Source organism: Micromys minutus (assembly GCF_963924665.1).
Source record: "Micromys minutus genome assembly, chromosome: 9".
In the NCBI taxonomy this organism is placed as follows: Eukaryota; Metazoa; Chordata; class Mammalia; order Rodentia; family Muridae; genus Micromys; species Micromys minutus.
The window spans coordinates 58147019-58723734 of NC_137978.1; the positions used below are offsets into that span (position 1 = coordinate 58147019).

A 576716-nucleotide genomic window follows, 5' to 3' on the forward strand; every position below is an offset into this window, starting at 1 on the left:
TTCCTTCCCTCTCTTCTGCCCAGACAATTGTGTACATCTCTGTTATTGAAGAGAAAGCCATATGGTTTTATATTCCTGGTTTCCTTAGAGCTTATTTTTGAACAAAATATCCTTTTGCATAAAAGTATACGAATACATTTTTTAAGGCTGTAATTAAGTATTTGTGGGCTCATATACATACACATATGTATTAATTTGAGGTGATAGGAGAGAAACTGGGTGGTCCTGTAGGGAACAAAGGGGGATGTGATACATTTCTATTTTAATTAAAATATATTCTTTTTTTTCTTCTTGAACTTCACACAGCCTGTGAGTTGTTTCTGGGGTGTTCAGAGCTTTCTGGGGTTAGTAACCAATTATCAATGACTGCATACTATGTCTGTTCTTTTGTGATAGGGCTATGTCACTCAGGATGATATTCTCTAGATGCATCCATTTTCTTAAGAATTTCGTTAAGCCATTGTTTCTGATAGCTGAGTAGTACTCCATTGTGTAAATGTACCACAAATTTTGTATCCATTCATCTACTGAAGGACATCTGGGTTCTTTCCAGCTTCTGTCTATTATAAATAGAGCTGCAATGAACATTGTGGTGCATGTGTCTTTATTTTTTATTAGAGCTCTATTTTACTGATGTAATTTGGTCCATGTGTTCACTGTGAGAATGTCTTTGGCACTGTTTAGTACTTTTGCATATATTCTCCTTTAAGGACATTTAAACTTGTGTTAAAAAATAATGTTTATGCTAAGAGGCCCCATAATTCTCAAATATGTAAAGTACGGTTGAGCCAAGCATACATTACCAACAATATAATTTTGCTCCTTCAAAAAGTACTCTATATTTTTTATACCTTGTATGTAACTAGCCCAAATGGGGAAACATGGATTTATTTACTGCCTTCATATTTTTCTGCTGTAAGGTTATCAATATAAATTATAGAGGGTATGATATTTAGAGTCTTACTTTTTCTTTAAACAATTTGAATTTCAGACTCACACATGATTTTATTCTGTGATAATACATCCAGTTTTATGGAATCACATTACATTGTATGGCTTTCGAATAGTCTATTCCTTTATTGAAACATGTCCTGGATGCTTCAAGCTTTTGCTGATTATGACTAATAAAGCATCTATCAGTGAAAAAATATCCTTTTGCTTTTTACAGATAAAACACATTTTATGGATGTTTCTACTTCTTAGGATGTTAGTGTTGTGATTGGTTGTTTCCAGTGAAGTCTATTTTCCTGGAAGGACAGATAATAGATCAAAGGCTTTCTCGTTGGTTCTGAATATATATTTCACTTTACAATACATCCAAAGCATTTTTTCATAACAAGGACACTGGAACACTTGAATCAATGTCCTTGACCCCTTCATATACAATGAGTTGTTTCTGTTTTGTTTTTAGCAATGAGGAAGAAGGTGAATTTCCTGGACCTCACAATCAGAGTTTTGGCAACTGGAAAAATTTAAGATTAAAACTTTGATCCTACTCTATAATCCAGTTCGTGGCTGAGCATACTTTTCAAAGAACAACATAATAACAAACTTTATTTTTCTTTGATTACTCTTTTTATCAACTCTTAAACTAAGCTGATGCATAGCTACAACAGTAATTTATGTACTTTTCCAGGCCTGGCCGAGAATCTGCATGATGTTATTTTCTGAAAACGTAAAATACAGAGGCTTAAAACAACCTTGCAAAATTAAAATACTGTTATGTGTATTGATTAATAAACAGTGATGTTTATAAATGTTTGTTGTCTTAATCACTTGGAGTTATGTATCTAATCCTTTTTAGATCTCTGTCTAATATTTTTGTACACTATCACATTACTTCTCCATGTGATGGTTTCTTTGATATTCAATAAACACTGCAAAACTCTTTCTTAAGACCAGACAGGATGGTCCAAATAGACAACACACACACACGTGGTGAACACAGAGAAATACATACAGAGCGACAGAAAGCATACCCACATGGAGAGAGATACACAGGACAGCCATTAGACAGTTGCAGATTTAAACTCACACAACAGGTAGGCAGCTCGGGGAACATGCAGTAGAGAATTCTACTTTGGACTCATGCTTTATTGACAAAGGATACATGTTTTTGAACAAAACAACAATGACATATGTTATAAGATTAAAAATTGAAAATGGGCTTTTTTTTCTGGAGCTCCATAGCCTCAGTATACCCCTTACTATAGCTGCTGCTGTTCCCTCTGATACCACTGTGAGAACAAAGCTATGCCTTCCACATATGGTGGATCTTGGCAAGTCTGTAAGGGAAGTCTTCAACATGGGCTACGGCTTTGGTTTAATAAAACTTGATTTGAAAATGAAGTCCTAGAATGGATTGGAGTGTATCAGGTCAGGCTCTGCCAACACTAACATCACCAAAGTGAACGGGAGTCTGGAAACCAAGTCCAGATGGACTGAGCATGCACTAACATTTCCAGAGAAGTGGAACACAGATAACACCCTGGGCACTGAGATCACTGTGGAAGACCAGCTGCTCCTGGACTGTGATTCATCTCTCATGCCTAACACGTGTGGGGGAACTGCTAAGTGTACAAGAGGGAGCAATATCAACCTGGGCTGTAATGTTGACTTTGACGTTGCTGGGACCACATTCTGGAGTGCTCTGATGCCTGGTTGGCAACCAGATGAATTTTGAGACCTTGAAGTCTGGAGGGACCCAGAGCATCATCACTGTCGTTACAAGACAGACAAATTCCTACTTCATAGTAATGTGGACAGGAAGTTGGAGACTGCTGTCAGTCTCACCTGGACTGCAGGAAAAAGTAACACTCTCTTTGGAATAGCAGAATAGTATCAGGTAGACTCTGTTGCCTGCTTTAGGGCCAAAGCGAACAACTGTAACCCAGTTGGCTTTGGGTACACTTAGACTCTAAAACAGGCATCAGCCTGACTCTGCCAACCTGCTAGATGGCTAGAATTTCAATTTAGGGCAGGTAAATGCTAGGTTTAGGACTGGAATTTGAAGCATAAATGCATATTGTATAATTGTTAATTTAAAACAATTTTGCGATACAACTACCTTCAGAATTTACTGTAACTTTTTATTGTTAAATGTTGAGGATTTGAGAGTTGATAATACAGCGTTAGAAAGATCTTTACCAATTTTACAACTGATAAAAAGATGATATTTAGCCAGGATCACTTGTATCTGAAGGGTTCAAAATCCACATGCAGATTCCTATTGCACCCAGTTCTGATCTAGACTGGCAGCATCTTGTATGGAAGCTGTGCAGAGTAGGTCCTGAGCATCCTGACTGCTGCAGTTGTGTGGAAGGCAGCCAGCAACAGAGTTGGAGAAGTGGTTCCTCATAGGGAGGGGAGGGGAACATCTGCCTGATCAGAGGAGTTTAGGAAAAAACAAAACAATAACAAAGAAACAAACAAGCAAAAATTCAAACCAACAAAAAATTGCTATGAAGATTTGGAAATCTAATTAATCGGAATGTCCGGAAATAGGTGGGCTTAGAAGAATTACGTAACAGGAAGCTGCTGAATAATGGGCGGGTCCAGGAGAATTTCAGAGGAAGAGACCTAAGTGACAGTAAGTTGCACCATTCCATGTTTCTCAGAGCCTTTCTGCAGTCTAGTGTTCAGGAAGTCATGGTGGGAGATGAGTCCTCTGTGTCTGAGGAAACTGAAAATTTTTTTAACCTGCAGTTGCTGCCCCAGCCTCCTAGGATATTCAGCCTTTGGTCCTGTCACCTGCCAGGTCAGAGTACCTGCTGGGCTGGAAAGGGGCAGGAGCAGAGCAGGGCTGTGGGGCAGGGGTGCATTTCCTGTCCCCACTCTCACAATTCTGTTGTGGCTATTGTAGTCTTTTCGGAAAGTTTGAGGTCCTGTGAATTGTGTTTATGGTGATGTTTTCATTAATTTTATGGTTGCCAGAATATTTTTGTAAAATAACCTCATAGATTCTTGGCCGTATCTGTCCTTTGTGCACCAGGGTTCTCTTTCTAAAACTTTAGCAAAGCTCCTCACATTCAAATTCATTCAAATTAAATCCCGTTTCTGTTTGCCATTTCATTTCCCTTCCTTGGGACTGAACAGGTACCCCGAGAGAGCTTTGTATATGAGTAATATGAGAGACTACAGCAGATTTGATTGTATCAGAAAATACTCGTTGTAAAGCACCATCACATGGCTGTAAATATTAACATTAATTCAGTCTAGTTATAGTCTCCATTAATTTTACACTGAGGTAAATGCAGGCTTTGTTGTAAATACAGCATTGGAAATGTGTCTTCATAGGCTGAGTTATTAATGTTATACTTCAGGTTTGAATGAAACATGAAGACAGGATTTCAGGCAGGTACAGCTGAGGAAAAGATATATGGTTCGTTCTGTTAACCCTGAGTGTTTCCAGAAAAACCAATTTTAGTATGTTGGCAAGCTGTATTCAATATGTCCCGACCAAGAGGTTTACTTTGATCACATGTTACAGGCTACAGCATAGCCCATTGAAGTGTCTAATGGAGCTTTATTATTTTTCTACGACTTGCAACCTGCTGCATTGCAAGAAGATACCTGGTTCTTGGACTGGTGGTGAGACTAATTTTTGGCAAATCAGTCTGAGGGTGAGAGCAGAGGTATCTGGTGGGAACAGACTGAACCAGGACAAGTGACTGGGGTTGGGGGATGGAGTATAGATTGACTGGCCAGGAGAAAATCTGGAGCTAAGAAAGTGCCTAGTGATCAGTGTCTTCATTGATATGTAAATAGGCATCACAGTTAGCCATTCCTCCTGAATTTCCATGAATTATTCCAAGGTTCAGGTCATCCTGCTGTGAGAGGAGGACATCAAGGCAAGATATTTTTATAAGTAGCAAATTTACCCCAAATTCAGACATAATCAGACAGCCTCTTTTGAATAATTATGATTTCTCAATTATATGAAACGTGGCTCCTTGGCTCATGAAAAGCTCTATTCCCATGCACATTCATGGATTGTTGAGTTCTGCAATGTGGACTTCTTGCAGGTGTTCGAATACTTAGATCCTGCCCTAAGCCTTTTTTTTTTTTCAGAGACCAGTTGTTGGAGAAGTTCAATAGACTGTATTTTATGGGTCAAACTTATTTTCTTGCAGTGTTCCTTCCTCCTCATCAGTGTTGCTTGGAAAATGACTCTGTTTACTGTGTGACTGACTCTCACATCTCATAGGATAAACTGAAATCCTCAGAGAAAAGAGACATTTTCATGACATCTTCTCTTTCCTTCATGTTTATCTTTTTGCCAGGTGTTGGTGTCTTTCATTTTTTGTTGCGTGGAAAGTTCCAGGTTCTTTCTGAGTAAGATTTTTTCATTTTCAGGATTCCATATGCTAAACCAAATTTGCATAGCTGTAAATCAACTCTAATGGCCCTGGATGATAAAGGCCAAGGTGACTTTAACAAAGAGTCCAAGTATGTTAAAGGGATTGAAAGGGCCTGGGGTAGGGCTCCCCTCTTTGTAGAAGGAGGACTTGTATTTGTTTTTGTCAGATTCTAGTTCCTCAATGATTCTGGAAACTTTCACTGAGAATATTGATAGATGTGATAATATGATTTCCGCTGGTCAGCAGTGCAAACAGAAGTCAGTGATGTCACTGTTTGATTAGTTTTGAGACTCTGAAATAACTGTTGTCTCTTGAAAACTCCTATGTTTCTTTTACCCAGACTGAAAACAGCATCAGGCAATGGGTGTGACAAGGACCATTTACACATGAAGTAACTGTCAGTATTGGATTTCTTCCTAGGACCTCTGAACTTTCTCACTGGATTTTAGCCAGATTCCCAGTACATTCTCTGTATCTTATTTTCTTTGGACCTGACCTCAGCTTAAACCAGAAAACCTTCTGTTAAACACAAATTGAATTGCACATTTTCACCAGTGAAGTTTGTTACCTAAGTAGGTTTATGACTAAAAATAATGTCTTAATGAATTGCTACATTCAAATGTACATACAAGGTCAATATTAGTTTTCTAAATTTAACTGTATGGTTGCCAGTTATTTTCTCTCTGGGCCTGAAATATGATTCCATGATTCCCTGATTTTAACCTATGAAAAAATATTTAATACTACTGCTGGCCATTATAGTGCTGCCTCTTTTGAGGATCAAGGATAGGACATCTGGAAAAAGTTGTGCATTTTTACAGCACTTAGATGTGACAATAGCCAGATTCATGTGGGAGTAGGGGAAGCCAATGTCTGAAATCTTTTTCCAGGGAATGTTAGGCTAGGATGCTATGGTCTTCTCCTATTCAAGAGTCCCAGTGTCTGAACACTACACATTACTATTAGAGTTTATCTACTTCAAAAAGATTCTGAGGAAACAAATGGTAGTTAACATGGTCTGGAAGGCTCGAAAAATACACAAATGTGTTTCTTTAGAATCAGGTGTGTATTTGAGGTAATGTGAGTTCGAATTCTTAAAGGGGAGGCCATAGTGTTCATGGTGAGGTCATCGTGGAAGCTTATAATACCATGGGATATCTTCTCATTTTACAATGAGCTTTTGTTCAGACTTCATGAAAGAGAAGATATACTTTTCACATTTTGTTTATATCCAAAATAAGTCAGTGATACACATTGATGTATTTCATGATGTTGATACTTTATCCCAGTGCCTTCTGCTAAAGTAGGAAATTATGATCATTCATGGTAGCCACTAGTTATTCCCCTTGTCTCTAGATCCAGATAAATAAGTTTAAAGTAGTAACCCTGAGTAATTATGTTTTACAGAAGGTAATCATGTGGTCTGTTTAAGATCCTGGTGCCTGAGGATGGATTATATCCATATTCCATACTACACTAAATATTTGACTCCATGCTCCCATATCTGTAGAAATGTATACAAGTTTCCTCTTAATTTGTTTTTAATGTCCTTTTATGTGGTATAGCATAATCCATAATAAAGTTTCATTAATTTAATCTTTGTACTGTTCAAACCATGTTTTGAAATTTAGAAGACTTCCAATATTTGAAGGTGAAAGAAGAACATCAAAAAGAATAAGTGTGTCTCTCGTAAAAACTCTACAGGTCAGTGTGCTGTTCACTTTTCTTTTAAAAAATCCCTATTTTATTCAAACCTTTCAATATTTTTTTATCTATAATTGTAAAATTACCTCAAGGGCTTATTTTTCTTTTTTAAAAAGGTTTTTTTTTATTATATGTAAGTACACTGTAACCACCTTGAGACACACCAGAAGAGGGCATCAGATTTCATTACAGATGGTTGAGAGCTCCCATGTGGTTGCTGTTATTTGAACTCAGGATATCTGGAAAAGGGGTCACTGCTCTAAACCACTGAACCATCTCTCCAGCTTCCTAACGGGCTTATTTTCTATGATCTTTATTTTCTTCTGATATGATGATAATGTAAGGTTTAGATCTCTCACATATATAACACCATTAAAATTTCACTTGACATTCTACTGTGTGACATACCACATTCAAGGAATGAAGGCCTGCAGTTCTCAGAGAATCTGTTGTAAATGATGCTCAAAATATATATGGGTGGTAATTATTTTTTGTAATTAGATTTTTTATTAAATTTTTTTTGTAAAAGTTTATTATAACTCACAACATTTATATTATATTATACATTATAATATATTATGAATACACATTGTTTTCCATTTTTTTAATAAGGTCTGAGGCTTCCACACTTTGACCTTTCTATTCTTTGAGCTTCATAAGGTTATTGAGTTTTTTTCTGGGTGTTCATAGTTTTCTTGTACTAGAGTCCAATTATGAGTTATGGCATATTATGTCTGTTCTTTTCTGACTGGGTTACCTCACTCAGGATGATATTCTCTTGTTCCATACATTTGCCTACGAATTTAGTAAAGTCATCGTGTCTGATAGCTGAGTAGTCTTCAACTGTATAAATGTACCACACTTTCTGTATCCAATGACATCTATATTCTTTTCGGCTTCTGCCTATTATAAATAAGGCTACTATTAACATTGTGGAGCATATGTCCTTAACTATATATGTTGGAGCATCTTGTGGTTGTACCTGGGTCTTCGGGTAGGACTATGTCCAATTTTCTGAGGAACCTCCAAACTGATTTCCAGAGTGGTTGTACCAGCTTACAACCCTACCAGCAGTGGAGGAATGTTCCTCATACTCTGCATCATTGCCAGTATCTGCTGTTGTCTGAGTTTTTGAACTTAGCCATTTTGAGTGGTGTGAGGTGGAATTTCAGGGTTGTTTGATTTTCATTTCTCTGGTGCTTAGGAATATTTAGCATTTCTTTAGGTGCTCTTTGGTCATTTGGTATTCCTTTGTTGAAAATTCTTTGTTTATCTCTGTACTGTATTTGTGATAGGATTATATAATTCTCTGGAGTCTCACCCCTTGAGTTCTTTGTATATGTTGGATATTAGATCTCTATCAGATGTGGGATTGGTAAAGAACCTTTCCCAGTCTGTTGGCTGCCATTTTCATTTCTTGACAGTGTTCTTAGCCTTATAGAAACTTTGCAATCTCATGAGATCCTATTTAGCGATTCTGGATCTTAGAGCATAAGCCATTGGTATTCTGGTAAGGAAAATTTCCCCTGTGCCTATGTGTTCTAAGCTTTTTTCTACATTCTTTTCTAATAGTGTCAGTGTACCTGGTTTTCTGTGGAGATCTTTGAACCACTTGCACTTGATCTTTGTAAAATTATATGAGACAGGATCGATTTTCATTTCTCTGCGTACTGACTGTCAGTTGAACCAACACTATTTGTTGAAGAGGCTATCTTTTTCCCATTGAATGATTTTAGCTCAGTTCTTAAAGATCAAGTGTCCATATGTGTGAGGGTTCATTTCTGCATCTTCAATTCTGTTGTATTGATCTACTGTCCTTTCTCTGTACCAATACCATGAGGTTTTTATGATAATTGTTTTGTAATATAGCTTGAGGTCAGGGATTGTGTATTCCAAAGAAGTTTTCTTGTTGTTGAGAATAGATTTCACTTTCCTAGGCTTTTTCTTTTCCAGCTGAATTTACAAATTGCTCTTTCCATGTCTATGAAGAATTGAGTTTGAATTTCAGTGGGAATTGCATTGACTCTGTAGACCGTTTTTGGTAAAATGGCCATTTTTACAATGCTTATCTATCTAATCCATGAACATGAGAGATCTTTCCATCTTCTGAAATTTGACGTTCTTGTCATACAGATCTTTCTTTTGTTTAGTTTGTGTATCATCAAGGTATTTCATATTGTTTGTGACTAATGTCAATGCTATCTTTTCCCTAATTTCGTTCTCAGCCTGTTGTTCCTTTTAATAGAGGAAGGCTACTCATTTGTTTGAGTCAATTTTATATCCAGCCACTTTGCTGAAGATGTGTATCATGTGTAAAAGTTGTTTGGTTAACTTTTTAGGGTCACATAATATTCTCATGTCATCAGCAAAGAAATAATATTTTGACTTCTTTCTTTTCGACTTATATTTCTTTGAGTTTCTTTTGTTATTTAATTGCTCTGCATATGACTGCCAGTACTATATTGATTAGGTATGGTCAGAGTGGATAGCCCTGTCAAGTCCCTGATTTTACTGGAATTGTTTCAAGTTTCATGTTGTTTAGTTTGATGTTGGCTAGTGGCACTTTTTTTTTTTTTTTTGGGAGATTTTGATATCTGATTTTATTTCTTAAGGTATTTTGGGACTGTTCAGATTGTTTATCCATTCCTGATTTAGCACTTTCTTATCTGATATCTGTCTAAATTTTTTTTTTTATTTCCTCCAGATGTTCCTGTTTTGTTGATTATAGGCTCCTGTAGTAGTATCTGATGATTTCTTGAGTTTCTGTTTCTGTTGTTATGTCTTCCATTTCATTTCTGATTTTGTTATTTGGATACTCTATCTGTGTCCTCTAGTTAGTATGGCTAATAGTTGATTGATCTTGTTAATTTTCTCACAAAACCAGCTCTTATATTCATTGATTCTTTTATGGTTCTTTTTGTTTCTACTTTGTTGTTTCTCTTTTTTATTTGATTATTTTCTGTAGTCTACTCCTCTTGGGTGTGTCTGCTTCTTTTTGTTCTAGAGCTTTCAGCTCTGCTGTCAAGCTGCTAGTATATACTCTCTCCATTTTCCTTCTACAGGCTCTCAGATCTATGAGTATTCTTCTTCCTAATGCTTTCATTTTCATTACATTCTAAAAAGTCTTTGATTTCTTTCTTTATTTCTTCCTAGACCAAGCTATCTTTGATTAGAACATTGTTCAGCTTTTATGTGTATATTGGCTTTTTTTCTGTTGTTGTTGAAGACCAGCCTTAGGACATGGTGATGTTACCGGATCTATAGGATTATTTCAATTTTCTTGTATCTTTTGAGGTTTGTTTTGTGACCAACTATATTTTCAGTTTTGGAGAAGGTGCCAAGATGTGCTGAGGAGAAAGTCTATTCTTGTGTTTCAGGATGAAGTATATTGTAGATGTCTGTTAATCCCAATTGGATATTTTGGGTTAGCAGATTTTTGGTTTTTGAATCTTCTTAGACTGTTTTGTCTGTTTTCTATGTTGTCATTTTTTTCCTGACCCTTTTATCATTGAGTAAAGTGTCATTCAGTTTCCATGTGTATGTGGCCTTTCTCTTGTTTACCTTGAAAAAGATCCTTATTCAGTGGTGATATGATAATCTGCATGGAATGATTTCAATATTCTTGAATGAAGTTAGGTTTGTTTTGTGTTAGAGTATATGATCAGTATTGGAGAATAAACCATGAGTTGCTAAGAAGAAGGTATATTCATTTGTTTTAGAATGATATATTCTATAGATATCTTGTAAGTGTACTTGGTTCATAACTTCTGTTACTTTCACTGTGTCTCTGTTTAGTTTCTATTTTCATAATCTGTCCATTGGTGAGAATAGAGTGTTAAGTTTCCTACTATTATTTTGTGATGTTCAGAATGAGTGTTCAGGCTGACACACACACACACACACACACACACACACACACACACACACATATTGCTCTTCCTTTTGTTTTTAAAAAGCTTTGGATGAAAGTCAACTTTCTTTGATAATAGAATGGCTACACCAGCTTGTTTTGTGGAACTCTTTGCTTGGAAATTTTCATTTTATTTTTTTTCCTTCTGTCTTTAGAAGTTAGAATGATTCATCTGTTCTTTTTCCTATTCCCTGAAATGTTGTACATGGAAGAAAAACTGAAAGTTTTAGATCATGTTTTTGTCATTGTTGGTGTTGTTATTCTTTATAATATTTTTTTATAATTTAGTATTTAAGTGTTTCTCTGCACATTTTTATGTACATGGAGTGATATACTATGCTCCTAGATTCCTGAGTTCAGCACTAAACCCTTGAGATTGAAGTCACAACAAGTCTCTTAACCTCTTACTTATTTTCTCCTTTCCTGTGTTAATATATCTGATTCAATTTCTAATAAAAATACTATATAACCTGAGTAGGGAGACACTGCAGAATTGATAGCATATTTTTTCTGGTCATAACTTGAGCATCTTTGATGTGACTTTAGGAGTCTGTTTGATATCAAACCATACATCTACATCACTGTATTGAGAAATCAAATGTGCTTGTTACATTTTATAAAGGATTGCACCTTTCGAGATGATTAAACATATTATACAATCCAAATTATGGAAAAAAAAAATAAAAGAAGTGTACTGATGGTGCCAAGATTTCCTTTGCTGATATGGTGTCAGCAAACCACAGAAAATTGATGATTGTGAGAGCCTTGATAAATGGAAGCATTATAGTAAATCATTCTGTAGATATTTTTTATAGAAGAAAGTCAATTCATAACTTCAAACACATATTCATGAAACTGTGAGAAATTATTTGTCCTTCAATATTTTCCTTTCCTAATCTATATTACAAAGTATCTCTTATTCCTTGGCACATTTTCTTATTATAAAAAACAATTTTATACAGTAACCAATAGGTATTTTTCTATCACAGGGTCTCTTAACCTTTCAGGATGTGGCTGTGGACTTCACAATGTCTCAGTTCTGCTCAGAGGTCACTCACTGTACATGGATGTGATATTGGAGAATTACAACAATGTATTGTTTGTTGGTAAGAATGCACTTGTTGTGGAATTCTTATGTCTTTCTTTAAATTTTTCTACGAGTTTTTATAATCTTCTGGATATATAATAGTTGGGGCACAATAATTTTTTATGACATTAAACTTTTTGCTTACTTATTATTTTTAATAACGAAAAAGGTTTATGTGGATATAGAGCTGTTTTGGAAATTTTAATTTTGCTTCTTTATTTACACATTAATATGTGGTTACTGAGTTTAGTCCTGATACAGCATGTTCTTTATCTTCAGCTTTTGAATGCTGAAGCAAGCATACGCATATGATTTATTTATGATCATGAATTTTTAACTGACCAAAGCTACTCAGTATCACTGTGTAACAAAATGTAATAAAAAGTAGAGGTACCTTATTCAGAGATTTACTTTATGTACGTCCAGTACTGATTGATCACTTATTTTTCTTAACTTGTGCAAGGTACTGTTTTTAAGATACTATTATATAGTGCATTATCATTCCTTTCAGTTGATGAGAATCACAGTTAAGGTTCGTCTGAGGATTCATGTAATAAATGTGAAAAAAGAAAAACTGCTTTTGAGAACATAAATCTTTGAGAATGTCTACTTTACCCAAACTTGGGCAAACATCCATATTGAATCTCTCATTCCTCAGTACAATAATCTCTGTCATCGCTACTTGCACTTTTTTTTTCTTGCAGAAAATCACTTCATATCTGGAAAACATGGGAAGGTCTTAGGTATATTCCATGAGCATTTGAATGTCCAAGAACAGATTTCTAAATGGGATGGAATTAGCAAAATGACACTAGAATCCAACCAAAGAACACCTTATAAAACTAATCACCAAGATGCCTCTCTGCAATCTTCAAACCTACAAGGGCATGAAACTGAGAAACTCAGAGAAGTTTGCAAATATATAGACTGTATACCGATTTCAAATGAGTGCACTATCACTAGCGTAAATTCAAGTGTCCACATAGAAAACAAAGAATATAATAGTAGAGAATTTTTAAACATTTTTTTCTTTAATGATGAATTGATTCTGAAACAAATCAGCAATGGTAAGAACCTTAACAAATGTTATAAATGTGAGATATGTTTTACCAAAAGATTGAATCTTTGTCTGCATCAGATATTTCATAAAAGAGCAAAATCTTTCAAATGCATTAAATGTGCCAAATGCCTTGGCCAAGGGTCCCATCTTAGCGTTCATCAGAGAATTCATACAGGAGAGAAACCTTACTGTAGCAAATGTGACAAATATTTTGCTGACAAAAGATGGCTGAGATCTCATCACCGAATTCATACAGGAGAGCAATCTTACATATGTAGTGAATTTGAAAAATCATTTACCGACAAATGTAGTCTGAGAGAGTTCATCAGAGAATTCATATGAAAGAGAAACCCTACAAATGTACTGATTGTGAAAAATGTTTTCATGACAAAAGCCGTCTGAGAATTCATCAGAGAATCCATACAGGATAGAAACCTTACAAATGCAGTGAATGTGACAAATTCTTTAGTCAAAAATCTCATCTTAATATTCATCAGAGGATTCATACAGGAGAAAAACCTTACAAATGCAGAGAATGTGGCAAATGTTTTAGACAAAAAAAAAAAAAAAAAAAAAAAAAAAAAAAAAAAAACAGTCTTAATATTTATCAGAGAATTCATACAGGAGAGAAACTGTACAAATGCAGTGATTGTAACACATTTTTTTGCTGACAAATATATCTGAGAATTCATCAGAGAATTCATACGGGAGAGAAATCTTTCAAATGCTGTGAATGTGACAAATGCTTTCTCAAACATTCCAAACTCAGTATTCGTCAGAGAATTCACTCAGGAGAGAAACCTTACAAATGCAGTGAATGTGGCAAATGCTGTGTAAATCAATCCAAACTCAGTATTCATCAGAGAATTCATACAGGAGAGAAACCTTACAAATGCAGTGAATGTGGAAAATGCTTTGTAAATCAATCCAAACTCGGTATTCATCAGAGGGTTCATACAGGAGAGAAACCTTACAGATGCAGTGAATGTGGCAAATGCTTTAGACAAAAATACAGTCTTAATATTCATCAGAGGATTCATACAGGAGAGAAACCCTACAAATGTACCAAATGTGAAAAATGTTTTGCTGACAAAAGCTGTCTGAGAATTCATCAGAGAATCCATACAGGAGAGAAAGCTTACTAATGCAGTGAATGTGACAAATGCTTTCCCATACAATCCAAACTCAGTATTCATCAGAGAATTCACACAGGAGACAAGTCTTACAAATGCTGAGAATGTTGCAAATGCGTTAGACAAAATTAGTTTTAATATTCGTCAGAAGATTCATACAGGAGAGAAACCTTACACATGCAGCGATTCTAACAAATATTTTGCTGACAAATGCCATCTGAGAGTTCTTCAGAGAATTCATACAGGGGAGAAATGCAGTGAATGTGGGAAATGCTGTATCCAACAATCTGATCTTAGGATTTATCAGAGAATTTATACAGGAGAAATTCTTAAAAGTGCTGTGATGAATGCTTTACCCAAAAAGTTAGACTGATAAGGCATCAGAAAATTTATACATGAGAACCTTAGAAATATTTTATATACATGACACATCCATTTTCTACAATATCAGAGATAGATTACATATAGTAAAGAAACAGAAATTGAGTGAGACAATGTTCACCAATAAATATCTCCTTAAAATTCAATAGAGAATATTTACAGGAGAGAACACTTTTAAATGTATTGAAGGTGTGAATTCCTTTCTTTTGGCCTATCTTTTAGAAAGTAACAGAATACATACACCCGATAATCATAAGGGATATAAAGTATGAAGAAATATCCATGACTTCATTTCAGGTTATAGAAACTATGTAAAAACATCTTGTGGTAGACGCATTTCTGCTGAGAAAAATGTGGCATATGTTTCAGTCAGAGTGTATTTTTTGTAACACTTAAGGCTCCAAATTAGAGAACATATTTGAATATTAAAAAATTGTTAAAACCTTCATTTGTTGTTCAAATCTTATAGAACATAAATTACTAATTTAGGGAGAAATTCTGAAAATGTTACAATATAGGAAATTTTTCCATTAATTTTTTTCTGAATCACCCTCATACATTCTAAGATAAAGACAAGTGGGAAGTCAGTACAATATATTTTTTGTGTCCCCCTTTTCTGGCAACAGAAATTACCAATTTCAAATGAAAACAAAGCTCAACATACAAAATATAATTAACAGCATTATATATATTTCCAATGATAAATTCAGACAAATTATACATTTAAATGTGGATTTGACTCACTGAGGGCCAGGGATCACATTTCTTTATAGTATAAATAGGTTGCCAGATATAACGTCTCCTTGAAGAATCTAGAATTCATAATTCTTTTGATAAGGTGTTCTGCTGTTTTAGGAAATAACTTTATGAGTCCCTTCTGTTTTGGTAAATAATACCTTTATTGTCCTGTAAATCAAATGGCTGGTTCAACAAGATTCACTTAATTGTTTTCAATTTGTATTTAGGATACTATTAAGAATATATGTGCAACTTCCCAGAAAATGTGTCTCATAAAACTTGTCATGAATATTTTTGCAAAGCTGTAGCATAGACTTTTCAGTAATGATTTTGAATGGTTGGGTAATAATCCCTTGGGCCAAAATAGCCCCGTCAAAGGCCTGCTTAAGGTTATAGGAAAACATTTCATTCCTCTGATCTTAGAACTCAGAAAACATTCATTCATCTCTATAGTTAGTCTGCCCACATTATAATAATTTGAATTGTATGTCAGTGTTTAGCATCAGAAAAGTTAGACATAGTGTATTACAGATGATGATTTATGTTATCTAAAATGGGGAAGATTTTGTTCAGTGTCCAGGCTTACTAAAACACCAACATTTGAGCACACATTGAAAGACCTATTGATCCAGTTGCATATGTAGCTGTAGATACCAGTGTTTGGCATAAATGTGAAAAGAGGCATTTGGTCCAGAGAGGGCATTTTTTTCCAATGTAGGAGAATGCCAATGCAATGGGGTGGAGTTGGGGGATTAGGAGGAAGTGTACCTTTGTGAAGAAAAATGGAGTGTGAGGGGGCCATGGAAGCAGAGGCACAGAAGGGATAACATCTCAAATGTAAATACAGAGCATTTCATGAAAAGAATGTGAAAAAAGGCTGTAAACAGAAAAGTTGTAGAGGCTTTCAGATCCTCAACAATTGGTCGGCTCTCTCTCTCTTGATTACGAAAGAGAATGAGAGAAAAGGCAACAAAAATATCAATGAAAACATGATATAATTCTTTCAGAGATATCCATTCAGACTGTGCCGTTTTTTTCTGAATGGATCTGAAGTCACTAATACCCCTGAATCGAACAAAACTGAAATAACACTCAGAACAAGCTATCCATTTGAACATATTACAGGTCATTATGATATCCTTCCTCTTGTGCCTTTATATTCCACTGTACCACAAGGAACTAATCATATTTCTATTCTTCAATCTTTAATAGAATGCTAAAGTTTTATACACATCAGAATTTAGATTCTAAAGAGAAACTCAGCAACTCATTGTGGGAAGCCACCACATTCGCCATTACAAGATGGAGCCCAGCCCAAAGGGAAGTTGGCCAGTTTTGAGATAACCAACCTAGTGCGCATGCACATGTGCCTGTTTTGCTGACTCATGCTGACCCATTCTCTAGTTCCGAGTATGCTAATTAGGACGCACAGAATGCACAAATCAGGTAGGGACACATTCCACCTAAGCATATATAAGGAGGGTTGATTTCTGGGCTCGGGGTCTTTCACATCCGCAATCAAACCCGCAATAAACGCCTGTAGAAGGATCCTGTTGTGGCGCGTCTTTCTTGCTGGTGAGATAGGCGACCCCTATAATTGGTGCCGAAACCCAGGAACAAAACATCTGAGGCACACTTGAAGACCCCAGTACACTGGAGGATTCAGAACTACATGGCGTGGGTATAGTCTGGTAGGTATCACAGAAGGTGTGCTGGATTGCTCTGAGAGGTGTAGATCCGCTGTGGGTTGGGTTAACTTTCCCTGTCTTGGTTGTAATTCTGCTGATTATCTGCTATTGTTTCAATTGTCGTCGCCCTGGAAAAGAGTGTATTTGTTGGGAATAGAAAAGCTGGTAAGACGAGTGTAGATAGTCTCACTAGCCACATGTGTAAGTTCTTGTGTAGCTAAACAAGCGGCATGGGAAATTCACCATCCAAAGCTATGATGTCTGCTCTCGAAACCTTACTAATAGAAAGGGGATTAAAGATTTCAGAATCAAACTTGGGACGTTTTATAAAAGAAGTAGATAAGATTGCGCCTTGGTTTGTTACCACAGGTTCTCTCAACTTACCAAGTTGGTCTAAGTTGGGGCATGATCTAGAAAGGGCCGCAGAAGAAGGGACTTTAGCCTCGGGGATAAGGCCAATATGGAAGTTGGTAAAAGCTTGCATACAAGACAAAAATTGTGAGGTACAAGTTAGATAGGGACAAAAGGTGTTATCGGATTACCAGGAGAACATGTCAGAAACATCGAGAAAAGAAATTAGGAGCGCTCGAAAAAAACCCATTAAAGGGTAAAGAGAAAAGGAAAGAGAAAAAAAAAAACCAAAAAACAAAAAACAAAAAAAGACCAAAGGATAAAGAAAATCGCAGAGCAAAGCCGCTTTACCCTCTGGCAGAGTTAGAGCTCCTCGAGCTGATGAGTTCTGAGGAGTCCAGACTTTCTGAAAGTGAAAAAGAGGATTTAGAAGAAGCTGTCACTGAATACGAAGCGAAGCGTTATGGTCTTGAAAGCCTTGTTAAGATGTCATCTAGTGTGCCACTACTGCCACCTTATCATGATAAAGGCGGAAGTGAGTGTAAGTTCTCCTGCCCAGAAAAGACACGTAGAAAATTACAACAAATGTTTCCAGTGTTTGTGGATGCAGAAAATGGTAGATTTCACCAACCTTTAGAATTCAAACAAGTAAAAGAGTTAGCAGAGTCTGTGAGAATGTATGGCGTTAATGCTAATTATACGCAGTCTCAAATTGAGAGGTTAGCAAGTATTGCAATGACTCCTGCTGATTGGATGCAAGTGACAAAGGCCTGTTTATCAATGGGTCAGTACTTAGAATGAAAATCTATTTGGCATGACTACTGTCTAACCCAAGCTCACGCTAACTCGACAGCGGGACAAGCTGCTTGGACCTTTGACATGTTAACGGGGCAGGGTCAGTGGTCCAACAATCAAATGGCTTTTCCTTTGCAAGTATATGAGTAGATTAATATGACAGCTGTAAAAGCATGGAAAAATCTGCCAAATAGGGGAGAGGTCAGAGGAAATCTTACAAAAATAATACAAGGAGCTACTGAACCTTTTTCAGACTTTGTTGCCCACATGATGGAAGCAGCAGGTAGAATATTTGGGGATCAAGAAACTGACGTGCCTTTTATAGAACAGTTGATATATGAGCAATGTACCAGAGAATGTAGAAACGCCATAACACCCTGGAAGGCTAAAGGATTACAGGCCTGGATGAAGGCATGCGGAGAGATAGGTGGACCGCTCTCCAATGCAGGTCTGGCAGCAGCTGTTTTGGCTGCCCATAAAAGGAAAGAGATCACATGTTACAAATGTGGTAAACGGGGACATGTACAAAAACAATGTAGACAGGAAATAACTCAGCTCAGATAGGAAAAGGCTCCAGGGATGTGTTCAAAGTGCAGAAAAGGAAAACGCTGGGCTAATGAATGCAGATTTCTAAGAGATATGCAAGGACGACTGCTTGCCCCAAAAAATCGAGAGTCAAAAAATGGACAGAGGGGCCCATGTCCCCAGGGCACGCAAATGTATGGGGCAGTTCAGCCTTCTGTATCTCTCCGTCCGTCGAATCCCCGTGCAGAGCCACTACAGGTTCGGCAGGACTGGACCTCCGTGCCACCACCAGAACAGTATTAACACCCGAGACGGGATGCCAACCTGTCGCTGTAGATTTTAAAGGACCCTTACCAAAAGATACTGTAGGGCTATTACTAGGGAGATCATCTTCTACTTTAGAAGGATTAGTAGTGCATCCTGGAGTTATTGATCAAGATTATACTGGACAAAAAAAAGCTATGTGTTCCTCCTCACGAGGAATCATTGCCATTTCACCAGGAGATTGAATAGCTCAGTTATTAGTGTTGCCAAGTTGTCATAAAATGTATCCTAGCTCCGATAAAATTAGAGAAAATCAAGGCTTCGGTTCCTCAGGTACAGATGGAGCTTTCATATCATTACAATTAGATCAATGCCCTACACTCACATTACAAATTGAAGGCAAGCAATTTTTAGGTATATTGGACACTGGAGCAGATAAGAGTACACTTGCAAGTAAGTGGTGGCCTACCTGTTGGCCTGTAAATCAGTCAGTTCATTCATTACAAGGATTGGGTTATGAATCCACCCCCTTGATTAGTGCTAAGACTTTGACCTGGAAAGATGCAGAAGGGAGGACTGGTCAATTCCAACAATATGTTCTCCCTCTTCCGGTTAATCTCTGGGGCAGAGATGTACTAATGGCCCTAGAATTTATTTTGACCAATGACTATTCAAAAAATAGCCAACAACTTATGAGAAATATGGGTTATATGCCTGGGAAGGGTTTAAGAAAGACTTTGCAAAGAAGATTGGACCCTATCCCAGCCTTGGGAAAAACAGATTGTGCAGGACTGTGTTTTTCATAGGGGCCACTGAGAAGCTGCTACCCATTCCATGGCATACGGACAAGTCCGTCTGGGTACCTCAGTGGCCACTACTCAAAGAAAAACTTGAAGCACACAGCTTTTGGTCACAGAACAACTAACATTAGGTCATTTAGAACCATCCCAATCCCCTTGGAATACCCCTATTTTTGTTATTAAGAAAAAATCTGGAAAATGAAAATTGTTACAGGATCTTAGGGCTCTCAATGCACAGATCAATATTATGGAACCTATATTGAAAAAAAAAATTTCAACTTGTTTCAGATTTCTTTTAAGTATCAAATGTCATCGAATCTATTCCCATAGGTCAAATGAATTATACTGATAACCATTATTTAATCATTAATTCACAATCAGATTGCTTTTACAGACAAACCGTTACTGTCTATCCCAGATGCATAATTAACATATTTTCTTCCTCAGCCATCCACAACAGACTTAAAGAATACTTCCAGGACTACATTCCTCAAACACTTTTTCATTTCTAGGATCATAACAGACAATGATGTGGTCCCAAGCAATCCACCACAGGCTTAACACACACTACCCACCCTATGCAGACATCCATCCCCCAGCTGGGATTCTATCCTCTGTTGTGATTATCCTACAGGTTTTTCTACAGGGATGCTGACACAGATCTGGCTACAATACTGGTATCTCCTATGATCTTCTTAGGACAACAAAGATGATTTCCTCCAGACACCTCATCTGACTGCAATCTTCCAAAACATATGGTGACATCCACAAAGGACCACTGGAACCCACAGAGGACAGACTTAGGACCATCCAGTCACAGAAAATCTATTGCCAAATTCTAATGGCTACTGAACTTCGGGAAAGTTACATGATAGTAAAAATAACACGATGTATGTTCAAATTAATCTAATGTTTAAAACTGATGTTAATCCCTCACAAATTATACAATCCATAGAATAATTGTTTTAATAATGCCTTGTCTTCCCAACCCCCACACTCACCCTTTCTTCACCCTCTGAATTGGTTGTGCTACATCTCTTGCCTGAGTAGAGTTGGTTTTGTTTTGATACTGTAACTTCACTGAAAAATTTCACTAAAATGACAGTAACTCCTTTTAAGAAAGTAAAAGGAGGAGATATGAGACTATGAAAGGCAGCCCAGAATGGATGGTGTACATTTCACTAGTTCCTGGGCACTAGCTCCTTGTTACTAGCTGCAGCCCACCATAGATTTGTGGTGATCAGTTGCATAAGGGCAATGCCTCAAGCCTCTCCACAGGTAGAGGACTTGACCTGTGGTCACAAAGTTTCAAGACAGATCTCCATTTTAATGTGGTACCTAAAGGCTTGGAGGCTTAGCCAATAAACTATCCTTCCCAGACTCTTCTCCCTGTAAAAATTAATAAACCTCAGTTCTACCCTGAGAAGTGAACTTTGGTTTTATACATCCAATTTCCACCATGGCCTTAAATACCTAAAACCATGGACTGCCACTTTTCATCGAGATCTGCTGTAGGAAGCCAAGCAGAAGTCTTCGCCTATAGACCTGTCATCTAATATCCTGTAGAAGAGCTTTCTGTGCTTTCACCCATGGCTGCCAACAACCCAACCAACAAGCCAAGGACTATCCCCACAGGTCCAGCTGGAGCTCACTCATTTCCTCCTTTTGCCTTGGGCTAAATCTAGCCTATTCTCCCCTCTCCCCTCCCCCTCCCTCTCAGATTTTCTGCAGGTCTTGCCAGTTCTGGGGTGTCAGAGAGCACCAGCCTTTTTCCAGGCAAAGGAAATATCCAAGTGAGTGCTGGATGCCCTGTGCCTAAGACTGTGCTTCAACATCCCCAGAGTTGTGTCCTGGGACTTCCCTACAGCCTTACACCTGCCCAGCAACAGTCTGGGGTAAAGGTGGTTGATGTCCAGCCTCTCAGAGCAGCCTAGTCCTATGGCTGAGGATACACAGGACCCCGACAATATTCCACTCCTAGAAAGTGATGGAATCCAAAGCAAGTGCACACACCCCAGGCTTCCATCTTATGTAGACATAAGTTTTCCTATGTTTTCCATGACTGCCAAGAAATGAAGGCCCTCAAGTCTCAGTTCAGCTATCAAGTGTGAGCCGCCACCCACTCGGTGCCTTTAATTTTATTTTTTACTGGGTGTCATCATGTTTTCTGTATCAAATGTTGTAGTAGCCAGAGTAGGTGAGATGAGTGGCCTGTTTTCCCACTCTGTTCTCAGGGTCATTCCTGAGGCCCAGGTAAGAAGAAATGTTAGTTTATGCTAAGGGCTGAAGAGAGATGACTCAATCATTTAGAGCACTGCATGATCTTGTAGAGAACCTGGGTTTGATTCCCAATACCTATAAGACTTCAAACACTGTGTGACAGAGCAAGCAAGACAATGCCTCCACTCCTCCACCTTGTATTGTTGCTGAGGCCATTCTTGTTTAACTAGAATTTCATCTCCTTGAGAGATTCTATGAAAATTACGCAACCCCATTTCAAGGAACCCAAGGTCATGATAACCTGAATGACTTAGCCTGTTTGTGCTGGAATCCCCTCTGGTTATTTGCTTTTCTCAAATCTATTAGTGAGTTCAGGCTCCTGTGAGGATTCTGCTTCAATGCCTGATGTGAAAATCTGACACTCAGAACACAGTGCACTTGGCAGCTCAGCTCCATTTTCCAGGATCAGAAATGAAGAGCCATGTTTGTGTACAGTTGTCTCCCTATGGACGTCTGTGCATTAACCATGGTTTTTGCATAATAAACTAACACAACCATGTTGAATCTAAATTATGTTTAATTTTTAAAAACATTTATTTACTTAACATGTATGAGTACTCTGTCTTCATGCAAAAGTGATGATGGCATCAGATCTTATCAGAGATGCTTGTAAGCCACCATTTGGTTCTTGGATATTGAACATAGGACCTGTGAATGAGCAGTCTGTGCTCTTAACCACTAAGCCATCTCACCAGCTACTTGGACCTAATTTAAATCAAGCATTTTTTACATATTAAATACTGATAAAGAAATGGATCTAGGATATAATCCCTCTCTCCAAATTAGTAAGAATATCCTCAGTCACATGTTATAAACTTTTAATATTTTTACTCCTAGTATCAATTAGGCCACTGAATATTCCCATGAGCTATTGTTTTCCTAAAGAACTACCAATCCCAGCATTCTAGAAAGTTATGTGGTTGAGAGGCTGAGTAGGGTTCCAGGTTTATTTTGAGAAGTACAGATGCAAGCTATCCATCTTGATTGCTGGAGGAAGAAGAGGAAGTGCATACCTTTTGCCCTGGGACATTTAAGGCATCTTCACCAGGCTCAGCCAAACTTCAATACTGCTACATGGTGAGCACATGGTCATTGCCCATGTCTGGGTGAAGCTGGCAGCTGAGCCTCAGGAGCTAGTGTGGTGTGGGTCTGGTTGGTAAGCAGTAGACAGATGTGGATCCCTGTGCAGTCTCATTTAGTTCTGGTTATTTCCTTGACCAGACAAGGCTTATTTACAACCAGCCATTAGGCCCATCCCCATTGGTACTTTATGTCTTCTTTGTTTTTAAAACTGAACACAAAAGGTAAGAAAGAAAGAAAGATTAGATTAGATTAATTGCCAGTTTAGTGGAAAGCTGTTCTTGTATGAGTTCACCCTTCCTAAAGACTGAGCTCTGTGAAAAAACCAGGATGTGAGAGGTGACCAGCAAAGGAGAAAAGAGAGAAAACAGGCATAAACAGAGAGAAGAGTAGAGGGCAGGAGAGACAGAGAAAGCGTGAGAGACAAACACACTGGGAGGGAAACAGCAGACAGAAAGGTTGGGAAGGAGAGAAGGAGAGGGATAGGGAAGGATACAGAGATAAGTACATAGGAAGAGAGATAGATGATAGATAGATAGATAGATAGATGATAGATAGATAGATAGATAGATAGATAGATAGATAGATAGACAGATAGATAGATAGATGGAGAGAGTGAGAGAGACAGAGAGAATACTCAATCTTTATGTTTGTAAATGAATTTTGAGTCAGGACACCTGAACTGAGCAGTCAGCAGGAGGTCAGGAAGAACAAGGAAATATGAGATTATTTAGCCTCAAATCTCTAGGTCCCAAAATCTTCTAAGACAAGATAGGATTGTATGGAGAATAGAAATTTTCATGACTAGGCTAGGTAAGCAGACTGAGGCTATAGATCTCAGGGAAGACAGTTATGTCAGGTGAATAAAATTACTTAACAGATTTCCTTCTCTTATTCAAGAATATGATTGGGAAAGCTGGTAATGGTCTGAGACAGAACCTGTGGGGAGGGAGTATCACACATCCTGAGGATCCAATTCATGCCACCACATGGGGCTGTGGTGATCAGTTCCAGGTCCTCTCTCTTTTAGTTATCTAAGTGTTGAGAGCTGCAGCTGTCTCGCCTACACTGCAGGTAGCAATAGGAAGTGCAGGGCAGAGAGCACAGAATCTCACTGAATCTGTCACCTTGAAAGTGTTTTTCTAGTGTTCTTTACATCAGTATGTGGAGAAGAAACATTGTTTGCCACGGTTTTTGTAGCAAGAGTTATTAATGGAGTTGAGAATCAAACATACTATTATAGTAAACTGTAAAAATAGAGGAAGTTGCTTTATTTGAATGATAGGGGAGCTTTCTGCCAATGAGTCATAGTGAATGAAAAAGTAAAAATGTGACTAACGAACAAACTGAGTTGTTTGAATTCACACAATTACAATAAAATATAGCTTAATAAAAATATTATAGTGTTAGCCTAGCATCTTTTTCTTGTCTTGTGATACAATAACCTGCCTTAGGTTTTGACATGTTCAAATTTGTTTTATACAATGTGTTTAAACATTTAACATTTTATATGTATGTTTTGTATATATTGAATAATGACTGTTCCAATGTTGTATAGCATTTCATGTGTATTTCCCTCACTTGAATAGCCATTTAAATATTATCACAATGGAGTATTCTCTTGGAATGTTTGTACTTCTTGAATTAAAGAAATATGTTTCTTGTGAAAGATGCCCAGCAGAGGGGAGACTCTCAGATAAGTCTAGAGATAACACGACCCCCCACGAATTCAAGAGAATCTGTCCTTGCTGCATTTACATGAGGCTTTTTAAATGAACAACTGCACTGGGGCGAGACTCTTATCTCACACAGGGGCAGAGGAGTCTGACCCTGAGAGGCTAAGAGAAGGGTTTTCTAAGAAAAACAAACTACAACCCAGGGGGTGGGGGTAGTACATCATTGGGCAATACCAAAAATACCAGTGAAGAATTGTAAGGGAAATACCTGGTTCCTCAAGATTGTTTATGAGGAGAACATTACCAGTGAAGATTAATTACAAGGGGAACATTCAGTTTCTCAAGATTGTTTATAATGTGTTATTGAAATTTTATGTTTTTATTGTCAGTCAGTTTCTGAAACAGTGTCACCCTGACCTTAAGGCCATAAATTGTTTTTTGGTCACCCAATTCACAGAGTAGAAGAATAGTATATGCCCAAAAGTGGAATAGCTGGGTCTCCAGGTACTATTATTTCAATTTTCTCAGGAAATGCCAAAGTGATTTTCAGAGTGGTTATACAAGTTGTACTTCTGGAACAGTGGAGGAGTGTTTCCCTTTCTCTACATCCTTGCCAAAATCATCTGTCATCTGAATATTTGATCTTAGCCATTCTGACTGATGTGATGTGAAATCTCAGGGTTGTTTTGATCTGCCTTTCCCTGATTCCTAGGGATATTGAGCATTCCTTTAGGTGCCTCTTGGCCTTTCAGTATATCTCCTTTGAGAATTTTGTGTTTAGTTCTGAACCCTATTTTTTAATAGGATTATTTCATTCACTGGTGTCTTACTTCTTGAGTTCTCTGTATAGGTTGGATATTTCCCTGATGGCTAATGATGTCTAGCACTTCCTTAGATGCTTCTCAGCCATTCGATATTCCTCAATTGAGAACTTTTTGTTTAGCTTTGTACCCCAATTTTTAATAAGGTTTTTGGATTCTCTGGTGTCTAACTTTTTGAGTTATTTGTATACCATGGATATTAGGCCTTTATCAGATGTGGGGTTGGTAAAGATCTTTTACCATTCTGTTGACTGCTGTTTTGTTTTCTTGACAGTGTCCTTAGCCTTATAGAACCTTGCAATCTCATTAAGTCCCATTTGTTGATATTTGACCTTAGAACAGGAGCCATTGGTGTTCTGTGCAGAAAATTTTCTTCTGTGCCAATGTGTTCTAAGGTTTTCCCTACTTCTCTACTAATAATTTCAGTGTACCTGGTTTAAGGTGGGGATCTTTGATCCACTTGCACTTGAGCTTTGTACAAGGAGATAAGAAAGGGTCTATATTCAATCTTCTTCATGCTGAGTGCCAGTTGAACTAACACCATTTGTTGAATACGCTGTCCTTTTCCATTGAATGTTTACAGCTCTTTTGTTAAAATCAGGTGACCATATACATGAGGGCTCATTTTGGGATCTTCTATTCTATTCCATTGATCCATGTGACTATTTCTGTACCAGTACCATGCAGTTTTTAGCACAATTGCCTTGTAATATAGCTTGAAGTCAGGGATAGTGATTTGCGCAGATGTTTTCTGGTTGTTGAGAATGGATTTCACTATTCTAGGTATTTTGATATTCCAGATGATATTGCACATTGCTCTTTCCCACTCTATGAAGAATTGTTTTTGGTATTTTGATGGGGATTGCATTGAATCTGTAGATTGCTTTTGGTAAGATGGCTATTTTTACAATGTTAATCCTTCCAATCCATGAGCATGGGAGATCTTTCCATTTTTTGAGATCTTCCTTGATTTCCCTCTTTAGAGATTAGATGTTCTTGTCATAGAGGTCCTTCACTTGCTTAGTTAGAGTCACACCAAGGTATTTCATGTTGTTTGTGACTATTGTGAAGGGTATCTTTACTCTAATTCCTTTCTCCCCATGTTTTCCTTTGAGTAGAGGAAGTCTACTGATTTGTTTAAGTTATTTTATATCCACCCACTTTGCTGAACTTGTTTATCGCCGGTAGAAGTTCTCTTGTGGAATTTTTGAGGTCACTTACGTAAACTATCATGTCATCTGCAAACAATGATTGATTTTCTTCTTTCTTTCCAATTTGTATCCCTTGATTTCATTTTGCTAATTGTTCCAGCCAGGACTTCCAGTACTATGTTGAATAGATAGAGGGAGAGTTGGCAGCCTTGTCTAGTCCCTGATTTTAGTGAGATTGCATCAATTTTCTCTCTGATAAGTTTGATGTTGGCTATTGGTTTGCTGTATATTGCTTTTATTATGTTTAGGTATGGGCCTTGGATTCCTGTTCTTTCCAAGACTTTTAACATGAGGGGTGTTGAATTTTGTCAAATCCTTTCTCAGGATCTAGTGAGATGAACATGTTTTTTATTTTTTGAGTTTGTTTAAATTATGGATTACATTGATGGATTTCAGTATATTATACCATCCCTGCATCTTAGGGATGAAGCCTACTTGATCATGGTGAATGACTGTTTTGATGTGTTCTTGGATTCAGTTTCCAAGGATTTTGTTGAGTATCTTTGTATCAATTTGCATATGTGAGATTGGTCTGAAGTACACTTTTTTTGTAGGTTCTTTGTGTGTTTTAGGAATGAGAGTTATTGTGGCCTGGAAAAATGAGTTAGGTAGTGTTCCATCTGATTCCATTTTTTGGAATAGTTTGGAGTATTAGTATTAGGTCATCAATAAATGTCTGATAAAATTCTGCACTGAACCCATCTGGTCCTGGCCTTTTTTTGGTTGGGAAACTTTTGATGACTGCTTCTATTTCTTTAGGTGTTATGGGATTATTTAGATGGTATACCCAGTCCTGGTTTAACTTTACTATCTGGTATCTGTCTAGGAATTCACCTATTTCCTCCAGATTTTCCACCCTTGTTGAGTATAGTCTTTTGTAGTAGGATCTGATGATTTTTTGAATTTTCTCAGTTTCAGATGTTATGTCCCCACTTTCCCTTCTGATTTTTTTTAATTTGTATAGTCTCTCATGCCTTCTAATTAGTCTGGCTAAAGGTTTATCAATCTTGTTAATTTTATCAAAGTACCAGCTCTTGGTTTTGTTGATTCTTTCAATGGTTATTTTTGTTTCTATTTGGTCAATTTCTGCTTTGAGTTTGATTATTTCTTGCTGTCTATTCCTCTTGGGTTTATCTGCTTTCTTTAGTTCTAGAGCTTTCAACTGTGCTGTCAGGTTGCTAGTGTATGCTCTCTCCAGTTTGTTTTTGGATGCCCTCAGAGCTTTGAGTTTTCTTCACAGTACTCCTTTCATGCATCCCATAGGTTTTGGTAAGTTGTGTTTTCATTTTCATTAAATTCTAGACATTCCTTAATTTCTTTTTTTATTTCTTCTTTGACCATGCTATCGTTAAATAGAATATTGTTTAGTTTCCATGTGTATATGGGATTTTTGTTGTCTTTGTTGTTATTAAAGACCAGCCTTAGACCATGGTGATCCGTCATGATGAATGGGAATATTTTAATCTTCTCATATGTATTGAGGCTTGTTTTGTGACTGATTATATGGTCAATCTTGGAGAAAGTGCTGTGAGGTGCTGAGAAGATGGTGTATTCTTTTGTTTTAGGATGATATATTCTGTAGATATCTTTTAATTCCAACTGGTTCATAACCTCTGATAGTTTTACTGAGTCCTTGTTCAGTTTCACTTTCCATAATCTGTCCATTGATGAGAGTGGGTTGTTGAAGTCTCCGAGTATTATTGTGTGGGATGCAATGTACTTTTTGAGATTTAGTAGGGTTTCTTTTATGAATATATGTGCTCTTGTATTTGGAGCATATATTTTAAGGATGGAGAGTTTGTCCTGAGAAATTTTGCCTGTAATGAGTAAAAAGTGTCCTTCTTTATCTTTTTTGATAATTTTTGGTTGAAAATCTACTTTATTTTATATTAGAATGACCATTCCAGCTTGCTTCTTGGGTCCTTTTTCTTGAAAGGTTTTTTTTCACAACCTTTTACTCTGAGACAGTGTCTGTCTTTGTCTCTGAGATGAGTTTTCCATATGCAGCAAAATGCTGGATTCTTTTTCTGTATCCAGTCTGATAGTCTATGTCTTTTTATTGAGGAATTGAGTCAATTTATGTTAACAGATATCAAGGAATAGTGGTTGCTGTTTCCTGCTATTTTTGCTTTTAGAGGTAGACTTGTGCCTGTGTGTCTTTCTTCTTTTGACTTTCTTGCTTAGGGGTTTTCTTCCTTTTACTAGGGTGTAGTTTCCTTTTTTGTATTGGATTTTTCAGATATAATTCATTGTAGTGCCGGGTTTGTGGTCAGATATTGTGTAAATTTAGTTTCGTCTTGGAATATCTTGGTCTATTCATCTATGGTAGTTGAGAATTTTACTGGGTATAGCAGCTTGGGCTGACACGTGTGTTCTCTTTGAATCAGCATGATGTCTGTCCAGGATCTTCTAGCTTTCATAGTCTCTGTTGAGAAGTCAGGTGTGATTTTGATTTGTCTGCCTTTATATATTACATGACCTTTTCCCCTTACTGCTTCTAGTATTCTTTCTTTGCTGGGCACTTGGTGTTTTGACTATAATGTATCAGGAATAGTTTCTTTTCTGGTCCACTCTATTTGGAGTTCTGTATGCTTCTTTTATACTCATGATCTGCCCATTCTTAAGGGTGGGAAAGGTTTCTTCTATAATTTTATTTTGAAGATATTTACTGTGCCTCTTAGTTGATACTATTCACCCTCTTCTATTGCTATTATCCTTAGGTTTGGTCTTCTCATTGTGTCCTGGATCTCCTGAACATATTGGTTTTTAGAGATTTTTGGCTTTTGCATCTTCTCTGACTGTTTTGTCTATGTTTTTAATATTGTCTTCGGCCCCTGAGATTCTCTCTTCCAGCTCTTGTTGTCTGTTGGAGATGCTTGTATCTGTGACTCCTGATTTCTTTTTTAGGTTGTCTACCTACAAGGTTGTCTCTTTCAGTCTTTTCTTTTTTGTTTCAATTTCCATTTTAAATTCCTTCTTCAGCTCCTTAATCTCTCTGGTTCTGTTTTCTGCTAGTTCTTTGATTTCCTGAGTGTTTTTCTTGTTTCCTCTTTAAAACCTTCTATTTCTTTATGCTTTTACTCCTGTTCTTTTTTAAGAATCTCTATCATCATCTTGAGGTATGATTTTGGGTCTGAGTCTTCTTTTTCTGGAGTGTTTGGCATTCTGCTGTTTGCTGTGATAGGAGAGCTGGGTTCTGGTGTTGCCAGGTTTTCTTGGTTTCCCTTGGATAAGTCCTTTTGTTTTCCTCTTGCCATCTTGTTGCCTGTGATTATACATGGTCTTGTTGTCAGTGATTGGTATCTGTCTCTCCCATGTACCTGGCCTGCATTTCTGGATATCCACTTTTCCTGCTGGCAGATGGTCTAAGCGCCTGTTCTGCACCCACGGGTCTGCCGGGTCGAAACCAAGTCCCTACAGCAGAGTTCCTGCTCCCCTGAACTAATGGGTAGGATACACTTTCTGAGTGCTCGGCCCAGACCTCTCTGCACTCCAGCTACCTGCAGCGTAGTCTCACCAGGCCTGTGTCCCTGGATCTTTGCTCTTCCTTGAGGCATATTTTTTGAGAGTCTCTTCTACCCTCACTGGCTCACCAGGTAGAAAAAAGACCCTAAGGCAGAGTTCCTGCTCCCCTGAAACAATGGGGGGTGCAAGCTTTTGGCGCGCTTGGCCCAAACCTCTCTGTACACCAGCTATTGGCTTTGCAGTCTCACTACACCTCTCCATTTTCCCTTCTAGTAGTTTCAGTGTACCTGGTTTTATGTGAAAATCTTTTATCCACTTGCACTTGAGCTTTGTACAATATATGAGACAGGATCGATTTTCATTGTTCTGCATGCTAACTGCCGTTTGAACCAACTCCCTTTGTTTAAGAGGCTGTCCTTTTTCCATTGAATGTTTTTAGCACCTTTGTCAAAGATTATGTGACCATATGTAGAAGGGTTCATTTCTGGATCTTCTATTCTGTTCCATTGAACCACCTGACTATCTTTGTTTTTTAACAAAATTTCTTTGTAATATAGCTTGAGCTCAGAGATGGTGACTCCTGCAGAAGTTTTCTTGTTGTTTGAGAATAGATTTGACTATCCTTGTTTTTCTTTTTCTTTTTTGTTATTCCAGATGAATTTGCAAATTGCTTTTTCTATCTCTATGAAGAACCGAGTTGTAATTTTAATAGAGATTGCATTGAATCTGTAGACTGTTTTTGGTAAAATGGGCATTTTTACAATGTTGATCCTTCTAATCTATGAGCATGGGAGATCTTTCATTCTTCTGATATCTTCTTCAATTTCCTTCTTTAGAGATTTGAAGTTCTTGTCATACAGATTTTCTTTTGCGTAGATAGGGTCACATTAAGGTATTTCATATTGTTTGTGACTAATGTCAGTGATATCTTTTCCCTAATTTCTTTCTCAGCATGTTGATCCTTTTAATAGAGGAAGGCTACTCATTTGTTTGAGTCAATTTTATATCCAGGCACTTTGCTGATGTTGTGTATCACGTGTAACAGTTGTCTCGTTGACATTTTGGAGTCTCATAATATATCCACATCATCGGAAAAGAATGATATTTTGACTTCTTCCTTTTTATTTATATCTCTTTGATTTTCTTTTAATTGCTCTACCCACCACTTCCAGTACTATATTGATTATTTAGGGGCACTGTAGGCAGCCTTGTTTAGTTCCTGATTTTACTGGGATTGCTTCCAGTTTCTCCTTCTTTTCTTTGATATTGGCTAGTGGTTTGCTGTATATTGCTTTCACCATATTTAGGTAAGGGCCTAGGATCCTGCTTTATCCAAGCCTTTTAAAATGAAGGGGTGTTGAATTTTGTCAAATGCTTTCTCAGCATCTAGGGAGATGATTATGTGATATTATTTTAGAGTTTGTTTGTATTTTGGAGTGCAGTGAAGAATTTTTATATATTGAACCATCCCTGCATTTTGGGATGAAATGTATTTGATCATGGTGAATGATTGTTTTGATGTGTTGTTGGATTTGGTTTGTAAGAATTTGATTGAGTATTTTTGCATCACTGTTCCTGAGGAAAGATTGGTCTGAATTCTCTTTTCTTTAGGGTCTTTGTGTGGTTTAGGAATGAGAATAATTGTGGCTTTGAAGAATGAGTATGTTAGTGTTCGCTTTGTTTTTATTATATGGAATAATTTGGAGAGCATTTGTGTCCACTCTTCTATGAAGTTCTGATGGAATTCTGCACTGAACCCATTTGGTGCTGAACGTTTTTTGTTGGTTTGGGAGACTTTTGATGACTTATTCTATTTCTTTAGGTGTTATGAGACTGATTAGATGGTTTATCTCATCCTGAATCAACTTTGGTATCTGGTATCTGTCTAGAAATTTTTATTTTATTTTATTCCGATGTTTTGATTTTGCTGAGTATAGGCACTTGTATTAGCATCTGATGATTTCTTGAATTTCCTCAGTTTCTGTTGTTATGTCTTCCCTTTCATTTCTGATTTTGTTATTTTGGGTACTCTCACTGTGCCGCCTAGTTAGTCTGCCTAAGGTTTTATTGATCTTGTTGATTTTCTCACAGAACCAGGTCTCATTTTTTTGTTAATTCTTTTTATGATTCTAATTGTTTTTACTTTGTTGTTTCTACTCTTTGATTATTTTCTGTAATCTATTCCTCTTGGGTGTGTCTTGTTCTTTTGGTTCTAGAGCTTTGAGCTCTGCTGTCAAGCTGCTAGTGTTTACTCTTTGCATTTTCTTTAATGAGGCACTTAGAGCTATGAATATTCTTCTTAGTACTGCTTTCATTGCATCCTATAGATTTGGGTATATTTTGCTTTTATTTTTATTAAATTCTAAAAGTCTTTGATTTCTTTCTTTATTTCTTCCTTGACTAAGCTATCTTTGATTAAAACATTGTTCATCATTTATGTGTATGTAGGCTTTTTTCTACTTTTTACTGAAGACCAGCCTTAGTTCATGGTGATATAACAGGATGGATAGAATTATTTCTATCTTCTTGTATCTGTTGAATACAGTTTTGGAGAATGTGCCATGAGGTCCTGAGAAGAAGGTACATTCTTTTGTTTCAGGATAAAATACTTGGTATATGTCTGTTAATTCCAATCGGACATTTTGGGTTAGGAAATTTTTGTTTTTTGCATCTTCTTTGACTGTTTTGTCTATGTTTTCTATGTTGTAATTTTTCCTGACCAATTTATAATTGAGTAGAGTGTCATTCATTTTCCATGTGTATGGGCCTTTCTCTTGTTTTCCTTGAATCAGATCCTTATTCAGTGGTGATATGATAGTCTGCATGGAATGATTTCAATCTTCTTGAATAAAATTAGGTTTGTTTTGTGTTGGAGTATATGGTCAATATTGGTGAAGGTACCATGAGGTGCTGAGAAGAAGGTATACTCTTTTGTTTTAGGATGATATATTCTATAGACATCTCCTAAGTCTACTTGGTCAAAACTTCTGTTAGTCTCACTGTGTCTTTGTTTAACTTCTATTTCCATAATTTGTTCTTTGCTGAGCATAAAGTGTTAAGTCTTTTACTATTATTTTGTGATGTCAGATTGAGAGTATATGCTGATATATACCAGCTTGTTAGTGGTATTGTTTTCTTGGAAGCTTTTTCTTCTCATTTTGTTCTCCTCATGTCTTTAGAAGAAAAATGATTCATCTGTCCTTTATCCTATTCCCTAAAATGTTGAACATGGGAAAAATAACTGAAGGGTTGTGACCATATTTTTCTCATTGTTGTTATTTTTTAGAATATATTTTATAGTTTAGTATTTAACTTTTCCTCTGCACGTTTTTATGTACACTGAGTAATACATTATGCTCTTATGTTCACTGAGTAATACATTATGCTCCTAGCTTCCTGAGTTCAGCACTAAATCTTTGAGACTGAAGTCACAGCAAGTATCTTAACCTTTTACTCATTTCCCCTTCTCCATGTTTATATATCTGATTCAATTTCTAATAAAATTTCTATATAACCTCAGTAGGGAGACACTGCAGAATTGACAGCATATTTGTCCTGAACATAACTTGAGCATCTGTGATGTGACTTTAGGAGTCTGTTTGAAATCAAATCATACTACTACATACAGGTAAATTACTGCATTCAGAAATCAAATGTGCATTTTACATTTTATAAAGGATTACAGCTTTTGAGATAATTATACCATTCATTCTCAGAGATGTAAGTAGAAGGCAATCATTATGATTTTAGTAATAGTATTTTGCTTGAGTTAGTGTCTTTTTCTATATATTGAATGTTGGTCGCATTTCTCTGAAATTATGCATAGGTGATGTTTATCCCTCCTGCCAAAAGTGTTCACCTAAGCATATTGGATTTTAAAGAACTTGTTATAAAAATTTATTGTGCAGAAAAATGAGGTTGTAGGCAAATAAATTTCATAATAGAACACTTTTACAGATATTGTACAATATAAGATATGCAAAAAGAAAAAAAAGAAAAGAAATATAGTGATTGTCTCAAGTCTTTCCTTTGCTGCTAAGGTCTCAAAAAACCACAGAAAGTTCATGACGGTGAGAGCCTTGATAAATGAGAGCATTATAGTAAGTCATTCTATAGATTTTTCTATAGAAGAAAAGCAATTCATAAGTTCAAACACATATCCATGAAACTGTGAGAAATTATTTGTCCTTTAATATTTTTCTTTTCTAATCTATATTACAAAGTACGTATTATTCCATGGCACATTTTATTAATATACAAAGGCAATTTTGTATAGTAACCAATAGGTAGTTTTCCATCACAGGTTCTCTTAACCTTTAAGGATGTGGCTGTGGACTTCACACTAGAGGAATGGGAATGTCTCAGTTTTGCTCAGAGAACACTGTACATGGATGTGACTTTGGAGAATTACAACAATATATTATTTGTGGGTAAGAATGCACTTCTTGTGGAATTCTTGTAGCTTTCTTAGAATTTTTCTACACATTTATATAAGCTTCTGGATACTAATCATTGGCACACAAAATAATTTTCCTAGATATTAAACTTTTTGCTTACTTATTTTAAATAATGAAAAATGTATTAAGTTTTTATAGATCAGTTAGTTTTGAAAATTTTAATGTTTTTTATTTATTGACATTTTATATGTGGTCACTGAGTTTAGTACTGATACAGGATGTTCTTTATCTTTAGCTTTTTGAATGCTGAAACAAACGTATGCATAGGATTCATTTATGATCATGAATTTCTAGTTGACCAAATATTCAGTGCCACTGTGGAACAAAGTGCAATAAAAAATAGAGGTACCTATTCAGAGACATGATTTGTGTATGTTCAGTACTGGTCAATAACTTATTTTTTTTAAAATTTGTACAAGGTACAGTTGTTAAGAAACTATTATATAGTGTATTATCATTACTCTCAGTTGATGGAAATCAGAGTTAAGGATCTTCTGAGGGTTCATGTAATAAATGTGAAGAAAGCAAAATTGCTTTGAGAACATAAATCTGAGTGTCTAGTTTACCTGAAACTTGGGAAAACATCCATATTGAATCTCTTATTCATCAGTGCAGTAATCTCTGTCATTTCTACTTGCACATTTTGTACTTTCAGAAAATCACCTCATATCTGGCAAACATGGGAAGGTCTTCGATATAGTCTATGAGCATGTGAATGTCCACGAACAGTTTTATAAATGGGAGGAAATTGGCAAAACCACACTAGAATCCACTCAAAGAACACCTTATAAAACTAATCACCAAGATGCCTCCCTGGAATCCTCAAACTTAAAAGGACATAAAACTAAGTAAATCAGAGAAGTTTGCAAATATAAAGACTGTATTAAGTTTTCAAATGAATGCACTATCACTAGCATGAATTTAAGAGTCCATATAGAAAACATAGAACACAATAATACAGAAATTGATAAAAGTTTCTTCTCTAAGGATGGATTGATTCTGAAGCAAAACAGTAATCATAAGACCCTTTACAAATGTTATGAATGTGAGATATGGTTTAGCAAAAAGTGGAATCTTCATTTGCCTCAGAGATTTCAGACAGAAGAGAGACCTTCTAAATGCCATGAATTTGACAAATGCTTGGAGAAAGGACCTCACCTTAGTGAATTTTTCAGAGAATTCATACAGGAGAAAAACCTCACAGATGTAGCAAAAGCAAAAAATATTTTACTGACAAAAAATGGCTGAGATCTCATCAGCGGATTCATACAGGAGATCAATATTACAAATGTAGTGAATGTGAAAAATCATTTATTTACAAAGGTAGACTTAGAGTTCATCAGAGAATTCATATAAGAGAGAAATCCTACAAATGTACCAAATGTAAAAAAAATGTTTTGGTGACAAAAACTGTCTGAGAATTCATCAGAGAATTCATACAGGAGAGAAACCTTACAAATGCAGTGAATGTGGCAAATGCTTTAGCCAACAATCAAATCTTAATATGCATCAGAGGATTCATACAGGAGAGAAACCTTACAAATGCACTGAATGTGGCAAATGCTTTTGCTGACAATCCCATCTCAATATTAATTAGAGAATTCATACAGGAGAGAAACCTTACAAATGCTGTGAATGTGGCAAATGCTTTAGCCGACAATTCAATCTTAATATTCACAAGAGAATTCATACAGGAGAGAAACTTCCTCTTACTCCCTCTGGCCCTGGTTTCAAGCCTCTGCTCCTTCCTTTGAGCTTTTCTCCCGAGTTGACCATTCACCTCCTTCTTTCTACATTTAAGGGATGTCAGCCAAGAAAGAACAAATGGGGAACACGAGGGGGTCTTTCTGCTAGAGTACACGGCAGCAGAATGGAGGTCAGATCCCTTCCCCCATGCACCAATGCCCTGCCAAAGATAATGGAAAAATATACCTGAAATCCAGAAAGTTTTTGATTCTCTTTAAATGCTTGTTCTCCATAACAGGAACATATGAACATTGCGTCTTAGTCAGGGTTTCTATTCCTGCACAAAACATCATGACCAAGAAAAAAGTTGGCGAGCAAAGGGTTTATTCAGCTTACACTTCCACATTGATTATTATCACTAATGGAAGTCCTGACTGGAATTCATGCAGGACAGGAAGCAGGAGCTGATGCAGAGGCCATGGAGGGATGTTGCTTAACTGGTTTGCTTCTCCAGTCTTGCTCAGCTTGCTTTCCTATACAACACAAGACTACAGGCCCAAGGATGGCACCACCCACAATGGGCTGGGCCCTTCTCCCTTGATCACTATTTGAGAAAATGCCTTACAGCTGGATCTCATGGAGCCATTTCCTAAACTGGGGCTCCTTTCTGTATTCCAGCTTGTGTCATGTTGACACAAAAACCAGCCACTCTGAGAAGCCTAGTCCTGTTGTTGAGGATCCACAGGACACCAACAATATTCCACCCCTCGTATGGATGAGGATACACAGGACCCCAACAACATTCCACCTCTAGTAATGCTGGGATCCAAATAAGTGCACTTACCCCATGCTTCCATCTTATGTAGACATAGGTTTCCCTATGTATTCCATGCTTGCCAAGAAATGAAGGTCCTCATGTCTCAGCTCAGCTATCAAGTGTGAACTGCCACCTACTCTGTGCCTTTAATTTTATATTTTACTGGGTCTTACCATGTTTGCTGTATCAGGGTTGTAGCTTCTATACCCTGCTTCTAACCATTCTCCCTTTCCAGAGTAGTGAGATGAGTGGACGTTTTTCTCACTCTGCTCTCAGGGTCCTTCCTGAGGCCCAGGTAAGAAGATATGTTAGTTTTTAATAAGGGATAAAGAGAGATGACTTAATCACTTAGAACGCTGGATGATCTTGGAGGACAAGGATGATGTTGAAAGACCAGGATAAATCCAGACCCCCTAACAGGTAAAGTAGAATACCCCTATCAGGTTGAGTAGACCCAAAAATGTAAGATTGCCAGTTGAGTGAATTTGTTCCAGGAACTAAGTGACCATAAAACTTATAGCTGACAGCATCACCATGCTATGGTGTAGACAGAACATACATTGTCAGACATGTTGGTGTTTCAGCAAAAGGGGTTAGCTTCTAGAGAGAACCATTGAAGTCTCCTTACACTCAGCATCCTACAGAGCAAGTTTGTAATCTATACAATCATTTCAGATCCTCTTAGACACTGAGCATTCTTCTGACTTCTCAGATTATTCTTTAGGGATATATAAAACCCCAAGGAATTTTCTAGTACTATTTAAAGCTTTTAAGTGCATTATAAGGTTGGAGTATTCTCTTAGAATGATTGTATTTCTTGAGGTAAAGAAATATGTTACCTGTGAAGAACCTCCTGCAGAGGGGAGACCCTCAGTCAAGTCTAGGGATAACATGACCCCCCAAGAACCCATGAGAAACCGTACTTGCTGCAATTATACGAGATTTTTTTAATGAACCAGTGCACTGGGGTTGAAACTCATATCCCAAGCAGGGGTAGAGGAGTCTGACCCTGAGTGGCTGAGAGAACAGGTTTTTAAGGAAAACAGCCCACAAACCAGGGGGCAGGCATGGGGAGTAAGTCATTGGAGAATACCAAAAATACCAGAGAAGAATCATAAGGCAAATACAAGGTTCCTCAAGATTGTTAATAAGGAGAAAATTACCAGTGAAGAATCATGAGGGGAACATTCGTTTTCTCAAGATTGTTTATAATGTGTTATTTAACTTTTATGTTTTTATGTTTTTATGTTTTCAGTTTCTGAAACAGAGTCACCCTGACCTTAAGGCCATAAATTCTTTTTTGGTCAGCCAGTTCCTAGAATAGAAGAATAGTATTGCCAAACTGGCTAGCCTACATTTTTGGCTCTACTCTACCTGCTAGGGGTCTTCTAATTTACCTGTTAGGGGGTCAGACATTATCCTGGTCTTTCACTTGTAGTTTGAGAAAACCTGCACTCCTTGTATCCTCATTTGAACACTGAATATATTTTAAGTCTTCTTGCTCTATGTAAGACCTTCTGCACTGTGTTAAGTTAGTGTGCAGGCTTTGTAGCTCTCTTGAATTTTCGTAAAGTTAAGTTTAAGATTTGGGTATTATCTCCCATAGACTTTCTCTTCTCACATTCCATAAAACTGTCTTAGTGATCCACTGTGATATGTAGCTCCAGGCCTTTCTAAGATATAGTAACATGGTTGAGATTCTACTGTCACTGACTGTATGTAGTTTCTGTCTTGATTCATTTGGTTTGTGCTTTTTGAAGTAGTAATTCATCGCTGGTATGAAATCAAGTGAAGTTCACTTTTTGCATCCATTAGAGAGAAACTTTTTTCAATTTCACTGGTGCACCTGGACTGCTATCATTTTCTTTTTGATTATTTTTATGGTTATTACTTTTGGATATGGATTTGATAACAGTTCAGCATTCTTTTTTTCTGTATTCTGCTCAGTTCTCTGTGAAAAATTATTGTGAGATTTTCTAACCAAATTTGGCATCTCAGAGTTGGATACTTTAGTCCTCATAGAATCATAGAAGAAACACTAAGGGCCTGAATGTCAGCACTTGCTTATTGCTTCGCCTAGTGATATGTCATTAAAAGTTTCCTTGTTTCCCTGTTCCGAGAAAAATCTTTTTTTTCCACATCAATTCTCATTAATTTTATATGACTTTTCCAAGCACTGCATCATCTCCTAATTCCCAGTGCCAATATAATCTACTAATGCAGGGGCAGTAAAAGAGTCCAACCATTTACCTATTAAATGCAAAGAGAAATAGTGGACATGAGAAAAATATAAAGTAAAAGTAATTTAGAAATACGGCTGAATATTTGCTGATGCCATGTTCTTCAAGAATTTCTGTATTAATAGTTTCTAAATATTTAGAATCAATTCTTAGTTTTTATTTATGCATAAAATTATGTATGAGTGTGCATATATGTGCATGTACATGTATTGGTATGTATGCCAGAAAACCCGTATCAGACATTCATTCATGTGAACTTATAAGAGTGATTGCTAGAGAGGAAATCCATAGCAACAAGGCTAGAAGAATCTCACTATATTCATATTTAGTATAGATTTGTTCCTGATAAATACCTGGAAAAATATCAAGATGCAGATATATACATGTTCAGGAATGTATTCCAACAGTGATAGTATATTAGCAGCTTTGATATAAGGAGAGAAACAATCCCCGTGTACCAGCGGCTGTACTTGACTTTCTACCATTCATCTTCTTGATTTTGTTTTCACATTGAATTGAAGTCTCTTTCTCACCCCTTGAGTTGTGATGTCTTCCTGCTCAATTGACACTTTCACAGGCTTTGTAGAAGAATGACCATCATAAAACACATAGTTTTTATATTCTTGGGAAGTTATACACCACTGCTGTTATTAATCTGCATGTGGGTCTGAAACATGTAGATGTCACAATTTAACAGTTCCTGGAAGTGTAATAAGAGTTTACCACACCATTAGAAATGTGAAGAACAACTGGCTTAAAGTTTTAGTATAAGTAAATCCCATTTTAAGACATTCAAGTTATAATTGTAATATTCTACATATGAATGCATTTGTGTGGATGTTAAGGTGTCAAGTCAATGCCGACAAATCTGTGCATTGGAGTTAGAAGTAAAGGCCATGTTGATAGAAGACATAAGTTCAAAATAAAATACTTAACTTATGAACAGCTGCAAGTCTTTTTAGATAATGATGAAAGTTGATGTAAGTAAATATTTTGGCAACATATTATTTTGCAAATAACATGATAATTGTCACATAGAATCTTTGTACTCTAAGACAACTGAAACACTTAGAAATTAGATATCCTGTATCTGCCTGGGAGAATAATGTGTAATCTCCTCAGAGGCTCAGATAAGATATTATGCTGTGATGGCCAATAAATCACCATTCAAATTGATGTGTCATTCATGGTAGCAACTAGTCATTTGTCTTTGTCTCTAGACCCAGGAATATATGTTCACCATAATAACCCTGATTAATTATGTTTTACATTAGGTAATCATGTGCTCTGTTTTAGTTTCTGGAGCCTGTTGATAATTTATACTCATACTCCTTACCACACTAAATATGTGATTCCACAGTCCCATGTCTGTAGAAGTATTTCCTCATGTTTTTTTAATGTCCTTTTATGTGGTTTACCATAGTCCATACTAAAGTTTTATTAATGTAATCTTTGTCTTTTCAACCATGTTTTGAAAGTTAGAAGACTTCCAATATTTAAATCTGGAAGAAGGACATAATAAAGAATGAGTGTGCATTTCCTAAAGACTCTACAGGTCAATGTGCTGTTTGCTTTTCTTTGAAAAATCCCTTTTTATTCAAAGCATTCAATAGTTTTATTATCTTTAATTGGTAAAGTTATCTAAGAGGTTTGTTTTTCTTTTTTAATAAAGATTTATTTATTTATTATATGTAAGTACACAGTAACTGTTGTTAGACACACCAGAAGAGCACATCAGATCTCATTACAGATAGTTGAAATCCCACACATGGTTGCTGTTAGTTGAAATCAGGACTTCTAGAAAAGGAGTCAGTGCTCTTAACTACTGAGCCATCTCTCCAACCTCCTAAAGGGCTTATTTTCTATGATGTCATTTGGTCTATAATGTCATCTTACATATGATGGGAATGTAAGGTTTAGTTCCCTCACATATATAACACCATTATATTTTCACTTAACTTTCTACTGTGTGGACATACATTTTTTCAAGGACTGAAAACCTGCATTTCTCAAATGAATAATTTAATTTTTTTCATTATTTTTTATTAATTTATTTATTTTATAAACTATTATTATAACTCAAAAATTTGTCACATAAGGATATACAAGGCATACACGTTTTTTTTTTTTTTTTCTTTTACCTAAGAAGGCCTGAGGATTCCACTTTTTGTCCTTTCTGTTTTCTTGAGCTTTGTAAGGTCTATGAGGTTTTTCTTGGGTATTCAGAGCTTTCCAAGGTTAGTATCAAATTATCAGTGACTACATACATTTTGTGTTCTTTTGTGACTAGGTTACCTCACTCAGGATGATATTCTTACTTTAGCACAATTCATTTGCTATGAATTTAGTAAAGTCATTGTGTCTAATAGATGAGTAGTGCTCCATTGTGTAAATATACCGCACTATCTGTATCAATTTCTTTGTTGAAGGACATCTGTGATCTTTCCAGCTACTGGCTGTTATAAATATAGGTGTTGTGAACATGGTGGAGCATGTGTCCTTTATAGATGTTGGAGCATCTGTGAGGTATATGCCCAGAAGTGGAATAGCTGGGTCTTCGGGTAGTACTATGTTCAATTTTCTGAGGAACTGCCAAACTGATTTCCAGAGTGGTTGTACCACCTTACAACTTCTACAACAGTGGGAGATTATTCGCCTTTCTATGAATCCTTGCCAGCATCTGCTGTCATCTAATCTTGGCCGTTCTTAATGATGTGAGGTGGAATCTCAGGATTGTTTTGATTGCATTTCCCTGATTCTTAGGGATATCGAGCATTCCTTTAGGTGCTTCTAGGCCTTTCTGTATGCCTCAGTTGAGAAATTTGTGTTTAGCACTGTATCCCACTTTTAATGCAAGCCCTCAGATGCAGAACTGTCTTAGTTACCTTTCCACAACTATGGTAGAGCAGCATGATCAAGGCAACCAACTGAGGGAAGGATTTATATGTTCCTAAAGGTTTGAGCCCATGGTGAAGTGCATAGCATTGCAGCTTTGGAGCTGAGCTAAAAGCAGAGAGCTTCAGGCTCATATCTAGAACCACAAAGAGGACACAGGGTGAATGGACTCAGAAGAGTGAGTCTGTAAACTCCCAAAGCCCACATTCACTATAATGATTTCTCTAAGTCCACAACTTTACAGAGACTAAGCCTTCACATCCCTTAGACCACAGAGAATAGTTTCATGCAAACCAGGACAGGCAGTATGTGCTCTATCTGCTCATCTGTCTGTTACAATGCTCACATTTAATATTGTGCAACCTATAGCACACAAACATGAAAAACAGGATCCCATTCCCTAACAGCTGCCACATCTGCTTGTGATGAGGTTCTTGGCTGTCAGCTGCCTAATGTATCCTTCCTAGGGTTGTGGGTAACCCAGTTTCTAGAGCAGGGCCTAGATATTAACAGGAAGACACCAGGAACCTCAATATAACCCTCCCCCTGAGATCAAGCAGAGAGCTCACTCAACAGGAGACATATTTTTCAGTGAGTCCCATACTAAGACCATGTATGTGTGTGGATACAGATCCACACATGCCATGGCATATATGTAAAATTCTGAAGACTACGTTGGGTTTGCTTCCATTTTTTCTTCCAATCTGCAGTATAGGGTTACTGTGTTGTTCTTCCATTGTGTATGCCAGGTTACCTGGCCCATCAGCAGTTGTGATTCCTCTATCTCCACATTATACCTCCCGATGGGATGATGAACACTTGATATGCACCTGACTTTATATTGTCCTGGGGATTTGAATTCAGGTCCTCAAACTTACACTGCAAGGATGCTTATCCATTGAGAAGATAATTAATATTGACCTTTAGGCTTCTTTGGGAACACAAACCCCTATCTGTCTGGTAGATAGCCATCTGTCTAGATCTGAGAGCTACTGACAAAGCTTTTATATTAAGTAGGGTCCAGTGTTACATTCTCATATTCCATACTCAGTAGGCAGAGGCTGATGGATCAGAAGTTCAAGCTGATCCTTAGCTACATTCTGATTACCAGGTCTGCCTGGGCTTTGTGAGACAATATGGTAGAGACTACAAAGAAAAACTACCCTCCCGGTGGTGGGTGTGGGCCCTCAGGTACCTTAAGTGTCTATCTTAGGCATATGGAGACCGGATTAGTCCAGGACACATGGACCTAAAGAAGAACCATAAAAAAGAGGCTGACAGGGAAACAGGAAGTACAGGGCACCGAGATTTATTAGCAAATTACTCAGAGTACTCCCTTCCCTTGGCCTTGGAATTTGCACTTTCAATACCTCAGGATATAGAGAGGCCATTGGAGGACAGGCAGCTCAGACCCTCTATCTTGGCCACCTCAAGCTCTCGGCATAGGTTGATGGCACCGGTAGGATACTGTCACCTTCTATGTGGTTAATCCACATGACTTCTAGTAGAAGAGACAGGGCTGGGAAAGTGTGGGTTCTGTGCTGTCAATGCCTGGAAGAAGAATAATGAGGCCTTGGGGAGCTAACACTTTAATCTTAGGAGTTTGGAGGTCTGATCCCAAAATTATCTGCATGTTGTGTGTAATGTATGTGAAGACTTATGTGAGAAAAAAAAAAAAAACTCTAGTGTGATTTTTATCTGACAATCATGTCCTTCTTTGGTTTCCTTGTTTTTGTTTTATCCTTTTTATTGATAGTGTGTCACTAAGAAGCAAGTCTGGTCTGTTTCTTTGTATGTAGGCAAAGCTGATCTTCAACTAAGAGAGATGTATCTACATGCCCACCTTGTTGGATCCTTCAACTGGTGATACAATTGTGGGACAGTCCAAGCTGATGTATATGCCCAGCTGGTGACAAATACACATAGACCAACACTGTAAGGTCAGATTACTCAAGGACATGAGTAACACCTGCCCTAGTTAAAAAGACCTAGGCTATCCTCTCATCTCCTCCCCATCTTTTGCTCAGTCCTTTCCTTCCCCCATATATTCCTGGCCAGCTTCCCTCACCCACCTTTGACTGGTCAGTACATCTCCAAATCTCATTTTGAACTTAAATAAATGTTCTAAGGTGACAACTAGCCTCCACTCTGCCCTCAACAGTCCCACATCAAGGACTCCTACATAGTTAATGGAGCTGCCTTTCAGAAGACAGCACATGCCCTGAGCTCTCTGCTCCTCTTGTCTGCCACCCAGGTCTAACCTAAATTTTCCATAGGTGCCCAGGGGGCTGCAATCAAGATCTGCACTGGTCATCATGAACAGATGCTGGGGCTAGAAAGACAGACAGAGCACAACTATGGGTACTGCCTCTCACTCCCTCTGGCCCTGGATTCCAGCCTGTACAATTCTTCCATTGAGCTTTTCTTCTCAGTGGCCTTTCTTCTCCTTCCTTCTCCATTTAGCAGATACCAGCCAAGGAAGAACAAATGGGGAACACAAGGGGACCTGTCTGCTAGAGCACACAGCAGCAGAATGGAGGAACAGGTCCCTCCCCTAATTCACCTAGGTCCTGCCAAAGACAATAGAAAAACACACATGAAACCCAGAAAGTTTTTATTCCTTGTTTAAATGCTTGTTCTCCCTAACAGGTACATCTAAACATTGTGTGTTAGTCAGGGTTTCTATTTCTGCACAAAACATCATGACAAAGTAGCAAGTTGGGGAGAAAAGAGATTATCAGCTCTCACTTCCAAATTACTGTTAATCACCAATGGAAGTTAGGGCTTGGAATTCAAGCAGGTCAGGAAGCCTGAGCTGATGTGGAGGCCATGGAGGGATGTTGCTTAATTGGTTTGCTTCTTCAGCCTTGCTCATCTTGCTTTCCTATACAACACAAGACTTCAGGCCCAAGGATGGCAACACCCAAAATGGGCTGGGCCCTCCCACCTTATCAGTAGTCACTAAAATGCCTTATAGCTGCATCTCATGGAGGAATTTCCCCAAAGGAGACTCCTTTCTCTGTGATAACTCCAGCTTGTGTCAAGTGAACATAAAACAAGCCAGTATACAATGTTTGTGCTTTTGGACTCAAATTTTTCATGCTTCTTTATTTAAATGTGTATTATCTCCAAATCATTCAGGGCTTATATTGAAAAAAATTTTATCAGCCCTTTATGAATTTTTTAAGGATCAAAAGTCATCTAATCTACTTTCATAGGTCAAACCAATTATACTGTTAACCATTATTTAATCATTAATTCACAATCAGTTTCCTTCTACAGACAAACTGTTTCTGCCTATCCCAGATGCATAATTAACATGACAATTTCTTCCTCAGCCACCCACAACAGACTTAAAGAATACTTCCAGGACTACATTCCTCAAACACTTTTGCTTTTCTAGGATCATAACAGACAATGATGTGGTCCCAAGCAATGCACCACAGGCTTAACACACACTACCCACCCTATGCAGACATCCATCCCCCAGCTGGGATTCTATCCTCTGTTGTGATTATCCTACAGGTTTTTCTACAGGGATGCTGACACAGATCTGGCTACAATACTGGTATCTCCTTTGATCTTCTTGGACAACAAAGATGATTTCCTCCAGCCACCTCATCTGACTGCAGTCTCCCAAAACATATGGTGACATCCACAAGGGACCACTGGAATCCACAGAGGACAGACTGAGGACCATCCAGGTACAGAAAATCTATTGCCAAATTCTAATGGCTACTGATTTCGGGAAAGTTACATGATAGTAAGAATAACACGATGTATGTTCAGATTAATCTAATGTTTAAAACTGATGTTAATTTCTCACAAATTATACAATCCATAGAATAATTAAGTTTTTTAATAATGCCTTGTCTTCCCACCCCCATACTCAGCCTTCCTTTACCCTCTGTCTTTGTTGTGCTACACCTCCTGCCTGAGTAGTTTTCTTTTCTTTTGATTGTTTGTTTGTTGATGCTTTAATTGCACTGAAAAATTTCACTAAAATGACAGTCACTCCAGTGGTGCCTCTCCTTTAAGAAAGTAAAAGGAGGAGATATGGGACCATGAAATGCAGCCTAGTTTCTGGATGAGTTAAGACCAGAAAATCCAGAATCCCTGGAAGGGATGGTAGACATTTCACTTGTTCCCTGGCACTAGCTCTTTGTCACTAGCTCCAGCCCCCCCATAAATTTGTGGCCATCAGTTGTATAAGGGCAATGCCCCAAGCCTCTCCACAGGTAGAGGACTTGACCTGTGGTAACATAGGCTCAAGACAGATCTCCAGTTTAATGAGGTACCTAAAGGCCTGGAGGCTTAGCCAATAAGCTATCCTTCTCAGACTCTTCTCCCTGTAAAAATTATTTAACCTCAGTCCCATCCTGAGAAGTGAGCTTTGGTTTTATACATCCACTTTCTTCAATGGCAGTAAATACTTTAAAACCATGGACTGCCTCTTTTCATTGGAGTGTGCTGTAGGAAGCCAAGCAGAAGGTCTTAGCATATAGACCAGGCATCTAATCTCCTGTAGAAGGTCTTTATGTGCTCCCAGGCATGGCTGCCACCCAGCCAAGCTGTAGCCAAGGCTGCCACTGGCCAATCCAGCTGGATCTCACTCATTTCCTCCTTTGTCCCTGGGCTAGATCTAGCCTGTTATCCCCTTGTCCCCCCACACTCATTCTCAGCTTTTCTGCAGGTCTTAGCAGTGCTTGGGTGTCAGACAGCCCCAGCCTCTTTCCAGGTCCTGGGACCACCCAAGTGAGCTCTGGCTGCCCTGTGCTTCAGACTGTGTTTTGCCACACCAGAGTGGTGTCCTGGGTCTTCCCTATAGCCTAACACCTGCCTGGCAACAGTGCCGTGTACATGTGGTTGTATTGCTTCTCAGAGCAGCCTAGCTCTGTGGCTGAGGATACATAGGACCCCAACAATATTACACCCCTAGTAGTGATGGGATAAAAAACAAGTGCACTCACCCCAGGCTTCCATATTATGTAGACATAGGTTTTCCTGTGTATTCCATGCTTGCTAAGAAATAAAGGTCCTCATGTCTCAGCACATCTATCAAGTGTGAGCCACCACCTACTCTGTGCCTTTAATTTTATATTTTACTGGGTCTTATCATGTTTGCTGTATCAAGGGTTGTAGCTGGTAAACCCTGCCACAAACCACTCTCAGTTTCCATAGTAGGTGAGATGAGTGGCCTGTTTTCCCACTCTACTCTAAGGGTCAATTCTAAGGCCCAGGTAAGAAGAAATGTTAGTTAATATTAAGGGGTGAAGATTGTTGAATCAATCACTTAGAACACTCGACGATCACGGAGGGAACCGGGGTTTGATTTTCAATACCTATAAGGCTTCAAACACTGTGTGACAGAGCAAGCAAGACAATGCCTCCACTCCTCCACCTTGTATTGTTGCTGAGGCCATTCTTGTTTTAACTAGAATTTCACCTATTTGAGGAATCCTATGAGAATTACCTAATTCCATTTCTAGGAACCCAATTCAGGATATCCTGGATGACTTATTCTGTTTGTGCTGGAATCCCCTCTGGTTATTTGCTTTTCTCAGATCTATTAGTGAGTGCTGCCTCCTCTGAGGATTCTGCATCAGATGCCTGATGTGAAAATCTGACACTCAGGACACAGTGCACTTGGCAGCTCAGCTCCCTCTTCTAGGATCAGAAATGAAGAGCCATGTTTGTGTACAATTGTCTCCCTATGGACGTCTGTGCTTTAACCATGATTTTTGCGTAATAAACTAACTCAAACATTTTGAATCAAATTTATGTTTATTTTCAAAAAGATATTTATTTATTTATCAGGTATGAGTACTCTGTCTTCATTCACATGAGAAGATGGCGTCAGATATTAATATAGATGGTTGTAGGCCACCATGTGGTTCCTATCAATTAAATATAGAACCTCAATGAGCAGTCTGTGCTCTTAACCACTAAGCCATCTCACCAGCCACTTGGACCTAATTTAAATTAAGCATACTACATATTAAATACTGATGAAGAAGTGGACCTAGGATAGAATCCCCCACTCCCAATTAGCAATAATATCCTCAGTCACATGTTATAAACTTTAAAAATTTTTATTCCTAAAATCAATTAGGCCACCGAAGGTTTTCATGAGGTTTTGTTTTCTAAAAGAACTACCACTCCCAGCATTCCAGAAAGTTATGTGGTTGCTACACTGAGTGGGCTTCCAGGTTTATTTGGAGAAGTACAGATGCTAGCTATCCATCTTGATTGCTGGAGGAAGAAGAGGAAGTGCATACCTGGTGCTCTGAAACACTTCAGGCTTCTTCACCAGGCTCAGGGAAGCTTCAACACTGCTACACGGTGAGCACATGGTCATTGCCCATGTCTGGGTGAAGCTGGCTGCTGAGCCTCAGGAGCTAGTGTGGTGTGGGGCTGGGTGGTAAGCAGTAGACATGTGGGGCTCCCAGTGCAGTCTCATTTAGTTCTGGTGATTCCCTGGAGCATACAAACATTATTTACAACCAGAGAGTATGCCCATCCCCACTGGCACTTTATGTGTTCTCTGCTCATAAAATAAACAAAAAAAGTAGGATTATATTATATTAAGTGGAAGTTTATTGGAAAGCTGTTCTTAGAGTTCACCCTCCCCAAAGACTGAGCTCTATAAAGTAATCAGGGTGTAAGAGGTGGGAGCAAAGGAGAAAATAGAGAAAACAGACAAAAACAGAGGGAGAAGAAGAAGGCAAGAGAGAGAGAGATATTCAGACACAGAGAGAGGGTACTTAATCTTTAAGTTTTTAAAGAATTTTGAGCCAGAACAGCTGAGCTTAGCAGTTACCAGGAAGTTAGGAAGAACAAGGAAAGGTGAGATTATTTAGCCTCAAATCTCTAGGTCTCAAAATATTCTAAGACTAGATAGGATTGTATGGAGACTGGAAATTATCATGACTAGGCTAGGTAAGCAGACTGAGGCTATAGACCTCAGAGAAGACAATTATGTCAGGTGAATAAAATTACTTTTACAGAGCTCCTTCTCTAAATCAAGGAATGTGCTTGGGAAACCTGGTAATGGCCTGAGGCAGGATCTGTGGGGAGGGGTTATGTCACATCCTGATGATCCAACACTTTCCACCACATGGGGCTGTGGTGATTAGACCCAGGTCCTCTCTCTTTCATTAGTCTAAGTGTTGAGAGCTACAGCTGTCTCGCCTACAGTGCAGGTAGCTATAGGAAGTGCAGGAGAGAGAGCATAGAATCTCACTGAATCTGTCACCTTGGAAATGTTTTTCTAGTGTTCTTTAAGTCAGTATGTGGAGAAGAAACATTGATTGTCAAGGTTTTTGTAGCAAGAGTTATTAATATAGATGAGAATCAAGCACACTATTTTAGTATATTCTAAAAAAGGAGGAAGTTCCCTTATTTGAATAATAGGAGAGCTTTCTGCCAATGAGTTACAGTGAATGAAAAAGTAAAAATGTGTTGAGGAACAGACTGAATTGTCTGAATTTACAGAATTACAATAAATTATAGTTTAACCAAAATGTAATAGTGTTAGCCTAGCAGTACATCTTTTTCTTTTCTTCTGATTCAATAAACTGCCTTAGGTTTTGAAACTTTCATATCAGGTTTGGAGAGTTGATTTAAACATTTAACATTTTTATATGTTTGTATGGATTGAATCACGAATATTCCAATACTGCATAGCATTACATATGGATTTCCATCACTTGAATAGCCATTTAAACTCTAGTTTTCCCTAAAGAGAATCAAGACTGTTAGAATTAAGTGACCAGGGATCTCTGTAGTTCACAATCTAAACTAGTGAAAACTATGATGAGGAAAATGACCTGGGTTTTCTTCCTTCAGGAAGCTTATTTTATATTGCTGAGAGCAAGATTTCTGACTTCACAGATGTAGACAGGACTCAAGAATGAGTGTGTCAGAGACTCTGTGTGTTCTCCATCTGCACATATAGAAGAACTCTCCCTGTCAACATCATGTTTCCTGGCTTCAGTGTGCTGCTTCTCTCAGTGCAGTATTGCTTCCCTTTGTATTTTCTTTATGACAAATTGGATTAATGCTTTTTAATTACAATAGATACATCTCTCATACAATATATTCTGAGCATTTTCTCTTCCCTCCACTGTTCCCAGTTACCCTGACTCCTAATATCCTACTCTTTCTAGATCTACTCCCAATCCTTTCCTTCCTCTTTAGAAATGAGCAGAGCCTCGAGACAGGATAGACAATGAACATACAAAAAGCCAATGCAATGGACCTCATATTGAGGCTGCCAAGTGAACCCAATAGTAGGAAATTTTCTCAAGAACAGGTGAGAGAGTCAGAGCTACACCTGCTCCCACTATTAGGAGATTCACAAAATCACCAGCTAAAAGCCCTCACATGAGCAGATGACCTGTGCATCCTCCGTTCCTGTCCTTTAAGTCTCTGTGAGTTGTTATTCACAAGGACATATAAGGCATGAGCTACCTCTCATTGTTTGGGGCTCCAGATCAATGAAATACTGGTTGGTGATTTATACATTTTGGTGCCACCAGATTCCTGCACAACTTGCAACTTACACACAGTTCAGAATATTGGTGGACTGTTGTTTTTTTGTTTTTTTTTTTTTTTTTTTCATTTTCTGCAGTGTTTAGAGTACTAACACTGGAGTATTGCAGTGTTTAGAGTACTAACACTGGCCTTAATAACAGGATTTTCCACCATTACAGTGTTCTCTCTGCATCTGGGCAGTGTTGAGTTCAAGAAGTCATGGTGGGAGACTAGTACTCAGTATCTGAGGTACCTGAAAACTTCCTTAAGCTACAGTTGCTGTGCTGGCCTCCTAGGACATTCAGCAGTTGGTCCTGTCTCCTGTCAGAGGAGCTGCTGGGCTGGGAAAGGGGCTGGAGCAGAGCATGGCTGTGGGGCAGGGGTGCATTTCTTGCTGCCACTCTCACAATTCTGTTGTAGATGTCATAACATTGTAGGGACATTTGAGGTGCTGTGACTTGTGTTCATGGTGATGTTTTAATTTTCTGGTTTCCAGAATATTTTTCTAAAATAACCTCATAGATTATTGGCCATATCTTCAGTTAGTGCACTAGGGTTCTCTTTCTAAAATTTTAACAAAGCTCCTCTCATCCAAATTAATTCATGCTTTCTTAAATCCTCTGTTCCTCTGTTTGCCATTTCATTTGTTTTTCTCTAGGGGACTGAATAGGCATCCCAAGATACCCTCGTACATATGTGTTATAAAAGGGACCACTGGAAATTTGATTGAGGGAGAAAATATTCGTTATATAGCAGCATTGTATGGCTGTAAATATTAACATTATTTCAGCATAATTATAGTCTCCATTAATTTTACACCAAGGTATATGCAGCCATTGTTGTAAATACAGCCTTTGGAAATGGTTAGATCCTGCAATAAGAAGTTTTTTCAGAACATGTTGTTGGAGAAGTTCAAAGTCTGGATTCTATGGGTCTCATTATTTTACTTGCAGTCTTCTTTGCTCCTCCTTCTTGTTCATTGGAAAAGGACTCTGTGTGTGTTTACAATGACTGACTCTCCTATCTCATAGTGTAAATTGAAATCCTCAGAGAAAAGAGTCATTTTATGACATCTTCTCTTTCCTTCATGTTTATCTTTTTGCCAGGTGGTAGCACCTTTCATTTTTGTTTCAATAATACATCCAGGTTTTTCTGAGCAAGATCTTCTCATCTTTAGATCTCCAAATGATCAATGGAATTGGCATAGCTGTAAATCAAATCTAATAGTCCTGGATAGGAAAGGCCAAGGAGACTTTATCAAAGAATCCAGGTATGTTAGAGGGATTTAGCCGGGGGTGCAGTGGTGCTCACCTGTCAGTAGAAAGAGGACATGAATTTGATTTTTCCAGATTCTACTTCTTTTATGGTTCTGGAAAATTTCACTGAGAATAGTATTAGATGTGATGTTATGGATTTCCCTTGGTAGGCAGTGCAAACAGCAGTCAATGATGTCAATATTTGATTAGTTTTGAGACTCAGAAATAACTGTTGCCCCTTGAAAACAAAGTGATCCACTGTGAAATTTTGCTCCATGCCTTTCAAAGATATGGTAACATGTTTGAGATCCTACTGTCACTGACTGTTAAATCATTGAAAGTTTTCTTGTTTACCTGTTCCCAGAAAAATCTTTTTTTCCTCATTAATTCTCATTAATTTTATATGACTTTCCCAAGCACTGCATCATCTGCTAATTCCCAGTGCCAATCTAATCTACTAAGGTAGGGGCATCAAAAGAGTCCATCCGTTTACCCATTACATGCCAAGAGAAATAGCCGACATGAGAAAAATATAAAGTCAAAGTAATTTAGAAATAGGGCTGAATATTTGCTGATGCCCTTTTCTTCAAAAAATTCTGTATTAATAGTTTCTATACATTTAGAATCAATGATTAATTTTTATTTATGCACAAACATGTATGTATGTGCATATATGTGCATGTACATGTATTGGTATGTATGCCAGGAAACCCATATCAGACATTCATTCATGTGAACTTATAAGAGTGATTGCCAGAGAGGAAATCCATAGCAACAAGGCTAGAAGAATCTCACTATATTCATATTTAGTATGGATTTGTTTCTGATAAATGCCTGGAAAAATATCAAAATTCAGATATATACCTGTTCAGGAATGTATTCCAAGAGTGATAGTATTTTAACAGCTTTGATATAAGGAGGGAACCTATCCCTGTGTATTCGCAGCTGTACTTGACTTTCTACCATTCTTCCTTTTGATTTTGTTTACACATTGACTAGAAGTCTCTTTCACATCCCTTGAGTTGTGATGTCTTTGTGCTCAATTGACACTTTCACAGGCTTTGTAAAAGACTGACCATCATAAAACACATAGTTTTTATATTCTTGGGAAGTTATACACCACTCCTGTTATCAGTCTGCATGTGGGTCTGAAACATGTAGATGCCACAACTTACCAGTTCCTGGAACTGTAATAAGAGTTTACCACACCATTAGAAAGAATATATGAATATAAGAACAACAACTGTTTTAAAGGTTTAGTATAAGTAAAACCCATTTAAAGACATTCAAGCTATAATTGTAATTTTCTACATATTAATGCATTTGTGTGGATGTTAAGGTGTCAAGTCAATGCAGCCAAATCTGTGCATGGGTGTTAAAAATTGAGGCCATATTGATAGAAGACATAAGTTAGAAATAAAATACTTATCTTATGAACAGTTGCAAGTCTTTTTAGATAATGATGAAAATTGATGTGACTAAATCTTTTGGCAACATATTATTTTGCAAATAAGATGATAATTGTCAGATAGAATCTTTGTATCTAAGACAACAGGAGACACTTAGAAAATAGATATACTGTATCTGCCTGGGAGAATAATGTGTAATCTCCTCAGAGGTTCAGATAAGGTATTATGCTGTGATGGCCAATGAATCACCATTCAAATTGATGTATCATTCATGGTAGCAACTAGTCATTTGTCTTTGTCTCTAGACCCAGGGATATATGTTCCCCATAATAACCCTGATTAGTTATATTTTACAGAAGGTAATCATGTGCTCTGTTTTAGATGCTGTAGCCTGTTGATAGTTTATACTCATATTCCTTACCACACTAAATATGTGATTCCATGCTCCCATATCTGTAGAAGTATTTTCTCATGTTTTGTTTTAATGTCCTTTTATGTGGTTTACCATAGTCCATAATAAAGTTTTATTAATTTAATCTTTGTCTTTTCAACCATGTTTTGAAAGTTAGAAGACCTCCAATATTTAAATCTGGGAGAAGAACATAATAAAGAATGAGTGTGCATCTCCTAAAGACTCTACAGGTAAGTGTGCTGTTTGCTTTTCTTTGAAAAATCCCTTTTTATTCAAAGCATTCAATAGTTTTATTATCTATAATTAGTAAAGTTACCTCAGAGTTTTGTTTTTATTTTTTTTAAAAAGATTTATTTATTTATTTATTATATGTAAGTAAACTGTAACTGTTTTGAGACAGACCAGAAGAGCGCATCAGATCTCATTACAGATGGTTGAGACCCCATATGTGGTTGCTGTTAGTTGAACTCAGAACCTCTAGAAAAGTAGTCTGTACTCTTAACTACATAACCATCTCTCCAACCTCCTCAAGGGCTTATTTTATTTTATTTCATTTTGTCTGAGATGATGAAAATATAAGGTTTAGGTCTCTCACATATATAACACCATTATATTTTCACTGGATTTTCTAGTGTGTCCACATACAATTTTCAAGGACTGAAGACCTGCAGGTCTCAAAGGGAATAATTTCATTTTTTTCTCATTATTTTTTATTAATTAATTTATTTTTTAAACTATTATTATGACATACAAAATTTGTCACAAAATAATATATGAGGAATACACATATTTTTTTCTTTTTCCTAAGGACTGAAGATTCCCCATTTTGGCCTTCCTATATTTTTGCCCTTTGTAAGTTCTAGAGTTGTTTCTTGGGTATTCAGAGTTTTCCAAGGTTAGTATCCAATTATCAGTTACTACATACATTGCTTTTTCTTTTGTGACTGGGTTACCTCACTCAAGATGATATTCTTTAGCTCTATTCATTCACGACAAATTTAGTAAAATCATTTTCTCTAATAGCTGAGTAGTGCTCCATTGTGTAAATATACCACACTTTCTGTATTAATTACTTTGTTGAAGGACATCTGAGTTGTTTCCAGCTAATGGCTATTATAAATAAGGCTGCTGTGAACATGGTGGAGCATGTGTCCTTTTTAGATGTTGGAGCATCTTTGGGGTATATGCCCAGAAGTGTAATAGCTGGGTCTTCCAGTAGTACTACGTTCACTTTTCTGAGGAACTGCCAAAGTGATTTTCTGAGTGGTTGTACCAGCTTACAACTTCTGCAACAGTGGAGGAGTTTGTCCCTTTCTCTGCATCCTTGCCAGAATCTGCTGTCATCTGAGTATTTGATCTTAGCCACTCTGAGTGATGTGACCTGGAATCTCAGGGTTGTTTTGATTTGCATTTCCCTGATGCCTAGGGATATTGAGCATTCCTTTAGGTGATTTTTGGCCATTCAGTATACCTCAATTGAGAATTTTGTGTTTAGCTCTGAACCCCATTATTTAATAAGATTGTTTGATTCACTGTTGTCTCACTTCTTGAGTTCTCTGTATAGGTTGGATATTAGACCTCTGTCAAATGTGAAATTGGCAAACATTTTTCCCAGTCTCTTTGCTGCTGTTTGTTTTCTTGACAATATCCTTAGCCTTACAGAAATTTTGTAATCTCATTAACTCCCATTTATCGATTCTTGATCTTGGAGCATAAGTCATTGGTGTTCTGTTAAAAAACAATTCCCCTGTTCTTATGTTTTCCAAGCTTTTCTCCACTTTCTCTTCTTTTTTTGTTACATGAAGAAACAGTTTTATTTCACATGATTACAGTAGTTTAGTTGAGCTTAAAATTGAGCTATATATTTCTATAAGGTACAAAGAATTAGATATCAATCTATTCACAATATCTAATACACAATACTAGTATATAATTCTAGATTTGATGCACACAGACCTGTCTCCTCATTCCTGTGCTGTTTATTGCTCTTTCTTAGTCTATTTTTCAGGGTTTTTAAAAATAAATTGAACAATTTTATTTTAAAAAGCAAAGATAAATGTACAGATTTTAAGCATTTTTGTATAAAAGTATATGCATACATTTTTGTCAGAACTTGATTTTTTTAAAAGGTTTTTTATTATGCATTAAAATCTTACTAGTTACAACGAGCATAAAGTACATGTAAAACAAGATGTAACGTAGAAATAGTCAAAAGTTTCTTGGTATATAAAGATTAAACATAATGGTTTTTAATTTTCTTTATAATTGGCCTTTGTTTTTTTCTTGAACTTCATATAGCCTGTGAATTGTTTCAGGGGTAGTCAGAGCTTTCTGGGTTTAGTATCCAATTATCAGTGACTGCATATTATGTCTGTTCTATTGTGAGTGGGTTATCTCACTCAGGATGATATTCTCTAGATGCATCCATTTTCTTAAGAATTTCATAAAGTCAGTGTTTCTGAAAGCTGAGTAGAACTTCACTGTGTAAATATGCCACAATGTTTGTATCCATTCATCTACTGAACGACACCTGGGTTCTTTCCAGCTGCTGGCTATTATGAATTGAGCTGCTATGAATATTGTGGTGCATATATCTTTGCTGTATGTTGGAGCTTCTCTAGGGTATATGCCCAGAAGTGGAATAACTGGGTCTTCAGTTAGTACTATGTCTAATTTACTGAGGAACTGCCAGACTGATTCCAGAGTGGTTGTACCAATTTACAACCTCAGCAATAGTGAAGAAGTGTGCCTCTTGCTCCACATCTTCGCCAGCATCTGTTGTCATCTGAATTTTTGATCTTAGTCATTCTGGTTGATGTGAAGTGGAATTTCAGGGTTGTTTTGATTTGCATTTCCCTGATGTCAAATGATGTCGAGCACTTCCTTAGATGCTTCTCAGCCATTCGATATTCCTCAATTGAGAACATTTTGTTTAGCTCTGTATCCCATTTTCTAATAGGTTTGTTTGATTCTCTGGTGTCTAACTTCTTGAGTTATTTGTATACCTTGGATATTACGCCTCTATAAGATGTGGGATTGGTAAAGATCTTTTTCCCCAATCTGATGGCTGCCATTTTGTTTTTTTGACAATGTCCTTAGCCTTATAGAAACTTTGCAATCTCATTAAGTCCCATTGTCGATATTTGATTTTAGAGCATGAGCCATTGGTGTTCTGTTTAGGAAATTTTTTCTGTGCCTATGTGTTCTAAGGTTTTCCCCATTTATTCTTCTAATAATTTTTGTGTACCTGATTTAATGTTGATATCTTTGATCCACTTGTACTTGAGCTTTGTACAAGGAGATAAGGAAGGGTCTATTTTAATTATTCTGCATGTCGAGTGTCAGTTGGACCAACACCATTTGTTCAAGAAGCTGTCCTTTTCCCATTGAATGTTTACAGCTCCTTAGTCAAAAATCAAGTGACCATATATGTGAGTGCTCATTTCTGGATCTTCAATTCTATTCCATTGATCCATGTGCCTATCTCTGTACCAGTACCATGCAGTTTTTATCACAATTTCCTTGTAATATAGCTTGAAGTCAGGGATAGTGATTTGCGCAGATGTTTTCTTGATGTTGAAGATAGATTTCGCTATTCTAGGTCTTTTTTTATTCCAGATGAAATTGCACATTGCTATTTCCAACTCTATGAAGAATTGCATTGAAATTTTGATGGGGATTGCATTGAATCTGTAGATTGCTTTTGGTAAGATGGCCATTTTTACAGTGTTGATCCTTCCAATCCATGAGCACGGGAGATCTTTCTATTTTCTGAGATCTTCCTCGATTTCCTTCTTTAGAGGTTTAAAGTTCTTATCATACAGGTCCTTCGTTTGCTTAGTTAGAGTCACATCAAGATATTTTAGCGAGGAGAATCTCAGCGATCCTCAGTTGCTGCCGCATCCTCTGTCCGTCGTCATGGCTGCCTACAAGCTGGTGCTGATCAGGCATGGCGAGAGCTCCTGGAACCTGGAGAACTGCTTCAGCGGCTGGTAGGACGCCAACTTGAGCCCGGCGGGCCATGAGGAGGCGAAGCGCGGCGGGCAGGCATTGCGAGATGCTGGCTATGAGTTTGACATCTGTTTCACCTCTGTTCAAAAGAGAGCAATCCGAACCCTCTGGACAGTTCTGGATGCCATTGACCAGATGTGGTTGCCAGTGGTCAGGATGTGGCGCTTCAATGAGCGACACTATGGGGGTCTAACAGGTCTCAACAAAGCAGAAACTGCTGCTAAGCATGGTGAGCCACAGGTAAAGATCTGGAGACGATCTTACGATGTCCCGCCACCTCCAATGGAACCTGATCATCCCTTCTACAGCAACATCAGCAAGGATCGCAGGTACGCAGACCTTACTGAGGACCAGCTGCCCTCCTGTGAGAGCCTGAAGGACACTATTGCCAGAGCACTGCCCTTCTGGAATGAAGAAATTGTCCCCCAGATCAAAGAGGGGAAAAGGGTCTTGATTGCTGCCCATGGCAACAGCCTTCGGGGCATCGTCAAGCATCTGGAGGGTCTTTCCGAAGAGGCTATTATGGAGCTGAACATGCCAACAGGCATTCCCATTGTCTATGAATTGGACAAGAACTTGAAGCCCATCAAGCCCATGCAGTTCCTGGGAGATGAGGAGACCGTGCGTAAATCCATGGAAGCTGTGGCTGCTCAGGGCAAAGTGAAGAAGTGAAGGCAAGGAGGCAGACTCCTACCCGACACCCTCCCTGCCTGTTCCTGCCTCCTGCACCCTCCCCAGCACCTGCCACACTGACGACATCTTTAGGATCTTAAGTTTAAATTGCAGCTGCAGATGGGGACCTGTGGCTCCCATTTTCATTTTAGTATTTTATCTCTTGCACCCACTTCGTTCATAGAATCTAGTCAGAATAACACCTCTGGGGTGCAGGTTCTTGGTCCACATCCAGGGTCGGCTCCCTGTACCAGGAGAGTTGAGAGATAGCAATTATAGTTTTTCTTAGTTCTTTGTTTACTAAGGGTCTGCTTAGGAGGAAGTCAGGGAGGAACTGCACTGTGGTATGACCAATGAGAAGCTGCAGTCCAGTTTTGTCCCTGGAACCTGTTCTTCATTCTTCCCACAATTAGGTAACTGGGGGCGTAGTCATTCCAGTGGAGAGTGAAAGTAACCTCATGGTGATTTGAAAGACCCCACTTTCTCTCTGACCCTAAAAGAGCTGCTGGCCCTAGAAAGTTGGGATCAATCTTGTCAAGTCTGTATTACATTTACTTTTATATAAGAAAAGTATATATGCATATATCAGCACACAAAAGCAACTCTTGAGGTTGCTAGTGGCAGTTGAAACAGTCCTGTGTGGTCACCAGAAAATAAGCCATTCCTCATATCAAATGGGAGGAACTCCTTGTACCTCTTGCTGTGTTTGGATCCCTTTGCCTTGTTTTGTAGAGGTGAAGAGCCCCTTGATCACGTCCAAGATTTGTCTTTCACTGTCTGAATCATGTTCCAGCTGCTTGACCCTACTGTGTGGGTTCAGAACTCATTTGGGCATAACAACTAAATCTCTTTCCAGATCAGTATAATAAAGGAGTGATGTGCAATTAAAAAAAAGATATTTTATATTGTTTGTGAATATTGTGAAGGGTATCTTTTCCCTTATTTCTTTTCCACATGCATGTCCTTTGAGTATAGGAAGGCTACTAATTTGGTTGAGTTAATTTTATATCTAGCCACTTTGCTGAACTGGTTTATGAGCTGTATAAGTTCTCTGGTTGAATATTTGGGGTAACTTACGTACACTATCATGTCATCTGCAAACAGTGATCTTCTTACTTTTTCCTCTCCAATTTGTTCCCCTTTAATTTTGTTTTGCTCTCTAATTGCTCTGGCCAGGACTTCCAGTATTATGTTGAATAGATAGAGGCAGAGTGGGCAGCCTTGTCTAGTCCCTGATTTTAGTGGGATTACATCAAATTTCCGCCAATAAGTTTGATGTTGCCTGTTGGTTTGCTGTATATTGCTTTTACTATGTTTAGGTATGGGCCGTGGATTCCTGTTCTTTCCAAGACTTTTAATATGAAGATGTGTTAAATTTTGTCAAATGCTTTCTCAGCATCTAGTGAGATGACCATGTGTTTTTTTGTATTTAAGTTTGTTTACATGGTGGATTACATAGATGGATTTCCATACATCAAACCATCCCTGCATCCCAGGGATTCTTTTGATCATAGTGAATGATCGTTTTGATTTGTTTTTGGTCAGTTTGCAAGGGTTTTACTGAGTATTTTTTTATCAAGGTGTATAATTGAGATTGGTCTGAAGTTCTCTTTCCTTGTAGGGTCTTTGTGTGGTTTAGGAATGAGGGTTATTGTAGCCTCAAAAAATGAGTTAGGTAGTGTTCCATCTGACTCTATTTTGTGGAGTAGTTTGGAGAGTATTGGTATTAGGTTGTCAATAAATGTCCAATAGAGTTCTGCACTGAACCCATCTGGAGCTGTCCTTTTTATGGTCGGTAGGCATTTGATGACTGCTTCTATTTCTTTAGGTGTTATGGGAATATTTAGATGGTTTACCTGCTGTGGTTTAACTTTAGAATCTGGTATCTGTCCATGAATTCATCCATTTCATCCATATTTTCCAGCTTTGTTGAGTATAGGCTTTTGTAGTAGGATCTGGTGGTTTGTTGAATTTCTTCAGTTTCAGTTGTTATGTCTCCAATTTGATTTCTGAGTTAGTTAATTTGGATACTCCTTCTGCCCTCTAGTTAGTCTGGCTAAGGGTTTATCAATCTTGTTTATTTTTTCAAAGAACCAGCTCTTGGTTTTGTTGGTTCATTTAACAGTTCTTTTTGTTTCTATTTGGTCAATTTCTGCTCTGAGTTTGATTACTTTTTGCAGTCTTCTCCTCTTGGGTGTATGTGCTTTCTTTTGTTCTAGAGCTTTCAATTGTACTGTCAAGTTTCTAGTGTATGCTTTCTCCAGTGTCTTTTTGGAAGCATTCAGAGCTATGAGTTTTGCTCTCTGTCCTGCTTTCATTGCATCCCATAGGTTTGGGTATGTTGTGTTTTTATTTTCATTAAATTCTAAAAAATCCTTAGTTTCTTTCTATATTTCTTCATTGACCATGCTACTGTTGAATAGATCATTGTTTCATTTCCATATGTATATGGGATTTTTGTTGTCTTTGTTGTTATAAAAGACCATCTTAGATCATGGTGATCTGATAGGATTCATGTGAATATTCTTGTCTTCTTATATCAATTGAGGCTTGTTCTGTGACTGATTATATGGTCAATTTTTCAGAAGGTGCAGTGAGGTGCTGAGAAGATGGTGTATTCTTCTGTTTTAGGATGATATATTCTGTATGTGTCTACTAATTCCAATTGGTTCATAACCTCTGCTGTTTTCACTGAGTCCTTGTTCAGTTTCTATTTCCATGATCTGTCCATTGATGCAAGTGGGGAGTTGAGGTCTCCCACTATTTTTGTGTGGGGTGCAACGTATTTTTTGAGCTTTAGTACGGTTTCATTTAAATATGGGTGGTCTTGTATTTGGAGCATATATGTTAAGGATTGAGAGTTCCTCCTGACAAATTTTTCCCTGTAACGAGTAAAAAGTGTCCTTCATTATCTTTTTTGATAACTTTTGGTTGAAAATCTACTTTATTCGATATTAGAATGGCCACTCCATCTTGCATCTTAGGGCCATTTGCTTGGAAGGTTTTTTTCCCAACCTTTTCCTCTGAGAAAGTGTCTGTCTTTGTCTCTGAGATGAGTTTCCTGTATGTATTAAAATGCTGGATTCCATTTATGTATCCAGTCTGATAGCCTATATCTTTTTATTGGTGAATTGAGTCCATTTATGTTAACAGATATTAAGAAATAGTGGCTGCTCTTTTCTGCTATTTTTGCTTTTAGAGGTAGAATTGAGCCTGTGAGTCTTTCTTCCTTTGGTTTTCTTGCTTAGGTATTTTCTTGTTTTTACTAGGATGTAGTTTCCTTCCTTGTATTGCGTTTTTCACATATAATTTGTTGTAGTGCTGGGTTTGTGGTCAGATATTGTATGAATTTAGTTTTGTTTTGGAATATCTTGGTCTTTCCATCTATGGTAGTTGAGAGTATTGCTGGGTAGCAGCTTGTGCTTACACTTGTATTCGCTTAGGATTAGCATGATGTCTGTCCAGGATCTTCTAGCTTTCGTAGCCTCTGTTCAGAATTTGTTGTGATTCTGATTGGTCTGCCTTTCCTTCTTACTGCTTTTAGTATTCTTTCTTTGCTTTGGCACGTGGCGTTTTGACTATTATGTGTCGGGAAGAATTTCTTTACTGGTCCACTCGATTTGGAGTTCTGGAGGCTTCTTTTATGCTCATGGTAATCTCATTCTTAAGGGTAGGGAAGTTTTCTTCTATGATTTTGTTGAAGATATTTACTGTGCCTCTTAGTTTATATTCTTTGCCTTCTTCTATTCCAACTATCTTGAGGTTTGGTCTCCTATTGTGTCCTAGATCTCCTGGATATTTTGGTTTAGGAGGTTTTTGGCTTTTGCATATTCTCTGACTATTTAGTCTATGTTTTCAATGTTGTCTTTGTTCTCCGAGATTCTCTCTTCCATCTCTTGTAGTTGTTGGAGATGCGTGCATCTCTGACTCCTAATTTTCTTTTTAGGTTTTCCACAACCAGGTTTGTCTGTTTTACTGTTTTCTTTATTGTTTCCATTTCCATTTTAAATTCATTCTTCAATTCTTTCATCTCTCTGGTTCTGTTTTTCTCTAGTTCTTTGATTCTTTTTTTGAGTGTTTTTCTTGTTTTCTCTTTAAAAGCTTCTATTTTTTTATGTTTTTTCTCCTGTTCTTGTTTAAGGATCTCTATCATCATCTTGAGGTATGATTTTGGGTCTGAGTCTCCTTTTTCTGGAGTGTTTGGCATTCCGGTGTTTTCTGCGATGGGAGAGTTGGGTCCTGGTGTTGCCAGGTTGTCTTGGTTTCCCATGTCCTTTCACTTTCCTCTTGCCATCTTGTTGTCAGTGATTGGTTCCCGTCTCTCCTGTGTATCTTGCCTGCCTCCCTGGTCTCCGCTGTTCCTGGTGGCAGATGGCATGAGGGCCTGTTCTGCACACATGGGTCAACTTGGTAGAAACCAAGTCCCTACAGCAGAGTTCCTGCACCCCTGAACCAGTGGGTGGTGAGGGAGCTTTCAGAGAGCTCTACCCAGACGTTTCTGCACCCAGGCTACTTGCACTGGCCTAGTCTCACTAGGCCTCTCCACTTTCACTTCTAATAATTCCAGTGTACCTGGTTTTAGGTGAAGATCTTTTATCCACTTGCACTTGAGCTTTGTACAATATAAGAGAAAGGATCAATTTTCATTGTCCTGCATGCTGACTGCCATTTGAAACAACTGCCTTTGTTGAAAAGGCTGTCTTTTTTCCATTGAATGTTTTTAGCACCTTTGTCAAAGATCAAGTGACCATATGTGGGAGGGTTCATTTCTGGATCTTCTATTCTGTTCCATTGATCCACCTGCCTATCTATCTTTTTTAACACAATTTCTTTGTAATATAGCTTGAGATCAGAGATGGTGATTACTGCAGAAGTTTTCTCATTGTTTGAGAATAGATTTCACTATCCTTTTTTTTTGTTATTCCAGATGAATTTGCAAAATGATTTTTCTATCTCTATGAAGAACTGAGTTGTAATTTTAATGGAGATTGCATTGAATCTGTAGACTGTTTTGGTAAAATGGGCATTTTTACAATGTTGATCCTTCTAATCTATGAGTATGTGAGATCTATCCATGTTCTGAGATCTTCTTCAATTTCCTTCTTTAGAGATTGAAGTTCTTGTGATACAGATCTTTCTTTTCCTTAGTTAGGATCACATCAAGGTATTTCTTTTTGTTTATGACTAATGACAATGATATCTTTTCTCTAATTTCTTTCTCAGCCTGTTAATCATTTTAATAGAGGAAGGCTAATCATTTGTTTGAGTCAATTTTCTATCTAGCCACTTTGCTGAAGGGGTTTATTACCTGTGAAAGTTGTTTGGTTGAACTTTTGGGGTCACATAATATATTCACGTCATCGGCAAAGAATGATATTTTGACTTCTTCATTTCGATTTATATCTATTTGATTTTCTTTTGTTGTTTAATTGTTCTACCCACCACTTCCAGTGCTATATTGCTTAGGTAGGGGCAGAGTGGACAGCCTCGTATAGTTCCAGATTTTACTGGGATTGCTTCAGTTACCTTGTTCTTTTCTTAGATGTTTTCTAGTGGTTTCCTGTATATTTCTTTTGCTATATTTAGGTAAGGGCCTAGGATGCTGCACTTTCCAAGCCTTTTAAAATGACAGGGTGTTGAATTTTGTCAAATGCTTTCTCACCATCTAGTGAGACAATTATATGGTTTTTTTTTAGAGTTTGTTTACATTGTGGAGTACAGTGAAGAATTTTTATATATTGATCCATCCTTGCATTTTGGGATGAAATATATTTGATCAGGGGGAATGATTGTTTTGATGTGTTCTTGGATTTGGTTTATAAGAATTTGATTGAATATTTTTGCATCACTCTTCCTGAGGAGAGATTAGTCTAAATTCTCTTTTCTTTGGGGTCTTTGTGTGCTTTAGGAATGAGAGTAATTGTGGCATTGAAGAATGGGTTGATTAGTGTTCACTTTGAATTTATTGTGTGGAATAATTTGAAGAACATTTGTATCCACTCTTCTATTAAGGTCTGTTGGAATTCTGCACTGAACCCATTTGGTGCTGCCATTTTTTTTTCTTTTTTCAGAGACTTTAGATGACTAATTCTATTTCTTTAGGTATTATGGGAATGATTAGATGGTTTATCTCATCCTGATTCAACTTTGGTATCTCGTATCTGTCTAGAATTTTTTCTTCTGATGTTCCAGTTTTCTTGATTATTGGCTGTTGTAGTAGCATCTGATGATTTCTTGAATTTCCTCAGTTTCTGTTCTTATGTCTTCCCTTTCATTTTTGATTTTGTTATTTTGGGTACTCTCTCTGTGCTCTCTAGTTAGTCTTCCTAAGGTTTATTGATCTTCTTGATTTTCTCACAGAACCAGGTCCAATTTTTGTTAATTCTTTTCATGTTTCTTATTGTTTCTACTTTGTTGTTTCCCCTCTTTGATTATTTTCTGTAGTTTATTCCTCTTGGGTGTGTCTGTTTCTTTTGATTCTAAAGCTTTTAGCTCTGCTGTTAAGCAGCTAGTGTGTACTCCTTGCATTTTCTTTTACCAGGCACTTAGAGCTATGAATGTTCCTCTTAGTTCTGCTTTCATTGCATCCCATAGGTTTGGGTATATTTTGCTTTCATTTTCATTACATTCTAAAAAGTTTTTGATTTCTTTCTTTATTTCTTCCTTGACCAAGTTATTTTTGATTAAAACATTGTTCAGCTTTCATGTGTATGTAGGCTTTTTTCTTGTTTTTACTAAAGACTAGACTTACTCCATGGTGATGTGACAGAATAAATAGGATTATTTCCATCTTCTTGTATCTGTTGAGGTTAGTTTTGGAGAAGGTGCCAAAAGGTGCTGAGAAGAAGGTACATTCTTTTGTTTTAGGATGAAATGTTTTGTATATGTCCGTTAATTCCAATTGGACATTTTGGGTTAGGAGATTTTTATTTTTTGCATCTTCTTCAACTCTTTTGCCTATATTTTCTTTGTTGTCATTTTTTTTCTTGACAAATTTATCATTGTGTAAAGTGCTGTTCAAATTTCATGTGTATGGCCCTTTCTCTTGTTTTCATTGAAGAAAAAAAGATCCTTATTCAGTGGTGATATGATAGTATGTATGGAATGATTTCAATCTTCTTGAATGAAATAAGGTTTGTTTTTTCTTTTGTATATGATCAATATTGAAGAAAGTATAATGACATGTAGAGAAGTATGTATATTCTTTTGTTTAGGATGATACATTCTATAGATATCTCATAAGTCAACTTGGTCCATAACTTCTCTTAGTTTCACTATCTTTGTTTAGCTTCTATTTCCATAATTTGTTCTTTGGTGAGAGTAGAGTGTTTAAGTTTTCTACTACTATTGTGTGATGTTCAGATCAAGAGTTCATGTTGATATATACCAGCTTGTTTGTGTTATTGTTTCCTTGGAAAGTTTTCTTTCTCATTTTGTTCTCTTGTCTTTAGAAGAAAAATTATTTATCTGTTATTTATCTTATTTTCTATAATGTTGTACATGGAAATAAAAGCTGAAGGGTTGTGACCATATTTTTGTAATTGTTGTTATTTTTTAAAATATATTTTATAATTTAGTATTTAACTTTTCCTCTGCATGTTTTTATACACACTAAGTAATACATTATGCTCCTATCTTCTTGAATTCAGCACTAAACCATTGAGTTTGAAGTCACAGCAAGGATGTTAACCTCTGACTCATTTACTCCTTCCCTGTGTTTATATATCTGATTCAATTTCTAATGAAAATACTATATAACCTGAGTAGGGAGACACTGCAGAATTGATAGCAAATTTTTCCTGATCATAACTTGAGCATCTGTGATGTGATTTTAGGAGTCTGTTTGATATCAAACCGTATTACTATATACAGGTAAATTACTGCATTCAGAAATCAAATGTGTGTGTTATATTTTATGAAAAAATTGCAGCTTTTGAGATGATTATACCGTTCATTCTCAGAGATTTACGTAGACGGCAATCATTATGATTTCAGTAAGTGTATTTTGATGGAGTTAGAGTCTTTTTCTATATATTGAATATTAGTAGTATTTCTCTAAAATTATGGGTAGGGGTTGTTTATTCCTCCTGCTAACAGTGTTCACCAGAGCATATTGGATTTTAAGGAACTCGGTATAAAAATTGATTGTGTAGAACTATGAGGTGGTAGGCAATTAAATTTCATAATAGAACACTTCTACAGATATTATACAATCCAAGGTATGCAAATAGAAACAAAATAAAAGGAACATTGTGATTGTCTCAAGTCTTTCCTTTGCTGCTGAGGTCGCAGAAATCCACAGAAAATTCATGATGGTGAAAGCCTTGATAAATGAGAGCATTATAGTAAGTCATTCTATAGATTTTCTATAGAAGAAAAGCAATTCATAAGTTCAAACACATATCCATAAAACTGTGAGAAATTATTTGTCTTTGAATATTTTCCTTTCCTAATTTATATTACAAAGTATCTCCTATTCCTTGTCACATTTTATTAAAATACAAAAGCAATTTTTTATAGTAACCAATATGTAGTTTTCCATCACAGGGTCTCTTACTATTTAATGATGTGGCTGTGGACTTCACACTAGATGAATGGGAATGTCTCAGTTTTGCTCAGAGAACACTGTACATGGATGTGATATTGGAGAATTACAACAATCTATTGTTTGTGGGTAAGAATGCAGTTCTTGTGGAATTCTTGTATATTTCTTTAAATTTTTCTACATATTTATATAAACTTTTGGACACTAATAATTGGCGCACAATAATTTTACTATGACATTAAACTTTTGCTTACTTATTGTTTTTCATAATGCCAAATGTTTTAAGTGGATATAGAGCTGTTAGTTTTGAAATTTTAATGTTGCTCATTTATTTACCTTTTATATGTGGTCAATAAGTTTAGCACTGGTACAGCATGTTCTTTATCTTCAGCTTTTTGAATGCTGAAACAAATATATGCATAGGATTCATTTATGATCATGAATTATTAGCTGACCAATGATATGCAGTACCACTGTGGAACAAAATGTAATAAAAAAGGAGAGGTAACTATTCAGAAACATATTTTGTGCATGTTCAATACTGATCAATCACTTATTTTTCCTAATTTGTACAAAGTACAGTTGTTAAGATTCTATTATATAGTGTATTATCATTACTTTCAGTTAATGGGAATCAGAGTTAAGGATTGTCTGAGGATTCATGTAAAAAACTGTGCAAAAAGAAAAGCTGCTTTTGAGATCATAAATCTTTCAGAGTGTCTAGTTTACCTGAAACTTGGGCAAACATCCATATTGAATCTTTTATTCCTCAGTGCAGTAAACTCTGTCATTGCTACTTGCACTTTTTTTTCTTTCAGAAAATCACCTCATATCTGGCAAACATAGGAAGGTTTTAGATATATTCCATGAGCATGTGAATGTCCAAGAACAGTTTTCTAAGTGGGAAGAAATTAGAAAAATGACATTGGAATCTATCCAAAGAATACCTTATAAAACTAATCACCAAGATGCTTCTCCTCAATCCTCAAAACTAAAAGGACATAAAACTGAGAAAATCAGGGAAGTTTGCAAATATAAAGACTGTAGGACGTTTTCAAATGAATGCACTATCACTAGCATAAATTTAAGAGTCCACATAGAAAACAAAGAACACAAGAATAAAGAAATTGATAAAAGTTTCTTCTCTAATAATGAATTTATTTTGAAACAAAACAGCAGTGGTAAGAACCTTTACAAATGTTATGAATGTGAGAAAAGTTTTACTAAAAAGTGGAATCTTTGTTTGCATCAGAGATTTCAGAGAGGAGAGAGACCTTCTAAATGCAATGCATTTGACAAATGCTTTGGAAAAGGATCCCATCTTAGTGTTCATCAGCGAATTCATACAGGAGATCAATTTTACAAATATAGTGAATGTGAAAAATCATTTATCCACAAAGGTAGAATTAGAGTTCATCAGACAATTGATATAAGAGAGAAATCCTATAAATGTACCAAATGTAAAAAATGTTTTGGAGACACAAGCTGTCTGAGAATTCATGAGCGAATTCATACAGGAGACAAAATTTATAAATGTAGTGAATGTGACAAATGCTTTTTCAAACAATTCAAACTCAGTATTCATCAGAGAATTCATACAGGAGAGAAACCTTACAAATGCAGTGAATGTAGAAAATGCTTTAGCCAAAAATACAATCTTAATATTCACCAAAGAATTCATACAGGTGAGAAACCTTACAAATGCAGTGAATGTAACAAATGCTTTATCAAACAATCCCATCTTGCTATTCATAAGAGAATTCATACAGGAGAGAAACCTTACAAGTGTAGTGAATGTGGCAAATGCTTTAGGCAACAACATCATCTTAATATTCATCAGAGGATTCATACAGGAGAAAAACCCTACAAATGCAGTGATTGTAACAAATCCTTTGCTAATAAAAGCTGTCTGAGAGTTCATCAGAGAATTCATACAGGAGAGAAACCTTACAAATGCAGTGAATGTGGCAAATGCTTTGGACAAAAATTTGATCTTAATATTCACCAAAGAATTCATACAGGAGAGAAACCTTACAAATGCAGTGAATGTGGCAAATGCTTTGGACAAAAATCCAATCTTAATATTCACCAAAGAATTCATACAGGAGAGAAACCTTACAAATGCAGTGAATGTAACAAATGCTTTATCAAACAATCCCATCTTGCTATTCATAAAAGAATTCATACAGGAGAGAAACCTTACAAGTGTAGTGAATGTGGCAAATGCTTTAGGCAACAACATCATCTTAATATTCATCAGATGACTCATACAGGAGAGAAACCTTACAAATGCAGTGATTGTAACAAATCCTTTGCTAATAAAAGCTGTCTGAGAGTTCATCAGAGAATTCATACAGGAGAGAAACCTTACAAATGCAGTGAATGTGGCAAATGCTTTGGACAAAAATCCAATCTTAATATTCACCAAAGAATTCATACAGGAGAGAAACCTTACAAATGCAGTCAGTGAATGTAACAAATGCTTTATCAAACAATCCTGTCTTACTATTCATCAGAGAATTCATACAGGAGAGAGACCTTACAAATGCATTGAATTTAACAAATGCTTTATCAAACAATCTCATCTTGCTATTCATAAGAGAATTCATACAGGAGAGAAACCTTACAAGTGTAGTGAATGTGGCAAATGCTTTAGTCAACAACATCATCTTAATATTCATCAGAGGATTCATACAGGAGAAAAACCCTACAAATGCAGTGATTGTAACAAATCCTTTGCTAATAAAAGCTGTCTGAGAGTTCATCAGAGAATTCATACAGGGGAGAAACCTTACAAATGCAATGAATGTGACAAACGTTTTGTCACACAACCCTCTCTTAATATTCATCAGAGAATTCATACAGGGGAGAAACCCTACAAATGTACCAAATGTGAAAAATATTTTTGTGACAAAAGCTGTCTGAGAGTTCATCAGAGAATCCATACAGGAGAGAAACCTTACAAGTGCAGTTATTGTGGCAAATGTTTTAGTCAAAAATCCCGTGTTAATATTCATCATAGGATTCATACAGGAGAGAAACCTTAAAAATGCAGTGATTATAACATACATTTTGCTGACAGAAGCTGTCTGAGAGTTCATCAGAGAATTTATACAGGGGAGAAACTTTACCAATACAGTGAGTGTGAAATGCTGTAGTAAGTAATACAATCTTTGTATTCATCAGAAACTTCATATAGGAGAGAAACCTTTCAAATACAGTAATGGTTGCAAATGATTTGACCAAAAATCTGATCTTAATATTCACCAGAGAATTTATACAGGAGAGAAACTTCACAAATGCAGTGAATATTGCAAATGCTTTAGTCAACAATCCCATCTTAATATTCATCAGAGGATTCATGCAGGAGAGAAACCCTACAAATGCAGTGATTGTAACAAATATTTTACTAATAAATGCTGTCTGAGAGTTAATCAGAGAATTCATATGAGGCAGAAACCTTACACATGCAGCGAATGTGGCAACTCTTTGGCCGACACTCAGATATTAATATTCACCAGAGAAAACATACAGGAGAGAAACCCTACAAATGTACCAAATGTAAAAAATGTTTTGGTGGCAAAAGCTGTCTGAGAGTTCATCATAAAATCCATACAGAAGTGAAATCTTACAAATGCAGTGAATGTGGCAAATGCTTTGGCCAACCGGCCAATCTTAGTATTCATCAGAGAACTCATACAGGAGGAAAATTTTTAAATGCTGTGAATTTGACAAGTGCTTTACCTAAATAGTTAGACTGATAAGCCATCATAGAATTCATTCAGGAGAACCTTAGAAATATGATATACATGACACATCCATTCCCTACTATGTCAGTCTGATAAAATACATACAGTAAAGAAACAGAAATTAAGCAAGAAAATTTTTACAAAAAATATCTTCTTCAAAATCAATAGATAATATTTACAGGACAGAAAACTTTTAAATGTATTGAGGTGTGAATTCTTTTGGCCTCGTTCTAAGAATGTATCAGAATACATACAGCTGATAATCTTAAGAGACACAATGTATGAAGAAATATCCATGACTTTATTTCAGGTCAGAGAAACCATGTAAAATATTTTGTGTTGAAAGTATTTCTGCTGAGAAAAATATGTCATATGTTTCAGTCAGAATATATTTTATGTAACACTTAAGGCTCCCAATTCAAAAATTTTATGATTATTTATAAACTTGTGAAAACGTACATTCTTCCTTCAAATCTTAGAGAACATCATTTATTAATGTAGGGGGAAACTCTGAATATGTTACAATATTGGAAAGTCTTCATTAAACTTTTACTGATTCGCCCTCATATATTCAAAGATGAAGAAAAGTGGGAAGTCTTAAGAATACATTTTTTTGTGTAACACATTCATGGCTACAAAATTTACTGAATTTAAATGGAAAAGCTGCTCAACACACAAAATATAATTGACAGCATTATATAGAATTCCAATGATAAATTCAGACAAATTATACTTTCTAAACTGTACTTGACTCACTGTGTGCCTATGACAACATTTCTTTATACTATAAATAGGTTGCCAGATATAAAGTCTCATTGGATAATCTAAAATTCATAATTATTTTCACATGGTGATTTCCTGTTTTATGAAACCACTGTTTATGGGTCCCTTGTGTTGTGGTAAACAACATTTTTATTGTCTTGTAATAAAAATGACTGATTGAACAAGATTGACTTAATTGTTTTCAATTTGCATTTAGGATACTAATAAGAACATATGTGTAACTTCCCATAAAATATCTCTCATAAAACATATAATGATGCCATGATGATTTTGGTAAAGCTGTAGCATAACTTTTTAGTAATGATTTTGAATGGTTGGGTAACAATTTCTTCAGCCAAAAAATGGCTCCGTCATAGGCATGCTTAAGAATATACAAAACATATACTTCCACTGCTCTTAGAACTCAGAAAAACATTCATTCATCTCCAGGGTTTGAAATTTAGAAGACTTCCAATTTTGAAACTGGGAGAAATTCAATAATAATGAGTGTGCCTCATGTATGTCAGTGTTTTGTTCACTTTTCTTTGAAGCATCACTTTTTATTCAAACCATTCAATATTTTTATTATCTATAATTAGTAAAATTTTCTCAAGGGCTCATTTCCATTTTTTAAAAAAAAAAAAACATTTATTTATTTAGTACATGTAAGTACACTGTAACCATCTTGAGACACCAGAGGAGGGCATCAGATCTTATTACAAATGGTTGAGAGTCCCCATGTGTTTGCTGATATTTGAACTCAAAACCTGAGGAAAGGGAGTCAGTGCTCTTAACCACTGTGCCATCTCTCCAGCCTCCTAAAGGGCTTAGTCTATATGATCTTCATTTTCTTCTGATAAGATGGGAATGTAATGTTTAGGTCTCTCACATAAAGATCACCATTATATTTTCACTGGACTTTCTATTGTGTGGACATACAACTTTCAAGGAATGAAGACTTGCAGGTCTCAAAGTGAATCCGTTGTAAATGATGCTGAAAATATATATGAATGGCTAATTTTTTTGCCATTAGTTTTTTATTAAATTATTTACTTTATAAAAGTTTATTAAAACTCAAAAAATTTATTACATAATAATATATGATGAATGCACTTTTTTTTCCATTTTTTTTTCCTTAGAAGGTCTGAGGCTTCCATATTTGGCCTGCCTATTCTTTGAGCTTCAGAAGATTTGTGGGCTGTTTCTGGGGTGTTCATAGTTTTCTGGGGCTAGTATCCAATTATGAGTGACTGCATATTATGTCTGTTGTTTTCTGACTAGTAACCTCACTCAGGATGATATCTATTCTCTAGTTCCATCCATTTGCCTACTAATTTAGTAAAGCCATTGTTTCTAATAGGTTAGTATTATTCAATTGTGTAAATGTACCACACTTTCTGTATACATTTTGCTGTTGAAGGACATCTGGATTCTTTCCAGCTTCTGGCTATTATAAATAAGACAACTATGAACATAGTGGAGCATATGTCTTTACTGTATGTTGGAGCATGTTGAGAGAGTACCCATGTCTTTTGGTAATACTATATGCAGTTTTCTGTGGAGCCACCAAACTGATTTCCAGAGTGGTTGTACCAGCTTACTACCCAACCAACAGTGGAGGAGTGCTCTTCATTCTCTGCATCCTGCCTGAATCTGCTCTCATCTGAGTTTTTGATCTTAGCCATTATGCGTGGCATTTTGCTCAGAGGACACAGTACATGGATGTGATGTTGGAGAATTACAGCAATCTGTGGGTAAGAATGCACTTCTTGTGAAATTCCTGATTCTTTCTTTGAATTTTCCTCTTGTGTTCATGTAAACTTCGGACATATAATAGTTGTGGCACACTAAATTTACTAGGACATTAAACTTTTTACTTACTTATGATTTTTAATATTACAAAAGATTTTAAATAGATATAGAGCATTGGTTTTGAGAATTTCAATTTTTTAAATTTATTTACACATTAATATGTGGCTACTGAGTTTAGTACTGATACAGAATGTTCTTTAGCTTCAGTTTTTTTAATGCTGAAACAAACATATGCATAGGATTCATTTATGAACATGAATTTCTAACCAACTGTAGCTACTCTGAATCAAATTACAATAAAAAATTAGGGATACGTTATTCAGAGATTTAATTTGTGCATGTTCAATACTGATTGTTCACTTATTCTAATTTGTGCACTATACACTTTTTAAGATGGTATTATGAAGTATATTATAATTCTTTTCAGTTGATGAGTATCAGAATTATAGTACTTAATTACTATCATAATTAAGTAATAATTATGAAAAAATAAACTGTTTTGGAGAGCATAAATCCTTGAGAATCTTTAGTTTACCTGAAACATCAGCAAATATCCATTAATGAAGCTTTTTCTACCCAGTGTAGTATTCCCTGTCTTTCCTAATTGCACATTTTATTTCAGAAAATCATCTCATATGTGGAAAAATGGGAAGGTCATGGATAAATTCCATGACCATGTGAGTGTCCAAGAACAGTTTTCTAAATGGGATGAAATTAGGAATATGACTCTTGAATCCACCCAAAGTACTCCTTGTAAAACTAATCACCACAATGACTCCCTACAATCCTCAAATCTTAAAAGATGGAAAACTGTGAAAACCAGAGGAGTTTGTAAATATAACAATTGGATAATATTTTCACATGAATGTACTATCTCTAGTGTAAATTTAGAAATCCACAGAGAACAAAGAACACAAAAATATAGAATTTAATAAAAATGTTTTTTCTAATCAGATATTGAAACTGAATGAAATCCATTATGAAATGGTAAGAACTTTTACAAATGTTGGGAATGTGAGATATTATTTTAACAAAAAATGGAATCTTCATATGCATCAGAAAATTTATACAGGATAGAATCCTTGTAAATGTAGTGAATGTGAAAAATCATTTACCTACAAAGTAATCCGAGAGTTCAGAGAATTCATACAGGAGAAAAAAACCTTACAAATGCAGTAAATGTGACAAATACTTTGGCCCGAAATACGATCTTATTATTCATCAGAGAATCCATACAGGAGAAAAACCTTACAAATGCAGTGAATGTTAACAAATGCTTTGGCCAACTATCTCATATTAGTAGTCATCAGAGAATTAATACAGAAGAGAAACCTTACAAATGTAGTGAATGTAAAAAATGCATTGCTCACAAAATAGGACTGAGAAGTTGTCATGCCCAACCTCGACCAGCAAGGAAGACATGACCGTGGGAAGATCTTCAAGCAGGTTATTCAGGAACCTTGTACAAGCTTCTTCTTCAGCTTCTGCTTCTGACTCCACTCCCCGGGGAGGGAAGGGAGCAGGCTAAATACTCTAGACTGGCAAACCATAAGCTGCCACATGGGCAATGCAGATAGGTTGTAACCAAGTGGAAATTAAGGAGCCAGGCAAGTGTGTCCAAATAAGGAGTTATCAGAGGAAGCACTCACCATCAGGAAGGTGGAGGGCTGAGGTCTGCACCATCTTTGGGGCCCAGCACAGCTCAGCTCCCTACAGTTCCCCTTTTTTGCTTTATTAGGATGGACTTAATAGTATCAACTGAGCTTGGTGCCCCCCCCCCCCATCTTAAGATTATCCCTTTATTGTACCCGTCTCTGGATAACCATGTCTTCCTCTCGTCTACTGTCTTGGGTGAAAGGGAAGTTGGCCATCACAGGGCAGGGTCACTTCAAAGCTCAGGGACCATATCTCATGCTAGGAATGCTGAGGCGCTATTTGTTTTGCAAAACTGTCAGCCAAGCCTGTGGGTACTGAACAGCCTCAATGGCTTCAAATGCCAGGAATACCATGGCCGAATGATGATGTTGTGTAAACCTTAATCTGCATAAGCACCAGAGGCACACAAAGGCTACCAGCAATAAGAGAACCACAAGAGCTCCCATTCCTGCTCACTCCTTCAGATGGTTCATGGTAGAAATTATCCAGGATGACAGTCCTTCTGAGAGGGAGGCATCTAGGCGGATGGAATTCACACTCACAATGGCTTTGCGGAGCTGGTCCACCAGGGAATCAAACTCGTCAGTCCAATTTCCTAGGAGATACTTAGACATTTGTTTAGACAAATTTGCAGCTCTTGTAAGGTTTTCATATTGAATGCTAGTAATGCACAAGCTAGAATATTTCCATTGGCATCCCAATTGCCAACTGTCACAAAGTATTAATTTGTTATTGCACAAGGTCAATCCTTTCATTGACCACCATCAATCCTCCCTTAAGTTGGGCACTAACACTTGCTTGTACATCAAGAGCTTGAGCAACATTAGATGATAAATTATTTAAGGCATGGGCTGTCTGCACAGATTTGCTCATGGTAATAACTGCGGAGGCAGCTCCCACAGAGGCAAGAGATATGGCAGTAATAATATCTGCAGTAATGCCAATATCCCTCTTCTGCCTAAACAAGGTCATAGCATGAGGTGCATCTACAGGGACGGGTACCCATCTGGGCATGTGAGCAGCCACAGCAATACTAAACACTTCTGCATCCCAGCATTGAGTGTAGAAACAGGTACTATCAGAGCATGCCAAGAACCCTTGAAACACCTGACTAGCATTACTCAAATTAAACACAAAAGGAGGATATACACACACAGGAGTGGGCTTAAAAGTGACACTTTTGAATGGTACATTTCCTTTCCTCCCAGCACAAGGCATAGGAGTGGGCATTTTGCTTTCAGTTGACCTGTCTTGCCTGGAGTTAGAAACACCGTTTTCACCTCCTTTAATCATGGCCATAGGTTCTAAATTCATGCAACTTCCATTATTCTCACACAGAAGCCAATTGTCAAAAGGGTTAGCAGAATAATATACTCTAGTCTTTATTTTAGGTTGTCCTTTTGCTGATACAGAGAGTGAGAATCCTAAAAGCTTAGCATTATTAATTATACTAGTAAGTAGGGTATAATTCCACTGTCTAGCATTTGCTCCTGGAGAAAATGTAAAAAATTTATTAATCCAAATTATTCTTTTATATTGATACCCTGTCCAAGGCCACAACTGTCCCCAGTCTTGACTGTAGCAGTGTGGTGCCCATTTTGGCTGTGGAGGTGCACTTCCATTTAGCCATTCTCCCTTTGGCCACCAACTCGAAATCCAGGAGGTAATACCTGAATCACAATGATCATTCAAATCATAATAATTCCAGGTTGCATTTTGAGAATATAGCCTTATATAAGAATTATTCTACTGAGTTATATTATTTTCAAGGACAAATATAGGCTTCCAGGCAAAAATATGTTTTTGCTTTCTCTAATACTGGCTATATCTCTATCTAATGGTAAATATGGAACATCAAAGGTTTTATTGGAACTAAAAAGTCAAGGGAACAACTTAGCATCATGGTGTATCTGCATGGGTCTCGGGAACACCTACAGTATCCCACCCACATCAAGGCTCTGCTTGAGTCTGCAGTTGATTCACACTGAGTAGCATCAGCCATAGTGGCATCTTCATTCTTGTTGCACTTCCTGGTTAACCTCTTGGGAACCCACAGTGGATCCTGTTGGTCCTGGGAAAACACACAAACAGACCCTCTACCCATGCCAACATGGGGTCTGGCCCATGCCACAAACCTGTAATCACATCTTTCCATTTGACGTAGCCTCTCAACGTGCTTGCTCAACATTGATGTCGATCAGCAGCAGTGAGGCCATCATCCAAAATTAAAATATTCAGGGTAAAAAGAGCTAAGGATAGTTGTTCCTTGGGTCACCTGCCATGGCCTATCCCCCCTTTTTGTTATATTAGACACTCTTTCAACGTGTGATGAGCTTGCTCAACGATACCTTGTCCTTGGGGATTAAAAGGCAGGCCATGGCTTAACTGTATAACCATTTGTTTACAAAAGGATTTGAAAGAATGGGTAGTGTACACTGGGCCATTATCAGTTTTTAAGTGTTAGAGCTTTCCCCAGGCAGCCGAGGCTTCTAGGCAGTGTCCAATGACATTACATTCCTTTTCCCTACTCATGGGTGTAGCATGAATGATACCTGAGCAGGTATTCACAGAAACATGAACATATTTTAGAGTCCTAAAACCAGAAATATGAGTGACGTCCATTTGCCGTACTTGGAGTGGCAAGAGACATCTGGGATTGACTCCTATCCCAGGAGGGTGATGGGAGGTAATACATTGTTGACCTTCTAAGACAATTTGGTGAACATAAGCTCTGGATAACTTAAATTTCTGCTGTAAAGTCCTGGATGGTACATGAAATTGTTGATGAATCTGTCCTGCCTGATTAAGAAATGAGCTGAGGAAAATATACTTTCTTCGGGTACATTTATCTACTTTATGATTTCCTACACTCAGTGGTCCGGGCAGTACAGTGAGCGCTCTAACATACTGAACAAAAAATTTGTGATCCCTATGCCAAATCAAATTTTGTAATTCCTGCAAGAGAGCACTCGCTGTGCTGCTAGGTTTAATTGGGCCAGCCACTTCTAATATTTTAACAGCATTTACAACATAGGCTGAATCGGAAATGAGGTTAAAGGGAAAGGAACAATTTTTAAACACTTCTATTACAATCTTACATTCAACAACCTGCGGAGAACCTGGGCGATATTGGTATAACACAGGCTCTTGTTGCTCCACCATGTAGGTCCCACAGCCTGTCTCAGATCCATCAGTAAAGATATTAGGGGCTCCACTAATGGGAACAGTGAAGGCAACCTTTGGAAAAACTACTGGATGTTCTTTGAAAAACATCAATAATGGATGTTTTGGATAGTGGTTATCTATTTCTCTTGGGAATCCACAACAGAGAATAGCCCAGTTATCCACAGTGTCACATAGGACTTTCACTTGCTGGCTGGTATAAGGCACTATAATGGAGTCAGGAGTTGTGCCAAAAAATTGTATACACTGATGAACTACACTCTGAGCCAACTCTGCGACAGAGGTAGGGTAGTGCTCTACTGACTTAACTGGGGAAGTTTTTGGATATATCCAAACTAGACGGCCATCCAGCCATAACAGCCCTGCAGGTTGCAAATAAGTGGCTAATATGCAGAGCTTAATATCCGCACTCTATTTCCATCGATTTAAGGTAGCATTTTGTAACTCCCTTTCAACTTTCCTTAAAGCTTCCCTTGCTTCAGCAGTCAATTGTCTGGGAGAATCTAGAACCGAATCTTCAGCCAAAATATTATACAATGGCTTTAATTCATAATTTGGTAATTTTAAGTAACACCTAATCCGATTAATATCTCCCAATAATTTTTGAAAATCGTTAAGCGTTTTAAGATTATCCTTTCTCATCTCCACCTTTTGGGGAATGACAGCATATGGATTCACTCTTGCTCCCAGGTAATTTACTAGGTCGCCCTTTTGGACCTTCTCAGGGGCAATAAACAAACCTTTGTCTTCTAATAATTTTAGTAATTCTCCATATGTGGTATCTAGTAGGCCTTCATTCTTAGCAGTTAACAAAATGTCATCCATAAAATGAACACATCTCAAAGCAGGAGATTTGCTTCTTAACAGGGCAATGGCATTGCCCACGAACAGTTGACACATTGTAGGGCTATTGGCCATAGCTTGGGGGAGGACCACCCATTCATACCTTTGATCTGGCTCCTCATGGTTACATGATGGGTCAGTGAAATCAAACCTCTCACTATCCTTAGAATATAGAGGTATAGAGAACAAACAGTCTTTTATATCTATTACTATTACAGACCAGCAAGCCGGCAAGGAGGAGAAGAGCGGCAGCCCACTCTCTACTGGGCCCATGATCTGCATCTGTTGATTAATGCATTGTAGATCATGCAACAATATCCATTTTCCTGATTTCTTTTTGATAACAAATAATGGAGTATTCCAAGGAGACACTCATGGCCTTATATGATTCATTGCCAGCTGTTCTTGTACTAAAAATTTTGCTGCCTCAAGCTTTTCAGAGGAAAGTGGCCACTGTGGAACCCACACTGGCTCCTCTGTCTTCCAGGTAATGGGGATGCCTTCCTCAGTGGCCCCTAGGAAAAACCCAAACCTTGATTTTTATGTCCCTGTCGGGTAGGAACAGGACTTGTTCTGCCGTGTAGATACTTTCCTAGACCTTTGCCTGGAAAATAGCCCATATGTTTCATAATGTTTTGGGATGTTTCAGAATACTCATTAGTCAATTTAAAGCCCATGTCTCTCAGCAAATCTTCCAAGCACTGATTGATGGCTTCAGGGAAGGCTTCTCTTTGTTTCCTGATGGACGTAACCAAAATCCTGACCTGACAGGTTTATGTGAACCAGCTCCTCAAGATCATATTAAAGTCACCCAGGAACAATATGAACTTTACTGTGAAATGTGCTCCACATTTCAACTATGTAAGATATGTGCTGAGAATGATAAGGATGTGAAGATTGAGCCCTGTGGACATCTCATGCGTACATCCTGCCTCACGTCATGGCAGGAATCAGAAGGTAAGGGCTGTCCTTTTTCCAATGTGAAATCAAAGGTACTGAGCCCATCGTGGTGGATCCATTTGACCCCAGAGGCAGTGGCAGTCTATTAAGGCAAGGAGTAGAAGGTGCTGGGCTGTAGCCCTAGTTAAGGACTTAAGACTTTCCTGTTAAGGGTGTGTGTCTCTGTGTCTGTGTGTCCTGTCATTATAAGATTATCCTGCTGTGTGTGAATCCCAGGCAGGGAGTTAGTACAAGAGCTTCAGGAAGGAATCTCTGAAGACTCCCATCTACTGTGGTATTGCATCTATCCCTGCTGGATATTACAACTTCAGTCCTCCCCTTTGTCTTAGATTATCATGTACTTAGTTAGCCATGTTTTATATTGTTAGAATACCCACTGTCCTTTCCCTTGGAAACTCCTTATTCCACCTCCTCCTCATTGCCGTTATGTAGGGTTGCTGTGACCAGTCTTACTGAAACCAAGCAGCTTATAGGATGGTCTTTCTAATGTGTGATGGTGTTGGTTTGTTTGGTAGAATAGGTAGGAAGGAAAGTACTATTCTGTGGATCCAGTTGTTATAATTGATGCCAGCACCTAACACTGGTCACTCCAAAGTGCCGTTTCTATAGGAATGTTGATTTTGTTTTAAAAAAACAAAAGAAAAGAAAGAAGTTTTAATTCTAGTTACCTAATGACTGGTTTGAAAAGAGGCCTGTATTGGCCATGCAGAGGGCTGATCCTTCTTCGCTATTATGCTTCTGTCAGCCCCGGTATCTAAGGGCCCTAGAATCCTTTTGCCATCAATTTGTAACTCCAAAGTTGGCCGTAGGTCAAGGTCTAAAGCTAAGAATGACAAATCAGAGCCGGTAGACCCAAAACCTTTCTGCCCCCTTTCTGTAGATCAAGCAGCAAACCTCTCATGCAAGCTAGGCAACAGTAACAACTGAGCTATTTTATCACCAGGGGAAACAGCAGTAATTCCTTTAGGAAACTCTACCATAATTTTTACCACCCCAGTATAGTCAGGGTCAATAACTCCTAGGTGTACATGTAGTCATCTCAAAGCTGTAGATGATCTCCCTATAAGTAATCCTACAGTTCCAGGCTCGAGGGGTCCTTTAAAGTCAGTCTCTATTAATTGGACCCCCATTCAGGGAGTCTGGTAGTGGAGCAGAGGTCGAAACTGAGGAACCCTTAGTGGCTCTCTGAGGTCCCTCGGATGTCGAACGGAGGGCCAAGTCTCGGGATTCTACTCTGTATCCTGGTGTTCCACTGCCCCATATATTTGTGGGTCCTGGGGTCGAGGGCCCCGCTGCGCGTTTTTTGGACGAGCTCCACCATAACCTGGACCAAGAGGTTGTCCATTGATGTCTTTTACGGAGCGACATTCACTGGCCCAGTGGTTCCCCCTTTTTCATTTTGGACATGGCCTTGGTATCTTAAGGTGTTGGCCACTTCCTGTATTAGCTGTATTCCCTCCTGGAAATTGCCTTTTAAGGTGTCCTAGCTTGCCACATTTAAAGCAAGTTCCTGAGTTCCCTCCTCTCCTTTGGGTGATCTGCATAACAGCAGAGGCCAGGCCTGCATTTGTTAGAGGCCCACCTATTTCTCTACAAACCTTCATCCAGGCCTCAAGTCCTTTATGTTTGTAAGGAGTCATGCAGCCCTGCATTCTTTGGTGCATTGCTCATAGACTAGTTGTTTAATGAGGGGCATAGCCTGATCAGGATCACCAAAAATCCTTCCTGCAGCCTCCACTAATCAAGCCACAAAATCAGAGAAAGGTTTCATGGGCCCTTGCAAAATTTTTGTTAAGTTCCCGCTGACCTCACCCCTGTTGGGTAGAGCCTTTCATGCCCTGACTGCAGTATCATTAATCTGATTGTAAACATCCGCTGGGTATCCTGTCTGAGCACTGGCTAACCTACACATTCCTAGAAGCACGTCTGCATCCTACTGGTTATTGGGAGCGACACCTGTTGCAAGATTGATTGTGGCTTGAGCATTGGCATTTTCTATTATAAAGGCCCTCCAATCCAGGTACTGGCCAGGAGAGAGACAGGCTCTAGCCAAACTGGACCAGTTTTGCGGAGTCATGCAGTATCTCCTTAGGGCTTCAACTTGGGCTATTGCTTGCCACACCTGGGGCAGAAGGAGTGGCTGTTAATAGCACGACTTCCACTTTCCTCCGGGTTATCAGGGGACAGAGCAGATGGGCAACACCTTTGCATTTTGGCCGCCATTTTAAGGTGGTAGCTTCCACTTTTCTTGAATGACTGCCTTTTCATAAGCTTCAAAATTTCTTTCATTTCCTCATCAGTATCAGATCTGCTCTCCCCACTCTCCTCTTTTTCATCCTCTTCCTCTCATTCATTGTTCTTCTCCTCTCCTAGTTCCTTTAGTGAGGGATAAATACCCTAGTGCTTGTCCTCCAGCACTCCCTTTCCTGTTTCACTTTCTGCCTTTTCATATCTTTCTTTCTGCAACATTTCGAGGGCAACCCGCCCGTCTGTTGGCACTTCTGATCCTCAAGGGAACTACACACCAGCCTCCACACAGGCCGGACTCCTTGCTTTAACGTCCCTTGGTCCCAAGTGAAATCCAGATCTTTCCCTAACTTATCCCAGCACGCCACAGTTAGGTTTCCTGAGACTGTGAATCATGGTGCAATGGTATCACACTCATTCAAAAACCTTTTTAGGGTGCTCTTCTTCATTTTGAGGTTTTTCTTCGACAAGAGTAGCTCTTGAAGAGCCAGAAAAATTGGGTGCGATTGTGATGACCCCATGATTTAGTTTTCCTTTTACTAGTTTGTAACTTACTGGCTCTCTGTTCAGGTGCACGTTGGGTAGCACACCCAGAACACTATACTCCACACAAGGACGTTAATGAGCATCCAGCACACCACTACAAATGTGGGGTCCATAAACTTTTTACTTTTCCCTACCTGATCTTAATTGGGTGCAATGTTTTACCTTCAGTTTGCTGCTGCTAAGAGAACCCTTTCACTTTCAGTTTGCTATTGTTGCAAACTTTCTTGCTCCATACCCGAGCCCTTACTGCCACTTTTCTCCAAGCTCTTTATTGTCTCAACTTACCTTGGGAACTTTCCAGCACTGCCCTGACTGTAAAAAATTCTGATCTTGAGCGGAGTTTCCCGGGTTTTGGCACCAGTTGTCACGGCCAACCTCAACCAGCAAGGAAGACACGACCCTGTGAAGATCTTCAAGCAGTTTATTCAGGAACCTTGTACAAGCTTCTTCTTCAGCTTCTGCTTCTGACTCTGCTCCCAGGGGAGGGAAGGGAGCAGGCTAAATACTCTAGACTGACAAACCATAAGCTGCCACTTGGGCAATGCAGATAGGTTGTAACCATGTGGAAGTTAAGGAGCCAGCCAAGTGCGTCTAAATAAGGAGTTGTTTATCACAGGGAGCGCTCACCATCGGGAAGGTGGAGGGCTGATGTCAGCACCATCTTTGGGGCGCGGCACAGCGCAGCTCCCTACAAGAATTCATCAGAGAATTTATATTGGAGGGAAACCTTGCAAATGTAGTGAATGTAACAAATGCTTTAAACACAAAAGCACTCTTCATATAAATCAGAGCTTTCATATAGGAAAGAAACCTTACACATGCAGTAAATGTGAGAAATCCTTTAGCCTTTAGCCGATAGTCCCAACTTAGGATTCATCAGAGAATTCATATATGAAAGAAACTTTACAAATGTTGTGAATGTGAAAAATGCTTCACCCAAAAAGGCAGTCTTCATTTACATCAGAGAATTTATATGGGAGAGAAACCTTACAAATGCAAAGAATGTCACAGTGCTTTAGGTACAAGTTTAGTTTGCAACATCATCAGAGAATCCATCTGTTAGAGATACCTTACAATTACAGTGAATATGACAAATGCTTTACTCACCAAGTTAGTCTGAGAAGGCACCAGAGAATTCATACATGAGATAAACTTTAGAAATTTCATGTACATGACGAATGCATTATGTATAATGTCAATCTGATTGATTACATACAATAAACATCATAAATTAAGTGAATGAGACAATTTTTACCAACAAATGTTTTCTTAAAAGTCATTAGAGAATATTTACAGGAAAGAAAACTTTTAAGTGTATCGAAGGTGTCAGTGCTTTTCTTTTGGCTTTTCTCGTTGAATGTGACAGTGTATTGCAGTTCACAAACTTCAGAGATGCAATGTATGGAGAAATATGTACGACTGCATTTCTGGTCAAAGAAATCATTTACAAATGTTTTCTGGTGAAAGTATATCTGTTGAAAACATGTGTCACATTTTTCAGTCAGGATGTACTTTTTGCAGCACTTGAGATTCCACACTAGAGAATTTATTTGATTATAAAAAAAATTGTGAAAACCATCATGCAATATTCAAATATTACAGAAGGTCAATTGTTTTACTCGGAGAGACTCTTAAAATATGACAATATAAAAACTTTTCCTTAAACTTTTTCTTCTTCCCCCTCAAATATTGCAAGATGAAGACAAGTGGGAAGCCCGAAGATTATAGTCTTGTGTAACACTCTCATGGCAACAGAAATGACCGATTTCAAAGGGAAAACAGAGCTCAATATAGCTAATAAAACTGACAGCATGATATTTAATTCAAATGATCACATTCAGACAAATTATACTTTAAAATGTGTATTTTACTCACTGAGCCACCAAGACTACATTTTCTCTATAATGTAAGTACATCTACAGATGTAAAGTCTCCTTGGGGATTCAAGTACTCATAATTCTTATAAAATGTTTGTTTCCTGTTTTAGGAAAGTAACTGTGTATGAGTCCCTTGTGCTGTGGTCAGCAACTCCTTCCCCAGTGTCCTGTAGATAAAGATGACTGACTCACCAAGATTGACTTAGTGATTCTCAGGTAGCATTTGGGATCCTAAGATGAATATATGTGCATCTTCTAAGGAAGTGTCTCTCATAAAACACATGCTGATGTCTGAACACTTTTAGCAGAGCTGTAGCATAAACTTGTTATAGTCATGATTTTCAATGGGGATAACAACCCTTGAGACAAAAATGGTCCCCTCATAGAAGTTGATAAAGAGTATAGGAAAACATACTTCCAATGGTCTTAGAACTCAGAAAGCTGTCATTCATCTCCAGGGTTCGTCTACCCATATTAGAATAATTCATTTGTCTCTCAGTATTTTGCATCACAAAAGATAGAAACGCTGTATTAGAGACATTGATTTGTGTTAACAAGAATAGGGAAGATTCTATTCAATGTCAAGCTTACTGCCATATTAGTACAAGTTAAATTAAAAAGGCTGGATACAGAAAACTTGTAAAGGCTTTCAGACCTTAGCATTTAGTCTTCTTTCTTTTTTGAATACCAGGTGGTATGAGAGAAAAGTCTACAAGAAAATAAATTAAACTGTGACATTATCTTTTCAGAGTTATTCATTTAGACTATGCCTTTTCTCTGCATAGCACTGAAGTCATTATTACCCCTTAATTGAACAAAACTGCAGTAACACTCGGGAGAAAGATACCCATTGGCACATACTACAGATCATTATGGTATCCTGTCCTATTGTGCCTTAATATTCCGCTGTACCACAAGGAACAAAGTAGATTTTCATACTTTTTAATTTTTTTTTTATTTTTTCAGGTCTCTCATGAATTAACACCTGTTTCTGACATTTTCATTTTTCTTTTTTTTAGTTGAACAACTTTATTTTAAAAAACAAAGATAAATGTACAGATTTTAAGCATTTTTGTATAAAAGTATACGAATACATTTTTGTCATTCCTTGGTTTTTTTTTTTTTTTTTTTTTTTGAAAGGTTTGATGGTATGCATTTAGACCTTACTAGTTACAATGAGCATAAAGTACATTTAAAACAGGTTGTAACCTGGAATTAGTAAAAGTTTTCTTGGTATGTAAGGATTAAGCATAATCATTTTTTCTTTTTTTTTTTCTTGAATTTCATATAGTCTGTGAGTTGTTTCTGGGGTGTTCAGAGCTTTCTGGGTTTAGCATCCCACTATCAGTGACTGCATATTATGTCTGTTCTGTTGTGACTGGGTTATCTCCCTCAGGATGATATTCTCTAGATGCAACCATTTTCTTAAGAATTTCTGATAGCTGAGTAGTACTCCATTGTTTAAATGTACCACAAATTTTGTATCCATTCATCTACTGAAGGACATCCAGCTTCTGGCTATTATAAATAGAGCTGATATGAATATTGTAGTGCATGTGTCTTTGTTGTATGCTGTATATCTGGGTATATGCCCAGAAGTGGAATAACTGGGTCTTCAGGTAGTACTATGTTGAATTTTCTGAGGAATCACCAGACTAATTTCCAGGGTGGTTGTATCAGTTTACAACCCCACCAAGAGTGGAGGAGTGTTCCTCTTTCTCCACATCCTCACCAGCATTTGCTGTCATCTGAATTTTTGATCTTGGCCAATCTCTCTGGTATGAGGTGGAATCTCAGGGTTGTTTCGATTTGCATTTCCCTGATGGCTAATGATGTCCAGCACTTCCTTAGCTGCTTCTCAGCCATTCGATATTTCTTAATTAAGAACTTTTTGTTTAGATCTGTACGGCATTTTTAATAGGGTTGTTTGATTCTCTGGTGTGTAGCATCTTGAGTTCTTTGTATACCTTGGATATTAGGCCTCTATCTGATGTGGGGTTGATAAAGATCTTTTCCCACCCTGTTGGCTGCCATTTTGGTTTTTTTTGACAGTGTCCTTAGCCTTAAATAAATTTTTGCAATCTCATTAACTCACATGTGTCAATCTTTGTCCCTAGAGCAGGAGCCATTGTTGTTCTGTTCATGAAATTTTCTCTTGTTCCTATGTGTTCTAAGGTTTTTCCTACTTTCTCTTCTAATAGTTTCAGTGTACCTGGTTTAATGTGGAGATCTTTGTTTCACTTATGCTTGAGCTTTGTACAGGAAGATAAGAAAGGGTCTATTTTCATTTTTCTGCATGCTGAGTGCCAGTTGGACCAACACCATTTGTTGAATAGGTTGTCCTTTTTCCATTGAATATTTACAGCTCCTTTGTCAAAAATCAGGTGACCATATATATTCGGGCTCATTTCTGGATCTTCTATTCTATTCCACTGATCCACGTGCCTATTTCTGTACCAGTACCACGCATTTTTCAGCAAATTGCCTTGTAATATAGCTTGAGGTCAGGGATAGTGATCCCCGCAGATGTTTTCTTGTTGTTGAGGATGGATTTTGCTATTCTAGGTCTTTTGTTATTCCAGATGAAATTGCACATTGTTCTTTTCAACTCTATCAAGAATTGGGTTGGAATTTTGATGGGGATTGAATTGAATCTGTAGCTTGCTTTTGGTAAGATGGCCATTTTTACAATGTTGGTTCTTCCAATCCGTGATCATGCGAGATCTTTCCATTTTCTGAGATCTTCGTCAATTTCCTGATTTAGAGGTTTGAAGTTCTTGTCATACAGGTCCTTCACTTGCTTAGTTAGAGTCACACCAATGTATTTCATATTATTTGTGACTATTGTGAAGGGTATTATTTCCTTATTTTCTTTTTCCACATGTTTTTCCTTTGAGTAGAGGAAGGCTAATGATTTGTTTGAGTTAATTTTATATCCAGCAACTTTGCTGAACTTGTTTATCAGCTGTAGAAATTCTCTGGTGGAAATTTTGTGGTCACTTAAGTACACTATCTGCAAACAGTGATGTTTTTACTTCTTCCTTTCCAATTTGTATCTCTTTGAGATATATATATATATATATATATATATATATATATATATATATATATATATACATATATTTTTTTCTAATTGCTTGCGACAGGAATTCCAGTATTATGTTGAATAGGTAGGGGGAGAGTGAGCAGCCTTGTGGAGTCCCTGATTTTTCAGGCAGGAAACATACACTCTAAGGCCGGGTTCCTGCACCCCTGAACCAATCGGGTGGGGGCGCACTTTCCAAGCGCTGGGCACAGACCTCTCTACTCCCTGACTACTTGGAAAGCCATCTCAACAGGCCTGTGTTTCTGGATCTCTTCTGTTCCTGGTGCCAGATGGCCTGAGCGCCTGGTCTGCACGCATGGTCCGCCAGCTGGAAACAGACACTCTAATACTAGATGCCTGCTCCCCTGAACCAGTCAGTGGGGTGCACTTTCCAAGCACTCAGCACAGACCTCTCTGCTCCCCAGTAACTTGGAGTGCCATCTCACCAGGCCTCTTGCCCTAGATCTCTGCTGCTCCTGATGGCAGATGGCATGAGCGCCTGTTCTTCACGCACAGGCTGCCAGCTGGAAACTGATACCCTAAGGCCAAGAATTCTTTCTTTAACCTTTGTTTTTAAGATCATGTTTTTCTTTCATGTAATTCCAAAACCTCTTGCTTACTTTCTATCAGTAGTTGGTTTATCATATTATTACCTGTGCTTAGCCTTTGAATGTCAAAGTGAATCAAAGGCCATGGCCAGTTAATATCTCACAGTAAATTGTGAATATCATTAATAGTCATCAATTGGCTCTTCTGGATTTGTACCTTTTATGGCAGAATGGTTTGCAGACTATTTCTGTATTCTAGATAATTAATAGAACTCCCTCTTTGTATTTTCCAGGGGTGATTGTCATTCCACAAGAAGGCAAAACTTTTTCATTTTGGTTGTTGTTTTTGTTTGTTTGTTTTGCTGCATTCAACCATACTTCCAAGGATAGTTATGGTGGGGCAGGTAGGCCATTTTGGGAACCTTGATTCTATGCTGAGATGTTAGAAGCCCTGGGAATGAGAAATGAGATAGCAGGAATGCCCCCATCTCTTGAAAATTAGAAATCTTCACACTGCCTGAAGTTGTGTACAGCCCATCAGGCCATTGGCAATGCCCTAAGTCCTACCTCTGTAGGAGTATATGAAGTAGACCCCAGCCACATCAGCCATGCCTTATCATTCCCCCACACCGGCAGCAAGACGTCACTGCAGGTCACATAATCTCTAGAGAGAATCAGGACTTCCCTCAAATATGTAGACAAGAATTTTCCAAATCCTCAGATCAAGTGAATAGGAAATACTACTAATCAGACTTTGAACCATTTCAATTCCTTATATATGGGAGTTTGGGTGAAAAGTACACAGACACATGTAAAAACCATTCCTCTGCCTGAAATTCTTTGTTTTGAAGAGCTGATAAAACCCCTGTTTGGTAAGAGGTTTTTCTCTCCCAAAGCTTCTTGTATCCCAACCCGAAGCCTCTTGCTGACTCGGTTATGCTTGGGCTGGCTTCCCGTGTCTGCACTGGAAACTCCATGCTACACTGAGCCCAGTAGCCTTGTAAGGATAGTCTCCCAGATTCAACAGCCAAGAAGTTGTTGAGTCAGGCCATCTCCCCATTTTCTGGAACATGCCTATGCCAGGCAGATAGAGCAGTAGAGGTGGCAGAGTCTGTCTTTTCATTAGCAAGGGAGTTCTGTGGGATTTCTGACACCACAATCTGAACCAGCCAATAGGATGTCAAATGATAGATAATGGATAGGGGAAATTGTTTGCGAATCATCTTCAATGGCTGTTGTAAAAAATATTAACAAAAGTTAGGGCTATTTAACATTCCATATGTAAGGACTTTCCAATAATATCTTTTTATTGGGTAAATTCTATTGAAGGTAGGTACTGGGAAAGAAATACTTTCATTATGTTCATTAAGAGAAATTGTGAAAAAGCAATCTTTTAGATCAATAGCGAAGATCGGCCATTCCTTAAACAACAAAGAAGGCAATCTGATTTCAGGCTGCAAAGCACCCATTGGTGAATAATCTCAATTGCTCCTAGATGTGCGAACAAATTCCTTGTGTCATATTTTATCTATATGACAAGTGCCATAGATCTCCAAGAGCTGGTGATACTCTCTATAGGCTAAGTCACCAGCTGTTTTTTGACTAAGTGACCTATTGATAAATTCAAATTGATCAAACAGCCAATTACCATAGTGCTAAGATGTTACTGTCTTAGCAGCAGTGACTCCTTGAGGTAGACCTAAATAGTCAGCCCCTGATATATCTTGTTTATGGACAGCCTAGGCAGTCTGTAAATATCTATGATCACATTCCTTTACTAATTTAATTTGTTTTGTCAGGAGTCAAAGTGGTTCTGTGGCCAGATTGTGAATCTAAGGACATATTAATTTCTGTTGTTTATTGTCACAAAAGTTCTCATCCCCTAAGTAAATTGCTATGTCAGCCATGTATGACCTCAGTTTTCCTACTTGAACTTCAGATCTTATACATTTAATCTGTAGTGCTTTCCTTTTTTGTGATAAAGTTCCAGATCCTTGAAATTGGAGGTATATGTCTTGAAGAGGCCAATGTGAAGTCCACGATTTTGGAGAGATAAAGGTGATATGTGCTGCAATGTTAACCATCACTTCAATATCAATGTAGTTTCCTAGTATTCTGAGTTGTGGCCTTTGATCCTCTATGAAAGTTTGCCAAAAAAAAATTTGTTTCTGCCCATTTTGCTTTATTGAATTATCTGTAGAATTTACCTCAGCCTCAATATCTGGTCTCAAAATATCTGTTTTTAGACCAGTAATGTTTAATTCTTCTGAAGACAGGAACTCTCCCTGCCTGTCTTTGGAACCTATAGGAGGACCCCTGAGAGACTTTTGGTAAGGTTTCAACCCATTTGTCTGTTGTTGCTCTACATTCTGTAGCCAAATGTCAGAATTTGCCACACCTTTGATTTATTCGAGAATGCATAAGAGAATAATTTGGAATGCCCAGCAGTTTATTTTGGAAGAGCCCCTACTATCACATTTAAGACATTTAAAATTCATGTTGTCTATCTCTAGGCCTCTAGTGGCAGCTTCTCCTACTAATGTCATATCAGGTGAGTGAGGTCTAACATCAGCTCTATTTCTAATCCACTCACCTATTGATGCTGTACTTGCTCTCAGTTATCTGATTATTTACTTTCATTCAGCATTCATATGTTTAAAGGCTAAAAACTTAATTATTGCCTTTCTTGTGGATGGATCTGATGCACTATTTCCCACACCTGAAGTAAACCTTTGAAAAATGTCATGCAAGTTCTCCTTATAATTACCATGACTTGAAGAAGCAGGTCAACTCTTTCCCCTGATCCTCCACCTCTGTCCCAGGCATTCAAGTCTGCCAAGCAACAGGATGCTAAAGTTTCCTCATCAAATAAAGCCTTAATCCCCATTTCATCAAGCAGCTGACCTATGCTTCTCTACCATGGGAAACATTTTAAATGTGACATGTGTTCTAGTATTGCTTTTGCCATATCCTTCCAGAATTGGGGGATTATACAGTTTTTAATAGCCTAGGAACTCAGAATTTGTTGTACAAATGCAGAACACATTTCAAAATTAGTGATATGTTTCATAAATTTCCTCAAATGGAACACATTCATGGATTGCTATTTGAACTCCTGATAAACTGTGGATGATCATCCTCTGGATGTTTATGTTGTGCACTAACCAGATATACCAAAGTCATTTTCTAATAATCTTTGATTGACATTCATTATCTTCTTTCTAGCCTGAGTATTTTCCTCCATGGAAATTTTAATTCCTCTCTTAAGTCTGTGTCTATGCTTCATATCTTCCCTTTTGTCACTCCTTATCCTTGAGTTTCTGTATTTTTTTGTGCACGTTTCTGCCTGTACTTTTAAATATTTTCTGTATCCATTATTTTGTTCAAGGACATCTAGGTTCTTTCTAGTTTCTGGCTATTATGAATAAGGCTCCTATGAGCATAGTGGAGCATGTTTCCTTGTTATATGTTGGAACATCATTTGGGTGTATGCCCAGGAGTGGTGTAGCTGAGTCCTCAGGTAGTAATATGTCTAGTTTTCTTAGGAACCACCCAACAAAACTCTCAATTAATATATGTGGAGAAACCAATATATTCATGAAAAAGTCAAATTGACTCAATATTTTTACAGAAATCCAGCCCTTCAAACAGTAAGACATGAAAAAGTCCAACACAAGAAAGGAAACTATACCCTAGAAAAAAAAAAAAAAAAAAAAAAAAAACAGAAACTAATCTTCTTTCAACAAACACAAAATTAAGTAATCACTTAAATATCATTCCGCCTTTAACAACAAAAGTAACAGGAAGCAACAATCACTTTACCATAATATCTCTTAAAATTAATTAACTTAGTTTTTCAATAAAAACATAGATGAACTGACTGTATATGTAAACAGGACCCAGCATTTTACTGCATACAGAAAATGCACCTTAGCAACAAAGACAGATACTACCTCAGAGTAAAAGGCTATTAAAAATTTCTAAGCAAATGCAGCAAGGTGGAATAGCCATTCTAATATTGAATAAATTTTCCTTTCAACTAAACTTTTTAAAAAAAAATAAGGAAGAACCCTTTATAACCATCAAATAATCTCTACCAAAATGAACTCTCAATTCTGAACATACATGTTTCAAGTAAAAGGGCACCCATCTTCGAAAAGAAACTTTACTAAAGCTCAAAGCCCACATGCCCCTCACACAGTAATAGATGATTCTTATTATCTAATCTGGAGCCTGTTGGGCCTTTGTCTTCCTCTGCTGTTGGATTCAGGACTCTGCAGTCCTCTCAGATTCTTTCATTCCCAGATGTGGCTGACTGTGGAAAGACCAGATGCATTTGTTCTTCTGGGTTGGCTGTCTGTCTATTGTTTGTGTTATAGCTGGCAGTGTGTGTTTGTGTGCTGATTTCAGGCAGCCTGTAGCAAGAGCACTTAGGAGAGCTGGTGGCTGTCCATGTCCTGAGCACATGTGGGGGCTAAAATGGCAGTACAAACAAAAATGCTCAGAAGGCTTAAATGTCTAGATCTGCTCGAAGCAACCTTTCAGGCAGCTGCTGTCCAGTGCCTCTGTCCCTCCATGGGAATCTAGCATGGGACATCCATGACCAGGTCCAGGCTAGGGTGCTAACCCTGCTGTAAATGCCATCCTAGAGCTCGAGGAGGAAGGTTCTTTGCAGCCATTTGTGGGCCCCTCAGCCCCAGTCTGCTTTCAATCCACAGTCTGCTTCTGTCTCAAATCATTGTCCCTGCTGTGTATTTTGGTGTGGAAAAGGGACAGTGAGTTTTTATCTCACGTTAGATGGGTCCTACATGATACGTTGGGTGCTAATTTCTTTTTTTCTTTCTCTCTCTTTTTTTCTTTTACCACATCTTTAACCACATATGCCCAAGCAAAGAACACACTATTTAGGTACAATATTTATAAGCTGCATGCATTCATTGGGCAGATTTACTACTACACTACTCACTTTCTTTTATATGAGATGGCTTGCTCCTTGGGGCTTTTCCAGGCCCTGTGGTTCTGCTCCATCTCTCTTTCACCTCCTTTTCTTCCATCTCCCTCTGTCTCTTCCTTTACTTTGTCTGCCTCTCGTATTTCATATGTTCTCCCTCTCTAAAGCCTCCTGCCCCACCTTTCTCTTCCACTGCCCGATTATAGGCTCTACCCTTTATTTGACCAATTAAATGGGAAGAAGGTTCACTTGAAATAAGTAGGGTGCCCATTCCCAGTGTAGTCATGGCTCATGGTCCCAAGAAACATCTTAAGTGCGTAGCTGCTCCTAAATGTTGGATGCTGGATAAGTTGATTGGTGTGGTTGCTCCTCGTCCATCCACTGGTCCTCACAAGCTGAGGGAATGCCTGCCTCTGATCATTTTCCTTAGGAACAGACTTAAATATACCCTGATTGGAGATGTAGTAAAAAAGATTTCTACACAGCAATTGATCAAGATTGATAGGAAAGTCAGGACCAATATAACCTACCCTGCTGGATTTATGGATGTCATCAGCATTGACAAAACTGGAGAGAACTTCTGCTTATCTATGACACCAAGGGTCACTTTACTGTTCATCATATTATACCTGAGGAGGCCAAGTAGAAGCTGTGCAAAATGAAAAGATCATTGTAGGCACAAAAGGAATCCCACATCTTGTGACCCATGATGCTTGTACTATTCGATATCCTGAATCAAGATGAATGACACTATTCAGATTGATTTGGAGATAGGCAGAATAACTGACTTCATCAAATTTGACACACGTAGTCTGTGTATGGTGACTGAGGTGCTAACTCAGGAAGAATTGCTGTAATCACCAACAGAGAGACATCCTGGCTCTTTTATGTGTTTCATTTGTAAGATGCTAATGGGAAAAGCTTTGCCACTTGGCTGTCCGACATCTTTGTTATTGACAAGGTCAACAAACCATGGGTTTCTCTTCCCCTAGGAAAAGGAATTGGCCTTATCATTGCTGAAGAGAGAGGAGAGGCTGGCAGTCAAACAGAGCAGAGGGTGAAATGGTCTCGGAAGAAGTATTTGTACTCTGGCTAGTAGAAGCCTTTCTAAGCAACATGCTAGATTAAACAGCATGGTGAAACAACAACAAAAAAGAAAGAAAGAAGTAACAAGGGTACTTGAGAGCCTCCTTGGCAGCCTCCTTGAGGAAGCAAAATTAGCACATAAACACCAAGAGCAGCAGGGAAATTAACCACAAGGACTGGCTTCTCTGATGACCTTCCTCCACTGGAGACAGGATGTGGGCATACAGCCATGGCCTAACAACCATGGAAATCCTCTACTAAGCACAAAGCAGCAGAGTCAACACACACTTTGCTCCTTTTTCATTTTCCCATTCTTATTAATTTACCCCTGTGTGTCATCTGACCACCAGTTGACTCCCCTATCAGTGTATGGAGCCCCAAATAATTTACCTTAGGTTCCTACTTGTCCCGAAGGGCAGGAATGTCAAGTTCTCAGATCTGGAAGCTTCTTCACTGAGGCTGCAGCAGTTCTAGCCCAACGTATCTCTCTGAGAACATGTGGGGACTGGATTTCAGAGGAAGGTTTTCTTTCAGACCCAGAAATGTGTGGCGAATTCTGAGATTGTTCCTCCTGAGTCTTTGGTTTCTATTCTAAGTTTTCTCCCACCTCATTTTCTTGGTGTTCCACTATGGTAGGAAAACATGCCTTTATTGGACCAAAGGTCTCTGCTCCCATTGAGTCAGGAAATGCTATCCTCTGCTACACATGCACCTGGAGCCATGGGTCTCTGCATGTGTGCTCATTGGTTGGTGATTTAGTCCCTTGGAGCTCTGGAGTGTTTGGTTGGTTGAAAATGTTGTTGTTACCATGGGGATGCAAACCCTTTCAGCTCCTTCATTGTGTTCTCTAGCTCTTACAGTTGGATCCCTGTGGTTTGTTCATCAGTTTGCTTCTTTCTTCCCATATTTCTCTAAGTGATTGCACTTGTTTCTCTGTGTTCTCCTGTATTTATTTAATCCATGTGGTTCTCAAGGCCCTCTATCCTCAATAGGCACTACTTTTAGTACAAATAATGGAAGATGTTTTCATGTGTTGGGACATACACTACTTGCTGTGGCAGTAGAGCTGGGTTCTAAAGCTGCCATGTTGTCTGGTATTAATTGTTTAGGTTCTTCTGCTTGCCTCTTGCCATCTTGATATCTTTGATGTTAGTTGATCTTGTTGTTTTTGAATGGAAATTGTCTCTCCACTGTGTCTGTGGTCCCAAGGGCTCAGAAGGAAGTTAGGTTCTGTGTCCTTTATCGGCAGGCAATGAATTCCAATGACAATAAGACTGGCAGTAGCTCTGGATTCAGTTGGAGGCCTGAAAGGTCCAGACCCAAGCAGTACCAAGATAAATGCATCCTGTGAGTTCCTGGCAGTCTCTCTGCAGAGTCATCAGGGAGAAAGTGGTGGTTCACCCATGGGCTCAGGTGGGAGAGCACAGTATAGTCTCCTATGGGAGCTCAACTCACTCTTGGCAAGCTGTGAGTCCTGATGGCTGTGGGCACTTGTTTTAATTTTTATTGCCATTATTATTAGTTGAAATCTGCTTCCCCAGAGGAAGTTATTGTGACACACAATAAAGCTTGTCATGAAAGAGTGTGTGATTGTATCTATAACTGCCTCCCTGCAGTCCTCTTGGCCTTGGTTTAGGATCCCTCTTTACACACATATATGCTGTCTCGGATGGCTGTCCTTTCAGGCCTCATTGTCAATAAATGGAAAGAACCTGCTTGTCAGGTCAACATAAGATAAGCATCCTCAACTAAATAGTAGACCTTCTGAGGTAGTGCCAAAGGAAATAACACTGACACTCACTGGCTATCAAAAAATTTTTTTAAGGTTGGAAATGTAGGATCAAATTAGCCAAAAAGAAGATGTCTCAACCTCCCTGATCTAACTGAGTACCGGGCAGCATGGCTACAGACCCCTTATGCTGGATGAAGCAATGGAGTAAGCCATTGAGGAAGAGCCGTTCATACAGATCCCTACTTGAGAGCCTATTAGATGCTGGGAGTAGGTGTAAAGTTTTGTACAGTTCTTGCAATAACCCAGTTTGCTTTTGCCACTTTCCTGTCTCCCAGAGTCTGTGCCTTTGATTCTGAGTTTTTTAAACCGCAATCAAGACTCTTGGTCAAGGTCACAAGCACGAAATTCATAACTCAAATGTACAGTTTTAAAACTCTGTGGTGGTATAGCCTTTTCACTAAAGAATTTTGGATGTGATTCAGGAGAAAATAAAAGTCATTGTCTTGGGGAACCAAAGACTGGCAACAAGGTGACCTGAGTCAAAAGAGCTTGTTACAGAAACATTTTTGTAAAAGACTGAAGATGTAATTTTGCCCAGATTGTGAGACCCCCAATGAAATCACCAGGAACCACAACTTGAATCAAAGCACAGGATAGTATTCAAGCTTTGGTCAGGCCAAAAACCTTCCTGATGCAAAGAGACAGGAGAGCTGCACCAAAGTCTAGGTTAATGGGGTTTATAAATCAGAAAACAAACAAACAAATAAAACAGAAGGGAGAATTTCTACATTTTGACATTACATTGTTGGGTTAGAAGGTAAACATATGTTGGCCTTTAAACTGGTTTGTTTATAGCACCTAGTTTAACCACATGGAGGGACCACACATCCAAAAGCAGCATCATGACCTTGGAATTTCTCATGGTTTCCTGAGGCATCCTATTATTTTTTTCTGGACATGACTGTTATGTCTAGTTTCCACCTGCCAGGAATTTCATGAATTTTACAGGAATCAAGAGAATAAAGCTGGCCAAATTTCCTGGGTTCATCATTTTTCTCTCTTTCTTGTAGAAACTCCAATCTTGGAGTTACACTCAGGTGTCTCAGGTAAGTAACTCATATTCTTCATTCCAGTCCTTAGGGTCTCATATTGTTGGCACAGGCCAATCAGCTATACTGCTTTATTTTTTATTTATTATGTCTGGAAGGCCCACTCATTTCTATTATCCAGAATGTACCAAGAAATGTGTGTTTAGACAACAACAGTATCAATGCAACATACACAGGTAGGTAAGTAAACTTTAAAAAAATATAATTTTTAAACTTTATTCAGTGAATATTATGAGTATTGTGAATTATAATTCTTGCTCTTTACCGATGTCATTTGGTTTCATAGTCAACTGCAAAGTTGAGCATGTTGCAAAGTTTCTTCCATGAAGGTTAGTGAAGAGTCCTGTAGATCAGAAGTGTGGAAGCTGTCATGATGATACTTTCTTTTCTCCATCACATGAGGATTAGTGTGTGGAGTGTCCAGAGGACTGGTTTGCCAACACAGAGGATCACTACTGGCTCTAGAACCTTGTGCCACCTTTGGCCTATGGAGACCCCTAAGATTGTCTCTTGCCTGTGTCTCTATGTTTCACTGACTTCAGGGCTCTGATTCTTGGTTCTTGTGAATCACAGAGCCTCCTTCATTTGGACGTCTGCTCACCACAGTCTCGGCTACATATTGCCCTTTCTCTCTATTATTTCCATTGCTTCTTGCTAGCCACAGGTTGTTCAAACTCAGCCTCTTTTACATAAACAAACACATTTGTAATTGCATAGACTGGGTTTTTTTTTCCTTACAGTTTTGGCCAAATAGACCTTAGTTCTTGATTTCAAAGACTAATTTTTTACTGACCTTTATGTACTCTGTAAATATCATTATTAGTATTTAATATGCATTTGTTAGTATATAGGTCCCACTAATTCTAGTATCAAATTTATTGTTTTTCTGCAATTTTCCATGGAACATTTTTCTCTGAGTGGTGATAAAGTGTATTCTTGATGGGTCATTATACATAAAAGCATCAAAAAGCTACTATATCAAAGAGAAAGCAAGATTTTGTATAACTGAGTTTATTGGTCAGAATGAAAGACTATGCTTGATGTTTACTGGTTAGGTGATATCATTTCGAAGGTCTCTGCAAACACTAGGTCTGGCAGAGTCACAACTCATGAGACAAAACAGAAATTTAGTTAAATAACACCTGGTAATTCTTTCATCTCTGGTGGGGTGTGTGTTGTGGGTTTTCCCGAATAACAATTTGCAGTATTTTGGCAAAATGTGTCCCAGAATAAGTGTTACAGCTCCTCAGTAAAAGGTCCTCAGGCAGTCAGAAAGTAAGATCTATCCCAATGCTCCATAGAACAGCTTACCACACAGAAGAGGTTTTCAGGGAAAAATACTGGAGGAAGGCTGCCTTTACTAAGGTTAGTAGACAGTTGATTGGAAGGCAGACTTCAAATAGGACTCTTTATGGGTTAGGATTTTCAAGGGTAGAAATATGGCATGTTAGAGATTAGTAGGATATTAGGTTCTGAGCATGAATAAGCGCAGGGAAATCTGAGTTATAAAAATGAGGAAGTAAACTTTAAAATTTTATCCTGCAGAATCTGTAGCCAATTTTGGGATTTAATACCATGCCAGGGAGTTTGTTAAGGTAGAGCAGGTTGAGACCTGAACACTGTCGTCACCTACCTAAGGCTTATGAGACTTGCCAGCCTTCTACCTTTCCTGAACTGAAACAATAGTCCATACTGCTTGAATAAAGAAATGTTTCCTATGTTCACATAGGCTGAAAAGAATGTTCAACATGCTAATGATGTATTCACAGATTTTAGGGCTTAGGTATTAAACTTCCCTTTACAGGCATTCTTTCCTGCAAATAATATTTAAACCATGTGTACTCTTAGAAGTGGTTGTGGTTCTTTATGCATTCATTTTATGCCATGAACCACCAAGAAACTATTTAGAATCATGATCTTTCTCTTTCCTCATGATCTCCCATTGGGAATCCTTGAGAAAACCATTTGACTAGACAGCTGCAACTTAAATCTCCCTTTGAAGGTCTCTTTGTAGTTTCAGGTCAGCAATAACCAAAGTTTCTCCTCCATCCTAGAGACACTAATTGCATCCTAGGGTCACTAATTGCTGGGAACAGCTGGAACTTCCCTTTTTTTCCTGGTCAGGTTTGTTCACTGTATGTAGCCCACAGGGCTACAGACTTCTTTCTCTGTTTTTCAGTACTAAGAGTGGCTGGTGGATGTGTAAGAATCTGGAATCACCAAATCCAGAGCCTCGTTGCAAACCCAAAGGCCTTGGAAACAGCTTCAGCTTCCCCACATCTCAGACTATGCTTTCTCACTCCTGGAGTGCTCTCTGAATGTTTAAGCTTTTCCCTACAACCCTGAAGTAGCCCTGGCTGCAGCTTGGGAAAAGAGCAGTGAAACACCCCATATTCTGCCTTCTCTAGAGACCGTGCCCAATGGTGAGGTGGAAATAGACCAATAGTAAGTGTTGAGTGAGATGTCTTAATTCTGACCCTAAGGTGGTTTATTCTTGTAATTATCAGTTGAATTTTTGAGCACAATAAAAAATACAGTGTGATTACCTTAAAGCTCTTTTGCAAAGTACATGTGATTCTTTTATACTGTTTGGTTCTGTAACTGAAGGGCCTAGATGAGGATCAAACATGCATTGTATAGTATACCAAGTTATAAAGTGTATGTTATCGTCCTTATGGCTGAATTCCATTTACTGAGAAACAATCCCCAAGGGAGGAAGAACTTTCAGTAAGCGCAATAGCCTTGTAGTTTCATGTGTGGCCTGGCACTGCATTTACCACAGGTCACGATCCTATTTACTACATTCCTTCCCTCTCTTCTGCCCAGACAATTGTGTACTTCTCTGTCATTGAAGAGAAAACCATATGTTTTTATATTCCTGGTTTCCTTAGACCTTATTTTTGACCACAATATCCTTTTTGCTTTCTGAAGATAAAACACATTCTATGTATGTTTCTACTTCTTAGGATGTTAGTGTTGTGACTGGTTATTTCCAGTGAAGTCTATTTTCCAGGAAGGACAGATAATAGATCAAAGGCTTTCTCGCTGGTTCTGAATATATATTTCACTTTACAATACATCCAAAGTATCTTTTTATAACAAGGACACTGAAACATTTAAATCAATGTCCTTGACCCCTTCATATACTGTCAGTTGTGTCTGTCTTATCTTTAGCAATGAGGAAGAAGGTTAATTTCCCTGGGCCTCACAGAGTTATAGCAACTGGAAAAAATTTAAGATTAAAACTGTGATCCTACTCTATAATCCACTTCATGGCTGAGCATACTTTTCAAAGAACAATGTAATATCAAATTTTGTTTTTCTTTGATTACTCTTCTTATCAACTCTTAAACTAAACTGATGCATAGCTACAACAGTAATTTATGTACTTTTCCAGGACTGGCCGAGAATCTACATGATGTTATTTTCTGAAAATGTAAAATACAGAGGCTTAAAGCAACCTTCCAGAATTAAAATACTGTTATGAGTATTGATTAAAAAAAAGTGATGTGTATAGATATTTGTTGTCTTAATCACTTTGAGTTATTTATCTAATCATTTTTAGAACTCTGTCTAATTTTTCTGTACACTATCCCATTTCTTCTCTATGTGATAGTTTCCTTGATATTCCATAAACACTGCAAAACTCTTTCTTAAGGCCAGATAGGAAGTTTTGAATAGACAACAGACACACTGTTGTACACAGAGAAATACATACAGAGCGACAGCATACCCACATGGAGAGAGATACACAGGACAGCCGTTAGACAGTCGCAGATTTAAACTCAAACAACAGGTGGGCAGCTCAGGGAACATGCAGTAGAGAATTCTACTTAGGACTCATGCTTTATTGACAAAGGATACATGTTTCTGAACGGAACAACCATGACGTATGTTGTAAGATTAAGAATTGAAAATGGCCTTTTTTTTTCTGGGGCTACAAAGCCTCACTAGAACCCTCGCTATAGCTGCTGCTGCTCCCTCTGATATCACCCTGAGAACAAAGCTGTGCCTCCCACATATGGTGGATCTTGTCAAGTCTGTAAGGGAAGTCTTCAACATGGGCTACGGCTTTGGTTTAATAAAACTTGATTTGAAAATGAAGTCCTAGAATGGATTGGAGTGTATCAGCTCAGGCTCTGCCAACACTGACATCACCAAAGTGAACGGGAATCTGGAGACCTAGTCCAGATGGACTGAGCATGCGCTAACATTTCCAGAGAAGTGGAACACAGACAACACCCTGGGCACTGAGATCACTGTGGAAGACCTGCTGCTCCTGGACTGTGATTCATCTCTCATGCCTAACACTTGTGGGGGAACTGCTAAGTGTACAAGAGGGAGCAATATCAACCTGGGCTGTAATGTGGACTTTGAAGTCGCTGGGCTCTCATTCTGGAGTACTCTGGTGCCTGGTTATCAACCAGATGAATTTTTGAGACCTTGAAGTCTGGAGTGACCCTGGGCAGTTTCACAGTTTGTTACAAGATAGACAAATTCCAGCTTCATAGTAATGTGGACAGGAAGTTGGAGACTGCTGTCATTCTCCCCTGGACTGCAGGAAAAATATCCCTCGCTTTGGAATAACAGTATAGTATCAGGTAGACCCTGTTGCCTGCTTTTGTGCCAAAGCAAACAACTGTAGTCTAATTGACTTAGGGTCCACTCAAACTCTAAAGCCAGGCATCAGAATGACAGTCAGCCTGCTAGATGGCAAGAATTTCATTTAGCGAGGCCACGAGCTTGGTTTAGGACTGGAATTTGAAGCATAAATGCATATTGTATAATCGTTAATTTAAATTAATCTTTGCAGTATAATACCTCCAGAATTTAGTGTACCCTTTTAATGTTAAATGTACAGGAATCGAGAGCTGATAATACAGTGTTAGAAAGATCTTCACCAATTTTACTATGAAAAAAAGATGATATTTAGGCAGGATCACTTGTATGTGAAAAGTTCAGAACCCAGATGCAGAGTCCTATTGCATCCAGTTCTGGTCTAGACTGGCAGCATCTTGTGTGGAAGCTGTGCAGAGTAGGTCCTGAGCATCCTGACAGCTGCAGTTGTGTGGAAGGCAGCCAGCAACAGAGTTGGAGGAGTGGTTCCTCATGGGGAGGGGAGGGACACATCTGCCTGATCAGATGAGTTGAAGAAAAAAACAAAACAATAACAAAGAAACAAACAAGCGAACAAACAAGCAAAATTCAAGCCAAAAAAAAAATAGCTATGAAGATTTGGAAATCTAATTAATCGGAGTGCCCGGAAGTAGGTGAGCTTTGAAGAATTACGTGACAGGAAACTGTTGAATAATGGGTGGGTCCAAAAGGAGATCTTTGGAGAAAGTGACCTAAGTGACAGGAAGATCCACCATTCTCTGTTTCTCCACGCCTCTGTGCAGTCTCCTGGTCAGGAAGTCAAGGTGGGAGACTAGTTTTCAGTGTCTGTGGTACCCAAAAACTTCCTGAAGCTGCAGTTGCTGTGCTGGCCTCCTAGGACATTCAGCAGTTGGTCCTGTCACCCGCCAGGTCAGAGTCGCTGCTGGGCTGGGAAAGGGGCAGGAGCAGAGTAGGGCTGTGGGGCAGGGGTGCATTTCCTGCTGCCACTCTCACAGTTCTGTTGTTAATATCATAGCGTTTTCGGGAAGTTTGAGGTTTTTGTGAATTGTGTTTATGGCGATGTTTTCATTAATTTTATGTGGTTGCGAGAATATTTTTCTAAAATAACCTCATAGATTCTTGGTCATAGCTGTTGTTTGTGCACCAGGGTTCTCTTTCTAAAAGCTTTAACAAAGCTCCTTGTGTTCAAATTAATTCATGCTTTCTTAACTCTCCTGCTTCTCTGTTTGCCATTTTATTTCCATTTCTCCAGGGGACTGAAAAGGCTTCCGGAGAGAGCTTTGTATATGAATCATATGAGAGACCACTTCAGGTTTGATCGCAAGTATTCGTTATAAAGCACCATCATATGGCTGTAATATTAACATTAATTCACTATAATTATAGTGTCCATTAATTTTACACTATTAATTTTACACTGAGGTATATGCAGCCTTTGTTGTAAATACAGCATTGGAAACGTGTCTTCATAGGCTTAGTTATTAATGTTACACTTTAGGTATGAGTGAAAAATGTAGTAGGGATATATGGCAGATTCTGTTGTCCCTGGGTGTTGCCAGATTAAAACCAATTCCAGTATGTTGTCAAGGTGTATTAAATATATCCTGACCCAGAGATTTACTCTGGTCACATGCTGCTGGCTACAGTATAGCCCATTGTAGTTTCTAATGGAGTTTTATTATTTTTCTGAGACATGCAACTTGCAGCATTGCAAGAAGATACCTGGTTCTTGGGCTGGTGGTGAGACTAGTTTTTGGCACTTCAGTCTGAGGTAAAAGTAGAGTTATCTGGTTGGGACCAGAATTAACCAGGCCATGAAATTGGGGGTGGGGTGGGTATTTGGGGCTTGGGGGCTTGAGGATGGAGAGGCTGGCCAAGAGAGAACCTGGAGCTAAGAAAGTGCCTAGCAGGCAGTGTGTGCACCAATATGTTAATAGGCACCATGGGAAGCCATTCCTCCTGAATTTCTTTGAATCCTTCCTAGGTTCAACCCAGCCTGCTGTGAGAGATCAGGCAAAGATATTTTTTTAGGTAGAAATTAAGACATAATTAGACAGCATCGTTGGAGTAATAATGATTTCTCACTTACATAAGAATAAATGACTCCTTGGCTCATGAAAAGCACTCTTCCCATGCACATCCATGGATTGTTTAGTTCTGCCATGTGGACTTCTTGCAGGTGTTGAAATTCTCAGATCGTGCACTAAGAACTTTGTTCAGAGACATGTTGTTAGAGAAGTTTCAAGTCTGGATTCTGTTGGTCACAATATTTTTTCTTGCAGTCTTCCTTGCTCCTCCTTCTTGTTGTTTGGAAAAGGACTCTGTGTTTACTGTGTTACTGACTCTCAGGTCTCATAGGGTAAAATGAATTGGCATAGTAGTAAATCAAATCTAATAGCCCTGGATGGTAAAGGTCAATAAGACTTTAACAAAGAATCCAGGAATGTTTGAGGGATTGAGCAGGGCATGGGTGTGGCCCACCTGTCAGTAGAAAGAGGACATGAACTTGATTGTGCCAGATTCTACTTCATACATGTTTCTGGAAAATAATACTGAGAATAGTATTATATGTCATGATTCGGATTTCCCATGGTAGGCAGTGAAGGCAGTGAAGTCAGTTGGTGTCAATATTTGATTAGTTTTGAGACTGTGAAATGACTGTTGCCCCTTGAGACAAAGTTTTTTTATCTCATAGTACAGCAGCATCTGGCTATTGGGGAGAGAAGGGCCATTTACACATGAAGCAAACTTCAGTATTGGATTTCTTTCTAGGGCCTGTGACCTTCCTCACTGGATTTTATCCAGATTCCCAGTGAAGTCTTTGTATTTTATTTCCTGTATCCCTGACCTCAGCTTGAACTAGAAAACCCTCTGTTATCCACTAATTGTATTGCATATTTTCTCTAATTTTTAGTATATAAAAATTTCTGTTGTCAGTTAATTTTCTATCACATACTAGGTATTATCTTTATTTTTTTCATTTATAATATAATAATATATTTACAGAGAAAGATTATGGTAGAACAATTTCATTTTCTCTTGTTGTTTTTGGTTTTTTTTTGTTTTGTTTTTGTTTTTGTTTTTTTCTGCCAGGGACTTTCCAAAGCTCCTAGAGTTTAATTTAATCTATGCTATCTAAATCCCCTAGTGTTTACAGTTTTAGACCAATGGCTTTTGCACATGATCTGTCCGAAAGGACGTGGATATTCACCCCCTCTTCGTTCTCTATTCCATCCATTGTTATTCCTGATTTCATCCTATCCTTGTGAATCACGTATATTCTGAAGCAGGTTTTGATGAGTAGCCATGATGTCATATATTCATAATTCCATGTGCCTGATTCGTAACAGAGTGGGATTCCATAACTCCACTTCCTCCATCTTTTACAGCCTTCCCTTCCCTGTCTCCTGGATATTTACTCAGCACTCTCTGAATTGGCAGTTTCCCTTTACTATCCATGATTGGCTGACTTAGGCTGAAAGCATCCCCATGCTATGGTGTAGACAGAACGTACATTGTCACATATTTTGATGTTTCAGCACAAGGAGTCAGCATCTAGAGAGAACCATTGAAGACTCCTTACACCCAGCATCCTACAGAGCAAGTTTGTAATCTCCACAAACATATTTCAGATCCTCTTAGACACTGAGCATTCTTCTGACTTTTCGATTTTTCTTTAGGAATATATAAAACCCAGTGGTATTTTCTAGTATTTTTGTAGAGCTTATTAAGTTCATTATCAGATTGGAGTATTCTCTTGAAATGTTTGTAGTTCTTGAGTTAAAGAAATATGTTTTTTGTAGTTTGGGAAAACGTGTCTTCCTTGTATCTTCATTTGAAAACTGAATATGTTCTAAGTCTTACTTGCTCTATGTTAGCCCTTCTGCACTGTGGTAAGTTAGTGTGGAGGCTTTGCACGTGCTTGTCTCTCTTCTGAAAACAGTAGAACAATGACAGCGCTCTTCAATTTTCATACAGTTAAGTTTAGAATTTGGTTATTATCTTTGTTAGACTTTATCTTCAAACATTCCTTAGAAGTGTCTTAGTGATCCACTGTGATATGTTGCTTCAGGCCTTTCGAAGACATGTTAACATGGTTGTGATACTACTGTTAGTGACTTTATGTAGTTTCTGCGTTGAGTCCTTTGGTTTGTTCTTGTTGAAACCAAGAACTCTGGTATGAAATCAAGGGGAGTTCACTCTTTGCATTCATTAGAGAGAAACTTTTCAATGTGCACTGGTGGACCTGGACTTCTATCATTTTCTTTGTGATTATTTTTATGGTTATTGCTTTTGGATACAGATTTAATAAGTGTACATCATGTCTTTTTTTTTTTTCTGTATTCTGCTCAGTTCTCTGTGAAAAATTATTGTGAGATTTCCTAAAGGAATTTGGGAACTCAGTGTTGGATTCTTTAGTCCTCATAGAATCTTAGAAGAAGCACTGAGTGCCTGGGTGTCAGCACTTGCTTATTGCCTCGCCTAGTGTTATATCATTGAAAGTTTCCTTGTTCACCAGCTCCCAGAAAGTTCTTATTTTCCTCATCAATTCTCATTAATTTTATGACTTTCCCAAGCACTGCATCATGTGCTAATTCCCAGTGTTAATCTAAACTACTGAGGCAGGGGCATCGAAAGACACCTTCCATTTACCTAATAAATGCCAAAATATATAGCTGGCATAAGAAAAATATAAAGTCAAAGTCATAAACAAATAGGACTGAATATTTTCTGATGCCATGGTCTTCACGACTTTCTGTAGTAATAGTTTCTAAACATTTAGAGTCAATTCTTATGTTTTATTTATGCATAAACTTATGTATGTGTATGTGTGTGCATATATGTGCATGTGCATGTGCATGTATTGGTATGCCAGGAAACCCATATCAGACATTCTTTTATGTGAACTTATAAGTGTGATTGCGAAAGAGGAAATCCATACACCAAGGCTAGAAGAATCTCACTGTATTCATATTTAGTATGGATTTGGAACCCGATATATGCCTGGAAAAAATACCAAGATTCAGTTATTTACATGTTCAGGAAAGTATTCTAACAGTGATAGTATTTTAGCAGATTTGATATAATAAGGGAATCTATACTCGTGTATTAATATTACACCTCGCAGCTGTAAGTGACTTTCTACCATTCTTCTTCTTGATTTTGTTCTCACATTGCCTAGAAGTTTCGTTCTCAACCCTTGGGTTGGGATGTGTTTGTGGTCAGTTGACACTTTCTCAGGGTTTGTAAAGAGCTGGCCATCATAAAACATATATTTTTTAATATTCTTGGGAAGTTATACACAACTCCTGTTATCAGTCTGTGTTTGGATCTAAAACATGTAGATGTGACAACTTACAGTTCCTGGAACTGTAGTAAGAGTTTACCACATGATTAGAAATGTGAAGAACAATGGGCTTAAAGTTTTAGTATAAGAAAATTCAATTTAAAGACATTCAATCTATAATTGTAATATTCTACATATTAATGCGTTCATGTGGATGTTAAGGGGTTAAGGTGGAAGCATCCGTTTCTGCATGCCAGTTAGAAATCAAGGCCATATTGATAGGAGACTTAAGTTAGAAATACGATAAGCTGTAAACCTCATTAGATGCTGATGAAAATTGCTGTAACTAATTCTTTTGATAACATATTATTTTTCAAATAACATGATAATTGGCAGATAGAATCTTTGTACTCCAAGACAACAGGAAACACATGGAAAGTAGATAAACTGTATCTGCCTGGTAGAATGAAGTGGAATCTCACCAAAGGCTCATATGGTTTATTCTAGTTTGATGGCCAACGAGTCACCATTCAATTCTAATCATCATTCATGGTAGCCACTAGTCATTTGTCTTTGTCTCTAGGTCCAGGGAGATAAGTTCACAGTAATAACCCTGAGTAATTATGTTTAACAGAAGGTAATCATGTTCCTGGCGCCTGCTGACAGATTATACTCACATTCCTTAACAAACTAAAAATTTAATTCCATGCTTTCATATCTGCAGAAATACTGACAAGTTTCCTCATGTTCTTTTATCAATGTCCTTTTTTTGTGGTTTAGCATAGTCAGCAATAAAGTTTTATTAATTTAATCTTTGTATTGGGCAGACCCTGCTTTGAAATTTAGAAGACTGCCAATCTTTGAATCTGGGAAAAGAACATCAAAAAGAATGAGTGTGAGTCTTGTAAAAACTCAACAGGTCAGTGTGCTGTTCCCTTTGTTTGAAAAAAATCTCTTTGTCTTCAAAGCATTCAATAGTTTTATTAACTATAATTAGTAAAGTTATCTCAAGAACTTTTTTTAAAAGCATTCATTTATTCGTTATATGTAAGTACTCTGTAACTGTCTTGAGAAAAACCAGAAGAGGGCATCGGATATCATTCAAGATGGTTAAGAGCCCTCCTGTGGTTGCTGTTATTTGAATTCAGGACCTCTGGAAATGGGGTCAGGGTTCTAAACCACTGAACCATCTTTCCAGCTTCCTAAAGGGTTTATTTTCTATGATCTTCATTTTCTTGTGATATGATGATAATGTAAGGTTTAGGTCTCTCACATATATAACACCATTAAATTTTTCCTGGACTTTCTACTTTGTGGACATACCACTTTCAAGAACTGAAGACCTGCAGGTCTCAAAGAGGATCTGTTGTAAATGATGCTCAATATATTTATAGATGGCCAATTTTATTTTTTTCATTAGTTTCATTAGTTTATTTAATTTATAATATATTAGTATAACTCACAAAATTTGTTACATAACAACATATGATGAATACACATTTTTTTCTTTCTTTCTTTTTTTTTTTTCAAAGAAGGACTGATCCCTTCCTATTTTTCAAGCTTCATAAGGTCTTTGAGTTGTTTCTGGAGTATTCAAAGCTTTCTGGGGCTAGTATCCAATTATCAGTGTATTTTTTTTTTATTATGTCTGTTTTTTTCTGACTGGGTTACCTCACTCAGGATAAGTATATTATCATGTCATCGGTAAATAGTGATAGTTTGACTTCTTCCTTTCCAATTTGTCTTTCTTTGACTTTCTTTTGTTGTCTAATTGCTGTGGCCAGGACTTCTAGTACTATATTGATTAGGTAGCAAAAGAGTAGGCAGCAATGTCTAGTCCCTGATAGTAGTGGTATTGCTTCAATTTTCTCATTGTTTAGTTTAATGTTGGCTACTGGTTTGCTGTATATTCCTTTTACTATGTCTAGGTATCGGCCTTAGATTGCTGCTCTTTCCAAGACTTTTAAAATGAAGGTGCTGAATTTTGTCAAATGCTTTTACAGTGTCTAATTTGATGATTCTTGAGATTTTTGTATGTTGAATTATGTCGATGAATTTCTGTATATTGAACTGTCCATGTATCCCAGGGTTGAATCCTAATTGATAATAGTAAATGATTGTTTTGATGTGTTCTTGGATTTTGTTTGCAAGAATTTTAGTGAGTATTTGTGCATTGATGTTCATGAGTGAGATTGGTTAAACTTCTCATTTTTTAGGGTCTTTGTGTGGTTTAGGAATGAGAGTAATTGTGGCTTTGAAGAATGAGGCAGGTATTGTTTTCTCTGTTTCTATTTTCTGGAATAGTTTGGAGAGTATTGGTATTCAGTCTTCTATGAAGGTCAGATAGAATTCTACACTGAACCCTTCTGGTGCTACCCTTTTTTTGTTTGGGAGGATGTTTCTATTTCTTTAGCTGTTGTGGCATAGTTTAGATGGTTTATCCCATCCTGATTTAATGTTGGTATCTGGAATCTGTCTAATAATTTGTCCATTTCCTCCATTTTCCAGTTTTGTTGAATATAGGCTTTTGTAGTGGAACTGATTTTACTTCATTGAAATGCATGATCATATGCTCTTCCTTTAAAATACATATCTAAGGATTCTTTTGTGAATAATTATGTTACTTATAAAATTTTTGTTTTATGTATGTATTGCTGGTGGCAGCTTTTATAGAACCTTAAATAATTTAATTTTCTTTAATAGTGACTTTTTTTTAAACTTTTAGGTGTGAATATATTGAAATAATATAATTTTTCTACATATTTGAGTTTATATTTCACTTGGAATGTTTAATGTATGTCCTGATGTTGCACTCTTTCTCTGTTTTAAGAAAAAACTCTAATATTTGGTCCATCTATTCATTCTACAATTGATATTTTACTTCTTTTTATGGAAAGGTTCTAGCATTTTCCCTAGACCTCAGAATGTCAAATACATATGTTATAATACAGTCATATGAGGCCCAGCTGCTTACATGGTGGAGGTATTAACCATATGTGAATGAGGTAGACAATGTAGAATTGGTCGCATATTTTTTTCCTGATCAAAACTTGATCATCTGTGATGTGACACTAATATTCTGTTTGATATCAATTTATACTACTACATACAGGTACATTACTGTATTCAGAAATCAAACATGCATGTTACATTTTATAAAGGATTGCAGCTTTTGAGATGATTATACCATTCATTCTCAGAGATGTAAGTAGAAGGCAATCATTATGATTTTAGTAAGTGTATTTTGTTGGAGTTAGTGTCTTTTGCTGTATAATAAATGTTGGTAGCATTTCTCTTAAATTATGCATATGTGATGTTTATTTCTACTGCTAAAAGTGTTCACCTAAGAGTGTTAAATTTTAAAGAACTCGGTACAACAATCCATTGTGTAGAACCATGAGGTTGTAGGCAAATAAATTTCATAATAGCACACTTTTAAAGATATTACACAATCCAAAGTATGGGAAAAAAAAGAAAAAAAAATCAAACATAGTTATAGTGGCAAACCTTTCATTTGTTGATAATGTCTCAGAAATCCATAGAAATTTCGTAATAGTGAGAGCCTTGATAAATGAGAGCATTATAGTAAGTCATTCTATAGATTGTCTATAGAAGACAGTAATACATAACTTTAGACACTTATCCATGAAACTCTGAGAAATTATTTGTCCGTCCATATTTTCTTTTCCAAGTCGATATCACAAACTATCTAATATTCCTTGGCACATTTCATAAATATGCAAAAGCAATTTAATACAGTAACCAATAGGTAGTTTTCCATTGTAGGGTCCCTTAACCTTCAAGGATGTAGGTGTGGACTTCATACCAGAGGAATGGCAATGTCTCAGTTCTGCTCAGAGGGCACTGTACATGGATGTGATGTCAGAGATTTACAACAATCTACTATTTGTGGGTAACAATGCACTTCTTTTGGGATTCTTGTATCTTTCTTTAAATTTTTTCTACATGTTTGTATAATGTTCTGGACACAATAGTTGGGGCACAATAATTTTACTATGACATTAAACATTTTGCTTACTTATTATTTTTAATAATGAATAATATTTTAAGTGGATATAGAGCTGTTAGTTTTGAAAATTTAAATTTTGCTTATTTATTTACACATTAATATGTGGTTACTGAATTCAGTCTTGATACAGCATGTTCTTTATCTTCAGCTTTTGAATGCTGAAGGAAGCATATGCATATGATTCATTTATGATCATGAATTTTTAGCTGACCAAAGCTATTCAGTGCCACTGTGTAACAAAATGTAATAAAAAAGTAGAGGTACCTTATTCAGAGACATACTTTGTCTGTGTTCAGTACTGATTGATCACTTATTTTTCTTAATTTGTGCAAGGTACGGTTTTTAAGATATTATAATATAGTGTATTATCATTCCTTTCAGTTGATGGGAATCAGAATTAAGGTTCTTCTGAGGATTCATGTAATAAATGTGAAAAAAGAAAACCTACTTTTGAGAACATAAATCTTTGAGAATGTCTACTTTACCCAAACTTGGGCAAACATCCATATTGAATCTCCTATTCCTCAGTGCAGTAATCTCTGTCATCGCTACTTGCAATTTTTGTTTTTTTATGCAGAAAATCACTTCATATCTGGAAAACATGGGAAGGTCATAGATATATTCTACGAGCATTTGGATGTCCAAGAACAGATTTCTAAACGGGATGGAATTTGCAAAATGACACTAGAATCCACCCAAAGAACACCTCATAAAACTAATCACCAAGATGCCTCCCTGCAATCTTCAAACTTGCAAGGGCATGAAACTGAGAAACTCAGAGAAGTTTGCAAATATAAAGACTGTATACAGATTTCAAATGAATGCACTATCGCTAGCTTAAATTCAAGTGTCCACATAGAAAACAAAACACACAATAATACAGAATTTGATAACTTTTTTTCTCTAATGATGAATTGATTCTGAAACAAAAGACCAATGGTAAGAACCTTAACAAATGTTATGAATGTGAGATATTTTTTACCAAAAGATTGAATCTTCCTTTGCATCCGAGATTTCATACAGGAGTGAAATCTTCCAAATGCGGTGAATGTGCCAAATGTTTTGGTGACAAAAGGTGGCTGAGATCTCATCAGCGAATTCATACAGGAGAGCAACCTTGCAAATGTAGTGAATGTAAAAAATCATTTACCCAAGAATGTAGTCTGAGTGTTCATCAAAGAATTTATATAAAAGAGAAACCCTACAAATGTACTGATTGTGAAAAATGTATTGGTGACAAAAGCTGTCTGAGAACTCATCAGAGAATCCATACAGGAGAGAAACTTTACAAATGCAGAAAATGTGGGAAATGCTTTGGCAAAAAATCCAATCTGAGTATTCATCAGAGAATTCATACAGGAGAGAAACCTTACAAATGCAGTGATTGTAACAAATGTTTTGTTTGCAAAAGCCAATTGAGTGTTCATAAGAGAATCCATACAGGAGAGAAACCTTACAAATGCAGTGAATGTGACAAATGCTTTCGCCAACAATCCGATCTTAATATTCATCAGAGGATTCATACAGGAGAGAAACCTTACAAATGTAGAGCATGTGGCAAATGCTTTAGCAAAAAATACAATCTTAATATTCATCAGAGGATTCATACAGGAGAAAAACCTTACAAATGCAGTGATTGTAACAGATGTTTTGTTGTCAAAAGCCATTTGAGACTTCATCGGAGAATTCATACTGGGGAGAAACCTTACAAATGCAGTGAATGTGACAAATGCTTTGGCAAAAAATCCTAACTCAGTATTCATCAGAGAATTCATGCAGGAGAGAAACCCTACTAATGTACCAAATGTAAAAAGTGCTTTGGTTACAAAAGCCGTCTGAGAATTCATCAAAGAATATCCATGCAGGAGAGAAACCTTACAAATGCAGTGAATGTAACAAATCTTTTGTTAGACAATGTGATCTTACTATACATCAGAGAATTCACAGGAGAGAAAAGCTACATATATACCAAATATGAAAAAAATGTTTTGGTGACAAAAGCTGTCTTGACAATTCATCTGAGAATCGATACAGGAGAGTAACCTTACAAATGCAGTGCATGTGACAAATGCTTTATCCAACAATGCGATCTTAGGTTTCGTCAGAGAATTCATACAGAAGAAATTCTTAAAAGTGTTGTAAATGTGATGAATGCTTTATCCTAAGGGTTAGACTGATAAGGTGTCAGAAAATTTATCCGTGAGAACCTTAGAAATATTAGATATACATGATACCTCCATTTCCTACAATATCAGTGATAGATTACATATAGTAAAGAAACAGAGATTGAGTGAGACAATGTTCACCAATAAATATCTCCTTAAAATTCAATAGAGAATATTTACAGGAGAGAAAAGTTTTAAATGTATTGGAGGTGTGAATTCCTTTCTTTTGGCCTATGTTTTAGAAAGTAACAGAATACGTACACCCGATAATCTTAATGGATATAAAGTATGTAGAAATACCCATGACCTCATTTCAGGTTAGAGAAACTATATAAAAACATTTTGTGGTAGAAATATTTCTGCTGAGAAAAATGTGGCATATGTTTCAGTCAGAGTGTATATTTTGTAATACTTAAGGCTCCAAATTAGAGAACTTGTATGATTATAAAAAAGCTGTGAAAGCCTTCATTAATTTTTCAAATCTTAAGGAACATCAATTACTAATTTAAAGAGAAATTCTGAAAACATTACAATATAGAAAATATTTTATTAATTTTTTTCTGATTCTCCCTCAGATATTCGAAGATAAAGACAAGTGGGAAATCAGAAGAATATATTTTTTGTGTCCCACTTTCATGACAACAGAAATTACCAATTTTATATGAAAACAAAGCTCAACATACAAAATATAATTGTCAGCAATATATATAATTCCAATGATAAATTCAGACAAATTATACATTTAGAAGTGGATTTGACTCACTGAGGGCCAGGAACCACTTTTCTTTATACTATAAATAGGTTGCCAGATATAAAGTCTCCTTGAATAATCTAGAATTCATAATTCTTTTCAAAAGGTTGTTTTAGGAAATAACTGTTTATGAGTCCCTTGTGCTGTGGTAAACAACTGCTTTATTGTCCTGTAAATAAAATTGCTGGTTCAACAAGATTGACTTAATTGTTTCAATTTGCATTTAGGATACTATTAAGAATATATGCGCAACTTCCCAGGAAATGTATTTCATAAAACATGGCATGAATATTTCTGCAAAGCTATAGCATAAACCATTCAGTAAGGATTTTGAATTGTTGGGTAATAATCCTTTGTGCCAAAAGTAGCCTTGTCATAGGCCTGCTTAAGATTATAGGAAAACATGTAATTTCACTGATCTTAGAACTCAGAAAACATGCATTCATCTCCAAGGTTAGTCTGTCCACATTATAATAATTTGAATTGTATGTCAGTGTTTAGCATCAGAAAAGTTAGACACAGTGTATTACAGATGTTGATTTATGTTTATCTAAAACAGGGAAGATTTTGTTCAGTGTCCAGGCTTACTGAAACACCAACCTTTGAGCACACATTGAGAGACCTATTGATCCAGTTGCATATGTAGCTGAAGACACCAGTGTCTGGCATAAATGTTAAAAGAGGCAATTGGTCCAGATAGGGTATGTTTTTCCAGTGTAGGGGAATGCCAAGGCAATGGGGTGGAGTTGGGGGATTAGGAGGGAGTGTAGCTTTGTGAAGAAAAATGGAGTGTGAGGAAGCATGGGAGCAGGGGCATGGAAGGGATATCATCTTAAATGTAAATACAGAGTATCTCATAAAAAGAATGTGAAAAAGGCTGCAAACAGAACATAGTAGGGGCTTTCAGATCCTCAACAATTGGTCTGCTCTCTCTCTTGATTATGATGGAGAATGTGAGAAAAGTCAACAAGAAAATAAATGAAAACATCATATAATTCTTTCAGAGATATCCATTCAGACTGTGCCATTTTTTTCTGAATGGGTCTGAAGTCACTAATACCCCTGAATTGAACAAAACTGAAATAACACTCAGAACAAGCTATTCATTTGTACATATTACAGGTCATTATGATATCCTTCCTCTTGTGCCTTTATAGTCCACTGTACCAAAAGGAACAAATTATATTTCTATTCTTCAATCTTTAATAGAATGCTAAAATTTTACACACATCAGAATTTAGATTCTAAAAAACTCAGCAACTTATTCTTAAGATATTATCTTCATCTTAATGTTTTGCTCCAGGAAATTGCAATGCTAGACTGGATAAGTTGGGTATCTAATACTTCACAATGGAAAGGCCCAGAAGATCGGGCCTTCACAAAATCACATCACAAATCCTATAAGATGGAAACTGGTGAGAGGGGCTCCAGCACATTTGAAAGGTTTTGTTCTTGCCGTTTTTCTTGTGCAAGACTTTAGGGTTGGAGTTGCTGCTGCTCAATTGGATGAATTAAATGCAATGTGTTTAGTTGGGCCCCGAAGTAACAAGGGTCAGGTGGCAGCATTGAATCACCAGAGACATGGTGATGGTAGTTATCAGAATGGACAGTGTAGACAAAACAGTGTTTATAATGATATAGCCTGTAATGGCCAGCACAGGAGAGGGGAACTTTATAATGGCATGACTCACTCAGACCTTTGGTACTGGCTAATCAATATGGTGTTCCCAGGCATTAAATACATAGGAAGCCTACTGAATATCTGTTTACTCTGTATAAGCAAAAAAATTCTCAATCAATTTTTTTAAAAAGCCTTCATCAGATGGTGTCAAAAGGCAATCTCGGCCAGTGAATCAATTTCCTGACTTGAGCCAGTTTGCAGACCCAGAACCCCTTGAATGAGGGAATGTCCAGGTTCCCCTGAGGAAGGATCTTGATAAGACATCTAAAAGTTTTGCTGTTAGTATTTTTCCAGTTCATCCCCAGAATGCCCTCTGGTTTTCTACAAGGGTAACTGTGCACTGGGGGAAAGGAAATAATCAGAATTTCCTGGTGTCCATTGGATACTGGTTCTGAATTGACACTGATACAAGGAGATTCCAAGAAACATGGCCCTCCAGTCAAAGTAGGGGCTAATGGAAGACAGGTGATTAATGGAGTTTTAATTGATGTCAAACTCACAGTAGATCTAGTAGGTCCTCGAACACATCCTGTGGCCATTTCCCCAGGTCCAGAATGTATAATTGGGATAGATATACTCAGAAGTTGGCAGAATGTCACATTGGTCCCCTGACCTGTGGAGTTCTTGCTGTTAATATTAAAAAATATAAATTTTAAAAAATAGATAAAAAATGAGTCAACCTAATAAATTCTTGTGCTTTAATAGTTTACCTCTGTTATACATTATTCTTTCTGGGGTCCACATATCAATTCAGGACTAATTAACTAGAATTTTAAGGTATATGAGTAAAAGAGTATTTTTTATATTCACAAAATAGCTAAAGATGATTCCTAAATGTATATCACAATCACAAAGCATTCCTGGATCCATGTTTCAAGGAAAGTCTTTGAAAAGGAAAATATGAATTCCTTGGGAGAAGTCCGTAGCTGGGCAAAGACATGTCAGGAATTATGCTTAATGCTGAGCAGAATAGCTTTCAGAAGGTGAAAAGATAGCAAGCTATGTATTGTGAAAAAGAAAAAAATCTTGAAACTAAAAATAAGTTGCGAACCGTCTAACATATGCAGACAGATTTTGTAAAAACATCCTAAATTTATATCAATTCACAAAAGTAAATTTAAACTACCCTTCTAAAACAACAGAAAATATACAACCATGACCAATTATTTTCCTTTTGGGAAAGGGAAGAAATGCCTGAAGTTGTCAAACTCTTTTTTTTAAACAACTTTATTTTACAGATTTTAAGCATTTTTTTGCATAAAATTATACAATACATTTTTGTCAGTACTTTTTTTTTCAGATTTTAAAATAATTTTTACATAAAACTGTATGAATATATTTGTTAGTCAGTACTTGATTTTTTTAAAGGTTTGATAGTATGCAATGAGCATAAAGTACATGTAAAACAAAATGTAACATGGAAATAGTCAAAGTTTTCTTGTTGTATAAAGATTTTTTTGTTTTGTTTTAGTTTGACTCATTTTTTATCTATTTTTTAAATAACAGGATTGTAAACACCATTACAATATTGCAATCATTCTTAAACACTAGACATACCACAGGAAGCTCCTTTCTTCAGACTTTTGAATCTTTGTTTCTTGCTTTAACATTAGAGATCTGGGGCGTTAACTTGTTACTGCAGCATAGTCTGACTTACCCTGACTAACACATGGGACATGAAAGTTAGGAAAAGCATTTTTACGGCTTCATGAGCAGAAGTCACAGGATAATACAATCCTCTAAGATAAAAAAAAAAAAAAAAAAAAAAAATCAAAAACCAAAAAACCCAAGACCACATGCTTAGCAGGGTATGGCATACCTGTTTACTTTGCACCAAGAGGCTATGACTCTGAAGCCAACCTGCTAAGATCTAGGCTTTCTTCATCTCAAGAACCTTAAACAGAACACACAAAAAGCAGATGCCTCTGAATGATTCAAGTTCCTATTTGATGTTTCTTTCTCATTTTTTTTGTTTTGTTTTGTTTTTAATGTACAAATCTGGCATTAGAAAAGTAAAAGTGTCTTTTAATTTGATTGGTTTTGTTTTATTTAAAGATATGAGCATGTGACCTACCTTCCTGACCTCTTGTGCATCACGCGTATGCCTGCTACCCACGAAGGCCAGAAAAGACCAACAAATTTTGTGGAACTGGAGTTACAGAAAGTTTTGAATCACCACGTGGCTGCTGGGAATTGAATCTGGAACCTCTCAACGAGCAGCCAATGCCAACCGCTGAGCCATTTCTCCAGCATGAAACTAAAAAACAAACAAATAAACAAACCAAAAAACAAAAAACAAAAAAACCCTTGTGTGTGTGTGTGTGTGTGTGTGTGTGTGTGTGTGTGTGAGTGTCTGTGTGCTCATTCGTGCACCAAAGCTGAGATTTAATCTCATGCAACCTAAAGCATACAAGGCATGGGAGAAACAAGATCCCTCTCTTGTAGCTGCTTCTACTCTAATGCTAATTTGACAAAGCTAGTATCCTGAGTGGGGAAGGTGGCACATGACCATACTCCATACTCAGGAAGTGGAGGCAGAAGGATCCAAAGTTCAAGGACATCCCTGGCTACATTGTAAGTTCCAGAACAGTCTAGAATTTGTGAGACGATATAGTAGAGAACACACACACACACACACACACACACACACACACACACACACACACACACAAATCTACATTTTCAGTAATGGGTGTGTACCCCCAGGTAGCCAGTGCTCTCTTAGGCAAAGTGAGACCAAATGAGGCCAGGACACCTAGACATCAAGAGGACCAGCAGAAAAGAGAGGCTTACATAGAAACAGGAAGTGTAGGGCTCCCAGCTTTATTAGCACACTACTCAGAGCACTCCCATTTCAGTCTGAACTAGAATTGGATCTCCTTGATCAAGAATTCTGTGAAAAATTACTCAACTCTATTTCTAGGAACCCAAGGTCAGGATATCCTTCCTAACTTATCTCAGCCTGTTTGTGCTGGAAGCCCCTCTGGCTAACTGCTTATCTTAGATTCTTTTAGAGAGTGTTTGCTTTTGTAAGGATCCTGCTTCAGCTTCCTGATGTGAAAAATCTGACCCTCAGGACACTTAGCATCCTTGGCAACTCAGCTCACTCTCCAGTATAAGAAATTGAAGAGCAATTGTGAGGCAGAATTATCTCTGTATGTTAAACCTGATTTTTGCTGGAAAAAAATCAACTCAACTATTTTAAACCAAATTGAAAGCAGACACTTATTTAACATTAAATACTGATCGAGAGATGGACGTAGGTCAGGAAAATTCCCCAGGAATTTGCCAGCTCGAAATGCCTCAGTCACTTGTTACAAGTGCTTAGACAATTAGGCCACCATACTTTCCCATGAGCCTTTGTTATTTCCGAGGAACTACAATTCCCAGCATTCCAGGAAGCCACGCGATTCCTGGGCCTAGGAGGCTTCCGGGGTTAATTTTGAGAATTATAGATGTAAGCTCTCCACCTTGGTTTCTGGAGGAAGAAGTGGACTTGCGTACTGGGTGCTCTGAGGGACGCTCAGGCAAGGTCCGAAGCTGCGGCACGGTGAGCATAGGGTCACTGCCCACGTCGGGGAGGAGCAGGCGGCGGCGCCTCGGGAGCTGGTGTGGTGGGTCCTCCCTGGGACACGGTAAGCAGATGTGGCCACATGTGGGGTCTCTTTTAGTCCTAGTCATTCCGTGGATCTGGTGGTTGTCTCTGAATAAGTTCACTATGGCTCCTTTACCAGACATTTGCAGTAGGGGCTTGTGTGCAGAAACATCTTTGGCAAAATGTCAAACTCGAAGAACCCTAGTTTTTCTTAGTAACGTCTAGAACTTCTGACCTTAGCATTTAAGATTTCGTTGTAAGATCCACTTGGTGTTCATTTTTTTGTGGCGGTTGTAAAAGGTATCTCATGTGTTGGCTAGCACTCCAGTATTAAGCTGTGATTTAGACGAGTAAAGGAATTCCAAATGCTTAGGAGAGAGTAAGTCACGCGGAGTAGAATTTAGGTGAGGGAAGACTCCCTCTAAAACACCCCACAGATAAGTACTATGCTAACCGTGCCTGTTAGAGATGGGATGCTAGGATTCACTAGGATTGTTCAGCAACATGGCTCCAGACCCCAACAAAGGAGACAACCCCGATTTACAACGAACCAGTAGGCCCATCCTCATCGATAAGTTCTTTGTTCTCTGCTGATGAAATGAGCCAAATTCTAGCCAGATTAAATAAAATGAAGTGCCAGTTTATTGGGAAGCTACTGTTGGGCAAGTTCACTGGCCCCAAAGTCCGAGGTCACCAGGAAGAGAGAGAGAAAGCAGGCATGAAAGTGAGATAAGGGAAGGGGGTGGAAGGGAGTGTAAGGGTACCAAATGACTGGATGATTTGGGAAAGAGCCTCTAGGGGGAAGGGCAGGGAATAAGGTAGGGATTAGGTCTAACTGAGGGATGCTAGGAAAACCTTGAGGCCAGATTTGCTTTTATACATAAAAGATGTACCTTAGTCTCTTGTGCCGGATATGAAACTCTTGTGCCAGGAAATGTTTTTGAACCCCCCCAAAACCAGCCAGGAGCCGTTTCCTATGTAGTAGTATTATGGTCTCTTTACTGCTTATAACCACAGTCCTATGTGGTGACAAGAGCAAGACAGGGAGGGCAGGTAGAGAAGCCTTGAACCCTCAGCAGGACAAGGTTTTATAGGAAAATAGGAGCAAGTGAGGGGATGAGGAAGGGGGTATCCAGTCTGCCATATATCTAATAGAATGACTATAAGCGGATAGGTGCTCTGAAGCAAGACTGGATACCATCACAAATGGTCTGAAAGTACATCTGGAACAATCAAATTAATCTTTGAGTAACTATTGCTAGGAAGTAGCTAGGGAGTAAAGTCTGCCAAGGACAAGCCATGTGGTCCTTCCTTGTATGTGGGTGCAGCTTGGGTTCTGCTGCAGGTCAATTTCGTGGGCTTTTCTTTCCTTTAAGATGGATGCTGGAACCGAGATGAAATGGTTTTGGCCTCTCAAAACCAAACATGCTTATCAAAGAACTGGCCTCTAACAAGCTGGTCAAGGTGACATCATAGGATTACAACAAACTGTAAGAAGTAGAAGAGAGAACAAAGTAGACACAGGTAAACACAGAACAAACCAGAAAGGGAGACAGAAGATTAGAACATATTGATAGAGTTAGTATGAGACCAAGCAGAGTGATTCACAAGAGGTGTGTGAAGTTTGGGGTGGGAGGAGTAGGATTGAATCAGTCAGTATGTAGAGGAGTTTTGAGCTAGAAAAGCCGAATTGAGCTGCCAGCAAGAGTTCAGGAAGAACTAGGAAAGGTGAACTTGTTCAGCATCAAATCTCTGAGTCTGAAAATATTCTAAGACTAGATATGATTGTACAGAGATTAGAAATTTCTAATGACTAGGCTAGGTAAGCAGACTGATATGCCTCAAAGAAGACAATTACGTCAAGTTAATAAAATTATTTTTACAGACCTCCTTCTCTAAATCAAGGAATATGCTTGGGAAAGAAAGTTGGTAATGGTCTGGGGCAGGACCTGTGGGGAGGGGTTATGTCACATCCTGAGGACCCAACTCTTGCCACCCATGGGGCTGTGGTTATCAGTCCCAGGTCCACTGTTGGCTTGTTCAGTAATGTTCCTCATATATCCCGTGTTCCCTGTAAACAGCATGGATTTGTTACACTCCTCCTGAGTTTGTCCCATTGTATGATAGTTTCTGATGACTTCAAAGAAGTCTCCCATGTTTCCACTGTAAGTAGTATCCAAGATGCTATTTTTCTTAGGAGTTATGGCATAACATGTAGCTTATGCAAGACTTCTGTCGCAGCATATTTTGATCATACTGTGAACCCTGAGTATAAGCATGATTAAATAAAATCAACTATAGGTCAAGAGATGGGAAAATCAACCAGGGAATAGGAAGAGAACCTAGAGTATTAAATAAGAAACCATAGAGACTAAGAGGCAGTTGGGAGGGCAGAGAGATGTCTAGGAAGCTGAAGGGAAAGACATTCAGTCTGGAGTGTCAGAAAGGGATTCCTTCTGGGATTTCAGCTGAAGAGGAACATCAATGGTGTGCTTTCTCTGCCTTTCTGAGCTAGCAGGCTTTCACCCCAGCATCTGGATCCTGAGTCCTCCTTGGTAAACTTGAATGATTTAGAATTTATTAAAAACTACCGAGCTCTCCACTGCAGCTTCATCTTTTCCATCTTCTACTTTTGCTGTCTTTCTCACTCTCTGGGACTTACCACTTAGGGAGAATGACCTGCTGTTTTAGGGCACTGGTGTCCTTATGAAATAATTGTGGGAATATCTTTGCTCTGTAGATCTCCTATCCACTGAAGTGTCTGGAATTGCAGTCTCCAGTCCATATCTAAACCTGGGTTCTGATCCTAAAAGAGACTTAAGAGTGACAGCCTATGTGGATAGCAACATCTGTTCTATGCTGATTTGTCTTTGAGGACTATCCAGAGCCAAATGCATGGTGTCATAGATTTTCGTAATTAATCTTTATTATTGTCATTAATTTTTCGTAATTAATCTTTATTATTGCGTAGAGCGATTTCTTCTCCCTGGGAAGGTGTACTAATCCTAGGACAGCTACATCTTCAACCTATTACCAAACTGTTTCTGAGACAGGCTGCATTGAGTCAGGTCACCTTAATCCCAGTCTGTTGCTCCCCAGGGCAATGACCTTGCTTTTCTCTTGATTAAACTTCTAAATTCTTTAGTTACGAGGCTGTCCCATAACCCAGGTCAGAGATTTCAGATAGGAGCTATTGGCTGTAGCTGTGTGTGTCAGGTTACAGATCTCAACAGCTAATGTTGGGCCAAGATGAAACAGTGTCTTACTAATGCCATTCCCTCTACCAGGGAAGAGTCTACTCTTTTTCAAACTCACTGTACTTAGCCGACTTTCAATTATATATATTTTAAAGTCAATTGTTGCTATTACTCTTTAAATTTCATTTTCTTTATTCGTCACTGCTCTGGTCTCATACTTGTTTCTACTCTCCAGTGTCTCCAATTCACTAAAAATTCCATTTCTTTTTCTCAAGGGGTTTCATATTTCTTTATAGCAAGGCCCCATGTAGCTTAGCCTTCCTCATACTGTGTAGCTAAGACTTTCTTTGAATCACTAATCCTGGCTCTACTGTGCAGCTCTTTTCAGGCTGGGCCCTGACCACTGAGTGACGGTCCTCCTACCTCCCTGGATTGTTGGCGGGATGAAAAATAAAGAGGGACCTGTGTAAGAATTGAGTTTAGTGAGTGAAGCCACTATGAATGTACTGAACAGGTATCCTTCCTGTAGAGTGGAGCATTTTATTTAGGTAAATGCTCAAGCTGGGTCTGAAGTAGCCCAATTCCCAGTTTTCTGAGGAAACACAATATTCACTTCCATAGTGTCTGCATTAGTTTGTCCTCCCACCAGCAATGGAACAGTGCTCCCCTCCTCCACCTCCTTGCCAGCATGATCTGTCACTTGTAGTATTGACCTTAGCTATTCTGAGTTGTTCGAAGAGAAATCTCACAGTAGTTTCCGTTTGCATTTTTGTGACAGCTAAAAATGTTCGGCATTTCTTAAAAGTGTTTCTAGGCTATTTGAATTCTGTCTTTTGAGAATTCTCTGCTTAGACCTGTATCTCATTTTAAAATTGAAATTTTTTCTTTGAACAACTTTGTTGCTTGAGTTCTTTATACAATTTGTGTTTGTGAAATATATATCTTGGTTAGCATATTTTCCCATTCCTTAGGCTGTCTTGTCTCTTAGTCCAGTTGACTGTGCTTTTTGCCTTAGAGAAGCTTTTCAGAATCATGAGGTACGATATATTAATTGTTGGTCTTAGAGCCTGAGCCATTGGTATTGTATTCATAAGGTTGTCTCCTGTGCTGGCTCATTCAGGAGTGTTCTCTTTGATCAATTTCAGTTCCAGTTTCTGGTTAATTTTGGGGTCTTCCATCCACTTGGTTTTGAGTTTTTTTCAGGGTGATGAATTTGAATTTATTTTCATTTTTAAAAATGGAGAGATACAGTGTAACTAGCACCATTCTTTTAAAGTACTATCTTTGTTTCATTATGTATTTCCTTATATTATGTGAATTCCTTAATCAAAAACCAGTTTTCCTTTGTGGGTGGAATTATGTTTGAGTTTTTGATTTGATTCCATTGATCAACATGTCTGTCTTTATGCCAGTGCCATGTGGTTCTTTTATTGTTCAGGATTGTTATTCCATATGAAGTGTTGGAGTTGTTTTTTCAAGGTCTGTAAACAATTCTGTTGTAATTTTGATCAGGACTAATTAGAATCTGTAGGTTTTTGTAGGATGGTCATTTTTGCTGTGTTAATCCAACTGTTCCATGAACTTGAGAGATTTTTTTTTTCTATAGTTCCTGATGTATTCTTCAATTTCATAGCTTCACTCCGTGGTGAACTGATAAGATGCAGGGGCCATTTTTTTTCCTTCTTTCTTTTCCTTTTCTTTTCTCTTATTTTCTTTCTTTCCCTTTTTTTCTTTTCCTTCCTTCCTTCCTTCCTTCCTTCCTTCCTTCCTTTCTTCCTTCCTTCCTTCCTTTCTTTCCTTTTTTCTACCTGTAGAGCCTTGCACTTTGTTTGAGCATGCCATCAATTTTTGGAGACAGTTTGATGAGTTGCTGAGAGGGCATATTTCTTTGTGTTTGGGAGGAATGTTCTGTAAATATCACTTGGTTTCACTTATTTATTTCTTAATTTATTTAATGTATATGAGCACACTGTAGCTGTGTCTTCAGACACACCAGAATAAAGCACCAGATTTGTGAGCCACCATGTGGTTGCTGGGAATTGAACTCAGGACCTCTGGAAGAGCAGTCAGGGCTGTTAACCGCTGAGCCATCTCTCCAGCCCCCCATACTAAACTTTTTAATAATGATCTCAGGGATTTTTTATTTGCTTCTTTCAATAGGTTTTTGTTGTTAATTTGTTTAGAAATTTTTATTTATTGAATAACAAAAAGTATATATTCTGGGCAAGTCACTCAGAAAATACTCTTCTTGGGGTTTGCTTGACTTAAAATAATAACACCCAGGCCCTTTACCACCTGCTAATTAAGATCCAGGGGATCTGACACCTTCTTCTCTGGTGTGGCACTTGTATACACATCAAAGACATTCCTGCTAACACAGGTAAACATACACAGAAAAACAGAATAAACTTGTTTTCACCTGGGCGTACGACTTATAAAGCAGTTAGTGCAAACACACTGTTTCTTTAACAGTCTTCTTTCTTGCATTTGGTTTTTTAAAGTTTACATTTCCTTACACTGGTGCAGACTTATATTTACTTTTCCATCCCAGGAAATAATAGAATATCCAAGTGATCCTAAATATACTATTTTTATCATAAGAGAATGAGATTTTTTTTATTACATTTAGTTTCTTACAGTCCAGTCATTACCCCCACCCCTGTCTACCATCCCACAGTTCCTCATCCCATTCCTCCTCCCTTCTGTCTCCAAAGGACGCCCTCCCACACAAAGGCCTCCCCACTCCTTAGAGCCTTAAGTCTTTCAAGGGTTAGGCCTTCTTCTCACTTGGGCCAGACCTGGCAGTGCTCTGCTTGTGTATGTGTTGGGGGGCCTCAGACCAGCTCATGGATTCTGCCTGGCTGGTGGCTAAGTGTCTAAGAGATTTCAGGGGTCTGGGTTAGTTGAGACTTCTGGTCTTCTTATGGAGTAGCCCTCCTCCTCAGCTTTTTTCACCCTGTTCCTAATTCAAGCACAGTGGTCCCCAATGGTTGGGTGTAAGTATCTGTATGTGTTTTAGTCAGCTGCTTGTTGGGCCTCTCAGAGGACAACCACTCTGGCTCCTGTCTGCCGCACCATCTCATCAGTAATAGTGTCTGACCTTGGAACCTCCCCTTGAGCTGGATCCCAAGTTGGGCCAGTCTCTGGACCTCCTTTCCCTCAGTCTCTTCTTGTTTTTTGTCCCTGCAGTTCTTTCAGGCAGGAACAATTCCCAGTCAGATTTTTTTTGACTGTGGGATGGCTATCCCGTCTCTCCACTTGATGCCCCATCTTTGTACTGGAGGTGGGCTCTACAAGTTCCCTCTCCCCACTGCTGGGCATTTCCTTTAAGGCCCCTTCCTCTGAGTCCTGAGAGTTTTTCTCATACCAGGTCTCTGGTAGATTCGAGAGGTTTCCTCCCCCTGAGCCCTGAGGTTGCATTCCTTCTGCTGGCCTCAGGGCTTCTCGCCTGTTCTTCCCCCACAGTACCTGATCATGTTCCCTCTTTCCCTCCTACTCCCTTCTCTCATCCAGGTTCCTCCCTCCCTCTATTTCCCTTGATTGTTTCCTTCTCCCTCCCAATTAGGACTGAAGCATCCTCACTTGGGCCCTTCAGCTTGTTAACCTTCTTGAGTTCTGTGGATGTATCCTGGGTATTCTGTACTTTTCTGTCTAATATCCACCTATTAGTACATACCATGATTGTCTCCTTTTGGGTCTGAGTTCCCTCACTCCGGATGATATTTTCTAGTTCCATCTATTTGCTTGCAAAAACTCAGGATGTCCTCATTCTTAATAGCTGAATAGTATTCCATTGTGTAAATGGACCACATTTCCTGTATCCATTCTTCTGTTGTGGGATATCTGGGTTGTTTCCAGCTTCTGGCTATCACCGAGAAGGCCACTATGGAACGTGTGCCCCTGTGGTAAGGTGGGACATCTTTAGGGTATATTCCCAAGAGTGGTATAGCTGGTTTTTCATGTAGATCTATTTCCAATTTACAGAGGAACCTCCACATTGATTTCCCTAGTAGTTGTACCAGTTTGCGCTCCCACCAGCAATGGAGGAGTTCTCCAGTACTGAGCCATTTCTATGCTCTGACCAAACCTCTCCAACTGGAATAGTCCCTCACTTCCAGTGCATTTCCTGTTAATGGAGAGAAGCAGAGAGCACAGTGTGAGAGCTGGCCAGTGATATTTGTGTATCTTGATTTTTATATAATCTTATTGTTCTTGTTGAAAGCACTAGGTCATATTTACAGGTCTGCCTTTGCATCTCCTTTTATTCGTGGTGCCATCTATGCTGTGTGATTTTTATTCATTAGGGTCTAATTATATTTTTTCTCTGGAAAATGGTAGACATTCACAAGTTTTCCTGAAAATGTACAATATTGTGTTACGGGTTTCTTGAGTTTTTGTTGCTTTGGGGACTTTCTGTGGAGAAAGACTTTTAGTTTTTCTCTGCTTGATCACCTCGCCTTATTTCTTCACAAATCTGTGTTTTCAGTTGTTGAAGCCATCAGTGTTTGGGGTTGTGCCACAGAAAAGGGACTGACATGGCTAAAACACTGGATTTGGGTTTGTTTCTGTGTCCTGCTTAGCTTCAGCCCTGACATCTCAGAGCCTATACCCATCTGAGGGAGCATTAATTGAGGATGTGCCCCCATCAGAATGGCTGGTGCTATGCCTGTGAGATTTCTGTGTTGATTGATGTCATAAGGTTTTTCCCGAGAGTGGCCATATCCCTAAGCCAGTAGACCTGAGCTGAATAAGATATTTAACTGAGCATGAGACAGTAACCAAGCAAGACAGCAAGCCTGGCCGGTGTTTGCCCGTGGCTTTGCCTTCATTTTCAGCGTCAGTTCAGTGTTCTTCCACCCAAGTGTGGTTTGCAGAGTCAGAGCCTCGGTGGTGGGGTGAGAAGCCCCACTTACTGTTTAAGAGTAGAAGCTGTTGGGATACCTAAGTTATAAGACACCTGCCGGGCTGGAGAGATGGCTCAGTGGTTAAGAGCACTGGCTGCCCTTCCAGAGGTCCTGAGTTCAATTCCCAGCAACCACATGGTGGCTCACAACCATCTGTGATGGGATCTGATGCCCTCTTCTGGTGTGTCTGAAGACAGCTACAGTGTACTCATATACATAAAATAAATAAATAATTATAAAAAGACAGCTGCCATGGAGAGCTGCCTGTAGGGAATGGAGACAACGACATGGTAAGATGGATGAGAAACTCCAGGAGTATGGCTATCGAAGCCCTTTGAAACTGAAGCCCCTGTGTCTGAAACAGAGCCATAGCATTTGTTGTTTTTTTTTTTCTTGCCTTGATCCAATCTGTTTCTCTCCATTAAATACGAAGGGGCATTCTCTGTCACTGTATGCTGGAAAGATGAGACTTGTTTTCTGGTTTTACAAGCTGTGGCAACAAGATATTGTCTGGAGCATCAGAAGAGACGTTAGACATTTGAACAGTGTAGGGGTTGTTGCAGGCGCTGAGGATCACTGAACTTAGGATAAATGCATTGTCATCATGGGATGACCTTCAGCACATGGTGACCGGGGTCAGAAGCTAGTTGGTTAAATCAGAAAACTTCCAGAAAGGATGATGCCTCTGAGCACTGTCTCTCTATGGTGGCTTTCTTTGGGGGAGGTTCATGGAGTTGTAGGAGAAACATTTCTAGGTGAAATTCCTTATCAGGATGGGATTTGAGTGTCTATAGCCTCAACCCATTTCTTCCTTCTTTGTGGCTACCGTGTTGCATCTGAAACTGCTCAGACAGCTTCCTTCTCATGCTGTCATGCATTCTCCATACTAGCTTTGTTTCCTAAATCACGTAAGGTACAGCAGAAGCAAGTGCTATTCAATACTAAGCTATTTTTCTAGCCCGATGTTGGCCTTTTTACTTTAATTATTTTTAATCTTGTGTTTGTTTGTGAAGACAAAGTTTCTCACTGTGTAACCCTGTTGTCCTGAAAGTAGGTGTGGACCAGGTAGGCCTCGAACTTGGAGATCCATCTGCCTCCGGTTCCAGAGTACAAGGGAGTAGATGTGGGCCAAAATGCCTGGCCTTTTGTCTTTATGTTATTGGCTGATAACCCTGGATTGTAGACATTTGTACATGTCAAACCATAGGCTATTGTCCTGAGCTTCACCCACACCTTGAGTTTTGTTTGATGTTATGTGTTATTTTAAAAATCATGCTTCCTTCTTTACCCAGTGATGCACTCCTGTTTTAGCTCCAAGACCATGCTCCCACCAGCTTTCCACCGGCCACCTCTTCCTCCCGGCTAACTTTGCCAAGCTGCCATCAACCACCTCTTCTCTTCCACTCATCTTATCTCTGAGGAAGAAAAATACTAGACAGCTTTAGTAATTTAGAACTTGCCAGGTAACACCAATGCTGGGCCAAGAATCCCCTGCCCTAACCTTATCAGGTAGTCTATTTCAGCCATCCTCCAGTGGTGGAGGTCGCTGTTCCCAGCCACCCAAGATCTTACATGGTTGTTGCATGCTTCCTATTCCAAGGCTTGGCTGGAAGGCCTTCCACCTTCCCTGCATGCCTTCTCTTCCTCCTGGGACCTGGAAGTCCCACCTTTCCTTTCGCCCAGCAATTGGCTTCCACTTTCTCTATTGACCAAATCAAGAACCAATTTAGGAACCAGATTTTAATATCAGCTCCTCCCCCCTACATTTTGAAAATGGGCAGAGAGTATATTCTATTTCTCAGAATGGCATATATTCTTGACATTAATGCTGCCTGATCCTTCTGAGTCATGGAATTGCAGGCATTTGACATCTTTCCTACCTGTTCTGTTTTGAAAATTGAGCTTGGAGTGATGGGTACTTGTGAGCCCCCATGTAAGCAGTTACAATTGAGTGCACTTATTTGTAAGACCAGCAAGAGCTCTTAACCGGTGAGCCATCTCTCCCGCCCTATGTTGCTTATTTATGATCTACATTTACTTTGGTAATATTTTCATCTGTCCGGTTGTGAATGTGTAAACACACACTCCCCTTTAGTGAGATGTTATTGTTACAGTGTCAACTGGGGCACTTTGCCTTTCTGTAATAGGAACATGGGACTGGAATGAATGAATAATTCTTTGTAAGAACTTTATGAAAACCTGAGTTTTATTCTTTTTTTTTTTTTTTTGTCTGATTTTTGCAGGGAGTCAAGGTCTTAATATGGACCACTGACTTTCCTAGAACTCATTGCATAGACCTGGCTCGAATCTAACTCAATGAGCTACACCTGTCTTTGCCTCCTGAGTGCTGGAACTAAAGGCATGAGCTAGTACACCCAGCTCGCCTGTCATTATTTCTAGTTAGTAATTGTTCACACAACTTCTCTGTCTGTTTGTCTCTCTCTCTGTCTCTGTCACTGTCTCCGTGTCTCTCTCTTCTCTCTCTCTCTGTGTAAATTGGTATTTCTCTTGCAAGGTTATATTCTACTCAAAGGTCACAGAAATGACAGAGGTGAACTTCACTATTCAATTTCCTTCTGGAATCACTTGATGACATTAGAACTTCTGTCATAAGAAATAAGTGAAGGAAGCACCAGAATTATATGACTATATTGTAAGGGATAACAACATTTACACTGTTGTTATCATCACAGTTTCTCTTGTACACGTGGATGAGATATTTTAGGATGCAGTTAGCTATGAAGATGTGCATGTGAACTTCACTCAGGAAGAATGGGTTTTGCTGGATTCTTCACAGAAGAGTCTCTACAAAGATGTGATGCTGGAGACCTACAGGAACCTCAGCGCCATAGATAAGATGGAGAATTTTCTTTCACTTTTTTAAAATAATAGGAGAACTCTTTTCTATTGGTGCTCTTCTGTAGTTCCTGTTGTGAATGAGGGAGGGTGAGAAGAATAAATCAGATGTGGTTCTAAGGTTCCCTGAAGCAGGAACATACATTTTGCCATATTTCCAATAACATATCCGACATTTTCTGGTACTGTATTTTAGGCTACAATTGGGAAGACCAGAATGCTGAAGAACACTGTCAAAGTTCTAGAAGACGCGGAAGGTAATTTTTGTGTGCAAGCTGATACCACTATGCCTGTGAAGAAACTGTAAAGTGTCTTGGAGTTTTAAAGAACAGCAACAGTTTCAAAAAGCACTCCTTTAAGTATATGGATGATTAGTAAATTCTCATCAAACCCTGCACCTCATTGTCAGATATCTGATTTGTGATTGCCAGACATTCCTCAAAGAAGGAAGACACAGAAACAGTGCCTTATTAGATATCACTATTTGAATCATAGCACCATAAGAACTATGATGTAGGAGTGCCAATCTGTTTAGTCTCATATCACTTAGAGATTGCAGAAGGTATACACATTGAATAAGTGATATATATGTATTTGTGTGTGTCCAAAGCCTTCTAATATGCATATGGCTCATAGTAAAGCTGATGTTACTCATATACTTGTAGTAGTGTTACTAAATTTAGTGAGAAGTGCAGTTTATGAGAGTCAAGACGGTTGTTGTGGAGATATCTCAATTCCTATACCACAAATTCAAGAAAAACAAGTCAACCTGTGTGAATGTAATGTGGAGACCTTTCATTTTCACAGTTATATCACATGTGGTGTGATAATGTATACAAACCCCATGAGAACAGTGATATTGAAAAAGGGATGCACCTCTCTCTCTCTCCCAGAACAATTAGAAGATATGTGGTAGATGCTACATTGAGTGGACTTTCTGAACGTGATAGACAAAATTACAATTAATTGGTTTCCCAACTTTTTTGAGAATACAGCCACAGACTCACTCGACAGAAAATTCCTATGAATACTAGAAATGTGGGAATGTGTGTCCTAGCTCACTTTACAAATGGAGTATACTTCACACTATGGGAAAAGTTGTGAATGCAATCAGTGTGGAAAAGCTGAGTTCTTCCAGCTCTTTTCAGTTATATGAAAAATCTCATATAGAAACAGGATGCTATAAATGGGAGCCATGTAATAAATGTTCTTAAACACTGATAATCTTCAAAGACTCAAGAGATCGTATAATATGGGGAAATAGCATGATTGTAGAAAAGGTGATAAAAGCTTAAGATCTGGTTCCTCCTTACATTAGACCTCATTGTAAAAAAATAAGTCATAGAGATAAGAAAGGTTAGTCATGTAATGAATATGGTAAAGCTTTCTCATGTGCCAATTATCATTGCATGCATGAAAGAAGTCATGTTGGAGAGGAACCCTATCGATGTACTAAAGATGGTAAAGCCTTTGAAGGTTACAGTCATCCTCAACAACTTGAAAGAATTCATACTGGAGAAAAACCCTATGAAGTTATTCAATATGGTGAAGACTTTGCATATCACAGTAGTCTTCAAATATATAAAAGAATACATATTGGAGATAAATCTTTTGAGTGTAATCAGTGTGGTAAAGCATTTACATATCATAGTCAACTTCGAAGACATAAAAGAACACATACCGGGGAGAAACCCTATAAATGTAATCAATGTGGTAAAGCCTTTTCACAAAACGGTCATCTCATAATACATAAAAGAACACATACTGGAGAGAAACCCTATGAATGTAATCAGTGTGGTAAAGCCTTCGCAGATCAAAGTCAACTTCGAATACATAGAAGAACACATACTGGAGAGAAACCCTACAAATGTAATCAGTGTGATAAAGCCTTCACACAACACAGTAATCTCCGAATACATAAAAGGACACATACTGGAGAGAAACCCTATGAGTGTAATCCATGCAATAAAGCCTTTTTACAAAACATTAATCTCAAAATACATAAAAAAGCACATACTGGTGAGAAAACTTATGAATGTAATCAATGTGGTAAAGCCTTTGCACGTTACTATCATCTTCAGTGTCATGAACGAATTCATACTGAAGAGAAACCTTACAAATGTAATCAATGTGATAAAGTCTTTTCACAATCACATAGTCTCCAAATACATAAAAGGACACATACCGGAGAGAAACCCTATGTCTGTAACCAGTGTGGTAAAGCCTTCGCAGATAACAGTCAACTTCGGAGACATAAAAGAACACATACCGGAGAGAAGCCCTATGAATGTAACCAATGTGGTTCAGCCTTTTCACAAAACAGCTATCTCAGAATACATAAAAGAATACACACTGGAGAGAAACACTTTGAATAATCAAGCAGTATGGTAAAGCCTTTGCATATAGCAGTAGTCTTAGAAATCATGAGAAAAGTCAGCCCACAGAGAAACCCCATATATGTAGTGAGTGTGGTGAAGTTTTGTACTTCATTGTATCTTTATACAAGAGTAAAACCTTCAGGGTGTAAGCAATCTGTTAAAAGACTTTGCATATCCCAGTAGTCTTTGAGGTTCTGAAAGAACTCCTGAAGGGAGTCTATATAAGGGATTTGGCACGATCTTTAGCCAACACACATTCAGTTACACAACATGATGCATTCTAGAGAAAAGTATGTAAGGAGTGTCCAGCATTATGATGTGACTGCTTTAGTCACACTTTTTCTTTTTCCCACTCACTTTTGTATGTTGATCTCTGCATTTCTGGGATGAAGTCTACTTGAATGACCCAAATGTGGTCCTTTGGTCTTTTTAATTTGCAAATATTTTATTATTTTTACATCTGTACTCACATGGGAAATTGGTCTGTAATACTCTCTTCATTGAGTCTTTTTGTGCTTTGGGTATCAGGGTAACTGGTTTCATAAAATGAATTGGGTGATGTTTCTTTTTCCTATCCTTTTAGAATTTTGTAAAGAATATTTACTTCCCGAAGGGGCAAATGTAGATGCGAAAGTTTTGGTGGAATTATTGTTACATCTGCTCCTGTGTGCACTAAGCCTTCAGTGCCAGTGCTATTTATTTGTGTTTTCAGTGTTTGCCTTTCACCATATCTTAACAGTTGGTGAAAAGACTTGTTTTTTGACCTCCCCTGAATTTGTTCTTTTATCTACAGAAGTGGTTATGTCCTTATCATATGCAGACTAGTGTTTCTAACAGCAGGCATTAAATCCTATAATTGCTATATAGGTGAGTTTCCTTGAGACTAATAAGATATGATTGAACTGAATTTGATTCTGGGGCCCTGTGGTAGGCTCTAAGGTGTTTCCTAAAGCAAAGGTTGACCTTGCCTATCCCTTGATCTGCATTTCTTAGTCCAGTGTTGACCTTTGCCATACCTTCTGCATACTCCAGAGGGCTGGGACCTTCCTTTTGAATTATTTCTGGAAAAACCATTCATTATTGCAATGCCTGGCCTACAATCCCTTGTCAAATGTTGGTTTACCACAATGAGAACATTTGGCATTTTTGACATTTCCTAAACTTTGAGAAATTACTTCTATCAGAGTAGCATCATAAATTTGAGATCCAATATCACCCATATTCCTAATCCATTTTGCCTGTAAAGTTCTAGTCTAAGTTTTGCATTCTGATTTAGCATTTTCAAAAGCCAAAATAATACAATTAGCATTTTTTTGACTCCTAAATTTGATACTATTCTATTTACAGCTGAAGCCATTTTTTTGCAAAACATCAGAGAAGGCTTCTGTTCGACCGTGTATAATTTTACTGAACAACTCAGACCTTTTTCCTGAACCTTCAGCTTCATCCCAAGCATTTAAAGTTGCCAAATGACATAGTGCTACATTGTGATTATCAAATTCAAGTTGGCTGTGCAACTCAGCCTATTGTCTTTCATCTCATAACTGATCTTAGAAAATATCAATCCCCTTCTGGCCTGATTGTATGGCCCTAGCTTCACCTTTAAAGTTTTTTCTTAATATTTAAAAAATTTATGAGTGCACACCAGAAGAGAGCAACAGATCCCATTACAGATAATTGTGAGCCACCGTGTGGTTGCTGGAAATTGAACTCAGGACCTCTGGAAGAGCTATCCATCCAGTCCCCCTTTTCCCCCAACTTCCTCTTTTTACTGTGTTTTCCAAGGTTATCTAGTCTCCTTGAAAAGGTACAAAAGACTAGGAACAATTAGACTGTAGGTCAATATTACATCAGAGGGCATTGTAACTCTAGTGCAGGAGGAGAGAGCAAGGTTAGGAGGAGGAAGGAAAAAGGACAGCAGGGTAGAAGAACTTAGGAACTAAAAGGGGACTTAGAAATGAAAAGACTAATATGTAGGAGGAAGGAGGGAAAAAGAATCTGCAGAGAGAGTGGAAAGCAAGCAGGCTTCTTACTGTGTGTGGAAACAGGATTTTTCTTACCAGCTAGGCAGGCTGAGTCTTACTAAAGAGGGCAACCTAGCTTTCTTTTGTACAGACTTGGGCTTCATTTGTTTAGCAATAAAAGGGTAGAAGCCTTTTCTTTCTCTATGCAATAAAGATTGGAGCTCATTTTTATCCAGAATGAGTGAGTTCTTTCTGCACCGGTGCTTGGTCTTTTGCTCCGTATGCATATGTAAATATGGATGTGTGTGTGTGGGTACTGTAATTATGAAATAAGTATGTAGTTGGGTTCAACTGGTTGCATGGAGGTGTATGAGTGTTTATGTGTGAATTTTGTATATGAAGTTATGTGAGCTTATGGGTATTTGCTTGTGTAAAAGCTTTTTATTTTGGGAGCTTGACTTTCTGGTTCAACAAAAGTTTATTGCTCCAAACCCCCTCCTAGCCTGACAAGCAAGAGGGGAGGCTTCTGCTCAAGAGAGAAAAGACCTAGCAATGAATCCTTTACTTAATGCCCTGCTGTTAGCTACTGGTGTTAATCCCCCAGGTCAGCAGTTTTTAGCCCTTGAAATGAAAGCTTTGGGATGTTTTGGAAGCTATCAGTTGTCATTTAGTATAGTTAGAGAACTGAAAGTTGACAGACAAGTCTTTTTTTATTTCTTAAATTATTATTATTTCTTTTTCTTTTTTACACTACAAATTTTATTCCCACCCCCCAGTCCACCCTCCGACTGTTCCACATCCCACACCTCCTCATTCCCCACCCAGTCTCCAGCCCACCCACCCCAACAGACCTTTAAACTCCCTGGGCTTCCAGTCTCTTGAGTATTAGGTGCATCTTCTCTGAATGAACCCAGACCCAGCAGTTCTCTGCTGAATGTGTGTTGAGGGCCTCATATCAGCTGGTGTGTGCTGTCTGGTCACATGGCTGAGAGGTCTCGGGGGTCCAGGTTAATTGAGACTGCTGGTCCTCTTCAAGAGTTGCCCTCCTCTTCAGTTTCCTCCACCTTTCCCCCAATTCAACCACAGGGGTCCTCAGCTTCTGTTGATTGGTTGGGTGCAAATATCTGCATCTGACTCTTTCAGCTGCTTGTTGGGTCTTTCGGAGGGCAGTCATGATAGGTCCCTTTTTATGAGCGCTCCATAGCCTCAGTAATAGTGTCAGGCCTGGGGGCCTCCCCTTCAGCTGGATCCCTCTTTGGGCCTGTCTGTAGACCTTCTTTTCCTCCAGTTCCTTTTCATTTTCATTCCTGCAGCTCTTTTAAACAGGAACAATTTATGGGTCAGAGGTTTGACTGTGGGATAGCAATCCCATCCCACACTTGATGCCCCGTCTTTCTGCTGGAGGTGGGTTCTACAAGTACCCTTCCCTCAATGTAGGGTCATTTCATGTAGGGTCCCGCCCTTTGAGTCCTGAGAGTCTCTCACCTCCCAGGACTCTGGTACATTCTGGAGGGTCTTCCCAACCTCCTACATCCCAAGGTTGCCTGTTCCCGTTCTTTCTGCTGGCCCTCAGGGCTTTAGTTTTTCCCCCATCCCCGTCACCCCCATCTTGTCCCCATTCCCTCCCAATTTCATCCCTCCCTCCCTCTCTCTCCTTCCTTGTGGTTGATGTCTTCTCCCTCCCAAGTGGGACTGAGGTGTCCTCTCTTGGGCCCTTCAGCTTGTTGACCTTTTTGAGTTCTGTGGACTGTATCTTGGGTATTCTGCTTTTTTTTTTTTTTTTTGCTACTATCCGCCTATTACTGAGTACATACCATGCATGTCCTTCTGAGTCTGAATTACCTTACTCAGGTATTTTCTAGTTCCATCCAGTTGCTTGCAAAACTCAGTATGTCCTCGTTCTTAATAGCTGAATAGTATTTCATTGTATAAATGAACCATTCTTCTGTCGTAGGATATCTGGTCTGTTTTCAGCTTCTGGCTATCATTGGTAAGGCCACTATGGAGCATATGTCCCTGTGGTATGGTGGGGCATCTTTAGGGTATATCCCCAAGAGTGGTATAGCTTGCTCTTCATGTAGATCTATTTCCAGTTTTCAGAGGAACCTCCAGATTGACTTCCAGAGTGGTTGTACCAGTTTGCAATCCCACAGCAATGGAGGAGTGTTCCTCTTTCTCCACATTCTTAACAACATGTATAGTGAAAACCTGGGGTTTTGATCTTACCCATTCTGACTGGTGTAAGGTGGACTCTCAGGGTCATTTTGATCTGCCTTTCTCTGATCACTAAGGACTTTGAGCATTTCTTTAGGTGCTTCTCAGCCATTCGTGATTCCTCTGTTGTAAATTCTTGGTTTAGTCCTATACCCCTTTTTCTGATTGGGCTGTTTGATGTTTTGGTGGTTAGCTTCTTGAGTTCTTTATATATTTTGGGTATTAGCTCTCTATCAGATGTGGGGTTAGTGAAGATTTTTTCCCAATCTGTAGATTGCTGATTTGTCTTATTGATTATGTCCTAAACTTTCCAGGTTTTGTGAGGTCCCATTTATCTATTCTTGATCTTAGAGAGTGAGCCATTGGAGTTCTGCTTAGGAAATGAGTTCAATTTCACTTTCTCTTCTATTAGATTCAGTGCATCTGGTTTTATGTTGATATCCTTGATCCACTTGGATTTGAGATTTTTGCAGGGTGACAGATTTGGGTCTGTTTTCATCTTTCTACATACAGACAGCCAGTTAGACCAGCACCATTTATTGAAGATGCTTTCTTTTTTTCATTGTATATTTTTGGTGACTTTGTCAAAGATCAAGCGTGTGTAAGTGTGTGGTTTTATTTCTGGGTCTTCAAATCTATTTTATTGATCAGCCTCCCTGTCTCTGTACCAATACCATGCAGCTTTTATCACTATTGCTCTGAGGTAGAGCTTGAGGTCAGGGATGTTGTTTCCCCAGCTGATCTTTTATTAAGAATTGATTGGGGCTGGAGAGGTGGCTCAGTGGTTGAGAGCACTGACTGCTCTTCCAGGGGTCCCGGGTTCATATCCCAGCAACCACATGGTGGCTCACGACCATCTGTGATGAGATCTGATGCCCTCTTCTGGTGTGTGTGAAGACAGCAACAGTGCACTTAGATATAATAAATAAATATATTTAAAAAAAAAAATTGTTTTCACTACTGTGGGTTTTTTGCCTTTATGGATGAATCTGAGAACTGCTTTTTCCATGCTTTTGAAGAATTGTGTTGGGATTTTGATGGGGATTGCATTGAATCTGTAGATTGCCTTTGGTAGAATGGCCATTTTTACTGTGTTAATTCTGGCAACCCATGAGCATTGGAGAGCTCTTAATTTTCTGAGATCTTCTTTGATTTCTATCTTGAAAGACTTGAAGTTATTGTAATACAGATCTTTCACTTGTTTGGTTAGAGTTACCCCAAGATATTTTGTATTATTTGTGCCTATTGTGAAGGGAGTTGCTTCTCTAATTTCTTTTTCAGCCTGTTTATCATTTCTATAAAGGAAGGCTACTGATTTATGTGAGTTAATTTTATATCTGGCCACTTTGCTGAAGATGATTATCAGCTGGAGAAGTTCTTTGCTAGAATTTTTGGGGTCGCTTAGGTATACTGCCATACCATCTGCAAATAGTGATACTGTTATTTCTTTGTCAGTGTGTATCCCCCAAACTCTTTTGGTTGTCTTATTATTCTAGCTAGCACTATATTGAAAATATATGGGGAGAGTGGGCATCCTTGTCTTGTCCCTGATTTTAGTGGGATTGCTTCAAATATCACTCGATTTAATTTGATATTGGCTGTTGGTTTGCAGTAAATTGCTTTTATTATGTTTATGTATGGGCCTTAAATTTCTGACTTCTCCAATATGTTTAACATGAAGGGGTGTTGTATTTTGTCAAATGTTTTTTCTGCATCTAAAGAGATGATCATGTGATTTTTTTGTTTATATAGTGGATATTGTCAGTGGACTTTCATATATTGAACCAACCTTTCATCTCTTGGATTAAGCCTACTTGATTGTGGTGAATGATGGTTTTTATGTGTTCTTGAATTTCGTTTGCAAGAATTTTATTGAGTATTTTTGCATCGATATTTATAAGTGAAATTTTATTATTTTTGCATCGATATTCATAAGTTCTCTTCTTTTGTTGGGTCCTTGTGTGGCTTAGGTATCAGAGTAATTGTGGTTTCATAGAATGAATTAGGTAGTATTTCGTCTGTTTCTATTTTATGGGATAGTTTTTGAAATATTAGTATTGTCTTCTTTGAAAGTCTGATAGAATTCTGCTCTTGATTCAACTTTAGTAAGGGGAATCTGTCCAAAAAAAAATCAAGCATTTTATCTAGATTTTTCAGTTTTGTTGATTATAGGCTTCAGTAGTAGGATCTGATGATTTTTAAAATTTTTCTTCTTTTCTGTTGTGTCTCCCTTTTCATTTCTGATTTTGTTAATTTGGATACTGCCTCTGGGCCCTTTAGTTAGTTTGGCTAGGGGTTTATGACTCTGGGTTTGACTATTTCCTCCAGTCTTCTCTCAGGTGAGTTTGATTTTTTTGTTGTAGAGCTTTCAGGTGTTAAGTTGCTAGTGTAAGATCTCTCTAGGTTTTTGTTTTGTTTTGTTTTGTTTTTAACCAGGGCACTTAATGTTATGAATTTTCCTCTTACGACTGCTTTCATTGTGTCCCATAGTTTGGGTATGATGTGTCAACATTTTTCTTCAATTCCAGGAAGTCTTTAATTTATTTAATGAACAAGTTATCATTGAGTAGTGAGTTGTTCACTTTCTACGTATACTTGGGCTTTCTCTTGTTTTTGCTGTTATTGAAGACTAGCCTTAGGCTGTGGTTTGATAGAACGCATGCTATTATTTTAGTCTTCTTGTATCAGTGAAGGGTTGTTTTGTGACCAATTATATGGTTGATTTTGGAGAAGGTACCATGAGGTGCTGAGAAGAAGGTGTATTCTTTTGTTTTAGGGTGAAGTGTTTTGTAGATACCTGTTAAATCCATTTGGTTCATAACCTCTATTAGTTCCACTGTGTCTCTGATTAATGACTTGTCCATTGGTGAGAGTGAGGTGTGAAATCTCCCACTATTATTGTTATATATTTTATGAATGTGAGTGCCCTTGCATTTGGGGCACAGATGTTCAGATTTGAGACTTTTTCTTGGTAGATTTTCCCTTTGAGTGACCTTCCTCATCTCACTTGCTAACTTTTTATTTATTTTATTTGATATTAGAATGGAATTCCAACTCTAATTTTTTGGGACCATTTTCTTTCTTTCTTTCTTTCTTTCCTTCTTTCTTTCTTTCTTTCTCTCTCTCTCTCTCTCTCTCTCTCTCTCTCTCTCTCTCTCTCTCTTTCTTTCTTAAGGTTTATAAGAGTTTGGCCTGCATATACACTTGCACACAAGACAGAGGCATCAGATCCCATTACAGATGGTTGTAAGCCATCATGTCGTTGCTGGGAATTGAACTTGGGACCTTAGGAAGAGCATCCAGAGCTCTTAAAGCTTTGAGCCATCTCTCCAGCCTGGGACCATTTTCTTAAAAGACCTTTCTCCATCCTTTTACTCTGAGATAGACTATCTTTGTTAGTGAGGTGTGTTTATCATATGCAGCAAAATGCTGGATCAGTCTGTTTGCCTTTGTCTTTTTATAGGTGAGTTGAGTTTATTAACATTGAGAGATATTGAAAACAGATGACTGTTGGTTTTTGTTATAGTTGTTTTCGTAGGCGGCTTTATGTGCTTGTGGCTCTCTCCTTTTGGCTTTGTTGTGAGATGCTTAATATCTTGTCTTTTCTTTGGTGTAGGTACCTTTCTTGTGTTGGAGGTTTGTTTTATTTTATTTTATTTTTTTTTAGCATTCACTGTAGGGCTGGATTGGTAGGTAGATGCTGTTTGAATTTTGTTTTGTCCTGGAATGTTTTGGTTTCTCCATCTATGTTGATTGAGAGTTTTGCTGGGTATAGTAGCTTGGGCTAGCATTTGTGTTCTCTTAGAGTCTGCATGACCACCTACCAGGCTCTTCTGGCTTGTAGTGTCTCTGTTGAGATGTCTGGTGTAATTCTAATAGGTTTCCCATTATATGTTATGTGACCCTTTTCCCTTGCAGCTTTTAATACTCTTTTCTTTGTTCTGTGTGTTTAGTGTTTTCATTATTATGTGAGGAGAGGATTTTTTTTTTCTGGTCCCATTTCTTGGGTGTTCTATAGGCTTATTGTATGTTTATGGCCATCTCTTTAGTTTGGGGAAGTTTTTTTCTATGATTTTGTTGAAAACATTTTCAGGCACTTTGAGCTGTGACTCTTCATTCTCCTCTATTTCAGTTATTCTTAGATTTTCTCTTTTCATTGTGTTATGAATTTTCTGGAAGTTTTGGGTTAGGGGATTTTTATGTTTTGACTTTTCTTTGGCACTTGTATTAATCTCTTCTATACCTGAGATTCTCTCTTCTAACTCTTTTATTTTGTTGTTGATACTTACTTCTATAATTCCTGTCCTCTTTCCTAGGTTTTCCATTTCCAGGTTTGCTTCCATTTGTGTTTTCTTTATTTTTTTCTACTTCTTATTTTAGGTCTTGGGCCACTTTTTGCAATTCCTTCACCTGTTTGATTGTGTTTTCCTGTATTTCTTTAAGGAATTTATTTGTTTCCTCTTTAAGGGCTTCTACCTGTTTACTTGTGGTTTTTTTGTATTTCTTTCAGTGAGTTATTCATAGACTCCTTAAAGGACTCTATTATCTTCATAAAATAGGAATTTAGGTTCCTGATTTGAAGGTGTGTTGGTGTATTCAGGGCTTTCTGTGGTGGGAGAACTGGGTTCTGATGATGCCTATGTGTATTAGCTTCTGTTGCTTATGGTGTTGTGTTTGCCTCTCATTCATCTGGTATTTCTGGTGTTTGCTGGTCTGGATGACTCTATTTGGAGTCTGCATCTTTTGTCACTGGATTGCTTCAGGTCTTCTGGTAGGCCTGCTCCACTGGCTGTAGCAGATCTCTTGTGGGGCCTTCCAACTGGAAAATTGTCAGTGGGGCAGAGAAGCTGATGATCTGTTCCCTGGCTGCAGTAGATCTCTTGGGAAGCCTTCAAACTGTTGGATCTTCAGAGGAGCAGTCAGGCTTTTGTCCTATATGAAGCTCTTCTTGGGGAGGGGGGAAGAAGGGGAGCTATGGACTGTGGTTTCTGTTTCCCTTTTTGCAGCAGAACTCCAGGGAGGCTTTCAGTCTTTTTGGTCAGTTGTCCTGCATGCCACAAAGCCCCTGTGAGGTCTTCAGACTGTGGTGTTGGTTGTCTCATTGCCCTGTGTACAGAGGAATCCTGGGATGCCTTCATACTGTGGTGTCAGAAGTGCAGTGTCTCTCCTGGGATGCCTCAGGATGTGGTATCAAATGCTCCGAGTACAGTAGATGTTTTTGAATGCCTCAGGATTTGGTGTTTTCCATGGATCAGACTAGCTAGTAGTCTGTCTCAGCAGAAAGGACAAGGTAGAAGGGGAGTGGTATTCACTTGGCGGGGGTTGGGGTAGGGGATGGTGGTTCCCAAGTTCACTGAGCTCCCAGTGACAGTTGTGGGACTTCAGGAGGGTTCTTACCAAATGCTCTGTGCAGCGATCTTCTGGGATGCCTCAGGATATGGTGTCTTTTGGGGAGCAGACTAGCTAGCAATCTGATCAAGCAGAAAGGACCTGAGACCATCAATCTTTGATGCTACCAGTGAGACCGTCAGCCTTTAAAACTAGCTACATGCATGTCCATCTCAGTCCAGCTCCAGCCTGTTCTACGCTGGGCAGGATCCCCAGCATAGGAATGGCGGGTTTTGCCTGTGGCAGTTGTCAAAGTTTGAGAATCAAGATGGGGAGGTAACAGTCTGGGTTATTTTTGCTGCTATCGAAGATCTGCTGTCTTTATGTCTAAGTATTTCATTGTCTGGCACTTTTAACCCATTAACTGTTTCTCTCAATGGTTTTAGTGTACATAGCTGCCTATGTTACCATTCTGTTCCCTTTACACATTTGATTCTGGGGGCTGCTGACGGTTGTTTCTCAAACAGAACATGTTGGTCAAAGGCCACTCTGACAGTTCTAGTTATTGATGCTCTTTTTAAAAATATTTATTTTATTATGTATTTTATGTATATGAATGCTCTATCTTCATGTATACCTGCATGTATCAGAACTTGTTATAGATGGTTGTGAGCCACCATGTGGTTGCTGGGATTTGAACTCTAGACCTCTGAAAGAGCAGTTGGTGCTCTTAACTGCTGAGCCATCTCTCTAGCCCTTATTGATGCCCCTTAACGTTTGATATGCAGGCATTAGTATTTGAGTGTCATAAAATCTACTCTCAAACTTCTGGTCTGTTTTTCTTCAATTTTCAGAGACTTTTTTTCTGGGTGATGATAAAGAATATTCTCGATAGGTCTATTATTAAAGACACCAAAAAAAAAAAAAAAAAAAAAAAAATCAGAAAACCAAAAACCCCACAGTTTCAAAGTGGAAGAAAGATTGTTTAACTCCGATTTTATTGATCAGAATGAAAGTTTATGTTTGATGTTTACTAGTGAGGTGATATAAGTGTGGGGGTTTGTGCAAATCCTAGGTCTGGCAGAGTCACAATCCACATGAGACAAAAAAAGAAATGAATTTCAGTATCACTCTGTAAGTATTTCAGTGTTGGCCATGGATGTGCTGTGGGTTATCCCCAGTGTAAGTCTTGTAACTCTTAGGGAAAAGGCGTCCCAGGGTGAGTGTTACCGCTCTGAAGTAAAAGGTCTCCTGGCAGTCAGAAGCCAAGGTCAAGCACAAAGCCCCATGGAACAGCTCACCACACAGAAGAGGTTTACTGGGAAAAACACTGGAGGGAGGCTGTCTCTGCTCAGGTGAGAAGCAGAAGAAAACTGAGTGGGAGGCTGACTTTGTACAGTTTCTTTGTGGGGTAGGATTTTCAGGAGTGGAAATGTCTCAGGTTGGAGATTAGTGGGATTTTAAGTCCTGAGCTAGAGTGAAGTCAGGGATTCATGTTTTATTAAAACCGGGAAGTAAATTCTGATTTTCTGCCCTCCAGACAGTAGCCAGTCTTTGATCAGACTTCCAGATCTAACCCCAGGGTGGCTTATTTGGGAATATTTGAGCACAGTGATATTTTGGGAAACATTTTCCCTGTACCAATTATCTCAGTCCTTTGCACAATAAAGATTAAGGTGTGACAACCTCAAAGCTCTTTTGCAAAGTACATGTCACTCTTTCATAAAGCTGTGTCTTCAAACCAAAGATCCTAGAGGAGGACACAGTGTAGAGGTCACCAGGCTATAAAGTGCCTGTGACATCTTCCTTAAGACTTCATTTTATTAATTGAGAAACAAAGGCCTAGGGAAGAAGAGTCTTGAACTTTCAGGTGTGGCCTGGTACTCCATATACCACAGGTCACCAAGCTACTTACTACATCCATTCCCTCACTTCTGGTCAGAAAGGAGTGAACTTCTCTACCACTGAAGAGAAAACCCTGTGGTTAAACATTTCTGGTCACCCCAGAGCTTATCTTTGACCACAAGAACCTTTGCCCTCTACAAATAAAATATATTTTATGGATGTCTCTACTTCTTAGGATGTTAATGTTATGTTAGTGTAAATGCAGAGTCAAAAGATGTTTTCTAGAACATAAATTATGTTGTTTAGATATGCAAAGTGTGATTACCTCACTTTACTGCAGATCCATAAACAGGGGAAGTGCTTCTGGCAGTCTCAGCATTCAGAATACTGGGGCTGGTACATTCCTCTTCATAAGAGGCACTACTCTAAAGTGTCATCCCAAACTGTGGGCTCCAGTTCTCTCTTCTGGCCTGCATGGATATTACACATGGATTGAAGAGACTTCTCTTCACATTGTATTCAGCTGTGTCTCTGTATTTTCATATGTTGATTGCTATATTGGCAGAGAACCAAATGCTGGTGGGATCTTGGTATTGTCATTTCTATGTTCCATCAACAGCCTTACTAAATACTTGTCTTTCCAAGCACTGCTCAAATACTTGAAGGTCAGGCAGTCTTCTGCCTAGAGGCAATCTAAAGATGCTTTGGTTGTGTTTCACACTTGAGAGCTTGTAAGAAAAACCTAACATTCAATACTTGGGACAAGAATTGGAGGGTGGAATTTCTGGACAGAGAGAGGGATGTACAAAAGAGAAAGCAGACACAGGAGATTTAGAAGGGGATAGAGAGCAGGAGCAGAGAAGTTAAGAGCTAGCCACGTGGTGAGTCATAGGCTTGAGTAGTATTGTATTACCACAGAGATCTTGCTGTCAGTTTGTGGAGAGCAAGCTCTTTGTCATGGGCCTGAATTGTTTGGGTATTTCTATGAAGTCTCTTTGGCCTACAATTCTGTTGGCTATAACCCAGTACCTGCACATAAAGCTTCTTTTCTGGACAAGACAGGATCATCTTGAACTCCAGCTACTTTACCACTTAGAGAATTCATTAGAACCACCTTAATATAATCAGAAGCACTTTTCCACTTTTTTTCTTTCTAACAAACATCTTACAAAGAGTGGACAGTGGAACTCTGTGGCGTCTTGCTCCATGGTGTTTTCTATCATTGGCAGAACCCTAAGTGTGGCCATGCAATATTATACAAGTACCTTGCATTCTAATAGACTGGGACTTTTGCTGAACCTCACAGCCAGAGTTATTATCAACTTTTAAAACCTAAACTAATGCATAGCTATAACTGTAACGTATGTAATTTTCCATGTCTCCTATCCAGAAAATGCATGTATCATTTGCTGAAAGCATCAAATCCGGAATCTTGAAACAACCTCCTAGAATTAATATGCCTTTATGGATACTGGTTGATGAACAGTGATACTTTTAAAGTGTTTGCTATCTTGATTATTGGAGCCAGTGACCCAATCCTTTGCACAACTCTGATAAACATTTTTCTATACACCAATGGCTCATGCTTTAAGATGAACAATTGACAAATGATACTCATAAAATTGCAAAGCTTCTGTCAGGCAAAAGACACTGTCAATAAGACAGAACAGCAAACCACCAATTGGGAAAGATCTTTACTGATTCTACATCTGATAGAGGGCTCATATCCAAAATATTCAAAGAGTTCAAGAACTGCAGATAACTCTGTTAAAAATGGGGCACAGCACAAATAGAGGTGGATGCTCTCAGCCAATCATTGGACCGAGAATGGGGTCCCCAATGGAGGAGTTAGAGAAAGGACTGAAGGAGCTGAAGGGGTTTGCTACCCCATAGGGAGAACAGTATCAACCAACTAGACCCTCCAGAGCTCCCAGGGACTAAACCACTATCCAAAGAGTAATCATGGAAGGACCCTTGGCTGTAGCTGTATATGTTGCAGAGGATGGCCTTGTCAGGCATCAATGGGAGGAAAGGCTCTTGGTCCTATAAAGCTGGATGCCACAGTGTAGGGGCATTCCAGGGTGGGAAGGTGGAAGGGAGTTGGTTGGTGGGGGAACACTCTCATAGAAGTAGGGGGTGGGAGCATTGGATGAGGGTTTCTAGAGGGGAATCCACGAAAGAGGATAACATTAAAATGTAAATAAGAAAAATATTCTGGCACTGGAGAGATGACTCAGTGGTTAAGAGCACTGACTGCTCTTCCAGAGGTTCTTAGTTCAATTCTCAGCACCACATGGTGGTTCACAGCCATCTGTAATGGGATCTGATGCCTTTTTCTGGTGTGTCTGAAAACAGTATCAGTGTACTCACATAAAATAAATAAATCTTTAAAACCTTCAAAAAACAAAAGAAAGAAAAATATCCAATAAAATAAAAAAAAGTGCTACAGAACAAAGAATTATCAAGTGAGGAATCTAAAATGCCCTAGAAGCACTTAGTCATCAGGGAAATGAAATCAAAACAACACTGACTTTCCACCTCACTCCATTCAGAATGGCTAAGATAAAAAACTCAGGTGACAACAGATGCTAGCAAGGATGTGGAGAAAGAGGAACACTCCTCCATTGTTGGTGGGATTGCAAACTGGTACAACCACTGTGGAAATCAGTCTGGTGGTTCCTCAGAAAATTGAACATAGTTCTACCTAAAGACCTAGCTATACCACTCCTGCGTATATACCCAAAATATGGTCCAACATATAAGAAGGACACATGCTCCAGCATGTTTCAAGAAGCCTTATTTATAATAGCCAAAAGCTGGAAACAACCCAGTTGCCTTTCAACAGAAGAAATGAAGGTATCCTGAGATTTGCATGCAAATAAGTGGAACCAGAAAATATCATTCTGAGTGAGGTAACTAGACACAAAAGAACATATGTGTTATGCACTCACTAATTAGTGACTATTAGCCTCAAAGTCAGAATACCCAGAAATACAACCTCCAAACCATATGGAGCTTAAGAAGAAGGACAGCCAAAGTGTAGTTTCTTCAATCGTACATAGAATAGGGAACTAAATAATTACAGGAGGTAGAGGTAGGGAGGGAGAGAGGAGGGGGAAGGAAAGAAATGGGGGGTGCAGGAACAGGACTGGAGAGAAGTACAGAGGATCAGAAAATTGAACTGGAACATAGCAGTGGCGGATGGGGAACTCGGAGCATCCTCCAGAAAGTCCTAGACTCCCAGCAGAGGAGAGTCTCCCAGGACCCAATGGAGACAGATGCCTTTAGTTAAAATGCCCAACAAAGGGGTGATGCAACCTGTAGAGACCATTTTCAGAAGATAGACATAATCTTTAGTTGAGGGATGAGGCCACCATGCAACTCAAAAATTTTAACCCAAAAATGTTACTCCACAAAGGAGAAACAGACAAAAAATGGAACAGAGACTGAAGGAAAGGCTATCCAAAGACTGCCTCACCTAGGGATCGATCCCATCTGAAGACACCAATCCTCCACACTATTGTTGATGCCAAGCGATGCTTGTTGACAGGAACCTGAAAATAGCTGTTACTTAAGAGTTTCTAATAGCTCCTGATCAATAGAGATGCCAACCATTCTAACAGCCAACCATTGGGACCCCAATGGAAGAGCTCGGGAAAGGATTGAAGGAGTCCCATACTAAGAAGGACATCAGTGAACTGGACCACCTAGAGCTCTCAGGGACTAAACCACCACCCAAAAAAGTTTACATGGAGGGAGCCATGTCTCCAGATGCATTTGTAGCAGAGGCCTTGTCTGACATCAGTGAGAGAGAAGGGAGGCTTGATGATCCAGCATAGAGGGTTGCTAGAGGGGTGAGGCAGGTTGGGTGAGTGGGTGGAGAATCATCCTCATATAGGCAAAGTTAAGGCAGGAGACGGGGGATGGGTTGGGAAGTTTGTGGAGGGGTTACCATGAAGGGGCATATCGTCATTTTAAATGTAAATGAATAAAATGATAAAGAGAAAGAGAAGCAGCAACTGCATCTGTACGTTAGAGAGCCAGAGATGCATCACTTTGGTTAACTCTGATCTTGCAGCTGAAACTCGTGCAGCTGCATTTGCAACCATATTGTACCTAGCAATCAATTGTGAATCGGCATGCCAATGCTCGGAATAGAACCCACATATTCTAAAAGAAAAAAAAATCGTTCTTAAGTAGTAAACCTTCTTCGCCAAATGAAATAATTGATTTCCCAACATTCTTCAAAATTATTAGGCCTATATCAAATATAAAAGATTCTGGTGCTGTCTCCTGTGAGGTTGTTTATATAATCGTTACGTCATTGAAAATGGGATGTCTTTCATTTCTTTATGTGTATCTTTCCGATTCAAGTTATTTATTCACATTAGAATCCAATATTGACTCTTTTCTCCTTCCAGTACGCCTCACAAAAGTCTTTGCCCCGTTCCCTTAGAAGCAGACCTCTCCATCTGTGAGATGTAGAGAAAGTGAAGATCTTTTCCTAATCTATAGCCATCATGAAGACGGTGTCTTTTGACTTACAGAAACTTTTCACATTCCCGAGGTTCCTTTTATTCTTCACTGTAGTGTCAGAGCCATTGGTGTTCTTTCCAGGAAGCTGTCCCCTGTTCCAACAAGTTCAAGGTTATTCCCCACTTTTTGTTCCATTAAATCAAGTAGGTCTGGATTTATAATGAGGTCTTTGATCCATTTGAACTTGAATATTGTGCAGGGTGATAAATATAGATCTTCAAAAAATTTACATTCTTCAACATGAAGACATCCAGTTAGACCAGCATTATTCATAGTAAATACTCTCCCCTTTCCTTTGTATGGTTTTAGGTGTGTGGGTCCATTGATCTACCTGTCTGCTTCTATACCAATACCATTCAGTTTTTATTACTATTTCTCTCTTGCATAGCTGAAAGTCATAGATACTGATACCTCTTGAAGTCCTTTTATTGTTCAGGACCATTTAATCTATCCTGTGTATTTTGACTTTTCCATGTGAAGTTGAGAGTTTTTCTTTCAAGATCTATTGAGAATTGTGTTGGAATTTTGATGGGAATTGCACTGAATCTGTAGATTGCATTTGGTGAGATGGCCATTTTCATTATGCTAATCCTACTGATCCATGAGCAAGGGAGATTTTTTTTTTCTACCTTCTCTTATCTTCCTCAATTTCTTCTTTAGAGACTTGAAGTTCTTGTCATATATGTTTTCACTTGCGTGGTTAGAGGTAAATGAAGGTATTTTATGTCTGTGGCTAGTGGAGAAGGGTTGTTTCCCCACATTATCAGCTTGTTTATCTCTTGTGTAGAAGAGGGCTACTGGTTTATTTAAGTCAGTTGTGTATTCAGCTTCTTTGCTTAAATGTTTGTCAACTGTAGTTTTCTGGTAGAATTTTTGGACTCACTTATGTATACTATCATATCATCTGAAAATAGTGATACATTGACCTCTTCCTTTCCAACTTGTGTCCCATTGTTTGTATCCAACTCCTTTAGTCACCTTATTGCTTGAGCTAGAACTTCTAGTACTGTTTTGAAGAGATATGGGGAGAGTGGACAGACTTGCCTTGTCTCTGATTTTAGTGGACATGCTTTAACTTTCTCTCCATTTAATTTGATTTTGGGTATTGACTTGTGGTATTGCCTATATTTTATTTCAGCATGCTCCTTGTATCCCTTCTCCAAGACATATCATAAAGGGTTGCTGGATTTTGTCAAGTACAGTTTTGGAATCTGGTGAGATATTTATGTGGGATTTTTCTTTCAGTTTTTTTTATATGGTGCATTATTATGATGGCTATTCCCAGTTGTCAACTTGGCTACGTCTGGAGTAAACTGTAATGCAGAAATAGAGAAAACACTTGTGATCTGTGTCTAAGGCTTTAAGAAACAGGCTTCTGACCCTGATTTTGATATGGGATGACACAACCTTTTGATCAGGATCTTGAGGCATAGTGAACATGAGATGCTAAGGCCTAGAAAATATAATATATTTCATTAATCGCAGGAGAGTGTGGCAAGCAGAATTCTGAGATCAAGGCCAGCCTGGCACAGAGCAAATTCCAAAACAAGGCATGGCTGTGCACAAAATTAATGATGATTGAAGAAGGAAGTCTCAGTCTTCTTCACCTGCTTGTACTTGCCTGACAGCAGGTCTGTTGGAACCTACTTCTTCAGGAATCTAGCTCATATAGAAGACCAGATCAAACAACTAGCCTCATGGGACTGAGCTAGATTCTTGAACTTCCCATTCACTGATTTCCATTGTTGGCTTAGTTGCACTGTAGACTGCAAGTCATTACAATGAATTTCTATAATATATACATTACATTAGTTCAGTGAATCTTGAAACCCCTAAATAATAAAATTATGTAGGTTGATTTTTTTTTTTTTTTTTTTTTTTTTTTTTTTTTTTTTTGTATATTGAACCACCCCCTTATTTCTGGAAATATTTGCATTAGTTTTTCTTTGAAAGTCTGTTAGACTTGTGCACTAAAATCATCTGGTCCAGGACTTTTGTTGTTGTTGGGAGACTGTTAACAGCTCTTTTTATTATCTTAGGGGTTATAACTATTTATATAGTTTACTTGCTTTAGCTTTGTTAATGGTTATCTGTCTAGAAAAACCATCCATTTCCCTTATATTTTCCAGTTTTGTGGAGTGTAGGATTTTGAAAAAAGACTTCATGAGTCTTTGAATTTCCTCAGTGTCCATAGTTAGTTATGTCTCTTCTTTCATTTCCAGTTTTCTTAATTTGGTTACTGTCTCTCTAGCCTTTTGTTTATTTGGCTAATGGTTTGTTCACATTTTTGATTTTCTCAAATCACAAACTCATGGTTTTGTTGTTTTTTTCTAATGTCCTCTTTGCTTTTTTTTTTTTTTTTTTTTTTTTTTTTTTTGCTTTCATTCATTTTATTAATTTTTAAAAGGAATTATTTCATTTATTTACATCCAAATGTCACCCTACCTTCTTGGGCCCCCTCCTGCATAACTCTTCCCCTTTGCATCTCAGAGGGTGTTCTCCCACCTACCTACCCACCAATGACTATCTCACCCTGCTAGCATCCCACTTCACTGGGGCATCAAGTTTCTACAGAATTAAGTTCTTTATTTCTCACTCAGGCAAGACTAGGCTGTCCTCTGCTACATATATAGTGGGGAGGATGGACCAGCCTATGTATTCTCTGTGGTTTGTGTCTTAGATTCTGGGATCTCTTAGTGGTCCAGGTTAGTTGATACTGTCGTTCTTCCTGTGGGGTTGCAATTTCCTTCATCTCCTTCAGTCCTTCTCCTAACTCTTCCATGTGGGTCCCTGACCTCAGCCCAGTGGTTACCTGTAAGAGTCTACATTTGTCTCAGTCAGCTGCTAGGAGAACCTCTCAGATGACAGTTATGCCAGGCTCCTTTCTGAAAGCATAACATGGCATCAGCAATAGTGTCATGGTTTCGTGCCTGCCCATGTGATAAATGCCAAGTTGGTCTGGTCAGTAGATGGTCTTATTTTCAGTCTCTGTTCCACTTTTGTCACTGCATGTCCTTTAGACATGATCAGTTCTGGGTCAAAATCTTTGAAGATGGTCATGTACCCCGATGCCACAAAGGGGGCCATGTTTGTCTACTGGAGGTGTTCTATTGAGATTCCATCTACCCACTGTTGGCATTTCAACTAAGGTCATCCACACGGGGTCCTGGGAATCTCCACATTCATCCAGTTTGGGACTTTCTAGAAGCTCACCCCCCCCCACTCCCACACTGTTGAATATTTCTATTTTCCTGACACTCTGGACTTCTCTCCTGTCTTCCCCCCACCCCATACCTCATATTGCCCCCATTTCCTCTTCATCTCCCATCTTTCATCTAGGTCCCTCCCTTCCTCTGCCTCCTGTGAGTATTTCATTTCCCCTTTTAAGTGTCATTGATTTATTCACATTTGGACCTTTCTTGTTTTTTTTTTTTTTCAGGCATAGTTCAACTCTTTATTTATTTTTTTGAGATATATATTTTTTATTTTTTTAAACTTTATTTTACAAAACACAGATAAAAGGAAAAAATTTTGAACATTTTTTCATAAATGTATACAAATTCATTTTTGTCAGTGCTTGGCCTTTTTTTTCTTTTCTTTTTTCTTTCTTTTAAGGTTTGATACTCTGCATTAAGGTCTTACTAGTTACAATGAGCAAAAAGTACATGTAAAACAGGATGTAACCCGGAATTAGTCAACATTTTCTTGGTGTGTAAGGATTGAGCATAATTTTTTTGTTTGTTTTGTTTTGTTTTGTTTTTTTTCTTGAACTTCACACAGTCTGTGAGTTGTTTCTGGGGCAGTCCGAGCCTCTGGGGTTAGCACCCCATGGACCTTTCTTCTTGTTAAGCCTCATATGGTCTGTTAGTTCATGAATATTCTGAATATTTTGGCTAATATCCACTCATCAGTGAGCCCATGCCATGTATGTCCTTGTGGGCCTGGGTTCCTCACTCAGGGTATTTTCTACTTCCATCCATTGCATGCATATTTACATTTTAATAGCGAGCAGCATTCCATTGTGTAATTGAACCAAATTTTCTGCTTCCGTTCCTTGGTTCAGGGACATCTGGGTTGTTTCCAGCTTCTGTCTATTACAAATAAGGCAGCCATGAACATAGTGGAGCCCGTGTCCTGGTGATATTGTGGATCATCTTTTGTTTATATGCCTAGCAGTACTATAGCCATGTGTCCAGGTTGAACTATGTCCAACTTCCCAAGGAACCACCAGATTGGTTTTCAGAGTAGTTGTACCAGTTTGCAATCCCACCAGCACTGGAGGAGTGTTTCTCTTTCTCCACATCTTCACTAGAATGTGCTTTCGTTTGAATTTTAACCAGGACACTAAGAAACGTCTGCAGTAGATAATGACCTGCTTGTATACAGGAGCCTTTATAGACATAGCTCTTTGAGGCCTTTGGTGGTAATAATTATGTGGATGATAGAGGGGGTGTTAGGGGCCTTGCAGCAAGATGGCCTCCTATTGTCGTTTTACCAAACTCACCCAGCAGATCTACATAAGTTAACCTCCAAATATGAAATCATCTTGCTCTTAAGGGAAAGGGTTGGTAAGAAGAACTTATAAAAAGGAACCTAATAAGATAATACTGCCTGTTTCTCTTAAGCACTCTCAATCTTTATGGGTGGATTCTTTTAGCGTTCAAGAAATAATGGCAGGCTTCCAGGAGTTGATTTTTAAAAAAGAGGTTTATTTATTATATATATACACTCTAGTTGTGTCAAACACACCAGAAGAGGGCATCAGATTTCATTATAGATGGTTGTGAGCCACCATGAGGTTGCTAGGATTTGAACTCAGGACCTCTAGAAGAGCAGTCAGAGCTCTTAACCACTGAACCATCTCGCCAGCCCCCAGGAATTCCTGATAACGACCCATCAAAGATAAGTGCCTGGCAGCCCTTACCCGTTTATCTATCAGGATGAAGCTCTGTAGCGTAGCCAGTTTTTGCCTGATATCTAAGGCCACTATGGCCTTCTTGGATGCTAGCGGGCTAGATTGAGAAGTTAGGCAGAATCATTCATATCTGAAGGGCTCAGAACCCAGATGCAGAGTCCTATTACATCCAGTTCTGGTCTAGACTGACAGCATCTTGTGTGGAAGCTGTGCAGAGTAGGTCCTGAGCATCCTGATAGCTGCAGTTGTGTGGAAGGCAGCCAGCAACAGAGTTGGAGGAGTGGTTCCTCATGGGGAGGGGCACATCTGCCTGATCAGATGAGTTTAAGAAAGAAAAACTAAACAACAACAAAGAAATAGTCAAACAATCAAGCATACAAGCAAGCGAGAGAGCAAGCAGACAAGCAAAAATCCAAACTAACAAAATTAGCTGTGAAGAATTGGGAAGCTAATTAACCAAAACGCCCGGAAGTAGATGGGCATACAAGAATTATGTAACAGGCAGCTGCTGGATAATGGGCGGGTCCAGGAGGAGTTTTTTCTGGAGGAATCAGGCCTAAGTGAAAGGAAGTTCCACCATTCCTGCGTTCTCCACCCTTCTGGGCAGTCTGGTGGTCAGGAAGTCGTAGTGGGAGACTAGTTCTCAGTATCAGAGGTACCCGAAAACTTCCTGAAGCTGCAGTTGCTGTGCTGGCCTCCTAGGACATTCAGCAGTTGGTCCTGTCACCTGCCAGGTCAGAGTCCCTGCTGGGCTGGGAAAGGGGCAGGAGCAGAGCAGGGCTGTGGGGCAGGGGTGCATTTCCTGCCGCCACTCTCACAGTTCTGTTGTGGACATTTGAGGTCCTGTGAATTGTGTTTATGGTGATGTTTTAATTAATTCTATGGTTGCCCGAATATTTTTCTAAAATAACCTTGTATATCCTTCTCCATATCTGTCGCTTGTGCACCAAGGTTCTCGTTCCAAAAATCTTAACCAAGCTTCGCGAATTCAAATTCATTCATGCTTCCTTAATTCCCCGGTTCCGCTGTTTGCCATTTTATTTCTCTTACTGCAGAGGACTGAACAGGCATCCCGAGAGAGCTTTGTAGATATGAGTCATATGAGGGACCACTACAGATTTGATTGTATCAGAAAATATTCGTTATAAAGCACCATCGTATGGCTGTAAATATTAACATTAATTCAGTATAGTTATAGTCTCCACGAATTTTACACTGAGGTATATGCAGCCTTTGTTGTAAATACAGCATTTGGAAAGGTGTCTTCATAGGCTGAGTTATTAATGTTACACTTTAGGTTTGAATGAAACATGAAGACAGGATTGCAGGCAGGTACAGCTGAGGAAAAGATATATGGTTGGTTCTGTTAACCCTTAGTGTTGCCAGATTAAAATCAATTCCACCATGTGGGCAAGTTTTATTAAATGTATCCCGACCAAGAGATTTACTTTGATCACATGCTACAGGGTACAATATAGCCCATTGTAGTTTTCCATGGGGCATTGTAAGAAGATACCTGGTTTTTGTTCTGGTGGTGAGACTAATTTTTGGCATTTCAGTCTGAGGGTGAAAGCAGAGTTATCTGGTTGGGTCCAGACTGAACTAGACCATAAGATTGCGGGTGGGATGGGTATTTGGTGGGGATTGAGGATAGAGAGGCTGGCCCACAATACTGAGAATCTGGAGCTAAGAAAGAGCCTAGGGATCAGTGTCTGCATTGTTATGTTAATAGGCACCACTGTTAGCCATTCCTCCTGAATGTCCTTGAATCCTTCCAAGGTTCAGCCCAGTCTGCTGTGAGGAGGACTTCAGGCCAAGATATTTTTATAAGTAGCACACTTAACATAGATTAAGACATAATTAGCATCTTTTGAATAATTATGATTTCTCACTTGCATAAGACAAAGTGGCCCCTTGGCTCATGAAAAGCACTCTTCCCACGCACATCCATGGATTGATGAGCGTTGGAGTGCTCAGATCCTGCACTAAGAACTTTTTTCAGACACATGTTGTTAGAAAAGTTAAACAGTCCGGATTCTGTGGGTCACAATAGTTTTCTTGCAGTCTTTATTTCTCGTCCTCCTTATTGCTTGGCAAAAGGACTCTGTGTTTACTGTGTGACTGACTCTCATATCTCATAGGGTAAGCTAAATTCTCAGAGACATTTTCATGAAATCTCTTTTCTTTATGTTTATCTTTTTGCCAGGTGTTGGCATCTTTCATTTTTGTTCCATGAAATATTCCAGGTTCTTTCTGAATAACATTTTTTTATTTTCAGGTCTCCAAATGCTGATCCAAGTCTGCATAACCGTAAATCAAAACTAATAGCCCTGGATGGTAAAGGCCCAGGAGACTCTAACAAAGGATCCAGGTATGTTAGAGGGATTGAACAAGGGGGGTGGGGCTCACTGTCTGTAGAAAGAGGACATGAATTTGATTTAGCCAGATTCTACTTCCTTAATGATTCTGGAAACTTTTACTGAGAATATTGCTAGATGTGATAATATGATTTCCGCTGGTAGGCAGAAATGTCAATCACAGCAGTCAGTGATGTCAATATTTGATTAGTTTTGAGACTTTGAAATAACTGTTGTCCCTTGAAACAAAGTTTCTTTTACCCAGACTGAAAACAGCATCAGACTGTGGGTGTGACAAGGGGCAATAAAGGCCTGTGATCTTACTTATTTGATTTTCGCCGGATTCTCAGTTTAAACTATGAACTTTTTTCATCCTGTGTAGCTGACCTCAGCATGAACCAGAAAACCTTCTGTTGCCCACAGATAATCTTGTCACTATGATACCAGTGGCCATGCCTTTCCTGACAGATTTCTGTTGTAGCACACAGGATGAAAATCTGGGTGTGGCCATTGGTTACTCTGCTCCCTGCCCCAGTTTGCATAGCAGTTTTACACTGTGAAAGCTACCACCAGAGTCCATCCATTGCATTTGTTGACAGAGTGAATGGTGTGATCTGAGGTGTTTTCTGCAGAAGATGCACTTGCTTTCTGCATCTCATATCCTGTGCAGGCAAATGGTATCCAGTCCCTGAATTGTGTTCTCACTGAAGCAATGTTGAGTTAGGACTTGTTAGGATGGAATAATTACTGTTCACCTTTTCTGTACTGTTTGCTTTAGATTTGAGTCCCTTTGCCTTTGTATTCTAAGGTCTGTTTCTTCTCTTCCTACATTCCAGAGAGCTTTTATTCTGAGCAATGTTAGATTTTCCATGGGGCGATAAAAGTAACTTTTATTCTCCTATTGCAGTTATTGTCTGGGGCTCACTGCCTCCATTTACCTTGTCCTGGTCCTGTGAGCCTCTCGCCTCCATACAGTCTTTTTCAGGCCTACAGTGTTTTATCCTCTGACATTTCCTGCTGAATAAGCTCTCCTTTCTTGTTCCTCTCAACTCTTAACTGGCCTGTTCAACTCAGCTTTTCCAGCTCCATCTCCTTTCCCAGCTGAATTATTCAAACAGTTTCTTCTCTCAGACACTTAATGGTTCTGGTTGGCATTAAATTAACCATAGCAATTTTTTTTTTTTTTAGTCTTCTGGCTCCTTCTCTTTCTCTTGCTCATTCTGTCTTTGTCTGTGTTTACCATGTTCTCTCCAGTCTGACTCAGTGAAAGTCTCCCAGTGAAACTGTTTTCTCCCTCTCTGTTGCTCTGCTCTCTCAACTGTACTGTACTGCTGCCCATGAACTCTACTGTATTCCTCTACGATTCTCTCCTTCCTGTACTGTCTTTCTCTCCCTTAAGTAGCTCACTTTCCCTCTCATCTCAGGAATATTGGGCATGTCCTCTTCTGTCAGACCTTTCTCTGACATTTCATATTTTCTGTTATTCAATTAGACATTACTTTCAAACAGAGGTGCCTCTTTTACATAGTGACTGTTTATTTTACATAGTATTTGTTAGTTGTTTGGGATTAAAGTGAGTACTAAGAGTTTGCTTGTATTCAAACCACAGTGATTAAAGTTGTGTGCAATGGGGTGGAACCACTTCCTACATCAGGTTTAAATATCCTTACATAATAATCCTGTCAGTTTAGTTCTGCAGAATTTCTTCTTCCTGAACTGAATAACCAAGATTCACAAATAATAGTCTTCATTATGTAGATATCTGTTTTATCTATTCTGATTTCTCCCAGGGCTTTTATTGTGAATATCTTTAAAGATTGGTCTTAGAAATTTGGTTCTTTGTGAGACTCTATTCCTTATGATTTTCAATCTAAAAAGTTTTTTTTTTTTTTTTTTTTTTGTCATTGTCAGTGGCAAAGCATGGCTCACATTGTTCTCCATTTCTTGTGTGGGATGCAGCTTTACTGTGATGTACATGAGGATACTTCCTAGTTTTCATGTATTCATTCATTTTTCACAAGAAATGTCTTATTTCCTATGATCTCATGAAATATTTATGTCTCGTTACTTTGTGCATATTTTTATCAGTTTATTATCTAAGTAGATTTTTGACTAAAAACCATGTCTTGATGAATTACTACATTCCAATGAACCTTATACACTCTCCATGCTAGTAACCCCTTTTCTGGATTTAACACTACAGCTGCCAGTTATTTTCTCTCAGGGCTTGAAAAATAGTATTGCGTGGTCCCCTGATTTTAATCTATGGGTAAATATTGATTACTACTGTATGTTCTTATAATGTTGCTCTTTTGATGGTAAGGGATAGGACAAGATAGCTGGAAAGAGATGTACATTGTTACAGCACTTAGATGTGACAATCGGCAGATACATCTGGGAGTAGAGGAATCCAGTCTCTGAGAGACTTTCTAGAGAATGCAAGGCTAGGATGCTGTGGTCTTCTAGTACTCAAGAATCCCAGTGTCTGAACACTACACCTTGCAATTTGAATTAATGTACACTGAAAAGATTGTGATACAATGAATGATAGTAAATTTTTACTAGAAAGGCTCAAAAGTACAGAATAGTGTCTTTTTAGAATCAGGTGTTTATTTGAGGAAATATTAGTTCCAACTTTTAAAGTCGAAGCTTTGGTGTTCATAATGACTTCATTGGAGAGGCTTGTAAAACCATGGGATATTCTTCCCATCCCAGAATGAGCACCTCCTGTTCAGTCTCCATGGAATGGAAGATGTATTTTACCTGTTATACACATAGACAAAATAATCCCATGGTACACTTTCAATTTATGTATTTCCTATTGTTGAAACTAAAGTCCAGCGTCTATCACTGATGCAGGAATTTATGTTCTGTTTTTGACAGAGATACAATGATGCTCAACCTGCATTTCACAGGAAAGAGTCATAAAGTGGTATGCTTTGCAAAAATGCCCTGATTCCTACCTGAAAATTTATACATTCCTACGCCCATTTTTTTTTCCCAGATTGGAACCTATTTATTATTCACAAAAACATCTGAAGTTTAAATAAGAAGTTAATATAACACTACGTTTCCTATAAATTCAACTGTTTGGGATCCTGTCTTTTTCTCTTGACATCATCTAAAGTCAGCAAACCAGAGCCAACCTAAATATGCCAGAGGTTAAAATTTAATTTCTCAAGATTGCCTTATTAGCAACAATGTAATTTCTACCTGAACATAAATCAATGACTAGTAATGGATCAGGAAGATTACCAATCAAATGGTATCATCCTATGCCCATTTTTTATTACCCACTTGACGCTGACTACAAATGCCCAGGGCATCAAGTTTTACATATTGTAAATTTATGACAGCATTATATTTTCCCTTGAATCTCTGATTTCTGTAGTACAGAAATTCCTGTTGTCAGTAAATTTCTTATCATATAAACTAGGGATTATCCTTTTTTTCATGCATATTACAATTGTTAGAATATTTACAGAGAAACATTTTAGTAGAGTCTATGCATTTTGTGTTTTGTTTGCTGTTGCAGGTATTACAAAGCTCCTAGAGTTTACTTTAAGCTGTGCTGTCTAAATCCCCTAGTGCTTGCCTTTTCAGGAGAATGGCCTTTGCACATGAAGTGCCCCAGAGCGCTTGCACAGTTATCCTCTCTTTATTCTCTGCCCCGTCCTTTGTTATTCCTAATTTCATTCTATCCTTGTGAATTATGTATATTCTGAAGCAGGTTTGGATGAGCAGCCATGATGTCATATATTCATAATTCCATGTGCCTGGTCAGTGTGGGATTCCATAACTCCACTTCCTCCATCTTTTACAGCCTTCCCTTCCCTATCTCCTGGATATTTACTCAGCGCTCTCTGAATTGGCAGTTTCCCTTTTCTATCCATGATTGGCTGACTTAGGTGGAAAGCATCCCCATGCTATGGTGAATACAGACAATGTAAATGCATTTCCAGTATTTCTAGATATACCAGTATGCCAGTTATAAATTCACTTTTGGCCTGTGATATTTAGAGTGACTTTTGACCAGCTTTGGGTGCCATGTATGTATTTCCTTTGTAGGTCTACCTCAGTTTAAACCACTGTAATAAAAGTTTACCATGTCATTAGAAATGTGGAGATCAACTGGATTAAAGTTTTAGTATAAGTAAATTCCATTTAAAGACATTCAAGCTATAATTGTAATATTCTACGTATTAATGCATTCGTGTGAATGTTAAGGGATCAAGTCAATGCATCCGAATCTGTGCATGGGAGTTAGAAATCAAGGCCATATTGATAGAAGTATGTTGGAAATAAAAGTTTTATCTCATGAACAATCAAAAGTCTTCTTAGATGATGATGAAAATGGCAGTAACTAAATCTGATGACAACATATTAATTTGCAAATAACATGATAATTGGCAGATAGAATCTTTGCCCTCCAAAGCAACAGGATACACATGGAAAATAGATATACTGTATCTGCCTGGTAGAATGAAATGGAATCTCATTAAAGGGTCAGATATTGTATTCTAGTGTGATGGCCAATGAGTCACCATTCAATTCTAGGCATCATTCTTGGCAACTAGCTGTTTGTCCTTGACACTAGACACAGTTAGATAAATTCTCAGTAGTGTCCCTGAATGATTATGTTTTACAGCAGGTATTCATGTGCTCTGTGATTGTGCCTGGTGCGCACTGATGCTAGAGAGAGACCTCAGATTATACTCATATTCCTTACCACACTGAATATGTCACTCCCTGTTCTCATGTCTGTAGAAATGTTGACACATTTCCTCATATCATTTTGCTTCTGATGTTCTTTTATGTGGTGTAGCATTGTCCATAACAGAGTTTTATTAATTTAATCTTTGTAGTTTTCAAACCCTGTTGTGAAATTTCAAGAAGACTTCCACTATTTGAATCTGGGAGAAAAACAACATAAAGAATGAATGTGTCTCTGGTAACCACTCCACAGGTCAGTGTCTGTCCACATTTCTTCGAAAAATCTCTTTATTATTCAAACCATGCAAGAGTTTTGTTATTTATATGTTAAAGTTATTTTCTATGATCTTCATTTTCTTCTGAGATGAAGAAAATGTAAGGTTTAGGTCTCTCACATGTATAACACCATTATATTTTCACTGGATTTTCTACTGTGTGGACATATACCTTTCAAGGACTGAAGACCTGCAGGTCTCAAAGAGAATCTCTGATGGTTGTCAAAAAGCATATCAGTGACTAATTTCTACATTGGATAAAGTTGTGTCTTTTTATATTATTGTGGAAGGAAGGTCTCATGTGTCATATAAACTGCATTTCAGAAATGGTCAGGGTTCCAGACAAAATCTTGTGGATGTGGATATGGAATTATGTGGATATGACTGAGCAGTACATGGAAGAGGAGCATTTGTAGAAGGATAAAATTATCATGGATTCACTGTCTTCATTTCCAGTTGTAAACATATGAGCTCCCTAGGGGCACAGATGCTGGCAGGAATATGTGTCTTTCTGTTGTCATAACATACATGCGTTTGTGAGCAAATGCAGATTTCAGTATTCTGTTTTTTTTTTTTTTTGGCATTTTATGTCACCTGATGATTATGGTTGTGTTTAAACATGAAATCTTTTTGTTCCAAGAAAGGTTTTTTAGAAGTAATGCAAGTCCTGTGTTCTGTACCTTTCTATTTCATCACACGGAATATGTTAGTAAAAATTTTCTGGGGTGTTTAGCCTTGGTGCTGTGCATTATGTATAAATTTCCCATCCTAAACAAATGTCCTTCCCAACTTGTTTTCTTCTTTTCTTTTGAAGGAAGAATGCTTTATCTACTCTTTGTTTTCCGTTCCACCAAACTATGTATTCCATAGGGAAATACTGAAGGGTTGTGATGATGTTTCTGTTCTTCTCATTTTTTTTTATTGGTTATTTTATTTATTTATATTCAATGTTCTCCCCCTTTCTGGTTTCCCTTCAGCAAACCTTCAATCCCACACTCCCTACCCCCTGCGTCTATGAGAATGCTTCCCTACTCCCTAACCCATTTCTCTCTGACCACATGAGCATCCTCCTATGCTTGGGCATGCAGCGTCCACAACACCAAGGGTCTCCCCTCTTATTGATGCCACATAAGGCAGTCTTATTCTACATATGCTACTGGGGCCATGGGTCCCTCCATTTGTACTGTTTGGTTGGAAGTTTAGTCCCTGGGAGCTCTAGGGTGTCTGGTTACTTGAAACTGTTGTTCTACCTCTGGGGTTGTGATCCTTTTCAGCTGCTTCTCTGCTAACTGTTCCATTGGAGAATTCTTTCACAGTCCTGTGCCTGGTTGTGGGCAACACATCCGCATCTGCCTTGGTCAGACTCTGCCAGAGCCGTTTCTTTGCATCAGCAACACTGTTTGGGTTTGATGTCTAGAGATGGATCCCTAAGTGGGGCAGTCTCAGAAGGGCCTTTTCTTCAATTCCTGTTCCATTCATTTGCCTGCTTTTTATTAAAACAGAAAAACCATTCTGGGTCATTATTTTTGAGATAGGTGGGTGACCCCCTCACTGAACTGGGAGCTGTGGCTATCCAGTGGGTATAGTTTCTATAGGTTCTCACTCCACTTTGTTGGGTATTTTAAGCTAAAGACATCCCTGTTGGGTCCTGGGAGCCTTATGCTTCCTGGGCATCTGGGACTTTGTAATAGCTACCTCTATTTCCCCATCCTCTGCTGCTACACACATCTGTTAAACCCATTGTGGTGCAAGTGTCCTTATTGTATGTTGGAACATCTCTGGGGTATATGCCCAGAAGTGGGATGACTGGGTCTTCAGGTAGGACTATGTCCAATTTTCTGAGGAACCACCAGACTGATTTCCAGAGTGGTTGTACCAGCTTACAACCCCTCCCTACACCTCCTCAGCCTTCTCCCACACCAGATCCTGCCCTTTTCTTATTTTGTTCTCTTTTTGACAGAAGGAAGAATGGTTCATCTGCTCTTTTTCTTCTTCCCCAAAATGACTTTTTTTTTTTTAGAGAAGACAAATTTATTTTTCTATATTCATATACATAAGAATATGAAATCACATTTTCCCCACCTTCCTGGTATACTGTCAAAAACTTAAAGAGGGGTTGAGAAAGTTATATTTTTTAAAGAAAGATTTTATCTTGTGTGTTATTAAGAAGGCTCACGTGTATTTATCAGATACAGAAGAGGTTTGTAAAAGCCCTGTAGAATGAAGATATTTTCTTTTTTACATTTTTATTTATTTATTTATTTCTTACAACTTTATTAAAAGAAGAGAGCTACATGTACAGATTTTTAAAAGAATTTTGGCAATTCTTTTAGATTTGATAGCATGCATTGAAATCCCACTAGTTACCATAAGCATAAAGTACATGTAGAACAGAATATAATATGGATACAGCCAGAGTTTCCTTGGTGTGTATAGATTAAACATAATGATCTTTGAATACCAAAAATTGCCACAAGGCTATATTCCTAGCTCTTGGATTATTAATGACTTAAGGTCATTAGGTGTACCACACTCTGAGAGGGTGCTATACACTTTTTTTTCCTATGAAGGACTGAGGCTTTCCCTATTTGGCCTTTGTTATTCTTGAGCTTCATATGGCCTGCGAGTTGTTTCTGGGGTATTCAGAGCTTTCTGGGGCTAGTATCCAATTATCAGTGACTGCATATTATGTCTGTTCTTTTGTGACTGGGTTACCTCACTCAGGATGATATTCTCTAGATGCATACATTTTCCTAGGAATTTCATAAAGTCGTTGTTTCTGATAGCTGAGTAGTACTCTGTTGTATAAATATAGCACAATTTTTGTATCCATTCATCTACTGAAGATCATCTGGGTTCTTTCCAGTTTCTGGCTATTATAAATAGAGCTGCTATGCCCATTGTGGTGCATGTGTCCTTATTGTATGTTGGAACATCTCTGGGGTATATGCCCAGAAGTGCGATGACTGGGTCTTTAGGTAGGACTATGTCCAATTTTCTGAGGAACCACCAGACTGATTTTCAGAGTGGTTGTACCAGCTTACAACCCCACCAACAGCGAAGTGTTTCTCTTTCTGCGCATCGTTGCCAGCATCTACTGTCATCTGAATTTTTGATCTTAGCTATTCTGACTGGTGTGAGGTGGAATCTCAGGGTTGTTTTGATTTGCATTTCCCTGATGACTAAGGATGTTGAGCACTTCCTTAGATGCTTCTCAGCCATTCAATATTCGTCAATTAAGTAGTTTTTGTTTAGCTCTGTACCCCATTTTTTAATAGGATTGTTTGATTCTCTGGAGTCTAACTTCATGAGTTCTTTGTATATATTGGATTTTAGACCTCTATTAGATGTGGGGTTGGTAAAGATCTTTTCCCACTCTGTTGGCTGCCATTTTGTTTTCTTGACAGTGTCCTTAGCCTTACAGAAACTTTGCAATCTCATTAAATTCCATTTGTCAATCTTTGACCTTAGAGCATGAGCCATTGGTGTTGTGTTCAGAAAATTTTGTCCTGTAACTGTGTGTTCTAAGGTTTTCTCTACTTTCTGTTCTAATGGTTTCAGTGTACCTGGTTTAATGTGGAGATCTTTGATCCACTTGCACTTGAGCTTTGTACAAGGAGTTAAGAAAGGGTCTATTTTCATTCCTCTGCATGCTGAGTGCCAGTTGAGCCAACACCATTTGTTGAAGAGGCTGTCCTTTTTCTATTGAATGTTGTCAGCTTTGTTGTCAAAAATCAAGTGACCATATATGTGAGGGTTCATTTCTGGATATTCTATTCTATTCCATTGATCAACCTGCCTATCTCTCTACCAGTATCATGCAGTTTTTAGCACAATTACCTTGTAATATAGCTTGAGGTCAGGGATAGTCATTCCCACAGATGTTTTCTTGTTGTTGAGTATGGATTTCAATATTCTAGGTTTTTTGTTATTCCAGATGAATTTGCAGATTGATCTTTCGAGCTCTATGTAGAATTGGGTTGGAATTTTGATGGGGATTGCATTGAATTGGGAGATGGCTTTTTTAAGATGGCCATTTTTACAATGTTGATCTTTCTAATCCATGTGCATGGGAGACTTTCCATCTTTTGAGATCTTCTTTAATTTTTATTCTTCAGAGATTTGAATTTCTTGTCATACATACAGGTCCTTCACTTGCTTAGTTAGAGTTACACCAAAGTATTTCATATTGTTTGTGACTATTGTGAAGGGTATCTTTACCCAAATTTCTTTCTCAGCATGTTTGTCCTTTAAGTAGGAAGGCTACTGATATGTTTGAGTTAATTTTATATCCTGCCACTTTGCTGAAGTTGTTTATCAGCTGTAAAAGTTCTCTGGTATAATTTTTGGGGTCACATAAGTATACAATAATGTCATCTGCAAATAGTAATATTTTTACTTCTTCCTTTCCGATTTGTATCCCTTTGATTTTCTTTTGCTGTCTAGTTGTTCTGGCCAGGAATTCCAGTACTATGTTGAATATGTAGGGGGAGAGTGGGATTTTAGTGGGATTGCTTCAAGGTTTTCATCATTAAGTTTAATGTTGGCTATTGGTTTGCTGTATATTGCTTTTATTAGGTTTATGTATGGGCCCTGAATTCCTGTTCTTTCCAAGACTTTAAACCAGAAGTGGTCTTGAATTTTGTCAAATGCTTTCTTAGCATCTAGTGAGATGACCATATGTTTTCTTTTCTTTGAGTTTGTTTATATGGTGGATTACATTGATGGATTTCCGTATTTTAAACCACCCTTGCATCCCAGGGATGAAGCCTACTTGATCATGATGAAGGATCGTTTTGATGTGTTCTTGGATTTGGTTTGCAAGAATTTTGTTGGATATTTTTGCATCAATGTTCATAAGTGAGACTGTTCTGAGGTACTCTTTCCTTGTAGGGTGTTTGCGTGTTTTAGGAATGAGGGTTATTGTGGCTTCGAAAAATGAGTTGGCAAATTAATAGCCTCTTTTCCTATATTATTGTTACATATATACATATGTGTATATATATGCACCCACAAATACTTAATTACGACCTTAAAAATATATTTGTATACTTTTATGCAAAAATACTGAAAATTTGTACATTTATCTTTGTTTTTTAAAATTAAGTAAAAAAAAAAAGAAAAGAAAAATGAGTTGGGTAGTGTTTTATCTGACTCTATGTTGTGGAATAATTTGGAGAGTATTGGTATTCGGTCACCAATAAATGTCTGATAGAATTCTGCACTGAACCCATCTGGACCTGGGATTTTTTTTTTTTTTTTTGGTTGGGAGGCTTTTGATGACTGCTTCTATTTCTTTAGGTGTTATGGGACTATTTAGATGGTTTACCTGGTTCTGGGTTAACTTTGGTATCTGGTATCTACCTAGGAATTTATCCATTTCCTCCAGATTTTCCAGTTTTGTTGAGTATAGGCTTTTTTAGTAGGCTCTGTTGATTTCTTGAATTTCCTCAGTTTCAGTTGTTATGTCTCCACTTTCATTTCTGATTTTGTTAATTTGGATAATCTCTCTTTGTCCTCTAGTTAGTCTAGCTACGGGTTTATCAATTTTGTTAATTTTCTCAAAGAACCAGCTCTTGGTTTTGTTGATTCTTTGAATGTTTCTTTTTTTTTTTTTTTTCTATTTGGTTAATTTCTGCTCTGAGTTTGATTATTTCTTGCCATCTACTCATCTTGGGTGTATCTGCTTCTTTTTGTTCTAGGACTTTCAACTGTGCTGTCTAGTTGCTAATGTATGCTCTCTCCAGTTTCTTTTTAGAGGCACTCAGAGATATGAGTTTTCCTCTTAGTACTGCTTTCATTGTATTCCACAGGTTTGGATATGTTGTGCTTTCATTTTCCTTATATTCTAGAAAATCTTAATTTTTTTAAAATTTCTTCTTTGGCCATACTATTGTTGAGTAGACCATTATTCAGTTTCCATGTGTATACAGGCTTTTTGTTGTTTTGGTTGTTATTAAAGACCAGCCTTAGTTCATTGTGATCTAATAGGATGTATGGGAGTATTTCAATCTTATATCTATTGAGGCTTGTTTTGTGACCGATCCTGATAAGTTTTCCCTGAAATGAGTAAAAAGTGTCCTTCCTTACCTTTTTGGAAAACTTTTGGTTGAAAATCTACTTTATTCGATATTAGAATTGCTACTCGAGCTTGTTTCTTGGGGTTGTTTGCTTGGAAAGTTTTTCCCCAGTCTATTACTCTGAGATAGTGTCTGTCTGTCTCTGAGATGAGTTTTCTGTATGTAGCAAAATGCTGCATTTTGTTTATGTATCCAGTCTGATAGTCTGTGTCTCTTTATTGGGGAATTGAGGCCATCTATGTTAACAGATATAAGGAATAGTGGTTGCTCTTTCCTGCTGTTTTTACTTTTAGAGGTAGAATTGTGTCTGTGTGTCTTTCTACTTTTGGTTTTCTTACTTAGTTATTTTCTTGCTTTTTCCAGGATGTAGTTTCCCTTCTTTTGTTGGGTTTTCCATCTATTAGTCTTTGTAGGGCTGAATTTGTGGTCAGATATTATGTAAAGTTAGTTGTTCTAGAATATCTTGGTCTCTTCATCTATGGTGATTGAGAGTTTTGCTGGGTATAGCAACTTGGGCTGACACTTGGGTTAGGAGCTTTTTGGTTTTTGCATCTTCTCTGAATGATTTGTCTGTTTTCAATATTGTCTTTGGCCCCTGTGATTCTCTCTTCCATATATTGTAGTCTGTTGGAGATGCTTGCATCTGTGACTCCTCATTTCTTTTTTAGGTTTTCTATAGCCAGGGTTGTCTCTTTTTGTGTTTTCTTTCTTGTTTCTCTTTCCATTTTCAATTCCTTCATCTCTTTGGTTGTGTTTTCCTATAGTTCTTTGAGTTCTTTGAGTGATTTTTGTGTTTCTTCTTTAAAAGCTTCTATTTGTTTATGGTTGGCCTTCCATACTTGTTTAATGGAGATATTCACACACTTCTCAAAGATCTCCATCATCCTCTTGAGGTATGATTTCCAGTCTGAGTCTTCTTTTTCTGGAGTGTTTGGCTTTTAGTGGGCAAACAGTGAATTCTGGTAGCAGTGATGTAGGAGCTCTTGTGAAGCTGCTCTGGTAGCTCAGCCCTGTGCCCACAGGTCCTGACTACTACTGGCAGGAACCTGGCTCTTTCTCTATGCCAAAATGGACCCTTTTCTGGATAGCACAGTACTTTCTGCTCTCTGAGAACTCCCGGTGTGCTCTCCCTGGGCCTGTGTGCCAGGCAACCCTTGTCCAGGCATAAGACGGTCTGGCTCCCACTGACAAAGGCCTGTGCCTTACTGTGATGTGAGCCTGTGTGTCTAGTCTGTGACACGGGCCTTTTTGGGCGGATCCTGAGTCCCTATGCCAAAGGTCTGGCCCCACCATGGGCCGAAGGGGCACGTTTTCCACGTGCTCTGCTTTACCCTCTCCGTGCCTTGGTTACTCACAGTGTAGTATCACCAGGCCTGCATCCCCGGACCTCTGCTCTTCCAGGTGGCAAAGGGCCTGAACATTTGGTCCGCGCCCAGGGGCTTTCTGGGCAGAAACCAAGTTCCTATGCCAGAGGTTCGGCCCCACTGTGGGCCGCAGGGGCCCATTTTTCTGGTTTTCTGCCTGGCCCTCTATGCCCTTTGGTTACTGACAGCCCAGTATCACCAGGCCTGTGTCCCTAGTTCTCCACTGTTCTAGGTGGCCCCAAAATGATGTTTTACATAGGGAAAAACTGAAGGGTTGTGACAATTGTTTTTGTTTCTCTTTTTATTTTGTTATTTACAACATTTTTCTCTTTAAGTATGTAAGTATTCATTTACATGGTTTTATATACAATGGATGATACACAGCAAGTGACTTAGTCATTTTTTTATGCCCCAGGTTTATATATTATATTGTAATAGAGTTAATATAACCAACTATTACAGTTTTTGAAAAGCAAAGAAAGAATTGTAGATAACAATTATCTGTGCACCTGACCATTCTGATACTGAAATGAGGTTATATTCCAAAGGGAAAAAAAATAAAGCTAAAATGACAATACTGAAATTTTCAATTAAGTCAGTCCCATGAGGAATAATGTAGTCCATATTTATGAAGAATTGGCATAATTATCCCTCAATTAAAAAAGATATAATCCAAGAAAATGATTTTACTTCATTGAAATATATTATCACATATGTAATTCATTTAAACATACGTATCTAAGTTTTCTGTTGTGAAAGATCATATGGGATTAATGAAATTTTTATTATATGTATTGCTTGTTCCTGTTTTTATAGAGCATTAAATAATTTAGTTCTCTGTAACAGTGATTTTTTTACTTCTTGGTTGTGAATATACTTATATAAAATAATTTCCCTAAGTATTTAATTCTGTGTCACTTGCAAAGATTAATACATGTCCTCATGTTGCACACTTTTTCTGGTTAAAGAAAGAAACTCTAACATTTGGATCACCCATTAATTCTCCATTTCATATTCTCCTAGTTTCTTATGGAAAGTTTCTAGCATTTGACCTATTCTTCAGAATGTCGATGCATATGTTATAATCCTGTCATGAGGCCCATCTGCTCCCAAGATTGTGCTATTGTCCATATTTGAATGAGGAAGACATTGTAGAATTGATAGCATATTTTTCCTGATCAAACCTTGATCATCTGTGATGTGACATTAGGAGTCTGTTTGATATCAAACCATACTACTACATACAGGTCAATTACTGTATTCAGAAATCAAATGTGCATGTTATATTTTGTAAAAGATTGCAGCTTTTGAGATGATTTTAGCATTCGTTCGCAGACAGATGTAAATATAAGGGAATCTCTGACTATTTTAGGAAGTATATTTTATTAGAGTTAATGTATTTTGCTGTATAATGTATGTTGGTAATATTTGTCTGAAATTATGCATATATGTAGTTTATTCCTCCTGCCAGAAGTGTTCACCAGAGATTGTTGGACTTTTAGTGAACTGTGTATAAAAAGCTATTGTATAGTACCATGAGGTTGCAGGCAAAAAATTTTTATAATAAAGGACATTAGAAGATATTATAAAGCCCAAACTGTAAAAAAACTGAAATTGTAGTGATAGTGGCAAATATTTCCTTTGCTGCTAAGTTCTTATAACACTATAGACAAGTAATGAAATGTAAGAGCCTTGATAAACGAGAGTTTTACAGTAAGTTATTCTATAGATTGTCTGTAGAATAAAAGCAATGCATAACTTTTGACACATATCCATGAAACTGTGAGAAAATATTTGTTCTTCAATATTTTTCTTTCCTAATCTATATCACAATGTATCTCTTATGCTTTAGCACTTTTTATTAATATAAGATAGCAGTTTTGTACAGTAGCAAATGGGTAGTTTTCCTTTACAGGGTCTCTTAACCTTCAAGGATGTGGCTCTGGACTTCCCTCTAGAGGAATGGGAATGTCTCAGTTTTGCTCAGCAGGCATTGTACATGGATGTGATGTTGGAGAATTACAACAATCTACTGTTTGTGGGTAAGAATGCACTTCTTGTGGAATTCCTGAATCTTTAAATTTTCCTACATTGTGTTCATGTAAACTCTCTGAAATGTCTGGAACCCACTAGCTTAAGAGACATTCAGGTTATAATGATAAATTTTTCATGCTATTTCATTTACACTTCTCTGCTTTCTTTGGAAGAGTAATCAGTGCTACATTCTTTGAGATATTATCAGATATCTTATCAAGATTTAAAAGGAAGCTTCCAAGTTGAAAAAAATATAATGTTCAGAACAAGTAATCATATTCCTGGACACATAATAATTGCAGCATGTTAATTTTACTGTTCATTAAACTCTTTACTTATGATTTTTAATAATGCAAAGGTTTTAAGTGGATATAGAGGTGTTGGTTTGGAAAATTTTACTTTCGCTCATTTATTTCCATTTTGAAATGTGGTCTCTGAGTTTAGTACTGATACAGCATGTTCTTTACCTTCAGCTTTTTGGATGATGAAACAAGCAAAATCATAGGATTAATTTATGCTCATGAATTTCTAGTTGACCAAAGAATTACTACATCACAGTGAATCAAATTGTAATAAAAAAATTAGAGCTAAGTTACTCAGAAATCTACTTTGTCTATGTTCAAAACTGATTGAACACTTATTTTTCCTTGCTTCTACAAGGTACAGTTTTTAAGATAATATTTTGAAGTTTGTTAGCATTCTTTTCAGTTGATGAAGATCAGAATTGTGGTACTTCTGAGGATCCAAGTAATGATTATGAAAAAGAAATACTGCTTTTGAGAGCATAATTCCTTGAGCAGGACTAGTTTACCTGAAACTTCAGCAAACATCCATTATTGAATCTCTTTCTCCCCGGTGCAGTAATTCCTGTCATCACTAATTGCACTTTTTTTCAGAAAATCACCTATTATGTGGAAAACATGGGAAGGTCTTGGATCAAGACGCAGAGTGCATTGTCCATGAGCATGTAGATATCCAAGAGAAGTTTTCTAAATGGGATGAGATTAGCAAAATGATTCATGAATCCACCCACAGTACCCCTGATAAAACTAATCACCGAGATTCCTCTGTTCAATCCTCAACCCTGAGAAGACACAAAACTTGGAAAACCAGAGTAGCTTGCAAATATAAAGACTGTGTGAAGTGTTCAAATGATTGTGCTGTAATTAGTGTAAATTTAGGAACCTACATAGAGAACAAAGAGTACAAAAATACAGAATTGGATAAGGGTTTTTTCTCTGATCACAAGGTGATTCTGAAACAAAACAATAATGGTACGAACCTTTACAAATATAGTGAATGTGAGAAATGCTTTACCAGAAAATGGAATCTTCATTTGCATCAGAGAATTTATACAGGAGAGAAACCTTACAAATGCAGTGAATGTGACAAATGTTTTGTCCAACAGTCTCATCTTAGTGTTCATCGGAGAAGTCATACTGGAGAGAAACCTTACAAATGCAGTGAATGTGACAAATGTTTTGTCCAACAGTCTCATCTTAGTGTTCATCAGAGAACTCATACCGGAGAAAAACCTTACAAATGCAGTGAATGTGACAAATGTTTTGTCCAACAGTCTCATCTTAGTGTTCATCAGAGAACTCATACCGGAGAAAAACCTTACAAATGCAGTGAATGTGACAAATGCTTTACAAAAAAATGCCGACTTCATTTACATCAAAGAATTCATACAGGAGAGAAACCTTACAAATGCAATGAATGTGACAAATGCTTTACCCAACAATCCCATCTTAGTAATCACAAGAGACTTCATAGAGGAGAGAAACCTTACAAATGTAGTGAATGTGACAAATGCTATGCTCAAAAAAGCAGTCTTAAAATTCATATGAGAATTCATACAGGAGAGAAACCTTACAAATGTAGTAAATGTGACAAATGCTTTGCTCAAAAAAACAGTCTGAAAATTCATATGAGAATTCATATAGGAAAGAAACCTTACAAATGCAGTGAATGTGACAAACGCTTTACCCACAAAGTTAGTCTGAGAATTCATCAGAGAATTCATACAGGAGAGAAACCTTACAAATGTAGTGAATGTGAAAAATCATTTACCCACAAAGGTAGTCTGAGAATTCATCAGAGAAATCATACAGGAGAGAAACCTTACAAATGCAGTGAATGTGACAAGTGCTTTACAATAAAATGCCGACTTAATTTACATCAAAGAATTCATACAGGAGAGAAACCTTACAAATGCAATGAATGTGACAAATGCTTTACCCAACAATCCCATCTTAGTAATCACGAGAGACTTCATAGAGGAGAGAAACCTTACAAATGTAGTGAATGTGACAAATGCTTTGCTGAAAAAAGCAGTCTCAAAATTCATATGAGAATTCATACAGGAGAGAAACCTTACAAATGTAGTGAATGTGAAAAATCATTTACCCACAAAGGTAATCTGAGAATTCATCAGAGAAATCATACAGGAGAGAAACCTTACAAATGCAGTGAATGTGACAAATGCTTTATCCAAAAAATTCATCTCATAAGGCATGAGAGAATTCATACATGAGAGAAAACTTTCAAATGTCATGTACATGACAAATACATTACCTACAATGTCAGCCTGATAGATTATACACAGTAGAGAAACATTATAAATTGAGTGACACAATTTTTTACCAACAAATATCTTCTTAAAATTTATTAGAGAATGCTTATAGGAGGGAAAGCATTCTAATGTATTGAAGCCGTGAATCTCTTTCTCTTGTCCATCTCTTAGTTTGTAGCAGAATACATACAGGCAACAATCTTAAGAGATATAATATATGTAGAAATATCCATGACTTCATTTCCGGTAAGAGAAAACATTTTAAAATGTTTTGGGGTTAAAGTATTTCCGCTCGGAAAAATGTGGTATATGTTTCAGTCAGGGTGTATTTCTTGCAACAGTTGAGACTCCACTTGAGAATTGGTATGATTATGAAAAATTATTGAAAACCTTCATGCAGTGTTATATTTTAGAGTATATCAACTATTTATGCTGGGAGAAACTCTGAAAATGTGACAATGTAGAAAAAGTTTTCATTAAACTGTTACTTGTTCACCATCAAGCATTCTAAGATGAAGACAAGTGGGAAGCCTGAAGAATATTGTGTTCTGTATCACTTTCATGGCAAGAGATATTTTCTATTTCAAAAGGAAACCACACCTCAAAATATCTACTAAAAGTGGCAGCATTTGTATATTGAATTCCAATGATCCAAATCAGAAAAGTTATACTTAAAAGAAAGTGTAATTGAACAAAGTGATCCCCCAAGACTGCATGTTCTTTAGACTATAAGTATGTCTACAGATGTGAAGTCTCCTTTGAGAATCCAGTATTCATAATTCTTATTAAATGCTGGCTTTATGTATAAGAATAGCAACTGACTGTGAGTCCCTTGTACTAAGGTTACCAGCTCCTTCCCCATTGTCCTCTAAATAAAGTTGAATCATTTAACAAATTAGACATGGTTGATTTTTTTCCCTTGGCAATTGGGATCCTTAGATGAATGTATGCTGCATCTTCCCAGGAAATGTTGCTCATAAAACATATGCTGACATCATGAATATTTTTTGTAATCCTGTAAAATAAACTTAATAGCAGTGATTTTCAATAGGTGTGTAACAACCCCTTGGGCCAGAGATGACCCTGTCATAGGAAAACATAATTCCAGTTGTCTTAGAACTCAGAAAGCATTCCTTCATCTCCAGGGTTAGTCTGCCCACATTAGAATAATTTGAATTGAATGCCAGTTTTAGCATCACAAAAGTTAGTAACATTATATTAGATGTATTGATTTGTGTTAACTAAAATAGGAAAGACTCTTCAATGTAAAGCTTGCTGCCGTAGTTGTACTAGGTTAAGGTAAAAAGTCTGGAAACAGAAAACTTGGAGAGGCTTTCAGATCCTCAGCAATTAGTCTGCTCTTTTTTTTTTTTTTTTTTTTTTTTTTTTAAAATACAAAGGAGTATGAGAGAAAATTCTACAAGAAAATAAATGAAAATATGGCTTCATTGTTTTAAGGAATATCCATTCAGACGGTGCTGTGTCTCCGCATGGCTCTGAAGTCTTTAACAACCATTAATTGAACAAATTTCCAATAACTGTCAGAACAATTCTACCCTTTGACACACATTACAGAACATTTTAGTGTTCTGTCATGTTGTCCCTTAATCCTTTAATTTGCCACAGGGAACAAATTAGAATTCCATTCTTAAATCATTTATAGAATGCTAACATTTTACACATCTCTGAAGAATTTATAAATACTTCTTGTCTATCATAGAAAAAGCATATAGTGAGGGTGCATAAAATAGGTTCAGGTAGACTCACTGTTGTAGTTAAGTCAAAGAAAGCTTATGGAAACTGAGGAAGGTGCAAGTCATTGTCTCTGGGAAATTAACCATATCATGTTAGAAAATGATGGAAACTGAGGTTCGCTGGATTTGGAATAGTCAGTATTTTTGTAAGATGCACAGTAAGAGCCATGCTACAGAATCCTGATTGGCATCAAAGAACTCCCAGTGGCTTCATTTTGAGGACCCCACCAGAATTAAGGCACTGCCTTACAGGGAATGGAAACTTCTTTTCAACTGCAGGACAAGTGATGGGGCAGTCTGTGGGAGGGAAACATTTGGAGTAGGTGGGGAGATTTGTTCCTTGGTTGAAGCTGGATTTGTGACTGGAAAATTCAGAAGAGGGACTGAGAACCTCCCAGAAGAGAGTGGGATCAGAATTCCCTCCTTGTCAGGAAGAGTCTGAAAGCTGTGTGGTGTGGAACTCGGAGTGGAGGACACTGCCTTGGTACCACAGCAATGGAAAATTCCCTTCATCTGCAGTTGTTGCCAATGTAGGACTGGGGAAATTATTCAGCCATCAAAGCAGTGATAGGAAATGCAATCAAGAAGCTGTGGAAATTTTCCTGAAAGGAGCTGCTGGGATGGTGGGCAGTCAGGAATACACCATGATTGAGGCCACTTACCCTGCTGCTCATGAGAACATTGACCTTAAATTCTACTGTGCATTTCTTAACTATGTTGTTAAAGTACTGGTTATGTAAGTTTGACTAATATTCATCTTGTTATTTCCAGGATATTTACATAATAATTTGAGAGGATGTACTTGTCCTTTTTCAAACATTGTTTTATTTCCCTGGTGGTTGATACAAAGCGGGTATAATTCATATCCATCCATGTTTTCTAACTCTGCAGTTTTATCACTGTCCTCATTAAAATCTTTGCCCTTGAACAATATTCATTCTCAGGGAGTTTTTTTTTTTTTTTTAAAGATATTAGTCCCTTAATAACCACTGGAATTTTCTTTTATTCCCAAGTGATATTTTAGCGATATTTGTTTTATGTTTTTGATGTCTTTAATGTTATGATTGTATAAACATTGAATAAGCAACAGAATACTTTATATTAAATTTCCTATAAAATGTGTGAACTGTCAGATATCAACACAGCATTCAGAAATGTGTCCTCACACACTGATTCATCAATGTTAGACCTTAGAGTCTGAAAAAACACACAATGTATGATGCTGTGTGACGATAAACGTCATTGTCATGTTCATTGTTTGAAAATACATTTTAAATTAAGATATGAAAATTTAAAGAATCCTGATGAGAAAAATTCCCTCTTTGTCTACGTCCAGAAAGAAAAAAAAAAAAAAAAAAAAAAAAAAAAGAAGGTTGTTTTCCTTATTCAGCCATGGCTAAGATGGTGCACTGTTGATTGCTTTTGTTTTAGTTTGTTGAATAAGATCCTTTTTCCTGTCTCAGTCAGAAGTCATCTTGTAACCCAAGTCAGGTTTCAAGAAGCATCTGTCTGCCTCTGCTTCTCAGTATTGGGGTTAAAGTGGTGCAAGAACACTTCTGTCACAGACACTCTTTTATCTTGTTGATGATCAAGATTTATTAGGAGTCATGGCTGTGACGATAGACACTTCTTAAGTGCAGGGTGAATACTTAGAACCTGTCCATCTTGTTTTGTTCTGAGATTGTGTGCTGAATAACTGCAGGTTTGTGGTTTTCATGGGTGAGAATTACTATCTTGTTTTATTTCTTGCTCTTCCCTCTGGTTTCTGAGGAACCCCTCTGGAAGTTTCTAAGCATTATATGAATGAATTTTACAAGTCATAGAGAAAACTGTGATCCCCAGGGGAGGAGGGAACATTGTATGATACTCTGTCAATTCTTCTTGTTCCTTGTTGGTGGTGTAAGTTGTAGGAAGCCGCTGGCGCTAATAGATGGCGCCATCTTCCCGCTCATTATTCAACCTACAAAAACCTTTCCCCTCGTGTTGCTTGGCAACCACATAAGTCACAGCCCAATCTCGGGGCACGTGAATGAGCTACTGGAGGATGCACCAATCAGGTAGCAACACAAGTCTCTTAGGCATATATAGCACTGCATTTCTCTCCCACGTGGGAGATAGTGGAGAGATTGTGGGAGACCCCACGTGGAGGGATGGCAGAGAGATACCACATGGAGAGAGACCTGATAGGAGAGATTGCGGGAGATCCCACGTAGAGAGAAATTGGGCAGAGAGATCGCACGTGGGAGACTGCACGTGAGAGGTCGCCTATACAGTAGACCCCGGTAGGGAGTCCCCGGCTCAGAGAGAAGTTTCCTGCTCAAGAAGTCCCCTGCTCAGAGTGCTGTACAATAAAGGTTGTCCGCAGAAGAATCTGTTTGTTGCATGCCTGTTCCTACCGGCGGGAAGCGTGGGCGCGTGACAAGTGGTGCCGAAACCCGGGAGTGCCGAGGGGAACCTTCAGGTCGCTGAACTAGATTCAGAACTGTGAAAAAATTAAAAGGTAAGTTCCGAGAGACATGTCACTCTTTAGTTTTTACGGGGTGCCAAAAGAACATGCCAAAAACTTAGGCATGTCTCTTCTTGGATTTTCTCCGACAGTAAAAGGAGTATTGCTTGCGTTTGTGGTAACTGTTATAACATTACTGTTGTGGAAGTTATCTAGACGAAAATGTAGCACGCAGCACCTAGAGGGTGGGTCAGAAACAGAACGTGATAAAGAAAAAAACAAGAGAGGTAGTCTCTGAGAGACATGTTCAAAACAAGTCAGAATCGGAGGGGTGGCGGCGGAAAAAACGCCGGGAAAAGAGAGGATTTCGTCCGGGGAAACAGTACAAGTTTCTCGGAGAGAATGCTTTGTATCTGTTAAAGGAGCAAAAGGCCCTAGAGCTGGCAAAAAAAAGGATCACAAACTGAATTTCAATTTGAGGAAATTTTAGAAAAACAAGAGACAAAAGAATTTGGGGCAGAGCAGTTTCAGGGGAAACAAAGAACTTTAACAAAACAAAAGGCAGCCTCTGCCTTTCCACCTCATGCTGAGAGGAAGTGTGAATTCTCCTTTTGTCCGCCAGAGACTTGACATGCCCTCAGGCAAATGTTTCCGGTGTTTGAGGAAAATAACATCCACAGTTATCAACCTCTAAAACATAAACAAGTCAAAGAGTTGTTGGAGTCAGTCAGAATTTATGGAGTCACTGCTAATTTTACTATGTCATTAATCGAAAAATTAAGCTCTATAGCCATGACACCTGCTGATTGGCAGTTTGTTACTAAAGCTTGTCTCCCAAGTATGGGACAATACATTAAGTGGAAAGCCTTGTGGCAGGATGCTTGTCAGGTCCAGGCTCGCGCCAATGCAGCCACAGGACAGCCAGCTTGGGATTTTGATATGTTATCTGGACAGGGGCAGTGGGCAGTAAATCAAACCGCCTATCCAGTAAAAGTCTATGGCCATATAGCACTTTGTGCCGTAAAGGCATGGAAAGCGCTTACTAATAAGGGAGAAATGTCAGGAAATCTAACAAAAATTATTCAGAGTCCAAGTGAAACTTTTTCAGATTTTGTGGCCAAAATGATAGAGACAGCTGAAAAAATATTTGGAGACCAAGAACAGGCTATGCCCTTGATAGAGCAACTAAGTTTTGAACAATGTACTAAAAAATGACCTAATGCCATCACCCCCTGCAAGGCTAAAGGATTACAAGGCTGGATTAAAGCCTGCAGAGAGATCGGAGGACCTTTAACTAATGCAGGTTTGGCTGCTGCCATACTACAGGGGCAACAACAGCTAGGTCTTTTTAAAAAAGGTGTCAATTGCTTTCAATGCGGGAAGCCTGGTCATATAAAGAGAGAATGTAAAGTCAGAGTTTATAGAGTTACTGCTAATTATTCAAAAAACCTAGATAGGCTAATGCCACCTGGATTGCTGGTCGCTGGGCTATTTCCCAGCCAAAGGGTAATTTGTTTATTCCAGCCCAACCTAAGTGGTCACATTTTTGTATAAGAAAAAGAGATTCAGCCCTGCATCCTTAGACTGGCTGTCAATCTCGGGGAGTATGTTGGGCAGTTAAGGGCCTCTTTACCTTTTCTTTTAATATAAAAACTGTTTATAATAATACCTTAGAGAATTGATCTGGTTCAAAAACGGATGGATATATTGTGGCTAGTTGCCCAGCTGGGCTGCCAGTAAAAATTCTCAAGATTATGTGTGACCAATATTTAATACTTTGTACATGTGTCCATTGATACTTGTTCAAGAGTTATTTTTGCTTCTCCTTTACCAGGAGAAAAGGCTTCTCATGTTATTACTCATTGTCTTGAAGCGTGGAGTGCATGGGGCATTCCTAAAGTGTTAAAAACGGACAATGCTCCTGCATATACCTCAGCAAAATTCAAGCAATTTTGCCATCACATGGGAGTTTCACTCCAGACAAGATTGCCTTATAATCCTCAGGGTCAAGGCATCATTGAACGTGCTCATCAAACCCTAAAGGTTTATTTAAACAAACAAGCAGGGGGAATTAGAGAAATACCCCCTACGCCCAAAATGGCCATTTCTACTATACTTCTTACTTTAAATTTTTTAAAATTTGGACGCTCATGGCCATTCAGCTGCTGAGCGCCATGGACAATGGCCTGTGCCACCTAAAGAGCTAGTGAAATGGAAAGATGTCCTCACTGGTAATTGGAAAGGCCCAGATCCTATTTTAATACGATCCAGGAGAGCTATTTGTGTTTTTCCACAGGGAGAAGAAAGTCCAATTTGGATCCCAGAACATCTAACAAGTCGAGTGCTACCAGAACAAGAAGCTGTTCCACCTGCTTCTGATGAGCCTGTGCTGCATGACGATTCAAGCGGAACCGAGTTAGAAGATTCTGTCAGTGTTCCCAAAACCAATGCCCATGTGCCTTAATGCATAACTATTTTCTTGTTTGTCACCATTGTAACCTTTAATGTACTGTACTTGCCTGTAGACACAGAGATAGCAGGGTTATGGGGATTATAGAACTCTTGCCTTACCTAGTAATTTTGGCATGCTTTTGTGCAGAGAGACTGTGTTTCTGCTCTAGATGGTGTGCAAACTCTGTACTCAACAGTATCGTGACAAAGTGGTTATAGCACAAGCTCTTGCTGTACTCAAAATGGGCACCTCTCCCTCTGTTTGGCTTAGTATGCTTTAAGAAAAATGTTGGGTCTGTGTATGGATAGCCCCTGCACCCTGAGCCCTTCGAGGCATTGCACCAGGATCGGGTGTCCTACACTAAGGCAGCCTTTGCACCCTGCAGGGCTTGTTCCCATTGCACGCAGGAAGGTGCCTTACCCAAAATTATTACTGATCATGGTCTTGAACCCTAAAGGTCCAACAAGAGCCTGATGGTTGATCGGCCATGTTTTATGTTTTTTATTTAAGAGAAAAGGGAGAAATGTAGGAAGCCGCTGGCACCAATAGATGGCGCCAGCTTCCCGCCCATTATTCAACCTACAAAAACCTTTCCCCTCGTGTTGCTTGGCAACCACATAAGTCACAGCCCAATCTCGGGGCACGTGAATGAGCTACTGGAGGATGCACCAATCAGGTAGCAACACAAGTCTCTTAGGCATATATAGCACTGCATTTCTCTCCCACGTGGGAGATAGTGGAGAGATTGTGGGAGACCCCACGTGGAGGGATGGCAGAGAGATACCACATGGAGAGAGACCTGATAGGAGAGATTGCGGGAGATCCCACGTAGAGAGAAATTGGGCAGAGAGATCGCACGTGGGAGACTGCACGTGAGAGGTCGCCTATACAGTAGACCCCGGTAGGGAGTCCCCGGCTCAGAGAGAAGTTTCCTGCTCAAGAAGTCCCCTGCTCAGGGTGCTGTACAATAAAGGTTGTCCGCAGAAGAATCTGTTTGTTTGTTGCATGCCTGTTCCTACCGGCAGGAAGCATGCCGCGTGACAGTAAGTCATCCTTCCTATTTTGTTCCATGAAAATTTCAGGACCTCAGTGCTGTGCACAATCCTCATCCCAATAATTTAGTCCCATTTACACTTTGGTTTTTTATTGCCCCATGATTAAAAGTCGTTAGACTCAAGTTATGTTAACTAAAAGTGCTCCCTAAGGACATCTGATGCCTTTTTGTGAATACAGTTGGCAACAGATAGCTTAAATATATATGCTCTGCAATCAGATAAACCTCAGCTAAAATAACAATGTCCATTGAAAATATATGGAAATAAAATGGTACATATTTGTTTCTTACATTCTGTTTCTATAATTGATTCTTCATGAAACTATTTTAAATACTATTTTAATATTTTTTAATATTTAAGATTTACTCTTTTCAAGATTGTTATAATGTCCATGTGATTGACTTTCTATATATGAAAAAATATTAGGGAAATTTTAATTTACTGAACAGTACATGCCAGTGATAAAGCCACCATTCTATTCTTATCTTTGTATGTTAGCAAAATGTTAAATTTTTTATACTCGTAGTGTATTATAAGTTTATTAAATGTAGATTTCTAGATTTTCCTTGAAATATTTGGAGAATTCTTTTTATTTTCAGCTATATTTTTTATGGGATATTCTCTGTCTTTATTTTTCAGTTGTTATCCTCTTCCCCCAGTTTCATTCTCCCTCCACCTCTCATTGCCTCCATGAAGGTGCTTGGGAAAATAAGCCTTCGCTGGACCAAAGGCCTCTTCTTCCATTGATGCCAGAAAATGCTATTCTTTGTTTCATATGTACCTGGGGCCATGTGTCTCTCTGTGTGAACTCAGTGGTTGGTGTTTTAGTCCCTGGGAGCTATAGTGGGTTTGGTTAATTGATCATTTTGTTCTTTCTCTGGGGTTGCCTACCCTTTCAGCTCCCTCAGCCCTTTCTCTAGCTTTATCATTGGGGTCCCCATGTTCAGTTTGATGGCTAGCTGCAAGCATCTTCCTCTGTAACAGTATGGCTTTGGCAGAGCCTCTGAATCCATGTCAGATTACTGCCAGTAAGCACTACTTGGCATCAGCAATAGTGCTTGGGTGTAGTGGCTGCATATGGGTTATATCCCCAGGTGAGGTAGTCTCTGGATGATCTTTTCACCAATCCCTGCTCCTCTATTTGTCACTTTCTTTCCTCCCATGAACATATTATTGTCCCTTCTAAGAAGGACTGAGGCATCCACCTTCTGGCCTTTATTCTTCTTTGAACTTCATAAGTTCTATGAATTGATTCTTGGGTATTTTGAAATTTTTGGGCTACTATCCAATTATAAGTGAGTATGTACCATGAGTGTCCTTCTGTGACTGTGTTACCTCACTCTGGATGATAGCTTAAAGTTCATTCCATTTGCCTAGGAATTTCATGAAGTCATTGTTTCTAATAGCTGTTTAGTACTCCATTGAGTATATATACCACAATTCCTGTATCCATTCCTCTGTTGAAGGACATCTGGGTTCTTTCCAGCCTCTGGCTATTATAAATAAGGCTGCTGTGAACATGGTGGAACATGTGTTCTTATTAAATGTTTGAACTTCTTTTGGGTATATGCCCAGGACAGGTATAGCAGAGTCCTCAAGTAGTAATGTCCAACTTTCTGAGGAAGCGCCAGACTAATTTCCAAAGTTTTTGTACCAGTTTACAATCTCACCAACAGTGGAGGATTGTTCCTTTTTCTTTACATCCTTGGCAGCATCTGCTGTCACCTGAGTTTCTGGCTAAGGGGTTTTTGGTCTTGTGGATTGTTTTAAAGAACCAGCCCTTGGTTTTGTTGATTCTTTGTATAGTTCTTTTTGTTTCTATTTGGTTGATTTCAGCTCTGAGTTTGATTATTTCCTACTGTATATTCATCTTGTTTTTGTTCTAGAGCTTTTAGGCGTGCTGTCAAGATGTTAGTTAGTGTATGCTCTCTCCAGTTTCTTTTTGGAGGCCCTCTTAATACTGATTTCATGGTATCCTATAAGTTTGGGTGTGTTGTGCCTTCATTTTTGTTAAATTCCTAAAAGTTTTTGATATTTTTATTTCTTCCTTTACCAAGCTATTATTGAGTAGACCATTGTTTAGCTTCCATGTGTATGTGGGCTTTTCCTTGTTTTTGTAGTTATTGAAGACTGGCCTTAGTCTATGGTGATCTGATAGGATGCCTGGGATTATTTCGATATTTTTGTATGTGTTTAGACCTCTTTTGTGACCGACTATATGGTCAATTTTTGTTAAGGTGCTTTCAGGTGCCTAGAATAAGATATAGTCTTTTGTTTTAGGATGAATTATTCTATAATTGTCTGTTAAATTCAATTGGTTCATAACTTCTGTTAGTTTTACTGTGTCTCTGTTCAGTTTCTGCTTCCATGATCTGTCTATTTATGAGAGTGGGGTGTTGAAGTCTCCCACTATCATTGTGTGTGGTACAACATATGGTTTGAGCTTTAGTAGAGTTTCTTTTATAAATGTGGGTGCCCTTGTATTTGGAGCATAAATGTTCAGGATTGAAAGTTCATCTTGATAGATTTTTTTCCCCCTTTGATGAGAAAAAATGTCCTTCCTTGCCTCTTTTGAATTTTTGGTTGAAAAACTATTTTATTCGATGTTAGGATGGCTACTCGAGCTTGTTTCTTTGGACTATTTGCTTGGGATGTTTTTTCCCAACCTTTTACTCTGAAGTAGTGCCTGTGTTTGTTGCTCAGATGAGTTTCCTATATGCAACGAAATGCTGGATCCTGTTTATCCAGTTAGATAGTCTATATCTTTTTACTGGGGAATTGAGTTCATTGATATGAAGGGTTATTAAGGAATAGTGATTGCTGTTTCCTGCTATTTTTGTTGATAGAGGTAGAATTATATTTATGTGTTTTTCTTCTTTGGTGTTTGTTGCAAGAAGATTAGTTTCTTAATTTTCCTAGGGTGATGTTTCCCACTTTCTGGTGGAGTTTTTCATCTATTATTCGTTGTAGGGCTGGATTTTTGGACAGATACTGTTTCAATTTGGCCCGAACTTGGAATATCTTGGTTTCTCCACCTATGGTAATTGAGAGTTTAGCTGGATATAGTAACCTGGGCTGAAACTCGTTTTGTTTTACAGTCTGTATGATGTCAGTCTAGGGTCTTGTAGCTCTTATAGTCTCTGTTGAAATATCTGGTATCATTCTCTTTAAAAAATATTTTTAGACATTTATTTATTTTTTCCTTACCGCTTTATTTTAAAAAAAAAGAAGGATGCATTTACACATTTTAAAGGCATTTTGGCATAATATTATATGAATAATTTTGTCAGTACTTAATTTTTTTAGAGGTTTGATAGCATGCATAGAAATCCCACTAGTTACCATAAGCATGAAGTACATGTAGGACAGAATGTAACATGAAAACAGATTTCTTGTTGGGTATAGATTAAGCATAATGATCTGTGAGTACCAAAAATTGCCACAAGGCTATTATCTTAGCTCTTGGATTATTAATGATTTGAGGTCCAGGTGTACCATACTCTGAAAGGGTGTTATACATTTATTTATTTTTTCCTAAGAAGGACTGAAGCTTTCATTTTTTTGGCCTTTGTTTTTCTTGAGCTTCATATAGCCTGTGAGTTGTTTCTGGGGTTTTCAGAGCTTCCTGGGGTTAGTATCCAATTATTAGTAACTGCATATTATGTCTCTTCTTTTGTGACTGGGTTATCTCAGTCAGAATGATATTCTCTAGATACATTCATTTTCTTAGAAATTTCATAAAGTCATTGTTTCTGATAGCTAAATAGTACTCCATTGTGTAAATATACCACAATTTTTGTATCCATTCATCTACTGAAGGACATCTGGGTTCTTTCTAAGTTCTGGCTATTATAAATAGGGCTGCTATTAACATTATAGTGCATGTGTCTTTGTTGTATGTTGGAGCTTCTCTGGGGTATATGCCCAGAAGTGGAATAACTGGTTCTTCAGGTAGTACTATGTCTAATTTTCTGAGGAACCACCAGACTGTTTTCCAGAGTAGTTGTACCAGTTAACAACTCTACCAACAGTGGAGAAGTGTTCCTCTTTCTCCACATCCTCTGCTGTCATCTGAATTTTTGATATTAGGTATTCTGACTGGTGTGAGGTGGAATCTCAGGGTTGTTTTGATTTGCATTTCCCTGATAACTAAGGATGTTGAGCACTTCCTTAGATGCTTCTCAGCCATTCGATCTTCCTCAATTGAGAAGTTTTTGTTTAGCTCTGTACCCCATTTTTTAATATGATTGTTTGATTCACTGGGGTCTATCCTCTTGAGTTCTTTGTATACCTTGGATATTAGGACTCCATCAGATGTGGGGTGGTAAAGATCTTTTCCCACTCTGTTGGCTGCCATTTTGTTTTCTTGACAGTGTCCTTAGCCGTACAGAAACTTTGCAATCTCATTAAGTCCAATTTGTCCATCTTTGACCTTAGAGCATGAGCCATTTGTGTTCTGTTCAGGAAATTTTCTCCTGTGCCTATGTGTTCTAATGTTTTCCCTACTTTCTTTTCTAATGGTTTCAGTGTACGTGGTTTAATGTGGAAATCTTTGATCCACTTGGACTTGAGCTTTGTACAGGGAGATAAGAAAGGGTCTATTTTCATTCTTCTGCATGCTGAGTGCCAGTTGAACCAACACCATTTGCTGAAGAGGCTGTCCTTTTTTCATTGAATCTTTACAGCTCTTTTGTCAAAATCAAGTGACCATATATATGAGGATTCATTTTTGCATCTTCTATTCCGTTGATCCACATGCCTATCTCTGTACCAATACCATTCAGTTTTTAACACAATTACCTTGTAAAATAGCTTGAGGTCAGGGATGGTGATTCCCGCAGATGTTTTCTTGTTTTTGAGGGTGGATTTTGCTATTCTAGGTCTTTTGTTATTCCAGATAAAGTTGCACATTGCTTTTTCCAACTCTATGAAGAATTGTGTTGGAATTTCGATGGGGATTGCATTGAATCTATAGATTGCTTTTGGTAAGATGGACATTTTTACAATGTTGATCCTTCGAATCCATGGGCATGGAAGATCTTTCCATTTTTTGAAATCTTTCTCCATTTCCTTCTTCAAAGTGTTGAAGTTCTTGTCATACAGGTTCTTCACTTGCTTAGGTAGAGACACACCAAGGTATTTCATATTGTTTGTGACTATTGTGAAGGGTATCTTTTTCCTAATTTCTTTCTCAGCATGTTTGTCCTTTGAGTAGAGGAAGGCTACTGATTTGAGTTAATTTTATATCTAGCCACTTTTTTGAACTTGTTTTTCAGCTGTATAAGTTCTCTGGTGAAATTTTTGGGGTCCCTTTTGTACACTATCATGTCATCTGCAAATAGTGATGGTTTTACTTCTTCCTTTCTCATTTGTATCTCTTTGATTTCCTTTTACTGTCTAAAATTGCTCTGGCCAGGACTTCCAGTACTATCTTGAATAGGTAGGGCGAGAGTGGGCAGCCTTGTCTAGTCTCTGATTTTAGTGGGATTGCTTCAAGTTTCTCACAGTTAAGTTTGATGTTGGATATTGGTTTGCTGTATATTGCTTTTATTATGTTTAGGTATGGGCCTTGGATTCCTGTCCTTTCCAAGACTTTTAACATGAAGAGGTGTTGAATTTTGTCAAATGCTTTCTCAGCATCTAGTGAGATGACCATGTGGTTTTTTTTCTTTGAGTTTGTTTATATGGTGGATTATGTTGATGAATTTCTGTATATTAAACCATCCCAGCATTCCAGGAATGAAACTTACTTGGTCATGATGAATGATTGTTTTGATGTGTCTTGGATTCAGTTTGCAAGCATTTTGTTGAATATTTTTGCATCAATGTGCATAAGTGTGATTGCTCTAAAGTTCTTTTTCCTTGTAGGGGTTTTGTGTGTTTTAGAAATGAAGGTTATTGTGGCCTTGAAAAATGAGTTAAGTAGTGTTCCATCTGACTCTATTTTGTGAAATAGTTTGGGAGTATTCGTATTAGGTCGTCAATGAATGTCTGATAGAATTCTGCACTGAACCCATCTGCACCTGAGATTTTTTTGGTTGGGAGGCTTTTGATGACTGCTTCTATTTCTTTAGGTGTTATGGGATTATTTAGATGGTTTACCTGGTCCTGGTTTAACTTTGGTATCTGGTATCTGCCTAGAAATTCATCCATTTCCTCCAGATTTTCCAGTTTTGTTGAGTATAGGCTTTTGTAGTAGGATCTGTTGATTCCTTGAATTTCCTCCGTTTCAGTTGTTATGTCTTCACTTTCCTTTCTGATTTTGTTAATTTGGATACTTTCTCTTTGCCCTCTAGTTAGTCTGGCCAAGGGTTTATCAATCTTGTTAATTTTCTCAAAGAACCAGCTCTTGACTCAATTCCCCCAATAAAAAGACATAGGCTATCAGACTGGATACATAAACAGACGCCAGCATTTTGCTGCATACATGAAACTCATCTCAGAGACAAAGACACACACTATCTCAGAGTAAAAGGTTGGGGAAAAACTTTCCAAGCAAATGGCCCAAAGAAACAAGCTCGAATAGCCATTCTAATATTGAATAAATTAGATTTTTAACCAAAAGTTATCAATAAAGATAAGGAAGGACACTTTTTACTCATTACTGGGAAAATTTATCAGGAGGAACTCTCAATCCTTAACATATATGCTCTAAATACAAGAGTACCCATATACATAAAAGAAATCCTACTAAAGTTCAAAAAATGCATTGCACTTTACAGAATAATAGTGGGAGACCTTAACACCTCACTCTCATCAATGGACAGATCATGGAAGCAGAAACTGAACAAGGGCCCAGTGAAACTAGCAGAGGTTATGAACCAATTGGAATTAATGGACATCTACAGAACATTTCATCCTAAAACAAAAGAATACACCTTCTTCTCAGCACCTCACAGCACCTTCTCCAAAACTGACCATAAAATCAGTCACAAAACAAGCCTCAGTAGATATAAGAAGATTGAAATACTCCCAGGCATAGTATCAGATCACCATGGACTAAGGCTGGTCTTTGATAACAACAAAGACAACAAAAAGCCCATATACACTTGGAAACTAAACAATGCCCTATTAAACGACCGCATGGTCAAAGAAGAAAGAAAGAAAGAAATTAAGAATTTTCTAGAATTTAATGAAAACGAAAGCACAATATACCCAAACCTATGGGATGTACTGAAAGCAGTACTGAGAGGAAAACTCATAGCTCTGAGTGCTTTCAAAAAACAAACAAACAAAACAAAACTGGAGAGAGCATACACTAGCGGCTTGACAGCACAGTTGAAAGCTCTAGAACAAAAGGAAGAAGGTACACCCAAGAGGAGTAGATGGAAAACTCAGAGCAGAAATTGACCAAATAGCAGGAAAAAAGAACCATTCAAAGAATCTGGTGTAATACTGATCAGTCTGCCATTATATGTTACCTGTCCTTTCCCCCTTGCTGCTTTTAGGATTCTTCCTTTGTTTTGAACATTTGTTATTTTGACTAATATGTGTGAGGAGGAGTTTCTTTTCTGGTTCAATCTGTTTGGGGTTCTTTAGGCTTCTTGTATGTTCATGGTCATCTCTTTCTTTAGGTTAGGGAAGTTTTCTTCTATAATTCTGTTGAAGATATTTAATGGGCCTTTTAATTCAGACTCTTCAGTTTCTTCTGCACTGATTATTTTACGTTTTGTCTTCTCATTGTGTCCTGAATTTCCTGGATGTTTTGGGTTAGAACCTTTTTGGTTTTTGCATTTTCTCTGTTTGTATCAATGAGTTCTATGGCATCCTCTGCTTCTGAGATTCTCTCGTCCATATCATGAGGCTACATGATCTTGTTGTCTCTTACTGGAGTTTGTGTCTCCTGTGGGTCTGTGGGCCTGTGGTCTCCAGAGGGAGATTGTTCGTGGGAGTTTGGCTCTCTGGGTAGTCTGTGAGTATCTATGGCAGTGCTCTGTCTGATGCAACTGGGCAGGCAGGCTCTGACCTTGGGCTGGAGGTGTCTTTCCAGGCAGCACTGCCACATGCACCCTGAGAGTTCCAAGTGGCCTCTCCCGGGATAGACAGTGGGGAGGGAATGTGCACTAGACTCTTTGCTGAGGAGTGAGAGCCCTCCTTTGGCTCTTCCAGATCTCTAGCAAACGGGGCAGGATGCCAGTCCTGATGAAACTGGGCCCCAGAATATTCTTAATATAAACAGGTTGGTTGAGTTCACTAGTTCCTCCCCCACCCCCCACGCACAATTCAGTGTATTTCAGCAACTGAAGTGTTTTATTCATTAGTTTTTGAAATGTTTAAGGTTAATAAAGCACTATGTAATCTATTTCTAAGGAATTTTGTTGCTTCCTTTTTCCTGTTTAGTATCTCCTTTAGAGTTTCATTACATCTCTCCACAATTACTAGTCCTGTAGAATTATGTGACATGCCTGTAACCTATCTTATATTATAATATGAAAAAAAAAAACTGCTTCATCTCAGACATATGCCAGACCATTGTCGGTTTTGATTTGTATGGGCATAACCACAATGGCCGTAACTTCTAACAAATGTGTAATTACAGAATCAGCCTTTTCTGATGCTAAGGCAACTGCCTGTTGAAATCCTGAATATCTGTCTATACTGTGATTCACATTTTTCAGTTTACCAAACTTGGTAAAATAGATGATGTTTCTTTTCCAAATATAATTTGTTTGGGTACACTTAGACTTAATTGCTGTAGTTAATGGAGTTTGGTTTTTTCATGAGCATGTAGGACATTGCCTCACATTTTCCTTGGCTTTTTGCCAAAGTGATTAATCCTTTTTTAAACCTTTATTGTTTACATTGTGTTTTTTTAATGAAATTTCAAAACTTTTCTTTCACTTCTTATCAGTAGCTGGTTAATCTCATCAGTACCTTGTTCCAGAGTGCCTGGTAAACCTGTACAGGATCTTACTGCTAGTTATAGTGGCTCACTCCTATTTCTTTTCATTTGTTGTGGGTGAATAAACAGTGAATTCAATTCAGAATCATCCCGAATATGTTCAGCAGTCTCTCCATGTAAAACAATGTCTTTTGGATATTGAGAGTCAGTTACTATATTAAGAGACTTTAAAAAATCTGACAATACCCATGAGTATTGCAAATAATTCAGATTTCTGAACTGACTTAGAGTGACTCTCAGCTACCTTACTTACATCTTCTGATTTATATTCCCTTTCCTGATTTATTAGCAACAGTGTAACATGTAGGGACTCCAGATATTGGAATTCCTTTTATTATATGAGGGAGAATTCAATTAGTTCTTTTTATTAACTGATGTACCTTGCTCTTAGTGTATCTGTTGTTAATCTCTCCAAGAAATTACTGCATGGTCTTTGACAATGTTAATTATGTGCTCATAAGGAGGTGGACACATTCTAATTGTAGAAGTCTCTTTTTATTTTACTATCAATTCAAACACCTTCTCAATATAAATTTTCAATTTCTTATTGTGTTTATGTGGTAAAAATATTTATCCTAATATATAATTTTGTCTCTGCATGAGAATTCCTATAGGGACATAAGTAGAAGGCAAGATAAGTACGTATTCCATTGGATCTTTGGATCAATGCAATCTAGTTGTATATCCTGCAGTTTTTTTTTTTTCTACCAGAGCTAACTCTCAGCCTCAGGTGATAATAAAATAAATATTACTTTGTAAGGTTGGAATTAAATTGCTTGATTGTTGAGTGGTTGAGCCAATGGAAGGCCATAGCCAGTAAATATCTACAGTAACTTCTTAAAGTCATTAAGCGTCATTAATTGCCTTCTCCTCAGTGGCCTAACTTTTTGTGGACTTATTCTATATCCTAGATAATTAATAGAATCTCCTTTTTGTATTTTTTAGAGTAAATTTGCAATCGCCAGCAAGGTAAGGGTTTTGTTTTTTTTTTTTTCTTTTTTGTTTCTATATCATCAAAAATTCTTCCTAGGATTTTTATATCTTAAACAGCCAATAGCATGTCATCTATATAATGATAAATAGTGGATTGGAGAAATTGTTTACAAATCATATTCAATGTCTGTTTTAAAAACATTGACATAAAGTAGGGCTATTTAACATTCCATGTGGCAGGATTTTACAATGATATCTTTTTAATGGGTAACCTCTATTGAAGGTAGGTCCTGGGAAAGCAAACCTTTCCTTATCATTTTCATTTAGAGGAATTGGGAAAAAGTAATCCTTTAGATTGATCACTATGATAGGCCATTCTTTAGGCAACAAGTAAGGCAATGGGATTTCATGCTGCAAAGCACCCATTGGCTGAATAATCTCAATTGTTCTGAGATGTATGAACAATGTCCATTTGCCAGATTTTTTATATGACAAATTCCAGAGAATTCTAAGAGTTGGTGGACTCCTCTATAGGCTGAGCCTCCAGCTGCTCCTGGACCTGTTCAAATGCCTGTAGTGTTTCTTTACTCATAGACACTGATCAATTGAAGTGCCTTGGGTAGTCATCCACCATAGTGCCACCATTTCTAATAGAAATATTATATAACCTGAGTATTACAATTTTTGAAAAACAAAGAAAAAATTGTACCCAACACTTACCTCTGCACATAACCATTCTGATACTCACATGAAGTTGTATAAAAAAGAAAAGATTATGAAGCTAAAAGTACAACATTCAAATTTTCAATTAAATCAGTCACATGAGGAATAATATATTCTATATTTATGAGGAATTAGCATAATTATCTTCCAATTTAAAAAAGTGTTAATCAAGAAACGGATTCTACTTTATCGAAATGCATTATCACATGTCTTTCATTTACACATACATATCTATGAATTTTTTTGTGAAAGATCATATGTTATTTATGAAATTTTTATTTTATGCATTTCTTGAGACAGCTTTTATAGAACGTTAAATAATATCATTCTCTGTAATAGTGATTTTTTTTAACTTCTTGTTTGTGAATATACTTAAATAATATAACTTTCCTAACTATTTGATTCTACGTGTCATTTGGAATCTTTAATGTATATCCTGTCATTGCACTTTAATTCTGTTTAACGAAAAAGCTTCACATTTGGTCCATACATTAATTCTCCAATTAATATTCTACTTGTTTCTTATGGAAAGTTTCTAGCATTTTACGTAGACCTCAGAATATTAAATACATATGTTATAATACAGTCATATGAGGCCCATCTGCCAACATGGTTGAGCTATTATACATAACCGAATGAGGTAGACAATGTAGAATTGATAGCATATTTTTCTGATCATAACTTGACCATCTGTGATATGACTTTAGGAGTCTGTCTGATATCAAACATACAGCTACATACAGGTACATTACTGTATTCATTAATCACATGTACATGTTATATTCTATAAAAGATTGCAGCTTTTGAGATGATTATACCATTCATTCCCAGAGATGTAAATACAAGACAATCTATGATGATTTTGGTAAGTGTATTTTGTCAGAGTTAGTGTCTGTTGCTTTATAATGAATGTTGGTAGCCTTTGTCTGAAATTATGCATATGTGCTGTTTATTCCTCCTGCCAGAAGTGTTTACTGAATTATATTGCATTTTAAAGAACTCGGTGGCTCAAAACCATCTGTCATGGGATCTGATGCCCTCTTCTGGTGTGTCTGAAGACAGTAACAGTGTGCTCACATGCATAAAATAAATAAATTAAAAAAAAAAAGAACTCGGTATAAAAATCCATTGTGTAGAACCATGGGGTTATAGGCAAACAAATTTAATAATAGATCACTTTTAGAGATATTATACAATCCAAAGGACACACACACACACACACACACACACACACACGGAAGAAAATTCAAATGTAGTGATGGTAGCAAATCTTTCAATTGCTGGTAAGGTCTCAGAAAACCACAGAAAATTCATGATGGTGAGAGTCTTTATAAATGAGAGCATTATAGTAAGTTATTCTATAGAATGTCTATGGAAGAGCAGCAATTCTGACACATCCATGAAACGTTGAGAAAATATTTGTTCTTCAATATTTTTTCCTAATCTGTATCACAAGGTATTTCCTGCTTTTTGGCACGTGTGACTAATGTAGGAATGCAGTTTTGTACTGTCGCAAATAGGTAGTTTTCCATTACAGGGTCTCTTAACCTTCAAGGATGTGGCTGTGGATTTCACACTAGAGGAATGGGAATGTCTCAGTTCTGCTCAGAGGACACTGTACATGGATGTGATGTTGGAAAATTACAACAATCTCTTGTTTGTGGGTAAGAATGCACTTCTTGTGGAATTCCTGAGTCTTTAAATTTTCCTGCATTGTATTTATGTAAATTCTCTGAAATGTCTGGAAAACACTAGCATAACGGTTGTTCAGGTTAGGATGATAAATTTTTTATGCTTTTCTCTTTACATTTCTCTGCTTTCTTTGGAAAAGTAACCAGTGGTATATTCTCCAAGAACTCTCCATGCCTCTTATGTAGCTTTAAATATTAACATCCAAGTTGTAAAAAAAAATACAATGTTCAAAACAAAAAATTATATTTATGGATACATAATATTTTGGGCACATTAATTTGACTATTACATCAACCCCTATAATTATTTGTGATTTTTAATAATGAAAAACATTTTAAGTGGATATAGAACTATTGGTTTTAAGAATTTTAATTTTGCGTATTTATTTACATTTTGATATGCGGTCTCTCAGTTTAGTACTGATACAGCATGTTCTTTATCTTCAGCTTTTTGAATGCTGAAGCAAGCATATGCATAGGATTCATTTATGATTATGAATTTCTAGCTGACAGTAGCTACTCTGAATCAAATTGTAATAAAAAATTAGAGGTACGGTATTCAGAGACCTAATTTATGTATTTTTAATACTGATTGAACACTTAGTTTTTCAAGCTTCTGCATGGTATAGTTTTTAAGATAATATTTTGAAGTGTATTATCATTTCTTTCAGTAGATGGGGTTCAGAATTAAATTTCTTCTGAGGATTTAGTCATAAATATGAAAAAAGAAAAACTGCTTTGAGAACATAAATCTTTAGAATGTCTAGTTTACCTGAACCTTCAGCAAACATCCATTTTTGAATCTTTTCTCCCAAGTGCATTAATCCCTGTCACACCTAATTGCACTTTTTTTTTCTTTCAGAAAATCATCTCGTATCTGGAAAACATGGGAGCGTCTTGGATAAATTTCATGAACATGCAAATGTCCAAGAACAGTTTTATAAATGGGATGAAATTAGGAAAATGACTCTTGAATTCACCAATAGAGCTTGTTACAAAACCAATTGCCAAGATGCATCCCTTCAGTCCACAAACCTGAAAATACATAGAAGTGGGAAACCCAGAGACATTTGCATATATAAAGACTGTATAAAGTTTTCAAATGAATGTACTTTGAGTAGTACAAATTCAGGAATCTACATAGAGAATGAAGAATTTGATGAGGGTTTTTTTCTAATCATAAATTAATGGTAAAGCCCAACAGTAATTGTAAGAACCATCACATGTATTGTGAATGTGAGATATGTTTCACCAAAAAATGGAATTTTCATTTACATCAGAAAATTCATACAGGGGAGAAACCTTACAAATGTAGTGAATGTGGCAAATGCTTTAGCCAACAATCTTATCTTACTATTCATCACAGAATTCATACAGGAGAGAAACCTTACAAATGCAGTGAATGTGGCAAATGCTTTAGCCAAAAATCTTATCTTACTATTCATCACAGAATTCATACAGGAGAGAAACCTTACAAATGCAATGAATGTAAAAAATGGTTTATCCATCAATCCCATCTCAGTATTCACCAGAGAATTCATACAGGAGAGAAACCCTACAAATGCAGTGAATGTGGCAAATGCTTTGCTGACAAAAGCTTTCTGAGAATTCATCAGAGAAATCATACAGGAGAGAAACCTTACATATGCAGTGAATGTGGCAAATGCTTTAGCCAACAATGCCAACTTACAGTTCATCAGAGAATTCATACAGGAGAAAAACCTTACAAATGTAGTGAATGTGACAAATGTTTTGCTGACAAAAGCTGTCTGAGAGTTCATGAGAGAATTCATACAGGAGAGAACCCTTACAAATGTAGTGAATGTGAAAAATCATTTACTGACAAAAGTAATCTGAGAGTTCATCAGAGAATCCATACAGAAGAGAAACCTTACAAATGCAGTGAATGTGGCAAATGCTTTAGCCAAAAATCTTATCTTACTGTTCATCACAGAATTCATACAGGAGAGAAACCTTACAAATGCAATGAATGTAAAAAATGCTTTAATCATCAATCCCATCTCAGTATTCACCAGAGAATTCATACAGGAGAGAAACCCTACAAATGCAGTGAATGTGGCAAATGCTTTGCTAACAAAAGCTTTCTGAAAATTCATCAGAGAATTCATACGGGAGAGAAACCTTACAAATGCAGTGAATGTGACAAATGCTTTCGCAGACAATCCCATCTTAGGAATCATCAAAGAATTCATACAGGAGAGAAACCTTACAAATGCAGTGTATGTGATAAATACTTTAACCAAAAAGTTCATCTTCATTTCCATCAGAAAATTTATACAGGATAAGAATCTTACAAATAATTCAGTGAATGTGACAAATGCTTTGGCCAACAATTCCAACTTAGGGTTCATCAGAGAAATCATACAGGAGATAAACCTGACAAATGTAGTGAATGCAACAAATGTTTCACCCAAAAACGCAGTCAGTCTTCTTTTACCTCACAAAATTTATATAGGAGAAAAAACTTACAAATGAAATGAATGTGACAAATTTGCACACAAATTTAAGTACAAATTTACTTTGCACATCATTAGAGCATTCAAACCTGAGAGAAACCATACAAATGCAGTGAATATGACAACTGCTTTCCCAGAAAGTCTTGAGAATGCATCAGAAAATTCATATATGAGATGAATCTTACAAATGTCATGGACATGACAAATACATTAGCTATAACTTTAGTCTGATAGATTACATTCAGTAGAGAAACAAATTAAGAAAGGAGATAAATTTTACCAACAGTATCTTCTTCCAATTTATTAGAAAGTAATTTCAGAGAGCAAAAATTTAAATGCATATAGTATGAGCAGTGTTTTCTTTTGTCCTATATCTTAGAATGTTGCAGAATACACTTGAGGCTCCACAACTGAGATTTTGTATGATTTTTAAAAAGCTTGTGAAAACGTTCATGCAATGTTTAAATATTAGACTTTGTCAAGTATTTATGGTTTAAGAAACTCTTAAAATATTACAATAATGAACCTTTTATTAAAATTTTACTTGTTCACCCTCAAATATTCCAAATTTAAAACAACTGAAAATCCAGAAGCATATAGTTTTGTGCAACATTTTCATGGCAGCAGAAATTACTGATTTCAAGTGGAAAACACAGTGCAACATACCTAATAAACCTGACAGCATTATAGTGAATTCAAATGATCAAATTCAGACAACTTATACTTGAAAAATTTATTTGATTAACTAAGCCACCATGACTGAATTTTCTTTATTCTATAAATATGTCTACAGATATAAAGTCCCCTTGGATACTCCAGAAGTCATATTTCTTTTCATATGCTGGTTTCCTGTCTGTTTTAGGAATCAACTGTTTATAAGTCCCTTGTACTGTGGTAAACAACGCCTTCCTCATTGTCCTGTAAATAAAGATGACTTATTCAACAAGATTGACTTAGTTGTTTTCAAGTTGCATTTGGGATCCTAAGATGAATATATGTGCATCTTCCCAGGATTTGTACAGGTTTTTAATTAAATTTCATTGATCTAACCAGGCTATGTCTGGCTTTCAGTTTGACTATATCTGGAATGATATACAATCCAGAAGTGGAGGGAATGCAAGTGATCTAGATCCGAGGCTTTATTAAATTCTTCTGACCCACATCTTAACATGCGGTAACACCCAGTTTCATTTCAGACCTTGAGGCATAATGGAAACGAGAAGCTTAGGCCTAGAAAAGGTAGTACATACCTTAAATTGCATGAGACCGAGGCAAAAGAACTCTGAGATCTAGGCCACCCTGGCACTGAACAAATTTCAAATGAAAGCGTGCTGGTGTACAGCATGAATATGAGGCAAAAATTCTGATGATTGAAGAAGGAAGTCTCATTGTTTTTCACCTGTTTGTACTTTCTTTCCAGCACGTTTCTTGTAACCCACTTTTTCAGGAATCCACCTCCTATAGAAAACCTGATGAAACAACTAGCCCCATGTGACTGAGCTAGGTTCTTGGACTTCCCATTCATTAGTTTACATTGTTGGATTAGTTGGACGGCAGACTGCAGTCATTATAAAAAATTCTCATGATATGTAGAAACATTCCATAAGTTCTGTGCTTCTAGGAAACCCTGTCTAATACAACTATGTTGGTGGATTTTTATATATTGGACCATTTCTGCATCCCTGAAAATATTGGCATTACGTCATATTCAAAAGCCCAGTTGAATTGTGCTCTAAAACCATCTGGGCTAGAACTGTTTTGCTGGGGTAGGTCGGGTGGTGGGGGGCTCTTTATGACTCCTTTTATTTCCTTTGGGAATATTTCATTGTTTGTGAAATTTACCCATTCTTGATTGAGCTTTGGTAATTGTTATCTGTTTAAAAATCATCCAGTTTTTAAAAAATGTTTCCAACATAGTGCAGTGTAGGATTTTGAAGAAAGACTCAATGATTCTTTGAACTTCTTTTGTGTCTATAGCTACTTATGTCTCCTGTTTCATTTGAAGTTTTTTTACTTTTCAGTTTTTATTATTTTATTTATTTACATTTTAATTGTCATCCTCCTTTCTAGAATCCCCTTTATAAGCCCTATATCCTCTGCCCCTTCACGTGTTTCTATGAGGGTGCTCTTCCACACACTCACCCACTCCTACCTCAGCACCCTGGCATTCTCCTACTCTAGGTCATCAAGCCTCCACAGGACCAAGGGACTCCCCTCCCAATGATGTTTACTATATATCCTGATGGAGACATGGGTTCTCCCATGGGTACTCTTTGGTTGCTGGTTTAGTTTCTGGTAGTTTTTGGTGTTCTGGTTGGTTGATATTGTTGTGCTTCTTATTTGGTTGCAAACACCTTCAGCTCCTACAATTATTGCCCCTACTTCTCCAATGGGGGCCCTCTGCTCAATCCTGTTTGTCTGTCAATACATCTGTATTGATCAGGCTCTAGTAGATCCTTTCAGTGGACAGCTATACCTGGCTCCTGTCGGTAATCATTTCTTGGCATCAGGAGTAGTGTCTAGGTTTAGTGTCTGCAGATGTGATGGATCCCTAGGTGGACAGTCTCAAGATGGCCTTTTCTTCAGTTCCTGCTCTACAATTTCCCCCTGCATTTGCTTTTGACAGGTGGAATTCTGGGTTAATACTTTTGAAGTGGATGGGTGTCATCCCTCAACCAAAACCATGACTAGCTACTAAATATGGTCTCCCCTTTGTTGGCTGTTTAGGCTAATGTCCTCCCTGTTGGGTCCTGGGTAACACTTGGCTCCCTAGCATCTGGAACAGCCTAGTGTCTACCACCAGTTCACCTCCTCCATTGCTACACACCTGTCAAATTCCTGACCCTCTGTACTTCTACTCCATCTCCTCCCATGTCTGAACTGCCCCCCTTTTTTCCTCCCCCTTGTCTCTCCCTCCCAGATCTCTTTCTTTTTATTCATCCTGGAAATTCCTTCTGAGTAGGACTATAGCATACACACTTTTTTGGAATATTCTTTCTTTTCTGGTTTCATATTGTCTGTTAGTTATATTATGTGTATTCCATTTTTGTGGCTAATATCCATTTATAAGTGAATTCATTCCATGCTTATTCTTTTGAGACTAGATTACCTCAGTCTGGCTGATATTTTCAATTCCATCTATTTGCCAGCATATGTCTTGAAGTCATTGTTTTTAATAGCTGTGTCATACTCCATTGTGTAAATGTACCACATTTTTGAACCCATTCCTCTGTTGAGTGATACATGGTTTGTTTTCAGCTTGTGGCTATGATAAATAACTCTGCTATCAACATCGTGGAACGTATATCCTTGTTATATGTTTGAGCATTTTTGGGTATATGTCCAGGAGTTGTATAGCTGGGTTCTCATGTAGTAGAATTTCTAATTTCCTGAGGAACCAACTGAATCAGTTTCACAGTGATTGGGCCAGCTTGCAATCCCACTGGCTATGGAGGAGTGCTTTCTTTTTCTCTCCATTCTAGCAAGCATCTGTTGTCACCCAAGTCTTTGACTGATGTGAGGTGGAATGCCAGGTTCGTTTTGATTTGTGTTTTCCTGATGGCTAAGTATGGTGAATAGTTCTTTTGGTGCTTCATAGCTGTTTTAGATTCCTCAAGTGAGAATTCTCTGTTTAGCTCTTTACCCCATTTTTTGATTGGGGTTTTTGGATTTTTTTGAGGTTATAGAATCTCATGTTTAGAAGATATCCTAGAAAACATTGTCACAACATTAAAAAATACAAACAAACAAAAATACAGCAAAAGCAAAAATATCCTAACTAAAGGCAATCAAGAAATCCAGGACACAATGGAAAGACCAAACCTAAGAACAATATGTATAGAAGAAAGTGAAGATTCCCAACTAACAGGGCTAGCCAACATCATCAACAAAATTGTAGAAGGAAAATTTCTGAACCTAATAAAAAGAGATGCTCATAAACATAGAACAAGCCTACAGAACACCAAAGCGATGGGACCCGAAACTCCTTCCATCACACAATAATTAAAACACCAAATTCAAAGAAGTAAGAATATTGAAAGTGGTAAAGGAAAAAAGGCAAGTATCATATAAAGGAAAAACCCATCTGAATTATACCAGACTTCAAACAGCGAATCTAAACGTCAGAAGATCGTGGGCAGATGTCATACAGTCTGTAAGAGAACAAAACTGCCAGGCCAGGCTACTATATTCAGTGAATATATCAATTTCCATTGAGGGAGAAAAGTGTCACAAGCAACATCTGTCACCAACAGGGTGTACTCTACACATGCGGGCAGTGACACTGCCCTTGCTCAGAGACAGGGCTATATTTTGATTGCAGTTAACATCTTGTCATTCCTTTGTTTATCACGATGGTGTGGACTTTCAGCTTTTTTGTTAAAGTTTGCCCCCATGAAAGGAAATCATGAAGGCCTTCCTCTTAATCCTTTGTGTTTTTTTTTCTGGATATTGAGGTACATTCTGTTTTATTTTAGGTCCTCTGTTATTTTTACAGTAGAATTGACCATCCAGGAGATGGAACCGAAGTCTTGTTGTACTAACTCTGCAGCCCCACTAAGCTCAGCAAAGAACACACAACCCAGTTACTATATTTATAAGCTGCATGATTGGGCATATTTACCACTATACTAATCAGTTACTCAGCTGTCATATCTCTTTCTACTTGTGGTTTCTCAAAGTCATGTTGTTATTCTTCAGCCTTATTCCACATATTCTTCATCTTCCTCTGTCTTCTATCTCCTTGTTTGCCTTCTCCTTCCTCTCTTCCCTTCTCTACAACCTCTAGCCACACCTTTCCCTTCCATTTCCCAATCACAGGCTCTAGCCTTCATTCGAACAGTTAAAATGGGGAGAAGGTTCACATGAAATCACCAGGGTATGTGATTGATTCCTGGTTGGGGCAGCCCCTCTTGAGGAACCAGAATAAGCATCAACATAGAAACAGCACAGGAGCATTGCACACCATTTAATTCCTTTTTCACAGTTATAAATTGAACAGAACAATTACAATAATATAATTTAAAACCAAAAGTTACATTAAACACCTAGTCCACCAGTTTTGTCAATTTAGATAAAGTAGTCTACCACTTATCCCAGCTTAAAAGGCTTACAGTTCTATGCTAGAATTTCATCCTGGTTTTATCTTGTATCTAAATACAATCCTCTCAAATCTGTATTTGTCTCAATGCTAAACTGCTTGAGTTGGTTATGGGAGTACAAGTCTTCTACCTCCATCAGAAATCTGAGTACAACTTATATAATACCTGAAAATAAGGAAATACAAACAGCTTTCAAAACTCAATCCATTTGTAAAGACAGCTGACTATCTGCACAGTCCCTCATGCCTGAAAACATTGGAAGATCTGTCTTCAGCCTTTAGGCCCAGGATCATGTGACAGACCTTTGTAAGACAGAATTTTGACATACTGCTTATCCTGTCTTGGTAGAGCTATCAGTCACTATTCTGCATATTGTGGCCATTCCTGGGCAGCATTATTGTTTGTAGATTAATTGAGGCAGTTCTTCTCTGGTGGCTATCTTGCATACCTGGAGCAAGTTAATTGAGATTCAATTTCCTCTTTAGACAATGAATTGGATGCTGTCAGGAGTAGACCTGTCTATAGTCAAATGGTCTAATAATGAAATGGCATTGGCTGTTGTGTTCTGTGGACTTCTCATGCCTTTGATGACTTTTCGTCTTTGCAAATTATATCTGAACTATTAAGCCTTGACTATTGTCATCCATTTCTAATTGAAATATCTCGAAAACACCCTTTCTTAATTAGCTTAGGGCCATAAGTTTGTTATCTGGCCCTTAACTCATATTGTTTAATCATCTGAAAGTAGTAATAGGAGTTAAAGAAGGCTTGTGTCTAAGTTTTGTGTTTTTAAATGTGTTGCAGAAGTACAATCCCTATGTAACAGTTAAAATATTCTAAATTTTTGCATCAATTTATGGAATTCATATCAATGAGAATGTAATTTTGTATAAAAATACATTCTGCACCAATGTAAGTAGTAACTTCAACTGTATATCACTTATAAAGATTTCCACAAATGTAAGATAAAGCTATGCAATGTTTTGTTTAAGAATAAATTTGATAACCTATCCCTGTTTGTTTAGTATTTTAATTTCTATGATAATACTATATCGCTGTTTTTCGCTTCTGTTCACCTTTTTTTCCCCTAAGAAAGAAGGATAGAGAAGAGGAGGATAAAGATTCCTGAGTCTATGCTCTCTAGTTTTCTCCCAGTCTAATGCTACAACATTTGTAAAATTTTCCTTAAGATGACAACCTATCTATAATTCATAAAATAATCAGAAGCATCCACCTCAACATAAGGGACTGGGACAATGATCTGTTGTCTGCTTCTAGCTGAATTATGATGAAGAATTCTCTATTGGGGCCCAAAGAGATGCAGGAAAACTGTCTTGGGCAAAGGAGGACTAGGTGGTATCATTTGTCTTCCAGTCACTCTATGTTGAGAAAGTTCACTGCTTCGCTGACATCTAGATTATGACAGTCTGAAAGGCTGTATAGGCAAGCTAGATATATATGAAAAGTTCTAGAAGTTAGTCTTTAGAAGATACAGCCTCAATGTAGTTGAGGAATATTTAAACAAAGAGCCAGAATGGAAGGTTCCAGAACCTTAACATCCTGGAGTGTGAATCTTGTCAGAGCTGTCTTTTTCTTCTTTCATCCTGCCATATACAAAACTTACAAGCAACTTATAATTCTGTAAAGAGATCCATGTGGAGCTTGCAGCTCGATGATCAATAAAGACAACTTCAGCTTGTACCAGAAAACCTTCTGTTACCCACAGATTTTATTGCCACTATGATACCAGGAGTCATGCTTTGCTGGATAGATGGAGACTGTAGCTCACAGATTGCAAATCTCTGTATGGTCATTGATAACTCTGTCCCCTGGCTCCATTGCATAGAACTTTTTGTCACTATGAATGCCACTACCAGTGAGACCAAGATATGTGTTGACAGAGTGAATGATTTGATCAGAGTTGTTTTTATGTAGAGGGCCCACTTGCTTTCTGAATCTCCTGTTCTGTCCTCTACATGTTTTCCTGTCATTGCTGAAATTTTCCTGATTACGGTGGAATAATTACTGTTGATCTTTTCTGTACTGTTTGCTTTTCTTTTGTGTCTCTTTGCCTTAGTATTCTGAGGTGTGTTTCTTTTCTTCTTATATTCTAGAGAGCCTTTATAATGAGCAATGTTAGATTTTCCACAGGGCTATAAATGTGACATTTATTCACCTGTTGCAGTTGTTGTCTGGAAGGCTCGCTGCCACTGTCTATTAACCTAGGCCTAGTCCTGTAAGCTTCTAGCCTTCATTCAATCTTATTTAAGCCTAGAGTGCTTTCAGCGTCTGTAATTGTCTGCTGACTGTGCTCACCCTTTCTTGTTCTTTTTCAACTCTTAACTGGCCTGTTCAATTCACCTGCCTGTTCCTGCTCTGACGTCTCTTCCAGCTGAAATTTCTGGTTCTTCTCTCAGACACTGAATTGCTCTACTTAGCCTTAAATTAACTGTACCAACTTTTCCTAATTGTCTCCTTCTCTTTCTCTGGCTCATTTTGTCTTAACCCTTGCCTAGCATATTCTCTTTTCATTCTCTGTAAAACTCTCCAAGTGAAAGAAACTGTTTACGTCTCACTCTCTGTTTTTCTACTCTTTCAGCTGGAGTGTACTGCTCTCCATGAACTCTCCTGTATTCTTTTACTTTTCTCTCCTTCCTGTACTGTCTTTCTTTCCCTTAAATGGCTTTCCTTTTCTATCTCATTTCAGGGGAGTTGGGTGTATCCTATTATGTCTGATCTTCCTCGTGTATTAATATTATACCTAGCAGCTGTAAGTGACTTTCTACCGTTCTTCTTCTTGAATTTGTTTTCACATTGCCTAGAAGTCTCATTCTCAACCCTTGAGTTGTGATGTCTTTGTGGTCAATTAACAATTTCACAGGCTTTGTAAAAGGCCGACCATCATACAACACATATTTCTTATATTCTTGGGAAGTTACACACCACTCCTGTTATCAATCTGCATGTGGGTCTGAAACATGTAGATGTGACAACTTACCAGTTCCTGGAACTGTAATAAGAGTTTACCACCCCATTAGAAATGTGAAGAACAACTGGCTTAAAGTTTTAGTATAAGAAAATTCCATTTAAAGACATTCAAGTTATAATTGAAATATTCTGCATATTAATGCATTTGTGTGGATGTTAAGGGGTCAAGTCACTGCATCCGTATCTGTGCATGGGAGTTAGAAATCAAGGCCATATTGATAGGAGACATAAGTTAGAAATAAAATATTTATCTTATTAACAGCTGCAAGCCTTCTTAGATGATGATGAAAATTGCTGTAACTAAATCTTTTGACAACTGATTATTTTAGAATCTTTGTACTCCAAGACAACAGGAGACACTTAGAAAGTAGGTAAACTGTATCTATCTCCCTGGTAGAATGATGTGGAATCTCATCAAAGGGTCAAGTCAATGCATCTGAATCTGTGCTTAGGAGTTAGAAATCAAGGCCATATTGATAGGAGAAGTAAGTTGGAAATAAAAGTTTTATCTCATGAACTATCAAAAGTCTTCTTAGATGATAATGAAAATGGCAGTAACTAAATCTGGTGACAACATATTATCTTGCAAATAACATGATAATTGGCAGATAGAATCTTTGTCCTCCAAGGCAACAGGACACACATGGAAAATTGATATACTGTATCTTCCTGGTAGAATGAAGTGGAATTTCATCAAAGGATCAGCTAATGTATTATACTGTGATGGCCAAGGAATCATCATTTAATTCTAGGCATTATTCTTGGTAGCCACTAGTTATTCTGGACACTAGACCCAGTTAGGTGTTCAGGATTATCCCTGAATGACTATGTTTTATAGCAGGTAATCATGTGCTCTGTGTTTCTTCCTGGTGCCTGCTGATGTTAGAAAGAGACCTCAGAATATACTCATTTTCCTTACCACACTGAACATGTCACTCCCTGCTCTCAATTCAGTAGAAATGTTGACAAGTTTTCTCATATTTGGTTTTAATGTCCTTTTATGTGGTTTAGCACAGTCTATAATAAATTTTCATTAATTTAATCTTTGTAGTGTTGAAACCTTGTTGTGAAATTTAGAAGACTTCCAATATTCAAATCTGGGAGAAGAACAACAAAAAGAATGAGTGTGTCTCTGGGGAAAACTCTACAGGTCAGTGTGCTGTTCACTTTTCTTTGAAAAATCCCTTTTTCATTCATACCATTCAATAGTTTAATTATGTATAATTGGTTCCTTAGTTTGCTCATGCCATGTCTTATTGTCTAGAATGGCTCCAACCAAGTTAGTAGTTTTAAATTAACTTTTTGTTACTGGTATTACAAATTTTTAATCGTATCCTCTTGCTTATAAGCCAATAATGTACAACCAAGACATGTAGAGCATATTTCTACATTTAAGACCAGTCAAAAACAAACATGAAGTGAACGCACAGTTTATATATTGAACCAGACAAAATTCTTACTTTTCCTAGCTATGATTTCAAGAATGGAGCACCTTGTCACGTGCTGAGCTCAACAAACTAAGTCCTAGGTTTTTCTGGAAGAAAGAGCAGAACATTTCTAAGCTGAGAAGCTGCAGGCACCTTTAAGAGTTGCTTGTGCAGACAATCAGCTCCTTGAAGGTCTCCAGCTGAGCTAGACTATTGATTTCTGGTGCAGGTCTCCAAATGCCAATTGAAACTTTTTATTTTTACCTTTTATTTGTTCCTGTTTTTGACATGATTTAAAACTCAATCAAGGTGTGAACAAACAACGTTTTAACCATTTTTTTCTTTTGACCATGAAACACAAATCAACACATAAGCATTGACATGAAAACACAGACACAAACTGACACAGGACAGATTGACGCTCCAATAGACAAACAATACACAAGAGTGAGAAGAGAACTAGATGTGCCAAGGGGAACCTGATATCCTTCCTAAGGGACTCAGAACCAAACTAAACATTTCTCCAGTTGGAATCAGAGAGTCGGGATGTATCCCGACCTCTCCTGCCCCTAGGAGAGCTCTGCAACAGTTTCCGTTCATTTTCCTTCTCTTTCACCAAATCATCTCAGTCAAAGGAGAGGACTGTTTTTCTGAAACTCATTCTCTCTCTCTTGTCCAGTTCGACTACCTCTAATCTCTGTACAAAGACTTAAATCACCTATGAGAATTATCTTTGCTCCTCTAGATTTTTAGCATATCTATAAACACATACACAAAAGACATTTGAGCTATACCTTCTACTCTTTTACAGATTTATTCACAGCTGGCCCAAACTTTCCTCTGAGCATGCTTCCTTTCCCGCACTGCCCTTCAGTGAGTGTATCCTGCGTACTGGAGGCTTCACTTTGGGTATCACTTGACCAAGACCAGCTGGGTTAAACAACAGGTTTCCCAAGGCAGGAGGATGACTGAAAGAAAACAAAGACAATTATACAAAACTATAACATGACTCCAGCCACTTCTGAGGCTGAGCAAAGTCTTTTTTTATTCAGTTGTCTTTTAAACCACTTTAAGTACAGGCAAAAAGATAACTTCATTTCTGCTTCAAGGAACAAGCAAGCTAATAATCAAAAATCCTGTAAACTTCTTTCTGGGGGCTGTTGCAGTAAATATTAAATAAAAAAGTTTATCTTTTTACTGACCCTGAGTTCTCACTCCTCAAGCCTGGTTTTAGTTTGGAGCTACAAGCTCCTTGGCACCCGGTCCGAGCCACCAACTCGGCCAACTTGTTCCTACAACTCCCTTCCCTTGGCAGTTTCCTACCTCCTGTTCTCTGCCTCTGTCCTAGGGGTATTTCTGTTCCCCAAAATCCTGCACAATCACAACTTTACAGCCAGATAGCTTTTCATACAGGTTTATATATTCAACTCTCAATCCATAAACCTACACAAAAGGATTACATCAAATAGACAAAGATACAAACTGCCCTTCATATAAGATGCTAGACCTATAAAATTCTCAATGTTCATAGCTTTTTAACACCAATAAATATCACCTGGGTCTAGCAGGTCCTTGGAAGCTCCATGTTGCCATGATCTTTCCCCTCTGTAGTCTTACTTCTTCTGCCTCCCGATGTGTGACCTCTCTTGTCCTTTGACCTTTTAGACCTCCCTTCTCTCCACCCCCTGACCCTGCCCAGTCACTGGCTTTCCTTTATTTTACTAATTAAAAGGGGAAGGTTCAGTTGGAACCTCATGACTGGGCAGACCTTCTTGGGGAAGTGGAATGAACATTAAAATACTAACAGGTTAAGGACAATCTACAGATTCTGAATGAAACTATGGCCTTTTTTCAAATATACACATTTATGGATTCTTTTGTGAAAAATCATATGTGATTTATGAAAATTTATTTTATGTATTGCTTAAGCCAGCATTTATAGAACCTTAAATAATGTAATTCTCTGTAATAGTGATTGTTTTTGTTTACTTCTTGGTTGTGAATACACTCAAATAACATAATTTTTCTAAGAATGTTGTTCTACATGTCACTTTGAATGTATGTCCTGACATTGCACACCATTTCTGTTTAAAGAAAAAACTCTAACATTTGGTCCATTCATTAATTCTCCAATTATTATTCTACTTGTTTCTTATGGAAAGTTTCTAACATTTTACCTAGACCTTATAATATCAAATACATATGTTAAAATACAGTCATATGAGGCCCAGCTAGTCACAGGATTGAGGTATTGTTCACATTTGAGTTAGATCTTGTAGAATTGATTGCATATTTTTCCTGGTCATAACTTGACCATCTGTGATGTGACATAAGGAGTCTGTTTAATATCAAATCATACAGCTACATACAGGTACATTACTGTATTCAGAAATCAAATGTGCATGTTATAGTCTGTAAAAGATTGCAGCTTTTGAGATGATTATACCATTCATTCTCAGAGATGTAAATCCAAGGCAATCTAGGACTATTTTAGTAAGTGTATTTTGTTAGAGTTAGTGTCTTTTGCTGTATAATGAATGTTGGTAGCCTTTGTCTGAAATTATGCATATGTGCTGTTTATTCCTCCTGCTAATAGTGTTCACCCAAGAGTATTGGGTTTTAAAGGACGTGGTAGAAAAATCCATTGTGTAGAACCATGAGGTTGTAGGCAAATAAATTTCATAATAGAACACTTTGAAAGATATTATTCAATCCAAAGCATGCAAAAAAAGAGAGAAAAGAATAAAATGTAGTGATGGTGGCAAATCTTTCATTTACTGGTAACATCTCAGAAAACCACAGAAAATTCATGATGGTGAGATCCTTGAAAAATTAGGGAATTATAGTAAGTCATTCTATAGATTGTCTATAGAAGAACAGCAATATATAACTTCAGACACATATCTATGAAACTTGGAAGAATTATTTGGTTTTCAGCATTTTCCTTTTCTAATTTGTATCACAAAATATCTCCTATTTCTTGGCACTTTTGATTAATGTTGGAAAGCAGTTTTTTACAGTAACCAATAGGTAGTTTTTCATTACAGGGTCTCTTAACCTTCAAGGATGTGGCTGTGGACTTCACACTAGAGGAATGGCAATGTCTCAGTTCTGCTCAGAGGACACTGTACATGGATGAGATGTTGGAGAATTACAACAATCTATTGTTTGTGGGTAAGAATGCACTTCTTGTGGAATTGCTGAATCTTTAAGTTTTCCTACACTGTGTTTATGTAAACTCTCTGAAATGTCTGCCAACCACTAGCTTAAGGGATGTTCAGGTTAGAATGATAAATTTTTCATGCTTTTTCCTTTACATTTCTCTGCTTTCTTTGGAAGAGTAGCCAGTGGTATATTCTCCAAGAACTTTCCATACCTCTTATGTAGCTTTAAATGTTAAAATCCAAGTTGTAAAAAAATAATGTCTAGAACAAAGAATTATATTTCTGGACACATAATAGTTGGGGTACGTTAATTTGACTATTACATTAAATTCTTTACTTATTTATAATTTTGAATAATACAAAATGTTTCAAGTGGATACAGATCTATTGGTTTTGGGAATGTTAATTTTTTTTATTTATTTAAATTTTGATATGTGGTCTCTGAGTTTAGTACTGATACAGCATGTTCTTTATCTTCAGCTTTTTGGATGCTGAAGCAAGCATATGTACATGATTCATTTATGATCATGAATTTCTAGCTGACCATACCTATACTGTGCCACTCTGAATCAGAGTGTAATAAAAAATGGAGGTATGGTATTCAGAGATCTAATTTATGTATATTCAATAGTGATAGAACACTTATTTTTCCTAATTTGTGCAAGGTACAGTTTCTAAGATACTATTATAAAGTGTATTATTATTCCTTTCAGTTGATGGGGTTGAGAATTAAGGTTCTTCTGAGGATCCAAGTAATAATTATGAAAAAAGAAAAACTGCTTTTGAGAGCATAAATCTTTAGAATGTCTACTTTGCCTGAAACTTCAGCAGACATCCATTATTGAATATTTTTTTTCTCCCGAGTATAGTAATCCTTGTCATCCTTAATTGTACTTTTTTTTTCTTTCAGAAAATCATCTCATGTCTGGAAAGCATGGGAAGGTCTTGGATAAATTCCATGACCATGTGAGTGTCCAAAAACAGTTTTCTAAATGGGATGAAATTAGGAAAATGACTCTTGAATCCACCCAAAGAACACCTTGTAAAACTAATCACCAAGATGCCTCCCTTCAATCCTCAAACCTGAAAAGACATAAAACTGGGAAAACTAGAGATGTTTGCAATTATAAAGACTGTATAAAGATTTCAAATGAACGCACTATCACTAGTGTAAATTCAGGAATCCACATAGAGAACAAAGAACACAAAAATACAGAATTTGATAAGGATGTTCTCTCTAATCATAAACTGAGGCTGAAAGAAAACAATACTGGCAAGAAATTCTACAAATGTTGTGAATGTGAGATATGTTCTTCCGAAAAATGGAATCTTGATTTGCATCAGAAAATTCATAAAGGACATAAGTCTTCCAAATGCAGTGAATGTGACAAATGCTGTGACCAACAATTCCATTTTAGTATTCATCAAAGTACTCATACAGGAGGAAAACCTTACAAATGCAATGAATGTGACAAATGCTTTACAAAAAAATTCAATCTTAGTATTCATCAGAGAATTCATACAGGTGAGAAACCTTACAAATGTAGTGAATGTGACAAATGCTTTAGCCAACAGTCCTATCTTAGTATTCACCAGAGAATCCATACAGGTGAGAAACCTTACAAATGTAGTGAATGTGACAAATGTTTTGCTGACAAAAGCTGTCTAAGAATTCATCAGAGAATTCATACGGGAGTGAAACCTTACAAATGCAGTGAGTGTGACAAATGCTTTGGCCAACAATCCCATCTTAGTATTCATCAGAGAATTCATTCAGGAGAGAAACCTTACAAATGCAGTGAATGTGATAAATCCTTTGGCCAACAATCCCATCTTAGTATTCATCAGAGAATTCATACAGGAGAGAAACCTTACAAATGCAGTGAATGTGACAAATGTTTTGCTGATAAAAGTTCTCTGAGAATTCATCAGAGAATTCATACTGGAGAGAAACCTTACAAATGCAATGAATGTGACAAATGCTTTGGCAGACAATCCCATCTTCGGAATCATCAGAAAATTCATACAGGAGAGAAGCCTTACAGATGTAGTGAATGTGACAAATGCTGAAAGTGTAAATATGCTTTGCAGCATCATCAGAGAATTTACCTGAGAGAATCCATAGAAATCTAGTGAACATGACAAATCCTTTACCCACAAAGTTCGTCTGAGATAGGTAAACCTTATGTACATGGCAAATGAGTTACCTTACAATGTCAGTCTGACAGATTACATACAGTAGAGAAACATTATAAATTAAGTGAATGAAACAATTTTTCCTAACAAATATCTTTTTAAAATTCATTAGAGACTATTTACAGGAGAGACTACTTTTAAGTGTATTGAAGGTGTGAATTCTTTTCTTTTGGCCTATCTCTTAGAATATAACAGAATAAATACAGGCTACAATCTTAAAAGATATAATGTATGCAAAAATACCCATGACTTCATTTCAGGTCAGAGAAAACATTTAAAAATATTTTGTTTCTGAAGTATTTCTGCTGGGAAAAATGTGGCACATGTTTCAGTCAGGGTGTATTTTTTGCAACACTTAAGGCTTCACAATAGAGAATTTGTATGATTATTGAAAAAAACTTGTCAATACCTTCATGCAATGTTCAAATCTTAGTGAATGTCAGTTATTAGTTCTGGGAGAAACTTAAAATGTGATAGACGAAAGTTGTCACTAAACTTTTATTCTTCACCCTCAAATATTCAAAGATGAAGACAAATGGGAAGCCAGAAGAATATAGTTTTGTGTATCACTTTTATAACAACAGAAGTTACCAATTTCAAAGGGAAAACAGAGCTCAACTTATCTAATAAAACTGACATTATTATATTGAATTCAAATGATCAAATTGAGACAAATTATACTTTAAAAAGTATATTTGACTCACCGAACCTCCCAGACTTCATTTTCTTTATACTATAAATGTATCTCCATATATTAAGTCTCATTGGAGAATCCAAAAGTAATATTTCTTTTTATATGCTGGTTTCCTATTTTAGGAAAACAACTGTTTATGAGTCCCTTTTACTGTGGTAAACAGCTTCTTCCCCATTGTCCTGTAAATAAAGATGACTGACTCAACAAGATTGACTTAGTTGTTTTCAGTTTGCATTTGGGATACCAAGAGCATCTTCTCAGGAAATGTCGTGCATAAACCGTACTCTGATTTTGTGAACATATTCTGCAAAGCTGTAGCATAAACTTATTAGTAATGATTTTCAATGGGTGAGTGACAACCCCGTGGGCCAGTATTGACACTGCCTTGGGCGTTGCTTCAGAGTGTAGGCAAACATGTACTTCCACTGGTCGTAAAACTCAGAAAGCATTCATTCATCTCCAGGGTTAGTCTTTCCACATTATAAAAGTTTAAATTGTATGTCAGTATTTAATATCACAAAAGTTAGACACACACAAAAAAAAAGTTAGAGACACTGTATTACAGATGTTGATTTGTGTTAACTAAAATAAGGAAGATGTTCAGTATTGAGAGTTCATCTTGATTGATTTTTCCTTTGATGAGTAAGTAGTGTTTTTTCTTGTCTTTTTTGATGACTTTTGGTTGAAATTTTATTTTATTCAATATTTGGGTGACTATTCCAGCTTGTTTCTTGTGATTCTTTGCTTGGAAAATTTTTTCCCAACCTTTTACTCTGAGGTAGTGCCTGATTTGTTGCTGAGATGAGTTTCCTAAATGCACCCAAATGCTGTATCCTGTTTATATATCCAATCTGATAGTCTATGTCTTTTTATTGTAGAATTGAGTCCATTGATGTTAAGGGATATTAAGGAAGAATGATTGTTGTTCCCTGATATTTTTGTTGTTAGATGTAGAGTTATATTTGTGTTCTTTTCTTCTTTGGGTTTATTACAAGAGTTTTAGTTTCTTGATTTTTCTAGGATAAAGTTTCTTTATGGTGGCATTTTATATCTATTATCCTTTTTAAAATTGGGTTTGCTGACAGGTATTGTGTAAATTTGTTTTTGTCCTGAATTATCTTGGTTTCTCCATATATGCTGACTTGGAGTTTTGCTGGTTATGGTAACCTGGGCTGGAACTTGTTTTCCCTTAAGGTCTGTATAATGTCAATGCATGATCTTCTAGCTTTCTTAGTCTCTATTTAATAAAAGTCTGGTGTAATTTCGATCAGTCTGTCTTTATATCTTACCTGTCCTTTTTCTCCTACTGCTTTTAGTATTCTTTCTTTGTTTTGAGCATTTGTTGTTTTGACTATTATTGGTTGGGAAGAATTTCTTTTCTGTTCCAGTCTATTTGAGGTTCTGTAGGCTTCTTGCATGTTCTTGGTTATCTCTTTTTTTTAAAGTTAGGAAATTACTTCTCTATAATTTGTTGAAGACATTTAATGGGCCTTTCAGTTGGAAATTTTAGCTCTCTTCTACACGTATGATCTTTGGTCTTCTCATTGTGTCCTGGATCTCCTGGACGTTTTGTGTCAGGAGCTTTTCAGTTTTTGCAGTTTCTCTGACTGTTTTGTCTATGTTTTCTATGTTGTTTTCCGCCCCTGAGATCCTCTCTTCCGTCTCTTGTAGTCTGTTGGTGATGCTCACTTCTATAACTCCTGATTTTTTTCTTAGGTCTTCTATATCCAGGTTTATCTCTTTTTTTGTGATTTCTTTAATGCTTCTATCTCCATTTTCAATTCTTCCACCTGTTTGGTTGCGTTTTTCTGTAGTTCTTTGAGTGATATCTCCTAGTTCTCTGGAAATTGTTTAAGGGAGATATTCATGTGCTTCTTGAAGATCTCCATCATCATCATGAAGTATGATTTTAAGTGTAAATCTTGTTTTTTGGTGAGTTGGGATATTTGCTATTTGCAGTGGTGGAAGAACTGGGTTCTAATGATGTCAGGTTGCCTTGGTTTCCATTTCTTGGGTTCTTATTCTTTTCTCTTACCATCTAGTTATCTTATCATATCTATTTTGAAACAATGTAAACAATTAAGATAATTATTATAACGTCACGCTAGCCTGCATCTGATGAGCCACGTGGCCTTAATGAGATAATTCACAAAACAACTACTATCACTTACAAATCAATAAGTAAGCAATGTGTAAACCAAGACTTTATTTTCATCTGTCTAGCTCTCAATCTGGAGTATCAGATCTTTAATTAATAATAGTTCCCTAATATATTTCTGTATATATTCTCTGTGACACAGGTCTCTATCAATGAGAAACTTTAACCTGCAAAAATCACAACTCTCTCTCTCTCTCTCTCTCTCTCTCTCTCTCTCTCTCTCTCTCTCTCTCTCTCTCTCTCTCTCTCTCATTGAGTCAGTGACTAATTTTCTTCATCTAATTTTGAACCAATATTTTATACATTTACTAAAGAGTTCTATAAATCTAGGACCTTAGCCCAAAGTATTTTGATATGTCTTCTCTCTCAGTCTGGAAAATCAGATCTTCATTATTAATACCGACCTTAATATCTGTCTGTATTCACTCTTCTGGTGTAGAGACACATCTTAGTTCTGAACCGCTGGTGAAAATTCTCATGTGATTCAGGTAAATTCTATACTCTATTCTTCTAACTAGAAAAACAAACTTGATTTGTATCTTAATCATTTATACCATCTTAAAACAAACAAATAACCTTTTTAATGTTTGAAAATAATTTTTTAATGTATCAAATAGTTACTAATCTGTTTTTCTCTCTTTGTATCTGTCTTTTTATCTCTCTCCATCTCTCTTTCTCTATCTTTCCCTCTCCTTTTTCTATCTCTCTCTTTCATTTTTTCTTTCTTTTTTTCTCTATCTCTGTGTATACCTGGGTCATCTGCTTTTTTGCCACAGGACTCTACAGCTTGTCAGCAAAGGCTGTTTCTTGAAGTTTCCCCGCGCCGAGACACCACGTAACTCAAAATGGTGCTTGCCCCCTCCTCAGAAAGTAAACACCTTTTCCAATTCTGAACCAACTTTTAATGCATTTACTAAACAATTCTGTAAATCTAGGACCTTAGGCCAAAGTATTTCGGACTGTCTTCTCTCTCAGTCTGGAGAATCAGAGCTTCATTATTAATACCTAACTTAATATCCATCTGCCAATGAGAAACCTTAACCTGCAAAAATCACCACTCTCTCTTGGAGTCAGTGACTAATTTTTTCTATATCTTTCTCTCTCTTTTTCTTTATCTCTGTGTGTACCTGGGTCACCTGCTTTTGTGCCACAAGACACTACAGCTTGTCAGAAAGCCTGTCTCTTTAAGGTTCCCGTGCTGAGACACCACGTAACTCAAAGTGGCATTTTGCCCCCTCTTACTCAGAAAATAAACACCTTTTAACTAACTCTTAGGCTGATAGCTATAAACCTTTTAGTCTATTCTTGCTAAACACTTTGCTGTGACACCTGTTGCAGTAAATATTAAAAAAATAAAATACCGGTTTATCTCTTCTTTATCGGCCCTGAGGTCTCACTCCTCAGGCCTGATCCTGATACAGAGCTGTGCGCACCTCTGGCACCCTCTCTGAGCAGCCACCAATCCAACTTGTCCTGGAAACTCCCTTCCCTGGCTGTTTTCCACCACCTGTTCTCTGCCTTTGCCCCGGGGTGTTTCTCTAACTCCAAAGCCCACATAAATATAACTCTATAGCTCCATAGCTTATCATACAGGTTTATATATTCAATTCTCAATCCACAAACCCTCTACACAAGATTGCATCAAATAGACAAATATACTAACTGCCCTTCTATATGAAATATTAAACCTATAAAATCCTTAAAGTTTATAACTATTTAATGCCAATAAATATCATCTGGGTCTAGCTGGTCCGTGGGAACCTCAATCTTGCCACATCTTTCACCCTTCATCCTCTGACTTCCTCTGACCCCTCAGCCCTTTGCACCTCCCTTTCCCTGCCCAGTCACTGGGTATCCTTTATTTTACTAATTAAAATGGGAAGGTCCATTTTGAGTCATGTGACTAGGCAGCCCTTCTTGGGGAAGTGGAATTAACATTAAAATACAGTTTCAGGACAGTCTACAAATCAGTATGGTGATTCCTCAGAAAATTTACAATAGTTCTACCTAAGAACCCAGCTTTACCACTCCTGAGCATATATCCAAAAGATGATCCAACATATAACAAGGATACATGCTCCACTATGTTCATAGCGGCATCATTTATAACAGCCGGAAACTGGAAACAACCTAGATATCCCTCAATAGAAGAACGAGTACAGAAAATGTGGTACATTTACACCATATAGTACTACTCAGGGGGGCTTGTCGAGGGGAATTTGGAAAGGGGGATAACATTTGTAATGTAAATAAAGAAAATAACCAATAAAGAAAGAAATAAATGTATCTGAGAAAATGACTTGGATTTCTTTCTTTAAGTAATTTCAATTGAATTACTAATCACCATTATGTTTGATCTATTCGCATATGCAGACTCGGTGACATTTATTTATTTATTTATTTATTTATTTATTTATTTATTTATTTATTTATTTATTTATTTATTTATGCATCCATCTAATGTGGGAAAGAACAAAACTCACCACAATGATAACAAGTAGCCCTGCCATCTGAACAGAGACCATGGGCTCAGATTCCTGTGATTTAAGGACAGACCCCCAGGTCATGGCTTGTGTTTCTGAGCTCTCACCTCCATGCTGAGCTGGAATCCATTTTAACCTGTCACAATCATCACATCAGGTTTGAACCTCAGAAGTCTCCTGAGAATCCCAGGTCTCATTATGATCAGGAAAAGAGTTGATTTCCTAGCTTTAATCTCTAAAGAGACTTGGGTAATATTTGAGTCTCCTTTCCCCAGCCTATGCAGATGTGCACGTGTGTACAAGGAGAATTATCGGGAACAATCAGGAAACAAAGTATGAGCAAATGGCCAAACAGTGCAGTGTGGATTGTAGTTCTCTTTCTAGTTTTCTTTCTTTTTGAGAAGAATCTAGACAGTTTCTCTCCCTTCCCCCTCTCTCTTTATGCATACATACATATATATATATATATATATATATATATATCTTTCTCCCTCTCTCTTTTTTACCTAACCGTTCCCGTAGTAAATAATATTGTACCTTAACCTACCATCATTTTAATTCATTTTCTATGACTGAGGCATGTAGCTCCTGTACCTTTTCTTCAAGTTTTATAATGTCTCCCACAGCTTCTCTATGAATCATTATTATTTGCCTTACTGCATTTTCTTTTCAGTTTTTTTTTTGTTTCTAACCACCTATTAAACTCAATTTTTATATCCTAACTTGCCCTCATTTTCTTCAGGCATTTGATAATTTTTGTTGCCTGCAAATAATTTTGGTTTTGTCCTCTTTGAGTTCATTTCCATGGTTTAAAAACTTTGGTCCCAGGCCCAGTGGGTCTACTTTAGAAACATGACTGCGACCAGTCTAGTGGGTATTTGTAGAAAAGCCTCAGCATTCCTGAAGGCTGCTTGTTCCCTAGTAAATCCCAAGGCCCCTGCTCACTCTGGGCCTTCTCTTAGTTTGCTGCATAAGAACACACCACATGTTACATCCGTTCTCCAATGTAAACTATTTCAAACCCCCATGCTGAGGAAAGGACTAGAAGAATGTTTTGATGACCCAAAGAACTGGGGAGAAGAAAAAATCATATCTGCAGCATCATGGACCAGCCAGCAGCAGAGGAACAAAAGTAACAAAGACTTACATAAGCTTTGGTGTGTCCTTCTGAAGGAAAGAAACATGCTTCTAACTCTAGAGCAGGAGGCCAAGCGACAGAGATTGCCAATGCCAAGTCCAGAGCAGTTAGAAAATGTTGTTGACTCCATGGATGCCTTAGATAAAGTTGTCCATGAGAGGGAAGATGCTTTAAGACTTCTTCAGACTGATCAAGAAAAACAAATTCCTGGTGCTTGGAGAAGGGACATATTTGGAAGAGTCATCTGGCATAAATTGAAGCCATGGCCTATACCCTGGTACCTAAATAAGAGATACAGCAGGAGGTAGTTCTTTGCAATGCCTTACGTGGATCACTTTGTCAGACTGAGAATTGAGAAACATGCCCACACTGAAGCAAGAAAGAGAAATTTACAGGAAAAGAAAGAAAAAATTCTCCAGGAAAAATTCCTACATCTCTCTCAAGACCGGAACTCAAGTACTGTCTAAGATGAGGCCCAGAAGTCCAGTTCCATTGTTCTTAAAGCCTGTGTTCTAATGTGAATATCTGTTAAGAAGCTTATAAAGAAATGTTCTTTTCAAGTGACATCAGTTGTTCTAGATAACAGGGCTTCTTCATTAGCTTCACAAATAGTGGTCCTTCTACAAAAACCACGCAGAGTTCAGGTTCAGTTCGCAATGAGCAGGTCCTGACATCTAAGCAACTTGATGTCACCAGATATCTTGTTATAAATGTAATGATGTAATGCTGGTTGCTAGAGCAATGCTAACAGCAAAGTCAGCTTGGAAATGCTCTGTTCTCACCAGTAGTGTTAAAGTGGGGGTGGGGGAGGGGGAGGGTGCTGAAGGGAAGGCTCAGTGTTTAAGAGTACTTGTTGCTCTTCCAGAGAAACCAGCACAAATACAGAAGTTCATAACCATCTGTAACTCCAGGTCATGGGGAAACAATGCCCTCCTCTGGTGCAGATGCCAGGCACTAGCTGGTGTGGTGCAGGTGACAGACTGTGGATACTGGTAGTAAAATGGTGATTGCTTTCCCTGGAAAAGCAATTTGTAACTGGAAAAGCAGGACTGACTTCGGCAAGTCACAACAGACAAACACAAACCCTTCCAGGACAGTAGTGATTTATTTTGTTTTGTAGGCCTAACGTAAAAAGCATAGGCAGTAACTTTTACTAGTCAATAAAGAGTAATTCCACCAACCCACCGGAGAGCTGGAAAGTACTTACTGAAAGCAAAATATTTGAAGACAATAGACATTCGTATAAAATTATAAAATGCCTGTAATAAGAATAAGTCCATTTCAAGGAAAGCACAAACTCATTTCATCTATAGAGCCAGTTTAAGCCTTAAAATTTTAAGTGGAAATTGAAATATGCAAACATGTATAAACATTCTACAAAAGTTGGTGTACTTTTCCTGGGTGTACTAAAGCTACAGATGGGAGGTGACAGCAGGCAGGGTGGAGCCCTCAAGGGCATTTTCTTTCTACACACTGTTTCCCTCCTTATTCATATTCCTGTTTGACAATCCACATCTGGTGCAAGGTACCCTGTAAGGTGGAAAGAAACATTACATAATTATGCATCATTTTTTTTTATCAGAAGGTGGTATTTTTTGCTCATAGATGTCTTTAACTACTAAACGATTTCAACTCCCTCCTCCAAAATAGTACTGTTCCCTATTTTTTCTGCCTTCCTCTGAGACAGGTCAGACACTGTTCAGCCTGCCTTTTCAGGTCTAAGAGGACACCAAGCCCCTCTGTACCTGTTACATAAAAATCAAATTATAAAGCAGCTGGCAGAAAGACATGAGGAAGGGTCCTAAGGCAGTAGTGGAACCTCCTAGTGGGAACATGCCAGTTACTTCTGGTCCTCTGAGGGAAAATGGTATGCCTTTAATCTTACACACTCCCAGCTCAAGATAGACTCCCATTTAGACCAAGCACAGATCTCACTGACCCTGGATGCACAGCCAACTCGACACAGCCTCACCAGGAGTTGGGAAACAAATGAACTCATAAATAAGTGACTCATGGATTGATGCAGTGCACCTAAGTCTGTCAAGAGCCAAGATGTATTACAAGCAGAGGCTCAACAGCTCCCACTCAAGGGTAAGTCAGGTAACAAATGTTCCTGATGATGCATCTGATATGTTCAACAGAACCAAGTGCGATGGTGCAGACGTATTATCTCAGCATTTGACACTGAGGCAAGAAGACTCCAAGCTGGAGCCCAGCCTGAGGTTGCTGGTGTGGGGAGCAGAGTGGGAGTTGTTTTTGTATGAAATGGTTTGAAGCAGACATTCCTACTAGGTTCCCACTCATCTGTCAGTTTTAAACGCGAAGACCAATGAAGCACTAAATCATTCTTACCATTTTTCACCAAACAATATTTTCCAATGCTATATTTAAGCCAAATAAGAATCTTGTTTTTTTTTTCTTTTTTTAAAAAACTTTATTTTAAAGAACAAAGATAAAAAATTTTTTAAACATTTTTGCATAAATGTATACAAATATAATTGTGTCAGTGCTTGGCTTTTTTTTTTCTTTTTTTTTTTTTTTTTTTTTTTTTTTTTTTTTTTTTTTTTTAAGGTTTGATACTCTGCATTAAGTCTTACTAGTTACAATGAGCAAAAAGTACATGTAAAACAGAATGTAACCCGGAATAAGAATCTTGTTTTTAAGTGAAGAAAATTTCTGCTCGACTGAAAGTTTATATGACTCAAAATTGTAATAAACAATCATTACCAGAAAAAGATAAAAAAAAAAAAAAAAAAAAAAAGAGAGAGAGAAAAAAGAAAAAGCTTTGGTCTCATTGGTCCTGAGTCTGGGTTTTAATTCTTTATCTCGTATATCATGTAAATTGCTCTTCTTATGAAATGCGTATGATTTTTGGTTTCAATCAAGGACCTTCTATCTTACTTTCAATTTGTTTTGGGTGTTTGTTCTGAGCATCAGAAATCAGAGGGATTGCTGTCTTTTATGTATCTTTACCCAGCCTTCTAGATTCAGAATGTGAGAAGTTAGGCAGCTTCTCTTGTATCTGAAGGCTTCAGAACCCAGACACAGATTCCTATTACATCCAGTTCTGGTCTAGACTGGCAGCATCTTGTGTGGAAGCTGTGCAGAGTAGGTCCTGAGCATCCTGACAGCTGCAGTTGTGTGGAAGGCAGCCAGCAACAGAGTTGGAGGAGTGGTTCTTCATGGGGAGGGGAGGGGCACATCTGCCTGATCAGATGAGTTTAAGAAAAAACAAAACAATAACAAAGAAACAAACAAGGGAACAATCAAGCAAAAATTCAAGCCAACAAAAAATAGCTATGAAGATTTGGAAATCTAATTAATCGGAATGTCCGGAAGTAGGTGGGCTTTGAAGAATACGTAACGGGAAGCTGTTGAATAATGGGCGGGTCCAAAAGGAGATCTTTGGAGGAAGAGACCTAAGTGACAGGAAGTTCCACCATTCCCTGTTTCTCCACGCCTCTGTGCAGTCTCGTGGTCAGGAAGTCATGGTGGGAGACCAGTTTTCAGTGTCTGTGGTACCCAAAAACTTCCTGAAGCTCTAGTTGCTGTGCTGGCCTCCTAGGACATTCAGCAGTTGGTCCTGTCACCCGCCAGGTCAGAGTCGCTGCTGGGCTGGGAAAGGGGCAGGAGCAGAGCAGGGCTGTGGGGCAGGGGCGCATTTCCTGCTGCCACTCTCACAGTTCTGTTGTTAATGTCATAGCGTTGTCGGGAAGTTTGAGGTCTTGTGAATTGTGTTTATGGCGATGTTTTCATTAATTTTATGTGGTTGCAAGAATATTTTCCTAAAATAACCTCATAGATTCTTGGTCATACCTGTTGTTTGTGCACCAGGGTTCTCTTTCTAAAAGCTTTAACAAAGCTCCTTGTGTTCAAATTAATTCATGCTTTCTTAACTCTCCTGTTTCTCTGTTTGCCATTTCATTTCCATTTCTCCAGGGGACTGAATAGGATTCCGAAGAGAGCTTTGTATATGAATCATATGAGAGACCACTGCAGGTTTGATTGAAAGTATTCGTTATAAAGTACCATCATATGGCTGTAATATTAACATTAATTCAATATAGTTATAGTGTCCATTAATTTTACACTATTAATTTTACACTGAGGTATATGCAGCCTTTGTTGTAAATACAGCGTTTGGAAATGTGTCTTCATAGGCTTAGTTATTAATATTACACTTTAGGTATGAGTGAAAAATGTGGTACAAATATATGGCAGATTCTGTTGTCCCTGGGTGTCGCCAGATTAAAACCAATTCCAGTATGTTGGCAAGGTGTATTAAATATATACTGACCCAGAGATTTACTCTGGTCACATGCTGCTGGCTACAGTATAGCCCATTGTAGTTTCTAATGGAGTTTTATTATTTTTCTAAGACATGCAACCTGCAGCATTGCAAGTAGATACCTTGTTCTTGGGCTGGTGGTGCGACTAATTTTTGGCACTTCAGTCTGAGGTAAAAGTGGAGTTATCTGGTTGGGTCCAGACTTAACCAGGCCATGAAATTGGGGATGGGGTGGGTATTTTGGTCTTAGGGACTTGAGGATGGAGAAGCTGGCCAAGAGAGAACCTGGAGTTAAGAAAGTGCCTAGCAGGCAGTGTCTGCAGTTATATGTTAATAGGCACCGCGGGTAGCCATTCCTCCTGAATTTCTTTGAATCCTTCCAAGGTTCAACCCAGCCTGCTGTGAGTGGAGGAGATCAGGACCAGATATTTTTTTAGGTAGAAATTAAGATGTTACTGAGACAGCATCGTTTGAATAATAATGATTTCTTACTTACATAAGAATAAATGGCTCCTTGGCTCATGAAAAGCACTCTTCCCATGCACATTCATGAATTGTTTAGTTCTGCAATGTGGACTTCTTGCAGGTGTTGGAATTCTCAGATCGTGCACTAAGAACTTTTTTCAGAGACATGTTGTTAGAGAAGTTTCAAGTCTGGATTCTGTGGGTCACAATATTTTTTCTTGCAGTCTTCCTTGCTCCTCCTTCTTGTTGTTTGGAAAAGGACTCTGTGTTTACTGTGTTACTGACTCTCAGGTCTCATAGGGTAAAATGAATTGGCATAGTTGTAAATCAAATCTAATAGCCCTGGATGGTAAAGGTCAATAAGACTTTAACAAAGAATCCAGGAATGTTTGAGGGATTGAGCAGGGCATGGATGTGGCCCACCTGTCAGTAGAAAGAGGACATGAACTTGATTGTGCCAGATTCTACTTCATACATGTTTCTGGAAAATATTACACAGAGCGGTATTAGATGTCATGATACGGATTTCCCATGGTAGGTAGTAAAGTCAGTTGATGTTAATATTTGATTACTTTTGAGACTGTGAAATGAATGTTGCCCCTTGAAACAAAGTTTCTTTATCTCATAGTACAGCAGGATCTGGCTATTGGGGAGAAAAGGACCATTTACACATGAAGCAAATGTCAGCATTGGATTTCCTCCCAGGGCCTGTGACCTTCCTCACTGGATTTTAGCCAGATTCCCAGTGTAGTCTCTTATTTTCTTTCCTGTAGTCCTGACCTCAGCTTGAACTAGAAAACCCTCTGTTATCCACTAATTGTATTGCATATTTTCTCTAATTTTTATTATATAGAAATTTCTTTTTTCAGTTAATTTTCTATCACAAACTAGGTATTATGTTTATTTTTTTCATTTATAATATAATAATATATTTACAGAGAAAGATTATGGTAGAATAATTTCATTATCTCGTTTTTTTTTTGTTTGTTTTTTTTTTTTTTGTTTGTTTTTTTGTTTTTTTTGCCAGGGACTTTCCAAAGCTCCTAGAGTTTAATTTAATCTATGTTATCTAAATCTCCTAGTGTTTACATTTTTAGACCAATGGCTTTTGCACATGATCTGTCCAAAAGGACATGGATATTCACCCCCTCTTCGTTCTCTTTTCCATCCATTGTTATTCCTGATTTCATCCTATCCTGTGAATCACGTATATTCTGAAGCAGATTTGGATGAGCAGCCATGATTTCATATATTCATAATTCCATGTGCCTGGACCGTAACAGTGTGGGATTCCATAACTCCACTTCCTCCATCTTTTACAGCCTTCCCTTCCCTGTCTCCTGGATATTTACTCAGCACTCTCTGAATTGGCAGTTTCCCTTTATTACCCATGATTTGTTGACTTAGGCTGAAAGCATCCCCATGCTATGGTGTAGACAGAACTTACATTGCGACACATTTTGATGTTTCAGCACAAGGGGTCAGCATCTAGAGAGAACCATTGAAGACTCCTTACACCCAGCATCCTACAGAGCAAGTTTGTACAAACATATTTCAGATCCTCTTAGACACTGAGCGTTTTTCTGACTTCTCAGATTATTCTTTAGGAATATATAAAACCCAGTGGTATTTTCTAGTATTTTTCTAGAGCTTATTAAATTCATTATCAGATTGGAGTATTCTTTGGGATGTTTGTAGTTCTTGAGTTAAAGAAATATGTTTTTTTGTAGTTTGGGAAAACGTGCCTTCCTCGTATCCTCATTTGAACACAGAATATGTTCTAAGTCTTACTTGCTCTATGTTAGCCCTTCTGCACTGTGGTAAGTTAGTGTGGAGGCTTTGCACGTGCTTGTCTCTCTTCTGAAAACAGTAGAACAATGACAGCGCTCTTCAATTTTCATACAGTTAACTTTAGGATTTGGTTATTATCTTTGTTAGACTTTCTCTTCAAACATTCCTTAGAAGTGTCTTAGTGATCCACTGTGATATGTTGCTTCAGGCTTTTTGAAGACATGCTAACATGGTTGTGATACTACTGTTAGTGACTGTATGTAGTTTCTGCCTTGAGTCCTTTGGTTTGTTCTTGTTGAAGCAGTCATTCATCTCTTGTATGAAATCAAGTGGAGTTCACTCTTTGCATCCATTAGAGAGAAACTTTTCAATGTGCACTGGTGGACCTGGACTGCTATTATTTTCTTTGTGATTATTTTTATGGTTATTGCTTTTGGATACAGATTTGATAAGAGTACATAATGTCTTTTTTCTGTATTCTGTTCAGTTCTCTGTGAAAAATTATTGTGAGATTTCCTAAAGAAATTTGGGAACTCGGTGTTGGATACTTTAGTCCTCATAGAATCTTAGAAGAAGCACTGAGGGCCTGGGTGTCAGCACTTGCTTATTGCCTCGCCTAGTGTTATATCATTGAAAGTTTCCTTGTTCACCTGTTCCCAGAAAATCCTTATTTTCCTCATTAATTCTCATTATTTCATACGACTTTCTCAAGTACTTTGTCATCTGCTAGTTCCCAGTGTCAATCTAAACTACTGAGGCAGGGGCATCACAAGAGAACATTCATTTACCTAATAAATGCCAAAATAAATAGCTGAGAGAAAATTATAAAGTCAAAGTCAAAAACAAATAGGGCTGAATATTTGCTGATGCCGTGGTCTTGACTTTCTGTAGTAATAGTTTCTAAACATTTAGAGTCAATTCTTAAGTTTTATTTATGCATAAACTTATGTATGTATATGTATGTGTGTGCATATATGTGCATGTACATGTATTGGTATGCCAGGAAACCCATATCAGGCATTCTTTCATGTGAACTTATAACAGTTATTGCCAGAGAGGAAATCCATAACACTGAGGCTAGAAGAATATCACTATATTCATATTTAGTATGGATTTGGAATTTGATATATGCCTGGAAAAACTACCAAGATGCAGATATATACATGTTCAGGAAAGTATTATAACAGTGATGGTATTTTAGCAGATTTGATATAACGAGGGAATCTATACTGGTGTATTAATATTACACCTAGCAGCTGTAAGTGACTTTCTACCATTCTTCTTCTTGATTTTGTTCTCACATTGCCTAGAAGTTTTGTTCTCAACCCTTGAGTTGTGATGTCTTTTTGGTCAGTTGACACTTCCTCAGGGTTTGTAAAAGCCGACCATCATAAAACATATTTTTTTATATTCTTGGGAAGTTATACACCACTCCTGTTATCAATCTGTGTGTGGGTCTGAAACATATAGATGTGCCAACTTACCAGTTCCTGGAACTGTAATAAGAGTATACCACACCATTAGAAATGTGGAGTACAACTGGCTTAAAGTAAATTCCATTTAAAGACATTACATCTATAATTGTAATATTCTACATATTAATGCATTCATGTGGATGTTAAGGGGTTAAGGTGAAAGCATCTGTATCTGTGCATGCCAGTTAGAAATCAAGGCCATGTTGATAGGAGACTTTAGTTAGAAATACGATAAGCTGTAAACCTCCTTAGATGATGATGAAAATTGTTGTAACTAATTCTTTTGACAATATATTATTTTTCAAATAACATGATAATTGGCAGATAGAATCATTGTACTCCAAGACAACAGGACAGACATAGAAAGTCGATACCCTGTATCTACCTGGTAGAATGAAGTGGAATCTCATCAAAGAGTCAGATAATGTATTCTCGTTTGATGGCCAATGAGTCACCATTCAATTCTAGTCATCATTCATGGTAGCCACTAGTCATTTGTCTTTTCTCTAGGTCCAGGGAGAGAAGTTCACAGTAATAACCCTGAATAATTATGTTTAACAGAAGGTAATCATGAGCTCTGTTTAAATTCCTGGTGCCTGCTGACAGATTATACTCATAATCCTTACCACGCTAAATATTTGATTCCATGCTTTCATATCTGAAGAAGTGTTGACAAGTTTCCTCATATTCTTTTATTAATGTTTTTTTTGTAATTTAGCATACTCCACAATAAAGCTTTATTAATTTAATCTTTGTACTGCGCAGATCCTGCTTTGAAATTTAGAAGACTGCCAATCTTTGAATCTGGGAAAAGAACATCAAAAAGAATGAGTGTGAGTCTTGTAAAAAGTCAACAGGTCAGTGTGCTGTTCCCTTTTGTTTGAAAAAAATCTCTTTGTCTTCAAAGCATTCAATAGTTTTATTAACTATAACTAGTAAAGTTATCTCATGGGCTTTTTAAAAAAGTATTCATTTATTCATTCATTATATGTAAGTACTCTGTAACTGTCTTGGGACACACCCGAAGAGGGCATCGGATATCATTCAAGATGGTTGAGAGCCCTCCTGTGGTTGCTGTTACTTGAATTCAGGACCTCTGGAAAAGGAGTCAGTACTATTAACCACTGAGCCATCTCTGCAGCCTCCTAAAAGGCTTATTTTCTATGATCTTCATTTTCTTGTGATATGATGAAAATGTAAGGTTTAGGTCTCTCTCTCTCTCTCTCTCTCTCTCTCTCTCTCTCTCTCTCTCTCTCTATATATATATATATATATATATATATATATATATTAGATACCATTATATTTTCACTGGAATTTCTACTGTGTGGACATACAACTTTCAAGGACTGAAGACCTGCAGGTCTCAAAGAGAATCTGTTGTAAATGATGCTCAAAATCTTTATGGATGGCCAATTTTATTTTTTGTCATTAGCTTTATTAATTTATTTAATTTATAAAATATTAGTATAACTTACAAAATTTGTTACATAACAACATATGATGAATACACATTCTTTTTCTTTTTTCTTTTCAAAGAATGACTGAGGCCTTCCTCTTTTTCGAGCTTCATAAGATCTGTGAGTTGTTTCTTGAGTATTCAAAGCTTTCTGGGGCTAGTATCCAATTATCAGCGTTTTTTTTTTTTTATTATTATTATGTCTGTTCTTTTCTGACTGGGTTACCTTACTCAGGATAAGTATATTAACATGTCTTCGGTAAATAGTGATAGTTTGATTTCTTCCTTTCCAATTTGTCTTTCTTTGACTTTCTTTTGTTGTGTAATTGCTCTGGCCAGGACTTTCAGTACTATATTGATTAGGTAGCAAAAGAGTAGGCAGCCTTGTCTGGTCACTGATAGTAGTGGTATTGCTTCAAGTTTCTCATTGTTTAGTTTGATGTTGGCTACTGGTTTGCTGTATATAGCTTTTACTATGTCTAGGTATGAGCCTTAGATTGCTGCTCTTTCCAAGACTTTTAAAATGAAGATGCTGAATTTTGTCAAATGCTTTTACAGCGTCTAATTTGATGATCATGATCTTTTTCCTTGAGATTTTTATATGTTGAATTATGTTGATGTATTTCTGTATGTTGAACCATACATGCATCCCAGGGTTGAATCCTAATCGATAATGGTGAATGATTGTTTTGATGTGTTCTTGGATTTTGTTTGCAAGAATTTTAGGGAGTATTTGTGCATCAATATTCATGAGTGAGATTGGTCTGAAGTTCTCATTTGTTCAGGGTCTTTGGGTGGCTTGGGAGTGAGAGTAATTGTGGCTTTGAAGAACTGAGACAGATATTGTTCCCTCTGTCTCTATTTTCTGGAATAGTTTGGAGAGTATTGGTATTCATTCTTCTATGAAGTCTGATAGAATTCTACACTGAACCCTTCTGGTGCTGCCCTTTTTCTGTGTGGGAGGATGTTTCTATTTCTTTTGCTGTTGTAGCATAGATTAGGTGGTTTATCCCATCCTGATTTAATGTTGGTATCTGGAATCTGTCTAATAATTTGTCCATTTCCTCCATTTTCCAGTTTTGTTGAATATAAGCTTTTGTAGTGGAATCTGATGATTTATTGAATTTCCTCACTTTCTGTTGTTATTTCTCCCCGTTCATTTCTGATTTTGTTATTTTGGATACTCTCTTTGTGCCCTCTAGTTAGTCTGGCTAAGGGTTTATGGATCTTGTTGATTTTCTCCAAGAACCAATTTCCATTTTTGTTGATTTTTTTTTAATGGTTCTTTTGGTTTTTACTTGGTTTATTTTTACTCTGAGTTTGATTATTTTCTGCAGTCTATTCCTCTTGTGTATATGTAATTCTTTTTGTTCTAGAAATTTCAGCCATGCTATCAAGTTCTAGTGTATGCTCTCTCCACTTTCATTTTGGAGGCACTCAGAACTATGAGTATTCCTCTTAGTACTGCTTTCATTTCATACCATAGGTTTGGGTATGTTTTGCTTTCATTTTCATTAAATTCTAAAATGTTTTTGATTTCTCTCTTTATTTCTATTTTAATTTGTTTTGGTTGAAAGTCAATTTTCTTTGATATTAGAATGGCTACACCAGATTGTTTTGTGGTATTTTTGGCTTGGAAAGTTTTCTTTCCCATTTTGTTTTCTTCTTGTCTTTAGAAGAAAGAGCAATTCATCTGCTCTTTTTCCTTTTTTCTAAAATGTTGTACATTGGAAAGAAAACTAAAGGATTGTGTTCATGTTTTTGTCATTGTTGTTATTATTCTTTAGAATATTGTTTTATAATTTAGTATGTAAGTGTTCATTTGCAGGTTTTTCTGTACACTGTACATTATGCTCCTAGCTTCCTGAGTTGAGCACCAAACCCTTGAGATTTAAGTCACAGCAAATGTCTTAAACTAATTTTTCCCTGCCCCAGGTTGATATATCTGATTCCAGTTTCTAATAAAAATACTATATACCCTGAATAGTATAATTCTTGAAAAACAGAAAAATTGTGTATAATACTTATTTGTTCACATGACCATCTTATCCTCAAATCTGTTCGTATAAAAAAGGAAAGATAATAAAGCTAAAATTAAAACATTGAAATTTTCAGTTATGTCAATATCATGAGGAATAATAAATTTTATATTTATGAAGAAATAGCAAAATTATCGTACAATTAATAAGAGATTTAATCAAAAAAACTGATTTTGCTTCATTGAAATGTATAATCATATGTCCTTCATTTAAAATACATATCTAAGAATTCTTTTGTGAATGATTATGTTACTTATAAAATTTTTGTTTTATGTATGTATGTATTGCTGGTGCCAGCTTTTATAAACCTTAAATAATTTAATTCTCTTTAATAGTGACTTTTTTTTTACTTCTTGGGTGTGAATATATTGAAATAAAATAATTTTTCTACATATATGTGTTTATATGTTACTTGGAATGTTTAATGTATGTCCTGACGTTGCACTCTTTTTCTACTTTAAGAAAAACTCTAACATTTGGTCCATCTATTAATTCTACAATTGATATTTTACTTCTTTTTATGGAAAGGTTCTACCATTTTCCTAGACCCCAGAATGTCAAATACATACGATATAATAAAGTCATATGAGGCCCATCTGATACCATGATTGAGGTATTAACCATATATGAGTGAGGTAGGCAATGTAGAATTGATGGCATATTTTTTCCTGATCAAAACTTGATCATCTGTGATGTGACACTAGGATTCTGTTTGATATCAAATCATACTACTACATACAGGTACATCACTGTATTCAGAAATCAAACGTGCATGTTACATTTTATAAAGTATTGCAGCTTTTGAGATGATTATACCATTCATTCTCAGAGATGTAAGTAGAAGGCGATAATTATGAATTTAGTAAGTGTATTTTGTTGGAGTTAGTTTCTTTTACTGTATAATGAATGTTGGTAGCATTTCTCTGAAATTATGCATATGTGATGCTTATTCCTGCTGCTAAAAAGTGTTCACCTAAGAGTGTTAAATTTTAAAGAACTCGGCATAACAGTCCATTGTATAGAATCAGGAGGTTGTAGGCAAATAAATTTCATAATAGCACACTTTTAAAGATATTACACAATGCAAAGTATGGAAAAAAAGAAAAAAAATCAAATATAGTTATCGTGGCAAATTTACATTTGCTGGTAATGTCTCAGAAATCCATAGAAAATTTGTAATAGTGAGAGCCTTGATAAATGAGAGCATTATAATAATTCATTCTATAGATTATCTATAGAAGACAGCAATACATAACTTTAGACACTTGTCCATGAAACTTTGAGAAATTATTTGTCTTTCTATATTTTCCTTTCCTAATAGATATTACAAAGTATATAATATTCTTTGGCACATTTTATAAATATACAAAAGCAATTTTGTACAGTAACCAACAGGTAGTTTTTCCATCACAGGGTCCCTTAACCTACAAGGATGTGGCTGTGGACTTCACACGAGAGGAATGGGAAGGTCTCAGTTCTGCTCAGAGGACATTGTACATGGATGTGATGGTGGAGATTTACAACAATCTACTGTTTGTGGGTATGAATGCACTTCTTGTGGAATTCCTGAGTCTTTCATTGAATTTTTCTACATGTGTTTATATAAACTTCTGGACACATAATAGTTGGGTCACGTTAATATTAATATGGCATTAAACTTTTTGCTTACTTATGACTTTTTATAATTCAAAAGATTTTAAGTGGATATAGATCTGTTGTTTTTGAAAAGTTTAATTTTGCTTATTTATTTACATTTTAATATATGGTCACTGAGTTTAGTACTGGTACAGCATGTAGTTTATCTTCAGCTTTTTGAATGCTGAAATAAGCAAATTCATAGGATTCATTTATGATTATGAATTTTTAGCTCATCCTAGCAATTAAGTGCCACTGTGGAACAATATGTAATAAAAAAGTAGAGATATCTTATTGTGAGATCTACTTTGTGTATGTTCAATGCTGATTGGTCACTTATTTTCATAATTTGTGCAAGGTACAGTTTTGAAGGTACTATTATAATGTACATTATTTCTTTCAGTTGATGGGGATCAAAGTTAAGGTTTTCCTGAGGATCCATATAATAAATATAAAGAGTAAAGCTGCTTTTGAGAACATAAAGTTTTAAGAATGTGTAGTTTACCTGAACGTTGGGCAAACATCCTTATTGAATCTCTTTTTCCTCAGTGCACTAATCTGTCATCTTTAATTACACTTTTTTTTTCAGAACATTATCTTGTATCTGGAAAATATGGGAAGGTCTTAGATAAATTTTATGATCATGTGAATGTGCAAGAACAGTTTTCTAAATGGGATGAAATTAGCAAAATGACATTAGAATCCACCCAAAGAACACCTTATAAAACCAGTCACAAAGATGCCTCTCTGCATTCTTCAAACCTGAAAAGACATAAAACCAGGAAAACCAGAGAAGTTTGTAAATATAAAGACTGTATAAAGATTTCAAATGAATGCACAATCACTAGTGTAAATTCAAGAGTCCACTTAGAAAACAAAAAACTCAAAAATACAGAATTTGATAACAGTTTTTTCTCTAATGATGAATTTATTCTGAAAGAATACAGTAATGGTGAAAAACTTTACAAATGCAATGAATGTGAGATATATTTTAACAAAATGTGGAATCTTCATGGGCATCAAAGATTTTATCCAAAAGAGAAACTTTCCAAATGCAATGAATGTGACAAATGCTTTGGCCAACAATCTCATTTTAATATTCATCACAGAATTCATACAGGAGAGAAACATTTCAAATGCAATGAATGTAAAAACTGCTTTAGCCATCAATCCCACCTTAGTATTCTTCAGAGAATTCATACAGGAGAGAAACCTTACAAATGCAGTGATTGTAACAAATCCTTTGCTGATAAAAGCTATCTGAGAATTCATCAGAGAATTCATACAGGAGAAACCTTACAAATGCAGTGAATGTGACAAATGCTTTGTGCAAAAATCCCAACTTAATATTCATCAGAGAATTCATACAGGAGAGAAACCTTACAAATGCACTGATTGTAACAAATTTTTTGCTGATAAAAGCTATCTGAGAATTCATCAGAGAATTCATACAGGAGAGAAACCTTACAAATGCAGTGATTGTAACAAATTTTTTGCTTATAAAAGCTGTCTGAGAACTCATCAGAGAATTCATACAGGAGAAAAACCTTACAAATGCAGTGAATGTGACAAATGCTTTGTGAAAAAATCCCATCTTAATATTCATCAGAGAATTCATACAGGAGAGAAACCTTTCAAATGCAATGAATGTAAAAAATGCTTTATCCAACAATCCCATCTTAGTATTCATCAGAGAATTCATACAGGAGAGAAACCTTACAAATGCAGTGAATGTGACAAATGCTTTGTCACAAAATCCCATCTTAATATTCATCAGAGAATTTGTACAGGAGAGAAACCTTACAAATGCAGTGATTGTAACAAATTTTTTGCTGATAAAAGCTATCTGAGAATTCATCAGAGAATTCATACAGGAGAGAAACCTTACAAATGCACTGATTGTAACAAATCCTTTGCTGATAAAAGCTGTCTGAGAATTCATCAGAGAATTCATACAGGAGAAAAACCTTACAAATGCAGTGAATGTGACAAATGCTTTGTGAATAAATCCTATCTTAGTATTCATCAGAGAATTCATACAGGAGAGAAACCTTACAAATGCAGTGAATGTGACAAATGCTTTGTCACAAAATCCCATCTTAATATTCATCAGAGAATTCATACAGGAGAGAAACCTTACAAATGCAGTGAATGTGGCAAATGCTTTGGTCAACAATCCCATGTTACTACTCATCAGAGAATTCATAATGGAGAAAAATCCTAGAAATATTCTGAATGTGAAAATTGTTTTGCCTACAAAAGCTGTCTGAGAATTAACCAGAGAATCCATACAGGAGGGAAACTTTACAAATGCTGTTATTGTAAAAAGTCTTTTCCTGATTAAAGCTGTCTGAGAATTCATCAGAGAATCCATACAGGAGAGAAACCTTACCAATGCAGTTTATGTGGCATATTCTTTCAACAACAATCCCATCTTAATATTCATCAGAGAATTCATACAGGAGAGAGACCTTACAAATGTAGTGATTATAACAAATATTTTTCTGACAAAGCTTTCTGAGAATTCATTAGAGATTTCATACAGGATAGAAACTTTACAAATGCAGTAGATGTGGCAAATGTGTTGGCAATCAATCCAATCTTAATATTTATCAGAGAATTCATATAGGAGAGAAACCCTACAAATGCAGTGCATGTAAAAATTTTTTTGCTTACAAATGCTGTCTAAAGAGTTCATTAGAGAATTCATATAGTAGAGAAACTTCACAGTTGTTGCGAATGTCACTAGTGTTTTGTAGACAAAAGGTGCCTGACAACTCATCATGGAATTTATACAGGAGAACAACATTACAAATGTAATGAATGTGAAAAATCATTTATCCACAAATATAGTCTATTTGTTCATTAGAGAATTCATACAAGAGAGAAACCTTACAGATGCAGTGATGGTAAAAAATATTTTTCAGACAAAGCTATCTCAGAGTTCATCAGAAAATTCATAGAGTAGAGAAACCTAACAAATGCCATTAATATGGCAAATACTTTTTCTAACCATGCCATCTTTGCAATCGTGACAAAATTCATATAGAAAAAAAATCTTACAAATGTAGTCATTGTGAAGAATGCTTTTCTCAAAAAGGTAATCTGATAAACATTATAGAATTCATACATGTGATAATTCTTTTAAATGCCATACATGACACATGGGTTTCCTACAATGTCAGTCTAATAGGTTACACAAAATAAAGAAACATAAATTAAGTGAATGAGGCAATATTTACCAAGTATTATCTTCTTAAAATTCGTTTGAGAATATTACCAAGATAGAAAACTTTTAAATGTATTGAAGGTGTGAATTTTTTTCATTTGGCCTATGTTTTAGAAAGTAACAGCATACATAATGCAGACAATCTTAAGGGATATAATATATGCAGAAATATCCATGACTTCATTTCAGATTCAAGAAATCATGTAAAAATGATTTGTGGTGAAAGTATTTCTGCTGAGAAAGATGAGGCATATGTTTCAGTCAGAGTGTATTTTTTGCAACACTTTAGGCTCCAAATTAGAGAATTTGTATGACTATAAAAAACTTGTGAAAACCTACATTCAGTGTTCAAACATTAGAGAAAGTCAATTATTAATGCTGGCAGAAATGCTGAGAATGTGACAATATAGGAACATTTTCTATAACTTATCCTTCTTTACTCTCAGATATTCCATGATGAACAGAAGTGGTAAGCAAGAAGAATATATTTTTTATGTAACACTTTCATGGCAACAGAAATTAAGATTTCAAATAGAAACACAGCTCAACATACGTAATAAAACTGACAGCATTACGTAGAATTCCAATAATTCAGACAAATTATACTTTAAATAGTGGATTTTACTCACTGAGCCACCAGGACTTCATTTATTTATATGTCTCCAGATATAATGTCTCCTTGTATAATCCAGAAGCCATATTTATTTTCACATGCTGGTTTCCTGTTTTAGGATACAACTGAGTCCCATGTGCTGTGATGAGCAACTTCTCCATTGTCCTGTAAATAAAAATGACTGATCCAACAAGAACAACTTTATTGTTTTAAATTTGCATTAAGGATACTAATATGAATATATGTTCAACCTCTCAGAGAATGTCTCTTATCAAACATATGCTGATGTCATGAATATTTTCTTCAAAGCGGTAGCATAAACTTTTTAGTAATAATTTGAAATGGTTGGGTAACAACCCCTTGGGCCAGAAATGTTCATGTCATAGGCATTCATAAGAGTATAGGAAAACATATATTACTGCTGGTATTAGAACTCAGAAAACATTCATTCATCTCCAGGTTCAGTCTTCCCACATTATATTAATTTGGGTTGTATGTCAGAGTTTAGTTTCACAAAAGTTATACATACTGTATTAGAGATGATATATGTTACCTAAATTGGGAAGATTTTGTTCAGGTTCCAGGCTTACTAAAACATCATTCTTTGAACACACATTGAGAGACCTATTGATCCATTTGCATATGTAGTGTCTGGCATTAATTTGAGAAGAGGCTTTGGTCCAGGGAGGGCATGTTTTCCCAATGTAGAGAATGCCAAGGCAATGATGCGAAGATGGTGATTAGGAAGGAGTGAGCTTTTGTGAAGAAAAATGGAGGGTGAGGGAGCATGGGAGAAGGGGGTGTTGAAAGTATAACATTTCAAGTGTAAATACAGATTATGTAATAAAAATGAGATATAAAGTCTGGAAACAGAAAACTTGTTGAGGCTTTCAGATCCTCAGCAATTGGTCTGCTTTCTCTCTTACTTGAATACAAAGGATAATGAAAGAAAAGTCTACATGAAAATAAATGAAAACATGACATCATTTCAGAGATATCCATTCAGACTGTGCCGTTTTTTGGAATGGCTCTTAAGTCATTAATACCCATTAATTAAACAAAAATGAAATAACTTTCAGACAATGCTACCCATTCAAACGTATTACAGATCATTATTATATCCTGCCCTGTTGTGCCTTAATTTTCCATTTCACCACAAGGAACAAGTTAAGTCTCCATTCTCAAATCATTTATAGAATGCTAAAATTGTACACACATCAGAATTTAGATTCTGAAGAAAAACTGAACAACTCATTGTTAAGATATCCTCTTAATCTTAATGTTTTGAGTGAGTTCATACAAATGTCCTAAACCTGTAATCTTTAAAGAAAGATGTTTTGTGTACTATGAGAGGCATATATCTTGCAAAGTTTATAAATTTCAACATCCTGGGTATACATTGTGGAGCTATAGAAAGAAATGGAAAAAAAAAAAAAAAAAAAACATTTACTCCAAGTTAAAGCATTATGTTAGAATATTTATACAAAATTCAGAAAGCTTCATCAAATTAGGAATCATGTTAATGGTGATAAAATAGGTTCTGGTAGACACACTCTTGGAGTTATGTAAAGAAAGTGTACAGAAATTGAGGAAGATGCAAGTCATGGTCTCAGGGAAATTAACCATATCATGTTAGACAACTATGGAAACTGAGGCTTGCTGGATTTGGAATATTTAGTGTTTTTGGAAGAGCATTGTAAGATGCACAGTAAGAGCCATGCCACAGAAGCTTGATTGACAGTCCTCAAAGAACCTCCAGTGGCTACATTTTGAGGACTTCACGAGGATTAAGGCAGTGCTTTGAAGGGAAAGGAAACTTCATTTCAGCTTCACGACAACTGAGGGGACGGTCTATGGAAAGGAAACATTTGGAGTAGGTTGGGATTATCATTCCTAGATTGAAACTGGTGTTTTACTGGAAAACTCTGAAGAGTGACTGAGAGCCTCAGGAAGAGAGTGGAATCAGAATTCCCTCCTTGTCAGAAGGAGTCTGAGAGCATCATGGTGTAGAACTAGGAGTTGAGGACACTGCCTTGGGTATCACTGCAATGGAAAAATTCCCTTCATCTGCAGTTGTTGCCAATTTAGGACTGCGGAAAATTTTCAGTCACCAGAGCAGTGTCGGTAACTGTAACCAAGAAGATGTGGGAACTTCTAAGGGGATTGAAATGCTGGCCTAGTGGTAATATAACTTGAACAAGACCACCTACTCTGCTGCTCATAAATTGATGAGTCTTTAACTGTGACTTTCATCCTTTTTTCTAAATCATCTCCTTATTTCCAAAAGAGTTACATAATTTCATGAGGTCCCATTTAACAATTCTTGGTCTCAGAGCATATGCCATTTGTATTCTGTTCAGAATTTCCCCCTCTGCCTATGTGTTCTAAGCTCTTCCCTACTTTCTTTTCTAATAGTTTCAGTGTATCTGGTTTTATCTGGAGGTCTTTGATCCACATGCACTTGAGCTTTGTATAAGGAGATAAGAAAAGATCAGTTTGCATTCTTAGGCATGCTGACTGCCAGTTGAATTAACACCATTTGTTGAAGAGGCTGTTCTTTTCCCATTGTTTCTTTTTAGCTACTTTGTCAAAGATCTAGTGACTGAAGGTGTGTGGATTCATTCCTGGATCTTCAATTCAGTTCCATTGATCTACCTGCCAATCTCTGTAACAATGCCATGCAGTTTTTAATCACAATTTTTCTTGTAACATAGCTTGAGATCAGGGATGGTGATTCCCCCAGAAGTGTTTTTATTCTTGAGAATACATTTGCTATTCTAGGTTTTTGTTATTCCAGATGAATTTGCAAATCGCTTTTTCCAACTCTATGAAGAATTAATTGGTATATTGATAGGGATTGCGTTGAATATGTAGATTACTTTTGCCAGAATGGCCATTTTTACAAAGTTGATCCTACCAATTCTTGAGCATGGGAGATCTTTCCATCTTCTGAGATCTTCTTCAATTTCCTTCTTCAAAGTCTTGAAGTTTTTGTCATTTAGATTCTTCACTTGCTTCCTTAGTGTCACCCCAAGTTATTTATATTCTTTGTGACTATTGTGAACGGTGTTGATTCCCTAATTTTTTTCTCAGCCTGTTTATCCATTGCATACAGGAAAGTGGTTGATTTGTTTGAGTTAATTTTATAGCCAGCCACTTTGCTGAAGTTGTTTTTTAGCTGTAAACATTCTCTTGTCGAATTTTTAGGGTCACTTAAGTATACTATCATGTCATCTTCAAATAGTGATGTTTTGACCTCTTCCTTTCCAATGTGAGTCCCTTTTGATTCTTTTTGGTGTCTGATTGCTCTAGCCAGGACTTCCAGTACTATATTAAATAGGTAGGGGTACGGTGATCAGCCTTGTCTAGTTCCTGATTTTAATGAGATTGGGATTGCTTGAAGTTTCTGTCCATTTAGGTTGATGTTTGCTACTGGTTTGCTGTATATCATTTTTACTATGTTAAGGTATGGGCCTTGGATTCCTGTCTTTCCAAGACTTTTATCAGGAAGGTGTGTTGAATTTTGTTGAATGCTTTCTCAGCCGCTGATTACCATTTCCCCCTGATCTTCACACCTGGCCTCCTAAAAGACACTTACAGGATCTTTGATTGTTAACTTGCTTGTTCCCTGTCTTAGAACTGATGTTAACTTTCTGCATGTAATTAAAGTGGTTTATAAGAGGACTAATAAACAAGGCCTTGCTTTAGCCTCGAGGTTTGAACCTCAAAGCTGGCTGAAGTCATGTTGCAACTTTTACTAACCATGTCTCCTTTTCTTTCAATCCTTTCTCTGGTCTTGGAGGACCCCCATTGATTGTCTGAGCTGGTTTCTGACAATAGAGAATTCTTTCTTTAACCTTTTTTTTTTTTTTAATATCATGTTTTTCTTTTATGGAATTCCAAAGCCTCTTGCTTACTTCCTATCAATTGATTATTTCTTGCCGTCTACTGATCTTTGGTGTATCTGCTTCCTTTTGTTCTAGAGCTTTCAGCTGTGCTGTCAAGTTGCTGATGTATGCTCTCTCCAATTTCTGTTTGGAAGCACTCAGAGCTATGAGTTTTCCTCTCAATATTGTTTCCATTGCATCCCATAGGTTTGGGTATGTTGTGTTTTTGCTTTCATTGAATTCTCCAAAATCCATAATTTCTTTCTTTATTTCTTCTTTGACCCTCCTATCATTTAATAGAGCGTTGTTTAGTTTCCATGTGTATGTGGGCTTTTTGTTGTCTTTATTGTTGTTAAAGACCAGCCTTAGAACATGGTGATCTGAAAGGATGCATGGGAGTATTTCAATCTTCTTGATCTATTAAGGCTCGTTTTGTGACCAATTATGTGGTCAGTTTTTGAGAAGTTGCCATGAGGTGCTGAGAAGAAGGTGTATTTTTTTTTTTTTAGGATCATATGTTCTGTAGATATCTATTAATTCCAGTTGATTTATAACCTCTGCTAGTTTTACAGCATCCTTGTTCAGTTTTTGTTTCCCTGATCTGTCCATTGGTGAGAGTGGGTATTGAGGTCTCCCACTATTATTGTGTGGGGCGCAATGTATTTTTTGAGCTTTCGTAGGGTTTCTTTTGTGGGTGCTTTTGTATTTGGAGCATATACGTTAAGGATTGGGAGTTCCTCCTGAGAGATTTCCCCTGTAATGAGTAAGAACTGTCATTCCTTAACTTTTTTTGATAACTTTTGGTTGAAAATCTACTTTATTAGATATTAGAATGGCTACTCCAGCTTGCTTCTTAGGGCCATTTCCTTGGAAGGTTTTTTCCCAACCTTTTATTCTGAGATAGTGTCTGTCTTTGTCTCTGAGATGAGTTTCCTGTATGCAGCAAAATGCTGGATTTTGTTTATGAATCCATTCTGATATACTATGTCTTTTTATTGGGGAGTTGAGTCCATTTATGTTAATAGATATCAAGGAATAGTGGTTGCTGTTTCCTGCTATTATTGCTTTGGTAGGTTGAATTGTGCCTGTGTATCTTTCTTCTTTTGGTTTTCTTTCTTATAAGTTTTCTTGTTTTTACTATGGGGTGGTTCCCATCATGGTATTGAGTTTTCCACCTATAATTCGTTGTAATGCTGGGTTTGTGGTCATATATTGTGTGAATTTAGTTTTTTCTTAGAATATCTTTGTCTCGCCACCTATGGTGATTGATAGTTTTGCTGAGTATAGCAGCTTGGTCTGGCACTTGTGCTCTCTTAGGGTCTGCATGATGTCTGTCCAGGCTCTTCTAGCTTTCATAATCTCTGTTGAGAAATCGGGTGTGATTCTGATTGGTCTGCCTTTATATGTTACATGACCTTTTCTTCTTACTGCTTTTAGTATTCTTTCTTTGCTTTGGGCACTTGGTGTTTTGACTATTATATGTTGTTAGGAATTTTTTTCTGGTCCAACCTATTTGGAGTTCTGTAGGCTTCTTTTATGCTCGTGGTCATCTCATTCTTAAGGGTATGGGAGTTTTCTTCCAGGATTTTGCTGAAGATATTTACTGTACCTCTTAGTTGATATTCTTTGCCCTCTTCTATTCCTATTATCCTTAGGTTTGGTCTTCTCACTGTGTCCTGGATCTCCTGCACATTTTGGGTTAGGAGTTTTTTGGTTTTTGCATCTTCTCTGACTGTTTTGTCTATGTTTTCAATGTGTCGTCTGCCCCTGAGATTCTCTCTTCCATCTCTTGTAGTCTGTTGGAGATGTTTGCATCTCTGACTCCTGATTTCTTTTTTTAGGATTTCTACCTCTAGGATTTTCTCTTTTAGTCTTTTCTTTATTGTGTCCATTTCCATTTTAAATTCCTTCTTCCATTCCTTCATCTTTTTGATTCTGTTTTCTTCTAGTTCTTTGAGTTCTTTGAGTGCTTTTCTTGTTTCCTCTTTAAAAGCTTCTAATTCTTTATGCTTTTCCTCCCGTTCTTGTTTAAGGATCTCTATCATCATCTTGAGGTAGGATTTTGTGTCTGAGTCTTCTTTTTCAGGAGTGTTTGGCATTCCACTGTTTGTTGTGATGGGAGAGCTGGGTTCTAGTGTTGCCAGGTTGTCTTGGTTTCCCTGGGGTACGTTTTTTCGCTTTCCTCTTGCCATCTTGTTGTCAGTGATTGGTTCTCGTCTTTCCCTTGTACCTGGCCTGTGTCCCTGGATCTCCGCTGTTACTGGTGGTGGATGTTCCGAGTGCCTGTTGTGCACCCTGGAAGCCATCGGCTGGGAACAGAGGGCCCGATGTCCCCGGGTTCCTGGATCCCTGGATCAAGCCAGGCGGGCAGACGCACACTTTCCCTGTGCTCCCCTGAGATCTCTCTGCCCCCTGGCTAGTCAGAATCCGTTCTCACCTGGTTCTTCCCAGTCCTGTGTTGTCTGGGTCTCTGCTTTTCCTGGTGGTGGATGTTCTGAGTCAGAAATGTTTTCTATATCTTATACTTCAGCCTCAGATATTCCAAGATGAAAACAATCAGTAAACCATAAGAATATATTTTTTTTGTGAAACACTTTCATAGCAACAGAAACTACAGACATCAAACATAAAATACAGCTCAACAAACCTAATATAACTAACTGACTGCATTATATAGAATTCCAAGGATCAATTCAGACAAATTATACTTTAAAAAGTGGATTTGACTCACTGATTCACCATGACTGCATTTCTTCATAGTATATATAGATAGATAGATAGATAGATAGATAGATAGATAGATAGATAGATAGATAGATAGATAGATATAAAGTCTTCTTGGGTAATCCAGAATTCATAATTCTTTTCACATGCCAGTTTCCTGCTTTAGAAAACATCTATTTATGAGTCCTTTGTGCTGTGGTAAATAACTCCTTTCCCTTTGTCCTGTAAGTAAAAATGACTGACTCAACAAAATTGACTTAATTGTTTTCAATTTGCATTTAGGATACTAATATGAATATATGTTCCACTTCCCAGGTAATGTCTCTCATAAAATATATGCGGATGTCATGAATATTTTCTGCAAGGTTCTAGCATAAACTTTTTAGTAATGATTTTGAATGGTTGGGTAACAACCCCTTGGGCCCGAAATGGCCCTGTCATAGGCATGCTTAAGAGTATAGGAAAACATATAATTCCATTGTTCTTAGAACTCAGGAAACATTCATTCACATTCAGAGTTAATCTGCCCACATTATTATAATTTGAATCATAAATCAGTGGTTAATATCACAAACATAAGACACACTGTATTACAGATGTTCATTTGTGTTAACTAAAATAGGAAGATTTTGTTCAGGGTCTAGGCTTACTAAAACACCAACCTTTGAGCACACTTCGAGAGAACTGTTTATCCAGTTGCATATGTAAGTGAAGATACCAGTGTCTGGCATCAATGTGAAAAGTGGCTTTTGGTCCAGTGAGGGCATGTTTTCCCAATGTAGGGGAATTCGAAGGCAATGGGGGTGGAGAGGGTGAATAAGAGAGAGTGCACCTTTGTGGGAAAAAAATGGACTATGTGGGGAAGGAAGAAGGGGGGTGGAAGGGATAACATCTCAAATGTAAATACAGAGTATCTTATAAAAATGAGAAAAAAGGCTGGAATCAGAAAGTTTTAGAGGCTTTCAGATCCTTAGCAATTGGTCTGCTCTCTATCTCTCTCTCTCTCTCTCTCCCTCCCTCCCTCCCTCCCTCCCTCCCTCCCTCCCTCCCTCTCTCTCTCTCTCTCTCTCTCTTTACAAAGGAGAATGAGAGAAAAGTCATCAAGGAAATAAATGAAAGCATGACATCATTTCAGAGATATCCATTCAGACTGTGCTGTTTTTCTGCATGGCTCTGTAGTCATTAATACCCTTTAAGTGAACAAAACTGCAGTAACACTCAGAACAGAGCTACTCTTTCAAACATATTACAGATCATTATGGTACCGTGCCCTGTTGTGCCTTAATATAACACTATAGCACAAGGAATTTCCATTCTTAAATCATTTACAGAATGCTAAAATTTTAAACACATTAGAAGTTAGATTCTGAAGAAAAACTCCACTCACTATTAAGATATTATCTTCATATGAATGGATTTTGTGAGTCCATACAATTATGAATCTGTAAATCTTTAAATAAAGATGCTTCATATAGTACATGAGGCATATACTCATGCAAAGTTTATAACTCTAAGCATCCTGGGAGTACATTGGGAATAATGGGAAAAAAATGTTTACTGTAAGCTTAAGCATTATGTTAGAATATTTATACAAAATTTAGAAAGCTTCATCAAATCAGGAATCATGTTGATTGTAAATAAAGTAGGTCCAGGTAGACACAGTCTTGGAGTTATGTAAAGAAGGCATATGGAAATTGAGGAAGATACAAGCCATTGGCTCAGGGAAATTAACCATATCATGTTAGAAAACCATTAAAAGGACGCTCTTTGTATTTGGAATATTTAGTATTTTTAAAAAGCATTGTAAGATGCACTGTAAGAGCCATGCTACAGAAGCCTGATTGGTATCGCTCAAAGAACTTGCACTGAATCTTTTTGAGGAACCCCCAGGATTAATGCAGTGCCTTATAGGGAAAGGAAACTTCTTTTCAGCTGGAGACAACTGTTGGGACAGTCTGTGGAAGGGAAACATTGGAGTAGGTGGGATGATTGGTTCCTTGATTGAAACTTGTTTTGTAACTGGAAATCATAGAAGGGGGACTGGGGGAAGAGAGTGGGATCAGAATTCCCTCCTTGTCAGGAAGAGTCTGAAAGCTGTGTGGTGTGGAACTCGGAGTGGAGGACACTGCCTTGGGTCTCACAGCAATGAAAAATTCCCTTCATCTTCAGTTGTTTGAAACTTAGGACTGGGGAAAAATTTCAGCCACCAAAGCAGTGACAGGAAATGCAACCAATTAGGCATGGGAACTCCCAAGTGAAAGGGGCTACTGACCTAGGCTAACATAACATGAAGAAGCCCACCTACTCTGATGCTCATAAATTGCTGAGTATTTAAATGTGACTTAATCCTTTTTTTAAAAAAATCATTTTCTTATTTCCAAGACAGTTACACAATAATTTCTGAAAGAATTTACTTTTCCTTTGCCTGAAAACATTGCTCTATTTCTCTGGTGATAGGTACAAAGCTGGTTTAATTACATCCGTCCATATTTTAACTCTGCTGTTTTATCACTGTCCTAGTTAGGAATTTTACCTTTGAACATTAATTCCCAGGGAGCTTTTTAGATATTAGTCTCTTAAGAACCACTGGAATTTTTATTGAATCTTAAGCAATATTTGAGCAATTTTATGTGTCTTTAATGATATGTTCGTATAAACATTTTTAAGTAACAGAACACATTATGTTATATTTTCATCTGAAATGTATGATCTGTCAGACATAAATAGAACATTCAGAAATTGGTCTTCACACACTGATTCATTAATGTTAGACCTTAGAATCTGAAAAAAACACAATGTATGATGTTGTATGATGATAAGTGGCAATAATATTTTTTATACTTTGAAAATACATTTTAAAATAAGAAAATAACGAAATTAATATTTAAAGAGTCCTTATCAGGTAACTATGAGAAAGATTCCATGATTTTTATACATGCAAAAAATGTATATTTTCCCATACAGACATGGTAAAATGGTACAGTGTTGATTGCTTTGATATATTTTGTTGAATATATTTCTTTTTCCTGTCTTAGTCAGAATCCACCTTGTCCACCAAGTCAGGTTTCAAGAAACATCTATCAGATTCTGCCTCTCAGTACTGGGGTTAAACTTCTGTCACAGACATTCTTTTCTCTTGTTGATGATCAAGATTTATTGGGAGTCATGGCTGTGACTATGGACACTTCTTAAGTGCAGGGTCAATACTTAGAACCTGTCCATCTTGCTTTGTTCTGAGACTGTGTGCTGAAGAACTGCAGGTTTGTGGTTTTCATGGGTGAGCATTATCTTGTTTTATGTCTTGATCATTTTTCTGATTTTTGAGGAACTCCTCTGCAAGTGTCTAAGCATTGTGAGAATGAATTTACAAGTCACAGAGAAAACTGTGATCCCCAGAGGAGAAGGGAACATTGTATGACACTCTGTCAATTCTTGTTCCTTATTGGTGGTGTAAGTCATCCTTCATAAATTGTTCCATGAAAATTTCAGGAACTCAGTGCGGCACACAATTCTCATCCCAATAATGATTCTTTGAATTGCCTCAGTGTCCATAGTTAGGTATGTATTTTCTTTCATTTCCAATTTCCCTTATTTCTTGATTTATTGGTCATATTATTTATTTACGTCTCAAATATTACTCCCCTCCCACTTTACTTTCTTCTATGAAGCTGCTCCCTTTTCCAACTATCTTCTCCCACCTCAGTTTCTTGGTTTTCCCCTACAATGAGAGAACATTGAAAATTCTTTTTTCCATTACATGTGGATTAGTGTGTGGTGTTCAGAGGACGTTTATGACATCACAGAGCATAACTACTGGCTCCAGGAAACAGGGATATGTCTGGCCTTTGGAGACCCCTTAAGAATGTCTCTTGCCTGTGTGCCTCTGTGTTTCACTGCCTTCAGGGCTCTGAATCTTGGTGTTTTAAAAACACTAAGCGTCTTCCATTTGGATGGTCAGTAACTACAATTTTACCTACATGCTGCCTATTATTTCCATTGCTCCTTGCTATCCACGGGCCATTCAAACTCAGCCTATTTTACATTAAAGAAACCACATTTCTAGTTGCATAGACTGGGTTTTCTCCCAACAGTTTTGCCTAAATTGACCTTGGTTCTGGATTTCAAAGTCTTCTCATTTTACTGACATTGATTCACACTATGAATACCATCATTAATATTTGATGTGCAGGCATTAGTATAATTGTCCCACCAATTCTAGTCTCACATTTTATATCTTTTTTTTTTTTTTTTTGCAATTTTTTTAAGAAACATTTTTTCTGGGTTGTGATAAAGTATATTCTTGAAGGGTCATTACACATAAAGTCACCAGAAGGCTATCATTTCAAATGGGAAGAAAGGTTGTGTTTAACTGAGTTTATGGGTCAGAATGAAAGACTTTGCCTGATGTTTACTGCTTACAAGATATAAGTGTGGGGTCTCTGAAAACACTAGATGTGGCAGAGTCACAATTCATGACTCCAAAACAAATTAAGTTCAATATCACCCGGTAATTATTTTAGCACTTGTGGAGGTGTGTGTTGTTGGTTATCAGCAAGAAAATTCTTGCAGCACTCAGGGAAACGTTGCCCAAATTCAAGTGCTACAACTCAGCAGAGTAAAAATATCTCAGGTTGGAGACTTGTGGGGTTTTATATCTTGAGCTTGAGTGAGCTCCAGGATTTCTGAGTCATTAAAATCAGGAAATAAACTTTAAATTTTTACCCTGCAGATCAAGAATCCAGTTGTAGGATTTAATTCCATGCTAGAGAGTTTGTTAAGGTAGAGCAGGTTGAGGGCTGGAGACTGTGGGCACACACCTGAGGTTTAGACTGCCAGCCTCCTGCTGGATTCTGGTACTAGAACACTATGCCATACACTTCACATAAGAAAATGTTTCCTATGTTTACATAGGATGAAAAAGTGTTCTCCATGCTAATGAGGCATCTACATGTCCATAGGACTTAGCTAATAAGCTTCCCTCCTTGACATTCCTCCTGGAAAAGGGTATTTAAACTCATATCTACCCTGAGAAGTGTGTATGGTACTTTATGCATTAATTTTATGCCATGAACAAGCAAGAAACTATTTAGAATCTGAACTGTTTCTTTCATCATGATCTGCAGTCGGAAGCAATGAGGAAAGCATTTGCCTAGAGAGCTGCAACTTAAATCTCCCATGGAAGTTCTCTGTGTAGTCTTAGCCCCAGCCACAATCAATCCTTCCTTCACCAACATAAGGACAATCAGTTCTGGGACCAGGTGGAACTGCCCCCTTTCTCCAGGCCATGGTTAGATACTGTATGCAGCCCATGGGGCCCAGACTTTATTCTCTGCTCTTCAGTGACTCCCAGCGCCTCCTGGATGTCCAAGAATCTGAGAACCCCAAGTCCACAGCCCTCTTGAGGGCCAAAGTCCTTGAAAACAGCTTCAGTTTCCCATATTTCAGAGTGTGTTTTCTCACCCCCATACTGTTCTCTGAATGTTTAAGCTCTTTCCTAGAACCCAGAAGCAGCCCTGGCTGCAGCTTGGACTAAGAGCAGTGAAACGCCCCCTCCCCAATTCTGCCTTCCCAGAGGCCATGCCCAATGGTGGAGTAGATATGGACCAATAGACAGTGTTGCGTGAAACTTCTAATTTCTGATCCCAGGGCAATTTATTTTTGGAATATTTATGTATAGTACAAATTTGCGAAACAATATTTAATGGTTAAAAACTATCTCAATCCTTTATAGTATGACTATGTTAAAACTCTTTTTCCAAGTACATGTGATTCTGAAAGATCAGGATAAATCCTGACCCCCTAACAGGTAAAGTAGAAGACCCATAGCAGGTAGAGTAGATCCAAAAATGCAGGCTAGCCGGTTCAGTGACTCTGTTTCAGGAACTGACTGACTGTAAAACCATAAAAGTTAAAATAACACCTTATAAACATTATTGAGGAACTGGGTGCACTGGTTTATCCATAAACCTTGTGTAATTGCAGCAAGGATGGTCTCTCATGAGTTATTCAGGGGTCGTGCCATCCCAAAACTTGAGTGAGGGTTTCCTCTCTGCGGGGATCTTTCAATTCTTTCAGAAAGTTGGGTTCTAAATCTGAGTAGCCTTGAGGAGCATCAAATACACAGTGTATATTACACAAAGCTATAAAGTGCATGAGATATCTTCCTTTCTGTTTACTGAGAAACAGTGCCCTAGTGAATACGAGTCTAGGATAAAATTAATAGCGTTTGACTCTCTTGTGTGGCCTGGAACTGCACTTACCACAGGTCACCAAGATACTTACTATATCCATTCTCTCACTTCTGGTCAGAAAGGAGTGAACTTCTTTTCCATTGAAGAGAAAACCTCAACATTCAAGTAGTATATTGTGGCTTAACATCATTTTAATTCATTTCCTATGACTGAGGCATGTAGCTCCTGTACCTTTTCTTCAGGTCTGATAATGTGTCTCCCACAGCTTCTCTATGAATTATTATTATTTGCCTTAATGCATATTCTTTTCAGGGCCCATGTTTTTCCTTTTTGGTGTTGCTAACCACCTACTAAACTCAATTTTTATATTCTAACTTCCCCTCATTTTTCTTCAGGCGTTTGCTACTTTTTGTTGCCTGCAAATAATTTAGTTTCTGTCCTCTTTGAGTTGATTTTCATGGCTTAAAAGCTTTGATACCTTTGGTCCTGATACTGGGTTTTAAATTCTATATCTTTGATATTACATCAATTGCTCTCCATTTGAGATACATATATGGCTTGTGGTTTGAGCCAAGGACATTTTCATTAGTTTTATATTGTTTTTGGTATTTGTTCTGAGCATCAGAAATCAGAGGGATTGATGTCTTTTATGTATCTTTAGGCCAGCGTTCTAGACTCACACTCGGAGAAAGTGAGGCAGGATCACTTGTATCTGAAGGGTTCAAAACCCAGATACAGAGTCCTATTGCACCCAGTTCTGGTCTAGACTGGCAGCAAGCTTGTGTGGAAGCTGTGCAGAGTAGGTCCTTAACATCCTGACAGCTGCAGTTGTGTGGAAGTCAGCCAGCAACAGAGTTGGAGGAGTGGTTCCTCATATGGAGGGGAGGGGCACATCTGCCTGATCAGATGAGTTTAAGAAAAAACAAAACAATAACAATGAAACAAGCAAGCGAACCATCAAGCAAAAACTTCAAACCAACAAAAAATAGTTTAGAAGATTTGTGAAGCTAATTAATCAAAAGGTCCCGAAGTAGGTGGGCCTAGAAAAATTATGTAACAGGAAGCTGATGAATAATGGGTGGGTCCAGAAGGAGAATTTCGGGGGGCGGGGAGGCATAAGTGACAAGAAGTTCCACCATTTCAGTGTTCTCCCTTCATGTGGCAGTTTTGTGGTTAGGAAGTCGTGGTGGGAGACTAGTCCTCAGTATCTGAGGTACCCGAAAACTTCCTGAAGCTGCAGTTGCTCTGCTGGCCTCCTAGGACATTCAGCAGTTGGTCCTGTCTCCTGCTAGGTCAGAGGAGCTGCTGGGCTGGGAAAGGGGCAGGAGCAGAGCAGGGCTGTGGGGCAGGGGTGCATTTCCTGCCGCCACTCTCACAGTTCTCTTGTGGATATTGAAGCTTTGTGAAGACATTTGAGGTCCTGGGAATTTTGTTTATGGCGATGTTTAAATTAATTTTATGGTTGCAAGTATATTTTTCTAAAACAACCTCATAGATCCTTGGCCATCTCTGCCATTTGTGTACCAGGGTTCTCTTTCTAAAAGCTTTAAGAAAGCTCCTCGCATTCAAATTACTTCATTCTTTCTTAACTCCCCTGTTCCTCCGTTTGTCATTTCATTTCCCTTTCTCCAGGGGACAGAATAGGCATCCCGAGAGAGCTTTTTATATGAGTCATATGCGGGACCCCTGCAGATTTGATTGAAGTACAAAATATTCGTTATAAAGCAACATCATATGGATGTAAATATTAACCTTAATTCAGTATAATTATAGTCCCCATTAATTTTACACTGAGGTATATGCTGCCTTTGTTGTAAATATAGCGTTCGGAAATGAGTCTTCTTAGGCTTCGTTATTAATGTTACACTTTAGGTTTGAATGAAACATGGAGACAGGATTGCAGGCAGGTACAGCTGAGGAAAAGATATATGGTTGGTTCTGTTAACCCTGGGTGTCACCAGATTAAAACCAATTCCACCATGTGCTCAAGCTTTATTAAATATATCCTGACCAAAAGAGTTACTTTGATAACATGCCACAGAATACAGTATAGCCCATTGTAGTTTCTAATGGAGCTTTATTATTTTCCTAAGACTTGCAACCTGCAGCATTGCAAGAACACACCTGGTTCTTGGGCTGGTGGTGAGACTAATTTTTGGCTTTTCAGTCTGAGGTGAAAGCAGAATTATCTGGTTAGGTCCAGACTGAACCAGGCTGAGAATTTGTGGCTGAAGTTAGAAGTTTGGGGAGGATTGAAGATAGAGGGGCTGGCCCAGCTAGAATCTGGAGCAAAGAAAGTGCCTATCAGGCAGTGTCTGCATTGATATGTTAATAGGCACCATAGTTAGCCATTCCTCCTGATTTTCCTGGAGTCCTTAGAAGTCCTTAGAAGGTTCAGCCTAGCCTGCTAGAAGAGGAGGACATAAGGCCAAGATATTTTTATAATTAGAAAACTTATTACAGATTAAGACATAATTAGACAGCATCTTTTGAATACGGCTGACAATCATTTTTTTAAACAACTTTATTTTACAAAACAAACATAAATGTACAGATTTTAAGCATTTTTTTGCATAAAATTATACAATACATTTTTGTCAGTACTTTTTTTCAGATTTTAAAATAATTTTTACATAAAACTGTACGAATATATTTTTTAGTCAGTACTTGATATTTTTAAAGGTTTGATAGTATGCATTGAAAATTTAATAGTTACAATGAGCATAAAGTACATGTAAAACAAAATGTAACATGGAAATAGTCAAAGTTTTCTTGTATAAAGATTTTTTTGTTTTGTTTTGTTTTGTTTTCTTTATTTCTTGGACTTCATACAGTCTGTGAGTTGTTTCTGGGCAGTCCGATCCTCTGGGGTTAAGCATCCCATTATCAGTGACTGCATATTATGTCTGTTATTTTGTGACTGGGTTATCTCCCTCAGAATGATATTCTCTAGATGCAGACATTTTCTTAAGAATTTGGTCAAGTCATTGTTTCTGGTGGCTGAGTAGTATTCCATTGTGTAAATGTACCACAATTTTTGTATCAATTCATCTTCTGATGGACATCTGGGTTCTTTCCAGCTTCTGGCTATTATAAATAGAGCTGCTATGAACATTGTGGTGCATATATCTTTCTTGTGTACTAATGTGTCTCTGGGGTATATGCCCAGAAGAGAATAGCTGGGTCTTCAGGTAGTATTATGTCCATTTTTCTGAGGTATCGCCAGACTGATTTCCAGAGTGGTTGTATTAGTTTGCAACCCCACCAACAGTGGAGAAGGGCTCCTCTTTCTCCACAACCTCGCCACCATCTGTTGTCATCTGTGTTTTGGATCTTGGCCAATCTGATTGGTGTGAGGTGGAATCTCAGGGTTGTTTTGATTTGCATTTCCCTGATGGCTAAGGATTTCGAGCACTTCCTCAGATATTTCTCAGCCATTCGATATTCCTCAACTGAGAACGTTTTGTTTAGCTCTGTACCCCATTTTTTAATAGGGTTATTTGATTCTCTGGTGTCTAGCTTTTTGAGTTCTTTGTATACCTTAGATATTAGGCCTCTATCTGATGTGGAGTTGGTAAAAATCTTTTCCCATTCTGTTGGCTGCCATTTTGTTTTCTTGACAATGTCCTTATCCTTACAGAAACTTTGCAATGTCATTAAGTCCCATTTGTTAATCTATGACCTTAGAGCTTGAGCCATTCGTGTTTTGTTCAGAAAATTTTCTCCTGTGCCTATATGTTCTAAAGTTTTCCCTACTTTCTCATCTAATAGTTTCAGTGTATCTGGTTTAATGTGGAGATTTTTGATCCACTTACACTTGAGCTTTGTACAAGGAGATAAGAAAGGGTCTATTTTCATTCTTTTGCATGTTGAGCCAGTTGGACTAGCACCATTTGTTAAATAGACTGTCCTTTATCTATTAAATGTTTATGGCTCCTTTGTCAAAAATCAGGTGACCGTATATGTGAGGGCTCATTTCTGGATCTTCTATTCTATTCCATTGATCCACATGCCTATTTCTGTACCAGTACCATGCAGTTTTCAGCACAATTGCTACGGCTGACAATCTTAAGGGATATAATATATGCAGAAATATCCATGACTTCATTTCTGATCTGAGAAATCATGTTAAAATGATTTCTGGTGAAAGTATCTCTGCCTAGAAAAATGAGGCATATGTTTCAGTCAGAGTGTATTTTTTGCAACACTTTAGGCTCCAAATTAGAGAATTTGTATCATTATTAAAAAACTTTTCAAAACCTTCTTTCAGTGTTCAAATCTTAGAGAAAGTCAATTATTAATGCTGGCAGAAATGCTGAAAATGTGACAGTATAGGAACATTTTCTATAACTTATAATTCTTTACTCTCAGATATTTTAAGATGAACAGAAGTGGGAAGCCAGAAGAATATATTTTTTATGTAACACTTTCATGGCAACAGAAATCACAATTTCAAACGGAAATGCAGCTCAACTTTTGTAATACAACTGAGAGCATTACATCGAATTCCAATAATTCGGACAAATTATACTTTAAATAGTGGATTTCACTCACTGAGCCACCAGGACTGCATTTATTTATATGTCTCCAGATATAATGTCTCCATGTATAATCCAGAATTCATATTTCTTTTCACATGCTGGTTTCTTGTTTTAGGATACAATTGAGTCCCTTGTGCTGTGGTAAACAACTTCCCCATTGTCCTGTAAATAAAAATGACTGATACAACAAGAACAACTTTATTGTTTTAAATTTGCATTTAGGATACTAATATGAATATCTGTTCAACCTCCCAGAAAATGCCTCTCATCAAATATATGCTGATGTCATGAATATTTTCTTCAAAGCAATAGCATAACCTTTTTAGTAATGATTTGAAATGGTTGGGTAACAACCCCTTGGGCCAGAAATTTTCCTCTCATCGGCATTCATAAGAGTATAGGAAAACATATAATACTGCTGGTATTAGAGCTCAGAAAACATTCATTCATTTCTAGGGTTCGTCTCCCCACATTATAATAATTTGGGTTGTATGTCAGTGTTTTGCTTCACAAATGTTATACACAATGTATTACAGATGTTGACACGTGTTAACTTAAATGGGGAAGAATTTGTTCAGGTTCCACGCTTACTAAAACAGCAACTTTTGAGCACACATTCAAAGACCTGTTGATCCAGTTGCATATGTAGCTGAAGATAGTAGTGCTTGGAATGAATTTGAAAAAAGGCTTTTTGTCCAGGGAGGATGTATTTTCCCAATGTAGGGAATGCTAAGGCAATGAGGTGAAAATGGTGATTAGGAGGGAGTGAACCTTTATGAAGAAAAATGGAGGGTGAGGGAGGATGTGGGAAGGGGGGTTTAAGGGATAACATTTCAAATGTAAATACAGAGTATCTAATAAAAAACAGGAAAGAAAATCTGGAAACAGAAAACTTGTTGAGGCTTTCAGATCCTCAGCAATTGGTCTATCTATCTATCTATCTATCTATCTATCTATCTATCTATCTATCTTGAATACAAGGAGATTGAGAGAGAAGTCTACAAGAAAAAAATATTCTTACAATAAACCAAAAAGAAAAGATCTACATGAGCAAAATTCTACCTGTGACAACCAACATAACAGGAGTTAATAATCATTGGTCCTTAATATCTGAAAAATCAAAGAACTCAATTTCTTAATAAAAAGACATAGACTAACAGGATGGATATCTAAGCAGGACCCGGCATTTTACTCCATAGCAGAATCACACCTTGGAGACAAAGACAGACATTACCACAAAGTAAACAGCTCAAAAAAAATATTCAGAGAAATGGCTCCAATACACAAGCTGTGATAGCAATTTAAGTGTCCAAAATATTAGAGTTTCAACCAAGTGCAATCAGAAAGAATGGGGAAATTAAAACATAAAAGCCAGTGAACACTCTAAATAAGACAAGATGGCAACTTTAATTTGGGAAAAGGTCTTCACTAATCAAATATCTGATAGAGCACTAATATGTAAAATATACTACTATCTCAAGAAGTTAAACTCTAGAATACTAACTAATGCAATTAAGAAATGGGATACAAAACTAAACAGAATTCTCAAAAGAAGGAACCTTGACTAGCTCTGAAGCATTTAAAGAATTGTTTAAAATCTTTAGTTATCCTTTCATTATACTTTTAAATTTCACATTTTTTTTACATTCCAAATGCTGTCCCACTTCTGAACCCTTCTTTCCGAAGATCTTCACTCCATTATCCGTCTGCTTCTCCTCTGAGAGGGTACTTACTCCCTTTACCTGCACAGCCCCACTCCCACCCCCAGGCATCTTCATGGCCTGGAACAAAAGTCTCTACAGGACTAGGCATATTCTCTTTCACTGATGTCAAAATGGAAGTCCTATGACACATATGTTTTATATGCCTTTGAAGAGCTCTTTTTTGAACATTTGTTGACAGATTAGACTCTGGGAGAGCCCAGGCTTCTGGGTTAGTTTGAATAGTTGGACTTCTGTTTTGCGGTTGCCATTCCCTAAAGCTCCTTGAAGGTGGGTTGGTGACACCATTTCTCCACTTTAGTCTTGTTTTATCTGCCATCTTTGTGTTGAAAGATGAATATTATTGAGAAATGCATAGTTATAGTGACTTTGTTAAAGAACAGGTTCTTCCCTGGTAGAAGGAAGAGCATCAATGAGATACTTTTGAACATGCCCCTATGTCAATGTCAGCTTCTGCTGTCTGCACCTAAAACACACAGCAACACAGTCCATGTCTTTAATTTCTGAGGTGACATGAATGTCATTGAGGATTGCATATATCTACATATGACAGACACTTAATTGAAAATAAAATATTCATTCTCTCAAGATAACATTTAAAATTTCACACACACCAATCTGGTTTGCTCATCCACACACGTGAATTAGTACATTCTGGAAGATAGCAAAGTCACTCACCCTTCCTGAATCAGGTTCTTCATAAAGATGAGCCTTAAGCTTACTCCTTTAAACTGCAATCTACAGGTTGCCTTCCCTAGTTTTCTCTGTACTGTGCACAAATAAAACTCTTCCTTTTGTTCTAGACTTAAGGTAGAAGCCATGCTCTATTCTTCCCTTAGCTTAACACATTTTATATTCTGTTATCAGAATGTATTTCAGGGGCTGTAGGGTTGACTCAGTGGTTAAGACCTCTGATTGCTCTTCCAGAGGTAGAGTTCAAACCCCAGCAATCACATGGAGGCACACAACCATCTGTCATGAGATTTGATGACCTCTTCTAGTGTGTGAAGACAGCAAGAGCATGCTCATGCATAACATAAATAAATTTTTAAAAAAGAATGTATTTTAACAGCTTTAGTTTTTTGTTCATTTTTTTTCAAAGTGTTTGAAGTTGATAATGCATTATGTTATCGATTTCTGAGGAAATTTGTTGCCCCCTTTCTTCTATTAAGTATTTCCTTGAGATTTTATTAGATCACTCCACAATCGCTAGTCCTGTAGGATTAAGCGATATGCCTTATCATGTTTTATTTTATAATATAATAATAATAAACCTGCTTCATCATATTAAATACATACGCCATTCACCGTCAGTTTTGATTTGTACGGACATTCCCAGAATGGCCATAAATTCTAATAAATGTATAATTACAGAATCAGCCTTTTCTGATGCTAAGGCAGTTGCGTATTGAAATCCTGAATATATGTCTATAGTATGATTCACATGTCAGTTGACCAATCTGTAAAATGGATGATATTCCTTTTCCAAATATCATTTCTTTGTGTCCTGTTAGGCTTAGTTCCTATGGATAATGGAGTTTTGGTCTATAATGTGCATATAGGAAAGTGCTTCATATTTTCCTTGGTTTTTTGGCAAATGATAGAGTGTGGAGATCATTTTCGACACCTCTTGTCAGTTGGTGGCGAAGAAATATTAATTTTTTCTGAACACTTTGAAGCTGATTGCCAAGTTCCTAAAGGGTTAAAGACTGGTGAGTAGGAGATCTAGGCAGCCAGGGAGCAGAGAGATCTCTGCAGAGTGGGCACGGAAAGTGCACCCCCCCCCCCCGCCCTGCCTGATCCAGGGGCCAGGAACACAACTTTGGAACTTCTGTTTCCACCCAGCGGCGACTTCAGGGCACAGAACAGAGCTCGGCCCATCTGTCACCCGGAACAGCAGTTCCTAAAGTTTTAAAGACTGGTGAGTAGAAGATCTGGGCAGCCAGGGAGCAGAGAGTTCTCTGAGGAGTGCACATGGAAAGCGCGCCCTCACCCTGCCCGATCCAGGGACCAGGAAAACAACATTGGAACTTCTGTTCCCACCCGGCAACTCTGAGGCGCAGAACAGGGCTCGGCCCATCTGCCACCTGGAGCAGTGGAGATCCAGGGACACAGACCAGATACAAGGGAAAGGCAAGAACATATCACTGACAACAAAATGGCAAGAGGAAAGAGAAAGAGTATATCCCAAGGAAACCAAGACAACCTTGCAACACCAGAACCCAGCTCTCCCATGACAGCAAACATTGGAATGCCAAACATTCCAGAATAAAAAGACACAGACCCGAAATCATACCTCAAGATGCTGATAGAGATACTTAAATAAGAACGGGAGGAAAAGCAAAAAGATTCAGAAGCCTTTAAAGAGGAAACAAGAAAAACACTCAAAGAACTCAAAGAACTAGAGAAAAACAGAACCAAAGCGATGAAGAAATGGAAGAGGGAATTTAAAATGGAAATTGACACAATAAAGAAAACACTAAAAGAGATAACCCTAGAGGTAGAACACCAAAAAAAGAAATCAGGAGTCATAGAAGCAAGCATTTCCAATAGATTACAAGAGATGGAAGAGAGAATCTTGGGGGCAGAAGACAACATTGTAAACATAGACAAAACAGTCAGAGAAGATGCAAAAAACAAAAAGCTCCTAACCCAAAATGTCCAGGAAATCCAGGACACAATGAGAAGACCGAACCTAAGGATAATAGGAATAGAAGAGGGAGAAGAGTATCAACTACGAGGCACAGTAAATATCTTCAACAAAATCGTAGAAGAAAACTTCCCTACCCTCAAGAATGAGACAACCACGAGCATAAAAGAAGCCTTCAGAACTCCAAATAGGTTGTACCAGAAAAGAAATACCTCCCGACACATAATAGTCAAAACACCAAGTGCCCAAAGCAAAGAAAGAATACTAAAAGCAGTAAGGGAAAAAGGTCAGGTAACATATAAAGGCAGACCAATCAGAATCACACCCGATTTCTAAACAGAGACTATGAAAACTAGAAGAGCCTAGACAGACATCATGCAGACCCTAAGAGAGCACAAGTGCCAGTCCAAGCTGCTATACCAAGCAAAACTATCAATCACCATAGATGGAGAGATGAAGATATTTCAAGACAAATCAAAATTTACACAATATCTGACCACAAACCCAGCACTACAACAAATTATAGGTGGAAAACCCAATACAATGAGGGAAAATACATCCTAGTAAAAATAAGAAAACTCCTAAACAAGAAAACCAAAAGAAGAAAAAGACACAGACACAACTCAACCCACAAAAGCAATAATAGCAGGAAACAGAAACAACTATTCCTTGATATCTATTAACATAAATGGACTCAACTCCCCAATATAGGGACATAGGCTATCAGACTGGATACATAAACAAAATCCAGCATTTTGCTGCATATAGGAAACTCATCTCAGAGACAAAGACAGACACTATCTCAGAGTAAAAGTGTGGGAAAAAAAAAACTTCCAAGCAAACAGCCACAAGAAACAAGCTGGAGTGGCTGTTCTAATATCAAATAAAATATATTTCCAACCCAAAGTTATCAAAAAAGATAAGGAAGGACACTTTTTACTCATTACCGGGGAAATCCGTCAGGAGAAACTCTCAATCCTTAACATATATGCTCCAAATAAAAAAACACCCACATTCATAAAAGAAACCCTACTAAATCTCAAAAAATACATCTCACCCCACACAATAATAGTGGGAGACTTTGATACCCCACTCTCTCCAATGGACAGATCATGGAAACAGAAACTGAACAAGGACACTGCAAAACTAGCAGAGACTTTGAAGCAACTAGAATTAATAGATATATACAGAACATATCATCCTAAAGTAAAAGAATACAACTTTTTCTCATCACCCCATGGCACCTTCTCGAAAATTTACAACATATTTGGACACAGAACAAGGCTCAATCGATATAAGAAGATTGAAATACTTCCATGCATTCTCTCAGATCACCATGGTCTATGGCTGGTCTTTAACAACAACAAAGACAACAAAAAGCCCACATACACATGGAACCTAAACAATGCTCTGTTAAACGATAGCAGGGTCAAAGAAGAAATAAAGAAAGAAATTAAGGATTTTCTAGAATTCAATGAAAACAAAAACACAACATACCCAAACCTATGGGATGCAATGAAAGCAGTACTGAGAGGAAAACTCATAGCCCTAAGTGCTTCCAATAAGAAACTGGAGAAAGTTTACATCAGCAACCTGACAGCACAGCTAAAAGCCCTAGAACAAAAGGAAGCAGATAAACCCAAGAAGAGTAGACGGCAAGAAATAATCAAAATTAGGGCAGAAATAGACCAAATAGAAACAAAAAGAACCATTGAAAAAATCAACAAAACCAAGAGTTGGTGCTTTGAGAAAATCAACAAGATTGATAAACCCCTAGCCAGACTAACTAGAGGGCAAAGAAAGAGTATACAAATGAACAGAATAAGAAAGGAAAGTGACGACATAACAAATGAAACTGAGGAAATTCAAGAAATCATCAGATCCTACTACAAAAACTTATACTCCACAAAATTGGAAAATCTGGAGGAAATGGACGAATTCCTAGACAGATACAAGATCCTAAAGTTAAACCAGGACCAAGTAAACCATCTAAATAATCCTATAACACCTAAAGAAATAGAAGAAGTCATCAAAAGCCTCCCAACCAAAAAAAGTCCAGGTCAAGACAGGTTCAATGCAGAATTTTATCAGACATTTATTGCAGATATAACACCAATACTCTCCAAAATATTCCAAAAGTTACAATCAGATGGAATACTACCTAACTCATTTTTTGAGGCTACAATAACCCTCGTAACTAAACCACACAAAGACCCTACAAAGAAAGAGAACTTCAGACCAATCTCAGTTGTGAACATTGATGCAAAAATACTCAACAAAATCCTTGCAAACCGAATCCAAGAACACATCAAAAAGATCATTCATCATAAACAAGTAGGCTTTATGCCTGGGATGCAGGGATGGTTTAATATAAGGAAATCCATCAATGTAATCCATCATATAAACAAACTCAAAGAACAAAATCACATGGTCATCTCACTAGATGCTGAGAAAGCATTTGACAAAATTCAACACTTCTTCATGTTAAAAGTTCTGGAAAGAACAGGAATCCAAAGTCCATACTTAAACATAATAAAAGCAATATACAGCAAACCAACAGCCAACATCAAACTTAATGGTGGGAAACTTTAAGCAATCCCACTAAAATCAGGGACTCGACAAGGCTGCCCACTCTCCCCCTACCTATTCAACATAGTACTGGAAGTCCTGGCTGGAGCAATTAGACAGCAAAAGGAGATCAAGGGGATACAAATTGGAAAGGAAGAGATAAAAACATCACTCTTTGCAGATGACATGAGAGTGTACTTAAGTGACCCCAAAAATTCCACCAGAGAACTCCTACAGGTGATAAACTAGTTCAGCAAAGTGGCTGGATACAAAATTAACTCAAACAAATCAGTTGCCTTCCTATACTCAAAGGACAAACATGTGGAGAAAGAAATTAGGGAAAAGGTACCCTTCACAATCGTCACAAAAACTATGAAATACCTTGGTGTGACTCTAACTAAGCAAGTGAAGGACCTGTATGACAAGTACTTCAAACCTCTAAAGAAGCAAATTGAGGATGATCTCAGAAAATGGAAAGATCTCCCATGCTCATGGATTGGAAAGATCAACATTTTAAAAATGGCAATCCTACCAAAAGCATTCTACAGATTCAAAGCAATCCCCAGCAATAATCCAACCCAATTCTTCATAGAATTGGAAAGAGCAATGTGCAATTTCATCCGGAAAACCAAAGACCTAGAATAGCAAAATCCATCCTCAACACAAGAAAACATCCGCGGGAATCACTATCCCTGTCCTCAAGCTATATTACAAGGCAATTGTGATAAGAACTGCATGGTATTGGTACAGAGATAGGCATGTGCATCAATGGAATAGAATAGAAGATCCAGAAATGAGCCCTCACATATATGGTCACCTGATTTTTGACAAAGGATCTGTAAACATTCAATGGAAAAAGGACAGCCTATTCAACAAATGGTGCTGGTCCAACTGGCACTCAGCATGCAAAAGAATGAAAATAGACCCTTTCTTATCTCCTTGTACAAAGCTCAAGTGTAAGTGGATCAAAGATCTCCACATTAAACCAGATACACTGAAACTATTAGATGAAAAAGTAGGGAAATCCTTAGAACACATAGGCACAGGAGAAAATTTTCTAAACTAAACACCAATAGCTCAAGCTCTAAGGTCACAGATTAACAAATGGGACTTAATGAGATTGCAAAGTTTCTGTAAGACTAAGGACATTGTCAAGAAAACAAAACGGCAGCCAAGAGAATGGGAAAAGTTCTTTACCAACTCCACATCAGATAGAGGCCTAATATCTAAGGTATATAAAGAACTCAAAAAGCTAGACACCAGAGAATCAAATAACCCTATTAAAAATGGAGTACAAAGCTAAACAAAACGTTCTCAGTTGAGGAATATCGAATGGCTGAGAAACATCTGAGGAAGTGCTCGACATCTTTAGCCATCAGGGAAATGCAAATGAAAACAACCCTGAGATTCCACCTCACACCAGTCAGATTGGCCAAGATTCAAAACTCAGATGACTACAGATGCTGGCGAGGTTGTGGAGAAAGAGGAACACTTCTCCACTGTTGGTGGTGTAGCAAACTAATACAACCACTCTGGAAATCAGTCTGGCGATAATTCAGAAAATTGGACATAGTACTACCTGAAGACCCAGCTATTCCACTTCTGGGCATATACCCCAGAGACACTTTAATACACAACAAAGATATATGCACCACAATGTTCATAGCAGCTCTATTTATAATAGCCAGAAGCTGGAAAGAACCCAGATGTCCTTCAGAAGATGAATGAATACAAAAATTGTGGTACATTTACACAATGGAATACTACTCAGCCACCAGAAACAACGACTTAACCAAATTCTTAAGAAAATGGCTGCATCTAGAGAATATCATCCTGAGTGAGACAAACCAGTCACAAAAGAACAGACATAATATGCAGTCACTGATAGTGGTATGCTAACCCCAGAGGCTCGCACTGCCCCAGAAACAACTCACAGACTGTATGAAGTCCAAGAAAAAAAGAAAAGAAAACAAAACAAAACAAAAAAATGTCATGCTCAATCCTTACCCACCAAGAACACATTGACAAATTCCGGGTTGTACCTTGTATTACATTTACTGTCTGCTCACTGTAAAAAGAAAAAAAAAATCTTTACACACCAAGAAAACTTTTTCTATTTCCAGGTTGCATCTTGTTTTACATGTACTTTATGCTCATTGTTACTGGTGGGATCTTTATCACACTATCAAACCTTTGGAATAAAAAAAAAAAAAAAAACAAGTACCGACAAAAATTTATTGCATAATTTTATGCAAAAATGCTTAAAATATGTACATTTATCTTTGTTTTGTAAAGTTAAGTTTTTTTTTTAAGAAGCTGCTTGCAGGCAGGAAACCAGATTCTGTGCTGTGCCCTGTAAGGGCTAGAATTAAGCATGTTTGCATCTGAAGTGCAGAGCAAAACACTTAGGACGGATGCCCATTACTGGTGATTGTGTGCCATCATGAGGTTGCTGGGAATTGAACTCAGGACTTCTGGAATAGCAGGCAATATGCTGGACCATTGAGCCATGTCTCTAGCCTGAAAATTAAAAATCTCCATTGTTGGTGGCATTGCAAGCCAGAACAAATGCTCTGGAAATTAGTATGGTGATTCCACAGAAAATTTGCAATAGTTCTACCTAAGAACCCAGCTCTATCAATCCTGAGCACAGACCCAAAAAATGCTTCAACATATAACAAGGATGTATGCTTCACTATGTGCATAGCAGCCTTATCTACAAAAGCCAGAAGATGGAAACAACCCAGATGTCCCTCAACAGATGAACAGATACAGAAAATGTACATTTACATCATATAGTACTACTCAGGGGGCTTCTGGAGGGGAATTTTGGAAGAGGGATAACATTTGTAATGTAAATGAATAAAATAACCAATTTTTATAAAGTGCATCTGTAGGAAAGTCTTTTATTTCTTCCTTAAGTAACTTTCAGATGAATTACTAATCACTGTTATGTTTAATCCATTCACATATGCAGACTCAGCTGGTGACATTATTCATTTATTTATTTTTGCATCAGTCTAATGTGGGAAAGAACAAAGCTCACCCCAATGATAACAAGTAGCCCTGCCATCTGAACAGAGACCATGCGCTCAGATTCCTGTGATTTAAGGACAGATGCCCAGGTCAGGGCTTGTGTTTCTGAGCTCTCACCTCCATGCTGAGCTGGAATCCATTATAACCTGTCACAATCATCACAACAGTTGATGAACCTCAGATGTACCTGAGAATCCCAGGTCTCATTATGATCAGGAAAAGAGTTGATTTCCTAGCTTTAATCTCTAAAGAGACTTGGGTAATATTTGAGTCTACTTTCCCCAACCTATGCAGATGTGCACGTGAGTACAAAAAGAATTATAGGGAACAATCAGGAAACAAAGTATGAACAAATTGCTAAACAGTGCAGTTGGTTTGTAGTTCTCTTTCTAGTTCTCTTTCTTTTTGAGAAGAATCTAGACAGTTCTTCAATGGGTTTCCCCCCCCCCCTCTCTCTCTCTCTCTCTCTCTCTCTCTCTCTCTCTCTCCCTCATTCCCCCCCTGCTTCTCTCTCTTATTGTGTCTCTTTTCCCTTTTCTTCAAGTCTGATAATACATCTTCCACAGCTTCTCTATGAATTATTATTATTTGCCTTACTGAATTTTCGAAGTCTTTTTTTTTTTTTTTTTTTTTTTTTTTTTTTTTTTTTTTTTTTTTTAGGTTTTTAGTGTTCCTAACCACGTACTAAACTCAATTTTCGTATCCTAATTTGCCCTCATTTCCTTCACTCAATTGCTACTGTTTGTTGCCCACAAATCATTTTGTTCCTGTCTTTTAAAATTGATTTCCATGGCTAAAAAGCTTTGATCCCTTTGGCCCTGAGTCTCGTTTTCAATTCTTTTTCTTTTATAGTATGTAAACTGCTCCCCTTATGGGATACATATACGTTTGTGGTTTGAGCCAGGGACAATCTATCTCAGTTTCAATTCGTGTTGGGTATTTGTTTTGAGCATCAGAAATCAGAGGGATTGATGTCTTTTATGTATCTTGACTCAGCCTTCTATATTCAGAATGTGAGAAATTAGGCAGAATCATTTGTATCTGAAAGGTTCAGAACCTAGATGCAGAGTCCTATTGCACCCAGTTCTGGTCTAGACTGGCAGCAATCTTGTGTGGAAGCTGTGCAGAATAGGTCCTGAGCATCCTGACAGCTGCAGTTGTGTGGAAGGCAGCCAGCAACAGAGTTGGAGGAGTGGTTCCTCATGGGGAGGGGAGGGGCACATCTGACTGATCAGAGGAGTTTAAGACAAAACGAAACAATAACAAAGAAACAAACAAGCAAACAAACAAGCAAAAAATCCAAACTAACAAAAAATAGCTATGAAGATTTGGGAAGCTAATTAATTGAAATGTCCGGAAGTAGGTGGACTTAGAAGAATTATGTAACCGGAAGCTATTGAATAATGGGCAGGTCCAGAAAATGTTTGACTAAAGAATCAGGCCTGAGTGACAGGAAGTTCCACCATTCCCGGGTTCTTCATGTGTCTCTGCAGTCTCGTGGTCTGGAAGTCATGGTGGGAGACTAGTTCTCAGTATCTGAGGTACCCAAAAACTTCCTTAAGATGCAGAAACTCCGCCGTCCTCCTAGGACATTCAGCATTTGGTCCTGTCTCCTGCCAGGTCAGGGGAGCTGCTGGGCTGAGAAAGGGGTGAAGAGTAAAGAGTTCTCAAAGGACACTGATTCCTTGCCCTAGGGCCCTCTCCTCTGCAGGGAACCGCACCCGGAACTTGTTTAAAAAAAATCAGTTCCCAGAATAACCACAGAGAGTCCTGATGACCTCTGTGGAATGTCACACCGCCCTAGGTGTGCCTCGCCGTATGTGATTCATGTAACACATGATTTAGCTAATGACTAGTGTATGACCCTGACATTTCCCCTTTGGAATTTCCCCATTCTTCCCAATCCTCCCCCTCCCTTGTGGTTTTTGCCTTTATAAGCCTGTCACAAGTTCAGGCCGGGGTCGAACTCCTCTACCCCTGTGTGGTGTATGAGTCTCGACCCCAGCATGCTGGCCTGAGATCTCGCTCAGTTTCACTTTCAATAAACTTCCTCATGTGATTGCAGCAAGTCTGGTTTTGGTGCCTCACTGGGTGCCCGCCTCTCCCGAGATTTGAGTGAGGGTCTCCCTTTGGGGGTCTTTCAGGGGCAGGAGCAGAGCAGGGCTGTGGGGCAGGGGTGCATTTCCTGCTGCCACTCTCACAATTCTGTTGTGGAAGTCATAGCATTGTAGGGACGTTTGAGGTGCTGTGAATTGTTTTATGGTGATGTTTTCATTAATTTAAGGTTGCCAGAATATTTTTATAAAATCACCTCGTAGATTCTTGGCTATAGCTGTCGTTTGTGCACCAGATTTCTTCCACTAAAAGCTTTAACAGAACTCCTCACATCCACATTAATTCATGTTTTCTTAACTTCCCTGTTCCTCTGTTTTCCATTTCATTTCCCTTTCTCCAGGGGATAAAACAGGCATCCGGAGAAAGCATTGTAGACATTGTAAGGAAAAGATGACGGGGCACCAATGAAAGGAAAAGTCACTGAAAGGAAAAGTCACAGGGCACCAATGCTGTGAAAGGATGATGATCCCAGTCACAGAACCAATGTTAGGGGAAGAATGAAGAGAGTGGGGGGCATATGACCCATGGAGGTGCGGTGAGGCCTGGGGGCAAGGGAGATGCCTCTGGGGGGTCCATGTTGGGAATTCCTTCCCCCGAGGGACCAGCCACACAACGGCATAGTACAGAATAGAGTTTATTCAGGTCTTGGGAGAGTTAAGAGGGTGGTAGAGGCAGAGAGAGAGAGAGAAGTAGAGGAGTAGAGGCCGGCCATGAGCACGTGGGAGAGAGGGGGAAGGGAAAGGGGTAGGAGTGGGAGAGCAAGGCTGCAAGAGCACAAGAGCAAGAGAGGCCAAGAGAGAGAGGAGGGGTCAAGCAGCTCCTTTTATAGTGTCAGGTCACTGGGGCGGAGCATACCTGGCTGCTGCCAGGTAATTGAGGGGTGGGGTATACCTGGCTGTTACTAGGTAACTGAGAGGTGGGGTTTACAGAATCCCAACAGACTTGAGTCATATGAGGGACCACTGCAGATTTGATTAAATTAGAAAATATGCATTATAATGCACAATTTTATGGCTGTAAATATTAACATTAATTCAGATTAGTTGTAGTCTCCACTAATTTTACTCTGAATTATATGCAGCCTTTGTTGTAAATACAGCATTCTGAAATGTGTATTCATAGGCTTAGTTATTAATGTTACATTTTAGGTTTGAATGAAACATGGAGACAGGATTGAAGTCAGGTAAAGCTGAGGAAAAGATATATGGTTGGTTCTGTTAACCCTGAGTGTTGCCAGATTAAAACCAATTCCAGTATGTTGGCAAGCTGTATTCAATATATTCTGACCAAGAGATTCACTTTGATCACATGCTACAAGCTACAGCGTAGCCCATTGTAGTTTCTAAAGGAACTTTATTATTGTCCTAAGACTTGCAACCTGCTGCATTGCAAGAAGATACCTTGTCTCTTGGGCTGGTGGTGAGACTAATTTTTGGCAAATCAGTGTGAGGGTGAGAGCAGAGGTATCTGGTTGGGAGCAGACTGAACCAGGCCTAGTGACTGGGGTTGGGGGGTGGAGTATAGATTGACTGGCCAGGAGAAAATCTGGAGCTAAGAAAGTGCCTAGCAATCAGTGTCTTCATTGATATGTTAATAGGCACCACAGTTAGCCATTCTTCCAACATTCAATTTCCAAGAATTCTTCCAACATTCAGGTCCAAGGTTCAGGTCAGCCTGCCGTGAGAGGAGGATATCTGGCCAAGATATTTTTATAAGTAGCAAACTTACCCCAGATTAAGACATAATTAGACAGCATCTTTTGAATAATTATGATTTCTCAATTACATGAAACATGGCTCCTTGGCTCATGAAAAGCTCTCTTCCCATGCACATTCATGGATTCTTGAGTTCTGCAATGTGGACTTCTTGCAGGTGTTTGAATGCTTAGATCCTGCACTAGAAACTTTTTTTTCCAGAGAGCTGTTGTTGGAGAAGTTCAACAGACTGTATTTTATGGGTCACAATAATTTTCTTGCAGTTTTCCTTCCTCCTTGTCAGTGTTGCTTGTAAAAGGACTCTGTTTACTGTGTGACTGACTCTCACATCTCATAGGATTAAGTGAAATCCTCAGAGAAAAGAGACATTTTCATGACATCTTCTCTTTCCTTCATGTTTATCTTTTTGCAAGGTGTTGGTGTCTCTCATTTTTGTTGCGTGGAAAGTTCCAGGTTCTTTCTGAGTAAGATTTTCCCATTTTCAGGAATCCATATGCTAAACCAAATTTGCATAGCTGTAAATCAACTCTAATAGCTCTGGATGATAAAGGCCAAGGAGACTTTAACAAAGTATCCAAGTATGTTAAAGGGATTGAGCAGGGCCTGGGGTAGGGCTCCCCCTCTCTGTAGAAGGAGGATTTGTATTTGTCATTGCCAGATTCTAGTTCCTTAATGATTCTGGAAACTTTCACTGAGAATATTGCTAGATATGATAATATGATTTTCCCTGGTAGGCAGTGCAAACAGCAGTGATGTCAATATTTGATTAGTTTTGAGACTCTGAAATAACTGTTACCTCTTGAAAACTCCAAAGTTTGTTTTACCCAGACTGAAAACAGCATCAGGCAATGGGTGTGACAAGGACCATTTACACATGAAGCAACTGTCAGTATTGGATTTTCTCCTAGGGCCTCTGACCTTCCTCACTGGATTTTAGCCAGATTCCCAGTGCAGGCTCTTATTTTATTTCCTGTGGACCTAACCTCAGCTTGAACCAGAAAACCTTCTGTTACCCGCAGATTGTATTACACATTTTCACCAGTTAAGTTTGTTACCTAAGTAGGTTTATGACTAAAAACCATGTCTTAATGAATTACTACATTCAAATGTACATATACTGTCAATACTAGTTTTCTGAATTTACCTGTATGGTTGCCAGTTATTTTCTCTCTGGGCCTGAAATATGATTCCATGATCCCCTGATTTTAATCAATGGAAAAATATCTATTACTACTGCAGGCCATTATAATGTTGCCTATTTTGAGGGTCAACGATAGGACAACTGGAGAGAGTTGTGCATTGTTACAGCACTTAGATGTGACAATAGCCAGATCAATGTGGGAGTAGTTGCAGTCAATGTCTGAAATCTTTTCCCAGGGAATGTTATGCTAGGATGCTATGGTCTTCTCCTATTCAAGAGTCCAAGTGTCTGAACACTACACATTACTATTTGAGTTTATCTATTTCAAAAAGATTGTGATGAAACAAATGGCAGTTAACATGGTCTGGAAGGTTCAAAAAATACAGAAATGTGTTTCTTTAGAATCAGGTGTGTATTTGAGGTAATGTAAGTTCCAACTTTTAAAGTAGAGGCCATAGTGTTCATGGTGAGTTCATCATGGAAGCTTATAATACCATGGGATATTCTTGCATTTTACAATGAGCTTTTGTTCAGACTTCATGAAAGAGAAGATATACTTTTCACATTTTACTCATAAATAATTCAGTGATACACATTGATGTATTTCATGATGTTGATATTTTATTCCAGTGGCAACTTCTAAAGTTGGAAATTATGATCATTCACGGTAGCCACTAGTTATTTTCCTTGTCTCTAGACCCAGGGAAATATGTTTAAAGTAATAACCCTGAGTAATTATGTTTTACTGAAGGTAATCACGTGGTCTGTTTAAGTTCCTGGTGCCAGCGGATGGATTATACCCATATTCCGTACTAAACTAAATATTTGATTCCATGCTCCCATATCTGTAGAAATGTTGACAAGGTTCATATTAATTTGTTATTAATGTCCTTTTATGTGATTTAGCATAATCCATAATAAAGTTTCATTACTTTAATCTTTGTACTGTTCAAATCATGTTTTGAAATTTAGAAGACTTCCAATATTTGAAGGTGGGAGAAGAACATCAAAAAGAATGAGAGTGTCTCTCGTAAAAACTCTACAGGTCAGTGTGCTGTTCATTTTCTTTAAAAACTCCCCTTTTTAGTCAAACCATTCAATAGTTTTATTATCTATAATTGGTAAAATTACCTCTAGGGCTTATTTTCCTTTTTTAATAAGATTTATTTATTGTATGTAAGTACACTTTAACTGTCTTGAGACACACCAAAAGAGGGCATCAGGTCTCATTACAGATGGTTGAGAACTCCCATTTGATTGCTGTTATTTGAACTCAGGACCTCTGGAAAAGGGGTCAGTGCTCTAAACCACTGAGCCATCTCTCCAGCTTCCTAAAGGGCTTATTTTCTATGATCTTCATTTTCTTCTGATATGATGATAATGTAAGGTTTAGGTCTCTCACTTATAGAACACCATTAAATTTTCACTGGACTTTCTACTGTGTGGACATACCACTTTTAAGGAATGAAGGCCTGCAGTTCTCAGAGAATTTGTTGTAAATGATGCTCAAAATATATATGGATGGTTTTATCTTTTTTTGTCATTAGGGTTTTTTTATTAAATTATTTACTTTGTAAAAGTTTATTATAACTCAAAACATTTATTACATAATAATGTATGATGAATACACTTTTTTTTCCATTTTGGAATAGTTTGGAGATTATTGGTATTCTGTCGTCAATAAATGACTGATAAAACTCTGCACTGAATCCATCTGGACCTGGTCTTTTTTGGTTGGGAGGCTTTTGATGACTGCTTCTATTTCTTTCGGTGTTATGGGATTATTTAGATAGCATCTACTTTTTAATAATGATTTTGAATGGTTGGGTATCAATCGCTTGTTTCAAAAATGACCCTGTCATATGTCTGCTTAAGAGTATAGGAAAACAAAAGTCCACTGGTCTTAGAATTCAGGAAACATTCTTTCATCTTCAGAGTTAATCTACCCACATTATTATAATTTGAATCATATGTCAGTGTTTAATGTCACAAACATAAGACACACTGTATTACAAATGTTGATTTGTGATAACTAAAATAGCGGAGATTTTGTTCAGGTCCCAGGCTTACTAAAACACCAACCTTTGAGCACACATTGAGAGACCTGTTGATCCAGTTGCATATGTAACTGAAGATAGCAGTGTCTGTGAGCATCAGTGTTAGAAGAGGCTGTTGGTTCAGGAAGGGCATGTTTTTCCAATATAGGGGATTTTGAAGGCAATGGGGGTGGAGAAGGTAATCAGGAGGGAGTGTACCTTTGTGAAGAAAAATGGAGGATGAAGGTGGATGGGAGCAGGCAGGTAGAAGGGATAACATCTCAAATGCAAATACAGACTATCTAATAAAAATAATGATAAAAAAGGCTGGAAACAGAAAGTTGTAGAGGCTTTCAGATCCTCAGCAATTGGTCTGCTCTGTCTCTCTGTCTCTCTGTGTCTCTGTCTCTGTCTCTCTCTCTCTCTCTCTCTCTCTCTCTAATACAAAGGAGAATGAGAAAGAAATCTACGAGAAGATAAATGAAAGCATGACATCATTTCAAAAATATCCATTCAGAATGTGCTGTTCTTCTGCATGGGTCTGAAGTCAATAAACCCCTTAATTGAACAAAACAGCAGTAACACTCAGAACAAAGCTACTATTTGAACATATTACAGATCAATATGGTATCCTGTACTGTTGTGCCTTAATATTCCACTGTACCACAGGAAACAATGTAAATAAAGATGCTTTGTATAGCATATGAGGCATATATACTCTTGAAAAGTTTATAAGTCTAAACATCAGGGAGTACACTGGGGATTAATAGACAAAAATGAAAAAAAAATCTTTACTCCAAGCTCAAGCATTATGTTTTTAAAAAGATTTATTTATTATATGTAAGTACCCTGTAACTGTCTTGAGACAGACCAGAAGAGGGCATCAGGTCTCATTACAGATGGTTGAGAGCTCCCATGTGGTTGTTGTTATTGAACTCAGGGCCTCTGGAAAAGGGGTCAGGGCTCTAAACCACTGAACCATCTCTTCAGCTTCCTAAAGGGCTAATTTTCTATGATCGTCATTTTCTTCTGATATGATGATAATGTAAGGTTTAGGTCTCTCACATATATAACACCATTAAATTTCACTGGACTTTCTACTGTGTGGACATACCACTTTCAAGGAATGAAGGCCTGCAGGTCTCAGAGAATCTGTTGGAAATGATGCTCAAAATATATATGGATGGTAATTTCTTTTTATTGTCATTAGGTTTTATTTTTTTATTAAATTATTTATTTTGTAAAAGTTTATTATAACTAACAACATGTATTACATAATAATATATGATGAATACACATTTTTTCCATTTTTTTTCTAAGAAGGTCTGAGGCTTCCATATTTTGGCCTTCCTATTCTTGGAGCTTCATAAGGTTTGTGAGTGGTTTCCGGGTGTTCATAGTTTTCTGGACTAGAGTCCAATTATGAGTAACTGCATATTATGTCTGTTCTTTTCCGATTGGGTTACTTCACTCAGGATGATATTCTCTTGTTCCATCCATTTTCCTATGAATTTAGTAAAGTCATCGTGTCTAATACCTGAATAGTCTTCAACTGTATAAATGTACCACACTTTCTGTATCTGTTTCTCTGTTGAATGACATCTAGATTCTTTTCAGCTTCTGCCTATTATAAATAAGGCTACTATGAACATGGTGGAGCATATGTCCTTAACTTTATATGTTGGAGCATCTTGTGGTTGTACCTGTATCTTTGGGTAAGAGTATGTCCAGTTTTGTGAGGAACCTCCAAACTAATTTCTAGAGTGGTTGTACCAGCTTACAACCCCACCAAAAGTGGAGGAATGTTCCTCTTTCTCTGCATCCTTGCCAGTATCTGCTGTTGTCTGAGTTTTTGATATTATCCATTTTGAGTGGTGTGAGGTGGAATTTCAGGGTTGTTTGATTTGCATTTCCCTGGTGCCTAGGGATATTTAGCATTTCTTTAGGTGCTCTTTGGCCATTTGGTTTTCCTCTGTTGAGAATTCTTTGTTTATCTCTGTACAGCATTTGTGATAGGATTATTTAATTCTCTGGCGTCTCACCCCTTGAGATCTTTGTATTTATTGGATGTTAAACCTCTATCAGATGTGGGATTGGTAAAGATCCTTTCTCAGTTGGTTGGCTGCCATTTTGATTTTTTGACAGTGTCCTTAGCCTTATAAAAACTTTGCAATCTCATGAGGTCCTATTTATCGATTTTGGATCTTAGAGCATAAGCCATTGGTGTTCTGATAAGAAAATATCTCCTGTGCCTATGTGTTCTAAGCTTTTTCCTACATTTTTTTAACAGTGTCAGTATACCTGGTTTTCTGTGGAGATCTTTGAACCACTTGCATTTGATCTTTGTAAAATTATATGAGACAGGATCAATTTTCATTGTTCTGCGTACTGACTGCCAGTTGAACCAACACTATTTGTTGAAGAGGCTTTCCTTTTCCCATTGAAGGATTTTAGCTCAGCTGTTGAAGATTAAGTGTCCATATGTGTGAAGGTTCATTTCTGCATCTTCAATTCTGTTGTATTGATCTATTGTTCTTTCTCTGTACCAATACCATGAGGTTTTTAAGACAATTGCTTTGTAATATAGCTTGAGGTCAGACATTGTGTTTTCCAAAGAAGTTTTTTTTTTTTTTTTTTTTTTTTTTTTTTTTTTTTTTTTTGAGAATAGATTTCACTTTCCTAGGTTTTTTGTTTTCCAGATGAAAACTTACAAATTGGTCTTTCCACTTCTACGAAGAATTGAGTTTGAATTTCAGTGGGAATTGCATTGAATCTGTAGACTGTTTTTGGTAAAATAACCATTTTTACAGTGTTGATCTTTCCAATCCATGAGCATGAGAGATCTTTCCATCTTCTGAGATTTGAAGTTCTTGTCATACAGATCTTTCTTTTGTTTAGTTAGGGTCACATCAAGGTATTTCATATTGTTTGTGACTAATGTCAATGTTATCTTTTCCCTAATTTCATTCTCAGTATGTAGATCCTTTTAATAGAGGAAGGATAATCATTTGTTTTAATCAATTTTATATCCAGCCACTTTGCTGAAGTTGTGTATCACGTGTAAATGTTGTCTGGTTGACTTTTTGGGGTCACATAATATTCTTACATCATCGGCAAAGAAATGATATTTTGAATTCTTTGTTTTCAATTTATATCTCTTTGAGTTCCTTTTGTTGTTTATTTGCTCTGCATACAATTTCCAGTACTATATTGATTAGGAATGGTCAGAGTGGGTAGCCTTGTTAAGTCCCTGATTTTACTGGAATTGCTTCAAGCTTCACATTGCTTAGTTTGATGTTGGCTAGTGGCACTTTTTTGTTTGTTTGTTTGTTGGTTGGTTGGTTTGAGAGATTTTGATGACTGTTTCTATTTGTTTAGGTGTTGTGAGACTGTTCAGATTGTTTATCCCATCCTGATTCACCTTTGGTATCTGGTATCTCTCTAGAAATTTTTTTTAATTTCCTCCAGATGTTCCCGTTTTGTTGAGTAGAGTTTCTTGTAATAGCATCTGATGATTTCTTGAATTTCCTCAGTTTCTGTTGTTATGTCTTCCCTTTCACTTCTGATTTTGTTATTTTGGATACGCTCTCTGTGCCCTCTAGTTAGTCTGGCTAATAGTTTATTGATCTTGTTGATTTTCTCACAGAACAAGCTCCTAATTTCATTGATTCTTTTTATGATTCTTTTTGATTCTACTTTGTTGTTTCTCTTTGTTTGATTATTTTCTGTAGTCTACTTCTCTTAGGTGTGTCTGCTTCTTTTTGTTCCAGAGTTTTCAGTTCTGCTGCCAAGCTGCTAGTATATACTCTCTCCATTTTCTTTTTGCTGGCACTCAGAGCTATGAGTATTCTTCTTAGTACTGCTTTCATTGCATCCCATAGATTTGGGTATGCTGTGCTTTCATTTTCATTACATTCTAAAACGTCTTTGATTACTTCTTAATTTCTTCCTTGACAAAGCTATCTTTGATTAGAACATTGTTCAGCTTTTATGTGTATGTAGGTTTTTTTCTGTTGTTGTTGAAGACCAGCCTTAGTTCATGGTGATGTGACAGGAGGGATAGGATTATTTCAATTTTCTTGTATCTGTTGAGGTCTGTTTTGTGACCAACTATATGGTCAGTTTTGGAGAAGGTGCCAAGAGATTCTTAGGAGAAGGCATATTATTTTGTTTCAGGATGAAATATATTATAGATGTCTGTTAATCCCAATTGGTTATTTTGGGTTAGCAGATTTTTGGTTTTTGAATCTTCTTAGACTGTTTTATCTGTTTTCTATGATATCATGTTTTCCTGACCAATTTATCCTTTAGTAGAGTGTCGTTCAGTTTCCATATGTATGTGGCCTTTCTCTTGATTTTATTGAATAAGATCTTTATTCAGTGGTGATATGATAGGATGTATGGAATGATATCAATCTTCTTGAATGAAATGAGGTTTGTTTTGTGTTGGATTATATGATCAATATTGGAGAAGGTACCATGAGGAGCTGAGAAGAAGGTATATTCTTTTGTTTTAGGATGATATATTCTATAGATAACTTGTAAATCTACTTGATTCATAACTTCTGTTACTTTCACTGTGTCTCTGTTTAGTTTCTATTTCCATAATCTGTCCATTGGTGAGAGTAGAGTGCTTAAGTCTTCCACTCTCATTTTGTGATGCTCAGAATGAGAGTTCATGCAGATACACACACACACACACACACACACACACACACACACACACACACACACATTTATTGGTCTTCCTTTTGTTTTTAAAAAGTTTTGGGTGAAAGTCAACTTTCTTTGATAATAGAATGGCTATACCAGCTTCCTGAGTTCAACAACAAACCCTTGAGATTGAAGTCATAGCAAGTGTCTTAACCTCTTACTCAATTTTCTCCTGTCTTGGTTTATATATCTGATTCAGTTTCTAAAAAAATAATATATAACTTAGTAGGGAGACATTCAAAATTGATAGCATATTTTTTCTGATTATAACTTGGGCATCTGTGATGTGATTTTAGGAGTCTGTTTGATATCAAACCATACAACTACTACATCACTGTATTGAGAAATCACATGTGCTTGTTATATCTTATGAAGGATTGCACTTTTTGAGATGATTAAAGATATTATACAATTCAAAGTATGCAGAAAGAAAAATATAAAAGAAATGTAGTGATGGTGGCAACTCTTTCCTTTGTTGCTATGGTGTCAGAAAACCACAGAAAATTCATGATTGTGAGAGTCTTGATAAATGAGAGCATTATACTAAATCATTCTGTAGATTTTTTACATAAGAAAGACAATTCATAACTTCAAAAAAATATCCGTGAAACTGTGAGAAATTGTTTGTTCTTCAATATTTTCCTTTCCTAATCTATTGTACAAAGTATTTATTATTCCTTGGCACATTTTCTTAATATAAAAAAGCAATTTTATATAGTAACTAATAGGTAGTTTTCTATCAAAGGATCTGTTAACCTTCAAGGATGTGGCTGTGGACTTCACACTAGAGGAATGGGAAGGTCTCACTTCTGCTCAGAGGACACTGTACATGGATGTGATGTTGGACAATTACAACAATCTATTGTTTGTGGGTAAGAATGCACATCTTGTGGAATTCTTGTATCTTTCTTTAAATTTTACTACATGTTTGTATAATCTTCTGGACACATAATAGTTGTGGCACAATAATTCTACTATGACATTGAACTTTTTGCTTACTTACTATTTTTAATAATGAAAAAGGTTTTAAGTGGATATAGAGCTGTTAGTTTTGAAAATTTTAATTTCGCTTTTTTATTTACACATTAATATGTGGTTACTGAGCTCAGTCCTGATACAGCATGTTCTTTATCTTCAGCTTTTGAATGCTGAAGCAAGCATATACGTATGATTCATTTATGATCTTGAATTTTTAGCTGAGCGAAGCTATTCAGTGCCACTGTGTAAAAAAATATAATTTAAAAGTAGAGGTACCTTATTCAGAGACATACTTTGTGTGTGTTCAGTACTGATTGATCACTTATTTTTCTTAATTTGTTCAAGGTATGGTTTTTAAGATACTATTATATAGTGTATTATCATTTTTTTCAGTTGATGAGAATCAGAGTTCAGGTTCTTCTGAGGATTCATGTCATGAATGTGAAAAAAGAAAAACTGCTTTTGAGAACATAAATCTTTGAAAATGTCTACTTTACCCAAAACTTGTGCAAACATCCATATTGAATCCCTTACTCCTCAGTACAATAATCTCTGTGATTGCTACTTGTAATTTTTTTTTCTTCCAGAAAATCACTTTATATCTGGAAAACATGGGAAGGTCTTAGGTATATTCCATACGCATTTGAATGTCCAAAAACAGATTTCTAAATGGGATGAAATTAGCAAAAGGACACTAGAATCTACCCAAAGAACACCTTATAAAACTAATCACCACGATGCCTCCCTGTAATTTTCAAACCTGCAAGGGCATGAAACTGAGAAAATCAGAGAAGTTTGCAAATATAAAGACTGTATACCAATTTCAAATGAATACACTATCACTAGCATAAATTCAAGTGTCCACATAGAAAACAAAGAACACAATAGTATAGAATTTGCTAACATTTTTTTCTCTAATGATGAATTGATTCTGAAACAAAACAGCAATGGTAAGAACCTTAACAAATGTTACGAATGTGAGATGTTTTACCAAAAGGTTTAATCTTTGTTTGCATCAGAGATTTCATATGGGAGCGAAATCTTCCAAATGCATTGAATGTTCCAAATGCCTTAGCCAAGGATCTCATCTTAGTGTTCATCAGAGAATTCATACAGGAGAGAAACCTTACAAATGCAGTGAATGTGGCAAATGCTTTAGGCAACAATCCCATCTTAGAAATCATCAGAGGATTCATACAGGAAAGAAACCTTACAAATATGCTGAATGTGAAAAATGTTTTGGTGACAAAATAGGTCTGAGAGTTCATCAGAGAATACATACAGGAGAGAATCCCTACAAATGTACTGAATGTGAAAAATGTTTGGTGACAGAAAAGGTCTGAGAGTTCATCAGAAAATTGATGCAGGAGAGAAACACTACAAATGTACCGAATGTGGAAAATGTTTTGGTGACAAAAAAGGTCTGAGAGTTCATCAGAGAATTCATACAGGAGAGAAACCTTACAAATGCAGTGAATGTGGCAAATGCTTTAGGGAACAATAACATCTTACTATTCATCAGAGAATTCATACAGAAGAGAAACCCTACAAATGCAGAGATTGTAACAAATCTTTTGCTGATAAATGCCATCTGAGAGTTCATCACAGAATTCATACAGGAGAGAAACCCTACAAATGTACCAAATGTGAGAAATGTTTTGGTGACAAAAAAGGTCTGAGAGTTCATCAGAGAATTCATACAGGAGAAAAACCTTAAAAATGCAGTGAATATGGCAAAAGCTTTGTCCATCAATCCCATCTTATTATTCATTAGAGAATCTATACAAGACAGAAACCTTGAAAATGCAGTGAAGGTATCAAATGCTTTCTTAGACAATATGATCTTACTATACATCAGAGAATTCATACAGGAGAGAAAAGCTACACATATACCGAATATGAACATATGTTTTGGTGACAAAAGCTGTCTTGAGAATTCATCTGAGAATCGATACAGGGGAGAAACCTTACAAATGCAGTGAATGTGGTAAATGGTTTTCCAAAAATCCGATCTTAGTATTCATTAGATAATTCACACAGGAGAAATTCTTAAAAGCGCTGTGAATGTGAGGAATGCTTTACCCAAAATGTTAGACTTATAAGGCATCAGAAGATTTACACATGAGAACCTTAGAAATATTATATATACATGATACATCCATCTCCTAAAATGTCAGTGATAGATTACATATAGTAAAGAAACAGAAATTGAGTGAGACAATGTTCACCAATAAATATCTCCTTAAAATTCAATAGAGAATATTTACAGGAGAGAAAACTTTTAAATGTATTGAAGGTATGAATTTCTTTCTTTTGGCCTATCTTTTAGAAAGTAACAGAATACATACACCCAATAATTTTAAGGCATATAAAGTATAAAGAAATATTCATATCTTCATTTCAGGTTATAGAAACTATGTAAAAACATTTTGTGGTAGAATTATTTGTGCTGAGAAAAATGTGGAATATGTTTCAGTCAAGTGCAGTTTTTGTAACACTTAAGGCTCCAAATGAGAAAACTTATATGATTATAAAATAATTGTGTAAACATTTAATGTTCAAATCTTAGAGAACATCAATTAATAATTTAGGGAGAAATTCTGAAAACATTACAATATAGGGAATTTTTCATTAAATTTTTTCTGATTCACCCTCAGATATTCGAAGATAAATACAAGTGGGAAGTAAGAAGAATATATTTTTTGTGTACCACTTTCCTGGCCACAGAAATTACTAATTTCAAATGAAAACAAAGCTCAACATACAAAATATAATTGACAGCGTTATACAGAATTCTAATGATAAATTCAGACAAATTATACATTTAAAAGTGGATTTGACTCACTGAGGGTCAGGGACCACATTTCTTTATGCCATAAATAGGTTGACGGATATAACGTTTCCTTGAATAATGTAGAATTCATAATTCTTTTCACATGGTGGTCTGCTGTTTTAGGAAATAACTGTTTATCAGTCCCTTGTGCTGTGGTAAACAACTGCTTTATTTTCCTGTAAATAAAATGGCTGGTTCATCAAGAATGACATAGTTGTTTTCAATTTGCATTTGGGATACTATTAAGAATATATGTGCAACTTCGCAGGAAATGTGTCTCATAAAACATAAAATGTCATGAATATTTTTTCAAAGCTGTAGCATAAATCTTTTAGTAATGATTTTAAATTGTTGGGTAATAATCCCTTGGGCCAAAAATAGCCCCGACATAGGTCTGCTTAAGATTATAGGAAAACATACAATTCCACTGATCTTAGAACTTAGAAAACATTCATTCGTCTCCAGGGTTAGTCTGCCCACATTATAATAATTTGAAATGTATGTCAGTGTTTAACATCAGAAAAGTTAGACACAGTGTATTATAGATGTTTAGATTCATGTTATTTAAAACAAGGAAGATTTTGTTCAGTGTCCATGCTTACTAAATAAAACACCAACCTTTGAGCACACTGTTAGACCTACTGATCCAGTTGCATATGTAGCTGAAGATAGCAGTGTCTGGCATAAATGTGAAAAGAGGCATTTGGACCAGGGAGGGCATGTTTTTCCAGTGTAGGGGAATGCCAAAGCAATGGGGTGGAGTTGGGGGATTAGGAGTGAGTGTACCTTTGTGAAGAAAAATGGAGTGTCACAGGGCATGGGAGCAGAGGCGTGGAAGGGATAACATCTCAAATGTTAATACAGAGTATCTCATAAAAAGAATGTGAAAAAAGGCTGTAAACAGAAAAGTTGTAGGGGCTTACAGATCCTCAACAATTAGTCTGCTCTCTCTTTTTTACGAAGGAGAATGAGAGAAAAGTCAACAAGAAAATAAATGAAAACATGATATAATTCTTTCAGAGATATCCATTCAGACTGTGCCATTTTTTCTGAATGGGTCTGAAGTCACTAATACCCCTTAATTAAACAAAACTGAAATAACATTCAGAACAAGCTATCCATTTGAACATATTACAGGTCATTATGATATTCTTCCTCTTGTGCCTTTATATTCCACTGTACCAAAAGGAACAAATTATATTTCTATTCTTCAATCTTTAATAGAATGCTAAAATTTTATACACATCAGAATTTAGATTCTAAAGAAAAACTCAGCAACTCATTGTTAAGATGTTATCTTCATCTTAATGTTTTGCTCTAGGAAATTGCGATGCTAGACTGGATACGTTGTGTATCTAATACTTCACAATGGGAAGGCCCAGAAGATCAGGCCTTCACAAAATCACATCACAAATCCTATAAGATGGAAACTGGTGAGAGGGGCTCCAGACCATTTGAAAGTTTTGTTCTTGCCCTTTTTCTTGTGCCAGACCTTAGGGTTAGAGATGCTGCTGCTCAATTGGATGAATTAAATGCAATGGGTTTAATTGGGCCCCGAAGTAACAAGGGTCAGGAAGCAGCATTGAATTGCCAGAGAAAAGGTGATGGTAGTTATCATAATGGACAGTGTAAACAAAACAGTGTTTATAATGACATAGCCTGTAATGGCCAGCAGAGGAGAGGTGAACTTTATAATGGCATGACTCACTCAAACCTTTGGTAATGGCTAATCAATCATGTTGTGAAATACATAGGAAGCCTTTTACTCTGTATGAGCAGAAAAATTGTCAAATTTTTAAAAAAGGCCACATCAGATGGTGTCAAAAGGAAATCTCGGCCAGTGAATCAATTTCCTGACTTGAGCCAGTTTGCAGTCCCAGAACCCCTTGAATGAAAAAGTGTCCAGTTTCCCCTGTGGAAGTATCTTGATAAGACATCCAAAAGTTTTGCTGTTAAGATTTCTCCAGTTCATCCCCAGAAGGCCATCTGGTTTTTGACAAGGGTAACTGTGCACTGGGGGAAAGGAAATAATCAGACTGTCCTGCGGTCAATTGGATACTGATTCTGAATTGACAGTGATACAAGGAGATCTCAAGAAACATCCTGGCCCTTCAGTCAAAATAGGAACTAATGGAAGACAGGTGATTAATGGAGTTTTGATTGATGTTGAACTAACAGTAGATCCAGTATGTCCTCCAACACATGCTGTCCTTATTTCCCCAGTTCCAGAATGTATTATTGGAACAGATACACTTAGAAGTTGTCAGAATTCTCACATTGGTTCCCTGACCTGTGGAGTTGTTGCAGTTAATATTAAAAAGTATAAATCTGTTTATCTCTTTTACTTGAGTTCTCCTGGGCCTGAAGGTGATATGGAGCCATGCTGACCATTAGTACCCAGTCTGAGCCACCATGGCCCATCTTGTGGTTTACTACCACCTATTTTCAGTATTTAATAACTCTGTTCCGGGTTATTTCTGTACCCCAAAATTCCACACAAACACAACTTTACACACCAAGAGCTTTTCATACTGGTTTATATGTTCACCTCTCTACCCACAAACCATCTACACAAGATTACATTAAATAGACAAAGATACATACTTCCCTTCATATAAAATGCTATACCTATAAAGTCCTTAATGTTCATAGCCATTTAACATCAATTAATATGGCCTAGTTCTAGCTGGTCCTTGGAAAACTCGATTTTACAATGATGACTTTCACTATCTCTCCTCTGATTCCCTCAAAGCTCTCTGCCCTCTCTCCTTGCTCACCCTGCCCAGTCACTGGCTTTCCTTTATTTTATTTATCAAAATGGAAAAGTTCAGATAGAGTCATGTGACTAGGCAGCCCTTCTTAGGAAAGTGGAATTAACATTAAAATACAACACCTTCAGGACAATCTACATGGTGTAAGGGCTATTATGGTTGGAAAGGCTAAATGGAAGCCTTTAGAGTTGCCTATGCCAAAGAAAATACTGAATCAAAAACAATATCCGATTCCTGAAGAAATTGCAGAAAATGCAGCCAGTATCAAGGACTTGAAAGATGCAGTGGTGTTAGTTCCCACCACATCTCCCTTTAACTCTTCTATCTGGTTAATACAGAAGACAGATGAATCATGGAGAATGACAGGTGACTATTGAAAACTAAATCAGGTAGTATTGGCAATTGCAGCTCTTGTACCAGATGTAGTTTCCTTACATGAGCAAATTAACACATCTCCTGGTACCTGGTATCCCGCTACTGATCTAGCAAATGCCTTCTTCTCAGTACCTGTCCATAAGGACCACCAGATGCAATTTGCCGTTAGTTGGCAAGGACAACAGTATACTTTTACTGCTTTGTCTCAAAGATATATTAATTCTTCTTCCCTATGTCATAACTTACTCAGAAGGGATGTTGATCATTTGTCTCTCCCACAAAATATCACACTGGTGTACTATATTAATGACATTATGCTGATTGGACCAAGTAAGCAGGAAGTAGCAACCACTTAAGACTCAGTGTTAATTCATATGTGTATCAGAGGATGGGAAATAAATCTAACCAAAAATCATGGACCACCTACTCCAAGAAATTCTTAGGCGTCCAGTGGTGTGGGGCATGCAGAGATATTCCTTCTAAGGTGAAAGATAAGTTATTGCACCTGGCCCCTCTCAAAACCAAAAAAGAAATACAAGGTTTAGTGGGCCTCTCTGGATTCTGCAGACAGCACATTCCTCACTTGGGTGTGTTACTAGTCCCCTTTACTAAGTAAATCAGAAAGCTGCTAGTTTTGTGGTCAGGCCATGGAAGTTACTGAAGTCACCAGCAAATTACATAAAGAAGTAGCTCAAATGCCTATGGGTTCTACTCCTGTTACAATGCCATCTTATGCCAAGCATGCAGCTATAGCCTCATGGGCTGTTCCCTATGATAGGTTGACTGAAGAAAAGAAGATTAGGATGTGGTTTACTGATGGTTCTGCACGTTAAACAGGTACCACCCAGAAGTGGATAGCTGCAGCATTACAACCCCTTTCTGGGACCTCCTGGACAGATACAGGTGAAGGAGAATCTTCACAATGGGCAGAACTTCAGGCAGTACATATAGTATTACAATTTATTAGGAAGAAGAAATGGACAGATGTACTATTGTTCACTGACACATGCGCTGTAGCCAATGGATTGGCTGGATGGTCAGGGCCTTAGAAAAATCATGATTCGAAAATTTCATCTGGGGAAGAAATATGTGGATAGATCTCTCCAAATGGGCAAATGACATGAAGATATTTGTGTCCCCTGTAAATGCTCACCAAAAGGTGACTTCAGCTGAGGAGGAGTTTAATAATTAAGTGGATAAGCTGACCCTTTCTGTGGAAAATCAGCCTCTTTCCCCAGCAATCCCTTTCATTGCTCAATGGGCACATGAACCAAATGTCCATGGTGGCTGTGATGGAATTTATACTTGGGCTCAACAATATGAATTTCCCCTCACCAAGGCTGACCTGGCTACCACTGCTGCTGAATGTCAGATCTGCCAACAGCAGAGACCAACACTGAGCCCCAGATATGGCACCATTCCTTGAAGTGCCGAGCCCAAACCCTGGTGGCAGGTTGACTACATTGGACCACTTCCTCCGTAGAAAGGAAAATGCTCTCTCCTTACTGGATTAAATACTTATTCTGGTTATGGATTTGCCTTTCCTGCACATAATGCTTCTGCCAAAACCACTATTTGTGAACTTATGGAATGCCTTATCCATCATCATGTTATACCACACAGCATTCCTTCTAATCAAGGAAATCATATCACAGCCAGACAAGTGTGAATGTGGGCCAACCATCATGGAATCCACGAGTCTTAACATGTTCTTCATCATCCCAAAGCAGCTGGTCTGATAGAAAGATGGGATCGCCCTTTGAAGATGCAGTTACACTGCCAATTAGGTGGCAGCCCGCAGGCTGGGGAAGAGTTCTTCAGGATGCAGTATATGCTTTGAATCAGGGTCTGATATATGGTACAGTTTCTCCCATAGCCAGGATCCATGGGTCCTTGAAACAAGGGGTGGAAAAGGGAATAGTTCTACTCACTATAACTAGTAGTGACCCTCTAGGAAAATTTCTCCTTTCTGTCATCTCAACTCTAGATTCTGCTGCCCTAGAAGTTTTTTTCCAGAGGGTGGAGATCACTGAGCTCAAGGTCATCTGGGACAAGCAAGTCCCTGATCCAGGTCTGGTTCTACACACCTTTAATCTGCGATACACCTTCAGTTGAAGACCTTCATAAGGACATTGGAACAAGTAAGTTGCTCTCTCTTTCTCTCTGTTTTTTTTCTCTCTCTCTCTCTCTTGTGTGTCTTTTTCCCTCCCTCCCCCCATCTCTCTTCCTTTCCTGCTCTCTCTGCCTGCCTGCCTGCTTGTCTTGCATGATCGAGCATGTGTTAGACTCTTGAACTTCACCATTGCTGCCTGTCATTGTTAAGGAATTGGACAATAGACTGTAAGTCACTAACAAATACCTTGCTATATAGAGACTACTCACAAGTTCTCTAACTGTAGAGAACCATGACTAATACACTTCTCCATAGTTTTCTATGCTTGGCAACCCCAACTTAAATCTTAGTTGAACTCAATTCATACAGAGGTTGTTCTTTCTTTGTAATGCCCTCAACAGCAGGCCACAAACATAGACAGGTTGTCTGGATACACACATTTATTGGTCTCTTTTCTGTCCCACTATTTTTTCAGGGCCCATCCTGAAATGAATTGCAGGACTATTGTTCAGACCCTGGCCAGCTGTGAAAAAAATAGGGGTTCAAAGGAAGTCCTAACCACATAGAATGAGAAAACCTGAGCTGAGCTACGAGGCATTGCCATTGACAATATGAAAGCACTTGAGAATAAAAAAATAGAATCTTAATTACTAAGAAACCTTTGAAATGAGAAACAAGGGAGTAAGTAGACCAGTGATGCGTAAAGACAGTGAAACATAAATATTAACAACAGTAAACTGTTCAATACATGCATTCATTTGAAAAATGCATACATGTAGTGACTTTGTTAAAGAGCATGTTATTCTCTGGTAGAAGGAAGAACATCAGGGAGAGTCTTTTGAACATGCCCCAGGTCAATATCAGCTTCTGCTGTCTGCACCTGAAACACACAGCAACATAGTTCATGTCTCAAATTTCTGAGGTGACATGACTGTGTCGTTGAGGATTGCACATATCTGCGTATGACACACACTTAATTGAAAATTCGATATTCATTCTCTCAAGATAACATTTAAAATTTCATGGACACCAATCTGGTTTGCTCATTAACACATGTGAATTAGGACATTCTGGGAAATAACAAAGTCACTCATCGTTCCTGAATCAGGTTCTTCTTCATAAAGATGAGCCTTAATCTTACTCCTTTAATCTGCAATCTACATGTTGCATTCCGAAATTTACAATGTACTGTGCACAAATAAAACTGTTCCTTTTATTCTGCACTGAAGGTAGATCCCATGTTATACATGCAAATCCTTTTACTTTTGTTGCAATTCACAGTTCACGACATATAGAAGTTTAGCCAACCATGCTCAGGCACATTGCCATTTACTCCCAGAGCCAAACCTGAATTCCTGGCATGGCTTAAGAACTCTGACTCTGAACTGGGAAATGGGGCCATTTAATAAGTAAGAGGAAGCCCCACATCTCGCTTCTTTTTTTTTTTTAAACAACTTTATTTTACAAAACAAAGATAAATGTACAGATTTTAAACATTTTTGCATAAAATTATTCATTTTTTGTCAGTACTTTTTTCAGATTTTAACATAATTTTTACAAAAAACTATATGAATATATTTTTTAGTCAGTACTTGATTTTTTTCAAGGTTTGATTGTATGCCTTGAAAACTTAATAGTTACAATGAGCTAAAGTACATGTAGAACAAAATGTAACATGGAAATAGTTAAAGTTTTCTTGTTTTGTAAATATTATTTTTTGTTTTGTTTTTTTTATTTTTTGGACTTCATACAGTCTGTGAGTTGTTTCTGTGGGAGTGCAAACCTCTGGGGTTAGCATCCCACTATCAGTGACTGCATTTTATGTCTGTTCTTTTGTGACTGGGTTATCTCACTCAGGATGATATTCTCTAGATGCAGCCATTTTCTTAAGAATTTGGTTAAGTCATTGTTTCTGGTGGCTAAGTAGTATTCCATTGTGTATATGTACCACAATTTTTGTATCCATTCGTCTTCTGAAGGACATCTGGGTTCCTTCCAGCTTCTGGCTATTATAAATAGAGCCACTATGAACATTGTGGTGCATATATCTTTGTTGTGTATTAAAGTGTCTCTGGGGTATATGCCCAGAAGTAGAATAGCTGGGTCTTCAGGTAGTACTATATCCAATTTTCTGAGGTATCGCCAGACAGATTTCCAGAGTGGTTGTATTAGCTTGCAACCCCACCAACAGTGGAGAAGTGTTCCTCTTTCTCCACAGCCTCGCCAGCATCTGCTGTCATCTGAGTTTTGGATCTTGGCCAATCTGATTGGTGTGAGGTGGAATCTCAGGGTTGTTTTGATCTGCATTTCCCTGATGGCTAAGGATGTCAAGCACTTCCTCAGATGTTTCTCGGCCATTCGGTGTTCCTCAACTGAAAACGTTTTGTTTAGCTCTGTACCCCATTTTTAATAGGGTTATTTGATTCTGTGGTGTCTAGCTTTTTGAGTTTCTTGTACACCTTGGATATTAGGCCTCTATCTGATGTGGTGTTGGTAAAGATCTTTTCCCATTCTGTTGGTTGCCGTTTTGTTTTTGACGATGTCCTTAGCCTTACAGAAACTTTGCAATCTCATTAAGTCCCATTTGTCAATCTTTGACCTTAGAGCTTGAGCCATTGGTGTTTTGTTCAGGAAATTTCCTCCTGTGCCTATGTGTTCTAAGGATTTCCCTACTTTCTCATCTAATAGTTTCAGTGTATCTGGTTTAATGTGGAGATCTTTGATCCACTTACACTTGAGCTTTGTACAAGGAGATAAGAAAGGGTCTATTTTCATTCTTTTGCATGCTGAGTGCCAGTTGGACCAGCACCATTTGTTGAATAGGCTGTCCTTTTTTCATTGAATGTTTACTGCTCCTTTGTCAAAAATCAGGTGACCATATACATGAGGTCTCATTTCTGGATCTTCTATTCTATTCCATTGATCCACATGCCTATTTCTGTACCAGTACCATGCAGTTTTCAGCACAATTGCCTTGTAAAATAGCTTAAGGTCAGGGATAGTGATTCCCGCAGATGTTTTTTTTTTTTTTTTTTTTGTTGTTGAGGATGGAATTCGCTATTCTAGGTCTTTTGTTATTCCATATGAAATTGCACATTGATCTTTCCAATTCCATGAAGAACTGGGTTGGAATTTTGATGGGGATTGCATTGAATCTGTAGATTGCTTTTGGTAGGATGGCCATTTTTAAGATGTTGATTTTTTCCAATCCATGAGCATGGGAGGTCTTTCCATTTTCTGAGATCCTCCTCAATTTCTTTCTTTAGAGGTTTGAAGTTCTTGTTATACAGGTCCTTCACTTGTTTAGTTAGCGTCACACCAAGGTATTTCATAGTTTTTGTGACGATTGTGAAGGGTACCTTTTCCCTAATTTCTTTCTCCACATGTTTGTCCTTTGAGTATAGGAAGGCTACTGATTTGTTTGAGTTAATTTTGTATCCAGCCACTTTGCTGAACTAGTTTATCAGCTGTAGGAGTTCTCTGGTGGAATTTTTGGGGTCACTCAAGTACACTATCATTTCATCGGCAAAGAGTGATGATGTTTTTATCTCTTCCTTTCCGATTTGTATCCCCTTGATCTCCTTTTGCTGTCTAATTGCTCCAGCCAGGACTTCCAGTACTATGTTGAATAGGTAGGGGGAGAGTGGGCAGCCTTGTCGAGTCCCTGATTTTAGTGGGATTGCTTCAAGTTTCTCGCCATTAAGTTTGATGTTGGCTGTTGGTTTGCTGTATATTGCTTTTATTATGTTTAAGTATGGGCCTTGGATTCCTGTTCTATCCAGGACTTTTAACATGAAGGGGTGTTGGATTTTGTGGAATGCTTTCTTAGCGTCTAGTGAGATGACCATGTGATTTTGTTCTTTGAGTTTGTTTATATGGTGGATTACGTTGGTGGATTTCCTTATGTTAAACCATCCCTGCATCCCAGGGATGAAGCCTACTTGGTCATGATGAATGATCGTTTTGATGTGTTCTTGGATTCGGTTTGCAAGGATTTTGTTGAGCATTTTTGCATCAATGTTCATAAGTGAGATTGGTCTGAAGTTCTCTTTCCTTGTAGGGTCTTTGTGTGGTTTAGGTATGAGGGTTATTGTAGCCTCAAAAAATGAGTTGGGTAATATTCCATCTGATTCTATCTTTTGGAATAGTTTGGCGAGTATTGGTGTTATATCCCCAATAAATGTCTGATAAAATTCTACACTGAACCCATCTGGACCTGGGCTTTTTTTGGTTGGGAGGCTTTTGATGACTTCTTCTATTTCTTTAGGTGTTATAGGGTTATTTAGATGGTTTACTTGGTCCCGGTTTAACTTTGGAACCTTGTATCTGTCTAGGAATTCGTCCATTTCCTCCAGATTTTCCAATTTTGTGGAGTATAAGTTTTTGTAGTAGGATCTGATAATTTCTTGAATTTCCTCAGTTTCAGATGTTATGTTGCCACTTTCCTTTTTGATTTTGTTAATTTGGATACTCTCTCTTTCCCCTCTAGTTAGTCTGGCTAGGGGTTTATCAATCTTTTTGATTTTCTCAAAGAACCAACTCTGTTTTGCTGATTTTTTCAATGGTTCTTTTTGTTTCTATTTGGTCTATTTCTGCTCTAATTTTGATTATTTCTTGCCGTCTACTCTTTTTGGGTATATCTGCTTCCTTTTGTTCTAGGGCTTTTAGCTGTGCTGTCAGGTTGCTGATGTGAGCTCTCTCCAGTTTCTTTTTGGAAGCACTTAGGGCTATGAGTTTTCCTCTCAATACTGCTTTTAATACATCCCATAGGTTTGGGTATGTTGTGTTTTCGTTTTCGTTGAATTCTAGAAAATCCTTAATTTTTTTCTTTATTTCTTCTTTGACTCTGCTATCCTTTAACAGAGCGTTGTTTAGTTTCCATGTGTATGTGGGCTTTTTGTTGTCTTTGTTGTTGTTAAAGACCAGCCGTAGACCATGGTGATCTGAGAGGATGCATGGGAATATTTCAATCTTCTTATATCGATGGAGGTTCGTTCTGTGTCCAATTATGTGGTCAATTTTCGAGAAGGTGCCATGGGGTGGTGACAAGAAGGTGTATTCTTTTACTTTAGGATAGTTTGTTTTGTATATATCTATTAATTCTAGTTGGTTCAAAGTCTCTGCTAGTTTTGCAGTGTCCTTGTTCAGTTTCAGTTTCCCTGATCTGTCCATTGGTGAGAGTGGGGTATTAATGTCTCCCACTATTATTGTGTGGGGTGAAATGTATTTTTTGAGCTTTAGTAGGGTTTCTTTTATGAATGTGGGTGATTTTTTTATTTGGAGGATATATGTTAAGGATTGAGAGTTCCTCCTGACAGATTTCCCCGGTAATGAGTAAAAAGTGTCCTTCCTTATCTTTTTTGATAACTTTTGGTTGGAAATTTACTTTATTCGATATTAGAATAGCCACTCCAGCTTGCTTCTTGGAGCTGTTTGCTTGGAAGTTTTTTTCCCACCCTTTTACTCTGAGATAGTGTCTGTCTCTGTCTCTGAGATGAGTTTCCTGTATGCAGCAAAAGGCTGGATTTTGTTTATGTATCCAGTCTGATAGTCTATGTCTCTTCATTGGCGAGTTGAGACCATTTATGTTAATAGATATCAAGGAATAGTTGTTTCTGTTTCCTGCCATTATTGCTTTTTTTGGGTTGAGTTGTGTCTGTGTTTTTCTCTTCTTTTAGATTTCTTGTTTAGGAGTTTTCTTGTTTTTACTAGGCTGTATTTTCCCTCATTGTATTGGGTTTTCCACCTATAATTCGTTGTAGTGCTGGGTTTGTGGTCAGATATTGTGTGAATTTTGATTCGTCTTGAAATATCTTCGTCTCTCCATCTATGGTGATTGATAGTTTTGCTGGGTATAGCAGCTTGGGCTGGCACTTGTGCTCTCTTAAGGAGTGCATGATGTCTGTCCAGGCTCTTCTAGCTTTCATAGTCTCTGTTGAGAAATCGGGTGTGAGTCTGATTGGTCTGCCTTTATATGTTACCTGACCTTTTTCCCTTACTGCTTTTAGTATTCTTTCTTTACTTTGGGCACTTGATGTTTTTACTATTATGTGTCGGGAGGAATTTCTTTTCTGGTCCAACCTATTTGGAGTTCTGAAGGCTTCTTTTATGCTCGTGGTCATCTCATTCTTGAGGGTAGGGAAGTTTTCTTCTATGATTTTGTTGAAGATATTTACTGTGCCTCTTAGTTGATACTCTTCTCCCTCTTCCATTCCTATTATCCTTAGGTTCGGTCTTCTCATTGTGTCTTGTATTTCCTGGACATTTTGGGTTAGGAGCTTTTTGTTTTTTGCCTCTTCTCTGGCTGTTTTGTCTATGTTTGCAATGTTGTCTTCTGCCCCCGAGATTCTCTCTTCGATCTCTTGTAATCTATTGGAAATGCTTGCTTCTGTGACTCCTGATTTCTTTTTTTGGTGTTCTGACTCTAGGGTTATCTCTTTTAGTGTTTTCTTTATTGTGTCAATTTCTGTTTTAATTTCCGTCTTCCATATCTTTATTTCTTTGGTTCTGTTTTCCTCTAGTTGTTTGAGTTCTTTGAGTGTTTTTCTTGTTTCTTCTTTAAAAGCTTCTGAATCTTTTTGCTTTTTCTCCCTTTCTTGTTTAAGTATCTCTGTCAGCATCTTGAGGTATGATTTCAGGTCTGTGTCTTCTTTTTCTGGAGTGTTTGGAATTTCGATGTTTGCTATTATGGGAGAGCTGGGTTCTGGTGTTGCTAGATTGTCTTGGTTTCCTTGGGATATACTCTTTCTCTTTCCTCTTGCCATTTTGTTGTCAGTGATTTGTTCTTGCCTTCCCCTTGTATCTGGTCTGTGTCCCTGGTTCTCCACTGGCCCAGGTGTCAGATGGGCCGATCCCTGTTTTATGCCTCAGAGTCGTCGGGTATGAGCAGAAGTTCCAACATTCTGTTTCTGGTTGCTGGATCGGGCAAGGCAGGGCAGGGCAAGTTAGGGTGTGCACTTTCCGTGTGCACTCCGCAGAGATCTCTCTGCTTCCCAGCAGCCCAGGTCTCCCACCCAGCAGTTGCTCAGCCTCTATGAGCCGCCGTTCCGGGTGGCAGATGGGCCAGGCTCTGCTCTGCGTCCTGAAGTCGCCTCCGGGTGGAAACAGAAGTTCTAATTTTCTGTTCCCAATCGCAGTTGCTCAGCCTCTACGAGCCGCCGTTCCAGGTGGCAGATGGGCCAGGCTTTGCTCTGCATCCTGAAGTCGCCAGTTGCTCAGCCTCTACGAGCCGCCGTTCCAGGTGGCAGATGGGCCAGGCTTCGCTCTGCCCACATCTCGCTTCTTGAGAGCCAATGAGATGCCCTGTGGTGGGTATAAAGGTTCCTGCAATAACCGAGTCTGTTTTGGCCACTTGCTGGACACCCAGAGACTTGGTCATTGACTCTGCACTTTCTAACCCTTAATCCCAAGTGTATTCATCACTATGAAAAGCATCATTTGTCACAAACAGGGTGTTCTCTACATATGCAGCAAGGGCACTGAGCTTATCAGAGCAAGTGTTATTTGATTGTAGTCATCATCTTTGAATTCCTTTGACTGAAACTTTTGTTTATCACAGTGTTATGGACTCTTAGCTTTTTCAAAAATTTTGGTATGTTGGAGCCTTCATATCCCATATACTTTACCCCCATGAGAGGAAAGTGTTCCTTTGTGTAATTTGTCTATACACTAATGTACATCCTCTTCCACTGTTTTCCTTTACCTAAGAAGAATAGGTAGAGAATAGAAAGTAAAGGTTGAAATCCCTGAATCTAAGCTCTCTAGTTCCTTTGAAGAGGCTATCCTTTTTCCATTTTATGATTTTAGCTCAGCTGTTGAAGATCAAGTGACCATATGTGTGAGGGTTCATTTCTGCATCTCCAATTATGTTTTACTGATCTACCGTCCTGTCTCTGTACCAATATCATGAGGTCTTTAACACAATTGCTTTGTAATATTGCTTGAGGTCAGGGATTGTGTTTCCTACAGAAGTTTTCTTGTTGAGAATAGATTTCACTTTCCTAGTTTTTTTTTTTTTTTTTTTTTTTTTTTTTTTTTTTTTTTTTTTTTTTTTTTTTTTTGGTGTTGTCTAAGTTCTCTGGCCAGGACTTCCAGTACTATATTGAATAAGTAAGGAAAGAGTGGGCAGCCTTGTTTAGTCCCTGATTTTAGTGGAATTGCTTCAAGTTTCCCACTGTTTTATTTGATGTTGGCTACTTGTTTGCCATATATTGATTTTTACTATGTTTAGGTATGGGCCTTGGATTCCTGCTCTTTCCAAGAGTTGTAACATGAAGGGGTGTTGAATTTTTTCAAATGATTTCTCATTATCTAGTGAGATGATCATATGTGTTTGTGGTTTTCTTTCTTTCTTTTTTTTTGAGTTTGTTTTTGTGGTGGATTACATTAGTGAATTTCTATATATTGAACCTTCCCTGCATTCCAGGGTGGAAGCCTACTTGATCATGATGACTGATCGTTTTTATGTGTTCTTGGATTTTGTTTTCAAGAATTTTATTAAGTATTTTTGCATCAGTGTTCATGAGAAACATTGGTCTGAAGTTCTCTTTCCTTTAAGGACTTTGTGTGGTTTAGGAATAAGAGTAACTGTGGCTTTAAGAATGAGTTGGGTAGTGTTTCCTCTGTCTCTATTTTGTGGAAAAAATTTGGAGAGTATTGATATTAAATCTTTTATGATGGTCTGATAGAATTCTACACTGAACCCATCCTGTCATGTGCTCTTTTTGGGGGGGGGGAGGCTATAGATGACTCCTTTTACTTTTTTATGTGTTATGGGACTCTTTAGATGATTTTTCCCATCCTGATTCAACTTTTATATCTGATATCTCCCTAGATATGTGTCCATTTCCTCCAGATTTTCTAGTTTTATTCAATATAGGTTTCTGGAGTAGGATCTGATGATTTCTTGAATTTCTTCAGTTTCTGTTGTTATGTCTCCCTTTTCATTTCTGATTTTGTATATTGCATACTCTCCCTGTGCCCTTTAGTTAGTCTGGCTATATAGTCGCTTTTGGAGAAGGTGTTGATAAGGTGGTATATTCTTTTGATTTGGGATTAAATGGTCTGTAGATATTTGTTAATACTAACTGGACATTTTGGGTTAGAAGCTTCTTGGGTTTTGCATCTTCTTTTACTGTTTTGTTTAGGTTTTCTATGTTGTCTTTTTTTTCTGACCAATTTATCATTGAATAGAGAATTGCTTAATTTTCATGTGTATTTGACCTTTCTTCTGTTTTTCTTGATTAATATCTTTATTCTGTCATGTTAGGAATAGGATGTATGGAATGATTTCAATCTTCTTGTATGAGATGAGGCTTGTTTTCTGTTAAATTATATGATTAATATTGGAGAAAGTACCATGAGGTTCTGAGAAGAAGGTATAATCTTTTGTTTTATAATGAAATGTTCTATAGATATCTGTTAAATCCACTTGTTCATAACTTCTGTTAGATTCACTGTGTCTCTGTTTAGTTTTTATTTCCGTAATGTTTCCTTTGGTGAGAGTAGGGTGTTAAAGTCTTTGGCTATTATTGTGTGATGTTCAGAATTGAGAGTTCATACATATATACTGTCCTTCCTCATATTTTTTAATAACTTTTACTTGAAAGTCAGTTTTCTTTGATATTAAAATGGCTACACCAGCTTGTTTTGTGGGATTGTTTGCTTGGAAATTTTTCTTTCTCTTTTTTTTCTCTTTTTGTCTTTAGAAGAAAGAATGATTCATCTGCTCCTTTTACTCTTTCCTAAAATGTTGTACGTGGGAAAAACCTGAAGGGTTGTGACCTTGTTTTTGTTGTTGTTGTTATTCTTTAGAATATTTTTATAATTTAGTTTGTAAGTGTTCATCTGCATGTTTTTGTGTACACTGATACATTATGCTCCTTCTTCCTGAGTTCAGCACCAAACCCTTGAGATTGAAGTCACAGCATGTGACATAGCCTTTTGCTTATTTTCTCTTGTCCCAGGTTTATATATCTGATTTCATTTTTAATTAAAATAATATATAACCTGAGTAGTATAACTTTTGAAAAACAAAGAAAGAATTTTATATAATACTTATCTGTGCACATGACCATTCTAATCCTTAAATAATTTTGTATAAAAAAGAGAAGATAATAAAGCTAAAAGTACAACATTGAAATCTTCAATTAAGTCAATATCACGAGGAATAATATATTCCATGTTAGTGAAGAATTGGCATAATTGTCTTTCAATTTAAAAAAGATGTAATCAAAAACCAATTTTACTTCATTGAAATGCATGGTCACTTATGCTCTTCATTTAAACATACATATCTAAGTATATTTTGTGAAAGATCATATGAGATTTATGAAATATTTATTTTATGTATTGCTGGTGCCAGTTTTTTTAGAATGTTAAATAATTGCCTTTAATAGTACTTTATAAAAATATTTAGTTGTGAATATACTTAAATAACTTAAGTTTTCTGAGTATTTGGTTCTACCTGACACTTGGAATGTTTAGTGTATGTCCTTACATTGCATTCCATTCTGTTTTAAGTAAAAACTAACATTTGGCCCATCCATTTATTCTACAATTGATATTTTACTTGTTTCTTATGGAAAGTTTCTAGTATTTTACCTAGACCTCAGAATGTCAAATACATATTTTATAATACAGTCATATGAGGCTCATCTGCTCACAGGATTGAGGTAATATACATATTTGAGTGAGGTAGACCTTGTAGAATTGATAGCATATTTTTTTCTGATCATAACTTGCCTATCTGTGATATTATGTTTAGAGTCTGTTTGATATCAAATCATACAACTACATACAGGTACATTACTGTATTCAGAAATCAAGTGTGCATGTTATATTTTGTAAAAGATTGCAGTTTTTGAGATGATTATACCATTCATTCTCAGAGATGTAAATACAAGGCAATCTAGGACTATTTTAATAAGTGTATTTTGTTAGAGTTAGTGTCTTTGCCTCATAATGAATGTTGGTAGCCTTTGTCTGAAATTATGGATATGTGCTGTTTATTCCTCCTGCTAAAAGTTTTCACCCAAGAGCACTAGATTTTAAAGAACTCGGTATAAGAATACATTGTGTAGAACCGTGTGGTTGTAGGCAAATATATTTTGTAATAGTACACTTTTAAAGATTTATAAAATCCAAAGTTTACAAAAAACATGAAAAAAAAAGTAGTGTAGTTATGGTGGCAAATTTGCTGCTAATGTCTCAGAAAACCACAGAAAATTCGTGATGGTGAGAGCCTTGGTGAATGAGAGCATTATCGTAAGTCATTTTATTGATTGTCTACAGAAGAGCAGCAATGGATAACTTTTGACACATATACATGAAACTGTGAGAAATTATTTGTCCTTCAATATTTTGTTTTCCTAATGTATATGACAAAGTATCTCCTATTCCTTTCTTATTAATGGACAAAAGCAATTTTTTACTGCATCAAATGTTGTAGTTTTTTATAACAGGGTCTCGTACCTTCAAGTATGTGCCTATGGACTTCACACTAGAGGAAAGGGAATGTCTCACTTCTGCTCAGAGGACACTGTACATAGATGTGATGTTGGAGAATTACAACAATCTTTTGTTTGTGGGTAAGAATGAACTTGTGGTATTCCAGAGTCTGTCATGGAAATTTTCTTCATGAGTACATTTAACCTTCTGGACACATAATTGTTGGGCATGTTAATTTTACTATGGCATTAAACTTTTTGCTTATTTATGATTTTTAATAATGCAAAATGTTTTAAGTGGATATAGAGCAATTGTTTTTGAGAATTTTAATTTTGCTTAATTATTCACATTTTAATATGTGATTACTGAGTTTAGTACTGATCCAGCATGTTTTTTATCTTTAGCTTTTTGAATGCTGAAACAAACATATGCATAGGATTCATTAATGATCATGAATTTTTAGCTTATTGTAGCAATTTCGTGCCACTGTGAAACAAATGTAATAAAATAAAAGTATTGGTACCTTATTCAGAGATCAACTTTGTGTATATTTAGTACTGATTTATCACTTATTTTCCCTAATTTTTGCAAGGTACAGTTTTGAAGATAAAGTGTATTATCTTTTCTTTTAATTGATGGAGATCACAGTCAAGGTTCTTCTGAGGATCCATGTAATAAATATGAAAAAAAATCTGCTTTTGAGAACATAAATTTTTGACAATGTCTGGTTTACCTGAACCTTGGGCAACCATCAATTATTTTTTTTTTTTTTGACCTGTGATTAAAAGTGGTTAGACTCAAGTAATATTAACTAAAAGTTCTCCCTAAGGACATCTGATGCCTTTTTTCAAATACAATTTGCAACAGATAAAGAGCTTAAAAATATATGCTCTGCAAACAAATAAACCTCAGCTAAAAATAAAAAAAATAATGCTTTGAAAATGTATGTTAACAAAGATCATACAAACTCGTTCTTCACATACTGTTTTTACATTTGATCATGGATGAAACTATTTTAAATATTATTTTACTATGTTAAGATTTGTGTTTTTGAGGTTTTTATAATGTCCATCTAATTGACTTTATAAATAAGTATTAATATTAGGAAAATTATAATTTGCTGAACTCTACATGTCAATCTTGATTCACCATCATATTCATATTTTTGTATGTTTAAAAATATCAAATGTTTTTATTATATTTGTGGTGCATTATAGTTTTAGAAAATCCATGTTTCTATGTTATCTTTTTCTGAAATGTTTGGAGAATTCTTTAGATGCTCCTCATTTTCTGGTGCAAGAAGTATGTTCATGTTCACATTCCATGTTTCTATTCTTCTGTTTTCCATGGAAATGATGTCTTCCTTTTTGTCATGTGTATTCACATTACATACCTATATCAGCCCTTTTTATCCTCTCATAGCTCATCATACAAGTCTTCCCCTAGTTATCCTTAGAAGCAGAATCCCCATGTTGAATTTAAAACTAGAGTTGGTCTTGTCCTGATCTATTGGCATTGTGAAGATGGTCTTTTAACTTACAGAAGTTCCTCCCATTCGTGAGGTTTCATTTATTAATTCTTGAACTTAATGTCAGAGCCATTGTGTTCTGTTTAGGAATTTGTCCCCTCTTCCAACAATTTTAAGGCTATTCCCCAATTTTTATTCTATTAGATTAAGTATGTCTAGAGTTATTGTTAGGTCTTTGATTCATTTGGACTTGGGTATTGTGCAGGGTCATAAATATGGATTTCTGTTTTTCTACATGAAGACATCCTGTTAGACCAGGATAATTTGTAGAAGGTGCTCTCCTTTTTACTTTGTATTGTTTTAGCTTCTTCGATGAAAACCAAATGTCCAGAAGTGTGTTGGCTCATTTTTGGGTTTCAATTGTATTTCATTGATCCAACCAGGTTACTCCTGGTTTTCAAGTTGACTATATCTGGAATGAGCTACTATCCAGAAATGAAGGAAACACCTGTGATCCAGATTTGAGGTTTTAAGAAAAAGTCTTTTGACTCAGATCTTGACATGAGACAACATACAGCTTTGATCCAGATCTGGAGGCATAGTGGTAATGAGAAGCTTAGACCTAGACAAGGTACCACATTCCCTATATTTTATGACACTGAGGCATCCAGAACTCTGAGATCTAGGCCATCCTGACACTGAACATATTCCAAAAGGACACGTTGTGGTGCACACCAGTAATGTGGAGCATAAATTCTGGTGTGTACCTACAAAAGGATTATTGAACAAAGAAGTCTCATTGTTCTTTACCTGTTTGTACTTACCTGCCAGCACATTGATTGTAATCTCTTTCTTCAAGAATCCGGCTTCCACAGAACGCCTGATGAAACAGCTAGACTCATGGGTCTCAGTAGGGTTCTTGGCCTTCACATCCACTGGTTTCCATCATTGAATTTGTTGGATTGCAGACTGCAAGTCAATATGAAGTCCTTTAATGTGTAGAGATATTCCATAAGGTGTGTGACTCTAGAATGCTTCGACTAAAACAATTATGATTTTGCATTCTTGGTATGAAACCACTCCTATAACTGTTGAAAATAATGGCACATTTAAAAGTCTGGTTGAATTATGCACTAAAACAATATGGCCCAGAACCATTTTTTGGGGGGAAGATTCTTAATGACTGCTTCTATTTCCTTAGGGGTTAGTTGACCTTTTGTGAAATTTACACATTCTTGATTGAGCTTTATTAATTATCTTTTTATAAAATTATCCATTTCTCATAGATTTTTCAATATATTAGAGTTTAGATTTTTGAAGAAAGACTTAATGATTTTTTGAAATTCCTCAGTGTTTAGAGTTTATGTTTTCTTTTTCATTTCCATTTTTATATTTTTCATTAGTTATTGTGTTTATTTACATTTCTAATATTTTCCCCCTTCCCAGATTCCCCTCCACAAGCCCTCTATCCTCTCTTTCCTCATCCTGCTTCTGTGAGTGTGCTTCCCTCACTGGCTCACCCACTCCACACTCAGCATCCTGGAATTCTCCTACCCTGGGTCATCAAGCCTCCACAGTACCAAGGGAGTTTTCTCCCTGTGATACCTACTAAGATAGTCCTCTGCTACCTATTCATCTGGAACCATTCATCCCCAGTGTGTACTCCTTGATTCCTGGTTTAGTACCTGGGAACTTTTGTGGTTCTTGTTGGTTAATGTAGTTTAGCTTCCTATGGTGTTGCAAACCCCTTCAGCTTTTATAATCATATCCCTAACTTCTCCAATGGGGTCACTGTGCTAAGTCTTTTGTTTGGCTGCTTCCCTCTATATCTGTATTGGTCAGGATATGTCTTCTCAGAGGACAGCTATACCAGGCTACTGTCAGTAAGCATTTCTGGCCACCAGCCATAGTTTCTGGGTTGATGTCTGTAGATGATATGAATTGCTAGGTGGAGCGGTCTCTCCATAGCCTTTCCTTCCATCTCTGCTCCACTCTCTGTCACTGCCTTTGCTTTTGACAGGAGGAATTCTGTGTTAATATATTTGAGGTGAATGGGTGTCTCCATTCATCTTCCAGGGTCATGCCGATATCCTTCATATAATCTCTATAGGTTTTGTCTCTTTTTTTCAGTTATTTTGGATAATGTCCTCCCTGTTGTGTCCTGGGTACCCCTTGGCTTCCAGGAAATTTTAGTGACAATTCTCACATCCCCACACCCCACTACTATACACCTTCTTTTAAATTCCTGACATTTTGTATTTTTCCCCCATCTTCTCCCAAATATGAACTGGCCCCACATTTTCCTCCCCCTTGTCTCTACACCTCAGATACTGCTGTGCCTATACTTTCTGAAAATTATTTTCTTCCCCCTTCTGAGCAGGAGTGTAGCATGCACACTTTGGTTTGATCTTCTTTTTTACTGAGATTCATATGATCTATGAGGTGTATCATGGGTATCCTGCTCCCACCTTTTGGCTCATATGCACTAATCAGTGAGTACATACTATGTGTATTCTTTTGTGACTGAGTTACCTCATCCAGGATGATAGTATAAAGGTCCATCCATTTCCCACCAAATTTTATGAAGTAATTGTTTTCAATAGCTGTGTATTACTCTGTTGGGTAAATGTACCACATTTTCTGTATCCATTCCTCTGTTGAGGGACATCTGCGTTGTTTCTAGCTTATGACTATCATAAAAACACTGCTATGGATATAGTGAAGCATCTGTCCTTGTTATATGTCAACTATTTCAGATGGAAATTATCTGAAAATGTGACAAAAGTCGGTAAGTTTTCAGTAAAGCTCTTACTTGTTTTTTATCTACCAATATTATAAGATAAAGATAAATTGGGAAGCCAGAAGAATATAGTGTCTTTGGAGACTCCTTGATACTGAAATAAACCATTGCAAAGGAAAACTGATTAAGGTACTTTTTAGTAATACTGACAGCATTCTGTACATTTAACTCACATAAAGAAATTCAGACAAATTATACTTGAAGGAGCATTTGATATACTGAGCTACCAAAATAGAATATTCTTTATCCAATAGAGATAATATGGATATAATAGATACCTACAGATATGCAGTGTACTGGAAGTACCCTAGCAAACCCTAGTTTCCAGTTTAGGATAACAATTGAATAAGATTCCCTTGTGCTCTTTTCAACAACTTCTTCCCCATTATCCTGAAAGTAAATCCAATGTATTTTGTTGATTATTCAATTTTGACTTGGTAATTTTCAATTTCTAGTTTGGATGTTTACATGAATATATGTTGTATCTCCCCAGGAAATGTCTCTCATGAAATAAATGGTAAACCCATTAATATTTTATTCAAACTTTTAATATGAAAGTTGTGGATAACAACCTTTTTGGAGGGTGTAATGACCCTGTCATGGGGTTTATTAAGAGCAAAAAAAAAAAAAAAAAAAAAAACAAAAAAACAAAAAAACAAAAACAAAAAAAAAACAAAACAATTATTTCCAATGGACTTAGGAGTGAGAAATCATTCATTTGACTCCCGATGAGTCTGCCCACATAAAAACCAATTTGAACTATATGCCATTTGTTAAACTAGAAATAAAACTAGGAAATTTTTTTGGTAAGATGGAAACACTGTATTAGAGATAATTATTTGTAGTGACTAAAATATGGAAATTTTTGTTCAAAGGGCCAACCATACTGCCATAGTAGTACTAGGTGAATTTATTAAGCCTCAGAACAAAAATACAAATGAGAAGCTGTTAGAGCCTCAAAAGTAAGTCTGCTGTCTTTTTAGAATTCATTGGACAATGAGAGAAAGTTTAGCAAACAATCAGTAAAATTATGTCCTCATCATTTTCAGCGACAGATTGTGCTGTGTAACAGCATGCCTCTAAACTCTAAACTCCTTAATCCCCTTTGATTCAGCCAAATTTCAATAACACTCAGAACAATGCTACCCATTGGCATATATTAAGGATCATTACAGTGTCTTGTGCTGTTGTGTTTTAAGCCTCTAGTTTACCAGAAGTAATGAATTAATTTCCTTTCTCTTTCATAAATCATTTCCAGAATGCTAATATTCTATCTCATCCTACAATGAACATCCGGAATGCTCAACAAGTCATTATCAATGTATTATCTTCATCTTAATTTCATGTGTGAGTTTCATGTGTAATTTAATGTTTGAGTAAATACATACAAATATTGTGAACCTATGAGATAGCATATCAACAGTAGATGAGGTACATAATGAGACATAGTTTAGAAACCCAAACATCCTGGAAATACATTAAGAAGTACTGAGAAAAGATAAGGTCTTTACTTCAAGCTAAAACATTATATTAGAAAAGCTTAGAAAATTAGGATCTTAGAAACAGTGATATGTTACTGTGAGCAAATCCATACATAACACAATTTTCCCATAGTTTAAAAAAGTAAGGAAATTGTTGAACTTGTGAGAAAATACTGAGTGATAACATTAAATTGTATTTAGTATCCTGTGGAAAAATACTGTCTTTAGTAGAATCTTTAGTATGCACAGGCCCCTGCTTTAACATCGTAATTGGTAACTTCTGTCAATTGAAGCATCAGGTTATTGGAAGCTCAGCCACCAGGCAATTGGAAGTTAAGGTAAGAGATGCAGGCGTGGAAAGCTGATTCACCATGCCTCCAAGGGAGAGAATAGCACAAGCTTTGAGATTTCTGGGCCAAGGTTTCTTGTGAAGTCCTGACTATCCTGAAATTTGCGCTTTAGATCAGGTTAGCCACAAACAAATCCTCCTACCTATGCTACCAGAATTCTAGCTTCATTCCTCATTCTTGGTGCTGGACTTGATCCCAGCTCAGGTCCCAGCCAGAGATCAAGAGGACAAAGCCTTTAGACACTACAGGAATAAAATCTGCAGCACCCTGGGTGGCTGTGGCCATAGACAGTTTGAGTGAAATACTGCTCAGCAGTCAGTGGCCCTGTTGTAATTCTAAACAGAGACTGCAATGTCCCCTTCACCTCTCACTGGCATTGACATCGATGATGAAAGCCATCTTTAAATGTCACACAGTAGACAATAGGAAAAGAAAATCCTGAAACCCAGAAAGCTTTTAGTCCTTGTTTCAATGCTTCTTCTCCCTAACAGGAATATCTAAACATTGTGTCTTAGTCAGGGTATCAATTTCTGTACAAATATCATGACCAAGAAGCAAGTTTGGGAGAAAAGAGTTTATTCAGCTTACACTGCCAAATTGGTGTTCATCACCAAATGAAGTCAGGAATGGAATTCAAGCAGGTCAGGAAGCAGGAGCTGATGCAGAGGCCATGGAGGGATGTTGCTTAACTGGTTGTTTCTCCAGTCTTGCTCATCTTGCTTTCCTATACAACCTAAGACTACTGGCCCAAGTATGGCACCACCCAATATATGCGGGGCCATCCTATCTTGATCACTAGTGGAGAAAATGCCTGACAGCTGTATCTCATGGAGGCATTTCCTAAACTGAGGCTTCTAAGTGTGTGATAACTCCAGCTTGTGTCAAGTGGACACAAAACCAGCCAGTACACAATGTTTGTTCTTTTCAACTCCAACTTTTCATGCTTCTTTATTTAAATGTGTATTATCTCCCTAGCATTCATGGCTTATATTGAAAAAAAATTTTTACCTTTTTAAGATTTCTTTTAAGGATGAAAAGTCACCAAATCTACTTCCATAGATCAAATCAATTATACTAATACCCATTATTTCATTATTAATTCACAATCAGTTTCCTTTTATAGACAAACTGTTACAGTCTATTCCAGATGCATAATTAACATATTTTCTCCCTCAGTCACCCAATACTGACTTAAATAATTCTTCTAGGACTACATTCCTCAAACATCTTTGCTTTTCTAGGATCATAATAACATACAATGATGTGGTCCCAAACAATCCACCACAGGTTTAACACACACTACCCACCCTATGCAGACATTCATCCCCCTGCTGGGATTCTGCTCCTCTGTTGTGATTATCCTCCAGGTTTTTCTACAGGAATGCTGACACAGATCTGGCCAAGATAATGGTATTTCCTGTGATCCTCTTGGGACAACAAAGCTGCCTTCCTCCAGACATCTCATCTGACTGAAGTCTCTCAAAACATATGGTGACATCCACAACTGACCACTGGAAAGCACAGAGGACGGACTTGGGACCTTCCACCTACAGAAAAACTATTGACAAATTCTAATGGCTACTGAACTTGGGGAAAATTACATGCTAGTAAGAAAAACGCAATGTATGTCCAGATTAATCAAATGTTTAAAACTGATGTTAATCCCTCACAAATTATACAGTTCATAGAATAATTAAGTGTTTTAATAATGCCTTATCTTCCCAACCCCCACACTCACCCTTCCTTAACGCCCTGTCTTGGTTGTGCTACACCTCCTGCCTGAGTAGAGTTTGGTTTATTTTGTTTGTTTGCTGATACTTTAATTGCACTGAAAAATTTCACTAAAATGACAGTCACTCCAGTGGTGCTTCTCCTTTAAGAAAGTAAAAGGAGGAGATATGGGACCATGAAAGGCAGCCTGGTTTCTGGATGAGCTAAGGTTTGAAACCCCAGAAACATCAGAGGGGATGTTAGACACTTCACTACTTCCTGGGCACTAACTCCTTGTCACTAGCTGCAGCCCCCAATAGATTTGTGGCCATCAGTTAGTTGCATAAGTGTAATGCCCCAAGCCTCTCCACAGGTAGAGGACTTGACCAGTGGTCACAAAAGCTCAAGACAGATCTCCATTTTAATGAGGTACCTAAATGCCTGGAGTCTTAGCCAATAAGCTATCCTTCTTAGACTATTCTCCCTGTAAAAAATTGTTTAACTTCATTCCCACCCTGAGAAGTGAACTTTGGTTTTATACATCCAATTTCCACCATGGACTTAAATACCTAAAACCGTGGACTGCCACTTTTTATCGAGATCTGCTGTAGGAAGCCAAGCAGAAGTCTTCGCCTATAGACCTGTCATTTAATATCCGGTAGAAGAGCTTTCTGTGCTCCCCACCCATGGCTGCCAACAAGCCAAGCTGAAGCCAAGCCTGCCCCCAACCATCAAGCCAAGGACTATCCCCACAGGTCCATCTGGAGATCACTCATTTCCTCCTTTTGCCCTGGGCTAAATCTAGCCTGTTCTCCCCTCCCCCCATTTCCTCCCTCTCAAATTTTCTTCAGGTCTTGGCAGTTCCTGGGTGTCAGACAGCCCCAGCCTTTTCCCTGGGCCTAAGCCTGTGCTTCTACACCCCAGAGTGGAGTCCTGGGACTTCCCTACAGCCTTACACCTGCCCAGCAACAGTCTGGGGTAAACATGGTTGATGTCCAGCATATCAGAGCAGAGTAGTCCTATGGCTGAGGATTCACGCGACCCCAACAATATTCCACACCTAGTATGCTAAGGACCCACAGAACCCCAACAACGTTACACCCTTAGTAGTGATGGAATCCAAAAGAAGTGCACTTACTCAAGGCTGCCATCTTATGTAGACATAGGTTTCCCTGTGTATTACATGCTTGCCAAGAAATGAAGGTCCTCATGTCTCAGCTCAGCTATCAAGTGTGAGCTGCCACCCACTTGATGCTTTTAATTTCATTTTTTTACTGGGTCTTATCATGCTTGCTGTGTCAAATGATGTAGTGGCCTGAGTAGGTGAGATGAGTGGCCTGTTTACCCACTCTGTTCTCAGGGTCAATCCTGAGGCCCAGGTAAGAAGAAATGTTAGTTTATACTAAGGGCTGAAGAGAGATGAGTCAATCACTTAGAACGCTGGATGATCATGTCGAGAACCTAGGTTTGCTTTCCAATACCTACAAGGCTTCAAACACAGTGTTGTGACAGAGCATGCAAGACAATGCCAACTCTCCTCCATCTTGTATTGTTGCTGAGGCCATTCTTGTTTAAATAGAATTTCATCTACTTGAGGAATCCTATGAAAATTACTCAACCCCATTTCTAGGAAATCAAGGTCAGGATATCCTGGACGACTTAGCCTGTTTGTGCTGGAATCCCCTCTGGTTATTTGCTTTTCTCAGATCTATTAGTGAGTGCTGGCACCTGTGAGGATTCTGCTTCAGATGCCTGATGTAAAAATCTGACCCTCAGGACCCAGTGCACTTGCCAGCTCAGCTCCCTTTTCCAGGATCAGAAATGAAGAGCCATGTTTGTATACAGTTGTCTCCCTATGGTTGTCTGTTCACTAACCATAATTTTTGCATAACAAACTAATGCTACCATGTTGAATCTAACTTATGTATATTTTAAAAATATATTTATTTATTTAACATGTATGAGTACTCTGACTTCATGCACATGAAGATGGCATCAGATCTCATAATAGATGCTTGTAAGCCACCATGTGGTTCTTGGGAATTGAAAATAGGACCTCTGATTGAGCAGTCTGTGCTCTTAACCACTAAGCCGTCTGACCAGCCACTTGGATCTAATTGAACTCAAGCATTTATTACATATTAAATACTGAGGAAGACATGGATATAGGATAGAATCCCTCACTCCAAATTAACAAGAATATTCTGTCACATGTCATAAACTTTTAAAAATTTTACTCCGAATATCAATTTCGCCACTGAATAGTCCCATGAGCTGTTGTTTTCTAAAAGAACTACCACTCCCAGCATTCTAAAAAGTTATGTGGTTGCTAGGCTGAGTAGGCTTCCAGGTTTATTTTGAGAACAGATGCAAGCTATCCATCTTGATTGCTGGAGGAAGAAGAGGAAGTGCATACCTGGTGCTCTGAGACGCTTCAGGCTTCTTCACCAGCTCAGGGAAGCTTCAACACTGCTACACGGTGAGCACATGGTCATTGTCCATGTCTGGGTGAAGCTGGCTGCTGAGCCTCAGGAGCTAGTGTGGTGTGGGGCTGGGTGGTAAGCAGTAGACAGATGGGGCTCCCTGTGCAGTCTCATTTAGTTCTGGTTATTCCCTGTACCAGACAAACCTTATTTACAACCAGCCAACATGTCCATCCCCCATTGGTACCTTATGTGTTCTTCGTTGTTAAAATGAACAAAAAAATAAGAAAGAAAGATTAGATTCTATTAAGTGGCACTTTAGTGGAAAGCTGTTTTTGTATGAGTTCACCCTCGGCAAAGACAGAGCTTTGTGAAGGAACCAGGGTGTGAGAGGTTGGCAGCAAAGGAGAAAAAAGAAAAATCAGGCATAAACAGAGAGAAGAGAAGGAGAGGGCAGGAGAGACAGATAGAGACATAGAAAGAGAGAGAGACAGACACAGTGGGAGAGAAACAACAGACAGAGATGGTGGGAAGGAGGGAGGGAGATAGATAGGGAAAGAGATGGAGATAAATAGGGACAGAGAGAGAGAGAGAGAGAGAGAGAGAGAGAGAGAGAGAGAGAGAGAGAGAATACTTAATCTGTATGTTTGTAAATGAATTTTGAGCAAGAACAGCTGAGCTGAGCATTCTGCAGGAAGTCAGGAAGAACAAGGAAAGGTGAGATTATTTACCCTCAAATCTCTAGGTCCCAAAATGTTTTAAGACTAGATAGGACTGTATGGAGACTAGAAATTTTCATGCCTAGGCTAGGTAAGCAGACTGAGGCTATAGACCTCAGAGAAGATGATTATGTCAGGTGAATAAAATTACTTCAACAGATTTCCTTCTCTAATTCAAGGAATATGATTAGGAAAGCTGGTAATGCTCTGATACAGGAATTGTGGGGAGAGATTATGTCACATCCTGAGGACCCAACTCTTCCCACCACATGAGGCTGTGGTGATCAGTCCCAGGTCCACTCTCTTTCAGTTGTCTAAGTGTTGAGAGCTACAGCTGTCTCGCCTACAGTGCAGGTAGCAATAGGAAGTGGAGGGCAGAGAGCCCAGAATCTCACTGAATCTGTCAGCTTGAAATTGTTTTTCTAGTGTTCTTTAAGTCAGTATGTGAAGAATAACCACTGATTGTCAAGGTTTTTGTATCAAGAGTTATTAATGGAGATGAGAATCACACATGCTCTTATAGTAAACTGTAAAAATAGAGGAAGTTGCTTTATTTGAATGATAGGAGAGCATTCAGCCAATGAGCCATAGTGAATGAAATAGTAAAAATGTGACTAAGGAACAAACTGAATTGTTTGAATTCATATAAATATATAACAATAAAATATAGCTTAAGATAAGGTAATAGTGTTAGCCTAGCAATACCTCTTTTTCTTGTATTGTGATACAATAACCTGCCTTAGGTTTTGACACATTCAAATTTGTACGGTGTGTTTAAACATTTAACATTTTATATGTTTGTTTGTATATATTGAATAATGAATGTTCCAATACTGAATAGCATTACATATGTGTTTCCATCACTTGAATAGCCATTTAAATATTATCAGAATGTTGTATTCTCCTGGAATATTTGTACTTCTTGAGTTAAAGAAATATGTTTCTTGTGAAAGACCCCCAGCAGAGGGGAGACCCTCAGATAAGACTAGGGATAAACAACCCCCCCAAGAACTGAGGAGAAACTGTCCCTGTTGCAATTATATGAGGTTTTATAAAGAAAACGTGCACTGGGGTAGAGACTGTTATCCCACGCAGGGGTAGAGGAGTCCGACCCTGAGTGGCTAAGAGAATTGGTTTTTAATAAAAACAAACCACAACCCAGAGGTTGGGAGGAGTACATCATTGGACAATACCAAAAATATAAGTGAAGAATTGCAAGGGAAATACCTGGTTCCTCAAGAGTGTTTATAAAAAGAAAATTACCAATGAAGAATTGAAAGGGGAACATACGGTTTCTCCAGATTTTTTATAATGTATTATTTATATTTTATGTTTTATGGTCAGTCAGTTTCTGAAACAGTGACACCCTGACCATAAGGCCATATATATATATATATATATATATATATATATACATATATATATATATTTGGTCAGCCAGTTTCTAGAATAGGAGGATAGTATTGCAGAACTGGCGAGCCTACATCTTTGGCTCTACTCTACCTGCTAGGGGTTTTCTACTTTACCTGTTAGGGGGTCAGACTTTATCCTGGTCTTGCACTTGTAATTTGAGAAAACTTGCATTCATTGTATCCTCATTTTAACACTGAATATATTTGAAGTGTTCTTGCTCTATGTAAGCCCTTCTGCAATGTGGTAAGTTAGTGTGGAGGCTTTGTAGCTCTCTTGAATTTTCATAAAGTTAAGTTTAGGATTTGGGTATTTTCTTCGTTGGAATTTCTCTTCTCACATTGTCTTAGTGATCGATCCACAGTGATATGTTGCTCCAGGCCTTTTGAAGACATGTTAACATGGTTGAGATACAACTGTCATTGACTGTATGTAGTTTCTGCCTTGAGCCATTTGGTTTGTGCTTGTTGAAGCAGTTATTCATCTCAAGTGTGAAATCAAGTGGAGTTCACTTTTTGCATCCATTAGAGAGGAGCTTTTTTCAACTTCACTGGTGCACCTGGACTGCTGTCATTTTCTTTGGGAATATTTTTTTTGTTATTGCATTTGCATACAGATTTGATAACAGCTCAGCATCCTCGTTTCTGTATGCTGCTCAGTTCTCTGTGAAAAATTATTGTGAGATTTCCTAAAGAAAAATGGCATCTCAGAGTTGGTTCCTTTAATCCTCATAGAATCTTAGAAGAAACACTTAGAGCTTGGGTGTCAGCATTTGCTTATTGTTTCACCTCGTGTTATATCACTGAAAGTTTCCTTGTTCACCTGCTCCCAGAAAAATTGTGTTTTCCTCATCAATTCTCATTAATTGTGTATGACTTTCCCAAGTACTGCATCATCTGCTAATTCCCAGTGCCAATCTAATGTACTAAGGCAGGGGCATCAAAAGAGTCCATCCATTTACCTATGAAATGCCAAGAGATATAGTGGACATGAGAAAAATATAAAGTCAAAGTCATAAAAAATAGGGCTAAATATTTGCTGATGCCATGGTCTTCATGACTTTCTGTAGTAATAGTTTCTAAACATTTAGAATCGATTCTTAGTTTCTATTCATGCATAAACTTATGTATGTATATGTATGTCTGTGCATATATGTGAATATATATGTATTGGTATATATGCTAGGAAACCCATATCAGGCATTCATTCATGTGAACTTGTAAGAATTATTGCCAGAGAGGAAATCCATAACACCAAGGTTAGAAGAATCTCACTATATTCATATTTAGTATGGATTTGTTTCTGACAAATGCCTGGAAAAATATCAAGATTCAGATGTATACTTGTTCAGGAATGTATTCCAACAGTGATAGTATTTTAGCAGCTTTGATATAAGGAGGGAAACTATCCTCATGTTCTAGCAGCTGTACTTGACTTTCTACCATTCATCTTCTTGATTTTGTTTTCACATTGCCTAGAAGTCTCATTCTCAACCCTAGAGATGTGATGTCTTTGTACTCAGTTGAAACTTTCACAGGCTTCATAACAGGCCGACCATCATAAAACACATACTTTTTATATTCTTGGGAGGTTATACACCACTCTTGTTATCAATCTGCATGTGGGTGTGAAACATGTAGATGCCACAACTTACCAGTTCCTGGAACTGTTATAAGAGTTTACCACACCATTAGAAATGTGAAGACCAACTGGCTTAAAGTTTTAGTATAAGTAAATTCCATTCAAATACATTCAAGCTATAATTGTAATATTCTACATATTAATGCATTTGTGTGGATGTTAAGTTGTTAAATCAATGCATCCAATCTGTGCATGGGTGTTAGAAATCAAGGTCATATCGATAGAAGATATAAGTTATAAAGAAAATATTTATCTTTTGAGCAGCTGCAAGTCTTTTTAGATAATGTTGAAAACTGATGTGACTAAATCTTTTGACAACATATTATTTTGTAAATAACATGATAATTGGCAGATAGAATCTTTGTACTCCAAGACAATAGGAGACACTTAGAAAATAGATGTACTGTATCTGCCTGGTAGAATGATGTGGAATCTCATCAAAGGCTCAGCTAATGTATGATACTGTGATGGCCAATGAATCACCATTCAGATCAATACATCATTCATGGTAGCCACTAGACATTTGTCTTTGTCTCTAGACCCAGGGAAATATGTTCATAGTAATCACCCTGATTAGTTATATTTTACAGAAGATAATCATGTGCTCTGTTTTACTTCCTGGTGCCTGCTGATAGTTTATACTCATATTCCTTAACCCACTAAATATGTGATTCCATTCTCCCTTCTCTATGGAAATATATCCTCATGTTTCGTTTTTAATGTCCTTTTATGTGGTTTACCATAGTCCATAATAAAGATTTATTAATTTAATCTTTGTCTTTTCAACCATGTTTTGAAATTTAGAATATTTCCAATATTTAAATTTTGAAGAAGAACATATAAAAGACCGAGTATGCATCTCTTAAAAACTCTACAGGTCAGTGTGCTGTTTGCTTTTCTTTGAAAAATCCTGTTTTATTCAAAGCATTCAATAGTTTTATTATCTATAATTGGTAAAGTCATCTCAAAGGTATGTTTTTCTTTTTTAAAAAAGATTTATTTATTTATTATATGTAAGTATGCTGCAACTGTTTTGAGACAGACCAGAAGAGCACATCAGATCCCATTACAGATGGTTGAGACCCGCCATGTGGTTGCTGTTAGTTGAACTCAGAACCTCTAGAAAAGGAGTCTGTACTCTTAACTACTGAACCATCTCTCCAACCTCCTAAAGGGCTTATTTTATATTATCTCATTTTGTCTGAGATGATGAAAATATAAGGTTTAGGTCTCTCACATATATAACACCATTATATTTTTACTAGATTTTCTAGTGTGTGCACATACAATTTTCAAGGACTGAAGACTTGCAGGTCTCAAAGAGAATAATTTCATTTTTTTCTCATTATTTTTTATTAATTAATTTATTTTTAAACTATTATTATGACGTACAAAATTTGTCACATAATAATATATGAGGAATACACTTTTTTTTTTTTCTTTTTCCTAAGAAGGACTGAAGATTCCCTTTTTTGTCTTCCTATTTTTTTGTACTTTGTAAGTTCTAGAGTTGTTTCTTGGGTAATCAGAGCTTTCCAAGGTTAGTATCAAATTATCAGTGACTACATACATTGCTTTTTCTTTTGTGACTGGGTTACCTCACTCAGGATGATATTCTTTAGCTCTATTCATTCACTACGAATTTAGAAAATTATTGTTTCTAATAGCTGAGTAGTGCTCCATTGTGTAAATGTACCACACATTCTGTATTAATTACTTTGTTGAAGGACATCTGAGTTGTTTCCAGCTAATGCTATTATAAATAAGGCTGCTGTGAACATGGTGGAGAATGTGTCCTTTTTAGATGTTGGAGCATCTTTGGGGTATATTCCCAGAAGTTTAATAGCTGGGTCTTCCGGTAGTACTATGTTGACTTTTCTGAGGAACTGCCAAAGTGATTTTCTGAGTGGTTGTACCAGCTTACAACTTCTGCAACAGTGGAGGAGTGTTCCCCTTTCTCTGCATCCTCTGCTGTCATCTGAGTATTTGATCTTAGCCTTTCTGACTGATGTGACCTGGAATCTCAGGGTTGTTTTAATTTGCATTTCCCTGATGCCTAGGAATATTGAGCATTCCTTTAGGTGATTTTTGGCCATTCAGTATACTTCAATTGAAAATTTTTTGTTTAGCTCTGAACCCCATTATTTAATAAGATTGTTTGATTCACTGGTGTCTCACTTCTTGAGTTCTCTGTATAGGTTGGATATTAGACCTCTGTCAAATGTGAAATTGGCAAACATTTTTCCCAGTCTCTTGGCTGCTGTTTGTTTTCTTCACAATATCCTTAGCCTTACAAAAATTTTGTAATCTCATTAATTCCCATTTGTCGATTCTTGATCTTAGAGTATAAGTCATTGGTGTTCTGGTAAAAAAAAAAAAAATTCCCCTGTTCTTATGTGTTCCAAGCTTTTCTCCACTTTCTCTTCTTTTATTTGTTACATGAAGAAACAATTTTATTTCACATGATCACAATAATTTAGTTGAGCTTAAAATTGAGCTATATATTTCTATAAGGTACAAAGAATTAGATATCAATCTATTCACAATATCTCATACCCAATACTACTATATAATTCTAGATTTGATGCACACAGATCTGTCACCTCATTACTGTGCTGTTTATTGCTTTTTCTTAGTCTCTTTTTTTCAGGATTTTTTTAATAAATTGAACAATTTGATTTTAAAAAACAAAAATAAATGTACAGATTTTAAGCATTTTTTTATAAAAGTTTATGCATACATTTTTGTCAGAACTTGATTTTTTTAAAAGGTTTGTTATTATGCATTAAAATCTTACTAGTCACAATGAGCATAAGGTACATGTAAAACAAGATGAAACGTGGAAATAGTCAAACGTTTCTTGATATGTAAATATTAAACATAATGGTTTTTCTTTTTTTTTTTTTTTTTGGCCTTTGTTTTTTCTTGAACTTCATATAGCCTGTGAGTTGTTTCAGAGGTGGTCAGAGCTTTCTGGGTTTAGTATCCAATTATCAGTGACTGCATATTATGTCTGTTATTTTGTGACTGGGTTATCTCACTCAGGATGATATTCTCTAGATGCATCCATTTTCTTAAAAATTACATAAAGTCAGTGTTTCTGAAAGCTGAGTAGTACTCCACTGTGTAAATATGCCTCAATGTTTGTATCCATTCATCTACTGAAGGACATCTGGGTTCTTTCCAGCTGCTGGCTATTATGAATAGGGCTGCTATGAATATTGTGATGCATATGTCTTTGCTGTATGTTGGAGCTTCTCTGGGGTATATGCCCAGAAGTGGAATAACTGGGTCTTCAGGTAGTACTATGTCTAATTTACTGAGGAACTGCCAGACTGATTTCTAGAGTGGTTGTACCAATTTACAACTCCAGCAACAGTGGAGAAGTATGCCTCTTGCTCTGCATCCTCACCAGCATCTGCTGTCATCTGAATTTTTGATTTTAGTCATTCTGGTTGGTATGAAGTGGAATTTCAGGGTTATTTTGATTTGCAATTTCCTGATGGCAAATGATGTCGAGCACTTCCTTAGGTGCTTCTCAGCCATTCGATATTCCTCAATTGAGAACTTTTTGTTTAGCTCGGTACCCCATTTTCTAGTAGGGTTGTTTGATTCTCTGGTGTCTAACTTCTTGAGTTTTTTGTATACCTTGGATATTAGGCCTCTATAAGATGTGGGATTGGTAAAGATCTTTTTCCCAATCTGTTGGCTGCCATTTTGTTTTTTTGACAGTGTCTTTAGCCTTACAGAAACTTTGCAATCTCATTAAGTCCCATTGTCGATATTTGATTTTAGAACACGAGCCATTGGTGTTCTGTTACAAAAATTTTCTTCTGTGCCTATGTGTTCTAAGGTTTTCCCTACTTTCTCTTCTAATAATTTCAGTGTACCTGATTTAATGTGAAGATCTTTGATCCACTTGCACTTGAGCTTTGTACAAGGAGATAAGAAAGGGTCTATTTCATTCTTCTTCATGCCGAGTGTCAGTTGGACCAACAACATTTGTTCAAGAAGGTGTCCTTTTTCCATTGGATGTTTACAGCTCCTTTGTCAAAATCAAGTGACCATATATGTGAGGGCTCATTTCTGGATCATCTATTCTATTCCATTGATCCATGTGCCTATCTCTGTAACAGTACCATGCAGTTTTCAGCACAATCGACTTGTAATATAGCTTGAAGTCGGGATAGTGATTCCCACAGATGTTTTCTTGTTGTTGAGGATGGATTTTTCTATTCTAGGTCTTTTGTTATTCCAGATGAAATTACACATTGCTATTTCCAACTCTATAAAGAATTGCATTGGAATTTTGATGGGGAGAGCATTGAATCTGTAGATTGCTTTTGGTAAGATGGCCATTTTTACAATGTTGATCCTTCCAATCCATGAGCATGGGAGATCTTTCTATTTTCTGTGATCTTCCTCGATTTACTTCTTTAGAAGTTTGAAGTTCTTATTATACAGGTCCTTCATTTGTTTAGTTAGAGTCACATCAAGTTATTTTAAATTGTTTGTGACTATTGTGAAGGGCATCTTTTCCCTACTTCTTTTTCCACATGTTTGTCCTTTGAGTATAGGAAGGCTACTGATTTGTTTGAGTTAATTTTATATCTAGCCACTTTGCTGAACTGGTTTATCAGCTGTATAATTTCTCTGGTGGAATTTTTGGGGTAACTTACATACACTATTAGGTCATCTGCAAAGAGTAATGTTTTTACTTGTTTCTTTCCGATTTGTATCCCTTTGATTTTTTGTTTGCTGTCTAATTTTTCCAGCCAATTATGTTGAATAGGTAGAGGCAGAGTGGGCAGCCTTGTCTAGTCCCTGATTTTAGTGGGATTACATCAAATTTCTCGCCGTTAAGTTTGATGTTGGCTATTGGTTTGCTGTATTTTGCTTTTATTATGTTTAGGTATGGGCCTCAGATTCCTGTTCTTTCCAAGACTTTTAATATGAAGAGGTGTTAAATTTTGTCAAATGCTTTCTCAGCATCTAGTGAGATGACCATGTGTTTTTTTCTCTTTAAGTTTGTTTACATGGTGGATTACATAGATGGATTTCCGTATATTAAACCATTTCTGCATCCCAGGGATTCTTTTGATCATAGTGAATGATTGTTTTGATGTGCTCTTGGTTCGGTTTGCAAGGATTTTACTGAGTATTTTTGTATCAAGGTATATAAGTAAGATTGGTCTGAAGTTCTCTTTCCTTGTAGGGTTTTTGTGCTGTTTAGGAATGAGGGTTATTGTAGCCTCAAAAAATGAGTTAGGTAGAGTTCCATCTGACTCTATTTTGTGGAATAGTTTGGAGAGTATTGGTATTAGGTTGTCAATAAATGTCTGATAGAGTTCTTCACTGAATCCATCTGGACCTGTCCTTTTTATACTTGGGAGGCATTTGATGTCTGCTTCTATTTCTTTAGGTGTTATGGAATTATTTAGATGGTTTACCTGCTGTGGTTTAACTTTGCAATCTGGTACCTGTCCATGAATTCATCCATTTCCTACATATTTTTCAGCTTTGTTGAGTATAGGCTTTTGTAGTAGGATCTGGTGCTTTCTTGAATTTCTGCAGTTTCAGTTGTTATGTCTCCACTTTGATTTCTGTGTTTGTTAATTTGGGTACTCCCTCTGCCCTCTAGTTAATCTGGCTAAGGGTTTATCAATCTTGTTTATTTTTTTCAAAGAACCAGCTCTTGGTTTTGTTGATTCATTCAACAGTTCTTTTTTGTTTCTATTTAGTCAATTTCTGCTCTGAGTTGGATTACTTTTTGCAGTCTTTTCCTCTTGAGTGTATGTGCTTTCTTTTGTTCTAGAGCTTTCAATTGTACCGTCAAGTTGCTAGTGTATGGATTTTCCAGTTTCTTTTTTGAAGCATTCAGAGCTATGAGTCCTGCTTTCATTGCATCCCATAGGTTTGGGTATGTTGTGTTTTCATTTTCATTAAATTCTAAAAAATCCTTAGTTTCTTTCTATATTTCTTCTTTGACAATGCTATCGTTTAATAGAGCATTGTTTCATTTCCATATGTATATGGGATTTTTGTTGTCTTTGTTGTTATTAAAAACCATGGTGATCTAATAGGATTCATGGGAGTATTTCAATGTTCTTATATCAATTGAGGCTTGTTTTGTGACTGATTATATGGTCAATTTTTGAGAAGGTGCAGTGAGGTGCATTGAGAGATTAATGTAGTGAGAAGATGGTGTATTCTTTTGTTTTAAGATGATATGTTCTGTATGTGTCTACTAATTCCAATTGGTTCATAACCTCTGCTACTTTCACTGAGTCCGTGTTCAGTTTCTATTTCCATGATCTGTCCATTGATGCAATTGGGGAGTTGAGTTCTTCCACTATTTTTGTGTGGGGTGCAACATATTTTTTGAGCTTTAGTACGGTTTCATTTAAATATGGGTGCTCTTGTATTTGGAGCATATATGTTAAGGATTGAGAGTTCCTCCTGACAAATTTTCCCTTTAATGAGTAAAAAGTGTCCTTCCTTATCTTTTTTGATAACTTTTGGTTGAAAATCTACTTTATTTGATATTAGAATGGCCACTCCATCTTGCCTCTTGGGGCCATTTGCTTGGAAGGTTTTTTTCCCAACCTTTTCCTCAGAGAAAGTGTCTGTCTTTGTCTCTGAGATGAGTTTCCAGTATGCATCAAAATGCTAGATTCCGTTTATATATTCAGTCTGATAGCCTATATCTTTTTATTGGGGAGTTGAGTCCATTTATGTTAACAGATATTAAGAAATAGTGGCTGCTGTTTTCTGCTAATTTTGCTTTTAGAGGTAGAATTGAGCCTGTGAGTCTTTCTTATTTTGGTTTTCTTGCTTAGGTATTTTCTTGTTTTTACTAGGATGTAGTTTCCTTCCTTGTATTGCATTTTTCACATATAATTTGTTGTAGTGCTGGGTTTGTGGTGAGATATTGTATGAATTTAGTTTTGTTTTGGAATATCTTGGTCTTTTCATCTATGGTAGTTGAGAGTATTGCTGGGTAGCAGCTTGTGCTTACACTTGTGTTCTCTTAGGATTAGCATGATGTTTGTCCAGGATCTTCTAGCTTTCGTAGCCTCTGTTCAGAATTTGTTGTGATTCTGATTGGTCTGCCTTTCCTTATTACTGCTTTTAGTATTTTTTCTTTGCTTTGGCACTTGGCGTTTTGACTATTATGTGTCGGGAAGAATTTCTTTTCTGGTCCACTCTATTTGGAGTTCTGGAGGCTTCTTTTATGCTCATGGTAACCACATTCTTAAGGGTAGGGAAGTTTTCTTCTATGTTTTTGTTGAAGATATTTACTGTGCCTCTTAGTTTATATTCTTTGCCTTCTTCTATTCCAATTATCTTGAGGTTTGGTCTCCTATTGTGTCCTAGATCTCCTGGATATTTTGGTTTAGGAGGATTTTTGCTTTTGCATCTTCTCTGACTATTTAATCTATGTTTTCAATGTTGTCTTTGTTCTCCGAGATTCTCTCTTCCATCTCTTGTAGTTGTTGGAGATGCGTGCATCTGTAACTCCTAATTTCTTTTTTAGGTTTTCCACAACCAGGTTTGTCTCTTTTACTGTTTTCTTTATTGTTTCCATTTCCATTTTAAATTAATTCTTCAATTCTTTCATCTCTGTGGTTCTGTTTTCCTCTAGTTTTTTGATTTGTTTTTTTTTTTTTTTTTTTAGCGTTTTTCTTGTTTTCTCTTTAAAAGCTTCTATTTTTTTATGGTTTTCCTCCTGTTCTTGTTTAAGGATCTCTATCATCATCTTGAGGTATGATTTTGGGTCTGAGTCTTCTTTTTCTGGAGTGTTTGGCATTCCAGTGTTTTCTGTGATGGGAGAGTTGGGTCCTGGTGTTGCCAGGTTGTCTTGGTTTCCCATGTCCTTTCGCTTTCCTCTTGCCATCTTGTTGTCAGTGATTGGTTCCCGTCTCTCCTGTGTATCTTGCCTGCCTCCCTGGTCTCCGCTGTTCCTGATGGCAGACAGCATGAGGGCCTGTTCTGCACACACGGGTCAGCTGGGTAAAAACCAAGTCCCTACAGCAGAGTTCCTGCTCCCCAGAACCAGTGGGTGGTGAGCGAGCTTTCAGAGAGCTCTGCCCAGATGTCTCTTCACCCAGGCTACTTGCACTGGCCTAGTCTCACCAGGCCTCTCCACTTTCACTTCTAATAATTTCAGTGTACCTGGTTTTAAGTGAAGATCTTTTATCCACTTGCACTTGAGCTTTGTACAATATATGAGACAGGATCGATTTTCATTGTTCTGCATGCTTGACTACCAGTTGAACCAACTCCCTTTGTTGAAAAGGCTGTCCTTTTTCCATTGAATGTTTTTAGTACCTTTGTCAAGGATTAAGTGACCATATGTGGGAGGGTTCATTTCTGGATCTTCTACTCTGTTCCATTGATCCACCTGCCTATTTATCTTTTTTAACACAATTTCTTTGTAATATAGCTTGAGTTAAGAGATGGTGATTCCTACAGAAGTTTTTTTGTTGTTTGAAAATAGATTTCACTATCCTTTTTTTGTTATTCCAGATGTATTTGCAAATTGATTTTTCTATCTCTTTGAAGAACTGAGTTGTAATTTTCATGGAGATTGCATTGAATCTGTAGACTGTTTTGGTAAAATGGGCATTTTTACAATGTTTATCATTCTAATCTAGGAGTATGGGAAATCTATCCATCTTCTGAGATCTTCTTCAACTTCCTTCTTTAGAGATTTAAGTTCTTGTGATACAGATCTTTCTTTTCCTTAGTTAGGATCACATCAAGGTATTTCTTTTTGTTTGTGACTAATGACAATGATATTTTTTCTCTAATTTCTTTCTCAGCCTGTTAATCATTTTAATAGAGGAAGGCTACTCATCTGTTTGAGTCAATTTTTCTATCTAGCCACTTTGCTGAAGGGGTTTATCACCTGTGAAAGTTGTTTGGTTGAACTTTTGGGGTCACATCATATATTCACATCATCGGCAAAGAATGATATTTTGACTTCTTCATTTCGATTTATATTTATTTGATTTTCTTTTGTTGTTTAATTGTTCTACCCACCACTTCCAGTGCTATATTGCTTAGGTAGGGGCAGAGTGGACAGCCTCGTATAGTTCCAGATTTTACTGGGATTGCTTCAGTTACCTTGTTCTTTTCTTTGATGTTTCCTAGTGGTTTCCTGTATATTTCTTTTGCTATATTTAGGTAAGGGCCTAGGACGCTGCACTTTCCAAACATTTTAAAATGACAGGGTGTTGAATTTTGTCAAATGCTTTCTCAGCATCTAGTGAGACAATTATATGATATTTTTTTAGAGTTTGTTTACATTGTGGAGTACAGTGAAGAATTTTTATATATTGATCCATACTTGCATTTTGGGATGAAATATATTTGATCAGGGGGAATGATTGTTTTGATGTGTTCTTGGATTTGGTTTATAAGAATTTGATTGAATATTTTTGCATCACTCTTCCAGAGGAGAGATTAGTCTGAATTCTCTTTTCTTTAGGGTCTTTGTGTGCTTTAGGAATGAGAGTAATTGTGGCATTGAAGAATGAGTTGATTAGTGTTCCCTTTGTATTTATTGTGTGGAATAATTTGGAGAACATTTGTATCCACTCTTCTATTAAGGTCTGTTGGAATTCTGCACGGAACCCATCCTGTGCTACAGTTTTTTTTTTTTTCTTTTTTTGGAGACTTTAGATGACTAATTCTATTTCTTTAGGTGTTATGGGAATGATAAGATGGTTTATCTCATCCTGATTCAACTTTGGTATCTGGTATCTGTCTAAAATTTTTTCTTCTGATGTTCCAGTTTTCTTGATTATTGGCTCTTGTAGTAGCATCTGATGATTTCTTGAATTTCCTCAGTTTCTGTTCTTATGTCTTCCCTTTCATTTTTGATGTTATTTTGGGTACTCTCTCTGTGCCCTGTAGTTAGTCTTCCTAAGGTTTATTGATCTTGTTGATTTTCTCACAGAACCAGGTCCAATTTTTGTTAATTCTTTTCATGTTTCTTATTGTTTCTACTTTGTTGTTTCCACTCTTTGATTATTGTCTGTAGTCTATTCCTCTTGGGTGTATCTGTTTCTTTTGATTCTAGAGCTTTTATCTCTGCTGTTAAGCAGCTAGTGTGTACTCTTTGCATTTTCTTTTACCAGGCACTTAGAGCTATGAATGTTCCTCTTAGTTCTGCTTTCATTGCGTCCCATAGGTTTGGGTATATTTTGCTTTCATTTTCATTACATTCTAAAAAGTTTTTGATTTCTTTCTTTATTTCTTCCTTGACCAAGTTATCTTTGATTAAAACATTGTTCAGCTTTCATGTGTATGTAGGCTTTTTTCTTGTTTTTACTGAAGACTAGACTTAATTCATGGTGATGTGACAGGATAAATAGGATTATTTCCATCTTCTTGTATCTGTTGAGGTCAGTTTTGGAGAAGGTGCCAAAAGGTGCTGAGAAGAAGGTACATTCTTTTGTTTTAGGATGAAATGTTTTGTATATGTCTGTTAATTCCAATTGGACATTTTGGGTTAGGAGATTTTTATTTTTTGCATCTTCTTTAACTCTTTTGCCTATATTTTCTTTGTTGTCATTTTTTTCTTGACAAATTTATCATTGTGTAAAGTGCCATTTAATTTTCATGTGTAAGTGGCCTTTCTCTTGTTTTCCTTGAAGAAGAAAGATCCTTATTCAGTGGTGATATGATAGTATGTATGGAATGATTTCAATCTTCTTCAATAAATGAGGTTTGTTTTTTGCTGTAGTATATGATCAATATTGAAGAAAGTATAATGACATGTAGAGAAGTATGTATATTCTTTTGTTTAGGATGATACATTCTATAGATATCTCATAAGTCTACTTGGTCCATAACTTCTCTTAGTTTCACTATTTTGTTTAGCTTCTATTTCCATAATCTGTTCTTTGGTGAGAGTAGAGTGTTTAAGTTTTCTACTACTATTGTGTTATGTTCAGATCAAGAGTTCATGTTGATATATACCAGCTTGTTTGTGTTATTGTTTCCTTGGAAAGTTTTCTTTCTCAGTTTGTTCTCCTCTTGTCTTTAGAAGAAAAATTATTTATCTGTTATTTATCTTATTTTCTATAATGTTGTACATGGGAATAAAAGCTGAAGGGTTGTGACCATATTTTTGTAATTGTTGTTATTTTTTAAAATATATTTTATAATTTAGTATTTAACTTTTCCTCTGCATGTTTTTATACACACTAAGTAATACATTATTTTCCTATCTTTTTGAGTTCAACACTAAACCATTGAGTTTGAAGTCACAGCAAGTATGTTAACCTCTGACTCATTTACTCCTTCCCTCTGTTTATATATCTGATTCAATTTCTAATGAAAATACTATATAACCTGAGTAGGGAGACACTGCAGAATGGATAGCAAATTTTTCCTGATCATAACTTGAGCATCTGTGATGTGATTTTAGGAGTCTGTTTGATATCAAACCATACTACTATATACAGGTAAATTACTGCATTCAGAAATCAAATGTGTGTGTTATACTTTATGAAAAAATTGCACCTTTTGAGATGATTATACCGTTCATTCTAAGAGATTTACGTAGACAGCAATCATTATGATTTCAGTAAGTGTATTTTGATGGAGTTAGAGTCTTTTTCTATATATTGAATATTAGTAGTATTTCTCTAAAATTATGGATAGGGGTTGTTTATTCCTCCTGCTAAAAGTGTTCACCAAAGCATATTGGATTTTAAGGAACTTGGTATAAAAATTGATTGTGTAGAACTATAAGGTTGTAGGCAAATAAATTTCATAATAGAACACTTCTACAGATATTACACATTCCAAGGTATGCAAATAGAAACAAAATAAAAGGAACATAGTGATTGCCTCAAGTCTTTCCTTTGCTGCCGAGGTCTCAGAAATCCACAGAAAATTCATGATGGTGAAAGCCTTGATAAATGAGAGCATTATAGTAAGTCATTCTATAGATTTTTTATAGAAGAAAAGCAATTCATAAGTTCAAACACATATCCATGAAAATGTGAAAAATTATTTGTCTTTCAATATTTTCCTTTCCTAATCTATATTACAAAGTATCTCCTATTCCTTGTCACATTTTATTAATATAAAAAAGCAATTTTGTATAGCAACTAATATGTAGTTTTCCATCACAGGGTCTCTTAATCTTTAATGATGTAGCTGTGGACTTCACATTAGATGAATGGGAATGTCTCAGTTTTGCTCAGAGAACACTGTACATGGATGTGATATTGGAGAATTACAACAATCTATTGTTTGTGGGTAAGAATGCAGTTCTTGTGGAATTCTTGTATATTTCTTTAAATTTTTCTACACATTTATATAAACTTTTGGACACTAATAGTTGTCGCACAATAATTTTACTATGACATTAAACTTTTGCTTACTTATTGTTTTTAATAATGCAAAATGTTTTAAGTGGATATAGAGCTGTTAGTTTTGAAATTTTAATGTTGCTTATTTATTTACCTTTATATGTGGTCAATAAGTTTAGCACTGATACAGCATGTTCTTTATCTTCAGCTTTTTGAATGCTGAAACAAATATATGCATAGGATTCATTTATGATCATGAATTTCTAGCTGACCAATGATATGCAGTGCCACTGTGGAACAAAATGTAATAAAAAAGTAGAGGTACCTATTCAGAAACATATTTTGTGCATGTTCAATACTGATCAATCACTTATTTTTCCTAATTTGTACAAAGTACAGTTGTTAATATTCTATTATATAGTGTATTATCATTACTTTCAGTTAATGGGAATCAGAGTTAAGGATTATCTGAGGATTCATGTAAAAAATGTGAAAAAAGAAAAACTGCTTTTGAGAACATAAATCTTTCAGAGTGTCTAGTTTACCTGAAACTTGGGCAAACATTTATATTGAATCTCTTATTCCTCAGTGCAGTAAACTCTGTCATTGCTACCTGCACTTTTTTTTTTCTTTCAGAAAATCACCTAATATCTGGCAAACATGGGAAGGTCTTAGATATATTCCATGAGCATGTGAATGTCCAAGAACAGTTTTCTAAATGGGAGGAAATTAGAAAAATGACACTAGAATCTATCCAAATAATACCTTATAAAACTAATCACCAAGATGCTTCTCTGCAATCCTCACAACTAAAAGGACATAAAACTGAGAAAATCAGGGAAGTTTGCAAATATAAAGACTGTATGAAGTTTTCAAATGAATGCACTATCACTATTGTAAATTTAAGAGTCCACATAGAAAACAAAGAACACAAGAATAAAGAAATTGATAAAAGTTTCTTCTCTAATGATGAATTTATTCTGAAACAAAACAGCAGTGGTAAGAACTTTTACAAATGTTATGAATGTGAGATAAGTTTTACTAAAAAGTGGAATCTTCGTTTGCATCAAAGATTTCAGAGAGGAGAGAGACCTTCTAAATGCAATGCATTTGACAAATGCTTTGGAAAAGGATCCCATCTTAGTGTTCATCAGAGAATTCATACAGGAGAGAAAACTTACAGATGTATGGAATTCGAAAATAGTTTTGCTGAAAAAAGGTGGCTGAGATCTCATCAGCGAAATCATACAGGAGATCAATTTTACAAATATAGTGAATGTGAAAAATCATTTATCCAGAAAGGTAGACTTAATGTTCATCAGACAATTGATATAAGAGGGAAATCCTATAAAGGTACCAAAAGTAAAAAATGTTTTGGAGACACAAGCTGTCTGAGAATTCATGAGCGAATTCATACAGGAGACAAAATTTATAAATGTAGTGAATGTGACAAATGCTTTTTCAAACAATTCAAACTCAGTATTCATCAGAGAATTCATACAGGAGAGAAACCTTACAAATGCAGTGAATGTGGCAAATGCTTTGGACAAAACTCCGATCTTAATATTCACCAAAGAATTCATACAGGAGAGAAACCTTACAAATGCAGTGAATGTAACAAATGCTTTATTAAACAATCCTGTCTTACTATTCATCAGAGAATTCATACAGGAGAGAGACCTTACAAATGCATTGAATGTAACAAATGCTTTATCAAACAATCCCATCTTACTATTCATAAGAGAATTCATACAGGAGAGAAACCTTACAAGTGTAGTGAATGTGGCAAATGCTTTACTCAACAACATCATCTTAATATTCATCAGAGGATTCATACAGGAGAAAAACCCTACAAATGTAGTAACTGTAACAAATCTTTTGCTAATAAAAGCTGTCTGAGAGTTCATCAGAGAATTCATTCAGGAGAGAAACCTTACAAATGCAGTAAATGTAGCAAATGCTTTGGACAAAAATCCGAACTTAATATTCACCAAAGAATTCATACAGGAGAGAAACCTTACAAGTGCAGTGAATGTAACAAATGCTTCATCAAACAATCCTGTCTTACTATTCATCAGAGAATTCATACAGGAGAGAGACCTTACAAATGCAGTGAATGTGGGAAATGCTTTTGCCGACAATCTTATCTTAATATGCATCAGAGAATTCATACAGGAGAGAAACCTTACAAATGCAGTGAATGCGGCAAATGCTTTGCACAAAAATTTGATCTTAATATTCACCAAAAAATTCATACAGGAGAGAAACCTTACAAGTGCAGTGAATGTAACAAATGCTTCATCAAACAATCCTGTCTTACTATTCATAAGAGAATTCATACAGGAGAGAAACCTTACAAATGTAGTGAATGTGGCAAATGCTTTAGGCAACAACATCATCTTAATATTCATCAGAGGATTCATACAGGAGAGAAACCTTTCAAATGCAATGAATGTAAAAAATGCTTTAGCCGGCAATACCATCTTAGTGTTCATCAGAGAATTCATACAGGAGAGAAACCTTACAAATGCAGTGATTGTAACAAATCCTTTGCTGATAAAAGCTGTCTGAGAGTTCATCAGAGAATTCATACAGGAGAGAAACCTTACAAATGCAGTGAATGTGACAAATGTTTTGTCACCCAATCTTCTCTTACTATTCATCAGAGAATTCATACAGGGGAGAAACCTTACAAATGTACTGAATGTGAAAAATATTTTCGTGACAAAAGCTGTCTGAGAATTCATCAGAGAATTCATACAGGAGAGAAACCTTACAAATGCAGTGAATGTGACAAATGTTTTTTCACCCAATCCTCTCTTACTATTCATCAGAGAATTCATACAGGGGAGAAACCTTACAAATGTACTGAATGTGAAAAATATTTTCGTGACAAAAGCTGTCTGAGAGTTCATCAGAGAATCCATACAGGAGAGAAACCTTACAAATGCAGTGATTGTGGCAAATGTTTTAGTCAAAAATCCCATGTTAATATTCATCAAAGGATTCATACAGAAGAGAAACCTTAAAAATGCAGTGATTATAACATATATTTTGCTGACAGAAGCTGTTTGAGAGTTCATCAGAGAATTTATACAGGGGAGAAACCTTACCAATGCAGTGAGTGTGAAATGCTTTAGTAAACAATACAATCTTTGTATTCATCCGAGACTTTATATAGGAGAGAAACCTTTCAAATACAGTAATTGTTGCAAATGCTTTGACCTAAAATCTGATCTTAATATTCACCAGAGAATTCATACAGGAGAGAAACTTCACAAATGCAGTGAATGTTGCAAATGCTTTAGTCAACAATCCCATCTCAATATTCATCAGAGGATTCATGCAGGAGAGAAACCCTACAAATGCAGTGATTGTAACAAATATTTTACTAATAAATGCTGTCTGAGAGTTAATCAGAGAATTCATATGAGGCAGAAACCTTAAAAACGCAGCAAATGTGGCAACTCTTTGGCCAACACTCAGATATTAATATTCACCAGAGAAAACATACAGGAGAGAAACCCTACAAATGTACCGAATGTAAAAAATGTTTTGGTGGCAAAAGCTGTCTGAGAGTTCATCAGAAAATCCATACAGGAGTGAAACCTTAGAAATGCAGTGAATGTGGCAAATGCTTTGGCCAACCGTCCAATCTTAGTATTCATCAGAGAACTCATACAGGAGAAAATTTTTAAAATGCTGTGAATTTGACGAGTGCTTTACCTAAATAGTTAGACTGATAAGCCATCATAGAATTCATTCATGAAAACCTTCAAAATATCATATACATGACACATCCATTCCCTACTATGTCAGTCTGATAGATTACATACAGTAAAGAAACAGAAATTGAGCAAGAAAATTTTTACAAAAAAATATCTTCTTCAAAATCAATAGATAATATTTACAGGACAGGAAGCTTTTAAATGTATTAAGGTGTGACTTCTTTTGGCCTCTTTCTAAGAATGTATCAGAATATATACAGCTGATAATCTTAAGAGACACAATGTATGAAGAAATATCCATGACTTTATTTCAGGTCAGAAAAACCATGTAAAATATTTTGTGTTGAAAGTATTTCTGCTGAGAAAAATGTGTCATATGTTTCAGTCAGAATATATTTTATGTAACACTTAAGGCTCCCAATTCAAAAATTTATATGATTATTTAAAAACTTGTGAAAACGTACATTCTTCTTTCACATTTTAGAGAACATCATTTATTAATATAGGGACAAGCTCTGAATATGTTACAATATTGGAAAGTCTTCATTAAACTTTTACGGATTCACCCTCATATATTCAAAGATGAAGAGAAGTGGGAAGTCTGAAGAATACATTTTTTTGTGTAACACATTCATGGCAACAAAAATTACCAAATTTAAGTGGAAAAGCTGCTCAACACACAAAATATAATTGACAGCATTATATAGAATTCCAATGATAAATTCAGACAAATTATACTTTCTAAACTGTACTTGACTCACTGTGTGCCTAGGACAACATTTCTTTTTTACTATAAATAGGTTGCCAGATATAAAGTTTCATTGGATAATCTAAGATTCATAATTATTTTCACATGGTGATTTTCTGTTTTATGAAACCACTGTTTATGAGTCCCTTGTGTTGTGCTAAACAACATTTTTATTGTCTTGTAATAAAAATGACTGATTCAACAAGATTGACTTAATTGTTTTCAATTTGCATTTAGGATACTAATAAGAACATAAGTGTAACTTCCCATAAAATAACTCTCATAAAACATATAATGATGCCATGATGATTTTTGTAAAGCTGTAGCATAACTTTTTAGTAATGATTCTGAATGGTTGGGTAACAATTTCTTCAGCCAAAAAATGGCTCCCTCATAGGCATGCTTAAGATTATATAAAACATATACTTCCACTGCTCTTAGAACTCAGAAAAACATTCATTCATCTCCAGGGTTTGTCTTTCTCCCTCTCTCTCTCTCTCTCTCTCTCTCTCTCTCTCTCTCTCTCTCTCTCTCTCTCTCTATCTCTCTCTCTCCTCTCCATCTCTCTCTCTCTGTCCTTCTCCCCCTCCTTTCCTCTCTCCCTTCCCCACACTATCTGTTTCTCTCTGTCTCCCTCCATTCCCTCCTTCCCCCCCCCCCCCGCCAGCATGCTGGCTTGCCTTGTGGGCCATTGCCTGTTTGTTTTGTGGCACTGTACATCTACTAGATCCTTGCACTTCACAGATTCTGCTGGCCATTTTAATGAATTATACCTCAGAGTGTAAGTCACCAACAAATACCTTGCTATATAGAGACTACTCACAAGTTCTGTGACAGTAGAGAACCCTGACTAATACACTTTCTCTCCATATTTTTCTATGCTTGGCAAGTCCAACTTCAATCTTAGTTGAGCTCAATTACTACACAGGTTGTTCTTTATTTGTAATTCCCCCAACATCAGGCCAAAAACAAAGACAGGTAGTTTGGATACACACATTTATTGGTCTCTTTTCTGTCCCACTATATTCAGGGATCATCCTGAAAGGAATTTCAGGACTGTTGTTCAGACCCTGGCCAGCTGTGCAAGAATAGGGGTTCAAAGGAAAACCTAACTACATAGCATGTGAAAAGCTGAGCTGAACTACATGAGTCATTGACACTGAGAATATTAAAGAACTTGATGAAAAGAAAATAGAATCTTAATTCCTAAGAAACATTCAAGATGAGCAACAAGGGAGTGTAGACCGGTAATTCATAAAGACAATGAAACATAAAAATTAACAACAGTAAACTGTAAAATACATGCATACAATTGAAAAACACATACATATAGTGACTCTGTTAAAGAGCAGGTTCTTCCCTGGTAATAGGAAGAGCATCAGAGAGATACTTTTGAACATGCCCCTATGTCAATATCAGCTTCTGCTATCTGCACCTGAAACACACAGCAACATTGTCCATGTCTCAAATTTCTGAGGTGACATGAGTGAGTCAGTGAAGATTGGTCATAGCTGCATATGACAGATACTTAATTAAAAAGTCAATATTCATTCTTTCTCTCAAGATAATAATTACAAGTTTCACACACACCATCTGATTTGCTCATTCACCTGGGGGAATTAGTACATTCTGGGAAATAACAAAACCACTCACCATTCCTGAATCAGGTTCTTCTTCATAAAGATAAGCCTTAAGCTTACTCCTTTAAAGTGCAATCTACATGTTGCCTTTCTAACTTTACCCCATACTGTATACAAATATAACTGTTCCTTTTATTCTGCACTGAAGGTAGATCCCATGTTATACATGCAAATCCTTTTTCCTTTTGTTGCAATGCACAGGTCACGACATATATTTGGCCAACCATGCTCAGGCACAATGCGATTTACTCCCAGAGACAAACTAAAATTCCTGGTATGGCTCTGAATTGTGCAATGGTGTCATTCAATGAGAAAGAGGCAGCCACAATTCTGGCTTCTAGAGAGCCAATGAGATGCCCTTTGGTGGGTTTAAAGGTTTCTGTAATAACCTAGTCTGTTTTGACCACTTTCTGGACACCCAGAGACTTGGGCATTGACTATCTATGTTCTAACCCTAACACCAAGGGTATTCATCACTATAAAAAGCATATTTTGTCACCAACAGGGTGTTCTCTACATATGCAGCAAAGGCACAGAGTTGGAGCAGAGTAAGTGCTATTTGATTATAGTCATCATATTTAAATTCCTCTGACTGAAACATTTGTTTATCACAGTGTCATGGACTCTTATTTTTTTCAAACTTTTTGGGTGTGTTGGAGCATTGATGTCCCATCTACTTTCCTCAATGAGAGGAAAATGTGAAGGCCCCCCTCTTGTACCTTTGTGTAATTTGTTTAGATACTAAAGTACATTCTATTCTACCCTTTTCCTATACCTAAGAAGAATAGGTAGAGAATAGAAAAGTAAAGGTTGAAATCACTGAATCTAAGCTCTCTAATTCCCTCACTGTCTAATACTAAATTTGTAAAATATCTCTTAAAATGGCAACATATCTATAATTCATAAATTACTAGAAGCATCCACCCCTACATAAAAGACTGTGACAACAGTCTTCTATTTTCTGTTTCTAGCTGAATTGGGGTGAATAATTCTGTATTGTGGACCCAAAGAGAAACAGGAAATTTATTTTGGGAAAAGGAGGACTAAGTGTTATCATTTGTCTTCTAGTCACTGTGTTTTGAGGAAGTTCACTGCTTAGCTGACATCTTAGCTATGATGGTCTGAAAGGCTGGATAGGCAAGCTGAATGTTTTGGAATAGTACTGGAAGCAAACCTTTAGAAGAAACAGGTTGATGTATTTGAGGTAGAATCCATCAAGTAGCCAGAACAGAAGGTTCCAGAACCTCAGCATCCCGGAGTATGAATCAGGTCAAGTCTTTTTTTTTTTTTTTTTTTTTTTTTTTTTTCCTGCAGTTTACAAAACTTATAAGCAACTTATAGTTCTGTAAAGACATTCATTTGGAGCATGCAGGGTGAAGACAAATAAAAACAACTAACTTCCTCTCTTCAGAGGTTAGTTTGATCACATAGTCAAACTACAATATAAATTTCCATTCATGTTAAAGGATGACATGTAACAATAAGTCATGCGAATTTTGTCCTGAATAAATGTTATTGGCTGTGTATAGACATTTGAGTCTCAGTTCCAGTGCTGTCTCCATATACAGGGACACATCACCACATATAAAGTACTTATATTTTTGATTATGTTTGTCTCCCATTTTTTCACTCTAGCCAGGGTCCTTTGTCATGTCTAATTTTTCTACCTTTAAGGAACCCATAGCGTTTCTTTACCTGTGGAAATATATGTGTAAATCCTCAGCTTAACACATCCTTGTTTTATGTTCTGATATAAAACTGTATTTGAGCAGCTGTAGTTTTTGCGATGTTCCTCAAAATACTTTATTTTATAATATAAAAAACCCTGCTTCATCATATTAGATATATATACCTGTCACTGTCTGTTTTGATTTATATGGGGATTCCCACTAATTAATCCAAAGGTCTTGAAATGGGTGGGATTAGAAGAATTACATGACAGGAAGCTGCTGAACAATGGGCGGGTCCTAAAAGACTTTCTGAGGAATCAGGCCTTAGTGACAGGAAGTTCCACCATTCCAGTGTTCTCTCTGCACCTCTGCAGTCTCCTGGTCGGGAAGTCATGGTGGGAGAGTAGTCCTCAGTATCTGAGGTACCTGAAAACTTCCTGAAGCTGCAGTTGCAGTGCTGGCCTCCTAGGACATTCAGCAGTTCGTCCTGTCACCTGCCAGGTCAGAGGAGCTGATGGGCTGGGAAAAAGGCAGGAGCAGAGCAGGGCTGTGGGGCAGGGGTGCATTTCCTGCAGCCACTCCCACAGTTCTGTTGTTAATTTCATAGCATTGTCCGGAAGTTAAAAGTCCTGTGAATTGTGTTTGTGGTGATTTTCATTAATTTTATGGTTTCTAGAATACGTTTTTAAATAACCACATAGATTCTTCATTTCTGTCGTTTTTGCACCAGGGTTCTCTTTCTACAAGCTTTAAGAAAGCTCCTCACATTCAAATTCATGCAAATTAACTCCCTTTTTCTCTGTTTGCCATTTCATTTCCCTTCCTCCAGGGGACTGATTAGGCATCCCAAGAGAGCTTTGTAGATGTGAGTCATATGAGGGACCACTGCAGATTTGACTGTATCAGAATATATTCATTGTAAAGCACCATCACATGGCTGTAAATATTAATATTAATTCAGTATAATTATTGTCTCCATTAATTTTACACTGAGCTATATTCAGAGTCCATTGTAAATACAGCATTCTGAAATGTGTCTTCAGAGGCTTAGTTATTAATATTACACTTTAGGTTTGAATGAAACATGGAGACAGGATTGCAGGCAGGTATAGCTTAGGAAAATATATATGGTTGGTTCTGTTAACCCTGAGTGTTGCCAGATTAAAACCAATTCCAGTATGTTGGGAAGCTGTATTCAATATATCCTGACCAAGAGATTTACTTTTGTCATATGCTACAGGCTACAGCATAGCCCATTCCATGTCTAATGGAGCTTTATTATTTTCATAAGATATACAACCTGCAGGGTTCCAAGAAGATACCTGGTTCTTGGATTGGTAGTTAGACTAATTTTTGGCATTTTGTCTGAGGGTGAAAACAGAGTTATCTGGTTGGGTGCAGACTGAACTAGGCCAAGAGATTGGAGGTGGGTGATGGAGTGCATATTTTCTGGCCTGGAGAAAATCTGGAGCTAAGAAAGTGGCTAGCAATCAGTGTCTGCATTGTTATGTTAATAGGCACCACAGTTAGCCATTCCTCCTGAATTTCCTTGAGTCCTTCCAAGGTTCAGCCCAGCCTGCTGTGAGGAGGCCCAGAGGCCCAGATATTTTATCAGTAGAAAACTTACCACAGATTAAGACATCATTAGACAGCATCTTTTGAATAATTATGATTTCTCACTCACATGAAACATGGCTCCTTGGCTCATGAAAAGCACTCTTCCCGTGCACATTCATAGATTTTTGAGATCTGCAAGGTGGACTTTTTGCAGGTTTTGGTATGCTTAGATACTGCACTAAGAACTTTTTCCAGAGACCTGTTTTTGGAGAAGTTCAATAGTCAGGATTTTATGGGTCACAATATTTTTCTTGCAGTTTTCCTTCCTCCTTCTCAATGTTGCTTGGAAAAGGACTCTCTTTACTGTGTGATGACTCTCACATCTCATAGGATGAACTAAAATCCTCAGAGAAAAAAGACATTTTCATGCTATCTTTTCTTTCCTTCATGTTTATCATTTTGCATGGTCTTGGCAGGATTCATTTTGTTCCCGGAAAGTTCCAGGTTCTTCCTGAGTAAGATTTTCCCATTTTCAGGATTCCATATGCTAAACCAGATTTGCATTGCTGTAAATCCACTCTAATTGCCTTGGAGGATAAAGACCAAGGAGACTTTAACAAAGAATCCATGTATGTTCAACTGATTGAGCAGGGAGTGGGGTGGAGTGAGGCTCAACTCTCAGTAGTAGGGAAAGTTGAATTTGTTTTTGCCAGATTCTACTTCCTTAATGATTCTGTAAAATTTCACTGAGAATATCATTAAATGTGATGATATGGATTTTCCTTGGTAGGCAGTGCAAACAGCAGTCAATGATGTTGAAAAACCTCCGAAGGGAGACCCTCACTCAAATCTCAAGAGAGGCGCGCACCCAGCGAGGCACCGAGACCAGACTTGCTGCAATCGCATGAGGAAGTTTATTGAAAGTGAAAGAGTGAGATCTCAGGCCAGCATGCTGGGGTCGAGACTCATACACCACGCAGGGGTAGAGGAGTTCGACCCCGGCCTGAACTTGTAACAGGCTTATAAAGGCAAAAATCACAAAGGAGGGGTAGGACAGGGGGAATGAGGAAATTCATAAGAGGAAGAATCATACATTTTTTATCAGTACACCCCCAGGCACACCTAGGGCGTTGGAACATTCCACAGAGGTCATCCGGACCTTCTGTGGTATTTTGGGAACTCAAATCTCAAGAAAGTAGGATTTCCTGGGTGGGATTTCCTGGGAGCGGCAGAGGAAATCCCTAGGGCAAGGAATCAGTGTCCTTTGACAACCTTTTACTCTTCATTCCCCCGTTTTTCTTTTTGTAAAAAGCTCTAATCTTAGAGCGATCCCTCAGCTTCTTGTAATATCTGGTATTGTTGTCTTAGGACCATTACCTGTACTGCACTCACCCTTTCTTTTATAAAAGTCACCAGTCTATTGAGGATGCATGGCCCAAAGGTTAGGATTAGCATTAAAATGAGTAAAGGCCCGACCAAAGCAGAGACTATTGTAGAGAACCAGGGTGACCAGTTAAACCAATTTTCATACCAACCTTGGTATGTTTCTCTTTCTTTTTTTTCTGTTTTCTAGTCTTTCTCTAAGCTTTGCCATAGAATCTCTTATGACACCAGAATGATCTACGTAAAAGCAACATTCTTCTTTTAGGGCAGCACAGAGCCCTCCTTCCTTTAGAAAAAGCAGATCTAATCCCCTCCTGTTCTGTAGCACTACCTCTCATAATGAAGTCAATGACTCTTCTAGTTTGGTTATGGATTGTTCTAATGCTCCCAGGTCCGCGTCCATAGCTGCTCTGAGTTCATTATAGTAGTAAGGTTGTTGTATGAGGGCAGCTGCCCCTGTTCCAATTCCTGCTGCCACTCCAAGTCCTAACAAGACAGCTAAGGTCAAAGTAGCGGCGGTTTAAAACAACAAATGCACTATAAAGCAGATTGAACAGGCGGTCCTCAGTTCTCATAGGGAGATACGAGGGTGTGGTCAAAAGGGGATACGAGTCCTCCTTTGGTGACAGAGTGAGACAAGGAGGTCTCTCAGGCCTGGGTGCAGGGTTATCAAGCACCGAATTGGGGCCTACGGGTCGTGTGGGCAGACTCTCTATCTTTATCTTAATAACAAAAATGAATCCAGGGTCCCCTCTGCCAGTATAGACTCTCCATCCCCAACGGTTTCCTCTTACCCACTGACGATCTTGTTTTCCCTGTGGGGTGAAGCTGATATTTAGAGGGTTACAATAACTGTCTTTGCACGGTCCCTGAGGGATACCGGAGCTTTCAGAGGCACACCCAGTCCTATAAGCCAGGTATTTGGATGGATCTCTTTCCCCTTTCTCTGGCTCCCCTGGCCTACAACCCTTTTTAACTATAATTAGATCCCAAGTGGAGGAAGGGTTCCAGTAGGCTTCTCCCGTGGTCTCACATCCCCATTTACTACAAAAATAGTCTGAGGCCCCTCTCTTCATTTCCCTGGTATGTCCCTGTCCGGGGCAGACATAGAAGTCTGCTGCCTGAAGGTTGGCTCGGTAAAACTGTCCTGAACACCCCAATGTGATCCCTATGCCATGAGGGACACACTGTTCTTCTGGGGGTGGCTTTTCTAAATTGGTATAACTGGAAAGATCCCAGGCCATAGAGCCGGCTGCTAACTTACAGACATCGGGTGCAAGATCAGGCCACCAAGTCCAAGGGGGGTGCACTGCGGTAGTTGACCACACGACGTCACCAACTTCATTAAGCACTTCCCAGGTTAATTTTTGAGGGGCATGGGGGTTATTACCCAAGGTTGGGGCTACGACGAAGGTGCAGCTTAAGAGAATTGTCACCAGCTGCCACTGTACCCAAGCAGCAATCTCGTTGACCTTGACTGCCGAGGGGGTAGTCAACAGCACCAGGTAGTGTCCCTTCCACCGGGGCTCAAGCATGCCAGCGCGATGTCGTCTGACCAGGACTGAGTCTCCGACCTGGAACCTGTGGGGCACCGCGGTGGTTCCTGGAGTGTAGGCTTCTTTGATTCGACTCCAGATCTGTGTTTTAATAACTTCTAAGGCCTTTAAGTGGCCAAATAGAGCAGAGGAGGAGGGGGAGTTAGTGCCAGGATCCAATATCCCGCATGACTCCGTTAAGGGGGGCAGTCCCCCATGTAGGATTTCATAAGGGGTAAGGCCGAAATGCCCCGGTGAGTTTCAGACTCTAAGAAGCGCAAAGGGGAGGAGGGTCACCCAGTCTTTACCGCCGGTCTCAATAGCTAATTTAGTAAGGGTCTCTTTTAGAGTTCTATTCATTCTTTCTACCTGTCCTGTGCTCTGGGGTCTGTAAGCACAATGTAATTTCCAATTAGTCCCCAATAAACAAGCTAATATCTAACTTACCTGGGCAACACAGATGGCCCATTGTCTGATCCAATTACCTTAGGGGTGCCAAACCTAGGGAAGATCTCTTCTGGAATCTTCTTAGCTATGACCGCTGCTGCCATTTCTCTCTTTGTGGGGAGGCTTTTACCCACCCAGAAAATGTATCTATAAAGACTAATAGATACTTATATATCTATATCTTCTTGGCTCAGTTCTGTAAAATCCACTTCTCAGTAAACCTCAGGTCTATCTTCTCTCCTCCCAGCCTTCTACATACATTTGCTTTCTAACATGGCACACAGTTATCTAGTCAAATCTGGCACAAAAGAATTTGACCTCAAGACAGTCTTTACAAGTTTGTCTACCTCTAGATGAGTCCATTGATGCATTTTCTTCAAGTCCAGTGCTGTACACCAGGTCCTGGATAGGGCAATGAGCTCAACAGGTTATAGGGGTTAAGTACTGTGAGGTGGAGTTCTGCCACCAATTTGTTTACCTCCCAGAGATCTTGAACTGTCCAGCAGTCGTTGGTTCCATGTTTCCGCACCAGTAGGAGAGGCACACCTCAGGATGATGGACACGTACGAAGTTGCTGGAGTAACCGAATGATGAGTGTCTTGATCCCGTCTCATGCCTCCTTTGATATGGGGTACTAACGCACCACTAGCCTGGACTTTCAGCTCCATATGGGCAGGGGCTGGTTCTTAGCCTCTCTCATTCCTGCAGTCTCCGCCCAGGCCTGTGGATATGCCTGCAGCCACCAGTCCGTCTGATCTGAGGCAGGCTGTTTAGAGTTGGTACTTGTCCTCCAACTGGATGGTTAGAACCTGCACAGGCTCCCCTTCTGGACCTCTAACCTGTGGTCCATCAGAGTGGAAGTGAATCTGTGCCCCATCTTAGTCAGGAGGTCTCTCCCCAACAGGGTTCAGGGACAGTCTGGCATTACAATGAATAAGTGGGATACCCGGCCCACTCCGAGATCCACAGATCTTCGGGTAGTCCATAAATATTTAAAACTTTGGAGCCACATGTCCGGGGCTTCTGTTTCTGGTGTCCCCTTTTTTTCTTGTTGGGGCAATTTTTTTGTCTCAGTGGCCTTCTTCTTTATAGTAAGCACATTGACCTTTGTCAAGAGGCTCCCTCCTAGTGCCAGACTTGATTCCTAACTCCCTGGCCCTTCACTACTGTGGCCAAAATCCTACAAATTCCTTTTTTGTCTACTACCCTCTGGTCCTCTCTTTCCTCTGCCTTCTGCTTCTCTCTTTCTCGCTTCTCTTCCTCAGTCTCCTCCTTATGAAACACTTTCTCTGATTCCTTCACCAAATCCTGCAAGGTATAGTTTTGGAACCCTTCTAGCCATTGTAACTTTCTCTTAATATCTGATGCTGACTGCTGTATAAAGGCCATAGCCACCTCTGCCTGCTGACCCTCAGAGGTTGGGTCAAGGTATAACCCCTGTCAAGAAACACAGACGGCGGTTCAACAGGTCCCTGAAGAACCTCTCTTACCTTAGCCAAATTCGTGGGTCGCCTTGCGGCTCCCTTGAGACCTGCCACTAGAGCACGGTGGTAGACCTTGAGACGCTCCTTACCTTCTGCAGATTTGTAATCCTAGTCAGGGCAGATCAAGGGAAAAGCTGCATCTATAAGATTAGGGAGATTGGTGAGGGTCCCATCTGTTCCTGGAACATTTTTTCTAGCTTCCAGGAGGATCCTCTCCCTCTCTTCCGTAGTAAAGAGGACCTGCAAAAGCTGCTGGCAGTTGTCCCAAGTGGGCTGATGAGAAAACATCAGGGACTCAAGGAGTCCCGTCAGGCCCGAGGGGTCCTCTGAAAAAGAGGGGTGGTTAGTTTTCCAGTTATACATATCGGCTGATGAAAACGGCCAATATTGTAGCGGGACTAGTTCTCCCGGAGCTGGGGCGGGTCCATAAGCCTGTAATGGTAGGGCAATAGCAGAGCCAAGCCCCGCGCCATTTCCCCCTGGGCTTTGAACCCGGGGACTTCGGGTCCCAGCCGCTGGTTCTGTTTCAGAGGCCGTCTGGGAGTCAGTGGGAGTCGGCGCCTGAGGGGGACTTGCATGAGAAGCCAGTTGAGGGTATGGGGGTGGAGGGTTGTCGAGGAGAAGAAAACCATCATCAATTTCAGGATAGATCTTCGTGGGGGCCGATGGCGCAGGTGCCAGCTTGTTCGAGGCCATGGCCACCGTTGCCGTTTCTGCCCCCGCTGTCCAGGGTCTCACCCAGGATGTCGGGTTTTGGACCAGGTCCTCCCACACGATGATGTATGAAACAGGGTGTTTCCCTGAAGCCTGAAAAACAATTCGCTTAACAGCAGAGATAAGAGATAGATTAAAAGTTCCCTCCGAAGGCCATCCTACGCCAAAACTCGGCCATTCGGAGGAGCAGAAAGTCTGCCACGGTCCTTTCCTGACTTCAACAGAAAGATTATGGGCCCTTGTCTTAACGTCCGTCCAATGGTTCAAAGTCAGTGTTAGTGGGGTTGTCACAGTCTGGCCCATTTCTAGTTCTGACACACACACACAAAACACTCACAGATACTACAAAACAGAGAGACAAAGTCAGTCGCCGACCTCGAGTCGACCCGAAATCCCGAAAAGAGCCAGATGGCCCAGAATTGGCCCTCTGACACAGATCGTCAAGGAGAAAAACTGATCTCCCGACTTTTCCCGTGGGGGTCCACCAGGCGTCCCTGGTCCTCCCCCTGTCCTCCTGGGACGTCTCCCAGGGCGAGCCAACAGTGGACCCTGGACACGTCTATCCCCGTCCACTCCACTCCTCCCTTGGAAGACCAGACTCGGTTAGAGCGTTTGCGAATACCGAACTGTGATCGCACCAGACCTCTGAACAAATCACAAACACAGAATCACAATCTGGACAATCCACAAACACAGAATCACAATCTGGACAATCCACAAACACAGAGTCACAACAGGACAACAAGGAAAGAAAGGAAAGAAAATCCTTACCTCCAAGTAGGTCTAGGGCCCCTGGGTGGTCGCGCAAATCCCGGACGAGCCCCCAAATGAAAGACCTCCGAAGGGAGACCCTCACTCAAATCTCAGGAGAGGCGCACACCCAGCAAGGCACCGAGACCAGACTTGCTGCAATCGCATGAGGAAGTTTATTGAAAGTGAAAGAGTGAGATCTCAGGCCAGCATGCTGGGGTCGAGACTCATACACCACGCAGGGGTAGAGGAGTTCGACCCCGGCCTGAACTTGTAACAGGCTTATAAAGGCAAAAATCACAAAGGAGGGGTAGGACAGGGGGAATGAGGAAATTCATAAGAGGAAGAATCATACATTTTTTATCAGTACACCCCCAGGCACACCTAGGGCATTGGAACATTCCACAGAGGTCATCCGGACCTTCTGTGGTATTTTGGGAACTCAAATCTCAAGAAAGTGGGATTTCCTGGGTGGGATTTCCTGGGAGCGGCAGAGGAAATCCCTAGGGCAAGGAATCAGTGTCCTTTGACAACCTTTTACTCTTCACAGCAAGTCTGGTCTCGGTGCCTCACTGGGTGCGCGCCTCTCCTGAGATTTGAGTGAGGGTCTCCCTTCAGAGGTCTTTCATTTGGGGGCTCGTCCTGGATTTTCGCAACCACCCAGGGGCCCTAGACCTACTTGGAGGTAAGGATTTTCTTTCCTTTCTTTCCTTGTTGTCCTGTTGTGACCCTGTGTTTGCAGATCATGATTCTGTGTTTGTGGATTGTCCAGATTGTGATTCTGTGTTTGTGAATTGTTCAGAGATCTGGTGTGATTGCAGTTCTGTATTCGCAAACGCTCTAACCGAGTCTGCTCTTCCAAGGGAGGAGTGGAGTGGACGGGGATAGACGTGTCCGGGTGTCCGCCGTTTGCTCGCCCTGGGAAACGTCCCAGGAGGACAGGGGGAGGACCAGGGACGCCTGGTGGACCCCCGCGGGAAAAGTCAGGAGATCAGTTTTTCTCCTTGACGATCTGTGTCAGAGGGCCAATTCTGGGCCATCTGGCTCTTTTCAGGATTTCGGGTCGACTTGAGGTCGGCGACTGACTTTGTCTCTCTGTTTTGTAGTATCTGTGAGTGTTTTGTGTGTGTGTGTCAGAACTAGAAATGGGCCAGACTGTGACAACCCCACTAACACTGACTTTGAACCATTGGACGGACGTTAAGACAAGGGCCCATAATCTTTCTGTTCAAGTTAGGAAAGGACCGTGGCAGACTTTCTGCTCTTCCGAATGGCTGAGTTTTGGCGTAGAATGGCCTTAGGAGGGAACTTTTAATCTATCTCTTATCTCTGCTGTTAAGCAAATTGTTTTTCAAGCTTCAGGGGGACACCCGGATCAGGTTCCATACATCATCGTGTGGGAGGACTTGGTCCAAAACCCGACATCCTGGGTGAGACCCTGGACAGCGGGGGTAGAAACGGCAACGGTGGCCGTGGCCAAGAGACCAAAAGTACCTCCTCCAGACAAGCCGGCACATGTGGGTAAGAAGGTAAACATATGTTGGCCTTTAAACTGGTTGGTTTATAGCACCTAGTTTAACCACAAGGAGGGACCACACATCCAAAAGCACCATCATGACCTGGGAATTGCTCATGGTTTCCAGAGCCCATCCTATTATTTTTGTCTGGACATGACTGTTATGTATAGTTACCACCTGCCAGGAATTTCATGGGTTTTACAGGAATCAAGAGAATAAAGCTGGCCAAATTTCCTAGGGTTCTTAATTTTTCTCTTTTTCTTGTACAAGCTCCAATCTTGGAGTTACACTCAGGTGTCTCTGGTAAGTAACTCATATTCTTCATTCCATTCCTCAGGGTCTCATATTGTTGGCACAGGCCAATCAGTTATACTGCTTCATTTTTTATTTATTATGGCTGGAAGGCCCACTCCATTCAATTATCCAGAAAGTACTAAGAAATGTGTGTTTCTAGCAACAACAGTATGAATGCAACATCCACACCTAGGTAAATAAACTTTAAAATATATATATTTTAAACTTTATTCAGTAAATATGATGAGCATTGTGAATTATAATTCTTGCTCTTCACCGATGTTTGGTTTCACAGTCAAATGCAAGGTTGAACATGTTGCAAAGTTTCTTCCATGAAGGTTATTTAAGAGTCCTGTAGATTCGAATTGTGGAAGCTGCCATGATGATAATTTCTTTTCTCCATCACATGAGGATTAGTGAGTGGAGCGTCCAGAGGACTGGTTTGCCAACACAGAGGATCACTACTGGCTCTAGAACCTTGTGACACCTGTGGCCTATGGAGACCCCTAAGATTGTCTCTTGCCTGTGTGCCTCTATGTTTCACTGCCTCCAGGGCTCTGATTCTTGGTGCTTGTGAAACACAGAGCCTCCTTCATTTGGACGTCCGCTAAACAGAGTCTCAGCCACATACTGCCCTTTTCTCTCTATTATTTCCATTGCTCCTTGCTATCCACAGGCCGTTCAAACTCAGCCTCTTTTACATAAACAAACACATTTGTAGTTGCACAGCCTGGAATTTTTCCTCACAGTTTTGGCCAAATAAAACTTAGTTCTTGATTTAAAAGATTAATTCTTTTACTGACCTTTATTTACACTCTAAATATCATTATTAGTATTAATTGTGCATTTGTTAGTATATAGGTCCCACTAAATCTAGTCTCAAATTTCTTGTTTTTTTGTAATTTTCCATGAAACCTGTTTTCTGGGTGGTGATCAAGTGTATTCTTGACGGGTCATTATACATAAAGGCATTAAAAAGCTACCATATCCAAGGGAACCAAGATTTTGTATAACTCTGAGTTTATTGGTCAGAATGAAAGACTATGCTTGTTGTTTACTGGTTAGGTGATATCATCTTGAAGGTCTCTGCAAACACTAGCTCTGGCAGAGTCACAACTCATGAGACAAAACAGAAATTTAGTTAAATAACACCAGGTTGTTCTTTCATCTCTGGTGGGGAGTGTGTTGTGGATTACCCTGAATAGCAAGTTGCAGCACTCTTGGAAAACGTGTATTAGTGTAAGTGTTACAGCTCCTCAGTAAAATGTCTCCTGGCAATCAGAAGCTAAGATCTGTCCCAAAGCCCCATGGCATAGCTTACCACACATAAGAGGTTCATGGGGAAAATCACAGGAGGAAGGCTACCATTACTCAGGCTAGAAACAGACAATTGATTGGAAGGCAGACTTCATATAGGATTTCTTTATGGGTTAGGATTTTCAAGGATAGTAATATCTCATGTTAGAGACTGGAAGGGTATTAGGTTCTGAGCTTGGATAAGCTCAGGGATTTCTGAGTTATAAAAATGAGGAAGTAAACTTTAAGTTTTTATCCTATAGACTCAGTAGCCAATTTCGGAATTAATACCATGCCAGGGAGTTTTTTAAGGTAGAGCAGGTTGAGACCTGAAGACTGTGGTCACACACCTAAGGCTTATGTGACCTGCCAGTCTCCTGCCAGATTCCTGAACTGAAACAATATTTCATATTCCTTGAATAAAGTAATATATCCTATGTTCACATAAGCTTAAAAGTGTTCAACATGCTAATGATGTATCCACAGATCCATAGGGCTTAGCTATTGAAAGGATATTAGATTCAAGGCAGAATGAAAAAAAATTAAATTCGAGGCCTGATAATCCTGTTGCTGGTTTTTGGTATTCTCTTCATAGTGTATTTCAGTCCTTAATAATTAAGACCGTCCACTATCTGGCAGTCTCTGCGATCCTGAATTCGCTCTTTTAGGAGAAATAATGTTTTCTATTGTCTGAATATGATTTGTCTAGGCTATCTCTTATACAAGGAGATGGAATGAGGGAGTGAACAGACAGAGAGGAGTATCTTGTCAGTTGTTAGCTAGGAAATTTAGGGCTTAACTATTTAACTGCCTCCTCCGGACACCTGGACGCCATTGATTGTGGAACTCTGGAATTCACAGTCATTAGTGAAGATGTAACTTATCTTGTATAAACACCACAGTGCCTGGGAATGTGGAACCCTGGAGTGTAATTATTTCTTGTATAAATGCCAGGTCCTTGAGAAGAGCCCATGCTCGCACATAGGGGGAATGGAGCAAAGAGGTCATTGTGTGGAGTCAGGGCTCCTGACTCCCTGACTGCAGTGAGCATTGGGGGAGCTTCTCTTCCCAGGCCCCCCTTGACCCTCTCCTTATAAAAAATCCCAACTTTCGAGTCTCGGGGTCATTACCTCTGTCTCCTTCGTGAGATAAGTATCAGCCTGGAGCTCTGTCATTAAACTTCGTACTTTTGCACCCAGAAGGTCTCTCATGTTTCATTGGGTTACCCTGTGTCCCGAGACTCGAGTGGGGGTCCCCGAAAGGGGGTCCTACACTATTAAACTTCCTTTACAGGCATTCTGTACTGCAAATGGTATTTAAACTCATATCTACTCTGAGTAGTGGGTGTGGAAATTTATACATTCATTTTATGCCATGAACCACCAAGAAACTATTTAGAATCATGATCTGTCTCTTTCCTCATGATCTCCCATTGGGAATACTTGAGGAAGCATTTGACTAGACAACTTCAACTTAAATCTCCCTTGGAAGGTCTCTTTGTAGTTTCAGCCCAGTAATAGACCAAGTTTCTTCACCATCCTAGGGATACTAATTGCATCCTAAGGATACCAACTGCTGGGGACAGCTGGAACTTCCCTTTTTCTCCAGGCCAGGGTTAGACACTGTATGTAGCCCACAGGGCCCAGACTTCTCTGTTTTTCAGTACTAAGAGTGGCTGGTGGGTGTGTAAGAATCTGAGAATTCCTAAATCCAGAGCCTCCTTGTTAGGCCCAAAGGCCTTGGAAACAGCTTCAGCTTCCCCACATCTCAGACTATGCTTTCTGACTCCTGGAGTGCTCTCTGAATGTTTAAGCTTTTCCCTACAACCCTGAAGTAGCCCTGGCTGCAGCTTGGGAAAAGAGCAGTGAAACACTCCATATTTGGCCTTCTCTAGAGACTGGGCCCAGCAACAGAGTTGGAGGAGTGGAAGCCAGCAACAGAGTTGGAGGAGTGAAAGCCAGCAAAAGAGTTGGAGGAGTGGAAGCCAGCAACAGAAGTGGAGGAGTGGAAGCCAGCAACAGAGTTGGAGGAGTGGTTCCTCCGGGGGAGGGGAGGGGCACATCTGCCTGATCAGATGAGTTTAAGAAAAAAACAAAACAATAACAAAGAAACAAAGAAGCAGACAAACAAGCAAAAACTCAAGCCAACAAAAAATAGCTATGAAGATTTGGAAATCTAAATTATCAGAATGTCCGGAAATAGGTGGGCTGAGGAGAATTACCTAACAGGAAGCTGCTTGATAATGGGAGGGTCCAGAAGGAGATTTTCAGAGGAAGAGACCTAAGTGACAGGAAGTTGCACCATTTTCTGTTTCTCCACGCCTCCGTTCAGTCTCGTGGTCAGGAAGTCATGGTGGGAGATGAGTCCTCTGTATCTGAGGTAACTTCAAATTTCCTTAACCTGCAGTTTCTGCACTGGCCTCCTAGGACATTCAGCAGTTGGTCCTGTCACCTGCCAGGTCAGAGGAGCTGCTGAGCTGGGAAAGGGGCAGAAGCAGAGCAGAGCTGGGGGGCAGGGGTGCATTTCCTGCCGCCACTCTCACAGTTCTGTTGTGGATATTGTAGCATTGTCAGGAAGTATGAGGTCCTGTGAATTGTGTTTATGGTGATGTATTGTAGCATTGTCGGGAAGTATGAGGGCCTGTAAATTGTGTTTATGGTGATGTTTTCATTAATGTATGGTTGCCAGAATATTTTGCTAAAATGACCTCATAGATTCTTTCCATATCTGTCGTTTGTGCACCAGGGTTCTCTTTCTAAAACTTTAACAAAGCTCCTCACATTCAAATTCATTCAAATTAAATCCAGTTTCTGTTTGCCATTTTATTTCCCTTCCTCCTGGGGACTGAACAGGCATTCCGAGAGAGCTTTGTATATGTGTAATATGAGGGACCACAGCAGATTTGATTGTATCAGAAAATATTCATTGTAAAGCACCATCACATGGCTGTAAATATTAACATTAATTCAGTCTAGTTATAGTCTTCATTAATTTTACACTGAGCTATATGCAGGCTTCGTTGTAAATACAGCATTGGAAATGTGTCCTCATAGGCTTAGTTATTAATGTTACACTTCAGGTTTGAATGAAACATGAAGACAGGATTGCAGTCAGGTACAGCTGAGGAAAAGATATATGGTTGGTTCTGTTAACCTGAGTGTTGCCAGATTAAAACCAATTCCAGTATGTTGGCAAGCTGTATTCAATATATCCCGACCAAGAGATTCACTTTGGTCACATGCTACAGGCTACAGCATAGCCCAGTGTAGTATCTAATGGAGCTGTATTATTTTCCTAAGACTTCAGACCTGATGCATTGCAAGAAGATACCTGGTTCTTGGACTGGTGGTGAGACTACTTTTTGGCAAATCAGTCTGAGGGTGAGAGCAGAGGTATCTGGTTGGGAGCAGACTGAACCAGGCCTAGTGACTGGGGTTGGGGGATGGAGTATAGATTGATCGGCCAGGAGAATATCTGGAGCTAAGAAAATGCCTAGCAATCAGTGTCTTCATTGTTATGTTAATAGGCATCACAGTTAGCCATTCCTCCCTAATTTCCATGAATTCTTCCCAGGTTCAGCCCAGCCTGCTGTGAGAGGAGGACATCTGGCCAAGATATTTTTATAAGTAGCAAACTTACCACAGATTAAGACATAATTAGACAGCATATTTTGAATAATTATGATTTCTCAATTACATGAAACGTTGCTCCCTGGCTCATGGAAAACTCTCATCCCATGCGCATTCATGGATTCTTGAGTTCTGCAATGTGGACTTTTTGCAGGTGTTTGAATGCTTAGATCCTGAACTAAGAACTTTTTTTCCAGAGAGCTGTTGTTGGAGAAGTTCCATAGACTGTATTTTATGGGTTGAAATAATTTTCTTGCAGTTTTCCTTCCTCCTCATCAGTGTTGCTTATAAAAGGACTCTGTTTACTGTGTGTCTGACTCTCACATCCCATAGGATGAACTGAAATCCTCAAAGAGACATTTTCATGACATCTTCTCTTTCCTTCATGTTTATCTTTTTGCCAGGTGTTGGTGTCTTTCATTTTTGTTGCAAGGAAAGTTCCAAGTTCTTTCTGAGTAAGATTTTCCCATTTTCAGGATTCTGTATGCTAAACCAAATTTGCATAGCTATTAATCAATTCTAATGAACCTGGATGATAAAGGCCAAGGAGACTTTAACAAAGAATGCAAGTATGTTAAAGGGATTGAGCAGGGCCTGGGGTAGGGCTCCCCTCTCTGTAGAAGGAGGACTTGTATTTGTTTTTGCCAGATTCTAGTTCCTTAATGATTCTGGAAACTTTCACTGAGAATGTTGTTAGATGTGATGATATGGATTTCCGCTGGTCGGCAGTGCAAACAGCAGTCAGTGATGTCAACATGATTAGTTTTGTGACTCTGAGATAACTGTTCCCCCTTGAAACTCCTAAGTTTATTTTACCCAGATTGAAAACAGGATCCGGCAATGGGTGTGACAAGGACCTTCTACACATGAAGCAACTGTCAGTATTGGATTTCCTCCTAGGGCCTCTGACCTTCCTCACTGTATTTTAGCAAGATTCCCAGTGCAGTCTCTTATTTTATTTCCTGTGGACCTGACCTCAGCTTGAACCAGAAAACCTTCTGTTAAACACAGATTGAATTGCACATTTTCACCAGTTAACTTTGTTACCTAAGTAGATTTATTACTAAAAACTATGTCTTAATGAATTACTATATTCAAATGTACATATACTGTCAATACTAGTTTTCTGAATTTAACTGTATGGTTGCCAGTTATTTTTTCTCTGGGCCTGAAATATGATTCCATGATCCCCTGATTTTAACCTATGGAAAAATATTTATTACTACTGTAGGCCATTATAATGTTGCCTATTTTGAGGCTCAAGGGTAGGACAACTGGAGTGAGTTGTGCATTGTTACAGCACTTAGATGTGACAATAGCCAGATTCATGTGGGAGTAGGGGCAGCCAGTGTCTGAAATCTTTTTCCAGGGAATGTTAGGCTAGGATGCTATGGTCTTCTCCTAATCAAGAATCCCAGTATCTGAACACTACACATTACTATTTGAGTTTATCTACTTCAAAAAGATTGTGATGAAACAAATGGTAGTTAACATGGTCTGGAAGGTTCAAAAAATACAGAAATGTGTTTCTTTAGAATCAGGTGTGTATTTGAGGTAATGTGAGATCCAACTTTTAAAGTAGAGGCCATAGTGTTCATGGTGAGTTCATCGTGGAAGCTTATAATACCATGGGATATTCCTCCCATTTTACAATGAGCTTTTGTTCAGACTTCATGAAAGAGAAGATACACTTTTCCCATTTTACTCATAAATAATTCAGTGATACACATTGATGTATTTCATGATGTTGATACTTCATTCCGGTGCCTACTGCTATAATAGGAAATTATGATCATTCATGGTAGCCACTAGTTATTGTCCTTGTCTCTAGACCCAGGAAAATAAGTTTAAAGTAATAACCCTGACTAATTATGTTTTACAGAAGGTAATCACGTGGTCTTCTTAAGTTCCTGGTGCCAGCGGATGGATTATACCCATATTCGGTACTACACTAAATATTTGATTACATGCCCCTGTATCTGTAGAAATGTTGACAAGGTTCATCTTTATTTGTTTTTAATGTCCTTTTATGTGATTTAGCATAATCCATAATAAAGTTTCATTAATTTAATCTTTGTATTGTTCAAATCATGTTTTAAAATTTAGAAGACTTCCAATATTTGATGGTGGGAGAAGAACATCAAATAGAATGAGTGTGTCTCTCGTAAAAACTCTAAAGGTCAGTGTGCTGTTCATTTTCTTTAAAAACTTTTTTTTATTCAAACCATTCAATAGTTTTATTGTTTATAATTGGTAAAATTACCTCAAGGGCTTATTTTCTTTTTTAAAAAGATTTATTTATTATATGTAAGTACACTGTAACTGTCTTGAGACACACCAGAAGAGGGCATCAGGTCTCATTACAGATGGTTGAAAGCTCCCATGTGGTTGCTGTTACTGAACTCAGGACCTCTGGAAAAGGGGTCAGTGCTCTAAACCACTGAACCATCTCTCCAGCTTCCTAACAGGCTTATTTTCTTTGATCTTCATTTTCTTCTGATATGATGATAATGTAAGGTTGAGGTCTCTCATTTATAGAACACCATTAAGTTTTCACTGGACTTTCTACTGTGTGGACATATAACTTTCAAGGAATGAAGGCCTACAGGTCTCAGAGAATCTGTTGGAAATGATGCTCAAAATATATATGGATGGTAATTTCTTTTTTTTTTTTTTTTTTGTCATTAGGTTTTTTTTTAATTAAATTCTTTATTTTGTAAACATTTATTATAACTAACAACATTTATTACATAATAATATATGAAAAATACCCGTTTTTTTCCATTTTTTTTCTAAGAAGGTCTGAGGCTTCCACATTTTGGCCTTCCTATTCTTTGAGCTTCATAAGGTTTGTGAGTTGTTTCTGGGTGTTCATAGTTTTCTGGGCCTAGAGTCCAATTATGCATAACTGCATATTATGTCTGTTCTTTTTTGATTGGGTTACCTCAATCAGGATGATATTCTCTTGTTCCATCCATTTGCCTATGAATTTAGTAAAGTCATAGTGTCTAATAGCTGAGTAGTTTTCAATTGTATAAATGTATAACACTTTCTGTATCCATTTCTCTGTTGAATGACATCTAGGTTCTTTTCAGCCTCTGCGTCTTATAAATAAGGCTACTATGAACATGGTGGAGCATATATCCTTAACTGTATATGTTGGAGCATCTTGTGGTTGTACCTGGGTCTTCGTGTAGGACTATGTCCAATTTTCTGAGGAACCTCCAAACTGATTTCCAGAGTGGTTGTACCAGCTTACAACCCCACTAAAAGTGGAGGAGTGTTCCTCTTTCTCTGCATTTTTGCCAGTATCTGCTGATCTTAGTTTTTGATATTATCCATTTTGAATGTTGTGAGGTGGAATTTCAGGGTTGTTTGATTTGCATTTCCCTGGTGCCTAGCATTTCTTTAGGTGCTCTTTGGCCATTTGGTTTTCCTCTGTTGAGAATTCTTTGTTTATCTCAGTACAGCATTTGTGATAGGATTATTTAATTCTCTGGTGTCTCACCTCTTGATTTCTTTGCATATATTGGATATTAGACCTCTATCAGATGTGGAATTGGTAAAGATTCTTTCCCAGTCTGTTTGCTGCCATTTTGATTTCTTGACAGTGGCCTTAGCCTTATTGAAACTTTGCAATCTCATGAGGTCCTATTTAGCGATTCTGGATCTTAGAGCATAAGCCATTAGTGTTCTGGTAAAGAAAATAATTTCCCCTGTGCCTATGTGTTCTAAGCCTTTCCTACTTTCTTTTCTAATAGTGTCAGTGTATCTGGTTTTCTGTGGAGATATTTGAACCACTTGCACTTGATCTTTGTAAAATTATATGAAACACGATCGATTTTCATTGTTCTGTGTACTGACTGTCAGTTGAACCAACACTATTTGGTGAAGAGGCTGTCCTTTTCCCATTGAAGGGTTTTAGCTCAGTTGTTTAAGATCAAGTGTCAATATTTGTGAGGGTTCATTTCTGCATCTTCAATTCTGTTGTATTGATCTACTCTCCTTTCTCTGTACCAATACCATGAGGTTTTTAAGACAATTGTTTGTAATGTAGCTTGAGGTCAGGTATTGTCTTTTTAAAAAAAGTTTTCTAGCTGTTGAGAATAGATTTCACTTTCCTAGGTTTTTTGTTTTCTAGATGAATTTACAAATTGTTCTTTCCACATCTATGAAGAATTGAGTTGGAATTTCAGTGGGGATTACATTGAATCTGTAGACTGTTTTTGGTAAAATGGCCATTTTTACAATGTTGATCTTTTCCATCCTTGAGCATAAGAGATCTTTCCATCTTCTGAGTTTGAAGTTCTTGTCATACAGATCTTTCTTTTGTTTAGTTTGGGTCACATCAAGGTATTTCATATTGTTTGTGACTAATGTCAATGTTATCTTTTTCCTAATTTCATTCTCAGCATGTTGATCCTTTTAACAGAAGAAGAATACTCATTAGTTTTAATCAATTTTATATCCAGCCACTTTGCTGAAGTTGTGTATCACGTGTAAACGTTGTCTGGTTGACTTTTTGGGGTCACATAATATTCTTACGTCATCGGCAAAGAAATGATATCTTGTCTTCTTTCTTTTCGATTTATATTTCTTTGAGTTCCTTTTGTTGTTTAATTGCTCTGCATACGACTTCCAGTACTATATTGATTAGGTATGGTCAGAGTGGGTAGCCTTGTCAAGTCCCTGATTTTACTGGAATTGCTTCAAGCTTCACATTGCTTACTTGGATGTTGGCTAGTGCACTTTTTTTGTTTGTTTGTTTGTTTGTTTGAGAGATTTTGATGACTGTTTTTATTTCTTTAGGTATTGTGGGACTGTTCAGATTGTTTATCCCATCCTGATTCAACTTTGGTATCTGGTATCTTTCTAGAAATTTTTTTATTTCCTCCATATGTTCCTGTTTTGTTGAGTATAGGCTCTTGTAATAGTATATGATGATTTCTTGAGTTTCCTCAGTTTCTGTTCTTATGTCTTCCCTTTCATTTCTGATTTTGTTATTTTGGATACTCTCTCTGTGCCCTGTAGTTAATCTGGCTAATAGTTTATTGATCTTGTTGATTTTCTCACAGAACAAGCTTCCATTTTCGTTGATTGCTTTTATGGTTCTTTTTGATTCTACTTAGTTTTTTCTTTTTGTTTGATTATTTTCTGTAGTCTACTTCTCTTAGGTATGTCCGCTGTCCTGCACAACCGTCTCGCCTGGAAGAACGAAGCTGCACACAAAATAGGATCCTTCTGCGGTAAACTTTAATGCTCTCGATAACCAGCACTTGCTACACGTGACGAAGAAGACGAAGAAGACCAAGACCAAGAAGATGAAAAAAACGAATAAGACGAATGAGACCCGTGAACTATCTAGCCCGTCCCCTTATAAAGGGATCAGTCCTTGCCTTGGACGCGGAGCCCCCTGATTGGTTGAAACTCATCAGGCCGTATGACGCCACAGGAGAGGCAGAGCTCAAGGAGTGGAAAGTTACCCAGCACGTGCGCACATGACTTGTTTACTGCCAACTCCAGCCGGATGTCAGCGCCATCTTGTAATGGAGAATGTGCAGGCGGCGCCCCACAGTCCGCTTCTTTTTGTTCTAGAGTTTTCAGCTCTTCTGTCAAGCTGCTAGTATATACTTTCTCCATTTTCTTTTTGCAGGCACTCAGAACTATTAGTTTTCTTCTTAGTACTGCTTCCATTGCATCCCATAGTTTTGGGTATGCTGTGCTTTCATTTTCATTACATTCTAAAACGTCTTTGATTTCTTTCTATATTTCTTCCTTGACAAAGCTATCTTTGCTTAGAACATTGTTCAGCTTTTATGTGTATGTAGGCTGTTTTCTGTTGTTGAAGACCATTCTTAGTTCATGGTGATGTGACAGGATAGATAGGATTATTTCAGTTTTCTTGTATCTGTTGAGGTCTGTTTGGTGACCAAGTACATGGTCAGTTTTGGAGAAGGTGGCAAGAGATGCTGAGAAGAAGGTATATTCTTTTGTTTTAGGATGATATATTCTGTAGATAACTTGTAAGTCTACTTGGTTCATAACTTCTGTTACTTTCACTGTGTCTTTGTTTAATTTCTATTTCCATAATCTGTCCATTGGTGAGAGTAGAGTGCTGAAGTCTTCTACTATTATTTTGTGATGCTCAGAATGAGAGTTCATGCTGATACACACACACACACACACACACACACACACACACAAACACACACACAGACATATTTTTATCGCTCTTCCTTTTGTTTTTAAAAAGTTTTGGGTCAAAGTCAACTGTCTTTGATAATAGAATGGCTACACCAGCTTGTTTTGTGGAACTGTTTGCTTGAAACCTTTTCATTTTCATTTTGTTTTCCTTCTGTCTTTAGAAGATAGAATGATTCATCTGTTCTTTTTCCTATTCCCTAAAATGTTGTACATGGAAGAAAAACTGAAAGGTTGGGACCATGGTTTTGTCATTATTGGTGTTGTTATTCTTTATTATATTTTTTATAATTTAGTATTTACGTGTTCCTCTGCATATTTTTATGTACATTGAGTAATACACTATGTTCCTAGCTTCCTGAGTTCAGCAACAAACCCTTGAGACTGAAATAATATCAAATATCTTAACCTCTTACTCCATTTTTTCGTGCCTTGTTTTATATATCTGATTCAGTTTCTAAAAAAAAATAATATATAACTTCGGAGGGAGACATTTAAAACTGATAGCATAATTTTTCTGATCATAACTTGAGCATCTGTGATGTGACTTTAGGAGTTTGTTTGATATCAAATAATACAGCTACATCACTGTATTGAGAGATCACATGTGCTTGTTACATTTTATAAAGGATTGCAGTTTTTGAGATGATTAAAGATATTATACAATCCAAAGTATGGAAAAAGAAAAAAATAAAAGAAATGTAGTGATGGTGGCAAGTCTTTCCTTCTCTGCTATGGTGTCAGAAAACCACAGAAAATTCATGATAGTGAGAGCCTTGATAAATGAGAGCATTATAGTAAATCATTCTATAGGTTTTTTTACATAAGAAAGATAATTCATAACTTCAAACACATATCCATGAAACTGTGAGAAATTATTTTTCTTTAATATTTTCCTTTCCTAATCTATATTACAAAGTATCTATTTTTTGGCATATTTTCTTAATATAAAAAAGCAATTTTATATAGTAACTAATAGGTAGTTTTCCATCAAAGGGTCTGTTAACTTTCAAGGATGTGGTTGTGGACTTCACACCAGAGGAATAGGAATGTCTCACTTCTGCTCAGAGGACACTGTACATGGATGTGATGTTGGAGAATTACAACAATCTATTGTTTGTGGGTAAGAATGCACTTCTTGTGGGATTCTTGTATCTTTCTTTAAATTTTACTGCATGTTTGTATAATCTTCTGGACACAATAGTTTGGGCACAATAATTTTACTATTACATTAACCTTTTTGCTTACTTATTATTTTTAATAATGAAAAAGGTTTTAAGTGGATATTGAGCTGTTTTGAAAATTTTAATTTTGCTTTTTTATTTACACATTAATATGTGGTTACTGAGTTCAGTCCTGATACAGCAAGTTCTTTATCTTCAGCTTTTGAATTCTGAACCAAGCATATGCATATGATTCATTTATGATCATGAATTTTTAACTGACCAAAGCTATTCCGTGCCACTGTGTAAAAAAAATGTAATTTAAAAGTAGAGGTATCTTATTCAGAGACATACTTTGTGTATGTTCAGTACTGATTGATCACTTAATTTTTGTGATTTATGCAAGGTACGGATTTTAAGATACTATTATATAGTGTATTATCATTCCTTTCAGTTTATGAGAATCATAGTTCTGGTTCTTCTGAGGATTCATGTAATAAAAGTGAAAAAAGAAAAACTGCTTTTGAGAACATAAATCTTTGAGAATGTGTACTTTACCCAAAACTTGGGTAAATATCCATATTGAAACCCTTATTTCTCAATGGAATAATCTCTGTGATCGCTTCTTGTAATTTTTTTTTCTTGCAGAAAGTCACTTCATATGTAGAAAACATGGGAAGAACTTAGCTATATTTCATACGCATTTGAATTTCCAAAAATAGATTTCTTAATGGGATGAAATTAGCATGTGGACACTAGAATCCACTCAAAGAACACCTTATAAAACTAATCACCACGACGCTTCCCTGCAATCTTCAAACCTGCAAGGGCATAAAACTGAGAAAATCAGAGAAGTTTGCAAATATAATGACTGTATACCAATTTCAAATGAATGTACTATCACTAGCGTAAATTCAAGTGTCCACATAGAAAACAAACAGCACAATAGTATAGAATTTGCTAACATTTTTTTTCTCTAATGATGAATTGATTCTGAATCAAAACAGCAATGGTAAGAACCTTAACAAATGTTATTAATGTGAGATATGTTTTACCAAAAGGTTGAATCTTCATTTGCATCAGAGAATTCTTAAGGGAGCAAAATCTTCCAAATGCATTGAATGTTCCAAGTGCCTTAGCCAAGGATCCCATCTTAGTTTTCATCAGAGAATTGATACAGGAGAGAATTCTTACAAATGCAGTGATTGTAACAAATGTTTTGTGCGCAAAAGCCATCTGACAGTTCATCAGAGAATTCATACAGGAGAGAAACACTACAAATATACTGAATGTGAAAAATGTTTTGGTGACAAAAAAGGTCTGAGAGTTCATCACAGAATCCATACAGGAGAGAAACCGTACAAATGTACCGAATGTGAAAAATGTTTTGGTGACAAAAAAGGTCTGAGAGTTCATCAGAGAATTCATACATGAGAGAAAACCTACAAATGTACCAAATGTGAAAAATGTTTTGCTTTCAAAAGCAATCTGAGAGTTCATCAGAGAATTCATACAGGAGAGAAACCTTACAAATGCAGTGAATGTGGCAAATGCTTTAGGCATCAATCCCATCTTTGAAAACATCAGAGAATTCATATAGGAGAGAAACCCTACAAATGCAGAGATTGTAACAAATCTTTTGCTGAGAAACGCCATCTGAGTGTTCATCAGAGAATTCATACAAGAGAGAAACCCTACAAATGTACCAAATGTGAAAAATGTTTTGGTGACAAAAAAGGTCTGAGAGTTCATCAGACAATCCATACAGAAGAGAAACCTTACAAATGCAGTGAATGTGACAAATGCTTTAGGAAACAATACCATCTGAGATTTCATCAGAGAATTCATACAGGAGAGAAACCCTACAAATGTACCAAATGTGAAAAATGTTTTGGTATCAAATGCAATCTGAGAGTTCATCAGAGAATTCATAGAGGAGAGAAACCTTACAATTGCAGTGAATGTGGGAAATGCTTTGGCTGACAATCAGATATTAATATGCATCAGAGAATCCATACAGGAGAGAAACCTTACAATTGCAGTGAATGTGGGAAATGCTTTTGCCGACAATCAGATCTTAATATGCATCAGAGAATTCATATAGGAGAGAAACCTTACAAATGCAGTGAATATGGCAAAAGCTTTGGCTAAGAATCCTGTCTTAGTATTCATCAGAGAATCTATACAGGAGAGAAACTTTGAAAATGCAGTGAATGTAACAAGTGCTTTCTTAGACAATATGATCTTACTATACATCAGAGAATTCATACAGGAGAGAAAAGCTACACATATACCGAATATGAACATATATTTTAGTGACAAAAGCTGTCTTGAGAATTCATCTGAGAATCGATACAAATGCAGTGAATGTGGTAAATGCTTTATCCAAAAATCCGATCTTAGTATGCATTAGAGAATTAATGTATGAGAAATTCTTAAAAGTGCTTTGAATGTGATGAATGCTTTATACAAAATGTTAGACTCATAAGGCATGAGAAGATTTATACATGAGAAACTTAGAAATATTATATATACATGACATATCAATTTCCTACAATGTCAATGATAGATTACATATAGTAAAAAACAGAAATTGAGTGAGACAATGTTCACCAATAAATATCTCCTTAAAATTCAATAGAGAATATTTACAGGAGAGAAAAGTTTTAAATGTATTGAAGGTGTGAATTAATTTCTTTTGGCCTGTCTTTTAGAAAGTAACAGAATACATACACCCAATAATCTTAAGGCATATAAAGTATGAATAAATATTCATAACTTCATTTCAGGTAAGAGAAACTACGTAAAAAAATGTGGCATATGTTTCAGTCAAGTGCATTTTTTGTAACAGTTAAGGCTCCAAATGAGAGAACTTATATGTTTATAAAAAAATTGTGAAAACCTTCATTAATTGTTCAAATCTTAGAGAACATCAATTACTAATCTAAGGAGAAATTCTAAAAACATTAAAATATAGGGAATTTTTCATTAATTTTTTTCTGATTCACCTTCAGATATTCGAAGATAAAGACAAGTGGGAAGTGAGAAAGATAAATTTTTTGTGTACCACTTTCCTGGCAACATAAATTACCAATTACAAATGAAAACAAAGCTCAATATTCAAAATATAATTGACAGCATTATATAGAATTCCAATGATAAATTCAGACAAATTATACATTTAAAAGTGGATTTGACTCACTGAGGGTCAGGGACCACATTTCTTTATACCATAAATAGGTTGCCAGATATAACGTTTCCTTGAATAATGTAGAATTCGTAATTCTTTTCACATGGTGGTCTGCTGTTTTAGGAAATAACTGTTTATTAGTCCCTTGTGCTGTGGTAAACAACTCTTTTATTGTCCTGTAAATAAAATGGCTTGAATACAAAAATGACTTAATTGTTTTCAATTCGCATTTAGGATACTATTAAGAATATATGTGCAACTTTGCAGGAAATGTGTCTCATAAAACATAAGATGTCATGAATATTTTTTCAAAGCTGTAGCATAAATCTTTTAGTAATGATTTTGAATTGTTGAGTAATAATCCCTTGGGCCAAAAATAGCCCTGACATAGGTCTGCTTAAGATTATAGGAAAACATATAATTCCACTGATGTTAGAACTCAGAAAACATTTATTCATCTCCAGGGTTAGTCTGCCCACATTATAATAATTTGAAATGTATGTTAGTGTTTAGCATCAGAAAACTTATACACAGTGTATTATAGATGTTTAGATTCATGTTATCTACAACAGGGAAGATTTTGTTCATTGTCCATGCTTACTAAAACACCAACCTTTGAGCACACATTGAGAGACCTATTGATTCAGTTGCATATGTAGCTGAAGATACCAGTATCTGGCATAAATGTGAAAAGAGGCATTTGGTCTAGGGAGGGCATGTTTTTCCAGTGTAGGGGAATGCTAAAGCAATGGGGTGGAGTTGGGGGATTAGGAAGAAGTGTACCTTTATGAAGAAAAATGAAGTGTGAGGGGGCCAAGGGAACAGAGACGTGGAAGGGATAACATCTCAAATGTAAATACAGAGTATATCATAAAAAGAATGTGAAAAAAGGCTGTAAAGAGAAAAGTTGTAGAGGCTTACAGATCCTCAACAATTGGTCTGCTCTCTATTTTTTTATGAAGGAGAATGAGAGAAAAGTCAACAAGAAAATAAATGAAAACATGATATATTTCTTTCAGAGATATCAATTCAGACTGTGCCATTGTTTTTTTTTTTTTTTTTTTTTTTTTTTCCCTGAATGGGTCTGAAGTCACTAATACCCCTTAATTGAACAAAACTGAAATAACACTCAGAACAAGCTATCAATTTGAACACATTACAGATCTTTATGATATCCTTCCTCTTGTGCCTTTATATTCCACTGTACCACAAGAAACGAATTATATTTCTATTGTGTAATCTTTAATAGAAGGCTAAAATTTTACACACATCAGAATTTAGATTCTAAAGAAAAACTCAGCAACTCATTGTTAAGATGTTATCTTCATCTTAATGTTTTGCTCCAGGAAATTGCAATGCTAAACTGGATACCTTGTGTATCTCATACTTCACAATGGGAAGGCCCAGAAGATAGGGCCTTCATAAAATCACATCACAAATCCTATAAGATGGAAACTGGTGAGAGGGCCGTCAGACCATTTGAAAGTTTTGTTCTTGCCCTTTTTCTTGTGCCAGACCTTAGGGTTAGAGATGCTGCTGCTCAATTAGATGAATTAAATGCAATGGGTTTAATTGGGCCCCGAACTAACAAGGGCCAGGTGGCAGCATTGAATCGCCAGAGACAAGGTGATGGTAGTTATCATAATGGATAGTGTAGACAAAACAGTGTTTATAATGACATAGCCTGTAATGGCCAGCACAGGAGAGATGAATTTTATAATGGCATGACTCACTAAGACTTTTGGTAATGGCTAATAAATCATGGTGTTCCCATACATGAAATACATAGGAAGTCTACGTTTACTCTGTATGAGCAGAAAAATTCTCAAACAATTTTTTTTAAAAGGCTACATCAGATGGTGTCAAAAGGAAATCTTGGCCAGTGAATCAATTTCCTGACTTGAGCCAGTTTGCAGACCCAGAACCCCTTGAATGAAGGAGTGTCCAGGTTCCCCTGAGGAAGGATCTTGTTAAGACATCTAAAAGTTTTACTGTTAGGATTTCTCCAGTTTGTCCCCAGAAAGCCCTCTGGTTTTTGACAAGGTTAACTGTGCACTGGAGGAAAGGAAATAATCAGACTGTCCTGCAGTCAATTGGATACTGGTTCTGAATTGACACTGATACAAGGAGATCCCAAGAAACATCCTGGCCCTCCAATCAAAGTAGATAATGATAGACAGGTGATTAACAGAGTTTTGATTGACGTTGAACTTACAGTAGATCCAGTAGGTCCTGGAACACATCCTTGCAGTTAATATTAAGAAATATAAATTGGTTTCTCTCTTTTACTTGAGGTCTCCTGGGCCTGAAGGTGGTAAGGAGCCACGCTGACCATTAGTACCCAGTCTGAGCCACCATGGCCCATCTTGTGGTTTACTACCATCTATTTTCAGTATTTAGTACCTCTGTTCCAGGTTATTTCTGTACCCCAAAATTCTATGCAAACACAACTCTACACCCCGAGAGCTTTTCATACCGGTTTATATGTTCAGCTCTCAACCCATAAACCATCTACACAAAATTACATCATATAGACAAAGATACTTCCCTTTATATAAATTGCTATACCTATACAATCCTTAATGTTCATCGCCATTTAGCATCAATTAATATAGCCTAGTTTTAGCTGGTCCTTGGAAAACTCGATTTTGCAATGATGTCTTTCACTCTCTGTCCTCTGACATCCTCAGAGCTCTCTGTACTCTCTCCTCCCTCACCCTGCCCAGTCACTGGCTTTCCTTTATTTTATTTATCAAAATGGAAAAGTTCAGATGGAGTCATGTGACTAGGCAGCACTTCTTGGGGAAGTGGAATTAACATTGAAATAACAGCTTCAGGACAATCTACTTGGAGTAAGGGCTATTATGGTTGGAAAGGCTAAATGGAAGCCTTTAGAATTGCCTGTGCCAAAGAAAATAGTGAATCAAAAACAATATCGGATTCCTGAAGAAATTGCAGAAAATGCAGCCACTATCAAGGACTTGAAAGATGCAGGTGTGTTGGTTCCAACCACATCTCCCTTTACCTCTCCTATCTGGCCAATACAGAAGACAGATGAATCATGGAGAATGACAGATGACTATTGAAAAGTAAATCAGGCAGTATTGCTAATAGCAGTTGCTGTATCAGAAGTAGTTTCCTTACATGAGCAAATTAACACATCTTCTGGTACCTGGTATCCTGCTATTGATCTAGCAAATGCCTTCTTCTCAGTACCTGTCCAGAAGGACCACCAGATGTGATTTGCTTTATTTGGCAAGGACAACAGTATACTTTTACTGCTTTGTCTCAAAGATATTAACTCTCATTCCCTATGTCATAACTGAGTCAGAAGGGATGTTAATCATTTTTTGTCTCTCCCACAAAATAATACATTGGTGTACTATATTAATGACATTATGCTGATTGGACCAAGTGAGCAGGAAGTAGCAACCACTTAGGACTCAGTGGTAACACATATGTGTATCAGAGGATGGGAAATAAATCTAACCAAAACTCAAGGACCACCTCCTCGGGGAAATTCTTAGGAGTCCAGTCGTGTGGGGCATGCAGAGATATTCCTTCTAAGGTGAAAGATAAGTTACTGCACCTGGCCCCTCCCAAAACCAAAAAAGAAGCACAAGGTTTAGTGGGCCTATCTGGATTCTGGAGACAGCACATTCCTCACTTGGGTGTGTTACTAGTCCCCTTTACTAAGTAAATCAGAAAGCTGCTAGTTTTGTGATCAGACCAAGGAAGTTACTGAAGTCACCAGCAAATTACATAAAAAAGTTACTCAAATGCCTATGGGTTCTACTCCTGTTACAATGCCATGTTCTGCCAAGCATGCACCTATAGCCTCATGGGGTGTTTTCTAAGATAGGCTGACTGAAGAAGAGAAGATTAGGAACTGGTTTACTGATGGTTCTGCACCTTAAGCAGGTATCATCCGGAAGTGGATAGCTACAGCATTACAACCCATTTCTGGGACAACATGGACAGATACAGGTGAAGGAAAATCTTCGCAATGGGCAGAACTTCAGGCAGTACATATAGTATTACAATTTGCTGGGAAGAAGAAATGAACAGATGTACGATTGTTCACTGACACATGCGCTGTAGCTAATGAATTGGCTGGATGGTCAGAGCCTTGGAAAAACCACAATTGGATAATTGGTGAGTAAGACATCTGGGGCAGAAGTATGTGAATAGATCTCTCCAAATGGGCAAAGATTGTGAAGACATTTGTGTCCCCTGTAAATGATCACCAAAAGGTGACTTCAGCTGAGGAGGGATTTAATAATTAAGTGGATAAGCTGACCCTTTCTGTGGAAATCCAGCCTCTTTCCCCAGCAATCCCTGTCATTGCTCAATGGGCACATGAACTAAGTGGCCATGGTGGCTGAGATCGACGTTAAGCTTGGGCTCAACAATATGAATTTCCCCTCACCAAGGCTGACCTGGCTACAGCTGCTGCTGAATGTCAGATCTGCCAACAGCAGAGACCAACACTGAGCCCCAGATATGGCACCATTCCTTGAGATACCCAGCCCAAACCCTGGTGGCAGGTTGACTACATTGGACCACTTCCTCCGTGGAAAGGACAATGCTTTTTCCTTACTGGAGTAGATACTTATTCTGTTTATGGATTTGTCTTTCCCGCACATAATGCTTCTGCCAAAACCACCATTTATGGACTTATGAAATGCCTTATCCATCATCATGTTATACCACACAGCATTTCTTCTGATTTAGGAACTCATTTCACAGCCAGAGAAGTGTGAACATGGGCCAATATTCATGGAATCCACTAGTCTTAACATGTTCCTCATCATCCTGAAGCAGCTGGTCTGATAGAAAGATGGGATGGCCCTTTGAAGATGCAGTTACTCGGCCAATTAGGCGGCAGCCCACAGACTGGGGCAGAGTTCTTTAGGATGCAGTATATACTTTGAATCAGGGTCATATATATGGTACAGTTTTTCCCATAGCCAGGATCCATTGTTCCTTGAATCAAGGGGTGGAAAAGGGAATAGTTCCACACACTATAACTGGTAGTGACCCTCTAGGAAAATTTCTACTTCCTGTCATCTCATCTCTAGATTCTGTTGTCCTATAAGTTTTATTTCCAGAGGGTGGAGATGGCTGAGCTCAAGGTCATCTGGGAGAAGCAAGTCCCAGATCTGGGCCTGGTTATACACATCTTTAATCTGGGACACACCTTCAGTTGAAGACCTACATAAGGACATTGGAACAAGTAAGGTGCTCTCTCTTTCTCTCTGTCTCTATCTCTCTGTTTCTCTCTCTCTCTCTCTCTCTCTCTCTCTCTCTCTCTCTCTCTCTCTCTCTCTCTCTCTCTCTTTCTCTTGTGTGTCTTTCTCCCTTCCTCCCCCCTGTCTCCCTTTCTTCCCCGGTCTCTCTGCCTGCCTTCCTTCTTGTCTTGCATGACTGAGCATGTGTTAGATTCTTGAACTTCAAAATTGTTGCTGGTCATTGTTAAGGTATTGACTACAGACGGTAAGTCACCAACAAATACCTTGCTATATATAGAATACTCACAAGTTCTGTGACTCTAGAGAACCCTGACTAATACATGTCCTCTCCATATTTTTCTATGCTTGGCAACCTCAACTTAAATCTTAGTTGAACTCAGTTCATACACAGGTTGTTCTTTCTTGTAATTCCCCCAACAGCAGGTCACAAACAAAGACAGGTTGTTTGGATACACACATTTATTTGTCTCTTTTCTGTCCCACTATTTGTTCAGGGTACATCCTGAAATGAATTGCAGGGCTGTTGTTCAGACCATGGCCAGCTGTGAAAAAAAATAGGGCTTCATAGGAAGTCCTAACCACATAGCAGGAGAAAGCTGAGCTGAGCTACATGAGGCATTGCCTTTGACAATATGAAATCACTAGAGATAAAAAGAATAAAAATTTTAATTACTAAGAAACAATCGAGATGAAAAACATGGGAGTAGACCAGTGATGCATAAAGACAATGAAACATAAAAATTAACAACAATAAATTGTTCAAACAATGCATACAGTTGAAAAACGCATACATATAGTGAATTTGTTAGAGAGCAGGTTTTTCCATGGTAGAAGGAAGAGCATCAATGAAATACTTTTGAACATGCTGCTATGTCATTGTCAGCTTCTGCTGTCTGCACCTGAAACACACAGCAACATTGTCCATGTCTTTAATTAATGAGGTGACGCGACTGTGTCATTGAGGATTGCACATATCTGCATATGATAGACACTTAATTGAAAATTCAATATTCACTCTCTCAAAATAACATTTAAAATTGCACAGACACCAATCTGGTATGCTCATTAACACATGTGAATTAGTACATTCTGTGAAATAACAAAGTCATTCATCATTCCTGAATCAGGTTCTTTTTCATATAGATGTGCCTTAAGCTTACTCCTTTAAAGTGCAATCTACATGTGGAATTCCTAAATTTACCCTGTACTGTGCACAAATAAAACTGTTTTTTTTTTTTTTGTTCTGCACTGAAGGTAGATCCCATGTTATACATGCAAATCCTTTTCCTTTTGTTGCAATGCACAGTTCACGACATATAGAAGTTTAGCCAACCATTCTCAGGCACAATGCCATTTAATCTTAGAGCCAAACTAAAATTCCTGGCATGGCTTAAAACCCATGACTCTGCCATGGGCAATGGGGCCATTTAATGAGAAAGCCCCAGCCCCACATCTTACTTCTTGAGAGCCAGTGAGATGCCCTGTGTTGGGTATAATGGTTCCTGCAATAACCGAGTCTATTTTGGCCACTTGCTGGTCACCCAGAGACTTGGTCATTGACTCTGCACCTTCTAACTCTTAACACCAAGGGTATTCATCACTAGAAAAAGCATCACCTGTCACCAACAGGGAGTTCTCTACATATGCAGCAAGGGCACTGAGCTTGATCAGAGCAAGTGTTATTTGATTGTAGACATCATCTTTAAATTCCTTTGACTGAAACTTTTGTTTATCACAGTGTCATGGGCTCTTACCTTTTTCAAAATTTTTGGTAGGTTGCAGCCTTCATATCCCTTCTATTTTACTCCCATGAGAGGAAACTGTGAAAGCATCCCTCTTGTTTTTTTGTGTAATGTGTCTAGATACTAAAATACATTCTCTTCCACCCTTTTCCTATACCTAAGAAGAATAGGTAGAGAATAGAAAAGTAAAGGTTGAAATCCCAGAATCTAAGCTCTCTAGTTTCCTCCCTGTCTAATGCTAAATTTCCAAAATATTTTTTAAAATGATAACATATCTATAATTCATAAAATTGCTCGAAGCTTCAACCCTACATAAAGGACTGTGACAATGGTCTTCTATTTTCTGTTTCTAGCTGAATTGGGTTGAATAATTCTCTATTGTGGGCCCAAAGAGAAACAGGAAATTTATTTTGGGCAAAAAAGGACTAGGTGGTATCATTTGTCTTCTAGTCACTGTGTTTTGAGAAAGTTCGCTGCTTAGCTGAGATCTTGGCTATGGTGGTCTGAAAGGCTAGATAATCAAGCTGGATGTTCTGGAATAGTTCTGGAAGCAAGCCTTTAGAAGAAACAGGTTTGATGTATTTGAGGTAGAATCAAACAAGGAGCCAGAATGGAAGGTTCCAGAACCTCAGCATCCTGGAGTATGAATTAGATCAGGGCTATCTCTCTCTCTCTCTTTTTTTCCTGCAGTATACAAAACTCATAAGCAACTTAAAATTCTGTAAAGACATTCATATGGAGCATTCAGGGTGAAGACAAATAAAGACAACTAAGTTCCTCTCTTCAGAGGTTAGTTTGATCACATAATCAAACTAAAATATAAATTTCCATTCATGCCATGTTAAAGGATGATATGTAACAAAAAGTCATGAGAATTTTGTCCTGAATAAGCATTCTTAACTCTGTATAGACATTTAAATCTCAGTTCCAGTGCTGTCTCCATATACAGGGACACATCACTACATATACATTATTTATGTTTTTGAGTATGTTCTTCTCCCAATTTTTTTTTTATAACCAGGGTCCTTCGTCATGTCTACGTTTTCAACCTTTAATGAACCCATAGTGTTTCTTTACTGTTGGAAATATATGCATAGAGCAGTTCCCAAAGGTTAAGGCCTGGTGAGAAGGATATATGAGCAGCCAGGGGGCAGAGAGATCTCTGCAGAGTGCGCACAGAAAGTATGCCTCTGCCCCACCTGATCCAGGGACCAGGAACCCAGCATTGTGACCTCTGTTCCCACCCGGCAGTTTGGGGCGAAAAACAGGGCTCGGACCATCTGCCACCTGGACCAGTGGAGATCGAGGGACACAGACCAGGTACAAGTGAAAAGCAAGAACATCACTGACAACAAGATGGCAAGAGGAAAGCGAAAGAGCATATCCCAAGGAAACCAAGACAACCTGGCAACACAAGCACCCAGCTATCCCAAAACAGCAAACAGCAGAATGCCAAACACCCCAGAAAAAGAAGACAAAGACATAAAATCATACCTCAAGACGATGATAGAGATCCTTAAACAAGAACAGAAGGAAAAGCAAAAAGAATCAGAAGCTTTTAAAGAGGAAACAAGAAAAACACTCAAAGAAGTCAAAGAACTAGAGGAAATCAGAACCAAAGAGATGAAGGAATGGAAGAAGGAATTTAAAACGGAAATTGACACAATAAAGAAAACAATAAAAGAGATAACCCAATCAGGAGTCACAGAAGCAAGCATTTCCAATAGATTACAAGAGATGGAAGAGAGAATCTCGGGGGCCGAAGACAACATTGTAAACATAGACAAAACAGCCAGAGAAGATGCAAGAACCAGAAAACTCCTAACCCAAAATGTCCAGGAGATCCAGTACACGATGAGAAGACCGAACCTAAGAATAATAGGAATAGAAGAGGGAGAAGAGTATCAACTAAGAGGCACAGTAAATATCTTCAACAAAATTGTAGAAGAAAACTTCCCTACCCTTAAGAATGAGATGACCATGAGCATAAAAGAAGCCTTCAAAACTCCAAATAGGTTGGATCAGAAAAGAAATTCCTCCCAACACATAAGAGTCAACACACCAAGTCCCAAAGCAAAGAAAGAATACTAAAAGCAGTAAGGGAAAAAGGTCAGGTAACATATAAATGCAGACCAATCAGAATTACACCCGATTTCTCAGCAGAGACTATGAAAGCTAGCAGAGCCTGGACAGACATCATGCAGACCCTAAGAGAGCACAAGTGCCAGCTCAAGCTGTTGTACCCAGCAAAACTATCAATCACCATAGATGGAGAGATGAATATAATTCAAGACAAATCTAATTTTACACAATATCTGACCACAAACCCAGCACTACAATGAATTATAGGTGGAGAACCCAATACAATGAGGGGAACTACATCCTAGGAAAAAAAGAAAACTCCTAAGGAAGAAAACCAAAAGAAGGAAGAGACACAGACACAACTCAACCTACAAAAGCAATGATAACAGGAAACAGCAACCACTATTCCTTGATATCTATTAACATAAATGGACTCAACTCCCCAATAAAGAGACATAGGCTATCAGACTGCATGCATAAATAAAATACAGCATTTTGCTGCATACAGGAAATTCATCTCAGAGATAAAGACAGACACTATCTCAGAGTAAAAGGTTGGAAACAAAACTTCCTAGGAAACAAGCCCAAGAAGCAAGCTGGAGTGGCTATTCTAATATCGAATAAAGTAAATTTCCAACCAAAAGTTATCAAAAAATATAAGGAAGTACACTTTTTACTCATTACAGGGGAAATCTGTCAGGAGGAACTTTCAATCCTTAACATATGTGCTCCAAATACAAAAGCACCCACATTCATAAAATAAACCCTACTAAAGCTCAAAAAATACATTTCACCTCACACAATAATAGTGGGAGACTTTAATACCCCACTCTCACCAATGGACAGTTAATGGAAACAGAAACTGAACAAGGACACTGCAAAACTAGCAGAGACTTTGAAGCAACTAGAATTAATAGATATCTACAGAACATATCATCCTAAAGTAAAAGAATACACCTTCTTCTCAGCACCCCATGGCACCTTCTCGAAAACTGACCACATAATTGGACACAGAATGATCCTCAAGCGATATAAGAAGATTGAAATACTCCCATGCATCCTCTCAGATCACCATGGTCTAAGGCTGGCCTTTAACAACAACAAAGACAACAAAAAGCCCACATACACATGGAAACTAAACAATGCTCTGTTAAACTATAGCATGGTCAAAAAAGAAATAAAGAAAGAAATTAAGGATTTTCTAGAATTCAATGAAAACAAAAACACAACATACGCAAACCTATGGGATGCAATGAAAGCAGTACTGAGAGGAAAACTCATATCCCTGAGCGCTTCCAAAAAGAAACTAGAGAGAACATACATCAGCAACTTGACAGCACAGCTAAAAGCTCTAGAACAAAAGGAAGCAGATAAACCCAAAAGGAGTAGACGGCAAGAAATAATCAAACTTAGGGCAGAAATAGACCAAATAGAAACAAAATGAACCATTGAAAGAATCAACAAAACCAAGACTTGGTTCTTTGAGAAAATCAACAAGATTGATAAACCCCTAGCTAGACTAACTACAGGGCAAGGAGAGAGTATACAAATTAATAAAATCAGAAAGGAAAGTGGAGACATACCAACTGAAACTGAGGAAATTCAAGAAATCATCAGATCCTACTACAAACACTTATACTCCACAAAGTTGGAAAATCTGGAGGAAATGGATGAATTCCTAGACAGATATACGATCCTAAAGTTAAACCAGGACTAGGTAAACCATCTAAATAATTGCATAACACCTAAATAAATAGAAGAAGTCATCAAAAGCCTCCCAACTAAAAAAAGCCCAGGCCCAGACGGATTCAGTGCAGAATTTTATCATTTATTGCGGACATAACACCAATACTCTCTAAACTATTCCACAAGATAGAATCAGATGGAATACTACCTAACTCATTTTTTGAGGCTACAATAACCCTCATGCCTAAACCACACAAAGACCCTACAAGGAAAGAGAACTTCAGACCAATCTCACTTATGAACATTGATGCAAAAATACTCAACAAAATCCTTGCAAACCGAATCCAAGAACACATCAAAACAATCATTCACCATGACCAAGTAGGCTTCATCCCTGGGATGCAGGGATAGTTTAATATACAGAAATCCTTCAATGTAACCCACCATATAAACAAACTCAAAGAACCAAATTACATGGTCATCTCACGAGATGCTGAGAAAGCATTTGACAAAATTCAACACCCCTTCATGTTAAAAGTCCTGGAAAGAACAGGAATCCAAGCTCCATACCTAAACATAATAAAAGCAATATACAGCAAACCATCAGCCAACATCAAACTTAACAGTGGGAAAATTGAAGCAATCCCACTAAAATCAGGAACTCGACAAAGCTGCCCACTCTCCCCCTTCCTATTCAACATAGTACTGGAAGTCCTGGCTGGATCAATTAGACAGCAAAAGGAAATCAAAGGGATACAAATCAGAAAGGAAGAAATAAAAACATCGCTCTTTGCAGATGACATGACAGTGTACTTTAGTGGCCCCACAAATTCCACCAGAGAACTTCTAAAGCTGAAAAGTTCAGCAAAGTGTCTGGATATAAAATTAACTCAAACAAATCAGTAGCCTTCCTATATTCAAAGGATAAACATGTGAATAAAGAAATTAGGGAAAAGATACCCTTCACAATAGTCACAAAAACTATGAAATGCCTTGGTGTGACTCTAACTAAGCAAGTGAAGGACCTGTATGACAAGAACTTCAAACTCTAAAGAAGGAAATCGAGGAAGATCTCAGAACATGGAAAGATCTCCCATGCTCATGGATTGGAATGATCAACATTTTAAAAATGGCCATCCTACCAAAAGCAATATACAGATTAAATGCAATCCCCATTAAAATTCCAACCCAATTCTTCATTGAGTTGGAACGAGCAATGGACAATTTCATCTGGAATAACAAAAGGCCTAGAATAGCAAAATCCATCCTTAACAATAAGAAAACATCTGAAGGAATCACTATCCCTGACCTCAAGCTATATTACAAGGCAATTGTGCTGAAAACTCCATGGTACTTGTACAGAAATAGGCATGTGGATCAATGGAATAGAATAGAAGATCCAGAAATGATCCCTCACATATATGGTTCCCTGATTTTTGACAAAGGAGCTGTAAACATTCAATGGAAAAAGGACAGCCTAATCAACAAATGGTGTTGGTCCAACTGGCACTCATCATGCAGAAGAATGAAAATAGACCCTTTCTTATCTCCTTGTACAAAGTTCAAGTGTAAGTAGATCAAAGATCTCCACATTAAACTAGATACACTGAAACTATTAGATGAGAAATTAGGGAAAACCGTAGAACTCATAGGCACAGGAGAAAATTTTCTGAACAAAACACCAATGGCTCAAGCTCTAAGGTCAAAGAATAATAAATGGCACTTAATGAGATTGCAAAGTTTCTGTAAGGCTAAGGACACTGTCAAGAAAACAAAACGGCAGCCAACAGAATGGGAAAAGATCTTTGCCAACTCCATATCAGATAGAGTCCTAATATCCAAGGTATACAAAGAACTCAAAAATCTAGACACCAGAGAATCAAACAACCCTATTAAAAATGGGGTACAGAGCTATACAAAATTTTCTCAATTGAGGAATATGGAATCGCTGAGAAACATCTAAGGAAGTACTCGACATGACATCCTTAGCCATCATGGAAATGCAAATCAAAACAACCCTGAGATTCCACCTCACACCAGTCAGATTGGCTAAGATCCAAATCTCAGATGACAGCAGATGCTGTCGAGGTTGTAGAGAAAAAAGAACACTTCTCCACTGTTGGTGGGGTTATAAACTGATACAACCACTCTGGAAATCAGTCTGGCGATTCTTCAGAAAATTGGACATAGTACTACCTGAAGATCCAGCTATTCCACTTCTGGGCATATACCCCAGAGACAATCCAATATACAACAAAGATACATACACCACAATGTTCATAGCAGCTCTGTTTATAATAGCCAGAAGCTGGAAAGAACCCAGATGTCCTTCAGTAGATGTATGGATACAAAAATTGTGGTACATTTACACAATGTAGTACTACTCAGCTATCAGAAACAATGACTTAACCAAATTCTTTTTTTTTTTTTTATTTTAGACCTTTATTAACAGGTTCTAGCAGTTTGTTGACTTTTTTGAAAAAAATAAGTTGTCAACTTTATTACAAATTAAAAATGAAGTTCTTAAAAAATCTCAACTTGACCAGATATGAAACAATTTAAAAACCGTTAAAGGTGTATTAAGAGAAACCAGATCTTTCTTTTTTTCTTAAAAAAAATGTTTGTTATTACCAAAAAGTGACATCTTTAGGTAAAAATAATAAAAACCCCATGCTGCATAGATAATGCAGATTGTTCTAGTGTATCTGCTCAACGGGCAAAGAGCAAGCACTTAAGGTCTTCAGCTCCAATCTTTGTTCATTTCTTATTGCTGGAATTTCATATTTATTTCTTCTTGTTGGATGACTAAACCATATGATGTTAGAGATAGTAAGCCAGCATTTACTCAGCCCTGCCCTGCTCAGCCTCGGGAGTGGCCGAATTCTCAGCTGGTGAATTGGCTGCTTTTGTCTCTTTGCCATCTTGTGGTTTAGGGTTCTCTGGGCGTCTGCATCGGTAGTTGAAGTTGCGACGATACCAACGTTGAGGTGGCTGCTGACCTTGGGTCTCATCTCCTTGATTTTCTTTGTCCTCTTTATTGCCATCGTCTCTAGGCTGTCTTTGACAAGGGGGGGCCCTGAAATGAATACTGCGGAATCGTGGTCTGTAACCCCATCTAATACTGTGGTCAATGCGCATAGGGTCTCCGCATGTAGTAAGGTGGGAACCTTCGCCTGAGATAGGGCCGGTGTTGTTGGGCCTGGCCTTCAGGAGCACTTTCCAACCCCTTGTTCTTTTCCCCACTCTCAGTATTCTGGTAATTTGGCTAGTAATTGCGTGGAGGACCCCTACGATGTGAATAGCATCTCTAATGGTTACGGTCTGCTGCATATTTACTGCCTTGAACTGGAACTCCACCAGGGCCTGTAACATTTGCTGCCTCCGCACCCTTTTCTCCTTCGACAACATCAAACTCCACAGTCTCTCCATCTCCTACACTGCGAAGGTACTTCCTGGGGTTATTCTTCTTTATGGCTGTCTGGAATACAAATACGTCTTCCTTGGTGTCATTCCTGTTGATGAAACCATATCCATTCTTTACATTGTACTGTTCCCAACCTTCCTTGCAATGACCTTCTTGTCCCCGCTGGCGGGCGCCACCAATGTGTGGCCGCCTGGGGCCGCCACTACCCAAGCTGCTGCCCTTGGAGCCAGGCTTGGTGTTGGCGGCGCTGAGGTCGGAGGCTGGGGCAGCGGGCAGCTGCTGGGTCTCGGCCTAGTTGCTCATGATTGCGGTGATGGTGACTGGGGCCTGCGGCGAAGGCTGTGGCTCCTCCCGGGTGTGATGGTGACTAGGCCGCGGTGGCAGTGGCGGTAGGGCTCTCTGGAGTCCGCTCTCTGCTCCCGCTACTGATCGAACTCGACTTAACCAAATTCTTAAGAAAATGGTTGCATCTAGAGAATATCATCCTGGGTGAGATAACCCAGTCACAAAAGAACAGACATAATATGCAGTCACTGATAGTGGGATGCTAACCCCAGAGGCTCAGACTGCTCCAGAAACAACTCACAGACTGTGTGAAGTTCAAGAAAAAAAGAAAACAAAACAAAAGAAACAAAAAATAATAAAAAAAAAAAAAACATTATGCTCAATCCTTACACACCAAGAAAACATTGACTGATTCCGGGTTACATCCTGTTTTACATGTACTTTTTGCTCATTGTAACTAGTAAGACCTTAATGCAGAGTATCAAACCTTAAAAAAAAGAAAAAAAAAAAAAACCCAAGCACTGACAAAAATGTATTTGTATACATTTATGCAAAAATGTTTAAAATTTTTGTCTTTTATCTTTGTTTTTTAAAATAAAGTTTTAAAAAATTAATAAAAAAATAAACTCTCAAAAAAAAAAAAAAAACAAAGGACATTTAAAAGAGAGAAAAGAATGATGGAAGAAATGTACATTTTACAGGAAGGGGTTTGAAGTGATTAAATTCCAACAACTTCATTAACATATCCATCCTGTCAGCTAACTAACCACTTGGGGCAGACAATCCATAAAATAAATTTTCTCAGCAGATTTTAAGTATATAAACATGATTAGCTAGAGTCACTATGTTATCTAGTAGGTCTCTAGAACTTAAGCTATCATTGCATTTTATTAGTATTTGCTTGTTTTCTTCCCCCTCCTTCCTCAAGCCTCTGGGACATCTTTCGTTTTCTACTTCTGTGAGTGACTTGTTTAGATTCACAGTACTTCTCTGTATGTGTCCTACATTTCACTTAGCATGACCCTTCCCCAGACTCATGTAAATTGCTGCAAGTGGCTTTTATGATTTAATAACATTGTTCTGCAATATTTATCAAAGAAAAAAAAAAGAAGGTAAAAGGAGGAGATAGGGGACCATGAAAGGCAGCCTAGTTCCTGGTTAAGCTAAGGTTAGAAACCTCAGAAACCCCAGAAGAGATGGTAGGCTTTTCACTGTTTCCTGGGCACTAGCTCCTTGTTACTACCTGCAGCCCCGGTAGGTTTGTGGCCAACAGTTGCATAAGGGCAATGCCTCAAGCCACTCCACAGGTAGAGCACTTGACCTGTGGTCACATAGTCTCAAGACAGATCTCTATTTTAATGAGGTACCTAAAGGCCTGGAGGTTTAGCCAATAAGCTATCCTTCTCAGACTCATCTCCCTGTAAAAATTATTAAACCTCAGTCCCACCCTGAGAAGTGAGCTTTGGTTTTATACATCCATTTTCCTCCATGGCCGTAAATACCTTAAAACCATGTACTGCCTCTTTTCATTGGGTTCTGCTGTAGGAAGCCAAGCAGAAGGTCTTTGCCAATGGGCCTGTCATCTAATCTTCTGTAGAAGGCCTTTCTGTGATTTCAGCCGTGGCTGCCACCAGCTGACAAGTCAAGAACTATCTGCACATGTCCAGCTGGAGCTCCATCACTTCCTCCATTGGCTCTTGGCTAGATCTAGCCTGTTCTCTACCTCCCCAAAACACGCACTCCTTCTCAGCTTTTCTGAGGGTCTTATCAGTGCCTGGGTGTCAGACAGCATGATAATCAGACAGCCCCAGCCTCTGCAGGACCTGGGACCACCAAAGTGAGCTCTGGCTGCCCTGTGCCTCAGACTGTGCTTCTCCATGCCTGAGTGGTTACCTGGGACTTCCCTACTGCCTAACACCTGCCCAGCAACAGTCTGGGGTAAATATGGTTAATGTCCAGCCTCTCTGAGATGCCTAGTCCTGTTGTTGAAGATCCACAGGACACCAACAATATTCCACCCCTAGTATGGATGAGGATACACAGGATCCCATGAACATTCCACCCCTAGTAATGCTGGGATCCAAAACAAGTACACTCACCCCAGGCTTCCATCTTATGTAGACATAGGTTTCCCTATGTATTCCATCCTTGCCAAGAAATGAAGGTCCTCGTGTCTCAGCTCAGCTATCAAGTTTGAGCTGCCACCTACTCTGTGCGTTTAATTTTATATTTTACTGGGTCTTACCATGTTTGCTGTATCAAGGTTGTAGCTGGTAAACCCTGGTTCCAACCATTCTCAGTTTCCAGAGTAGTGAGATGAGTGGACGTTTTTCTCACTCTGCTCTCAGGGTCCTTCCTGAGGCCCAGGTAAGAAGATATGTTAGTTTGTACTAAGGGCTGAAGAGAGTTGACTCAATCACTTAGAACGCTGGATGATCTTGTAGACAAGGATGATGTTGAAAGACCAGGATAAATCCAGACCCCCTAACAGGTAAAGTAGAAGACTCCTAGCAGGTAGAGTAGAGCCAAAAATGTAAGATAGCCAGTTGAGTGAATTTGTTCCAGGAACTAAGTGAGCATAAAACTTATAGCCGTTTCAGCAACTCTGTTCTAGGAACATACTGACCATAAAAAGTTAGATTAAAATCTTGTGAACAATATTAAGAAACCAGGTGTTTCCCTGGCGATTCTTCCCTGGTATTTTTGGCATTTTCCAATGATGTACTCCCTCCCCCCTGGGGTTGTGGTTTTGTCCTTTAAAAACCCCTTCTCCCAGCCACTTGGGGTCGAACTCCTTTACCCTTGGGTGGGATAGAATCTCAACTCCAGTGCACTGGTTTTGTTAATAAACCTTGTGTAATTGCAGCAAGGACAGACTCTTGTGAGTTATTGGGGATAGGGGCATGTTATTCCAAGAGTTGAGTGAGGGTCTCCCCTCTGCGGGGGTCTTTCAATAGCAAGGTCAGAAGAGAAATGACTCAATCACTTAAAACACTGGATGATCTTTTAGAGAACCTGGGTTTGTTTTCCAATACTTACAAAGCTTCAAACAGTGTGTTATGACAGAGCAAGCAAGACAAAGCCGCCACTCTTCCATCATGTACTGTTGCTGAGACCATTCTTGGTTTAACTAGATTTCATCTCCTTGAGGAAACCTATGAAAATTACTCAACTCCAGTTCTAGAAACCCAAGACCAGGATATCCTGGATGACTTAGCCTGTTAGTGCTGGAATCCCCTCTGGTTATTTGCTTTTCTCAGATCTATTAGTGAGTGCTGCCACCTGTGAGGATTCTGCTTCAGATGCCTGATGTGAAAATCTGACACTCAGGACACAGTGCACTTGGCAGCTCAGCTCCCTTTTCCAGGATCAGAAATGAAGAGCCATATTTGTGTACAGTTATCTCCCTATGGACATCTGTGCATTAACCATGATTTTTGCTATAACAAACTAACTCAACTATTTTGAATCTAATTTATGTTTGTTTTTTAAAATAATATTTATTTATTTAACATGTATGACAACTTTGTGTTCATGCATATGAGAAGATGGCATCAGATCTTATAATAGATACTTGTTAAGCCACCATGTGGTCCAGGGAATTAAACATAAGACCTCTGAATGAGCAGTCTGTGCTCTTAACAACTAAGTCATCTCACCAGCCACTCGGAGCTAATTTAAATCAAGCATTTGTTATATATTAAATATTCATGAAGAAATTGGCCTTAAATAGAACCCCCCCACTTCCAATTAACAAGAATATCCTCAATCAAATGTTATAAATTTAAAAAATTTTTACTCCTAAAATCAATTAGACCACTGAATGTTCCCATGAGCTGTTTTCCAAAAGAAGTACCACTCCCAGCATTCTAGAAAGTTATGTGGTTGCTAGGCTGAGTAGGCCTCCAGGTTTATTTTGAGAAGTACAGAGGCAAGCTATCCATCTTGATTGCTGGAGGAAGAAGAGGAAGTGCATACCTGGTGCTCTGACACACTTCAACCTTCTTCACCAGGCTCAGGGAAGCTTCAAAACTGCTACATGGTGAGCACAGGGTCATTGCCCATGTCTGGGTGAAGCTGGCTGCAGAACCTCAGGAGCTAGTGTGGTGTGGGGCTGGGTGGTAAGCAGTAGACAGATGGGGCTCCCTGTGCAGTCTCATTTAGTTCTGGTTATTCCCTGGCCCAGACAGACCTTATTTACCACCAGCAATTAGGCCCATCCCCATTGGTACTTTATGTGTTCTCTACTGGTAAAATGAACAACAAAAAAAAGAAAGATTAAATACAATTAATTGCCAGTTTAGTGAAAAGCTGTTCTTGTATGAGTTCTTCCTCAGCAGAGACTGAACTCTGTGAAGAAATGTGGGTGTGAGAGGAGGGCAGTAAAGGAGAAAAGAGAGAAAACAGGCATCAACAGAGAGAAGAGAAGGAGAGGGCAGGAGAGACAGACAGAGACACAGAAAGAGAGAGAGACAGACACAGTGGGAGAGAAACAACAGACAGAGAGGGTGGGAAGGAGGGAGGGAGATAGATAGGGAAAAAGACAGAGATAAATAGATAGGGAGAGAGATGAATAGATAAAGGAAGAGTAATTAGAGAGAGAGAAAGATAGATAGATAGAGATAGAGAGATAGAGAGATAGAGATAGATAGATAGATAGATAGATAGAGAGAGAGAGAGAGAGAGAGAGAGAGAGAGAGAGAGAGATTGAGAACTGCTTAATCTTTAAGTTTGTAAATGAATTTTTAGCCAGAACAGCTGAGCTGAGCAGTCAGCAGGAAGTTAGGAAGAACAAAGAAAGGTGAGATATTTTAGCCTCAAATCTCTAGGTCCCAGAATATTCTAAGACTAGATAGGATTGTATAGAGACTAGAAATTTTCATGACTAGGCTAGGTAAGCAGACTGAGGTTATAGACCACAGAGGAGACAATTATATCAAGTGAATAAAAGTACTTTTATAGATCTCTTTTTCTAAATCAAGGAATATGCTTGGGAAAGCTGGTAATGCTCTAAGGCAGGAACTGTTGTGAGGGGTTATGTCACATCTTAAGGACCCAACTCTTGCCACCACATGGGGCTGTGGTGATCAATCCCAGATCCTCTCTCTTTCAGTTGTCTAAGTCTTGAGAGCTGCAGTTGTCTCGCCTACACTGCAGGTTGCAATAGAAAGTGGAGGGCAGAGAGCACAGAATCTCACTGAATCTGTCACCTTGAAAGTGTTTTTCTAGTGTTCTTTAAGTCAGTATGTGTAGAAGAAACATTGATTGTCAAGGCATTTGTAGCAAGAGTTATTAATGGAGACGAGAATCAAACATGCTATTATGGAAAACTGTAAAAATGCAGGAAGATGATTTATTTGAATGATAGGAGAGCTTTGTGCTCAGGAGTCATAGTAAATGAAAAACTAAAAATGTGACTAAGGAACAGACTGAATTGTTTGAATTTACATAGTTACAATAAAATATAGTTTAACCAAAATGTATTAGTGTTAGCCTAGCAGTACATCTTTTTCTTATCTTCTTATCCAATAACCTGCCTTAGGTTTTGACATTTTCAGATTTGGCTTGGAGAATGTGCTTAAACATTTAACATTTTTATATGTTTGTTTGTGTGTATTGTATATTGTATGTTCCAAAACTACATAGCATTACATATGTACTTCCATCACTTGAATAGCCGTTTAAACATTAGTTTTCCATAAAGAGAAGAAAGAAGCCTATTAGAATTAAGTGACCTGGGACCTCTGTAAACCCACAATCTAAACTAGTGAAAACTACCATGAGGAAAATGACCTGGGTTTACTTCCTTCATGAAGCTTATTTTACATTGCTGAGAGCAAGATTTCTGACTTCAGAGATGTAGACAGGACTCAAGAATGAGTGTGTCAGAGACTCTGTGTGTTCTCCATCTGCACATATAGAAGAACTGTCCCTGTCAACATCATGTTTCCTGGCTTCAGTGTGCTGCTTCTCTCTGTGCAGTATTGCTTCCCTTTGTATTTTCTTTAGGACAAATTGGATTGATGCTTTTTTAATTACAATAGATACATCTCTCATAAAATATATTCTGACCATTTATCCCTCCGTCCACTCTTCCCAGCTACCCTGACTCCAAGTATTCTACTCTTCCCAGATCTAGTCCCAATACTTTTCTTCCTCTGTAGAAATGAGCAGTGCCTCGAGACAGGATAGACAATGAACATACAAAAAGCCAATGCAATGGACCTCATATTGAGGCTGGCCAAGTGAACCCAATATTTCGAAAGTTTCTCATGAACAGGTGAGAAAGTCAGAGCTACACCTGCTCCTACTATTAGGAGATTCACAAAATCACCAACTAATAGCCCTCACAGGATCAGAAGACCTGTGCATTCTCCGTGCCTGTCTGTTAAGTCTCTGTGAGTTGTTACTCACAAGGACTTATAAGGCATGAGTTACCTCTCATTGTTTGGGGCTCAAGATAAACTAAATATTGGTTGGTGATTCATACAGTTTGGTGCCACCAGATCCCTGCACAACTTGCACACAATTCAGAATATTGGTGGATGGTTATTGTTTTTTTTTCCCATTTCCTTCAGTATTTAGAATACTAACACTGGAGTACTGCAGTGTTTAGAGTACTAACACTGGCCTAAGTGACAGTTATTTCCACCATTACAGTGTTCTCTCGGCATCTGTGCAGTGTCATGTTCAAGACATCATGGTGGGAAATCAAATTCATGTCCTCTTTTTACTGAGAGGTGAGCACCAACCCACCCCTTGATAATTCCCTCTAACATACCTGGATTCTTGATAAAAATTAAGGTACAGTTGCTTCGCTGGCTTCCTAGGACATTCAGCAGTTGGCCCTGTCTCCTGTCAGAAGAGCTGCTGGGCTGGGAAAGGGGCAGGAGCAGAGCAGGGGTTGGAGCAGGGGTGCATTTCCTGCCGCCACTCTCACAATTCTGTTGTGGATGTCATAGCATTGTAGGGACGTTTGAGGTGCTGTGATTTGTGTTCATGGTGATGTTTTAATTTTCTGGTTTCCAGAATATTTTTCTAAAATAACCTCATAGATTCTTGGCCATATCTTTAGTTTGTGCAGCAGGGTTCTCTCTCTAAAACTTGAACAAAGCTCCTGTCATCCAAATTAATTCAGGCTTTCTTAAATCCTCTGTTCCTCTCTTTGCCATTTCATTCGCCTTTCTCTAGGGGACTGAGTAGGCATCCCAAGAGAGCCTTGTAGATATGAGTTGTAAAAGGGACCACTGCAGATTTGATTGAAGTAGAAAATATTCGTTATAAAGCGCCACCGTATGGCTGTAAATATTAACATTAATTCTGTATAATTATAGTCTTCATTAATTTTACACTGAGGTATATGCAGCCATTGTTGTAAACACAGCCTTTGGAAATGGTTAGATCCTGCAATAAGAATTTTTTTCAGAGACATGTTGTTGGAGAAGTTCAAAGTCTGGGTTCTGTGGGTCTCATTATTTTTCTTGCAGTCTTCTTTGTTCCTCCTTCTTGTTCCTTGGAAAAGGACTCTGGGTATGTTTCCTATGACTGACTCTCCTATCTCATAGTGTAAACTGAAATACTCAGAGAAAAGAGTCATTTCATGACATCCTCTTTTTCCTTTATGTTTATCTATTTGCCAGGCGTTGGCACCTTTCATTTTTGTTTCATGAATAGTTCCAGGTTCTTTCTGAGCAAGATTTTCTCATTTTTAGAACTCCAAATGCTCAATGGAATTGGCATAGCTGTAAATCAAATCTAATAGTCCTGAATGGTAAAGGCCAAGGAGACTTTACCAAGAATCCAGGTATGTTAGAGGAAATTATCCAGGGGTGGGTTGGTGCTCACCTCTCAGTAAAAAGAGGACATGAATTTGATTTTTCCAGATTCTAATTCCTTTATGATTCTGAAAAATTTCACTGGGAATATTATTAGATGTGATGATATGGATTTCCCTTGGTAGGCAGTACAAACAGCAGTTAATGATTTCAATATTTAATTAGTTTTGAGACTCTGAAATAACTGTTGCCCCTTGACAACAAAGTGCTCCTTTGTGAAATGTTGCTCCAGGCCTTTCAAAGATGGTAAAATGTTTGAGATCCTACTGTCACTGACTGTATGTAGTTTCTGCCTTGATTCATTTGGTTTGTGCTTCTTGAAGCAGTCACTCATCTCTGGTATGAAATCAAGTGGAGTTCACTTTTGGCATCCTTTAGAGAGAATTTTTTTTTTCCAATTTCACTGGTGCACCTGGACTGCTATAATTTCTCTGTATTCTGCAAAGTTCTCTGTGAAAAATTATTGTGAGATTTCCTAAACAAATTTAGCATCTCAGAATTGGATCCTTTAGTCCTCATAGAATCTTAGAAGAAACACTAAGGGCCTCAATGTCAGCACTTGCTTATTGCTTTGCCTAGTGTTAAATCATTGAAAGTTTCCTTGTTCACCTGTTCCCAGAAAAACCTTCTTTTTTCCTCATCAATTCTCATTAATTTTATATGACTTTCCCAAGCACTGCATCATCTGCTAATTCCAAGTGCCAATGTAATCTACTAAGGCAGGGGTATCAAAAGAATCCATCCATTTACCTATTAAATGCCAAGAGATATAGCGGACATGAGAAAAATATAAAGTCAAAGAAATTTAGGAATAGGGCTAAATATTTGCTGATGTCCTGTTCTTCAAGAATTTATTAATAGTTTCTAAACATTTAGAATCAATCCTTAGTTTGTATTTATGCATAAACTTATGTATGTAGGTATGTGCATATATGTGCATGTATATGTATTGGTATGTATGCCAGGAAACCCATATCAGACATTCATTCATGTGAACTTATAGGAGTGATTGCCAGAGAGGAAATCCATAGCAACAAGGCTAGAAGAATCTCACTGTATTCATATTTAGTATGGATTTGTTCCAGATAAATGCCTGGAAAAATATCAAGATTCAGATATATACATGTTCAGGAATGTATTCCAACAGTGATAGTATTTTAGCAGCTTTGCTATAATGAGGGAAACTATCCCCATGTACTAGCAGCTGTACTTTACTTTCTACCATTCTTACTTTTGATTTTGTTCTCACATTGCCTAGAAGTCTCTTTCTCACCCCTTGAGTTGTGATGTTTTTGTGCTCAATTGACACTTTCACAGGCTTTGTAAAAGACTGACCATCATAAAACACATAGTTTTTAGATTCTTGGGAAGTTATACACCAATCCTGTTTTCAGTCTGCATGTGGGTCTGAAACATGTAGATGCCACAACTTACCAGTTCCTGGAACTGTAATAAGAGTTTACCACTCCATTGGAAATATGAAAACAACTGACGTAATGGTTTAGTATAAGTAAATCCCATTTAAAGACATTCAAGTTATAATTGTAATATTCTACATATTAATGCATTTGTGTGGATGTTAAGGTGTTAAGTCAATGCCTTCATATCTGTGCATTGGAGTTAGAAATGAAGGCCATGTTGATAGAAGACATAAGTTAAAAATAAAATACTCATCGTATGAACAGCTGCTAGTCTTTTTAGATAATGATGAAAGTTGATGTAACTAAATCTTTGGGCAACATATTATTTTGCAAATAACATGATAATTGTCAGATATAATCTTTGTACTTCAAGACAAGAGACACTTAGAATGTGTATATATATATATATATATATATATATATATATATATATATATATATATATATATATATATATATATATATATATTCTATATACTTTGCCTGGTAGAATAATGTGTAATCTCATCAAAGGCACAGATGATGTATTATACTTTGATGGCCAATGAATCACCATTCAAATCTATGCATCATTCATGGTAGCCACTAGACATTTGTCTTTGTCTCTAGACCCAGTAATATATGTTCCCCATAATAACCCTGATTAATTACGTTTTACAGAAAGTAATCATGTGTTCTATTTTAGATGCCGGAGCCTGTTGATAGTTGATACTCATATTCCTTACCATACTAAATATGTGATTCCATGCTCCCATATCTGTAGAAGTATTTCCTCATGGTTTGTTTTTAATGTCCTTTTATGTGGTTTACCATAGTCCATAATAAAGTTTTATTACTTCAATCTTTGTCTTTTCAACCATGTTTGAAAGTTAGAAGACTTCCAATATTTAAATCTGGAAGAAGAACATAATAAAGAATAAGTGTGCATCTCCTAAAGACTCTACAGGTCAGTGTGCTGTTTGCTTTTCTTTGAAAAATCCCTTTTTATTCAAAGCATTCAATAGTTTTATTATCTATAATTAGTAAAGTTATCTTAGAGGTTTGTTTTTCTTTTTTAAAAAAGATTTATGTATTTATTTATTATATGTAAGTACACTGTAACTGTTTTGAGACAGACCAGATGAGCGCATCAGATCTCATTACAGATAGTTGAAACCCCACATGTGGTTGCTGTTAGTTGAACTCAGAAAAGGAGTCACTGCTTTTAACCACTGAGCCATCTCTCCAACCTCCCAAATGGCTTATTTTCTATGATCTCATTTTGTCTGTTATTATGATAATGTAAGGTTTAGGTCTCACATGTATAATATCATTATATTTTCACTGGAATTTCTACTGTGTGGAATACAACTTTCAAGGACTAAAGACCTGCAGGTCTCAAAAAGAATAATTTCATTTTTTCTCATTATTTTTTATTAATTTATTTATTTTATAAACTATTATTATAACTCACCAAATTTGTCACATTAAAAAATACGAGAAATACACATTTTTTTTTTTTTTTTTTACCTAAGAAGGCCTGAGGATTCCACATTTTGGCCTTTCTATTTTCTTGAGCTTCGTAAAGTCTATGAGTTTTTTCTTGGGTATTGAGAGTTTTCCAAGGACGACATACATTGTGTGTTCTTTTGTGACTGGGTTACCTCACTCAGGATGATATTTTTTCTTTAGCACTATTCATTAGCTACGAATTTAGTAAAGGCATTGTTTCTAATAGCTGAGTAGTGCTCCATTGTGTAAATGTACCACACTTTCTGTAACAATTTCTTTGTTGAAGGACATCTGGGTTTTTTCCAGCTACTGGCTATTATAAATAAGGCTGCTGTGAACATGGTGGAGCATGTGTCCTTTTTAGATGTTGGAGCATCTGTGATGTATATGCCCAGAAACAGTGGAAGAGTGTTCGCCTTTCAGTGAATCCTTGCCAGCCTCTGCTGTCATCTGAGAATTTCATCTTGGCCATTTTGACTGATGTGAGGTGGAATCTCAGGGTTGTTTTGATTTGCATTTCCCTGATGCCTAGGATATCAAGGATTCCTTTAGGTGCTTCTAGGCCTTTCTGTATGCCTCAGTTGAGAAATTTGTGTTTAGCTCTGTATCCCATCTTTAATAAGATTGTTTGATTCGCTGGAGTCTCACTTCTTGAGTTCTCTGTATAGGTTGGATATAAGATTTTCAGATGTAAAATTGGCAAACATCTTTTCCCAGTCTCTTGGCTGCTGTTTTATTTTCTTGACATTGTCCTTAGACTTACAGAAATTTTGTAATCTCATTAAGTCCCATTTATTGATTCTTGATCTTAGAGCATAAGACATTGGTGTTCTTGTAAAAAAAAAAAATCTCCCCTGTGCCCATGTGTTCTAAGCTTTACTCCATTTTACCTTCTAATAGTTTCAGAGTATCTGGTTTTATATGAATATCTTTTATCCTCTTGCACTTGAGCTTTGTACAATATATGTGTCAGGATCAGTTTTCATTGTTCTACTTGCTGACTTCCAATTGAACCAACTCCCTTTGTTGAATAGGCTGTCCTTTTTCCATTGAATGTTTATAGAACATTTGTCAAAGATTAAATGACCATATGTGGGAGGGATAGTTTCTGGATCTTCAATTCTTTTCCATTCATCTACCTACCTATCTCTGTTTTTAACACAATTTCTTTGTAATACAGCTTGACCTCAGGGATGGTGATTCCTGCAGAAAGTTTCTTGTTGAGAATAGATTTCACTATCCTAGATTTTTTGTTATTCCAGATGAATTTGAAAATTGCCTTTTCTATCTCTATGAAGAACTGAGTTGTAATTTTAATGGAGATTGCATTGAGTTTGTAGATTGTTTTTGGTAAAATGGGCATTTTTACAATGTTGATCCTTCTAATCTATGAGTATGGGAGATCTTTCCATCTTCTGAGATCTTCTTCAATTTTCTTCTTTAGAGACTTGAAGTTCTTGTCATACAGATCTTTCTTTTGCGTAGTTAGGGTCATATCAAGGTATTTCATATTGTTTGTGACTAATGTCAATGGCATCTTTTCCCTAATTTTGTTCTCAGTGTGTTGATCGTTTTAATAGAGGAAGGCTACAAATTTTTTAGAGTCAATTTTATACCTAGTCACTTTTCTGACGTTGTACCTGTAAAAGTTGTCTGGTTGACACTTTGGGTCATAATATATTTATGTCATCTTTAAAGAATGATATTTTGTCTTCTTCCTTACCAATTCATGTCTCTTTGATTTTTTTTGTTGTTGTTTAATTGCTCTACCCACGACTTCAAGTTCTATGTTGATTAGGAAGAGGCAGAGTGGGCAGCCTTGCCAAGTTCCTGATTTTACTGGGATTCCTTCACGTTTCTCGTTCTTTAATTTGAATTTGGCTAGTAGTTTGCTGTATATTGTTTTTACTATGTTTAGGTAAGGGCCTAGGATCCTGTTCTTTCCAAGACTTTTAAAATGAAGGAGTATGGAATTTTGTCAAATGCTTTCTCAGCATCTAATGAGATGATTGTGTGATTTTTTTATAAAGTTTGTTTGTATGGTGGAGTACAGTGAAGAATTTTTATATATGGAAGCATTCCTACATTTTAGGATGAATGATTGTTTTGATGTATTCTTGGATTTGGGTTGTAAGAATTTGATTGAGTATATTTGCCTCACTGTTCCTGAGGAGAGATTGGTCTGAATTCTCTTTTCTTTAGGGTCTTTGTGTGGTTTAGGAATGAGAGTAATTGTGGCTTTGAAAAATGTGTTGGTTAGTGTTCCCTTTGTATTTATTGTGTAGAATAATTTGGAGAATATTTATATTCACTCTTTTATCTCTTCTATTAAGGTCTGATGGAAATCTGCACTGAACCCGTCTGGTGCTGCACATTTTTTTTGGGGAGACTTTTGGTGACTGATTCTAATTCTTTAGGTGTTATGGGACTTATTAGATGGTTTATCTCATCCTGATTCAACTTTGGTATCTTGTATTTGTCTAGAATTTTTAAAAATTTTTTCTAGATGTTCCAGTTTTGTTGAGTATAGGCTCTTATAGTAGCATCTGATTATTTCTTGAATATCCTCAGTTTCTGCTCTTATGTCTTTACTATCAGTTACCATGTGTATGTGGCCTTTCTCTTGTTTTCCTTGTAAAAGATCCTTATTCAGTGTTGATATGATAGTCTGTATGGAATGATTTCAATCATCTTGAATGAAATGAGATTTGTTGTATGTTGGAAAATATCATCAATTTTGGAGAATGTACCATGAGGTGCAGAGAAGAAGGTATATTCTTTTGTTCGAGGATGATATATTCTATAGATATCTCATAAGTCTACTTGGTCCATAACTTCTGTGAGTTTCCCTGTGTCTCCTTTAAGCTTCTGTTTCCATAATCTGTCCTTTGGTGAGTATAGAGTGTTTAAGTATTATACTATTATTGAGTGATTTTCAGATTGAGAGTTCATGCTGATATATATATATATATATATATATATATATATATATATGTGTGTATATATATATATATATATATATATATATATATATATATATATATATATATTTCTTCCTTTTGATTTTCAAAACATTTTGGGTAAATGTCAATTTTCTTTGATACTAGCAGGGCTTCACCAGCTTTTTTGTGGGATTGTTTACTTGGAAGCTTTTCTTTCTCATTTTGTTCGCCTCTTGTCTTTAGAAGAAAAATAATTTATCTGTTTTTTATCCTATTCCCAAAAATGTTGTACATGGGAAAAAAAACCTGAAGGGTTGGGACCATATTTTTGTCATTGTTTTCATTATTCTTTGGAATGTATTTTGTAATTTAGTATTAAACTGTTCCTCTGCATGTTTTTACGTACAGAGAGTAATACATTATGCTCCTAGCTTCCTGATTTAAGCTCTAAATCTTTGATATTGAAATCACAGTAAGTGTCTTATCCTCTTACACATTTTCTCTTTCCTTGTGTTTATATATCTGATTCAATTTCTAATAAAAATACTATACAACCTCAGTAGGGAGACACTGCAGAATTGATAGCATATTTTTCCTGATCATAACTTGAGCATCTGTGATGTGACTTTACGAGCCTGATATCAAACCATACTGCTACATATAGGTAAATTACTGCATTCAGAAATCAAATATGCTTGTTACATTTTATAAAGTATTGCAGCTTTAGAGATGATTATACCATTCATTTTCATAGATGTAAGTATAAGGCAATCATTATGATTTTAGTAAGTGTATTTTGTTGGAGTTAGTGTCTTCTTCAATATATAGAATGTTGGTAGCATTTCTCTGAAATTATGGATAGGTGTTGTTTATTCCTCCTGCCAATAGTGTTTACGTAAGCGTATTGGATTTTAAAGAACTCGGTATAAAAATACATTGTGTAGAACTATGAGGTTCTACGCAAATAAATTTCATAATAGAACACTTTTACAGATATTAAACAATCCAAGGTATGCAAAAGAAAAAAGAAAAGAAATATAGTGATTGTCGCAAGTCTTTCCTTTGCTATTAAGGTCTCAGTAAACCACAGAAAATTTATGATGGTGAAAGCCGTGATGAATGAGAGCATTATAGTAAATCATTCTATAGATTTTCTATAGAAGAAAATCAATTCATAACTTTAAACACATATCCATGAAACTTTGAGAAAGTATTTGTCCTTCAATATTTTTCTTTCCTAATCTATATTACAAACTATCTCTTATTCCTTGGGACATTTTATTAATATACAAAAGCACTTAATATAGTAATCAATAGGTAGTTTTCCATCACAGGGTCTCTTAACCTTTAATGATGTGGCTGTGGACTTCACATTAGAGGAATGGGAATGTCTCAGTTTTGCTCAGAGAACACTGTACATGGATGTGATATTGGAGAATTACAACAATCTATTGTTTGTAGGTAAGAATGGATTTCTTGTGGAATTCTTATATCTGTCTTTGAATTTTTCTACACATTTATATAAATTTCTGGACACTAATAATTGGTGCACAATAATTTTACTACAACATTAACCTTTTTGCTAATTATTGTATTTATAATGCAAAATGTTTTAAGTGGACATTGAGCTGTTAGTTTTGAAAATTTTAATGTTGCTTATTTATTTACATTTTATATGTGTTCACTGAGTTTAGTACTGATACAGCATGTTCTTTATATTCAGCTTTATGAATGCTGAAACAAACATATGAATAGGATTAATTTATGATCATGAATTTCTACTTGACCAAAGATATTCAGTGCCACTGTGGAAGAAGATGTAATAAAAAAGTAGAGGTACCTATTCAGAGACATACTTTCTGTTTGTTCAGTATTGAGTGATCACTTATTTTTCCTATTTGGTACAAAGTACAGTTGTTGAGATACTATTATATAGTGTATTATCATTCGTTTCAGTTTACGAGAATCAGAGTTAAAGATCTTCTGAGGATTCATGTAGTGAATGTGAAAAAAAATGCTATTGAGACCATAAACCTTTCAGAGTGTCTAGTTTACCTGAAACTTGGGCAAACATCCATATTGAATCTCTTATTCCTCAGTGCAGTAATCTATGTCATTGCTACTTGCATTTTTTTTTTCTTTCCGAAAATCACCTCATGACTGGTAAACATGGGAAGGTCTTAGATATAGTCCATGAGCACGTGAATGTCCAAGAACAGTTTTCTAAAGGGCGGGAACTTAGCAAAATAACACTAGAATCCACCCAAAGAACACCTTATAAAACTAATCACCAAGATGCCTCCCTGCAATCCTCAAACCTAAAAGGACATAAAACTGAGAAAATCAGAAAAGTCTGCAAATATAAAGACTGTATGAAGTTTTCAAATGAATGCACTATCACTAGCATAAATTCAAGATTCCAAATACAAAACAAAAAATACAATAATTCAGAAATTCATAAAAGTTTCTTCTCTTATGATGAATTGATTCTGACACAAAACAGCAATGTTAAGAACCATTGCAAAGGTTATGAATTTGAGATATATTTTACCAAAAAGTGGAGTCTTCGTTTGCATCACAGATTTCAGACAGTTAAGAGACCTTCTAAATGCAATGAAATTGACAAATGTTTTGGAAAAGAATCCCATCTTAGTGTTCATCAGAGAATTCATACAGGAGAGAAACCTCACAGATGTAGCGAATGTGAAAAATGTTTTGCTGACAAAAGGTGGCTGAGATCTCCTCAGCGAATTCATACAGGAGATCAACCTTACAAATGTAGTGAATGTGAAAAATCATTTATCCAAAAAGGTAGACTTAGAGTTCATCAGAGAATTCATGTGAGAGAGAAATCCTCCAAATGTAACAAATGTAAAAAATGTTTTGGTGAAAAAAGCTGTCTGAGAATTCATCAGAGAATTTATACAGGAGAGAAACCTTACAAATGCCGTGAATGTGGCAAATGCTGTAGCCAACAATCCCATCTTAACATTCATCAGAGGATTCATACAGGAGAGAAACCTTACAAATGCATTGAATGTGGCAAATGCTTTTGCCAACAAAACCATCTTAATATTCATCAGAGGATTCATACAGGAGAAAAACCTTACAAATGCAGTGAATGTGGCAAATTCTTTAGCCAAAAATCCGATCTTAATATTCATCAGAGAATTCATACAGGAGAGAAACCTTACAAATGCACTGAATGTAGCAAATGCTTCAGCCAACAATGTCATCTTAATAGTCATCAGAGAATTCATACAGGAGAGAAACCCTACAAATGTAGTGATTGTAACAAATCTTTTTCTAACAAAAGCTATCTGAGAATTCATCAGAGATTTCATACAGGAGAGAAACCTTACAAATGCAGTGAATGTGGTAAATGCTTTGGCCAACAATCCGATCTTAATATTCACCAAAGAACTCATACAGGAGAGAAACCTTTCAAATGTGGTGAATGTAACAAGTGTTTTGTCAAACAATCCAGTCTTCCTGTTCATCAGAGAATTCATACGGGGGTAAAACCTTACAAATGCAGTGAATGTGGCAAATGCTTTAGCCAACAATCCAATCTTTATATTCATGTGAGAATTCATATAGGAGAGAAACCTTATAAATGCACTGAATTTGGCAAATGCTTTAGCCAACAATCTAAACTTAATATTCATCAGAGGATTTACACAGGAGAGAAACCCTACAAATGTAGTGATTGTAACAAATCTTTTGCTTACAAAAGCTGTCTGAAATTCCATCAGGGAATTCACACAGGGGAGAAACCTTACAAATGAAGTGAATGTGACAAACGCTTTGTCAAACAATGTGTCTTACTATCCATCACAGATTTCATACAGGGAAGAAACCCTACAAATGTACTGAATGTGAAAAATGTTTTGGTGACAAAAGCTGTCTGAGAGTTCATAATAGAATCCATACAGTATGGAAACCTTACAATTGCAGTGAACATGGAAAATGCTTTATCCAAAAAGCCCATCTTAATATTCATCATAGAATTCATACAGGAGAGAACCCTTACAAATGCATGATTTTAACAAATTTTTGCTGACAAAAGGTGTCTGAGAGTTCATCAGAGAATTCATACAGGGGCGAAACCTTACTATTAAAGTGAGTGTGACAAATGCTTTAGCAAACAATCTGATCTTAATATTCATCAAAGAATTTATGCAGGATAGAAACCTTACAAATGCAGTGAATGTGAAAAATGCCTCGGCAAACAATGCAATCTCATTATTCTTCTGAGAATTCATACAGAAGTGATACCTTGCAGATGCAGTGAATGTGGCAAATGATTTAGCCAACAATCCCATCTTAATAATAATCAGAGAATTCATACAGGAGAAAATCTTAAAAATGCTGTGAATTTGGTTAATGCTTTACCCAAATAGTTAGACTGATAATTCATCATAAAATTCATTCATGAGAACCTTAGAAATATCATATACATGACACATCTATTTCCTACTATGTCAGTCTGATAGATTACATACAGTAAAGAAACAGAAATTGAGCAAGTAAATGGTTACCAAAAAATATCACCTTAAAATTCAATAGAGAATATTTACAGGAAAGAAAACTTTTAAATGTATTGAAAGTGTGAATTATTTTCTTTTGTTCTTCCTAAGAATGCAACAGAATACATACAGCCAACAATCTTAAGAAATACAATGTATGAAGAAATATACATGACTTCATTTCAGGTCAGAGTAATTATGAAAAATATTTTGTGGTGAAAGTGTTTCTGCTGAGAAAAATGTGGCATATGTTTCATTCAGTGTGTATTTTAAGTAAGACTTAAGGCTCCAAATTAGAGAATTTATAGGATTATTAAGAAACTTGTGAATATGTTCTTTCATTGTTCAATCTTAGAGAACATCATTTATTAATTTAGGCAGAAACCTTGAAAACGTTATAATAAAGGAAAGTTTTCATTAAACTTTTACTGTTTCACCTTCAGATATCAAAGATGAAGAGAAATGTTAAATCTGAAGAATAAATTTTTAATACACTCTAATGTCAACAGAAATTACCGATTTCAAAAGGAAACAAAACTCAACATACAAAACATAATTGAGAGCATTGTATAGAATTCCAATGATCAAATCAAAAAATTATGGATTATAAAATGGATTTGACTCACTAAGTGCCCAGGACTACATTTCCTTATGCTATAAATAGGTTGCCAGATATAAAGATTATTGAATAATCTAAAATTCTAATTTTTTTCACATGGTGGTTTCCTGTTTTAGGAAAGAACTGTTTATGAGTCCCTTGTTCTGTGGTAAACCACTTCTATATTGTCCTGTAAATAAAAATGACTGATTCAACAAAATTGACTTAATTATTTTCAATTTGCATTTAGGACACTAAAAAGAATATATGTGTAACTTCCTAGAAAATATCTCTCATAAAACATAAGATGATGTCATGAATAATTTTGCAAAGCTGTAGCATAAACTCTTTAGTAATGATTTTGAATGGTTTGGTAACAATACCTTGGGCCAAAGATGTTCCTGTTATAGGCATGCTTAAAAGTATAGAAAACATATACTTCCATTTGTCATAGAACTCAGAAAGCCTGCATTCATCTCCAGGGTTAGTCTGCTCACATTATTATAATTTGAATTGTATGTCAGTGTTTAGCATTACAAAAGATAGACACAGTGCATTACAGATGTTGATTTGTGTTAACTAAAATAGGGAAGATTTTGTACCGTGTCCAGGCTTACTAAAACAGCAACCTCTGAACTCACATCGAAAGACCTATTGATCCATTTGGATATGTAGTTGAAGATATCAGTGTCTGGCATAAATGAAAAAAGAGGATTTTAGTCCAGATTGGGCATGTTTTTCCATTGTAGGGGAATGCCAAAGCAGTAGGATAGAGCAGGTGTTTAGGAGGGAGTGAACCTTTGTGAAGAAAAATGGATGTTAGAAGGGATGGGAGCAGAGGTGTGGAAATGATAAATTCTCAAGTGTGAATACAGATTATCTAATAAAAAGCAAGAGAAAAAGTCTGGAAATAGAAAAGTTGTTGAGGCTTTCAGGTCGTCGCAATTGGTCTGCTCTCTTTCTTGAATACAAGGGAAAATGAAAGAAAAGTATCTAAAAAAATGAAATTATCTTTTCAGAGATATCCATTCTTTTATCAATGGCTCTGAAGTCATTGATACTCTTAACTGAACAAAACTGAAACTAATCCTCCACAATGGGAAGGCCCAGCATTTATGGCCTTCACAAATGTCCTTCACAAAAGTCCTTCACAAGTCCTATAAGATGCAAAGTGGTGAGAGGGGCTCCACTGAAAAATTTTATTCTTATCCTTTTTCTTTTGCCAGAATTTAGGGTTGAAAATGCTGCTTCTCCATTGGATGAATGAAATGCAATGGGTTTAATTGGTCCTCAAAGTAACAAGGGCCAGGTTGCAGCATTGAATCGTAAGAGGCAAGGTGATGGTAGTTATCACAATGGACAATATAAACAAAACAGAGTTTATAATGACATAGCCTGTAATGTCTAGCACAGGAGATGCGAAATTTATAATGGACTGACAGGTTAAGACCTTTGGTACTGACTAACCCATCATGGTGTTCCCAGACATGAAATACATAGGAAGCCTACTGAATATCTGTTTACTCTGTATGAGCAGTAAAATTCTCAAACAGATGAAATAAAGGCTATTTCAGATGGTGGCAAAAGGCAATCTCTGCCAGTGAATCAATTTTCTGACATGAGCCAGTTTGCAGACCCAAAACCCCTTGAATGAAAGAGTGGCCAGGTTCCCCTGAGGATGATCTAGATAAGACATCTAAAAGTTTTGTTGTTAGCCTTTCTCCAGTTCTTCCCCATAGGGCCCTCTGGCTTTTTAGAAGGGTAACTGTGAATTGGGGGAAAGAAAATAATCATACTTTCAGGGTTCTATTAGATACTGGTTTTAATTGACACTGATATCAGGATATCCTAAGAAAAATCATGTACCTCTAGTCAAAGTAGGTGTTTATGGAGGATAGATGATTAATGGAGTTTTGACTGTTGTTGGACTCACAGTAGGTCTAGTAGGTCCTCGAACACATCCTGTGGTCATTTCCCCAGTTCCAGAATGTATAATTGGGATAGACAGAAGTTAACAGAATTCTCTAATTGGACCCATGACCTGTGGAGTTGTTGCAGTTAATATAAAAAAATATATAAATTGGTTTATCTCTTTCACTTGAGATCTTCTCAAACCTGAAACTGATACGGAGCCATGCTGACCTGTGGCACCAGGACTGAGGCAACATGGCCCAACTTGTGGTTTACTGCCGCCTGTTCTCCTTGGTATTTACTACCTCTGTTATGGGGTATTTCTGTACTTCAAAATTCCACACAAACACAGTTCTACAACCTGAAGCTTTTCATACAGGTCTATATGTTCAACTCTCAATCCACAAACCCTTTATATGACAAAATTATACCAAAGAGGCAAAGATACAAACTGCCCTTACATAAAATACTAGACTTATAAAATCCTTAATGTTCACAGCTATTTAAAACCAATTAATATGGCCTGGTTCTTGCTGGTGCTTGGGAAACTCCATGTTACCAGAATAACTTTCACCCTCCGTCCTCTGATATCATCAGAGCTCTCCACACTGTCTACTCCCTTAACCCAATAGTCACTGGCTTTCCTATATTTTACTAATAAAAATGGAATGTTTCATTTGGAGTCAAGTGACTAGGCAGCCCTTCTTGAGGAAGTGGAATTAACATTAAAATACAACAGCTTCAGGACAATCTACATGGAATAAGGGCTATTATAGTTTGAAAGGTTAAATGGAAAACTTTAGAGTTGCCTCTGCCAAACAAAGAAAATAGTGAGTCAAAAACAATATCACATTCCTGGAGAAGTTGCAGAAATTACAACCACTATTAAAGACTTTAAAGACATAAGGGTGGAGGTTACCGCCACATTTCCCTTTAACTATCCCATCTTGCCAGTACAGAAGACAGATGGATCATGGAGAATGACAGGTGACTATCAAAAATTTAATCAGGTAGTAACTCCCATTGCAGCTGCTGTATCATATGTACTTTCCTTCTTTGAGCAAATTAACACAGCTCCTGGTACCTGGCATCCTGGTATTGATCTAGGAAATGGCTTCATCTCAGTACCTGCCCATAAGGATCACCAGACATGATTTGATATTATTTGGCAAGGCCAGCAGTATACCATTACAGTTTTGCCTTATGGATACATTAACTCTCCTTTTCTGTATCATAACTTAGAAGGGATGTTGATTGTTTGTCTCTCTCATAAAATATCACATTCATGTAGTATATTAATGACATTTTGCTGATTAAACAAGTGAGCAGAAATTAGCAACCACTTTGGACTCATTTGTAACATATATGTGTATCAGAGGATGAGAAATAAATCCTAACAAAATTCAGGGACCATCTACATTGGTGAAATTCTTAGGAGTCCAGTGGCAGGGGACATGCAATGATCTTCCTTTTAAGGTGAAAGATAAGTTATTGCACCTGGCCCTTCCAAAAACCAAAAATGAAGCACAAAGTTTACTGGGCCTATTTGGATTTTGGAGACAGCCATTGCTCAATAAGTGTGTTACTCAGGCCCATATACTAAGTAAATGGGAAAGCTACTAGTTTTGTGTGGTGCCTGGAACAGGGGAAAGTTCTTCAGCAAGTCCAATCTGCTATGCAGGCAGCTCTACTCCTTGGACCATATGATCCAGCAGACCCAATTTTACTTGAGGTTTCAGTGGCAGATAGAGATGCTGTTTGGAGCCTCTGGCAGACCCCTGTAGGTGAATCACAGAAGAGACATTTGGGATTTTGTAGCAAAGCTCTACCAACATTTACAAACATCTATTCTCCATTTGAGAGACAGCTCTTGGCCTGCTATTGTGTCTTAGTGGAAACTGAACATTTGTCAATAGGACACTAAGTTACCATGGGACCTGAACTGCCCATCATGAGCTGGGTGCTATCAGACCTTTCAAACCATGAAGGAGCAAGTGAACAGCAGTAGACTATTATCAAATGGAAGTTGAACATATGTGATCAGGCCCAGGCAGGTCCTGAAGGCACAAGCAAATTACATAAAAATGTTTCTCAAATAACTATGGGTTCTACTCCTGCTACAATGACATCTTCTGCAAAGCATGCACCTATAGCCTCAAGGGCTGTTCCCTATAATAGGCTGACTGAAGAAGAGAAGATTAGGATCTGGTTTATTTATGGCTCTGCACGTTATGCAGGTACCACCAGGAAGTGGATAGCTGCAGCATTACAACCCCTTTCTTGAACAACCTGGGCAAAAGGTGAAGGAAAATCTTCACAATCGGCAGAACTTCAGGAAGTACATATAGCATTACAATTTGTTTGCAAGAAGTAATGGACCGATGTATGATTTTTCACTGACTCATGGGCTGTAACCAATGGATTGGCTGGATGATCCAGGACTTAGATAAATCACATTTTGAAAATTGGTGAGTAAGACATCTTAGGAAGAAGTATGTGGATAGATCTCTCCAAATGGGCAAAGGGTGCGAAGATATTTGTGTCCCATGTAAATGCTCACCAAATGGTGACTGCAGCAGAGGAGGAGTATAATAAATCAAGTGGATAAGATGACCTGTTCTGTGAAAGCCTGCCTCTTTCCCCAGTCATTTCTGTCATTGCTCAATGGGCACAAGAACCAAGTGGTTATGGTGACTGAGATGGAGGTTATGCTTGGGATCAACAATATGGATTTCCACTCATCAAGGCTGACCTGGCTATAGTTACTTCTGAATCTCAGATCTTCCAACAGCAGAGACCAAAGCAGAGCCCCAGATATAACACCATTCCTCTAGGTGACCAGTCAGAAACTTGGTAGCACGTTGACTACATTGCACCAATTCCTTTGTGGAAAGGAAAATGCTTTATTCTTACTGGAATAGATGCTTATTCTGATTATGGATTTGCCTTTCCTGCACATAATGCTTCTGCCAAAATTACCATTCATGGACTTAAAGAATGCCTTATCCATCATCATGGTTTTCCACACAGTATTTTTTCTGACCAAGGAACTCATTTCACAACCAGAGAAGTGTTACAGGAGGCCCACGATCACGGAATCCAAGGTCTTACCATGTTCCTCATCATCCTGAAGCAGCTGGTCTGATAGAAAGATGGAATGGCCTTTTGAAGACACTGTTACAAGAATAATTAGCTGACATCTTGGCTATGATGGTCTGAATGGCTGGGTAGGGAAGCTGGATGTTCTGCAATAGTCCTGGAAGCAAGCCTTTAGAAGAAAGAATTTTGATGTATTTGAGATAGAATCAAACAATTAGCCAGAATGGAATGTTCCAGAACCTCAGCATTCTGGAATGGGAATCTTGTCAGGGATGCAGGTCTGTCTTTTTCGTTTGTTTGTTTGTATTTTGTTTTGTTTTGTTTTGTTTTTTTTTTTTTTTTTTTTGCAGTATACAAAACTTATAAGCACCTTTCAGTTTTGTAAAAACATTCATAGGGAGCATCTCAGGTGAAGAGAAATAAAGAAAGAAGACAACTAGCTTCTTCTCTTCAGAGGATGTTTGATCACATAATCATGTGATCATTCCATTTCCATTCATGCCATGTTATAAAATGGAATGTAAGAATATGTCATGAGAATTTTGGCCAGAATAAGGTTTATTGGCTGTGTATATACATTTAAATCTCAGTTCCAGTGCTGTCTCTATATACAAGGACATAAACATCACCACGTAGACAGAACCTGTCTTGTTGATTGAGTTGGTCTCCCTTTTATTATCCATAGACAGAGTCTGTAAGAGGTCTCCCTTTGCCATATGTAATTTTTATAAACCTGTAAGGAACCCATAGCTTTTCTCTACCTGTGGAAATATATACATAACCCTTCTCTCAGCTTTACAGATTCTTCTTTTATGTTCTGTTATAAGAATGTATTTCAGGGGCTGGAGACTTGGTTCAGTGGTTAAGAGCACTGACTGTTCTTCCAGAGGTCCAGAAATCAAATCCCAGCAACCACATGGTGGCTCACAACCATCTGTAATGAGATCTGATGTCCACTATGATTGTCAGAAGACAGCAACAGTGTACTCATATGCATACGCTAAATTAGTCTTTAACAAAAGAATGTATTTCAGCCCCTGTTGATTTTGTTTATTAAGATTCAAAATGTTTGAAGGTAATACTGCATTATGTAATCTCTTTCTGGGAATTTTGTTGCGCCATCTGATCAACCATTTGATCAGATGAAACTAGAACTTAAGAAATACTAATGTATGTGCACACAGGTACAAAGATGCATAAAGAAGTTAGACATGTAGGTTGGGTCCCCTGAAGCAGGAGTTATAGATGTCTGTGTACCAGTGGATATGGATGATCCAGTGCCAGCCCTCAGATGCAGAACTGTCTTAGTTACTTTTCCACAACTATGGTAGAGCAGCATGATCAAGGCAACTGACATAGGGAAGGATTTATATGGTTCCTGAAGGTTAGAGCCAATGGTGAAGGGTATAGCATGGCAGCTTTAGAAGCAGAGAGCTTCGGGCTCATAACCAGAACTACAAAGGGGATTGAGAATGAATGGACTCAGAAGAGTGAGTCTGTAAACTCCCAAATCCCACATTCAGTGACATGATTCCACTAAGTCCACACCTTTACAGAGACTAAGCATTCACATCCCTTAGACCCCAGAGAAAAGATTCATGCAAACCAGCACAGGCAGTATGTGTTCTATCTGCTCACATTTAATATTGTGCAACCTAAAGCACACAAAGCATGGGAAAACAGGATCCCATTTCCTAACAGCTGCCACATCTGCTTGTGATGAGGTTCTTGGCTGCCAGCTGCCTAATGTATCCTTCCTAGGGTTGTGAGTAACCCAGTTTCTAGAGCAGGGCCCAAATATTAACATGAAGACACCAGGCACCTCAATAGAAACCTCCCACTGACATCAAGCAGAGAGCTCACTCAACAGGAGACATATTTTTCAGTGAGTCCAATATTAAGACCATGTATGTGTGTGGATACAGATCCACATATGCCATGGCATGTATATGAAATCCTGAAGACTTCGTTGGTTTTGGGTCCATTCTTTCTTCCAATCTGCAGTATGAGGTTTCTGTGTTGTTCTTCCATTGTGTATGCCAGATTACCTGGCCCATCAGCATTTGTGATTCTTCTATCTCCACATTATACCTCCCAATGGGATTATGAATACTTGATATACACCTGGCTTTATATTGGTCCTGGGGATTTGAATTCAGGTCCTCAAACATACACTGCAAGGATGCTTATCTATTGAGAGGATAATTAACATTGACCTTTAGACTGCTTTGGGAACACAGATCCCTATCTGCATGGTAGATAGCCATCTGTCTACATCTGAGAGCTACTGACAAAGCTTTTATATTAAATAGGGTCCAGTGTCAAAATCCCATATTCCATACTCATGAAGCAGAACGAGGTGGATCAGAACTTCAAGTTGATTCTTGGCTACATTCTGATTACCAGGCCTGTCTGGGCTTTGTGAGACAATATGGTAGAGAGTACAAAGAAAAACCACACTCCCAGTGATGGGTGTGCGCCCTCAGGTACCTTAGGTGTCTGTCTTAGGCATATGGAGAACAGATTAGTCCAGGACACATGGACCTCAAGAAGACCCGTAAAACAGAGGCTGACAGGAAAACAGGAAGTACAGGGCACTGAGCTTTATTAGCAAATTACTCAGAGTACTCCCTTCCCTTGGCCTTGGAATTTCCACTTTCAATACCTCAGGATATACAGAGGCCATTGGAGGAGAGACAGCTCAGCCCCCTCCATCTTGGCCACCTCAAGCTCTCAGGGTCTTCCCCTCAGCAGAGGTTGGTGGCACTGGTAGGATACTGTCACCTTCTAGGTAGTCATTCCACAGGGCTTCTAGTAGGAGAGACAAAGCTGGGCAACTGTGGGTCCTGTGCTGTCAATGCCTGGAAGGAGAATAATGAGGCCTTGGGGAGCTACTAGGGGACACATGATTAGTAAATTATTGTGAGTTTCCTCAGGGACAGGTGGGATAGGATAGGTATAACAGACACAGGGGCTGTGGTGATCAGTCCCAGGTCCTCTCTCTTTCATTTGTCTAAGTGTTGAGAGCTTCATCTGTCTTGCCTACACTGCAGGTAGCTATAGGAAGTGCAGGGCAGAGAGCACAGAATCTCACTGAATCTGTCACCTTGAAAGTGTTTTCTATTGTTGTGTAAGTCAGTATTTGGAGAACAAACATTGATTGTCCAGGTTTTTGTAACAAGAGTTATTAATAGAGATGAGAATCAAACATGCTATTATAGAAAACTGTAAAAATGCAGGAAGTTGCTTTATTTGAATGATAGGAGAGCTTTCTGCCAAGGAGTCACAGTGAATGAAAAAGTAAAAATGTGGCTAAGGAACAGACTGAATTGTTTGAATTTACATAATTACAATAAAATATAGTTTAACCAATATGTAACTGGAAGCAAAAATTACCTTTCTGTAATATCGCTTAAAATTAATTAACTTAGTTCCTCAATAAAAACATAAATGAACTGAGTGGATACACAAACAGGACCCAGCATTTTGCTGTATACAGGAAATGCACCTCAACAACAAAGACAGACTTGAAAAAAATTCCAAGCAAATGATCCCCAGAATCAAGCTTCAGCAGCCATTCTAATAATATATATATATGTATATATATATATATATATATATATAAATTTGCTTTAAACCAAACTTTAGCAAAAAAAAGATAAAGAAAAATACTTCATAATCAGCAAAGGAATATCTACCAAGATGAACTCTCAATTCTGAACATTTATGTTCTAAGTGCAAGGGCATCCATATTCAAAAAAGAAACTTTACTAAAGCTCAAAGCACACATGCACTTAACACAGTAATAGAAGTTAATTCTTATTATCTTACCTGGAGCCTGTTGTACCTTTGTCTCCCTCTGCTGTTGGATTCACGACTCTGCAGTTCTCTCAGATTCTTTTATTCCCAGGAAGTGGCTTCTATGCTTCTGGGCTGGCTCTCTGTCTATTGTTTGTGTTCAAGCTGGCAGTGTGTGTTTGCGTGCTGATTTCATACAGCCTGCAGCAAGAGCAGTTGGGAGAGCTGGTCTGGCTGTACATGTCCTGTGAATACTTGGGGGAAAATGAAGGAGTAAGTACAAAAATGCTCTTTAAGGTTAGATGCCCAGATCTGCCAGAAGCAACCTCCCAGAAAGTTGCTGTCCAAAGCCTTTGCTTAAGTAATTTGAGAATAATTACTAATCACCACTATGTTTAATCTATTCCCATATGTAAGCTTCATTAATGGTGACATTATTTTCTTGTGCAACAGCCTAACGTGGGAAAGAATAAAACTCACCACAGTGGAAAACAATAGCCCTGCCATTGGAACAGAGTCAATGGGCTTAGAACCCTGTCATTTAAGGACAGACCCCCAGGTCACAGCTTGTGTTTCTGAGCTCTCACCTCCATGCTGAGGTGGAATCCATTTTAACCTGTCACAATCATCATAACAGTTGATGAACCTCAGAAATCTCCTGAAAATCCTGGGTCTCTTTATAGTCATGGAAAGAGTTGATTTCCTAGCTGTATTCTCTAAAGAGACTTGGGTAATTCTGAAGTTACTTTTCTGGGCATATGCAGATGTGGATGGGTGGACATAAAGAATTATAGACAATAATCGGGAAACCATGTATGAACAAATGCATAAAGACTGCTGTGTGGATTGTAGTTCTCTTTCTAGTTTTCTTCCTTTCTTTTTGACAAATATCTACAAAAATTTTCAATGGAGTTTCTCTGTCTCTGTGTCTTTTTCTCTCTCTGTGTGTCTCTCTGATTCTGTCTCTCTCTCTCTCTCTCTCTCTCTCTCTCTCTCTCTCTCTCTCTCTCTCTCTCTCAACATTCAATTAGTAATTAACATTGTGACTTAACCTACCATCACTTTAACTCATTTTCTAGGACTGAGGCATGTAGCTCCTCTACCGTTTTTTCAAATCTGATAATGTGTCTCCCACAGCTTCTCTATGAGTTACTATTGTTTGCCTTGCTGCACATTCTTTTCAGTTTTTTTTTTTTTTTTTTTTTTTTTTTTTTTTTTTTGTGGTGTTTTTAACCACCTTAAATCTTTGTATCCTAAGTTGTCCTGTTTTCTTCAGGCATTTGCTATTTTTTGTTGCTTGCAAATAATTTTTTCCTGTCCTGTTTGAGTTCATTTCCATGGCTTAAAAGCTTTAATCCTGTTGGTCCTGAGTCTGGGTTTTATTTCATTATCTTTGATATCATGTAAACGTTCTTTTTATTGAATATATATATGGTTTGTGATTTGAGCGACAGACATTTATCGTAGTTTTACTTTGTTTTGGGTATGTGTTCTGAGCATCAGAAATCAAGATTGATGGCTTTTATGTGTCTTTAGCCCAGTGGTCTAGACTCGGGAGGTGAGAGGTTAGGCAGGATCACTTGTATCTGAAGAGTTCAAAACCCAGATGCAGAGTCCTATTGCATCCAGTTCTGGTCTAGACTGGCAGCATCTTGTTTGGAAGCTGTGCAGAGTAGGTCGTGAGCATCCTGACTGCTGCAGTTGTGTGGAAGGCAGCCAGCAACAGAGTTGGAGGAGTGGTTCCTCATGGGGAGGGGAGGGGCACATCTGCCTGATCAGATGAGTTTAAGAAAAAACAAAACAATAACAAAGAAACAAACAAGCAAACAAATATGCAAAAATTCAAACCAACAAAAAAAAGTTTTTAAGATTTGGAAAGCTAATTAATCAAAAGGTCAGGAAGTAGGTGGGCTTAGAAGAATTACGGAACAGGAAGCTGCTGAATAATGGGCGGGACCAGAAGGAGATTTTCAGAGGAAGATACCTAAGTGACAGGAAGTTCCACCATTCCCTTCGCAGTCTCGTGGTATGATTGATACTCAGGCAAAAAAGCATTTTCCGGAGACGAGCCTCTTTCTTAGTTATCCAAGATAATATATATGTTCAGCCTTGAAAACATGTAAGTGCAAAAAAAAAAAAAGACGTAGCAGGTGTGGTTGTGTGTGTGTGTGTGTGTGTGTGTGTGTGTGTGTGCATGTGTGTGTGAACAACAATCAAAGACAAAGAGGACATCAGTTTGAGAGTGAAGCATGTGAGAGTAAAGCTCCCTGGGAGAGGCTGGAAGGATGAAAAGGAATAGAAAATTTATGGAATGCTAATTTTAATTAAAACTTACTTTTAAAAGAGTTTTTTAAGAATATTGTACCAAAAATTAGAGATAAAGTAAGGACAGCATGTGTGAATGAGATGGGAGAAAAATAGGAGATTGTTATGAGATGGTTTGAGACAGGAAAAGGAAATGAGTCCTTATGGTTGGCTTTTGTCAACTTGACACTGACCCAGCCAAATATACCTGGACAAGGAAATCCCAATTGAGAAAATGTCTCCAGCATACTTGTAGATAAGTCTGTGAGGTATTTTCTTGATTAATAGTTGTTGTGGAATGGCCCAATCCACTGTGGGTGGTGCTACCCCTATACCCCGACTCTCAGGACTGTCTACAGGAACCCAGAATTACCTAGGAGAGAATGGGCTAAAACAGGAGATGTAAAGAATGGACAGAAAGACAGAAAGTCTGATCAAGCTGGCTAATTTTTATTTTTCACATGCTAGTCTCTGTGTGGTTCCTTTTGAGACAGTCTCGAAGCCAGGCATTTGGTATATTCCTGTAGTCCCAGCACTAGGGACACAGAACACGTGGACCTCTGAGTTTGAGGCCAGTCTGGTCTACAGAGTGAGTTCTAGGACAGCCAGGGCTACCCTGGGAAACCCTGTCTTGAAAACATCAACACTAATAATAACAATAATAACAGCAACAGTAACAAGAATAATGATAATCATAACAATAAACTTTAAAAAATAAAATAAGAGTCTCAAATAGCCCAGGGTGGCCTCAAATTCTTTATATAGCCAAGGATAACCCTTCTACCACTTGTAGTTCTTCCTCTACTACCTCCTGAACGCTAAGATTACAGATAAGTGTCACCATACTTACCTGGCTTAGGACACTTTGGAAATTTGAGGAAAGAAATAGGATCTCCTTTCATCTCCCAAGTCTGAGTCCTTAGGTGGCAGCACCAGCCACAGGTTCAAGCCTCACCATTCTGGAGCAGAGCCTGGGCTCCCCTTCTTGCAGGATATGTGACCCAAGATACTTGCTTATTCATCAAGGTGTGACTCACAGAGAGTTTGGGGAACTGTGGGTCCATGGGAGAAAGCCAGGCCTCATGTTGTTTCCTGGACCCTCAGGGTTGTCAGTTGGGTGATCACTTCCTGCTCCTCTGGCCAGGTCAGCCTGCTGGTCACATGTTACCTGAGGGATACCTCCTTTGGCCTCTGGCACCAAGTTTAGGCTTCAGTCTCAGAGGTATAGGAGACCCCATGGAGGGTCTGGATTCTTAGGTCGCTAACAATCATATGACTCCCCATCTTGGGCCATATCACCCTAGTGTATAAAATTGAGCCTGGGAGTCAATGACCCTAACATACCTCGAAGAAGCCTGGGAAGGACAGGCAAGATGGCTGAAGGTAAAGGTACTTGCTGCTGGGCCTGAAAACTTGAGTTGGACCCCCAGAACTCAAATGGTAGGAAGATATAACCCAGTCACAAATGCACAATGACGTATGCATGCATATATACATACACACATAATAAGTAATTGTTAAGAGTTCGGCATCCTGAGCTCACTAAAGCCACTGTGGATGGAAGTGAGTCATTTAGACTTGCAGGAAACCCAGCATGGTCCACTATTAATCATGGACTTGGGGGCACTTAGCATAATAAGGAAACATAACCAACTGTCAGTAGTGACAGTTTAATCAGGAGATACCCACAGAAATGTTTCTATGGGTGTGACCCTGTGGGGTGTTGGGACTCTGTGCATCTGGACCTGAGGAGTGTGTGGTGTGATCTTAGCTTAGGAAAAAGGATTACCCCACAGGACCTTTCTGTTCCCTTCTGGGAAGTTGTGGCCCTACTGAGACATGGAAGAAATAAGGTCTGGATCTGCTAGTTTCTTGAGAGAAAAAGAAACTACCAGAACACAGATTTGTCCTATCTTGTTCCATGTCTGGCAAATGTGGGTACTTAGAACGATGAATGGAATGTGAGCCTGAGCATGTGTTTAGTATGCTTGACATCCTGGGTCTAATGCTCAGCAACACAAGATAATACAGACACAGATACACACAGACATGCATGTGTATATGCATATATATATATATATATATATGCGCATGCACATATACACATATGCATAGAACAAATAAATCCCATATGCTTACAAAGTATGCTCAGTAAGCTTGCAAAGAGAAAATTGTTCTGAACTCTGGGAAAGTAGATACTTTGTGAAGGGAATTGGCCATCCTGTCCAGATCCACAGTGCCCACCCCGAGCTAGGGCTCCAGGGGGAATCTTATCCTGTCTAGGATGATTGCTGTAACATAAACACACACACACACACACACACTGTCATAGTACATGTCCCTAGTTGTTATGAAATCCCCATGACCCTCTGTTGTACAGGAACTTCTCTGAGAAAATCCACCTCCCTGTTATTAATCCATCTTCTCCTAGACAAGTGCTTGAGTCTCACAATAGCAGCCTGTATCTGAGGGGCTCCAAGGTGAATCACATCTTACTTTTTTGAATTTTCCAGAAACTAGTATCCTTGGCTCTTGTGAAGGTCAATGTTCTAGAAGCTGGAGGAAGGACTGGTGAATTGAGGCTCCACCTACTGGCCTGCCCCTCAACTCTGAGAAGCCACCATTAGTCACTGCTTCTGGTCAGGGTCCTGAAGGTCTGTATATGTAAATCATTTCTAGAGAAACCACTTGCTAAGTTATTGGTAAGTGTCAGACCTCACTTGGGCTGTTTTCTCAGAAGAACTCTAAAGAATGGGGCCAAAAGATTCTGAGTCTAGCACAGCCTAACTGTGTTTCCAGCTTAGGGTATGACAATAAAGACCTCAGATGCCCACTTCAGCCAAACAAGCCCCTATGTGGAGCAGCCCTTGTCACATTGTCCTGTTATTTTAAAAAAACGAAAGCTCAAAACATTCAATTTTACCAATAAAGATGCAGGAGCCAGACGCTGTGGTGAAAGCCTGCTTGCTCAGAGAGGCAGAGCAAGCACCAGCTAACCTTCCTACTCCACTGATGTCCCGGAAGAACAAGCTTCTTCTCCACACTGTCTTAAATAATTTTGAGCTCCTTTCTACTCCCTGTGTTTTCTTACATTCACTCCCTATCAGCTGATGCTTGATCCACTTCTTGAGCTATTGTTGACTCTATTTATTCCTATATACGGAAAGCTCTTGGATTAAAGGTGTGTCCCAGGACCGAGCAACACCACAAGAAACAGGGGTTTCCAGTTCACAATCTTGGGTTTACGATGTGACAGTATATTCTGGAACATCTCCCCCTTTTTGTCTACCCAAGAAGCTACACAAGCAGAAAGGCACAAGTGAGGATGCTGGAATCTCACTTAGGAAAGGGAATGAAGTAACCCTAAGAGGCAGATGGAGGGAGGGATCTGAGAAGGAGTGGGGAATGAGGAAAAGAGTGGGGGGTGGAGGTTCAGGATCACGTGTGATGAAGGACAGGAGAGATGGCCGGATGTCCATGAAAATCAAAGGAAATCTGCAACTAATGGGAGTGAGGAGGTCGGAGGCATCTACAGGAGGAGATAGAGACCTGGAATAAGGGAGGTGTCCAAGAATCAATGGGGTGACCTTATCTGTGATTCATAACATTGGGGATATGGAACCTGAAGAGGCCACCTCCCGTACTCAGGCAGGGACCCCCAGTGGAGTAATAGAGACACTCACCCATCCGAAAAACTTTCAACCCAAAATTTACCCTGTCTACAAAATACAGAGGCGTGGAGGATGGAGCAGAGACTGAGAGAAAGGCCAACCAATAACTTGAGACCTATTCCATGGACAAGCACCAGTCCCTGACACTATTAATAATACTCTGTTATGCTTGCAGTCAGGAGCATGCTATCTTCTTACAGGCTCCACCCAGCAGCTGACTCAGACAGATACAGACACAGTCAAACAGTGTATGGAACTTGGGAACTCTTATGGAAGAATAGGAGGAAGGACTTGGGGTTCCAAAGGGGAAAGGCACTCCACAGGAAGACCAACAGAGTCAACTAACCTGCACCCCTGGAGCTCTCAGAGTCTGGACCACCAACCAAACAACATACATGGAATGAACCTAGGCTTCCCCACACAGGTAGCAGATGTGCAACTTCATATTCATGTGAGTGTTAAACAACTGGAGTAGGGCTGTTTCAAAAGCTGTTGCCTATATGTGGGATCTGTTCTTTTAGCTGGGGTGCATTGACTCACCCCAGTGGGAAAGTACCTAGGCTCATAGAGACTTGAAGTGCTAGGATCGGGGGGTACCGAGCAGGCCCCTCCTGCTTAGATGAGAAGGGCAAGGGTGATGGGGGAAGGATTGTGGGAGGGAGTGGCTGGGAGGGGGGTCATTGAGCAGGATATGAAGTAAATAATATTTCTTGGATTTTTTTTTTAGAAAAATTCCTTTCCCCTTTTGTCTAATTAAAAGACTTTCTAATATTAATAAATCATAAAATATCTGGTAAGAATTACATGCACAGTGTCCATCCAGTTTATTTGTAGTTGGCAACCTTGGAAAAGGTACTCTCCTATCTGTCCTGTCTTGGTGAGTCCAAAGTTCTGTACTTTCTATCACTTATCAACCGAAAAACAACTTTTTAGACCTTAATGCATTTTCCTAAATCCTAAAGAGCTTAAGTTTAACTGTGAGACTATTCACTATCTAGTCTTCAACTCCATCAGAGACCTGAGAAGAATAAATATGCTTGGAATAAACAGGAAGTACAGAGAAAGCAGCGTCCAAAACTATAGCAGTGAAAGAGACTGCTGAGTGCCAAGACTCCTCTACAACATCTCTTTTCCCAAAACATCCCAATTTTTCTGTGAAACAAGAATTATGAGGAATTTCTCTACCTTGTCTTGGAAGAGTTCAGTTCCCCACGTGTCCTGCTTCTTCACATTTTGGACAGTATATTGTCAGCAGTTGAGGCAAAGGCAGTTTCCTGTCTAGTTTGTAAATGTGCAGCGTGGAGGGAGGTTCTTCTATCCTCATCATTTTTCTTGAAATAGTATGGGGGTGCTGCCAGGACCTGACATGTCTCATTGTTTAAAAAGTCTTAAATTAAATGTATTCATATACTTTTATGCAAAAATGCTTAAATTCTGTATATTTATCTTTGTTTTTTAAAATAAGGTTGTTCAATTTAATTTAAAAAGTCTTAAATTAATGAAATATTTCTCAGTGCCATATTCCATAGATCTCTGAGGGTTTTGAAGATCATCTATCTCAGTATATTTGATAGGTAAGTTTTGCTCATGTCTCGCTATTTACTATCTAATTAGCTTAGAAAAATCTGTGATTAACTGAGCCAGTAATGGTTAAATAAAACCACAACTTTGATTGACTATTAAGTTGCGTTTCTTAATTATTTTAAATAGTTTGCAATAGTAGCTCTCAAAAAGGCTAGGACTTTCCAATGCAGATAACTCACACAACTAAGAATTAGATAGGTACAATATCTTAAAAGGAACTGATATGTTGTCACCAAAATATAACCTCAATTTTATATCAGTATACAAAGATCCATACCCATGTAACCAAATATAAACTTATTTTTCTATCAAGAAACAAAAACTAGTAGAGCAGATTCAATAATCTGCCCTTTTCCTATTATTTTTATATTGTTTCTATATCCCTTCCCCCCTTTTTTTGTCTAAATAAATAGAAAAGATTTTAATGCTAACACAGTAAACCTATTTACAATAATGAAGCTACTTCTGCCAAGCTTTCCACAATCCCCAGCTTGGTTGTATCTATCAGTCTTAGTATTAAATATTTTTTAGGTCAAAGATCTGTAGAATGTTTGTGTTAGTCTCATTTGAACTCAGCAGTTTGAATGTCCTGAGCAGTTTGTAGTCTGAAGTTGATCTTTGGTGGTATTTGTCAATTTAGTGGCAACCCTGGCTATGTAGAACATAGCAGTAACCCCAAAGGTGTCCACTGTTTGAACAGAACCTGGAATAGGGCAGTTTTTATAGTGGTAAACATTTTTAAAAAGGTGAACGGTTCCATAAACCATGTCACGCTACCTCCTCCTGCTCTCTGTCCTTGACAGCGGCCCTCTTGGCTAGTCTCTGTCTCCAGCAGCAGCCACCCTCCCTGCGACTCTCTGTTGTGAGCTCTGCTCACATTTCCAGCATCCCCTGTGGTTATTGTCACAATTCCCAGTAACCCCACAAAATCAAAATTCTAGAAGCTTGTGATCTATCAATCAGATTTATATCAGTAAATCCTCACTCCACAATACATCAACATAATAAACTCAGAGCCAACTGATATTGATATAAATCGTCCATCTAGATAAGACAAATTGTCCTGTAAAAATCCATCTCTTATAAGATACGCATAGCTACCTGTGGCTAATTAAAGCCTTACGGGTCTGGGTTATCATCCTCCTCCATTTTCTCTTCTTCCCTCCTCCCCTATCTGTCTGGCCTCTCAAAAACTCTGTCCCTGCCTTACTTTTTCACTGTCCAATCACAGGCTTTGCCTTATCTTGTGCCTGCCCTCACCTGCCTATAGACATGAGCCACAAGAATTGCTTAGTGATAGAATTACTACAATCCAGATAGATTCATCATTGGGGGGTCTTATCATCTTCTCGGAAACCTAACAGGTTACTGTTAGGAATGTTAGAAAACTTAAACATTTTAAATGCCATATTCAGTAGATCTCAGAAAGGTTTTTGGACAGTGATCTATTAGTACATCCAAGGTATACAAACTTTGTAGTTACTTGCTTCAGACTCAAACCTGAAAACACACACAGGAAGCTAGATAAAGCTTATTTCAAGAATTAGTTAGTATTCAGTATGATACTAGTATCATAACAGAAAGTTCAGAGTAAATAACGATCTTATAGATTTTGAGATAATATTTGTACCTTTAAAAAGTTCTAAAGAGTGAAATGAATAACAAACAGTATGAGACTAGTGGCCATAGAACAGTTCCTTATTTTGTTTCCCTCTGTTCCATACCAAGTGACTCTTCTGTTAAGAGACAGAGATTTTCGATTTTTCTTTAACAAGCATGCATAGGTTTAGAGAATGAGAGAGCCACACTCTAAATAAGGACCATATAAAGACCATTTCCCACTATGTCTGTAGAAGGCAAAAAAGACAAGATGGAGTTTGGTGATAACTTAGCTAATTTACTGTTTTTTTCTTAGGACATTTTCTCTTGATGACCCATCCTTTTTTTCCCCGATGTTTCATTTATTCAGATTGCACACACCCAGTCCCGACACTATTATTGAGGCCATGTCGTGCATGCAGAAAATAGTCCGGTATGGCTGTCCTCTGCGAAATTCTACCAGCAACTGGCTGAGACAAATGCAGGTACATCTAGCCAACCATTGAGTTGAAGTCAGGGATCAGTATGGAAGAGTTTGAGGAAGGACTGAAGGAGCTGGAGAGGTGGCTCAGTGGTTGAGAAAACTTGTTTCTATTGCAGAGGACCTAGGTTGCTTCCAAGTATGTGCACAGTAGCTTACAACCATCTAGAACTGCAGTTTTAGGGGACTGATGTCCTCTCTTGAATTCTATGGGCACCAGGCACACACGTGGCACATATACTTGCATGTAGGCAAAAAAATTCATACTCATATATTAGTAAGTAAAAAATGCCAAAAACCAGCCAACCAACCAACCAACCAAACAAACAAACAAAACAAAATGATTTAAAAACAAAATTGACACTAGCTGGCCCTATACAATCCTGTCTCAAAAGAACACAAAATAGTAAATTAAGTAGTAGACTATGTTTACTATGCTCTCAGTAGAGTTGAATACTTTTAAATTTTTATTTATTTGTTTGTTTGTTCCCTTGATTATCTGGATGGTAGGACAGCCTGCACGCGGAGGTCAGAAAACAACTTGTACAAGTGAGTTTACCTTCTATTATGTGTGGTCAGGGAAATCACACTCAGATAATCAGACTTGGTGGCAATAACCCTTGTCCATGAGCTGTGTGGGAGCCCTAATACAAAGTTATCAAATGTTGCATTAAACCTTTTATTTTGAGACAGGTCTTTTCTTCCTGTGTAGCCCTGTGTGTGACACTGTTTCTTCCTCAAATACTACCAAAATCCTGACTCAACTATAAACCTTCCCTAGCCCCCTATTCCCAGTAGTTCTACTTAACCACAGGCTTACTTCTCCTGGGAAACGGGGACAAAGACTGAGTCTGCCTTTTATGATGTTTCTATTAGTAAACTGTCTGGTTATTTAATCTCACCAAGAAGTTAGCTTTGGAACTAGGGTTGTCCACCATCACCACCACCATTTCAGACTCTAGCTTGTTTGTCTGAAAGTGTCACCAAGAATCCTTGTTTGTGGATGGGCCAGTCTCCTTAACACTGGAAGGGAAGAGAAGAGAAATACTCCCCAAGAGCGAAACCATGAACCCTTGAGAAGAGTTAGAAAGGCGGCCATTGCCAACAAGTTACTATCATCACCATCCAGTAATGGGAAAGTTCCGGTCAGAGGGAGAGAGAACCTGGAACGTCAGCTCTGGGATGCTTAGTTGTGGAGCAAAATCTCCATTAGAAATTTCAGTTGTTTGTCTCAACTTGCCCAGTTGGTTTCTATTGGACGTTGTAAGATCCCAATTGATTACATCATACATTTATTACTCATAAGACACGGGAAGGAGAGAAAAGAAGAAACAGAGAAGAAAGTTGTAGGGGAGGAGGAGAGAGAAGGTAGGGGAGAAAATGGAACAGCTGGGTGTAGTTACATAGGCCTGTAATCTCAGCACTTTTGAGGCAAAGGTGGGAGGGTCTGAACTCAAGATCAACCTCAGTTACACATTCAATCTGGACCAGTCTGAGCTTCATAGAATCCTGTTTTGAAGGAAAAAAAAAGAACAAAGGGCAGATCATTCCACCTGGCTTCATGATCCACAGTTTTCTGTTATGCTCAGCTTCACACAACCAAGAGTGAAGAAAGTAAGGGTGGGGGCATGGTGGTCTAGAGTCCCAAAGGTCCCTGAGCAGGTGGCATCTGACTCACCACAGAGTTGTTCAGTTGATTGCTTTGCCAGCAATGGTCCCATGATCCCACACAGCTGCAGGAAGGGTGTATAAGTGTATTGATGAACCCCCCCCCCAAGTCTGATAGCAGGGAACGAATGGGGTATACGGGTGGCAGTGACCCTGGGGAAACTCTGCCATCAGATGGTGACCACAAAGTGTCAGCATGTCTCCACAGATAACTCATCTCATACCTCTCTGAACCAGCACTTCTCGGATGGCCCTCAGCAGCACAAGATGAGGACATTTGAATGACATACTTAAGCACCTGGGTCTGTCCCCGCACCCCTCCCCATGACACCACTTCTGATCTTTCCTGTCTCCTTCCTCTCTACCTTCCAACTCTCAAACTGTGGGCTGGCCAGCAGGGCAGTTCTGGGCCTTTTCCAGCACTGGTGGACTGACCAGAGAAGCAGGTGGCGTGGCCTGGAGGCTAGAGTTTTGAGCGCCATTCAGGGCTCTGTTGAAAACCACATGAGAGAGATCAAAAACAGCCCTTCAGAGTCAGAATGAAAAAGTGAGACCAAGAGAAACTGAGTTTAAGGCTTCAGCTACAGAGAAGCCCGATGGTGGTGTCTGTGAAAGACATGTAGCCCGTGGGCTGTTAAATGACTCAGTTCTGAGGCCATGGTGATGAAGGTGGTGCCTCCTGCAGCCCATGTGTGCGTGCATGCTTGTGTACGTGTGTTGGGGCATGGGTGAATACAGGAACATGAGGTAGGGTGAATAGAAATGTGAAGGAACCACAGCTCTCTTCGTAATAGAAATTACAGTGTTTATTCTAGAGCCATTCTGAGTGATCATGGCCTGAGTGCACACATTCAGATCCTCGCAAATTATATGTTCCAACGTGGAAGCAGTTTCAGGAAATCCTTATTATTATTATTATTATTATTATTATTATTATTACTATTATTATTATTATTATTATTATTATTATTATTATTATTATTATTATTATTGAATAGCTTTAAACAGTGAAGTGAGTCATAGTCCGAGGAAACTTTAAAATACATCTGTGGGTACATCAGAAAGGCAGGTCCAGTGAGATGGGGGAAACTGCTCTCTATGCTCAGGATACTACTTGAGCATTTGGGCTGGTGGGAGATAGTTGTCTGGTACCAGATTCTAAAAGGCTTTTTCTCTGTTAGTGACACGAGGTCACGTGGGGGCATGTCATAGGAATGGCTGTTCCGGGCTGGCCCAATGTGAAGTAACTACTCTTTGGATATGCAACATTCCAGTCTCTACACAGACCTGTGGTCCTACTCAGTCAATGATTCTCTGCAGACAGTTTATTTCCAGTTTCCATTCACACAAGGGTGTGTGAGAAGCTGAGAGTATAGGTATATGCCCCCAACTGTAGCCCCTGTCACTCGAGCGGGAAATTCATGGTTGGAGGCAAGCCTCCCTAGCACAGGACCATCTTGTCTTGATCCACACAGGGTCACACCCTAGGGTCCCAGGTGGATGTCTCTTTCTGTGTCCAATCCTAAATCTACTTCAAAGGGTCACAATGTGGTGAACTTTTCTTATGCCAATGGCCATGGAGCCTTGCAGAGTCAGAGGCGGGGCGGGGGGCAGTGGGAGGGCGCAGGAGTCCATACCTGGAGACCTTACCCCCAGGAGACCCAGCCCAGTAGAGCAAGAAGACCCAGAGAACCCACCCAGCCTGTGTCAGGAGATGGTGAAGACCAATGTGGTGATCCAAAGGCTAATGGGAGTCCACATAGCCAGGCAGGGACCTTAAGATCCTGTGTCTCACCAATAATATTACTCCATCCTCCAGACAGCCCATGCAGGTAGTGCTGGACCCTACTAGACAAGCAGGAAAACAGGCTCAGGAAGTTTAGAGGGTCTGGACTTCCCTAAGAGTAGGAATGGCTGCCAAGTCCCAGGCTCAGCATCCACCCACAGCTAGCCCTGACCCCATGAGAACAGGAAGGAGCCTTGTGCCCTGCTGCCTCTCACTCTGGACAGAAAACTGCCAGGAGGTGGGAGAGTTATCCAGTGTTGCTGATGACACTGAGGGCACAGACACATGGATAGATGGAAAGGAAATGACTTAACAAAGGAGAGAAACAAATGAGTTCATAATCATACTTGGTCCTTATCTGGAGGACAAGGATGAAAGAGCTGGGACTTTTGGGTTTTATTTATAGCTTATTTGCATATTATGTATATGCATGCATACATACATACATACAAGCTCTGTTTCCTGACCCTTAGCCAACAGTAGGAAGGCTTCCAAACTTGCTGGCTAATAGCCTTTTATATGTTAATCTTCAGAGGGGAAGATAGGGCAGGCACATCAGGTCTTAGACCCAGAAAATACTTCAGGCCTTCCCTTATCTTCCTTCCCAGGCTGAGACTTGATCAGTTGTCCCTACCTCTGCCTAGCAGAGCTAAACATCCTCAACATGAGAGCAGGTGCCTGTAGCAATGACAGGGGTTTGGCAAAGCCAAGCAGTTTGTGTTGTCTCAGGGGCCGCTGGGTCAGGGAAAAGGAGCTTATCCCCATTGGAACCAGAAAAGCAGGGACGTGAAATAATGTGTGGTCTGAAAGGACTCAGATTTGTGCTATGATGGGGATGTTTATCTGAGTGCTAGCCTGACGATCTCAGGTTCAGTTCTTGGCTGGCTCACCAAACGTTTTGTAGGAGTAATTGGGGTCAAAGCCTAGGCCCTGGTAGCCCTAATAAGCCAGATTCAGCCTCCTTTCTTCAACACTCAATTTTAAAACATAGGGGAAAAAGGAAATTTATTCAACGTGGCCACATTGGGAAGAACAAAGAAGTTCAGTGAGCCCCCTCAGCCTCCCACCCTTATATACTCTCACAGCCATACCCTCACAGCTTATCTTCTGGGTAGATGGTGAGAGGTGTGTGTGTGGCTAGGCAGTCCTGGTCAAGACATGTTCTTGTCCATTACTGCCCCCCCCCTCTTTTAAAGACAGTTTCTCTTTGTAACCCTTGTGTTCTTGGAACTAGTTTTCTAGACCAGGCTGGCCTCAAAGTCAATGATCTGCCTGTCTCTGCTTCCTAGTACTGCAATAAAGATGGGCACCCTCACACCCTGCTAAACTGACCCATCTTTTCAAATCTAGTCTCTCCTGCCAGGTGGTCTGACAACTCAAAACTGTGTGATACTGATTTCTGATCCTAGAAAATGTCATTCTCTCAGCTTTTTCCTTATCCTAGCTTGAGATTCCTGGGTCAATCCAGATTGTTAGGGGCTCACTGCTTCAAAGATTTCATAGATAAAGAGGAGGCTTGTTCTTGCTAGGCTGGCTCGATTCCACCATAGAAACTATTGCTCGGGACCCAACCCCAGGCCATTCTCACTGGCCACATTAATCTGGATTTCCCCTTTCATTTCTCTGTACACCGCAGCCATCCTTAGTCCTCAGGTGCTGGCGACAGGGAAATCCCTGGAAACCCACAGCCCTTCTTCCTCTCTATGGACAGAACTCTGAGTCCAAAAGAGGTAAGAATGCATCCCCTATCTGTTCACAGATGGCAAATGCAAAATGCCTGTGGAATATTGAACACGGGTGATTTTAGTGCCACTGAGGATGATCTTGATGTTAGAACATACTAGAATGGAGGGCAGGGATATCTGAGGAGAATCTCTGTGTCTCCCTGGGTTATGATGTTAACTTACAACCTTCCATGTGACTACCATGCTTTCACAGGAAGTCAATAATATCATCTACACCTTGATCTTACCTTGACTCTGCATAGGCTAGTGCTACATAGCAAGATCTTTTTTCATTTTCCCCTTTTCCTTTCTTCCTTCCTTCCTTCCTTCTTTCTTTTTCTTTCTTTTCTTCCTTCTTTTTTTTCTCTTCTTCTTCTTCTTTTTTTTTTTTGAATTTTATTGAGTGTCTGTGTGTAGCCCAGGCTGCCCTGGAATTTGCTCTGTAGACGAGGCTGGCCTTTAACTCAAGAGATCCTCTGACACCAGGTCCAGCTTCAGATCCTCTTTCTTGATGCTGGACAAATATCCCAACTCAGTTCCCAAACAAGAGATTATGAGGACATCCCTCCAGATGCTACAGGGATAAAATCTGCAGCACCCTGGGTGGCTGTGGCCAGACAGGTGCAGTGAATTACTGCTCAGCAGTCAGTGGACCTGTTGTAATTCTAGAAAAGATGCAATGTCCCCTTTCACCTCTCTCACAGGGATTGTCAGAAGTGATGAATGCCAGCTCGGGAGGATACATAATATACTCAAGGTCACAATGTTGGGAGGAGCATTTCTGAATCCACACTCTGCTCTCTCTATTTGGGCTGAAATTCATATCCTTCTCACTCCAAGAATTATATGGACGCTGTAAGGAAGCTTCCAGTCCCTTCACTGAGCAGCATATCTGGCACTCACAAGAACAATGTTTGATCTCTTTCAGGCATCGCTGCTGGAGCAGATCAATGATTCAATCACCACCCTAGTGGAAAACTTAGAGACATAGACTGTCAGCAATGGCTGCCATTCTTAAAAAACATTTGGAAAAGTGAAGTTGTCAACGAAAAGAGGTTGAGATGTTTTTACTCCGGGCTCTGATGTAGAAAAATCTAAAGGAACAATTTGAAGTTCAGAAAGGCACACCTCTTATTAGTTAAATTAAAACCTTTTAGGTCAGGGAACAAGAACAATGGCTGACGTAGCTGTCACTGAGGCTGGACTGGTCACAATTGATTTTTAACACCCATATCCCCCCTCAGCTTCCTGATACAACTTATTAAGACTTGCTGAGAAGATATGAATTTTTAGGATTTAAGGATTTAAGGGAGATGTGACTGATCTTTATATGAAAGTTTATATCTGTGATTCTTTTACGATTTTTACAAGGTTACTTTTAAAGATAAATAATAAAATAATTACTCCTTTTATGTGTAACCACTGCCTGACAGTAAGGGAAAATGCCTGAGAAAATGACCTTGCTTTCTTACAATTTGTTAATCTATAACCAGTTGCTTAGTTACAAATGTATGTGGGTTTTTTGGGAATAATTTGTTTTCTTTATCTGTAGTACATAATGTTACTTATTGTAAAGTTGTTGCAGAACACACTGTTTTTTCATAATAATTCACTAGAAGAAAACTAAAATGTAATCACATTGTAATTTTATGATGCTTGAAAGATTTTGAGGGGGTATAGAAGCTATGGAAGAAAGAATAATCTATGAGGGTTAGAGATTCCATCAACTCTGTGTAAGGTTTGTGTGAGTAGAGGTTTGGAACATTGTTCCTTCCATGCATCAACTATATGTATGTGTATATGTATGTAAGGCTTGTCTGGGTGTGTTGCAGCTTGCTAACAATTGTCTGTATTTATGTCTGCACGTGTATATATGAGATGTTTGGAGCCTGCTTGCTGGAGCTTTGCTGTAATCATTCTACATGTGAATGTGAAGATATATGTCTGTAAGCCTGTATGCATGCATGTAGGTCTGTATGTGTGCATGCATGCATGTATGTATACATGTCTGTTTGTATATATGAAGTTATTGGACTCTGTTTTTTGTTTTATCTTCTCTTCCTCCCTTCCTCTCTCCCTTCTTTTCTCTCTCCCCCTCTCTCTCTCTCTGTGTGTGTGTGTGTATGTGTACGAGTACACACACATATGTATGTGCTAATCTTATCTTTCCTTTTCTTTCTTGCCAGCCCCAAGGAGGTGAAAGAGTTCCTAGTTTTTCTGCTGGCCACAGGGAGTGCCAGATCCAGGGAATTAAGCTTTGTTCCTTCAGAAAAAGTCGGCTGTGTGACTTCTCTTATTGATGGCTCCCTTTGGCAGCAGCCCATGCAGGCATCTGGATCCACTCTGGCTCTAAGCACTGATCCACATTGACTGCTTGCCTCAGTTTACCCACCACATTCGGGCCAAAGCCGGTCATTGGCACCCACTACCCATGATAGTAGGTGATATTTAATAAACATCTTTTCTTCCAAAAAAATAAAACTCTTAAGGAAATATTAACATACTCCACCATAGATGAAACTTATTGACTTAATACACAGTGAGCTAAAGCCATCAATGAAGGAGAGATGTGGCTAGATTTCAATTTAACACAGATCCTGACTAGTTACATTCATAGATACAGAACGAATGATGGCTGCCATCAACAAAATAAACAGACATCTCAAGGGAAACTTAATGGGAACAGAGTTTCCTCAGATGGAGAGAGGGAAGCTGAACAAGATTTCTAGTGCTGGCAACATAGTTCAAGTAGGTTTGATGCCCAGGACTGACACAGAGGAGAGAATTGATTCCTCTGAACCAGAGCATTGTCCTCTGACCTCCCATTGTGCACTGTGGCATATGGACACACTTAAAATAATAGAGAAACAGGCAGAGACTTTAAAGGACAGATTGTCTCTTCAGATTCTAAACAGCCCATTCCCTGATGGCTTTCAATCTTCTTAAATAACCTGTCAGGAAAGAAATCATTCATTTTTTCTACTTTGGATATGAATAATGAGAAGACATATTAGTTGAAACTATTTATTTCTTTTTATTTCATTGTGTACCAGTTTTTTGCCTGCATGTGTGCATGTGCCCAGGTACATGGGCCTAAAGAGGGTGCTAGATTCCCCAGAAGCTGGATTATGAATGATTGTGAGCTTCCACTTTTAACAACCAATCCACCTTTCCAACCCCAAGTGAGAAAAATAAAAGTGTCTCCTAAGTAAAAGGTACAACATTGTATACAAATAAATAAATAGAACAATTTAGAAATAAATAAAATAAGCCTTTCCATTAGAGATCTGGGGCATTAACCTGTTACTGCAGCATAGTCTGACTTACCCTGACAAACACATGGGACATGACAGTTAGGAAAAGCATTTTTACAGCTTCATGAGCAGAAGTTACAGGACAATACATTCCTCTAAAATAAAAAAAAAAAAAAAAAAATCAAAAACCAAAAACCAAAAACCAAAAACCAAAAAACCCAAGACCACTTGCCTAGCAGGCTTTGACATACCTGTTTTTTTTGCACGCAGAGGCTATGACTCTGAAGCCAACCTGCTAAGATCTAGGCTTTCTTCATCTCAAGAAACTTAAACAGAACACACAAAAAGCAGATGCCTCTGAATGGTTCAAGTTCCTATTTGCTGTTTCTTTTCCATTGTTTTTTATTTTTTTGTTTTTGTTTTTGTTTTTAATGTACAAATCTGGCATTAGAAAAGAAAAAGTGTCTTTTTATTTGATTGGTTTGGTTTTATTTTAAAGATATGAGTGCGTGCCCTACCTGCCTGACCGCCTGTGCATCACGTGTATGCCTGGTACCCACAAAGGCCAGAAAAGACCAACAAATTTCCTGGAACTGGAGTTACAGAAAGTTTTGAATCACCACGTGGCTGCTGGGAATTGAATCTGGGACCTCTCAAGGAGCAGCCAGTGCCAACCGCTGAGCCATTTCTCCAGCATGAAACTGAAAAACAAACAAACAAACAAACAAACAAACAAAAAAAACCCCAAAAAACCAAAAAAAACCCTTGTGTGTGTGTGTGTGTGTGTGTGTGCTCACTCTCGCACCAAAGGTGATATTTAATCTTAAGCAACCTAAAGCATACAAGGCATAGGAGAAAAAAGATCCCTCTCTTGTAGCTGCTTCTACTCTAATGCTGATTTGACAAAGCTAGTATCCTGAGCGTGGCCAGGTGGCACATGACCATACTCCATACTCAGGAAGTGGAGGCAGAAGGATCTGAAGTTCAAGGACATACCTGGCTACATTGTAAGTTCCAGAACAGTCTGGGATTTGTGAGACAATATAGTAGAGAACACACACACACACACACACACACACACACACACACACACACAAACACACACACACACACACACACACACACACAAATCTACATTTTCAGTAATGGGTGTGTACCCCCAGGTAGCCAGTGCTCTCTTAGGCAAAGTGAGACCAAATGAGGCCAGGACACCTAGACATCAAGAGGACCAGCAGAAAAGAGAGGCTTACATAGAAACAGGAAGCATAGGGCTCCCAGCTTTATTAGCACACTACTCAGAGCACTCCCATTTCAGTCTGAACTAGAATTGGATCTCCTTGATCAAGAATTCTGTGAAAAATTACTCAACTCTATTTCTAGGAACCCAAGGTCAGGATATCCTTTCTAACTTATCTCAGCCTGTTTGTGCTGGAAGCCCCTCTGGCTAACTGCTTATCTTAGCTTCTTTTAGAGAGTGTTTGCTTTTGTGAGGATCCTGCTTCAGCTTCCTGATGTGAAAAATCTGACCCTCAGGACACTTAGCATCCTTGGCAACTCAGCTCACTCTCCAGTATAAGGGATTGAAGAGCAATTGTGAGGCAGAATTATCTCTGTATGTTAAACCTGAATTTTGCTGGAAAAAAAAAATCAACTCAACTATTTTAAACCAAATTGAAAGCACACACTTATTTAATATTAAATACTGATCGAGAGATGGACGTTGGTCAGGAAAATTCCCCCGGAATTTGCCAGCTCGAAATGCCTCAGTCACTTGTTACAAGTGCTTAGACAATTAGGCCACCATACTTTCCCATGAGCCTTTGTTATTTCCGAGGAACTACAATTCCCAGCATTCCAGGAAGTCACGCGATTCCTGGTCCGAGGAGGCTTCCGGGGTTAATTTTGAAAATTATAGATGTAAGTTCTTCACCTTGGTTTCTGGAGGAAGAGTGGATTTGCGTACTTCGTGCTCCGAGGGACGCTCAGGCAAGGTCCGAAGCTGCGGGCACAGTGAGCATAGGGTCACTGCCCTCGTCGGGGAGGAACAGGTGGAAGCGCCTCGGGAGCTGGTGTGGTGGGTCCTCCCTGGGACTCGGTAAGCAGAGGACAGATGTGGCCACGTGTGGGGTCTCTTTTAGTCCTAGTCATTCCGTGGATCCGGTGGTTGTCTCTGAATTAGTTCACTATGGCTCCTTTACCAGACATTTGCAGTAGGGGCTTGTGTGCAGAAACATCTTTGGCAAAATGTCAAACTCGAAGAGCCCTAATTTTTCTTAGTAACGTCTACAACTTCTGACCTTAGCATTTAAGATTTCGTTGTAAGATCCACTTGGTGTTCATTTTTTTTTGTGGCGGTTGTAAAAGGTATCTCATGTGTTGGGTAGCACTCCAGTATTAACCTGTGTTGTAGACGAGTAAAGGAATTCCAAATGCTTAGGAGAGTGTAAGTCATGCAGAGTAGAATTCCGGTGAGGGAACACTCCCTCTAAAACACCCCACAGATGAGTACTATGCTAAACGTGCCTTTAGAGATAGGATGCTAGGATTCACTAGGATTGTTCAGCAACATGGCTCCAGACCCCAACAAAGGAGACAACCCCGATTTACAACGAACCAGTAGGCCCATCCTCATCGACAAGTTCTTTGTTCTCTGCTGATGAAATGAGCCAAATTCTAGCCAGATTAGATAAAATGAAGTTCCAGTTTATTGGGAAGCTGCTGTTGGGAAAGTTCACTGGCCCCAAAGTCCGAGGTCACCTGGAAGAAAGAGAGGAAGCAGGCATGAAAGGGAGATAAGGGAACGGGGTGGAAGGGAGGGTAAGGGCACCAAATGACTGGATGATTTGGGAAAGAGCCTCTAGGGGAAGGGCAGGCCAGCCCTGTGCTGGGAAGTTTAGGCATAGGGTAGGGATGAGGTCGAACTGAGGGATGCTGGGAGAACCTTGAGGCCAGATCTTCTTTTATACATAAAAGATGTACCTTAGTCTCTTGTCCCGGATATGAAACTCTTGTGCCAGGAAATGTTTTTGAACCCCCACAAAACCAGCCAGGAGCCGTTTCCTATATAGTAGTATTATGGTCTCTTTACTGCTTGTAACCACAGTCCTATGTGGTGACAAGAGCAAGACAGGGAGGGCAGGTAGAGAAGCCTTGAACCCTCAGCAGGACAAGGTTTTATAGGAAAATAGGAGCAAGTGAGGGGGTGAGGAAGGGGGTATCCAGTCTGTCAAATATCTAATAGAATGACTGTAAGCGGACAGGTGCTCTGAAGCAAGACTGGATACCATCACAAATGGTCTGAAAGTACATCTGGAACAATCAAATTAATCTTTGAGTAACTATTGCTAGGAAGTAGCTAGGGAGTAAACTCTGCCAAGGACAAGCCATGTGGTCCTTCCTTGTATGTGGGTACAGCTTGGGTTCTGCTGCAGGTCAAGTTTGTGGGCTTTTCTTTCCTTTAAGATGGATGCTGGAACCAAGATGAAATGGTTTTGGCCTCTCAAAATCAAACATGCTTATCAAAGAACTGGCCTCTAACAAGCTGGTCAAGGTGACATCATAGGATTACAACAAACTGTAAGAAGTAGAAGAGAGAACAAAGTAGACACAGGTAAAGACAGAACAAACCAGAAAGGGAGACAGAAGATTAGAACATATTGATAGAGTTAGTATGAGACCAAGCAGAGTGATTCAGAAGAGGTGTGTGTGGGTTGGGGTGGGAGGAGTAGGATTGAATCAGTCAGTATGTAGAGGAGTTTTGAGCTAGAAAAGCCGAATTGAGCTGCCAGCAAGAGTTCAGGAAGAACTAGGAAAGGTGAACTTGTTCAGCATCAAATCTCTGAGTCTGAAAATATTCTAAGACTAGATATGATTGTACAGAGATTAGAAATTTCTAATGACTAGGCTAGGTAAGCAGACTGATATGCCTCAGAGAAGACAATTACGTCAGGTTAATAAAATTAACTTTTACAGACGTCCTTCTCTAAATCAAGGAATATCCTTGGGAAAGAAAGTTGGTAATGGTCTGGGGCAGGACCTGTGGGGAGGGGTTTTGTCACATCCTGAGGACCCAACTCTTGCCACCCATGGGGCTGTGGTTATCAGTCCCAGGTCCACTGTTGGCTTGTTCAGTAATGTTCCTCATATATCCCGTGTTCCCTGTAAACAGCATGGATTTGTTAGACTCCTCCTGAGTTTGTCCCATTGTATGATAGTTTCTGATGACTTCAAAGAAGTCTCCCATGTTTCCACTGTAAGTAGTATCCAAGATGCTATTTTCTTAGGAGTTATGGCATGACATGTAGCTTATGTAAGACTTCTCTTGCAGCATATTTTGATCATACTGTGAACCCTGAGTATAAGCATGATTAAATAAAATCAACTATAGGTCAAGAGATGGGAAAATCAACCAGGGAATAGGAAGAGAACCTAGAGTATTAAATAAGAAACCATAGAGATTAAGAGGGAGTTGGGAGGGCAGAGAGATGTCTAGGAAGCTGAAGGGAAAGACATTCAGTCTGGAGTGTCAGAAAGGGATTCCTTCTGGGATTTCAGCTGAAGAGGAACATCAATGGTGTGCTTTCTCTGCCTTTCTGAGCTAGCAGGCTTTCACCCCAGCATCTGGATCCTGAGTCCTCCTTGGTAAAGTTGAATGATTTAGAATTTATTAAAAACTACCGAGCTCTCCACTGCAGCTTCATCTTTTCCATCTTCTACTTTTGTTGTCTTTCTCACTCTCTGGGACTTACCACTTAGGGAGAATGACCTGCTGTTTTAGGGCACTGGTGTCCTTATGAAATAAGTATGGGAATATCTTTGCTCTGTAGATCTCCTATCCACTGAAGTGGCTGGAATTGCAGTCTCCAGTCCATATCTAAACCTGGGTTCTGATCCTAAAAGAGACTTAAGAGTGACAGCCTATGTGGATAGCAAAATCTGTTCTATGCTGACTTGTCTTTGAGGACTATCGAGAGCCAAATGCATGGTGTCATAGATTTTCATAATTAATCTTTATTATTGTCATTATTTTTTCGTAATTAATCTTTATTGCGTAGAGCGATTTCTTCTCCCTGGGAAGGTGTACTAATCCTAGGACAGCTACATCTACAGCCTATTACCAAACTGTTTCTGAGATAAGCTGCATTGAGTCAGGTCATCTTAATCCCAGTCTGTTGCTCCCCAGGGCAATGACCTTGCTTTTCTCTTGATTAAACTTCTAAATTCTTTAGTTACGAGGCTGTCCCATAACCCAGGTCAGAGATTTCAGATAGGGGCTATTGGCTGTAGCTGTGTGTGTCAGGTTACAGATCTCAGCAGCTAATGTTGGGCCAAGATGAAACAATGTCTTACTAATGCCATTCCCTCTACCAGGGAAGAGTCTGCTCTTTTTCAAACTCACCGTACTTAGCCGACTTTCAATTATATATATACATACATACTTTAAAGTCAATTGTTGCTATTACTCTTTAAATTTCATTTTCTTTATTTATCACTGCTCCGGTCTCATACTTGTTTCTACTCTTCAGTGTTTCCAAATCACTAAAAATTCCATTTCTTTTTCTCAAGGGCTTTCATATTTCTTTATAGCAAGGCCCCATGTAACTCAGGCTTCCTCATACTGTGTAGCTAAGACTTTCTTTGAAGCACTAATCCTGGCTCTGCTGAGCAGCTCTTTTCAGGCTGGGCCCTGACCACTGAGTGAGGGTCCTCCTACCTCCCTGCATTGTTGGCGGGATGAAAAATAAAGAGGGACCTGTGTAAGAATTGAGTTTAGTGAGTGAAGCCACTATGAACGTACTGAACAGGTATCCTTCCTGTAGAGTGGAGCATTTTATTTAGGGAAATGCTCAAGCTGGGTCTGAAGTAGCCCAATTCCCAGTTTTCTGAGGAAACACAATATTCATTTCCATAGTGTCTGCATTAGTTTATCCTCCCACCAGCAATGGAACAGTGCTCCCCTCCTCCACCTCCTTGCCAGCATGATCTGTCACTTGTAGTATTGACCTTAGCTATTCTGACTTGTTCGAAGAGAAATCTCACAGTAGTTTCCGTTTGCATTTTTGTGACAGCTAAAAATGTTCAACATTTCTTAAAAGTGTTTCTCGTGCTTCTCATACAGCCTTTGAGTATTATGTTGAGATCTGCAGCCTGTATTAAATAGAATTGTTTGTTCTTTGAGCATCTAGTTTATTGAGTCTTTATACATTCTGTATATTAGGCCTCTATGTGTAATATATACAGTTGGTAAAAGTCTTTTCCCATTCTTTAGGCTGTCTTTTCTCTTTGTCCAACTGACTGTGCTTTTTGCCTTAGAAAAGCTCCTACAATTTTCATTTCCAGGATTGCCTCTCTTTCTGCTTTCTTTACTGCTTCTATTTTCAATTTTTGGGTCTGGAAAGTTTTATGTGATTCAATCAACTGTTTTTTCTCAGCTTTATTTATGGGCTTTATTGATTTTTCTCCTATTGTTTGTTTCATGGATTTATTTTAGGTATTTATTAATTTCTCAGAGAGCCTTGTTATCTTCACACAGTTAGTTTTAAGCCTTTTTCTTGCAATTTTAATTATGTTGGAATATTCAGGATCTGCCATGTTAGGACAGTTGTCTCTGTAAGTGACATATTTTCCTGATTGTTATTGTAACTATGCTGGTTGTGTTGCAAATATGAAATGGATGACTTATCTTTTTATAGGTCTCTGAGGTTTCACTCCAAGGATGCTTCTTTAGTTTGGAACCAAGCACACACAGTGTGGTCCCCACCCTACTTGGAGCTCCATGCCTCTAAGAACTCAGGCATGGTTCATTCTACCGCCCCTGTTGCTTTTGTCCTGGGTGGATATGACTGCCCTGGTGTGTTGTTTTCACTCACTTCCCCTTGGCATGTTGTTGCCAAGCCTTAGACACACACACACACATACACACACACACACACACACACACACACACACATTGAAACTCCGTGGTGGACTTTATGAGTTCTGTCACTACACCCTTTGAACTCAAATAAGTAGTTACATCAAAGAACACTCCAAACTACTCTGATCCAATAGGTATATAATATAATTTGCCCACCTAGATAAGTCAAATGATCTTGTACAGTTCCATCCCTTATAAAACATATATAACAACCTTATTTATGAAGAGATGCACAGAGAGAAACACACACATCTGCCTCCATCTTCATTCCTCCTGGAATCTCACCTCTCTCCTCCTTTCCTAGCCTTTTCCCCACCTACCTCTTGATTGTCCAATCATGTATCAACTTAACATCAGCCCACAGCTGGTGTCTAGGATCTGAGTTTGGAATGCAGATTTTGGGCTTTGCCTTGTTGGGCAAGGGTTGTGTCCCTGGGAATCTCTTTGGTCATTATATTTTTAGACAGTGTGTTCAAGTGAGTATATGTGGAGAAGATGTATGGATCTGCTGTCTTTATGTCTAGATATTGTATTGCCTGACACTTTTAACCCATTTACCTCTATTTCTCTCTTTGGATGACTTTACTAAACATAGCTGCATATGCTACCAATGTGTTCACTATACACATTTCATCCTGGAGGTTGCTGACAGGCAGTTGTTTTTCAAACACAACATGCTGGCCATTGGGGCACTCTGACAGTTCAAGTTATTGGTGTTCCTTAATGTTTGATATGCAGGTCTTAGTATTTGGGTCCCGCAAATTCTAGTCTCAGATTTTTGGCCTGTTTTCCTGAAAATTTCAGAGACAGTTTTTTTCTATGTTGTAGTAAAGAATATTCTCGATGAGTCCATTATTTGAAAAGACACCAACAAGATACAGTTTCAGAATGGAAGAAAGATTGTGTTTAACTCTGAGTTTATTGATGAGAATGAAAGACTATGTTGGTTATTTGATATAAGTGTGGGGGTCTGTGCAAATCCTAGGTCTGGCAAAGTAACAATTTACATGAGACAAAAAAAGAAGTGAATTTTGTTATTACTCTAAGTATTTCAGTGTTAGCCATGGGTGCACTATGGGTTATCCCCAGTGTAAGTCTTGTAACTCTTAGGGAGGTGTCCCAGGGTGAGTGTTACCGCTCTGAAGTAAAAGGTCTCCTGGCAGTCAGAAGCCAAGGTCAAGCACAAAGCCCCATGGAACAGCTCACCACACAGAAGAGGTTTACTGGGAAAAACACTGGTGGGAGGCTGTCTCTGCTCAGGTGAGAAGCAGAAGAAAACTGAGTGGGAGGCAGACTTTGTACAGTTTCTTTGTGGGGTAGGATTTTCAGGAGTGGAAATGTCTCAGGTTGGAGATTGGTGGGATTTTAAGTCCTAAGCTAGAGTGAAGTCAGGGATTCATGTTTTATTAAAACATGGAAGTAAATTCTGAACTTCTGCCCTCCAGACTCAGTAGCCAGTGTTTGGTCAGACTTCCAGATCTGACCCCAGGGCGGCTTATATAGGAATATTTTGAGCACAGTGATATTTTGTGTCCAAGGCCAGCTCGGACACCCAACAGGTCCTCCCGGGGATTGAAAGAGAAAAGACAAGTTAGTTAAAGTTGCAACATGACGTTAGCCGATTTGTCTTCTTTTTAAATCATTTTAATTACATGCAAAAATGGTAACATCAGTGTTCTGAAACAGGGAACAAGCCTGATAACAACCAAAGATCCTGTAACATCTTACTGGAGGTCAGGTGAAAAGGTCAGAGACAAAACTGGATACTGCTGTGCCCACAGTCTGAAATCCACCCTGTCCTCAGCTGCATTCCTAAGGATACTTACTGTCTGGAGCATCAAATATGAAAGTACTTCCGCTGCAGAATTCTTAAAAGCCCTGCTCCATACTTCAGATGTAGATGTACTTCCTTATAGCCTTATTCTTGAGAGTCCTGCCTGAACTTCAGGTTTAGATGTGCTTGATAATAGCCCTTACTGGGTGTAGCACAAAAGCCAGATTCCTGCCTTGTCCGGCTCCAAGATATCCTGGGATACTATTAATATTATTCTGCCATCAACTGTTCAGAGATGCCAAAAATGCTCTCCACAATTTTGTGAATCATTTTCCCAGTACCAATTAACTCAGTCTTTTGCACAATAAAGATTAAGGTGTGACAACCTCAAAGCTCTTTTGCAAAGTACATTTCACTCTTTCATAAAGCTGTGTCCTCAAACCAAAATCCTAGAGGAGGACACAGTGTAGAGGTCACCAGGCTATAAGGTGCATGTGACATCTCCCTTAAGACTTCATTCTATTAACTGAGAAACAAAGGCCTAGGGAAGAAGAGTCTTGAACTTTCAGGTGTGGCCTGGTACTCCATTTACCACAGGTCACCAAGCTACATACTACGTCCATTCCCTCACTTCTGGTCAGAAAGGAGTGAACTTCTCTACCACTGAAGAGAAAACCCTGTGGTTAAACATTTCTGGTCACCCCAGAGCTTATCTTTGACCACAAGAACCTTTGCCCTCTACAAATAAAATAGATTTTATGGATGTCTCTACTTCTTAGGATGTTAATAATATGTTAGTGTAAATGCAGAGTCAAAAGATGTTTTCCAGAACATAAATTATGTTGTTTAGATATGCAAAGTGTGATTACCTTACAGGACTGCAGAGCCATAAACAGGGGAAGTGCTTCTGGCAGTTTCAGCATTCAGAATACCTGGGGCTGGTGCATTCCTCTTCATAAGAGGCACTACTCTACATTAAAGTGTCATCCCAAACTGTGGGCTCCAGTTCCCTCTTCTGGCCTGCATGGATATTACACATTAGTTGAGGAGACTTCTCTTCACATTGTATGCAGGTGTGTCTCTGTATTTTCATATGTTGATTGCTATATTGGCGGGAGACCCAAATGCTGGTGGGATCTTGGTATTGTCATTTCTGTGTTCTGTCAACAGCTTTACTTTGGCAAATGCTTGCCTTTCCAAGCCTGCTCAGATACTTGAAGGTCAGGCAGCTCTCTGAGTAGAGGCATTCTAAAGATGGTGATCTCTCACACCGGAGAGCTTTCAAGAGAAACCTGACCTCCAATACCTGGGACAAGAATTGGAGCGTGGAATTCCTGGGCAGAGAGAGGGATGCAGGAACGGCAAAGCAGATGCAGGAAATTTAGTGGGAGACAGAAGAGAACATATATATATGGGAACAGGAGCAGAGAGGTAAAGAATTAGCCACATGGCAAGTCATAGGCTTGAACTGTTTTAATTTTAACTGCTAACTGGTCTATTCCCCAAATAAAGGGCCTAAGTTTTTAATTATATAGAAATCTCATTATTTATCACACTATTGTGTCCATGAAAAGTTCCTGCTATACTTATGCCCATAAACACATGTGCACACAGTTATATAATATTTATCAAATGTGCCTTTGGTATTTAAGTCAAATCAGATATTGATTGGTTACTCCCAATATCTTCATAGAATCATTGACCTGGAATGTTTTGTAGGAAGGAGAGATTATAGATCAAAGACTTTGTGTTTGGTTCAGTGTGTGCATTTCTCTTTATGTAGCCAAACACTGTCTTATTACAAGCACACTGGAACATAAAAGTCAAAGACATATGGGTCATTGTAATTTTCCATGAGTGTTTATTGTTTTCCTATGACTTAAACTCAAGCATTTCAGGAAGGTACCTGGTTCTTGGGCAGGTGTTGCTTAACAGATTAAGTTTGGGCTTTACAGCCTGAGGGAGAAAACAGTCTGAGGCATATGGATGGCTCCAGACCTAACCAGGTCATGAACAGAGGGGGTGGGAGATGGAGAAAGAGAAGGGAGGACAGATGGGTTGTCCAAGTGTGGAACTAGGAGCTAAGAAAGCAGCTAAGCCAACAATGTCCACGTTGATATGTTAATAGGCACCCCAGTTATTTGTCCTGAGTTTCTTTGAGACCTAAGGGAGTCCAGGCTGATTTGGATGCTGTGAGGATATTAGCCTATGATATTTTTATAGGTAGAAAACTCAGTATAAATTAAGACAAAATTAGACAGCATTGTTTGAATGATTATGGCTTCTCACTTACATAAGAAAAATGTCTCCTTTATTCAAAAAAGTACTCTTACCCTGCACATTCATGATTTGTTGAGTTCTTCAGTGCGGAATTCTTGCAGGTAGGAGACTGCTTAGACCCTGCACTCAGAGCTGTTTTTCAGAGAACTCTAGATGGACAAGTTGAACAGTCTGGATTCTGTGGGTCATTATAGTTTTATTGCAGTCTTCATTGTTTTTCCTCCTTGTTGCCTGGAAAAGGACTTCGTGTGTGTTTACTGTGACTGACTCACATCTCATAGGATAAACTGAAATCCTCAGAGAAAAAGAGACATTTTCATGATATCTTCTCTTTCCTTCATGTTTATTCTTTTGCCAGGTGTTAGCATCTTTAATTTTGTTCCATGAAAAAGTTTCAGGTTCTTTCTGAACAATATTTTCCCATTTTCAAGTCTCCATCTACTCACCTGTAAATTAGAACTAAGAGCCCTGGATGGTAAAGGCCAACGAGACTCTAAGAAAGGATCCAGGTATGTTAGAGGGATTGAACGAGGGGGGTGGGGCCCACCTGTTGTAGAAAGAGGACATGAACTTGATTCTGCCAGATTCTCCTTCACTGATGGGATTAGATTTGGTTATATGGATTTCCCATGGTAGGCAGTGCAGTCAGCAGTCAGTTGATGTCAATATTTGATTAGTTTTGAGACTCTGAAATAGCTGCTGCCTCTTTAAAACAAAGTTTCTTTATCCCACACTGAAAGCAGCACCAGACAATGACAAGGGCCATTTACACCACTCTTGAGCATATATCCAAGAGATGCTCCAACATATAACAAGGATAGATGTTCCACTATATTCATAGCAGCCTTCTTTATAGCAACCAGAAGCTGGAAACAACCCAGATGTCCCTCAAAAGAAGAACAGATAAAGAAAATGTACATTTAGACACAGGGGGCTTGGGGAAGGGAAACTTGGAAGGGGATAACATCTGTTTTGTAAATAAAATAACCAATAAAAAAGAAAAAAGAATAAATGCATTTTAGAGAAAGGGTTTTATTTCTTTCCTTAAGTACTTTGAGATGAATTACTAATCACCATTATGTTTAATCTATTCCCATATGTAGACTCTGTTTACTGGTGACATTATTTTTTTGTGCATCAGCCTAATATGGGAAAGAATAAAACTCTACCACCATGGAAAATAAGTAGCCCTATCATCTGAACTGTGTCCATGGGCTCAGAACTCTGTGATTTAAGGACTCCCCCACACCTGGGCTTGTGTTTTTCAGCTCTCACCTCCATGCTGAGCTGAAATTTAGTTTAACCAGTCACAATCACCACATCAGTTTTTGAACTTCAGAAGTCCCCTTGAGAATTCTGGGCCTCATAATTACCATGAAAAGAGTTGGTTTCCTAGCTAGAATCTCTAAAGAGACTTGTGTAATTCTGAAGTTACTTTTCTGGGCATATGCAGATGTGGGTGGGTGGACAAAGAATTATAAACAACAATCAGGAAACCATCTATGAACAGATGCCTAAAGAGTGCTGTGTGGGTTGTAGTTCACTTTCTAGTTTTCTTTTTGACAAAAATCTACACAATTTTCCAATGGAGTTTCTCCCTCTCTGTCTCTGTCTGTCTCTCTCTCTGTCTCTGTCTGTCTGTCTCTCTCTCTCTCTCTCTCTCTCTCTCTCTCCCTCTCTCTACCTCTTTCTACCTCACCGTTCAAGTAGTAAGTATTATAATATTGTGGCTTAACTTAACATCATTTTTATTTAATTTCTTTGACTGAGGCATGTACCTTTACTCCCAAGTCTGATAATGTGTCTCCCACAGCTTCTCTATGAATTAGTATTATTTGCCTTACTGATTATTCTTTTCAGTTTATTGCCCTTTTTTTTTTTTTTTTTTTTTTTTTTTAAATTTCTAACCAACTACTAAACTCAATTTTCATATCCTAACTGGCCTTCATTTCCTTTGGGCATTTGCTACTTTTTGTTGCCTGCAAATAGTTGTGTTCCTGTCCTCTTGGAGTTGATTTCCATGGCTTTAAAGCTTTGATCCCTTTGGTTCTAAGTCTGGGTTTTAATTCATTATCTTTGATACCATGTAAATTGCTCTCCTTATGAGATACATATATGGTTTCTAGTTTGAACCAAGGACATTTTATCTTACTTTTACTTTGTTTTGGGTGTTTGTTCTGAGCATCAGAAATCAGGGGGATTGATATCTTTTATATATCTTTAGCCCAGCGGTCTAGACTCACGCTTGGAGAAGTTATGCAGGATCACTGGTATCTGAAGGTTATAAACCCACATGCAGAAGAGTCCTATTACATCCAGTTCTGGTCTAGACTGGCAGCAAGCTTGTGTGGAAGTCACTACATCCTGACTGCCGCAGTTGTATGGAAGGCAGCCAGCAACAGAGTTGGAGGAGTGGTTCCTTATGGGGAGGGGAGGGGCACATCTGCCTGATCAGATGAGTTTAAGAAAGTACAAAACAATGACAGAGACAAGTGAGCGTGGGAGCAAGCAAGCAAAAATTCAAACCAAAAAAAAAAAAAGAAGAAGAAGAAAAATAAGCTCTGAGGTATTGGAAAACTAATTATTTTAAAAGATCCCAGAGTAGGTGGGCTTAAAAGAATTACTTAACAGGAAGATGCTGAATAATGGGCGGATCCAGAAGCAATCAGGCCTCAGTGGCAGGAAGTTCCACCGCTCCAGCGTTCTCCACTTGTCTCTACAGTCTCCTGGTCAGAAAGTCGTGGTGGGAGACTAGTCCTCAGTATCTGAGGTACCCGAAAACTTCCTGAAGCTGCGGTTGCTCAGCTGGCTTCCTAGGACATTCAGAAGTTGGTCCTGTCACATGCCAGGTCAGAGGAGCTGCTGGGCTGGGAAAGGGGCAGGAGCAGAGCAGGGCTGTGGGGCAGAGGTGCATTTCCTGCTGCCACTCTCACAGGTCTGTTGTGGATATTGTAGTGTTGTTGGGAAGTGTGAGGTCCTGTGAATTGTGTTTATGGTGATGTTTCAATTTTATGGTTAAAGGAATATGTTTCTAAAATGAATTTGTAGCTCTTTGGCGGTATATGCAGTTTGTACATTGGCATTTTCTTTGCTAAAATCGTAACAAATCCTCCCGAATTCAAAGTCCTTCATGGTTTTTTAATCCATATTCCTCTTTGCCATTTCATCTCCCTTTCTTTAGGGTATTGTATAGGCATCCCAACCTACCTTTATACATAATAGTCATATGAGGAACCAGTTCAGATTTGATTGAATTAGAAAATATAGGTTGTAAACACCATTATATGGCTGTGAATATTAACATTTACCAAGAAAAGTTATACTCCCCATTAATTTTACCCTGAAGTATATACAGTCTTTGATATAGATACAGAATCCAGAATTGTGTCTTCCTAGGCTTAGTTATTAATGTTACAGTTTAGGTTTGAATGAAAAATGAAGACAGTATTGTAGCCAGGTATGTCTGAGAGGAAGATTTATTGTATGTTTTGTGAACCCTGAGTGTCTCCCGAAAATAAAATGAGTTTAACATGTGGATAGGTTTTATTATATATTGGATCCTGACAAATGATGGACATTAGTCACATGCTACAGGGAATTGTGTATACTATTGTAGTTTACCATGAGGCTTTCTTATTTTCCTATGATTTACAGTCCTCAGAATTCAATTTTCATAAAGTTAAGTTTAGGATTTAGTCATTATCTTCATTAGACTGAGGGATATTCTTTCTCCTCTCACATATCTGCATGTAATTTCTGCCTTGAGTCATTTGGTTGTTTAAACAGTCATTCATCTCTGATATGAAATCAAGTTGAGTTCACATTTTTCATCCATTAGAGAGAAACTATTCAATTTTCACTGGTGTACCTGGATTGTTATCATTATCTTTGTGATTATTTTCATTGTCATTTGCTTTTGGATATATATTTGATAATAATTCAGTATCCTTTTTTTTTTTTGTATTCTACTCAATTCTCTCAGCACAATTATTATGAGGTTTCCTAAAGAAATTTGGAAATTCAGAGTCGGATCATTTAGTCCTCATAGAATCTTAGAAGAAGCACTGAGGGCCTGGGTGTCAGCACTTGCTTATTGCCTCGCCTAGTGTTATATCATTGAAAGTTTCCTTGTTCACCTGCTCCCAGAAAATCCTTATTTTCCTCATCAATTCTCATTAATTTTGTGACTTTCCCAAGCACTGCATCATCTGCTAATTCCCAGTGTCAATCTAAACTACTGAGGCAGGGGCATCGAAAGACACCATCCATTTACCTAATAAATGCCAAAATAAATAGCTGGCATAAGAAAAATATAAAGTCAAAGTCATAAAAAAATAGGGCTGAATATTTGCTGACAGCATGATCTTCACAACTTTTTGTAATAGTTTCTAAACATATAGAATCAATTCTTAGTTTTTATTTATGCATTAACATTTGTATGTATATGTATGTGTGTGCATATATGTGCATGTACATGTATTGGTATGTATGGCAGAAGACCCATATGAGACATTCTTTCATGTGAACTTACAAGAGTTATTTCCAGAGAGGAAATCCATACACCAAGGCTAGAAGAATCTCTATATTCATATTTAGTATGGATTTGGAACCCAATATATGCCTGGAAAAATACCAAGATGCAGATATATACATGTTAAGGAATGTATTCCAACAGTGATAGTATTTTAGCAGATTTGATATAACGAGGGAATCTATACTCATGTATTAATAGAACACCTCCCAGCTGTAAGTGACTTTCTACCATTCTTCTTCTTGATTTTGTTCCCACATTGCCTAGAAGTCTCATTCTCAACCCTTGAGTTGTAATGTCTTTCTGGTCAAATGTCACTTTCATGGGGTATGTAAAAGGCTGACCATCACAAAACACATATTTCTTATATTTTTCGGAAGTTATACAATGCTCCTGTTAGCAGTCTGCATGTGGGTTTGAAACATGTAGATGCCACAACTTATCAGTTCCTGGTTTACCACACCATTAGAAATGTGGAGAACAAATGGATTAAATGTGTACCATAAGTAAATTCCATTGAAAGACATTCTTGGCTATAAATGTAACATGCTACAAATTAATGCATTCATATGGATGTTAAGGGGTCAAGGACAGTGCATCCATATCTGTTCATGGGTGTTAGAAATCAAGGCCAAATTGATAGGATACATAACTTAAAATATTTATCTAATGAACAGCTGCAAGCCCTTTTAGATGATGCTGAAAATTCCTGTAACTAAATCTTTTGACAAAATATTATTTTGCAAGTAATATGATAATTGGCAGATAATTGTTGCACTTTAACCCACTAGGACACACATGAAAAATAGATATACTGTATCTGCCTGGAAGAATGAAGTGGAACCTCTTCAAAGGCTCAGATCATGTATTCTAGTGTGATGGCCAATGAGTCACCATTCAGTCCTAGTCATCATTCATGGTAGCCACTAGTCATTTGTCCTTGTCTCTAGACCCAGGGAGATAAGTTCACAGTAATAACCCTGAGTAATTATGTTTTACAGAAGGTAATCATGTGCTCTGTTTAAATTCCTGGTGCCTGCTGATAGATCATACTCATATTCCTTACCACACTACATATGTGATTCCATGTTCCCATGTCTGTAGAAATGTTTCCTCATATTTTGTTTTTAATGTCCTTTTATGTGATTTAGCATAGTCCATAATGAAGTTTCATTAATTTAATCTTTGTACCTTTCAAACCCTGTTTTGAAATTTAGAATCCTTCCAATATTTGAAGCTGGGAGAACATCAAAAAGAATGAGAGCGTCTCTTGTAAAAACTCTACAGGTCAGTGTGCTGTTCTCTTTTCTTTAAAAAATCCCTTTTTTATTCAAACAATTCATACAGTTTTATTATTTGTAATTGGTAAAATTGTCTCAAGGTCTTATTTTCCTTTTTTAAAAATGTATTCATTTATTATATGTAAGTACACTGTAACTGTCTTGAGACACACCAGACAAGGGCATCAGATCTCATTACTGATGGTTGAGTGCCCCCATGTGGTTGCTGTTATTTGAACTCAGGACCTCTGGATAAGGATTCAGTGCTGTTAACCACTGAGCCATCTCTCCAGCCTCCTAAAGGGCTTATTTTCTATGATCTTCATTTTCTTCTGATAAGATGATAATGTAAGGTTTAGGTCTCTCACATGTATAAAACCATTATATTTTCACTGGATTTTCTACTGTGTGGACATACAACTTTGAAGGACTGAAGACCTGCAAGTCTCAAAGAGAATCTGTTGTAAATGATGCTCAAAATATATGTGGATAGCTAATTTTATTTTTTTGTCATTAGTTTTATTAATTTAATTTATAAAATATTATAACTCACAAAGTTTGTTACATAACAATATATGATGAATACCCATTTTTATTCTTTTTTTTTTTTTTTTTTTTCAAAGAAGGACGGAGGCCTTCCTATTTTTTGAGCTTCATAAGGTCTGTGAGTTGTTTCTTGGGTGTTCAAAGCTTTCTGGGGCTAGTATCCAATTAATGGTGTCTGGTTTTTTTTTTTTTTGTTTGTTTGTTTTGTTTTGTTTTCTTTTTTTTAACTATGTCTGTTCTATTCTGACTGGGTTACCTCAGGTAGTATAAGTATATTATCATGTCATTGGTAAATAATGATATTTTTACTTCTTTCTTTCCAATTTGTATTCCTTTGACTTTCTTTTGCTGTCTAATTGCTCAGGCCAGGACTTCCAGTACTATATTGAATAGGTAGGGGAAGAGTGGGCAGCATTGTCTGGTACCTGGTTTTAGTGGAATTGCTTCAAGTTTCTCGTTCTTTAGTTTGATATTGGCTACTGGTTTACTATATATTGCTTTTACTATGTCTAGATATGGGCCTTAGGTTGCTGCTCTTTCCAAGACTTAAAATGAAGGTGCTGAATTTTATCAAATGGTTTCAAAACATCTAGTTTGATGATCATGATTTTTTCCCTTGAGTTGTTTACATGTTGAATTTTGTTGATGAATTTTTGTATATTGAACCATCCCTGGATCTCAGGGTTGAATCCTAATTGATCATGGTGAATGATTTTTCTTTTTTTTGGATGTGTTCTTGAATGTGGTTTGCAAGAATTTTAGTGAGTATTTTTGCATCAATATTCATGAGTGAGATTGGTCTGAAGTTCTCATTTGTTCAGGGTCTTTGGGTGGCTTGGGACTGAGAGTAATTGTGGCTTTGAAGAACTGAGACGGATATTGTTCTCTCTGTCTCTATTTTCTGGAATAGTTTGGAGAGTATTGGTATTCATTCTTCTATGAAGTCTGGTAGAATTCTACACTGAACCCTTCTGGTGCTGTGCTTTTTTGTTTGGGAGGCTTTTGATGACTGCTTCTATTTCTTTATGTGTTATGGAACTGTTTAGATGGTTTATCCCATCCTGATTCAACTTTGGTATCTGGTATCTGTCTATACATTTGTCCATTTCTCCAGATTTGCCATTTTGTTGAGTATAGGATTTTGTAGTAGGATTTATTTCTTCCTTGACCAAGCTATTTTTGAGTAGAGCATTGTTCAGCATTTATGTGTATCTGTTTTTTTTTTTTTTTTTTTTTTTTGATTGTTATTGAAGACCAGCCTTAATTCATGGTGATGTGATAGAATCGATAGAATTATTCTTCTATCAGTTGGGGCCTGTTTTGTGACCGAATACATGGTTAATTTTAGAGAATGTGCCCAGAAGCTCTGGGAAGAAGGTATATTTTTTTGTTTTAGGATGAAATGTTCTGTAAATGCCTGTTAATTTCAATTGGACATTTTGGTTTAGGAGGTCTTTGGTTTTTTCATCTTCTTTGACTGTTTTGTCTATGTTTTCTGTTGTCTTTTTTTCCTTACCAATTTATCAATGAGTAGAGAGTTGTTCAGTTTCCATGTGTATGTGGCCTTTTTCTTGCTTTCTTGAATAGGATCTTTATTCTCTGTTGATACGATAGGATTCATTGGATGATTTCAATCTTCTTGTATGAAATGAGGCTTGTTTTCTGTTGGATTATATGATCAATTTTGGAGAAGGTACTATGAGGTGCTGAGAAGAAGGTATATTCTTTTGTTTTAGGATGACATGTTCTATAGATATCTGTTAAATCCACTTGGTTCATAACTTCTGTTAGTTTCACTGTTCTGTTTTTATTTTCATGATCTGTCCGTTGGTGAGAGTAGAGTGTTGAAGTCTCCTACTGTTGTGTGATGTTCAGAATTGAGAGGTCATGTATGTATGTATAAAGTATTCTTCATGATTTTAAATAACTTTTTTTTGTCAAAAGTTAATTTTCATTGATATTAGAATGGCTACAGGGGCTTGTTTTGTGGGATTGTTTCCTTGGAAATTTTTCTTTCTCATTTTGTTTTCTTCTTGTCTTTAGAAGAAAGAATGATTCATCTGCTCTTTTTTTCTCTTTTCTAAAATGTTGTACCTTGGGAAAAAACTGAAGGGTTATGACCATGATTTTGTCGTTGTCCTTGTTGTTATTCTTTAGAACATTTTAAGAAAATAATTTAGTATGTAAGTGTTCATTTGCACAGTTTTGTGTACACTGAGTGATACATTAGATTAGACTCCTAGCTTCCTGAGTTCAGCACCAAACCCTGGAGATTGAAGGCACAGCAAGTATCTTAAACTCATTTTCTCCTGCCCCAGGTTGATATATCTGATTCCAGTTTCTAATAAAAATACTATACACCCTGAGTAGTATAATTCTTGAAAAACAGAAAAATTGTGTATAATACTTATTTGTTCACATGACCATCTTATCCTAAAATCAGTTTGTATAAAAAAGAAAAGATAATAAAGCTAAAATTACAACCTTGAAATTTTCAGTTATGTCAATATCATTAGTAATAATAAATTTGATATTTATGAAGAATTAGCATAATTATCTTACAATTAATAAGAGAATTAATCAAAAAACTGATTTTGCTTCATTGAAATGCATGATCATATGCCCTTCATTTAAAATACATATCTAAGGATTCTGTTGTGAATGATTATGTCACTTATACAGTTTTTTGTTTTATGTATGTATTGCTGATGCCAGCTTTTATAGAACCTTAAATAATTTAATTCTCTTTACTAGTGACCTGTTTAACTTTTTGGTGTGAATATACTGAAATAACATAATTTTTGTACGTTTATGGTTCTGTATGTCACTTGGAATGTTTAATATATGTCTTGACATTGCACTCCATTTCTCTTTTAAGAAAGTACTCTAACATTTGGTCCATCCATTAATTCTCCAATTGATATTCTTACTTGTTTCTTATGGAAAGTTTGTAGCATTTTCCCTAACCTGAGAATGTCAAATACATATGTCCCCCGCACCCCAACTGGGACTGAGTATTTTTTTTTTTTGAACAAGTTTAATTTAAAAAACGAAGATAAAATAACAAATTTTAAGCATTTTTGCATAAAAGTATACGAATACATTTTTATCAGTGCTTAGCTTTTCTTTTTTCCCCCCAAAGGTTTGGTAGTGTGCATTAAAGTCTTACTAGTTACAATGAGCAAAAAGTACATGTAAAACAGGATGTGACCTGGAATTAGTCAAAGTTTTCTAGGTGTGTAAGGATTGAGCATAGTGTTTTTTTTTTTTTTTCCTTGAACTTCACACAGTCTGTGTGTTGTTTCTGGGGTGTTCAGAGCTTTCTGGGGTAGTATCCCATTATCAGTGACTGCATATTATGTCTGTTCTTTTGTGAGTGGGTTATCTCACTCAGGATGATATTCTCTAGATGCAACCATTTTCTTAAGAATTTGGTTAAGTCGTTGTTTCTGATAGCTGAGTAGTACTCCATTGTGTAAATGTACCACAATTTTTGTATCTGTTCATCTACTGAAGGACATCTAGGTTCTTTACAGCTTCTGGCTATTATAAATAGAGCTGCTATGAACATTGTGGTGCAGGCATCTTTGTTGTATATTGGATTGTCTCTGGGGTATATGCCCAGAAGTGGAATAGCTGGATCTTCAGGTAGTACTATTTCCAATTTTCTGAGGAATCGCCAGATTGATTTCCAGAGTGGTTGTACCAGTTTACAACCCCACCAACAGTGGAGAAGTGTTCTTCTTCTCCACATCTCGCCAGAATCTGCTGTCATCTGAATTTTTGATCTTGGCCAATCTGTCTGGTGTGAGGTGGAATCTCAGGGTTGTTTTGATTTGCATTTCCCTGATAGTTAATGATGTGAAGCGCTTCCTTAGATGCTTCTCAGTCATTCGATATTCCTCAATTGAGAACTTTTTTTTTTTTTTTTTAGCTCTGTACCCCATTTTTTGATAGAGTTGTTTGATACTCTGGTGTCTAACTTCTTGAATTCATTGTATACCTTGGATATTAGGCCTCTATCAGATGTGAGGTTGGTAAAGATCTTTTCCCACTCTGTTGTCTGCCATTTTGTTTTCTTGACAGTGTCCTTAGCCGTACAGAAACTTTGCAATCTCATTAAGTCCCATTTGTCAATCTTTGAACGTAGACCAGGAGCCGTTGGTGTTTTGTTCAGGAAATTTTCTCCTGTGCCTATGTGTTCTAAGGTTTTCCCTACTCTCTCTTCTAATAGTTTCAGTGTATCTGGTTTAATGTGGAGATCTTTGATTCACTTGCACTTGAGCTTTGTAAAAGGAGATATGAAAGGGTCTATTTTTCTTCTTCTGCATGCTGAGTGCCAGTTGGACCAGCACCATTTGTTGAATAGGCTGTCCTTTTTCCACTGAATGTTTATAGCTCCTTTGTCAAAAATCAAGTGACCATATACTTGAGGGCTCAATTCTGCATCTTCTATTCTATTCCATTGATCCACATGCCTATCTATGTACCAGTACCATGCAGTTTTTAGCACAATTGCCTTGTAATATAGCTTGAGGTCAGGGATAGTGATTCCCGCAGATGTTTTCTTGTTGTTGTGGATGGATTTCTCTATTCTAGGTCTTTTGTTATTCCAGATAAAATTGCACATTGCTCTTTCCAACTCTATGAAGAATTGGGTTGGAATTTTGATGGGGATTGCATTGAATCTGTAGATTGCTTTTGGTAAGATGACCATTTTTACAATGTTGATCCTGCCAATCCATGAGCATGGGAGATCTTTCCATTTTCTGAGATCTTCCTAGATTTTCTTCTTTAGAGGTTTAAAGTTCTTATCATACAGGTCCTTCACTTGCTTAGTTAGAGTCGCACCAAGGTATTTCATATTATTTGTGACTATTGTGAAGGTCATTATTTCTCTATTTTCTTTCTCCACATGTTTGTGCTTTCAGTAGAGGAAGGCTACTGATTTGTTTGAGTTAATTTTATATCCAGCCACTTTGCTGAACTTGTTTATTAGCTGTCGAATTTCTCTGGTGGGATTTTTGGGGTCAGTTAAGTACACTATTATTTCATCTGCAAACAGTGATGTTTTTACTTCATCCTTTCCAATTTTTATCTCTTTCATTTCCTTTTGCTGTCTAATTGCTCCGGCCAGGAATTCCAGTACTACGTTGAATAGATAGGGGGAGAATGGGCAGCCTTGTCGAGTCACTGATTTTTCAGGCTGGAAACATACACCCTAAGGCAGGGTTCCTGCACCCCTGAACCAATTGCGTAAGGAAGCACTTTCCAAGCGCTTGACACAGTCCTCTCTGCTCCCTGGCTACTCGGAATGCCTTCTTACCAGGCCTATGTTCTTGGATCTCTGATGTTCCTGGTTGCAGATGGCATGAGCGCCAACTGGAATCTGACACCCTACGGTAGAGAATACTTACTTTAACCTTTGTTTTCAAGATTATGTTTTTCTTTTATGGAATTTCAATACCTCTTGCTTACATTTTATCATTATCATTCAGCATGCATCTGTTTAAAGGCTAAAAACTTGATTATTGCCTTTCCTTGTGACTGGATCTAATGTGCTATTTTCTACAGCTGAAGTAAACCTTTGAAAAATGTCATGCAAGGTTTCCTTATAACTAACATGACTTGAAGAAGCAGGTCAACTCTTTCCCCTGATCCTCCACCTCTGTCCCAGGCTGTCAAGCAACAGGATGCTAAAGTTCCCTCATCAAATAAAGTCGTAACCCCCATTTCAGGAAAGCAACCTTCATCAAGCCACTGACCTATGTTTCTCTACCATGGGAAACATTTTAAATGTGACATGTATTCTAGTATTGCTTTTGCCATATCCTTCCAGAACTGGGGAATTTTACTATTTTTAATAGCCTAAGAACTCAGAATTTGTTGTACAATTCAGAACCCATTTCAAAATTAGTGATATGTTTCATAAATTTCCTCAAATGGAACACATTCATGGATTGCTATTTGAACTCCTGATAAACTGTGGATGATCATCCTCTGGATGTTGATGTTGTGCACTAACCAGATATACCAAAGTCATTTTCTAATAATCTTTGATTGACCTTCATTATCTTTTTTCTCTTCCTGAGTATTTTCCTCCATGGAAATTTTAATTCCTCTCTTAAGTCTGTGTCTATGCTTCATATCTTCCCTTTTGTCACTCCTTATCCTTGAGTTCCTGTATTTTTTTTGTTCACATTTCTGCCTGTACTTTTAAATATTTTCTGTATCCATAATTTTGGTCAAGGACATCTAGATTGTTTTTAGTTTATGGCTTTTATAAATAAGGCTCCTATGAGCATAGTGGAGCATGTTTCCTTGTTATATGTTGGAACATCATTTGGGTGTATGCTAAGGAGTGGTATAGCTGGGTCCTCAGGTAGTAATATGTCTAGTTTTCTTAGGAACCACCCAACAAAACTCTCAATTAATATACATGGAGAAATCAATATATTCATGAGAAAATCAAATTGACTCAATATCTTTCCAGAAATCCAGCCCTACAAACCCTAAGACATGGAAATGTCCAACACAAGAAAGGAAACTATACCCTAAAAAAAAACCAGAAACTAATCTTCTTTCAACAAACACAAAATTAAGTAGTCGCTCAAATATCATTTTGCTTTTAACAACAAAAGTAACAGGAAGCAACAATCACTTTACCATAATATCTCTTAAAATTAATTAACTTAGTTCCTCAATAAAAACATAGATGAACTGACTGTATATGTAAACAGGACCCAGCATTTTACTGCATACAGGAAATGCACCTCAGCAACAAAGATAGACACTACCTCAGAATAAAAGGTAATTAAAAATTTCTAAGCAAATGAAGCAAGGTGGAATAGCCATTCTAATATTGAATAAATTTTCCTTTCAACTAAAATTTTTCAAAAAAGATAAGTTAGAACACTTCATAACCATCAAAGGGATATCTACCAAGATGAGCTCTCAATTCTGACCATACATGTTTCAAGTATAAGGGCACCCATCTTCGAAAAGAAACTTTACTAAAGCTCAAAGCCCACATGCCCCTCACACAGTAATAGATGATTCTTATTATCTAATCTGGAGCCTGTTGGGCCTTTGTCTCCCTCTGCTGTTGGATTCAGGACTCTGCAGTCCTCTCAGATTCTTTCATTCCCAGATGTGGTTGACTGTGGAAAGACCAGTTGCATCTGTTCTTCTGGGCTGGCTCTCTGTCTATTGTTTGTGTTGTAGCTGGCAGTGTGTGTTTGTGTGCTGATTTCAGGTATCCTGTAGAAAGAGCAGTTAGGAGAGCTGGTGGCTGTTCATGTCCTGAGCACATGTGGGGGCTAAAGTGGCAGTACGAACAAAAATGCTCAGAAGGCTTAAATGTCTAGATCTGCTCGAAGCAACCTTTCAGGCAGCTGCTGTCCAGGACCTCTGTCCCTCCATGAGAATCTAGCATGGGACATCCATGTCCAGGTCCAGGCTAGGGTGCTAACCCTGGCTGTAGACGCCATCCTGGAGCTTGGGGAGGAAGGTTCTCTGCAGCCCTTTGTGGGCCCCTTAGCCCCAGTTTGCTTTCAATCCACAGTCTGCTTCTGTCTTAAATCATTTTCCCTGCTGTGTATTTTAGTGTGGAGAAGGGACAGTGAGTTTTTATCTCAAGTTAGATGGGGTTCTGCATGATAAATTGGGTGCTAATGTCATTTTTTCTTTCTCTCTCTCTTTTTTTTTTCACCACATCTTTAACCACACATGCCCAAGCAAAGAACACACAATTCAGGTACAATATCAATAAACTGTATGCATTCATTGGGCAGATTTACTACTTCACTACTCACTTTCTCTTATATGAGACGGCTTGCTTTTTGGGGCTTCTCCAGACCTTGTGGTCCTGCTCCATCTCTCTTTCACCACCTTTTCTTCCATCTCCCTCTGTCTTTTCCTTTACTTTGTCTGCCTCTCGTATTTCATGTGTTCTCCCTCTCTATAACCTCCTTCCCCACCTTTCCCTTCTACTGCCCAATTACAGGCTCTACCATTCATTTGACCAATAAAATGGGGAGAAGGTTCACTTGAAATAAGTAGGGTGCGCATTCCTAGTGTCGCCATGGCTCTTGGTTCCAAGAAATATCTGAAGCACGTAGCTGCTCCTAAACGTTGGATGCTGGATAAGTTGACTGGGCATGTTTGCTACTCGCCCATCCACTGGTTCTCACAAGCTGAGGGAATGCCTGTATCTGACTATTTTACTAAGGAACAGACCTAAATATTCCCTGATTGGAGATAAAGTAAAAAAGATTTGAATGCAGCGCTTCATTAAGATTAATGGGAAAGTCAGGACCACCATAACCTACCCTGCTGGGTTTATGGATGTCATCAGCATTGACAAAACTGGAAAGAACTTCCATCTATTCTATGACACCAAGGGCCGCTGTGCTGTTCATTATATTATACTTGAGGAGGCCAAGTAGAAGCTGTGCAAAGTGAGAAAGATCTTTATGGGCACAAAAGGAATTCCTCACTGGTGACCCATGATGCTTGTACTATTCGATATCCTGAACCCCTCATCAAGGTGAATGACACCATTCAAATTGATTTGGAGACATGCAAAATAACTGACTTCATCAAGTTTGACACAGGTATCCTGTGTATGGTGACTGGAGGTGCTAACTCAGGAAGAATTGGTGTAATAACCAATAGAGAGACATCCCGGCCCTTTTGATGTGGTTCATGTGAAAGATACCAATGGCAACAGCTTTGCCACTCGGCTGTCCGACATCTTTGTTATTGTCAAGAGCAACAAACCATGGGTTTCTCTTCCTCTAGCAAAAGGAATCTGCCTCACCATTGCTGAAAGAGAGAGGAGAGGCTGGCAGTCAAACAGCAGAGGGTGAAATGGTCTCTGGAGAAGTATTTGTCTTCTGGCTAATAGAAGCCTTTCTAGGCCACATGCTAGATTAAACAGCATGGTGAAACAACAACAAAAAAGAAAGAAAGAAATAACAAGGGTACTTGAGAGCCTTTTTGGCAGCCTCCTAGAAGAAGCAAAATTAGCACATAAACACCAAGAGCAGCAGGGAAATCAACCACAAGGACTGGCTTCTCTGATGACCTTCCTCCACTGGAGACAGGATGTGGGCATACAGCCATGGCCTAACAACCATGGAAGTCCTCTACTAAGCACAAAACAGCAGAGTCAACACACACTTTGCTCCTTTTTCATTTTCCAATTCTTGTTAATTTACCTCTGTTTGTCATCTGACCACCAGTAGAGTCCACTATCAGTGCACGGATCCCCAAATAATTTACCTTAGGTCCCTACTTGTCCCCAAGAGCAGGAATGTCAACTTCTCAGATCTGGAACCTTCTTCACTGAGGCTACAGCAGTTCTAGTTTATTTCTCTGATAACCTGAGGGAACTGAATTTCTGAGGAAGGTTTTCTTTCAGGCCCAGAAATGTTTGGCAAATTCTGAGATCTTTGCTCCTGATGCTTTGGTTTTTTTTTTCTTTTATGTTTTTTTTTTTTTTTCTTTTTTAAATTGGGTATTCTGTGTATTTACATTACAAATGAGATCCACTTACCCTCTTTTCCCCCTCCCCCCTTCGCTTCCACTTCCTTTTGTGAAGGTCCTCCCTCTTCCAACCATCTTCTCCCACCTTACATTCATGATGTTCCCCTACACTAGGAGAACATGCGTTTACTGGACCAACGGTCTCTGCTCCCATTGATGCCAGGCACTTCTATCCTCTACTACATATGCACCTGGAGCCATGGGTCTCTCCTTGTATGCTCATTGGTTGGTGTTTTAGTTCTTTGGAGCTCTGGAGTGTTTGGTTGGTTGATACTGCTGTTCTTACAATGGGGTTGCAAACCCTTTCAGCTACTTCAGTCCTTTCTCTAGCTCTTCCAGTTGGATCTCCATGGTTTGTTCATCTGTTTGCTTGTTTCTTCTCATATTTCTCTAAGTAATTGTACTTGTTTCTCTGTGTTCTCCTGTATTTTAAAGGGAGTTATTCATGTGCTTCTCAAGGCTCTCTATCCTCAATATGAGGCACGATTTGAAATCCGAATCTTAAGTTTTTTTTTTTTTTTTTTTTTTTTTTTTGGTGTAGGGACATACACTACTTGCTGTGGTGGGAGAGCTGGGTTTTGATGTTGTCAGATTCTCTTGGTATTAATTGTTTGGGTTCTTGTGCTTGCCTCTTGCCATCTTGATATCTTTGATGTTAGTTGATCTTGTTGTTTCTGAATGGAGCTTCTCTCTGCAGTGTGTCTGTGGACCCAAGGGCTCAGAAGGGAGATAGGTCCTGTGTCCTCTATGGGCAGGCTGTGAGTTCCAATGGCAATGGGCTGCCAGTAGCTCTGGAGGCAGTTGAAGGCCTGAAAGGTCCAGACCCAAGCAGTACCAAGATAAATGCACCCTTTGAGTTTCTGGCAGTCTCTCTGCAGAGTCAGCAGGGAGAAAGTGGTGGTTCACCCACAGGCTCAGGTAGAAGAACACTCTAGAGTCTCCTCTGGGAACTCAGATCTCTGTGGGCAGGCTGAGAGTCCAGATGGCTGTGGGCCCATTTTAATTTTTATTGCCATTATTATTAGTTTAAAATATTCTTCCCCAGAGGAAGTTATTACCACACACAGTAAAGCTTGTCATGAAAGAGAGTGTGATTGTGTCCATAACTGCCTTTCTGCAGACCTCTTATAATTCTTGCTTTTCACGGATGTAGTTTGGTTTCACTGTCAACTGCCAAGTTGAGCATGTTGCAAAGTTTCTTCCATGAAGGTTAGTGAAGAGTCCTGTAGATCAGAGGTGTGGAAGCTGCCATGATGATAATTTCTTTTCTCCATCACATGAGGATTAGTGTGTGGAGCGTCCAGAGGACTGGTTTGCCAACACAGAGGATCACTACTGGCTCTAGAACCTTGTGACACCTGTGGCCTATGGAGACCCCTAAGATTGTCTCTTGCCTGTGTGCCTCTGTGTTTCACTGCCTTCAGGGCTCTGATTCTTGGTGTTTTTGAAACACAGAGCCTCCTTCATTTGTATGTCCGCTAAACAGAGTCCCAGCTACATACTGCCCTTTCTCTCTATTATTCCATTGCTCCTTGCTATCCACAGGTTGTTCAAATTCAGCCTCTTTTACATAAACAAACACATTTGTAGTTGCACAGCCTGGGATTTTTCCTCACAGTTTTGGCCAAATAGAACTTAGTTCTTGATTTCAAAGACTAATTTTTTACTGACCTTTATGTTCATTGTAAATACCATTATTAGTATTTAATGTGCATTTGGTAGTATATGAGTCCCACTAATTCTAGTCTTAAATTCCTTGCTTTTCTGCAATTTTTCATGAAACCTTTTTTTTTTTGAAAATGAGCTTTTTTTTTATTGGAGCTACAAAGCCTCAATATAACCCTTACTATAGCTGCTGCTGCTCCCTCTGATACCACCCTGAGAACAAAGCTGTGCCTCCCGCTTATGGTGGATCTTGGCAAGTCTGTAAGGGAAGTCTTCAACATGGGCTACGGCTTTGGTTTAATGAAACTTGATTTGAAAATGAAGTCCTATGATGCATTAGAGTGTATCAGGTCAGGCTTTGCCAACACTGACATCACCAAAGTGAACGGGAGTCTGGAAACCAAGTCCAGATGGACCGAGCATGCGCTAACATTTCCAGAGAAGTGGAACACAGACAACACCCTGGGCACAGAGATCACTGTGGAAGACCCGCTGCTCCTGGATTGTGATTCATCTCTCATGCCTAACACGTGTGGGGGAACTGCTAAGTGTACAAGAGGGAGCAATGTCAACCTGGGCTGTAATGTGGACTTTGAAGTCGCTGGGCTCTCATTCTGGAGTACTCTGGTGCCTGGTTATCAACCAGATGAATTTATGAGCCCTTGAAGTCTGGAGGGACCCAGAGCAACTTCACAGTTCATTACAAGACAGACGAATTCCAGCTTCATAGTAATGTGGACAGGAAGTTGGAAACAGCTGTCAGTCTTGCCTGGACTGCAGAAAAAAGTAATACTCGCTTTGGAATAGCAGCATAGTATCAGGTAGACCCTGTTGCCTGCTTTAGGGCCAAAGCGAACAACTGTAGCCCAATTTGCTTAGGGTACACCCAGACTCTAAAGCAGGCATCAGCCTAACTCTGTCAGTCTCCTGGATGGTGAGAATTTCAATTTAGGGCCGCTACAACCTTGGATTAGGACTGGAATTTGAAGCATAAATGCATATTGTATAATCATTACTTTAAAACAATTTTGCAATATAGCTACCTTCAGAATTTAGTGTACATTTTTAATGATAAATGTTTAGGATTTGAGAGTTGATAATAGTGTTAGAAAGATCTTTACTGAAAGACCCCTGCTTAGCATCAATAATGCCATTTCTGCAAGGCTGAGCACACACAGCGCAGGCCAGGTCAGGGACCCAGGTGGCCAAAAGATACCTATGGGCGACCAGCTTGCAACAGAGAACAGAAGGCTCCCAGTTAAGCCCAAGGCAACTGCTCTCAGATAAGCCCAAGGCTGCAGTTCTCAGAAAAACCGGGAAAAAACTGCAGCCTCGGCTGATACCGGGAGCCCTGTCCTTGGACTCACTTTCTGGCCACATTTAAACTAACCAACTAGAACCCTGTAAGTATGATTCTGCTTCTGTACCTCGCTTCTGCCCCACAAGCCTTATAAAAAAAACTGTCCCTTTGTCCGGAGCACCAATCCTCCGAATAGGCTGTTGCCCACAGAAGACCCTGTGAGCAATAAACCCTCTTGCAACTCGCATCCGGTGGTCTCAGCTGGTTCTTTGGTCCTGGGGTCTCCTCAGGTAAAGGTCCTCTAGACGAGGGTCTTTCATTTACCAATTTTACAACTGATAAAAAGGATGATATTTAGGAAGAATCACTTGTATCTGAAGGGTTCAGAACCAGATGCAGATTTCTATTACATCTAGTTCTGGTCTAGACTGGCAGCATCTTGTGTGGAAGCTGTGCAGAGTAGGTCCTGAGCATCCTCACAACTGCAGTTGTGTGGAATGCAGCCAGCAACAGAGTTGGAGGAGTGGAGGGGAGGGGCACATCTGCCTGATCAGATGAGTTTAAGAAAAAACAAAACAATAACAAACAAGCGAACAAACATGCAAAAATTCAAACCAACAAAAAAAAAAAAAAAAAAAGCTTTGAAGATTTGGGAAGCTAATTAATCAAAAGGTCCGGAAGTAGGTAGGCTTTGAAGAATTATGGAACAGGAAGCTGCTGAATAATGGGCAGGTCCAGAAAGAGATTTTCAGGGGAAGAGACCTAAGTGACAGGAAGTTCCACCATTCCCTGTTTCTCCACGAGTCTTCCCAATCTTGTGGTCAGGAAGTCGTGTTGGGAGACTAGTCCTCACTGTCTGAGGAACATGAAAACTTCCTGAAGCTGCAGTTGCTGTGCTGGCCTCCTAGGACATTCAGCAGTTGGTCCTGTGACCTGCCAGGTCAGAGGAGCTGCTGGGCTGGGAAAGGGGCAGGAGCAGAGCAGGGCTGTGGGGCAGGGGTGCATTTCCTGCTGCCACTCTCACAGGTCTGTTGTGGATATTGTAACATTGTCGGGAAGTGTGAGGTCCTGTGAATTGTGTTTATGGTGATGTTTTCATTAATTTTATGTGGTTGCCAGAATATGTTTCTAAAATAACCTCATGGATCCTTTCCCGTAGCTGTCGTTTGTGCACCAGGGTTCTTCTAAAAGCTTTAACAAAACTCCTCGAATCCAAATTCATTCATGGTTTCTTAACTCCCCTGTTTCCTTGCTTACCATTTCATTTCTCTTTCTCCAGGGTACTGAATGGACTTCCCGATAGAGCTTTGTATATTTGTCATATGAGGGACTACTCCAGGTTTGACTGAATCAGAAAATATTCGATATAAAGCACCATCATATGTCTGTAAATATTGACATTAATTCATTGTAATCTCCACTAATTTTGCACTGAGGTATATGCAGGCTTTGAAGTGAATACAGCATTTAGAATTGTGTCCACATAGGCTTACTGTTACACTTTAACTTTATTAAAAATGAGGAACGGATTGCATCCAGGTACAGCTGAAGAAAAGGTATATGTTAGGTTTTGTTATCCCTGAGTGTCGCCAGATTAAAACCAAATCCAGTATGTTGGCAAGCTGTATTAAATATATCCTGACCAAAAGAGTTACTTGGGTCACATGCTACAGAATACAGTATAACCCATTGTAGTTTCTAGTGGAGGTTTATTAATTTCCTAAGACAAGAAACCTGCAGCATTGCAAGAAGATACCTCGTTCTTGGACTGGTGTTGGGATTAATTTTTGGCATTTCAGTCTGATGTGAAATCAGAGTTAACTGGTTGGGTCTAGACTTAACCAGGCCATGAGATTGGGGGTGGGAGTTGGTGTTTGGGGGTTGGAAGATTGAGAATAGAGACACTGGCCTAGAGAGAACCTGAGCCTCAGAAAGTGCCTATTTGTCAGCATCTGCACTGATATGTTAATAGGCACCATTACTCCTGAATTTCCTTGAATCTTTCCCAGGTTCAGCCCAGCCTGCTGTGAGAGGGGGACATTAGGCCAAGATAATCTTATAAGTGCGAACTTACCACAAATTAAGACATAATTAGACAGCATCTTTTGAATAATTATGATTGCTCAGTTTCATAAGAAAAAATGGCTCCTTGGCTCATGAAAAGCCCTCTTCCCATGCTCATTCATGGTTTGTTGAGTTCTGCAATGTGAACTTCTTGCAGGTGTTGGAATGCTTAGATCCTGCACTAAGAGCTATTTTCAGAGACATGTTAGAGAACTTCAACAGTCTGGATTCTGTGGGTCACCATATTTTTCTTGCAGTCTTCCTTGCTCCTCCTCCTTATTGCTTGGAAAAGTACTCTTTGTGTTTACTGTGTGACTGACTCTCACATCTCATAGGATGAACTGAAATTCTCAGAGAAAAGAGACATTTCATGATATCTTCTCTTTCCTTCATTTTTATCCATTTGCCAGGTGTTGGCATCTTTCATTTTTGTTCCATGAAAAGTTTCAGGTTCTTTCTGAGCAAGATTTTCGTTTTTAGGTCTCCACATGCTCAACGGACTTGGCATAACTGTAAATCAAATCTAATAGTTCTGGATGGTAGAGGCCAAGGAGACTTTATCAAAGAATCCAGGTATGTTAGAGGGATTTAGCAGGGGGAGGGGTGGTGCTCACCTGTCAGTAGAAAGAGGACATGAATTTGATTTTTCCAGATTCTAATTCCTTTATGATTCTGGATAATTTCACTGGGAATATTATTAGATGTGATATATGATTTCCCCTGGTTGGCAGTGCAAACAGCAGTCAGTGATGTCAATATTTAATTAGTTTTGAGACTCTGAAATAACTGTTGCCCCTTGAAAACTCCTAAGTTTCTTTTACCCAGACTGAAAACAGCATCAGGCAATGGGTGTGACAAGGACCATTTACACATGCAGCAACTGTCAGTATTGGATTTCCTCCTAGGGCCTCTGAACTTCCTCACTGGATTTTAGCCAGATTCCAAGTGCAGTCTATTCTTTTATTTCCTGTGGACCGGACCTCAGCTTGAACCAGAAAACCTTCTGTTAAACACAGATTGTATTGCACATTTTCACCAGTTTGTTACCTAAGTAGGTTTATGACTAAAAGCCATGTCTTAATGAATTACTACAAGTGTGCATACACTGTCAATACTAGTTTTCTGAATTTAACTTTATGGTTGCCAGTTATATTCTCTGGGGGCTTGAAAAATTGATTTCATGATACCATGATTTTACTATATGGAAAAAATTTATTACTACTGTGGGCTGTTATGTTGCCTTTTTATGCTCAAGGTTAGGACAACTGGAAAGAGTTGTGAGTTGTTACAGCACTTAGATGTGACAATATCCAGATTCATGTGGGAGTAGGGGCAGCCAGTGTCTGAGATCTTTTCCCAGGGAATGTTAGGCTAGGATGCTATGGTCTTCTCCTATTCAAGAGTTCCAGTGTCTGAACACTACACATTGCTATTTGAGTTTATCTTCTTTAAAAAGATTGTGATGAAACAAATGGTAGTTACCGTTGTCTGGAATGCTCAAAAAATGTGTTTTTTTAGAATCAGGTGTGTATTCGAGGTAATGTCAGTTCCAACATTTAAAGTAGAAGCCCTAGTGTTCATGGTGATTTCATGGTGGAAGCTTGTAAAACCATGGGGTATTCTTCCCATTTTACAATGAGCTTTAGTTCAGACTTTGTGAGAGAGAAGATATACTTTTCCTGTTATACTCATAAACAAAATAATTCAATGATACACATTTATTTTATGTATTTCATGTTGTTGATAATTTATCCTAGTGTCTATTACTAAGTAGGAATTTATGATCTGTTGCTGATACAGATATCAACAATACTCAGCCCATATGTCACAGGAAAGGGTCATAAAGTGACATGATCTGCATAAGCCTCCTGACTATTTCATGACAATCTATGCATTCCTGTGCCCATTTTTTCTTACCCACTTGATGATCTCTAGAATATCCCAAAGTATCAAATTTAACATATTTCAAACTTATGACTACAACATGTTATCCCCTGCATCTTCAGTTTGAATTATTTAGAAATTCCTGTTGTCAGTTAATTTCCTACCACATGAACTAGGGATCATCTCCACTTTTTCATTCATACTGTGATTATTAGAATTTGTACAGAGAAAAATTGTGGTAGAGTAGTTATATAATTTATTATTTTTATTGCTATGTATATTTCAAAGCTCCTAGAGTTTAATTCACCTGTGTTATCTAAATCCCCTAGTGCGTACATTTTTAGGTGGATGGCCTTTACACATGAAGTGCCCTAGAGGGCATGGGTAGTTACTCTCTTTTCTTTCCTATCCCATCACTTGTCATTCCCGATTTCATTCTATCCTTGTGTTTCATATATAATTTGCTGCAGGTTTCATCCAGCAGCTATGCTTTCATATATTCATAATTCCATATGCCTGGTCCGTGACAGTGTGGGATTCCATAACTCCACTTTCTCTATCTTTTACAGTCTTCTCTTCCCTGTCTCCTGGATATTTACACAGCACTCTCTGAATTTCCAGTTTCCTTTACTATCCATGATTGGCTGACTTAGGCTGAAAGCATCCCCATGCTATGGTGTAGACAGAACATACACTGTCAGACATGTTGGTGTTTTAGCACAAGGGGTCAGCATCTAGAGAGAACCATTGAAGATTCCTTACACCCAGCATCCTACAGAGCAAATTTGTAATGTAAACAAACATATTTCAGATCCTCTTAGACACTGAGTGTTCTTCTGACTTCTCTCATTATTCTTTAGGAATATATAAAACCCAGTAGTATTTTCTACTGTTTTTCTAGAGCTTATTAAGTGCATTATCCGATTGGAGTATTCTCTTGGGATTTTTGTAGTTCTTTTTTTTTTTTAAGATTTGTTTATTTATTTTATGAGTGCACTGTAGCTATCTTCAGACACACCAGAAGAGGACATCAAATCTCATTACAGATGGTTGTGAGCCACCATGTGGTTGCTGGGAATTGAACTCAGGACCTCTGGAAGAGCAGTCAGTGCTCTAACCACTGAGCCATCTCTCCAGCCCCGATTTTTGTAGTTCTTGAGTTGAAAAAGTACTTTTCTTTTGGTTTAAGAGAATTTGCCAGAGAGGAAATTCATAACACCAAGGCTAAAAGAATCTCACTATATTCATATTTAATATGGATTTGGAACCTGATAGATGTCTGGAAAAATACTAGATTCAGATATATAAATGTTCAGGAATGTATTCCAACAGTGATAGTATTTTAGCAGCTTTAATATAACGAGGGAAACTAAGCCCGAGTACTAGCAGCTGTACTTGACTTTCTACCATTCTTCCTTTTGATTTTGTTTTCACATTGCCTAGAAGTCTCGTTCTCACCCCTTGAGTTGTGATGTCTTTGTGCAATTGACACTTTCACAGGCTTTGTAACAGGCCGACCATCATAAAACACATAGTTTTTATATTCTTGGGAAGTTATATACCACTCCTGTTATCAATCTGCATGTAGGTCTGAAAGATGTAGATGCCACAACTTACCAGTTCCTGGAACTGTAATAAGAGTTTACCACACCATTAGAAGTGTGGAGAACAACTGGATCAAAGTTTTAGTAAAAATAAATACCATTTAAAGACATTCACGCTATAATTGTAATATTCTACAACTTAATGCATTCATGTGGATTGTAAGGTGTCAAGTCAATGCATCCAAATCTGTGCATGGGAGGTAGAAATCAAGGCCATATTGATAGGGGATGTAAGTTGGAAATTAAATATTTATCTTATAAACAGCTGTAAGCCTTCTTAGGTCATGATGGAAATTGCTGTAACTAAATCTATTGATAACATTATTTTGCAAATAAAATGATAATTGGCAGTTAGAATCCTTGCACTCCAAGACAACAGGAGATACTTAGAAAATAGATAAACTATCTGCCTGGTAGAATGAAGTGTAATCTCATCAAAGGCTCAGATAATGTATTATACTGTGATGGCCAATGAATCACCATTTAATTCTAGGTATCATTCATGGTAGCCATGTGCCATTGTCCTTGTCTTTAAATCCAGAGAAATAAGTTTTCAAAAATAACCCTGAGTAATTGTGTTTTACAGAAGGTAATCATGTGCTCTATATAAGTTCCTGGTGCCTGCTGATAGATTATACTCATATTCCTTACCACACTAAATATTTGATTCCATGCTTCCATGTCTGTAGAAATCTTGACAAGTTTCCTCATATTTTGTTTTTAATGTCCTTTTATGTGGTTTAGCATAGTCCATAATGAAGTTTCATTAATTTAATCTTTGTACTTTGCAGACCCTGTTTTGAAATTTGAAGACTTTTAATATTTGAATCTAGGAGAAGAACATCAAAAAGAATGAACGTGTGTCTGGTAAAAACTCAACAGGTCAGTGTGCTGTTTGCTTTCCTTTGAAAAATCCTATTTTTTTAAATTAAAACCATTAAATAGTTTTATTATCTGTAATTGATAAAATTATCTTAAGGGCTTTTATTTCTTTTTTTAAAAAGGAATATTTATTATATGTAAGTTCATTGTAAGTGTCTTGAGACAGAAGAAGAGGGCATCAGATCTCATTACACATGGTTAAGAGACCGCATGTGATTGCTGATATTTGAACTCAGGACCTCTGTGTTGCAGTAAATATTAAAAAATAAAAAAGGTTTATCTCCTTACCGGCCCTGAGGTCTCACTCCTCAATTTTAGTTTGGAGCTACATGTTCCTCTGGCGCCTGGTCTGAGCCGCCCCACTGCCCAACTTGTCTGCACAACTTTCTTCCCTGGTGGTTTTCTACTGCCTGCTCGGTGCTTCTGTTCCCAGGTATTTTTCAGAATCCCTCAAACACAACTCTACAGCCCTATAGCTTTTCATGCAGGTTTGTATATTCAACTTTCAATCTCCAAATCCTTATGCAACAAGATTGCATTAAAGAGACAAAGATAAAAACTGCCCTTCTATATAAGATATCAGACCTGTTAAATCCTTAATGTTCATAGATTTTTAACACCAATAAATCTCACCTGGGTCCCGCTGGTCCATGGGAAGCTCCATGTTGACATGATCTCTAACCTCAGTCCTCTCACCTCCTCAGACCTCTCAGCCCTCTCCACTTCCCTTGCCCCACCCAGTCACTGGCTTTCCTTTATTTTATTAATTAAAATGTGAAGGTTCAGTTCGAGTCATATGACTAGGAAGCCCTTCTTGGGGGATTGGATTAATATTAAAATACAAACAGCTTCAGGACAATCTATAGCTCTGGAAAAGCAGTCTGTGCTCTTAACCTCTCTAGCCTCCTAAAGGGATTACTTTCTATGATCTTCATTTTTGTCTGATATAATAAAAATGTAAGGTTTAGGTCTCTTACATATTTAGGTCTCTCATCATTATATTTTCACTGGACTTTCTATTGTGTAGACATACAACTTAAAGGAATGAGGACCTGCATGTCTCAAAGAGAATCTGTTGTAAATGATGTTCAAATATATATATGGATAGCTAATTTTAGGTTTTTTTATCATTAGTTTATTTATTTATTTAATAAAATATTATAACTCACAAAATTTGTTTCATAAAAATATATGATGAATACACATTTTTTTTATTTTTCTTTTCTATGAAGGACTGAGGTTTCCATATTTTGGCCTTCCAGTTTTTTTTCTTGGGTATTCAGAGCTTTCTGGGGCTAGTATCCAATTATCAGTGACAGCATACCTTGTGTGTTCTTTTGTGACTGGGTTACCTCACTCAGGATGATATTCTCTAGCTCTATCCATTTGCTATAAATTCAGTAAAGTCATTGTTTCTTATAGCTGAGCAATATCCATTGTGTGACTGTACCACAATTTCTGTATTTATTTCTTTGTTGAAGAACATCTGGGTTCTTTCTAGCTTCTCATTATTATAAATAAGACTGTTATAAACATGGTGGATCATGTGTTCTTACTATATGTGCATGTGTCCTTATTGTATGTTGGAGCATTTCTGGCGTATATGCCCAGAAGTCTAATAGCTGGGTCTTCAGGTACTATTTTCAGTTTTCTGAGGAACCGCCAAACTGATTTTTAGAGTGGTTGTACTAGCTTACAACCTCACCAGCAGTGGAGGAATGTTCTTCTTTCTTGGCATTCTCGCCAGCATCTGTTGTCAGCTGAATTTTTGATCTTAGCCATTCTGACTGGTGTGAGGTGGAATCTCAGGGTTGTTCTGATTTGCATTTTCATCATGCCTAAGGGATAGTAAGCATTCCTTTACGTGCTTCTCAGCCATTAGGTATTCTTCGGAAAAAAATTTTTTGTTTAGCTCTGTACCCCATTTTGTAATAGGATTGTTTGGTTCTCGAGTGTCTCATATCTTGAGTTCTCTGTGTATGTTGGATGTTAGACCTCTATCCAATGTGGGGTTGGTAAAGATTTTTTCCCAGTCTGTTGGCTGCCATTTTGTTTTCTTTACACTGTCCTTAATCTTACAGAAACTTTGCAGTCTTATGAGGTCCCATTTATCAATTATTGATCTTAGAGCATAAGCCATTAGTGTTCTGTTCAGGAAAATTTCCCCTGTGCCTATGTATTCTAACCTTTTCCCTTCTTTCTCTTCTAATAGTTTCAGTGTACCTGGTTTTATGTGGAGATCTTTGATCCACTTGCACTTGAACTTTGTACAAGTATATGAGAAAGGATCGATTTGCTTTCTTCTGCATGCTGACTGCTAGCTGTACGAACTACCTTTGCTCTTCTAGGTTTTTTTGTTATTCTAGATGAATTTTCAGATTGCTCTTTCCAGCTCTATGAAGAACTGAGTTGGAATTGTAATGGAGATTGCATTGAATCTTTTGACTGCTCTTGGTAAAATGGTCATTTTTACAATGTTGATCCTTACAGTTCATGAGCATGGGAGATCTTTTCATCTTCTGAGATCTTCTTCAATTTTCTTCTTTAGAGATTTGAAGTCCTTGTCATACAGATATTTCATTTGCTTAGTTAGGGTCACATCAAGGTATTTTATATTGTTTGTGACTATTAGTGACTTTTCACTAATTTCTTTTTCAGCATGTTTATCCTTTGAGTAAAGGAACACTACTAATTTGTTGCAGTTAATCTTATATCTAGCCACTTTGCTGAAGTTGTTTATTAGCTGTAAAGGCTCTATGGTGGAAGTTTTGGGGTCAGTTAAGTATACAATCATGTCATCTGCAAATAGTGATATTTTGACTTCTTCCTTTCTATATATATATCCCTTTGACTTTCTATTGTTGTCTAATTGCTCTGGCCAGGAATTCTAGTACTCTATTGAATAGGTAGAGGCAGAGTGGGCAGCCTTGTCAAGTCTAATGTTCACTACTGGTTTGCTGTATATTGCTTTTACTACGTTTAGGTACGGACCTTGGATTACTGCACTTTCCAAGACTTTTAAAATGCATGTGTGTTGAATTTTGTCAAATGCTTTCTCAGCATCTAATGAGATGATTATTTTTTAAAAATTTGTTTGTATGTTAGATTACATTAATGAATTTCCAAATATTGAACCATCCTTGCATCCAAAGTATTAAGCCTACTTGATTATGGTCAATAATCATTTTGATGTGTTCTTGGATTTGGTTTGCAAGAATTTTATTGAGTGTTTTTGTATCATTGTTCATGAGGGAGATTGGTCTGAAGTTATCTTTCCTTTAGGGTCTTTGTGTGGCTTAGGAATGAGAGTAATTGTGGCTTTGAAGAATGAGTTCAATAGTGTTCCTCCTGTCTCTATTTTGTGGAATAGTTTAGAGGGTATTGGTGTTCAGTCTTTTATGAAGGTCTGATAGAATTCAGCACTGAACCCATCTGTGCTGTGCTTTTTTTGTTTGGGAAGCTTTTGATGACTGCTTCTGCTTTTTTTTAGATGTTATGGGACTGTTTAGATTGTTTGTCCAGTCCTGATTCAACTTTGGTATCTTGTATCTGTCTAAAAATTTGTTCATTTCCTCAAGCTTTTCCAGTCTTGCTGAGTATAGGCTTTTGTGGTAGCAGCTGATGATTTCTTGAATTTTCTCAGTTTCTGTTGTTATGTCTCCCCTTTCATTTCTAATTCTGTGTATTGGTTACTTTTGCTGTGCCCTCTAGTTAGTCTGGCTAAGGGTTTATTGATCTTGTGATTTTTCTCAAAGAACCAGCTCCCATTTTTGTTGATTCTTTTTATAGTTCTTTGTGTTTCTACTTGGTTGTTTCTCCTCTTAGTTGGATTATTTCCTGCAGTCTATTCCTCTTGGGTGTGTCTGCTTCTTTTTGTTCTAGAGCTTTCAGCTGTGCTGTCAAGCTGCTAGTGTGTACTCTCTCCAGTTTTGTTTTGGAGGAACTCAGAGCTATGAGTATTACTCTTAATACTGCTTTCAGTGTATCCCATAAGATTGGGTATGTTGTGCTTTAATTTTCATTAAAGTCTAAAAAGTTTTCGATTTCTTTTATTATTTCTTCCTTGACCAAGCTATCTTTGAGCAGAGCATTGTTCAACTTTTATGTGTATGTGGGCTTTTGTGTTGTTGGTATTGAAGACCAGACTTATTTCATGGTGATGTGATGTAATGCATAGGATTATTTCAATAATCTTGTATATGTTGAGGTCTGTTTTGTAACTGAGTAAATGGTCAGTTTTGGAGAAGATGCTGAGAGGTGCTGAGAAGAAGGCATATTCTTTTCATTTAGGGTAAAATGTTCTGTATATGTTTGTTAATTCCAACTTGACATTTTGGGTTAGGAGTTTTTTGGGTTTTTCATCTTCTTTGACTATTTTTTCTGTATTTCCTGTGTTGTCTTTTGTTTCTGACCAGTTTATCATTGAGTAGTGAGTTGTTCAATTCCATGTGTATGTGGCCTTTCTCTTGTTTTTCTTGAATAAGATCCTTATTCTGTGGTGATACAATAGGATGTATGGAATGCTTCCTTTCTTCTTGTGTGAAGTGAGGCTTGTTTTGTGTTTGAGTATATAATCAATATTGTAGAAGAAGCCAGGAGGTGCTGAGACGAAGGTATATATATATATATTGTTTTAGGATGACATGTTCTATAAATATCTGTTTAGTCCATTTGGTTCATAACTTCTGTTAGTTTCACTGTGTCTCTGTTTAGCTTCTATTTCCATAATCTGTCCTTTGGTGAGAGTACAGTGTTTAAGTCTTCTACTATTATTGTGTAATGTTCATATTGAGAGTTCATCCTGATATATATGTACACATATGTCTTTCTTCATGTTTTTTTAATAACTTTTGGGTGAAAGTCAACTTTCTTTGATATTAGAATGGCTACAACAGCTTGTTTTGTGGCACTCTTTTTTTCTTGAAAACTTTTCTTTTTCATTTGTTTCTCCTCTTGTCTTTAGAAGAAAGAATGATTCATTTGCTCTTTTTCCTCTTCCCTAAGATTTTCACTGGAAATAAAACTGAAGGGTTGTGACCACATTTTTGTCCTTCTTGTGGTAATTATTCTTTAGAATATGTTTTATGATTTGGTATGTAACTGTTCATCTGCATGTTTTATGTACGTTAGTGATACATTATGCTCCTTGCTTCATGAGTTCAGCACCAAACCCTTAAGATTGAAGTCACAGCAAGTGTCTTAACCTCTTATTCATTTTCTCCTGTCCCAGAATTATATATCTGATTCAATTTCTAATAAAAGTAATATATATTCTGGTTAGTATAGTTTTTGAAAAACCAAGAAAAGATTGTATATAATACTTATCTATAGACATGACCAAAAGAAAAGATAATAAAGCTAAAATTCCAACATTGAAATTTTAAATTAAGTTAATTCCATGAGAAATCCATTTCTGTTTTAAGAAAAAGCTAAAATTTGGTCCAACTATTTATTCTCCAATTGGTATTCTACTTGTTTCTTATGGAAAGTTTCTAGCATTTTACCTAGACCTCAGAATGTCAAATACATGTGTTATAATTCTGTCATATAAGGCCCAGCTGCTCACAGGATTTAGCTATTATCCATATTTGAGTTACGTAGACATTGTAGAACTGATAGCATATTTTTTCCTGATCATAACTTGACAATATCTAATATGATATTAGGAGTCTGTTTGATATCAAACTGTACTAGTACATTCAAGTACATCACTGTATTCCGATATCAGATGTGCATGTTATATTCTGTAAAAGATTGCTGCTTTTGAGATGATTATACCATTCATTCTCAGAGATGTAAATACAAGGCAATCTAGGACTGTTTTAGTAAGTGTATTTGTCAGAGTTAGTGTCTGTTGCTGTATAATGAATGTTGGTAGCCTTTGTCTGAAATTATGCATATGTTCTGTTTATTCCTCCTGCTACAAGTGTTCACCCAAGAGTATTGGATTTTAAAGAACTCGGTTGAAAAATCCATTTTGTAGAACCATGAGGTTGTAGGCAAATAAATTTCATAATACAACACTTTTAAAGATATTACACAATCCAAAGTATGCAAAAAACAAAAAGATAAAAATAGAAGTGTAGTGATTGTGGCAAATCATTCATTTGCTGCTAATGTCGTTTAGTATTTTCTTTCCTAATATTATTTGTCCTTCAATATTTTTTTTTCCTAATAGATATCACAAAGTATCTTCTATTCTTTGGCACATTTTATTAATGTACAAAAGCATTTTTCTACAGTATAAAATAGCTAGTTTTCCATTACAGGGTCTATTTTCCTTTAAGGATGTGGCTGTGGACTTCACACTAGAGGAATGGGAATGTCTCAGTTCTGCTCAGAGGACACTGTACATGGATGTGATGTTGGAGAATTACAACAATCTATTGTTTGTGGGTAAGAATGGACTTCTTGTGGAATTCCTGGGTCTTTCTTTGAATTTTTCTACATGTGTTTATATAAACTTCTTGACACATAATAGTTGGGCACGTTGGTTTTGCTATGGAATTAAACTTTTTGCTTACTTATGATTTTTATTAATGCAAAAGGTTTTAAGTGGATATAGATCTGTTGGTTTTAAAATTTTTAATTTTGCTTATTTATTTACATTTTAATATGTGGTCATTGAGTTTAGTACTGATACAGCATGTTCTTTATCTTCAGCTTTTTGAGTGCTGAAACAAACATATGCATAGGATTCATTTATGATCATGAATTTCTAGCTGATACTAGCAATTCAGTGCCACTGTGGAACAGCATGTAATAGAAAAGTAGAGGTACCTTATTCAGAGATCTACTTTGTGTATGTCCAGTACTGATCGATCACTTATTTTTCCTAATTTGTGTAAGGTACATTTTTAAAGATACTATTATAAAGTGTCTTATCATTCCTTTCAATTGATGGGGATCACAGTTAAGGTTCTTCTGAGGATCCATGTAATAAATATGAAAAAGAAAAACTGCTTTTAAGAACATAAATCTTTGCGAATGTCTCATTTACCTGAACCTTGGGAAAACAACCATCATTATTGAATCTCTTTCTCTTCAATGTAGTAATCTCTGTCATCCCTAATTGCAATTTTTTTTTTCTTTCAGAAAATTATATCATATCTGGAAAACATGGGAGGGTCTTAGATAAATTTTACTATCATGTGAATATCCAAGAACAGTTTTCTAAATGGGATGAAATTAGTAAAATGACACTAGAATCCACCCAAAGAACACCTTATAAAACTAATTACCAAGATGCCTCCCTACAATCTTCAAACCTGAGAAGGCACAAATCTGGAAAAGCCAGAGAAGTTTGTATATATAAAAGCTGTATAAATATTTCAAATGAATGCACTATAACTAGTATAAATTCAAGAGTCCACATAGAAAACAAAGAATACAATAATATAGAATTTGATAACAGTTTTTTATCTAATGAGAAATTGATCCTGAAACAAAACAGTAATGGTAAGAACCTTTCCAAGTGTTATGAATGTGAGATATGTTTTACCAAAAAGTGCAATCTTCATTTGCATGAGAAAATTCATACAGGAGAGAAACCTTACAAATGTAGTGAATGTCAAAAATCATTTGCCAACAAAGGTAGTCTAAGGGTTCATCAGAGAATTCATATAGGAGAAAAACCTTACAAATGCAGTGAATGTGACAAATGCTTTGGCCGAAAAGATAAGCTTCGTGCTCATCAGAGAATCCACACAGGAGAGAAACCTTACAAATGCAGTGATTGTACCAAATCTTTTGCTTCCAAAAGCTATCTGAGAAGTCATCAGAGAATTCATACAGGAGAGAAACCTTACAGATGTAACGAATGTCACAAATGTTTTGCTGACAAAAGGTTCCTGAGAGCTCATCAGCAAATTCATGCAGGAGATCAACATTACAAATGTAGTGAATGTGAAAAATCATTTACCCTCCAATGTAGACTGAGAGTTCATCAGAGAATTCATACAGGAGAAAAACCTTACAAATGCAGTGGATGTGACAAATGCTTTGTCAAACAATCCCATCTAAATATTCATCAGAGAATTCATACAGGAGAGAGACCTTATAAATGCAGTGAATGTGGCAAATGCTTTGGCAGACAATCACATCTTAATATTCATCAGAGAATTCATACAGGAGAAAAACCTTACAAATGCAGTGATTGTAACAAATCTTTTATTGGCAAAAGCTATCTGAGAGTTCATGAGAGAACACATACAGGAGAGAAACCTTACAAATGCAGTGAATGTGGCAAATGCTTTGGCCAACAATCCTATCTTAATATTCATCAGAGAATTCATACAGGAGATAAACCTTACAAATGCAGTGAATGTAGCAAATGCTTTGGCCAACAATCCCATCTTACTATTCATCAGAGAATTCATACAAGAAACCTTAGAGATGTGAATGTGACAAATGTTTTGGTGACAAAAGGTGCCTGATAACTCATCAGCAAATTCGTAGAGGAGACCAACGTTACAAATGTAGTTAATGTGAAAAATCATTTACCCACAATGGTAGTTTGAGAGTTCATAAGAGAATTCATATAGGAGAGAAACCTTACAGTGTCAGTGAATGTGGCAAATGCTTCGGCCAACAATTCCATCTTCCAATTTATCAGAGAATTCAAACAGAAGAAAAACCTTACAAATGTACTGAATGTGAAATATGTTTTTCTGAAGAAACTGTCTGAGAATTCATCAGAGAATCCATTCAGTAACGAAACCTTACAAATGGAGTTAATTTGGTATATGCTTTTACAACAATCCCATCTTAATATTCATCAGAGGATTCATACAGGAGAGAAACCTTACAAATGCAGTGATTATAACAAATATGTTGCTAACAAAAGCTTTCTGGGAGTTCATAAGAGAATTCTTACAGGAGAGAATCCTTACAAATACAGTGAATGTGGCAAATGATTTGGCACCCAGTTCCATCTTAATATTTATCATTGTATTCATACAGGAGAGAAACCTTACAAATGCAGTGAAAGTGATGAATGCTTTCCCCAAAAAGTTAATCTGATAAAGCATTATAGAATTCATACATGTAATAATTTTTTAAATATCATACATGACACATGGGTTTTTTTATAATGTCAGTGTGATAGATTACATGCAATAAAGTAACATTAAGTGAGTGAAACAATATTTACCAATAAATATCTAATTTAAATTAATTTGAGAATACTAGCAAGAGAGAAAACTTAAATGTATTGAAGGTGTGAATTCTTTTCTTTTGGCTTATATTTTAGAATGTAACAGAATACAAACGGCTGACCATCTTAAGGGATATAATGTATACAGAAATATCCATTGAGTCAGAGTGCATTTTTTGCAGCACTTAATGCTTCTAATTAGACAATTTGTATGGCTATAAAAATATTTGTGAAAACCTTCATTAAATTTTCAAATCTTAGAAAACATCAATTATTAGTCCTGGGAGAAACTCTGAAAATGTGCCAGTATAGGAAAGTTTTCATTAAATTTTTATTTCTTCACCCTCGGATATTCTAAGTTGAATACAAGTGCAAAGCCAGAAGAATATAATTTTGTGTAACACTTTCATAGCAACAGAAATTACCAATTTCAAACAGAAAACACAGCTCAAGATACCTAATATAACTGACAGCATTATATAAATTACAATGATTAATTCAGCCAAATTATACTTTAAAAAGTGGATTTGACTCACTGAGCCCCCAGGACTGCATTTATTTATACTACAATTAAGTCTCCAGATAAAGTCTCCTTGGATAATCCTGAAGCCATAATTCTTTTCACTTCTGGTTTCCTGTTTGAGGAAACAACTGCTTATGAGTCCCTAGTGCTGTGGTAAGCAACTCCCTATTGTCCTGTAATAAAAAAGACTGAGCAACAAGATTGACTTAATTGTTTTCTATTTGCATTTAGGATACTAGTATGAATATATGTTCAACCTCTCAGGAAATGTCGCTCATAAAATATATGCTGATGTCATGAATATTTTCTACAAAGCTGTAGCATAAACTTTTTAGTAGTGATTTTGAATGGTTGGGTAACAACCCTTTGGGCAAGAAATGGCTCTGTCATAGGCATGCTTAAGAGTATAGGAACATGGGGTTAGATAGATGGCTTAGCGGTTAGGAGCACTGGCTGCTCTTCCAGAGGTCCTGAGTTCGATTCCCAGCAACCACATGGTGGTTCATAACTATCTATAATGAAATTGGATGCCCTTCTCCAGTGTCTCTGAAAATAATGACAGTGTACTCATACATAAAATAAATAAATAAATCTTTTTTAAAAAGAGTATAGGAAAACGTATACTTTCACTGGTCTTAGAACTCAGAAAACATTCATCTCCAGGGTTCACATCATAATAATTTGGGTTGTATGTCTGTTTAGCTTTTCAAAAGTTAGACACACTGTATTAGAGATGTTGATTTGTGTTAACTAAAATAGGGAAGAATTGGTTCAGGGTCCAGGCTTACTAAAACACCAACCTTTGAGCACACATTGAAAGACCTATTGATCCAGTTGCATATGTCTACCATCAATGTGACAAGAGTCTTTTGGTCCAGGGAGGGCATGTCTTTCCAAAGTAGGGGAATGTGAAGGCAATGGGGTGGAGAGGGTAATTAGGAGAGAGTGTACCTTTGTGAAGAAAAATGGAGGGTGAGAGGGGATGCAAGTATGTGTGTAAAAGGGATAAAGGCATAGCATCTCAGATGTAAATAGAGTATATTATAAAAAATGGAAAAAAAAGGTTGGAAACAGAAAACTTGTTGAGGCTTTGAAATCCTCAACAATTGTTCTCTTCTCTCTCTTGAATACAAAGGAGAATGAGAGAAAAATCTACAAGAAAATAAATGAAAACATGACATCACCTTTTCAGCAGCATCTATCCAGAGAGATTTTTCTGAATGGCTCTGAAGTTATTTATAACCTTTAATTTATCAAAACTGAAATCACACTCGGAACAAAGCTACCCATCTGAACATATCACAGATCATTATCATATCCTGCCCTGTTGTGCCTTAATATTCCACTGTACCACAAGGAACAAATAAAAATTTCCATTCTTAAATCATTTATAGAATGCTAAAATTTTACACACCTCAGAATTTAGATTCGAAAGAAAAACACAACTCATTGTTAATCTTCATCTTAATGTTTTGTGTGAGTCCATACAAATATCCCAAATTTGTGAATCTTTAAATAAAGATGTTTTGTATAGTACACAAGGCATATACTATTGCACAGCTTATAAATCTAAACATTCTGGAAATACTTTGGGGAGCTATAGAAAAAAAATGGAAAAAAACTTTACTCCAAGCTAAATCATTATGTTAGAATATTTATACAAAATTCAGAAAGCGTCATCAAACCAGGAATCATGTTGATGGTGGATAAAATAGGTCCAGGAAGACACACTCTTGGAGTTATGTAAAGAAAGCATATGGAAATTGGGGTAGTTGTCTGGTTGGAATTCCTCAAGGGATTTGCACTGGCTACATTTTGAGGAACCCCCAGGATTAAGGCAGTGCCTTACAGGGAAAGGAAACTGCTTTTCAGATGGAGACAACTGTTGGGACAGTCTGTGGAAGGGAAACATTGGAGTAGGTGGGATGATTGGTTCCTTCATTGAAACTTGTTTTGTAACTGGAAATCATAGAAGGGGGACTGAGGGAAGAGAGTGGGATCAGAATTTCCTCCTTGTCAGGAAGAGTCTGAAAGCTGTGTGGTGTGGAACTCGGAGTGGAGGACACTGCCTTGGGTACCACAGCAATGAAAAATTCCCTTCATCTGCAGTTGTTTGAAACTTAGGACTGGGGAAAAATTTGAGCCACCAAAGCAGTGGCAGGAAATGCAACCAAGAAGGCGTCGAACTTCCAAGTGAAAGGGGCTACTGACCTAGGCTAACATAACATGAAGAAGCCCACCTACTCTGATGCTCATAAATTGCTGAGTATTTAAGTGTTACTTATCCTGTTTTTTTTTTTTTTTAAATCATTTTCTTATTTCCAAGACAGTTACACAATAATTTCTGAAAGAATTTACTTTTCTTTTGCCTGAAAACATTGCTGTATTTCTCTGGTGATAGGTACAAAGCTGGTTTAATTACATCTGTCCATATTTTAACTCTGCTGTTTTATCACTGTCCTAGTTAGGAATTTTGCCGTTGAACATTAATTCCCAGGGAGCTTTTTAGATATTAGTCTTTTAAGAACCACTGGAATTTTTATTGAATCTTAAGTGATATTTGAACATTTTTTGTGTCTTTAATTATATGTTCGTATAAACATTTTTAAGTAAAAGAACACATTATGTTATATTTTCATCTGAAATGTATGAACTGTCAGACATAAATAGAGCATTCAGAAATTTGTCCTCACACTGATTCATTAATGTTAGACCTTAGAGTCTGAAAAAGTACAATGTATGATGTTACATGATGATAAGTGGCAATATTATTTTTTATACTTTGAAAATACATTTTAAAATAAGAAAATAATGAAATTAATATTTAAAGAATCCTTATCAGGTAACTATGAGAAAGATTCCATGATTTTTATACATGCAAAGAAATGCATATTTTCCCATACAGAAATGGTAAAATGGTACAGTGTTGATTGCTTTGATATATTTTGTTGAATACATTTCTTTTTCCTGTCTCAGTCAGAATCCACCTTGTCCACCAAGTCAGGTTTCAAGAAACATCTATCATATTCTGCCTCTCAGTACTGGGGTTAAAGTGGTATAAGAACACTTCTGTCACAGACTTTTTTTTTTTTTTTTTTTTTTTTGTAGGGCCCTGAGCTTTATTAGCACATTACTCAACACTCCCTCCCCTCTGCCCTGGAATTCCCACTTTGAATAACTCAGGAGACAAAGGGACCAAACAAAGAGCGACACCTCAGCCACCTCCATCTTGTCCACCTCCAGCTCTCAGGAGACTGATGGCACTGGTAGGATAAGGTCACCTTCTAGTGGGAAGATCAGAGCTGGGCAACTTGAGGCTCTGAACAGATAGGTGGGTCCTGTGCTGTCAAGGCCTGACAAGACGGTCTCGAGGCTAACAGATTCTGGCGCTGCGCTGCTCCGTAGGACACAGAGGACCAGAGGTCCAGGATGTTGGGGACAGAGGTTTTCTCTGACTTTGGAGGCAGGATGTCCCAGCCCAGCAGACAGTGCCAAGACAGGGCCAGAATGTCAGATGCATCAAAGCTCTTCCTCCTATGAATTCGATACCGGTGAGGAGGATCCTTGATAGATAAGGGGATGCTCACCCTGACTTGCACTGGCTCTTCCAGAGTTTCAGGGCCCTGCTCATCCCAGGGTTTCCCACACAGACGGCAAGGGGCACCCAGATCCACAGGCTCAGGAAACAGGCGGCGGTGGATATGTTAACACTACACACACTCATGGTCCTCGTCCACACCACTGCTCTCCTGCAGGCCTGGGAATACAGCTTCCGGGGAGTTGCAAACACAATCCTCTTTGTTGTTTTCTCGAAACCTCTGCAGCACAGAGAAGAAGGCCTCGGGTTCACTAGTGACCGGAGAGCTATTGTCCAGGGACCCTGCAATCCAATCATAGCCTAGGTATGGCCTAGAGTGCAAGCTGTTCTCCGGCATTGCAGACTCCTGGGAAAAGGTCACTTTGGGCTTAGATGGCTTACTTAGTGGTGACAGGATGGACCTTGGGACCTGGGTCTTGTCAGGCCCCAGTCCTTTTGGTCCTCCCAAAGACACTGGCCTCTTCTGACATTGAGTGGCTATCAAGGGTACTGAGGGGGCCATAGTCCTTCCTGGGCCACCTGATGTTGGCATGTGGCAGGTGGGTGTGGGTCCATCCTGGAGTTGGCCTTGTCATACCAGACCGTATCAAATGCGTGACCTCGATGACTGTCCAGTGGGTCCCACAGGTGTCTTTTGTCATATGAGCTGGGAGCCACTGAGGAAGTGGAAGAATTCTCTTGGGACAGTGGCACCTCTAAGTTGTTGCTGCTGCTACAGTTCAGGTGTGACTTGGATGAAAGGACGCCAACGCTCCACACCCGGAAGCCCAGATTCCGACATTCTTTTCTCTTGTTTATGATCAAGATTTATTGGGAGTCATGGCTGTGACTATGGACACTTCTTAAGTACTGGGTCAATACTTAGAACCTGTCCATCTTGCTTTGTTCTGAGATTCGTGCTGAAGAACTGCAGGTTTGTGGTTTTCATGGGTGAGAATTATCTTCTTTTATGTCTTGATCATTTTTCTGATTTTTGAGGAACTCCTCTGCAAGTGTCTAAGCATTGTGAGAATGAATTTACAAGTCACAGAGAAAACTGTGATCCCCAGAGGAGAAGGGAACATTGTATGACACTCTGTCAATTCTTCTTGTTCCTTACTGGTGGTGTAAGTCATCCTTCATAAATTGTTCCCTGAAAATTTCAGGAACTCAGTGCTGTGCACAATTCTCATCCCAATAATGATTCTTTGAATTTCCTCAGTGTCTATAGTTAGGTATGTATTTTCTTTCATTTTCAATTTCCCTCATTTCTTGATTTATTGGTCATATTGTTTATTTACGTCTCAAATATTATTCCCCTCCCACTTTACTTTCTTCTATGAAGCTGCACCCTTTTCCAACTACCATCTCCCATCTCAGTTTCTTGGTGGACCCCTACAATGAGAGAACATTAAAAATTCTTTTTTTCCATTACATGTGGATTAGTGTGTGAAGTGTTCAGAGGACGTTTATGACATCACAGAGCATAACTACTGGCTCCAGGAAACTGGGGTATGTCTGGCCTTTGGAGAGCCCTTAAGAATGTCTCTTGCCTGTGTGCCTCTGTGTTTCACTGCCTTCAGGGCTCTGAATCTTGGTGTTTTAAAAACACTAAGCCTCTTCCATTTGGATGGTCAGTAACTACAATTTTACCTACATGCTGCCCATTTCTCTTTTATTTCCATTGCTCCTTGCTATCCACAGGCCATTCAAACTCAGCCTATTTTACATTAAAGAAACCACATTTGTAGTTGCATAGACTGGGTTTTCTCCCAACAGTTTTGCCTAAATTGACCTTGGTTCTGGATTTCAAATTTTTCTCATTTTACTAACATTGATTCACACTATGAATACCATCACCAATATTTGATGTGCAGGCATTAGTATATCTGTCCCACCAATTCTAGTCTCACATTTTACACATTTTATATCTGTTTTTTTTTTTTTGCAATTTTTTAAAAAACATTTTTTCTGGGTTGTGATAAAGTATATTCTTGAAGGGTCATTATACATAAAGTCATCAGAAGGCTATCATTTCAAATGGGAAGAAAGGTTTTGTTTAACTGAGTTTATGGGTCAGAATGAAAGACTTTGCTTGATGTTTACTGCTTACAAGATATAAGTGTGGGGTCTCTGAAAACACTAGATCTGGCAGAGTCACAATTCATGACTCCAAAACAAATTAAGTTCAATATCACCCGGTAATTATTTTAGCACTTGTGGAGGTGTGTGTTGTTGGTTATCAGCAAGAAAATTCTTGCAGCACTCAGGGGAATGTTGCCCAAATTCAAGTGCTACAACTCAGCAGAGTAAAAATATCTCAGGTTGGAGACTGGTGGGGTTTTATGTCCTCAGCTTGAGTGAGCTCCGGGATTTCTGAGTCATTAAAATCAGGAAATAAACTATAAATTTTTACCCTGCAGATCAAGAATCCAGTTTTAGGATTTAATTCCATGCTAGAGAGTTTGTTAAGGTAGAGCAGGTTGAGGGCTGGAGACTGTGGGCACACACCTGAGGCTTAGACTGCCAGCCTCCTGCTGGATTCTGGTACTAGAACACTATGCCATATACTTCACATAAGGAAATGTATCCTATGTTTACATAGGATGAAAAAGTGTTCTCCATGCTAATGAGGCATCTACATGTCCATAGGGCTTAGCTAATAAGCTTCCCTCCTTGACATTCCTCCTGGAAAAGGGTATTTAAACTCATTTCTACCCTGAGAAGTGTGTATGGTACTTTATGCATTAATTTTATGCCATGAACAAGCAAGACACTATTTAGAATCTGAACTGTCTCTTTCATCATGATCTGCAGTCAGAAGCAATGAGGAAAGCATTTTCCTTGAGAGCTGCAACTTAAATCTCCCATGGAAGTTCTCTGTGTAGTCTTAGCCCCAGCCACAATCAAACCTTCCTTCACCAACTTAAGAACAATCAGTTCTGGGACCAGGTGGAACTGCCTGCTTTCTCCAGGCCATGGTTAGATACTGTATGCAGCCCATAGGGCCCAGACTTTATTCTCTGCTCTTCAGTGACTCCCAGTGCCTCCTGGATGTCCAAGAATCTGAGAACCCCAAGTCCACAGCCCTCTTGAGGGCCAAAGTGCTTGAAAACATTTTCAGTTTCCCCATATTTCAGAGTGTGTTTTCTCACCCCCATACTGCTCTCTGAATTTTTAAGTTCTTTCGTAGAACCCAGAAGCAGCCCTGGCTGCAGCTTGGACTAAGAGCAGTGAAACGCCCCCCCCCCCCAATTCTGCCTTCCCAGAGGCCATGCCCAATGGTGGAGAAGAAATGGACCAATAGACAGTGTTGCGTGAAACTTCTAATTTCTGATCCCAGAGTGGTTTATTTTTAGGAATATTTATGTATAGTACAAATTTGCGAAACAATATTTCATGGTTAAAAAATATCTCAATCCTTTATAGTATGACTATGTTAAAACTCTTTTGCCAAGTACATGTGATTCTGAAAGATCAGGATAAATCCTGACCCCCTAACAGGTAAAATAGAAGACCCATAGCAGGTAGAGTAGATCCAAAAATGCTGGCTAGCCGGTTCAGTGACTCTGTTTTAGGAACTGACTGGCTGTAAAACTATAAAAGTTAAAATAACACCTTATAAACATTATTGAGGAACTGGGTGCACTGGTTTATCCATAAACCTTGTGTAATTGCAGCAAGGATGGTCTCATGAGTTCTTGAGGGGTCGTGCCATCCCAAAACTTGAGTGAGGGTTTCCTCTCTGTGGGGGGTCTTTCAATTCTTTCAGAAAGTTGGGTTCTAAATCTGAGTAGCCTTGAGGAGCATCAAATACACAGTGTATATTACACAAAGCTATAAAGTGCATGAGATATCTTCCTTTCTGTTTACTGAGAAACAGTGCCCTAGTGAATATGAGTCTAGGATAAAATTAATAGCGTTTGACTCTCTTGTGTGGCCTGGAACTGCATTTACCACAGGCCACCAAGATACTTACTATATCCATTCTCTCACTTCTGGTCAGAAAGGAGTGAACTTCTTTTCCATTGAAGAGAAAACCTCAACATTCAAGTAGTATATTGTGGCTTAACATCATTTAATTCATTTCCTATGACTGAGGCATGTAGCTCCTGTACCTTTTCTTCAGGTCTGATAATGTGTCTCCCACAGCTTCTCTATGAATTATTATTAATTTGCCTTAATGCATATTTTTTTCAGGGCCCATGTTTTTTCTTTTTGGTGTTTCTAACCACCTACTAAACTCAATTTTCATATTCTAACTTCCCCTCATTTTCTTCAGGCGTTTGCTACTTTTTGTTGCCTGCAAATAATTTAGTTTCTGTCCTCTTTGAGTTGATTTTCATGGCTTAAAAGCTTTGATACCTTTGGTTCTGAGACTGGGTTTTAAATTCTATATCTTTGATATCACATCAATTGCTCTCCATATGAGATACATATATGGCTTGTGGTTTGAGCCAAGGACATTTTCATTAGTTTTATATTGTTTTTGGTATTTGTTCTGAGCATCAGAAATCAGAGGGATTGATGTCTTTTATGTATCTTTAGGCCAGCGTTCTAGACTCACACTCGGAGAAAGTGAGGCAGGATCACTTGTATCTGAAGGGTTCAAAACCCAGATACAGAGTCCTATTGCACCCAGTTCTGGTCTAGACTGGCAGCAAGCTTGTGTGGAAGCTGTGCAGAGTAGGTCCTTAGCATCCTGACAGCTGCAGTTGTGTGGAACGCAGCAGGCAACAGAGTTGGAAGAGTGGTTCCTTATGGTGAGGAGAGGGGCACATCTGCCTGATCAGATGAGTTGAAGAAAAAACAAAACAATAACAAAGAAACAAGCAAGCGAACCATCAAGCAAAAAATTCAAACCAACAAAAAATAGTTTAGAAGATTTGTGAAGCTAATTAATCAAAAGGTCCCGAAGTAGGTGGGCTTAGAAAAATTATGTAACAGGAAGCTGCTGAATAATGGGCGGGTCCAGAAGGAGAATTTCGTGGGGGGGGGGGAGGCATAAGTGACAGGAAGTTCCACCATTTCAGTGTTCTCCCTTCACTGTGGCAGTTTTGTGGTTAGGAAGTCGTGGTGGGAGACTAGTCCTCAGTATCTGAGGTACCCGAAAACTTCCTGAAGCTGCAGTTGCTCTGCTGGCCTCCTAGGACATTCAGAAGTTGGTCCTGTCACCTGCCAGGTCAGGGGAACTCCTGGGCTGGGAAAGGGGCAGGAGCAGAGCAGGGCTGTGGGACAGGGGTGCATTTCCTGCCGCCACTCTCACAATTCTGTTGTGAAAGTCATAGCATTGTAGGGACGTTTGAGGTGCTGTGAATTGTTTTACGGTGATGTTTTCATTAATTTATGGTTGCCAGAATATTTTTATAAAATCACCTCGTAGATTCTTGGCTATAGCTGTCGTTTGTGCACCAGATTTCTTCCACCAAAAGTTCCAAAGCTTTAATGGAACTCCTCACATCCAAATTAATTCATGTTTTCTCAACTTCCCTGTTCTTCTGTTTTCCATTTCATTTCCCTTTCTCCAGGGGATGGAACAGGCATCCGGAGAGAGCTTTGTAGATATGAGTCATATGATGGACCACTGCAGATTTGATTAAATTAGAAAATATTCATTATAAAGCAACATTTTATGGCTGTAAATATTAACATTAATTCAGATTAGTTATAGTCTCCATTAATTTTACACTGTATTATATGCAGCCTTTGTTGTAAATACATCATTCTGAAATGTGTATTCATAGGCTTAGTTATTAATGTTACACTTTAGGTTTGAATGAAACATGAAGACAGGATTGCAGGCAGGTACAGCTGAGGAAAAGATATATGGTTCGTTCTGTTAACGCTGAGTGTGGTCAAATTAAAACCAGTTCTACCATGTGGTCAAGCTTTATTAAATGTATCCATCCTGATCAAGAGATTTACTTTGGTCAAATGCTACAGGGTACAGTACAGCCCATTGTAGTTTATAATGGCTCTTAATCATTTTCCTAAGACATGCAACCTTCAGCATTGCAAGAACACACTCTCACAGTTTTATTGTGGATATTGTACCATTGTCGGGAAATGTGAGGTCCTGTGAATTGTGTTTTTGGTGATGTTTCAATTAATTTGATGGTTAAAGGAATATGTTTCTAAAATGACTTTGTAGCTCCTTGGCCGTATATGCAGTTTTTACATCGGCGTTCTCTTTGCCAACATCATAACAAAGCCCCGCCAATTCAAAGTACTTCATGGTTTTTTAATCCCTTATTCCTCTCTTTGCCATTTCATTTTCCTTGCTCCAGGGTATTGTATAGGTATCCCAGTCTACCTTTGTAGATATTAGTCATATGAGGAAACAGTGCAGATTTGATTGAATTAGAAAATATAGGTTGTAAACACCACTATATGGCTGTAAATATTAACATTTACCTAGAAAAGTTATACTCTCCATTAATTTTACACTAAAGTATATGCAGTCTTTGATATAGATATAGAATTCAGAATTGTGTCTCCCTAGGCTTAGTTATTAATGTTACAGTTTAGGTTTGAATGAAAAATGAAGACAGTATTGTAGCCAGGTATGTCTGAGAGGAAAATATAATATAGGTTCTGTGAACCCTTAGTGTCTCCAGAAAAAAAATGAATTTAACATGTGGAGAGGTTTTATTAAATATTAGATCCTGACAAATGATGGACTTTGGTCACATGCTACAGGGAATTGTATATACTATTGTAGTTTGCCATGAGGCTTTAATATTTTCCTAAGATTTACAGCCCTCAGAATTCCACAAGGTTACCTGTTTCTTTTGTTGGTGGTGCTTAGAGGTTAAGTTTTGAATTTCAGTCTGAGAGTGAAAGCAGTAGGAGTTATCTGGTTCAGTCCAGACCAAAGGCTTTGAGTTGTTGGGGGAGGGTATTGGGTATTAAAAGGGAGTATAGAGTGGGTGGCCAGGAGAGAACCTAGAGCCAGAAAACCCTTTGTTAACATTGTCTGCATTGATATGTTAATAGGCACCACCCTTAGCCATTGCTACAGAACTTCCTAGAATTCTTTCAAGGTTCAGCCCAGCCTGCTGTGAGAGGAGGACCTCAGGCCAAGATATTTTTATAGGTGGAACACTTACCACAGTTTAAGACATAATTACACAGCATCCTTTGAATAATTCTGATTTCTCACATACATAAGAAAAATTGGCTCCTTGGCTCATGAAAAGCACTCTTCCCATGCACATCCATGGATTGTTCAGTTCTCCAATGTGGACTTCTTGCAGGTGTTGGAATTCTCAGATCCTGCAATAAGATCTTTTTTCAGAGACGTGTTGTTAGAGGAATTCAACAGTCTGGATTCTATGGGTCACAATAGATCTCTTGCAGTCTTCCTTGCTTCTCCTCCTTGTTCCTTGGAAAAGGACTCTGTGTGTGTTTATGAAAAAAAATTAAATTCAATGTCTGATAATCTCAAGGCCTGATAATCTTATTGCTGGTTTTTGGTATTCTCTTCATACTGTATTTTAGTCCTTAATAATTAAGATTTTCCACAATCTGGCAGTGTCTGCAATGCTGAATTTGCTCTTTTAAGAAAAATAATGTTTCCTATTGTCTGAATATGATTTGTCTAGGCTATCTCTTATACAAGGAGATGGACAACTGGAGTGATCAGACAGAGAGGAGTATCTTGTCAGTTGTTGGCTGGGAAATTTAGGGCTTGACTGCTTAACTGCCTCCTCCGGACACCATAAGGCTCCTATGAACATAGTGGAGCATGATTCCTTGTTATATTTTGGAACATCATTTAGGTGTATGCCCAAGAGTGGTATAGCTGAGTCCTCAGGTAGTAATATGTCTAGTTTTCTTAGAACCACCCAACAAAACTCTCAATTAATATACATGGAGAAATCAATATATTCATGAGAAAATCAAATTGACTCAATATCTTTCCAGAAATCCATCCCTACAAACACTAAGACACGGAAAAGTCCAACACAAGAAAGGAAGCTATACCCTAGAAAAACCAGAAACTAATCTTCTTTCAAAAAACACAAAATTAAGTAGTCACTCGAATATCATTCCACCTCTAACAACAAAAGTAACAGCAAGCAACAATCACTTTTCCTTAATATCTCTTAAAATTAATTAACTTAGTTCCCTAATTAAAACATAGATGAACTGACTGTATATGTAAACAGGACCCAGCATTTTATTGCATACAGGAAATGCACTTCAGCAACAAAGACAGACACTACCTCAGAATAAAAGGCTATTAAAAATTTCCAAGCAAATGGAGCAAGATGGAGTAGCCAGTCTAATATTGAATAAATTTTTCTTTCAACTAAAAATTTTCAAAAATGATAAGGAAGAACACTTCATAACCACCAATAGATATCTACCAAGATGAACTCTCAATCCTGAACATACATGTTTCAATTCCAAGGGTATCCATTTTCAAAAAGAAACTTTACTAAAGCTCAAAGGCCACATGCCCCTCACACAGTAATAGATGATTCTTATTATCTAATCTGGAGCCTGTTGGGCCTTTGTCTCCCTCTGGTGTTCAATTCCAGACTCTGCAGTCCTCTCAGATTCTTTTATTCCCAGGATGTGCCTGACTGTGGAAAAGACCAGTGGCTTCTGTGCTTCTGGGCTGGCTCTCTGTCTATTGTTTGTGTTGTAGCTGGCAGTGTGTGTTTGTGTGCTGATTTCAGGTAACCTGCAGCAAGAGTATTTGGAAGATCTGGTCTGGCTGTGTGATGTCCTGAGCACATGTGGGGGGATAAAGTGGCAGTGTGTACGAAAATGCTCAGAAGGCTTAAATGTCTAGATCTGCTCGAACCAACCTTTCAGGCAGTTGCTGTCCAGGGCCTCTGTCCTTCCATGGGAATCTAGCATGGGACATGCATGTCCAGGTCCAGGCTAGGGTGCTAACCCTGGCTGTAGATGCCATCCTAGAGATTGGGGAGGAAGATTCTCTACAGCCCTTTGTGGGCCCCTCAGGCCCAGTCTGCTTTTAATCCACAGTCTGCTTTTGTCTTAAATCATTGTCCCTGCTGTGTATTGTTGTGTAGAGAAGGGAAAGTGAATTTTTATCTCAAGTTAGATGGGTCCTACTTGGTAAGTGGGATGCTATATTCTTTCTTCTTCCCTCCCTCCCTACCTGCTCCCTTCCTTCCTTCCTCCTTCCTTCCTTCCTTTCTTTCTTTCTTTTTCTTTCCTTTCTCTCTTTCCTTTCTTTCTTTCTTTCTTTTTCTTTCCTTTCTTTCTTTTCTTTCTTTCTTTCTTTTTCTTCTTTTTTAGTTTCAGTACATCTTTAATCACATATGCCCAAGCAAAGAACACACAACTCAGGTACAATATTTATAAGCTGCATGACTTCATTGGGCAGATTTCCACTACATTACTGTATTCTCTATATATGACATGGCTTGCTCCTTGGGGCTTCTTCAGGCCTTGTGGTTCTGCTCCATTTCTCTTTCACCTCCTTTTCTTCCATCTCCCTCTGTCTCTTGCTTTACTTTGTCTACCTCTGTGGTGGTAAAGCCTTTTCACTAAAGAATTTTGGAATTCATTCAGGAGAAAATAAAAGTCATTGTCTTGGGGAACCAAAGACTGGCAACAAGGTGACCTGAGTCAAAAGAGCTTGTCATAGAAACATTATTGTAAAACACAAGATGTAACTTTGCCCAGATTGTGAGACCCCCAATGAGATCACCAGGAACCACAACCCTAATCCAAGCACAGGAGAGTCTTAATTCAATCTTGTGGTCAGGCTACAAACCTTCCTGATACAAAGAGACAGGAGAGCTGCACCAAAGTCTAGGTTAATGGGCATTATAAATCAGAAAACAAACAAACATATAAAACACAAGGGGGAATTTCCACATTTTGAAGTTACATCATTGGGTAAGAAGGTAAACATATGTTGGCCTTTAAACTCATTGGTTTATAGCACATATTTTAACCACATGGAGGGACCACACATCCAAAAGCAGCATCATGACCTGGGAATTGCTTATGGTTTCCAGAACCCATCCTATTATTTTTGTCTGGACATGGCTGTTATGTCTAGTTTACACCTGCCATGAATTTCATGGGTTTTACAGGAATCAAGTAAATAAAGCTGGCCAAATTTTATTTATTATTGCTGGAAGGCCACTCCATTCAATTATCCAGAAAGTACTAAGAAATGTGTTTCTAGCAACAACAGTATAAATGCAACATCCACACCCAGGTAAATAAACTTTAAAAAATATATTTTTTAAACTTTTTTCAGTGAATATGATGAGCGTGGTGAATTATAATTCTTTGTCTTCACCGATGTCTTTTGGTTTCACTGTCAACTGCGAAGTTGTGCATGTTGCAAAGTTTCTCCCATGCAGGTTAGTGAAGAGTCCTGTAGATCAGAGGTGTGGAAGCTGCCATAATGATACTTTCTTTTCTCCATCACATGAGGATTAGTGTGTGGAGCATCCAGAGGACTGGTTTGCCAACACAGAGGATCACTACTGGCTCTAGAAGCTTGTGACACCTGTGGCCTATGGAGACACCTAAGATTGTCTGTTGCCTGTGTGCCTCTATGTTTCACTGCCTTCAGGGCTCTGATTCTTGGTGCTTGTGAAACACAGAGCCTCCTTCATTTGGATGGCCGCTAACCACAGTCTCGGCTACATACTGCCCTTTTCTCTCTATTATTTCCATTGCTTCTTGCTATTCACAGGCTGTTCAAATTCAGCCTCTTTTACATAAACAAACACATTTGTAGTTGCAGAGCCTGGAATTTTTCCTCACAGTTTTGGCCAAATAGACCTTAGTTCTTGATTTCAAAGACTAATTCTTTTACTAACCTTTATGTACACTATAAATATCATTATTAGTATTAATTGTGTATTTGTTAGTATATAGGTCCCACTAATTCTAGTCTCAAATTTCTTGTTTTTCTGCAATTTTCCATGAAACCCTTTTTCTGGGTGGTGATAAAGTGTATTCTTGATGGGTTATTATACATAAAGGCATCAAAAAGCTACCATATCCAAGGGAACCATGATTTTGTATAACTGAATTTGTTAGTCAGAATGAAAGACTGTGCTTGTTGTTTACAGGTTAGGTGATATCATCTTGAAGGTCTCTGCAAACACTAGGTCTGGCAGAGTCACAACTCATGAGACAAAACAGAAATTTAGTTAAATAACACCAGGTAATTCTTTCATCTCTGGTGTGGTGTGTGTTGTAAATTACCCTGAATAGCATGTTGCAGCACTCTTGGAAAATGTGTCCCAGTGTAAGTGTTACAGCTCCTCAGTAAAATGTCTCCTGGCAATCAGAAGCTAAGATCTGTCCCAAAGCCCCATGGCACAGCTTACCACACATAAGAGGTTTACTGGGAAAATCACAGGAGGAAGGCTACCTTTACTCAGGTTAGAAACAGACAATTGGTTGGAAGGCAGACTTCATATAGGATTTCTTTATGGGTTAGGATTTTCCAAGGATAGTAATATCTCATGTTAGAGACTGGTAGGGTATTAGTTTCTGAGCTTTAATAAGCTCAGGGATTTCTGAGTTATAAAAATGAGAAAGTAAACTTTAAATTTTTAACCTATAGACTCAGTAGCCTATAAATTTTGGATTTAATACCATGCCAGGGAGTTTTTTAAGTTAGAGCAGGTTGAGACCTGAAGAATGTGGTCACACTCCTAAGACTTATGTGACCTGCCAGTCTCCTGCTAGATTCCTGAACTGAAACAATATTCCATATTCCTTAAATAAAGTAATGCTTCCTATGTTCACATAGGCTGAAAAGTGTTCAGCATGCTAATGATGTATTCACAGATCCATAGGGCTTAGCTATTGAAAGGGAATTAGATTCAAGGCAGAATGAAAGAAAATTAAATGCCAGGCCTGATAATCCTGTTGCTGGTTTTTGGTATTCTCTTCATAGTATATTTCAGTCCTCAATAATTAAGACCTTCCACTATCTGGCAGTCTCTGCAATGCTGAATTTGCTCTTTTAGGAGAAATAATGTTTCCTATTGTCTGAATATGATTTGTCTAGCCTATCTCTTATACAAGGAGGTGGAATGCAGGAGTGAACAGACAGAGAGGAGTATCTTGTCAGTTGTTAGCTAGGAAATTTAGGGCTTAACTATTTATCCGCCTCCTCTGGACACCTGGACACCATCAATTGTGGAGCTCTGGAATTCACAGTCATTAGTGAAGATGTAACTTATCTTGTATAAACACCGCAGTGCCTGGGACTGCAGAACCCTGGAGTGTAATTAATTCTTGTGTAAATGCCAGGTCCTTGAAAAGAGCCCATGCTCTCACATAGGGGGAATGGAGCGGAGGTCATTTTGTGGAGTCAGGGCTCCTGACTCCCTGACTGCAGTGAGTATTGGGGGAGCTTCTCTTCCAAGCCCTCCCTTGACCCTCTCCTTATAAAAATCCCCAACTTTTGAGTCTAGCGGTCATTACCTCTGTCTCCTTCGTGAGATACGTATCAGCCTGGAGCTCTGTCATTAAACCTAGTGTTTTGCTGCAAGAAGGTCTCTCATGTTTCATTCGGTTACCCTGTGTCCCGAGACTCGAGTGGGGGTCCCCGAAAGGGGGTCCTACACTATTAAACTTCCTTTACAGGTATTCCGTACTACAAATGGTATTTAAACTCATATCTACTCTGAGTAGTGGGTGTGGTAATTTATACATTCATTTTATGCCATGAACCACCAAGAAACTATTTAGAATCATGATCTGTCTCTTTCCTCATGATCTCCCATTGGGAATACTTGAAGAAGCATTTGACTAAACAACTTCAACTTAAATCTCCCTTTGAAGGTCTCTTTGTAGTTTCAGCCAAGTAATAGCCAAAGTTTCTTCACCATCCTAGGGATACTAATTGCATCCTAGGGACACCAACTGCTTGGAACAGCTGGAACTTCCCTTTTTCTCCAGGCCAGGGTTAGACACTGTATGTAGCCCACAGGGCCCAGACTTCTTTCTCTGTTTTTCAGTACTAAGAGTGGCTGGTGGATGTGTAAAAATCTGAGAATCCCTAAATCCAGAGCCTCCTTCAGCTTCCCCACATCTCAAACTATGCTTTCTGACTCTTGGAGTGCTCTCTGAATGTTTAAGTTTTTCCCTACAACTCTGAAGTAGCCCTGGCTGCAGCTTGGGAAAAGAGCAGTGAAACACCCCATATTCTGCCTTCTCTAGAGACCGTGCGAGTAACAGACTGTTGAGGGCCGAAGGCTGCGCCCTTCCAAGATTGTGCTGGTTTCAGGTGCCATGAATCAGCTAAAGTGTGGTAAATAACCACTGGGCACATGTGCAAAGAGTGGTGCGAGCCAAGTCACCGCCCATCTCGGGGCATCACGATCAGACCACTGGCGGGCAGCCAATCACACCTCGACACACCACCTTTGGGGGGTATAAATTAGGGTGCCTTTTCCTGCCCGGTATTCTTCCTTTTCAACATACAATAAAGGTTGTTCGCAGAAGAATCCTGTTGTTGCACGCCTTTTCCTGCCTGCGGGAAGTGGGGCGTGCAACAAGTGGTGCCGAAAACAGGGATCAAACAAGTGGTGCCGAAAATCCTGGGAGCACCGAGGGGACCCTTCAGTTCGCTGAAGTGGATTCAGAACTGCGAAAAGGTAAATGGTAAGCTCTGAGAGACAGGTCCCTCTTTGGAATTTACGGGGTGCCAAAAGAGCGTGCCAAAAACTTAGGCATGTCTCTTCTTGGATTTTCTCTGGAAGTAGAAGGGTTATTGCTTGTATTTGTGGTCAGTGTTGTAACATTACTATTGTGGAAGTTATCTAGACAGAAAGTTATCACGCAGCACCAAGAGGGTGGGTCAGAAACGGAGCGTAATGAAAGAGGGAGCGGGCAAGAAAAAATTAAGAGGTAGTCTCCGAGAGACATGTTCAAAACAAGTCAGAAACGGAGAGATGGCAGAAAAAGTTAAAAGAGGTAGTCTCCGAGAGACATGCTCAAAAGAAGTCAGAAACAGAGAGATGGCAAAAAAAATTAAAAGAGGTAGTCTCCGAGAGACATGTTCAAAACAAGTCAGAAACGGAGATATGGCGGAAAAACCGCTGAGAGAAGAGAGGATCTCGTCTGGGGAAACAGAGTACAAGTTTCCTGGAGAGAATGCTTTGTATCCGCTAAAGGAACAAAAGGCCTTAGAGCTGGCAGAAGAAAAATTAGAGGATGAATTATTTAAATCTGTGGAGAAAGATTTAGAGGAGGAGGCAGCAGAATGTGAGGCGGAGCGGTTTCAGCCCAGATGGAGGACTCCTGTAGCACAACCGGAAGCTCTTAAAGCAGCCGCCGCCTCTGTTCCTCCGCCTTACTCCGAGAGGAAGTGCGAGTTCTTTTGTCCGCCAGAGACATGCCATACCATCAGGCAAATGTTTCTCATGTTCGAGGATGATCACCTCGAACATAAGCAAGTTAAAGAGTTGGCAGACTCAGTCCAAACTTATAGTCACTGCTAATTATACAAAAAACCTGGATAGGCTAATGCCACCTGGATTGCCGGTCGCTGGCCTATTTCCCAGCCAAAGGGTAATTTGTTTATTCCAGCCCAACCTAAGTGGTCACATTTTCATATAAGAAAAAGAGATTCAGCCCTGCATCCTTAGACTGGCTGTCAATCTCGGGGAGTACGTTGGGCAGTTAATGGCCTCTTTAAGTTTTCTCCTAATATAGAAACTGTTTGTTCCTGTTCCGGTGGATGCCCCCAGTAGCTTAAGTTTGTTTAGGAAAAGGAGAGATTTCAGGATTTCTGCCGTCATTGTTGGCTTGATTGTCACAGCTGCGGTGGCTGTCTTGGTTACAGCCTCGGCTCTTGCACTCTCAACATCAGTACGAACGGTGCAAACTATCAATGAGCTTTAACAGGCACAGCCTTAAATCAATTGTCAGCCACAGTGGCAGATGCTGTTGATTTTCATACCTCTGCTAGTGCCCAGTTAAAGGGCGGATTAATGATTGTTAACTAACTCCTTGACCTGGTAGAGGAAAGATTAGATTTTTTCTTTCAATTGGGCCAATTGGGATGTGAGAGAAAATTGGGGGCGCTTTGCATTACCAGCATAAAATATGAAAATTTTACCCAAGCAGCTAATCAGTCTAGATTATACCTTGCAGAAAATTGGTCAGCAGGATTTGACGAGACTCTAGAGGCTTTGAGGGCAGCGGTGTTGGCTATCAACTCAACACGAGTGGATCTGTCTTTGACAGAAGGCCTCTCCACCTAGATCTCTTTGATTTTCTCCTATTTTAAGGAATGGGTGGGGGTGGGTCTTTTTTGTGCAATATTTTGCTGTGGGTTGGTGTTCCTGCTGTGATTGGTTTGCAGACTCTGGTCTCAACAGAAACGTGACAAGGTCGTTACCACTCAAGCACTTGTGGCCATTGAACAAGGGGCCTCCCCTAAAATTTGGTTATCTATGCTCAAGAATTAGTTGGCTTCTGAGTTATCTGCTCTTGCACCCCACAGATTTATGGATCCATTGCACTGGGACGAAAGAGACTCAGTGGTCATTGATCAGCCCTTGCACATCGCTGAGGTTTCCTCATTGCACACGATAGGGTGATCATGACTTCCCCACTAATTCATTTTTGGCTGGCCTCTTTTGTAGAGTTCACCCTAGGCCATTTAGCAGTTGTTGTCGCACAGCACTGTGGTATCCAGAGATGGGCAACTTTCCTCATGCACAGACCAATCTAAGACACGGGGCCCAGTGGCCATAGGGTCACCCTATGACGGATAAGGCTTCGACATTGGAGGAATGACCTAAGACAGAAGCCACAGCAGATAAATAACTACAGAGGCCGAGACCAGCCTTGTTCTAGTAAAACAAAAAGGGGGAAATGTTGAGGGCCAAAGGCTGCGCCCTTACAAGATTGTGCTGGTTCCAGGTGCCATGAATCAGCTAAAGTGTGGTAAATAACCACTGGGCACATGTGCAAAGAGTGGTGCGAGCCAAGTCACCGCCCATCTCGGGGCATCACGATCAGACCACTGGCGGGCAGCCAATCACACCTCAACACACCACCTTTGGGGGGTATAAATTAGGGTGCCTTTTCCTGCCCGGTGTTCTTCCTCTTCAACATACAATAAAGGTTGTTCGCAGAAGAATCCTGTTGTTGCACGCCTTTTCCTGCCGGCGGGAAGTGGGGCGCGCGACAACAGACTAGGAGGAATGGAAACCAGCAACAGAGTTGGAGGAGTGGTTCCTCATGGGGAAGGGAGGGGAGGGGCAAATCTGCCCGATCAGATGAGTTTAAGAAAAAACAAAACAATAACAAAGAAACAAAGAAGCGAACAAACAAGCAAAAATTCTCAAGGCATCAAAAAATAGCTATGAAGATTTGGAAATCTAATTAATCGGAATGGCCCGAAATAGGTGGGCTTAGGAGAATTACATAACAGGAAGCTGCTGAATAATGGGCAGGTCCAGAAGATTTTCAGTGAAAGAGACCTAAGTGACAGGAAGTGGAACCATTCCCTGTTTCTCCACGCCTCTGTGCAGTCTCGGGGTCAGGAAGTCATGGTGGGAGATGAGTCCTCTGTACCTGAGGTAAATTAAAATTTCCTTAACCTGAAGTTTATGCACCAGCCTCCTAGGACATTCATCAGTTGGTCCTGTCACCTACCTGGTCAAAGGAGCTGCTGGGCTGGGAAAGGGGCAGGAGAAGAGCAGGGCTGTGGGGCAGGGGTGCATTTCCTGCTGCCACCCTCACAGTTCTGTTGTGGATATTGTAGCGTTTTCGGGAAGTTTGAGGTCTTGTGAATTGTGTTTATGGTGATGTTTTCATTAATTTTATGGTTGCCAGAATATTTTTCAAAAATAACCTCATAGATTCTTTCCATATCTGTCAATTGTGCACCACGGTTCTCTTTCTAAAAGTTTAACAAAGCTCCTCACATTCAAATTTATTCAAATTAAATCCCGTTTCTCTGTTTGCCATTTTATTTTCCTTCCTCCAGGGGACTGAACAGGCACCCTGAGGGAGCTTTTTATATGAGTAATATGAGGGACCATGGCAGATTTGGTTGTATCAGAAAATATTCGTTGTAAAGCACCATCACATGGCTGTAAATATTAACATTAATTCAGTCTAGTTATGTCTCCATTAATTTTACACTGAGGTATATGCAGGCTTCGTTGTAAATACAGCATTGGAAATGTGTCTTCATAGGCTTAGTTATTAATGTTACACCTTAGGTTTGAATGAAACATGAAGACAAGATTGCAGGCAGGTACAGCTGAGGAAAAGATATATGGTTCATTCTGTTAACCCTGAGTGTTGCCAGATTAAAACCAATTCCAGTATATTGGCAAGATGTATTCAATATATCCTGATCAAGAGATTCACTTTGATCTCATGCTACAGGCTACAGAATAGCTCATTCCAGTGTCTAATGGAGCTTTATTATTTTCCTAAGACTTGCAACCTGCTGCATTGCAAGAAGATACCTGGTTTTTGGACTGGTGGTGAGACTAATTTTTGGCAAATCAGTGTGAGGGTGAGAGCAGAGGTATCTGGTTGGGAGCAGACTGAACCAGGCCTAGTGACTGGGGTTGGGGGATGGAGTATAGATTGAGTGGCCAGGAGAAAATCTGGAGCTAAGAAAGTGCCTAGTGAGCAGTGTCTTCATTGATATGTTAAAAGGCACCACAGTTAGCCATTGCTCCTGAATTTCCTTGAATCCTTCCCTGGTTCAGGTCAGCCTGCTGTGAGAGGAGGATTTCTGGCCAAGATATTGTTATAAGTAGCAAACTTACCCCAGATTAAGACATAATTAGACAGCATCTTTTGAATAATTATGATTTCTCAATTACATGAAACGTGGCTCCTTGGCAAATAAAAAGCTCTCTTCCCATGCACATTCATGGATTGTTGAGTTCTGCAATGTGGACTTCTTGCAGGTGTTCGAATGCTTAGATCCTGCAATAAGAACTTTTTTTCCAGAGACCTGTTGTTGGAGAAGTTCCATAGACTGTATTTTATGGGTCGCAATAATTTTCTTGCAGTTTTCCTTCCACCTCGTCAGTGTTGCTTGGAAAAGGACTCTGTTTACTGAGTGACTGACTCTCACATCTCATAGGATGAACTGAAATCCTCAGAGAAAAGAGACATTTTCATGATGTCTTCTCTTTCCTTCGTGTTTATCTTTTTGCCAGGTATTGGTGTCTCATTTTTGTTGTGTGGAAAGTTCCAGGTTCTTTCTGAGTAAGATTTTTCCATTTTTCAGGATTCTGTATGCTAAACCAAATTTGCATAGCTGTAAATCAACTCTAAAGACCCTGGATGATAAAGGCCAAGGCTACTTTAACAAAGATTCCAAGTATGTTAAAGTGATTGAGCAGGGCCTGGGGTAGGGCTCCTTACTCTGTAGAAGGAGGACATGTATTTGATTTTGTCAGATTCTAGTTCCTTAATGATTCTGGAAACTTTCACTGAGAATATTGTTAGATGTGATTATATGATTTCCGCTGGTAGGCAGTGCAAACAGCAGTCAGTGATGTCAATATTTGATTAGTTTTGAGACTGAAATAACTGTTGTCCCTTGAAAACTCCTAAGTTTATTTTACCCAGACTGAAAACAGAATCAGGCAATGGGTGTGACAAGGCCATTTACGCATGAAGCAACTGTCAGTATTGGATTTCCTCCTAGGGCCTCTGACCTTCCTCACTGGATTTTAGCCAGATTACCACTGCAGACTCTTATTTTATTTCCTGTGGACCTGACCTCAGCTTGAACCAGAAAACCTTCTGTTACCCACAGATTGTATTGCACATTTTCACCAGTTAAGTTTGTTAACCTAAGTAGGTCTATGACTAAAAACCATGTCTTAATGAATTACTATATTCAAATGTACATATACTGTCAAGACCAGTTTTCTGAATTTAACTGTATCGTTGCCAGTTATTTTCTCTCTGGGCCTGAAATATGATTCCATCATCCCCTGATTTTAATCTGTGGAAAAATATTTATTACTACTGCAGGCCATTATAATGTTGCCTATTTTGAGGCTCAAGGATAGGACAACTGGAAAGAGTTGTGCATTGTTACAGCACTTAGATGTGACAATAGCCAGATTCATGTGGGAGTAGTTGCAGCCAGTGTCTGAAATCTTTTCCCAGGGAATGTTAGGCTAGGATGATATGGTCTTCTCCTATTCAAGAGTCCCAGTTTCTGAACACTACATATTACTATTTGAGTTAATCTACTTTAAAATATTGTGATGAAACAAATGGTAGTCTGTAAAGCTCAAAAAAAACATAAATGTGTTTCTTTAGAATCAGGTGTGTATTTGAGGTAATGTGAGTTCCAACTTTTAAAGTAGAGGCCATAGTGTTCATGGTGAGTTCATCGTGGAAGCTTATAATATCATGGGATATTCTTCCCATTTTACAATGAGCTTTTGTTCAGACTTCATGAAAGAGAAGATATACTTTTCACATTTTACTCATAAATAATTCAGTGAAACCCACTGATGTATTTCATGATGTTGATACTTTATTCCGGTGCCTACTGCTACAGTAGGAAATTATGAACATTCATTGTAGCCACTAGTTATTGTTCTTGTCTCTAGACCCAGGGAATTGAGTTTAAAGTAATAACCCTGAGTAATTATGTTTTAAAAAGGTAATCACGTGGTCTGTTTAAGTTCCTGGTGCCTGCGGAATGATTATACCCATATTTCATACTAAAATATATATTTGATTTCATGCTCCCATATCTGTAGAAATGTTGACAAGTTTCCTCTTAATTTTTTTTAATGTCGTTTTATGTGGTTTAGCATAATCCATTCGAATGTTTCATTAATTTAATCTTTGTACTGTTCATATCATGTTTTGAAATTTAGAAGACTTCTAATATTTGAAGGTGGGAGAAGAACATCAAAAAGAATGACTGTGTCTCTCATAAAAACTCTACAGGTCAGTGTGCTGTTCACTTTTCTTTAAAAATTCCTTTTTTATTCAAACCATTCAATAGTTTTATTATCTATAATGTGTAAAATTAAATCAAGGGCTTATTTTCCTTTTTTAAAAAGATTTATTTATTATATGTAAGTACACTGTAACAGTCTCGAGACACACCAGAAGAGGGCATCAGGTCTCATTACAGATGGTTGAGAGCTCCCATGTGGTTGCTGTTATTTGAAGTCAGGACCTCTGGAAAAGGGGTCAGTGCTCTAAATCACTGAACCATCTCTCAGCTTCCTAAAGGCTTTTTTTCTATAATCTTCATTTTCTTCTGAAAAGATGATCATGTAAGTTTTAGGTTTCTCACATATATAACACCGTTAAATTTTAACTGGACTTTCTACTGTGTGGCCATACCACTTTCAAGAAGTGAAGGCCTTCAGGTCTCAGAGAATCTGTTGTAAATGATGCTTTAAATATATATGGATGGTAATATCTTTTTTTGTCATTAGGGTTTTTTTATTAAATTATTTATTTTGTAAAAGTTTATTATATTTCACAGAATTTATTACATAATAATATATGATGAAAATACATTTTTAATTTTTTTTTTTCTAAGAAGGTCTGAGGCTTCCAAATTTTGGCCTTCCTATTCTTTGAGCTTCATAAGTTTTGTGAGTTGTTTCAGGGTATTCATAGTTTTCTGGATCTAGAATCCAATTATGAGTGACTGCATAATATGTCTGTTCTTTTCTGATTAGGTACCTGACTCAAAATGATACTCTTGTTCCATCCATTTGCCTACAAATTTAGGAAAGTCATCTCGTCTAATAGCTGAGTAGTGTTCAATTGTATAAATGTACCACACTTTCTGTATCTATTTCTCTGTTGAATGACTTCTAGATTCTTTTCAGCTTCTGCCTATTATGAATAAGGCTACTAGTAACATGGTGGAGCATATTCCTTAACTGTATATGTTGGAGCATCTTGTGGTTGTACATGGGTCTTCGGGTAGGACTATGTCCAATTTTTTGAGAAACCTCCAATCTGATTTCCAGAGTGGTTGTACCAAATTACAACCCCACCAACAATGGAGAAGTGTTTCCTTTTCTCTGCATCCTTGCCAGTATCTGATGTTGTTTAAGTTTTTGATCTTAGCCATTTTGAGTGGTGTGAGGTTGAATTTTCAGGGTTGTTTGATTTGCATTTCCTTGGTGCATAGAGATATTTAGCATTTCTTTAGGTGCTCTTTGGCCATATGGTTTTCCCATGTTGAAAATTCTTTGTTTATCTCTGTACAGCATTTGTGATACGATTATTTAATTCTCTGGCGTCTCACCACTTGAGTTCTTTGTATATATTGGATATTAGACCTCTATCAGAAGTGGGATTGGTAAAGATCCTTTCCTAGTCTGTTGGCTGCCATTTTTATTTCTTGACAAAGTCCTTAGCCTTATAGAAACTTTGCAATCTCATGAGGTCCTATTTATCAATTCTGGATCTTAGAGCATAAGCCATTGGTGTTTTGGGAAGGAAACTTCCCCCTGTGCCTATGTGTTCTAAGCTTTTTCCTACATTCTTTTCTAATAGTGTCAGTGTACCTGGTTTTCTGTGGAGATCTTTGAACCACTTGCACTTGATCTTTGTAAATTTATGAGACATGATCGATTTTCATTGTTCTGCGTACTGACTGCCAGTTGAACCAACACTATTTGTTGAAGAGGCTGTCCTTTTCCCATGGAATGATTTTAGCTCAGTTCTTAAAGATCAAGTGTCCATATGTGTGAGGGTTCATTTCTGCATCTTCAATTCTGTTGTATTGATCTACTGTCCTTTCTCTGAACCAATACCATGAGGTTTTTAAGACAATTACTTTGTACTATAGCTTGGTCAGGCATTGTGTTTTCCAAAGAAATTTTCTTATTGTTGAGAATAGATTTCACGTTCCTAGGTTTTTTGTTTTCCAGATGAATTTACAAATTGCTCTTTTCACATCTATGAAGAATTGAGTTTGAATTTCAATGGGGATTGCATTGAATCTGTAGACTGTTTTTGGTAAAATGACCATTTTTACAATGTTGATCTTTCCAATCCATGAGCATGAGAGATCTTTCCATCTTCTGAGATTTGAAGATCTTCTCATACAGATCTTTCTTTTGTTTAGTTAGGGTCACATCAAGGTATTTCATATTGTTTGTGACTAATGTCAATGGTATCTTTTCCCTAATTTCATTCTCAGCTTGTTGATCCTTTTAATAGAGGAAGGCTACTCATTTGTTTGAATCAATTTTATATCCAGCCACTTTGCTGAAGTTGTGTATCATGTGTAAAAGTTGTCTAGTTGACTTTTTGGGGCCACTTAATATTCTTAAGTCATTGGCAAAGAAATGATATTTTGACTTCTTTCTTTTTGATTTATATTTTTCTTTGAGTTCCTTTAAATTGTTTAATTGCTCTGCATACGACTTCCAGTACTATATTGATTAGGTATGGTCAGAGTGGATAGCCTTGTTAAGTCCCTGATTTTACTGGAATCGCTTCAAGCTTCACATTGCTTAGTTTGATGTTGGCTAGTGGCACTTTTTTTTTCTTTGTTTGCTTGAGAGATTTTGATGACTGTTTCTATTTCTTTAGGTATTGTGGGACTGTTCAGATTGTTTATCCCGTCCTGATTCAACTTTAGTATCTGTTATTTGTGTAGAAATTTTTGTATTTCCTCCAGATGTTCCCGTTTTGTTGAGTATAGGCTCTTCTAGTAACATCTGATTTCTTGAATTTCCTCAGTTTCTGTTATGTCTTCCCTTTCATTTCTGATTTTGTTATTTTGGATACTCTCTCTGTGCCCTCTCGTTAATCTGGCTAATAGTTTATTGATCTTGTTGATATTCTCACAGAACCAGCTCCTATTTTCTTTGATTCTTTTTATGGTTCTTTTTGTTTCTACTTTGTTTTCTCTCTTTTTTGTTTGATTATTTTCTGTAGACTACTCCCTTTAGGTGTGTCTGCTTCTTTTTGTTCTAGAGCTTTCAGCTCTGCTGTCAAGCTGCTAGTATATACTTTCTCCATTTTCTTTTTGCAGGCACTCAGAGCTATGAGTATTCTTCTCAGTACTGCTTTCATTGCATCACATTGTTTTGGGTATGCTGTGCTTTCATTTTCATTACATTTTAAAACGTGTTTGATTTATTTCTTAATTTGTCCCTTGACAAAGCTATCTTTGATTGGAACACTGTTCAGCTTTTATGTGTATGTAGGGTTTTTTCTGTTGTTGTTGAAGACCAGCCTTAATTCATGATGATGTAACAGGATGGATAGGATTATTTCAATTTTCTTGTATCTGTTGATGTCTGTTTTGTGACCAACTATATGGTCAGTTTTGGAGAAGGTGCCAAGAGATGCTTAGGAGAAGGCATATTATTTTGTTTCAGGATGAAATATATTGTAGATGTCTATTAATCCCAATTGGATATTTTGGGTTAGCAGATTTTTGGTTTTTGAATCTTCTTAGACTGTTTTATATGTTTTCTATGATATCATTTTTTCCTGACCAATTTATCATTTAGTAGAGTGTCATTCAGTTCCCATATGTATGTGTCCTTTCTCTTGATTTTATTGAATAAGATCTTTATTCAGTGGTGATATGATAGAATGTATGGAATGATATCAGTGTTCTTGAATGAAATGAGGTTTGTTTTGTGTTGCCTTATATGATCAATATTGGAGAAGGTACCATGAGGAGCTGAGAAGAAGGTATATTCTTTTGTTTTAGGATGATATATTCTATAGATAACTTGTAAGTCTACTTGGTTCATAACTTCTGTTACTTTCACTGTGTTTCTGTTTAGTTTCTATTTCCATAATCTGTCCATTGGTGAGAATAGAGTGTTAAGTCTTCTACTATTATTTTGTGATGCTCAGAATGAGAGGTCATGCTGATACACACACACACACACACACACACACACACACACACACACATATTCATCGCTCTTCTTTTTGTTTTTAAAAAGTTTGGGGAGAAAGTCAACTTTCTTTGATAATAGAATGGCTACACCAGCTTGTTTTGTGGGACTGTTTGCTTGGAAACTTTTCATTTTCATTTTGTTTTACATCTGACATTAGAAGAAAGAATGATTCATCTGTTCTTTTTCCTATTCCCTAAAATGTTGTACATAAAGGAAAAACTGAAATGTTGGGACCATGTTTTTGTCTTGTTGGTGTTGTTATTATTTATAATAATTTTTATAATTTAGTATTTAAGTGTTCCTCTGCATATTTTATGTACATTGAATGATACACTATGCTCCTAGCTTCCTGAGTTCAGCAACAAACCCTTGAGATTGAAGTCATAGCAAGTGTCTTGACCTCTTACTCAATTTTCTCCTGCCTTGTTTTATATATCTGATTCAGTTTCTAAAAAAATAATATATAACTTAGGAGGGAGACATTTAAAATTGATAGCATAATTTTTCTGACCATAACTTGAGCATGTGTAATGTGATTTTAGGAGTCTGTTTGATATAAAGCCATACAACTACATCACTGTATTGAGAAATCACATGTGTTTGTTACATTTTATGAAGGATTGCAGTTTTTGAGAAGATTAAAGATATAATACAATCCAAAGTATGCAAAAAGAAAAAAATAAAAGAAATGTAGTGATGGTGGCAAGTCTTTTCTTTGTTGCTATGGTGTCAGAAAACCACAGAAAATTCATGATAGTGAGAGTCTTGATAAATGAGAGCATTATAGTAAATCATTCTATAGATTTTGTACATAAGAAAGACAATTTATAACATCAAACACATGTCCGTGAAACTGTGAGAAATTGTTTGTCCTTCAATATTTTCATTTCCTAATCTATATTACAAAGTATTTATTATTCCTTGGCACATTTTCTTAATATAAAAATGCAATTTTATATAGTAACTAATAGGTAGTTTTCCAAAAAGGGTCTCTTAACCTTCAAGGAAGTGGCCGTGGACTTCACACTAGAGGAATGGGAATTTCTCAGTTCTGCTCAGAGGACACTGTACATGGATGTGTTGTTGGAGAATTACAACAATCTATTGTTTGTGGGTAAGAATCAACTTCTTGTGGAATTCTTGTATCTTTATTTAAATTTTATTACATATTTGGATAATCCTCTGGACACATGATAGTTGGGGCACAATAATTTTACTATGACATTAAACTTTTTGCTTACTTATTATATTTAATAATGAAAAAGATTTTAAGTGGATATAGAGCTGTTATTTTTGAAAATTTTAATTTTGCTTCTTTATTTACACATTAATATGTGGTTACTGAGTTTAGTCCTGATACAGCATGTTCTTTATCCTTAGCTTTTGAATGCTGAAGCAAGCATATGCATATGATTCATTTATGATCATGAATTTTTAGCTGACCAAAGCTATTCAGTGCCACTGTGTAAAAAAATGTAATAAAAAAGTAGAGGTACCTTATTCAGAGACATACTTTGTGCATGTTCAGTATTGATTGATCACTTATTTTTCTTAATTTGTTCAAGGTACTGTTTCTAAGATACTAATATATAGTGTATTATCATTCCTTTCAGTTGATGAGAATCAGAATTCATGTTCGTCTGAGGATTCATGTAATAAATGTGAAAAAAGAAAAACTGCTTTTGAGAACATAAATCTTTGAGAATGTCTACTTTACTTAAAACTTGGGAAAATATCATTATTTAGTCCCTTATTCCTCAATGCAGTAATCTCTGTGATCGCTACTTGTAATTTTTTTTCTTGCAGAAAATCACTTCATATCTGGAAATCATGGGAAAGTTTTAGGTATATTCCATACGCATTTGAATGTCCAAAAACAGATTTCTAAATAAGATGAAATTAGCAAAAGGACACTAGAATTCACCCAAAGAACACCTTTGTGTTATAAAATTTTGTGTTATAAAACTAATCACCACAATGCCTCCCTGAAATCTTTAAAGCTGGAATGGCACAAATCTTGAATAGCCAGAGAAGTTTGTATATATAAAAACTGTATAAATATTTCAAATGAATGCACTATCCCTAGCGTAAATTCAAGTGTCCATATAGAAAAAAAAAGAACACAATAGTATAGAATTTGCTAACATTTTTTTCTCTTATGATGAATTGATTTGGAAACAAAACAGCAATGCTAAGAACCTTAACAAATGGTATGAATGTGAGCTATGTTTTACAAAAAGGCTGAATCTTTGTTTGCATCAGAGATTTAATACACAAGCCCAATCTTCCAAATGCATTGACTGTGCCAAATGCCTTGGTCAAGTATCCCATCTTAGTGTTCATCATAGAATTCATACAGGAGAGACACCTTACAGATGTAGCAAATGTGAAAAATGTTTTGGTGACAAAAGGTGGCTGAGATCTCATCAGTGAATTCATAAAGGAGAGCAACCTTACAAATGTAGTGAATGTAAAAAATCATTTACCCACAAATGTAGTCTGAGAGTTCATCAGAGATTTCATATGAAAGAGAAACCCTAGAAATGTACTGATTGTAAAAAATGTTTTGGTGATAAAAGCTGTCTGAGAATTCATCAGAGAATCCATACAGGAGAGAAATCTTACAAATGCAGTGAATTTGACAAATGCTTTAGCCAACAATCCAAACTCAGTATTCATCAGAGAATTCATACAGGAGAGAAACCTTACAAATGCAGTGATTGTAACAAATGTTTTGTTGGCAAAAGCAGTCTGAGATTTCATCAGAGAATTCATACAGGAGAGAAACCCTACAAATGTACCAAATGTCAAAAATAATTTGGTGACAAAAAAGGTCTGAGAGATCATCAGAGAATCCATACAGGAGAGAAACCTTACAAATACAGTGAATGTGGTAAATGATTTATCCAAAAATCCGATCTTAGTATTCATAGAGAATTAATAGAAGAGAAATTCTTAAAAGTGCTTTGAATGTGATGAAGTCTTTACCCAAAATGTTAGACTTATAAGGCATCAGAAAATTTATCCATGAGAACCTTATAAATATTATATATACATGACACATCCATTTCCTACAATGTCAGTGATAGATTACATATAGTAAAGAAATAGAAATTGAGTGAGACAATGTTCACCAATAAATATCTCCTTAAAATTCAATAGAGAATATTTACAGGAGAGAAAACTTTAAAATGTATTGAAGGTGTGAATTCCTTTCTTTTGGCCTATCTTTTAGAAAGTAACAGAATACATACACCCAATAATCTTAAGGCATATAAAGTATTAAGAATTATTCAAAACTTCATTTCAGGTAAGAGAAACTATGTAAAAACATTTTGTGGTAGAAGTATTTCTGCTGAGAAAAATGTGGCATATGTTTCAGTCAAGTGCATTTTTTGTAACACTTAAGGCTCCAAATTAGAGAACTTATATGATTATAAAAAATTGTGAAAACCTTCATTAATTGTTCAACTCCTAGAGAACATCAATTACTAATTTAGGGAGAAATTCTGAAAACATTACAATATAGGGAATTTTTCGTTAAATTTTTTCTGATTCACCCTCATATATTCGAAGATAAAGACAAGTGGGAAGTCAGAAGAATATATTTTTTGTGTACCACTTTCCTGGTAACAGAAATTACCAATTTCAAATGAAAACAAAGCTCAACATAGAAAATATAATTGACAGTATTATATAGAATTCCAATGATAAATTCAGACAAATTATATATTTAAAAGTGTATTTGACTCACTGAGGGCCAGGGACCACATTTCATTATGCCATAAATAGAATGCCAGTTAAAATGTTTCCTTGAATAATCTAGAATTCATTATTATTTTCACATGGTGGTTTTTAGAAAATAACTGTTTATCAGTCCCTTGTGCTGTGGTAAACAACTCTTTTATTGTCCTGTAAAGAAAATGGCTGGTTCAACAAGAATGACTTAATTGTTTTCAATTTGCATCTGGGATACTATTAAGAAAATATGTGCAACTTCGCAGGAAATATGTCTCATAAAACATAAGATGTCATGAATTTTTTTTCAAAGCTGTATCATAAATATTTTAGTAATGATTTTGAATTGTTGGGTAATAATCCCTTGGGCCAAAAATAGCCCTGTCATAGGTCTGCTTAAGATTATAGGAAAACATATAATTCCACTGATATTAGAACTCAGAAAACATTCATTCATCTCCAGGGTTAGTCTGCCCACATTATAATAATTTGATATGTATGTCAGTGTTTAGCATCAGAAAAGTTAGACACAGTGTATTATAAATGTTTAGATTCATGTTATCTAAAACAGGGAAGATTTTATTCAGTGTCCAGGCTTACTAAAACACCAACCTTTGAGCACACATTGAGAGACCTATTGATCCAGTTGCATATGTAGCTGAAGATAACAGTATCTGGCATAAATGTGAAAAGAGGCATTAGGTCCAGGGAGGGCATGCTTTTCCAGTGTAGGTGAATGCCAAAGCAATGGGGTAGAGTTGGAGGATTAGAAAGAAGTGTACCTTTATGAAGAAAAATGGAGTGTGAGGCGGCCATGGGAGCAGAGGCATGGAACGGATAACATCTCAAATGTAAATACAGAGTATATCATAAAAAGAATGTGAAAAAAGGCTGTAAACAGAAAAGTTGTAGAGGCTTACAGATCCTCAACAATTGGTCTGCTCTCTCTATTTTTTATGAAGGAGAATGAGAGAAAAGTCAACAAGAAAATAAATGAAAACATGATTTAATTCTTTCAGAGATATCCATTCAGACTGTGCCTTTTTTTTTTTTTTTTTTTTTTTTTTTTTTTTTTTTTTTTCTGAATGGGTCTGAAGTCACTAATACACCTCAGTTGAACAAAACTGAAATAACACTCAGAACAAGCTATCCATTTGAACATATTACTGATCATTATGATATCCTTCCTCTTGTGCCTTTATATTCCACTGTACCACAATAAACAAATTATATTTCTATAATAGCCTTCTAACCTTTAATAGAAGGCTAAAACTTTACACACATCAGAATTTAGATTCTAAAGGAAAACTCAGCAACTCATTGTTAAGATGTTATCTTCATCTTAATGTTTTACTCCAGGAAGTTGCAATACTAGACTGGATACGTTGTGTATCTAATACTTCACAATGGGAAGGCCCAGAAGATAGGGCCTTCATAAAATCACATCACAAATCCTATAAGATGGAAACTGGTGAGAGGGGCTCCAGACCATTTGAAAGTTTTGTTCTTACCCTATTTCTTGTGCCAGATATTAGGGTTGGAGATGCTGCTGCTCAATTGGATGAATTAAATGCAATATGTTTAATTGGGCCCCGAAGTAACAAGGGCCAGGTGGCAGCAATCAATCACCAGAGACAAGGGGATGGTAGTTATCATAATGGACAGTGTAAACAAAACAGTGTTTATAATGACATAGCCTGTAATGGCCAGCACAGGAGAGGTGAACTATATAATGCCATGACTCACTCAGACCTTTGGTACTGGCTAATCAATCATGGTGTTCCCAGACATGAAATACATAGGAAGTCTACGTTTACTCTGTATGAGCAGAAAAATTGTCAAATTTTTAAAAAAGGCTACATCAGATGGTGTCAAAAGGAAATCTCGGCCAGTGAATCCATTTCCTGACTTGAGCCAGTTTGCAGACCCAAAACCACTTGAATGAAGGAGTGTCCAGGTTTCTGAGGAAGGATCTTGATAAGACATCTAAAAGTTTTACTGTTAGGATTTCTCCAGTTTGTCCCCAGAAGGCCCTCTGGTTTTGACAAGGGTAACTGTGCACTGGAGGAAAGGAAATAATCAGACTATCCTGCGGTCAATTGGATACTGGTTCTGAATTGACAATGATACAAGGAGAGCCCAAGAAACATCATGGCCCTCTAATCAAAGTAGGGACTAATGGAAGACAGGTGATTAATGGAGTTTTGATTGATGTTGAACTCACAGTAGATCCAGTAGGTCCTCGAACACATCCTGTGGGTATTTTCTCAGTTCCAGAATGTATTATTGGGATAGATATACTTAGAAATTGGCAGAATTCTCACATTGGTTCCCTGACCTGTGGAGTTGCTGCAGTTAATATTAAAACATAAATTGGTTTATCTTTTTTACTTGAGTTCTCCTGGGCCTGAAGGTGATATGGAGCCACGCTGACCATTAGTACCCAGTCTGAGCCACCATGGCCCATATTGTGGTTTACTACCACCTATTTTCAGTATTTAGTACCTCTGTTCTGGGTTATTTCTGTACCCCAAACTTCCACACAAACACAACTCTACACCCCGTGAGCTTTTCATACCGGTTTATATGTTCACCTCCCAACCCACAAACCATCTACACAAGGTTACATCAAACAGACAAAGATACATACTTTCCTTCATATAAAATGCTATATCTATACAATCCTTAATGCTCATAGCCATTTAACATCAATTAATATGGCCTGGTTCTAGCTGGTCCTTGGAAAACTCGATTTTGCAATGATGACTTTCACTCTCTGTCCTCTTACATCCTCAGAGCTCTCTGCACACTCTCCTCTCTCACCCTGCCCAGTCACTGGCTTTATTTTATTTATCAAAATGGAAAAGTTGAGACAGAGTCATGTGACTAGGCAGCACTTCTTGGGGAAGTGGAATTAACATTAACAGCTTCAGGACAATCTACATGGAGTAAGGGCTATTATGGTTGGCAAGGCTAAATGGAAGCCTTTAGAGTTGCCTGTGCCAAAAAAAAAAAAAAATAGTGAACCAAAAACAATATTGGATTCCTGAAGAAATTGCAGAAAATGTGGCCACTATCAAGGACTTGAAAGATGCAGGGGTATTGGTTCCCACCACATCTTTCTTTAACTCTCCTATCTGGCCAATATAGAAGACAGATGAATCATGGATAATGACAGGTGACTATTGAAAACTAAATCAGGTAGTATTGCCAATTGCAGTTGCTGTACCAGATGTAGTTTCCTTACATTAGCAAATTAACACATCTCCTGGTACCTGGTATCCTGCTATTGATCTAGCAAATGCCTTCTTCTCGGTACCTGTCCATAAGGACCACCAGATGTGATTTGCTTTTAGTTGGCAAGGACAACAGTATACTTTTACTGTTTTGTCTCAAAGATGTACTAACTCTCTTTCCCTATGTCATACCTTAGTCAGAAGGGATCTTGATCATTTGTCTCTCCCACAAAATAATACATTGGTGTACTATATTAATGACATTATGCTGATTGGGACCAAGTGAACAGGAAGTAGCAACCACTTAGGACTCAGTGGTAACACATATGTGTAACAGAGGATGGGAAATAAATCTAACCAAAATTCAAGGACAACCTCCTCGGGGAAATTCTTAGGAGTCCAGTGGTGTGGTGCATGCAGAGATATTCCTTCTAAGGTGAAAGATAAGTTACTGCACCTGGCCCCTCCCAAATCCAAAAAAGAAGCACAAGTTTTAGTGGGCCTATCTGGATTCTGGAGACAGCACATTCCTCACTTGGGTGTGTTACTAGTCCCCTTTACTAAGTAAATCAGAAAGCTGCTAGTTTTGTGATCAGGCCAAGGAAGTTACTGAAGTCACCAGCAAATTACATAAAAAAGTTGCTCAAATGCCTATGGGTTCTACTCCTGTTACAATGCCATGTTCTGCCAAGCATGCACCTATAGCCTCATGAGGTGTTCCCTATGATTGGCTAACTGAAGAAGAGAAGATTAGGACCTGGTTTACTTATGACTCTGCACGTTATGCAAGTACCACCTGGAAGTGGATAGCTGCAGCATTACAACCCCTTTCTGGGACAAATTGGACAGATACAGGTGAAGGGAAATCTTCACAATGGGCAGAACTTCAGGCAGTACATATAGTATTACAATTTGTTTGGAAGAAGAAATGAACAGATGTACGATTGTTCACTGACACATGCACTGTAGCTAATGAATTGGCTGGACAGTCTGGGCCTTAGAAAAATCACAATTGGATAATTGGTGAGTAAGACATCTGGTGAAGAAGTATGTGGCTAGATCTCTCCAAATGGGCAAATCACATGAAAATATTTGTGTCCCCTGTAAATGCTCACCAAAAGGTGACTTCAGCTGAGGAGTTTAATACTTAAGTGGATAAGCTGACCCCTTCTGTGGAAAGCCAGCCTCTTTCCCCAGCAATCCCTGTCATTGCTCAATGGGCACATGAACCCAGTGGCCATGGCGGCTGAGATCGAGGTTAAGCTTGGGCTCAACAATATGGATTTCCTGTCACCAGAGATGACCTGGCTACAGCTGCTGCTGAATGTCAGATATGCCAACAGCAGAGACCAACACTGAGCCCCAGATATGGCACCATTCCTCGAGATACATGTTGACTATAATTGGACCACGTCCTCCATGGAAAGGACAATGCTTTTTCCTTACTGGAGTAGATACTTATTCTGGTTATGGATTTGCCTTTCCTGTACATAATGCTTCTGCCAAAACCATCATTTGTGGACTTATTGAATGCCTTATCTATCATCATGTTATACCACACAGCATTCCTTCTGATTTAGTAACTTATTTCACAGTCAGAGAAGTGTAAACTTGGGCCAACAATCAAGGAATTCACTAGTCTTAACATGTTCCTCATCATCCCGAAGCAGCTGGTCTGATAGAAAATGGGATGGCCCTTTGAAGATGCAGTTACATGGCCAATTAGGTGGCAGCCCACAGGCTTGGGCAGAGTTCGTCAGGATGCAGTATATGCTTTCAATCAGGGTCTGATATATGGTACAGTTTTTCCCATAGCTAGGATCCATGGGTCCTTGAATCCAGGGGTGGAAAAGGGAATAGTTCCACACACTATAACTAGTCGTGACCCTCTAGGAAAATTTCTCCATCCTGTCTTCTCATCTCTAGATTCTGCTGGCCTAGAAGTTTTATTTCCAGAGGGTGGAGATCACTGAGCTCAAGGTCATACAGGACAAGCAAGTGTCTGATCCAGGTCTGCTTATACACCTTCAATCTGGGAAACACCTTCAGTTGAAGACCTACATAAGGACATGTGTACAAGTAAGACACTCTCTCTGTCTCTGTTTCTCTCTCTCTGTCTCTCTGTCTCTCTCTGTCTCTCTGTCTCTCTGTCTCTGTCTTTCTCCTCTCTCTCTCTCTCTCTCTCTCTCTCTCTCTCTCTCTCTCTCTCTCTCTCTCTCTCTCGTGTCTTTCTCCCTTCCTCCCCCCTGTCTCCCTCCCTTCCCTGCACTTTCTGCCTGCCTGCCTGCTTGTCTTGCATGACTGAGCATGTGTTAGATTCTTGAACTTCACAATTGTTGCTGGTCATTGTTAAGGAATTATACTACAGACGGTAAGTCACAAAAAAAAAAAAAAAATACCTTGCTATATAGAGACTACTCACAAGTTCTGTGACTCTAGAGAACCCTGACTAATACACTTCCTTTCCATATTTTTCTATGCTTGGCAACGTCAACTTAAATCTTAGTTGAACTCAGTTCATACACAGGTTGTTCTTTCTTGTAATGCCCCCAACTGCAGGCCACAAACAAAGACAGGTTGTTTGGATACACATATTTATTGGTCTCTTTTCTGTCCCACTATTTATTTAGGGCCAATCCTGAAATGAATTGCAGGACTATTGTTCAGACCATGGCCAGCTGTGAAAAAAACAGGGCTTCATAGGAAGTCCTAACTACATAGCATGAGAAAGCTGAGCTGAGCTACATGAGGCATTGCCTTTGACAATATGAAATCACTAGAGAAAAAAAGAATAAAATTTTTAATTACTAAGAAACAATCGAGATGAGAAACATGGGAGTAGACCAGTGATGCATAAAGACAATGAAACATAAAAATTAACAATAATAAACTGTTCAAAACATGCATACAGTTGAAAAACACATACATATAGTGACTTTGCTAAGGAGCAGGTTCTTCCCTGGTAGAAGGAAGAGCATCAATAAAATACTTTTGAACATGCCCCTATGTCAATGTCAGCTTCTGCTATCAGCACCTGAAATACACAGGAACATCATCCATGTCTTTAATTACTGAGGTGAGGTGACTGTGTCATTGAGGATTGCACATATCTGCATATGATAGACACTTAATTGAAAATTCAATATTCACTCTCTGAAGATAACATTTAAAATTTCACGAACACCAATCTGGTTTGCTCATTAACACATGTGAATTAGTTCATTCTGGGAAATAACAAAGTCACTCATCGTTCCTGAATCAGGTTCTTCTTCATAAAGATGAGCCTTAAAATTACTCCTTTAAAGTTCAATCTACATGTGGCATTCCTAAATTTACCCTGTACTGTGCACAAATAAAACTGTTCCTTTTGTTCTGCACTGAAGGTAGATCCCATGTTATACATGCAAATCTTTTTCCTTTTGTTGCAATGCACAGTTCACGACATATAGAAGTTTAGCCAACCATGCTCAGGCACAATGCCATTTAATCCCAGAGCCAAACTAAAATTCCTGGCATGGCTTAAAACCTATGACTCTGCAATGGGCAATGGGGCCATTTAACGAGAAAGAGGCAGCCCCACGTCTTGCTTCTTGAGAGCCAATGAGATGCCCTGTAGTGGGTATAATGGTTCCTGCAATAACCAAGTCTGTTTTGGCAACTTGCTGGACACCCAGAGACTTGGTCATTGACTCTGCACCTTCAAACCCTTAACTCCAAGTTTATTCATCACTAGGAAAAGCATCATCTGTCACCATCAGGGTGTTCTCTACATATGCAGCAAGTGCACTGAACTTGATCAGAGCAAGTGTTATTTGATTGTAGCCATCATCTTTAAATTCCTTTGACTGAAACTTTTGTTTATCACATTGTAATGGGCTCTTAGCTTTTTCAAATTTTTTGGTAGGTTGGAGCCTTCATATCCCTTCTATTTTCCCCCCATGAGAGGAAAGTGTGAAGGCATCCCTCTTGTTCCTTTGTGTTATTTGTCTCGATACTAAAGTACATTCTCTTCCACCCTTTTTCTATACCTAAGAAGAATAGGTAGAGAATAGAAAAGTAAAGTTTGAAATCCCTGAATCTAAGCTCTCTAGTTTCCTCCCTGTCTAATGCTAAATTTGCAAAATATTTTTTAAAAATGATAACATATCTATAATTCATAAAATTACTAGAGCATCCACCCCTACATAAAGGACTGTGACAATGGTCTTCTATTTTCTGTTTCTAGCTGAATTGGGGTGAATAATTCTCTATTGTGGGCCCAAAGAGAAACAGGAAATTTATTTTGGGCAAAAAAGGACTAGGTGGTATCATTTGTCTTCTAGTCACTGTGTTTTGAGGACGTTCACTGCTTAGCTGAGATCTTGGCTATGGTGGTCTGAAAGGCTAGATAATCAAGCTGGATGTTCTGGAATAGTTCTGGAAGCAAGCCTTTAGAAGAAACAGGTTTGATGTATTTGAGGTAGAATCAAACAAGGAGCCAGAATGGAAGGTTCCAGAACCTCAGCATCCTGGAGTATGAATTAGGTCAGGGCTATCTCTCTCTCTCTCTCTCTTTTTCCTGCAGTATACAAAACTCATAAGCAACTTATAATTCTGTAAAGACATTCATATGGAGCATTCAGGGTGAAGACAAATAAAGACAACTAAGTTCCTCTCTTCAGAGGTTAGTTTGATCACATAATCAAACTAAAATATAAATTTACATTCATGCCATGTTAAAGGATGATATGTAACAAAAAGTCATGAGAATTTTGTCCTTAATAAGTGTTATTGGCTGTGTATACACATTTCTCAGTTCCAGTGCGGTCTCCATATACAGGGACACATCACCACATATATATTATTTATATTTTCGATTATGTTTGTCTCCCATTTTTTTCTCTATAGCCAGGGTCCTTCATCCTGTCTAAGGTTTCAACCTTTAATGAACCCATAGCGTTTCTTTACTGGTGGAAATATATGCATAAACCCTCCCTCAGCTTAACACATATTTGTTTTATATTCTGATATAAGAATTTATTTCAGCAGCTATAGTTTTTGCGATGTTCCCTAAATTACTTTATTTTATAATATAAAAAAATCCTGCTTCATCATATTAGATACAAATACCTGTCACTGTCTGTTTTGATTTATATGGAGATTCCCACTAATGAATCCAAATTCTTGAAATAGGTGGGTTGAGAAGAATTATATGACTGGAAGCTGCTGAACAATGGGCGGGTAGAGAAGGAGCTTTTTGTAGAGGAATCAGGCCTTAGTGATGGGAAGTCCCAACATTCCAGTGTTCTCCCTGCACCTCTGCAGTCTCCTGGTCAGGAAGTCATAGTGGGAGACTAGTCCTCAGTATCTGAGGTACCCGAAAACCTCCTGAAGCTGCAGTTGCTGTGCTGGCCTCCTAGGACATTCAGCAGTTGGTCTTGTCTCCTGCCAGGTTAGAGGAGCTGCTGGGCTGGGAAAGGGGCAGGAGCAGAGCAGGGCTGTTGGGCAGGGGTGCATTTCCTGCTGCCACTCTCACAGTTCTGTTGTGAATATTGTAGCATTTTCGGGTTAGTTCATTGTCAGGAAGTTTGAGGTCTTGTGAATTGTGTTTCTGGTGATTTTCATTAATTTTATGTGGTTGCCAGAATATTTTTCTAAAATAACTTCATAGATCCTTGGCCATATCTGTCGTTTGTGCACCAGGGTTCTCTTTCTAAAACTTTAACAAAGCTCTTCTCATCCAAATTAATTCAAATAAAATCATGTTTCTCTGTTTGCCATTTCATTTCCCTTCCTTCAGGGGACTGAACAGGCATCCCGAGAGAGCTTTGTATATGTGTCATATGAAGGACCACAGCAGATTTGATTGAATTAGAAAATATTCATTATAAAGCACCATCACATGGCTGTAAATATTAACATTAATTCAGTCTAGTTATAGTCTCCATCAATTTTACACCTAGGTATATGCAGGCTTCGTTGTAAATACAGCATTGGAAATGTGTCTTCATAGGCTTAGTTATTAATGTTACACTTTAGGTTTGAATGAATCATGAAGACAGGATTGCAGGCAGGTACAGCTGAGGAAAAGATATATGGTTGGTTCTGTTAACCCCGAGTGTCACCAGATTAAAACCAATTCCACCATGTGCTCAAGCTTTATTAAATGTATCCTGACCAAGAGATTTACTTTGATCACATGCTACAGGCTACAGCATAGCCCATTGTAGTTTCTAATGAAGCTTTATTGTTTTCCTAAGATATACTACCTGCAGCGTTCCAAGAAGATACCTGGTTCTTGGACTGGTGGTTAGACTAATTTTTGGCATTTCAGTCTGAGGGTGAAAGCAGAGTTATCTGGTGGGTGATGGAGTGTAGATTGGCAGGCCAGGAGAAAATCTGGAGATATGATTGTGGCTAGCTATCAGTGTCAGCATTGATATGTTAATAGGCACCAGAGTTAGCCATTTCTCCTGAATTTCCTTGAATCCTTCCTAGGTTCAGTCCAGTCTGCTGTGAAAAGGACCTGATGCCAAGATATTTTATAAGTAGAAAACTTACCATAGATTAAGACATAATTAGACAGCATCTTTTGAATAATTATAATTTCTCACTCATATGAAATGTGTCTCCTTGGCTCATGAAAAGCACTCTTCACATGCACATTCATAGATTATTGAGTTTTGCAAGGTGGATATCTTGTAGGTATTCGAATGCTTAGATCCTGCACTAAGAACTTTTTCCAGAGACCTGTAGTTGGAGAAGTTCAATAGTCTGGATTTTATGGTTCACAATATTTTTCTTGCAGTTTTTCTTGCTCCTCCTCAATGTTGCTTGGAAAAGGACTCTGTTTACTGTGTGACTGACTCTCGCATCTCATAGGATAAACTAAAATCCCCAGAGTAAAGAGACATTTTCATGATATCTTCTCTTTCCTTCATGTTTATCTTTTTGCCTGGTCTTGGCATCTTTCATTTTGTTTCCGGGAAATACCAGGTTCTTCCTGAGTAAGATATTCCCATTTTCAGGATTCCATTTGCTAAAGCAAATTTGCATAGCTGTAAATCCACTCTAATTGCCTTGGTGATAAAAACCAAGGAGACATTAACAAAGATTCCAGGTATGTTAAACTGATTGAGCAGGGGGTGGGGAGGGGTGGGGCTCACATCTCAACAGTAGGGGAACTTGAATTTGTTTTTGCCAGATTCTACTTCCTTAATGATTCTGGAAAATTTCACTGGGAATATTATTAGATGTGATGATATGAATTTCCCTTGGTAGGCAGTACAAACAGCAGTCAATGATGTCAATATTTAAAAAAGAGTTTCTTGTACCCAGACTGAAAACAGCATCTGGCAATGGGTGTGACATGGCCATTTACACACATGAAGCAAATGTCAGTATTGGATTTCCTCCTAGGGCCTGTGAACTTTTTTACTGGATTTAAGCCAGATTCCCAGTGCAGTCTTTGTATTTTATTTCCTGTGGACCTGACCTCAGCTTAAACCAGAAAACCTTTTGTTACCCACAGATTGTATTGCATATTTTCACCAGATTTTTGCCTAAGTAGGTTTATGACTAAAAACCATGTCTTAATGAATTACTACATTCAATTGTACATAAACTGTCAATACTACTTTTCTTAATTTAACCATATGGTCATCAGTTATTTTCTCTCAGGGCTTGAAAAATATGATTCCATGATCTCCTGATTTTAATCTATTGAACAATATTTATTACGAATGCAGGCTGTTAACATGTTGCCTCTTTTGATGCTCAAGGATGGGACAACTGGAAAGAGGCATGTTCCTCTCTTTTTAGTATGAGGTCTTGTTCAGTCTCCATCCACTAGAAGATATACTTTTCCCATTTTATTCATAACCAAAATAATTCAGTGATACACATTCATTAATGCATTTCATGGTATTTATACTTTATTCCAGTATCTACTGCTAAGTAGGAATTTATGATCATTCATGTTAGCCACTAATCATTGTCTTGGTCTCTAGACCCAGGGATATAAATTTAGAGTAATAGCCTTGAGTAATTATTTTTTACAGAAGGTAATCATGTGGTCTGTTTAAGTTTCTGGTGTTTGCTGATAGATTATACTCATATTCCTTACCACACTAAATACAAGATTCCATGCTCCAGTGTCTTTGGAAATGTTGACAAGTTTCCTCGTATTCTGTTTTTAATGTCCTTTTATGTGGTTTAGAAAAGTCCATAATGAAGTTTCATTAATTTAATCTTTGTTCTGTTCAAACCCTGGTTTGAAATTTAGAAGACTTCCAATATTTAAAGCTGGGAGAACATAAAAAAGAATGAGTGTGCCTCATGTATGTCAGTGTTCTGTTCACTTTTCTTTGAAACATCTCTTTTTATTCAAACAATTCAATATTTTTATTTTATATTATTAGTAAAATTGTCTCAAGGGCTTATTTCCCTTTTTAAAAAAAGATTTATTTATTTATTATATGTAACTACACTGTAACCATCTTGATACACACCAGAAGAGGGCATCAGATCTTATGACAGGTGGCTGAGTGCCCCCATGTGGTTGCTGATATTTGAACTCAGAACCTCTCGAAAGGGAGTCAGTGCTCTTAACCACTGATCCATCTCTCCAGCCTCCAAAAGGGCTTATTTGCTATGATCTTTATTTTCTTCTGATATGATGAGAACATAAGGTTTAGGTCTCTCATATATATAGCACCATTATATTTTCACTGGACTTTCTACTGTGTGGACATACAACTTCTAAGGAATGAAGGCCTGCAGGTTTCAAAGAGAATCTGTTGTAAGTGATGCTCAAAAATATATATGGATGGCTTATTTCTATTTTTGTCATTACTTTTTTATTATTTATTTTATAAAATTTTATTATAACTCACAAAATTTATTACATAATAATATATGATAAATGCACAGTTTTTCCATTTTTTTTTCCTAAGAAGGTCTGAGGCTTCGACATTTTGGCCTTTCTATTCTTTGAGCTTTATAAGGTTTGTGAATCATTTCTGGGGTGTTCATAGTTTTCTGGGGCTAGTATCCAATTATGAGTGACTGAATATTATGTCTGTTCTTTTCTGACTGGGTTACCTCACTCAGGATGATATCTATTCTCTAGTTTCATCTATTTGCCTACTAATTTGGCAAAGTCATTGTTTCTAATAGGTTAGTAGTATTTAATTGTGTAAATGTACCACACTTTTTGTATCCATTTCTCTGTTGAAGGACATCTGGAATCTTTCCACTTCTGGTTATTACAAATAAAGCAACTGTGAACTTGGTGGAGCATATGTCCTTACACTGTCAATACTACTTTTCTGAATTTAACCATATGGTTACTAGTTATTTTATCTCAGGGCTTGAAAAATATGATTCCATGATCTCCTGATTTTAATCTCTGGAAAATATTTATTACGACTGCAGGCTGTTATCATGTTGCCTCTTTTGATGCTCAGGGATGGGACAACTGGATAGAGTTGTGCATTGTCACAGCACTTAGATGTGACAATAGGCAGATTCATGTGAGCGTAGGAGCAGCCAATGTCTGAAATCTTTTCCCAGGGAATGCTAGATTAGGATGCTATGGTGTTCTACTATTCAAAAGTCCCAGTGTCTGAACACTACAGATTGCTATCTGAGTTTATCTACTTTAATAAGATTGTGATGAAACAAATGGTAGTTAACATGACCTGGACGGCTCAAAAGTAAAGAAATATGTTTTTATTTAAATCAGGTGTGTATTTGAGGTAATGTTAGTTTCAACTTTTATAGTAGAAGCCATCCATTTCTAGTATGAGCATTTGTTCAGTCTCCATCAAGTAGAAGATGTACTTTTCCCATTTTACTCATAACCAAAACAATTCAGTGATACACATTCATTTATGCATTTCATTGTATTGATACTTTATCCCAGAGTACCCCCTTCTTCTGATAGTACTATATCCAGTTTTCTGAGGAACCACCAAACTGATTTCCAGAGAAGTTGTACCAGCTTACAACCCCACCAACATGGAGGAGTTTTCCTCTTTCTCTGCACCCTGGCCAGAATCTGCTGTCATCTGAGTTTTTGATCTTAGCCATTATGAGTGGTGTGAAGTGGAATCTCAGCGTTGTTTGATTCACATTTCCCTGATGCCTATGGATATTGAGCATTCCTTTAGGTGCTCCTTGGCCATTTGGTATTCCTCTGTTGAGAATTCTTTGTCTATCTCTGTACCCCATTTGTGACAGGATTATTTAATTCTCTGGTATCTCACCTCTTGAGTTCTTTGTATATATTGGATATTAGAATTCTATCAGATGTAGGATTGGTAAAGATCTTTCTCAGTCTGTTGGCTGCCATTTTGATTTCTTGACAGTGTCCTTTGCCTTACAGAAACTTTGCAATCTCATGAGTTTCTATTTATCTATTCTGGATCTTAGATCATAAACCATTGGTGTTCTGGTTAGGAAAATTTCTCCTATGCCTACGTCTTCTAATCTTTTTTCCACTTTCTTTTCTAATAGTTTCAGTGTACCTGGTTTTATGTGGAGATCTTTGCACCACGTGCACTTGAGGTTTGTAAAATTATATGAGACAGGATGGATTTTCATTGTTCTGCTTGCTGACTACCACATGAATCAACACCATTTGTTGAGTAGGTTGACCTTTTCCCATTTAATGATTTTAGCTCAGTTGTTGAAGATCAAGTGACCATATGTATGAGGGTTCATTTCTGCATCTTCAATTCTGTTTTATTGATCTACTGTCCTGTCTCTGTACCAGTATCAGGAGGTCTTTAACACAATTGCTTTGTAATATTGCTTGAGGTCATGGATTGTGTTTCCTGCAGAAGTTTTCTTGTTGTTGAGAATAGATTTCACTTTCCTAGGTTTTTTTTTTTTTTTTTTTTTGTTTTGTTTTGTTTTCCTGATGAATTTGCAAATGGCTCTTTCAATATCTATGAAGTATTGAGTTTGAATTTTAATGGGGATTGCATTGAATCTGTAGACTGCTTTTGGTAAAGTGGCCAGTTTTACAATGTTGAACTTTCCAATTTATGAGCATGGAAGATCTTTCCATTTTCTGAGATCTTCTTCCATTTCCTTCTCAAGAGATTTGAAGTTCTTGTCATACCAATATTTTACTTTCGTAGATAGGGCCACACCAAGGTATTTCATATTGTTTGTGACTATTTTCCCTAATATCTTTCTCAGAGTGTTTGTCCTTTGGGTAGAGGAAGGCTACTGATTTAATTTTATATTCAGCTAATTTGCTAACGTTGTGTATCAACTGTAAAAGTTCTCTGATGGAATTTTGGGGTTATTTAAGTCATAAGCAAATAGTGATATTTTTACTTCTTTTGTTCTGATTTGTATCCCTTTAAAAAAAAATTTTAACTTTATTTTAAAAAACAGATAAAAGAAAAAAATTTTAAACATTTTTGCATAAATGTATACAAATACAATTGTGTCAGTGCTTGGCTTTTTTTTTTTTCTTTTTTTTTGTTAAGTTTGATACTCTGCATTAAGGACTTACTAGTTACAATGAGCAAAAAGTACATGTAAAACAGGAGGTAACCCGGAATTAGTCAACGTTTTCTTGGTGTGTAAGGATTGAACATGACATTTTTCGTTTGTTTGTTTGTTTGTTTGTTTGTTTTTGTTTTTTCTTGAACTTCACACAGTCCGTGAGTTGTTTCTGGGCAGTCCGAGCCACTCTGGTTAGCATCCCACTATCAGTGACTGCATATTATGTCTGTTCTTTTGTGACTGGGTTATCTCATTCAGGATGATATTCTCTAGATGCAACCATTTTCTTAAGAATTTGGTTAAGTCATTGTTTCTGATGGATGAGTAGTACTCCATTGTGTAAATTTACCAAAAATTTTGTATCCATTCATCTACTGAAGAACATCTGGGTTCTTTCCAGCTTCTGGCTATTATAAATAAAGTTGCTATGAACATTGTAGTACATGTACCTTTGTGGTATATTGGAGTGTCTCTGGGGTATATGCCTAGAAGTGGAATAGCTGGATCTTCAGGAAGTACTATGTCCAATTTTCTGAGGAATCACCAGACTGATTTCCAGAGTGGTTGTATCAGTTTGCAATCCCACCAACAGTGGAGAAGTGTTCCTCTTTCTCCGCAACCTCGCCAGAATCTGCTGTCATCTGAGTTTTGGATCTTGGCCAATCTGACTGGTGTGAGGTGGAATCTCAGGCTTGTTTTGATTTGCATTTCCCATATGGCTAAGGATGTCGAGCACTTTCTTATATGCTTCTCAGCCATTCGATATTCCTCAATTGACAAGGTTTTATTTATCTCTGTACCCCATTTTTTGATAGGGTTGTTTGATTCTCTGGTGTCTATCTTTTTGAGTTCTTTGTATACCTTGGATATTAGGCCTCTATCTGATGTGGAGTTGGTAAAGATCTTTTCCCATTCTCTTGGCTGCCGTTTGTTTTCTTGACGATGTCCTTACCCTTACAGAAACTTTGCAATCTCATTAAGTCCCATTTGTTAATCTTTGACCTTAGAGCATGAGCCATTAGTGTTTTGTCCATAAAATTTTCTCCTGTGCCTATGTGTTCTAAGGTTTTCCCTACTTTCTCATCTAATAGTTTCAGTGTATCTGGTTTAATGTGGAGATCTTTGATCCACTTACTCTTGAACATTGTACAAGGAGATAAGAAAGGGTCTATTTTCATTCTTTTGCATGCTGAGTGCCAGTTGGACCAGCACCATTTGTTGAATAGGCTGTTATTTTTCCATTGAATGTTTACAGCTCCTTTGTCAAAAATCAGGTGACCATATACATGAGGGCTCATTTCTGGATCTTCTATTCTATTCCATTGATCCACGTGTTTATTTCTGTACCAGTACCATGCAGTTTTCAGCACAATTGCCTTGTAATATAGCTTGAGGTAAGGGATAGTGATTCCCGCAGATGTTTTCTTGTTGTTGAAGATGGATTTCGATATTCTAGGTCTTTTGTTATTCTAGATGAAATTGCACATTGATCTTTCCAACTAAATGAAGAACTGGGTTGGAATTTTGATGGGGATTGCATTGAATCTGTAGATTGCTTTTGGTAGGATGGCCATTTTTAAAATGTTGATTCTTCCAATCCGTGAGCATGGGAGATCTTTCCATTTTTTTAGATCCTCCTCAATTTTTCTTTAGAGGTTTGAAGTTCTTGTCATACAGGCCCTTCACTTGCTTAGTTAGAGTCACACCAAGGTATTTCATAGTTTTTGTGACTATTGTGAAGGGGATCTTTTCCTTAATTTCTTTCTTCACATGTTTGTCAGTTGAATATAGGAAGGCTACTGATTTGAGATAATTTTGTATCCAGCCATTTTGCTGAAGTTGTTTATCAGCTGTGGGAGTTCTCTGGTGGAATTTGTGGGGTCACTTAACTACACTATCATGTCATCTGTAAAGAGTAATGTTTTTATTTCTTCCTTTCCAATTTGTATCCCCGTGATCTCCTTTTGCTCTCTAATTGCTCCAGCCATGTCTTCCAGTACCATGTTGAATAGGTAGGGGGAGAGTGGGCAGCCTTGTCGAGTTCCTGATTTTAGTGGAATTGCTTCAATTTTTCCACTGTTAAGATTTATGTTGGCTGTATATTGCTTTTATTATGTTTAGGTATGGACCTTGGATTCCTGCTCTTTCCAGGACTTTTAACATGAAGGGGTGTTGAATTTTGTCAAATGCTTTCTCAGCATCTAGTGAAATGACCATGTGATTTTGTTCTTTGAGTTTGTTTATATGGTGGATTACATTGATGGATTTCCTTATATTAAACCATCCCTGCATCCCAGGGATAAAGCCTACTTGGTCATGATGAATGATCATTTTGATGTGTTCTTGGATTTGGTTTGCAAAAATTTTGTTGAGTATTTTTGCATCAATGTTCATAAGTGAGATCGGTCTGAGGTTCTCTTTCCTTGTATGGTCCTTGTGTGGTTTAGGAACTAGGGTTATTGTAGCCTCAAAAAATGAGTTATGTAGTATTCCATTTGATGCTATCTTGTGGAATATTTTGGAGAGTATTGGTGTTATGTCCGCAATAAATGTCTGTTAAAATTCTGTACTGAACCCGTCTGGACCTGGGCTTTCTTTCGTTGGGAGGCTTTTGATGACTTCTTGTGTTTCTTTCGGTGTTATGGGATTATTTATATTTAGATGGCTTACCTGGTCCTGCTTTAACTTTAGGATCTTGTATCTGTCTAGGAATTCATCCATTTCCTTCAGATTTTCCAACTTTGTGGAGTACAGACTTTTGTAGTAGGATCTGATGATTTCTTGAATTTTCTCAGTTTCAGTTGTTATGTCTCCACTTTCCTTTCTGATTTTGTTAATTTGTATACTCTATCTTTGCCCGCTAGTTAGTCTGGTTAGGGGTTTATCAATCTTGTTGATTTTCTCAATGAACCAGCTCTTGGTTTTGTTGATTCTTTTGATGTTTCTTTTTGTTTCTATTTGGTCAATTTCTTCCCTAAGTTTGATTATTTCTTGCTGTCTACTCCTCTTGGGTGTATCTGCTTCCTTTTGTTCTAGAGCTGTGCTGTCAAGTTGCTGATGTATGCTCTCTCCAGTTTCTTTTTGGAAGCACTCAGAGCTATGAGTTTTCCTCTCAGTACTGCTTTCATTGCATCCCATAGGTTTGGGTATGTTGTGTTTTTGTTTTCATTAAATTCTAGAAAATCCTTAATTTCTTTCTTATTTCTTTTTTGACCCTGCTATCGTTTAACAGAGCATTGTTTAGTTTCTATGTGTACGTGGGCTTTTTGTTGTCTTTGTTGTTGTTAAAGACCAGCCTTAGATCATGGTGATCTGAGAGGATGCATGGGAGTATTTCAATCTTCTTATATTGATTGAGGCTCATTCTGTGTCCAATTATATGGTCAATTTTCGCGAAGGTGGCATGGGGTGCTGAGAAGAAGGTGTATTCTTTTACTTTAGGATGATATGTTCTGTAGATATTTACTAATTCCAGTTGGTTCATAGTCTCTGCATAGTTTTACAGTGTCCTTGTTTAGTTTCTGTTTCCATGATCTGCCCAGTGGTGAGAGTGAGGTATTAAAGTCTCTCACTATTATTGTGTGGGGTGAAATGTATTTTTTGAGCTTTATTAGGGTTTCTTTTATGAATGTGGGTCCTTTTGTATTTGGAGCATATATGTTAAGGATTGAGAGTTCCTCTTGACAGATTTCCCCTGTAATGAGTAAAAAGTGTTCTTTATCTTTTTTGATAACTTTTGGTTTGAAATTTACTTTATTTGATATTAGAATAGCCACTCTAGCATGCTTCTTGGGGCTGTTTGCTTTGAAGTTTTTTTTTCCACAACGTTTTACTCTGAGATAGTGTCCGTCTTTTTTTATAAGATGAGTTTCCTGTATGCAACAAAATGCTGGATTTAGCTTATGTATCCAGTTTGATATCCTTTGTCACTTTATTGGGGAGTTGAGACCATTTATGTTAATAGATATCAAGGAATAGTGGTTTCTGTTTCCTGCTATTATTGCTTTTGTAGGTTGAGTTGTCTCTGTGTCTCTTCTTTTGGTTTTTTTTTTTTTTTTTTTTTTTTTTTTTGCTTAGGAGTTTTCTTGTTTTTACTAGGATGTAGTTCCCCTCATTGTATATGGTTTTTCACCTATAATTCGTTGTAGTGCTGGGTTTGTGGTCAGATATTGTATAAATTTAGATTTGTCTTGAAATACCTTCATCTCTCCATCTATGGTGATTGATAGTTTTGCTGGGTATAGCAGCTTGGGCAGGCACTTGTGCTCTCTTAGGGACTTCTGTATGATGTCTGTCTAGGCTCTTTCAGCTTTCATAGTCTCTGTTGAGAAATCGGTTGTGATTCTGATTGGTCTACCTTTATATGTTACCTGACCTTTTTTTCTTACTGCTTTTAGTATTCTTTGTTTGCTTTGGGTACTTGGTGTTTTGTCTATTATGTGTCGGGAGGAATTTCTTTTCTGGTCCAACCTATTTGGAGTTCTGAAGGCTTCTTTTATGCTCGTGGTCATCTCAATCTTAAGGGTAGGGAAGTTTTCTTCTAAAATTTTGTTGAAGATATTTACTGTGCCTCTTAGTTGATATTCTTCTCCCTCTTCTATTCCTATTATCCGTAGGTTTGGTCTTCTCATTGTGTCCTGGATCTCCTGGACATTTTGGGTTAGGAGCTTTTTGGTTTTTGCATCTTCTCTGACTGTTTTGTCTATGTTTTCATTTTTTCTACGTCCCACGAGATTCTCTCTTCCATCTCTTGTAGTCTATTGGAAATGCTTGCTTCTGTGACTCCTGATTTCTTTTTTAGGTGTTCTACCTCTAGGGTTATCTCTTTTAGTGTTTTCTTTATTGTGTCAATTTCAGTTTTAAATTCCTTCTTTCATTCCTTCATCTCTTTGCTTATATTTTTCTCTAGTACTTTGAGTTCTTTGAATGATTTTCTTGTTTCCTCTTTAAAAGCTTCTGATTCTTTTTGCTTTTACTCCCGTTCTTTTTTAAGGATCTCTATCATCCTCTTGAGGTATGATTTTAGGTCTGTGTCTTCTTTTTCTGGAGTGTTTGGCATTCCAATGTTTGCTGTGATGAGAGAGCTGGGTACTGGTGTTGCCAGGTTGTCTTTGTTTCCTTGGTATATGCTCTTTCGCTTTCCTTTTGCCATCTTGTTGTCAGTGATATGTTCTTGCCTTTCCCGTGTACCTGGTCTGTGTCTCTGGATTTCCCCTTGTCCAGGTAGCGGATGGTCCGAGCCCTGTTCTGCGCCCCAAAGCCGCCGGGTGGGAACAGAGGTCACAACGCTGGGTTCGTGGTCCATGGGTCAGGCAGGGTAGGGGCGCGCTTTCCCTGTGCCACTGGTTGGGAACAGAGGTCCCAATTCTGGGTTCCTGGTCCCTGGATGAGGCAGGGCAGGGGCGCGCTTTCCATGCGCACTCGACAGAAATCTCTCTGTCTCCTGGCTGTTCGGATCTCCTACTCACCAGGCCTTAACCTCTGCGAACTGCTGGTCCAGGTGGCAGATGGGCCAGAGCCTTGTTCTGAGCCCCAAAGCCTCCGGGTGGGAACAGAGGTTCCAATGCTGGGTTCCTGGTCCCTGGATCAGGCAGGGCAGGGGCGCTGAAAAAATTTTTTATTGTTGTCTAATTTCTCTGGCAAGGACTTCCCATACTATATTGAATAAGTCAGGAAAGAGTGGGCAGACTTGTGTAGTCCCTGATTTTAGTTGAATTGCTTCAAGTTTCCCACTGTTTAGTTTGATGTTGACTACTGGTTTGTCATATATTCATTTTTACTATGTTTAGTTATGGGCCTTGGATTCCTGCTCTTTCCAAGAGTTGTAACATGAAGAGGTATTGAATTTTTTCAAATGATTTCTTATCATCTAGTGAGATGAACATGTGTGTTTGTGTTTTTTTTTTTTTAAGTTTGTTTATATGGTGGATTACGTTAATGAATTTCTATATATTGAAACTTCCCTGCATCCCAGGATTGAAGCCTACTTGATCCTGATGAATGGTCATTTTTATGTATTCTTGAATTTGGTTTTCAAGAATTTTATTAAGTATTTTTGCATCAATGTTCATGAGTGACATTGGTGTGAAGTTCTCTTTCCTTTAAGGACTTTGTGTGGTTTAGGAATAAGAGTAATTGTGGCTTTAAGAATGAGTTGGGTAGTGTTTCCTCTGTCTCTATTTTGTGGAACAGTTTGGAGAGTATTGGTATTACATCTTCTATAACATTCTGATAGAATTCTGCGCTGAACCCATCTGGCCATGTTCTCTTTTTTGTTTGGGAGGCTATTGATGATTGTTATGTGTTATGGGACTGTTTAGATGATTTTTCCCATCCTGATTCAAGTTTGGTATCTGATATCTGCCTAGAAATTTGTTCATCTCCTCCCAATTTTCCAGTCTTATTGAATATAGGCTTTTGGAGTAGGATCTGATGATTTCTTGAATTTCTTCAGTTTCTGTTGTTATGTCTCCACTTTCATTTCTGATTTTGTATGTTGCATACTCTCCCTGTGCCCTCTAGTTAGTCTGGCTATATAGCCACTTTTGGAGAAGGTGCTGAGGTGGTATATTCTTTTGTTTCAGGATGAAATGGTCTGTAGATATCTGTTAATTCCAACTGGACATTTTGGGTTAGGAGCTTCTTGGGGTTTGCATCTTCTTTTACTGTTTTATTTAGGTTTTCTACGTTGTCTTTTTATTTTCTGACCAATTTATCATTGAATAGAGAATTGTTCAATTTCCATGTGTATTTGGCCTTTCTTCTGTTTTTCTTGATTAAGATCTTTATTCTGTCATGTTAGGAATAGGACGCATGGAATTGTGCGGCGCTGCCTGCACATTCTCCATTACAAGATGGCGCTGACATCCGGCTGGAGTTAGCAGTAAACAAGTCATGTGCGCACGCGCTGGGTAACTTTCCACTCCTTGAGCCCTGCCTCTCCCATGGCGTCATATGGCCTGATGAGTTTCAACCAATCAGGGGGCTCCATGTCCAAGGCGAGGACTGATTCCTATATAAGGGGACGGGCTAGATAGTTCGAGGTCTTCTTCGTCTTTACATGTTGCAAGCTTATGCTCTGCCTCTCGAGAGCATTAAAGCTATACCGCAGAAGAATCCTATTTTGTGTGCCGCGTCGTTCTTGCTGGCGAGACGGTTGCGCGGGACATCTGGTGCCTGAACCCGGGAACTCAGACCACTCCATTGTCAGCACCAGCGAAGATCCCCTGTCTCCGGGCAGGGAGGATCCAGAACTGCGGAAAGATAAGTTCGGCAAGGTATGTCTGACCCTGTATCTTTCTTTAAATTTGGTTTAAATCTTCCATGATCTGGGAAGGGTCTGTAGAGGCTCTGGTCTTTGTCAGTGTAGTTTTTATTCTCTTCCTCTTAGTTTCCCATTGTGTCCATCAGGGCTAGGGTTAGTTTTGTGCTTACTCGCCTTTCAGTTTCACTTTTAGCCGCAATATAAATAAGCCTCGGGCATTACATCGCTGTGATGGGCTCTTCACACTCAAAGGTTACAGCCCTACAGTCAATTCTTAAGCAGAGAGATTTAGAATTGCCCACCTGCATCTTACAGCATTTCGTAAAAGAGGTAGAGCGTGCTGCCCCTTGGTTTGCGGTCTCTGGGTCTTTCTCACCAGCCTCATGGAAAAAATTGGGTAGAGATTTAGACTGTGCGCTGACTGCCAGAGACCTCGGTCCTGGGACCATGCCCATTTGGAGGATGCTACAAAATTGTTTAAAAGATGAGAGTTGTAGGCCCGCTATTGCTGCAGGGCAAGAGGTATTGAGTAAAGTCTAGGATAGACTATCAGAAGCCGAACAGAGCGAGAGGGTGGGCGCACGCCAGAAAAAATATTCCCCCCCTAAGGAAAAAGGACCTCCAGGTACGCTGCACAGCGGGAGAGTTGTTACCCACAAACCTTCAGATTTTCATTCCCTTATGCCCTCTAATATTAAGAAAAGGGGAGTCAGCTTGTACCCTGTAAAAGACTTTGAGGCTCTTAGCATTGATAGCCTTGAGACTTCAGATGATGATGATGAACGAGAAGGCTTAGACCCAAAAGAAGAAGCAGAGCTAGATAAAGAAGCTGCTAGATATGAGGAAGAGAGGTATCACCCTGATGAGCGGCGCAGACCTCTGCGTGCACCATTAGCCATTCCAACAGCACCTCCTTTACCAACAGCTCCTCCTCCTTATGAGACACGCGAACCTTTAAAAGCCTTCTCATTCCTCCCAGAGAGAGTAAGGAGACAGGTGCGTCTTGCATTATGCCACAAAAAATTAATGATTTTAAAAGAGGCATTTCCTATATTGTTACAGGCCCTAAAAAGTAAGGGCCTATATATTGCCACAGAAAAGGTCCAGATTTCTGATACTGGTCAATTCCTAGGGTCTGTGGTATTCCCTGATAAGATTGTCCCTCAAAAGCTCGAGATAAGAAGAGATCACCTCCACACTCTTAATGATTTTCAAAAATTACTGGGAGACATCTATTGGCTTAGACCTTTTCTTAAGATTCCTTCTGCTGAACTTAAACCCTTATTTGATATTCTAGAAGGAGATCCTCATGTCTCCTCACCTAGAAGTTTGACCCCGCAAGCAGAAAGAGCGTTACAGTTGGTAGAAGAGGCTATACAAGATGCACAATTGGCTCGCATAGATTATAATAAACCTTTTTCATTATGTGTTTTTAAAACGAACAGACTCCCTACTGCTGTGCTTTGGCAACAAGGACCATTATTGTGGGTACATCCTAATGCCTCGCCAGCTAAAATAATTGACTGGTATCCAGATGCTGTGGCACAACTGGTGCTGAGAGGACTAAAATCTGCCATCACACATTTTGGCACTGAGCCACATTTGCTAATTGGTTCCTATAATGCCATACAAGTTTCCACTCTTGCTGCCACTTCAAATGATTGGGCTATCTTAGTCACTCCTTTTCGGGAAAAATAGATAATCATTACCCAAAACATCCAATTTTACAGTTTGCTTTTACCCAACCTGTAGTTTTTCCCAAAGTAACGTCCTGTAGTCCCCTAAAAGAAGGGTTAGTGATTTATACTGACGGTTCCAAGACCGGACTGGGGGCTTTTGTGGTTAATGGACAGGTCTATTTGAGGCAGTATACCAAAGCCTCTCCACAGGTGGTAGAATGTCTAGTGGTTCTTGAGGTCTTACAACATTTCTCAGAACCTATAAATATAGTGTCTGATTCACCTTATGTTGTTAATGCTGTCAATCTGCTTGAGACAGCTGGCATTATTAAACCGTCTAGCAGAGTTGCCTCAATTTTTGCGCAAATTCAAAACTGCCTTCTAGCCAGAAGATCACCCTTTTATATTACTCACATTAGAGCTCATTCTGGATTGCCAGGACCTATGACTCAAAGCAATAACTTGGCAGACAAGGCTACTAAAATGATTGCTATAGCTATGGTCACACCCCTAGAGGCCGCCAAAGACTTTCATAAGAATTTCCATGTTGCTTCTAAGACTCCGCGACACTGTTTCTCCATTTTTCAGAAGGAGGTCTGTGATATTGTTCTCAATTGCCAAAACTGCAGTCAGTTTCTGCCTGCGCCCCACTCTGGAGTTAATCCTCGGGGCATCCAACCTCTTCAAATATGGCAAATGGATGTTACCCATGTCTCCTCCTTTGGTAAGCTGCAATATGTACATGTATCCATTGATACCTGTTCGGGTGTAATTGCAGCCACACCCTTATCTGGAGAGAAGGCCTTGCACACCATCCAACATTGCCTAGAGGCCTGGAGTGCCTGGGTTAAACCAAAGTTCTTAAAAACAGATAATGGTCCTGCTTATACCTCACAAAAATTCCAACAATTTTGTAGCCACATGGCTGTGACACATCTCACAGGTTTACCTTACAACCCACAAGGGCAAGGCATCGTCAAACATGCTCACTGCACCCTCAAATCCTATTTAATAAAACAAAAAGGGGGAATTATGCAAGCTCTACCCCATGTGCCTAGAACTGCAACTTTCATGGCACTATTCACCTTAAATTTTTAAAATCTTGATGACCACGGCCATACGACGGCTGAAAGGCATTGCCTACCCATGGACAAACCAAGAGAGATGGTGAAATGGAAAGATGTCATAACTAATAAATGGAAAGAACCGGATCCTGTGTTGATCAGATCCAGGGGAGCTGTTTGTGTTTTCCCTCAGGATGAAAATAATCCCTTCTGGGTCCCTGAGAGGCTCACTCGAAAAATGGTGGAGACTCCTGATGACAGCCCTGCTCCTGATACTTTGGAACCAGAGAGTTAGAGGAGAGGCGAGATGGGCGATTCCGTCGGCATTCCCGAAACCAATTCCAGTGGAACATGATGCTACAGTCTTCCCTAAGTTTTTCACCACCGATATCAACTTGGGTGGGGGTGGGACTCTTTGGAGCAATCCTTTGCTGCGGAGTTGTGTTGCTTTTCTGGCTGGTTTGTAAGCTCAAGGCCCAAACAAAAAGAGACAAGGTGGTTATTGCCCAAGCGCTTGTCGCTCTAGAACATGGAGAATCAGCCGATATCTGGTTGCCTATGCTTAAGCAGTAGGTCGCCGGCCAGACAGCTCTTGCACTCCTAGAACTTCGGTTCATTGCACAGGATTAGAGTGTCTGGTTTGAGCAGCCCATGAGGGATGACGAGCTTAGCATAGCACTGAGAGCCCCTCACCAAGGGGTATCTCTGGGAGATATGTTATCTTGCGTGAGGGTTGCCTGCCCCAGTGTCCCTCCCTCAGAAAAATGGCAGAGTGACAGGTAAAGAGTACTACGGGCTACAAAAAGCCTAGCGGTTACTCCTGTACGTGATCTTTATACACCTTAATGAAGATTTGACTTCTATCTCCGCCCTCCTAATATGGGTGTCCTACTTTGCTTAAAGAATAAAAGAAAGGTGGAGATGTGGGGCGCTGCCTGCACATTCTCCATTACAAGATGGCGCTGACATCCGGCTGGAGTTAGCAGTAAACAAGTCATGTGCGCACGCGCCGGAAAACTTTCCACTCCTTGAGCTCTGCCTCTCCCGTGGAGTCATAGGGCCTGATGAGTTTCAACCAATCAGGGAGCTCCACGTCCAAGGCGAGGACTGATTCCTATATAAGGGGACGGGCTAGATAGTTCGGGGTCTTTGTCTTCACTTGTTGCAAGCTTATGCTCTGCCTCTCGAGATGCATTAAAGCTTTACCACAGAAGAATCCTATTCCTGTGCCGTGTCATTCTTGCTGGTGAGACGGTTGCGCGGGACACTAAGGTGTTACTGTCTTAGCAGCAGTGGCTCCCTGAGGTAGACCTAAATAGTCAGCCCCTGATATATCTTGTTTATGGACAGCCTAGGCAGTCTGTAAATATCTATGATAACATTCCTTAACTAATTTAATTTGTTTTGTCAGAAGTCAGACTGGTTCTGTGGCCAGATTGTAAAACTAAGGGCATATTAATTTCTGATGTTTATTGTCACAACAGTTCTCATCTTTATAAGTAAATTGCTATGTCAGCTATGTATGACCTCAGTTTTCCTACTTGAACATCAGATCTTATACATTTAATCTGTGGTGCTTTGCTTTTTGGTGATAAACTTCCAATTCCTTGAAATTGGAGGTATATGTCTTGACGTGGCCAATGTGAAGTCCACGATTTTGGAGAGATAATAACCATCACTTCAATATCAATGTAGTTTCCTAGTATTCTGAGTTGTGGCCTTTGATCCTCTATGAAAGTTTGCCAAAAAATTTGTTTCTGCCCATTTTGCTTTTTTGAATTGTCCGTAGAATTTACCTCAGCATCATTATCAGGTCTCAAAATATCTGTTTTTAGACCAGTAATGCTTAATTGTCCTGAGGAACAGAACTCTCCCTGCCTGGCTTTGGGACCTATAGGAGGACCCCAGAGAGACTTTTGGTAAGGTTTCAACCCATTTGTCTGTTGTTGCTCTACATTCTGTAGCCAAAAGTCAGAATTTGCCAAACCTTTGATATATTCACAAATGTATAAGCACTCTTTAGAGATTAATTTTGAATTCCCAGCAGTTTATTTTGGAATAGTCCCTACTATCACATTTAAGACATTTAAAATTCATGTTGTCTATCTCTAGGCCTCTATTGGCTGCTTCTCCTACTAATGTCATATCACGTGAATGAGGTCTCTCATCAGCTCTATGTCTAATCCACTCACCTCTAGATGCTGTACTTGCTCTCAGTTATCTGATTATTTACTTTCATTCAGCATTCATCTGTTTAAAGGCTAAAAACTTAATTATTGCCTTTCTTGTGGCTAGATCTAATGCACTATTTTCCACAGCTGAAGTAAACCTTTGAAAAATGTCATGCAAGTTCTCCTTATAACTAACATGACTTGAAGAAGCAAGTCAACTCTTTCCCCTGATCCTCCACTCGGTCCCAGAAATTCAAGGCTGCCAAGCAACAGGATGCCAAAGTTCCCTCATCAAATGCAGCCAGAATCCCCGATTCAGGAAAGCAACCTTCATCAAGAAGTTGACCTATGTTTCTCTACCATGAGAAACATTTTAAATGTGACATGTGTTCTAGTATTGCTTTTGCCATATCCTTCTAGATTTGGGGGATCATATTATTTTTAATAGCTCCAGAACTCAGAATTTGTTGTGCAAATGCAGAACGCATTTAAAAAGTAGTGATATGTTTCACAAATTTCCTGAAATAGAACACATCCATGGATTGCTATTGAACTCCTGATAACGTGTGGATGATCATCCTCTGGATGTTGATGTTGTGCACTAACCAGATATACCAAAGGTGTTTTCTTGTGGGGCGCCGCCCACACATTCCCACGCATTCGCCATTACAAGATGGCGCTGATATCCGGCTGGAGTTAGCAGTAAACAAGCCATGTGCGCACAAGCTGGGTAACTTTTCCGCCTCATGAGTTCCGCCTCTTCCGTGGCGTCATAGGGCCTGCTGAGTTTCAACCAATGAGGGGGCTCCGCGTCCAAGGCAAGGACTGATCCCTTTATAGTGGACGGGCTGGATAGCTCCTCTCTCTCTTCCCTTCTTTTTCCCCTCTCTTCCCCGTTCTCTGGTCCCGCTCCCGTGTGTTTCCATTTCGTGGTCTGGTTCGTGGGCTTGTCCGTCTTGTTCATTGTGTTCGTCTTTTGGTTTTCTCCGCCTTCTTCGTCTTTTCGTCATGTGAAGCAAGTACCGGTTTTCTAGAGCAATAAAGTTTACCACAGAAGGATTCTATTTCGTGTGCTGCGTCGTTCTTGCAGGCGAGACGGTTGCGCGGGACATCTGGTGCCGAAACCCGGGAAATTCGACCACTCCATCGTCTGCACCACAGAAGATCCTCTGTCCCTGGGCAGGGAGAATTCAGAACTGCGGGGAGATTAGTTCGGCAAGGTATGTCTGATCCTGGATCTTTCTTTAATTTGGTTTAAATCCTCCACGGCCGTGTGAAGGGTCCGTAGAGGCTCCGGTCTTCGTCAGTGCAGTTTTTATTCTCTTCCTCTTAATTTCCTCTTGGGTCCAATGGGGCTGGTGTTAATTTTGTGCTTAAGTCGGACGTAGATAAGCAGAGGCACCCCTGAGTTCCATAAGTCTTTGTAGATAAAAAAAAAAAAAAAAAAAGCGGGAACGCGCTGAGACTTGCCTTTCAGTTTCGCCTTGGGCCGCCACGCAAATAAGCCGCGGGCATTACATCCCTGTGATGGGCTCTTCACACTCGACCATTACAGCCCTGCAGTCAATTCTTAAGCAGAGAGATTTAGAATTGCCCACCCGCATCTTGCAGCGTTTTGTAAGAGAGGTTGAGCGAACAGCCCCTTGGTTTGCAGTTTCTGGGTCTCTCTCACCAGCCTCATGGAACAGATTGGGTAGAGAATTAAACTGTGCGCAGAATGCCGGAGACCTCGGGCCCGGAACCATGGCCATTTGGAGGATGGTACAAAATTGTTTAAGAGATGAGAGTTGTAGGCCCGCCGTCGCTGCGGGGCAAGAGGTATTGAGTGAAGCGCAGGATAGGCTATCAGAAGCCGAACAGAGTGAGAGAATGGGTGCGCGCAAGAAAAGGTATTATCCCCCTAAGGAAAAAGGACCTCCAGATACGCTGTACAGCGGGAGAGTAGTAACCCACAAACCCTCAGATTTTCATTCCCTTATGCCCTCTAATGTTAAGAAAAGGGGAGTCAGCTTGTACCCTGTAGAAGATTTTGAGGCTCTTAACATTGATAGCCCCGAGACTTCAGATAATGATGATGAGCGAGAAGGCTTAGACCCAAAAGAAGAAGCAGAACAGAAAAAGATTAAAAAAGCTGCTAAATATGAGGAAGAGAGGCATCACCCTGATGAGCGGCGCAAACCTCTGCGTGCGCCATTAGCCGGTCCAACAGCACCTCCTTTACCAACAGCCCCTCCTCCTTATGAGACACGCGCACCTTTGAAAGCCTTCTCATTCCTCCCAGAGAGAGTAAAAAAACAGGTGCGTCTTACATTATGCCACAAAAATTTGATGATTTTAAAAGAGGCATTTCCTATATTGTTACAGGCCCTAAAAAGTAAGGGCCTATATATTGCCACAGAAAAGCTCCAGATTTTTGATACTGGTCAATTCCTAGGGTCTGTGGTATTCACTGATAAGATTGTCCCTCAAAAGCTCGAGATAAGAAGAGATCACCTCCACACTCTTCATGATTTTCAAAACTACTGGGAGACATTAATTGGCTTAGACCTTTTCTTAAGATTCCTTCTGCTGAACTTAAACCCTTATTTGATACTCTAAAAGGAGATCCGCATGTCTCCTCACCTAGAAGTTTGACCCCGCAAGCAGAAAGAGCGTTACAGTTGGTAGAAGAAGCTATACAGGATGCACAATTGGTTCGCATAAATTATGATAAACCTTTTTCATTATGTGTTTTTAAAACGAACAGGCTCCCAACTGCTGTGCTTTGGCAGCAAGGACCATTACTGTGGGTACATCCTAATGCCTCGCCAGCTAAAATAATTGACAGGTATCCAGATGCTGTGGCACAATTAGCGCTGAGGGGGCTAAAATCTGCCATCACGCATTTTGGCATTGAACCACAGCTGTTAATAGTTCCCTATAATGCCATGCAGGTTTCCACTCTTGCTGCCACTTCGAATGATTGGGCTATCTTAGTCACTTCCTTTTCGGGAAAAATAGATAATCATTACCCAAAACATCCAATTTTACAGTTTGCTTTAACTCAATTTGTAGTTTTTCCCAAAGTAACGTCCTGTAGTCCCCTAAAAGAAGGGTTAGTTATTTATACTGACGGTTCCAAGACCGGGCTGGGGGCTTTTGTGGTTAACGGGCAGGTCTATTCGAGGCAGTATACAGAAACCTCTCCACAGGTGGTAGAATGTCTAGTGGTTCTTGAGGTTTCACAACGTTTCTCAGAGCCTATAAATATAGTGTCTGATTCATCTTATGTTGTTAATGCTGTCAATTTGCTTGAGGCGGCTGGCATTATTAAACCGTCTAGCAGAGTTGCCTCAATTTTTGCGCAAATTCAAAACTGCCTTCTAGCCAGAAGATCACCCTTTTATATTACTCACATTAGAGCTCATTCTGGATTGCCAGGACCTATGGCTCAAGGCAATGATTTGGCATACAGGGCTACAAAAATAATTGCTATAGCCATGTCTTCGCCTCTAGAGGCTGCTAAAAGTTTTCACAAAAACTTTCATGTAACTTCTGAAACTTTGCGGCGCCGCTTTTCCCTTTCCAGAAAACAGGCTCGCGATATTGTTGTCAATTGCCAAAATTGCAGTCAGTTTCTGCCTGCGCCCCACTCGGGGGTTAATCCTCGGGGCATCCAGCCTCTTCAAATATGGCAAATGGATGTTACCCATGTGTCCTCTTTTGGTAAGCTGCAATATGTACATGTATCCATTGATACCTGTTCGGGAATAATTGCAGCCACTCCCTTATCTGGAGAGAAGGCCTCACATGCCATCCAACATTGCTTGGAGGCTTGGAGTGCCTGGGGTAAGCCAAAGTTCTTAAAGACAGACAATGGACCGGCTTTTACCTCACAAAAATTTCAACAATTTTGTAGCCAGATGGCTGTGACTCATCTTACAGGTTTGCCGTATAATCCACAAGGACAAGGTATTGTAAAACGTGCTCACCGCACCCTTAAATCATATCTAATAAAACAAAAAGGGGGCATTATGCAGGCTCTACCCCCTGTGCCTAGGACCGCAGTATCCATGGCGCTATTCACCTTAAATTTTTTAAATCTTGATGACCATGGCCATACGGCAGCTGAAAGGCATTGCCTACCCATGGACAAACCAAGAGAGATGGTAAAATGGAAAGATGTCATAACTAATAAATGGAAAGGACCGGATCTTGTCTTGATAAGATCCAGGGGAGCTGTTTGTGTTTTTCCTCAGGATGAAAATAATCCTTTCTGGGTTCCCGAGAGGCTCACGCGAAAAACGGCAGAGACTCCTGATGACAGCCCTGCTCCTGATGCTGTGGAACCAGAGAGTCAGAGAAGAGACGAGATGGGCGATTCTGTCGGCATTCCTGAAACCAATTCCAGCGGAACTTGATGCTACAGTCTTCCCTAACCTTTTCACCCCCGATATTAACTTGGGTCGGGGTGGGACTCTTGGGAGCAATCCTTTGCTGCGGACTTGCGTTGCTTCTCTGGCTGGTTTGTAAGCTCAAGGCCCAAACAAAAAAGAGACAAGGTGGTTACTGCCCAAGCGCCTGTCGCTCTAGAACATGCAGCATCAGCCGATATCTAGTTGTCTATGCTTAAGCAGTAGGTCGCCGGCCAGACAGCTCTTGCACTCCTAGAACTTCGGTTCATTGCACAGGATTAGAGTGTCTGGTTTGAGCAGCCCATGAGGGATGCCGAGCTAAGCATCGCACTGAGAAACCCCTTGTCCCGGGGCATTCTCTGGGAGGTACGTCATTTTGCGTGAGGGTTCCCTGCCCCAGTGTCCCTCCCTCAGAAAAACGGCAGAGTGACAGGTCAAGAGTACTGCGGGCTACAAAAAGCCTAGCGGTTACTCCTGTACATGGTCTTGATACACCTTAATGAGGATTTGACCTCTATCTCCGCCCTCCTAATATGGGTGTCCTACTTTGCTCAAAAAATAAAAGATAGGGGGAGATGTGGGGCGCCGCCCACACATTCCCACACATTCGCCATTACAAGATGGCTCTGATATCCGGCTGGAGTTAGCAGTAAACAAGCCATGTGCGCACACGCTGGGTAACTTTTCCGCCTCATGAGTTCCGCCTCTTCCGTGGCGTCATAGGGCCTGCTGAGTTTCAACCAGTCAGGGGGCTCCGCGTCCAAGGCAAGGACTGATCCCTTTATAGGGGACGGGCTGGATAGCTCCTCTCTCTCTTCCCTTCTTTTTCCCCTCTCTTCCCCGCTCTCTGGTCCCGCTCCCGTGTGTTTCCGTTTCGTGGTCTGGTTCGTGGGCTCGTCCGTCTTGTTTATCATGTTCGTCTTTTGGTTTTCTCCGCCTTCTTCGTCTTTTCGTCATGTGAAGCAAGTACCGGTTTTCCAGAGCAATAAAGTTTACCGCAGAAGGATTCTATTTCGTGTGCCTCGTCGTTCTTGCAGGCGAGACGGTTGCGCGGGACATTTTCTAAGAATATGTGATTGACATCCATTAACTTCTTTCTCTGACTGAGGAATTTTCTCAATGGAAATTTTAATTTCTCTCTTAAGTCTGTGTCTATGCTTCATATCTCCCCTTTTTGTCACTTCTTATCCTTGAGTTCCTGACTTTTTTTTTTTTTTTTTTTTTTTTGTTAAAGGCTCATCCTGTATTTTTCCACATTTTCTGTATCCATTCTTTTTTTCAAGAACATCTAGGTTCTTTATAGTTTCTGGCTATTATAAATAAGGCTCCTATGAACAAAATGGAGCATGTTTCCTTGTTACATGTTGGAACATCATTTGGTTGTATTTTCAGGAGTAGTATAGCTGAGTCCTCAAGTAGTATTATGTCTATTTTCCTTAGGAACCACCCAACAAAAATCTCAATTAATATAGGTGGAAAAACCAATATATTCAAGAAAAAGTCAAATTGACTCAATATTTTTCCAGAAATCCAGCCCTACAAATACTAAGACTTGGAAAAGTCCAACACAAGAAAGGAAACAGTACTGTGAAAAAACTAGAAACTAGTCTTCTTTCAACAAACACGAAATTAAGTAGTCACTCAAATATCATTCTACCTCTAACAACAAAAGTAACAGGAAGCAACAATCACTTTACCTTCATATTTCTTAAAATTTACTTAGTTCCTCAATAAAAACATAGACGAACTGACTGTATATGTAAACAGGACCCAGAATTTTACTGCATACAGGAAATGCACCTCAGCAACAAAGACAGATCCTACCTCAGACTAAAAAACTGTTAAAAATTTCTAAGCAAATGGAGCAAGGTGGAGTAGCCATTCTAATATTGAATAAATTTTCCTTTCAACTAAAAATTTTCAAAAAAATAAGAACACTTCATAACCATCAAAGAGATATCCACCAAGATGAACTCTCAATTCTGAACATACATGTTTCATGGGCAAAGGTACCCATCTTCTAAAAGAAACTTTACTAAACCTCAAAGCCCACATGCCCAAACACAGTAATAGATAATTCTTATTTTCTTATCTGGAGCCTTTTGAGCATTTGTCTCTGTCTGCTCTTCAATTCCAGACTCTGCAGTCCTCTCAGATTCTTTTATTCCCAGGATGTGCCTGACTGTTGAAAAACCAGTTGCTTCTGTGCTTCTGGGCTGGCTCTCTGTCTACTGTTTGTGTTGTAGCTGGCAGTGTGTGTTTGTGTGCTGATTTCAGGCACCCTTCAGCAAGAGTAGTTGGAAGATCTGGTGGCTGTCCATGTCCTGAGCACATGTGGGGGCTAATGTGGCAGTATGAACAAAAATGCTCAGAAGGCTTGAATGTCTAGATCTGCTCAAACCAACCTTTCAGTCAGCTGCTGTCCAGGACCTCTGTCCCTCCATGGGAATCTACCATGGGACATCCATGTCCAGGTCCAGGCTAGGGTGCTAACCCTGGCTGTAGATGCCATCCTAGTGCTTGGGAGGAAGGTTCTCTGCAGCTCTTTTTGGGCACCTCAGCCCCAGTCTGCGTTCAATCCAGAGTCTGTTTCTGTCTCAAATCATTGTGCATGCTGTGTATTTTGGTGTGGAGAAGGGACAGTGAGTTTTTATCTCAGGTTATATGGGTCCTACATGATAAGATGGGGGCTAATTTCTTTTTTTCTTTCTCTTTTTTTTTTCTTTCACCACATCATTAACCACATATGCCCAAGCAAAGAACACACTATTCAGGTACAATATCTATAAACTGCATGCATTCATTTGGCAGATTAACTACTACACTACTCAATTCTCCTTATATGAGATGGCTTGCTCCTTGGGGCTTCTCCAGGCCTTGTGGTTCTGCTCCATCTCTCTTTCACCTCCTTTTCTTCCATCTCCCTCTGTCTCTTCCTTTACTTTTTCTGCCTCTCCTATTTCATATATTCTCCTTCTCTAAAACCTCCTGTCGGACCTTTCCCTTTCACTGCCCAATTATAGGCTCTTCCCTTTATTTGACCAATCAAATGGGGAGAAGGTTCACTTGAAATAAGTAGGGTGCCCATTCCTGGCGTAGCCATGGATCATGGTTCCAAGAAACATCTGATGCGCGTAGCTGTTCCTAAAAGTTGGATGCTGGGTAAGTTGACTGGCGTGTTTGCTCTTCGCCCATCCACTGGTCATCGCAAGCTGAGGAAATGCCTGTATCTGACTATTTTTCTAAGGAACAGACTTAAATATTCCCTGATTGGAGATAAAGTAAAAAAGATTTGCATGCAGCCCTTCATTAAGATTGATGGGAAAGTCAGGACCGACATAACCTACCCTGCTCGGTTTAGGAATGTCATCAGCATTGACAAAACTGGAGAAAACTTCCGTCTGATCTATGACACCAAGGGCCGCTTTGCTGTTCATCATATTATACCTGAGGAGGCCAAGTAGAAGTTATGCAAAGTGAGAAAAATCTTTGTGGGCACAAAAGGAATCCCACATCTGGTGACCCATGATGCTGGTACTATTCAATACCCTGAACCCCTCATCAAGGTGAATGACACCATTGAGACTGATTTTGAGACAGGCAGAATAACTGACTTCATCAAGTTTGACACAGGTAGTCTCTGTATGGTGACTGAGGTACTAACTCAGGAAGAATTGGTGTAATCACCAACAGAGAGACATCCTGGCTTTTTTTTTTTTTTAATATTAAAGTCTCACTTTAATACTCTCTATGACATACTTCTCCAAACTATTCCAAGACTTACTAAGACTTACATCCCTTTAAATCTAAATTAAGAGACATAAGTTTCCATTCTGTTTATCTTTCCAATACTAAGAACTGGAAACAAAGCCACACTGATTTGAGACAGATAATACAACAGAAAACAAAACAGGTACTGAATGACTGGGGTATGTGGAAGGACTGCACTTGTCTCAATGTCTGTATCCTCTTTAGAACTTGGAGGTGGGAAGTGGGAAACGAAGTGAATCTGCAACTTAGAACCAGCGTAATGAAGTGATGGTTCAAGGATAATTTTCACTAAGTCACAAACTTATTCCAAGAGGGGAAAAAATTCTCTTCTCCATGAAAAAATTCTGAACCTAGAAATCAACAAAAGTTCTAATATGAACAGTGATACTTTATCTGAAAACCAAAAATAGAATCTGACATTCATATTTGATGACTTTAAGTTCCATGGAAGACGGTCCCTTTGCCGTAACTGCAAATTCTTATCTCTTGGTATTTCTGTATACTAATTAACTGAACCTCATTAGGAAGATAATGATGGATCACTTAGGAGACACCCGCAACCTCAGAACCAAAAGTATTTCGAATGAAGACCTATTGGATAGCCGAGGAAGGGGCAAGCTGGGAGAAGGAAGGTACCAGGTTCACGGGGCCGCAGGTCAGAACAGCTGCATCCAGTTTTACACTTACTGGTTTGCTAGGGTACACGTTAGATGCGTTTTTAGTTTCCCCAAGGTCCAGTTCAAGAAGCAGCTAATAGTCTGGTCACTGTATTTCTGATTCGGTGCTTTAATGATGAGAGTCACAGGAATCTCCATCCCACTTTGGTCCATGGTGCTCTCAAAGTCGGACAGTCTAGTGGCGCTGCAGGTAAGCCCAGTGGGCGGGCACGGCTGGGGTGGGGGCAGGAGTTCTCAATATTCCGGGTCCAAACCAGTCACAAGCACATCAGGCGATACTAAGGCCATTGCCGGTACCAACGATGGACGGTGGCGGTGGTGGCGGCAGGCTCTGGGTGCCGGGCCGGGTGTGCAGCTGTCGCCGACATGTCTAGGCTCCTCCAGGCTCCGGACTGCGGAGGAAGGCGGGCAGACGACCTGCGGAGACCGCGAGGGGGAGGCCGCAGCGGACCGCTCAGCGCCGCGCCCCTGCGGCGATGCCCGAGCTGACACGCAACAAGGTCCCACGCGAGCACCCGCGCAGCCTGGGCGGCTGAGGGGCTGCGGCCGGAGAGCGAGCCTGGGCGGAGGAAGGCGGTTGCGCGGAGCGAGCCTGAAGAAAAGGCGGCGGCCGGGAGAGCAAGCCTGGGACAAGCAAGGACGCGACCGCGGAACGAGCCTGAAGGAAAGAAGGCCGCGGCCGAAGAGCGAGCCTGGGAAGAGCAACGCTGCGGCTCAGAGCTCGTCGAGTCTGTGGGAAGGAAGGCCGGCCCATCGCCGCGCCTCCGCAGGCCGCTCCCTTCCTGCACCGCGGCGCTCGCCCTCCAGGTCTCGCGGGGCAGCGCGGTGACAGCGGGCGACGGGCCGCAAGTGCGGCCGGCTCTCCTGAATGCGGCTAAGGCAGTCCCCGCAGGCGCGGCCCGGCCTCGGCAAGGGGCGAGCGCCAAAGATCGTTGTTGTGAGGAGGGTCTGCTCCCCGGAAGCCGGAAGACGCGAAACGGAAGTGCGTCACCCGCAGCTCTCCCTTTGGACCGGCCGGGTCAGCCCCGCCCACAAGTCCTGCTGGTGCGAGGAGAGGCCAGCTGGGCACCCTGTCCCTCCACAGGAACGACCACTGGCACAGCTGGCAGTAGTCTCATCTTGGCTCTTTTGATGTGGTTCATTTGTAAGATGCCAATGGCAACAGCTTTGCCGCTTGGCTGTCTAACACCTTTGTTATTGGCAAGTGCAACAAACCATGGGTCTCTCTTCCCCTAAGAAAAGGAATCAGCCTCATCCTTGCTGAAGAGAGAGGAGAGGCTGGCAGTCAAACAGAGCAGTGGGTGAAATGATCTCTGGAAAAGGATTTGTACTCTGGCTATAGAAGCCTTTCTAGGCAACATGCTAGATTAAACAGCATGGTGAAACAACAACAAAAAAGAAAGAAATAACAAGGGTACTTGAGAGCCTCCTTGGCAGCCTCCTTGAGGAAGCAAAATTAGCACATAAACATCAAGACCAGCAGGAAAATCAACCATAAGGACTTGCTTCTCTGATGACCTTCCTCCACTGGAGACAGGATGTGGGCATACAGCCATGGCCTAACAACCGTGAAAGTCCTCTACTAAGCAAAATCAGAGTCAACACACACTTTGCTCCTTTTTCATTTTCCCATTCTTGTTAATTTACCCCTGTGTGTTATCTGACCACCAGAAGACTCCCCTATCAGTGCACAAAGCCCCAAATAATTTACCTTAGGTTCCTATTTGTCCCCAAGGGCAGGAATGTCAAGTTCTCAGATCTGGAACCTTCTTCACTGAGGCTGCTGCAGTTCTAGTCCAATTTATCTCTCAGAGAACATGTGGGGACTGGATTACTGAGGAAGATTTTCTTTCAGACCCAGAAATGTGTGGCGAATTCTGAGATTGTTCCTCCTGAGTCTTTGGTTTTGATTCCAAGTTTTTTTTTTTTTTTTTTTTTAAATTGGGTATTCTGTGTATTTACATTACAAATGAGATCCCCTTTTCCCATTTTCCTCCCTCTACCCTCCTTTTCCACTTTCTTCTATGAAGGTCCTCACTCTTTCAACCAACCTCTCCGACCTCATTTTCTTGGTGTTCCCCTACTGTGGGAAAACGTGCCTTTATTGGACCAAAGGTCTCTGTTCCCATTGATGTCAGGAAATGCTATCCTCTGCTACACATGCACCCGGAGCCATGGGTCTCTCCATGTGTGCTCATTGGTTGGTGTTTTAGCCCCTTGGAGCTCTGGAGTGTTTGGTTGGTTGACAATGTTGTTGTTACCATGGGGATGCAAACCCTTTCAGCTCCTTCAGTCTTTTCTCTAGCTCTTACAGTTGGATCCCTGTGGTTTGTTCATCAGTTTGCTTGTTTCTTCCCATATTTTTCTAAGCGATTGTACTTGTTTCTCTGTGTTCTCCTGTATTTCTTTAATTCATGTGCTTCTCAAGGCCCTCTATCCTCAACAGGCACTATTTTCAGTACAAATAATGGAAGATTTTTTCATGTGTTGGGACATACACTACTTGCTGTGGCAGTAGAGCTGGGTTCTGGTGCTGCCAGGTTGTCTTGGTATTCATTGTTTGGGTTCTTGTGCTTGCCTGTTGCCATCTTGATATCTTTGATGTTAGTTGATCTTGTTGTTTCTGAATGGAGCTTGTCTCTCCAGTGTGTCTGTGGTCCCAAGTGCTCAGAAGGGAGATAGGTCCTGTGTCCTATATGGGCAGGCAGTGAATTCCAATGACAATGGGCTGCCAGTAGCTCTGGATGCAGTTGGAGGCCTGAAAGGTCCAGACCCAAGCAGAACCAAGATAAACGCACCCTGTGAGTTCCTGGCAGTTTCTCTGCAGATTCGGCAGGGAGAAAGTGGAGGTTCACCCATGGGCTCAGGTGGGAGAACACTCTAGAGTCTCCTATGGGAGCTCAACTCTCTGTTGGCAAGCTGTGAGTCATGATGTCGGTGGCCCTTCTTTTAATTTTTATTGACATTATGATTAGTTTAAAATCTTCTTCCCCAGAGGAAGTTATTGCAACACACAATAAAGCTTGTCATGAAAGAGAGTGTGATTGTATCCATAACTACCTCCCTGCAGACCTCTTGACTTTGGTTTAGGATCCCTCCTTACACACAGATATGCTGTTTGGGATGGCTGTCCTTTCAGGCCTCATTGTCAATAAAGGGAAAGAACATGCTTGACAGGTCAACATAAGATAAGCATCCTCAACTAAATAGTAGACCTTCTGAGGTGGTGCCAAAGGAAATAACACTGATGCTCACTGGCTATCAAAATGGTTTTTTAAAGGTCTGAAATGTAGAATCAAATTAGCCAAAAAGAAGATGTCTCATCTTCCCTGATCTAACTGAGTACTGGGCAGCATGGCTACAGACCCCTTATGCTGGATGAAGCAATGGAGTAAGCCACTGAGGAAGAGCCGTTCACACAGATCCCTTCTTGAGAGCCTATTAGATGCTGGGAGTGGGTATAAAGGTTTATACAGTTCCTACAATAACCCAGTCTGCTTTTGCCACTTTGCTGTCTCCCAGAGTCTGTGCCTTTGATTCTGAGTTTTCTTAAACCTTAATCAAGACCCTTGGTCAAGGTCACAAGCACAAAATACATAACTCAAATGTACATTTTTAAAACTCTGTGGTGGTATAGCCTTTCACTAAAGAATTTTGGATGTGATTCAGGAGAAAATAAAAGTCATTGTCTTAAGGAACCAAAGACTGGAAACAAGGTGACCTGAGTCAAAAGAGCTTGTTACAGAAACATTTTTGTAAAAGACTGAAGATGTAACTTTTCCCAGATTGTGAGACCCCCAATGAGATCACCAGGAACCACAACTCTAATCTAAGCACAGGAGAGTCTTTAATCAAGCTTGTGGTCAGGCCACAAACCTTCCTGATGCAAAGAGACAGGAGAGCTGCACCAAAGTCTAGGTTAATGGGGTTTATAAATCAGAAAACAAACAAATAAAACACAAGGGGGAATTTCTCCATTTTGACATTACATCATTGGGTAAGTAGGTAAACATATGTTGGCCTTTAAACTCATTGGTTTATAGCACCTAGTTTAACCACAAGGAGGGACCACACATCCAAAAGCAGCATCATGACCTGGGAATTGCTCATGGTTTCCTGAGCCCATACTATTATTTTTGTCTGGACATGACTGTAATGTCTAGTTTCCACCTGCCAGGAATTTCATGGGTTTTACAGGAATCAAGAGAATAAAGCTGGCCAAATTTCCTAGGGTTCTTCATTTTCCTCTTTTTCTTGTACAAGCTCCAACCTTGGAGTTACACTGGCGTGTCTCTGGTAACTAACTCATATTCTTCATTCCAGTCCTCAGGGTCTCATATTGTTGGCATAGACCAATCAGCTATACTGCTTCATTTTTTATTTATTATGGCTGGAAGGCCCACTCCATTCAATTATCCAGAAAGTACTTAGAAATGTGTTTCTAGCAACAACAGTATGAACGCAACATCCACACCTAGGTAAATAAACTTTAATATATATATATATATATATATATATATATATATATATATATATATATATATATATATTAACCTTAATTCAGTGAATATGATGAGCATTGTGAATTATAATTCTTGCTTTTCACCGATGTCTTTTGGTTTCACAGTCAACTGCAAAGTTGAGCATGTTGCAAAGTTTTTTCCATGAAGGTTAGTGAAGAGTCCTGTAGATCAGAGGTGTGGAAGCTGCCATGATGATGCTTTCTTTTCTCCATCACATGAGGATTAGTGTGTGGAGTGTCCAGAGGACTGGTTTGCCAACAGAGAGGATCACTACTGGCTCTAGAACCTTGTGACATCTGTGGCCTATGTAGACCCCTTAGATGGTCTTTTGCCTGTGTGCCTCTATGTTTCAGTGCCTTCAGGGCTCTGATTCTTGGTGCTTGTGAAACACAGAGCCTCCTTCATTTGGACGTCTGCTATCCACAGTCTCAGCTACATACTGCCCTTTCTCTCTATTTTTCCATTGCTCCTTGCTAACTACAGGCCGTTCAAACACAGCCTCTTTTACATAAAGAAACACATTTGTAGTTGCACAGCCTGGGTTTTTTTTCTTCACAGTTTTGACCAAATAGACCTTAGTTCTTGATTTCTAAGACTAATTCTTTTACTGACCTTTATGTACACTGTAAATATCATTATTAGTATTTAATGTGCATTTGTTAGTATATAGATCCCTCTAATTCTAGTCTCCAATTTCTGGTTTTTCTGCAATTTTCCATGAAACCTTTTTTCTGGGTGGTGATAAAATGTATTCTTGATGGGTCATTATGCATAAAGGCATCAAAAAGCTACCATATCAGAGACAAAGCAATATTTTGTTTAACTCTGAGTTTATTGGTCAGAATGAAAGACTATGCTCGATGTTTACTGGTTAGGTGATATCATCATGAAGGTCTCCGCAAATACTAGGTCTGGCAGAGTCACAACTCATGAGACAAAACAGAAATTTTGTTATATAACACCTGGTATTCTTTTCCCTGGTGGGATGTGTGTTGTGGGTTACCCTGAATAACAATTTTCAGCACTCTGGCAAAACGTGTCCCATAATAAGTGTTACAGCTCTTCAGTAAATGTCTCCTGACAATCAGAAGCTAAGATCTGTCCCAAAGCCCCATGGAACAGCTCCCCACACAAAAAGTTTACTGAGAAAATCACAGTAAATTTACTTTACTTCTACCTTTACTCAGGTTAGAAACACACAATTGATTGGAAGGCAGACTTCATATAGGATTTCTTTATGGGTTAGGATTTTCAAGGATAGTAATATCTCATGTTAGAGACTGGTAGGGTATTAGGTTCTGAGCTTGGATAAGCTCAGGGATTTCTGAGTTATAAAAATGATGAAATAAACTTTAAATTTTTATCCCTTAAACTCAGTAACCAATTTTGGGATTTAATACCATGCCAGGGAGTTTTTTAGGGTAGAGCAGGTTGAGACCTGAAGACCCTGGTCACACACCTAAGGCTTATGTAACCTGCCAGTCTCCTGCCAGATTCCTGAACTGAAACAATATTCCATATTCCTTGAATAAAGAAATGTTTCCTATGTTCACATTGGCTGAAAAGAGTGTTCAGTATGCTAATGATGTATCCACAGATCCATAGGGCTTAGCTATTAAACTTCCTGTACAGGCATTCCTTCCTGCAAATGGTATTTAAACTCATGTCTACTCTGAGTAGTGGGTGCAGTAATTTATGCATTCATTTTATGCCATGAATCACCAAGAAACTATTTAGAATCATGATCTGTCTCTTTCCTCATGATCTCCCCCTGGGAATACTTGAGGAAGCATTTGACTAGACAGCTGCAACTTAAATCTCCCTTTGAAGGTCTCTTTGTAGTTTCAGCCCAGTAATAGCCAAAGTTTCTTCACCATCCTAGGGACACTACTTGCATCCTAGGGACACCAACTGCTTGGAACAGCTGGAACTTCCCTTTTTCTTCAGGCCAGGGTTAGACACTGTATGTAGCCCACAGGGCTCAGACTTTTTTCTCTGTTTTTCAGTACTAAGAGTGGCTGGTGGATGTGTAAGTATCTGAGAATCCCTAAATCCAGAGCCTCCTTGTTAGACCCAAAGGCCTTGGAAACAGCTTCAGCTTCCCCACATCTCAGACTATGCTTTCTGACTCCTGGAGTGCTCTCTGAATGTTTAAGCTTTTCCCTACAACCCTGAAGTAGCCCTGGCTGCAGCTTGAGAAAAGAGCAGTGAAACACCCCATATTCTGCCTTCTCTAGAGACCGTGCCCAATGGTGAGGTGGAAATGGACCAATTGTAAGTGTTCAGTGAGATGTCTTGATTCTGACCCTAAGGTGGTTTATTCTTGTAATATTTATTTGAATTTTTGAGCACAATAAAGATTACAGTGTGATTACTTTGAAGCTCTTTTGCAAAGTACATGTGATTCTTTTATACTGTTTGGTTCTGTAACTGAAGGGCCTAGATGAGAATCAAACATGCATTGTATAGTATACCAAGTTATAAAGTGTATGTCATTGTCCATATGGCTGAATTCTGTTTACTGAGAAACAATGCCCAAGGGAGGAGGAACTTTCGGTAAGCTTAATAGCCTTCTAGTTTCATGTGTGGCCTGGCACTGCGTTTACCACAGGTCACCATCCTGTTTACTACATTCCTTCCCTCTCTTCTGCCCAGACAATTGTGTACATCTCTGTTATTGAAGAGAAAGCCATATGGTTTTATATTCCTGGTTTCCTTAGAGCTTATTTTTGAACAAAATATCCTTTTGCATAAAAGTATACGAATACATTTTTTAAGGCTGTAATTAAGTATTTGTGGGCTCATATACATACACATATGTATTAATTTGAGGTGATAGGAGAGAAACTGGGTGGTCCTGTAGGGAACAAAGGGGGATGTGATACATTTCTATTTTAATTAAAATATATTCTTTTTTTTCTTCTTGAACTTCACACAGCCTGTGAGTTGTTTCTGGGGTGTTCAGAGCTTTCTGGGGTTAGTAACCAATTATCAATGACTGCATACTATGTCTGTTCTTTTGTGATAGGGTTATGTCACTCAGGATGATATTCTCTAGATGCATCCATTTTCTTAAGAATTTCGTTAAGCCATTGTTTCTGATAGCTGAGTAGTACTCCATTGTGTAAATGTACCACAAATTTTGTATCCATTCATCTACTGAAGGACATCTGGGTTCTTTCCAGCTTCTGTCTATTATAAATAGAGCTGCAATGAACACTGTGGTGCATGTGTCTTTATTTTTTATTAGAGCTCTATTTTACTGATGTAATTTGGTCCATGTGTTCACTGTGAGAATGTCTTTGGCACTGTTTAGTACTTTTGCATATATTCTCCTTTAAGGACATTTAAACTTGTGTTAAAAAATAATGTTTATGCTAAGAGGCCCCATAATTCTCAAATATGTAAAGTACGGTTGAGCCAAGCATACATTACCAACAATATAATTTTGCTCCTTCAAAAAGTACTCTATATTTTTTATACCTTGTATGTAACTAGCCCAAATGGGGAAACATGGATTTATTTACTGCCTTCATATTTTTCTGCTGTAAGGTTATCAATATAAATTATAGAGGGTATGATATTTAGAGTCTTACTTTTTCTTTAAACAATTTGAATTTCAGACTCACACATGATTTTATTCTGTGATAATACATCCAGTTTTATGGAATCACATTACATTGTATGGCTTTCGAATAGTCTATTCCTTTATTGAAACATGTCCTGGATGCTTCAAGCTTTTGCTGATTATGACTAATAAAGCATCTATCAGTGAAAAAATATCCTTTTGCTTTTTACAGATAAAACACATTTTATGGATGTTTCTACTTCTTAGGATGTTAGTGTTGTGATTGGTTGTTTCCAGTGAAGTCTATTTTCCTGGAAGGACAGATAATAGATCAAAGGCTTTCTCGTTGGTTCTGAATATATATTTCACTTTACAATACATCCAAAGCATTTTTTCATAACAAGGACACTGGAACACTTGAATCAATGTCCTTGACCCCTTCATATACAATGAGTTGTTTCTGTTTTGTTTTTAGCAATGAGGAAGAAGGTGAATTTCCTGGACCTCACAATCAGAGTTTTGGCAACTGGAAAAATTTAAGATTAAAACTTTGATCCTACTCTATAATCCAGTTCGTGGCTGAGCATACTTTTCAAAGAACAACATAATAACAAACTTTATTTTTCTTTGATTACTCTTTTTATCAACTCTTAAACTAAGCTGATGCATAGCTACAACAGTAATTTATGTACTTTTCCAGGCCTGGCCGAGAATCTGCATGATGTTATTTTCTGAAAACGTAAAATACAGAGGCTTAAAACAACCTTGCAAAATTAAAATACTGTTATGTGTATTGATTAATAAACAGTGATGTTTATAAATGTTTGTTGTCTTAATCACTTGGAGTTATGTATCTAATCCTTTTTAGATCTCTGTCTAATATTTTTGTACACTATCACATTACTTCTCCATGTGATGGTTTCTTTGATATTCAATAAACACTGCAAAACTCTTTCTTAAGACCAGACAGGATGGTCCAAATAGACAACACACACACACGTGGTGAACACAGAGAAATACATACAGAGCGACAGAAAGCATACCCACATGGAGAGAGATACACAGGACAGCCATTAGACAGTTGCAGATTTAAACTCACACAACAGGTAGGCAGCTCGGGGAACATGCAGTAGAGAATTCTACTTTGGACTCATGCTTTATTGACAAAGGATACATGTTTTTGAACAAAACAACAATGACATATGTTATAAGATTAAAAATTGAAAATGGGCTTTTTTTTCTGGAGCTCCATAGCCTCAGTATACCCCTTACTATAGCTGCTGCTGTTCCCTCTGATACCACTGTGAGAACAAAGCTATGCCTTCCACATATGGTGGATCTTGGCAAGTCTGTAAGGGAAGTCTTCAACATGGGCTACGGCTTTGGTTTAATAAAACTTGATTTGAAAATGAAGTCCTAGAATGGATTGGAGTGTATCAGGTCAGGCTCTGCCAACACTAACATCACCAAAGTGAACGGGAGTCTGGAAACCAAGTCCAGATGGACTGAGCATGCACTAACATTTCCAGAGAAGTGGAACACAGATAACACCCTGGGCACTGAGATCACTGTGGAAGACCAGCTGCTCCTGGACTGTGATTCATCTCTCATGCCTAACACGTGTGGGGGAACTGCTAAGTGTACAAGAGGGAGCAATATCAACCTGGGCTGTAATGTTGACTTTGACGTTGCTGGGACCACATTCTGGAGTGCTCTGATGCCTGGTTGGCAACCAGATGAATTTTGAGACCTTGAAGTCTGGAGGGACCCAGAGCATCATCACTGTCGTTACAAGACAGACAAATTCCTACTTCATAGTAATGTGGACAGGAAGTTGGAGACTGCTGTCAGTCTCACCTGGACTGCAGGAAAAAGTAACACTCTCTTTGGAATAGCAGAATAGTATCAGGTAGACTCTGTTGCCTGCTTTAGGGCCAAAGCGAACAACTGTAACCCAGTTGGCTTTGGGTACACTTAGACTCTAAAACAGGCATCAGCCTGACTCTGCCAACCTGCTAGATGGCTAGAATTTCAATTTAGGGCAGGTAAATGCTAGGTTTAGGACTGGAATTTGAAGCATAAATGCATATTGTATAATTGTTAATTTAAAACAATTTTGCGATACAACTACCTTCAGAATTTACTGTAACTTTTTATTGTTAAATGTTGAGGATTTGAGAGTTGATAATACAGCGTTAGAAAGATCTTTAGCAATTTTACAACTGATAAAAAGATGATATTTAGCCAGGATCACTTGTATCTGAAGGGTTCAAAATCCACATGCAGATTCCTATTGCACCCAGTTCTGATCTAGACTGGCAGCATCTTGTATGGAAGCTGTGCAGAGTAGGTCCTGAGCATCCTGACTGCTGCAGTTGTGTGGAAGGCAGCCAGCAACAGAGTTGGAGAAGTGGTTCCTCATAGGGAGGGGAGGGGAACATCTGCCTGATCAGAGGAGTTTAAGAAAAAACAAAACAATAACAAAGAAACAAACAAGCAAAAATTCAAACCAACAAAAAATTGCTATGAAGATTTGGAAATCTAATTAATCGGAATGTCCGGAAATAGGTGGGCTTAGAAGAATTACGTAACAGGAAGCTGCTGAATAATGGGCGGGTCCAGGAGAATTTCAGAGGAAGAGACCTAAGTGACAGTAAGTTGCACCATTCCATGTTTCTCAGAGCCTTTCTGCAGTCTAGTGTTCAGGAAGTCATGGTGGGAGATGAGTCCTCTGTGTCTGAGGAAACTGAAAATTTCTTTAACCTGCAGTTGCTGCCCCAGCCTCCTAGGATATTCAGCCTTTGGTCCTGTCACCTGCCAGGTCAGAGTACCTGCTGGGCTGGGAAAGGGGCAGGAGCAGAGCAGGGCTGTGGGGCAGGGGTGCATTTCCTGTCCCCACTCTCACAATTCTGTTGTGGATATTTTAGTCTTTTCGGAAAGTTTGAGGTCCTGTGAATTGTGTTTATGGTGATGTTTTCATTAATTTTATGGTTGCCAGAATATTTTTGTAAAATAACCTCATAGATTCTTGGCCATATCTGTCCTTTGTGCACCAGGGTTCTCTTTCTAAAACTTTAGCAAAGCTCCTCACATTCAAATTCATTCAAATTAAATCCCGTTTCTGTTTGCCATTTCATTTCCCTTCCTTGGGACTGAACAGGTACCCCGAGAGAGCTTTGTATATGAGTAATATGAGAGACTACAGCAGATTTGATTGTATCAGAAAATACTCGTTGTAAAGCACCATCACATGGCTGTAAATATTAACATTAATTCAGTCTAGTTATAGTCTCCATTAATTTTACACTGAGGTAAATGCAGGCTTTGTTGTAAATACAGCATTGGAAATGTGTCTTCATAGGCTGAGTTATTAATGTTATACTTCAGGTTTGAATGAAACATGAAGACAGGATTTCAGGCAGGTACAGCTGAGGAAAAGATATATGGTTCGTTCTGTTAACCCTGAGTGTTTCCAGAAAAACCAATTTTAGTATGTTGGCAAGCTGTATTCAATATGTCCCGACCAAGAGGTTTACTTTGATCACATGTTACAGGCTACAGCATAGCCCATTGAAGTGTCTAATGGAGCTTTATTATTTTTCTACGACTTGCAACCTGCTGCATTGCAAGAAGATACCTGGTTCTTGGACTGGTGGTGAGACTAATTTTTGGCAAATCAGTCTGAGGGTGAGAGCAGAGGTATCTGGTGGGAACAGACTGAACCAGGACAAGTGACTGGGGTTGGGGGATGGAGTATAGATTGACTGGCCAGGAGAAAATCTGGAGCTAAGAAAGTGCCTAGTGATCAGTGTCTTCATTGATATGTAAATAGGCATCACAGTTAGCCATTCCTCCTGAATTTCCATGAATTATTCCAAGGTTCAGGTCATCCTGCTGTGAGAGGAGGACATCAAGGCAAGATATTTTTATAAGTAGCAAATTTACCCCAAATTCAGACATAATCAGACAGCCTCTTTTGAATAATTATGATTTCTCAATTATATGAAACGTGGCTCCTTGGCTCATGAAAAGCTCTATTCCCATGCACATTCATGGATTGTTGAGTTCTGCAATGTGGACTTCTTGCAGGTGTTCGAATACTTAGATCCTGCCCTAAGCCTTTTTTTTTTTTTTTTCAGAGACCAGTTGTTGGAGAAGTTCAATAGACTGTATTTTATGGGTCAAACTTATTTTCTTGCAGTGTTCCTTCCTCCTCATCAGTGTTGCTTGGAAAATGACTCTGTTTACTGTGTGACTGACTCTCACATCTCATAGGATAAACTGAAATCCTCAGAGAAAAGAGACATTTTCATGACATCTTCTCTTTCCTTCATGTTTATCTTTTTGCCAGGTGTTGGTGTCTTTCATTTTTTGTTGCGTGGAAAGTTCCAGGTTCTTTCTGAGTAAGATTTTTTCATTTTCAGGATTCCATATGCTAAACCAAATTTGCATAGCTGTAAATCAACTCTAATGGCCCTGGATGATAAAGGCCAAGGTGACTTTAACAAAGAGTCCAAGTATGTTAAAGGGATTGAAAGGGCCTGGGGTAGGGCTCCCCTCTTTGTAGAAGGAGGACTTGTATTTGTTTTTGTCAGATTCTAGTTCCTCAATGATTCTGGAAACTTTCACTGAGAATATTGATAGATGTGATAATATGATTTCCGCTGGTCAGCAGTGCAAACAGAAGTCAGTGATGTCACTGTTTGATTAGTTTTGAGACTCTGAAATAACTGTTGTCTCTTGAAAACTCCTATGTTTCTTTTACCCAGACTGAAAACAGCATCAGGCAATGGGTGTGACAAGGACCATTTACACATGAAGTAACTGTCAGTATTGGATTTCTTCCTAGGACCTCTGAACTTTCTCACTGGATTTTAGCCAGATTCCCAGTACATTCTCTGTATCTTATTTTCTTTGGACCTGACCTCAGCTTAAACCAGAAAACCTTCTGTTAAACACAAATTGAATTGCACATTTTCACCAGTGAAGTTTGTTACCTAAGTAGGTTTATGACTAAAAATAATGTCTTAATGAATTGCTACATTCAAATGTACATACAAGGTCAATATTAGTTTTCTAAATTTAACTGTATGGTTGCCAGTTATTTTCTCTCTGGGCCTGAAATATGATTCCATGATTCCCTGATTTTAACCTATGAAAAAATATTTAATACTACTGCTGGCCATTATAGTGCTGCCTCTTTTGAGGATCAAGGATAGGACATCTGGAAAAAGTTGTGCATTTTTACAGCACTTAGATGTGACAATAGCCAGATTCATGTGGGAGTAGGGGAAGCCAATGTCTGAAATCTTTTTCCAGGGAATGTTAGGCTAGGATGCTATGGTCTTCTCCTATTCAAGAGTCCCAGTGTCTGAACACTACACATTACTATTAGAGTTTATCTACTTCAAAAAGATTCTGAGGAAACAAATGGTAGTTAACATGGTCTGGAAGGCTCGAAAAATACACAAATGTGTTTCTTTAGAATCAGGTGTGTATTTGAGGTAATGTGAGTTCGAATTCTTAAAGGGGAGGCCATAGTGTTCATGGTGAGGTCATCGTGGAAGCTTATAATACCATGGGATATCTTCTCATTTTACAATGAGCTTTTGTTCAGACTTCATGAAAGAGAAGATATACTTTTCACATTTTGTTTATATCCAAAATAAGTCAGTGATACACATTGATGTATTTCATGATGTTGATACTTTATCCCAGTGCCTTCTGCTAAAGTAGGAAATTATGATCATTCATGGTAGCCACTAGTTATTCCCCTTGTCTCTAGATCCAGATAAATAAGTTTAAAGTAGTAACCCTGAGTAATTATGTTTTACAGAAGGTAATCATGTGGTCTGTTTAAGATCCTGGTGCCTGAGGATGGATTATATCCATATTCCATACTACACTAAATATTTGACTCCATGCTCCCATATCTGTAGAAATGTATACAAGTTTCCTCTTAATTTGTTTTAAATGTCCTTTTATGTGGTATAGCATAATCCATAATAAAGTTTCATTAATTTAATCTTTGTACTGTTCAAACCATGTTTTGAAATTTAGAAGACTTCCAATATTTGAAGGTGAAAGAAGAACATCAAAAAGAATAAGTGTGTCTCTCGTAAAAACTCTACAGGTCAGTGTGCTGTTCACTTTTCTTTTAAAAAATCCCTATTTTATTCAAACCTTTCAATATTTTTTTATCTATAATTGGTAAAATTACCTCAAGGGCTTATTTTTCTTTTTTAAAAAGGTTTTTTTTATTATATGTAAGTACACTGTAACCACCTTGAGACACACCAGAAGAGGGCATCAGATTTCATTACAGATGGTTGAGAGCTCCCATGTGGTTGCTGTTATTTGAACTCAGGACATCTGGAAAAGGGGTCACTGCTCTAAACCACTGAACCATCTCTCCAGCTTCCTAACGGGCTTATTTTCTATGATCTTTATTTTCTTCTGATATGATGATAATGTAAGGTTTAGATCTCTCACATATATAACACCATTAAAATTTCACTTGACATTCTACTGTGTGACATACCACATTCAAGGAATGAAGGCCTGCAGTTCTCAGAGAATCTGTTGTAAATGATGCTCAAAATATATATGGGTGGTAATTATTTTTTGTAATTAGATTTTTTATTAAATTTTTTTGTAAAAGTTTATTATAACTCACAACATTTATATTATATTATACATTATAATATATTATGAATACACATTGTTTTCCATTTTTTTAATAAGGTCTGAGGCTTCCACACTTTGACCTTTCTATTCTTTGAGCTTCATAAGGTTATTGAGTTTTTTTCTGGGTGTTCATAATTTTCTTGTACTAGAGTCCAATTATGAGTTATGGCATATTATGTCTGTTCTTTTCTGACTGGGTTACCTCACTCAGGATGATATTCTCTTGTTCCATACATTTGCCTACGAATTTAGTAAAGTCATCGTGTCTGATAGCTGAGTAGTCTTCAACTGTATAAATGTACCACACTTTCTGTATCCAATGACATCTATATTCTTTTCGGCTTCTGCCTATTATAAATAAGGCTACTATTAACATTGTGGAGCATATGTCCTTAACTATATATGTTGGAGCATCTTGTGGTTGTACCTGGGTCTTCGGGTAGGACTATGTCCAATTTTCTGAGGAACCTCCAAACTGATTTCCAGAGTGGTTGTACCAGCTTACAACCCCACCAGCAGTGGAGGAATGTTCCTCATACTCTGCATCATTGCCAGTATCTGCTGTTGTCTGAGTTTTTGAACTTAGCCATTTTGAGTGGTGTGAGGTGGAATTTCAGGGTTGTTTGATTTTCATTTCTCTGGTGCTTAGGAATATTTAGCATTTCTTTAGGTGCTCTTTGGTCATTTGGTATTCCTTTGTTGAAAATTCTTTGTTTATCTCTGTACTGTATTTGTGATAGGATTATATAATTCTCTGGAGTCTCACCCCTTGAGTTCTTTGTATATGTTGGATATTAGATCTCTATCAGATGTGGGATTGGTAAAGAACCTTTCCCAGTCTGTTGGCTGCCATTTTCATTTCTTGACAGTGTTCTTAGCCTTATAGAAACTTTGCAATCTCATGAGATCCTATTTAGCGATTCTGGATCTTAGAGCATAAGCCATTGGTATTCTGGTAAGGAAAATTTCCCCTGTGCCTATGTGTTCTAAGCTTTTTTCTACATTCTTTTCTAATAGTGTCAGTGTACCTGGTTTTCTGTGGAGATCTTTGAACCACTTGCACTTGATCTTTGTAAAATTATATGAGACAGGATCGATTTTCATTTCTCTGCGTACTGACTGTCAGTTGAACCAACACTATTTGTTGAAGAGGCTATCTTTTTCCCATTGAATGATTTTAGCTCAGTTCTTAAAGATCAAGTGTCCATATGTGTGAGGGTTCATTTCTGCATCTTCAATTCTGTTGTATTGATCTACTGTCCTTTCTCTGTACCAATACCATGAGGTTTTTATGATAATTGTTTTGTAATATAGCTTGAGGTCAGGGATTGTGTATTCCAAAGAAGTTTTCTTGTTGTTGAGAATAGATTTCACTTTCCTAGGCTTTTTCTTTTCCAGCTGAATTTACAAATTGCTCTTTCCATGTCTATGAAGAATTGAGTTTGAATTTCAGTGGGAATTGCATTGACTCTGTAGACCGTTTTTGGTAAAATGGCCATTTTTACAATGCTTATCTATCTAATCCATGAACATGAGAGATCTTTCCATCTTCTGAAATTTGACGTTCTTGTCATACAGATCTTTCTTTTGTTTAGTTTGTGTATCATCAAGGTATTTCATATTGTTTGTGACTAATGTCAATGCTATCTTTTCCCTAATTTCGTTCTCAGCCTGTTGTTCCTTTTAATAGAGGAAGGCTACTCATTTGTTTGAGTCAATTTTATATCCAGCCACTTTGCTGAAGTTGTGTATCATGTGTAAAAGTTGTTTGGTTCACTTTTTAGGGTCACATAATATTCTCATGTCATCAGCAAAGAAATAATATTTTGACTTCTTTCTTTTCGACTTATATTTCTTTGAGTTTCTTTTGTTATTTAATTGCTCTGCATATGACTGCCAGTACTATATTGATTAGGTATGGTCAGAGTGGATAGCCCTGTCAAGTCCCTGATTTTACTGGAATTGTTTCAAGTTTCATGTTGTTTAGTTTGATGTTGGCTAGTGGCACTTTTTTTTTTTTGGGAGATTTTGATATCTGATTTTATTTCTTAAGGTATTTTGGGACTGTTCAGATTGTTTATCCATTCCTGATTTAGCACTTTCTTATCTGATATCTGTCTAAACTTTTTTTTTATTTCCTCCAGATGTTCCTGTTTTGTTGATTATAGGCTCCTGTAGTAGTATCTGATGATTTCTTGAGTTTCTGTTTCTGTTGTTATGTCTTCCATTTCATTTCTGATTTTGTTATTTGGATACTCTATCTGTGTCCTCTAGTTAGTATGGCTAATAGTTGATTGATCTTGTTAATTTTCTCACAAAACCAGCTCTTATATTCATTGATTCTTTTATGGTTCTTTTTGTTTCTACTTTGTTGTTTCTCTTTTTTATTTGATTATTTTCTGTAGTCTACTCCTCTTGGGTGTGTCTGCTTCTTTTTGTTCTAGAGCTTTCAGCTCTGCTGTCAAGCTGCTAGTATATACTCTCTCCATTTTCCTTCTACAGGCTCTCAGATCTATGAGTATTCTTCTTCCTAATGCTTTCATTTTCATTACATTCTAAAAAGTCTTTGATTTCTTTCTTTATTTCTTCCTAGACCAAGCTATCTTTGATTAGAACATTGTTCAGCTTTTATGTGTATATTGGCTTTTTTTCTGTTGTTGTTGAAGACCAGCCTTAGGACATGGTGATGTTACCGGATCTATAGGATTATTTCAATTTTCTTGTATCTTTTGAGGTTTGTTTTGTGACCAACTATATTTTCAGTTTTGGAGAAGGTGCCAAGATGTGCTGAGGAGAAAGTCTATTCTTGTGTTTCAGGATGAAGTATATTGTAGATGTCTGTTAATCCCAATTGGATATTTTGGGTTAGCAGATTTTTGGTTTTTGAATCTTCTTAGACTGTTTTGTCTGTTTTCTATGTTGTCATTTTTTTCCTGACCCTTTTATCATTGAGTAAAGTGTCATTCAGTTTCCACGTGTATGTGGCCTTTCTCTTGTTTACCTTGAAAAAGATCCTTATTCAGTGGTGATATGATAATCTGCATGGAATGATTTCAATATTCTTGAATGAAGTTAGGTTTGTTTTGTGTTAGAGTATATGATCAGTATTGGAGAATAAACCATGAGTTGCTAAGAAGAAGGTATATTCATTTGTTTTAGAATGATATATTCTATAGATATCTTGTAAGTGTACTTGGTTCATAACTTCTGTTACTTTCACTGTGTCTCTGTTTAGTTTCTATTTTCATAATCTGTCCATTGGTGAGAATAGAGTGTTAAGTTTCCTACTATTTTTTTGTGATGTTCAGAATGAGTGTTCAGGCTGACACACACACACACACACACACACACACACACACACACACACACACACACACATATTGCTCTTCCTTTTGTTTTTAAAAAGCTTTGGATGAAAGTCAACTTTCTTTGATAATAGAATGGCTACACCAGCTTGTTTTGTGGAACTCTTTGCTTGGAAATTTTCATTTTAATTTTTTTTCCTTCTGTCTTTAGAAGTTAGAATGATTCATCTGTTCTTTTTCCTATTCCCTGAAATGTTGTACATGGAAGAAAAACTGAAAGTTTTAGATCATGTTTTTGTCATTGTTGGTGTTGTTATTCTTTATAATATTTTTTTATAATTTAGTATTTAAGTGTTTCTCTGCACATTTTTATGTACATGGAGTGATATACTATGCTCCTAGATTCCTGAGTTCAGCACTAAACCCTTGAGATTGAAGTCACAACAAGTCTCTTAACCTCTTACTTATTTTCTCCTTTCCTGTGTTAATATATCTGATTCAATTTCTAATAAAAATACTATATAACCTGAGTAGGGAGACACTGCAGAATTGATAGCATATTTTTTCTGGTCATAACTTGAGCATCTTTGATGTGACTTTAGGAGTCTGTTTGATATCAAACCATACATCTACATCACTGTATTGAGAAATCACATGTGCTTGTTACATTTTATAAAGGATTGCACCTTTCGAGATGATTAAACATATTATACAATCCAAATTATGGAAAAAAAAAAATAAAAGAAGTGTACTGATGGTGCCAAGATTTCCTTTGCTGATATGGTGTCAGCAAACCACAGAAAATTGATGATTGTGAGAGCCTTGATAAATGGAAGCATTATAGTAAATCATTCTGTAGATATTTTTTATAGAAGAAAGTCAATTCATAACTTCAAACACATATTCATGAAACTGTGAGAAATTATTTGTCCTTCAATATTTTCCTTTCCTAATCTATATTACAAAGTATCTCTTATTCCTTGGCACATTTTCTTATTATAAAAAACAATTTTATACAGTAACCAATAGGTATTTTTCTATCACAGGGTCTCTTAACCTTTCAGGATGTGGCTGTGGACTTCACAATGTCTCAGTTCTGCTCAGAGGTCACTCACTGTACATGGATGTGATATTGGAGAATTACAACAATGTATTGTTTGTTGGTAAGAATGCACTTGTTGTGGAATTCTTGTGTCTTTCTTTAAATTTTTCTACGAGTTTTTATAATCTTCTGGATATATAATAGTTGGGGCACAATAATTTTATATGACATTAAACTTTTTGCTTACTTATTATTTTTAATAACGAAAAAGGTTTATGTGGATATAGAGCTGTTTTGGAAATTTTAATTTTGCTTCTTTATTTACACATTAATATGTGGTTACTGAGTTTAGTCCTGATACAGCATGTTCTTTATCTTCAGCTTTTGAATGCTGAAGCAAGCATACGCATATGATTTATTTATGATCATGAATTTTTAACTGACCAAAGCTACTCAGTATCACTGTGTAACAAAATGTAATAAAAAGTAGAGGTACCTTATTCAGAGATTTACTTTATGTACGTCCAGTACTGATTGATCACTTATTTTTCTTAACTTGTGCAAGGTACTGTTTTTAAGATACTATTATATAGTGCATTATCATTCCTTTCAGTTGATGAGAATCACAGTTAAGGTTCGTCTGAGGATTCATGTAATAAATGTGAAAAAAGAAAAACTGCTTTTGAGAACATAAATCTTTGAGAATGTCTACTTTACCCAAACTTGGGCAAACATCCATATTGAATCTCTCATTCCTCAGTACAATAATCTCTGTCATCGTTACTTGCACTTTTTTTTTCTTGCAGAAAATCACTTCATATCTGGAAAACATGGGAAGGTCTTAGGTATATTCCATGAGCATTTGAATGTCCAAGAACAGATTTCTAAATGGGATGGAATTAGCAAAATGACACTAGAATCCAACCAAAGAACACCTTATAAAACTAATCACCAAGATGCCTCTCTGCAATCTTCAAACCTACAAGGGCATGAAACTGAGAAACTCAGAGAAGTTTGCAAATATATAGACTGTATACCGATTTCAAATGAGTGCACTATCACTAGCGTAAATTCAAGTGTCCACATAGAAAACAAAGAATATAATAGTAGAGAATTTTTAAACATTTTTTTCTTTAATGATGAATTGATTCTGAAACAAATCAGCAATGGTAAGAACCTTAACAAATGTTATGAATGTGAGATATGTTTTACCAAAAGATTGAATCTTTGTCTGCATCAGATATTTCATAAAAGAGCAAAATCTTTCAAATGCATTAAATGTGCCAAATGCCTTGGCCAAGGGTCCCATCTTAGCGTTCATCAGAGAATTCATACAGGAGAGAAACCTTACTGTAGCAAATGTGACAAATATTTTGCTGACAAAAGATGGCTGAGATCTCATCACCGAATTCATACAGGAGAGCAATCTTACATATGTAGTGAATTTGAAAAATCATTTACCGACAAATGTAGTCTGAGAGAGTTCATCAGAGAATTCATATGAAAGAGAAACCCTACAAATGTACTGATTGTGAAAAATGTTTTCATGACAAAAGCCGTCTGAGAATTCATCAGAGAATCCATACAGGATAGAAACCTTACAAATGCAGTGAATGTGACAAATTCTTTAGTCAAAAATCTCATCTTAATATTCATCAGAGGATTCATACAGGAGAGAAACCTTACAAATGCAGAGAATGTGGCAAATGTTTTAGACAAAAAAAAAAAAAAAAAAAAAAAAAAAAAAAAAAAAAAAAAAAAAAAAAAAACCAGTCTTAATATTTATCAGAGAATTCATACAGGAGAGAAACTGTACAAATGCAGTGATTGTAACACATTTTTTTGCTGACAAATATATCTGAGAATTCATCAGAGAATTCATACGGGAGAGAAATCTTTCAAATGCTGTGAATGTGACAAATGCTTTCTCAAACATTCCAAACTCAGTATTCGTCAGAGAATTCACTCAGGAGAGAAACCTTACAAATGCAGTGAATGTGGCAAATGCTGTGTAAATCAATCCAAACTCAGTATTCATCAGAGAATTCATACAGGAGAGAAACCTTACAAATGCAGTGAATGTGGAAAATGCTTTGTAAATCAATCCAAACTCGGTATTCATCAGAGGGTTCATACAGGAGAGAAACCTTACAGATGCAGTGAATGTGGCAAATGCTTTAGACAAAAATACAGTCTTAATATTCATCAGAGGATTCATACAGGAGAGAAACCCTACAAATGTACCAAATGTGAAAAATGTTTTGCTGACAAAAGCTGTCTGAGAATTCATCAGAGAATCCATACAGGAGAGAAAGCTTACTAATGCAGTGAATGTGACAAATGCTTTCCCATACAATCCAAACTCAGTATTCATCAGAGAATTCACACAGGAGACAAGTCTTACAAATGCTGAGAATGTTGCAAATGCGTTAGACAAAATTAGTTTTAATATTCGTCAGAAGATTCATACAGGAGAGAAACCTTACACATGCAGCGATTCTAACAAATATTTTGCTGACAAATGCCATCTGAGAGTTCTTCAGAGAATTCATACAGGGGAGAAATGCAGTGAATGTGGGAAATGCTGTATCCAACAATCTGATCTTAGGATTTATCAGAGAATTTATACAGGAGAAATTCTTAAAAGTGCTGTGATGAATGCTTTACCCAAAAAGTTAGACTGATAAGGCATCAGAAAATTTATACATGAGAACCTTAGAAATATTTTATATACATGACACATCCATTTTCTACAATATCAGAGATAGATTACATATAGTAAAGAAACAGAAATTGAGTGAGACAATGTTCACCAATAAATATCTCCTTAAAATTCAATAGAGAATATTTACAGGAGAGAACACTTTTAAATGTATTGAAGGTGTGAATTCCTTTCTTTTGGCCTATCTTTTAGAAAGTAACAGAATACATACACCCGATAATCATAAGGGATATAAAGTATGAAGAAATATCCATGACTTCATTTCAGGTTATAGAAACTATGTAAAAACATCTTGTGGTAGACGCATTTCTGCTGAGAAAAATGTGGCATATGTTTCAGTCAGAGTGTATTTTTTGTAACACTTAAGGCTCCAAATTAGAGAACATATTTGAATATTAAAAAATTGTTAAAACCTTCATTTGTTGTTCAAATCTTATAGAACATAAATTACTAATTTAGGGAGAAATTCTGAAAATGTTACAATATAGGAAATTTTTCCATTAATTTTTTTCTGAATCACCCTCATACATTCTAAGATAAAGACAAGTGGGAAGTCAGTACAATATATTTTTTGTGTCCCCCTTTTCTGGCAACAGAAATTACCAATTTTAAATGAAAACAAAGCTCAACATACAAAATATAATTAACAGCATTATATATATTTCCAATGATAAATTCAGACAAATTATACATTTAAATGTGGATTTGACTCACTGAGGGCCAGGGATCACATTTCTTTATAGTATAAATAGGTTGCCAGATATAACGTCTCCTTGAAGAATCTAGAATTCATAATTCTTTTGATAAGGTGTTCTGCTGTTTTAGGAAATAACTTTATGAGTCCCTTCTGTTTTGGTAAATAATACCTTTATTGTCCTGTAAATCAAATGGCTGGTTCAACAAGATTCACTTAATTGTTTTCAATTTGTATTTAGGATACTATTAAGAATATATGTGCAACTTCCCAGAAAATGTGTCTCATAAAACTTGTCATGAATATTTTTGCAAAGCTGTAGCATAGACTTTTCAGTAATGATTTTGAATGGTTGGGTAATAATCCCTTGGGCCAAAATAGCCCCGTCAAAGGCCTGCTTAAGGTTATAGGAAAACATTTCATTCCTCTGATCTTAGAACTCAGAAAACATTCATTCATCTCTATAGTTAGTCTGCCCACATTATAATAATTTGAATTGTATGTCAGTGTTTAGCATCAGAAAAGTTAGACACAGTGTATTACAGATGATGATTTATGTTATCTAAAATGGGGAAGATTTTGTTCAGTGTCCAGGCTTACTAAAACACCAACATTTGAGCACACATTGAAAGACCTATTGATCCAGTTGCATATGTAGCTGTAGATACCAGTGTTTGGCATAAATGTGAAAAGAGGCATTTGGTCCAGAGAGGGCATTTTTTTCCAATGTAGGAGAATGCCAATGCAATGGGGTGGAGTTGGGGGATTAGGAGGAAGTGTACCTTTGTGAAGAAAAATGGAGTGTGAGGGGGCCATGGAAGCAGAGGCACAGAAGGGATAACATCTCAAATGTAAATACAGAGCATTTCATGAAAAGAATGTGAAAAAAGGCTGTAAACAGAAAAGTTGTAGAGGCTTTCAGATCCTCAACAATTGGTCGGCTCTCTCTCTCTTGATTACGAAAGAGAATGAGAGAAAAGGCAACAAAAATATCAATGAAAACATGATATAATTCTTTCAGAGATATCCATTCAGACTGTGCCGTTTTTTTCTGCATGGATCTGAAGTCACTAATACCCCTGAATCGAACAAAACTGAAATAACACTCAGAACAAGCTATCCATTTGAACATATTACAGGTCATTATGATATCCTTCCTCTTGTGCCTTTATATTCCACTGTACCACAAGGAACTAATCATATTTCTATTCTTCAATCTTTAATAGAATGCTAAAGTTTTATACACATCAGAATTTAGATTCTAAAGAGAAACTCAGCAACTCATTGTGGGAAGCCACCACATTCGCCATTACAAGATGGAGCCCAGCCCAAAGGGAAGTTGGCCAGTTTTGAGATAACCAACCTAGTGCGCATGCACATGTGCCTGTTTTGCTGACTCATGCTGACCCATTCTCTAGTTCTGAGTATGCTAATTAGGACGCACAGAATGCACAAATCAGGTAGGGACACATTCCACCTAAGCATATATAAGGAGGGTTGATTTCTGGGCTCGGGGTCTTTCACATCCGCAATCAAACCCGCAATAAACGCCTGTAGAAGGATCCTGCTGTGGCGCGTCTTTCTTGCTGGTGAGATAGGCGACCCCTATAATTGGTGCCGAAACCCAGGAACAAAACATCTGAGGCACACTTGAAGACCCCAGTACACTGGAGGATTCAGAACTACATGGCGTGGGTATAGTCTGGTAGGTATCACAGAAGGTGTGCCGGATTGCTCTGAGAGGTGTAGATCCGCTGTGGGTTGGGTTAACTTTCCCTGTCTTGGTTGTAATTCTGCTGATTATCTGCTATTGTTTCAATTGTCATCGCCCTGGAAAAGAGTGTATTTGTTGGGAATAGAAAAGCTGGTAAGACGAGTGTAGATAGTCTCACTAGCCACATGTGTAAGTTCTTGTGTAGCTAAACAAGCGGCATGGGAAATTCACCATCCAAAGCTATGATGTCTGCTCTCGAAACCTTACTAATAGAAAGGGGATTAAAGATTTCAGAATCAAACTTGGGACGTTTTATAAAAGAAGTAGATAAGATTGCGCCTTGGTTTGTTACCACAGGTTCTCTCAACTTACCAAGTTGGTCTAAGTTGGGGCATGATCTAGAAAGGGCCGCAGAAGAAGGGACTTTAGCCTCGGGGATAAGGCCAATATGGAAGTTGGTAAAAGCTTGCATACAAGACAAAAATTGTGAGGTACAAGTTAGATAGGGACAAAAGGTGTTGTCGGATTACCAGGAGAACATGTCAGAAACATCGAGAAAAGAAATTAGGAGCGCTCGAAAAAAACCCATTAAAGGGTAAAGAGAAAAGGAAAGAGAAAAAAAAAACCAAAAAACAAAAAACAAAAAAAGACCAAAGGATAAAGAAAATCGCAGAGCAAAGCCGCTTTACCCTCTGGCAGAGTTAGAGCTCCTCGAGCTGATGAGTTCTGAGGAGTCCAGACTTTCTGAAAGTGAAAAAGAGGATTTAGAAGAAGCTGTCACTGAATACGAAGCGAAGCGTTATGGTCTTGAAAGCCTTGTTAAGATGTCATCTAGTGTGCCACTACTGCCACCTTATCATGATAAAGGCGGAAGTGAGTGTAAGTTCTCCTGCCCAGAAAAGACACGTAGAAAATTACAACAAATGTTTCCAGTGTTTGTGGATGCAGAAAATGGTAGATTTCACCAACCTTTAGAATTCAAACAAGTAAAAGAGTTAGCAGAGTCTGTGAGAATGTATGGCGTTAATGCTAATTATACGCAGTCTCAAATTGAGAGGTTAGCAAGTATTGCAATGACTCCTGCTGATTGGATGCAAGTGACAAAGGCCTGTTTATCAATGGGTCAGTACTTAGAATGAAAATCTATTTGGCATGACTACTGTCTAACCCAAGCTCACGCTAACTCGACAGCGGGACAAGCTGCTTGGACCTTTGACATGTTAACGGGGCAGGGTCAGTGGTCCAACAATCAAATGGCTTTTCCTTTGCAAGTATATGAGTAGATTAATATGACAGCTGTAAAAGCATGGAAAAATCTGCCAAATAGGGGAGAGGTCAGAGGAAATCTTACAAAAATAATACAAGGAGCTACTGAACCTTTTTCAGACTTTGTTGCCCGCATGATGGAAGCAGCAGGTAGAATATTTGGGGATCAAGAAACTGACGTGCCTTTTATAGAACAGTTGATATATGAGCAATGTACCAGAGAATGTAGAAACGCCATAACACCCTGGAAGGCTAAAGGATTGCAGGCCTGGATGAAGGCATGCGGAGAGATAAGTGGACCGCTCTCCAATGCAGGTCTGGCAGCAGCTGTTTTGGCTGCCCATAAAAGGAAAGAGATCACATGTTACAAATGTGGTAAACGGGGACATGTACAAAAACAATGTAGACAGGAAATAACTCAGCTCAGATAGGAAAAGGCTCCAGGGATGTGTTCAAAGTGCAGAAAAGGAAAACGCTGGGCTAATGAATGCAGATTTCTAAGAGATATGCAAGGACGACTGCTTGCCCCAAAAAATCGAGAGTCAAAAAATGGACAGAGGGGCCCATGTCCCCAGGGCACGCAAATGTATGGGGCAGTTCAGCTTTCTGTATCTCTCCGTCCGCCGAATCCCCGTGCAGAGCCACTACAGGTTCGGCAGGACTGGACCTCCGTGCCACCACCAGAACAGTATTAACACCCGAGACGGGATGCCAACCTGTCGCTGTAGATTTTAAAGGACCCTTACCAAAAGATACTGTAGGGCTATTACTAGGGAGATCATCTTCTACTTTAGAAGGATTAGTAGTGCATCCTGGAGTTATTGATCAAGATTATACTGGACAAAAAAAAGCTATGTGTTCCTCCTCACGAGGAATCATTGCCATTTCACCAGGAGATTGAATAGCTCAGTTATTAGTGTTGCCAAGTTGTCGTAAAATGTATCCTAGCTCCGATAAAATTAGAGAAAATCAAGGCTTCGGTTCCTCAGGTACAGATGGAGCTTTCATATCATTACAATTAGATCAACGCCCTACACTCACATTACAAATTGAAGGCAAGCAATTTTTAGGTATATTGGACACTGGAGCAGATAAGACTACACTTGCAAGTAAGTGGTGGCCTACCTGTTGGCCTGTAAATCAGTCAGTTCATTCATTACAAGGATTGGGTTATGAATCCACCCCCTTGATTAGTGCTAAGACTTTGACCTGGAAAGATGCAGAAGGGAGGACTGGTCAATTCCAACAATATGTTCTCCCTCTTCCGGTTAATCTCTGGGGCAGAGATGTACTAATGGCCCTAGAATTTATTTTGACCAATGACTATTCAAAAAATAGCCAACAACTTATGAGAAATATGGGTTATATGCCTGGGAAGGGTTTAAGAAAGACTTTGCAAAGAAGATTGGACCCTATCCCAGCCTTGGGAAAAACAGATTGTGCAGGACTGTGTTTTTCATAGGGGCCACTGAGAAGCTGCTACCCATTCCATGGCATACGGACAAGTCCGTCTGGGTACCTCAGTGGCCACTACTCAAAGAAAAACTTGAAGCGCACAGCTTTTGGTCACAGAACAACTAACATTAGGTCATTTAGAACCATCCCAATCCCCTTGGAATACCCCTATTTTTGTTATTAAGAAAAAATCTGGAAAATGAAAATTGTTACAGGATCTTAGGGCTCTCAATGCACAGATCAATATTATGGAACCTATATTGAAAAAAAAAAATTTCAACTTGTTTCAGATTTCTTTTAAGTATCAAATGTCATCGAATCTATTCCCATAGGTCAAATGAATTATACTGATAACCATTATTTAATCATTAATTCACAATCAGATTGCTTTTACAGACAAACCGTTACTGTCTATCCCAGATGCATAATTAACATATTTTCTTCCTCAGCCATCCACAACAGACTTAAAGAATACTTCCAGGACTACATTCCTCAAACACTTTTTCATTTCTAGGATCATAACAGACAATGATGTGGTCCCAAGCAATCCACCACAGGCTTAACACACACTACCCACCCTATGCAGACATCCATCCCCCAGCTGGGATTCTATCCTCTGTTGTGATTATCCTACAGGTTTTTCTACAGGGATGCTGACACAGATCTGGCTACAATACTGGTATCTCCTATGATCTTCTTAGGACAACAAAGATGATTTCCTCCAGACACCTCATCTGACTGCAATCTTCCAAAACATATGGTGACATCCACAAAGGACCACTGGAACCCACAGAGGACAGACTTAGGACCATCCAGTCACAGAAAATCTATTGCCAAATTCTAATGGCTACTGAACTTCGGGAAAGTTACATGATAGTAAAAATAACACGATGTATATTCAAATTAATCTAATGTTTAAAACTGATGTTAATCCCTCACAAATTATACAATCCATAGAATAATTGTTTTAATAATGCCTTGTCTTCCCAACCCCCACACTCACCCTTTCTTCACCCTCTGAATTGGTTGTGCTACATCTCTTGCCTGAGTAGAGTTGGTTTTGTTTTGATACTGTAACTTCACTGAAAAATTTCACTAAAATGACAGTAACTCCTTTTAAGAAAGTAAAAGGAGGAGATATGAGACTATGAAAGGCAGCCCAGAATGGATGGTATACATTTCACTAGTTCCTGGGCACTAGCTCCTTGTCACTAGCTGCAGCCCACCATAGATTTGTGGTGATCAGTTGCATAAGGGCAATGCCTCAAGCCTCTCCACAGGTAGAGGACTTGACCTGTGGTCACAAAGTTTCAAGACAGATCTCCATTTTAATGTGGTACCTAAAGGCTTGGAGGCTTAGCCAATAAACTATCCTTCCCAGACTCTTCTCCCTGTAAAAATTAATAAACCTCAGTCCTACCCTGAGAAGTGAACTTTGGTTTTATACATCCAATTTCCACCATGGCCTTAAATACCTAAAACCATGGACTGCCACTTTTCATCGAGATCTGCTGTAGGAAGCCAAGCAGAAGTCTTCGCCTATAGACCTGTCATCTAATATCCTGTAGAAGAGCTTTCTGTGCTTTCACCCATGGCTGCCAACAACCCAACCAACAAGCCAAGGACTATCCCCACAGGTCCAGCTGGAGCTCACTCATTTCCTCCTTTTGCCTTGGGCTAAATCTAGCCTATTCTCCCCTCTCCCCTCCCCCTCCCTCTCAGATTTTCTGCAGGTCTTGCCAGTTCTGGGGTGTCAGAGAGCACCAGCCTTTTTCCAGGCAAAGGAAATATCCAAGTGAGTGCTGGATGCCCTGTGCCTAAGGCTGTGCTTCAACATCCCCAGAGTTGTGTCCTGGGACTTCCCTACAGCCTTACACCTGCCCAGCAACAGTCTGGGGTAAAGGTGGTTGATGTCCAGCCTCTCAGAGCAGCCTAGTCCTATGGCTGAGGATACACAGGACCCCGACAATATTCCACTCCTAGAAAGTGATGGAATCCAAAGCAAGTGCACACACCCCAGGCTTCCATCTTATGTAGACATAAGTTTTCCTATGTTTTCCATGACTGCCAAGAAATGAAGGCCCTCAAGTCTCAGTTCAGCTATCAAGTGTGAGCCGCCACACACTCGGTGCCTTTAATTTTATTTTTTACTGGGTGTCATCATGTTTTCTGTATCAAATGTTGTAGTAGCCAGAGTAGGTGAGATGAGTGGCCTGTTTCCCCACTCTGTTCTCAGGGTCATTCCTGAGGCCCAGGTAAGAAGAAATGTTAGTTTATGCTAAGGGCTGAAGATAGATGACTCAATCACTTAGAGCACTGCATGATCTTGTAGAGAACCTGGGTTTGATTCCCAATACCTATAAGACTTCAAACACTGTGTGACAGAGCAAGCAAGACAATGCCTCCACTCCTCCACCTTGTATTGTTGCTGAGGCCATTCTTGTTTAACTAGAATTTCATCTCCTTGAGAGATTCTATGAAAATTATGCAACCCCATTTCAAGGAACCCAAGGTCATGATAACCTGAATGACTTATTCTGTTTGTGCTGGAATCCCCTCTGGTTATTTGCTTTTCTCAAATCTATTAGTGAGTTCAGGCTCCTGTGAGGATTCTGCTTCAATGCCTGATGTGAAAATCTGACACTCAGAACACAGTGCACTTGGCAGCTCAGCTCCATTTTCCAGGATCAGAAATGAAGAGCCATGTTTGTGTACAGTTGTCTCCCTATGGACGTCTGTGCATTAACCATGGTTTTTGCATGATAAACTAACACAACCATGTTGAATCTAAATTATGTTTAATTTTTAAAAACATTTATTTACTTAACATGTATGAGTACTCTGTCTTCATGCACAAGTGATGATGGCATCAGATCTTATCAGAGATGCTTGTAAGCCACCATTTGGTTCTTGGATATTGAACATAGGACCTGTGAATGAGCAGTCTGTGCTCTTAACCACTAAGCCATCTCACCAGCTACTTGGACCTAATTTAAATCAAGCATTTTTTACATATTAAATACTGATAAAGAAATGGATCTAGGATATAATCCCTCTCTCCAAATTAGTAAGAATATCCTCAGTCACATGTTATAAACTTTTAATATTTTTACTCCTAGTATCAATTAGGCCACTGAATATTCCCATGAGCTATTGTTTTCCTAAAGAACTACCACTCCCAGCATTCTAGAAAGTTATGTGGTTGAGAGGCTGAGTAGGGTTCCAGGTTTATTTTGAGAAGTACAGATGCAAGCTATCCATCTTGATTGCTGGAGGAAGAAGAGGAAGTGCATACCTTTTGCCCTGGGACATTTCAGGCATCTTCACCAGGCTCAGCCAAACTTCAATACTGCTACATGGTGAGCACATGGTCATTGCCCATGTCTGGGTGAAGCTGGCAGCTGAGCCTCAGGAGCTAGTGTGGTGTGGGTCTGGTTGGTAAGCAGTAGACAGATGTGGATCCCTGTGCAGTCTCATTTAGTTCTGGTTATTTCCTTGACCAGACAAGGCTTATTTACAACCAGCCATTAGGCCCATCCCCATTGGTACTTTATGTCTTCTTTGTTTTTAAAACTGAACACAAAAGGTAAGAAAGAAAGAAAGATTAGATTAGATTAATTGCCAGTTTAGTGGAAAGCTGTTCTTGTATGAGTTCACCCTTCCTAAAGACTGAGCTCTGTGAAAAAACCAGGATGTGAGAGGTGACCAGCAAAGGAGAAAAGAGAGAAAACAGGCATAAACAGAGAGAAGAGTAGAGGGCAGGAGAGACAGAGAAAGCGTGAGAGACAAACACACTGGGAGGGAAACAGCAGACAGAAAGGTTGGGAAGGAGAGAAGGAGAGGGATAGGGAAGGATACAGAGATAAGTACATAGGAAGAGAGATAGATGATAGATAGATAGATAGATAGATAGATAGATAGATAGATAGATAGATAGATAGATAGATAGATAGATGGAGAGAGAGAGAGACAGAGAGAATACTCAATCTTTATGTTTGTAAATGAATTTTGAGTCAGGACACCTGAACTGAGCAGTCAGCAGGAGGTCAGGAAGAACAAGGAAATATGAGATTATTTAGCCTCAAATCTCTAGGTCCCAAAATCTTCTAAGACAAGATAGGATTGTATGGAGAATAGAAATTTTCATGACTAGGCTAGGTAAGCAGACTGAGGCTATAGATCTCAGGGAAGACAGTTATGTCAGGTGAATAAAATTACTTAACAGATTTCCTTCTCTTATTCAAGAATATGATTGGGAAAGCTGGTAATGTTCTGAGACAGAACCTGTGGGGAGGGAGTATCACACATCCTGAGGATCCAATTCATGCCACCACATGGGGCTGTGGTGATCAGTTCCAGGTCCTCTCTCTTTTAGTTATCTAAGTGTTGAGAGCTGCAGCTGTCTCGCCTACACTGCAGGTAGCAATAGGAAGTGCAGGGCAGAGAGCACAGAATCTCACTGAATCTGTCACCTTGAAAGTGTTTTTCTAGTGTTCTTTACGTCAGTATGTGGAGAAGAAACATTGTTTGCCACGGTTTTTGTAGCAAGAGTTATTAATGGAGTTGAGAATCAAACATACTATTATAGTAAACTGTAAAAATAGAGGAAGTTGCTTTATTTGAATGATAGGGGAGCTTTCTGCCAATGAGTCATAGTGAATGAAAAAGTAAAAATGTGACTAACGAACAAACTGAGTTGTTTGAATTCACATAATTACAATAAAATATAGCTTAATAAAAATATTATAGTGTTAGCCTAGCATCTTTTTCTTGTCTTGTGATACAATAACCTGCCTTAGGTTTTGACATGTTCAAATTTGTTTTATACAATGTGTTTAAACATTTAACATTTTATATGTATGTTTTTTATATATTGAATAATGACTGTTCCAATGTTGTATAGCATTTCATGTGTATTTCCCTCACTTGAATAGCCATTTAAATATTATCACAATGGAGTATTCTCTTGGAATGTTTGTACTTCTTGAATTAAAGAAATATGTTTCTTGTGAAAGATGCCCAGCAGAGGGGAGACTCTCAGATAAGTCTAGAGATAACACGACCCCCCACGAATTCAAGAGAATCTGTCCTTGCTGCATTTACATGAGGCTTTTTAAATGAACAACTGCACTGGGGCGAGACTCTTATCTCACACAGGGGCAGAGGAGTCTGACCCTGAGAGGCTAAGAGAAGGGTTTTCTAAGAAAAACAAACTACAACCCAGGGGGTGGGGGTAGTACATCATTGGGCAATACCAAAAATACCAGTGAAGAATTGTAAGGGAAATACCTGGTTCCTCAAGATTGTTTATGAGGAGAACATTACCAGTGAAGATTAATTACAAGGGGAACATTCAGTTTCTCAAGATTGTTTATAATGTGTTATTGAAATTTTATGTTTTTATTGTCAGTCAGTTTCTGAAACAGTGTCACCCTGACCTTAAGGCCATAAATTGTTTTTTGGTCACCCAATTCACAGAGTAGAAGAATAGTATATGCCCAAAAGTGGAATAGCTGGGTCTCCAGGTACTATTATTTCAATTTTCTCAGGAAATGCCAAAGTGATTTTCAGAGTGGTTATACAAGTTGTACTTCTGGAACAGTGGAGGAGTGTTTCCCTTTCTCTACATCCTTGCCAAAATCATCTGTCATCTGAATATTTGATCTTAGCCATTCTGACTGATGTGATGTGAAATCTCAGGGTTGTTTTGATCTGCCTTTCCCTGATTCCTAGGGATATTGAGCATTCCTTTAGGTGCCTCTTGGCCTTTCAGTATATCTCCTTTGAGAATTTTGTGTTTAGTTCTGAACCCTATTTTTTAATAGGATTATTTCATTCACTGGTGTCTTACTTCTTGAGTTCTCTGTATAGGTTGGATATTTCCCTGATGGCTAATGATGTCTAGCACTTCCTTAGATGCTTCTCAGCCATTCGATATTCCTCAATTGATTACTTTTTGTTTAGCTTTGTACCCCAATTTTTAATAAGGTTTTTGGATTCTCTGGTGTCTAACTTTTTGAGTTATTCATATACCATGGATATTAGGCCTTTATCAGATGTGGGGTTGGTAAAGATCTTTTCCCATTCTGTTGACTGCTGTTTTGTTTTCTTGACAGTGTCCTTAGCCTTATAGAACCTTGCAATCTCATTAAGTCCCATTTGTTGATATTTGACCTTAGAACAGGAGCCATTGGTGTTCTGTGCAGAAAATTTTCTTCTGTGCCAATGTGTTCTAAGGTTTTCCCTACTTCTCTACTAATAATTTCAGTGTACCTGGTTTAAGGTGGGGATCTTTGATCCACTTGCACTTGAGCTTTGTACAAGGAGATAAGAAAGGGTCTATATTCAATCTTCTTCATGCTGAGTGCCAGTTGAACTAACACCATTTGTTGAATACGCTGTCCTTTTCCATTGAATGTTTACAGCTCTTTTGTTAAAATCAGGTGACCATATACATGAGGGCTCATTTTGGGATCTTCTATTCTATTCCATTGATCCATGTGACTATTTCTGTACCAGTACCATGCAGTTTTTAGCACAATTGCCTTGTAATATAGCTTGAAGTCAGGGATAGTGATTTGCGCAGATGTTTTCTGGTTGTTGAGAATGGATTTCACTATTCTAGGTATTTTGATATTCCAGATGATATTGCACATTGCTCTTTCCCACTCTATGAAGAATTGTTTTTGGTATTTTGATGGGGATTGTATTGAATCTGTAGATTGCTTTTGGTAAGATGGCTATTTTTACAATGTTAATCCTTCCAATCCATGAGCATGGGAGATCTTTCCATTTTTTGAGATCTTCCTTGATTTCCCTCTTTAGAGATTAGATGTTCTTGTCATAGAGGTCCTTCACTTGCTTAGTTAGAGTCACACCAAGGTATTTCATGTTGTTTGTGACTATTGTGAAGGGTATCTTTACTCTAATTCCTTTCTCCCCATGTTTTCCTTTGAGTAGAGGAAGTCTACTGATTTGTTTAAGTTATTTTATATCCACCCACTTTGCTGAACTTGTTTATCCCCGGTAGAAGTTCTCTTGTGGAATTTTTGAGGTCACTTACGTAAACTATCATGTCATCTGCAAACAATGATTGATTTTCTTCTTTCTTTCCAATTTGTATCCCTTGATTTCATTTTGCTAATTGTTCCAGCCAGGACTTCCAGTACTATGTTGAATAGATAGAGGGAGAGTTGGCAGCCTTGTCTAGTCCCTGATTTTAGTGAGATTGCATCAATTTTCTCTCTGATAAGTTTGATATTGGCTATTGGTTTGCTGTATATTGCTTTTATTATGTTTAGGTATGGGCCTTGGATTCCTGTTCTTTCCAAGACTTTTAACATGAGGGGTGTTGAATTTTGTCAAATCCTTTCTCAGGATCTAGTGAGATGAACATGTTTTTTATTCTTTGAGTTTGTTTAAATTATGGATTACATTGATGGATTTCAGTATATTATACCATCCCTGCATCTTAGGGATGAAGCCTACTTGATCATGGTGAATGACTGTTTTGATGTGTTCTTGGATTCAGTTTCCAAGGATTTTGTTGAGTATCTTTGTATCAATTTGCATATGTGAGATTGGTCTGAAGTACACTTTTTTTGTAGGTTCTTTGTGTGTTTTAGGAATGAGTTATTGTGGCCTGGAAAAATGAGTTAGGTAGTGTTCCATCTGATTCCATTTTTTGGAATAGTTTGGAGTATTAGTATTAGGTCATCAATAAATGTCTGATAAAATTCTGCACTGAACCCATCTGGTCCTGGCCTTTTTTTGGTTGGGAAACTTTTGATGACTGCTTCTATTTCTTTAGGTGTTATGGGATTATTTAGATGGTATACCCAGTCCTGGTTTAACTTTACTATCTGGTATCTGTCTAGGAATTCACCTATTTCCTCCAGATTTTCCACCCTTGTTGAGTATAGTCTTTTGTAGTAGGATCTGATGATTTTTTGAATTTTCTCAGTTTCAGATGTTATGTCCCCACTTTCCCTTCTGATTTTTTTTAATTTGTATAGTCTCTCATGCCTTCTAATTAGTCTGGCTAAAGGTTTATCAATCTTGTTAATTTTATCAAAGTACCAGCTCTTGGTTTTGTTGATTCTTTCAATGGTTATTTTTGTTTCTATTTGGTCAATTTCTGCTTTGAGTTTGATTATTTCTTGCTGTCTATTCCTCTTGGGTTTATCTGCTTTCTTTAGTTCTAGAGCTTTCAACTGTGCTGTCAGGTTGCTAGTGTATGCTCTCTCCAGTTTGTTTTTGGATGCCCTCAGAGCTTTGAGTTTTCTTCACAGTACTCCTTTCATGCATCCCATAGGTTTTGGTAAGTTGTGTTTTCATTTTCATTAAATTCTAGACATTCCTTAATTTCTTTTTTTATTTCTTCTTTGACCATGCTATCGTTAAATAGAATATTGTTTAGTTTCCATGTGTATATGGGATTTTTGTTGTCTTTGTTGTTATTAAAGACCAGCCTTAGACCATGGTGATCCGTCATGATGAATGGGAATATTTTAATCTTCTCATATGTATTGAGGCTTGTTTTGTGACTGATTATATGGTCAATCTTGGAGAAAGTGCTGTGAGGTGCTGAGAAGATGGTGTATTCTTTTGTTTTAGGATGATATATTCTGTAGATATCTTTTAATTCCAACTGGTTCATAACCTCTGATAGTTTTACTGAGTCCTTGTTCAGTTTCACTTTCCATAATCTGTCCATTGATGAGAGTGGGTTGTTGAAGTCTCCGAGTATTATTGTGTGGGATGCAATGTACTTTTTGAGATTTAGTAGGGTTTCTTTTATGAATATATGTGCTCTTGTATTTGGAGCATATATTTTAAGGATGGAGAGTTTGTCCTGAGAAATTTTGCCTGTAATGAGTAAAAAGTGTCCTTCTTTATCTTTTTTGATAATTTTTGGTTGAAAATCTACTTTATTTTATATTAGAATGACCATTCCAGCTTGCTTCTTGGGTCCTTTTTCTTGAAAGGTTTTTTTTCACAACCTTTTACTCTGAGACAGTGTCTGTCTTTGTCTCTGAGATGAGTTTTCCATATGCAGCAAAATGCTGGATTCTTTTTCTGTATCCAGTCTGATAGTCTATGTCTTTTTATTGAGGAATTGAGTCAATTTATGTTAACAGATATCAAGGAATAGTGGTTGCTGTTTCCTGCTATTTTTGCTTTTAGAGGTAGACTTGTGCCTGTGTGTCTTTCTTCTTTTGACTTTCTTGCTTAGGGGTTTTCTTCCTTTTACTAGGGTGTAGTTTCCTTTTTTGTATTGGATTTTTCAGATATAATTCATTGTAGTGCCGGGTTTGTGGTCAGATATTGTGTAAATTTAGTTTCGTCTTGGAATATCTTGGTCTATTCATCTATGGTAGTTGAGAATTTTACTGGGTATAGCAGCTTGGGCTGACACGTGTGTTCTCTTTGAATCAGCATGATGTCTGTCCAGGATCTTCTAGCTTTCATAGTCTCTGTTGAGAAGTCAGGTGTGATTTTGATTTGTCTGCCTTTATATATTACATGACCTTTTCCCCTTACTGCTTCTAGTATTCTTTCTTTGCTGGGCACTTGGTGTTTTGACTATAATGTATCAGGAATAGTTTCTTTTCTGGTCCACTCTATTTGGAGTTCTGTATGCTTCTTTTATACTCATGATCTGCCCATTCTTAAGGGTGGGAAAGGTTTCTTCTATAATTTTATTTTGAAGATATTTACTGTGCCTCTTAGTTGATACTATTCACCCTCTTCTATTGCTATTATCCTTAGGTTTGGTCTTCTCGTTGTGTCCTGGATCTCCTGAACATATTGGTTTTTAGAGATTTTTGGCTTTTGCATCTTCTCTGACTGTTTTGTCTATGTTTTTAATATTGTCTTCGGCCCCTGAGATTCTCTCTTCCAGCTCTTGTTGTCTGTTGGAGATGCTTGTATCTGTGACTCCTGATTTCTTTTTTAGGTTGTCTACCTACAAGGTTGTCTCTTTCAGTCTTTTCTTTTTTGTTTCAATTTCCATTTTAAATTCCTTCTTCAGCTCCTTAATCTCTCTGGTTCTGTTTTCTGCTAGTTCTTTGATTTCCTGAGTGTTTTTCTTGTTTCCTCTTTAAAACCTTCTATTTCTTTATGCTTTTACTCCTGTTCTTTTTTAAGAATCTCTATCATCATCTTGAGGTATGATTTTGGGTCTGAGTCTTCTTTTTCTGGAGTGTTTGGCATTCTGCTGTTTGCTGTGATAGGAGAGCTGGGTTCTGGTGTTGCCAGGTTTTCTTGGTTTCCCTTGGATAAGTCCTTTTGTTTTCCTCTTGCCATCTTGTTGCCTGTGATTATACATGGTCTTGTTGTCAGTGATTGGTATCTGTCTCTCCCATGTACCTGGCCTGCATTTCTGGATATCCACTTTTCCTGCTGGCAGATGGTCTAAGCGCCTGTTCTGCACCCACGGGTCTGCCGGGTCGAAACCAAGTCCCTACAGCAGAGTTCCTGCTCCCCTGAACTAATGGGTAGGATACACTTTCTGAGTGCTCGGCCCAGACCTCTCTGCACTCCAGCTACCTGCAGCGTAGTCTCACCAGGCCTGTGTCCCTGGATCTTTGCTCTTCCTTGAGGCATATTTTTTGAGAGTCTCTTCTACCCTCACTGGCTCACCAGGTAGAAAAAAGACCCTAAGGCAGAGTTCCTGCTCCCCTGAAACAATGGGGGGTGCAAGCTTTTGGCGCGCTTGGCCCAAACCTCTCTGTACACCAGCTATTGGCTTTGCAGTCTCACTACGCCTCTCCATTTTCCCTTCTAGTAGTTTCAGTGTACCTGGTTTTATGTGAAAATCTTTTATCCACTTGCACTTGAGCTTTGTACAATATATGAGACAGGATCGATTTTCATTGTTCTGCATGCTAACTGCCGTTTGAACCAACTCCCTTTGTTTAAGAGGCTGTCCTTTTTCCATTGAATGTTTTTAGCACCTTTGTCAAAGATTATGTGACCATATGTAGAAGGGTTCATTTCTGGATCTTCTATTCTGTTCCATTGAACCACCTGACTATCTTTGTTTTTTAACAAAATTTCTTTGTAATATAGCTTGAGCTCAGAGATGGTGACTCCTGCAGAAGTTTTCTTGTTGTTTGAGAATAGATTTGACTATCCTTGTTTTTCTTTTTCTTTTTTGTTATTCCAGATGAATTTGCAAATTGCTTTTTCTATCTCTATGAAGAACCGAGTTGTAATTTTAATAGAGATTGCATTGAATCTGTAGACTGTTTTTGGTAAAATGGGCATTTTTACAATGTTGATCCTTCTAATCTATGAGCATGGGAGATCTTTCATTCTTCTGATATCTTCTTCAATTTCCTTCTTTAGAGATTTGAAGTTCTTGTCATACAGATTTTCTTTTGCGTAGATAGGGTCACATTAAGGTATTTCATATTGTTTGTGACTAATGTCAGTGATATCTTTTCCCTAATTTCTTTCTCAGCATGTTGATCCTTTTAATAGAGGAAGGCTACTCATTTGTTTGAGTCAATTTTATATCCAGGCACTTTGCTGATGTTGTGTATCACGTGTAACAGTTGTCTCGTTGACATTTTGGAGTCTCATAATATATCCACATCATCGGAAAAGAATGATATTTTGACTTCTTCCTTTTTATTTATATCTCTTTGATTTTCTTTTGTTTAATTGCTCTACCCACCACTTCCAGTACTATATTGATTATTTAGGGGCACTGTAGGCAGCCTTGTTTAGTTCCTGATTTTACTGGGATTGCTTCCAGTTTCTCCTTCTTTTCTTTGATATTGGCTAGTGGTTTGCTGTATATTGCTTTCACCATATTTAGGTAAGGGCCTAGGATCCTGCTTTATCCAAGCCTTTTAAAATGAAGGGGTGTTGAATTTTGTCAAATGCTTTCTCAGCATCTAGGGAGATGATTATGTGATATTATTTTAGAGTTTGTTTGTATTTTGGAGTGCAGTGAAGAATTTTTATATATTGAACCATCCCTGCATTTTGGGATGAAATGTATTTGATCATGGTGAATGATTGTTTTGATGTGTTGTTGGATTTGGTTTGTAAGAATTTGATTGAGTATTTTTGCATCACTGTTCCTGAGGAAAGATTGGTCTGAATTCTCTTTTCTTTAGGGTCTTTGTGTGGTTTAGGAATGAGAATAATTGTGGCTTTGAAGAATGAGTATGTTAGTGTTCGCTTTGTTTTTATTATATGGAATAATTTGGAGAGCATTTGTGTCCACTCTTCTATGAAGTTCTGATGGAATTCTGCACTGAACCCATTTGGTGCTGAACGTTTTTTGTTGGTTTGGGAGACTTTTGATGACTTATTCTATTTCTTTAGGTGTTATGAGACTGATTAGATGGTTTATCTCATCCTGAATCAACTTTGGTATCTGGTATCTGTCTAGAAATTTTTATTTTATTTTATTCCGATGTTTTGATTTTGCTGAGTATAGGCACTTGTATTAGCATCTGATGATTTCTTGAATTTCCTCAGTTTCTGTTGTTATGTCTTCCCTTTCATTTCTGATTTTGTTATTTTGGGTACTCTCACTGTGCCGCCTAGTTAGTCTGCCTAAGGTTTTATTGATCTTGTTGATTTTCTCACAGAACCAGGTCTCATTTTTTTGTTAATTCTTTTTATGATTCTAATTGTTTTTACTTTGTTGTTTCTACTCTTTGATTATTTTCTGTAATCTATTCCTCTTGGGTGTGTCTTGTTCTTTTGGTTCTAGAGCTTTGAGCTCTGCTGTCAAGCTGCTAGTGTTTACTCTTTGCATTTTCTTTAATGAGGCACTTAGAGCTATGAATATTCTTCTTAGTACTGCTTTCATTGCATCCTATAGATTTGGGTATATTTTGCTTTTATTTTTATTAAATTCTAAAAGTCTTTGATTTCTTTCTTTATTTCTTCCTTGACTAAGCTATCTTTGATTAAAACATTGTTCATCATTTATGTGTATGTAGGCTTTTTTCTACTTTTTACTGAAGACCAGCCTTAGTTCATGGTGATATAACAGGATGGATAGAATTATTTCTATCTTCTTGTATCTGTTGAATACAGTTTTGGAGAATGTGCCATGAGGTCCTGAGAAGAAGGTACATTCTTTTGTTTCAGGATAAAATACTTGGTATATGTCTGTTAATTCCAATCGGGCATTTTGGGTTAGGAAATTTTTGTTTTTTGCATCTTCTTTGACTGTTTTGTCTATGTTTTCTATGTTGTAATTTTTCCTGACCAATTTATAATTGAGTAGAGTGTCATTCATTTTCCATGTGTATGGGCCTTTCTCTTGTTTTCCTTGAATCAGATCCTTATTCAGTGGTGATATGATAGTCTGCATGGAATGATTTCAATCTTCTTGAATAAAATTAGGTTTGTTTTGTGTTGGAGTATATGGTCAATATTGGTGAAGGTACCATGAGGTGCTGAGAAGAAGGTATACTCTTTTGTTTTAGGATGATATATTCTATAGACATCTCCTAAGTCTACTTGGTCAAAACTTCTGTTAGTCTCACTGTGTCTTTGTTTAACTTCTATTTCCATAATTTGTTCTTTGCTGAGCATAAAGTGTTAAGTCTTTTACTATTATTTTGTGATGTCAGATTGAGAGTATATGCTGATATATACCAGCTTGTTAGTGGTATTGTTTTCTTGGAAGCTTTTTCTTCTCATTTTGTTCTCCTCATGTCTTTAGAAGAAAAATGATTCATCTGTCCTTTATCCTATTCCCTAAAATGTTGAACATGGGAAAAATAACTGAAGGGTTGTGACCATATTTTTCTCATTGTTGTTATTTTTTAGAATATATTTTATAGTTTAGTATTTAACTTTTCCTCTGCACGTTTTTATGTACACTGAGTAATACATTATGCTCTTATGTTCACTGAGTAATACATTATGCTCCTAGCTTCCTGAGTTCAGCACTAAATCTTTGAGACTGAAGTCACAGCAAGTATCTTAACCTTTTACTCATTTCCCCTTCTCCATGTTTATATATCTGATTCAATTTCTAATAAAATTTCTATATAACCTCAGTAGGGAGACACTGCAGAATTGACAGCATATTTGTCCTGAACATAACTTGAGCATCTGTGATGTGACTTTAGGAGTCTGTTTGAAATCAAATCATACTACTACATACAGGTAAATTACTGCATTCAGAAATCAAATGTGCATTTTACATTTTATAAAGGATTACAGCTTTTGAGATAATTATACCATTCATTCTCAGAGATGTAAGTAGAAGGCAATCATTATGATTTTAGTAATAGTATTTTGCTTGAGTTAGTGTCTTTTTCTATATATTGAATGTTGGTCGCATTTCTCTGAAATTATGCATAGGTGATGTTTATCCCTCCTGCCAAAAGTGTTCACCTAAGCATATTGGATTTTAAAGAACTTGTTATAAAAATTTATTGTGCAGAAAAATGAGGTTGTAGGCAAATAAATTTCATAATAGAACACTTTTACAGATATTGTACAATATAAGATATGCAAAAAGAAAAAAAGAAAAGAAATATAGTGATTGTCTCAAGTCTTTCCTTTGCTGCTAAGGTCTCAAAAAACCACAGAAAGTTCATGACGGTGAGAGCCTTGATAAATGAGAGCATTATAGTAAGTCATTCTATAGATTTTTCTATAGAAGAAAAGCAATTCATAAGTTCAAACACATATCCATGAAACTGTGAGAAATTATTTGTCCTTTAATATTTTTCTTTTCTAATCTATATTACAAAGTACGTATTATTCCATGGCACATTTTATTAATATACAAAGGCAATTTTGTATAGTAACCAATAGGTAGTTTTCCATCACAGGTTCTCTTAACCTTTAAGGATGTGGCCGTGGACTTCACACTAGAGGAATGGGAATGTCTCAGTTTTGCTCAGAGAACACTGTACATGGATGTGACTTTGGAGAATTACAACAATATATTATTTGTGGGTAAGAATGCACTTCTTGTGGAATTCTTGTAGCTTTCTTAGAATTTTTCTACACATTTATATAAGCTTCTGGATACTTATCATTGGCACACAAAATAATTTTCCTAGATATTAAACTTTTTGCTTACTTATTTTAAATAATGAAAAATGTATTAAGTTTTTATAGATCAGTTAGTTTTGAAAATTTTAATGTTTTTTATTTATTGACATTTTATATGTGGTCACTGAGTTTAGTACTGATACAGGATGTTCTTTATCTTTAGCTTTTTGAATGCTGAAACAAACGTATGCATAGGATTCATTTATGATCATGAATTTCTAGTTGACCAAATATTCAGTGCCACTGTGGAACAAAGTGCAATAAAAAATAGAGGTACCTATTCAGAGACATGATTTGTGTATGTTCAGTACTGGTCAATAACTTATTTTTTTTTAAATTTGTACAAGGTACAGTTGTTAAGAAACTATTATATAGTGTATTATCATTACTCTCAGTTGATGGAAATCAGAGTTAAGGATCTTCTGAGGGTTCATGTAATAAATGTGAAGAAAGCAAAATTGCTTTGAGAACATAAATCTGAGTGTCTAGTTTACCTGAAACTTGGGAAAACATCCATATTGAATCTCTTATTCATCAGTGCAGTAATCTCTGTCATTTCTACTTGCACATTTTGTACTTTCAGAAAATCACCTCATATCTGGCAAACATGGGAAGGTCTTCGATATAGTCTATGAGCATGTGAATGTCCACGAACAGTTTTATAAATGGGAGGAAATTGGCAAAACCACACTAGAATCCACTCAAAGAACACCTTATAAAACTAATCACCAAGATGCCTCCCTGGAATCCTCAAACTTAAAAGGACATAAAACTAAGTAAATCAGAGAAGTTTGCAAATATAAAGACTGTATTAAGTTTTCAAATGAATGCACTATCACTAGCATGAATTTAAGAGTCCATATAGAAAACATAGAACACAATAATACAGAAATTGATAAAAGTTTCTTCTCTAAGGATGGATTGATTCTGAAGCAAAACAGTAATCATAAGACCCTTTACAAATGTTATGAATGTGAGATATGTTTTAGCAAAAAGTGGAATCTTCATTTGCCTCAGAGATTTCAGACAGAAGAGAGACCTTCTAAATGCCATGAATTTGACAAATGCTTGGAGAAAGGACCTCACCTTAGTGTTTTTCAGAGAATTCATACAGGAGAAAAACCTCACAGATGTAGCAAAAGCAAAAAATATTTTACTGACAAAAAATGGCTGAGATCTCATCAGCGGATTCATACAGGAGATCAATATTACAAATGTAGTGAATGTGAAAAATCATTTATTTACAAAGGTAGACTTAGAGTTCATCAGAGAATTCATATAAGAGAGAAATCCTACAAATGTACCAAATGTAAAAAAAATGTTTTGGTGACAAAAACTGTCTGAGAATTCATCAGAGAATTCATACAGGAGAGAAACCTTACAAATGCAGTGAATGTGGCAAATGCTTTAGCCAACAATCAAATCTTAATATGCATCAGAGGATTCATACAGGAGAGAAACCTTACAAATGCACTGAATGTGGCAAATGCTTTTGCTGACAATCCCATCTCAATATTAATTAGAGAATTCATACAGGAGAGAAACCTTACAAATGCTGTGAATGTGGCAAATGCTTTAGCCGACAATTCAATCTTAATATTCACAAGAGAATTCATACAGGAGAGAAACTTCCTCTTACTCCCTCTGGCCCTGGTTTCAAGCCTCTGCTCCTTCCTTTGAGCTTTTCTCCCGAGTTGACCATTCACCTCCTTCTTTCTACATTTAAGGGATGTCAGCCAAGAAAGAACAAATGGGGAACACGAGGGGGTCTTTCTGCTAGAGTACACGGCAGCAGAATGGAGGTCAGATCCCTTCCCCCATGCACCAATGCCCTGCCAAAGATAATGGAAAAATATACCTGAAATCCAGAAAGTTTTTGATTCTCTTTAAATGCTTGTTCTCCATAACAGGAACATATGAACATTGCGTCTTAGTCAGGGTTTCTATTCCTGCACAAAACATCATGACCAAGAAAAAAGTTGGCGAGCAAAGGGTTTATTCAGCTTACACTTCCACATTGATTATTATCACTAATGGAAGTCCTGACTGGAATTCATGCAGGACAGGAAGCAGGAGCTGATGCAGAGGCCATGGAGGGATGTTGCTTAACTGGTTTGCTTCTCCAGGCTTGCTCAGCTTGCTTTCCTATACAACACAAGACTACAGGCCCAAGGATGGCACCACCCACAATGGGCTGGGCCCTTCTCCCTTGATCACTATTTGAGAAAATGCCTTACAGCTGGATCTCATGGAGCCATTTCCTAAACTGGGGCTCCTTTCTGTATTCCAGCTTGTGTCATGTTGACACAAAAACCAGCCACTCTGAGAAGCCTAGTCCTGTTGTTGAGGATCCACAGGACACCAACAATATTCCACCCCTCGTATGGATGAGGATACACAGGACCCCAACAACATTCCACCTCTAGTAATGCTGGGATCCAAATAAGTGCACTTACCCCATGCTTCCATCTTATGTAGACATAGGTTTCCCTATGTATTCCATGCTTGCCAAGAAATGAAGGTCCTCATGTCTCAGCTCAGCTATCAAGTGTGAACTGCCACCTACTCTGTGCCTTTAATTTTATATTTTACTGGGTCTTACCATGTTTGCTGTATCAGGGTTGTAGCTTCTATACCCTGCTTCTAACCATTCTCCCTTTCCAGAGTAGTGAGATGAGTGGACGTTTTTCTCACTCTGCTCTCAGGGTCCTTCCTGAGGCCCAGGTAAGAAGATATGTTAGTTTTTAATAAGGGATAAAGAGAGATGACTTAATCACTTAGAACGCTGGATGATCTTGGAGGACAAGGATGATGTTGAAAGACCAGGATAAATCCAGACCCCCTAACAGGTAAAGTAGAATACCCCTATCAGGTTGAGTAGACCCAAAAATGTAAGATTGCCAGTTGAGTGAATTTGTTCCAGGAACTAAGTGACCATAAAACTTATAGCTGACAGCATCACCATGCTATGGTGTAGACAGAACATACATTGTCAGACATGTTGGTGTTTCAGCAAAAGGGGTTAGCTTCTAGAGAGAACCATTGAAGTCTCCTTACACTCAGCATCCTACAGAGCAAGTTTGTAATCTATACAATCATTTCAGATCCTCTTAGACACTGAGCATTCTTCTGACTTCTCAGATTATTCTTTAGGGATATATAAAACCCCAAGGAATTTTCTAGTACTATTTAAAGCTTTTAAGTGCATTATAAGGTTGGAGTATTCTCTTAGAATGATTGTATTTCTTGAGGTAAAGAAATATGTTACCTGTGAAGAACCTCCTGCAGAGGGGAGACCCTCAGTCAAGTCTAGGGATAACATGACCCCCCAAGAACCCATGAGAAACCGTACTTGCTGCAATTATACGAGATTTTTTTAATGAACCAGTGCACTGGGGTTGAAACTCATATCCCAAGCAGGGGTAGAGGAGTCTGACCCTGAGTGGCTGAGAGAACAGGTTTTTAAGGAAAACAGCCCACAAACCAGGGGGCAGGCATGGGGAGTAAGTCATTGGAGAATACCAAAAATACCAGAGAAGAATCATAAGGCAAATACAAGGTTCCTCAAGATTGTTAATAAGGAGAAAATTACCAGTGAAGAATCATGAGGGGAACATTCGTTTTCTCAAGATTGTTTATAATGTGTTATTTAACTTTTATGTTTTTATGTTTTTATGTTTTCAGTTTCTGAAACAGAGTCACCCTGACCTTAAGGCCATAAATTCTTTTTTGGTCAGCCAGTTCCTAGAATAGAAGAATAGTATTGCCAAACTGGCTAGCCTACATTTTTGGCTCTACTCTACCTGCTAGGGGTCTTCTAATTTACCTGTTAGGGGGTCAGACATTATCCTGGTCTTTCACTTGTAGTTTGAGAAAACCTGCACTCCTTGTATCCTCATTTGAACACTGAATATATTTTAAGTCTTCTTGCTCTATGTAAGACCTTCTGCACTGTGTTAAGTTAGTGTGCAGGCTTTGTAGCTCTCTTGAATTTTCGTAAAGTTAAGTTTAAGATTTGGGTATTATCTCCCATAGACTTTCTCTTCTCACATTCCATAAAACTGTCTTAGTGATCCACTGTGATATGTAGCTCCAGGCCTTTCTAAGATATAGTAACATGGTTGAGATTCTACTGTCACTGACTGTATGTAGTTTCTGTCTTGATTCATTTGGTTTGTGCTTTTTGAAGTAGTAATTCATCGCTGGTATGAAATCAAGTGGAGTTCACTTTTTGCATCCATTAGAGAGAAACTTTTTTCAATTTCACTGGTGCACCTGGACTGCTATCATTTTCTTTTTGATTATTTTTATGGTTATTACTTTTGGATATGGATTTGATAACAGTTCAGCATTCTTTTTTTCTGTATTCTGCTCAGTTCTCTGTGAAAAATTATTGTGAGATTTTCTAACCAAATTTGGCATCTCAGAGTTGGATACTTTAGTCCTCATAGAATCATAGAAGAAACACTAAGGGCCTGAATGTCAGCACTTGCTTATTGCTTCGCCTAGTGATATGTCATTAAAAGTTTCCTTGTTTCCCTGTTCCGAGAAAAATCTTTTTTTTCCACATCAATTCTCATTAATTTTATATGACTTTTCCAAGCACTGCATCATCTCCTAATTCCCAGTGCCAATATAATCTACTAATGCAGGGGCAGTAAAAGAGTCCAACCATTTACCTATTAAATGCAAAGAGAAATAGTGGACATGAGAAAAATATAAAGTAAAAGTAATTTAGAAATATGGCTGAATATTTGCTGATGCCATGTTCTTCAAGAATTTCTGTATTAATAGTTTCTAAATATTTAGAATCAATTCTTAGTTTTTATTTATGCATAAAATTATGTATGAGTGTGCATATATGTGCATGTACATGTATTGGTATGTATGCCAGAAAACCCGTATCAGACATTCATTCATGTGAACTTATAAGAGTGATTGCTAGAGAGGAAATCCATAGCAACAAGGCTAGAAGAATCTCACTATATTCATATTTAGTATAGATTTGTTCCTGATAAATACCTGGAAAAATATCAAGATGCAGATATATACATGTTCAGGAATGTATTCCAACAGTGATAGTATATTAGCAGCTTTGATATAAGGAGAGAAACAATCCCCGTGTACCAGCGGCTGTACTTGACTTTCTACCATTCATCTTCTTGATTTTGTTTTCACATTGAATTGAAGTCTCTTTCTCACCCCTTGAGTTGTGATGTCTTCCTGCTCAATTGACACTTTCACAGGCTTTGTAGAAGAATGACCATCATAAAACACATAGTTTTTATATTCTTGGGAAGTTATACACCACTGCTGTTATTAATCTGCATGTGGGTCTGAAACATGTAGATGTCACAATTTAACAGTTCCTGGAAGTGTAATAAGAGTTTACCACACCATTAGAAATGTGAAGAACAACTGGCTTAAAGTTTTAGTATAAGTAAATCCCATTTTAAGACATTCAAGTTATAATTGTAATATTCTACATATGAATGCATTTGTGTGGATGTTAAGGTGTCAAGTCAATGCCGACAAATCTGTGCATTGGAGTTAGAAGTAAAGGCCATGTTGATAGAAGACATAAGTTCAAAATAAAATACTTAACTTATGAACAGCTGCAAGTCTTTTTAGATAATGATGAAAGTTGATGTAAGTAAATATTTTGGCAACATATTATTTTGCAAATAACATGATAATTGTCACATAGAATCTTTGTACTCTAAGACAACTGAAACACTTAGAAATTAGATATCCTGTATCTGCCTGGGAGAATAATGTGTAATCTCCTCAGAGGCTCAGATAAGATATTATGCTGTGATGGCCAATAAATCACCATTCAAATTGATGTGTCATTCATGGTAGCAACTAGTCATTTGTCTTTGTCTCTAGACCCAGGAATATATGTTCACCATAATAACCCTGATTAATTATGTTTTACATTAGGTAATCATGTGCTCTGTTTTAGTTTCTGGAGCCTGTTGATAATTTATACTCATACTCCTTACCACACTAAATATGTGATTCCACAGTCCCATGTCTGTAGAAGTATTTCCTCATGTTTTTTTAATGTCCTTTTATGTGGTTTACCATAGTCCATACTAAAGTTTTATTAATGTAATCTTTGTCTTTTCAACCATGTTTTGAAAGTTAGAAGACTTCCAATATTTAAATCTGGAAGAAGAACATAATAAAGAATGAGTGTGCATTTCCTAAAGACTCTACAGGTCAATGTGCTGTTTGCTTTTCTTTGAAAAATCCCTTTTTATTCAAAGCATTCAATAGTTTTATTATCTTTAATTGGTAAAGTTATCTAAGAGGTTTGTTTTTCTTTTTTAATAAAGATTTATTTATTTATTATATGTAAGTACACAGTAACTGTTGTTAGACACACCAGAAGAGCACATCAGATCTCATTACAGATAGTTGAAATCCCACACATGGTTGCTGTTAGTTGAAATCAGGACTTCTAGAAAAGGAGTCAGTGCTCTTAACTACTGAGCCATCTCTCCAACCTCCTAAAGGGCTTATTTTCTATGATGTCATTTGGTCTATAATGTCATCTTACATATGATGGGAATGTAAGGTTTAGTTCCCTCACATATATAACACCATTATATTTTCACTTAACTTTCTACTGTGTGGACATACATTTTTTCAAGGACTGAAAACCTGCATTTCTCAAATGAATAATTTAATTTTTTTCATTATTTTTTATTAATTTATTTATTTTATAAACTATTATTATAACTCAAAAATTTGTCACATAAGGATATACAAGGCATACACGTTTTTTTTTTTTTTCTTTTACCTAAGAAGGCCTGAGGATTCCACTTTTTGTCCTTTCTGTTTTCTTGAGCTTTGTAAGGTCTATGAGGTTTTTCTTGGGTATTCAGAGCTTTCCAAGGTTAGTATCAAATTATCAGTGACTACATACATTTTGTGTTCTTTTGTGACTAGGTTACCTCACTCAGGATGATATTCTTACTTTAGCACAATTCATTTGCTATGAATTTAGTAAAGTCATTGTGTCTAATAGATGAGTAGTGCTCCATTGTGTAAATATACCGCACTATCTGTATCAATCTTTGTTGAAGGACATCTGTGATCTTTCCAGCTACTGGCTGTTATAAATATAGGTGTTGTGAACATGGTGGAGCATGTGTCCTTTATAGATGTTGGAGCATCTGTGAGGTATATGCCCAGAAGTGGAATAGCTGGGTCTTCGGGTAGTACTATGTTCAATTTTCTGAGGAACTGCCAAACTGATTTCCAGAGTGGTTGTACCACCTTACAACTTCTACAACAGTGGGAGATTATTCGCCTTTCTATGAATCCTTGCCAGCATCTGCTGTCATCTAATCTTGGCCGTTCTTAATGATGTGAGGTGGAATCTCAGGATTGTTTTGATTGCATTTCCCTGATTCTTAGGGATATCGAGCATTCCTTTAGGTGCTTCTAGGCCTTTCTGTATGCCTCAGTTGAGAAATTTGTGTTTAGCACTGTATCCCACTTTTAATGCAAGCCCTCAGATGCAGAACTGTCTTAGTTACCTTTCCACAACTATGGTAGAGCAGCATGATCAAGGCAACCAACTGAGGGAAGGATTTATATGTTCCTAAAGGTTTGAGCCCATGGTGAAGTGCATAGCATTGCAGCTTTGGAGCTGAGCTAAAAGCAGAGAGCTTCAGGCTCATATCTAGAACCACAAAGAGGACACAGGGTGAATGGACTCAGAAGAGTGAGTCTGTAAACTCCCAAAGCCCACATTCACTATAATGATTTCTCTAAGTCCACAACTTTACAGAGACTAAGCCTTCACATCCCTTAGACCACAGAGAATAGTTTCATGCAAACCAGGACAGGCAGTATGTGCTCTATCTGCTCATCTGTCTGTTACAATGCTCACATTTAATATTGTGCAACCTATAGCACACAAACATGAAAAACAGGATCCCATTCCCTAACAGCTGCCACATCTGCTTGTGATGAGGTTCTTGGCTGTCAGCTGCCTAATGTATCCTTCCTAGGGTTGTGGGTAACCCAGTTTCTAGAGCAGGGCCTAGATATTAACAGGAAGACACCAGGAACCTCAATATAACCCTCCCCCTGAGATCAAGCAGAGAGCTCACTCAACAGGAGACATATTTTTCAGTGAGTCCCATACTAAGACCATGTATGTGTGTGGATACAGATCCACACATGCCATGGCATATATGTAAAATTCTGAAGACTACGTTGGGTTTGCTTCCATTTTTTCTTCCAATCTGCATTATAGGGTTACTGTGTTGTTCTTCCATTGTGTATGCCAGGTTACCTGGCCCATCAGCAGTTGTGATTCCTCTATCTCCACATTATACCTCCCGATGGGATGATGAACACTTGATATGCACCTGACTTTATATTGTCCTGGGGATTTGAATTCAGGTCCTCAAACTTACACTGCAAGGATGCTTATCCATTGAGAAGATAATTAATATTGACCTTTAGGCTTCTTTGGGAACACAAACCCCTATCTGTCTGGTAGATAGCCATCTGTCTAGATCTGAGAGCTACTGACAAAGCTTTTATATTAAGTAGGGTCCAGTGTTACATTCTCATATTCCATACTCAGTAGGCAGAGGCTGATGGATCAGAAGTTCAAGCTGATCCTTAGCTACATTCTGATTACCAGGTCTGCCTGGGCTTTGTGAGACAATATGGTAGAGACTACAAAGAAAAACTACACTCCCGGTGGTGGGTGTGGGCCCTCAGGTACCTTAAGTGTCTATCTTAGGCATATGGAGACCAGATTAGTCCAGGACACATGGACCTAAAGAAGAACCATAAAAAAGAGGCTGACAGGGAAACAGGAAGTACAGGGCACCGAGATTTATTAGCAAATTACTCAGAGTACTCCCTTCCCTTGGCCTTGGAATTTGCACTTTCAATACCTCAGGAT

At 38.1% G+C, this 576716-nt stretch overlaps 1 protein-coding gene and 6 pseudogenes across 7 annotated transcripts; 5 read left to right on the plus strand and 2 right to left on the minus strand.

Annotated features, from left to right (window-relative positions):
* Positions 1–57954: 57954 nt before the first annotated feature.
* On the plus strand, positions 57955–58719 carry LOC308424612 (phosphoglycerate mutase 1-like; annotated as a pseudogene). The gene has a single exon. The product of its transcript is annotated as a phosphoglycerate mutase 1-like (transcript).
* Positions 58720–93767: 35048 nt separating this feature from the next.
* On the plus strand, positions 93768–439079 carry LOC308424371 (small ribosomal subunit protein eS4-like; annotated as a pseudogene). Its single transcript has 2 exons — positions 93768–94290; positions 438790–439079. The product of its transcript is annotated as a small ribosomal subunit protein eS4-like (transcript).
* On the plus strand, positions 120041–130754 carry LOC308424914 (zinc finger protein 431-like; the record flags this gene model as incomplete). The annotated part of the gene is made up of 4 exons (XM_080922106.1): positions 120041–120089; positions 121664–121701; positions 130363–130489; positions 130690–130754. 4 exons carry the CDS (start codon positions 120041–120043, stop codon positions 130752–130754), a joined length of 279 nt encoding a protein of 92 aa, XP_080778232.1.
* On the plus strand, positions 216566–217318 carry LOC308424615 (large ribosomal subunit protein uL29m-like; annotated as a pseudogene). The gene has a single exon. The product of its transcript is annotated as a large ribosomal subunit protein uL29m-like (transcript).
* LOC308424915 (Y-box-binding protein 1-like) lies at positions 366285–368431 on the minus strand (annotated as a pseudogene). The gene is made up of 2 exons: positions 368396–368431; positions 366285–367158 (listed from the first exon to the last, which is right to left on the minus strand). The product of its transcript is annotated as a Y-box-binding protein 1-like (transcript).
* Positions 439080–462095: 23016 nt separating the features above from the next.
* LOC308424372 (migration and invasion-inhibitory protein-like) lies at positions 462096–468611 on the minus strand (annotated as a pseudogene). The gene is made up of 2 exons: positions 468555–468611; positions 462096–463186 (listed from the first exon to the last, which is right to left on the minus strand). The product of its transcript is annotated as a migration and invasion-inhibitory protein-like (transcript).
* Positions 468612–524407: 55796 nt separating this feature from the next.
* Positions 524408–527059, plus strand: LOC308424608 (small ribosomal subunit protein eS4-like; annotated as a pseudogene). Its single transcript has 2 exons — positions 524408–525003; positions 526867–527059. The product of its transcript is annotated as a small ribosomal subunit protein eS4-like (transcript).
* The last annotated feature ends 49657 nt before the right edge of the window (positions 527060–576716 follow it).